Source organism: Balearica regulorum, chromosome 4 (assembly GCF_011004875.1).
Source record: "Balearica regulorum gibbericeps isolate bBalReg1 chromosome 4, bBalReg1.pri, whole genome shotgun sequence".
NCBI lineage: Eukaryota > Metazoa > Chordata > Aves > Gruiformes > Gruidae > Balearica > Balearica regulorum.
The window spans coordinates 33562824-34137474 of NC_046187.1; the positions used below are offsets into that span (position 1 = coordinate 33562824).

Below are 574651 nucleotides of genomic sequence, written 5' to 3' on the forward strand. Positions count from 1 at the left end.
GTGTGGGCTTCCCACAAGATCACAGCCTCCTTCAGGCACATCCACCTGCTCTGGCACGGGGTCCTCTATGGACTGCAGGTGGATGTCTGCTCCACTGTTAACCTCCATGGGCTGCAGGGGGACAGCCTGCCTTACCATGGGCTGGAGGGGAATCTCTGCTCCGGCACCAGGAGCACCTCCTTTCCCTCCTTCTTCACTGACCTTGGTGTCTGCAGAGTTGTTTCTCTCGCATATTTCTCTCAAATTCTCACTCTTCTCTCTGGCTGCAGTTGCTCTTGTGTAGTTTTGGGTTTTGTGGGGGTTTCTTATCTCCCTCTTCTTAACTGTGTTATCCCAGGGGCGCCACCGCTGTCGCTGATGGGCTTGGCCTTGGCCAGCAATGGATTCATCTTGGAGCCGGCTGGCGTTGGCTCTGTTGGGCATAGGGGAAGTTTCTAGCAGCTTCTCGCAGAAAGCCACCCCTGTAGCCCCTCCACTACCAAAACCTTGCCATGTAAACCCAATACACATGCATATACCTTCTGGATGCTGACAAGATACAGAAGCATTCTGCAGCTTCCCTGATGAAACTAAAATCTTGGCCTGTCTGCTCTATCCTTGGGCCTGTCTGTGCACCTACTGAAGCTCAATATGGCTGAAACAGAAGCCTTAGTCTTCCCTCCCAGCCATCCTCATACCTTTTTCTTGTATCCCTTGATTATGCCAGCAACCTTTTTCCTAGTCTTGGCAATGCAGTTTTGACCCACTTGTGTCAATGATAATTGCTGCTCTAAAGATCATCTTCTTAGCTCTCAGCTTGACCTCTGTCACTTCTTTCCTTGACTTCATCAACTAGCTCCATCTAACCTGTCACATTAAATGTAAGATGTTTGTCTTTTGTTTTCAAGGCTCTTTATGCTCTCCCACCTATCATATCTTCTGCATTATTACAACATTTATTTCTGCCTTCAATTGCCAATCACCATAAGCCACTTAAAAACTTTTAACACTTTTTAATGCTATGATTTATTTCATAAACAGACACAGAGCTGCAAACTGTTCTCCTTCAAAGCCCTTCTATAAAGTTTCTTTATTTGTAGTGCCTCCAAAAGTTTACCACCAGGTAAGCAGCTGTGTTAGGCTGAGACTGCTATTCTTCGTACTGGCGAATGTTATCCCATTGTTTCCTTGTGTTTTCCCCTTTTGCTATCTGCTGTCTCTTACTCAAGTTGTGGTGGTGGAGTGTGTTTTTTTTTTTTTTTTCCTTCTTCATTTTTGTTCATACAGCACTTAAGAGAATGGTCTGAGTTGCACAGGCATTATGGTAGCACTAACTATAAGGGATAATGTTTATGACTATGGCTTTCTCTTCCATCCATAAGCCACTTCTTTGCATATTGTGTTTGCAAACCTCCCAGAGAACAGAGTCTGCAGAGGAGAAGTTAAGCCCATCTGACTGATGGGGTTTTTTGCCTAGCATTCCAGCTGTAAATTCATGGAGATAGCAGAGAAGCATCACGTGCACAAATTGTGCTCCCTGGTCTCATTAGGAATTTTGCTAAAACACTGTCTTCAAACAGGTCAAACTGTTGGAAAGACTTAGTGCATGCTTTTCAAATGCCATGCACTGAAAGAAACACTTGTGCAATTCACTTGCACCCATCACATTTTGGGCTTTCTCTTTTAATGGCAAGGCAGCATTTCAACATCTCTGCTTCTGTATGAGCCTAAATGCTAGAAGCAGTTAGTCAATTTAATTGCTGTCAGCCAGTATTATCCCATTTTGCAGACCACAAGAGAAAGTGCAAGTGTGTGTTGCAGCTGCAGGTGTGCCACTTAGTGGAACTCTATGAAATGGAGCACTTCTGGAAAGCATATTCCTCAGCTGCTGCTTAGTTTCATGCTCTCCTTTAAGCTCAGCACGTTAGGTATGTGTCTATTGGATGCTTTGGTTTCATGACCGTGTGTGATGGGAGTGCGAACCTACTTAGTAGAGGCTTACTAGAATTTGAGTCGGTTCTCATTTCCCCCATATGCATTTCTTTGAAGGGGAGCATTTATGAATAGGTGATAGATTTTCACTGAGCCTGGGATAATGCAAGTCTTGTTACTAGATAGGTCTTATTTTTTTACTAGATAGATTGCTTGTGGAAGAAGCTGATACTTGCTGTTTGAAAGGATATGCTTTAATATTCTCCCATTTCTCCTGTGTATGCTGCTTGTTGTTTTAGATTCTGAACCCTCTGAAGCACTGATGGAATCTCTGGAAATTATCTCCTGGACTATGGATGCAATTGTAATTCAAATGAAATGATGATGATAATAAGAAAACTTGATATATTCTGACTGTATGTGATGCAGCAGACAATAGTTTGATATGTTATATTTTGACCTTTCTCTGTGGAAATTAAAGATTTCAATTTTTTTATAGCAGGCTGTACTTTGCTCTAGCTGTGTTCAGAATTTCACATGTATCAAAGCCTAATATGAACAAATTACTATGTTGTCATTGCAGTGCAATTTGCAGACTTCCTGCTTTTGGGATTGCTTTTCTCCCTTTCTCCTCTTTCTCCATTCTCATTTTTTTTTCTCCAAGGTCTTTTCCTTCATGCCTCTGAGTGGGTGTGTTTTTTCATGTCTCACTGATTGCTTTTGGATCCAAGCACCAAAATAGATTTTTTTAAATAAAAATACCTGAACTTATCTGGGTCTTTTGTACTCTTGAGTCTGTAGCTTTCAGTGACATATTCATGTATTGAAATGAAAATAAAATTCAAATGTGAATTCTGTTTTGGCTGGAATGCACAATGTCATTATTATGTGCTAGTTTTCATACTTACTAACCTGTGATTTTTAGGGGCTGTGACAAGCTGCCTATTAGCTGCAAGAAATGTATACTGCCATCATCATAACTTTTCTCTGCTTTAAGCTACTACTTTATTCTTCAGACTTTTTCTTGTACCATATGTGCTTTTGGAATAACTTTTCTTTTGAGCTTCTTTCTATCACAGTCACAGAAAGCTCCTCACATCTTAGAATTCTTGACTCTGCCATTAGCTAGATCTTGGAAGAGCAGTGGAAATATCTTTACCTGTCCGTAACCCCACGAAAATCACAAGTTTAAACTGATTTGAATCTTGTGTTTTAACTGCACTAAATCCTTTGAGAGAGATGGAAGGAGAGAAGAGGTCCTACAAGCAAAAAAACAACCTTGAGGAAAAATATTATCTGTATTTATACAGATTAAGTTTTGTTGTTTTGAGGTATTAGTAAATCACAGCCCAGAAGGAACATATATGTGGGCTATAGAACATGGGTATATTTTCAAAACAAGATGGGAAATCTGCCTCTGAAATGGAAGCCTTTCTGTGCTGTCAGATGACCTTTGGGGTATCAGCTGGGCTCAGCAATGCCTGTGTGTGTTCTGCCGCTGTTTGCACCTCCTTTGTTAAAGCCTGTAAGTTTTCCGTCTGTTCATTTTTTTGATAGATTCCTTGAGCCACCCCTTTATTTTCTTCCAGTTGCCAAATAACATGCTTGCCACAGCAGATGCTCTGGCTTCATTCTTTAACACATATCCCAGATACTTCCATCTTCTTTTTTTGGATAGCTTTGGAGATAAAAATTGTCAGACACTCTACTAAACTTCAGTATTTGTTGTCAGTTAATTGAATTTGATTGAATATCTAGTGTTTTCCAGGGGCATTTGTTTTCAAAGGATACTTGCATGTCATTCTGTCCCTCTATTGGGTTTTTTTTATCTTGTGTTCATATGAAAAATGAATGTTTGCACTGAAGTCTGTAGATAATGGCCAAATTAGGAATGACTATGAATTTGGCTGTCTATTTGTGACTGTTTCCTCTGGTCACTTCCAGTGGCTTTCATTATACTCCTAGGGTACAGGGATAATTGATCTTTTGTAGTCTTTTGCCTCCTAACTGAGAGACAGTAGGACACCATAGTTCTGGCATTAACTCCATGGTGTTACACTGGAGGGGGATTTGGTTCTTTACTTAGGATTTTTAGCTATTTTTTCATTTCCTTATTTATTTTTCAGATGTTAAGAGGCAGACTTGCTACTAACTCAGGGCATTGAGTGTGATAAATAAACTTCTGGAACATGTTTCTGCTGCATTAACTTGGCTGCTTTCATGATGGTCTGCCTGTCAGTACGCTACCACTTTGCAATTGCATGTAGCTTCCCTGGGTGTTTCAAGCAGGCAAATCAAAGCTTACTGGCATGTTTTAGTCTGAGCTGCATCTGCAGTGCTCTTGTATAACAGTTACTTTCTTTCAGTGTTTGGGGAATGGTGCATGTTACTGCAAATGGGAATGACATTCAGTATATGTGCAGTGGCAGCTGGAGCATGCCACAGTCTTACAGAGGTAAGGCAGCCTGGCACGCAGCCGGGGGAAAAAAGTTCTAAATCCAAGTGCATTTTGAGGTCATTAACGTGTCACTGGCAGTGCTAGAGTTAGAGGGGACCATTTAATTAACATTAATTGCTCACAGCTCATGGTGTGGAAGGATTTGCTGAAAAGCACTTCATAAGATACACACAGCTTTGAGGGAAGTGCATCGTCTCTCATGTACTCAAGCTCCATTTATGTACATTTTCCCATGCATGAGGCAGTGGTATCAATATTATTTTTATTTGCGTAATATTTGTGGAATGCTTGAGGTATTTTGAGTACAAGGCGTGGCAGAAGAAAGGAGAGTCATGGGCAGAAGCTAGATCCAGAACTCATTGTGTGTTACTGTTGTGGGGTTTATTTATTTAAAATAGCAGGGAAGTAGAATGTCCTTTGCAGAGAGAGCAGATTTATCAAATCTCTTATCTCTCTCTTGCTTCACCCTCCCTTCTCCTTTGTTCGCATGCTTCTTTCAGCTCATTTTTGTATGGGTGGTTTTATTCTCTGATAGAGACTGCATTTTTTCCCTTCTTTCAGCTTGTGGGCTACAAAGAGGAAGAACTGACAGGTTTGAAATAAAGGTAATGATAGGTAATGGTTCATATAACTCTGCCAGTGCAATCACAGAAAAGCACTCAAAGCACTTTCATATGATAGCTCCAGCACAAAATAAAGTTAGCAGGTTAAGACGAAAAAGGAAATTAATGGTGTAAGGGAAGAACTTTGCTGTTTTATTGCAAGAATTAATGATATTTTAGGATTAAGAATCTGCTTTTTAGTATTTATTGATCTCTTAATCCCACCTGTCTCCTTTTTACAGCCCTTCTGCTGTTTTCCTATTTTGATTCCTAGTCTGTAACTTAAGTTTTGGACTTGAATACTGCTTCAATTGTGTATACCTCTGAATAGGTCTGATGGCACAAGCAGGATTGACTTTTTTTTTTAATTGCAGATTTTTGCTTTTACTAGTGTGAAAAATAACTAACAACACACAGTATTTATGAAAAATTTCTGTTTCGTCACATCTCCATGCCATCTTTTTCAGTGAAAATAACTGCCGTAACTGCCTGTATTTTTCCTAAAAACTTTTGTTGTCCTAAAATGTCAGTGGTCATATGTAATAACATCCTCTAAGTGTAGTGGTGTCTGTTTGCCAATGTTCCACAAATCTTTCTTTTTGGCTTAGTCTTTACATTCGTATTACCTTGATTTTTAAGAGGACCAGTTTGTAATAGAACTGACAACCCTGCAATGCTTTTACATAGCTGCCTTCCAGATCTGATTACTCTTTGTTGCTGTTATTGTTTGTTGTATTATATCTTTTTTTTTTGGACAACACAGTGCTTAAAACCAAGGTTTTATTTCTGCATGAATTATTTTTGTGCCCTGGTGATCCATGATGTATATAACTAATGAGCTGGCTGTGATTTTTTCCAAGTTGTAAGACAAATTAAATTTCCAAACTTTTAAAAGAAATTTGTATTAGGAAAGGGGCCTTTGATTTAGTACAGTATTGGGAAACTCACTCTAGGACAGCTGGTAGTGTAGTCATTAGAATTGTGTTTAGAGTTCTTGGTCTGCCTAGTTTAGATGAAGAACTTGTGGTTCTGGTATCATATACAAAACCCAACCACTCCAGTGGGGAGACTGAGAAGCGTCCGTAAGTTGCTTCTTCATTGAGATATTGACTATTAATCAGGTAGATTAGTGTTTCTCGCTTTACCTAGGCTTGTTTTCGTTTGTAGCTTTAAACTTCAGAAGACCTTAGTTATATCCTGGTGTACTTGATCTTCAAAGAACTTTACTGACTTTGGATTTGATACTATGTGATGCCAAACACATCCTGTAAGGTGTTGAATCCTTCTCCTTATACTTGCCCTTTCATGCTAGTTGGTCCTGTTACCGAATTAAATAACTTCCTGGATGGATCTCTTGATTGTAAAAATAGTTCACATACATTATACCTTGTAGGTTCTAATAAATGCCTTTTACCATTTCCTTTTAATTTTTTTAAATTTGCTAATATGTTTTCATAGCCTCTCTCTCTGAATGGTTTCATTTTTTTCCCCATAAATAATGCTTTTTCTTAATCATCATGCTATATGATTGTTCCATTTAGCACATATTCCCAGACCAATTATTTTACATTTTTCTAGACTGTACTGCATTTGCCATCTGCTGGCCTAATTACCTAAATGATCCAAATCCTTTGGAATCTGATTGTATTATTCTTCGTTATTTGCTCTGATTCTAATTTTAGTATCATTTGAAAATCTGGAGATCTTACTATGATTGCTATTCTGTAAGACAGTGGCATAGGTGATGATTTGGCTAATATTAATAAGTATACGTAACGCTTCCCTTTTAAGTTTTAAAGGTAAATTTTGCCCTCAAATAACTACATCTAGTCACCATGTATTTGATCATCAGAGAGCTGTACAGTTTGGCTTGGTCCTGCAAGGCACTACCATGTATTGCGAGATGCTGAATGGCTTCTACGTACTTTGATATTGTCTAGATATATGAAATTTATAAACTGATTCAGTTTTGCAGTACTTTGTGAGGTGAGCGGATACTTCCCTTCTGGGGACGCTCAGGCAGAAAGGTGTGACGTGTCCCACACGTGGGAGAAAACAGGTAGAAACACAGGTACATCTCATTTGATTGTTGGATCAATCTCCAACTTATCAAAATCATCTGTCATAATATAAACCATGAAATCTTTTAACAGTGTTTTCCCTCTGACTTGTCAATATTCATAGGAAAGGCACGTGCCAACTATCTGTTCAAGGAATATAAATGTCAAGCAGGTTACTTCCATATTGATGAATGTGTAATTTTATCCAGAGTTCATTTTTGATTTTGAAAATTAATTTTGTGATAGGCCTAACTGCACTTGACAGGTTTTGCAGGTTAAATTAACCGAAGACACCTTATATGGTATTAAGATACCTCACAAGTTAAGTAATATCCTAACATGCCCAAAATATTTGCTGTCAATCAAAACCTGTGCTTACACACAAAAAACTCAAACCAAACCTCCCACCCCATAACCCAAAGACTGAATTGAAGCTCTCTTTAAAAGTCAAAGTCCATAATATGTATCTTCAACTTTTATCATTTTTCAGTTCTGTTTTTACAGTATCTAGTGTGGAATCTGAATATTGTAAGGAGCCTTTCTGGCTTGCAGTGCTCTGCATGGAATGTGCTTTTCAGCCTGGCATTTCACTGTGGAAAATATTTGCCTGCCTACTTATCTTAGCATCACTGCTGAAATGCAACAGTATTGGCAAACCTTCATATAGATGTAGCTTATCCAGATTGCCCAAGGATCATATGCTATTCTGCCAAAATGTTCTTTTTTTGGTAAAACTGAGTAATTTTAGAAGTTTTTGTGTTAATGTATCCTGTTTAAAAAAAAAAAAACAAATTAAAATCACACTGCAACTGACTACTAGTCTTCAACATGGTAGTCTCCATGCCATAGCAAATGACTGTATGAAGTTTCCCCTATTGATTCCTCATGGTTTTCTTGTATATAATGTATGTGTATGTGTTTGAGAGAGTGTGTGAGTATGTGAGTACATGAATATGTCTCAACATGCATACACACTGTTCAAAATCGACAGGCATATCTAGGTGTATGTGTATCATGCTGGCATGAACTGTGGAAATGAGCTTTAGGTCTAGCAGAGTAGCACAAAATAATTGACAAACTTCATGATAACATCTCTGATATGTGTTGGTTTTTTCTTTTGTGATAATAGAGTCTTTGGAGAAGTGTTTCTACTATTAATGCTAACCACCTGCTAGTCCAAAAAGGCTTGTGGTTTTGTTTGGTTTTTAGGTTTTTTAAATCCACTTATTTATATCATGGGAAAGGGAAGGCATATTTATCATGCTTACTCCTTTGAAGACTTTTGAGAAAGAAGAGTAGCTGTAAATTGTAGGTGAGGCTCAACTAAAATTGAGTTGATATGTCTGACTGGAATAACTCACGCACCCGCACCCCTCTGGTGCTCACTCTTGACTGATACTGCCCATTTTTGAAGAGGTGCATATTGACTGGGGAAATTCTCTCGGCAAAATGCATTCAATCCCCTGGGGTAATAAATCATGGATTTCCAGGACAGAAATCACTGTGACATAGGCCTAAATGGCTTTTGGCTTTTAAATGTTGTCTAGGCAGGTTTGAGGAGGTTGAATGATGCCTGGCATTTTGTACTGTCACATTAGTTCTTTTTTTCCTTTTACTTACCATGAAAAACATAATTTTAAAATCTCTACCCAATATACTGCAGTTTTTCACATAATGGCGCTATCAGGTTGAACAGCAGAAAAGTTAGCTGTTTTTACCAGATGTTAGTTTCAAAAGGAGAGCTGTGGGTTTTTGCAGACTGTAAACAGGATGTCCAAACAAGTCCCACTTTTCTCATGTAACAGAAAGCACTAATGTGCAATAGAAATGCCTGACATTCCTGTTAATACAGCAAGTTTCTGAAGTTTAGTCCACATTTAGTCTGAAGTTTAGTCCAACATTTCTGAAGTTTAGTCCAACATTTTAGTCCTTTTGGGTTCCTTATGATTAGCAATGCAGATGTGAAGCGGATTCTCACTTCTGTGTTAATTGACAGCCAAAGAAAATATTTCTAGTCCCAAATTCACTCTCACTCCAGTTCCACTGTGTACTGAAATATAGGGGAGCACTTGTGTATGGGAGAACTAGGGAGCAAAGGTCACAATCTGGATGTGCATCTCCCCTTAAAAGCAATGTTCTCTTGTTATAGAACATCTGCCTCTTTCTATAAAAGAGCAATTTGTAGTTTCTGGGGTGACCTGTAGGCACATAATTGCAGTTTTATGGGACGAAGAATGAAAACACAGTCTAGATTGGGCTGCACAGGTGTCTTTCAGATACCTTTAAGAGCTAAAATGGCTTAATTAAAGAAATACTTCAACTTTATTTGAACCTAGAGCATATTCAAATATGATAATTTTTTAAAATAATGAAAGTTTGCAGAGTGAAGCACTTGCCAAATCTTCTCATCATTTTCTAAAATTCAATAATCTGATATACATCAGCAAATAAGAAATGAAAAAGGGGTCGTGATGAAGAGAATTTACATTGTTTTCTTCATTCCTGCATATGAGTCATCGAGAAGACAAATGGCTTTTATTAGATTGAAATTTAATTTAAGATTCCTTCTGAATGAAATTTTTTTGTCATGTTTTATCTATTGTTATACAGTAGATTGAAGAACTCTTGAACTGATTTTTTTTTAAAGCAATTTTGCATATAGTTAGTCATTACAGGGCATCAAGTCGTCTTTCATTGTTTTGGGTTGTGTTGTTTTTCTAAATCCTTTCTGCTGCATAGAATAAAAATAAAGGAAAGAAGACATTAAACATGCGTAGGAGTTTATTTTCAGAACCATTTTCCCCATAAATAATAATGTTCCTGTTAAACAGTGTTTGTTATGAATGCCAGCTCTGATGCATCATAGGCTTTGTTACAATCTTAAATTTCATTTAACTGCTCAAGTACAAACCACTAGTCACCCAAATGAGCCTTATTACAGTTGAAAAAAAAAAAGAGGAGTTCAAGGAAATGCGGTATAACAGTGGTGTGGCAGGCACTTTCATGTGCTGTAGTGGCTGTACATAATGAGGTGAGCTGAGTATCTGGTGGACTAAAGAAGTAGGACTCAGTTTACAAGATGCTCAGTGTCTGCATCTTTGAGTGATGCCAGTTATGGAGAGGTGAAATTTTTGTTTCCCAGTGGGAACTGAAAGCAGTGACTGTTTCACTTCCCCTTTTTAAATGCGTTCTTTTCTTTGTCTCTCAACCGTAACACTTTAACTCTTTAAAGAGTGATTATGTGCTCTATGTATTAGAACCACTGGCTCTGGGCAAATTGAAGCTGGCATTTCATATTTTTTTTATATATATACACTGCTCATAGCTATTGTAGCTGAGGTCATATAGCCAGTCAAGCAGCAAGCGTACATCACAATTTAGGCTAACAGACAAAGAAACAAAGCAAGTAGATGAAGCATCCGATAAGAGACAACCACTGACACAACTTGAGAATCACTCGAGGCTCTGCCACAACTTCATTAAGGAAGTAAACACTGTTGTTCACTCTTATTTACTTTTTCTTTCTTCAAGCCTTGCTTTTACAAAGAATTCCACCATTTCATCATCTCACTAACACCACTGCCAAGAATATTCAGATACATTGAGTGGATATTGTACCTGTAATTTTTCTTTAGCAGGTCAAAAGGCAAACACCACTATGGGCATAGTATGATTCCCTCTGAGCTTAAAGGAAAGGTCTCAGTCTCTTGTACAGGAATTCATTTAATAAAGAAATATATTTGTCTTGATGACATGCACTTCCTCCTGACAAAGCCAGATCATTCCTTTCAGAAAAGGGGTCACATAGAATTTGACTGTATAGGTACAGGACTGTGGGGAAAAAAACCCATGTTTGCTGCTCCTTCAAGTTAGCAAATTTCTACCTACTAGTTCTCTGATAAATGCTGACCCAATTGCTTCTTTCCTGTCCTGCTTCTATGGGTCTCTCCCCCCCCCCCCCCCCCCCCCCAAAGCACTACATCATTCAGTTCTATTGCATGTGATGCAGAGCCGTGTCTGCATGGCTAGACTTCCTAAAAATTTCTTCCTGAAAGAACAGAACTTTTTGTCAGGACTCCTTGAGCCATGTGTGATCATCATATGTGCCCTCACAAGGTGGGGTTGATGTTATCCGTATGTAGCGTTGCCTGATCTTATGAGTATTTTTGGTGATGGCTGATGCAAGTTTTATAATAGGAGAAGGGGGCTCAGTTATGGTGAGAATAAAAGTTTCAGTTTGTCTGCCTGTCCCATTTGCACTGCCTGAAATAGAGCCAATGATCAAATGAGTTCCTATGGGGGAAAGATGACCCCATCTTCTAACAACATAATAATGTTTCTTCCGGTGCAGGTAGGGGCAAGTATCTGAGTAGTTCGGTTTTCTGCCCCTGTTCTGTCACTGTTTCTGTCACTGTTCCTTTTGAAGGATACTTCAAGAACAGATTGCTTGCTTTGCTGTTGTGTGCTTCACTCGCTCAAGGAAGTTGAGCGAGAGGGGTGCGAAGGAAACCTGAGTACTATGGTCAGTCTAGAAGAAGAAAAAAAAATTATGTAGTGTCTTCCCACTGCTCTCTTCCGGGATGGAAGGAACAGCAGAGATGTAAAGGTTTCATAACAATGATCAAAGAAACTAAGTTGCTATGGAGTTGAGGAAAAGGCTATTTTGTGGACTGCAAATTAGTTAAAGACCAAGAAGCAAATGGTGGAGTCTAAGTGTTATAGTAGTCAGTCACTTCTTGGGTTGAAAAAGAGTAAAGAGGGATCTTCAGGAATCACTATCACTGAGTTGGCGATAAACATTGAAATCTCCAAGAGTACAGTTGCTAAGCTTGTTTCAGAAGTCAAACATGGTGTGCTAATGGTGAGGAACTCCAGCAGGACCTTATGAAGTGCTGGGGGAGGGGGGGGAGGGGGAAGGTGGCAGATCAAACTTCAGAATAGGTAAAAGGGATGTAATGCATCTAAGTAAAAATAATCTAAACCATACCCACACAATGCCAAGCTCAGAACAAGCAATTGCAACACAAAAGGAATATCTGAGAGACAGTTGAGAGATTTCCGAAATTGTTGGCTGAATATGCAGTAGCAGCAGCCAAAGAACCAGCAAAATGGCGGGCATTACAACAAGACAGAGAGCAGAATCTTGGCACTATGTGAAGCCCTGATATTTTACACAGCAGGCAGTGGACTCTGGAATGTGCTGTAAGAAGCTTGTAGAAGTAGAAAATTTCACCAGGTTTGAAAGGGATTAGATTAAATCACATACATCAGGTTAATAAATGCATACTAAAGGATTAGGCAGGGATGTATCCTCTAGCATCTCTAATGCACCGTTTTTGATGCTGGGCAAATATTAAAGGAATGGATTGCGGACAATGTCAGGCTTGCTTGTTTTTTCTAAAGAGCATCCCCTACCTTCAGGGACAGGATCCTGGGCTAAATGGTCTGATGCAGCAGGGCAAAGGCAAATGAGGCATCCAGACCAAATTGGAGACTGAACAAATGTGTCACTGAGAGATGGAAAGGAGGAGTGCTAACAGGGGACTGGGAAGCACAAATGTCATGATCGGCAGACTGGTGTGGAATGAGACATGACTCTTTTGTGAGTTTGGAGGGTAGAAGGAGAGGGAGAAGAGATGGGCCAAAGATGGGAATGCTGCAGTGGAAAATGTGCTGATAGCAAATTTACCTTCCTCAATAAGCTATGCATAGTGAGTGATGTTGATTGTCCCTCTGACACATGGAATGGGTCCAGTGAGGTCCAAAATGAGAGAAAGAAGAGAGATGCAATGTAGTAAATCTCTAAGCCAATACACAACTTTTAATGCGTAGGTATGATAATACTTTGGTGTTTGCATAGAAATGAAAAAAAGTAATTTTTAAAGTTGGATTGCTCCTGCTAAGGTATTAGGACTCATAAATTATTTAGTTACTATAGCTTAAAATGTACTCTTTGTAAGCTGCGATAACTGATAGTTGCTGTGCCATCTGACTGATACAAAGGTGAGGAAATACATTAGAGGCTTAAGTTTCCATATAAGTGATATAAAAGCTACTATGGCTGAAGATTTGTGAGAAACCTACTAAATGCTACTAAGTGAAGAAAAACACCCTGAACAGAACAGTAGTTTGAGCTTGTTAGATTTATACTTTTGTATATCTGGCCCAACTTGACGTGTGAGGGAAGTATTACAGCGTTCAAAAAGTGGGCCCATGAAGAAGATCAGATTCTCCAGAAACATGATATACTAAGTAAATAGTCTCTTATCTGGGCCCCAAGCAGGTATACTGAACCTCTTAATAGCACTTGCCTGTGCTAGAGCACACCTGCTATGTTACAAATCCCCAGTTAAGTGATGTTCAGTACCACACCACTCTGAAAGACTCACATGTACATGTTAATCATAGTGTTGTCAGTCCCCCACATTCAAATGCAGAACGCTTAGTGGCTTGGTGCTTAAGTTGTTAGCTATGCTAACAATATAAAATGAAGCTTCCTCCATTTTTGAACTCCCAGGTTCTCCTGAGTTAGTGTGGTTTTGTGTTAGCTAGCATTACTGACTTTCTCAGGTTTACACTGTGAAGTGCTTTTGATGCCTTTTGTCGGAGCCCTCTATGGACCACATAACTAAGTGATAGGACAGACATTAATATGACTTGCTGCCTTGCCATATGCATCTTGCAGCTTCATTTGTGTTCTGAAGTTGTAATTTTCTTTCCCTGCTTCTGTTTACTAACTTTATTTTCACAGTCCCCTCTCAATTTCACTGATCTTCCTTGATCTTGTACGTTCCTTGTACTATTTTAAATCACATGTGGAACTACAGGCCACTGCTTCGATTGGAGGCCAGGGAAAGAGAGAAGCAAGAACCCCAGAGCGTTGTAGATTTTCTGTGGGTCAGAGCTGTTCAACACCACCTTGGCTGGACAGGCAGAAAGGGGAGCATAAATAATACCAATAATTCTACCAGTTCTACTTTGTCCTATCATCAGCTCTGGCTGACTTCCCTGCCTTCTGAGGAAAACCAGTCATCAGAAAAGGAGGTTGGACTCTAGGAAAACTCCTGTGGGGGCCCTGGGCTCCGGGCACAGTTGATGAGCTTGTTGGTTGAAGCCAGCAGCTCTGCAGCTGGTGTCTCTCTGGCCCACCTCTGCAAAGATAGCATGAGCATTCATGACAGAACCTGCTGCCAGTGATGTTCAGCAGAACAAATAAAGCTCTCTGACTCTTGAAGGTCTTAAGGTAAAAAGCATTGAGGAAAACTTATGTCTTTTCTTAAAGAGCAGACAAAAAGAATACTTAAAAAAAAAAATCTATACATGATGTTTTCTGTTAGGACTTTAAATTCAAGAGAGCCTGGAGTGGACTTGTCTTTCTCCTCATGGTTAACATAGTATTTTCTAGATGTTTCAGTCTCAATTATCTGCTCAGCACTTGCATTGGGTATGAAGTTCATTCTGAGGTCTTGGACCAGATCTCCAGTATATGTTGGAGGATTTTAAAGTTTGCTCTTGTACTCTTGAGGCCACCTGGAATAGTGCTGGAGAAGATCTAGAACATGCCTGAGCTTTGGATGTGTCTCCAGTATCAAAGATAGTATGCTGTGACATTCTACTGCCACAGTGCGAGATGCCTTGATAGTAGAAGTCTTTTATTGTTTCCCAATGGGTTTAAAACTCCTGTGTGTTGTAGCAACCGGGGACTGCTAAGCAAAGTAGCTGTTACCATTCTAACCAGTAGTTCCACTGAGCCGAGATTTGGTTGAATCTAGATAGTGTAGTGGCTAAAGTCCTAAGACTCTGTTCTTCACTTCTGCAAGTACTTCTGTACAAGGAGCTTTGCTGGGGTTAGTACTGCAGTGGGAGATTAAAAAATGAAATGCTAAAGTATTAAGTTGTAAATAAAACTACAAACTAAGGTTATGCATGAAGAAGAGACTAGAACATTCTCTACCTGTGCCTTGTGTATGGATTTTAATCATCACAGAAGTATATGAGATGCTAATAAATGTAAGTGCGTTCTAATTAAAAATAAATTAACTAAAATTTACGTTTTCACTCTGTCAGTATTTTTCAGCCCTATTTTGAGGAAGCCTTGAAGAATTAAATGTTCTTATCTCCCTTTATCTAGATTCCTAAATATGCTATGGAAAAGATGGTGGTGGCCTGCGCATTTCTTCTGGGGCCCATACACTCCTTTTGGAGCAGGGGAGGGAACAGGGAGAAGCTCCTGCAAGGGCAAAGAAAATTAGAGCTGCTAAAAGTAGGAGGGATTTTTTTTTCTTGGCCTTTTTTTACTGCTAATAGTAGATTCTGTGGGCGTATAACTGCTGACAGCCACATATAAACACTGCTGTAGAATTCTACTATCCCTGCTGCAAATTTTGGGTCTGTTGTGCTGTAATTTCAGAGATTCTGTTTTTTTATATCCAATTATAGATCTTATTTTGGTGTTGAAATTTCAGCAGGTGGCTATAGTAGGCACAGATCTAGCTAATTTTTATATATGGAATCATAAAAGTAAGCGGCAGAGACAAAGCCTGGTTGTAAACGGATTGTGGTTTAGTCCCTTTTTTCCTATTAAAAAGAAAGAGCATAAAAATCCTTATAGACTTGGACCTCTCTGAACAGAGAAGGTAAAATGATGTGCAAAGTATCTGTGCTCCACACATACACTAACATTGCAGATATGTAAGAAATTACAAACAAGAGTTAATTGTGTTGTAAGTGTACATAATCTCATGAACTGTTCTCCAGTGAAGTCATAATTAACCGTCTGCATGCATAGAGCTGCCCAGTAATGTTTCCTAGCAGCACTTATCATCAAGGACTTGGCATTAGGTTAGAATGGTTTACATAGAGCCAGTTAGAAATTGCAATTTTCATCAAACAGTACAGTACTTTTGTCTGTTCTGATTAAGAACCACACTCATTTTCTAGCTTAAGATGTAGTAACAAGTGTCAAAGCAATTTTTTCATTTAACAACATATTGAAGCATCACTGCTACTGGTTACAAACAGAGAAAAATCATAGTCCTAGAGCACCAAAAAAAGAATGGATGTAATTGTCATGTCCATAACCTGGACTTTTTGGACAGTAAATTTGAAAGCTATATAATTTGAATAGTTGAATGATCTTTTTTCTGCCTCTGCCCCCCACTCTTATTAGAAAGGAAAATGATCTCCAGTTTTGTGTTGCATTTTATTTTAGCTAACTAGTCAAGGGAAGTAAATGGAAAGAATTATATTAAATTTTCCAATGCCACATGCTATTTCAGAGACAGAACAAAGAAATTAAAACGTTTTTGTAACTGGTTCAAAGGTAATCTCTCTAGTGATCATGTAAAATTTAGACTTCAGCATGAGTATGCTTATGAAATGCCTTCAGATAGCAGCCCACATTACAATCTGCTATTTTGTTTTGAATGAATGTGTCGTGACTAGAAGTTTAAGTGGTAACTACAGATAAGATTGAATGCAGAACTTTAATGATATCCCTTTTCCAGTTAGCTGCTGGAAATATTTTCATTTAATTTGCTGAAGTCCATTGAGAATATAATTTTATTTTGCTTTACATAAAATTAACAAACTTGTGATGTTCAAAAGCCAGTGCCAAAATCTTAATTGAAATGGGCTTTTTTTTTTTTTTTAAACAATCTTAAGCATGTTGTTTGGAAAAGAAGCATCCTGCCTGAAATAATTTTATCTTTGATCTTTAAATACTGTGACAAATTCAGTTGGAATATTTTACTTGTGTTTCAATCGTGTATTTGTTTTTCTGTGCTATTCTTTTAATAAGTTGTACCATAATACCATTAGTTTAGAAAGGCGCCCTTGCTGGGTTTTGTCCCAGAACATTCATTCTCATTTTCCATAGTGGGGTTGAACTGTTTTTTTTGTTCATTCTCAACAGTTTTAGTAAATCTGACTTGGACTATTTATTTGTGTTAGTGGTAGTAAGATCACTTCAGCTCAAGTATTTTAAATCTTTATGAAGTGCATGCCTAGCTTCAAGTCTGTAGGAGTGCAAAAGTCTTCTGCAGTCAAATTGGCATGGTTTCACCATGCAGAAATGGGATGTGTGGGAGGACAGGAACTGAAAGTTAAAGTCCAAGGAGATCAAAAGAAGGATATACATATCTTTTCTTAATAAGAACTCAAATCTGAAATAGCATCTTTTTGATCCTGTAAAGGACAGGAGGAAAGAAGTGAATTGAGATGGGAGGTGCTGGCTAGGGGATCTGGCACAGCATTTCTTCTAATCCTTTCTCTACCATCTTCTGGGATAGATGTAAGGTACAAACAGACTCAGGTTTGTTCTGCTCGTTCTCAGAGCTGGCCACACATGAGCTTGATGCGGTGTTATATGCCCGGTGTCTCAAACAGCCTTTTGAGGACATGGATCTATACATGTTCTTGTAAACAGGTCCAAAAAGGGAACCTGCACCTCTGTATTTTCTCCATGAACAGAGCTACTTATGTACGCTGGAGCTGGGAAGGGGAGCTGAAGCTGTGAGGCAATAGTGTTTTCACTATTAATACAGAAATGCGACTACAAGTGAAATAAGTACTGAGAATTTTTGTGTACGGTTTTCAGATCAAACCCTTTAAAGAAAACTATGTGTTAAATCTAAGTAGATGCCACATTACTCTAAGCCTATATAGCAGTGGTATTTCCCAAATTCTATTTCATTTGATCCTTCCTGCTGTGCTTCAAAGTATTTTTGAAATGAGGACTAAGGATCCACTAATTTGTAGTCCTTGCTAGGACAGCTTCTTTGGGCTGTTGCTTCCAAATAATCTGAGTAGCAGTTGACATATGAACCTAGTTGGCAAGGATGCCAGTGTAGCTATTTCTTGACTGTGATGCTAAGTAAGACAGTGAAAGCATTTTCTTACTGGCCAGCGTTTCATTGTTATTTGCCCTAGAGTCACATTTAAATAGCTTTAAAAGATCATGGAAAGTAAATCAATGAAGTCTGAAGACAACTAATTATTTCATATGTAGATAGGATTTGATTATAATATCTTTATTTGCCTTCGGTATTCTGTATTACATAAAAAGCTTTAGTGTTAGAAGAAAACTAAAAATAACCCTACCAAAACCAAACCCACTCCCCAAAAAAACCCACCCCAACCCCCTAGATATTTTCCAAATCAAACTTCATCCCAAGATCACTAGCAGATAAAAATTCCACTCAGATCTGTTCCAGTCAGGGCGAAACAGTTCTAGAGACTGGACACAAGTTTCTGAGTTACTATTCATATGCAGGTTCCAGACATTTTTTTTACAACATGAAGATGTTTTGTGACTGGAGATGGCCCTCCATCTATCCTCTCCCTTTTCTGCCTTGATACAGATTTCTTGAAGTGTTCAAGGCATTAGACACTGAATGCTGAACATTGCCTGATGATAAACTGCAGAGCCTCTGTTTGTGACCCTGTATGAGGAGGAGCCTGAATTTGGAATAATGAAGCTCTGACCTTCAGTGTGGAGCAACACTTGTACTGCTTGCATGCTTGTGTACTTCTCTTTCTATATGAAGTGTTAGCTCTTTAAGGAAGTGAGTGGCCTCAAACAAAAAAACCTCAGTAAAAAGCCAACTGGCTTGTTAGGTTGGAGTTATAGTCTTTCACCTTTATGGTATATCATAAAAAGGGGCATTAAAGTTTAGATGTTCTTAAACTTGTGCCTACTAGAGCTTTTCTGAGTTGATCAGTCTTTATCATTTCGGATCTTAATTTGCTAAGTTGGCTACCTATCCCCTTGCTTTCAAGGGGAGCTAGGTGAGGTGTCCCATTTTATTAATGTGATTACAGCCTTTGATGCAGTATTTTTGCAGTGTCCTGTGTAGTGGGAGACTACATTCCCTACCTGGCTGCCCACTGGGAAAGAGAAGTCATTCATCCAAGCTACTTTAGAAGCCAGCACTGTTCTTTGACTTTATTCTCTGAAACTTCCAGAACTGCTGTCTTACTAGAGTAGGAACAGTTTAGCAAGTCTGAAAATTTGAGTTGTTCTCTCTCCATCTTTCCTGGGTAAAAAACAAGTCTGTCCCTCAGATCCTCACTCATTCAGAGACTTTTCTTCTAGACATGTAACAATAACTTGGTGAAGTTCCCCCCATGAAGACCCCAGGAGAGTAGAAGACCCCCCTGAAACTGCCTTTTGCCAGACTTAGAAAAGTAAGATGAACATGTGAAAACTGTATGAAAAGCCTGTATGGGGCAGAATGCAAGGGGGAAGCATGACTTCACACCAGGAGCGGTGAAAGGCCCGGGAAGTGGCAGTGTTGATGTTGCCTGGCTGACTGAAATGGAGGTGATGGTTGAGGATAATCACAAAACTTTATTGAGATGAGTGTAGAATTTATATGGGTTTGGTGTAAGCATACATTACTATCAAACTGGGATCAACACATGTATTACATGATGACGGAGAGGCTGCAGTTAAGATTGTTTGGGGAAAACTATGAATGGATATATACACTTCATAAAAATGCATGTGCTGTTATCTCTGTTGGGATTCATGTCAAGATGGCTGCAACGAGGGTCAAAAATTGCATTATTCAGTTCATAGCTGTGAGGGTTCCAGTACCATAATTGTTACACATGCTGGGGATGAGGAGAGGGCATTAAAAAAATAACTTTAGACAAACCACAAATAGAACATAATTTTAAAGGCTTTTTATTTTGTACCAGTCTTGTAATTTTGGAGAGAGTATAGCTTATAATAAAACCAGTCTATCCCCTTCATGCTATTCTCTGTTAAGGTAGGAAAACCTCCTAATCTATATGCTGTGACTTCAGTACTGAGATGAGTGTTTTCCTCATTATTCCAGCCTGAGATGCTCTCACTCAGCACAGAGTAGCAAGACGTAGCTGCCTATGCTGGAATTGTGGAAACAGTGAGAAAAGCCTTTCATCACAGACTGGAGGTGGCACGTGGGTGAATTTTGTGCCTTCCCTGGTACACTGCACACTGAATCTCAAGAAGAGCTCATCATATTGTTAGTATAGACTAAAGAAAAGAGTATCTTTTTGAAAGATAAGCTAAGCAAAACCAATAGCTTTACACCACTGTGATCGTCTTCCATTTGGCAAACCCTTTTGTGCAGAAACAGGCTTTGATCAATGTTGTCCTTATATATAATGTATACAAGTCTATTTCTAGCTGTGCTATTTTCCAGAAATATTTCAAGAACTACACTGTACAATTCTGGTTTTGGCTTTAATGACTATTCCGATTTTAAATTGTAGAACTGTGATTCATTTTAATAAGCTATGATATCTTTGCTAACTGATACTCGAGTGCATATTCAAGTTTCTCAAGAATATCTTGTTTGCTGCGTAGGAAATTGAACTCTCTATTTCTATCAAGTACATGCAATCAAATATCTGACTGGGTTGACATTTTAGCCTACTTGTACGGCATGTTCTCTGCTGCGACTCTAGGTGAGACATTCTCCACTCGGGTAGTATATCTTTGTGTTAAGCTAGGTACGTGGGGGCAGGAGTAAAAGCAGCACTTGTCTTGCAAAATACGCTATTGAGCTGTATTGATTTCTCATTTAGCAGTATTGGGTGTTCACCCTGGAAATCCAGCTAGGTTTCTGGTTGCTCGTGAGAAGGCTGATTAGTATTAGTTATCTAATGAATGCATATAGGCACCAAGGGCTTATGCATCTTTTATGCAATCTGAACAAACCAGAAAAGACATCCATATGAAATAATGAACTGTCCAGCAAGTAAATCATGAAGCTTGTTAGACTGTACAATTAAGTTATTTTTTCAGTTTTTGGAAGGCAGAAATAAACAATGGATTAGTAGTTTATTTGTCTGTGTTTTAAATCAGCTGTATACTTTGAGATTCTGTAGTGTAAGATGAAACAGAAGAAAGATATGATTTGGAAACCTGATGAATCAGGTTAAGCATACATGACCGGAACCTTCAGTTCCACTTGATTTGGTTTCTGATTCAGGTTTTGCCATTATCTGACCACCCAGGAGTTCCAGATTTCTGCTGAGGATTTTCTGCCTTTTGTATAACCTTTCCAAAAATTTCTTGAAGGCAATGTTGGCACATCCTCTTAGGAGCACTTTATTATGCTAGCTGCTCTGGCTGTGAGACTGGGCCTGTAGGCCAGTACCCTTGCTTGTCTCCATTTCAGGTGATGTAGATATCAATGGTGGGTGTGTGGCAACTACTTTAAGGAAGGTAAACAGCTAGTAATGAGTTTAAGCTAGACAAAGCATTTTTCAAAAACCAAGCTAATAATTATGGTTCTGGATCTTAGAAAGAAAAAGTGATATTTTTTTTTTCCTGAGTGCCCAAGTAAAGTGCTTTCAGAAAGAGGGTGATGAAACACTCATACTTCTCTCTGAAATCCATGAAGAATATCTTCCATTCCATCTTCTGCATTTTTTGTCACATGGTTCCTTTGATCCTTGTTGCAGACAGTGTTCCTGATTTTCAAAGTTAATGTCCAGTTGTGTATGTGAATGTGTGGGAAGAGAGGAATGTTTCATTCACTGCCAAGGTATGCTTTTATGAGTGGGAGAGTTTCATTCTATTCCTAAGGACCGATTGCACATCACATCAAACAGGACGTGCAAATTTCCATATGTTTATCTTAACTTTAATATAAGAATTTTGACTAAGTCATTTGTCTTAGAAATGCTACCAAAAAAGTAGGAAAACTGAGGCATGTGCTATAATCATAAGAGCATTGCAAAATGTTCTCACATTCTTTCTTCATGAAGTATGCCAAGGAGAGTTTTGAAAAGGAATGGCAGCAGCCTAGCCTACCATTGCAGTATTAGTCATGTAATGGCTATAAAAAGTAAATCCTTCAGTGGTAGTCTCTTCTAGATTGGACATTATCAGATTTTTTTTCTAGATTCAAATTTGTGTTAATGTCTGGGAATTTGTCTTGGTCATACTTTGCATTTCAGGAGTGGGCTTGGACTTTACCCTGTCTATATTACAATGAAAAATATTTTCTCTTTATTTAATGAGAGCTTTGTTGCTGTTTATTAAATGAGTGCTGTGCTTAAGAATGCTTCTTATAAGTACTGTATTGTCACACCTTCATCTTCAAGAAATCCGGAGAGAAATTATCAGCAGATAGCCTATTGGAGCAGAGGAAGTGCTTCGGGGGGAGCTAGGGGAGTTATTTGCAGGGGTAGGGAAGAGAGAGAGACAACAGGCAATCAGAGGCATGGGTGCTGTTAAGAGAGAGATTCTTGGGGTAAGCTTCTATGTAAATAACACTGCTGATTTCAGAAGGTTTGTATTTGGTTTTACATAGGATTGAAGATACGGTGCTCATAACTTCCACACGCTTTGTATTCACAGAACTTCAAATAATCTCACTGGCAATTGTGCTTCCTCTTTAATATAGAGAAGATGGATTAGATTGCAAACAGGATAAGTTTGAATTTACTTTTAAATGATAGTCGTTGTATATGAAAGTAATGATTTTTAGATGGAATTAAGCACAGCTTAGTCAAAGGCAATATGTAACATGCTGCATAACTTTAGAGCTATGGACTTATTTCCATTACTCTTGCTTGATCGTGCTATGCTGCCCAATAAGGAAACTCTTCAGTTGATTTCATGGTGCTTTGAATCTCTCTTATATGAAAGTTTGTATATTATAGCTTCCCCAGGCATTGATGACAGTATTGGCAGTAGATTACAGAAATAACTGTATAGTGAAGCTTAATACAAGCATGGTGCTGGTATAGAACAAAGTTGATCTTCTGAAATGGGGCCTTTATTAAGTTACTGCAATGGAAATACAACCTACCGCTTACAAAACAAATAAACTGCAAAAGGAAAAGCAGTATCTTGAAGAAAAGGGGCTATAGGATATCGTTGAGAATTTTAGACAGGCAGAATTGCTATCATATATTCATTAAGTCCAGCAGTCAAACAATTCCCCAGTATTGGTTGTTTTGATTTCACTTCACACAGTCAAACTGAATTTTGCTAGCCACTAATGGTGTGGCTTCAATAGCTGGACAGATGACTCTTTGTCCTGCCAAATGTGTTCTCATCTATGGTGTCACCATCTGCTACTTTAAATGGGGGAAGCATTGTTAGTGTCTTTTGCCAGATGTGGTTTAAATCTCTCCCTTATTCTGTGGTAATAAAAGTGCTTTTATAGGCAAGTGAAGGTGTGTCAGACTTGGTTTATATAGATGAGAGAGAATTTGCAAGGTTGCCGCTGTTGAAAAGGAGATGAAAAAAGGTGATATGTGGACATAGCGTGTACCATATACTCAGAACAGAGTTATGCCTGCCTGTCAGTATCATGAAATGTTTGCAAAAAATTAATGTTTAACGCAGAAACTTTTTCAGATAATGGAATGGAGCTTATTGCATTTCAAAACTTCATTTTCAACTTTTTTTAATTGTTTAATGTGTAGACCACTCTTAAGCTAGTATGTATATTTGAAAGTAAAAAAAAAAAGTAAATATTGTTTTCTTCATAACAACTTGTAAAAAATTAAATGAATTCTGCATTTTTATGTTGTTAGATGGAGTAATTTTCAGATTAAAGACCTCTTAGATTTGATTGGCAGTGCACTCATAATCTCTAGAACAAATTCCTTTCTTCCTGGGTTGTTCGGGGGTTTTTTTTGTTTTTGTCGTGTGTCCCTTCCTTCCATCTCTGAATTTGATTGACACAGGGTAGTATTGGGTTTGTTCGTTTTCACCGTTGTGACTTGGGGTAGTTGCTGCAATCCCTGAAATGAGGAAGAAGTTTAAAGTTTAGCTGGTTTTTAGGAATGTGTTATTTTAGCTATATGGTTACATTACAGTCTGGGTGCATATCCCACCTATGGTCTCTCCCTTCAGTTCCACAAAGAGGACTCTTACCAACACTGAGTTGTGTTTTTCTCAAAAAGTACCCCTCTACTTCAGTGTGCTCTAGATTGGATCAGCAGGCTATCACAGGTTGTGGTCATAGTGGCAGTGCCCTTCCCTTTTCACCTTCTCTTAATTGCAGCCTTCAGGTGACAGGTTAGCTAACATCTCATCTCTCTAGGTGAAACAATGCAATTCCTCTTGGGCTAAATTTAGGCATAGAGAATAGCCTTCCAGTTTGGCCTTTTGTGCTAATGAAAGTGGCAGACACTTCTACACCCTTTTCCTTTGGGAGCCTGAGACTGGTAGCTGATTAGAGTGACTGAAGCTTTTTCAAAGCAGGTATTATTTATTCACCTGAGAGTATACAGGCTGTTATTGGTTACGCCCTACTTCTGATTACTGTCAGCATATTTTAACTTACCTTTGCCCTAATCTTTCTCTTAATCCTTAGCAGTAACCTTTACCTAATGGATGAGGGAGAAACCCAATGGGACTTTTGGGGCTTTCAGTTAACACCTGTGTGCTTATCACTCTTTCCCCTTTCTTTTTCTCAGGATGTATTTTCAATATCTAAACCTTTTCAAGGCAGTAGCGTAACTCTGCCTGGCTTGGAGAAAAAACATCTCCTCAACTATTGGCCCAGCTCTTGCTATCTTCCTCTTGTGCAGATTTCTGCTTTGAAGAAATGCCTTAATTTTATTTATTTTCTCTCAAGTAATTTTAGACTAGCAATTTAATAACAAGGAAGTAAAACTGAAACACATAACATGCTGTGTACTTAAATATAGATAACACCTCACTCTTCACTTCTTTAGTGGGTAGGGCTTTCTCTCATTGCAGGAGTCTATTAAAATAATAAAGTTTGGCAAAAGAGAAGAAAATGTGACTGTACAACCTGAGCTTAGAAAGGACATGGGTTTTGTGTTATCTTCAGTGAGAGCCCAACACTGAGTATCAGACCATAAAGGAACAATAAATGTGATCGTTTATTAGCACATTGGTTTCTTTCCCTATTTAATTTGTCAACTCCCTATTTCTTTTCTCAGGGGAAAAAAATCTGGTACTGTAAATTCTATACAAATAATGTCCAGGCAAACAACAATTATTCTATGACTGGTGTTTATAAACCACCCCCATATAACTTCTCATAGGAGCTCTGAAATAATGAGTGTTTTCCAAACGTGCTGATGGTGAAGGTTATTCAATAAACCAATTCAAATTTCATCTCTGTTCCATTGATCATGGGTGTAAGTTATAAAATTGCTTGCTTTGGTCTATGTTGTCTGAATCCCACTCACCATTATATCTGTTAACTGGTGGTGGTCTTTTCTGGCTAGTCTTCATTCTAGCTAGTTTAAATGCAGTTTATTCCATATATAACTGGACCTCACTTCTTTAGAAGGTTTTTTTGTAGTACATACACCTAACCAGTGTTTCTACCCAGGAGATATTTAGTTTCAGTTTACAAGTAGATGTTTGACCCTTCAGGATAAAGATGGAATGTCTTACAGAAGGTAGTGGATGTCTTGACTCTGTTTAATTAAATGCACAAGAATAGGCTTAGATGATCCAGCTCAAGCTTTCTGAAGATTTAATTTCCTTTGTGTTAATAAATTTATTTCAGTCTAAGGGGAGTTGGGCCTATAGATAACTACTACCTATGTTACAATTCTTAGTATTTTTGTCTGTAAGTTTGAGAATCAGAATCACTAAAATTGAAGAAATGCAATTATAGTGACTTGAAGTGTGATTTCAAATGCTGTTTTCTCAACTAATATGTCTTCCCGCACAATAATTACAATAAGCAACATAAACAAGCACACACAAACAAAAAAGAAAAGGTTGTGGGTTTTTACAATGCCAGCAATTATTAATAAAACACTGATGTTTTTGCTTTAGTCAGTGCAGTGTTAATGATGTTTCTTCTGGGGAACACACAGAGCATCCTTTTGGTAGGACTTGTATTTTTGGAACTTAGCAGGCATAGCGCTACCTAGAGAAAGCTACAGCGCTACTGATTTAAGAGATAATAGTATAGGCCTGTCCCAGCATATCATACTAAACTTTTCTGTGATGATTTGTGGTACAAAAGGGAGAGGTTTATAATCCTGAAAGGTAGTAAAATTACATTGGTTTGAATAGAGCTATGAAAAACATATCCATTACATGGCTCAGAAAAAAAGAGGTTTATGATCTGGGAGGGAAAAATAATCTCTAGAAAAATTAGTTTTCCACAGTATTTGAAAAGTTAAGAGAAGGTTGGGCTATGCACTCGAGTTCTGTGTACACAAAACCAGCATTTTTCAGCAGATGAAGCTTCAGTCTTGAGATTCAAGAGAGAACTCAATGTGGGGAAAAAACTAATAGGGTTCAGTCACTCATGTTTGTAACAGCAGGTACTACTTGCCCTAGTGAAAATAAAGATTGTGTCTGAAAAGCGGTAGCTTTGAGAGTTTAGGAGTTTGGAAATGAAGTATGACTATATTTAGGCTTATCAGTTGAATTCAGTCTTAGTAGTGACCATAAATTACTTTGTAGATGGGAAATATTGACTTAATTGATCACTGTGGAATGGATTGGTGATACCAGTCCATTTCTTGGTAAAGAAGCATCTGCACTAGAAAAACTTATCATCCAAAATGGCATTAATTCCTGTCCTTGTTTTCAGCCTCAGCAGAATTGCCAAGAATTAATTGGTCACAGACTGATGCATCTATTAAGTCCTGAACACAGCCCATATAGATTAGGGTTCAAAAATGTTAGTATGTCACTCTGGATAGCAGTTGAACTGTCTTGTTCCTTTACAAAGGATTTCAGAGCTATTAATGAACTACCTTACACAAGTCCTTGAACATAACTGTAAGTTCATTTGAATGTAATTTCAAAAGTTAACTTGCAATATAGAATGCAGCATACCTGCTTTCAGCTCCAGGTGTTTGCTGTTCACAAAAGCATGTTACATGTAAAAGTAACGAATTAGAGATATTCAGCTTGCAGCAGTGTATGGCTTTAGCATAATATGGCAAGGCAAGCAGAACTGTCTTCAATTGAAGCCTGTTAGCACATCCACAAGTGTTCTGTTTTATAATTTATTTATTTTTTTTTGTTTTAGCAGCAATGGCATTTGAAAGGTTGACGTTCTAGCTGGTAAAGGAATTACTATGTCTGATGTCAAAGCACTGGAAAAAACGGTGTTGTGCAATGTCTATTGCCTAGGCAGTTGATGGGACCTAGCATAACCAAGAGCTGTAGTAATGGAGTTGGAAAGTATTTTAGAGGTTGCCCAGTCCTTTAACCATGTCTTTCATTGCCATGTACTGAAGGTAAATGCAGCCCTGATGGATTCTAGCCAGCTCATTTCTCCTCATGTGAGAGACTTATTCTGCTGTCTTTGCAAGGTGTATGTTCATTCTTTTCAATATTCATAAGACATATGGAAGGGCTTAATGTGATTTAAAAAGAAATAGGATTAGCCAAACCGTGAAAACTTAAAGGATTTGAATAGCACTAGAAAAGGGCACTATCAGCAATGAAAAATACTCTGTTTAACTGTTTGTAGCCACAAGTATACTCGAAGAGCTCAGAGTACAAAGTATCCTGATTTGTACAATACTAGTTTTCCTTTTTAACCCCTTTTCACTCTTGAGCGGTTAGAGAAGGTATTCCAGTTTGTGACCTGGAGTTATTTCTTTGCCATGTTCTTACTCTTTTGTACCTGGACCTCCTGTTAATGATTGGGAGGAGCTGATATTTCTGACAACATCAACAAAGCCTGTTTTGCTTTTTATCTGCTTGATAAAGAGAAGGCCATGTGGTAAAGGACTATCTTGCATTTCAGGAGTTACTGAATCTGTAATGACAATGTTTCAGTTAAGACGTTGTACTGAGATTCAGGAGAGTTGTTTTAGTACCTGACAGACAGAATTCTTGTGTGAATTTTGTCTATCATGATTTTTCTTGGAGTAAAGGGTGAAGGAGAGTAGAGTTGCTTATTTTGCTGACACTCCAGTTCCTTGGAGAGCATGCCGAAATATTGTTTAATATTTTAAAGAAATCTCACATGCTACAGAAAAAGAGGTCCTGTAAATATCTTCTGAAACACTGACTCCTCCTGTGGTCATGAAAGTTATCCTTTCTTGCCTGTGGTGTAGCATCCACTTTTGGTCTCTAATAATTAAACATGTAGCAGTTGTACAGCACTGGCACGGTGAATACTAAATGCTATTAAATGTTGGTATAAGGAATGATGTTTTACAGACTGTACCTGTCACATCAGTATATCCCCTGTGCTTAGCAACCTTACTAGTGGTGGGGAGGCTTCAGGCTGAATGTTCAAATTGAGTTATTTTGCAGATGTCCTCCTTAATTCCGTCCTTTGGTTCCTTCATGGAGCCAGACGCTTCCAGGAAGGGTTTATCTTCACAAACACTGGAGTAATTTTAGCAGTAAATTTTGGTATTTATAGCATTGAAATATATGTGCCTCAGATATTGTGGGCAGGATGATTCCTTTAGGTCCAAGATTAAAAGGCTGAGGCTCAGAAACAAATGACAAATATGGTCATAAACGCTATTGGTTAAGGCAGTATATTGCAGAGGGAGCACAGAGTACTTATGTGCATGACCAGATCCCAAGAATTAACCTTGTCTGTTTTGCCGATTGGAGAATGACAAATCTCAAACTCAGCATCCACTGAACACTAATATCATTTCTGCTGACAAATTATTGGTCTGTAGGGAAAACTTCTGAGGACTGTTGTCTTTATTTCAGCTAACTTTGTGTTTATATTGTGATGAAGTACTTGGAACACACACTGCATGTAGTTTATTTTTCCAGATATTCCAGTTTACTACTCTTTGTGCAGTTATTTTTGACTTGTCTGTATTTATATGCAGATATATACTATTGTAAAAAAAATAATTCTGCAGCAAGAGCCATTGTCACAATTTAGTTTTAAGCCAAGTCAGACACTAGCCTTAGATTTTTTTGTGAGCTGCTTACGCTTTTGCTAAAAAGCTTAGCTATACAACATGAAATATGAAAAGTTGCTCAGAATTGCCTTTTAATATCTGACTCGTGGGGGAAGAGCTTCTCTCTGTTGCACATATATAGGACAAAAACTCCTGAGAACCAAGAAGCATCATGAAGTTCAATGCCGTAGTGTTGAGGATTTGTTTCAGTTTCTGTGAAGAGCAAGAAAATATTTTATCCCCTGAGGCTCAGAGGCACAAACAACTCTGGAAAAGCGGAGTTAGCTATATTTCTTAACCAAAGAGGAGTAGAGGGTGTGTAAATTTCTTCTCTCCTTCTGGCTGTCCTGTTGCTGTGTGGTCATGATAGGTGCAGCGGTCAGAGCACAGTAATATATAGCTGCTACAGCAAAATTAGTTTAGGGTACTGTTTTGACAGAAAGTTCCAAATGTTCCAAACTAGAAAACTGTTTCAAAACATCTTTGTTGTTTTTTTAACAAATAAATGAAAAGATAAAATCAGTTCTAAACTTGAGTACAAATGTATAAAGAACAATTTAAAAGGATACTTATAAGCGAGGATCTTTAATAAACTGTTCTTATACAAAATTCAACACTTCAATTCCTATTGATATTAGTGGAAAAATGTGCTTTTGCCACAATGGGACATGCCTATTACCTATTTCTGTAATAAAATCTAGGAGGAAAAAGAAATTGCCAAAAATGCTGTGCAATAATAAAAGTAACTCATGTTCACTCCCCCTTATTAACTTCTACCTCTGATAAAACTCTTGCAGACATATCATGTTCTACTACGTTTATAATCTCCCTTAAGATGTATATAAAAATTCTGTACTCACAGAAAGAAAAGTGTGTTCATATATAGTTGAGGTACAAAGAATGCTAATGATGTTGATCTCTATTTTTCAATTTGTGAGTGCTAGAAGGCAAGTCAACTGAAAAGAACAAAAGATTATCTAGGTTCAAAACAAGCAAATAAAAATGTTGGAAATTTAATTAATCCCCTGCCAATTTGTCTGAAAAATACCTAAACTTGGTTACCTCCAACTCCAGAATTTTGACAGATAATGCAACTACTGATGCAATTGTATTTAAGCAATTGGATTTTAAATTACAACTTTTTTTGGTACACCTAATTGGTGGAATTAGAAAATATAAACAGTAACAGGGAAGAAACAGGAACAAGGATGCAGTTTTTTAATGTAGCAATTCAGAAATTTGTAGAACAACCTCTTTTGGAGAGGAACTACAGGCCCAGTAAGCCTCACCTCTGTGCCCGGAAAGACCATGGAGCACATCCTCCTGGAAACTATGTTTAGGCATGTGGAAAATAATGAGGTGATTGGTGACAGGTAACATGGCTTCACTGAGGGCAAATCGTGCCTGACAAATTTGGTGGCATTCTACAACAGGGTTACAGCGTTGGATGGATAAGGGAGGGGCAACTAATGTCACCTGCCTGGACTTGTGCAAAGCATTTGGCATTGTCCTGCACAACCACCTTCTCTCTCAAATTTAGAGACAGGAATTTGACGGATGAACCACTTGGTGAATAAGGAATTGGCTGGGTGGTCATGTTCAAAGAGTTGCGGTCAACAGCTCGATGTCCAAGTGGAGACCAGTGATGAGTGGTGTTCCTCAGGGATCAGTATTGGTGCAGTTTAACATCTTTGGCGACATGGAAAGTGGGATCGAGCGTACCCTCAGCAAGTTTGCTGACAACACCAAGCTGTGTGGTGTGGTCGACACGCTGGAGGGAAGGGATGCCATCCAGAGGGACCTTGACAGGCTGGAGAGGTGGGCCTGTGCGAACTGCATGAAGTTCAACAAGGCCAAGTGTGAAGTCCTGCACGTGGGTCGGCGCAATCCCAAGCATAACTACAGGCTGGGAGAAGAATGGATTGAGAGCAGCCCTGAGGAGGAGGAGGACTTGAGGGTGTTGGTGGACGAGCTCAGCATGACCCAACAATGTGCGCTTGCAGCCCAGAAAGCCAACCATATCCTGGGCCGCATCAAAAGAGGTGTGACCAGCAGGTCGAGGGAGGTGATCCTGCCCCTCTACTCTGCTCTTGTGAGACCCCATCTGGAGTACTGTGTTCAGCTCTGGGGTCCCCAGCATAAGGACACAGACCTGTTGGAGAGAGTCCAGAGGAGGGCTGTGAGATGCTCAGACAGGGCTGGAGCACCTCTCCTATGAAGATAGGCTGAGAGAGTTGGGGTGGCTCAGTCTGGAGAAGACAAGGCTCCGGGGAGACCTTGTAGCAGCCTTCCAGTACCTGAAGGGGCCCACAAAAAACCTGGAGAGGGACTGTTTATCAGGGAATGTCGTGATAGGACAAGGCGTAATGGCCTTAAGCTGAAGGAGGGTAGATTTAAATTAGATATTAGGAAGAAATTTTTTTAACTATGAGGGTGTGTGAGGCACTGGAACAGGTTGCCCAGAGAAGCTGTGGCTGCCCCATCCCTGGAAGTGTTCAAGGCCAGGTTGGATGGGGCTTTGGGCAACCTGGTCTAGTGGAGGGTGTCCCTGCCCATGGCAGGGGGGTTGGAACTAGATCATCTTTGAGGTCCCTTCCAATCCAAACCATTCTATGATTCTATGATTTTGAATGCTGACACTAATTTCACATGTGTCTTAATATAATTTGTAGCAAAGGATTTTGCTCCTAGCACAGAGCCTATGCAAAGGCAACAGCTGACTGTTTACGTGAAGCTGTGTGTAGTAGATGTATAACTGCAGTGATTTAAAAGGAGTATTGAAATAATTATGCTCTAAGGGCACAGTACTCTGCTAGCACTGCTTGCAATGCAAAAGATTAGAGGAAGAAGAAAGTACGTCATACTTCATAAATCATTCTTATCTTCTTGCCACAGCCAAAGTTCTGGTCTCAGGAGACAGAATGCCTGCAACTACTATTGGGTTTATAACTTTTATTTATATTGGTCATTCAAGAATTAGGTTCTATGTAAGATCACCTTTCCTCCTTATCCCTAGTTCTGTGCAAAATAGAATGAATTTTAACTGAAATCTTCAGCTGTGTAATGGCTGAAACTATCATCTAAATACAAAGATAAATTTATTAGGGTATGTAATGTTTGGAATTTGTTGTATGACCATGTTTCTTTTTTATTATTTATTTAGTGCTGCTACAATTTGGTCTTAATTATACCAAAATTTAGAGAAACTCCACTGGAGTTAATATTATACTGAACCTACACACCTGTAACTGAGGACAGATGATGTGGTTACAACATTCATTTTGCTTGCCTCATAGGTGTATAATATGCTGTTGGGGAAAAAACCCCCCACAACACAACCCCCCAAAAAACCAACCCCCCAAAATAACCCCAAAACCCCCAAACAAAAACCAACTCACCCCACCCCCCAAAAAAACACCAAACGACCCTCGTCCCCCCCAAAAAAAACCCAACCAGAGAAAACCCAAAAAACCCAAACCAACAACAACCAACCAAAAAACCCCAAACCTGTCTATGCCCAAAAAAAATCCTACAGAAAGTCTAAATACTCTGGTATTTGTTTCATAGAGAAAAAAATGCAAACCAACAAGTAACAGGATGCTGAAGTGTAGTCTGCTAAGTTGAGGTGCATTACCATTCACTGCTGTGGTCAGGACAGTATAGGTATGTCCTCACACTGGAACTTTTGCTTACAGGAGGCAGGTCCAAGCAACTACTTCTATTGAACTGTCATTGAGAGAGATTTTAGCAGTAACATATGATGTTATTAATTAAAAAAAAGGTAAAATTAATATTTACACATCTCAGGTAAAAGCTATCCACTCAAGAGTTTTAAGAGATCTTTCAGTTATAAAATTACTGGAGCTAAGAAGTGAAATATGTTACAGTGGCCTCAGAATTTAGAAATGAAAACTTATGCATGTTTTAAAAGATCTGTAGGAAAAAACAAGCCAGAAGGTGTAGACTTTATGCTCTGGACATATTAGTAGGAAAAAATAATTTCAATTCTGTTTTATAAACATGGATAAAACATGCTTATAAAAGGAATTCTTATCCCCCCTTCCCCATGTTGAAAAAAACTCTACCTCACCAATCTACTAGATTTTTTTTTTTTTCAGAGTTTTTGAATTGTGTCAATGGCGTGAATGTGTATGATCGACTTTGTTACAGTATGCTGAGATTCTTCAAATGTCTTTTGAAAAGTGCCCTTATAAACACCTCTTGAAGAAATTAAGCTTGATGAAGTGGAAAGGTCTTCCTGTGGATGAATAGTTACTTAAAGAAAGGAAATGAAGTTGAGGTAAAAATAGTGAGCTCTCGCAATAGAGAGGTAACTGTTCAAATCTTCCTTCTAGCACTTTGATTCTGGGATTTTGGCCATTTAACATATTATGAATGAGCTGGAAAGGGGATGAAATAAAAGCATACTTAACTATACTTTGAAAAACATGCAGTAGAACTAGACTAGATGAAGAGGTCTATGGAATGGTTTTTACATGAGCAGAGACTGAAGAAAGACTAAGGCTGCTCTGCCTAGAAAAGAGTCAAACTAAGAGAATATGATACAGACCTGCAAAATTATGTAAAGAAGAGAAGTTACTAGAGAAAGATCACTCACTATTTCCACAGCACACAAATTAGAAAATTGTCAGACTGAACACTTAAACAAAAGGAAGTTATTTTTTCACACAAGGAGTAGTTAAATTTGTAGATTTCATCAATTGTCAGAGGATGTTTTAAAATTCAAAAAAAGCTATACAAGGTTTTAAAAAGGATGAGACAATTTTAGGAAGGACTGTCTGTTGGGTGCTATTAAACATGATAATCTGGAGGAAATACACTACTCAGCAAAGTCCCATAACTAACTGCTAATGATAATGAATATTCCAGGGTGGCTGTTTTTATATCCCACTTATGTTCCTTTTATAGTCTGTTTCTGCCTGTATTTCTCCCTCCAAGAGAACTTCAGACTCTCAGCACAGCTCTGCTGCAGTGTACAGAGGTTGTCAAGTTATCTTAGCTTTCTGCTATTTGGAACTACTACACAATGCAAACAGGGTTTTAAAAAATTGTTTAAGCCTATATAAGTAGTTGTTACTGTCATTATTACTGTTTCTGATTGTTGATACTTTATGTTGCATTAGTACTTAAGTAGGTCCCTGTCTATTGCACCAATGCCAGATTTCACAGAAGGAACATATTTTTAAGGAACTAACAAAATTGTAGATGGTAATAATATCACTTACTACACATTGATTTTTACAGCTGGCTTTTCCAGGCCCTGAAATATGTAACATTTTTCAGAAGGATTAAAATGACAGTATTAAGTACCACAGGACAAACTTATGCTGGGCTTAGTCCTGTATTCCCCACCATGTCTTTTAGATAGACTTAAGACCTGAACAGAAATCTCAAAACTTTGAATAATATCCCTTGGATATGAACTTTTTAGGGTTGAGTCTAACCTTGGTGTGAAAAAAACAGGAGCTTCTGCATTGAACCAAATGAGAAATTTAGGTAGATTAATTAAGAAAAAGTGTTTCCCTTTTGGCTTAGGGTAATAGCTATGCAACAAATCAATAGGAAGAATTATTCTTCTTGATCACCACTGATCTGTAGGAATATACTTCCACTGTGCCACATGGGCAGAACATTGTCCTCCTGCTCTGTGGTTTGCACATTGGGCCATAAGGGAGACGATGCTGGGATCATAACTCAGGGGTATTCTAAAAAGAAAAAATTCCATTAGGTTGTATTGAAATTTAATCTCTAACCTGCTATGGTGCTGGTGGTAAGAGAAATGGTTGTGCCCACCCCAGCTCTTTTTTTTGCACTTGTACGATTGTTATGAGCTCTTATTGAGTAAGAACAGTTGCAAAAAGGGGAGCTTTACAAAATTTGATTTTAGTGGTACAAACATGTGACTAGAATTTCTTACAGAATGCTTATGTGTCCTTGGACACTCTGGCCTTGTGAGTGATTGTGGATAAATACTAATCTGGAAGTTAGTTTTGTTAGATTCAGATCATGTTCTGATGTATGGTAACAGACCCGTGCTGGGACTCTCTGTTTAATGAGTTTCAACAAATTAAAATTAATTGTTATATTTTATTTCCTTGCCCAGGCAAAAGGTGACAGCAATTTTTCATGTACCACAATTTCATTGCCCACAAAACCACTTAACCTTAAAAAAAACCAAAACAACAAACCAAACAAAAATGCCTAAAAACCCAAACCACAAAAACCTCCCAAGCAAAACCCTAGGAAAACACGCTCCAGTTTAAGAATTTTGTATTACGTGTTTAGCAGCACTAGTCATAAAATATTTTTCCCCATGCATGTTTACAACAGTGTAAAGTTGCCTAGGGGGTACTCCTGACATTTTTGCAGCCATGCCTGTAGTTTCTTGACATGAGCTTAGCTGCTGTGTTTAAAGAAAAGATGCAGCTATGGCTGGCTTAGAATAATTGTTGGGGTGCCATAATGTTTGCTTAGAAGGCTACTGAAATTTATGGCATGAGCTGGGCTAATGCTGGTATACATGCCAAGCTCTGACAGTCAGGTGAGAGGCAGCTTAAACGCATGCCCACCAGGCTGTCCTGAAAGCTCTTGGGCTTTCAGAATAGTCTAGAATTTCAGATAAGTCACACTTGCAAAAGTTTCTGTAATATAGTAGAGTAAGATAGGGTAGGTGAATACTATTGAAAGCCTTCATTTTCTTGGTATGAAGAAAGAAATAGAAATATGAAGTGTAGTTTGCTAAATATTTTTTTTCTCCCTCAAATATTCCAGGTTTTGTGCTCTAAACAGAAATATGAAGCTCAATTTTGTGTGTCCTTAGAATTAAGGATTATAAGGTTGGGGGTCATTTTATGTTGATGATTGCAAAAATATTTTGCAATATGTTCTTACTTTCCTATTGTCTCTCATTTTTCCAGGTATATGAAAGTAAAAAATAGTAAACCCTTACTTCAGTCAGTAAAGGCTGAATAGAGAAAGATAACAGATTGCAGTGCACAGTAATACCTTCTTATTAAATCACTTGATTTGGAGAGTAGAATGACTGTTTAAAGTAAGGAATACTGTATTCCTAGTTTAACAGGGTTCATTGGTTTGAAAATGATTACTGTATTCTAGAACATCTCTAATTAATTGAAACTTAAACCTGTCTCTTTTTTTTTTTTTTTTTTTTTAGAATGGCGTTGTATTTGTGTTTAAAATATCTGTCATCGTCATGCGTATGAATGCTTTTTTCCTAATGGTCAGCTTTGTCACAGTTAATTAGTCTTTAGACATATGAAGCAATGTGACTTTGAAAATTATGTTTCTAAACACCCATAACTTTGAACTCTAAAGAGACAATGTACTCACTAGATGCTTGTGCTACAAAGCAGACTGCAAACTGCATTCATTCACAAGGGCTAAGGGAGCGTGCAGTTTGCTGTGTGGAACGCTTCTTGTGTTTACTTTTAGCTTTACTGTATGCATGTATCCAGTTTCAGTTTCTTCACTGGTTTTTAATAATGATCTACAATTGCACAACTAAATTTAAGGATTTTGAAGGGGTTTTTTTGCAAGCCTTGGTTTTACATGTCCTATTTGACGTAAGAAAGCCCTGATTGCCCTCTGACAACAAAAAATGCATTATATGGACATCAGGTTGCACCCTCAATCACTGACCATCTGTAACAATTTTGAAATACCATTAATTTACTGTAGGATTTTTAGATTAATTGGAAGAGTATGACAACTTAAAAAATTTGGACTTGTATCCAGACTTGAGAGAAATCTGACATTAGGTTTTTCATTCAGACTTATCTCTCGTTTTCAGCTTCTCGATGTTCCATATAATCGTCAGTATGATGCTGACAATATATATGGGACACATTTTGCAAGAATGCAAACGAGCTCTAAGATGTGCTAGACCCCCTTGATGCTAGTTTGTTTTAAGGAAAGCTGAAGGCCATTCAGAATCCTGCAGGAGATATGTTATTTCTCTGTTGGATTGGGCTCTATGCTATATAAGAAAATGGGGAAAAGAAAATGAACCCGGTAGGATAAGTCCATTCATAAAAAATGATAGCAGATACTATAGCAAGCGTCTTAGTTGCCTGATATTTTTGCAAGAAGCTTTTTCTACCAGAGGTAATTCATGATGTCCTACACTCTATTCATCCTCTTTTTGATAAGGTGATTTCCATTTCACAAGAATTAATGCTTTGGCATATAGGAACCAGTTTTTATTAAAACTCTCATTATGGTCTTCTGAAGAATAGGTAATTGCAGGAAGATCAGAAGCTAGTGGTAAATGTATGTCTCTAATGAATTCTATTCAGTTTCCAAAAACATAGCAACTTATATGTCTTAAATTATAAGATGATTCTCCTTTTTTCAGTATAATAGTCTCAGTAGACTTTTAAAAATATTAATAGGGATGGAAGAATTATGCAAGGGGAGAAGGCATGAATAGCTGATGTAAGAAGCTGACAAAATTGGCTATGGGTACATATGTATCATTTTCTTTTTTAAGAGTATTCTAAATTCCAGTAGACAATGAATACCTCATTGATCCCCATGTGTTTGGGGAAAATGAGTACCTAGTGCATCCTAAGCCCCCTTCCTTCAATTTATAACCTAGTAATTAGCTGTCTTCTGAGTTTGGGATTCTGTATGGGCACTTGGCACAGAGTCAGGGGTGCAGATACCATTCATTAGATGCTGGTGAATGCTTAGGAAAAGCAAGATAATCTCTAGCATCTTCCCCTAGAGGTAAAGGAGAGTATGCTCCAAAGGTGGCCACTGACTAAGGAAGTCACTAGGAGAGTAAGTGAAGTAGGCCTGTATGACACGGGAGGTAGACATCTGAGGTGGTATGGAATCAAAGGGCCTCCATGCTGACAGATCTTTGTCTAGTAGGTTTTGGGATTAGAGGACTTGGGAAAGTTGTGGTTTAAAGGCTGACCTTTGAGTCTTTCACAAGAGATCCTTTCAGTCTTATGAAATTTAGAAAAAAATCAATTAGGGCAGATCTTTAGAGGGAGGAAAAACAGGTAGTCAGAGACAATGTGATTAAATTTATCAGTGGCCAAATGGGGATGTTTTCCCAAGGCCAAAGCTTTGTGTGGAACAGCAGTTTCCCAGCACCTGTCCAGCATTTTACAATCTTTTCATGTAATACAACTATTTCTTTCTATGAATCGAGTATTCAGCCTGCAGTCTGACTGCAGTATAAGAGATCCATGACAAAATTACAAAACATGCATAACTAGTTTTATGAATCAAGCTCTAAGCTCTCTTACAGCTCCACGAACACCCTAACAAGCAATAACGCTAAATGTCTTAGACGTGAAAACAGTTTGCCAAATGCTGGGGTAACAGAATAAACAAACATTAACAAAATGGAGTCCTGCTCTGATAAATATATGGTACATTACGTTTTGAAAATGAGACTCTCGGGACCAGATTCTCCTCATCTGATTTAGACCAGCTCAGCCTCATTAACTGATGTGAATTTACACAAGTTCTGTAAAAATCTGAATCTAAAGTTACGGATTTCTTCCCTCCTTAGGGATAGTTTGCAAACCATGTTTCTTTTATTCCGTATGGTGTCTTTAGATTATGGTGCAGAATTCAGGCTAGGCCTTGAGAAAAGCAAAGAATCTGCAGCTTGCCCAGACCAAATTTGGTCCACAGTCAGGGAAACTCTGCTGCAACAGTATGACGAATCAGGAAAAGGTAGCTATCTGGTAAATAGCTAGGAGATCCTCAGGCTGTCTTTTGAACACCGATTTTGAATGGATACATCATAAATGCAGTTTTTCCTATAGGCAGTGAAGGTTCTCTGAAATCAGGGTTGGCAATAAGCATTCTAAATTGTTCTGAGTCTGCAGAGGTAAAGTGTTAGTAAGGCTCGTACAATCACTATTACATGTAGTTATAGGTTATCCTGTAGCTTCTCCAAAATCTCAGAAAAACTCTGTTTATTGCTAGCTGCCAATTTATAGAGTACCTGGCAAGGCTCTTAACATACAAAAGCATCACACAGGATAGAACTAGTGTATGTGTGAATGCATATCTAGTCGTCCAGCACCATCCAGGCTTGCACATGTACTTAAAGGAGGTTTGTGCATTGAGCAATATATATGTCATAGAAACATTCACATTGGGAGATCAAATGGTCAAACTTCCTACTCAATGCAGGGCCGATGCAGGGGCCAGATCAGGTTGCTAAGGGCCTTGTTCAGTAAAGTCTCAAGTATCTCCAAGAATGGAGGTTTCTCACATCCCTGTGCAACATGATCTAGGGCTTAACTACTTTCTGTGAGTATGCCTTCTTGAACTGGGGATAGTTGTCATCTTCAGTTTAAACCTAAATATTGTAGGACATCTTGTTGCTTCTATCTGTAGTGACATTAACTGATGTCTGGCTTCAAAGGTTTTGTAGGTCTGCTCTTACAACAATTTGTGGTGAGATTCAGTAAGGAACTTGCAAGACTCTATTTATTTATTTATTTATTTTAGTTGACATGGACAGATTTAGGGGGAAAAACATGACTTGGCAGAAATTTCAGACTAAATAAATCTGAGGTCACTTCAGGACAGATATCCTTGTTCTGAGTCCTCTTGAACTTAAGACAGCTCAACAGAGGAGCAAGACTTTGAAACTTACTTTGCTCAAGCCTACGTGTGTAAGAAATAAGGGAGTGGGGAAGTAAGTCTAGTATAGTATATGCTATTTCAGCTTGTGTCAGTGTTACATCAGCTTGTGGGTGGTTAAATAGTTTTGTGCTGCAGATATGTTGTGCAGTATATTGTGTAGTGCAGTATATTGTGAGATCTTTAAAAGCAGGTGACACAACTAAGAGGAAAAACTCAACTGCAGTCATGATGTTTTTGTCTTTGCATCTGATTTAGAGGAAACAGGCTGTCATGGTTTTACCCCAGCCAGCAGCTGAGCACCACGCAGCCACTCGCTCACTCCCCCCCCACAGTGGGATGGGGGAGAATTGGAAAAGTTAAAGTGAGAAAACTCGTGGGTTGAGATAAAGACAGTTTAATAGGTAAAGCAAAAGCCGCGCGCACAAGCAAAGCAAGGAATTCATTCCCCACTTCCCATGGGCAGGCAGGTGTTCAGCCATCCCCCAGGGAAGCAGGGCTTCATCATGCGTAACGGTTACTTGGAAGACAAACACCATCGCTCTGAACGCTGCCGTTCCCCCGGTCTTCTCTTTCCCCAAGCTCCTTATAAACTGAGCATGATGTCATATGGTATGGGAATATCCCTTTGGTCAGTTTGGGTCGCCTGTCCTGTCTGTGTCTCCTGTGAACTTCTTGTGCACCCCCAGCCATCCCACTGGCAGGGCAGCGGGAGAAGCAGAAAAGGCCTTGGCTCTGTGTAAGCACTGCTCAACAATAGGTCCATATAACAAAAACATCTCTATATTATCAACACTGCTTCCAGCACAAATCCAAAACATAGCCCCATACTAGCTACTATGAAGAAAATTAACCCTCTCAGCTGAAACCAGGACAGAGGCCTATGACTTAATCAGCTGCTGATCTGAACAGATGGAAAGGATAAATTCATACAAAAATAACTATCTCTCTTCCTAAAAATAATGTTTCCCTGTTACAATGCATTTGACATGCTATGATATCTTTGAATATTTGTCTCAAAAAAAATTGGAGAAGTGCTTGTGTGGCACTATTTTTATTTTTTCTCCCAGGTATGTTGAGGCTGTCAGGTTGATCCTGTGGTGTAATTTGGAGGCTGCTCTTGATTTCATTAACTGACTGCAATCACCTGGGCAGGTTCATCTTGCTTTTGATTCTGGAAATTCCTTTGAGATATTTAAATGATAATATACTCTGAGCTGTTCTTGTTTGGAACGAACTGCCACCATACTTTCTTATAGTAGCTAACAGTTGCCTTTTATGCAAATAACTCTTACTTACTGGCTGCAGTTCAGCACAAATCCAGATTTAGAATTTTCTATGCTTGCTATTGAAGGACATCACCATCTCCTATGCAGAAGGAAAAAACCTCAGTTGTCTTAAGTATTTGTATGCAATTCTGCTAAAGACACAGAGGTCTTCTACCCCTTTCCTCCTTCCTTTAGAAAGATCAAGAAATGTGCTCCTTGAAAGAGATCTCCTGAGGTCCATGTGAATCTGAAGAAATTACATGAGCGAGGATGATGTGGAGGGAGTACTGCATAAGCTATATCTCTTCTTCTGCCCTTCTCTCTAGTTCTCAGCACAGTAAATCCTGTTGAAGCTAATGTGATAGAATAACTCAAGTCTCTGTACTAGAAAACAACACTGTCTTGGGAAATTAACACAGAGCAGTCAATCTAGTGGAAGCTGGTACATCCTCAGATGAGTTCTCCTTACTTCTGGTAATCTTTGGAAAAGACCTAAAACTGGCACAGGTTAAATTTTTTCTTGATTGTTTCATAAGCACTTAGAATTTTGAGTTATGAAAGAACTCCACTAGAAAAGTGATATTTCTGTAATAGGTTCAAATAATCCAGTATTTCAGAGATTTCCCTAGAGGAAATTCCCCAAAATGCAACCTTTGAAGATACCACAAGTTGCTGATTTTGCTTCTAGATTTCTGTTATGAATTCTCGGGCATTTTTAAAGTATTTACAGCTTTTTTTTTAGAATTTCATATATTGAATTTGGAGTTCAACTCTAACTTAAATCAGCTTAGGTTTTAATGAAGCGTAGATTTTCTCACAATTGGACTAAAAAATCTTGTTCAACTCAGGCTGGGATTCAAGGTTATTGTAAAATCCTAAAACTGTGCAAGTTTTGACAAGGTTTGATAAGAACATTCTAAGCATTACTGAAGATGCCCACACTTCATATATTTGACACAAAGGATTTTCTCTATAAGCAGTATTTTCCAAGTCTCAACTATGTATTGAGATATTAATGAGAATTTTCACCTTTGTTGTTGGTGTATTTGTTTGCCAGAAGCAAACTGATTTTCCTTATTAGCCGAACATTACTGATAGTCTTATTAAAACAAACAAAAATCCCTCTACGTGAAAATACAGAAGAGTAACTGTTGGTTACAGTATGCTGATGCTATCCTTTTGTCGTCATCCTAATTGCATATGGAGGGAAGATTCCCTGTTATTTAGCCTGAAAGAGCTCCCTTTCCCTGCAGCCTTCTCCTGGTATCTGTGGGGAAATAAGATTATTGTTAATACAGTGGAAGCTGTATAACATGTACGCATTCTGTGTAGTGAAGGTGTTTCCTGGGTACCGCATGTGACTGAAAACTAAGCAGCTGTGACAGCCTCTTCAGCTCTCTCCGTGCCAAGCTTCTGCTTTCCATGCAGGAGAGACTATGAACAACTTTCATTCTGAGACACAAACTTCAGTGAAGATTTCAAGTGTTAATTTAACAATTCATTCAAGAGTGTTCAAGTTACAAACCCTCATCAGCAAAACCATCTGTGGGATGCTGCTGGTTGCTGGGCAGGCTTGGATTGTTTGGCAGTCATGGCAGTAACATTAGCCCTTGGCTAGCAGTGCTTGATCGAGAGCTCCAGTCTTGAGGTTTGCTGTGTGTGAAAGCTGGTAAGTAGGAGGATGTGGAACTGGGCACTGTGGCCAGATTACTTTAGTGGCTCACCTTCATCACAGTACAAATAAGGCAGGCTCTAGCTCCAGTAAGGAGTACGTCCATAACCCACTGGCACTGAATATGGACAGGTTTCTTATGTGCTGTGGTGCGCTTCCTTGTCACTTTGATCCTTGTGTGACATCAGGTCAGCTAAGTGTGTGTGTTTGAAGAGGGGTGCCATGTATGAGAGTGGGGAAACAGCGAGGCGTAAGGATAATGGGAAGTGCATGTTAAGGAATCCAGGTTGATTGAGGGTATGTACTGGAGGGTCCTGAGTTCTTTTTCTCCTCTGCAATATTCCAGCAAGGCAACTTTTATGATGCCCTGAGTGAGGTTCAGGCCAGCGTGGCATGGGCAAGCGGCAGATTGGGTTTTTGAGATGTATTCGGGCACTGTAAGAGGATAGTGGTGGACGCCACTTGTTAAAATCCTTCCAAGTACCTGTGTGTGCAGTGGGAAGAGGGAAGGAAGAGTACTTAACAGGAGAGAAATTTGAGTCTGGAAACTCTTGAGAAGTCAGCTTAAGCCTCATCGAATAGTTTTTTAGTGTAATTTACCTGCTAATAAAAACTTCTGAAGTATGTCTTTCCAGTCTCGCAGTTAGTCCTGATCTCTACAACTTTATTAAAACCTTTCAAGAAAACTTTACTTGGGGCTTGATGGAGAGGTCATGTGAGATAAGATGGAAAATTAAAACAAACCTGATAGAAGAACTTTTTCTCCCAGGTTTCTTATTTTAAAAAAATTCATATCAGAATTCATCTGCAGTTCGGATAGAAAATAGTTCCAGGATGGCTATGTTTGCTGCTGTTATCCAAACTTCTTATAGCAAGGGGAGATTGACTACAGAAAATATCCTTAGTTTTCCAGTTTAGTTCTTCTGTATAGCTTGTTTGACTACTTTTGGTAATTTTTTTATTAGTCCATTCATGTTTTACTGTCAGGATCTTTCTGACAGCATTACAAGAAGGAAGTTATTTTGAGGAAAAAAACAAGGTGGCTAGTTCCCACTGAGATTGAAAGGGAGAAGATTCTGACTGCAAAAGTCATACAAATTAGCTGAAGGACTCTGTCACGGTGCTTTCAAGGCACGATTTGACTAGATACCAAATTTGATTTGTGTTCCTTTCGAACTTGGGAGGCATTAGAAGTTCCCTGTAATGAGCCCTAAGGGAAGTTTGCTTTGGAGCTTATTTCTCCCCACTGTAACACTTCCGTGATGCGAATTATAGATGCATGATTGCAATGTCCAATTGTGACAGGATTCCTATCTTTTAGTTTTAATGGAGTTACATGATAGTTATTTGGCAATATTAGGGCTCATTTAAAAACTGTATTGATGATTAAGTGGCAAATACCGCCTATATCATTGGGAAATCTGTCAGCAGTAGTTACTGTTTCCATTGCCTTTAGCACATTCATCAAAGGATAACAAACAGATACTTTTTTGAATTTTAATGGAAAAAACTGTAGTGCAGTCATGTGGCTTTAAAATTCAAAGGTCTATAAATAATGAATTATTTCAGTGATGGTTACTGTTTCCCTATCTTAGGAAAATAGCATCTATATGTTGTACTTTGTTGCTAACAGCACACTTTAATATTAATGAACTGCCAGTTTTCTATAAACATAGAAATTCGGTAGTTGTCACTGTAATGGTTTGTTATTTATATGCTTCTAAATTTTACAGAAGCAGAATACTATTAGTATATTAAATTTGAACAAACCAGAAACATCCTTTTTAACTGTTACATTGAACACAGTAACTTGAAAGCTATGGAAGTGCTGTCATATGGCCTGTGACCAGAAAATGCTGCACAAGCCTCGACTTTCAAGAGAGGTCAGTGGGACTGTGCTGTGTGTTGCAGGACCTCAGCCTGCAGGCAGGAATTAAAGTTAGCAAGGCTTTCTATTCCAGTATGATTTCTTATCTCGAGATGAATGGAGTCATTGTGGCAATAACTAAATTACTTGATTAAAAGATGGATCTTGCTGCAGTTGTATAGCCCCATTTTCTAAGAGGAGTTAATGTCATTTGAATTTTATGTACCCTGCTGGTTTTTTGAGAGCCCTCTGAACATGTTATAAAAAGACTGTGATTCACTTCCTCTCGAGCTCAGTTTGTTTGGACACTGCAACATCAATACATACAAGCATTTGTGATATTCTAAATCACTTTAAAACCTTTTAAATTTAAGAGTGTCCCAGGCATGTGCACTTGTTCTGAAATTTCAGTTCACCTTTGAGACCTAAGATTTATTTGACTCAGCAAAATGGCATCTCAGAGGTGTAAAGTGAACCTTCAACATTTATTGAGAGTTTTAGCTGTCTCAAGGTGGTTTGTTTTGTTGAATTACCAAAGGACTTGTAGAAGTTCTTCATGGTTTCACAATGGTAGCTGTGTATATGTTGCTACATGCCCTTTTGTAATAAATATATATGCTCTCTGCATGAACAGTTCCATCACTTTACTCAAGAAGTATCCAGTTCAATGTTTTAATCATTTTTGCCTCTGGACAAAGAGCTAAATCATTGACTCTGTTCTTTTTGTAGATGAAGAAAGATGTGTAGTGTTGCTTCTAATGTACAAAAAATTGACATGTATTGTCTGTTTTGTTACTGAATAGCTTTCCTGTCTTCCTCTCTATCTTTCTAAATGTAGTTACTCTGCTGCCACTTAAAATGATGTTTTTTACAAAATATGAATTGTTTGAATAAGAGCTTCTGAAATATGTTCTGCAGGGCCCTAATTTTTTAGATATCGACATGGGAAACAGAATCCAGAATTTAGAAGGAGGTGCTTAAGTCACATAAAAAGGATGCAGGCAACAGGGAGGAAGGCGGCATCTCTGAAAAGCTATGCAAAGAAACTCACATGCTGCTTAAGGAGGTGTCTAGAGCAAATAGAAACCACTGTGGTGGCTTCTGTCTTTATCTCCACTCTATCTTGATTTCCACTCTCCTCTAGAGCCTAGCTACCTGCCAGCAGCTCCAAGAAAGGTGCTTTGCTGTCTGTTATCTACAAACTAGAATAATCTTTTAAGAAGAAGTTCCTGCCAGTCCTTGGTTTTGTTTTATTTCAAAGAGTTGAGAAAAAGTTACATTTTTTTATTTTAAGACAGGAATTGAAAATCTACACATAGGTGCCTGACTGTATTTTTTAGATACCTAAAAAGCTTTGTAATTCTGACACAGAGTACCACATTAAAAATAAAAAAGGCATTTCTGAACATTATGCTATTGCTTTAACTACAGACAGGTAAATAAGTGTTCATAAGGTCTGAAAGGTAGATATTAAAAAAGAAAATTATTTAAAGCTGATGAGACAACAGGTTTGATTTCCATTTTTTGCTGTATTTACCTGTTTGATAAAAAAATCTGATGAACAGTCCACAATGTGCAGTTTTATTCTCTTCGAGAAGGAACAAAATGTCCATTTGCTTCTGTTTTCTCCATAGCTGCGTGACCTTTATCTGTTCTGTAAATTAATTTTCATACTAGTTTACAATGCATTAGAATATGAATAATTTGAATTATGATGCACAGGGTCCACTCCAACGTACTTAGGTATTCTATAATTCATGCCAAAATTTGATTTCCAAGGCTTTGTCCATAAACACAATGTCTGGCTCCATTTCAGATTTTGCAGATCAGTTTTTAAAATGTAGGTTCCCATATGTGTACAGTGATTCTTCTGAATACTGCTCTAGATTAGAGGTAAAAAGAAATCCAAGAATGAGGCAGATGAAAAAACCCCAAAACAACCAAAAACAGAGGAGGAAGACATTCAAACAAATATAGAGCCTCTCCATAAGAAAAATATACATGCAGTGAAAATTTAGATCATGACTAACTGAACCAGGGAAGATTGCATCTGTGTAAAGCATAACATTGCTGTGTGGTTTGTACTTGCTACTTGATTTTGGTGCAGTTCTGCTCGTTATTTGTATGCAGGGTCCTACTCAGTTGTGAGTACCTTGTACGAAGTTCTCAGTATGTTTAGTCTGAAACTGTCATTCAGTGGCTTTTAGGAAATTTTGAATGAGCTTCAATGAGTCAAAGGCAGAGACTATAGTTGTTCAGATGCCAAAGTTTCTTGCAATATATAGTTATTCTTATGATACACTTCCAGAAAAGAAGCCTTGGTGAATGACAAATGTTCAGTGTACTTTGAGACACAATTCCTACTAGAGTTGCTAAACCAGAGGCAACATCTGAAGTGAGAGGCAGTGGTAGATGTTTTGGTAATATTAGCAGTAAACACTACCGTCAGCTTTAATGGAATTAATTTTTTTCCTCCCCTAGCATGGAATAACCAGGTTTGTTCACTGCTTTGCTGTGCTGAGGACCACTACTGGTCGTGACTTTGATACAGACAAGTTAACTGAGTGGTTCTTAATCCTTTTGTTAAGCAGCAAAGACTATAATGCTTTCAAATGAAGGTGACTTTCCTGTATTAGAGTGAAGAATGTAGTTATGTGGAGATCTCCCTGTATTTTGTGCTTGGCTCTGTATGAAGAAATTAGGTCTAGCTGAAATTTCACTCCGTATTTTTTCAGCTAGGGTAAAAATGATGAAGATATTTCACAAAAATGTCCTGCATAATGATGGATGATGTTTTGTGGGTTTGAGTTTTTTTGTTTGGGTTTTTTTTACTTAAAATGTGCATTGAAGTATTGGAATCTTAGATCTGAGGTGTACTCCTTGGGATCTTGTTAGGATTGGAAGTTCTCTTCCACCCTCCTCAGAGGACCACAGCTACATCTCTTTAAGAGGCAGCAGATCCTGGAATTCCCACAAGCATCCCCTAAGAGATGAAGAACAGGCGAGGATACTATGTTAATTATAGGAGATGTAGTCACGTGGGAAGAAATTAAGTTTTTCCTTACAATCAAAACAATGTGTGTTTCTATCCTGAAAAGGAATAAAAAAATAATTCTTTCCAGTGAATGCAATTCTTAAACTACCTTTTGGAGTTAATAAAATTTGTTTTATTCTTAAATACTTCAGGTATAAATCTCTTGTTTTCTGTGTTAAAACAAAGCTTGAAGCAAAACCCTTTTCCCTGTTCCTGAGGTTGTTTTTTTTTTTCTTAGAAGAAAAAATTTGTCAATTACAACCTATTTCCCTTTCACTAATCACTAATGTGGCAGCAAAATGTTCAGCTGGATAACTTCTAATCAGTCTGGCATTGTCATCTATTAAAGCATCCCAAGACTATAACAGAGTCCCCCAACTGCAGTCTTTAGAGACATTGCTGTAGTGTTTCTTTTCTAGTGTAATCCAAATGTTCAGTAGAAATTAAAGTTGATGGGCTTTTTTGGTTGTTTGTTTCCCTGTGATCAACTCTTTTCTTTATGATCAGCATTTACTTATGGATATCTGTAGAGCTGGGTTCATACATCAGCTCTTAAGCACCTTAAACCTGTGAATCTGAGTTTTGATCAGGCTGCAAACATAAGCTGGCAGGCAGAAGTGTGAATTATTTCATTCAGTTGTTTGTGGCTTTTTGTGGTGGGTTTGTTTTTTTTTTTTTCTTCTTTAAGAGCAGGAACACAACATTTCAGAGTAGCAGTATGGTTATTAATGTCAGCTAGTAGCCTACTACTGAACAGCCATTGCAGACATTTTAATTCAAATATTACAGAAGATCACAGAAAGGAAAAAAGCAGAAGTTACCATAGCCAGAAGAACAGTTACTGAACTTCATGGATCTTAGAGGGATGAATTCAAACTTTCAAAAAATTCTGTTTTGTAATAGTAGTAAGGGCCTCTGTATCAATCCTTTTTAAAGCTGGATGGGGAGAGACTGCACCATCAGCTTTGCCAGAGGCCCTTTACTATCCTTGATCTTTATTTGCCAGAGGCTCTTAATCATCCTTGATCTTTATTTGACAGATAAATGGCTCGTACCTTGGTTCTTCATGCTTTGTTTCAAACTTCGAGAGAAAGGGGAAAAGTACAGCATGCTCTCTACTTTGCCTAACATACATATAAAATGCTTTGATCTGGTGAAAAAATACAGTGTCAAACAAATCTCTGGAAGGACCTTAATAAAGAGAGCTGACACGACTATATGCATTGTCCTAAATTTCAGAGATCCAATAAAAAAGGTCTCTGTAATGGCACTGAGAACGCTGTCAGCTGGGCTGAACCCAGCCTCCCTGCAGGGGCAGCACTCTGAACCTGTGGAAAATGGCTCTTCTCTATTTATTTCCACATCTGCAGGACGCCTGAATTTTGGCTAGACCTAATCAGCTGACTTTTTATGTGATTTACATCAAGCAAGTACTTAGAATTACTGGTTGTCTTATTCCTACTTGGGTGCTGGGACCAAAGATGGGCTCTTGTTCTTTTCTAGGTGGGTTCTTAAAAATGCCTTCCCCTGTTTAGCTTCTGACAGGAAAGGTGTAGCTGGCGTGCATCCTGACACTCCTTTCTGTGTACGTGTAACCTGTTGTTTTGTGTGTGTGTTTGTTGTTTAAAGGGCAAATAAATATTATAGCTCACTTTCCATGCTTAGGTCTTTTAAAATATGGAAATTCCTTTCAGCTCAGCATGAGGGATCTGGCAGTGCCTTGCTGAGAAGGCTGGAGCTGGCTGTGAGGCTCCCACAATGAACAATGACTTCTGTGAGTTTACTGTTACTGTAATTCTTGCAGGTTCCTTGTTACTCTCCTTTGTGTAGCTGTAACAGAGTTTAAATATTAGTCACAGAAACAATGCTGTCTAGCTTGTGGTTTGTTTTCTGCCAGGTCCTGTTTCTTGTTTTTTTTTTTTTCTTGTTGTTTTATTATTATGTGTCTTAGTTGATCTTTTTCTTAAAGGCCCAGCTCCATCTGAAAGCTGCTGCTGCTAGGAGAATATTATTTTTCCACTTTAAAACATAGGGAAACAAGGGGGGTGGGGTGGGTGGAGGGGTAATAAAACTTAGATCTTAATGATTGCAGGGCTTCCCAAATGCCAAAGCTTAACATCTCCTGTTTGGAGGAATTGAGTCTGAGTCATGGCTGACATTCTTCAGTAGAACATCTATTAGCGCTAGTAAAAGGCTGCTGGATTTGCTTTGAGTGGGAGACAGTTTTCTTCCTTTAGGTTAGTACCTAGAAATAAATTCTAAAGACCAGTTAAAAATTGTATTTGGTTGAAAATAGAGATTTAATAACCACTTTTGAACAAAAGTTAGACATTGTGCTGTTTTAATGCACAGTGCCATTGTTGCCTTAGAAGAGATGATGCCTCACTTAAGGGTGTTTGTGAAGAAGCCTTTTCACTGTGTATGAAGTAGCTTCTGTTTCTGTAAAGTTAGTTTGCTATAAGAGTTCAGTTGAATAAGCTTTGTTTAAATTGTGGTATAACAGTACAGGGTTGTATTGTTTTGTAGGGATTTGTGTATTTTTAATGTTACCTTAAGGAGCCATATAACGTGAACTTTTGCTGATGTAGTGGTAGAGCATGAAAATACCTGGGTTTGTTTGTGTATTTTGCACAATGGTAAGAGAGGCTACTCTTCTGAATGTGCTGCAGTCAGCCATGGATCAGGAGTATGAGGATGAATAAGATTCAGAGTATCCCAAATCCTCCCTCAGGACTTGATTGGAACATTTTACTTGCCTCCCTTTACGCCCTTGAGTAATTGTCCTTTTCATTTTAAGTTTTTGCTCTGTCGGCATCTCCTTCTCTGAGCATTGTTACCATTATTTCTGAGCGAGACAGACTTTTTTTTTTCCCCTCTGAGAAAGAAGCCATTAAACCCCTGGATCTGAAGACCAAGGATTTCCTTTGTAAATAAGTGTTCTTGTAGATAGTATCTAGCAAGTGAAGGAGGGGAAAAAAGCCAAGGATCTGTGTAGCATGTTCAACATATACATGGCAGCTGTACGTAGATGAGAGCAGTTGTGGGTTTGCTGTGATTTATGGCAAGAGCTGTACAAAGCCTGGATGGATCTGGGAACTTTTCCCCACACTTTTAGAAAGAGATTTCTGGAATTGCTTGTGTAAACTGAATGAAACTTTATTAATTTTTTGCCTGCCATTAAGACACATTGATCAGATAAGGAAACACTTTTTCCAGAGAGAAGTGTTAGGGGAGATTCTTGTGCGTGCTCTCAGTATTTCCTGCTACAAATCCTAATGGCAGGGCCTTTAGTTTCTCTGTGAGAAGTTAGAACAGAGTTATCTGTGGCTTTTGGAACAAGTTTATATAAACTGAAATCTGCCATTTATGGCCTCTCTGATAATTCTCATGATATGGTGGAAACTATAAAAGCATTTAAGAACTCTTTGGGATTTTATTCTGCTGTGCCAATTTTTTTTCTGTGAGTGTTTGGTTTTGTACACTATATGGTTAAGTTTTATATGAAATATAGGAGGATTGGGTAATATATTAAAGTTTTTCTGTCTTTGCTGAGAAGATGCTTAGCCTCTGGTTTGATTATGTAACAAAACCTGTATTTTTTTTTAAATTGAAATGTAGTGGTATTAAAAAGTATTCCTAAATGAGAGTCTTACGCTGAGGTGAAACTTAAATCTCTCAGAAAAACAGTGAGTTTCCAACAATTGATTTTCTCCTCTGAAGTCTTTTTGCCTTTTCCCTGTTAAACTGACTCAAACCTTTGAAAATCAGGTCTTAAAGATCCCTAGATGCGATCTAAGTAGAAACAACCAAAAGGGCTTTGATTAACAAGAGAAAACAGATTTCAGCTGAAGTCTAAGTGACATCCTGAACATCACTTTACTTGGGCTTTGCTGTTTGGTATAGCTGTACTAACGCAAAGCCATTGGTAATAGCTATGCTAATGCAAACCTTTTTAAAGTAGGCAAGGAGACCTTCTGTTTGTCCTAGTTACAATTATTCAGCCTTACACTGGGGTAAATTTTCAACTCATTTAATCCAAAGTTATCAACAGTGAATTGATGCAAACTTGTCATTGCTGTTGTCTTGCTGATTCACACCCAAATAAAGGCTTTAAGAATGAAGAGGTAATTGCAGACTAAGCAGTTCAATAGCTTGCCTAAGCGTCACTAGTCCAAACGTCTTTAATCTGTAGAATTAGGTTTCAAATCTCTTGAGACTAATTCTAGGTTTTAAGTGTTTTTGTTGTTTGGTTGGGTTTTTTTGGTGTTGGGTTTTTTGTTTTGTGTTTGTGGGGGGTTTTTTTTGTTTCTTTCTTTCTTTTTAAAAGTGTCTTGCACTTAGGGCAATTCTTGCTTCTTGGCTTCTCATATGCTAAAAGTTGACATAAACTGGCACTGCTCTTGAAGGAGCCCCATACAGCCCCTTCCCTATGCATAAACAAATATTTGTGAGGCTATGCAATGGAGGATCTTGGAGTTGATCTGGATTCAAAAACTAACCTGACAAATATCCTAAGTTGTTTACATTACTTCAGGACAGCTCCAGATCGTGCTCACTGAATGCATGTGCCAGCAGAGAGGCAGGTGTACAGGGAGGGGACACAAAAGGCTAGTGGTCCTTTTGCCAATAGTGTTGATTTAGGCTCATGTAAGCTTTAAAGTGCCTAAAGTGTGCATTGAACTGGAAACTACCTTCCTGGAAGAAAATGGAAGAATTATAATTATCTAAAATCAGGAGGGTCTAGAATCAGTGAAGATCAAATAATTCAAACTAAAAGTTTTCTCCAGGCAAGAAAACTGAAAAGGTCAGATGGGAGCACAAGTTGAGATTTAAAAGCCTGCTTTTTGTAAATCTCAGATGTTTAGAATGCTATAGTCACATTTAGATCAGTCCCTGGGTTTTTCTGAGTGCTTATCCTGGTAGAAAATGTTTCCTTTTGAGATGGATTTGGTGTCAATATTTTGAGAATGGTGCTGTTGTCTGTGACAGGCCTGCTGCTAAGCATATAATTGGCAATCCGTTTCCTCTCCCTCGTCATAAGTAGCTCTATTTTTATGGAATGTAGCAAACAATGTCCTTAGCTTAGAAAACTTTCCGAAGTTTCCTGTGTAACAAAGCTTATACGTTTTCTGTAGAAGACTTCATGCACTGAGAATTATAAAAGGACTAGTATGTGTAGAGTAGTTATTATTTGTGTTGAACACTAAGTTTGCTAAAAAACCAAGTTTGAAATTGTTGCAGTGTTGTGAATTTGACCTAGATTTGTCAAATTTTGCAAATATTTTCTGTAAGAGAGGAAGAGGTGAGCTGTTTCCATGCTGACGTTAGACAGAGTGCTCCAAGTATTCCCTCGCTGATGCTGGGGAAAATGTGTTCGCTTGTGACTCTGCAAGTAAGTCAGAGGCAAGCATGATGGAAACAGTGGTTTTATTGACCTGTGCAAACTGTGGTGATCAAGCACGTGACTGCTTGACAGGTACTCTGGTCAATTCTGGCTGAATGATTTTGCTATCTTTTATAGTAATTTTCCCCCCTTTTCCCCTTGCAACTTCTTTCTCTCTGCCCCTTTTGTATCCTCTAAAATAAACATTTACTCTTTCCCCATTAATCCTGATTTTGCTGATTTTTATACCTTTGGTATTTGGGATATTATTGCCCAGGTAATTTCTGCCATGGTTAACAATTCCATTAACCTGGTACCCCCCTTCTGTTGTTATATCATATTGCTTGTTTCTACAACTTCTTATGTTGATACAATGTTAGTGTGTCCCCAGGTCAGGGTTACCTTCGCATGGATATTACTTTCTCTTTGATATGAGGAAGCTATGGCAGTTTTTCATGTTCCTAACTTGTCAGTATATCTGTACATTCAGGGTGAACTATTTATTTGTAACCCTCAACAATTTCAGTGGACAGCCTGTGGAGAAAGTGCCCAATGGCAATACTGCCCTTTGTGTATGTAGTGGATAAAATGTGCAGCAAGATAACTAGTTCAGCTCTTTCATCTGTCTTGAGAAAGTTTGTATCTCTTACTGCTGTGGAAAATGCCCTATCTAGATGCAGTAAGGTATTTGGAGTCAGTGGAGGTACCCACATTGGTCTGCTTTGCAGAAACAAGTGCTTAGTAGGATCCAGCTGGAATCTAGAAGCATGAAATATGTAGATATCTACTTCATGTATTTTTCCACACTGGCTGTGAAAAGGAAAATCCATTATATGCGTGATCCGAGGTGTCTCTTGCCCACAGTAATTTTCTACCACTGAAAGATTCTCCCTACATAAGAGGAAATTCCAAGGGGCCAGATACCAGGAGTTGCAAGTTACAAAAATGCAAAATAGCTGGAATGTGTCCAAGAATCTGGACCCAAACTATTTGGTGGTTATGTAGTATTTGGTAATTCATATATTCTGAACTGCTGAGACTTGAAAATAGAGGCAGCAAAGAGATTTGAAACTCATAGTGTGCATTTCAAAACAGTGCAGAAGTGGCAAAAAACTGTGCAAAGAAACACACAAAGATGAACATGCATTTATCTTCATCTCGAGTGATAAAAGAAAGAGTGTTAACAAAGCATAAGTCAATCTCTCTGTGTTTAGTTCTGGCTTATTATGTGTGTTTGAAGATAATCAGTTCCAGCACAGATAGAAAGTGAATTTAGACTCTTTCATTAAATCCAAATTATTTTATTCATAGAAGCATATCTTCAATGTAGAAATAGGGAAATGTGAACGTCAATCTCAAAATGCCTATGGCTCAGGAATTACGTATGTAAGAATAGGCACGGTTGGGATTATTCACCTATTCCACTTTATAAGCATCCATAATCAGTGTTAAGGGAAGGAGGCTGTTCCAGAGGGTGGTTTAGTGCTATCTCAGGTCTTTAGGATCGTTCACTAAACTTTTAACTAGCTACGGACCCTGGAGGATAAATATCTTCCAAAAGACTGATTTCTCCCTTTGGTCTTTTCAATTCCAAGTGTCCTAGTTACACTGTTAAAATGGTTAGTGATCAGCACAGCAAAACTCTGAATACACATTTGTTTTGTGGGTTCATTTTTGCACATTTATTTGAACCTATATTTTCCAAAGTTTCGAGGTATTTTTGGTGTGGTGTTTGTTGGTTGTTTTTTTGTTCTCTCTTTCTGTGAAGTTTGGAGTAAAATGAAGCATCATGAAAATAAAATGAAAATAATAAAACAAACCCACCCCAAACCGTAAAGAGATTCAAGAGTTTGGAACTCTAGTAAAGAGAAATGAAGTTTAGAATTAATTTTAAAATATATTAGGCCCTTTTTTATTTAGCATTAGCAATGATTGATCAGTAGTCATGTCTTGTCCAGCCCATCTGTGCCAAAGAAATTCTGGCAAAATTTTAAGACAAGTAGGCTTCCAGATCTTTTGTCAGCTTTGAAGCAAAGCAGTTAAGACTCCAGCATAGGTACTTTCACATTGGTCACATTAAGAAACGGTGGAAACTAGGAGCTATCAATGTATGAGAAAAAGGCTACTGCTATGGGTGCTTCCTTCAGAATTGGTAAGCAAGAGAGGATATTGTGACCATTGGTTTTCACCAGGCTGGCAGTACTGAAACTCTTGGTACCTCTTAATTTCCTCTGTATACTTAAGGAATAATTAATTCCTTGTAAATATTTTTTTGTCCTGAAATTTTTGACATTAATGTAAGATAAGAATGTTCTACTGATAAACAAAAAAAGTGTATTAATTAATGTTATTCCCATGTGGAGGCATGGTTGCTAGATCATTTTCTAAGGGTAGTAATGTAAAATATGGTTATTAAGGAAAAATAAGACCAGAACAAAATAGATTATCTCTGCCACTCCTTTGAAAGTTCTTAAGTAGTTTGTGTCCAGAATTTCTTGGCAGGAAAACCCAGACGTAATCTCAGCAATGCATCTCTTTGTAGCTCTGGGATGCAGAGTGTAGTGGTGATTTTTTTTAGCTTTTAAATATTCTTCCTCAGACATTAATTTTGTGGGAAGTGGGCACAAACTGCCATGTCTAAAACATCAGTGTGTTATCAACATTATGCTCATCCTAAATTCAAAACACAGCACTATACCAGCTGCTAGGAAGAAAATTATCCCAGCTGAAACCAGGACGTGGCTAAGGTCTCATCTTACAGCATTTCTTTTGTAAGGAGGTCTTTGTCACATGTGTTTACCTTATGTTCCTTACTCATGTAGACCACACTGAACTCAACACAGATATATTCTGCTGTAATATGTTGTTCTTGTTGCAACAGAAGTGCTACAGGTATGAAAGCAATGGCTATTGCTGTTGTCTTGGCTTTCAGCCACTACGTAACTTTTAGTGAGACGTTAAATCCTCTAGTTTTCTCACTTTTGAAAAAAAAACAAAAACAAAAACAAAACAACCAAACAAAAACCAATCAAACCCATATCCTGTCAAGCCAGGCAAGTGTGGAAGTGCATTTTGGAGGCTGCAGCTTCTTGAACTGTTCAAGGGTCCTAACTGCTGTCGTTAGAGGCAGGAAGAGAAGTCTTTACTTTCTGCCTTCCTCCATTTATCTCTCTTTTAGATCATAAAGATTTGAGTCCAATAAAGCCAGTGACTCATGACTATCTCCCTTTTCTAAGCCTCTTAAAGAAATATGTGGAGGGAAAAAGCTATGTGATACTGTTACGGAATTTTGTACAGCTGAAATAGTAATTCCTTGAAAAGTGACACTTTATTTTCTTGGTACAAGAAATTGAATCTTTTTTCCTGATACCCTCCCCCAACTAAATTCCATTGCATACAAGTTAGTTGTTGCTTTTGAGACCTTCAGGGCTATCTGCTTCCCTATATACCATATTTAATTTGATTTTGAGCCATCTGTTGGCCGGTGCTGCTAGTCTGTCTTGTCACTTCATTTCTACACAAGCACCTTTCTGTTTTCTTCCAGAGTGTCTCCTATGCTTGGGAGATGCATTCTATAATTATCCACAGAACTACCTTATCACATTTCAAATACTGTCTTAAGTTCTCTGTTGGGATGCCTTAAATTAAAAAAAAAAAAAAAAAAAAGTAACATTTTCTTCACAGAACCAAGAGTACTGATTATTGAATGGAGCAACTGCTTGCCTCCTGATCTTTGAACTCCCTGATCATTTGCTTCTTGTCTTGTAGCTTGCACTTCTTAAACATTGAAGTTGTGCGCAATATCTAGCATATTTGGTTCTTTGTCCACTAACAGAGTTTTATAGCAATATGAGAGTATAACAAGCTAAAAATAATTCAAATTTCTACAGTGCTACATGCTTTGGCTTGTATGCCAATCACACAAGTCCTTTGGAAGCTTGGCTGTATCATGATTCCAAACTCCTCCCGTGGAAAGTGCCAAGCCATACAGCTACTTAGTTAAGAAAGGGACTTGGTTCATCGTAGATCTTTTAGTCTGATGCTTTCATAAAGAACAAAGTAATTTATTATATCATTTGTATAATAACTAAGTTTGAATTTAACAGATGTTGCATTCACAGTTACTTTCTGGGCCACAGTATGTATGCTGTGTCTTTAATTCCCTGACTATTTTTTATTTTCTTGCCATTTTTGATTTGAATGTGTATATTTCAGATTCTGTATATTGATGAATTCTGACTTCTTGTTTAGCCCTGCTTTTAGAAAATATGATTCAAAATTACACCGTTGTCAGTTTTCAAAATCAATATATAAGGTATATTCACACCTAAGACTTGTTTCCATCTATGTAAGACTTTTTATTTTAGAAGTAGGCAACTATGTGCGAAATTACAGAATATAGACAAATTAAATCTAATGAAACTATTGTTTTGCTAACTTTGCCTGTCGTAGATTGGCTTGACACATAGGGTGAAGTATGCACACAGTTTGCATTTCTCTATTGCTGGCCTCAATATTAATACCCACATAGCTCTTTAAAAAAGTGAGATACATTGCATGTGTGAAATACTTCTGAAAGATCATAGACCACAGTTGATCCATAATAAAAGCACGTGAAGCAGAAAAATATGGTAGAAGTTCTATCATCTTCTATTGCTAAAGCTAATTCTTGATTTCAGTATGATTATAGAGGAGAATTAATACTAATCTGTCTGAAGTGTATCAGAACGTGCTTGTACCTCTGCTTGTAGTGTGAGACTTTCAGCACAGAACTTAACGTATTTGTGTATGAGTTTGTGAGAACTTGAAGAATAATGTGTCTGGCAAGTGATAGAGGAACACAAATCTTTGGTCTCAGCTACATTAATCTGCTTATGATAACTCATGCAAATTACCGAACTGTGAGAGTGCTGCTGTTATATTAGACTTCTAATAAATGAATGTGCCCACTTTCCTCAGAATTTGGCCAAAATTTTGATTTAGACATGAATTCAAGCAATTTTATTTCTGAATGTGAGAGTCCACACAGCAGTTTAAAGTCCTTTTAAAAAAGCCACTTTGCATTCCCTTTTTCAGTTAATTCTTACTAATTTTCTGCAAACTCTACCTTTGTTTTCTCAAATTCATGAAATGAATGTGTGGATTTTATTCTTGCATTTCCCTTCAACTCTCATCTTTGCAGTGATAGTGTAGAGATACTTTAACCCCTTGTGCCAAAGTCCTAGACTTGGGGTAGTGAAGTGCAGAGTAATGTATAGCTAACTTGCTAAAGGTTGTCTTTTAAACCCCTCTGTATTAGAAACAGCCATGGGAAAATTCCTGAGCACAGGAATTCCAGATAACTGAAATACCAGGACCAGTAATTTTGTCTTTGGGCCGTAGTAAACAGGGTATACGATATGATTCTGTGCTACCGTATCCTTAGTTATTTAGCCAAAACATCCACCAAAGCAGCATTCAATGTTCGGATAATGTTTCATCAGCTTACAAATGAATAGGGCATCTAAATATATGGTAAAGTGAAAGACCAATTACAGCAGATTAATTCAATTTCCGTATATTTCCAAATAGCATAGTAAATTAATCTTGTGTTTATCTGTCACCATAAAAAAAAGTTACTAGTCCATGAAAATGCCACTATTTCACGAGTTACTTTTTGTTGTTGTTGTTGTTTGGTAAATAATTTCCTTCCTTACACTTAAAAAAAAAATCTTTCTACTTGACCTTTCATCTTTTAGACCATATCGCCTGAAATAGGATGACTCCATTTTTTTGTTAATTAAAGTTTATTAACAGCTTTAGAAACTGTTAGTTGATATGATCAAATGAAGTAATTATTACAGTGCTGGAATGCTGTGGTATAGCATATGTTAGATGCTGATTGACATGATCATGTGTTTGTGTAGATACCATTCCCTATAGCACCGTAAATTCTTCAGGTGCAGAGTTTGTTAAATGATAGGGTAACTGAGTCTTGAGAGTATGTAGAAGTGAAGTAACTAACATTTGCATGGCTGTTCACTAGTACTTTTCTGGAGTGTGTTCAGTGTCCTCATGATCAGCTCAATATTTATGAGGCTTACCAGCATTGCTACGGAATGCAATCAGGTTTCCAGGAGACAGCTAGCCTCTACTTAAAGCACCTTATCATTACAATTAACATGCCTTGACTTTCAAATCTGAGGCTGAATGTGTAGGTCTGGCAGTAAGCGCAAAACTTTTAGTACATTTTGAGATATAATGCACACACAAACCCATGAAAGTATAGTCAGAATGGGGTATTATTTTACGTACCAGCAGAGGATTTTTATGACGTGAGCCACTGCTAGGACTGTGACTGCAAAGGCAGCAGAGTGCCATGCCTCGTGCATGATGCTGTAGTTGCTTCATGAGTACTGGGATATAAGACCTACTGGTGATATGTGTGCAGTGGAGTTTGTGCTCAACAACTGCAACCTTCTGAATTTAGACTGGAAAGCTGCCAATTAGATGCAACTCAGGGACTGTTTAAGTCTTTGCCTGGGCTGTCTTGGGCTATAAACAGTCATGTAATTTCCTGCCTTTTTGGGGATAGATGTTGCATTATCTGGCTCAGTCTCAGTTAGATCTTCTATGTTCCTATAGTGCAGAAAGGAGTAATGTAGTGGGAAAAGTTTGTAAAGGGTTGTGCCGCAAGGAATACCTGCATTAAGTGACACAGTGAATTCCTGCAGTAGAATCAATATGCTCTTAAAATTTTCTTAGGGATCCCCGTGTGTATATTTTGGCCAGAGTTGAGCAGAACTGCTGGCTAATGTAACTGGCGGGAGTTTTAATGAGGAGCCCAGATGAAGACAGTGGGATACATCCCCACCTGCAGCTAACCTTATACAAGTCCTATGTCCTACTAATTCCACTTCCTGCTAGGACAGAAGGTGAGACTGCATCGTGTCTTAGCTTTGGCTGAAATTTGGAAGTGCTTCTTCAGTTTTCTTTCGGATGGACCCATATGTCTGCATAAAAACATTTAGAAGGGAAAAATATAATGAAGTAGAAACGTGTGTTAAACCCGATACTGAAAGTACAGTGAAGAACCATTGGTTGAAGCTAAGAGATCAAATTCACTTTAGCAATTAGGAAATATGTTTTGATGTTATGTACAATCAGATGGTAGCAGAGTTTATGTAATGAGGTACTATGGCAATAGCTCAGCAGACACAAAAATATATCAGTATGGGAAGTATTACGTGAAGTCCCTGATGTTTCGCTCAGAGACAGTATTAGATAATCCAAAAGATCCCTTCCTTAGGATAGTTGGCTCTTTTATGAAGCAATGACAGCTTCGTAGTTGTTCTATCTTAATTTAAATTAATTTTCTGTGCAGGGACACATTTTAAAATCTTATTAGAAGAACCAGTCTTGGTAAGGTTTTTCACATTCTTCTGTGAAAAGTATGCATTTTTTTAAAAAGCATAGTACCACCTTTATTTTAGTAATGAAGTGACTAAATTCAGTCAGAAGACAGTCAATACTAAATTGGTGTCACTTCTCAAATTGTATTCTGTCTTAAAAAATATCTAGCCATCCCAATATTTGCTTCACCTATGCCTAGAGAATGTTAAAAAAATGTGTAAAGGCATGAATTGTGTCAATGAATAATGAAAGCATGTTATAGAAGCACCCTGTATTCTTTCCACAGTGCAGCACTAATAACTTTTTAGAGCTGCTTGATAAAAGTGGAGTGGATTTGATACACATCAGCTAATACTGCTTTTCATCTCTTTTACATCCCATTAGATCTAAGGTTTCCTAGTAATCAAATAAATTTAAGGGGAAAGACAGTAACTTCCATTTGGAGAGATTTAATTCTGTCTTCCTCAAAGGAAGAAAGTCAAGACGGTAATACTTAACAGTATTTCCCAATTATTTATTTTATTTTATTTTTTTAAAGACATGTTCATCTTTAAAAAAAGATATTCTAGCCCAGAACAACTAATAACCATAAGCAAAGGAAGATAAGTGGTGCAGGTCAGTATGAAACCCCAGGCATTTTCTTTTACTGTAATGGCCTACTGCTGTTATTGAAACCAATGACACAAAAATGCTACTCATTTGGAAATTAAACAGGGCTAGAATTTTAAAGGAAAAACATTTAAGTGCCATTGTGTTCTTGGTTGGGATTTTTGGTTTTTAAATATATATACTTTTAGAGGAGTAATTTTTGGAATAGTTTTCTCACACCAAAGAAATACAAGTTCAAGACAAAATGTTGTAGTTTTAAAACTGTCTTTGTTGTAAAATTCATTCTATAACACATTCATCCTAACTTTTAGAACCTTTTGGAGCAACTCATCCAGTTTCAGTCATTCATTATATTATTTTTTCCATCTTCATGACCTCTGAATGGTGAAGTATAGCTGCTAACATCTTTATACTCCCAAATGGAAATGCACTCATTATTACTTTATATTAGAGAAGAGCAAAGCCAAGACTGAAATACCTAGTATGTCCAAAATGAGGTAATCTTGGAAAGGTGTGGGTCAGACATTAAGTGCACTGAATATTACATCAACAGTATTCCAGTACTGCAAAGCTAGGATGAAAATAACTGTGCAAGAGAAGAAATTAAATTTAAAAAGAAATAAAAAAATGTATATATAGGAATATTGGTTGAGAGAAAGGATAGCATAACTTCCATCTTATTTCTTTTGTGTTTCTGAAGGTCCGTATTTCTATGGTATCTGTGTGAACTGTGTAGGATTGCTTTCTGTAATATAGCATAATACTATAAACTATACTATAGTATACTGTAGTTAATAAGTATTCTGCTTATGTTGGAGGCTTGCGAATCAGATTGTGGCTGAGTGCAGGGCATACTATTGTAGCAGGTACTTTTGGCTGCCATTACTGCTCTGAATTCTGAAAACTACTGACTCTGGCCCAATTTAATACACTGGTGTCTAATTACGCTGGTAATGGTCTTTAATAATCTTTTAGAATGAATCATGAGTAAAGAAACTGAAAGGCTGTATACCTTGCCTAGATTTGGAACAGTAACATGTAACTTTAAATAAACAAAGGTGTTTGCTTCTGTTCAAGACAACTAGCTCTTTATTGGTGCTCCTTTCTTTTTTTAAAAAAACAGCTTAAGGCTTTTACTGTAGACAAGGAGAATAACAAAACAAAAACCAGCTTAGAACCAAGCTGTGTTCTCGAGTGCAAACATACACCCGTTTGCCTGGTGGAACTACTTGAAACAAAACAGGCATGGAATACTTTTCAGGCTAGGAGCATTCCTTGGCATTAAAAGTTTAACGTACTGAAAATTAAAAGCTCATCTCTACACAGATTGAGAGATGATTGTTTGCTGGGGCTGATTATAATAATCCTCTTCCATAATAAATGCCAGTGTCAGTATTCTCATCCCACCTACCTCTTAGTTTTGAGTCATGATGAATTTTCCCATCTTATTTTTTCTGTACTGGCTGACAGATTTGGGGGCAGATTAAATTAGACTTGCACAGCCTGTTTGAACTGTTCTAAAATGTCTGGTGGTTAATGTTGCAATACCTTTTGATATTTTAACTGGTGACTAGGGTCACAGGTTGGATTAATATCTGAAGATTTTAATACTTGTTCTTTTTAAGGGTTGCTCTGCATGTAACTTTTGACCCTCTTAGCAGTCTCTTCATTCTCATTAGATTTCTTCAATAAATTCTGCTCCTTCCTATTATTGGACTTTTTTCTTATTCACACCCTTCAGGGAACAGAGGGAAGGAATAGATGATTTTGTGTGTGTGGAAGAAAGAGAGCCGTCCTCCTTTTCCCTAGATTTTAATATTTGTAAAAGGTAAGCCTTCCAGGGTAGGAGAATACCAAGAAAAACATTTTCTGCTCAAGGGAAGGAGATCAATTAGAAGATCTGAACTTTTTTTTTTTTTTTGCATCCTTCTAATTTATTAGGTCTCAGATGCAAAATACTGGGTGAACCTCAAAGATTTTTCTAAGCATAAGATTGAGTTCTCTTCCCTTGAAAGTCTGTTGTGTTAGCTGGCTTCACAGAGATGGTTACATATAGAATTCAAAATGTAAAAAGAAATCCTGACATCATCCCTCTTGAAATCAAGGTTGATGCAACTCAAAATGTATAATTACATTAGATTTAAAGGAAGCAATAGTAAAAAATGTCAAATATGCTTCATCCTCTTAAAAAGGACATGTGAGGGAGTAGTAACCTTAGAGGTTGTCTGATCACTTTTTAGATTTGGATCAGAGTTTTGTTTTTGGTTTAGTTCTTTTGTGTGTCTTGCTTTCCTCTTGAAATATAAATGGAATAAATAATAGGTAAATTTGGGACTGGCAAGCTTGGAATATCTCATTTTAGAATACTGAGGAAGGGTTTCCCTCATATAGTATAGCTAACAGAGCTGCTTCCTATAGAATAAAGGGGCTTCAATGTCTTACACTGTATATGTCAGAAAAAATCTGTAATAAACTCTGTATTAACAAAACTGGCTAATACAGTTGGTGTAGTTAGATTTCTGTTAGCTGACATAAAAATTATCACCTCAGTCTTATTCAGTGGAGGAAGAACAGAATTGGCATGAATTCATATGATATTGTTTGGCATCTCTCTGCATTTTTTTGCTTTTCCCCCCTCCCATCCCTGTTGTACCAGTATATGCCAGGAAACGTTGCTGGTCGGTTGGATTAGTCTGGTTTTAAAGCAGCATAACTAAGTGCAGAATAGATATTTATTACATAACAGCCAAGCCTCATGTGTTTTGTTTTCTTTGCGCTTGCTATTGCAGCAGAGACTTTTGAATATTTTTTTTTTAAATATTAATTCTTAGCTGAAAAAGATTTTGTGCCTTAGAGTGGATCTTAGTCATGTTGGTGTGATTTTTAAGCTTCTGTCATCTTTGACCAGAAGAGAAGTGAACCTTAAGATTTTTCCAGGAATAGATTTCCTTCAAATGAGAGTTTTCAAAATTGCTTTCCACTGAAATGGGGTTCATGAGGCTATCCAAACAAATATTCCCACTAAAGAGCAAGCTCTGTATTCTGTTATATGAAACAGTAGATCTGCAAGCACAGTTGAAATGAAAAATGTTGTTTATGCTCCTTAATAGCTTTGAATGCATATAGTCAAGGTTAAGCTCTATGGCAAATGTTTTGTTATGTTGGTATGAATTACAAATTCTGGTATCGTCTTCATTGTCATCATATTTTCCATGCCATTCTCAGTTCAGTGGTAGGCTGGCCTTGGCCAGCTGCCCACCCAGATGTGCTCTGTCCCCCTCCTCAGCAGGACAGGGGGGAGAAAGTAGGATGGAAATACTCATGGGTCGAGATAGACGGAAATCACTTAGCAGTTGCCGTCAAAGGCAAAGCAAACTTGACTTGGAGAAGATTGATTTAATTTATTGCCAATTAAAATAGATTTGGATAGTGAGAAACAAAAAAAAAAAATTAAAAGAATAGTTGTTCACCCCTAGGTGCAGGGGATGAAGGATGGGGGGTTGCATTCAGTCCGTAACAGTTCCTCTTTGCCATTCCTTCCTCCTCGCGCTTTTTCCCTGCTCTAGCATGGGTCCCTCCTGAACCATAGTTCCTGCTAGGGACCCCGCTGCAGCTTCCTCCAGGGAAATACCTACCCGCGCTGGCATAGGGTCCTCCACAGGCTGCAGTGTAGATATCTACTCCAATGTGGTCTCTTCCATGGGCTGCAGGGGAGTATCTGCCCTAGCACCTGGAGCACCTCTTTCCCCTTCCTCCTCTGACATTGTAAGAACACAGCAGTATGAACATCATGTGATTTGATTTGATTTTTTTCTTTTTTTTTTTCCTCCCTTATTCCTCTGCTTGTCTGGCACTTTTGCCCTTTTATGTTTTCACAAGAGGTGCCACCAACTTGGTTGATTGGCTCAGTTGAGTCCTGCAGTGGGTCTGTTGCAGAGCCGTCTGGAACTGGCTGTGTCAGACATGGGGCAGCCCCTGGTTTCTTCTCACAGAGACTACTCCTGCAAACCCCCCCCCCCCCCCCCATTTCCAACACCTTGCTATGTACACCAAATACACCAACAGTCACTGCCTTCATCTTAAGTTTAAAGGTGAAATCATGCTGCTACTAAAATATATCTGCTACTAAAATATATCTGTTATGCTGAGTACTCGTACTAAGTCTAGATACGCAGATCAGATGCTGAAGTTAGGTAAGGGACCTCTACCGGTTTCATTGGGAGCAAGGGCCTTTAACAGGGATGAAAAAACATTGTCTGCCACACAAAAATACCTCCTAGAAAAGTCTTTTTTTTCATCTTGTCTTGCAGATGGCAAGGATGAGTTCGTGTAGAAGGTTACTGGTGCTAGTGAGATTGCAGTTAGACATGATGTTCATATTGAATTTGGGGCAGGTTAAGAAGATTCAGCTCTGTCTGATTTGGCTTCCATGACTGAACAGGTAAATGTTCTCTAATGTTATTCTGTCAAAATGATTCAGAATAGAAAATCTCTTTTACAGTATGTCCGAGCTAACCCAAATAATTCTTGAGCAGCCATGTTAGGAAGTGACTCAAAGTACAGAGTGCCAACAGATCTGAGGAAGATATACCTTCCATCAAGGGAGATGGTGAGAAGGAGGTAGGAAGGATGATGAGAAGCCTGAGGAAAGTCTGATGGTGATCAGCATTCAGTAACACATCTTAACAGAAAAAGTGTTAAGCATCGAATTATTAGTCATTTCTGGTAATAGATTGGAGGCAGACATACTTTTGTGATGGAAAATAGTACTCCAGACAACTGGAGTGGCAATAACAGTAGTACTATGGCCTAGTTTAACCTTGGTTACAGTACTGATACAAACATAGAAATTTAGCCGTAATGGATGTTAGCACACTAGCTGATAGTCAGAAAAATTTTGAGTGGAAGATTGTATGCTCTGTGCAATCAAGAAGAATGGGGAACCAGAAGAATTACGTTACCAATGAGATTCATGCTATGAAGAATACAGAGAAACTGTTCAAGCAGCCAGGGATCAGGTTAGGAAAGCCAAAGCCCTGATAGAAATTAGTCTGGCCAGGGATGTCAAGGACAACAAGAAAAGCTTCTATAGGTGTGTCAGTGATAAAAGGAGGATAAGGGAAAACATGGGTCTCCTCCAGAAGGAAAGGGGACATCTGGTTACCCAGGATATGGAGAAGGCTGAGGTACTCAATGACTTCTTTGCCTCAGTCTTCACTGGCAAATGCTTGAGCTACACTGCCCAGGTTGCAGAAGGCAGGGACTGGGAGAATGCAGAACCGCTTGCCGTAGGAGAAGATCAGGTTCGAGAATATCTAAGGAACCTGAAGGTGCGCAAGTCCATGGGACCTGATGAGATGCATCCGTGGGTCTTGAGGGAACTGTGGATGAAGTGGCCAGGCCACTCTCCATCATATTTGAGAAGTCCTGGCAGCCCGGCAAATTTCCCACTGACTGGAAAAGGGGAAACATAACCCCCATTTTTAAGAAAGGAAAAAAGGAAGACCCAGGGAATTACAGGCCGGTCAGTCTCACCTCTGTGCCTGGCAAGATCATGGAGCAGACCCTCCTGGAGACTATGCTCAGGCACATGGAAAACAAGAAGGTGATTGGTGACAGCCAACATGGCTTCACTAAGGGCAAATCATGCCTGACAAATTTGGTGGCCTTCTATGATGGGGTTACAGCGTCGGTGGATAAGGGAAGAGCAACTGATACATCTACCTGGACTTGTGCAAGGCATTTGACACTGTCCTGCATGACATCCTTGTCTCTAAATTGGAGAGACATGGATTCTATGGATGGACTACTCGGTGGATAAGGAATTGGCTGGATGGTTGCACTCAAAGAGTTGTGGTCAATGGCTCAATGTCCAAGTGGAGAACAGTGACGAGTGGTGTTCCTCAGGGGTCGGTACTGGGACCGGCACTGTTTAACATCTTTGTCGGCAACATGGACAATGGGATCGAGTGCACCCTCAGCAAGTTTGCCGATGACACCAAGCTGTGTGGTGGGGTCGACACGCTGGAGGGAAGGGATGCCATCCAGAGGGACCTTGGAGAGGTGGGCCCGTGCGAACCGCATGAAGTTCAACAAGGCCAAGTGCAAGGTCCTGCACGTGGGTCGGCGCAATCCCAAGCACAGCTATAGGCTGGGCAGGGAATGGATTGAAAGCAGCCCCGAGGAGAAGGACTTGGGGGTATCGATTGATGAGAAGCTCAACATGAGCCGGCAGTGTGCGCTTGCAGCCCGGAAAGCCAACCATGTCCTGGGCTGTGTCAAAAGCAGCGTGACCAGCAGGTCGAGGGAGGTGATCCTGCCCCTCTGCTCTGCTCTTGTGAGACCCCACCTGGAGTACTGCGTCCAGCTCTGGGGGCCCCAGTACAGGAGAGACATGGAGCTGTTGGAAGGAGTCCAGAGGAGGGCCACAAAGCTGATCAGAGGGCTGGAGCACCTCTCCTATGAGGACAGGCTGAGAGAGCTGGGATTGTTCAGCCTGGAGAAAAGAAGGCTCCGGGGAGATCTAATTGCAACTTTCCGGTACCTGAAGGGGCCTACAGGAAAGATGGTGAGGGACTGTTTATGAGGGAGTGTAGTGACAGGACAAGGGGTAATGGGTTCAAGCTGAAGGAGAGTCAATTTAGATTAGATGTTAGAAAGAAATTCTTTCCTGCTAGAGTGGTGAGGCACTGGAACAGGTTGCCCAGAGAGGTTGTGGAGGCCCTATCCCTGGAAGATTGGTTGGATGAGGCTTTGGGCAATGTGGTCTAGTGGAGGGTGTCCCTGCCCATGGCAGGGGGGTTGGAACTAGATGATCTTTGAGGTCCCTTCCAACCCAAACCATTCTATGATTCTATGAAACTGAGCATCTCTAATAGTGAAAACAGAAGGGAAAAATGAGGAAAGAATGAGGAATATTTAGGCTACAGGCAGGTAATGCCTCATTTAAAAAGGGGTATGCTGTTGTCATCTAGCAGGGGGAAAATCTCTCAGAACTGCATTTCTCCAAAAAGAAAAAAAAAAAGTGATGAGATATTTTGGTGTAGATGTTGTCTTAGCAGTACTCTGTAACTGTCATTGTTGAGCTATAGAAGAAAAGGAAATACCTATAATAAAGATATTTTGGAAGGTAAGTGAGGTCTAAGACCTGGGCAGACCGCAGCCACAGAAGACAGTCTGTGCTGCTGCTAAGTTGTCCTTGCTCCTTTCCCATTGTGACATGCTCCATTCCTTTGTCTCCCACCACAGTTTTTTCTCATTTTGATTCCCCTTCTCCCTCTCTCCATAATGTTTCTCAGTACTTCTATCTCCTTTTCTTGAACAGAGCTGTTGCCCACCAATGAGTCAGTGTTCTATAATCTCATAATTGTTTCTTTTACTGTGTCTTTCCTTCCCTTCTGTTGTACTGACATCCATAAAGCTTTTGCAAAGATTCAGTTAAATATTATGGGACAAGCAGACTGTTTTTCTTAGAACATTTTCTGAGATCTGTGAAGGGAAATAAAGTTAACCTGTGTGTATATGTATTCTCTATAGATTATTTTTTTTTCCTCAATGCCTTTCACGACATAGCTTATTAAAGACATGTAAGTTTGCCATTAAGCTTCTGATGATTATCTGTACAGCTCATGTCTGCACCAGCAGAGACAGAGATGCATTACCAATATCCCATATGTGGATATTCAGCAGTATGGGAAAGTGGGTTGCAGTTCCAAATTCTTATTTGCTTGATCAGCGAACAAGCGCAATTCCCAAAAGAAACATTTGTAAGGATGTTGATATTGCCCAAAACAGTTGGTTTCACTACTGCGGAAATTTAGTAGTGATAACGGGTATAATACTGCAGCATTAGGCTTAGACTTATTCAAGGATCACCTTCTCCAAGCTTGAGAAAAATCTGCCCTAACAAGTAGGAAAACAAGCAAAGGCAGCAGGAGGCCTGTGTGGTTGAGCAAGAAAATCCTATGTTAATTTGGACATAAAATATAGTGTACAAGAGGCGAAAGCAGGAGCAGGTGACCCAGGAGGAGCACATAGTTGCTGTCTGATCATGCAGGGGTAGGGTTAGGAAAGCCAAGGTTGACCTGGTGTTGAATCCTGCAAGGAATGTGAAGGGCAACAAGAAGGGATTCTACAAGCATATAACAGCAAAAAGATGACAAGGGAAACGGGCCCACTGCTGGATGGGGCAGAAGACCTGGTGACACATGAGAGAGAAAAGACCGAGGTATTTGATTCCTTTTTTGCCTCAGTCTTTTCTGGTAGGACTCACCTTCAGTAATTCCAGCTCTCTGAGACCAGAGGGAAAGTCTGGAACTTGGTAGAGGAGGACCAGGTTAGAGAGAAACAAACCAGGCATCTGTAAGTCTGTGGGGCATGATGGGCTACACCTACAAGTGCAGAGGGAGCTGGCTGATACCATTGAAAAGGTGCTCTCCATTATCTTTGAAAGGTCACTGGGAAATGTTGAAAGGTGAATGGTTAGAGGTTCCTGAAGACTGGACGACAGTGAATGTCACGCCTGTCTTCAAGAAGGGAGCTTTGGGGAACTATAGGCCAGTCAGACTTACCTCAGTCCCTGGTAAGGTGATGGAGCAACTAGTCTTGGCAACCATTTCCAAACATATGATGATCAGGAGTAGTCAGCATGAATTTATGATAGGGGAATTACGCTTAAACCTGATAGCTAGTCACCTCATTGGTGAAACCTTGGTTGATAAGGAGAGAGCAGTGGTTGTTGTTTACCTTGACTTTAGTAAGGCTTTTGACACTATCTCACATAACATCCTCATAGACAAGCTGACAAAGTACAGGTTAGATAAATAGGCAGTGAAGTGGAAAACTGGCAGAACAGAGGATTGCAATCAACAGCATAAAGTCCAATTTGAGGCAAGTCACTACTGGTGTACTCTAGGAGATATATGAGGGCCAATGCTGTTTAACATCTTTGTTAATGACCTGGATGATGGGACAATTGCACCCTTTCCAAGTTAGATAATATAAAACTGAGAGGAGTGGTTGATACACCGGGTGGTTGTGCTGTCGCTCAGATGAAAGTCAGTAGGCTGGTGAGATGGGCTGAGAGGAATCTTGTGCAGTTCAGCAAAAGGAAATGCTAAATCTGATATCTGAGAAGGAAGAACTCAGGCACCAGTCCATGCTGGGGGCTGACTGGTGGAAAGTAGCTCTGCAGAGGACTTTGGAGTCCTGATAGGTGGCAGGCTGACAGCCAGCAATGCACTCTTGGGGCAAAGGCCAACAGCATCCTGGGCTGTGTTAGAAAGACCCTTGCCAGCAGGTCAAGGGAGGTGATCCTTCCCTTCTACTTAGCACTTGTGAGGACACATCTGGAGTGCTGAGTGCAGCTGTGGGCTCCCCATTACAAGAAAGACACAGACTTACTGGACCAAGTCCAGCAAGAGCCATGAAGATGATTAAGGGACTTGAGCATCTCTACTGAGGAGAGCCTGAGAAAGCTGGGACTGTTTAGCCTGGGGAACGGAAGGCTGGGGGGATCTCATCAAAGGATATAAATACCTGATCAGAGGTAATACTGATGAGGGAGCCAGACTCTTCTCAGCAATGCCTAGTGATAGGCCAAGTGACAATGGGCACAAGAAAACGCTTTTCTATTGTATGGGTGGTCAAACACTTGAACAGGGTGCCCAGAGGGATTGTGGAGTCTCCAGCCTTGTTGATATTCAAAACTTGACTGGACACCTCCCTGAGAAACCTGCTCTAGCCAACCCTGCTTGAGCAGTGGAGTTGGAATGGACCTCTTGAGAGCATCTAGTCCAACCTAAATGATTCTGTGAACCTAAATAGAAGAAATAATTAGCCTGAGCTCTGGGAGAGAATCTTTGGGTTAAAATGATGTAGAGATTCACAGCAGAATGGATCAGAATATTTCTTAACAACCAGTTTTGTCTCTCACTCTGTATACAGTTAATTTGGTAGTCAGTCTTATTTCTTTTATCCTTCATCCCTTATGTCTTTGCTGCATTCTGATTTTTGTGCCAGGAGAGAAAAAACCTTATGTGAAAAAATAGTGCTAGAACTGAACTCCTGCAGTATAAGAAGGGAAAAAATAGTGAATGGGGGAAGGGGAAGAATGTCTGGCACAGCTGTTCCCAAGAGCTTTTGCTCACCTTGAGCAGAGCTAATAAATATGACAGGAGCATTAAAGTATTATTCATCTTTTGGTTTTAATGTAAGGTTAAACGTATCTAAATGCAAATGTTTTTATCCAAGACTTTTATGTTTCAGGATAATTCATGGAACTGTGAATTACAGAAAGTTTTAAGACTCTGGATCATAGGCAAAATACAGAAAATGCAGAAAATCTTCTAATACCTGTTACAGAGTTTTTTGTTGGTACATCTTGAATTGTTTTGTCAAGGAAGTAGCTCTTTTAAAAAAGGGGGGAGGGGGAGAGAGAAAATGAAAGCAAACAGAAATTCAAAGAATGGCCCAAATTCCCAGGGTGCATGAAGGGTAGAGCTAAAACCAAAAAACTGATTTCCGAACTCCAGTGTGGCTCATTCTATTTGATGAAAAGGTTTTCCTGTCCTCTTAGTACTTTATATGCTTTGTTCTGAAGTAAACATGAATTGTCTCTGCCCTCACATGCTATGCTCCGAGAACTAATATTTATCCTAGGATTCAGCCTCTCAAATGTAAAGGACATTTTTGTTTCTGTATTTTCGGTGTTGGGGACCAACCACCTTCTTGCTAACACAATTCAGAGATTAATGTTCCTAGCTGTTCTGTGGTAGAAAGGTAGAAAGAAGTTATGTCAGCCTGTCAGTGCTGGAGCTGGGATAATGATGAATATTTAATCTCCTTGGCAATTTTGAAATCCATCTTACTTATTTGGGGGGTTAAATGAGCCCTTTACTAAATTGTGTTACTTATCCTTTGACCAATTTTTAATATTTGAAGGTCATCTTTAATAAAAGTGAAGAAAAATTCAAAATAAGTCAATCAGAATAGTAATAAAGAATGCATTTAGAAAATGTTGTCAAAACAGTTGGGCTTTTATGGTTTTTTTCTTAAGGTGCTTTTTCCCCCTGAGCAATTTGATGAAATTAAATTGAAAAATGCCTCAGTGTTGCTAAATATCACCTGGGGTGGTTTTTTCTTTTCTATTTTAAGCTTATGAAAAACAAATTCACACAATTCTATTTAACTTACTGGTAAGATTCCTGGAGGACTGAGTACTTCAAAGAATGTCAATCCTGCTACTTTGCCTATTCCCTCATTGTAGTTTTTTTTACGTCCACAGAGTGATTGTGACACCAAGAACAAGCACTTTTAGTTTATCTGTGAAGGTGGAAATAACCCGTGACTCTCTTTTTTTCATTCCCTTTTTGCCTTTTGCAGCAGGACATGCTTGGCTTTTGCCTTGCCCCTTCAGTGGTCTACTTCTTTCTACAGCCTGTCTTTTTCTTTGAAGAAGAACATTGATGCTAGTGCTATGACAGTTATACACCACAAACACAACCAATTTCTGTGGAGAGGGGAAGTGTCAGTAGCAGTAGCATTTTATTTTTATTTTTTTCCCCCTCTACTGAGTGAAGAAGCTTGCAGGGATTGTGAGTCTGGTGTTTGGGAGTCCTGTTTAGAGCAGGCTGGCAGGTTTCCCCTTTTGCTTTGCAGGTTATGTAAGCCTCCTGTTCCTTTTGCAGAAGATAGGAATGGTATTGATTTACTGCTCCAAGTGTCTGGGTATGATTTATGACAAGGAACATACCACACGGTGTTCAGGATGGGGTTTGATATCCTAGGCCAGACAAAATAAGCAGAACCCATGCAGGGGCAGAACATGCCATTGAACACTCTGCATATTCATCCAAAACTTGATCCTAGCGCTCACTCAGAACTAGAAGAGCGCAAACAGATATGAAAATCCAGCTTAATATCAAACTGCTGCCTTTATTTAAAAAAGAACACAGAAAAGGAAATTTTATGCCCTTTTCTGCTTGATTCTTCATGTGCTCACTTTCTCCTTGACGCAGTTTTGTGTGTGTTCGTATGGCAGGTTGTGGTCCCACTTTTGCTTTCACCTTGGCTGTGTGTTCCCAGCTTTTTCCCTTCATTGGTACATCTCTGACTAAAAGGTGCTGAACACCCTTGTTTGTCCTTAGAACTTTTTTTTTCCCCTTTCTTCTCTTCCTCTCCATATTTCAGCTCAGATCCTGGAAAGCTGACCACAAGGGAAGGGGCAGAAAGGAGGCTGGAACAAGAAAGTGAGGGTGGAGGAGAGGGAGGGAAATACTTCTTTTAGTTTCTGGCAGAAATCTTATTTTATGCTGCTTAGTTACGTGGCACTACAGCCTGAGAGCCCAGTTCTTCACCAGGAAAAGCTACACTGTGGAAGAGTGGTAACATACTACTGTTGTAGTATAAGATTGAGAAGTACAAAGCCTGATCCTGGGAACCAACACATCATTGTCTTAATACAGAGTTGGGGAATCAGGGACTTTTTGTGTTTGATGCACATGGACTATTTCTCTCTAATTGACTCAAAGATGAAATGGTGGTCAAGGAACTGTCTTGCACATTAGAGAGAACAACTCAACTTTTTAGCACAGAAATAGGAAGGGGGTGGAAATAAATGTATCAAGCTGGCTTTAACTGATCTGTCTAGGAAGGCAAATCCTACTAAAGCTGATACCTGAGCTTTCTTATTTCATCTCTTTTTCTCTCCTGTATTTCTACATTCCTAGTGTTGAATTAGCATTCAAAACCTTATTAATCATTAGCCTCCATGTGCCAAGACAGTAAATTAAAATCTGTGGGATAATGTTTTGTCTCATTATTTTTTATTTTTAAGGATGATGCTGACAGGGTATAGGTATGGGATTAGAAGGGTGAAAAAAGGGGAATACAGCATGTGTATGTTCAGACTAAACATATGTTACGCAGTATATCACATTGTCTTGGAGCATCCCCAAACTCTCCCTTTTTTGTTTTAAATAGAGCATGAGTGAGATTACCAACTACTCCTTCCAAAACTGAGGAGGGAGAAGTTTGCATAACCCCCTCAAAAATACTTGTGTATCTTGTTCCCTTTTCTTCATTTGAGCTAGCTGAAGTGTTACAACCTATTTCTTCTCTGTAACAATTTGTGAGAGGTAGTTGAAAAGCAAGAAATTTGGGGGTTTTTAACAGATTTTCCAGCTAGGGTTACTATTTACTCAGTTATTGTCTTCCTATTGACAGCCTATTGGCAACGTTTCCTTTCTCCAGCTGCCTTTCCAAGCCTCTTTCCAAGTGCTTTTTCCTTGATACACCTTTTGGTCTATCTGATAGTAGTCCCCCCATAAAGGGACTCTCAATGTTTTCTAGTTGTATACACAACTTCATCTAGAATAGTAATACTGAAATTGCATTTTATGTGTAACTGGAATCATAAAATAAAACATATTATAGTTTAACGAGAAAATTTCAGTTTAAAGGCTTCTGAAAGGCTGTATTGGCAACTTTAATATCAAATCTGTGATCTTGCCTCCTTACAGTAAATGTCAGTTTTGTTTATGTTACCAATTCAGGATGATAGGTCCTAGGACCTAGGAAAAAATGAGGTTCCTAAAGAAATATCATGTCATGGCAGTATGATCAAAATCTAATATTAAAGAATGGAATGTATCTGAATATTGGGACAACATGATGTACCCCATCAGCTCACACCTAAAAAAAAAAAAAAAAAAATCATCACAAGGCTAAAACCTTCCAGATGGCATAAGAAATGTTTGCCATATCCATGGCTATGTGTTGTTTTAAAAAAAAAAAAAAGAAAGAAACAAAGTAGTTTATTTAACCACAATAGTTCATTTAACTACAGTATTGAATTACTGATGCACACCAGTAATAGTAGAAATCATGCTACGGAGGCAGAAAATAAAAGATAAAAAGAATGTCATATGACCAAAGATGACTACTTATTAATGTTGATCAGCGAAGAGGTACGAGCAAGTTCTTTGTGATCTGGAAGCTAAGCAGAGAGAGGTAGAGGGAGTAGTTATGTAAGAGTATTTAGCAGCACGTTCAGTTTCCAGAGACAAAATTAGAAGTGCCAGACAGTTCAAAATTTACCTCTGCTTGTCAACTTTCTATGAGGACCACATTTCAGAGGGTCATTTTAATCAAAATGAAAGACACATCCTATTAGGACAGCTTTGCTGACAAATAATTAAGATGAATTACTACTTGTCCCAGAAGCCTTGTTGATGTCAGTTTGTAGGAGGCACGGGAGGGCTTACAGTATATGCTTTGCTCTTTAAAAGCAATTTACAATCGAAGTTAGCCATTCTAACTGAGAAGAGCTTAATCCTAGAGCTGTCACTAGGCATTATTTTCAGATTCCTGACACTTCTACATTAAAATGGCTTATATGTAAAAGTTAATAGGGTCTACAAGTGAAGAATATTTCATTATGTAAAACAATCAACTGTTTTTGTTAGAACCACATTTTCTCTGTTTGGAAGAGGCAGTGGCAGAAAAAAATAGAACTTCAAAGTTGACTCCATTGATAAGCTTTTATAATGCTTATCAAAAATAGTTCTGAGTGACTTAGCTTTTTGACAACAGCTGGTGGACCTTTAGTCTTGCCCACATAGTGTGTTGATTTCAGTGTTTAGTGGCCGCACCTACTGTTTTGGTCTCTCTCACCCCCCAATTAAAATTTATGTTGACATTTTTTTCTCTGAAGGCAGTGAATATTATATTGTAATTAACTGTGGAAGCTGGGATATTTGACAGGTATTACATGACAAGTTTGCTACTTTCAAATATGATCAGTATGCTACCATGCCTGAGAAAAGATCTTGTTGTATCTCCATTTAGGAACAAGAAAAAAGGGTCATTGTGACTGCCTTGTGAAAGTCTCTGGTGTTTTAATCATTTCACTCTTTTTTCCAAACACATACCTTCAGACTTGTTCAGTAGATTAGCTATGAGTCCGTATGAGAAATCCCTACTTCAGATTGGTGTGCATGTTTCTTCTTCCACCGTAAATAATACAGAACGAGAGTAAATATTTCATTCAGAACACAGCAGTTCTCTACCATTTTAAAATTGGCCATGTGAAACTTTTCGTCTTGGAGAGGTGAGGAAAATGAAAGGTCTGTATAATCCAAATCGAGTTGCTGAAAGTACATGTGATGATAAGAGAGTGCTTTGTTTAAAAATACAGATGAGTTTCTAGGAGTATATGAAGGAAAGAGATTCTGTGTGGGAGGTATGCTATACAGTACCATTATATTTATCCTTTGTTTTGCATCTGTAAAGATGTCTTTTTGCAGCAGTATCCCAAGGTTTGTCTGTTAACTTGTTGGAAATACTGCTGCATCCCTTGGTATCAATACTGGTTGATTCTTGCTCTTTGCCTTCAAAGCAGGGCACAAAAGCAGGCTGTGAGAGCACAGCTCCCAGGGAAATTGTGATGCTGCTTGGGCTGGAACAGGGGGCTTAGGGCTCACTGTGGTTGTTATTAGTTCTGTGGAGATGTGTCTGCAGATCAGGGATCAAGGGAAACATTTGACAGATAGGACTCTCCCTTGGAGGATTCCGCTTGCATCTTTCATCCTTTTGCAATGAAGTTGCACTACATGTCTCTCTGCTTTCCTTTCTAAATAAGAAAAGGAAAGAGGTCTGTCAGGAACTGCTCAGTTGTTTCTGATAACTCCAACACTATGCTAATCATAACTCTGGCACGGTGTTCCTCCATCTGTGTGGAAGAAAAGAGGATGGGAGGGGGTGGCGGTGGTGACGACGGTAACACTAATGCTACAACATTCACCATAAGCAAGATTTCGTTGACATACCATAGCATGTTGTTGTTGTGATTAATTAGTCCCCTCAGTGGCACAATGTGGTTAGGGTATCCTGATGCAAGAAATAAAACAAATGACAGGCAGTGTTTACCCTGCCTTTCCCTACTATAGTACCTGAGAATTCTCTGGCCCTGTTATGGCTGTGCTGTCTGTATCTTTGCTAGATTTGTTTGTAGCACGTTTATCTTCTACAGGGGGTAAACTTTTGTCTTCCCTAGAGATGCACTGGGGATCATGCTTCTTCATACAGAAGCTTTTAGCTTCTGTTTTGTTGCCTGTTTCCTTCACAGTAGGGGTTCCTAAGTTTTGTTGCTGCATTGATGATCACCTTTGGAGAAACTGAAGTCCAATAGCACATGGAGAAAGGAACACAAAGGACAATAAATTCTGTTACATTGTCTTGTTCATGGCAAACAGAACTTGTCTGTTTGACGCCTGCCTCTTCATTGAGGCGCAACAGAGGACCTTTCTTAAGTTACATGGAAAGGAAAGTACACCTTGGACAAAGGAAATTGTGGAGGAAGCATTCAGCATCGTGAGAGAGTGATGCTTATACTGCGGTTCAGATGGAATGGAACATAAAGACCAAACATTTGATGATGTGAAAGGCTATGTATGAAGTGCTATTACTGTCATGATGATGACTGAATGCATGTTGAAATTACCTTTACAGGAATAGCAACAGATGGTCTCTGTATCTTCCCCTCCTACTCATCCAAAGCTCTCAAGGCTGCATTCCTAATCAACCAAAAGCAGGCATCCCACACTCATGCTGAGAGGAATAACCTGAGCATGCAAGCTCTGCTTTGAATTAAATGTTAAAGTCATGTACCCTATGTTGTCAGGTAACAAGAATTAAAAATATAATTATTAATTTAGTTATAATTCTGTTCATCTACCCTTATGTCCTGTTATTCAAATTCCAGTGCTGCAAACAAAATTCTCATTAAGTGCTAATCATTATAATCATACAACTTTTTATAGCATATTGTCACTAATTACATACACACATTTTAAAGTTGGAATCTTTCTTTATTAAAAATACATTCCCTTTTAGGGACTTCAGTTACTTGAATGTGGAGTGAAAGTAAATCAGTCTGTAGCAGGCATTGCAGCTATAGTTACTACTTCTTCCATTATTGCAAGTTATTATAAGCTTGTATGATTGAAACTGCTATAGATAAGCATGCAATAATATTTTCACTGTCACCATGATCACTGACTGAGATAAGAGCTTGATGTTCTATTTTTGTTCAGGATAGAGAAAAACAAGGAGGGGAAAATGGGGGGAAAGGGCTTCATGTGTTGCAATGATATGCAACCAAAAAAAATTTCCAAGCCTAAAGCTTCATGTCTTACAATGATATGCAACAAAAAAAAAAAAATTCCAAGCCTAAAGCAGGCCCACACATACGTCAATGATGACACACAGCACTGAGAGGATTTAGTGTTAAAGGGACGCCTGTTAATTTTATTTGCAAGAGAGAAGAGGAAGGCATGCACATTCAAGATACTTGTTGTATCATTTTTAAATCAAGGCCATCTTTTTCTTGGTGGTAAACGTGAAATGTTTTTAAAGGCCAGACTTAGCATAAAATCTATTGGTTGCTATGGAGACCACTTACCACACAGGACTTGCACTCTGTGTTTGACTCTGTGATTTTCTCTATTCAAAGGTTCGGCATTGTCAAAAAACAAATTAGTTTTTCAGTTGTTTATCGCAAAGTTCATTATGAGAAAGGTAATAAATAATAAGGTATTTTATTTGTGTGTGGATAGGTGCCATATGTGAATTAACTGGGGCACTATTCCTTAAATTTGCTATTTTTGAAATAATTATAGCAAAATTGACTATTGTTAGGAAATAAAACAGATTTTGATCGTTCTGTGTATATGAATATGAAGCAAAGCAGGTAGCTGGAAGTCTGATCCCAACAAAATTACATGGTAATAAGGCTTTTCACACCTACACAGCACTTAGTAACAAAGCACTGGAAGAGAAAGAAAGATTAAACCCTGCTAGAGTAAAACTTTATACCTGAGGTGCATTACTTCTCTCTTTATGAAAGGAAAGGTGGGTTCAGGGCCCAGTGCTCACTGAATTATTCATGCTGTCTTTAGCATCTCAGATCTTTAGGGTTGAAACTGGTAGGGGTTGTTATTAGCAGAAGCACAAAATCTAACTGGGTACAGCAGTTCAGTGAAAACCTGTTCAGCTGCTTCTCCTGAAGTGTTTATCTAATTACAGCAAACACTTTCTGCCACACTGCCTAGCACACCCACCCCAAAAAGAACTCATCCAGGGAGGAGGTGCAAAGTGTTTCCTCTGGAGTTTATTTGAAGCTGAGGCTACTCAACACCTCCTGAGATCTGGGTGAGAGCGACAATTTATAGAAGTATCAAGGGAAGCCTTTTATACTACCTAAAGGTTTTTTCAAAGACAAATTGGTGTCAGCAAGTTCTTTCTCACTTTTTTTTTAATAACATTTTAGTCTAATTTCTCATTACTTGAGGAATATATGAGTACATTACTTTCAGCACTTAGGATTTGCTCCTGTCACCTCCTCGGTGCATTCTGGAACCTAGTGAGCCAAACTCAGAGCGGCTGTAAGTGGTGCAGCTTCACCGGCTGCTGAGAAATCCTGGTGCTGCTTTCAGCGTGTGGTCTCACTCCCATTATAGGCCACCGATAGGACTCTAACGCAGCACAGTAACAGCAGGGCTCAGCTCTGAGGTTTCTGTGTGGGTTTTGTGTATTTAAAATTATTCATTTGGCTTTTATGTAATGGGTAGGTTTTGTGTAGTGTAGATTTTCTTTAGTGATTTTGTAGGACCACTAGATAAATGAAAGGATATCTGAGACATGGTGATTTATGGTGGTCACTTAGAAATTCTGCGTCTGTGGATAATGCACTAAAGTTTGCTTCTTTGCAAATCTAAATTCTTGCCAAACGTTTGTGTGCATATAAGTTATTTAGAAGATTTCACTTTCCTAGTCAAATCACTCTTTTGCTAGACACCAATGGTACAGTGTCAAACCCTGATAATTAACACGTTGCAAACATGCAGTTAAAAGAAATCGGATTGAAACACATAAGAAAAATGAAAGCACAATTTAATTCCAGCTATTGTTAGTTTCTTCAAGAATTATTATGCAGTTGGTCTCCTCCTGTGCAGCTCTATGTTTTAGTAGAGTGTGCACTGTTTTGGAATGCATGCAAAGTAACTAAAAAAGAAATGAGTCTTTAAAAAGGAATGCTCCAGTTTAAACAAGCCAGTGGGGGCTACTTAGGCAAAACTAACTGGTGACACTATGTTTATAGTAATAGACAATGGTATCTGACGCATAAATGGTGCAGGAAAAACATGCTTGATAAGCCTACACTGAAAGTTTCCTATTATTAATAATAGAAAACTTCTCTGCCTTAGTACAAGCTTTTCATTTTTCTTTGTAGTCAGGTTTTTGCCTGAGCTCTCCTGTTAACATCTTGCCTGTGTTTTTTCTTTGGTTCCCTCTGGCTTCTCCAGACAACTCAGTAGGGATCTGCTTTTCCTTCTGTGTTCTGCCAGAGTTCATTAGGGTGCCATAGACTGTTAATAAACCAGCATTTTTCACCTACCACGTAGAATGGAATAATATTGTCTTTAATCAAAAGGAAATGTACTAGGAAGCTATCTTTATCTGCTTCAGCTCTCTTTGTCTACTTTTAAACCAGTGTGACAGTGGGCAGAGCTCTAGACAAGACATTGTTTCTAGAACTACTTTTTCAAGTGAATGAAGCATTCCTCAGAGGCCCCATACATACAGCATGAAAGAAGTAATCCCTTTGCTCAAAGATTAGGGAGAGACCATTCAAGATTCCCATACAAAATTACTAACCTACTAACATGACCTGAATCAGATATAAAGCAGAATATTTTTTTCCCATTTATATTTGGAATTCTACCAAAACTTTACAGGAATATTCATGGATATGAATCTGCTTCTTGCTGCATTCTGTAGTTCTCAATCTCTCTGCTTAAACTGAGATAACTCTGGAAAAAATGTGGGCTTGGTTTAATACCTCTAACTGTACTCTAAGTTCTGTAGAGCATCAATGTGGTTGACAACACAGTGACAGACAGCTTGGAGAGATGCAAGGTTGATATTTTCAGTACTTTTCAAAATGAAAATCAGTGGATAGTTCAATCTGGAAGTTTCACTTGGGTTTTACTGTGTCCATACTTCATGATAAATCTTGCTGAAGTTGAATGTTTTTTCTGAATAGAAACTAAGCAGGGATTTCATAATTTGCCATTGTGTTTATAGTGTGTTCTACTTATAACGAATCCTCCTCCTTCTCTTCTGGAAAAGCATTAATGAAAAATGTGATGCCATTTTTAGACTGGCACTTACCTGTTTCTAGTCCTTAGTTCCCTGCAGTACTCAGTCATGGGATTTGTACTGGATTCTGTTTGCAATAGATATTAAGAACAAAGTAACTCTTTGTTCAGGAAGCAGTGTCTGCATTCAAAGAGAAGTGATGGTTTTTTAGTTAAATACTAGACCACCCCTGATCACATTCCTCATTTCCAGTTCAGTAATTTAAATGAGAAAATCAAGGGAGATACTATAATCATGAGTTCAAGGTATTTGTAGAAAACAGCCTTTGAATGATGACGTAAAATGCAATCAGAAAGAATTAGTCTGCAAAGCTTTGTTCTGTTGTTATGAAGTTTACTACTTTCATATATGAAAACTTGCAATGGTACAGAGGAAAAGGTTGAGAAATAGGAGCTGGAAATTTCATGATGGGGAAAATATCCTTAAAGATTTATTTGATAGGCAAGTAATATCCCAACCCAAATAGCTGAATTGTCCAGCCCATGCTCAAAATGGCAAATAAAATAAACTATTCTTCAATTCTTTACTGATTACTAAGTAATCAACTTATTTGATCCAATTGATCTTTTTTATCCTATTTTTTCTAATTGTTTGATATTTTGAAAGTAAACTGGTCTATCAGGATAAACTAGGTAACTTTCTGAGTGTGGAAGAACATAGCACTTGCTGAACTATTTGTTTACTGATTTTTGAAATTAGCTTTGGACAGTTGCATTATCAATAGAGAGTAACATATTCTTATATGACAGTCATTCCTTAATCTACTCATTGTGGTTGGTTAGTAAGGCAGAATAAAATGTAGTATCTGTGAGACTCTGTAGTCAGCCTTGTATTTTTGTGCTGCCATGCAAACATTTTAATTACATGACATTTTCAATAAAAAACTCTGTGCGGGCATGTTGTTTGGCCCAATATTGGGCAAACAAAACATTGGCATTGCTTGTATAGTGTATCATCCATCTAGAAAAGATGAATCAAAGAAAACGTACATGCAACAAAAATGCCTTAAGCTACTGCAGGAAAATCCTTACTGGTTTCCTGCATGGAGTGAGTCCTTCTTAAAAGGAGCGATTCCGTTTCCTTTTCTCAGCCCCTTGTACTATCCTTGTGTCCATCAGATTTGGAAGAAGATAGTGGTTTTAGTCAGATTCTTAAGGACTGTGAGGACTCTGGTTTTTTAGAATACATGTCTAGGTTGCCACTTTACTAACTGAATAAACATAAATCTTGGCCTGGTTTTCTCCTGTCTATAGTGTTTCTGAATACCCTCATCTTCAGGACCTTCCTGTCTCTAAATCTCAAACAGCATTTATTCTATTTGCAAACCAAAGGTTGTACAGAAATGCTCTTCTGTGAGGAACCTGGATTGTGTGGATCTTCTACAAAAGATGGTGTTAATAGTGGAGTAATGGTAAACATAAATTTGCAAGAAGATGAGAAGAGTGGTGTTGGAAAGGAGGGAGATTGAAATAACCAGAGTTATTTCTGAGAGACTTCTGCAAGATTTTTCCTATTTTGGGTTGGATTTTGGATCTGAATTTATATCCAGACTGCCCTTGGAAACTGCAATTCAGCTATCAAGTATCACTGGCATTTAGCATTAGTTTGGGGAGTAGATAGGAAAAGAGCCAAAGCTGCATGGCAGTGAGAGAGGACAGAAATGGAGCTGAGCAAAGCAGGCAAGTGGCCAGCCATAATTTATTAAGAACACAAACCTGATTGTACATATCTATGATGCTTTTTTCTAATGTTCAGTGTTTTCTGTTTAGTCACAGTTTTGCTGCCTTTTTCCCCCATCTTTTGGGATTTGCTGGATGAATTCTTTCCCCAAACTACAGCCTAGTAGTGAGTTCTGGGATACAGAAGTCCCTGCAAGCGTTGCACCAAACCTCATAACTTAAGTTAAAAATGGGTAACCTTACTTTTTTGGAGACTGAGTGGGATTTTGTCTTGTCCAGGTTAAAAGCGGGAAACTCTCTTTTTCCTGCTTTTACTGTTGCGCACACTTGTCATCCACAATAATTTGAGGTTAAATGTACATCTTTTTAAAGTAAGTTTTCACCCCAGACCTCCTGGGCAAGGAAATTTTTTGAAGTGTTTTAGGAATCAAGCAAGCTGCGTATGCAAAAAGTCTCCCTCTGTCCAGTGGCTTCTCCTCCTATGGAAAAAATTGCTAATTTAATTTATTGAACAACCAAATCAAAACAGAAGTAATTTTTTATTTTTCTGAAGAGCAATGGGATACTGAGGTAGGGATCCACTGTCTTGTGTTTTTCTAGTTTCAGGATGCAATGATTTCTAGATAGCTGCAATTCACTTAATAAAGGGGGAAAAGCAAATGTATATAATCAAAACAATTTATTTTAAAGTGAAAGCAGAAGTAAAACTTTATTAAGCATACTCAAAAGGGACAGGGCAAATTTACCAGCTTCCGTAAGCTGTAATTATTGAAATTGATTTGCTTCACTTCAAGAACAATTGCTCATCATTGATCTGAATTCATACAGTCTCTGACCTCGCAATGCTAAAAAAACTAAAGATGGGTTTAGTTAGACTTACTTGTACCACCAGGGGCACGTAAAGTACAGAAGAAGGAGGCATTGAATGTAGGTTAAAACATTTACATTGAGAATTTACATAAATCTGCATTTAAACCATGGCTACTCAAGAAAGGGACTATCTTGTAACCAGCTGGTATTCAGATGCACTGTACTGAACTTTGTGCAACCCTCTAACACAAAGGTGTGTGTGTGTACTGTCCAGATCCTAGAATGCTGTACAGTACAAGCACACCTTCTGTCTATTTAAAGTTGAAGATTTTTTCATTTGTATGTCTTGGATTCCTTTTTCTGTCAGATGACAGTACTAATTTTTGTTGATATCAGATTTCTGAGCAGCTCACTGATGAGAATAATTTTTCTCTAACCAAGAAATGTGTAGGTTTAAAAGTTCTGATTTGTGTCATGGCGCATTGACAAATCATTTGGATTTGAATTTGCTAATGAATATGATAGAACAAATGAAAAGATGGATTATTTCAGGTAGATGTGTCACTATTGTTGACAATATCTATTACCTTCTTTGTGCTAATGCATTTGTAAGTTTAATACCAAATGACCTTGAAACTTGCAGCCTAAAGAGTACTGCTGTCTGCAGTAGAGAAGAGCTGACACTAGCAAGCACTGTTTGGCACCAAAGTGAACAGGATTTAATTGCTTGAAATACTTTTGAAAGAACAAAAATAACACTTCCTTCCCCCCCCCCTTCCCCCCGATTGACAAGACAGATGCTAAGCTACAGAGGATCCCCTTTCCCTGTTTCTCATGTCCTTCTGGTTTGGGGCAGTTATCTGTCCATTGAAGTAAATACCACTTTCCAGAAATCACAACACGCTGAATAATTCCTCAGTTGAGGTACAGCCAACTGATCTGTAATGCTGTCTGTTCATACTCATTTCAAATGACTGTTAAACCAGCACTGCACACCCGCGGCTCTACTGTATTCCTTCAGCAGTACTTAACAAGTTGGGTCCCCAGAAATCACCATTCTCTTCACTCCAGCACACACAAAGTCAGTCCTGTGCCACAGAAATAGCTGAAATACTGGCATTCACTTCAGCAAAGTCTGTTTATAACTGAGAGCAGTATAGCATCCACAGCCCAGATCTCGACTAGCTATCTCTGCTTGTAAAAGTTGTCATCGCTTCTTTCCACAACAGAGTGCAACACGGTGCAAGGCTTTGCATATGGACGTGCATATGTACGTGGTATTGCACTTGTCTCCATTTAAAAATGAGTTTGAGGGTGGAGGAATATTTCCTCCCAATTATATTGTTGCTGTCTTAGAAACTGTATCTAAACTACTGTGCCAAAAAATCTCCATAATTTTATACAAATGAATCCTAGCAAATACTGTACCTTCCTGTAATGTGTATGCCTAAATGATGATAATTTCACTGTGTCGGGAGATGTACAACTAGACCTTAAAATAGCAGCAAATTTAGCTCTGGAAGGAGATGGTAAGAGTAACTGTAATCAATGTTACTGCTTTATAAAAATGCATGTTTGAGCTATGAGAAGTCTGAACTAATTCCTGTGTAAGTGTAGGTACAACTTGTAGCCCATAGTCGTTTTGTTTGTAGTCCAGAGCGAGTTTGGCATAGGTTCCGCGTTTTGCAACAGAATAACCACTCTCTCTGAAAGCTGATGGGGCTCAGGAAGGGAAAGCAAGCTCAATATGCGACAGGAAAGATTTAGCCTCTGCAGAAATGCTGGATTCTACTAGACAGTGTAATCAATGAAAGGATTTAGGAGAAAGACCCTATGGAGCTCTTTAAAGCACAAGAAAGGGACATTTATCTGCATTATGTCCCTTGCTGCAGTTCACATTTTCAGCTGGCTCAGTGTCAACAACAGCTTATGATTCTGTTAGCTTTACACAGGGAGAAATCATACCTAGATAGATGTCACTTGTGGATTTTTCTTTGTCTTTTTTCCCATGCACGCTGTCTACAGTGTATTAACAGGTTATTCTCCTGTAATATTAAAAGATGCATGGCAAATGTAACAAAGGTAGTTGGTAAATGTATATTCAATTTACAAACAGTTCTGATTAGTTTAGCATGCTCATGGCTTCTGTTTATGGCATTAAATTGAGGTGAACGAAAGGATGGCATGAACTCAGTGAAAGAAAAAATTGCCTGATTTTAATGACTGAGGTACAGTGAGATATGTAAGACTGGTAACTCCTAGAATACTAGATCATACTTTCCTGTTGTGGAATGGTGTGATTTCAAGACATAGGCTTTAAAAGGGGAGGTATTTGGTGTTCTGTGCTTTAGCATGTTGGTCTTTCCTGTAGATACCTGAACTAAGTAGATAAGCTTTGTAAACATTTGATACAAATGATATTTTCTCTGTTCACCTTTCCACATCATGCCCCTCTGTCTGGGTTTTTGTTGAGCAGAGGAACCTGAAGTTAAATTATGCCAAAGCACACACTTGCTGTGTCAGTCACATTACAGAAATGTAAATACAGACAGACAACTTCTAAAAGATGAGACAGGGAAGGATTTGTGCACTGTAGGTACTGCACCAAGAAACATAACGTGGTGTTCATCTAGTCTATACCTGCTTGAGGTAACTGCTTGTTAATTGCCCATGACTGGATTTAATTGTATGGTGATCTTTCCAGGTACTGTCTGAAATTAACTTTATTTACTATTTTCACTTAAATTAGGGAAGCATATAGACAAATGGTAATTTTAAAAGTTAACAGTGACAATATAGCACTGTGATCTGTGTTTGAAACATCAAATTTGTTCAACTTCCTTAGAGAAATTAAGGAGAAGCATTTGAGAGTGTGACATAGGACTGTGAACATCCCAAATATCACTGGTAGCATGCTTTGTACCTGACAAGCAAGTTTCCACTGTTTTTCTCTTTCCCTTACCCTCAACAAAAAGAAAGCAATTATGAGGACGGTTGAAGAAAAGATCAGACTGCAACAGTGCCATTCTCCATCCTGTTCAGTGGAGTGGAGTTGCTGTGTCTTCTGTGCCCTTCCAAGGTTTACTCCCCTTGCTGTGATGAACAGTCATCTCAATTCTACAACCTGATTCTGAGTCTGTTGTGGGGCAGGGAGTAGAAAGTGAGCTATGGACTTCCTCCCTGTCTCTTGAAAACCGCTGGATACTTCAGAGAAGGGTTCAGTCCTTCTGTCAACAGCAATTAAATTTCTTCAGTCATTCAATAGTATCTGGGAAATCATTAATATAAAAATTATTGTCAATAATATATAAGAAATATCTGCACTTGGGCTGATAGAAGTATGGAGTCTTCAGCTGCTGATCGTCATAGCAACAAGAAAGTCTGTAGAATAGGGGCATGCAAAAAGAGTGTGCTGTTTTGTAAAGTGCTTGGAAAATACCCCAAGAGTTAACTCTCTAGTGCTGCTTACATGTACTTGCTCAGTGTGATTTTTAACAATCTCTGTTTTCACACGTTTCAGCAACAGTGTGAGAATATTCTAGTTGCAGGGACTTCAGCAAAGGGTTTAAAAAAAAAAAAAAAAAAACAAACAACCAAAACAACATCTCACAACAAAAAGCAAAACAACAACAAAAAAACAAAAAATAACTTCAATATGTCTTCGGGCCTTGTTTCAAAATATAAATTACTTTTTGTGCCCATCATGTTCCTTATCAAAATTCTAGGGACTTGAACTTATTCCTGTAAGCAATAAGTCTGTGCTGGTTTCTACTGAATCTGCTTCTCATGGAGTAAGCCAATCAACTTAAGGAAGGCCTTTGTATAATTTTGGTTTTGTCTTTATGTATACAACCTGTGAAGAACACAGCTGGGCAACTACTGTGTACTTCACCAGCATGCACTGAAAATGTTGGAGCCTCTCTTTGATTTTGATGCTATTTCTCAGACTTTAGCTTCTTGCAGCAATGACTGGCTTCATTGCTGATTCATCTGGAGTTGTAGCAGTCTGTTTTGTAATTCTGACGTGAAATTGGAACCGTAATACAGACTGGACACAGTTTCCCATAAGAAAAATAGATAAAACATCTTTCTTCCTTTCCAGGCACTATTAAAAAAAAATTTAAAAAAAAATCAATGTAACTCTCTGTAAAGTTATTCTAAGATCCATTAAAGACAGCAACTTTGAAATGGCTAGAGTAGATCTTCAGTAACTCTGCTATCTGTTGTTCTCAGGTATGACTTTGTTTTCCAGCTGACAGAAGTCCTAAGCTTAAACACAAGTCAGAAAAGGATTTGCGCTCCAATTATGGTTTCTTATAAACATCTCCAATACTAATCATATCACAGAACTCAAAACCAAATGCTCCAAGTCTGGGTGTTTCTTTAGCTCAGTGAGCTGGAAGATTCTTTTTCTCTATGTGTTTTTCCTCGATGTTGTTTTTGCTCCCTATCCAAGCACCAAGTCTAAGATAACACTATGGGGAGCATCCAGAGAAATTTGGAAGAGCAGTTTTTCCCTCTCTGGAGTTCCGAACCCAGCTATTGCTTGTGGACTATTGTTGTGCCGTTATTGGCCTTTTTGACTCTACCTTAAGGTGGAAGGAAGCACAGGAGCACTGGGCCACTATGACAGTGGGTTCTGAGGTGGTGTTGCATCACTGCTGTGGAGTCTGGAGCCATGCCATGACATACAAACATGATGACATGTTCATCTCCATTTCTGCAAACCCATGCAGATCTTTACATCTTAAGTATCCATGTCAGCAGGAGCTGGTCTCTTTTCAATGTTTTAATGAAAATATTAACATGATCGTTCATAGTCCATTTTATCAGTCACTGCTCAGGGATGGAGTGTGTCTGTATCAGGGGGAACTTAATAAGAAAAGTTCTCCTCTTGGTAGACAATGTTTAAGTAGACTGTGCAATGGCTTTTCTGATTCATCTTGAATAATGCTTTCAAAACCCTACTTTTAAAAGTGCCCATAATACTTACACCTTCTGAAAACTGTATTGGGCAGGGGAGCTGATAAAAGCAGCAAGCAGCTTCATTGATGTGGTGTTGTACTGGCTTTTCCCCAAAATGTAAGTTAAGTTTTGTGTATCTTGAGTTGTCTTACCATGAGCTGTGAGTGACTGCAGGATGGTGGACAACTCTTCCAAATGAGTCTTCTAGATTTCACTGTGAATTTTGACATTGTCTTAAGTATCAAGCAGCATAGAGAATCTGAGGATAAGTGTGTATTAATCCTCTTAAAAGTGGTCAAAGTTCATGTAACTCAGATGACTTGCTATCTAACTTGCTTAGGCCTTGAAAATGATAAAATTGGTCTCATTACTGGAGTCTAGGAATCAGTTAAATCAGTCTGTCACTACACATGATAAAATCTGGTTTATTCTTGTATTTAACCTTCCCTGTGCCTTTTCAACATGTGGCATGGGAAAGGAGCTGAACTGTCATGTGGTGTACATGTGGTGTATCTTAAATGAATCCTGAATCACAATGCCCTCTCAGTTCAGTATGATGGGACTTTAATGTTTTCCAAGTATAACTTCATACTAACATTGTTTTCTCCTCTTTTTTTTGATGATGGTCCTTAGTTTCTAATGTACCCATTGCATAGATTCCTAAGTAAGTTTGTGAATGTAGTTTATTTTCCATGCTGAATTAGATGGCTCTTCCTGGACTGTAGCCAGAAGACACCTGCAAAGTTTTTCACTATCTGAACTTTTTAGTCCCTCTGTTGTTGTGACAGTTTGTCTCCCATGGTATCCAGATTTTTTTACTTGTGATGATAAAGAGCTTCAGTTCAAGGCTCCAGCTGGTTCCTCTTGTCAGGTTCATAGCACAGGCAATGCACTTAACCCAGCTATTCAACTATTATATTTGAAAACAGTTTTACTGAATGAAATAACAGCAATGTTTCAACCCTCGGTTAGGCCGCTATGTTGTAATGTTTCTGCTAATCAGGCTGGTTCCTAGCAGGCTCTCTTGGGCCAGCATCACTGTGTCTTTTATCTTTTATATTAAATCTAGGACATAGTGTGGTGTCGAGGACAGCTCGTTATAGTCAGGCTTTATCAGGTTTAAGATGTCTCTGTCTTGGTGGTTACAGAGCAATGTGACCACGGAGAAGCATGCGGAGAGTGGTAGCAATCCTCATAGTTAAATAAGGCAGACAGCAGCTGCCGGTCTACGTTTTTGTGTCATGGCTGATGTGTTTTTTCAGCATCTGCTATCAAGTCTGGTTTAATCATTGGACCAGATCATGTGTTTGAAATGGTAAACTGGAGCTTTCAGCAACTCGATCCATGAAAACTGTAAAGTTCATGCCTGGGTTTTGTTGCGAAGCTAGCCCCTTCATTGTCTGGCTTTCTTCTTGGATGTTACTAACTGGAAAAATTGTTTCTGTCAGCTATTAGCTTGGCATTAATGAGATTTAAGGATAGGACCTCAGCGTAACGGGAAATGCTGTTTATTATTGTACAGAGAGTCTGATATTCTGCTAAGTTCTTCTTGGACTAATTGTATCCATGCTCATTTTTTCAAAAGGAATGAGAAGGATAAGTGGGATTAGAGGTATTCAGGGAACTTTTCTAAAGCCAGCCATTGGCAATTCAGTCTGTACAGGGAGAAACTATATATCCTTGTAAAAAGCTATACTGTTGAAGTGGATGGGGCTTGTTTCATCTCCTGGCCTTGGCAGTGTAAATGTTGCATTTTTTCATGTCGTCCTCTGATTTCTGGGATTTGAGAAGCACTGTCTTTTGGATCACTTTTGGCTGTCAGCAAGAAGTCAGAGCTAAGGACTTTCCCATTCATCTTTACTGCTCTGGAATTTCCACTTGAAGGTCCTAGTGGATCATTGCTGTCTGTGCTACAGCTTCCTTTGCTTCATTCTACCTGAGATCTTATCTCTGCCATGAACAAGTTTAGGATCTTCTCCCTGGCAATTACCTCACTTGTGCCTGTTATAACTGAGGAGGTTTTTTTCACTTGTGTTATAAGCATCTATGGGATTCATGGTCACACAGGACCGGGGAAAAAATTTTATTGGGAGGGACCTCTGAAAGTCTCTAGTCCCAGGACCACTCTGCAAGTAACTTTATCAAATATACAAGCCTGAGAAGGACACGTGGGCACAGCTTATGACAACAGCAAATGTTAAAGGCAAAATAAAATAACCCCTGCGCGTATGCATATGCATCTGCACATGTGATCATCTAAACTTCTCGTCTCCAAGGTGAGAAGTTTTGATGAGCAAATAGATCTTCCCTTACCCACATCTTTGCTGCTTCCACGGACCTGACTATAAAAATAGTCCCTTCCACGAACAGCTTCTGAAGCCCTGGGAGGAGGAGGAGGATCTTCGAAAGAGGGGGAAGGAGGTTCCTTTAGAAAATATCAAGAGACAAAGAGAGAGACCTCCAGATACTTGGACACAACAGATACTTACGCTGCTGGCTGAACTTACAGACCTACTCTGCCATGCGTATCCATTTGTTTGTGCGTGTGCCTGTCACACGCGTTTCATTCAGAGAATGTGTGCTGGAGGGTACGAGGGTTCAGAGGTTCCCCTGTCAAAACCCCCATATTTGCTCACCCTGTTAAAAGCAAACAAATCAACCCAACACAGGCTCAGAGAGGAATGCAGATTGGTAGGGACCTCTGAAAGTCTCTGGTCAACCCCCTACTCAAAGCAGGGCCACCGCGAAAGCTCAGCTGAGCGGTACAAGGCCCTTTCCTGTGAAGTCCGGAGTGTCTCCAGAGGTGGATTTTCTGCAGCCTCTGTTGGGACGGCCTGACCCAGGGATTCACCACCCTCTTTGGGAAACAATTTTTTTCCTTATAGCCAGACAACTCTGCCCTTGCTCCTGTCCTTTTGCTGTACACACCTGGGAGAAGAGCCTGCCTCTGCCTTCTCTGAAGAGAAGAATTCCACCCCCTCAGTCTGCTCTTTTCCACGCTGGCCCACCTTTGTGGCCCTGCTCTGGACTTTGTCCAGGCTGTCAGTAATGCTCGTGTTCCACGGGTCCCCAAACTGGACAGGCGGTATTCCAGATGAAGCCTGCCAAGCTGCTGAGCTGAGGGCAATAGTCCCTTCCCTGTACTTGGCAGCGAGGCTCTTGCTCAGGAAGCGGTCAGCCTTCAGCACTGCAAGGGCGCGCTCCTGACTCGTGCTCTCCTTCTTGCCGGCTGGGACCGAGCCCCTTCTGAGCGGGACTGCCACTGGCCTGCCAGCCCCAGGCTGGGCCTTGAGCTTCCTGAGGTTCCCGGCAGGCCATGTCTCCAGCTTGCCAGGGGCCTTCTGAATGACGGGCATGTCATCAGCTCCCTCCAAGTTGGTGTCACCTGAGAACCTCCTGAGGGCATGCTTTGTCCCATTTGTTAGGTTGTTGCTGAAGATGTTAAGTACTGTCAGCCCCAGAAGCGACTTATGAGGAACTCCGCTTATATTTGCCAGTCAGTATGACTTTGAGCCCTTGGCCAATAGCCTTTGAGCCCAATGGTACAGACAGCTTTTCAGCCAGCTCGGGTACTTCTCCGGCTGTCATCAGCCAGTGGAACTCCTGGTACTATTTTCTTTAAGATCTTTAGTGGATACCACCTTTTTCTCTGTAGCTTTTAGATTTAGTACTATGGTAACAGCGCATTTCTGGGAGGAACTTTGTGATGCACTGGACTCTGCGTAGACCAGAAGCCTGATTATGGCTTCACCTTGCCGATGATTATGATCAATTGTTGTCTTTTACTTTGAACCCGCTCTCACACATCTGATGGTAGGTAAAAGCAAATAAAAGTGTTTATTTAGGAAACTCATAACAGCACAATTGTAAAGCTGGGGGAGATGACTAAATGGAAAAGAAATGAAAATTATGCCTATATTTGACTCATATTTAGCTCCCCAATTTCCTGTTATAGCACAGAGTTATTTATGAAAGCCATTTGGACTTACTGGTTCTTAATCAAGGAGCAGTTTTTACCTTTCTGCTAGGTTATGTTCCTAGGTTTCGGAAATATGTATGTCCATTTGGCCTAGCCAGATACCGTTATTACTTGTCTACAGGTAAACAGGATCAGTTTACTGTTATTCCAGCACTAGGCTAAACCCTCATGCAGGAGTGAGGTATAATGCATGAGTTCTAATGCCTTGTAGCATCTCTCTGGCATCACGTCCTCTCATAAATCAGTGCAGGTCTCTGAATGGAAGCTCGTCTTATGAGTAACCAGCTTGAGCAGGATCCAGTTGTTTCTGAGGAGCAGCTGCCACTGTGTACGTGGCCGTTGCTAATGCCTCCCTCCATTCTGACCCTACTCAGCCCGCTGTGTGGGAGAAGCTGGCTGGGCCAGTGTCCATGGACCTTTAATGGGACCTTTTCTTTTCAGGAAAAGCAGATTCTGGGATGTCCCCCACCTCCAGCACTCCTGTTGGTATTTTGCAGTTCGACAGGCTTTGAATGATGAGTTTGCCCAATGACAGCTCCCAGTGCAATCCATTGGATGAATTAATCTTTTTGTATAAAACATTTTTGGAACTGTTGCAGAGTTCTGCTTTTTTTTTTGTTTGTTTGACTTCTTTTAAAAAGAAAATCTGCAGGGAGGATCTTGCTTGATGACTAATTATTTGTTTGCTAATAATATTTCAATTTTCTTTCATCAGTTAATTCCCTCCCAGTTAAATTTTCAAAGCCTCATCTACTAGGATCTTCTAGAAACCCCACTATTTCTTAATTACGGTTTATCTTTGAATCCCTACAAAAGAGCTGTAAAACTAACTTCTATTGAATGTCCTGGTGTTCTGGGGGTTTTTTGAGTTTATGTATATGTGTTGATAGTTACTCCTAGGTTTACTTATGATTTGAAAAGTTAGCTTCAGATCTTCTGTGAAATTTACCATCACAGTTATCTGAAGAGATAAGATAGCTTACTGTAACTTCAGTAAGATACCACTTCAAGGTCACACTATCGATTTTCCTTGTGCTCTTTTTTAGAGTCACCAATAAAGCTGCTTATTTCTGTTAGATTTGATGTTTTATTGGGAATGGAACCTTTCATATGGGCGTGGCTTTGCTAACATTGTGGTCCTTTGTCTCTGTTTTTTCCTCATTTACATATTTATTAAATATCCTATGAATCTATTTAACTATGTGCCATGAATTCCAGTAGCTGAATATCATGCATGGTCATCATGCATGAGCCTTTCTCTGGGGCAATCTAAAGATGCTTTCAAAGAAACCCAACCAAAAATGGGGCTTTTCATGTGCTAGGTTACTTTTATGTTGATGTTTGTTGTCTCAAGCTAACATTCTTATATACACATTCATGTTGTGGAAAGCTTTCTTGGTTTATTGGTGTATATGGAATTTCCTGTAAACAATCACTATCTCATCATTCCTATAGAGATACAAAGGATTGAGAGTAATGCATCTCTTTTCTGGAGCTTAGGGATTAACATAGGCAATTCTATCAGAAATTGTTCTTTAGTAAAGAGTGACCTGGCTAACTCCAGGGGCTTCAGAAAAAGCAGATCTCCTTCCTAGGAAATACTACCTTCATTTTAATCTGATTTGGTTTATCATTTGTTGTTTCTGTTCTGATTTAAAATGTTCTGTAAATAAACTACAAGAAAGGCACCTCCATGCAAGGTTTTGCTACTACTTTCTTAGCATTTTTTAAAAAAGCTCGATACAGGTTTTTATACCATATTCATCACCATAGTTTCTCTGAATACTTTCCAGAGGATGCTACATGACGTGCATAACATCTGACACATGTGGTTTGCTGACTTTCTGATTGTCTTCCCAGAGGGAACATTGTGAGTGCGGTAGTGTGTTTACTTTTGAAGGAGTTTGGGGATAGGAGACAAGTTTGTTTAGCCTTTGATTGAAATTTCTGGTACCTTACTGACCCTTCAGCAATTCTTTCTGAATTACTAGGCAGTTGGTGGCTGCTGGCTTTTGCTGTTAATCCTAGCAACAGGCAGAAGGCAATAGCATTTCAGCATTTATTCATGTTCCTTTGAGGAGTCTTAAATGACAACCGACTCCTCTGTTAACTGAGGAGCAATAAATGAAACAGCGAGATGACAAAATCCAGCTTTCCGTTATTAAATAGTTCACCTTAAGGTACTTACTGTTTATATGGACGCATAGTTTCTACTATATTTATAGTAACGCTGTATGACTGATGCCTAACTTGTTTCCATTGTATGTGGAGGGTATATAGTCCCAGGTGAGGAGAACCATGGCTCAAGCAAGCCATTGGCAGGACAAACTCCACATGCAGGCATGTTTCACTTGCATTGCTCATGCTTTTTGGTAGTGAAGACAGTTTAACTTACCAGTATCAAGCCTACACATTCTAAATGTTTTCTTGTCTTTTAAAGATTGAGTCGTTGTTTCCAGTAATGGTCTGCCTAGATGCAGGGAGCTGTATCTTTTGGCATGATGAATGCTCAGCTATACCTATTCTGGCATTGCAATGGCATTTCTTGTTGATGACAATAACCTGTCTCTCCCTTCCCACACAAACACTGACCTCCTCATGGACCTCTAGCATGCACTCCCCCTTTCAGAAAGGTAGGAACAAAAATAAGACCCAGACAGAGTAAAGGTTAGCAAGATTTCTTACTCTGCTTGTAGATTTTTCTTTTGGTGTCTGTATACATGTTAACTTTCAGACCTGTTAATATTCTTACACAGAGCTTGAATCCTTTTGTCTTTCTCAGTTTTACTTTTTACTCTAAGCTTCTAGTATTCATTACTGTATGGTTTGGTGCAGAGCCAGGCTTTGGAGTCCAAGAAGGCTATTTTTCAAACTGTTAAAGTAAGAATTAGTCTAGCTTTTTAAAAAACACATGCACTTTCCCCTTTTTAAAATTTTGTTTCCTAAATTAACCTTGCAAATAGAGCATTGGGACTGTAATTGCCAAGATTTCCTCCTCCACACCTACTCCAAAGGCTGAAGATGAATCATGGTCTTTCCTAGAGTGGCTTGGGGCCTGGCAAGCCTGGTGACTTGAAGAGAAGCCTTGATAGACATCATCAGTATTTTTTAAGCCCTGCTGTCTGACACAACTCTGAGTTGTTTTCTAGGAGGTTGTTGCTTCTTGAGCTGCTTAATGGGTTTCTGAGTTCTCAGCTGACCAGGAGTTACGGCCTAACTAGAAGTTCTTAGCATGGGGCAGAGTTTGGTACTGAAAAGGAGAGGAAGAGAGAAGCTGAACCTGATGAACAAGAACAGATTGCACTTTCTCGAGGTGAAGATGCTGCATGGGAATCAAGGATTAGAGACAGTATAGGAGGCATGGAGTTTTAAAGGCAGATGAAAGGTGGCATTTACAGAGAGGAAGGGGTTGGTCATAGGATGGCAGTATTAGTCAGAAAATGGAAGAAATAGTTTGCACAATAGGGAGGAGGAAAGCAGAGATGATAATCTCAGGTATAGGTAGCATGTCATGCTGAATTGGGGAAATAGATTAAATGCAAAATCTGTCTTCCAAGTATTAATTTATTAGGTAAAGTATATTGCATTTAATTCCTTCTATAAGCATTAAAATATATTTGTAATTGTAGCAGTATATATTGGTCTGGGTTTATTTTATTATTTTATTATTTTATTTTATTTCATTAATATTCTAGGAAGGTCATTCTGGTGATATACTGCCTAGGTATGAAACTCCACTTGGTCTTTACAGAAGTCTTCTATCATGACATGCTCTGGAAGACCTGAGGGGCTGGATAGAGAACCTTTGTTACTTCAGGTAAACATCTATTATGTCTGTTTTTTCAAAGAATGAGAGAGTACTGTCAGCCCCAACACATCCTTGCTGGATTTATTCCACATACACTATATTGTGAAAGGTCCTAATTTATTCATCTCATGATTGAATTTTGTATCCTTTCTATTAAAGTTATTCTACAAGTGAGTGATGCAGTCCACTGGATTATGGGATCGGGAGTGCTGAATAGCATTTGTTACAGCATATTGTCAGAAAGGGAGAATTTCTAGATTTAAAGCTGATAATCAGATAAGCTCCAAAAAAATATAGTCCTAGGTGCCTCTTTTTAATACTGCATGCTTATCACTTACATGGCTGTATGCATGTAGAGCTCCTCTCAAAACACAGAGGCATTTTTTTCTTAACGGGCTTCATCTGACACTCTGATTTGTACCAAGTAATACCTTACTGACAATTGATACCATACAGAAGGTTGGCAGACTCGGTTTTAAATTAAGATGAGAACAGGAAGGGATTGCAGAAAAGAAAGAAGAATGATTTTTTTTAAAATTTTTTTTTTTTTTATAAAAAAGGCAAGAACCAGAACTTCAGATCATACAGTCATTTGGGATTTTAGTCACCTTGAGTTACAAAATGTTCTTTTATTCATACTGTTTTAATTGGAGTGTTAAACAGTTTAACAAGAGCAGTTCATGCCTAAGTCTTTTTAAAGAAATGAATTTTGAAAGGAAATGTAATGGAAGAGACTGTTGTGAGAATGCAAAATAAATTTTATGAACATGGCACTACAGGAAGCATTGTGAAACGCCTAAGTTGCCATCTAACTGTCTGGGCAGTGGGTTTTCTTTTTGGGTTTTTGGGTTGGTTGGGGTTTTTTTTGTTTTGTTTCTTAACCTTCTTGTATTATGACTTCTTGCTTAGTTATCGCTATTCAGCTTCCTATGTACAATCTCAGACCTTCGTTCCAGGATCCAACTGTGCTGGTTTCCTACCATAAAAAGATATTTTCAAATCAGTTAATTCATTTCTTGTATTTGTATACTAATGGATAAGAGTGTGCAACTCTTATACATTACTGTCACTTAGCATTGAAAGGACTTAACACAGCCCTGAGGCTAGGAATTCTTCAGTATGTCAGCGCTTGTGGGAATCACTGCTCATTTTGTCACTGCACTGTATGCCAGCAATACTAACATAATCCACCTGGGTGGTTTTTATAGGAATACTGTTTCTTGCATGTTGATACAACTTACAAGTTAAAATCTGTATTTCAAACAAACAAAATCTTACACATGTCCACTCTTTAATACTTTATCCTTCCTGGATTCTGGTTTCATGTTTATGAATTGCAGGTATTCCTAATGCTTCCATAGACAGATCTTTACCTGAAAAGCTCTGTTCTCCATCTGTCCCTTGTGTTTCACAGTTGGCGTACTTGGATCATTGCTTGCTTCTTGTTTGTTTAATTATTTAAAATTCTGAAATATTTCTGATTGTTTATCTTATGGGAATTGATGCCAACCCATTATATAATGTCATTGCAGAAGAGCTTTTGCAAAGGGAAGGCCTTCTGTTTCCCTTGGTGAATGAGCTCTGATTTCTGTAGCCAAGGGAGTTGAAGGCTGTATTGAGTATCCTATCCCCAGCCCAATTAGCTCTACCTTACATTTAGGCAATTCCAGCAGCCTATGGATCATGACACCTGAAGGTACATGCTGTTTTACCTAAAAAAAAAAAAAAAAAAAAAAAAAACAACCCAAAAAACAAACCCACAAAAAAACCCCAACAACACAAAAAGCAAACAAAACAACAAACAACTCAGGAAAATTTTATCTGAGCAGATGAGAGAACTCTGTTCAGAACATGGTCAGACACACTTAGGCAAATTAATCCCTGGTGTAATTTCACTGACACAGCTGGGTTGCAACAGAAGTTGATTTAGTTATATTTTGCTTCCTTTAAAAAGCAATAAGAGGAGAGAAGAGAAAAGAGCTTACAAATAGCTCCACAAATAGTTATTTTCAAAAATTGGCCAAGATTTACACGCTTAAAGGAGCAGGGAGATGAGAGAATGAGACACTAGGTAAGAATATTAAGTCTGCTCCTTTTCTTTGCATTGGGATTATTTTACAAGTGTGGCCTTCAAAAATCTGACTCCTATTAACATTTTTATAATTTTCCTTCTTTCTGGCCAAAACACAGGGTCTCTGACCATTTGTAATTTTACATTACCATGTACAGTTAACATTTAAAAATGCCCAGTTGTTTAATGCTGACTAGCGTGTATTCTCAGCTACCATGCTTTCAGAAAGAAAGAGATATCTAAGTGCAAAACATATAGACCATTATACAAGAGCTTGGATTAATGGATATGATTTCATAGAGGAAATAAGACTTTTTTTGTTTTCTTAAATGATATTTTACTTCAGTAATCTGAAAATATGAGTGTAAGTGCAGCTTCTACTATTCCACTTTTTTCTTAACAAGATGCTGACCCTGATACTAGTGAAGAAAGGAACTTAAGTAAGGCAAGAAAGATCTCCCTGTGTTTTCATGACCTGACTTGCAGAGACTGGGAATCTGGTGGTACATGAGTGGTACTCAGCTTATGCAACATAGAAACTGTCATATAACTTCAGGTCTTGGATCCCTTTAGTTTTGCATCTTTGACAGTAACTGGAATCGGCTGCTTCGAAAAAGGTGCAAGGAGCTTCTTACTGCCTGGTAGCTATAGTGTCACCTGTTGGCCAGATGTTTTACATCCGTAGTGAGAGGATCTAGTGGACAGGGGCATGAAAATAAGCAAGAGAGAAACAGACTATGAATGAAATAAGCTGGGCGCACACCCGCACAATCCCCTACTGCTTGTGCGTTCCCACCTCTGAAGTCACCTTGTTACCTGAGTTTCCTACCTTACTTCCTCAAAGGACCTTTGATCACTGGGGTTGATGGAAGTGAAAAGTCCAGTGAGCCTGTTAAGATGAATTTTATATAAACTTGGGCAACTGTTAGAGAACGGATTACACAGGTGTCCCTGGAGTACAAAGGTAAGGGAAAGGGCTGGAAGCGGTATGTGGTGCAATTGGTTAAAAGAGGCCAGGACAGGGAGAGCAAGGAGGACATGTTCATTTTGTCTGTCCAATTTAGCTCAAAAGAGAATGCTACCTATGTTAAATAAGCTGTTGAAAAGAAGTACTCCATGGTAGATGAACAATAATCTGAATTAGAGAAATGTTTACCAGTATTATGTAAAGGCAGATTGATAATAAGAGCTTCTTTGGCCATAATGTTCTAAATTTTTTTCAATTTGTGGATGCTGCAACTGCCATCATGCCCAGAATTACCTTCAAAGTGAGAAAGCTAGCATTGTATTTCAGCAAAGAATATGGTCAGAGAAACCCTTGTAAGTATATGGTTGTAATCTGACATGTAAAAGTCATGCCATTTAAAAATGAGGATGTTTTTTAATGATGAAATGAGAAAGGATTGTGGGGTGGAAGGTCAGGGTAGAAAGACCAGTCCCCTGAACGTTTATATCTTGTCCTTAATGCAGTTGTGAGATGCCCAGATCTCTCAGTGCAAAGCAGTGTGTGTTTTGAAATAAAGTGCTAAATACTAGTTTGTCCTTCCTGCTAAAGTAGAATGGGTTATTATTACTAAAGCCTGACCTTAATACAGCTTTTTTGTTCTGGTATAAGTTTCATCAAACATGTTACATACTCTTGTGCTGGATAGATTGGTAGAGAACTTGAGTTCTGTAACAGTGTTATAAATTGTCCAGCTTACACAAATAAACATGTTCTTTCCACGCACCAGAGTAACAGCCTGGTTTCTGTGATCTGTTTAGTCTAAGTTCACGTGCCCACTGAGAGATGGTGGTCCTCTGCTTCCTTACCTGTACTAGTAGTACCACCTGTGTTCTCACCTAGATCAGGGAGCTCATTTCATCAAAAGCTAATTGATCTGTTATTGGTTGGGGATGGATTTATTCCTACCACCACCCCCTTCTGAGCTGGTTTTCAGCCAGTTCAGTTCTGAATCCAGATGATGGCATGCCCAAGTAACCGTGCTGTTGCCAGCATTAGAGAGGCAGTGGGCTCACGCAGGCAGGGAAAGTAAAGGCTTATCTTTTCAACAGCAGCATTAATTTAGGTTAATTTTAAGTCATTGTGATGCTGTACATTAAATTATACCAAAACAAATATTTTACATATCTGCCTAATGCAACATGTGAAGGCAGGAATACCATTATTTTGATACTTAGCACAACCTTCACTACATATGGACCAGACCTTAGCTGACATTTCATTAATTTGTACAGCTGTGTATATATTACATATGTGAGGTATGGTTAGAAAAAATCCATTTACTTTGCATATTTCAAGACATTAAAATCAATATGCTATATTCAGTACTTAAATGACTACATGAAGTGACATCAATACTTTTTGTTCTGTATACAAGTACATAAGGAATTTTTAGAAACTTGGTTTTTTTACAGAGAATAATATATGAGCTGTAGGGAGCTGTAATGACACAGTTTCATCAGAAGATTCAGTAATCTTTGGTTTATTTTGCCACCAAAGCCCCAGATGGAATTAATTTTGTCTAACTTGTACTAGCCCATTTTATTGTTTTCCCTGCACTTTTGCAAATGGGTTTGAGACAGATTTCAAGTTCCAAAGCATTTAAAACTGATAAAATATTTACTAGTACAACAAGCATCTAAAATGATTACAATTACTATAATGATTCTGGACAAAATCCTTCAAATTATTGAAAAAGTATGACTTGGAGCCAATTGAGAATGGCCTTCTTGAATAGTACAGTGAAGGCAAGTGTTTTGAATGGGTCTTGATCATTTTATGGAAATTTAAGTGTATAACCAGAAGAGAACATTTCTGACACAAGAAAGTCAGTTTGTGTTTTGTGGGTCCATGGTTATCTCCCTTTGTTTTCCCTTGGATCTATCAAAGAGAGAGGTTATCTTCCTGGATAGAAAGGTTATCTTCCTTGAAAGGAGTCTTGATAACTGGGATTTTTTTGAGGATTTATACTGTATTATTCCTATGCACCAGGGCTTCCTGATGTTTTTCTGTGGATCAGGAGGGATTTTTCCTGCCCCTTTCCCTTCTTGCCCAGTGATGCACAGTGCTGTTGCAGTCTGTGGTTGTCTTGAGGCTTATTTTATTTCCCTGCTGTTTGTTGTCCCCCGAGTCAGCTAAAATGATTGGTTACAACTAAAGAGGAGCTAAAATCAGGGTATATGGGTGCTCCGCGTGACACTGAATTGTCAAGTACCTGGTTGGTGTGCTTTTGTTTAGACTGCTATTGTCTTATTCAGGCTCAGCAGGAAATATGCTGTGAGAATTATGGCTGAGGGGTTTTTTATGATTTTTGTGGATTTTTTTGTTTGGGTTTTTTGGCTGATTGGTTTGATTTTTGCAGTGCTCTGAAATATGAGTCATGAGCCTTTTCAGATCTGCTCAAAGTGTTATCTAAATAATCCAGTGCCATTTCAGGGACCCTAGTCTCTTCTACTCTCTTCCTATGGCACGTTAAATTTCTTTGATTTTGGCTTTTTTTTGTGGTGGGGTGTTTTGTGTGTATGTGTTTTACCAAAAGACATGATTTATGGTGCTGTGTGGAACAGATGTTGTGAATAAGACATCTGTAGTACTATTGCCTGCGATTGTGGGAATCTAGTCTCAGTGGCCTCGGGGACCATTCCTGATCTCTGTTACAACAGATTAGTCTGAGCAGAATTTACATGCTATAGACATTGAACAATACCACCTCTCCTTTCCGTTGTACAAGAAAGACGAGCCTCTTCTGCATGGAGTTTGGAGATAAAAAGATATTTCCTTCCACCGTCTGCCCTCCTCCCCATCCTCCATTAGTCCTTCCAACAGGACTACTGTGTTTCTGGAATCTATGGGGGAAAAGGGTAGTAATTTAGAGGCAAACATAGGGTCACACTTTACCTGCTTCTCCTCTTTGATTTGTATGTGCAGAGAATCATTGAAGAAACCTGTACAAAGTCATGCTGTGTTAATTTTTTTTGGGGGGGTCTCCATTGCAGTCATAAGAATCAGAGGTCATGGAGGAGCCTTGGCTTGAGCTCCATTCTGGGTTGGGGGTTACCATAGTATCTTACACGGTGCTTTGAGGAACGCTCAGGGAAAGGATGCTACAGGGGAATTTTTCCAAACAGCTTCCAGTAGGTTTAACTCTGATAGTCTGAATGCAGAACAACTCTGGCTGAGATTTGACATCTTTCTGAATGGGGACTAAACAGAGAATACCAGCTTTGATCTTATAAAAATATGGAAGCTGGAGGCTGGCTTTTAACTGAAGGCGTTCAAACTGTATAATTCCCCAAATACTTGTGTAGCAGACGCTTGTCACTTTATAAAAGTGGCAAATAATCCTATTATGTGCTATAGTTGAATTTATAAAGGCTGAGTTAGGGACCTAATTCAAACCTGTTTATTCAGAAAACCATAAACTGTATTTTGAAATGAACTCTGCACAAACTGGAATCTGAATCCATGGAAGCAGATACTGCATACTGGAGTGAGCACAGCTTCTGTTGAATCATACTGTATGTATCACATACCAAACAGAATGGATTGTATAAGGATGTGTCTATTCAGTGGTTACCAGTCAGCTTATAGCCCCATCAGGGGCTTCCTAGAGCAGATGAACCTTATTTGAGACACTTTCTTTTCTTAGATACAAAGTACAGCAAGAATATTAAATTATGGCATAAAACACTTTAAAGGCTGTAAAATATTCTAGTCCTTTTTAAAATTTCTAAGCCATCCTTGCTCTGTAAACTGCTTTCCAGTGATTGATGACAGGTGGCATGGTGCTGTTTGCTGATGGAGTCCTTAAATAGAACACCAGACAACTTCAGATATACCTGACACTGGGAGACAGGGCTTATCAGCAGCTCTGTCTTGTTTTCTGGGGAAAGGGCATAGGAAGTATAGTATAGGAAGTATAGACATTAGGAAGTTTCATTTTTTTTTTACCTGTGTAACTGTCAGACCTGAGCAAACTTTGAACTCAGATGGGAATCCAGTGCCAATTGTTTAAACAGAGACAGATGATAGTCTAACATTATGTGTATAGTTAAAATGTCCTGATAATCAAAGGCATGGAGTGCATACGGTATTGATTTACTTCACTGTTACTTAAAATTCCTCTGATTTAGGAATTTAAAAATGAAATTAAACCACTTTGTTTTCCTAGAATTTCTTTTGGGCCATTCTTTGTGCCTTTTTGATTAGTCCCACTTTTCCTCTTTCTCTGTCCTGCATTATGTTTTCATGCTTCGTTTTGCTTTTTATATTTCGGTGGACCTTCATGTCCTGTGGCTTTTTAATATCTTGATAGGGTAACATAGCTCCATTATTTTCTCTTAATTTTCACCTGTTGTCTGCCTTTGCAGCCACCATCATCTGTCTCTTCTCTCTCCTGACTCTTTGTCACTCCACAAGTGACAGTTTGAACGCAATATGGACTAAAATGGCAATGATGGACAAAAGATAACTTGTTTTATATCCAGAACAAACAGCAGGTACTGCTAGTCACCCGTAACACTTGAGATCAGCACTTGGTTGAAGAAAAACAGACTGATTGTGATTTCCAGAAAAGCTAAGATGATAAGGGTGGAGAAAGGAAGTGACTCAACGCTCACATATAGCATTTCCATCATTTCCACTTTCAATCTAAAGACGATATGTTAAACTATCTTTACCTGGATTTATTGGGCTTTAGATTCTGGGGGGTTTGGGGGGTTTTTGTTTGGTTGGTTTTTTGGTTTTGGTTTTTTTTTTTTTTTGTGAGAAACTATCTTCTCTACGAATTACACTTCCTTTTCTTTTCAAGTTCAGTCATGGTAATTTTCATATTCATGACCAGGGACTTCAAAGCTTACAGAAGATATCGTAAGTCCAAAATGCTGTGCACCACCTTTTCTGTGATGCACACTGCCAAAATCCCATGCTGTATTAATTTCTCTCTTAATGCCACTACTGTTGAGTTATTGGTTGAATTCAAGGTTTTGGCCTTGCACTTAATTTAAAATTAATTTGATTCATAAGGAATGTCATGAATGGTATCATTATGTCAACTGTATTCCTCCTGAAGAATGGAATTGATAAGTGTTGAAGTGAAAATAGTATTTGCAGGAGATGGATGAAGTCCTTTAGGGTGTGATCAGAGTACTTATAAACCTTTGTGTTTAAACTTAAATCTCTGTCTGCCTTTCCTGTGATACTAATGCAGACTGTTTAGCAACAGTGACAATACTTCAGTTACTCCTTAGCCTTCTCCACGTCAGTCCAGTGTCCAGACCACGATCAGTTCTTTTTACACATTATATTTATCCATGGAGAGTCTTTTTATTAATAATCACATTGCCAGTTGGGTTACATTTTGAGTAAAAACTACTGTGAAGTCTTCTGCTGCACTTTATAAAGGTGAACAGGCTTCAGTGGTAGAACAACCCCTAAGGTAGAGCCAATTTCTGCATTGTTGTAGCAGAACAGAGCAGTCATTCCTGGGGAGGATACTTTTTGTCCGCTTTCTGCAGTCGATTGAACAGAGGTCAGATTTGTTGGAAGCTGCTTAATTGTACAGGCAGCACTGCTCAGACCATGGAGCACAGCTTCATGCTGTTCTCTCAGCTGTCTGCTCCTTCTGCAATGATTGGCTCTGCTTCTTTTCAACCGCTAACATCTCACTACAGGCCTTCCTGTGAACATGCTGCCTTATGGCTTGAGACCAATGTGTGGGCACTAATCACCATCTGGAGAGAGAATGAGACTCAGGGCCAGGTGAACTTGGCTGTAAGTAGTGTTCGAAGTAGGGCATGGGAGGCTGTACACCAGGCCGCCGCTCTTTTATCCTGAAAAGCTTAATTCCACCACTGTTCCCTGGCAGGAGGTGGCTCTCAGTGCCTGCAGGAGCCAAGGGAGCTACTCACTTGTACTGGGGCAGGAGCAGCTTTTACTGGGGCAGGAGCAACTTACACTGATTAGGTGCTCCAAGCAGGGCAGCCCTTCCTGTGTCATCCCATTCCTGGGGGTGCTGTGGAGCAAACTGGGGTGGGGTGGGAACAGCTCCTGCACAGAGGAGCAAGATGCTGTAAGTCAGCAAGAAGCTTTTGCCTCAGCAGGAGGCGTGGTGGGCTATATTTTGCCACCACAAGAGACAGTGGTCCCGCTGAATTTGGGATTGTGTCCCCATCCAAAATACATATATCTGCAGAATACAGGTTTCAGGGAACAGATTAATGCATGACAGACTATCTTAGTGCCTTTGAGTGGAATGGTTAATTGCCCCATTGCTGTCTGTTGGGGATGAAGGCTAGTATCAGATGCTTGTGATTTTTTTTTTTAATCCTACTCTGTATGCTTCCATAACTTAGAAAGGAAAATAAAATTGTATCAAGTATCATACCACTATTTTCCATTTGTTAAAGACATACTTCTACATCAGGAATAACTTACTGCCCCATAGCTTATCTTACAGTCTGCCTCTGTTTTCCTTTGCTTGACTGGGTCCAGGAGTATTTGCAGGGGAGAGGCAGGAAAGGAATGCAACTGCTAAGCTCCTTATGGCCCACATCACTGCCTGGCAGCATTCTCCAGCTGTTAAGATGGATGTTTATGTATGTGGAAGTAGAGGTGGATTGTTTTCTGTGTGAGATGTATGGTTTTATTAGAAAATGCATGCGTCTCGTTATGTGAAGTTGTATGCATTTCTGAACAGAAGCATTTGAATTATGTTTGAACAATCCATCATATATCCTGTATGTTCTTATTTCACTGAAGTTGTGATAATCTAATAGGATGTTTTTCTGAGTACCAGAGTTATTGGCACCATCCATATTTTTCATACAGCTTAGACATATACCTGAAGAGTCATTTGTTTGCAAGAGTTAAGAATATCTATACCCTTGATAAATCTATCATGAACAGCAGTGAATAAACTGCAGAAGTTTTGGATTGATGGATGTTTTAACAGAAGTATGGACAAACCTTGCTCTCTTTCATGCACGTTCTCTCTCTTAAAATTTCTTCTACAAGGTGCTTCATTATTGCTACCTAGGTTTTCTTCTAAGGTATAAGATACAGTTTTACTCCAAAAACAAAATGAAATCACTTGGATGGAAAGCAAAGGTACCTCATGTCACCTCTGATGAAATCCCAAAGTAACTAAGTTTGGGGTACATCACATGCCTCTCTGTTTTCCTAAATTTGATTTCTTAATTTTTGTAGATTAGGTAATAAATTTAATCTGTTATAGGCAGTGCTGCTGGCAAAATCTGTGATTATGCTTTCTGTAGGGAGATCTGTATTCTAACATTTTTAATTTTGTGAAACTTGCACTACTCAGGCTGAAATTAGCATAAGTTTAGTCTGCCCCTAATGTCCCTGAATATGTGCTGTCCCAGGATTACACTGATGGAGCAGAACTTCTCCTGTGGTTGCTGCTTGCACATACTAAATGTGAAAGAAAGACTGAAAAATATGGAAGTAATACTCGGGAGCATATTTCCCCTAAAACTTGAGGCATTTGGAAAATGCTGAGGAATTCTTGATTTTTGTCACCCTCTACAACCAGCAAATGGCTATGAAAACTACTTTGAAGGTCTATATTCCAAACGTCCTTACTATTTGTTCCTCCTGGCCTGCTACCTCTGTGGCTTTATTAACTCAGGTGGCTGAAGCTTGTACTGAAATATATCTAGAGCTCTCACTATTATGTATTGTTCTGCCTAAATAAATTTGTATTGAAAGCCCAGGCACTTTTAAGTGTAATTTCATGCATTAAAACAATGCTAATGTTGCAAAAGTTAGGCAGTCAAAAGTTAAGAAATACTACAGTAGGTTTTCTCTGCAATTTTAAATTGCTATTCATGTGCATAAACACTATAATCCGCTATTTTATTACATGCTTTTTTCCTCCAAAAGGCTCCAGCCTTATTAAGTACATGGAATGGAAGTTGCATAGTTCATTGTTGCAGAAATGAGAAGGTGTGTGGTGAAGGGATGAGGGGTTTGTTAGAAGAATGGTGTCACAGATAAAGCAAATAAATGCCATTCTTATCCCTTGTAGTCTATTCCTTCATCTGCCACAAAATAACCTGGAGAAGTTTCTTAAATTTTGATAATTAGTCACTTATTGTAGGTCTTATTTTCTGCAAACCTAACTTGGTGCTGTAAAATGCTGAGCTCTCACAACCACTAGACTAGATGTCTAGTGGAGCTTTGCTTTGAAATACAAAGTGCTTTAAAAGCCTGTATAATCTGATAAATGAAACTTTGTGTTTCAATTTAGGCCATGAGTTCATGTGGTTTTCATTCCCCTTGTCTGAAAAATGGGGACAGTAACAAAATTGAATGGAATAGCTGAGGTGATCAGGGGAGAATACTGTAGAAACAACCAGGAGAAAATTAGCAACTCTATAGTCAGCATAGGAAAGTCTGATGTGTAGTTAATAAGGCCAAGGGCCAAAATTTGAGTGAGCATAACCAAGAGGTTATAACAGTTCACTCTCTGAGGCTATCCTGAGTGCTGAATGAGACAGGAGTCCAGCTGAAAAAAAGTATGCATATAATTAATAATGATATAACCTTTCTGTATAGTGGAGCTGAATTAAGACTTCTATTATTGCCTATTCTGAACTCTTGACTTTTCAACTTGATGGCCTTTTTCACTTTACACATTTTATTTCCTATAATGAAAACTTTGTACATATAAAGCATGAGAATATATGAGTGAGTATGCATCTGGATATAAATTCCCCAAAATTTTTATGGATACCTCTGATGTGTAAAGAATATGTAGTGCGGACATATAGATGGTCTTTCATCCAAAGGAAGTCCTCATTTGATAGCTTTGTTACTGTTAATAACCAGGTTGCATCCATGCTGAATGAGCAGCTGCAAAGAATCAGGATATTGGAGATGATGCTTCCCTCTGGGTTGCTACAATAAACTCTTGTTTTGGTGCTTTGATTTAAAGCACTGAAAATCTCCAAAGGAATGTGTCAGGACGCTGGAGTATTCTTTTCCATTTGCAGTACAATGGAGAAAATATTCTCAGGCTCTCCAGAGAGATAAATATGAGATTGCAATACATTTAACTGTATTTAAAATGAAAGCGTGTTGAAAGCACTCTGTTGAATATTAAGTAGATCCTATTATAATATACCTCAGGTCAGAGTATAGGATTTTCCCCTAATACTTTGCAAGCTTCTGCTTATCTTAACTACAGAAGACATTCTGTACTAAGGCTCATTTTGTCTATAGATTCAAGGATCCTAGTTCTAATATGGCCTGTAGGATGACTGAGCTGCAGTAGTACTTGCTGAATGATTCATTGAGCAGTGTTCACATCGGCTTCAAAGAAAAATACTTTTCCTTTCTGCTCACTGAACAGAAGGAGCTGCCGTGAATATGGGTATTGACAAGAGGCTAAAGGAATCATATGGATAATGTGTAAAGGGAAGAGAAAATACATCCATCGTGTTCATGCAGTAGGTAATAAGTAATATTGCTGTGATACTTTCTTTTCCAAATGAGAATGGTTTACATTTATATATACCTCATACCCAGACTGAGCCCCAAATATTTTTTTCATTTCATAAACAGTATAGGAACTGTATGTGTAAGTAAGGAAAACATATATGTCAAAGTCAGAAGCACAGGAATCCTAAATGCGAGAAATGGACTCTGCAAATTTATGTATCACATACCAACCAAATGAAGCACTTTCCAAATAATTAAATAAATACTACTTTAGTGAACCATTATGACACATGGCATGCCACATAGCGTTTGAATCCAAACCTTCAGTGCTAGATTTACAGCCTTTGTTATTTTGTGTTGATGCTGTTACTATCGGACTGCAACTAGTGTTGCTTTCCCTGACAGTAACAGCAGTAAACCGTTGTTCTGTGTGGAGAGTCACAATGGAGAGCCATACAGCACTGCAGTGGTGTCATGGTTTTTGGCTGGGATAGAGTTAATTTTCACAGGAAGCTGGGAATGGACAAAACTAGCCAAAGAGATATTCCGTACCATATGATATCATGCTCAGTATATAAGGGGGAGAGCTGGCCATGGAGGGAGGACAGGCTGGGCATCCAGTTCCAGGCAGTAAGCAAATTGCATTCTATATCAACCACTTCATATATTTCTTTTATTAGTATTGTAGTTGTTATTTTCCTCTCCCTTCATCCCAGTAAACTGTCCTTATCCCAACCCACGAGTTTGACCTTATTCTTCTGATTCTCCTCCCCATCCCACCAAGGGGGAAGGAGTGAGCGAGTGGTCATGTGGTGCTCAGCTGCTGGCTGGGGCTAAACCACAACAGTCCTTTTTGGCACCCAATGTGGGGCAGAAGGGGTTGAGATAACAACAGATCTGACGAGACCATGTCAAACCAAATTCGTTGTATGCATTTATTATATTAGTTAAACAGTTCCTGGTCGCAATGGTGTTTTGTTTGTTCACGTGGCTGTGATATGTAAACCCTTACTTTGCTGTATGTATTCCCTGCGGTGCTGTTTATCACCTCTGGGAGAGGGATCAGGATTCTTATTTTGCTGTACTGTGTAATATCGACTTATGATAACATCACTGGTCATGAGGTTAAGCTGGCATTTGTATTTGGCATTGCTGTCATGCCCGTACCTTGGATGACATCTCTTGGAATCGATTTATAATCGCACCCAACGTATCGAGAAGACAGGGGGATACTTTCTCCTGCTCTTTCATCTCCCCTTTTTCCTTCAGGCTGTTTACGTAGCTTCTGAGAATTTTGAATGTCCTTGGGGTGTTCAAGCCAGCCTGCTCCTATTGCTATGTCCCCTAAATGCTTCAAGTCTTGTTAAGGGTTAAAAAAATTGTTTTAAGAATACCACCCAGAGATCTGCCCTGAGGCTGGATAGTCAGGGGTGGCATGGCATGTGGGCAGGTACCTAGAGAACCTCCAATGGTTTGGAACTTCAGTCCCAAACTACTATAGGACCCTGAAAAAGGGATAGAATATTTAAAAGAAAAATGCTGGGGCTATTCCAAGGAGGCACAACTTACTACACTGTGCTGGGCCCTGGCCACAATCTAGCAAACACTGCTCGATATTAGGCAACACCCTCAGGGGGAAGAGAGGAAAACCAGAGTGACAGGCACTGTGGCTATTCCAACCCCAGTGACAGGCACTGCAGCTGAACCAAAAAACCAACCCATGTAGGTATCAGTTGCCCCTATATGCAAGAAGAAATACACCAAAAAAATCGGTTTACTAAGGGATGACAATGACCCAGGACCATCATGGGAATAGGAGGAAGAGGCAGAACCAGACGTAATCACCTGATCCCTGTCCCTCAGTGAGCTGTGAGATATGCAAAAAGATTTCAGCTGCCATGCAAGTGAGCACATCGTTACCTGGCTGCTCTGATGCTGGGATAACAAGGCCAGTAGTCTGGAATTAGAGGGTAGGGAGGCCAGGCAGCTGGGATCCCTGTCTAGGGAAGGGGGTATCAATGAAGCATTTGGGGAAGAAGTCACAAGCTCTCAGCCTCTGGGGGCGACTTCTGCAGGCATGAGGGAAAGGTATACCTTCAGTGAGGATGTTGTACGTCATGCAGGCAATTGGACCACCATGGAGAGACGTATCCAGTACCTGAGGGAATTGGCTGTGCAGGAGATGGTTTATTATGACCCAGACAACATGGTTACCTACAGATCCAGATGAAGTTCAACGCACATGACCCATGTGGTGGAAGTTTGTATGGAGTGCATGATTGTCATACAGAAACTCATTGGCAGTAATGGACTGGCCAGAAGGCAAAGATTTTGGAATATCACCAGAGGAGGAGATGACATGTGCTGAAGAGGTCCCACAGTATAAAAAACTGCCAGAAAATGAGAAGCAATACGCCCTGTTCACTGATGGGTCCTGTCACATTGTGGGAAAGTATTGGAGGTTGAAAGCTGCTGTATCAAGTCCTACACAAGATGCAGAGGCTGCTGAAGGAGAAGGTGAATTGAGTCAGTTTGCAGAGGTGAAAGCCATCCAGCTGGCTTTAGATATTGCTGAATGAGAAAAGTGGCTGATGCTCTACATCTATACTGACTCATGGATGGTGGCCAATGACCTGTGGGGGTGGTTACAGCAATGGAAGCAGAGCAACTAGCAGCACAGAGGCAAACCCATCTTTTTCCCCCTTAAAAAATGGGGGTTATCTTTCCCCTTTTCCAGTCAGTGGGAACTTCACCAGACTCTCACAACTTCTCAAATATGATGGATAGTGGCTTAGCAACTTCATCCGCCAGTTCCCTCATGACCCATGGATGCATCTCATCAGGTCCCATGGACTTGTGCACCTTCAGGTTCCTTAGGCGGTCTCCAACCTGATCTTCTCCTACAGTGGGCAGTTCTTCATTTTCCCAGTCCCTGCATTTGCTGTCTGCGACTTGGGCAGTGTGGCTAGAGCACTTGCTGGTGAAGACTGAGGCAAAGAAGTCATTGAGTACCTCAGCCTTCTCCATATCCTGGGTAACCAGATGTCCTGTTTCCTTCTGGAGGGGGCCCACATTTTCCCTAGTCTTCCTTTTATCTCTGATTTACCTATAGAAGCTTTTCTTGTTGCCCTTGATGTCCCTGGCCAGATTTAATTCTATCAGGGCTTTAGCTTTCCTATTCTTTTATTAGTATGGTTGTTGTTATTTTCCACTTCCTTTGCTATCCTGTTAAACTGTCCTTATCCCAAACCATGAGTTTCACCTTTTTCTTCCAATTCTCCTCCCCATCCCACCAAGGGGGGAGGAGTGAGCAAGCGGCCACATGGTACTTAGTTGTCAGCGGGGGCCAAACCACAACAAGCGAGGACACCTGTTCTGCAGGTAGCGTAGAGAAGTATCTGGATTTGGGAACTGGAAAATAAAGCAACTCAGATTTGAACCTGCCATGTTAGCATCAGTGGAGGGGGAGGTGTGCAGTGTAAATGGAATGTAGAAAAAACTAAATTCCTTAGTAAGAGCTTCGGCATATCTAAAACTGTGTGTTTTGTATGTTTGAATTGGGCCAAATTTGGACACATTTTAATGGGACCAGAAAACATACATCACCTTTTCAGGATTGCTAAATGTTAAGTTCCTCCTTTGCCAATATTTCCAGAAAGGCCAAATCACTGATGTATCACTGACATTGCAGGCTTGAACATCTCCAGGATAGAGTCATTAGGCTAGGTGCTCCTGCCTGCCATCTAAGAGAGCTGATGTCATGACATCAATTACAAATAATCTTAACCAATATCAATTTTCTATTATGTTTGTGTTGGCTTTTGATTCTTTTCCATAGTAGCTTCTTTTCTTCTACTGAGTGGAGGTGGGAAAGTTGCAACTTGTATGACCCCCAGCACTACCACCAGCACTCAGCTGTAAAAGCGCCAGACCTTTATCCAGGAATCGAGGCAGCTCAGTTTTTCAAGGCTCTGTAACTCTCTCTTTTCTAGATTAGACTTTCACAGCATAGCTGACTCTTATTCACTAACTTTCTCTCAGACACACTAATTTTCACCCTTTATATCAAGCCTTAGTGACCTACTCTGTGGAAGCTCATCCCCTTTATACAGTCTTCCAGTTATTATGCCTGAGGCCAGCAAAGTCAAATGATGAATGTCTCAGGCAGGCATCTAATCAGAGTGATTTGTAGGCACTCAGAGAGGAACCAAAGTCCAACTGGTGCCCCAGTGATAAAAGCCCACTGATTAATCCCAAGGCTACACTTTGCTGTGATTTGCCGTTTGTGCAGAATAAATAAAACATGATACGTTTCACGGTCAGCTGCTGGAAAATGGTTGCTTGTTAAATTCTCTCACTCACAAAAATGAGAGAGAGAGAAGGAGAACTTGTCTGGGATTCTACCCTAGCCTTTTTTCCCCAACTAAGATTGTTAATGGGTAGGTATGGTGTTCAAGAAGTGTGTCCTAATGAGTACGTGATTTAATATAGCAGATGCTGGTGGATTGATTTAATTTTTTCTTTTTTTTTTAAATCGGTTTAGACAGGATTATATACCCATTCATAAATAGCTTTAAATGCATGACAAGCATATCAAAGGACTGGCTAGCAAAGAGAAAGCAATCTTTCTGGAAGCCTGAAAGCTAGGAAAGGCAGAACGTGACCTGTTGCGCAAGCTACTGCTTTCTGTCTATGAATGTTTGACTGTTATGGAGCCTTTCTTTTTTTTTTTTTTTTTTTTTTTTGCAAAAGGAGAGGCACAATATTTATTCAGATACATTTAAATTAATATTTTTTCTTGCTAGTTTATTTATAACCTCATTGTAAAATAGGGTTTAAATAGGGTTTTAAAATAATAAATAGGGTTTAAAAATTGTCTCTTGGGAATAAATGGTTTTTCTTACATAGTCCCCCTTGTATAACTCAACATTGTTGAAATCCTTTGGCCTAAGAATCAGAAATGATTTTCTCTACCACAACCACTAATGAAATTGAAGAAAGGTAATTGGAGAAAGAGACTAGTTTGCATCTTTGCACTTTTCCTAATTGTTGTGTGTGAACTTCACATGAGATATTTTGGGTTTTTTTTGTTTTGGGGTTGGGGGTTTTTTTTGGGGGGGTATAAAGCAACAGAACAGTATTTATTGTGTCCTGAGTAAGAAATACATTGTAGTGGAAAAGCAGTCTATTGCTTCTGGTAGGGTTTTTTTATGCAAATGATTTTTTGCAGAATCTAGTTTGGTATTTGCTAGATTAAGCAGCCTTCGTGGTTCAGTGAGTCTGGATGTCCTGAATCCAGGATGCTGGTGAGAGATTACAGAGCTCTCTCAGGATCCCTTTGCAGGTGAATATGGGATCTTTTACTGCAAAGGGAACTGGCTTTTCATGAACAAGGAGGAGAGCTACAAAAAGAATTTCTGTGCTGGGCATCCCCATGACTGGATGATATGAAAGGCAATGTTATGGTAGGAGGAAAGAGTGCAGAAATGGCGTGTCATTTTATGCCCTGAAGCTAGAATGAGGCTCTGTCATAGAAGACAGGTAGTGTTTCCTCTACAAGCTAGACCTGCTGATGGTTATCACTGGCCAATGGAGCTCTTTTAACTGGTGACTGCAAGCCATGACTGGGTGCACCACAAAAAAAGAAGAGAGAAATAGAAAAGGATATTTTTCCACAAAGTGGTTTAGTAGAAAGGTAGCGGGAGAAAATAAATCAAAAGTCAACTGTTCTAAGAACTGTAAGAAATAGGCTTTACTTTTAGTGTACTCTGGATTCACTGTTTCTGTTTTTGTTAAGTAGTGCTGTGTTTGAGAAATAAACATCTATAACAATTAGTTATGTTTCACACTCTAGCTTAGTGTTGTAGCATGAGAGAATTGCCTATTTAAATGCCCAGAGCAGGTGGGGTTTTCCCCCCTCAGATTACTGGTGTGTATCCAAGCTAGTTCTGTTTTGTAATTTGTTGAAGGCACCTAGGTTTTGAATTAGTCCTTTGTTCCTGCCAACCGAGTTAGAAAGACACAGCCTGATCTGGAAGGAGTCATTCTTAATTCTGAAGAGACACTTACTAATGCAACCGTCTCCAGAAGACATGAGCACCTCAGTCTCTAAATCAACCCAAGGGAGTTCCAGATGCTCAGGCTGAAACTGAAGACTAAAGGACTCAAATCAATTTTTATGTCTGAAAAGATTTGCCTTCTTTGTGCCATGGCAGACTATAGCATTGATTCAGAACTAGGGATCCTTTTCTCCCTCCCATTTTTCTCTCTGCTCAGTAGCTGGAACAGTAGGTAACACATCATTCAAAGCTAGCAGCACTGATGCTAATGACATGCCATTTTAGCGGAAAGGAATGCTTTGTTGACAGTATAGCTTTTTGCTTTATGATTTGGGCATGTTACATGCAACAAGATGTATGTAGTGATGTCAGCTATGATGGTATTACAAGAGTTTTACCTAGCTTTGTGACAGCTGCCAGAATTTTCTGTCGTCAGACTCACACCCACATTTTATCTTTCTTAAGAGTGGTTCAGTCCAGTCTTTTAGAGATCTTTACATACTTTTGTAACACTGTGTTAATACTTCTCAGCTAGGAATTTTGGAAAATTAAAAACCCTCACCCTTTCCCTCTCCAAACATGTATACATTCAGTAGTTCTTTGTTCCATACAAATGAAGAATATTATGGAAAAAATAAGTTTTTCAGGGTTTTTAATTTTGGTTGTTAAAAAGATTAATCTGATTTTTCAGTTGATTCTTAGGGCTGCTTGGGCACCTGTACACCAAATTACTGTTATTAAAGTAGCTTTTATTGAAAATAAATCATTTGTTGTATCCTGCAACACAATGTTAGTAATACATAGCCTCGCTGGAAGAAAAGGCTGCCAGTATGAGTTTGGTAAGCATTAGTATCTTCTTTCTGCTTTTCCAGTTGACTACCAATATTGTATTTCTTGTGATGGAAACTTTTCCTTCTCTGATGAGCCCAATTGTTGCAGTCTTTCCAGGATTTCCTCCTAGTGACATTAATGCCACTGAACTGTCCAAGGATGACAGGGCACTGCAGCCCCAGTCTGCCATTGCAGAAGTAGTAAACATCATTCATTGAGAACAATGTACTTTACCTTCTCCTAAGGTCCTTCCTGTTGACACACACAAATGAAACTCTGTACAGAGAGGACAGAGAAAATGTCTACCTTTTATTATTCAGACCTCATGTGTGTGGTTTTTTTTTTTTTTTATTTCCATGCATAGATGTTTGTTGACTCCCAGGTTAGAATATGTTAGAGTTTTTTAAGGCTTATTGTCTCTATTGTCAGCAGCAGTTAACAATCCTCTAGAAAGACTATGCAAAGTGGCTAGGCAATTGAGCTTTACAGAATGGTACAGTTAATCCATGGTAGTTCTGAATTACTAATTTAATTTGCAAATAAGAAGTTTGTCTATTACTTTGGTAAGTAGCTGGCAACTATTTCTGCCCAGCATCCCCAAATACACTTTAAAAAATGTATTCCTACCTACTACTGATAAGATTTTGAATGCTTTAGCCTTCCCCTTTCCCCGCATCCCATATGCTTCTGCAATGATATTGAACTTGGCATTAATGTTGTTAGTGGGAAGAATCTTTGAATCTATAGAAACATTTTCCTTTTTTGTCCATGAAAACATCTTTCTGGATAGCTATTAGCTGGGAAAGTGAACATAATTGAGGCACTAATCGCACATTCTCTTAAACTTTTTGTAAGGACAAAATCAGAAATAATTCTGATTTCTTACTAAATATAGTGTCAAAGTTCCTCCTGAGAGAAACTACTAATCTGCTTGTGTTTTCATTTGTTTTCTGAGCTGTGTATCTCCATCTATGACTGTTTTGAATGCTTGAAACATGAGGCTTGCTTTGTCTGGTTCATACTAGCAGGCAAGATGCTTTAGGAAGACTTGTATTTTTGAGTTTGTTTCCAACTGGTTAAGGGACCATCTGTTACAACATGGAGGGTTTCTCCCTGGATGACCAATTGTGTGAAAAGGCATTATGAGATAGCTGGGAAGGATCATCCTGCTCACTCAACCAGAACTGAAACATCACTGATGGCATCCTAGCAGAATGCACCCATAGCTACAATGTGAGCTCTACTCACACTTCTATTACATGCTGTGCTCTTGCTGAAACTTTGCAGTGATGCTGCTTCTGGGAGGTCAGATCCTCAAATCTTCAATCTTTATTCTTCCTAGGAACTCTGCCATCCTGTAGGTAAATGTTGGGGTACTGCTTGAAATCAGACACGGTATAAACATACATGTGAAAAAACACTGAAGGAAAAAGATGTGCACTAGGGGTTTTTTGTCATGGTGATGTGTCTAATTTATATGTTCACATCTTAACTGCTACTCTTTTTTACAGGATCACAAACTCCATGCTTAACGAACCGTGCCTTCAGATAAGCTATTGATACTGCTAGGCTAAGAAACTCTCTGGCTTCCAGGGTTTGCATCATGGTGCATCCATAATGTGAACACACATATAGACAATATGCATCAAAGAACAACAAGAGCAGGCAAACAACCAATCTTTTTAATAACTAGTTTTGTTCTGAAAGTGCAAAACCTTGATTTTCCATTTCGTAGGAAGTTTCATTTCTTTAAAGTCTGTTTTGTCTCAAAGCAAAAATAAGAATGAAGAACTAGGGAAAAAAATGTTTGTGAAATGCCTTCCTAAAACAGTGTCATTATGGAGAAACTAGTTTAAATTTCACGAAATTTTAAATTTTACTTTGAGTAACTGTTTTGAAAACAGAACTGTTTGTAGTGGAATCTGCATATTTTTCCAAAATTGAGTACTACTGTATAAAGATGAAATTTCAGCAAAGAGGCATTGTCTAGTGGTGAAAAAAGCCCCAAACAAACCCTTAGTTGGGAATTTTTGAAAAGTCCTAGTTTTACTCAAGAGACATTCCATCTTGTAACTTGTTCTTGGGCTCTACTAAGGGCTGATTGCAAAATGTCAGAATGGTACATGAGGAGGTCTGGAATCCCCAGAGCAGCCAGTGGTGAGAAGACATATAAATCACACTGCTCCTAGGATGAAGGGGAGGAGAAATGGCACCACTGGAATTACAAATGAGGAATCTTAGCTAGGTTAAGTAAATGACATCCTAGTTTCTTCCGGTCAGTGTAACGGAGCAGTCAGAGACAAAAAGAAAGGTTACTTACAAGAATTGGCCAGCAAGGTAGAATTTTCTGAAGATTTGCATTAATTCACGACTATATTTAAGGCTTCCAAATTGGGCTTTTTTTAAGAGACACCTTTTATCTTTTTAAGCTCCTTGAGTCTATGCAGTAATTTATTTTTTAATGCAAGTAGTTAGCCTTTAACCTTTGAGAGAGGTCAGATGGATTTGGTGAGCTGATTTAGAACTTACGCTTTTGGATGCCTCATTTGCTACACAGAATTGGAAGCAGAGGCTTTTTTTAATTCCCCCAAGCTCTACCTGTGTGTATCCTAATGTCTCCTCTTACCCGCTTGAATGATCCTCTCTAGTGCTGCTTTATACAAACCACACCACAGCCAAACTCTTCTCAGAGATTGAATGAGTGACAGTACATATTTTCAAGGTACACTAAATGAGAAATGTGCAATTTAAGCAAAGCATTCACACATTTGAATGAAAGACTGAAACTGTTGGAACTGCAGCTGCTGACAGGAAATTGATGTACCAGTTGCTATTTACCTAGCAGAAATTAGATCTCTGCGATCAGTTTTATTAAACCGGATGGAAAAAGCAAGCATTCCCTCAAGAGGGTTAAAAAAAATGTTCCCTTCAAAGTTAAAAGTTAAGCGTGCTTCTTCCCTGTGTCATTGCTGTTTTCTCATCATCCCTTGTTAGTTTTTTTTTTCCTGAAAAATACCACTATAAAATAGACTAATAAGCTTTCCTAGTTGGCATTTAACCCCATCCAGAGCTTCCCCTTGTGCTTTGGGACCAGCTGGTCAGTGACAGGAGCTTCACAAGAGGAAGTTCTTCAGTCAGAACGTTCTCCTGTGGGCCACAGGCAAATGCATCTGGGCTCCACCTTTCATTTGCTAAGCACACAGGCTGGGCGCCCTGCAGTAGAGCATAAAGTGATGTCTGAATAAAAAGGTTATTTTCTATTCCAAACCAGTAACTTTTTCCTAAATTGGACAAGTCCCTAGGGAATCTCACTGTCACAAAGAGGTTCAGGTAGTTTCACACTCAAATGCTTCAGGGCTGCTTGATCTGAGTTTTCCCTACTGTGGGAATGTAAATTAATATTTATTATTAATATAGCACTGCAGTGTGCAAGCTAACACTTGTTAACTTTGCCATGTTAATCTGTGTCTCAAAGCATTTGAAGCCTGTTTCTGGAATGGAGATCTGCGCTTGTCAGATTTTTGGAACAAGAGGGGATAAAAGAAGCTTTTAATTCTGAGGCTGGGATAAGGTTTTTAGGAGAGAGTATTCTAGTAGCACAGATTTGGCATACAGTCCAAAGCAATGGCAACATTCCCCTTCCTTGCAATCCTAGGACATGGGGCTGGAACCATGGTTTTAATCAATGGGAATCCAGTGGTCACAGCTTTTCCTAATTGTGCCTAAGCTCTCATACACATATGAGAGTAGATACATGATACTTAAATGATAAAAAGTGCCTTGTGTTACTATGAGAGACCAGAGTGGATTTGTGTTATTTAAGGCCAAGTTGACCATTACCTGGGAGATGTTCTAGAGTCTGGTGTTTTTGCAGAGTGAGGGCTCTTCAGTAGTTCACTAAACCAGCTTTATCTTATCTGTCTATTTTCCTAGTAAAATGTAAAGCGGATGGATTGTGTTTTTTGTCTAGCTATAGTAAATCTATCTGGGAACTAACCCTGGAACTAATCACTTATATCTTTCAAGTCTGTGTGCCTAAAATTAAACACCTGCATCCACATCAGTCACTTCAGGCAGTGGAAGGAAAAAATGGGTCTTGCTTTTCAGAGCAGTTAATTCACTGATGGGACTTGCAAGTAACAATTGATGGCAGATGAAAGTACTCAGCACTTACAAAATTCAGGATTCTAGGCAAACTATCAACAGCCATGTTTGACTGTTTGGGCTGCTGTATTTCTTTATTGTAAAGATTTTCCTCCTCTTTCTCATTTTAATTTTTTCTCCCACTTCTTTCAGGAATTTTTCCTTCCTCTTAGTCTCTGTTTCAGTTGTCATGAATCTAGCTAACAATATATTAGTAATCATAGGAGAATAGAATAATAGAAATATGGCTGGAAGAGTTATTGAGAGATTGCCTAGCCCATGAGCTCTTCCTAGTGAGGAGCACCAGCATTAAAGCAGAGAGATGCAATGGAGCACAAAGTAAAAGGCTCTTCCTGCCTTGTTAGCTTGGGGTGTGTACCCATGACTGTACTGTCAGAGGAAGGCAGTGCTACCACGAGACAACAAAGGGATGCTGTCTGAAAAAAAACAACCAAACAAAAAAACCACCACCGACAAAAACAACCCCCAACAAACAAACAAAAAAACCCAAGTTGAAGCAGCAGGGTATCTCTTCTGTACTGAGGAGGTCTCAGCATCAACTCTAACTTCTTCTTCTTTTTTTTTTTTTTTTTTTTCCCTCTCCTCACACCTACCTCAGTTTTAAGTCACTGCTGTGAGGAGGTAGCTGCAGAGGCTCAGGAAGGCACAGAGGTACAGGGTCTGCAGGTTTGACATGAGGCTGAGGATGCATGAACTCAGGGAGAAGGTAGAAATAACAGAGGCAGGCAGAGCAGAAGATAAGGAGTGATGCGGCAGGCAGAGCAAACTGGTAAGGAGCTGGTGGTGGTTACACTGGAACTTTACCCAGGAAAGGTTAGAGATGGTTGGACTTTTTTTTTTCCTCCTCTCCATAACAGGATCAGCTTTGTCTAAGTATTCTTGAAAGACATTTGCCTATGGAAATAGTATAGTAGTGTAGGCATTTAAGAACAGTTTAAGCAACCTATTCCTTACTTTACTCTCCTTAGTATTTGGAAAGTTTTTGCAGATATGCCTGTCTGTCCACAGCCTCTCTCCTATTAGTGCCATTCCCTTCTAAAAGAAGCGTTTTATTTCTCTAATGGTAGTCAGAGCACAGCACACTCTCACTTTGTTTGCAATGGTTCAGCATCTCACTCAACTCATTCTTGTCTTTGACGTGTATGGGCGTGATTTTTAATGGGCCCAGTTGTCTCTGGCATTGTGACAAATGAACCTATGAACCTCATTTTTCAAACCATTACAGATTCTAAAGCTGGATTCCAGGTTTCTGAGAACATCAAGAATCCTACAACAAATATGAGTTTTGTTAATTCAAAGCAATAAACAGTTGAAGATTTTTTTTAATATATTTGTTATAAAGTATCACTAAATAGATACATACACAGCTCATGGTTATGAGACTTTTCAGTGTTGCTTGAAACCTTATGAAACTAAAACATGTAAATTTAAACCACCACTACCACGGTTAAGATAGCAATTTAGAGTGATGGTTACTTGCTGTTGTTACCTGTTGGCCAACAAAAGTGGCAGGCACTACCATAAATGTTTTCATGGTTAGTAACATGCTGGTCAGGTAGCTGAATTCCTTACGTACGACTGCACTGCTAAGCAATGGGTCAAGGCTGGTGGTGTGAACAAGCAAGTGTAAGCTTGTTTCTGAACAGACGTGTAAACAAGTAGTGCCCTGTCTGTTTCCTAACTGGTATTTTTGATTTCCCTCACAGACCAATTATTTCAAAAGCACTTCATTCCATCCCTGCAAATAATGGTAAACAGGCTCTTTTTAAACAGCAAAACACGGTCAAAGCCAATGTGGCAAACCCTATTTTGGAAAACAGCTGTGAACTCCATTGTGTGCTGATATTACTGCTGATTACTGGAAGGGTGCTCTCTTAGTTCTGTCACTGAAGATAGAAACAGGCATTTTTCACAAATGCAGTGCAGATTCCCAGGAAAATGTGCAGATGTGCATTTTAGGAAAAACTTAGTATATGTGGTTGTCAGCTACCTGGAAGTAAAACTGAGGATAAGGCCAATTAGACTAGGAGTGATAAAAAGTGCTGCAGGATTGCTTTCATTCATTCTAGGACACAAAGAACATGAAATTAAGAACAATTTCTAGTGCACAGCAGCAGAACAAATACATCTAGAGAGTGCATTGAGCAGACACCCTCCATAACAGTTTTTTCTACTTTTTAAAGGAGCCCAGACACCCAGCCCAAAGAAATTCTGCTTAGAGGTAGCATCCTCACCTGTTTAATTTGTCCTGGCTACTGTTGTGGACAACGAACTTGACCAGGTCCACGGGCAAGGTGGGGCTATATGAGAACAGAAAAAATGCAACAGCTTTTGAACAGCAGCTACAGCCCTACAGACTCCGGGCGGATATGCCTTAGGTGAAAAGCAACAAATACTGGAAAACAGAGTTGTGCCATCAGCATGCTTTAGTCCCTTATATTTGTGAGGAGTTGTCAATTCATATCTTTGATGGACTATGGGAGAGAACATTGAATATAGTCTGGTACCCTAGGATGCTGAGCCCTCTGTGGTTGACAAATGGACCTGAGGCTTAATGCAGGAGTAAGACACTAGGAATAGGAAGTAGATGATACAGATATGTATGTCTATCACACAAGATTTGAAAGCAAACCAGATGAATGTTGTACTTATAATTCAAAGGATGCAAGGGAAGGTCCCAGGACAGACAGCTGATGACAAGCTCCCAAGGACCAGGCAACAGTGTTGGGCAGGAAACACTCAGCTGCCCACAGGATTCTCTGAAAAGTGAAAAGAGAGTTGTCTCCTAGAGGGTAACACGCTGGGTAAACAATTCCACGTGCTTACTAACACCATGAGTCAGGAGCATGGAGACTCTTTAGGCAAGGGTGGTTGTAGGATCCAGATGCAGAGCTGTTGCCTTTGAGGTATTAGTTGTGTTCCTTGTTTTGCTGCAAGTACTTTGTGAAACTCAATTATTTTTGTGTTGGTTTCCCCATCCATAATCTGATAATTGATAGTATTCTATGCTTTACAGTAATTTGGAGATACAAATGAATTAAATTGCTTAGCCATCTGTAGGTTGCATGTAATTTAGAAGCATACCATTTTGTTCTACAAAATCTGAGAAAGTTTCTTTCATGGCAACAAGCTTCTCATCACACTGTAAGTTGTAAAAAGTATGAAAAAGGATGTTGTTTGCTAAATATTACTTCTTTTAAAGTTGTCAGCCACGTGAGACTGGAGGAAGAGGATTTGACCAACCTTTTAAAAAGTGTTTCAGTCAGTGATATAAATTAGCTTTGGGAAATTACTAATTCTCATCTAAATTAAATAAATTTCTGAGTATTGCGAGGAGCATTAAAGCCAGAGCCAGGTCATATGTGATACTCCTCCATCCAATCAAAAGCAGATCAAAAATGCTTCAGTAGCATTTTCATCAATAACAACAATGGAATATTAGATTTTCTTCAGATTTATTCTTCTGGGCCATAGAGGATACATGTATATCTGTGTTGACTGTGTGTCTAAATTGGCAGACAACACATTAGAGGCTGGTTTCCTTGCCAACCAGTGCTTAAATGTAATGTTTCCTACAACAAAACAATAGTAAGACTCTGCGTATAGGTTTGGGTTTGTCTTTTTTTTAAATCTCAAAAAACCCCATTTGTATTAAATGATTGGAACCTCCCTTAGTATTCTTAAGTCTTTAAAAACAAATCTGAAATAAAAGGCACAGTTCTTCCCTGCAGCACGGCCTCTTAGACCATTCCCCCAAGGTTTTGCTTTGATGACTTTGCAAGACTGAAGTAGGTAGACTTGTGGATGAAGCAAGAACTCAAGATTGTAGTTTTTACTCTTTGCTCATGGAATTATGGTATTATACAGATCACATGGCTGTGCTGACTCATGTTCCTGCCTGTGGACGACCTCTTCTTCTCTCACCCCAATTAGAGGGGAAGGAGGAGTGTAAGAATAAACACATCCATGTTGTAAAATACTTCTGAAAGGCATGCAGATGACAGGTGGTGTAGCAACACTTTGGAATAAGGGGTTTTTTCAGTTGTTTACAGTTTTAATGGCTAGTATTTCCTTGGTTTTCTGTTTGCATTGGTCTGGTCACAGAATAAAGCCAAGCAAATTGTGCACGCTAATTCAGAGTGGTTGGTTCATAGCTGCTGTTTGAGGTTAGGATTCTTTCCTCATTCTTGTATTTCTGCTCTCCAGTCAAGCTCCCTGTTCCCAAATGGGAAAAACAGATATCTCGGGTCACTCAGCTTCCGTGTTATTTAGCATTTTCACCAAGCTGAAGCACAAATAAGAATTTTACTCCCACATGTAAATAAATGCTAAGTCAGTGTCTGGTGCTTCCTCTGAAACCTCAAGATGTCTCGTAGCATGACTGATAGATTTGATTAAGTGGCACCCATAAGACTGTTGTTGCAGAAGAATGATTAAGCCTAAATTATCTGAAAGACTCTGAGTCAGGATATAAACAATGCAAGAGCAATTGAGAGACCCTGAATCATGAACTGTGGCATGATATATCCTGGAGTTCAATAAGCTAATGGTGCTATTAATGACTAAGCTAAAGCAAGCAGAGGTTTTGTTTGCTTCTGATTTCATGTCTTCTACCCTCAGTCTCTGCAGGTGGCTAAACACACAAAAGTACTTATGAAGCTGGGTGGGTAATACAGAAAAGAAGAAAGTAGGAGCAGAGAAGCGAAGGGATTTATGTTTTTGTTTACATCTGGAAATTTTCCTGATGTCCCTAGGGTAATGGTATTCACAGGGAAGGAGGGAGGAAGGCCCACAAGCTCTTGTGGGGGAGGGGAATAAAGAATAGGGGGCAGATACAGAAATAAAAAGCAGAAAATAAAATACAGCCAAGGGAAAGAGGACTTTTTTTTTTTAGACAGGAAAAGGAAAAAAGAAGAAACACAGGGGGAGAAGGAAAAGAAGAGATGTCCAAATGGTTGTCAGGATTCTTTATTATCTTTCCCAGAAATACTCTTAGCAGTACTGGCAGTAGTGCACAGAGGTTCCTATAGGGGAAAAATAAGCTAGTCAGTAGGTTGTTTACAAATTGTTCTCTTGAATTATATACAAGAAAAATCTTACCTGAAATTTTCACATTTATTGGCACAAAAGAATTTATTGATCAAAAGTAGGCAATTTTCCCTCCCTTTAGTATATGATGATGACAGGAGAGGCTGAATAGCTTGTTCCCTTGGGAAAACCGTGTTATTTCATAATAAATAAACTGAAATTTTAGTGACAGACCTGACAGAGGGTTTTTATCTTATTTTCATCATATCTGAAAGAGAAGGAAAGAAGTGGAGTTAAGTCTCTCTTATTGTTTTCCTTAAATTAAATGAAAGAAGTAGGGAGGGGGAGGGAGAGAAGAACCCACTACTGAGCACCGAAGTTATCCTTCCAGTCATTTCTATGGCAAATGAAAGTGCTTCTCAAGGATAAGTAACCTAATGAAACCTTATGCAGTGGTCATGGGGAATTGCTGCCAGAACCAGAGAGAAGTGACAATAAAGGACTGAATATTAATGGAAAATGTCATTAGGTGTTTCAATGTAACAAGCAGGTTTTTTTCCTGATGCATAAATGGTAATTTCATGGAACACACAGTAGTGACAAGCAGTTCATCTTCCCTTAACTCAGTGTCCTTTAAATCATGACAAAACTGAATGCAAAGGGAAGACAAATGCTCAGTCTGTTGTTAATGAAAATGCTAGTAGCCAGGTCCTTCTGCTTGCCTTCAAGTTAGCTATGAATACGTTAAAATGTTGACTATGCATGAAGTATGAGGAGATATTAATAATGTGAAACTGTCTCTTTTTATTAGTATTTAAATAAAGATAGAACTACCCTGCATGACCATGTGCAGACAAAATGAACAGAGAGAGAGAGAATCTTTTTTAGTTCTTCAGACATCTGATTTACCTGATTAGAAGCTGACCAGATATCAAAACCATAAAGCACTCTCTAAAATTAAAACCCTTAATGGCTTCATTAATACTGTGAACTGACATCAAGCTTCAGGCACACAGCTTTAGTGTGTACCTTGGCATCCAAAAAGGTGCTGTCTGGGGAGCAAAGAAGCAGGGAGAGCTTGCTTCAGAACTGCTGTCCCCACTGGTATATTGTGTTGCGATATAGTGGGATACTGCTGTCTTTTTAGTTGTTGGGAGTGTGGGAGTCCGCCCCCTTTAGTGGTGGAAAGCAGGGCTTTACTTTGCATGTCCTTTTCAGAGATGCTGCGTGTAAGTGATAGCAGCAGCCTAAGCTCACCGACTGCTGTCGGCATGGGTTGTCCGACTGCCACCGGGTTTGTTTGCGTAATGTGCTGGAAGCCTCATCTTCAATAGCGCAGTCACTCCTGCGGTGAGTGGTGATCATTTGCTTTTTTGACTAAGCTTTACAAAACCGAGGTCTCTTTTAAACTATCTGTATATGCAGTGGGGTGGGCCTTATTCCAAACTGGGTCTTGAGGAGCTAAACCAAATGACAAATAAAATCTGAGTGCCAATAGTCTTATTGGTTACTGATCAGAGTCACCAACCTGCAACAGTGCTACTCTGGGCATCTCTGCAGAGGAAGATCAAAAGGAAGTTGAGAATTAGTAGATTGGACTAAATTAGAGGAACCAAAAAAAGGCTTCTTTCGAAGTTCAGATTGCGTCTTAGGAAATTTTTTTTTTTTTAATTATCATGTCAGTGTTGTGATAGCCACTGGAAAATCAAATTAGTACACAGGATATTTGGAAATCTCCATGGTTTTCAGAGAAGAGATCCAAAATAAAGGAACTCCACTGGGATGAAGCTATGCTGGGTCAGCCAATATCCAGCAGGCTTTAGAGCCAACCATATCGTCTGCCCTGTGGCTTTCCTTTCAAGTGTTTTCAAGTTGGGCGTCCAGTAATTGGTCTGGGGTGCCACCTGCATAAAGGCAGAGAGTGTCAACACGCTTCAAACACAGCACACATGCAGGGTTGACAGAGTTTGGAAAACAAGAAAAAGGCACAGAATTCAAACTGAAATTTGAACTGGCAAATGTCCAAATCTGGTTTCATTTTCTCAGCGTGAGATGCACTGACTGGACAACAAGCTCATTGCAAGCGTTCACTATCAGTATAGCTCCCTATGAATACCACGTTGCGTTTATTAGTAGCTAAATATAAAGTCCTCTGGGGTTAGATGGGCTGTGGGCATATCTTTCGCCCTCAGATAAATAGTGCTCTTTTAGGCCAGTATCCTTGTGCTGACAACATCCCTTCATGTACTGTAAGCAGTTTTAATTATGTCTCTTGCTGTATTTAGTTGTCTGGTTTGCTACCACTGACAAGTAGGCAGGTTATATATATAGTTGCCATTTGATTGAGTACTCTGGATGCAGTGTCTGTGTTTGTGTGTGTATTTACACCAGCTTAAGCATGTCTAGGCCTTCCAGATCTCTGTGCCTAGCAACCGAGATTTGTAGGAGCAGACTTTCTATCCATGGTAGGTGAGGACTAAGTTAGGACTATGTCAGTAAGTTGGATGTATAAGGTCAATCAGATAAGGCAGGTTGTACGTAGGGATGCTGATGAAGCTGGCAAATGTCATTGTAAAGCTGAATTCTTATCTCGATCGTGGAAATCAGGGGAGGTTTCTCTTGAGTGGAAAAAAGGAAATGGTACACCCATTTCCAAAAAAGACATAAAGGAACATCTGGCAAACTACAGGGTGGATGGCCTTATGTTTCCTGAGCCCTGAAATTTATGGGGCAAATTCTCATGGATACCATTTCCAGGCATGTGAAGGATGAGAAGGGGATTGGGAACAGCCAGTGCAGATTTTGAAGGGCAAATTGTAGGTGATCGACTTGAATGCCTTCTATGTTGAAATGACTGGCTCTGTGAATGAGAGGAGAGCAGCGAGTGGATTTATTTTAGCAAGGCTTTTGACACTGTCTTGTGTATTATCCCCATAGTCAACTTGAGGAAATAGACTAAAATGGATAGAATCACAAAATGGGCAAAAATTTGGCCGAAATACCAGGCTCAAAAGGCCAGTTGGTAGTACTTTGGCTGCAGGCTTATTATAAGTACTGCACTTTATAAGTTGTGTTTAGGGCTGGCAGTACTTAACATCTTCAGCAACAACCTAACAAATGGGACAAAGCATGCCCTCAGGAGGTTCTCAGGTGATGCCAACTTGGAGGGAGCTGATGACATGCCAGAAGGCGACAGTCCCTCAGAGGGACAGGTCCCTCCCCGTCATTCAGAAGGCCCCTGGCAAGCTGGAGACATGGCCTGCCGGGAACCTCAGGAAGCTCAAGGCCCAGCCTGGGGCTGGCAGGCCAGTGGCAGTCCCGCTCAGAAGGGGCTGGGTCCCAGCCGGCAAGGAGGAGAGCACGAGTCAGGAGCGCGCCCTTGCAGTGCTGAAGGCTGACCGCTTCCTGAGCAAGAGCCTCGCTGCCAAGTGCAGGGAAGGGACTATTGCCCTCAGCTCAGCAGCTTGGCAGGTTTCATCTGGAATACCGCCTGTCCAGTTTGGGGACCCGTGGAACACGAGCATTACTGACAGCCTGGACAAAATCCAGAGCAGGGCCACAAAGGTGGGTCAGCGTGGAAAAGAGCAGACTGAGGGGGTGGAATTCTTCTCTTCAGAGAAGGCAGAGGCAGGCTCTTCTCCCAGGTGTGTACAGCAAAAGGACAGGAGCAAGGGCAGAGTTGTCTGGCTATAAGGAAAAAAATTGTTTCCCAAAGAGGGTGGTGAATCCCTGGGTCAGGCCGTCCCAACAGAGGCTGCAGAAAATCCACCTCTGGAGACACTCCGGACTTCACAGGAAAGGGCCTTGTACCGCTCAGCTGAGCTTTCGCAGTGGCCCTGCTTTGAGTAGGGGGTTGACCAGAGACTTTCAGAGGTCCCTACCAATCTGCATTCCTCTCTGAGCCTGTGTTGGGTTGATTTGTTTGCTTTTAACAGGGTGAGCAAATATGGGGGTTTTGACAGGGGAACCTCTGAACCCTCGTACCCTCCAGCACACATTCTCTGAATGAAACGCGTGTGACAGGCACACGCACAAACAAATGGATACGCATGGCAGAGTAGGTCTGTAAGTTCAGCCAGCAGCGTAAGTATCTGTTGTGTCCAAGTATCTGGAGGTCTCTCTCTTTGTCTCTTGATATTTTCTAAAGGAACCTCCTTCCCCCTCTTTCGAAGATCCTCCTCCTCCTCCCAGGGCTTCAGAAACTGTTCGCGGAAGGGACTATTTTTATAGTCAGGTCCGTGGAAGCAGCAAAGATGTGGGTAAGGGAAGATCTATTTGCTCATCAAAATTTCTCACCTTGGAGACGAGAAGTTTAGATGATCACATGTGCAGATGCATATGCATACGTGCAGGGGTTATTTTATTTTGCCTTTAACATTTGCTGTTGTCATAAGCTGTGCCCACGTGTCCTTCTCAGGCTTGTATATTTGATAAAGTTACTTGCAGAGTGGTCCTCTTTTCAAGCTTTTGTTAACTTTAAAACCTCTTCAGTGAAATGTAGTTAGATACAGTGATGTTGCAGTATTTTATATCCTTTTAATTCCTTGGGCATGAGCCTTTCCAACCCTTTTATCATGCTCATTCCCATTTCCCTGATTTGTTGTTGAAAACTTTGCTAAAAGCACTATTTATTTCTATAACCCATAATGGAGCTTGCCATTTCTCTTGTGGTTTAGTGAGAAGGAAAAAAAAGAGGTTGTATAAACATAACTCCATTAAAAAAGAAGAGCAAATGCACCAGCATGTTGTAATGAGAGCTATTAAAATAATTAGTCCCTATCCTAGGATGATTGCAAAAGAAAATAAGTAATGAAAGTGAAACATATAACAACTGGATTATAAAATGAACAACCAGCATAAAAATTGAATGAGTCAAAAGTTTAAACCAGAATGTGACTGAGTTGCAGGATAGTGTAGGAGGAAATGTAATTGTGCTTATTCTATGGCAGTTTACTTGAACTAAATGTCTCTGAAAAGTGCCTGAGATGTGCGTGTAGACGTACTTTCCAAAATGTATCACCATATTTCAGGACAGTCAGTGGGTCAAACTTTGCCTAAGGCAATCACAGCAGCTTTAACAATCAAGTGCTTAGGGGAATGGGATAAAATGTCTGCATTTCTGCTTTGATTTGATCTCGCTCCTCATTTTATTATGGCCTGCTGGACAGGTTTGCATTCACTGATGCTGTAATGGCCAGTGCTGCCCCACACTGAGAGAAGAAAGATGGGTAACGCAGGCTCACCCCCGGTGCCAGCTGCTCCTTCAGCCTCGTGGCTCTTATCATCCATGGTCTTGTGCTGGTGCTTCCCGTAAACCTTTTGGTTGTTGTGTGTATCTCTTTGCATAATCATCATACTCTTGCCTTAAAACAGTATCAAACAAGAAAGATAATTTTCTGTTGATGCTGATGGCTCAATATTACCAATGCCAGAGATGTCACTTTCCTGTAGTGTGTTGTTTGATAACTGTCATAGGCTTCAATTTGAATATTATCATGAAAAAGCTCTAATCTTGGTTTACGGTGTGCTGAGAAAACATTCCTGGTAATGCCATGTGAAATTTCAAAGCATATACTGATCAAATGGATATCTTGTCCTTTCAAACATTAAATATTTAAATATAAATATTATTACTATTTAGTAAATACTTTATAAAACAATTACTTTAGAAATGACCCTAACACTTTTATTCTACCTGATGCTGTAGAGGCCCCTGTTCAGCGACCATCTTTGCACTGTCAGCCTCTAAAAGGGATTGAGGTATGCTTGGGCTGTAATCAGTGGGTCAAAGCAAGCTAGACCAAACCATGAGCTCAAGATGTCCATCTGTAATCTCATTTCCCCCAGAAACTATATTTGTATGCAGTATTATGTTCGGGATATAGCAATAGAATTAAAACAGTCCATTTAGAAAACTCTATACGTATATTTCCTAGCAAAGATTTTGCAAAAAAGTGTAGGATCAGACTAAATAGTATTTCAAGAATCACAAATCAAACTTCCTGAAGAGCTGAGACCCAAACCTAGAAAGAGATCTATATGGGCTCTTGTAATTTAGCACAGATTTTTAAAGGAGAAGAGTGCTTAAGCTAGTCTTGGGGAAGCCATAGTATTAAGAACAATGTTCTCTGTGAGTTAAAACAATCTCGCACCACCACACACTGTAAATAATGGTTCTTTAAATTTTTTATTCCTGAAGATACAAAGATTATATTCATGTAATTATAGTTGTGCAGACTTGTCCTGCTTATTCACGGGCTTTGAAGTTTTAGAAAGCACTGATAAGTGTGCTTCAATAAAGTTTTACTTGTCTAGGAAAGCAGACCAACTGCGACAGGTTTAATCGGAACTAAACCTTGTCTGAGTCAAACAGAGGCTACAAAACTGAACATGCCAGACAAGTTACAGCAGAGTTAAGGCTTGTTCTTTCAGCTGTTCCAGGGTGTGGTGGTTGAGGAGGGGGAGAGTGTCTATATACATACTTACACGGACTGTATAAAGTATCCCTAGTGCGTAGGAGGCTGGCAGTCATCCTGTATCTACTTGCCTATGTGACCTTGCTCCCAGGGAGATTTGCTTCTGGAGATGCTCTGTTTAGCAAGGTATACCAGACACCAAAGGGACAGGCAACGAGAGCTCAGCAGTGGGCTGTTGTTGAGTTGGGTTGCAAATAGTGGGCTGTGAATTAATCCAAAGATTTTCAAGTGTCACAAAAGGCAAATACTCATTGGTCTTCAGTGCCTGTTGCCCAGTTGCTTGGCAGAAAGCCACAGAATCTTACTTGGATCGTGGTTTGTAAGATAAAATGAGAAGCCCTATTTAATTTAAATTGACATGTTTCTTTCAAAGTGCTGTACTTTCCCTATTATTTACATTCAGTCTAATCCTGTGGCAAAATTAGCTCTAAGGGAGGTAGCTACAACCACACTGACATTTACATTTCATTTGCTTATACTGGATCTGAGGTTATGTCTATGCATTTTACCAGTGGCTGCAGAAGATGAGAATAGCTTTAGGAAAGTCTGCACATTGATGAAAGAGTGGGATATGTGCTTTCCATAACTGTATTCCTGACTCATTATTCACAGCACAAAAAATTCTCTTGTGGCTTTCCACTTCTTATGTGGTTGGTGTACCACTCCCACCTTCCAAAAGTCTCAGCCACTCAAACGCATAATTTTCTAAAGTATAGGCTGTAAAATTAAAGGTTACATTTCAGTTCCACAAGTGAACCAAGTTACCTGGCAGTTTTAGAAGAATGTACTTATGCGTAATGGTTCAGAAATCAGACAAAGAAAAACCCACCTTACAACAACCTAACAATAAAGTTCAGATTTGAACCCATTAACAATAGAAAATTCAGATCTGATACTCTAATCCATAATTCCACCCACTGTCCTGCTGCACATGTTTTACCATATATAAGATCACCCACTGTCCTAAGGGGGCTGCCCAGCTAGGGTGGTAGAAGAGTGAAGTAAATATTATCAGTTAAAACTTTGCTTTTCTTGGCCTTTATACCTTTTACACTTTTCTCAGCGAATGCTTAATTTCTGAGTAGCCACGGAGTGCTGAACTAAAACATTTTATTTGCCAAGATTAGTTTTTCATGCAGTATTCTAGACAATGTTTGTCTCTTACTTTGTAAGTAGGATACTTCGCGGTTTTGATTTTCACGTTCCTGTGAGTTAGGGAAATAACTTTTATCATCATTTTATGGCTGAAGAACTGAGACACAAGGGTTCTGAAGGTTCCAGCTTTCTATGGGCTAATAGGCCTTCAGTACCCTTAAGTTACACTAAAAAAATATGTGGGCTCAAGGAAGTGGCCCTGAGAACTCTACTGCTGGTATGAGAAGAGCTCTGTACTATTCATTTCTCAGTGACAGATGCAGGGGATGTGCAAAAGGAATGGGGCCCTAAATGAGGCTCACGAGTCTACTTCGATGCCCTGATGACACAGCTGTGGTGCCCGCCGTGCCTCTGCAGGCTGCCTCCCAGAGCGCCCTGCTGCCGTGAAGCTCTTGTTGAGAGCAGTGTGGTGGAGAGGGCAGTCCTGCTTCCCTCTGCGGGGAAAGGCTGGATGTCTGGGAAGCTATTTTCTGCAACTGCAATACAAAACAGAGAGAGCTGATCTGGTGACCTGTAAACAAGAGTTAATGTGGTCCGATCCTGTGCTAGTATGCGGGATTTGTAAATGTCTGGATGCCGTTAAGATTTTTTGAATGGTAGCCTGGTGCGAAGCTGGTGATGTGCTATTGATAACAAGTTGGAGGTTATTCATAGGTATTGATTGAATCTGATGTGTCATTTTAATGGAACCTCTGTACTTTTTCTTTGATGTTTTAATAGTTTGTCATAAACACATAAATTAAATAATTCAGTAAATGCAACAGGAGTACTTTAAAGAAAAGCTTACAAAACGGAGAAGCCTTGAGATCTGAGTCCAACCAGTAAATCAACAAGGCTACTTTGAAGGCCTCTTCAAAGTGCCGTTTCACTGATTCTGAAATTAGTTCTGTTTTGCTGCAGAGGTGATAGGAGCATATCAGTGAGGAGCTTGATTAGTCTGGAAAAGAGCAAGTACTGGTGTTTAAGGCCATTTGCACATCAAGACTCTTCAAGTGGCTTGTTAACTGGACCTTATTTGAAATAAAGTAGAAGTACATGGGATCAAAACAAATAATCTGTAGCCTGTTATCTGCCATTACTACCATTCTGCTTTCACTTTTATTGCACACTGAAAATCCACTTAATCTCTCTCAGTTATTTTGTGGGTCTTCCCCTTGTTTAGGCTGTGAACATGCATTGCAGTAACTGGGAGAACATGGACTCTTCTCCTCAGGAGAGAATACTTGAGCAAGGTGATTGTGAGTAGGTCCAGATGCTAACAGGGGCATAACAAGACGGTGGTGTCAGAATTGCTGTGCTTGCATCCCTCCACAGTGAAGAGAAGAGATCCTGCCCAAGGACAGCCACCAGTTGCGTGTCAGACTGAAATGCTATTAGCAGGGGGCCAGGCACGTGCCTATTGTGGACTGTGTGGTCTACAGGCCGTGAGTTGAAGCTCAGTAGTCAGCCTGGCTGTTTTGGTAGATATGAGAGGTTGTGATGGTTCCAAACTCTCCTGAAATAGAGACTTGACTGCTTTCTATACTGACAGCAAGACTAGAGGGACTGCAGCTCTGTCTGGAGCCTGCCTTCCTAAGCAGACCAAGCCTTGTGTGCTCTAGGAGAGTACCATAGGCTAACTTACGGTGGAAGTCTAAAGCTGCCTGAACAAAGTAGGCTGTGGAAAGGCAAACTATGCTAACAAGCACATTCTTTAAATAAAATGGAGACATAACCAACAGATGTTACTGGCAGTTCTGTAATGCACTCTTTGCTTTTCTTCCCATTTCAGGGAGTATGCCTCAAAATGATGAGAACTGAGTTTCATGAAGACCATGTGGCCACAGTTTGTCCCATAGTCTTTTCTTGTTCAGTGTCCTTGCCACTGCTTCTCTGGCTGGCTGGCACTGTGCTATAGCTGACAAGACCAAATTTCAGTGGTGCCTCTTTCGGTGAGGAAAAGTTACAAAGTATCTTTTTGAAGGGTAAAAATGCTGTATCAATGAAGAAATGATAAATGTATTTACAGATGGGAGCGATGTATACAAAATGTTGATGTACATTTATTTTTCCCTGTAGGGCTTTTAAAAATCTATTTATTTTAATATTAGGCTAAAATAGGAAAATAAATGGTGATAGGAGGAAAACTTGAATCCACAGAATTTTTTTTTTAACAGATTGATTTCTGGGCAGTGAATAAACATTTCCGACTTAAGGTGGATTTAATTAAAATATAAATTATAATCGCCTTCAAAATGATCTTTAAAATAGAAGCATCCATTGATTTTTTATGCACAGAACACAATATGATGCATCTTATATACACACAATATAATAAATGTATAGCATTCATCAAGTTGTAGGATGTTTAATCTCTGAAAACAGTTGTTATATTTAACATTAATGGTACTAGGACTATTGCCCAGACTTATTTGTGATTTAGAAGGCAGATAAACCATGTTATATATACACAGTTCCATATTTAAAATTTAACTTTATATTCTTGAAAGTATTACAATTTCATTGTCAATAATGAAAAACAGCTTTAGAATGCTTGTTTAAAAAAAAAAAAACCAAACCCAAACCAAAACACAACCAAAAATACACAAAACCCCCAAGCTCTTCTGTTTCTGGGTCCTTGCATTTGGAAGAGCTTTATACAGACAAAGAAGGGAGTTACTGTAATGTGTATTTATGATCTTCTCTAAAAAACCATATATGTTGCATTGTTTCCTGATAACAATAACGAACTGGTACATTTCTGTGGGTAGCCTTCAGTATTAATCTGAGAAAAGGTATATATTATATTCAAGTTGCATAAAAAAAGAGATGTTTCTGTGAAGACTTCTAAATGAAGCTCACTGGTTATATGATTCATTCACTCAACCACTTTCTCCCTTTGGTTCCCCCGATTATTTAGAAAAAGCTGTAGTTTTAGATACTCTAACCTGATGCTACTCAGCTGCTTTGGCTTTTACTTTGAAAGTCAGTTAGAAGACATTTTAGCTAGATTTCCAATTTGGTCGTTATAATTTGGTTTGGATGAATCTGTAAATACAGAACTACATAGGGTATATATATAGAGAGAGATTGTCAACTAAAGTAAATCATTGTAGCTAAAGCCAACAGACCTACACCAGCTTCCACTAGCTGAAGAACTGCCCCATGAAGTCTGTAATACAATTATTGAAAAGCCACTTTACCTGGTCTTATGCTAATATCATGTAAAAACATATCAAAATGTGAAAAATGTTGCAGGTTTCTAATCTCATTTCTTTATCTATATGTTTGTCTCTCAAAGCCTCTGAGTATTAAATTGCAGAATGAATATCACAGTGGCCCAATTTAACTTCAGAATGAGGAAATATTTTGAATTCTGGAACTGCTCTTGGTCATGAGACAGTTGCGACAAGTAATGTCTCTTTAACATTTCAGTGTGTACCCTGTTCACAGCTGTTGCAAGGTACAAAATACATTGCATCCAGACTCTGCCACCTGTTGTAGGCAATTTGGAACAGAGCAAGTTAATGGAGATACAAGAACACATTTTGCCTACTTGCAATGATATTATCTGCATTTCATTTAGCAGCCACTTACAGCCTTTCATGTCACTGTTTTGCGAGATAAACCCTTGTTTTTGTGGCAGTGAGAGTGGGTTAGTAAATTGAAAATGCCTAGGTGCTTTTTCCCTAGTTCTTTGTCCCTTTTTCTTTCTCAGCTGAGAAAGCCCCAGCTGAACCTCTTTGCTTCTGAACTAAAAGTGAGCTTTGGCAGCATCCAAGCATCATCTAGTTTCACCTCTGCAAGCACACTCTTCTGGGAATGGGAGGGACGGTGCACTGATGACTGCTTTCTATTCAGCTCTCTGCTCAGCTAGGTGCAAGACAAATAGATTGGTGTCACTCAGAGAGAGTATGTGAGAATTGCTGACATGTGAGGAATAACACTCACCTGAACAAAATTCCCTCCCCTGAAATCCTTCCTGTTCTTGAAGTCTTTTGAGTTCTGGCCAGTGTTTTCAGAGAGGCCAGAATGTCCTGCCTCCATTTCTCTTTGCTGAGTCTGTTGTCCCTGCAGGTGTCAAGCCCTTTGTTGTACAGACTTTCTTTTAAACCAATTTACATCTTTTTCTTATTTTTCTGAAATTTTGTGGGTTCTGACTCTTGAGTGAGAGTGCTGGCAGGTGGTCATCACCTGTGGCCTGTTTCAGTAGAGCCATTTCAGCTCATGGCCCAGCCTTGCCCTCCCCACCATGGTCAAGTTTTCCACCACAAGGTAATTCTAGTCCACACTGACTTGCTGATTATCAAAGTACAAAATATATTCAGAGCATCAAATAGAAGCTGTACATAGATAGGCAGTTTACTAAATTGTACCAGGACCCCTCACTTTTTGTCACTGAAGCTTGTAGCCTGCAAATCACCTCCAGCTTTTCTTTTTCCTCTCCTTGCTGTATAGATTGGTTCTAAATCTTAATGTGGCTCAGCCCACTACCATGAGAGTCATGCTTTTTCATTCTGTTCAGAGAGCTGCAACTTTTGTTCAAGGACCTTCTCTTTGCTCACCTTGATTAATGACATCTGTTTTCTCTGACCTCCTTGATTTCTTTGTCATAGATTTCTGAGCAACAGAAACACAACTGCTAAAATCATCCTTCTTGACTCTCATAGGTGGATGTGATGGCAATGGCAGTTAGAAAAAACTGCTGCTCTTACCTGTGTGATAGAAATCTGCCTTGTATGCAGAAAGAAACTACATTTTTTCATCTCCTCATCCTTTAAGTGTTGCAGAAGACTAGGGAAGACCAGGGACACTAAAGTGATTTCCCCTCCTCACCCTCTCCAGCTCCCTTTCATTCTCATTGTATGTTTCTCCTCTTGGAGTCTGAGTTAGAGCTGCCACTAAGGTCTAACCTGTAAAAGCCAGTCTGGTCTTAGAAATTGTTTATAATTCAGGTCAATGGGTTATCTTTGTGGATTACAGGTGCCTGAATGAGAGCCTGGATTAACTGAGATATGCTTACCAACTGCTAAAAGAGGAACAGTCCTGTCTTCTGAGTGTAACAGAAGTAGTGTGGCCTTTCAAGACCCGTATGGTTTTTTGTTTCCTGTACATCCTGTCATTTAGGGCAAAGAACTGCAGTGAGTTTGAAGTGAGATCTACAGAACTAATATAGGGGAGACACCAGATACCTATGAGATGACAACAATTTTAATATTTACACCGGTAGTCTGGATTTGAACTTGAAACCTACAAAAGAAAATCTCACTTGGTTGTCTTTTTCCTTTCTATTTCCTTCCTAATATAATTTCAGGAGTGAGAGGATTTTTTTATTTGAAAGATAAATTTACCAATTCAAGGTTTGACCTTTCTGCAGTTTATACCATCAAAATCTTTTACACGGTGAGCTTAAACAAATTGTAATTGTTGGTTTTGGTGACTTTTTTCCTCAAAGTTATCATCAGTGTCCTAGCTGATTCTTAACAGAACAACCTGAATTAAGAAACATGCTGTAACTGTAAATGCTAAAAAGACTAAAAATCAATCACTAATGCTAAATCTAAATAAAATCTCTACATTATAAAAATACTTCTATAATGATTCATGGTTTTCACACTGCTTTGCACTCCAGTTGAAGTTGAGCTGCATTTGAATTTTTCATGAAAAACAGTTGGCACAGAAAATGTAATATGGACTCAAACCCCATCTTTCTACATTGTATTGTGTACCATTTCTTTTTTCTCCTCTACAAAAGGGAAAACCTGTCTGTGCTTATGCTGTTACAGCTATTATACAATAATGTTACTGTTGACTTATAAATAGTCTTATAATTCATGGGGTGTATGTATGGGAAGTTTTCCTGTAAGGTCTGATTTGTAAGGTAGCTTGCTATTATTTCCTGTACCTTGGACATCTCTGCACTCAGCTGATAGGAGTGCTTTGCATGTTGAAAATAACAGGCATAAACAAAGAGCGTAAGTTGCAACAACTCACCTGCAGATAACAGCACTGCTCAGAAACTCTGCAGGGCAATGTGGTTTAATACAAGTGGCTCTCAAATATCTCATACCATGGTGCACTCTCAGCTCTGGTATACTGTAATGGCACAGCTTTGCCTAGATACTTAGGAGAGGCTTACAGCTGTCTTTCACAACACCTATAGCAAGGGAATCACTGTCAATCCACAGAAGTGTTGTCAGATCTCAGAAACAGACAAACACAAAGATGGGAACACGTGCAGGGTCTCTTCAGATTTGTTCATGATTCTACGGTTTATTTCGCAATTGCGGGGATGAAATTTGCTGTCTACAAGAATGCTACTCTATGTGCGTGCATCTGTGACTGACATCAAGTGTGCTTATGACATGATAACCCACTCTGCTGAGCTCTTCTTTAAGATTAGTAGACTTAGGATCTCAATAAGTGTAATTAATTTATTGACAGTGAATCCTTTGGTTCTTGGCCTTATCTTTAAGAATTTATCTGTCACCAGAAGCAGCAAGTTTTAGTCACGGAGGAATGAGTTGGTGGATGGCGTACAGAGCCTATGGAAGGAATGCGGTGATTTGACACTTCTCCTGGAGTGGAGGCACTGGGCTAAGGGCTGAAATACCTCTATCACTCACCTGAGCTATGAGATATGGGGCATGTTAATGAAGGTGTCCCAGCATCCCAGAGATACCAAAGGGTGAAGGCTGAAGCTATTGAAGTGCACATCTTCAGACTGCACATGCAGTTGCTCCTTATGAGCAGGATATCTTTGATGTACCAAGGTAGAAACTATGAGTACTAGTGCTTCCCAAACTTTGAACCTGTGGACCACTGTCAGCCCTCATTCTTATGGAACACCAGTGTAACCACATAGAATTGACAAACTGGTAAATGTTATTGTTCTATAGGTTTTGTGAATCAGCACATGATATGGCCTTGCAGGTCACAGTTGGGACATGCTGTTTTAGAAGCCTATCATGAACCATGTTGCCTGGCATAACTAAGATTGTGTATGAGCACGCTGCACTTGATATGCATGTGCGTAGATGAGTAGGAATGCAGGACTAGCCAGCAGCATCTGGACAACTGAATCCTGTCTTGCTCTGGCAGACAAACATGTAGTAGATACTAGTTCAGAAGTATCCATAGATCATCCTATGTCATCAGACATCATAATTCTCAACACTTAAGAGAAATTTAAGATTGCAGTAGAAGTCTAAAAGCTGCATCGGTAATGTGTCACATGCAGAAAGCAGGAGAGTGGAGGACATTGCTAGTTTTCCAGGTCTGTGTGCTAGCAAAATATTTATAAAATTAACTCCCATGTGATAGTAAGGAACTGATCGTGCCCTAAATTACTGTTGGGGCACATAAAGCCTCTCTGATCCCTGCTAATCTGACTTGGAGGACAGATGTCCTCCTGATCCTAAATCTGATGAATGGCTTAATCCTTTGGGTGTGAGCAGGACACCATTCATCTGAGAATTTTACGTCACTAGGAACACAGCTGTACTCTGTTTACATCCTAGTTTTTGTGTCTTCCCATTTCCAGAAGCCAAATGATAGACTAAGGAAGGATAAGAAAATTCCTTTCTGGTCCACACAAGTTAGAGTCTTGAACCATGAAGTTAATACAAGTATAGTGCAGATACTCAGCAGTCCAGTTGGCTCCCCAAAACTCTCTGCATATACTTGAGGACTGGCTTCCCTAGGAATCACACCGAGGTTTTTTCCTGTTTTTAGGAGTTCTCTTAATTTAATTTACAATCCTTTATGTAAGTATGTCTTGCTTCCTACATTTCTTTCTCCCATGACCACATTTACAAGGCTTTTCCAGAATTTCATTCTTGAATAAATAAAACCCTTCCACTTTCTAGTCCAGATTTATTTGTGACCAGTTTATTGCAACAGATGAATCTGCCAGACCAAATGCTGAGAAATTCTGAGCTGAGATTCTAGGAAGCCAAAATAATCCTGTATCTTTTACCATATGTACCTGCACCCAAGCTAAATGATTAGTTCAGATATGTAAAATTTTATAAATTTTAAGGTCTCTGTGATATCAAAACACCTGAAATTTTGAGCGGGAAGATTTTGAATGGAAAGCAAAAGGGAGGCCTCACAGATCTGGTGTATCTGTTCTAATTCTCAGCAAGTGCTGAGTTCCAGTAGTCTCTGTCACCTCACTGTGTTTTCCACAGTGCCACATCACGGCTATTTTATATAATTTCCTTAGACAGTATCTGCCAGTAAATGCACTTACTTTCTCTTCAACTGTTTTTAACCATTTCTAATGTATTTATTAGTATTTCTCAGTGCTGTAATTGTTTCTTTGGTCCCTGAAATTGTCCACTGACTTTAATTAAACCCATGAGCCTAGAGAATTTGACAATTTAATTCTTTTAAATGCAGCCTTATTGCCAAGCAGGGTTTCCCTGCAGCCCTCCCAGCTGTCATTTTTATAGAGGAAACAGCTTTGGGTGTCATGCTGTTAACTGCATTCAGGTATTTTTCTTCAATGGGCATGGCATTTAGCAATAATTGAAATGAACTAATTTAAATGACCAGCTAGTGAAAAACAAATACAAACTAAACACAGTCTAAATAAAAACATATTTGTCAGTGTAATCACTCTTTTAAAAACCTAATAATTAATCAAGGCCTGTTGTACAAAAAATATAATCTGTATAGATCTGTGTGATCTGTAATTGCCACACTTGAAAAGAGAGAGTTCTACAATTTGGAATTTTTACTTTCTTTTTCCACACAGGATAAATATTATATCTCATGATCCAAATCCTTTATGTTTTCTGTAGAATACTTGAAGTGAAACAATGCATCTTTTACTACTGAAAACAGAATAAATGGGTCCCTGAAGGATTTATTTTAAGTCAGATGCATTTGTCATTCTATATTGATAATCTTTGCACTTCATTATCATATTCAACTCGCCATTTATATGCAGATGACACAATCATTTATGGTAATAGATTATACTAGAAGAAAGCTTAATATTATCTTCAAGCTGATTTAAATGAGCTTTAAGATCATCTGGCACAATCTAAATTACTATTAAATATTAATGAAACAAAGATCATGTTATTTGGCTCAAAACAGAAGTTGGGTAAACTGAACAACTGGCAATCAATGCGACCTTGGAGACAGTTAGCAAATGTCAATTGTGAAGAATATGGATACATCATTTTTCATCATATGACTAAACTATTGATTAGCTTTGAAGATTTGAAAGAAAGCCAAGAACTTTATTTGGGCTTAGAAAATTTGTTGACTTGGGGGGGGAAAAAATTTGTTTTCTTGCGTTTTCAGTTTGTATTATGTACTTTGGGTTTTGCTGATTGCTGCATAATGTTTGTTAGGAAAGATAAAGCATCTTTAACTTGGTTATCTAGGCAAATTTGCTTTGAATTATACATTTCATAAACATCGCCGTCTGTCATTTTAGCAACAATTGGCAAAAAAAAGAAAACTGTCAACGTTTCATTGGTACGTTATCCTTCTACTGTCTCCCTCCTCCCATCCCCTACCTTCAGATAAGTTACACTCTTCAGTCTTCCACATTTTCTTAAATAGAAAAATTAATAAGAAAACTAGTATCTCTACTTCCACATCTGGAACCATAGGGGTGTGATTTTGATAAAGCGAGTTAGGAGATTCAGGTAGATGCAGTATTTTGTATGTGTTTATTTTTACATAGGTCTGATCCTGTGATGTCCTCAGCGTGTTCTAGCAGATGCAGATGAATTCAATGGCAGTTTATGTCAATTCCCAAGATAACAGATAAGGGACTTAGTACTTTCCAGGAGATGTTCTCATTCTTAGAGACTCAAGTCTATAATTCCACAGTGAAAAGGAAAAAACTCTGACCTCTGTGTTTTTCAGTTTATTAAAAATGCAGAAGACCATTAAAACACTGGAAACTCACCTCCTTTGTGTAACAAGATGTTTCATGCTAACATCCATTGTCCTAGAAATGCCAACTCTTTTGACATTATAATGAATCTCAAGTGGTACGAGATATTGTTTGTTACCCTCTTTCTGTATTAGGCACAGTCAAGAGCAATGTGGAAATGTTTTCTGTTCAGAGCATCTACTATTTCCTCTTAAAATTTTGCTGGGCTGTGCTGCATCAAGCTGGGCATGGTTTCCTTTGAGCATTTGCATTCAGGAAAAGGGGTCACAGGCATTTATTTGACCCTCGTTGGGATCTTTGCTACCCTTCCAGTAAAGAGTATTCCATGTAGAGTCAGGAGGTGGAGACCCACTCTGACAGCAAGAAAAGACGCAGGCAAAGAGGAGGATGCAAATATTTGATTTATATATTTGGGAATAAGGCAGGCTTAAAGGGGCAGAGCAGCTGGGAAACTGTAGGCCAGGACAGAAAACTTGAGTTAAAAAGGGTAGTGGGGTCTAGGATAATTTGATGGATCTGGGAAAGTCATTGTGGGAAATTTGTATGAGTAGGAGGCAGAAGAGTCTGGATGGGCGGAGGGGTAGGTACTCTCTGGGGGCACAGGAATAAGGAGTAAAGAGGAAAAACAGAGGAGGAGAAAGCAGTGAAGTAGATTAGTGTTGGAGGAAACAAGGCATGGGCAAAATACAGTTTCTTGCCAAGATTACCAGAAATTCGTGTCTAAAGGAAGGATTTACTGGGTGATGAGTGGGGACAATGAATACCAAATAGGATAATCTGATGTCCAGTTCACTAGCTTACCTGGAGCAAAAGGTCTGGATGGGAGCTGCTGAAATTACAGATGGAAGAAAGAGCAGAGGAGAGCGAAGAGTTTGTGTCTTCCCAGCTGCGGGCATTTGAGCAAAATTGCTGGAATCTCTGTCAGAGCAATTGTAGGGAGGAGGAGATTTGTGTTTTGTTCATCTATTTAAAGATACTTTCTAATTCAAAGTTACTTTGTCACATGTTTCAAGTACAGATGCCTCCCCTATGAGATAAAGTAATCACGCAGACTTCTATCAAAATAATTGGTGAATTGTTTCTAGAATTAGCCTTACAACTAATTTCAAAAACTAATTCAGCAGATTCAATCTTTGAATTTCTTGATGCGGTAACGCCATTTTCCCAGTCCACCTAGACCTTTCCTGGCAAAACACCTAAATCAATTTTCTTGTCCCTTTGTGCCACCAACTGTCTTTGAAAGTATGGGAGAATCCCAAGAAGGAGCCCTGCTTCTTCTTAAAACCGTACTTCTATATCATCAGTAAAAGCCTTGTTCTAAACTGTAATCACATCAGGAGGAGGCCCTTTTGAGTCTGTGCATGTTACCTAGTGATAATATAATGAATGTTCCTAATGAATACAGATATTCTTCAGTGTGATTAATGTTTCTACTAGCTACTTGCTCTGTAGGTAAGAACAAGCCCCGTGTTGCAGTCACTGGTGCTCGGGAGTGCTGCTGCGAATAAGCTCTGACTTTTTCTGCTTGGATTTGCCAGCACCATTGCTGCCAGATGGGTATGGTTCCTCCTGCCAGAGAGTGGTGACACGACGCTGCATTCCCGGGCTCGTTCTGCATTCCAGAGCTGCCTTTTCTTTTGGCGTGTGCACCAGGGGCCCTCCCGCAGGCAGGTTTTCTGTCTCGTCCCTGTCTGAGGTCAGGAGACTGTCTTTTTTTTCACTGAGGGGGACTCTTCCCCTCCTGAGTCTGTTACTATTCTTTGTTTTTAAAAAGATGTTCCCTCCACCTCCCAGTGAAGCTGAGGTCACCTTCAACCTACCTTTTCTTCTAGTTTGAGAAACCCTTCTTCATTATAGTCCAGTTAGAAGTCCATTGCTCTGTTAGCCAGTCAGCTGTGCTGTCTTACCCCACCCCATCCCTCTTTACCCATACCAGCCTTGCCATTATCTGACCTTCCCCACATTTGTGTATTGCTGTCTCTATTCTAAACTCTCCTATGTTTAACAATGTATATGTTTGATTTTCCACTTTCATAACTCTTCCCCAAATGTTGCACTTGATTTCCTCACTGGATGTACTCTGGCCAAAGCTTCTTAAAGCATCTACTTGCTATTGGCCTTCAGGGCTGTCACCTGAACTACCTTCAGTCATTGTACCTGAAAGAAGCACCCTTTCCTGCATAGCCCAGGTCCTCGCACAGCAGTTGGATCCTTTCCTTGCCCTGTAACTGGGAAGCCTGAGCTTTATGGGAAAGGGCAGCCCGTGTCTGACTATCAAGATAGTGAAACCATGAGGCTGCACCCCCCGAGCTCAGCCTGGCTGACCATCATGAGTGGGAAGGAGGCAGTCCCTCCACTGCCAGTGTCCTGACCAGTTCTGGACTGTCTTACAGTAAATGTTGAAAGCTTCACATGAATCTAGAAATCAAAGGAACTTTTGAGGGAGAGGAGATGATAGAGGGTGAGTGGGCATTTGGATAGAGTTTTACTGGGGCTCATATGCCTCCTCAAGTCATACATTTTGACAGCGCACTAATGCTACTCACGCTCCTTTATTATGGGAAAAAGGAAACCTTTTCAGACTGAGATGCTTAAAATAGGCTCCTAAATCGATGCTTAGGCATATAAATAGAAGCAGTTTGATTTTCAGTAATGCTGAGTGTTCTGGTGATGCCAGGGTGGAAGAAAATGCTTTGTGTACAAAAGTGCATTATTGGAAAATGGGGAGGTTCAAGAATTGTTATTTACAGGCAACCAGTTAGAGTAATCTTTTTTTGGGTCAGCTGGGCTTGGCTTATTATTGGCCTCCATCTTCCATGTTTTTATTGATGATTTGATGTAAAAGTAGCATCTGTTATTATTAGATATTTATGTCTACCGTTCGAATCCAACTTTATCATACGATTGGAATGAGAAAGTGAAGGTCTTTGCGAGTTTCATAGTATCACACTTCTGTTGTGTGCTTTGTAGAGGTGAAATGTCCGCTGCACTGATGCTGTGGCTGATTCCAACTCTTACAGAAGTTGTGATTCACAAGGCTCTAGTTTTTGCTGTAGCAGTCTCTGCAATCCTTTCTAAAGGAGCACAAGAGTGTAGGAGAAATGTAGCTGAAGTTACTGTAACCTTAGCCTGTGCATACCCCAGTCTACATCCAGAAGGACCATTTGTTTTGTTGGTTTTGGTTTTCTCGCATGGATTCTGGCAGGGGGACGACCTCACAGTAGAGCAGTTGCCTTCCCTGATTTCTTTCTATGTCCTCCCTGTCAATCTCTATGCGGATTTTCTGTAGAAATTACCCTACTATGAAGTGAGCAGACTGCTGTGAGGAAGCACTTGTTTTTACACAGATACTCCACTCCATGCAATAATGCAGGCTGTTGAATCGACCAGGATGCCAGATCTAAGCACTGATGAATACACCCTCAGATGTACCTGATGTTATATGGATTATTGGCATATCTGTCTAAATACAGGTTTTGGCCCCGAAGCTTAGTTACTGAAATGGATTTTTGAGGTGTCTAGGAATGCTATAAAATTACAAATTTTGTTTTAAAGTCAGTGCCGCTGAAATTGTAACTATGAAAAGCAGTTGAAAAAACAAACCACTCAAGAGAGGACTCTTTGCCCTGTCTGTGTGAAAGACAACCTAGTGAAATGGATGTATTCCATAACAGCAATTGAAAATATGGGATTTTTCATTTCCCTTGGAAAGTGAAAGCAACCTGAGGTAGGTACTGGCAAGTATGAATCTTAAGTTGTTTCCCTCCGAAACTTGTGTTTGGCTCTGATTAATTCCTCTTATAGGCTCATGAAGACTCTATTTGCATTTGGTTTTTGTTTCTTCTTAGACAATTTCTTACCGCAGTCTTTGCTCGCTTGAGTTGTTGAATCCATTAGGTTATTTGTATTAGTATGGCCTGCAGATTAGAGTCTTAAAACATAATATAACCAAATTAATCATAGCTCAAAAAATTACAATTTTCATATGCTTAGCATTATCTTTTATAGTAAAATCTTGTTGTATTCTTTCTATTAATGCAAAACTTCAGTTAGATACTGATCAGCTGACTCATACTCAGGAGCCTAGGTTATTCTCTGGGTGAAGATTCTCATCAAATACAATGTCACAAGAACTTACTTTCTTGATCATGTATTGTAAGCTATAACTATATTCCATGTAGTGCTAGAAATAATGGATAAGACTTCTCTCATCTTTCCATCATGTGTTAAAAATGTTCTTATGTCATAAAATTCTGACAATATTTTGTGTTTTATTTCGAGGGGTTTGGGTTGTTTGTTTCTTAAATGTTTAATGGCAAAGTCGAAGATAAATTTTCAATGTTATAATATTTGAAAAAGTGATGTGGAAATAAGTTCACAAAGAGGCTATAAAGAAGATCTAAAGAATGTAAAATGTTGCAATAAGATTTATAGTAATTTGCTGAAAGCATTTAAATATATTGACCCTTGTGTTAGTATAGGCCTTTTATTATTAAGTGAATACATGCTTGATTGTAATTGCTTCTTTCACGTAAGAGTGATTTTATGAACATGAGCTTATAATGATTAACTTTGAAATCTTACATATCATGGGCAGTTGAGCTAAACTTAAATTTAGATGAAAGAAAGGTGATTCAAACAGGGACGTAAAACAGATGATACTGATTATATTGGTGGGTATAGAGCTAAGTCATATCCTGGGAGTGACACCACACAGGCTGCAGGGCAGGTTGTCTTCTAGCTCAGACCACTGGGAGCCCAAACCAAATATTTACATCATTGAGCTCAGCAAGAATAAGCCAGCAGACTGATGCCCTGCATTAATGCAGATTCTTTAAAAGACATAAAGAGGACCATTGTGGGAAGAGTGGTCAGACAGTGAAGTCCAGATCCCTGAACTCTGCTCCTGACTCTGTATGTGTTATTGAATGTGTCAATGCTTCTGGTTTCCATTTATGAAATGAGACTAATATTTATTTACTTTTTCAAACACTTCGGAATCCAAAAAATTGCTTGATGTTCATAAGCTGTTTGCATGCCAAGGTCTGGCAAATCTTCTTTGTACTTCTGGCATAGGAGTGACTCTGGCAAGGAAGCAAGATTGGGGTGGCCTGATGTACCTGTGTAGTACTGCAGTACCTTGAAGTACCCTTGTAGTACTGAGGGAGCTCAGGGCTGACTGCTTTACAGCTGATACCTGCTGTCCACCAATACAGACACAGAATTTAGTGCAGAGCAACCCTAAGACAGCTGTGAGCAAGAGTGAGGGCCTTTTAACACTCCAGGGGCAAAGCCATCTGTGTGCCCTCCCCATTGGTGTGTGCAGCAGCGGGGCCATAGGTGGGCGGTGGGGACCCTGCCTGCCTGCTCTTCTGGGGAAAGGGCACCTCCCCAGGTGGTCGTTCAACCTCTTCAAGGGGTCAAAGAAGATGAAAGGTGAGAAATGTGGCCAGTGAAATGAAGGTGAAATACTGGAGAGTGCCAGACAGACTCTTTGGGAAAAGGCTGTGCCGCATGCAGGGTTTGTTCCCAATGAACTGGGCTGCAGCTGCACTATGAGAGTAAATGCCTGTCCCCCCCCACAAGAGTTTCCTGCTCCATTGAGAGGCTTTGCATAGCACCAGTGGGCAGAGATGCTGAATGGCTCCCCAAAGTTAGGAGACTCGCCTTTTAAACCTCATAGCTCTAAAGTGATACGTTAAGCTCTTTCTTGACCGGTGGTTTCTTAACCTTTTTTGGGCCCTGCCTAGGCTTCTTCATACAGATCACCCCTTAAAACCCAGTGAGACTCTCAGGGGCCTTGCGTCCTCTTGTACCTCAAGGAAAAATGTGCAGAGATCGTGACAGTAGGCAGTGTTTGACTTCATGTGGTCCCCTCCCCACCCCAACTATTTCATACTTCTGAGCTGCTTGGACCATGGCTGCTGCAGAGTTTGAGCTCTCCTTTCCATTCCAGCATTGTTCAGTGGAGGTGGAGCAACTCAAGTAGCTACTAATGTGGATCATCTGATAAAAGGCCGTATGGAAATGCAAAAGATGATACCATCAGTGTGCTTAAGTATCAGTACTATTCAGTCTCACATCGTAAATGAGTTTATTTGTAATTCTTCTTTTTTCCACAAAATAAAAATCTTCTGTTACAGTGGAAATATTAATTAAATTGAAAGCTAAATTGCTTCTGTTGGATAACCCCATTTGCTAATTCAAAGCCTTAAATAGTGGCATCAGGATCATTCTACAATAACAGGCCAATATAAAGTCAAAGGGAATGTTACTTTTCCTGGCTGTTGTTTAGGAGTAAAGAAAAACAGCAAGAACTTGTTTACATGCAAATGTCATCTGTATAAAAAGCAGGGAAATGCTCTAAAGAGAAGATATTACAAAGGCATAACTTTCCGGAGGCAGAAAAAAACAGAGGAAATGTTTTATGGTCATCAGCAGCCTCTCCATAAATCTGTACCATCAGGCATGCTGTGAGGTTGGCATGTAGACTGGTCTAAAAAAAGCCCGAGACCCTCAGCCTGGAGACTAAGAAGAAGGGGAAATGCAAGCAATGTGTCAAAGAATTTGCCGTCTGTGCTGAGCAGAAACCAGATGTTTTTGCTAGTAATTATTATTATGATAATTCATTTAAGTAGGAATAAAATAGGGCATGATTGTTTACTGCAGCCTGTTTTCCCTAGACAGGCTGGGAAATGAGAAAAAAATCTCAGAGGTTTTACTCCTGGTTAAATGAATAATTTTTTCATTTAACCAGGAATAAATATGGCAACAAAAATAGTTTTCATACATATTGCACAGTAGCTGGGAATAGACATCATACACTTTTTTTCTTCTAGAAAGTCACTGGAGGCTGTTGAGGAATGTTAGGGAAGGTCACTTTGAAATATTTATTTTATTTTATTTTTATACCTCTTGCCTGATGCTGAAATGGGAACTGAACAATGGAAAAACTGGAATGTCCAAAGACTGGCAAAGAATTAAGAATGATCTACCTTGGCAAGCCTTAGGTGGTCATTTCAGGTGAGAATCATCTGCTGGGGATGGATAGATGGATAGTGCAGAACAGCCTGTTGTGAGCCGCAGAAGTACTGCTTCGGTAGGTTATTGCAGGATATCCATTGGATTTTGCTGTAGCGTCTCTTGCAAATGCTGATTTCACATGTGTACAAAAGTTTAGAATTATTAAATACTTCTCAGTTCCTGGTGTTTGATTAGGAACTCTTAGTAAGCAGAAAGTAATTTTTTTCCTCCTCCTCACTCCCACAGGATATCAATAGCTACTAGTGGGTTTTTTATATAGGTTAGATAATAGCATCAAACAAGTGCTAAGCAAATATAAATCTGGTTGATCTGTTTAGTCTGAGAAGAAAAAGTACAGTTTTCAGCTGCTATCCCTTCTGCAAGCATTAAGTTGGAAGCTTTGAGAGAGTTAAATAAGTCCAATAGAAAAATTAAAATCTAAACAGAGTCTGGAGGAGTTTAATCGAGCAAGTACATTATTGGGAGTCTCTCCGACGGTGAGGGTTAATTTATCACCCTGAATCCAATCACTTTATAAAAAGCCAGCGTGGGTTTCATTTACTTTGATGAGGTTTATTGCAAGATTCCAGAAAATCAATTTTACTGTGAGCCATATTAAACCCAGGGGAATATAAACACTATATGTACTACACATAACTTTTTGTTATTGCTTACTGGATCACTGGGGAAATTATATGTTTACCATGAAGAAGGGTTATGGCTATGTTCGTTGTCTTGGGTAACTCCCAGCCTGCCCATCGTAGTGAAATAAAACAAAATGGTAGAGTTCAGAATCAGCACTTAACTTGTCTTCATATAGCCTGAGGTATAGAAACGCTCAGCATTAGCGACTTGATTTTCCAAAGGGCTTTAAATAACTGTTATGTTATATACTATCACACTGTTCTTTTGCAAACAGATGGTAAATGCAGGCAATACATATACTGCTGCTGGTTGACCAAGCCTAGGTAATTCTTGCTCCCAGAGCTTCTTGAGATACAACAGCAGAAATGACAGGCAGTTATCTTGGAAATAGTCAAGGTTGATCTGCTTGTTAGGGACTTTGAAGAAAATTTGCAGTTTGCAGGAATTTCTATTGTGTTTACTCTCTTTCTGTCTTCCCTCCCTATCTGTTTTACATAGTTTTTGAACTTTATGTGAATTAAAAATGATAGGAAAGTAATTTTGCACAAGATGATTATGTTCCTTCTGGCGATAGCAGGTCAGAAACTCATTTGGGGTTGCGCCGAATAGATGGTTTCCTGCTTTACAGTTTTGGACATATCAGTAAGGTCATAAATCTTTCAATTATTGGTAATTTTTTTCTCCTTATCAGGCCTTCCAGATTATGACCTACTACTTATGTTGAAGCTGGCATAATGGACTAAAATTAGTGGGTTTTACTTGAGGAAACTTAGATTGCAAATAAATATACAGAAGTCATTTCCCATATAAAAAGGCACCAGAATTCAAGAAAGTGTCTTTCAAAATCAGGTGTGTGTAGCCTGTTTCATGATAATTTTCATCCATTTTTTCCCCCAGTGTTGGGCTCTGTCGTACTGTTACAGGAAATAAGCAGCTCTCCATGACTTCAGTGGCTAAAGTGAAAGAGCAGAGCAATACATCTATGTCTCTGTCCATCTGTAACTCTATCTATATTTCTCCATGTGAGTTTCATAAGAACTAAGATGGGATATCTGAAAAGTTCTAAATGTAGTTAAATACTTAGTTTGGTCTAGTTTTTGAGGGAAATGGAGAGCCGAACTCCCTTATTAACTTTTGAGACTTCTTCCTCAAGAGGTAATGCATGTTAGTGTTCATAGCTTTATTTGTATATGGTATTTGGTAGTGTTGTAATCCAAAAGCTCTTGCTTGGGCCAAACTCCCTGCGAATTGTGTTGGGAGTGAGAGAAGGAAGAAGTGAGATGTAGCCATTATTTTATAATATGAAGTCTATTATGTTTTATAGGTGGTTGTAAAAATATTGTAACAATAAATGTGGAAAAGAAATCTCCCAAAATACTTATATTAAAATTCTCCTGCTACCTATGTATCTATGTATGTTTATTTGGTGTTTCCAAGGGATTGCACATGTATGAGTTGGAAGAACAATTAATGAAATTTGGTTCACAGCAATATTGTCAGTAATCTTTTTGTCTCTGTGTATGAAAACAGTTACTCTTTTTAATGATCTATTAAAATTTCATATGATAAAATTTTAAAAAAATCAGAACACAGACTGTAAGTATAACACACAAATTCAGGAGAAAAATTATCATGTTAGTACTCTCATTATCTTGTTGCCATTCTTCTCCTTCCCTCTCTTGTATGTTGTATTTTTAAGTGTGATCTCTTGAAGTCTCGGCCTTTTCTTTCAATGCTATCTTGCAATTGTTTTTATTATGCAACTGAGTGAAAGTGTGAAAACATACAAGAGTGGTTAAAAAGGAACGAGCACTTGCTTTTATTTTGTGTTGTTCTTTTGAATCTAGTCACTGGGACTTTGGTGCAGAGTGAATTTCAGAAAAAAACATGTGGATTTGTCATGGGCAACCTTGGATTTGGGTTTGATTTTGCAAATCCAGGGTAGAGGGTGTGGCTTTGTGTTGTGAAATTGCCAAATTCATTTCAGATTATATTCAGCTCAATGGAAGGGAAATCAGGCTGAAATACCAATAGCTTTGAATATCCTACCCGCAACATTTCTTGGATTCTTTATAGTTGTGGTTTTCCTTTGTATACAGAGCGTTCAAGCAAGTACAAACTAGCCTAGAGCTGGTGAATACAGCAGAAGATGCCTTCTGAATCTGGAGCTTGACTATGCCCAGTTCAGATAGATTTTTTGACAGTACAGCATGTGGCTGGAGGGAAGTCAGTATCTTCAGCGAATGGACAAAAGCCTGAGAACCTAACACTAAACACATTAAAGATGCTTTGCTATTGATATCTATACATATGCGTTTATCTCTAATATCTAACGATTAGTTTGTATGCGTGTAGATGTCATACACCACATAGAATAGTAAAAAATCTTCCTTTTTTGTAAAATATTTTATTCTTTCCTTCATTCTTTTCTTTGTATCTGTGCACCAAGGAACTAAATTATGCTTCAGTAGCTAAACAAATTATGCAAAATTATACACCATGAATATTTTATATTCCAGAACCCTGAAGCAAGGACTTTCAATGGCTTTATGTCTGCAGCAACCTGTGTCATACCCAGATGAATTCCACAACTGATAAGTCCCTCTTCTTCCTAAAACTTTACTCAGGTCTTTATTTTATTTTTTCTTTGCATTTGTCAGTGATTATTAATAGGAATATCTCAAGGGTTTTATTGTATGTAAGAAAATGGAAGTTACTGCAGTCAGCCTTCTTTCTACTAGTGTATAAGGCAAGGAAGTTATTCCCTTTATAATTCTGAATTTATTTAAAATGTCATAGAATCATATAAAGAAAGTAAGGTGGCAAAACCAAGACTAAGTTTAAATAAAACTACCTAAACTACACTTTATCTGATGCTGGACTGCACCTACTCTGGTATATCTCTGTTTTAATATTTTTTTGTATGCCAAAGTATATTTCCTTAGAAATATATTTCTTCTTTTTGTATAAAAATTTAATTACAAACCCACGTTGGCTTGTGTAGGGCAGACTGTAGCTATGGTGCACTGGAAAATGAGAGCAGTTTATAGAAAATATTTGAAATTTTTCATTATTGAACTAGTTTTAATTAATTATGTCGTCCTGTTTCCATCTAATACTAAAGAGCTGGCATCTTGAGATCCCATGCATCTGCCACTGAAATGGCTGGCAAAACAGAAATCTTGCAATTATAACTTAACAAGGATTCTTTGGCACTGCTTACTGGTTCCTGGGATGCAGAGCCTGCAAGTTATAGCAATAATTTTGACTCCAAGTGGCACTGAAACTGGGGGTGTGGGTACATCTCAGTGTGCTCATTAATCTCCAATGGGTTCTAATAACTACATATCATATATTGGCAAATGCTGGAGTGTGATTGTAATTTTTTGTGGTAAACTGTACTATTTATTACTCGTTTAACGTTACTTACTTTTCAAGAACTGACTCATACAAAGTCTCCACTAACTCATCCAAAGAATCGGAGCTTATTCTTGGAAACAGTTTTGAGCGTAGTGTACCTGTTTTCTGTCCATCCTGCCCATTCCATGCCTTTTGTTGGTGCCAGTATAGTTCAACATAAAGTGAAGTTTATCGCTTACAATAAAAAATGTTCACTGCCGCAGGTAATGCTAACATATAAAAACATTTATGCTTTTATGTCATGTGTACTGTTGTAGTATTTTAGTATTAATCTATTTATCCTCTTTTACAGTTGAAATTGAATGTGCCATTACCGACAACACAGATGGTGACAGAGGTCCTTGATTTGAAAGGTATTTGAGAATTTATTTGGTTTAGGTATGTACTGAAACTCTTTAGCTGGAGCTGTAAGGAGTAGCTGTATGCTGTGATGTCTCTGTCTTACACATGCTCATATGGGTGTTCACCACAGGTATGGTGCATGCCAGTCAATCAGAAAACATTTCATAGCTGCAGTACTCTTAGATTTGGTCTCCTTATTTTGGCAAAATTTGCAAGGATTTTTACTCAAGTGAAATGTGTATTATTGTTACTGTCTGCTGGCCATCATGAATAGTACTATTCCAAAATTAGTTAGCCTGTTTTATTAGGTAAACAATAATCTATATAACTATCTGTTACTGCCTGACAGATTGTATATGTGTGTCACTTTAGAATACAGTATATTTATAGAAAGGAGGAACAGCATATTTTGTTTTCACTTTACAAAACTAATCTCTGTTAACGAAAAAGGGTGTAACTTGACAGTCTTTCTCTAAAAATGGTCCGATTGTGCATTTTTCTTTGTGCATTTTAGAGATGTTATGGCTTAAATTTGACTGTTCAGTGTTTCAGGGGAACATAAAAAATAGAATTTATATTGTTCATTATTTTTACAGCTCAGCGGAAAGTGCAAATAACATTCATAAAATGTAGATGGCCAGATAAAATTATAAAATATCATTGATGAATTAACTTGAGATTCTGATCATACGAATGCAATGTTTCCTTTTTACTACAGGATGTGAGTTTAGACTGAGAAAACACAATGCTAATATTACAATCTCATGATGATTTTATGGTATTTTGCCTTTTAAAATGCTTTTATGCTGAAATATGGAATGGTCACTGATGCCATAACTGATCCTATATACAGGATACAAGACTGGAGAAATATGACCTGTAGACCCACATAAAATAAAAAACCTGATGAAGAAAAATACTATTTAAACAGTTGTAAATATAGGACCTTTTTGAGGAGAGGAATGAAACACAGTGTTTTTAAGAAAGAGCCTCTGGGTTAGCATGTGTAACAAAAGGTGTAAGGATAGTGTATGGTTTTTATTTCATGTGAGAAATATTGAATGTTTAATGTACTTGAAAAAGCAAATTGCAATGTCCTGTCCTTTACATACTTAAAAATGCAGTATTTCTTTGTGTAAATTAAATAAATATTTCAGAGGAAGGAAAAATGTACATAACTTTATTCAGAAGAATTTTACAACAGAAAAGTGAGATTTTGAACAGCTTTCAATAAAATAGTGCATGTATTGGTTGCTTTTTTGAAGAGCTTTTTTAGTAACATTTAAGTGTGAGCCAGTTGGAATAGCACACACAGCTGCAGGAGAATAATGCAAATTTTGACATTTGAGTTTCAATAAGTTGAAGCTTTGTTAACTTTTATACCAAAAGGCTAGTATTTTGTTGTAAGCAATTGGTGGAATTAAGGAGGCTACGCACTGAGCCTTAAAGTGAACAAAGTCGAGGGATATTCCTGAAGCCTGAGTGTTTAAGTCAACTGGTAATTACTTACCCTTCTTCTGAAGAGAACTACTACTCCTACATTTTTCAAAACTTTTTTTTCTCTATCTTTCTCTCAGTCTCTCTTTGATATATTAGACCCAAGATATTCAGAGGCACGTAAAACAAATAGAAGCCCAACTCCTGTTGGAATTCAATGGAAGTTCAGTATCTTCCTTCTTCAAAAATCCCAGCCTACGTGATCAGCGTATCTTTTTTTTCTGTCTTTGGCATTGTTATTTATTGTAACTTGAACAAATAGTCAGGGAGTGTAACTTAGATGAGGAGGAGTTTGGATATTTGAAGGACGATGATTAAGTGGTCTGAATTAGGCTGTGAAACATATTCTGGCTGTGGGAGGATAGAATTTGGCAAGAACGGGTTGGCAGGACAGAGGAATCCGAAGCTTGATTCTGACTTTTCCTGTGATTCAACTTTATACCAGAGTGGGGGGAAAAAACTTGAAGAATGCCTGTGAGGATCAGGGAGGAATGAATACCTGCTCAGGGAAGAGGATTTCAGTTAGTCACTGTCACTCACCTTCTTGACCTCATGTGGGAACAGGTGGGAAGATAGGAAGGAAGATTATCATCTAGATGGATTTATTAACAGCTATAATATAGAGGCTCTTAAGAGAGAGATTTGCTAAGATATACTTGTGCTACAGTTCTTCTAGGTATCCTAAGGGAATTGAACATGTAATAAAATCCTTTTGAATGTAGATCATTGGAACTTGGGTTCACTGATAAGTTACTAAGTTCAAACCAAAATCAATGTATTCAGTGATAATTATGCATTAATGTGTTCCAGTGAACTCAGGTGCTCAAGTAGTTACTTCAAGCCTGTTTCTTTTTCTTCTTGAGATAGCAGTATGGGTTTATTTTTAGACTATATTTTTCATGTTAACTCAAATTTAAATGGCTCCAGTCCACCCTAGCATCAAAATAAACATTTGTATGCATTTAATACATGTAAGATCTCTTCTTGTCTTTTGAGGTGCTAATGTGTAGTTCTGTGAATAATCTTATCTAGCTCTAGGGACAGCACTGTGTAAGGAACCGTGGCATTTGAGATTTACTACTGGTACCATTTAACACTGATTCAACATTTAAAACTGGCCAGCTTCACCACCTTGAGTTTAATATTCTTTTTATATGAGATTTTTATTTGTAGTGAGAAATCAAACAAAAATTTCTTATAGATGTGGAATGCCAAGACAGGTTTCCTCTTTTACCTTTTTTGTCTGAAGCTCTAAGAAGGGATTGGTGAAGAGAGGGCTGGAGGCTCCCCTTGGTCAGGCAGACCTCCTTTTAGGAAGTTGCTAACCCATATGGTACACTTGGGATAGCTAAATTCCACCTAAATGCATGGAAGTGTAGGAAGTATCTTATTTCCAGTCTTTAAGGATGGGGCAACTCACAGAATTCTCTAGATCTGTGACTCCCCTAGGTATTCCATTCCCTATAGCAGCTTGCTATAGAAGGAAAGTTCTGAGCTAAAATTCTTAGTAAAGAAACCATAGGATAAGATGCCTTCAGGTCATTTTAGAAAGCTTTCTTCCTCCCCAGCTCCCATGGAATTTCAGCTCTGTTACCAAGTTGAATGTTGTACTGGTTTTCAGCCAGGAGTGTTGGAAGGACTGGGGGTGACTGATCAAGGATGTTTCAGAAAGATGAAGCAGTTATTCTCTGGGAGTTCTTTTAAATTGGGAATCCAGTAATAAGCTTTCTATAGTGAGACTTTGCTGTCCCTCACGTGACGTGTTGAAGGACAAGGTGTGTCCCGAAAGGTGGAAGCACTTGATTTCATTTCCTAATGTGTACATCCATGTGTAAATGGTAAAAGAATTTTGCCTTTGAGGCACAAAACTTGTACAGAATGTAGATTAACTTCAAACTGAAATAATTCATGGTTCTGAGGAAAAATAACATGACGGTTGTTATAACCATGTTTATGAAATGCTAAACTTTAACACGCAGCAGTCAGCCAAAGCTGTAAGGCAGTGTAAAAGACTGCACACTTAATAATTGTAAATGTTACATGAGTGCGAGTCGCTTGATTAAATTTATTAGAAATGTGTTACGAGCATTTTAAGAAATAAAGTATTTATCGCAAAATGATGATTTCTTCACTTAAGCTCATTAGGAAATCACACATCAATTCATGCATAATTACAGGGGAATTTCTGCCACTCACTACAAATCATTACCACATTAGCTAAAGTTGACTTAATTTATCTGTGATTTGGAAAAGGTGGTATCTAAATAGGAAAATTAGGTTATACAGAGGATGAAACTATCAACGTCGTCACAAAGGACTTAGCCTCCTCTTATTTGTTAGACAAAGACGCACCTTTAAACTCTTTTATATGTAAAGCTCGTACTTTTCAATGAGCTCTAAAGCTTTTCTTTCCATGTCAGAATCCCATATTATGGATCCAGTGCCAGGTACTTAATGAATCGTTGGTAGTCAAGGCACGTTTACTTGCGCCAGACATACTCATTGTTTTTAATGATCATTGCAGTTTGAGATTGAATTGAAAGGGTTTGGGGGAGGCTGGGAGATGGGGAAGGAACAAGTTTTGCAAGCGCTGGTAAGCTAGTCCCGCAGCAGCAGAGCACAAAATGAGCATTCTGCCAACACCCACGGCATTTATGCTGCACTGTGTTCACATTCCCGTGATGTTTACGGTGGACATAGCTCTCCCGTGGCCTGTTCTGCCTTCTTTATTTCCCAGACTTTGCAGAAGTTTGAGGATGGTGTGTAATTGATAGCATCTGAGCTAAAGGTGTGACCGATCACTAGGTTTTTCTTTTACAGGTAGTTTGCGTGTTTCTGTTTTCTTCACAAAATACTCTTGTGAAAGGGGTATGTTAAGCTCACAATAATTAGGCTGCGTGGTCATCTGTCCAGGAGGTGCGTAGAAATGTAGTCTCTGAGACTCAGGTCTGTATATTTAGGCACAAATTGCTCTGTAACTTTACAGCCTTTCATTATGTGAGGCATGACTTAGTTCAAGCATTTCCCTATTCTGTATTCAAGTGCTGTATTATTCTTACTGTTGGGAAGTATTTATGTTACAGTTATTGAGTTTAATTAGAAGGGTGTTTTTGTCTTTTTTAATCTGGGGCATTTCTGTGATATGCCTTACAGTTATACCTCAAGCAGTTGCATGGGCACCATGCAGGAAACAAGAAGTTGTGCATGGAGAGGTGAAGGAAGGCAGATGAAGGGGTGAGGGAAATCAGATTCTTTTTAAATTGGCTTAGCTGTCAGAAATAATGTACCTGGAAATACACTCTCAGTTTCATAGTGATGTGCTGATATTTTGGTTTTGGCAGCCCTCCTGAGGGGTTCTTGCGTGTCCTTTGTTTGGGGTCTTTTGTATAAGCTCAGGATCTGCAAGTTGAAAGTTATGCCCCTCCTTCCACATTAGTACCTCGCATTTATAGACTAGAAGCATTGTTTCCTGTTTCTTTCTGAATTTATCTCCCTGGCAACATGTGAGCCACTTGTGATTCTTTTGCTACTAACTTTTTACTTCATTTACAGGCTCAAATAGAATTTTAAGGACTGTTAATTTCTGAATAAGACGTAATGTTGAATCATACCTGGTAAGTTCATGATTTTCAGTGGCATTAGTACGCTTTCACGTTGTTTTTCACAGCCTTTAGTAAGGTAGGATGTGAGGTTGCATGAGTTGGCCGTGCCAATGAAATGGCTTGCTACTGCCAAAAGGGGTAGTCTCGCTCCCTCCTCCTTTCTGGTCCCTGTCTGACCCTTTGTTGAGCTGACTTGGCATACTAAACCAACAGAGACATGTTCACTTATTTAGAAAAACCTTTCCTACCAGTGTTGCAAGTTGAAAAGCTCCTTGAGAAAGTCCAGCCATTTCAGTGCCTTTGAATTAATGGATTGGTTCAGGTGTCTTAAGAAACCTCATGTATATAGTCACAATGTCTCTTGAGTGTGTTTTAATAATCCTTTTTTTTTTAACTATTGTTCCTCGTTCTATTATGATAAGTAATAAATTCATATAAGAATTGTATTATTCATATAAGAATTGCCATTGAAATGGATTAATATGTTATAAAAATAAAGTAAATTTGACAAGAAATCTGAGTTAGCTAATGCCACTTCCACTTTAAGAACTGTAAGGTATCCACCTACATCCTAAATTTATAAGCAAATAATTATATCACAGTGTCTTTTTAATACACACATTGTCTATCCATTTAAAAACAAAGGTTAGAGAAGGGCTTCTTAATTTGTGCAGCTCTTACACTTTTAGAGAATTTTCTTTCTTTAATCTTGGAATAGTCATTTGTAACCAAGTTAGTGATTTGATCATAGAATGACCTCGGTTGGAAGGGACCTTAAAGACCATGTAGTTCCAACCCCCCTGCCATGGGCAGGGACACCTTCCACTAGACCAAGTTGCTCAAAGCCCCATCCAACCTGGCCTTGAACACTTCCAGGGATGGGGCAGCCACAGCTTCTCTGGGCAACCTGTTCCAGTGCCTCACCACCCTCATTGTCAAACATATATAAAAAATTGATATACTGAATGAATTAGATTCTTAATCTCATTGCATGTAAAACTCATGCTATACGCAGAATTCATGTTTTCAGATTCTGTTGCTACTGGAATTTCAAGTTTTGATTAATCTTGAAGGGAGCATTGCATCCTAGGTAGGAGGCAGTATATTTGACAAAGAATGCCAACCTTGGCAATGGATGAAGACATTGTAATGATAAAAAAGGAGAGTGGGGGGAGAAATGCAAGAAACCAATCTGAGCAGCCATTCTACTGCAGTGACAGCAGCAGTTTAGTACATTGTATCAAAATGAATGGGCTTCGCATAATTGATTTCAACATACTAGTAGCCTGAGGTCTAAGCTGCTCTAACCCAGAACTTATTAGCCGTGCTACAAAGATGGGAGAAAACTGTGCAATCTGCTACAGGGGAGGTGGAGAATAGCATTGCGATTAGAGTAAAAGCTTTAAAAGTAGGACAGAGCTACTAAAAGAAACCCCTTTTGTATGTTTATTGGGGTTATTCTGTTCATCTAATTCAAATATCATAAAAAGCTATTTTAAAGTCTTTGTGCAATACCAAATACTGAGAATTAAAATCTTACTATTCAGTAGGTTTTATTACCTAATTTGAATGGCATCCCTGCACAAGTGTAATAGCTGTGTTGTGAGATCTCTTGTAACTGGGAGGCATTTTGAATAATCTCAGGAAAAATACAGATGCAAAAATAAGGAAGATGCTCTTTTGGGATCCACTTTACTTGCTTTTTGTTGCACATTCACACACTTACGAATACCAGTTTTATTTAATAATGCTCTGCTCTGGTATGAATCAACAAGTGTGTTTGCTGGAGCTTCCTAAAGAGAAGATGATTATGTGCATCATAGAAGCACATATATTACAGAATGTGAAAACACTAATAGTTGGATGTAAAGTTATTGTGTTAAACAAATGGGACTATGTAATTTTAATGTCCAGTATGTTACTTCACGTTGTCTGTTTTGCTTTGCCTCTTCTGGATAGGTACTTGTGAGTGTATGCAGAGTATGGATTCATGCAACAGACTCCTGAGAGCAGAGTCATATATTTGATAGAGGAAAAAATAGATTAACTTTTCTGACTAAAATCAAAGATGGGTAGATGCAGGTGAAGGACTGAGAAATGAGATTTGAATGAACTAATGTGCTCAGTGTCAGGATTCCCAGGCTATTAGACTTCTTCTTTAGAATACCATGACAAAGCTCTTCATTAGTGTTCGTTACGCTTCATCCAGCAATGTGAAATATTGACAGTGGCTCCTTTAAACATGAGTATTCTGCATAGATCAGCATCAAGCACCTTAATTATGCCCTTGCTCATATAAGGAGCTAAATGGTATTAAGAAGAATATTGTACATTTATCAGTAGTGGTAGTGTTTATTCTGAGTGGATCCAGTGCTGTGATTGACTGAATGAGGTTCAGTCCTCTATAATTAGCAGACTTTATAACCTATTTTTTTAAAGTTTGAGTAAAGAGAATTCCATGTTACTGGAAATGTTTTATTCATTTATTTTTTTTTATTTGCACTACTTTCACAGAATCTTCATAACCTTCACAGAACTGTAGAGGTTGCTGAAATATCCTGTATCATTGGAAGAGACTACCTCAGAAAGACAATGAGGTGACTCTGGTAATTTTTGTTTGGTCTTAGGCTACTTAAGCTTGTGACATCCCTCACAACAGAGAGTTATGAATAGGTTCAAGTGGCCCATTCTAATGGATGTATTGATCTATAGGACCCATTTTTAAGTATCTTTTCTGTTCTGGTAGAGCCATCAATTTGTTTCAGAGGTTGAATCATGATTTTTGAGATTTATGCTGACATTGCTGAAGGCAAAGAATATAGGCCAGGTTGTAACAGCTTTAAAAATATTCCAGTACTGTTCTTGAGAATGTCTGGCAGAGCCTATCAGCAAAAAGTTGTGTGACAGTTCAGCTTTGTCTTGCACAGCAGGTTTAACTGATAGTTGAGGGAAATCACTGTTAATAATAATAACAACAACAACAATAATATGAAGGTCCTGGAGGACTGATTGGAAGCAGCAGCAGACCTGACAACTTTTTTTTGCTTGTTTGAAAAGAAATCTAAGATAGATTTAATACTTTTTTACATTAAAATAAACATTAGTGGAAATTTTGGGTTAGTGCAACCTTTTCCATCAAAGGTTAGTGCCTTTTCCATCAAAGAAGCCTTGTCAAATGTTGGTGAAAAACCTCACAATTCCAGTAATTCTTGATGTGGAATTCTTGCTCTGTGGAGACCTGGATGATAAAGGTCAGTATGTGACATACACCAATAACTTCTTAAATTGTTTTTACATCTTTTCTGTGAAGTTTATCCCTCAGAAGAGGAGACAGGCAAAATAACCACATTCAGTCTTGAAATGCAGAAGCCAGTTGTGCACTGTTTTGAGCAACATCAAATCATACTCACATCAGTGGGGAGCCAAGAATCCTCAAAATGAGTGGTCACAGAAACACCAAACAAGAAGGAACCATATCCTTGTTTAATTCCTTTCTGTTTCAAGTGGCTTGCAATATGTGCCAACATACAGATGTCTCTACCAGCTTCATCTTAGTGATACAGTCTTCTAAATGACCCTTTTCAAATATTTTGAAGTAACATGGGAGGAGAAGTACAGGGAACCTTCGGTATGAATCACAGTCTGTGCCTTCTTGCAAAGCTGGTCATCAAATCTGTTTAAAGATTTGGCCTGTGCTCCTCCCACAGGAAAAAAATAGTGCTGACATAAAACAATGGCTAAATTTTCAAGGGTGATGTTTACAGTAGCTGTAATGGCAAGAATGTGGAAAAAGCAATTAAAAAGCTGAGCGTGTATGTGCTAATTATGAACAAAGGTAGTGTAATCTGGTGCTTTCTTTTACAGAGACCTCATTTGAATTATAAGCGTTTGGGGTGAACTTCTTCAAGCCAAGCAACTGCCTCAGGCTGCATTGTGGGAGAGTTTCAAGTACATTTGTCCATTTCTGACAACAAGTTTAAGGAGTAAAGATGTTTTGCCTATCTTGAAATAAATGCATACCTGTTTTGCTTTTGAAGCTCTAGTCTGTTTTCAAGCAGAGACTTGAAATTTGTCAGGGCATCCATCCAAGTCTGCATTTAGCTATGTTAAGTTCTCCATTTTTGGTCAATTTGTGAGCCTCTGAAAATCTAAACTAGCTTGCACAGCAGGCAGACTTGTCAGAACCTACTGGCCAAGTTCAAGATTCACAAAGGTGTTCAGTCTTCTGATGAGCTGTAGATTTGGGGGGCGGGGAAGTAGACATTTAGGTAGGAACTGTAAACCTAATTACATTTGTGCATATTGCTCTAGGGCTCTGGAGATTCTCTGTCCACGCAGCATTTTCTGTCCCTTCAGGTATTTTTGATGCCCACTCAACTGAATATGCTTTATCTTAGGGCTTTCGGATCCAAGCTGGTTGTTCTCTGTGTTTAATCTTTTCCTGTTGCAGCAGCGTACAGTGCCAGGACTGATTTTCCCCTTGTCTTCTCAGAGCTCTTGCCACTGCAGCCTGAAGGAAGGTTGGCATGACTGCATGTGGAAGGGGGAAGGTTGGGTGCAGGAACCCCAGGAGGGGCCTGTGGAATTGGGGAGAGCAAGGAGGGAGGGACAGGAGCTGGAAAGGGGGGTAGAGGGATGTAGGTGGAAGAGAAAGTAGGCGAGGGTCCTTGGAGGAGTAGAGGCAGAGGAGGGGGGACTGGTGACTGGTGCGTGGGAGAAGAGATAGCAGGTAGGGTGAGGGCAAGCAGAGCTGAGATTGAACGGGGCCAAGGGTATGGAAGGGCAGGAACAAGCAAGACGGATGGAATACAACAAAAGGCGCAGGAGCTGGTGTGGGTAGGGGAAAAATGAGAATTGTGGCCTGGGCTACCAGGTTTTTTCTCACCAAGTAGAAATTCCAGAATGAAAGCAAGCCAGAATTAAGCTTGCTTGGGTGACATCTCTCATGTGTAGGTTAAATATTGGTTTAATGATATATTTGTAAATACGTGCTTCTGTTAGAGTGTAGCATCTTTGGGGATCTAATCCTGCTTGATTGTGATTGCCTAAATATTGTGTATGTTTTTGGGACTCTAATGTTTTTATTCTGTAAGAATAAATATGCAATCATTACTGTTTTCGAGTTGCATTACAATATTTCAAGTTAGCAGTTTTTACTGAATCTCTCTCCTGTTTGTTATTTTTGTTATTTAGGTGTGAGGCTCTTTTTGTAGACCTGCAACAGTGGGCTTTCATAGATGGTTTTGTTTCTACTAAACACAATAGCTGTAATGAAAAGTTTTTTCTTCCATGAAACCATCTTTGTTTTTTCATACTCTAACCTAGTTGCAGAGATTTCAGTACACAGAAAATGAGTTTAAGAAAAAACATACATATGTACCCAGATTACATCTATTTCTGTTCCATGATCACCAGCAAACTGGTGCATTAGTAATAAAGCATGCCTCTGCCACGGGGCAGAGCTGAACTCGGAGGCAGGCTCATCCTCCCACACCACTGCCAGTATTGCTAATTCGATAGCTGCCATGGAGGGTTGTTTGGGGAGGGGAGTTTGTGTGAGTGGGAGGGGAAAAATCTGCCTGTGTGCTGAATACACAAGTAGACTGGGTTCCCCTAACAGCTGGTTCTCCAGCATTTTATATTATTTGTTCTCTTATCATTATTTCCCTCTTATCCACAGCTAACTCCCAGTAAAGGCACCTTACCTCCAGCTAAAAAAGCAAGAGAGAACAGGTATTCTGCCCTGAGAGTGGTCTGATGAGGATTAGTGTAAAAGCTGTGCAACAGGGATTCCCCTTCTCCCTTTCCCAGCCTTCTGTGCTCACTCATGAATTAACGTTATTTCCTTAGGCAGCAAGTGGTCTGGGACCTGGAACAGTGAATTTACATCTAAACAGGCAGAAGATACATTACAGTTGGTGCAACCACAGCTTACAGCGTGCATCCCTGCTCAGACAACTCTCCTTGGTTTTTTGACTAGTTTCTTATTGACTCATCTCATTTCAGAAGGCAAAGAACCAGCCTTCTTCAGGAATACCTGTGGCCTTCTGTTGTCTTTGGCATGATACAAATGGAATTCTTTTCCCAGAAAATAAACTTACTTACAACTGACAGAAACTAATTTTGCTAAGAATGTTGATGTTTCCCTGGATGTTGGATGACTTTGTTCTTCAGGCTTGTTACAAATTAAAGAGAAAGATTTCCTCATCATGGTTTCTCTCAGCATAACAATGAGTTTGGCTCTGCCATAGATGATTTTCAACTAGAAATTGTGTGTCTGTTTATGTGCTCATATACATTAATGGCATATAAAAATTAATGATTTTAGTATGCTTACCTTGAGCTGTCTTGCTTTCAGGTATTCTTGCAGAGAGCTGGCTTAAGGCATCTCAGGAGTGAGGGCAAAGTTGTGATTCTCTGCTCTGAGGATGAAGGCCAGGACAGGAAAGCCATTGCTACTGTAGGGAGAGGAGAAGCACTGATGTGAGCTACCCTTTCTTACCTGCCCAGGTAACTGCTGCCTACATACCCCAGCCCCTTTCCTTGCTGAGTAGGGCAGGAGCTGTTGCCAGCTGTGGTGGGTTGACCCTGGCTGGGGGCCAGGTGCCCACCAGAGCTGCTCTATCACTCCCCTCCTTCACTAGACAGGGGAGAAAAAGTACAACTAAAAGCTTATGGGTCGAGATAAGGACAGGGAGAGATCACTCGCTAATTATCGTCACAAGCAAACCAGACTGAACTTAGGAAATTAATCTAATTTATTACTAAGCAAAACAGAGTAGAGGAATGAGAAATAAAATCAAATCTTAAAACACCTCCCCCCCACCCCTCCCATCTTCCCAGGCTCAATTTCACTCCCGGCTTCAACCTCCGCCCCCCCCCCCCCCCCCCCCCCCCAGCGACACAGGGGGATGGGGAATGGGGGTTACGGTCAGTTCATCACACGTTGTTTCTGCCGCTTCTTCATCCTCAGGGGGAGGACTCCTCCCATCGTTCCCCTGCTCCAACATGGAGTCCCTCTCACAGGAGACAGTCCTTCATGAACTTCTCCAACGTGAGTCTCTCCCACGGGCTACAGTCCTTCACGAACTGCTCCAGCGTGGGTCTCTCCCACGGGGTGCAGACCTTCAGGAGCAAACTGCTCCAGTGTGGGTCCCCCACGGGGTCACAAGTCCTGCCAGCAAACCTGCTCTGGTGTGGGCTCCTCTCTCCACGGATCCACAGGTCCTGCCAGGAGCTTGCTCCAGCGCGGGCTTCCCATGGGGTCACAGCCTCCTTCAGGTGCCTCCACCTGCTCCGGCATGGGGTCCTCCATGGGCTGCAGGTGGAATCGCTACACCCCCTCATCCTTCCTCCACAGGCTGCAGGGGGACAGCCTGCTTCACCATGGTCTTCACCACAGGCTGCAGGGGGATCTCTGCTCCAGCACCTGGAGCACCTCCTCCCCCCTCCTTCTGCACTGACCTTGGTGTCTGCAGAGTTTCTTACATCTTCTCCTCTCTCTGGCTGCAAAAGCTCTCTCTCTAACTGGTTTTTTTTCCCTTCTTAAATATGTTATCACAGAGGCGCTGATTGACTTGGCCTTGGCCAGCAGTGGGTCCGTCTTGGAGCTGGCTGGCATTGGCTCTATCAGACACAGGGGAAGCTTCTAGCAGCTTCTCACAGAAGCTACCCCTGTAGCCCCCCCCTGCTACCAAAACCTTGCCACACAAACCCAAAACACCAGCGTAGCTGTCCTTGCCAGAGGTGAGGTGAAGTGAAGTAGGAGCTGGAGCTGTATGGCTCCTCGCAACAATATGGTAGCCTGTATGGGACAGGTATCCTTTTCCTGTGGATAGAAACAGCCCTCCATAAGCAAACGTTTGCACTGCAGTTATTAGGAAAAAAGGAATTTGTTGTAAAGCAATAGCAAATAAGAATAAGGGACCTGTAATTTTTAGTGCAGTGGTTTGGCTTAGTTTTGCCTAAAGTCTCTAAAGAATCAAGCTAATGGAGTCCTTTAAAGTCCTGAAAATAATGGTTCAAAACAGCTAGTAATTGCTGAGTGGCAGGCAGGATTTCTTTTTTTTACCCAATTCTCCCTACTAAATGTTTGCTTCTGCCTGTTGTCTGTATCCTGTTTCAAGTAGTAGTTGTAGGCTGACTAAACAAGACATGCATCAGTCTGCTAAGTTTCCTTAGCAGCTGTGAAAGTCTCCACAAAGTTGAATTGATACCTAAGCTTCGGCTTCCAAATCTGTATGCAAGATCCTGATTTTTCCAGGGTTCTGAGCAGCTGTTGGTCCTTAACAGTTTTGATACCTAGACCAGCTGTATGCATGGCTAAGTAGGACCATATTGACCTTTTGTGGTTAATGATATTACTGTTGTTTTCAGAGCGTACCTTACCTGCATATGTTCTTAGGTGTGCATGTGTTGGGTTTAGGAAATGGAAAAGAAAATGATTTTGTAGATGCCTCTGTGTTGTACTCTTTGAGCATGGAAGTAGAAGAAGAGCATGCAGTCCTGCTTGCTTTGCATCTGGTTTTGCTAATTTAAAGGAAGAAAATCTCTGAAGAAGCTGAAGCGAGGGAACATGAGTGATTTTCTGAACTTCTGCATATTCAGTTACTGATAGGCAATTCTTCTGAGAATTTCTTGGATATATACCTACTTGTGGATCTTTAAGTCCAGATGCTAATTGAGAAGAGTACTAATTAAACAATGACTATCCTTCCTTCCAAACTGCCCCCCTAGAGAGATTTCAAATCCAAAGCTGCACAAAGCACCAAGGTGTTAATTTCCCTAACAAAAATGTTGCACAAAGCTGCCCTAAACCTCCAGTCCCAAACTCTCTATAAAATGTGGTTTATTTGAAAAAAAAATTTTTTGAATAGGAGATGATACTGAGTATTACATAGTAGTCTGTTACTGATGCTACAGAATAATCTGTGTAACTTCATAGAAGCTTACCTTTCTTAGACAATGATTTAACATCTTGAAATCAAGTTTATATAATCTAGTTTCCCCATATAATGGATGTGGTTTTGGGAAGAACACTGATACAAGCTATGCATTGATTGAAATGGAAATTCTAAACCACCTTCAGCAAAAGTGTAGATATAGGATGTAAAACCACCTGGTCCCTGTGGAACACAGTAAAATGCATGCCAGCCTTTAAACCTTTTAGTTCATCTACTCCCTCTGCAGATTTTTATGGCTATTAAAAAGACCATCTTCAGGGCTAAGTGCTAAAGAGACTCTTACCCTAAACGCTATTCAATCCCACATTTTGAATGTGGGGATTATAGGAGGGATGGAGACCATTTATAAACCTTTGGGGAACAGGTGCATGGTCAGTACTCTCCCCCTACTTGCCCCACAAGAAATTCTGTAAAAATCTTTCTTTAAGTGGAAAAAACATGAAAGAAGTGCCATGCTAAAATAGTAAATTTGCAGATAGTGATGGCTACCTTGTTTAAAGAAATTATTTTTTAAGGACAGATAATACTAAAGGATTATGTGATGAGCTGCAATCAGCTAGTGATTGACTAAACGAAAATATCTTCTGTTTTGATAGTTTACAAACTCTGAATAGTCCATTGCTAAATACTAATATTTTGGAAGGACTTCTTCCTGACCTGGGCAACCATGTTTCTGTAGTTGATGGTCTGCATTCAGCAGGAGCTGCTGCTGGCCTGGAGCAGAGATTCCAGAGGGCGGTGGAGAATTGCCTGGGGCGGTCATTGGAAAAAGTGAGATGTTCTGTTGTCAGAAACTGCAACAGTGGCTCAAGAGTATCATAATACCCAATGGGAGCCTATAGAAATCATTGTCCTTTCATTTTCCTGAGGACACACAGAAGAAGGTGAATCAGGTAGAAGCACATGTGAATTAATTTCCCTTGCCTGACAGGGATCCATGCTTCTGATGACCAGTTTTCTTCCCCACACTTGGATAAAAGCAGATGTTAGGGAGGAACAGCTGTTATCATCTCCTTCCCTAACAAGATGAGCAGGCCAGGGTGGTTCAACTGAGAGCCCATGGGATGATTTTTGTCCTATTTACTGCATTATTTTCCCTGGAGGAGAAATGGAGCTGCCTTATCAAGAAATGCAGCTGAGGGGGTGGCATTCTCCCTCCTTTGCTTGTTCAGTCTAACAAGGAGCATTGGGTGGTGACTGGGAACGCATGAGGAGAGGGATGAGGAAGGGACTGTTGCTGGAAAGGAAAGTTTCACTGCAGCAGCACCTGCTTCCCCTATCAGCAGCAGTAGCAGCACCCTGAACCTCTGGGGTGGCAGCAGCAATCCTGCCATTTCTTACTGTGCTGAGCCAAGAAAAGACTTCCTCACAGGTGACAGTGAACATGTCTGATCAGTCAGAAGTATTTCAGACATATTCACAGTGAGTGCACCTGCGTTGTATCTGGTGGGATGATCTTGTGAGCATTGTGCATTTCTGGGTTCCGCATCTGGCATCCACTTTGTCCCTGTACAGGCAACCTACAAATCCTGCCTAGCCTTACAACAGAAATGTCAGAGACTTATTAAGAGAACCCTGAAGACTGTAAGTACCTGCTTGATAGAGTGTATAGGATAAGTGGAGCTGTGCAGAGCAACAGTGGCATTTGCACAGCATGTGAGCACACCTACAGAGTGTTCAAATGACAGAAGGCACCTGGCAATGTTGGGGATACCAGAAGTGCTGTCCCAGATTTACCACCCCCCCCCAGACACTCCCACTGGCAAGTAATACAGCCAGGCCACTGTTTTGGCTGCTAGGAAGCCCTCCAGGCTTTTCTACATACCCTGCCTCCTTATCTGAATCAGCTGAATCAGCAGTTATTTTTGTACCTGTGTGCTAACATTGGCTGCAGTTGAAATGATCATAAAGGTGCTGAGGAGACAGTCTCAACACCAGCAGTACATTGGGAAAGAAGTGGATATGCTTGTTGGTCAAGTATGTTTTTGTCATTTTAGCAATGTGTGATATTAATAAGGCCCAGCAATATTTCCAGATTGTGTGCAGGGATGTTCTAGGTCAATGATGTGCAGAGAAGAGAACTTTATTCTGCCCAGAAACGGATGGTCAGGAATCTGCAGGATTTTTTAATGTATCAGTTTGCTTCTGGACTGATAAGAACCTAAAAGATACATTTTCATGCCAGGGGAAGAAAATAATTTGACTGCAGTTCTGTATCCAAGCTAGTTTAGGACTGGGCCTGTAATTGCCATTTTAGATTTTCATAAAATCACAGAATGGTTTGGGTTGGAAGGGACCTTAAAGATCATCTAGTTCCAACCCCCCTGCTGCAGGCAGGGACACCCTCCACTAGACCACGTTGCCCAAAGCCTCATCCAACCTGGCCTTGAACACTTCCAGGGATGGGGCAGCCACAATTTCTCTGGGCAACCTGTTCCAGTGCCTCACTACCCTCAGAGTGAAGAATTTCTTCCTAATATCCAATATAAATCTACCCTCCTTCAGCTTAAGGCCATTACCCCTTGTCCTGTCACTCCATGCCCTTGTAAACAGTCCCTCTCCAGCTTTCCTGTAGCCCCCTTCAGGTACTGGAAGGCTGCTCTAAGGTCTCCCTGGAGCCTTCTCTTCTCCAGGCTGAACAGCCCCAACTCTCTCAGCCTGTCCTCATAGGAGAGGTGCTCCAGCCCTCTGATTATCTCATGGCCCTCCTCTGGACTCGCTCCAACAGCTCCATGTCTTTCTTGTGCTGTGAACGTTTTGGATGAATTCTTATAGGTGAGTTCTGTTGATAAATGTGGGTAAGGACTTCCCGACTATGCCTAATAGCTATTTCAAGATTTTATTTTTTTTTTTTTTTTTGATAATACATAAGCTTACTTATTGCCAGTGTTGTGCCTTATTTGGAAAGCCCTACCTAGCAAGGGAGCCAGTGGGTTGTCTGGTAGATATTGTAGTAAAAGTAATGTTGCTAATGCAAAAATTGAAGATGTTTTTATGTAGTTGCTACGGACCTACTGAGTCACTGCATACAGAGTTTGAGCTTTTGCTGTCTTTCATGTTTTTTATACTCTGTAAAGACGGTAGTCTAACTGCTACCAAATCGGAGCGGAAGCATTTTGCACTTGGGTTTGTTCAGGTGTGAAGCAGTGCTGGAGGGAGGAGGCTCTGGAGGATATAGCCATCAAATTCAATCATTATCTGTGAGAGGAACAGACGCTGCAGTCTAGAGGCAAGCAGGAGTGTGAACTGATGTGGTGCATGTTCATCACAGTATGCTGCTGATACTACTTAAAATCCTGACTTACAGGCACACTATTCCTCAGTGCTTCTCAAACTGTGTGGTGGGCACATGGCTTCAGGTGTGCACAAGCATACTCATACACTCAGGTCTCACACCTGCAGGTTTTTGAGTGTAGCCCCCTAGAGAGGAAAAATTAGTCTGTTAACTAATTTCACCACAGAGTACCAAACATTTCATAGCTATTAAAATCCTTGTATACTGGAGCTTTCTGGCTGTGTTCCAGCTTTTACTGGCAAACACTTCCTTCAAATTAGCTGTCTTTTAGTACACTACTTTTGCAAAAACCTGGTGATGCAAAATTTTAGTTTAAAGGATTGTATGTTGTTGGATTTTACACTTTGCTATGTCTATTGAAAATATGCTTGACAGCCTGATTTAGCTGGAAAGAATTGGTGGGGGAGTAATCAAACAGAATAGAATGGTTATTCTGATTGTTAAGTACTTTGTGCCAGAAAGCACTGAATCCCCTTACTTATTTTGTACAAAGTTAGATACTGGTGCTGTGCTACTATGTAGGCAACCCTTATGCACCCACAACAGCAGCTTGCACAAACAGCCTTGGGGATTGCAGTCGTCTTTATTAAGGAGAGTTGCACTATGTATTGTGATTTTGTCTACAAAATCTTGCAGAGAGATGCTGGAAAGGTTTGAATGTGAGCAGGGTGGCACTTGTGTGATCAAAGCTTATCTATAGTGCCACTTATTTGGAGAAATTAAGCTCACGATGTGGCATAGACTGCTTATGGTACAACTAACTGCATCTTGATGCTGTCTTTCTCACAGAGACCATTGAATCATACGGCAAATTCAAATTGGATCATTAGAGCTGTACAAAAAGGTTAGCGGAATAGATACAGAATATGAGCAAAATAATCATCATAGCAGAATGGGAACATGAGCTCACCTTACACGCTTACATTTCAGATGATGTGGATCATCTCTCTGAAAATCAAGGCCTTGTAAATTCGCCTCGGGTTAGACATCCCAAATCAAGACTTCCAGATACCAATGTTCCTCTTATTTTTCAAGGCTGGAAGAGATGGGATAAGGTCTCGCCTTGCATACAAGACTATCGCATCACTCTCTTTGGGCCTTTGTGTTGATCAGAGATTTCTCAGGCATCGGTCTGTCCTGGACAGGTCTCTTGCTTTCCCTAGTCTAGTTGCCCATTTTTTCCTTCCCTTCACAAGACCACTGCCTGCCCAGAAGCTTCTTTGCAGGGCATAATTTTCAGTCCTTCTAATTCTAGTAAGCAAATTGGGGAAAAATTTTCCTAAGGTAATACTGAATTATAACAGTTGGTTAGAAGGTTTTGATTATGATGATCTATTTTCCTGTCTGGTAGAAACACATTCTTGATAGTGAAGTGTATCTCACAACATGGAATGGTTTGGGGACTGCTGTTTGTACTTTGTATAACTAGACACATGCAAATTTGTGAAACACTAGAACTGTTCTCTACTTAGCCGAGACTAATGTTATTAAAAGAAATGGTGGATAAATTAGGAAATGAACATCCTGTTGCCAGGTCAACCACATTCCTTATTTGTAAGTATCAGTGTGTGTATGAGAAGGATAATATGTAGTGAGGACAGACAAGCTCTCCATAGCACAGTGGGAGGGAAAGGTTGTAGAAAATAATGCCTTTAGCAACAGTGACCTAAACCCTTCATTCTCTTATTGCTCTGTGTACATGTTAATGAGAAAAAGGGAGAATTATTAGAAGGATCAAAAAGCAAAATTCTGTTTCTTAATTAACTGTATTTCAGTTTCCTGAGGATGCACACAACATACTTCTGTGTGTTTTCTCACATTTCACTGGTGATGAGAGACAGTGGAACAAAGATATTGCCCCACTTAAACTGCCCTCAATTTCTTTGTGTTTACAGTAGATGATTTACTGCCTTTCCAGGTTTTGACTTTAATCCTGTAAATGTTTTTTTTAAGATTTCATTAATAACCTTCTTGTGAAATCTACCCACTATGAAGAAAAAAAAAAAATCCCCCCAATAAAAGGAGAAGAAAGTTCGGAGGTTTCCTATTTGCACCATCAAGCAAAAAGTTGTGTTGCTACAGTGAAAAAGTGTAGTGGTCAGAGTCTTTCCTCTTTCTAGGCTGATTGGAAGTGTAAAGAGCAGTGGTTCAGCTGTGTGAGAAACGGTGATATTTTAAACAGAAGATTTAAAGTCAGCCAGTTGCACCATTAAACCTATAAAGTGCTTATTTGGGGAGTGTGCCCTGTGTCTTACTGCCACTGATTTCCAGAAAATTAAGTACGATTCTAGCTCTGGTCTCTTGTTCCCCATGTGCATGAGGGCTAGGAATACTGTGGTGGGAAAAATGTGCTCATGCTTGAAACAGAGGCAGTGCCTGTCTCTCTTCAGCAGGTATTCTTGCAGCCTATTAAGAGTTGCACAGATGGACTCCAAAGGGAGTCTCTTTCAGTCCTTTAACTGTAATGATACAAACCAAGATAATTTTTTAAAAGTGAGGTTTAAAAGTTAGGCCTCCAAATAAGTGCAATCTTTTTTTCTGCTGGGTAACCCACAGTTCTTGTTTTAATCTGCAGCAGACTACTGGGTGCTCAGCATTTAAGAAAATCAGGGCACTTACATAAGTACCTACACACGGATATAAGTCTGACAGACACCCAGTTTTGAAAGTCTTGCCTACTGGGTGCAGTGTGGGTGGTCGAGAAATTTTAGGTAGGCTCCTTGGGGCTGAGATATAACCGTTGATATAAAACACTTGTTTTCTAGCTGACAATGATTTTATGAAAAGTAGCTGTTAAACTTATCTACTCTAATGTATTTCCTTTTCCTTTCCTTGTTTCATAAGTCATTTTTCATTTGACTGTGGGGAAATCAAGCCTAACGTATTGTTGTATCGTGTTACAGCTGCTCCCATATCATTTTCTGTTCCATTTGCATAAGTCAGAACAGAATTGAAGTACACTTCTTTCCACCCAAGATTTGTGTTTTGGTGAGGAGGAAAAGAAAACCAACAACTTGTCTTGTAGGTTTAGAAACCTGTAGTTTCATCTTTACAAAAGAAAAGGAAACAATGGCTTTTGCAGAGACTGTACAAGAGAGAACCCAGAGGGAACCCAGGGTTTTTTCTTATTTCTGAAATGCAAATTGCAGTGAACAGGGGACATTTTTCTATACATGAAAGCTCTGCCTTTTTTTCTTTCACCTAGCTCTAAAGGTAGTAATATGGTATTTGTCTTCTGTTTAGGATAAGCAAATGATTGGCATTGAGTGTTCAAGTGTGTCTTCCTTTTATCTCCCACAAGTACTATTTTCCCTCTTTCTGTTCAGTTAAGTCATGTTCTGTATTGTATGCAACCTAGAAAAGGCTCTGTGCTCTTAATCTTGTTATCTGCTTTCTCAGCATTTATTCATTTTTTCAATTGCCTGTGGAAGTCGAAAGGTTAAGATGGGCTCTGTGATGGCAGAATCTTTCTTTGTAAAACTACTGCTTGTGTTTTCTTCTCAATTCGCCTTTTGTTTTATACACTTCAGCTTTAGGATAATCACATATTATATTAGGTATGGGTTTTCTGTTCTTTCACAGATGCACGTAGTGTGTTCATGGGACTGAATATAATGGTGATGTATGTAGGTGAGACATAACAGGTGCTAACCTGTAAAATATATGACATAATGTTACTAGTTGGAAAATATGATCTAGTGTAACTTATTCAACACAGAAGGTGTCATGAAATTATCCATATCTCTTTACTGAGTGTGTTATAGCAGTGTGTGTACACAACAGCATGTTACTGATGCATCAAGGTCTTTGTTTTGATACTCAGAGGTGGTGTTTAGGCTTTGATTTGCTTCCCTGTGTTCTGTCACACCCTATTATAAAGCTTTGGGTAGAGAATGTTCCCAGTAAAACAAATTGGGTCTGCAGACTGTGTGCTTTTACTAATTATTTTCCATATTCTCTGTTAGATGGATACTTTTCAGGTTGGTCTTACTCTTATGGAAAATTGTCTTGATAGATGAGTAGCTCAGAGCAACATCTGTAATTTATGGATATAGAAAACACATGCAGTCTCTCACTGTCTTTACGGATGTGCTTTAGGGCAAGTGAGATGTTCAGATAATGGAAAGGGGGAGTGTTAATAAATCTCAGTCAGGAAGACAATACTTACATCTTTTTTTTTAAATAAATTCAAAGCTGAATTCTAAATTACTTTTTTAAACATCTTTGGTGCTTTTTCTTCATACTATTGCTATTGTTAAATTGAATGGTAGATAATATGCTCGATGTGTAATTTAAAAATACAAGTAATTAGATGGTGAGATTCGTTTTCCAAAACAGAACTAGTAAATCACTCAGACCCCATAAGACTAGTGCTTTTGATTAGTTGTTGGAATCATTTAAGTTGCTATCGGTGTTTGTTTCGGAATTAGAGAAACTGTTACTATATATTGAGAAAATGACTGCTGCAGTATTAATAACATTATTGTAATCCGTAAGGACTGCGAAGAAAACGAACAGCATAGAAATTGCTGCTCTGGAACAGACCAGTGATCCGTACAGTCTTGTATCCTGTCTCTGACAGTAGCCAATATGTGATGATTCAGAGGAAGAAATACATGCAGCCAATTGTGTTATAGTGTACCACAGAGGGAAATTTCTTTCTGGCCCCAGATGGTGTTCAGTTTATGCCTTAAAGCATGAGGATTGATAGCCATTGTAAATTTTACCTTAGCTAGTGTAACCAAATTGGATTGCTCCTTGTTGTCCACAACCTGCCCTTCACCTGGCCTTCATAGAATTACAGTCTTGTCCCTTATTGCTGGATTCATAGATTTTATGTTTGCTGTTTTAAGCAGATGCAATAGTGCAATCCAAGGACTTGTGCCGCTATTTTACATGATGTCACACACCATTGTATTTTTCATCAATAACAGCCTGGTTCAATGCTTTTGGTTAAACCGAAAATAGTACTTTTCTGTGGGGCAGAACAGACACTGCACTCACCCTGTGTCAGTTCTTTGCCAGCTCGATAGCAGCTCTCTCCTATTCTGAACACAGGATCCTTGGTCATGGGAAGAGTTGAAGAGCATGCCTAGAACTGACCCTTTTGTGTCATTGCAACAGCCAGAAATGGATCAAAATTGAGTTTGGAGCATTTCCACACCCTGCAAATCTTGATCTCAGCAGCCTCTGAAGGGAAAGTCAGTATCAGTGCTGGTCATTCCGTTCTTTCACTTTCTGCATCCTGCAAAACTGACATTATATATCCCCAGCTGAAGACACAGGAATGGAAGGGGCTGTTAGAGATACGAATATTGTTTATTGCAGTGCATATGTGACATTTGGACTCAAACTTATGAAAGTTTCCTGGATTCAGCTGTACAGAAGCAGAGACCAAGGTCTTTGTATTAAGCCTTGGTACATTTCATTTGTTACGCACCCATCTAATAAAACTCTGTAGTCTGAGAGGAGCTTTCTGACATCTGGCAGTCTAGTAAAGTAGTTGTTTATTGCAGTCAAAAACTGACCTGATTTTAGGCTGGCATTTATAATGCAAGGCAGTGCAGGCTTTTGAAACTGCTTGCACTGATGCTGCTGCCCTTCCAGGTCATCTTGGGCACAGGCTAGTTTGGTGGATAACAACACTGCATGTCTTATTGGTTTGTGCATTGAGTTTTAGCATGTCCTTCCCTGTGTCCAGGGTAAGGAGAATCTGCAAGAGTACTTATGCAATTACTGTCCTTCTTGTCTTTGCCTCTGTGGGTGAAGATCAGTCTCTGACTTCACAGATAATGTTCAAAAAGCAGTTATCACAGGAAGCAGATTTTGCTCAGCAGCTTACAGGCTTGTCATTAGGTGCTGCCTTTCAGCCTTCCAAATGCATGCTCCACTGTCATTTTTCTGCTCCTTGGGAGATAATTAAACAGCTCCTTGTGTCCTTGCCAAATGACCAGTCAAAACCAAGGAATCTGGGTTTCCTGAATGACAGTGGAACACCATAGCAATCTTGGGAGAGAAAATTCTCTTTCTCACTGAAGGAGGGAGGCCCAGCTTTGCTTTAGACTCCTGTATTACTGCTGATGAATCTTCTGGAGAGATCATCTAGGCTTTAAATCAGCAGGAAGAAATAACCCTTCTGTTGGTTGGTAAGTGGCAACACATCACATGGCCCATCTGTGAACCTCAGCTGATCAAATCCCGTAGAAATTGTCCTTGAGTTGTCAGGCTGTATGTGCTGGCACATTGCCTCCTCCGTTACAGCAGAGGCCAGTTCTACCAGCACTGCGGTAGCTGGATGCTCACTTGAAGTTGTGACATTCTGTATGTTAGTGAGGAAGTCTTTCTCTGTCCTGTGAAGCAAGGGACTTGTGGTGATACGCTGCTGTCTAAGCTTTGGAAAAGGCTCCTGTTTTCCTGGACTTCCACAGGTAGGGTTGGTCCTTATGGTCTTGCATGATCATCTCCCCTCACTCCGTCTTCCTTTTTGGAGCTGAAACATAGGACTGTCGCCAGAGAGGCGACTTCAGGTGAAATTCCTTTTGAAGCAACCTTTAGGTTTTCTCCTGTAATACCCCTCCTTTCTCCCAGCCCTTATTGGTTCAGCAACGAGGCAGCTCACTCAGAGCCATCTGGCTGTACAACTGGAAATCTGGAAGCAGCAGTCTCTGTGATCAATGACTGCAGAGAGACACCGTTCGTCTGCAGTTGTGCTATCTGACAATGGGAAATTAGTGGGGTTTTGCAGAAGATAAGTGAAGTTTTATATACCAGCAGATGAACTGGAAAATTCTGCTAGCTTAATCTCAAATCTCAGATTTACTTACACGTCTTGGGTCTTCCATATAGGTCCACAAAACATTTTCTAATAGCGTATAGGTATGATTCCAAGGTAGTTGCAGTCAGTGGACTGCATACCTTGGGGGAAAAAACCCCAACAGTTTGGTGTAGTATAAAGATGAGATGCACTGATTTAAAGACAAGAAATAAGAGGAAACCAGCTCTGTGATCATTCATGTATTAGACTAACGTTACACACACACACAAGAAAAACACTTTTAAGCCTTCGGTATGCAAATTGTTCACTAAATAAATACAACATTTCTGTAAAGCTCTTGCTCTTTCACTTGCTCTGTAATACACTTTACCTTGGTCTTCACTGCCTCACATTTCTCCTCATTTAAATTACATTTTCGTATGTTCATTTACAAATTTCAAAATTCAGAAATCCCCAGGCCATAGTTTTAAGAAGAAAGCATGTTTTTATATTGAATAATGTGGATAAGCATGAGGATGTCGATGTGAATCCAGGACCTTCTGCAAAGTCTTACAGTTCAGCTTTGTCCCCCATGCTTGGCTGGGCTTTTGCAACACTGTTGAGTAAGTGCTCAGACAAAAAAGGTGCGGGGGGTTGTTGAATTCTCAGGCCACATCATGGGTTGGGGGCATGTCCTGCAGTGGCACTTAGACAGCTGGAATAAGACATGCATGCCCCTGCCTACCAACCGGCAGTACTGCATTTCTTTGGCTTTGAAGGAACTGGGAAGAAGCTGCTGTGCCCTGGAGTACACTGAACTGTGGGAGCTGCCAGCAGTGTGTTCAAGGAAAAAGGGAAAAACTTTAAAACTCTGAGCTCTCCTGGGTGAATCCTTGCCTACTTCAGGCAAATGAAGAGGAACAAAATCTTCTTTCCTGGTCCCATGCAGTCTTTTAGCCCCTGTTGACCTCGGCATTTGATGAGGGTTGCTTTGACCCAACAGCCCCTCCTTGTCACGAACGCAAATTCTTGCCTCTGAGGTTAGGAAGTCTCCCGGTTCCTGCTGACCTCAGGGTTCAGCTCTGCCACAGGAGTGAGATGCAGCAAGTCAGCTGTTTGATGGCATCTTTCAGCTGTCCGAAGCAGTGGCCCCTGGGCCCACCTGTTCAGCAGTGCTGCAGGAATCCAGGGGCAACAGCAGCTCCCACGGGGAGCTGTCTGAGCAACACCCCACATGTCTTAGCTTGCACCCCACAGGGCTCTGTTAGCTTCAGAATCATAGTGGGGTGGCATAATTGCCACCGATTCAAGCGGGGCTCAGAAAGGGGGCCTAGTACGGTGATGCTGAATGAGTTAACATCTGCTCACGGGGTGGTTTGTCAAAGTGATGTGGGGAACCTTCCTGTTAGGTAAGGTAAGAGAGCTGCTGTTTTGCATCATGTTCCAGCCAGACATGTGAGAAAGAAAACAATATTCTTTCTCTCACTGGTGTGTATTAACCTCCCTTTGCAGGGATGACACTCATGCAGTGGCAATGTCTGGATGCTGTAGATTACCCAGGAGAGCGTGTATTGTGCAAGCATGAAGTTTCAACAGTGCTGGATTTTGTTTGGGATTTTTTTTTTCTGCAGCGTAACAGCCATGTTAAATTGATTTGCATGAGCCATGGAAGCTGTTCAATGGGAAGAAGGCTAATTGTCCCTTCAGTACGCTTTTCTCCTGTCCCTGTGTGCATCCAGGGAATCTCAGACCTCCCAGTAATCCCAGAAACACATTTACACAGTGAGGTATGATTTCTGTTTGATGCACAAAATGGTGGCTCATTGTAATCTTCCCTATATGTGTACTCAAGAGGCCAAACCTCATTTTTGTTTGGCTTGTCCCTAAGTGCTATTGAATGGACTTATTGTGCGAAATAACCGTGAGTGCCAATCTCTGGTATTTCACCTCAGAAATTAATAGTATTTTCTTGAGACAGTCTCCCTCAACTGTCAAAGCTGTAATACTGCTGAGCGGTCAGGCCTGGAGGGGGTTTGGGGAATGAGCTGCTTTGCATAGGTGCCATTGTGATGTCAGGCCCAGACAAACTGAACTAAACACACATTAGAATTTGCTGTCACTGTTAAATGTCCTTTCAGGAAAATGACTTACTACTTTTCTTTTCCTTCAATTTCCCTTCACCTTTTTTTAATCCTATGTGGCAAATCTACATCCATGCGGGTAGTTACCGGCTGCCAGAAACTCCCTTTCAGGAGAAACAAAGCAAACCCACCCATCCCCATTACAGTCACTTGCATGCAGTTAGTCAGCCTAGATTTGATGCCAGTTGATAGTAAGACGTGCTGTATAACTCCTAAGTACTTCTTGTCAACACTGGGTAGAGAGGGGGCAGACATCTTAGTGCTATATTTCATATCCAAGTATGGACAGCATGAAGCTATTTTCCTTTAAAAAGTTTAACTCAGAAAAATATTTAATGTTAACGGCCAGATGTATGTTGTTATGATCATGATAATTTATTAATTTGCTGTAATATTTTTAAACTTGGCATCCTAGCTAGATAGCATTGTGTGTGCCATGCTAAGTCAACTGTACTGGTAGGGAAAGGTCTGTTATATCTGTTCTCGTCAGTACCTTGGATTTTATAGGAATAAGCGCACTTTGGAAAAAATCACTTCTAACATTATACACAGAAGTAATTTGTTTCATCATCCTGGAATGCTTCTAGAGAAGGTCTGCATGTCTTTTGATTCACTGCTTTGTCTTTATCAGTGTCATTCCCTAAGACAAGGTGTCAGTGTTCTTGTGAGAGTGTCCTCTAATGCAGTGAGAGCATTAGCACCCACTAATCTCTTCTAAATTGCTTTTTACTGCTTTTGATTCCTGAAATGTGATAAAGTAAATAAAACTGCAGGCTTTGCTTGCTTCTCTGGTATTCCATGGATATTGTTATTATTTATTTATAAACAAATGCAGGCCATCGCATTCACACGCATACTATTGAAAGTGTCAGCTTGGGTCCCTTGCTGTTGCAGGCTGTATTATATCAAGCACCATCATTAATATAGTGACTCTGCTTTCTAATGGATGAGACACCTTGAACACTTCCTCCTTTTGCTGCCTGTCACTGCAGCACAGGCAGGCATCATTAGCACATAAAATGCATTTGAATCTTAGGCCTCCTTGGTGGTGTGGAGTGGTAGGGGGTACTGCGTCTTGTACCCAGCAGCACGGGCTGGGTTTCTTAGCTTCTGGTTGGCTTTTCTGCAACCAAATTGTCCTAATACCTGAGAAACTGTTGCTAATTTTCAGCCTAACGGCCAGTTTATACCTCCCTTATTCTTGTGTAAGCTTTTTTTTCCTGCCTTTACCCCGTGTTAATTACAGATAACATCCCAGTTGTCTATCAAGCTAAACGTCTCAGCTTCTCTGTCCTTCTCTTGTAAGATAGGCACTTCTGGATTGTTGTGGCAGCACTCCTCTGCCCTGTTCTGCTTTGTGAATCGCTGTCTTGAATGTTGAAGACATCATCACGTGCAGGTTTTGAAAGAAAGCCCTTGTATGGTGGCACTGATACTTTTCTATCTACTGAAAATGCCTTGATTGATGCTTCCTAACATTACATTTGTCTCTTTCATAGCTGAATCTTACAGACCATACATTCTGCACCTTAGTAATTTCTTATCGATGAGCTCTCAGCTTATTGCAGGAGTTTTTGCAGTTAGCTCCCAAGTGCAGAATCACAATATTTTTTTGTTCATGTGGGACTCATTTCACATTTCTATTGTTCTTGTCACTAAAAAAATCCATTTCTTTTGGGGTAGTTATTGCAATCCTCCTCTATGTTGGCAATGACACTCCACATCGCTGACTCTCATTAGCCCACTTATTTATGCCAAGGTTATTAAAGAAAATGCTAAACTAGATTTATCCTTGAAAAACTCAAGTACCCAAGCTCCCTGCTGTCTGGCATTCTTCTCCTTCGTACTTCATGTTGCTGTTTTTCCTTCACCCTGCTGCCTACCCACCAGCTACTACTTTCTAAATTGACAAATGGTTTCCACTAGAAATGCTTTACTGAAGTCCAGACTGACTGAATTTCTTTTGTCTTTGTCTAAAACATGGATTATCTTACCATGTCAGTCTGGAGAACTCCTTGAATTTTAGCCCATTTTACCTTCAAGTCCATGTCACTCATTAGCCTTCCTTTCAAAATTTGTTCTAAATTGTCGCGTGCTCCTGAGGTCAGACTTACAGGACTATATTCATTCATACTGCTTTCCTAATTTTTAATGCAGGCATTACATCTAATGTTCTCCAGTCAAATTATATCACTTCTAACTAGATAGACTATTATAAAAACACTTGCTACGAGACCACAGCAGATTATTGTTTCTATGAGGTATCATTATTATGGAGCTGGGAAAATGAAAGATGTAGTTCTGTTTAGCTTTATTTTCTGGAAGGAACTTCTAACCATGGTGAGATGAGAGTGCTGCTCATTGTGTGCTATATGGGTGAGAAATCCTAGGCTGGTTTTGTATTTAGCCTTTAGTCTTTTTAATGTATGCATTGGTTTTCATTTCAGTGGCTGTTTACAAAAACAGATCTTCTTGGAATAAGAATGGAAACAAAATGAATAATACAGTGGTTTCCATTAAAAAAGAAAAAAAAATCAACTATTGTCATTATATACAAGAAAGGGAAATGACTTTGGTATCTGACTCTCACCAGCTGAGTTGGTAATAGAAATTGAGAAACACTGAAATAATGTTCTTAAAAGGCTGTTTTCATCTTGATAGGGCTGTCTTTTTCTTGCATTTTAGCAGTTCTTGAGCAGCCATCAACTATCTTGAATGTGACCTGACATGGCAGTACATATTGTAATCTTTTATTAACATAGGGGGTATGATGATAAATTATGCTAGCTATGTATTTATTCACAAATTGTGGTCAGCAGAATGTAGTCCTCATATCAGTCTAATTTAATGACTTTGATGGGAAATACTTCCTTTTTCTTTTTTTTTTTCTTCAACTTCTTTGCTTGATGATGTTTTCTTAGTCTTAGAAAGGTAGAATGCTGTCTTCTGAATTGAGATCTGGACAGTATTTGGACAAGACCTGTTCTCTCTTTAAGAAAAAAAAAGCTGTGAGCTATCTAAAAAACCCAAGTGATGGGGGGAGCAATGCTTTACATTCATTTGCATCATAGCACTAGTACCTCAGTGTCCCCTAGTATAAGGTGGGGAATTGCTGTTCACGCACTGATGTGGAGAGTAGAATGCGTAGTGTTGAGTCACTGGTAGTCCATCTGTGAAGGTGTCTGGTAATAAGGTGACATCGGGGAAGTTGCCGTCAGATGGTCCAACTATGGACCAAAGGATGTTCTTCAGTTTCATTCCATCTTCCATTTTAGTTTTCAGTTTGCTGCATGTGGATTTCATGGGTGATGGGGTCTGTTTAAGAGGCAGTCTGACTCATTTCAGCTGAACTATGCACATGAATATAGTAAGCAAAATTTGGCCCATTTTGGTTCATCATCTTGTGCCTTGTATAAACGTCAAGACAGAATTTCCACATCTTAAAAAATGTCCAGGAGCATTTGTTTGTTTTAACTTTTTCAGAGCTTTGAAAATGGGAGGGGAAAAAACCCAACCAAACAATTAAATCCTAAGTATGGTTATCACCTGGATTGCATCGTGTGATCAACTCTAGAATAATAAACATTTCTAAGAGAAATGTATAGGCTTTGTGTAGAAACTCAGTGATAAAATATGATTTATAATAACTTAATAACTTCTCAGCCCCCAATTTTGCATTGATGGCAGATAACAAATTGTAGAAGAATGTTTCTTGGCTCTGTTGCTACCATATAATGCAGAGCTTGTGCACGTATTTAATACATTTTTAAATAAAAGAGGCAGTTTGATAAATGGGTGGCCTGGTATTGCAATCACACACAGAATGGACAGCTGTACTATCACTTCCCCATCAGTAAAGCATGGTTTACATTCACATCAGACGCTAATGTAAATGTCTTTACATTTTCTGTTTGCTTAGGTATAAAATGATTTGGGTAATGGATTCTTTATTGCACTATGCCTTGTGGCTGTGCAACTGATTTAATCTGGTACCTTACCTACCATTTTGTATGGTAGGTAAGAAGATTGTATAGTGTAGAAAGCTGTAATTTAATAAAATTTTTTGAGACCTTGAAAAGGTGTTTTGCCTTCCAGGGATTTCCAACTCAGTTTAAATATTTGCATGGCTTTGCAGCCAAGTGTTAACAGCGATGTGTAGCTTCTCATCCATTGGGGTATCGCACCTGAGGAGGAAAAGAACAGAAAACTATGTGAAACATCTTAAATTGTTTTTGAAACATTTCTAATTCTCTTAAGGCAGCACCCAAATATTCATGCTTTTATTCTCCCTCAGGGGTGACCAGCCATTACATGTTTCTTGGCTGGATCCCATACTTCATTTATGGATATTCAAAAGTTATCTAATAATAAGCAAAATGGAGACGAATTGCCTGTAGACCTTGTAGCCTTTGTGTAGAACTTAAAAAGACTGTGAAGTGCAAGGAAGTGTTAGCACTAAGCATCCCAAAAACGGACTACTATTGCACTCTGGCAAGTACCTAACGGCCCAGATAAGCTTCATACTGTGATGTTAGACTTCTTTTGCTTCTCTTAGGACTAAAGAGCTGTCAATGGGTTGCAATTCCTTTTGGTACTATACTATATAGTTAGAAAAAGAAAGCTGGTATGTATAACTGAACTATGTTACATGTAGAGATGGACTTACCCTTCTATACTAATCCTTCTCTGCAGGTGTTTTTCATACTAGTTATAGGAGGGAAGGATTTTGTAAATGACCTAAGTAACATAAGATCACAGAGTTCATTCAGCATCAATTTGTAAGTCTGAATTTTTGTTTTTCTTAAAAAAACCCAAAATTCCAGGTGCAGTTCCATAAAAAACATGTAACTTGGTTTGTATCTGCTTAGCCTTTTAAGGGCAATATGGTGATCTGTTATTTTCCCCAAATCCCAGGTTCTTCAGTTTTGCACCAGCTGTTTGGCAACTGCAACCTCTGCGTTTCTGACTTGTGTCACTTCATGAGCCTGAATTCCCAGAGCTGCTAAGCTTGCAGTTCCTTGGTGCTTCAGTTCCTACGCTCCTCAGCTATGGAGAAGTCTAGCGGCATTGGCTTACTTGAAAGGAAATCCTGAAATTCCTGTTTGGTAGGAAACACAGATAATTTAAATTTTTATTCCTTTAGGGAACAAATGTTCCCTAGCTATGTTCCAAAGGTTGGTATTGTTTGTGGAGTAGAAACATGAGAACTCCTGCCCAGCTATGCTCTGAAGTCCCTTAAATGACTTTTGGAAATCCCATGCTGAGTCTTTGGCTGCATTCAGAAAGGATCACAAGCAGGGAGCAGTTATTGCCAACTTTCTGTGGCAAGGAGGAGAATAATGTATTGATGAATTAAATTTGAACTTTTGCTTCATTTTACCATTTGTGATCATTATTATTGCCTACACTAGAACAATTCTCAGGGTTTGGCCTACGGCTACAACTATTCTGTTCCATCTGTTGCAGAGATGCAAATTTAAACGGGCAGAAAAATATCATCCCAACTCAATCCATGTATTACTACATCAAGGCAAAATTTGCCACTTTTCAGTATAAGAAAACGTACTTCGGAAAAAAGGTTTTCTATGTCTGCTCATCTCAGGTGATTTCATGGCTCCTTCTCATAATACATCCATTCAGTGCTTTGGAAGAAACAAGAGAGTGGCAGGTGGTGTAGTGCAGAGAAGGCTCTTGTGCCTGCTGATGCATTAGCTGCATCAAATAAACCTCCACTGATTTTACTAATGCAGAGGTACAAACGATAGAAACCGCCTAAGGCCCTTTCTGTTCCTTTGGAGGAATGGTAGCTTTGGTGGGACCTTGCAACAGCAGAGCAATAGGGGGAAAATGATAGGGAGATAGGGGAGTAGCTGCTGCTTACTAAGTAAAATAGCGAGAGACAGCAAGTGCCTTGTGTTCTGTGTTTCCGCTCTGGTAGCTGCAGTACTTCAAGTATTGTGGCCGTGTAAATAAAACGTTAGCATCAATTGAAGGATGTTTTAGATCATATCCCTTCAGTGTTCACTGTAAAAGCTTGAAGGGACAAGATCCACATCCTTTCATTTCTATGTGCCCTTCCTTTTTTGGCTGTCCTTACTAATAATTTCTCTAACTCCCCTGCCCTCCCTTTTTAAGCAACCTGTCACACCTCTATCCCTGTTTCTTCTATCCCTTTCTGCTAAGGATATTGTATTCTCTTCCTACGGCTGTTAAAGCAATGCGCCTTAAATCTTCTTTACAATGTTGTTCTGCCTGTTGGAAAGCAAAGCATTGACTGTGGATATAATGCGGTTTTGTTTGAAGTGGTAATTAAATAAGAAGCAGTATATTGGGAGGCAGAGTTGCCAAGTGCCTAAGAAGGGAGTGGAAATGTTAATCTTTTCATGGTCTTCTGCCACCATTTGCTTAGGAAAGTAAAAGGCATGGGATATCTACCATTGGAAAAGAAGTTCTAAACAAAGTGTTTGTTTCCATCTAAACTCCTGTTTGCAGCCCATTACAAAAAGTACAAACCTCAAATGCCACTCTAACTTCAGTTCCCACATTGGATTATTTCTGTTTTCCAGTTTCTTTGACAGCTCAGCATCAGTCTGCTCCACCTCACGCAATTTTAAGATCCTGTTCAATAAGCAGAACAAGTATAAACATGGTTCTGTACTCCAGTTATCTGGGGCGGGGGGGAATCATGGAAATGCTTGGTGGGGTGTTTGAACAAGACAGATCGCTTTTCTTTAAATTTGGAGTGTTGCCCTAACTTTGAAATTCTTCACTCTCTGGTCTGTTCTGACTAGCCCTGGGTCCTTTCGTTTCATTTTTCTCTTCCCAGCCTACCTTCCCCTCCCTCCACAAGCACTGCTGACTCTGCTCCCTCCTGCTTCTCCCTTGCCTACGTTCTCAGAGTATCACTGGCTCCATGCCTTACTCAGCCAGGATAGAGTCATGAATACTGCACACTGTTCAAATGTGCATAGTTTTAAAGTAAATGCTTCTGTAGATAGAAACTGTGGGGGGAATATCACAAACCAGAGTCAAGAAAATTGCTGTGTTTTCTAAAGAGAGAAAACACATTGAAAATAGTAATTTGTAAATGACACGTATGCCTGGTGAGTGAATCATATGCAGTGTTCTAAAAACTAGGTTGTATCATAAAAATAATGTAAAATAGGGACCTCAAGATTATCTGTTTAACTGCCAATCTCCAGGGCAGTTCAGCTGTACTTCAAACGTTACTGCTAGTGTTTATCTAACCTTTTCAAAGAGGAAATTTGAAATTATGGAAATTAAGCAATATCCCTAAGCAGCATATTTAATTCACTGGTGGTTTCTTATACTTCTGAACATGGAGGACATTTTACTTCTTCCTCTTTGCAGCAACACTCCATATGCATGTTATATATGTGTTAGCTGACTTCTCAGTCTCTCTCTTCCTCAGATGGAGCACCTTTCGTTCCTTCAGTGTTTGCTCAAAGGACCTTCTATCCAGACATTGCTCATCCTTGTCTTTTCGCCTCTAGATTTTAAGTGTTGTACAGTCAGGCTTTGTGAGCTCTTAGCACTGTAAAGTTTTGGGGGGGGTGTATCTTCTTCTCCCAGCAGTGTGACAGTGTTGATTGATGTTTAATTTCTAAGCCATTTTAACCTCCGAGGTCCTCTTCTGTCTCCTAGCCAATCATTTTGCATCCAGTATTTGTGTAGTTGATTGTTGTGACCTTCAGCTCGCTGACAAGATCTGAATTATAACACTTAGTGTTTGTCTTTACTGAGGCACATCCTATTTGTTTCAGACCACTTTTCCATTTTCGTGGGATTGTTTGGGATTCTAACCCTGTTTCCCAGCAGTTTTTGCCCTTTGCAACTTTATGTGCTTGCATACGTAGCAAGTGTATATTACATCATCCAAGGCATTGACGAGATAGCTGTACAGTATGACTCTCAGTAAGACATCAAGCTAGTGATAGCTATTCTTCAAATACAGTTTTTCAATTAGCAATGTGCCTGCTTTATGTTATTCATATTCCCATTGGTTCACTATGAAAATGTTGTATGAGGTAGGTTAGGGCATCATTGGTAGATTTTCTAGTAATGTCATAGGAGTTTGGATTGATGTCATTTGTGATCACCTTGCTGTCTTCTCCATGTCTATAGATTAAATTTTTGTTGTTCTCCTACCTTGCCAGCAATTACAGTAGGTGCACTGAAATCCAATTTTTCTCTCCGCTTTTTCCTACTCTGTGTATCTGCCTCTTTCCAGTCTTTATGTATCTCTTTGTCTTCCACAAGTTCTTGACTTTTCTGGAAAACTTTTCTCGCCTACAAGGTTGTTGTCATTGCTTATATCAGGCTGACACTTTTTACTTACGCTTCCTTGTAATTATTTGCTTGTAGGTGTCAGATAGTGTGCAAGAAAATGTCAACCTTTCAATTAATATACTATTTTTAATTACTCTTACTGCCCCCCCCCCTTATTTAGCAAAGCTGTTCTTTGATAGCTTTTTGAGATGAAGGCTGTTGTTCTTTTCAGCTGTTTGTGATGTGCTTTTTCTGTTTTATTCTGGAGTCTTGGGGCCAGGTTCTGACCTAACCTCAGTGCCTCAGTGTCTTTGGCTGTCAGGGGATGTGATCTTCAGTCAGAATAAGCCAAGAGCATTTAAACGGTCTTAAGGTAAATCATCCTAACTGTGCCCCAGGCCACATTTAGGAGGTGAAGCCATCTTTGCTTTTTGCCCTTTAAGGCAAGCTCAGCAGATATCTGAGTCATCTGGGAAATGAGCTCACAGAGTTCATATGAAATACTTCATTGACTTAACTTTTCTCTCCTTTGAATGTAGTATTTCTTTAAAGTGCTTTTACAAAGTTATCTCTCTTCTCTTTTACCACACATTATGGGGTGAAAACCTTGCCACACTGAAATCAGTATGAGCCTTAGTTAGGTCAGGAATTTCACCCTAGAATTTAAAGTATGGTTATATTGTGCAAGCCTCAAGTAATGTGCTTTATTTTGCTAAGCTCACTTCTTCTCTCTAACCACTCTTCAGTCACAACTAAATAGGGAATAAGGAGAACAGTGCATATAATCTTGATTTTTGTACAGACAAAACCAATGTTATACAAATTTTTATGTTTTTGGAACAAGGCCAAGTTATCTGGAATCTATTTCATTACATGTTAAATAAATTTGGATAAAGGATGGATCTGTGTCTCAGTGAACAATCCCAGGAAATCTGAGTTGAGTTGATGACCTGACATGGGCATTACCTTACCATGCTTTCATTTTTCCATCTGTAAAATGAGGATAATGATACTGGTATTTCTTTAAAGCTCTTGGAGATCTCTGGCTGAGAACTTTTGGCTATATTCTGTAAGTGACACTTCTTTACTTTCCAGAAACCTTTTCAGGCTTCCATTAAAAAAAAAAAAAAAGTCTTCAGCTTATTGTACTGGCACTAAGAGACTTCAGTGTTGCTAGACCTATGAGATCTCTTCCAAAAATGAGGGATGAGAGATGGACTCTTCCGTTTGCAGCCTTTGGTCTTCGTGCTGAGCTAGGAAAGGTCAGTGTTTTGCCTCCTGGGAGAAACTTCTACCAGTATTGATGCTTCCAGGGAATGAGTGCGACAGTTGTCTTGCACTTAGAAAGTGAAGCTTGTATAGGACTCTCCTAACAGAGCGGTTGTTTTGGAGTCCCAGTAGAGAGCTAAGTGCCTTTTAGAATATATTTAAATTAATGAAGGGATTAAAGGATGTTGGTGCTTACAATAGCAGAGAGCTGTTCTTAATGACATAGAGTAGTGGTTCAGAAGGGAACAGGTCTGACTACACCATCACATAAAAAACAAGGAGAAAAGAAACCAAGTTTGCTTGAAGATCAAAAATTCTGCATTTGTAGGAGAGGAAGATAAAGAAACTGAGAAACCTTATTATGTCGTGGCAGTTTCTTGACTATCAGAGTGAAGATTTTCTAATTATCAGGAGGGTTTTGTTTGGGGTTTTTTGAATAAGTGAGGATTTTAAATGAGGTTTCAGAAAAGTGGCTGTTACATAATATTTAGCACTGAAACATCCCGAGGTTTTTGTGCAACTCCCTTGGCATGGAGTCAAGTAGGGATAAAGTACTTATGTTTCTGTGTTTCTTAAAATGACTTTTTCAACACGCTGAATGGTTCTGGGCTCTCAGGGGAACAGTCTAGGCCAGACTGACAGTAGAGTTGCATCATAGGCTGCCATCCCGGTGGAAATGGGAATAAGCAGACAACTTCCATTAGCGGCCACCGTTGAGATTACAGCAGCGTGTCGGAAGTACTGTTTGCGTTCCAAAGAGTAATTGTACATCGCTAGAACATGTCCCACTTTGCTGCATGGTAGAAATAGTCGATATTGGCTTGGTGGGGGAAGGAAAGAGAATCGCATACTGCAAGTAGGAAAAGCTTTATACCCGTACTTCTATCTCATGGCATATTGTCTGTGAGATACTTCCTTGTGGAGGACTTTAAAAGCATGTACACTTCTATTTGCAATGATTTACAGCCACATATGTTTTCCAAGTTTCAAATCTAAATTGCTATTCTGGTATTTTTTTCTGATGCACTTTTAAAGCCAAGGTTTTTCAACCTTCACCTGCTTGCTTTGGGAAACCATTTCACTGCCTGTTAAATTTTACCATGAAATGTCTTTATCCTGATGGTCTGATTTTTCTTAATTTCTTCCTGTTATGCTTAGATCTTTCTCTTTATTTTAACCCACAAAATTCCTAGCTTTGCATTGTCAAATATTTGTGGATTTTATGTAAGCTGATTTTTATGTCCTCTTCAGTTTAGGTCTCTTGGGGTCTTTAGATGTCTGCCCTGTGAATCCTCGTATTGTTTTCCCACATTAAGATATTTGGCACTGAATGCATAGTCCTAAAATGATCCTTTCCTTGTACGTATATGTACGTCTCCTGCTTATGCCTCTACCTAATCTCTCATTTGGTAATTTGTTGCCAAAGCAGTTAGCAAATTTGTTTCACAAATACCTTTCACATGTCATTTCTGAAAGTTTTTTGCCCTACTCTCATGCCAAAATGCAAGTTAGCTAATTTGAACTCTTAAGACACACTAGCATAGAGAAATGATTGCAACGTTTATTGTGTAGTGGAAAGCTTTTAGGTTACCAGTTGTGCATTCAAAGGTGATTGCAAAGAAGGGAAGGCGGGAAGAGATGAGTATCTGGGTAATCTCTGTACCTGAGGAAAAGCTGTGCTAGCCTATGACTGCTGTAATGAGCCCTGGGGCCACTGGTGGTTGGCATCTTTCTGCTCCTCTGCCTTGTGCTGGAAGGCTGGACCACCACGAAGCACCTCCAGGCTGGGTAGCAGAGTGCAAAGGCTGAGTTAAAACTGTAACTGCATTTTGCTCCCTGTCTTTGCCAAGTATTCTGTGGTGAGAGCTAACGATCGGCATTTCTGCCTCGCCACACGCTCCTTCTTAGGAGGGCATAGGCCTCAGCTCAAGGGCATGCACCTCATGCAGCCCTTTGTAATTGTACAAACGCTGCCAGCCTTATTACAACTTATGTTCCCTTTGCTCTTTTTTGTACAAGGGTGAATGATCCTGCAGAACATGAGACAATATAGAAATAGGTCCGTTTTCTTAATTTCTATCTCATATATTTGCTTACATTTTTCAAGATGTATCTTCTTTTTATCTCTAGTTGAGATTGCTGCCTTCCTGAGTCCCGGTGTGTCTTTTCTCTTAGGCGTTAAGGGTATTTTCCCAGTCTGCATTTCTTTAGCCTGTTTTTCATAGCATTTTCCAGTGAGATCATTAGTGAAATATATAAAGGGAGCTTATAAGAAAGATGGAGAGAGACTTTTTACCAAGGCCTGTCGTGACAGGACAAGGGGCAATGGTTTTAAACTGAAAGAGAGTAGATTTAGATTGGACATAAAGAAGACTTCTTTTTTTTTTTTTTTTTTTTTTTTTTTGTGATGAAGCACTGGACCAGGTTGCACAGAGAGGTTGTGGCTGCCCCCTTCCTGGAAGTGTTCAAGGCCAGGTTGGATGGGGCTTTGGGCAACCTGGGCCTAGTGGAGGGTGTCCCTGGCCATGCCAGGGGGGTTGGAACTGGATGATATTTAAAGGTCCCCTCCAACCCAAACCATTCTGTGATTCAGTCCTGAAAATAATTTGACCTATTTGACAGGTATTTGGACGTTGGAACTGATGTCTGTTCTTTGTTTACTGGTGTAATGTTTAATGGCCTGCTCAAGTTACACGAATTCAGTTCTTCCTTCTTTTTCTCAGCCCAGCAAGACCTGGGCTGAAACACTTTTCTTTGTGGGTACTAATGCTTGATCCAGCATTAGTACAGGATCTTGCTGCCTCTTTTGGCAGCCCAGGAGGACACTTACAGGAAAGTGCTTATTGCACCTTGGGTTTCTGTCATATGCTTCTGGTTCAGAGGAATGCTTTGTGCTGTGTTTGCTTAGCTAGAAGAAGAAAGCATTTCAATTTCAAACCATTAGAAAGAGTGTGTTCTGCAAACCAAACTTCTTTTTACCTTGCCGCATTACTCTCCTTGATGGCATATTGATTTACTTTACTTAGCCAAGTTGGGTCAGGCCCAGCTTTCTGCCCAATTATGTCTCAGCATCTTGCAATTTCACATCTTAAGCAGGACTCAAACTTGTTCCTCCATGCTGGGATCAAGCTCTAACTGCAGGTTCTTCCTATGCATTTCTTTTGGGCTCATGATGAGCAAACACGGTGCAGGTATTGCTGGAGGCAAAAGCAGCAGGTTCCACCCCAGATGTTGAACACCAGCAGCATGTGGGATTTTTGCTCCTACAGCAGCCTCCTGCTTTCCCATGCGGCATCATGCAAATGAACAGGACTGGGCACAGAAATGAATTTGAGAGTTTACTGTATAGGTGCCTTGAGTCTTCTTCTCTGCAGAGGTTGTATTTAGGATGTGCAGGCTAAGGTATCTTGAGCATAGAAGGTCTCTCCAGCCATTACATTTGCTTCAGAAGGCTTTTTTTCTTTATATTAACAGCAGCATGTAGCTTGATGTTTAGAGTTTGTGCTAATTGTCTAGCCATGGACATCTAAGAGCAAAATTTCAGATCACTTGTTTAAGAAAAGCAGTTCAGTCTGGTCCGGTGTTATGGTGAGGTTTGCTGAGGTGGTTAAGCTGGTCAGAGGATGTGGTTTGAGCTCCTGAGCTGATATGACAGCTCGCTGCTGCCAGAAGGGTTTAACCAGATGAATGGGGTCTGAGTGTCAGGTGAGCGTGAGAATAAGCAAGATGGGAGATGTGGGAATGGAAGGAGTTGAGATGAGTGCAGTACCCCCACTTTCCCCGGCAGCTTTTGAGATGTTAGCCTGACTCGGTGTCTCCTGAGGTTTTAGCATCTCTCTGATGCTGGGAGAAGCAGACCTGTCTTGCTTCTGGCCACTTGCTTCCTGTGTGTTGGCAGCTAACTGACCCCCTTCGGCCAGCTCAGCTCACTAAACCTCCAGAAAATTAACTCATTATAAAAATGTGAGTTCTCCGACTGTCTCAGCAGATCAGCTTAGCACTAGAGCCTGTTTCAGAGGGCAGCAGGGTGCCTCTTTTAGGAGCAAGCCTCAGACTGACTGCTGTGTTGAAACAACCACCTGTCCTAGCTCCTTCCCCTAGACAGGTTTGGCGCTTGACCAATGCCTCTAGACTGTCTCTAGACCTAAGAAAAAATAATTCACTGATTTAGCTGCACCTAGATCTCTTCTAGTGTAGATGAAGCTCCAGTGGAGTATTACAAAAGCTGCTTTGACATTCATGCTTCCTTTTTGACAGACTAGTTGCTGTATTTTTAAGTAACATCTTATAGTGCACATGGCTGTATAATTTACAAATTGCATATTGCTAGCCCAGAACACTAAATTTTGTATTCATACACGGTGAGACTTTTTGTACTGCTTTGTTAGAGCATGAATTTTCAGTCTGAGAAATAGTGAGGTTTTCCCAATTTCTATTGCTGGAGGTTGGTGATACAGCACTGTCTTCAGCAGAAGACAACACTGTAGTTCATACATTCAGTTTTTATGCAGTAATAATTAAAAGAAAAAAGTTTGTATTTATTTGCTGGCCAATTACCATCCCATTTTTTTAAGCTTGGTATTCACTGGAAGATAAAATGAAAAGAAATGCAAAAGGAAAATTAAGTCATTAATGTACTCTTTGCTTCTAGCTTTCACTTCATTTGATTGTAAATTGTTTGCAGTAAAATTGCAAATTAGTGGCTTGGATAAAGCTCTATAAATTACTTCAATATCAGATTTAAATGAGGAGGAATTGGGCCTCTAACCTTCATGGAGTATAACTGTAGCTGGATGCGTTCCTAGGGGCTAATTATCCATTCCTCCGTATCATTTGCTTGAACTCTCAATTGCTCACTGTTTAATGCACATTGGGTGGATGCTGGAAAATGCCTAAGAAGATGTGAGATGGAAACCTGGGCAGGGAGATGCTCTTACAGGAGCGGCTCTCAAAAACCCATGTTGCTTTCCAAGAGTAGTGCAAAATTTACATCCTGAGCTGGCAGAGAGATGGGTTACACTGAAAGTAGGCTTTCTACATTTTGTTCGAAGGGCAGGTTGAAGTAGCCGTCTCTCCTGGAAGGAAAAAATAGTGCCTGCACTTCACAGTCAGTTGACTCTGCACCTCTTACCTTGACACAGGGGAAGCGTCCTAAAATATAGGCAAGGTAAACTTTGGCTTAGTGTGAGGTATTACTCCTGTCACTTCATTTCTTTAATGACTGAGATAACTTCTTCCTATTTATCACCTATTTATTCTTTCATTCTCAGGCCTGTGAAGCAGTCTTTTGTCTCACTTGGATTGCTTTTACCAAAAGCCAAAGTGATAGGAAGAATAATCTTTATGGGCAATATTCTGCATTTTTATAGAACCGCCACGGAGAGAGAGAGAGATATCCGTTTATAGAGGGTCTGTTGGGAGTGCGGTGGCTGTGGCCAGCCTGGAGGGAAGGGCCGATGCCTGTGTGTGCACATGCTAGCCAGGTGTGTGGGAAGAGGGTGCTTCCATGATGCAGAAAATTTAAGCTCCAGTTTGTGGGCATAAATAACTGGATTCAGGTATTAATTATAGAGTATAATTGGTTTATAGAGTAGAAGATTAAAGGAACTCTTGTCTTCCCATCAGAACAGTTTTGTCTGCATTGTGCTGTCTGCTAAGTCAGATTGCATAGTGGGAGTATTGTGGAGTTTCCAAGAGCAAATCAGAATATGCTGATATTAGGCTGGTGCTTTTTTTTTTTTCTTCTTCTCTGGTGCACTCCTTATGTCTGTGGAAGAGCTGTTGCTCCCTTTACTGTCAGGTGTAACTGCCTTTGTACACTACGTGGTGGCTCCTGTTAGTTGTATGGGGTATTAGTCCGGCTGTCAGCGGGGAAGGCTTCTTTACCTCAGGCATACAAAATACAGTGCTAGTCATGTGTCCTACTTTTTGAACTTTGAACCTCTCTCTAATTCTAACTTATTTTCCCTGATGCAATGATCCTTCAGCCTGGAAAGGATAAGCAGCAACACTCATCTATTGTCAGCTCTGTTCAGGCTGTGGGGAAGTACAGTAGCTGCTGTTCTGTTTGTAAAACAACAGGAGCAAGAACAAAATGCTTGAATAGAACAAGCAAAAATAAAAACAAAACTGTGAGGCAAATACTATTTATCTTTCTCATTGAGTAAATGCAGCCATACAGTCTGTGAGTACAGAATACACAGAGCTTGGGCTGGGTATGGATGGGAATGCATTTGCAAGGGGAGGACATCGCCTGTAATTGTTAACGGTATCATTAAGCTGAAACGAAACAGGCAGATAAAAGCTGTGGGGATTTGGGTTTGAGTTTTGTTGGTTTGGGTGGTTGTTGTTGTTATGTGGGTTTTGTTTGTTTGTTTTTACTGCTTTTTGTTCTGCAAAGATGAGGATGTCTTATCTGTGGCTTTGTTCCTTTGGACACAGTTTGTGTCCTTCTTAATAGTTGTTTATCCTTTTGAATTAAGTTAGGTTGGTTTTACACTATGCAGAAGCCCAGTCTCAGAGAAGTGCTGGATGTCCCTGGCTTTTTTCAGTTGGATATATTGTGTCACTAGAACAGTTAAATTTCACCAGTGCCAGGGTAGCGTACTCGGTATGCAGTCACATCATCCACTGGCTCTGGAGCTTTTATTGCTTACGCTGTCACTGCATATTAAGAATTAGTGAGCAGTGCACACTAGATTGTTTTAGACGTGGTTTATATATTATTCCTAACATACCCTGACAGACTGTGCTGTCCCAGCTGTGCTGTGTTGGTAGTACTGGAAGGAATATCAGCCCCTGTTGTTAAGTTTGGAATATGGGTTCATTTGCAGCCTGAAATTCTTATTTATGCATAGCTTTATGAAACAGGCCTCTGTTGGGATGATAGTTTCTGTCCAGAGGTGAATCTGTTGGAAGAATTTTCATCAAAAGTAACTTCCAAATTCTGCACAGATTTAGGTATCACCCATGTTTCATAATAAGGAATGTTTTCAAAGTTGCCTTTATACACTAGATTTCCTAAGGAGCAAAAAACCATATGATTTGTAAAGAAAATACTATCTTTTGGCAGAAAAAAGTGAGAAGGCTTGATGAGTATTGAATTAGGCAGTGCTTGTTGCTCAGTTGTTTGTGAAATTGGTGGTAAACCAGTCTGTGCTTAGAGGGCCTGATCTGATGGCTGTTGGACCATTGAGTCATTTGTGGACTGTGGATAGACAAACATTAGATCTTCAGTGTTGAAGCCGACAAAGAAATGAATTTTTCTGAGTGCTCTGTATTTGCTTCACATCTGTCTTATGTATCTCTTGTATAACTTGTATCTATTGAGTGGTGTGAAAATGACTCTAGCTTGCCAACTCAGGTCTTGGGGTGAAGGAGGAGAGAGAAGCTGGCTCTGTTTTAAGCAGAGGGGAAGGTCTGGGAGTAGGGAAAGATGGGGTAGAGAAAAAAATGTGAAAAATAGGGACATGAATGGTAAAACATGAAAAGAAAAACATGGAACAAGACAAAGGAGGAAGTGAAACATAAGGAAACTGAAGTGTGAGTGTCAAAGAAAAGAGAAAATGAGGGAAGCAAATAGAGGAAAACAGAAAGATTATGTAGTTGTCAAGGTTTTTTTAAAATATATACAACCACAAGTGTTTCAAGATGTGAATGTGTATGTATAGAAATGAGTATGTAGTTTGAGCCTTTAAAAATATAGGCTGTAATCTTGAATTTTTCAACTCAAATTGGAGACCTGTGGGCTTAGTGGAGCCGTATCTCCTGTAGTTATACTAACAGATGGCCACATTAGTGGTATCCCATATACAGGTGCATTCCTCCATCTTACTGCTCCTCTGCCCTGGGTTGTCCCTATTCTGCCATACGGCCACAGTGATAAACAGTGAGGTCTTAAGAGCTGGTTCTGCTGGTAAGTGACTGCCTGTGAACAGGTGAATCCACACACACCAGTTATCTGGTGTTGAAATGCAAAAATGCCTGTGAGACCGAAGGGTGGGCACAAGGAACATCATGTTACTGTGGTGTTTGGGATAAAATGGGGTATGTGCAGCATGGCAGTAGTCAGCAGAATGGTAACGACGGCATCCGGTGCATGCCTAAAGCATTTGCGAAACAGGCAATAGAAACACAAACAGAAAAAAATCAAGAAACTTTTGCCCTGGGGACAGTAACATAACATGTTTCTATAAAACTTGTTTGTTTGGGAAAATGCGTATGCTAGTTAATTGGAAACATTCATTCCTGTCAACTGAGAATTGACAGGAGGAACATCAAAGCAGACAAGTAGTAGCAAACTGTCTGAAGGCACATTTTTGGAGCCCTGTCTAGCCTGCAGTTTTGAATTCTTCCTTTTTCCAAACTATAATGTGAAAATTTAAAATCGGCACTGAAATATATCAGGAAACTTAAAAGCAAATGACGGTTTGAAAAGAGAGGGGAATGTAGTACTCAGATCTGTGTGTCAGGGTAAAGGAAACATGTTTTATATTGTTTGTGTATCTGCAAAGCTGTGGTATTATTAGAAATTCATTTCAAACTGAGGCACTCAAAATAAAACTCCCATTTAGGAACAGTGTACTGCTCAGTTTACCACATTGATATTTACAGCCAACTAATCCCAATCGCTCTATCCCTTAGAAATCTTCAATCCTCTCAAAGGTGTGAGCATCTTCCCGCACTGTCAGATTTGAATATTTAACCTAGAGAATGAACTTGAGTTTAAACGCAACTCCTTTGGCAATGGAGACTGCCTTTGAAGTTTTTGGATCTTCTACATTCCGTGTTTCCTGTTTTAAATTAAAAGAACAAAGCGCTCTCGAATAGCGCACTGTAAGCACCCTCATGCGAAACCTGCATCTCAGACATCTGGCCGGCTGACGTGAGGAGCCAGACAGAAGGAGAGGTCCGGGGGCATTCCATTCATCTTCCCATCAAACAACCCGCCTTAGGTAAGAGAAGTTCATGCAAGTCAGAACTAACATGGTTGGTCGTATCCTCAACTACAGGGCAGCCAGACTGAAGGCTTCATAAAGAAAGCTTACCCCTATGCTTTGTTGATGTGGGTGATGCAATACTCCACACTAGCCATTGTAGGACTTACAATGATGATTTTTTGGACAGAAAAAAGCCCCAAATTCATTGCACCTGCCTTTCTCTGAATTTCATAGGTCATTTCTGATCCAGCTCACGTAGGCCTTCTATGTTTATTCACTGTCCATAGACCATGATCTCTCCCAGCTTCCAGGCAATAAGATTCACAATTTTGCTTGAACTGTGAAGCTTCTTAGGATGTACCTGTTTTGCAGGCACATAGAAGCCCAAGCCCGGTGAGGTCTGGGGCATTAAAAGCTTTATGTCTGAAAAAATAAGGAATCAAAATCAACTTGAAACTTACCCAATTGCACCAGGTCAAGCATATTATTTTCAGTCTAGACTTTGAGTGGAAATAATTTCAGCAACACTGATGATGGTCTCTCACTCTGGGCTGAATGATGTCTTCTCATCTTCATGTACTGCCTTGGAGCATTCAGTGTTAGGCTGAGGTTGTGCTGTCCCTGTGCAGAAAGCACAGTGTAGACTCCAGCAGCACAGAGCTGCAGAAAACAAATAGCTTAGTGTATCCTTCACCAAAACTATTTGTGTAACATAGGGTTGGACAAAATCAGCTTGTGAGTAGGGACCAGGTAGTTGAAGTTGGATCTAAGCAAGGCAGAGGCAAGGGCAAAGGAGGAGAACTGGAGGCTGCCTTTGGCCAAATCTCGGATGTTCTGTACAGTGTATAGTTTAGAAGCACTGCTGGGTTGTTCTGTGCCATCAAGCTCCTGAGTGGCATCCTCTGATTAATGATTTCTGCCATCTCTAGTTAATGGGGAAGATCCTGTCCTAGCTTAGTTATGATTTTATGGGATACTCATGTCCCACCTGGTCTAGAGCAATGCAGTATACATGGGCACAAAGCCATTGGTTCTTAGGCAACTGCAGTCACACAGAGCGCTGCAGCATGTCCTCTTGGCAGTGGGTGCTCCTGGTAGCACGACGCACCACTTCTTTCCTCTGAAGTACCGCTACAGCTGCTGGGCCATTTGGCAATCTGAACAGGGAGCAAAAGCCCGTACTGCCTGCTGACTTTTTTGGTGACGCCTAGTTTGTCAGACTGTCTATCTCAGAAGGGATCTGGAACAGCTTCTATGTTAAAACATCTGTTGTATTTATAAACCTGCACTGATGCTTCAAGAGGTGTTTGAAAAATTGTATATGCCGTTTTTAGATGCAGTCTGAAAAACCTTGTGTGTATCGTATAGATCATATACTTCATGTATAATCACAAACATCATATATCATCACAGAATACTAAACATCCTCACACAGCATGTGTATCTTTGCATGTCAGGGATCAAGGTTATAGATAAAATGGCAGGAGATGGAAAGAAAGTAATATTCCCACTTTTATGAAAGATTCAGTGGTCAGTATGTTTGGATATTACCCTTGAAGTAATTAACAGTTGTTTGGTCAGAGTGACTCAAGTAATTACTGGCAGGTTTTTCTTTTTATTGTTATAATACTTTTGCCTAATTACAGAATTTAACAATTTCTTTTTCTGAATGATTCAATGTTGACTTGCTGGTAGAAAATTTTGGCCAGACTGATAATGAGAGATTTATATTTCTTTTAAACTGGATTCCATAAGCTGATCAAAAAAACCTCCCCCCAAAAACCTCCCCATACGCATGCTCAAAGAGAGTTGAAGGCATCCAAACTTTTTTTTCCTCTGGCAAAAACTCTGTGGTGGTATCAGGTGGATTCTGTTTTTCTGCTACTGATGTTTGGATGGGAGCTGGTTGCTGATTACCAATCAGGAGCCAGGGGTGCTGTGGGAGAGGGTTTGTTGAAGCAATTGGTGCTGTGCAGTTGGAGCAGAGCTATTGTGCCAATTTGCTGGTCCCAATGATGTAATGTCCACACGAATGTACTTTTGAGGTGTTGGACTAGCTCTGGTTTGGTCCCACGTGCTCCACTAGTGGCTGGAGTGCTGCTCCAGATACCGTTACACCCCAAAGGAATCCTGTTTGTGGGCTCCAAGGCCTGTGCTCTGCTCAGAGAGCTGCTGACCTGAACTACAAATTGGTGTAAGCACAGCTGTTAAACCTCTGGTCTTATCTCTTGAATAAGTAAATAGGTATGTGAGGCCATAGGAACAGGCTCTGGGAGGAAGTGGCAATACTAGTTCTGACTTACTGTTAGCTAAAAATCAAGGTCCACTAAGAATACTTTTTTAAAAAAAAATCTTTTAATGTTATTGACTTAGTTTCAGATACAGGAGCGAATGAGGAAGCTCTTTCTGGGGCTAAAACAAAAAAGAAAAAAGGGAATCAGCATTAAAACAAGAGAGTAAGATGCCAGAAACACTAGTCTAATTATGTCTGTGTATTTTGACATAGCCTACAATGAGTAAGCTGCTAGATTCAAGAAGTACCTGCATATTGAAAGCATAAAGCAGCTATAGTCTTATACTAGGATTCTTAAATGTTTTTATTAAAAAAAAACAAAAAAAACCCCCCAAAACCCCCAAATCCCACTCCACCCACCCTACACTCAAAATCTAATTATACAAAATGAAGATATTTCCTAAAAGGTCTCAATTGGAGCATGTGCTGCCAAGCTGAAGACTATACTAAGCGAACTACGTTACGGTGTATCAACGTAAAGGGGGTAATAAGGACACCATAAAGAAAAACTGCTTGAGCAGTTTCTTACGTGTTTACTACAGGCCCATTTTTTAAATGCTGTTACTTCAATCAATTAACAAATTTCTGCTTATTGAGCTATGTTGTTCAGGTGTCTCGTAAACAACATCAACTCCTACAAACCTAAACAGCCTTTTCACGAAATAGAAGTCTTTAGAGCGCTAACACAATTAACTTTATGACAGTCTATCATATCTTGACTTTTCAGCCAACACAATTTTTTTTTAAACCTAAATCTGTGATGAAGGAAACTATAAATGTGGTTTGCTTAACAGGTTCAAGTTATTCTGCATTAATTTGAATGTAAGATAGTGTTGGAACTACACTATCAACTGGAAAACTGAGTTCTGGTTAAGCACGTTTTCCTCCTGGTCATATTGGCTGCTTAGAATGAACTTAAACATAGCTTGAACTGATTCGGATTTGTTAGTCTTCCCCTTCTGTCATTTCCCTCTTCTGACCCGATTTGTTTTTCTGCCCTCCAGTGCAACGTTACTCAGAAATCCCTCATTCTCCTGCACCATCAGGCCAGCACCTTTGCTCTTTGAACACAATTTGTTGCAATTTCTACAAATCATGGAACAAAATTACATAATCGTAAAAGCTATTGCTCTGTTCCCTGCATTAAACATGCGTCTTTTTACCCTTCTCTTTCCGTCCCCTCTCACAAGTAGTTCAGACTGACTGACTTTCCGTCATCGGGGGGCTGAGAGTCCTGGCCTGTGTTCTCAGCAGAACAATGAGAAGCCCTGGCGATCTTTCACTGTCATTTTAGGAGAGGATTAACTCTTTAATTGTTTTTACATAAATACCGAGATGATCATAGCTTTTCTATGTCAGTGCTTGCTGCAATTTTTTTTCCCTTAAACACCAACTCAACAAACAGATTTTTACAATTTGTAGCTAGCTGCTCAGTCATTTTGCATGGCTTTTTAATCTCTAGAGGCCAGATGGAAGTGTGATCCTTCAGCGTTGCTTGTTCTGCATATAATGTAGGGATTGGAACATTTGAATAGCACATAGTCATAGATGTTTAAGTATATAAACATTTTTCTTTGCCTTGCCTGTATTTTCTCTTCTAATGTTTTGGTTTTCTTTAATGACAGTTTTCTACAGGGAAAAACTGTCATGAACAAGTAAATTCTATGCCCTGACAGAAGAGTCTTACACAGAAGAAACCAACGATTGTGGTCAGAGAGATTTCAGAGAGAAACTGACACTCAAGCGGGAAGTTTCTGAGACAGCTGATGACTTACCTTGGTTTGAGGGCACTGATAAAACTGCTGTTGGACTGATCTGGAACAACGTGGGGGTTTTCTTCTTCTTTAGAAGCTTCATTTCAAGGTCTCCTACAATCCTAACTTTGGTTTTAGTTGTATTTATGGATTTATTCTCTGCCGTCAGACTGCAATCAATTGATTGAAATACATAAATCATAAACATCAAGTTTCCAGTTAAGACGCAGTAACAAGATGCTGTCGGAAGAAGTTTTACGTACTTGAGCAGCTTTTTATAGCTAACTCCCTCCGGAGTCAAATCCTGACACGGTCTCAGTGATAGGAAGCTAATGGCTTTCCCACGTGTTTGCCGCAGCCCATGTGACAAATCCTATACGGGAACCGAAGGAAAGGACACTCGCGCACCTGTTTGTGGAAGGGTTACATAAAAAGTCCTGCGACATATTTTAGCATCTACCAGTAAGCTGAGCAACTTGACCTGCTTTGGACTTCAGAGGACATATGATATGAAATTAACATCTAGAAAAAAAAGAAAGACATACTAACATGAAAAAACACATTTTATTGCACTTAAGTTATAAGAAAATAAAATTTCTAAGTGAATCAAACCATAGACACAATCCCTTTAAAGGTTGTTTTCTTCCATCATGTCAGGTTGTTACATAACTAAAATTAACCAACTGGAATCTGATTGTTTTAAATCAGACTATAAATAAAACAAAAAAAAAGGGGGGAGGGGGAGGAAAAAAGATCGCCTAGGATACAGTGTTAAACCACTTTCACAGTTCAGCTTGAGTTGTGGCTCTTGGAGAATGAGGCAAACCATTTGACTCTTTCATTTCTCATTTTGTTTGCATGTGACATCTTTACAAAAACTTAAGTTTTTGCTCTGTCAGTTCCTCCCAGCAATAACTGTAACAGCTGTGTATTTTTCTCAAATACTGTAAAACACTAAGACTGACCAGCAACTTTATTTTCATTTTTGTATTTTATAATATTTTTTAAAAATTTTGTCAGTTTTTTTTAATGTATGTTCATTCCATTCACCACAGCCCTCACAAAGAAAAATTTCCCCACAGAACAGGCTGCAATAGCTTTGTTCTAAGGAATGTGTTTTAATTTTTGCCCAGAAAAAAGAAAATAAGCTTTGCACACACACTCAATTCTTTATTTGCAGGCAAACTTCACTCTTAATTGTCTGAAACTCTTCCACTCTCAGCCTCTTAGAGGCACAGTTGGCTCAAGTTTCAGTGGCAAAAAGTCTTTTTCTGTAACCAAACTAGAGCAAATTTGGAATTCAGTCTGGGACTAAAACGTCACAGCAGAAAAAAAAATAAAAAAAAATAATTTGCTTTTCTTTCTTTCATTTAGCAGCATAAATAAGTTTGGCCACTGGGAATACAGTACAGGGGTGGGACAACAATCCCATAATTGAAGACCTACTTCTAGCACCAGCATTGCGAATTAAATCCATCAGAGGACTCTCAAAACCCAGGACAACTTGCCACCTCAGAGCAACTTATGCGTTGAAGAGTGTAGATGGAAGCAACAGTAAATAGATCAAACAGAGGCTAATACTGTGATTGACATTGGCAATGGTTGGCAAAAAAAAAGGAATAAAAGAAAAAAAAGAAAAAGCTCTGATAAAACTGTACAAAACAATTCACAGTAATATTTTAGCTTTTCCACACCAGGAATGGACTCTTTGTTTTTTTTCATTGCAGATGCTCTCTAGTTTTTGAAAGTCAACCAGTGACTGCTCGTAGAGGTTGGAAGGGACCTCTGGAGGTCATCCGGTCCAACCCCCTGCTCCAAGTGGGGCTGAGGGGAGAGCACGTTGCTCGGAGGGGCTGCTGGGACCCAGGGTGGCCCAGGGGTGCACGAGCAGGCTTGCCTGTGCAGCTTCTTTCAAGATCTTTGTGGTAAAATAATCTGTTAACAAGAACTGTTAAGAATTTTTTTTTTTCACCTCCAAATTACTCAAGGAGCAGTTGGAGGAAAGTAAAGAAATAATTGCACCTGGTTTCATTTCAAAAGTCGTATTTTTGCAAAGCTGCCCCGGTCAAAAGTGTAGCCTTTTTATGTGACGAGACAGCAAATGCCTCTCTTGTCAGTTATAGTTTGTCATCTTTTGTCTTCTCCTTCATAGTCTGTAGGTCTTTAGGATCTGTTGCCCCAAGCCAACATCCTGCACCACCAAGGACAAGGGATTTTTTTTCCTTTTTCTTTTTTTTCTTTTTTCTTTTTTTTTCAGGGGGAGGGAAAGGAGAACATCGTCTACACGTTTGGACAAATTCATCTTTCTGCCCTTCACTTCATATCCACGTCAAAGTCCAACACCAGCAGCTTTGTTTCCTCAGTCCCGTTGCGGCTCCCAACTGCACACACTAGCTTTGTGTTAGAAGCTCTGATCCGCCACACGACGCCTCCGCTTCCCCCGCTCTCCAATGTGACTAGATTTCGGATAAATTCACCCGTTTTCAAGTCCCAAAGTTTTACAGTCCCATCATCTGAGCTGGTAATTACAAAGTTCTTGTTGAACTGTAAACAGGTCACAGCACTCTGATGCTTGTTGGGACCTGTAACAGTAAACCAAAACATTTTTATTTGTAATTAGAAAGCAATGTCAGACAGCACTGGGTATAAAATACATATCTAGCTATTTGCATACAGCTGTTTCTATCTATCAGATGCGTTAACTCAGTTTTTGTGCATTAAAAGGTACAAGAGTCTTGCCACGCTTTCAAAAAGTGAATGCAGGTATAGAAAAATCCCCCGATATTTCCTTCTTTGTTACACTGATTGCGTCGTGTCGTATGCAAACAGCAGGGCAAATGTGCACTTTGGACGCTCATGAAAACGAACTTAACCATCCAGAATGAGGTGACTGCTGTAAGTGCTCGTCCCCAAGTCCCTTGGAAGTGTTACTATGAGATTATCTGTAAATATTGACAGTTCTATACTGATGTATAAATACATACTGTTAAAACAGCACAGTCTGCTTTACAGGGAAATTTAACTTTCTGCTCCAGCCAGCAATGCTGCATATGCTATATGGGAATGACGTAAGACCTTTTTTGTGGGGGGAAACAGAACAATGTGTTTGTGTGCATGATGCCCGAGTGGCAACTGTCAAAATGGAAACAAAAACCTTTCTTCTTCCTGAAAAAAAGGAAACGTCTTCCACTCATTTCTCTTGATTTATTGCAACAGACAGTGTACTTTGCCTCCCGATCCAATTAATCAGTAGGCTTTGAAACATCCAAGTGACCCTTAAATAAATACGTTGAGTGACTGTTTTGAGATGTCATTTCCTACATATTTCTGTGGCTTATTAGGCTAATATACCCGTAGCAAATTGCTATCAGTCCAGACCATCTGCCTTTCATAATAGGCAAGTGATTTGAATAGATTAGACTAAATACATTTTGTTCTTCTAATTCAGACAAAGATCATACAGCTGTCATCAGAAAAATATTTAAGTTGTAAGTGGTCCTTGCTTCTTTCTTTTTTATGTAATTATTTTAAAGTGTTTTTTAATATAGAATCTGCAGCATGGATTACTGCAGGCAGCTTGATTTACATGCAGGTAGTTTAAGCTCACCTTGCAATGTCTGTAAACATTGTCCTGTTTTAATGTCCCAGATTTTGACTGTAGAATCGGCATTCCCAGACACGAGTATGTTGTCCTTGAGTTCCATTCCACTTGTGAGGGACTGGTGGCCTGTTAGCGTGTGAATGCAGTTGCCCGTCTCCACATCCCAAACTCGGATGGAAGTGTCAAGAGATCCACTCACCACATGGATACCATCAAACTACGAGAAAGGTAAATCTATTACAAACAATTATATTAGGATCTTACGAAGAAGGCTGTTAAGCATTTCATTCACTAAATGCAACATTAGATACCATATATATAGTCGGAAACTGCATTACAAAGTAAGAATTCAGTCTAAGTAGAGATGGCCACGTTTGACACCAGAGCAGGTGATTCATGGTCAGTGCAATTCCTGTTGTAGACACGGGCTATGAGGTACACGGTCTGAGGAGAAAGACTCTGAACCACCGGACTTTTACAGGTAATACAACTCCTTTGAACACAACCGAATGAATCCTGACTCTACTGCAGCGTGCAACACTAAGGGAATGTCGTTTTCCTGATAAAGATGTTAACATGCCAAACCTGCTTTTCACAAGTCAGAGGGTCTTTAAGCTGGAGAAGGGCAACAACATTAATCCAGAATCATCTACGCAAAGCCAAAACATAGGAAAATGGAAGGAATGTAATTGAAAAATGCTGGGTTTAGCCATTTTATAATCATAATTGTGTACAGTAAGGAACTTTAACTTCCTAGTCATTGTAGGGAAAGGCATACAGGATAACATGGATGTCCAAATTCTTCGATTTTTCTGAGCATGTATTATATATAAAATAAAAATATGTAGAATGTGACCATGTAGAGAAATCAGCTGAGAGATGAGATGCTACTGACCAAGAGGACTGAACATGGACAGAATATAAAGGTGGAAAGTAACTTGAGTGATAGTGACAATGACACAAGAGTCCAGAATTCTCAAAAAAGGGAAAGAGCAGTAGAATAAAACCAGTGGGCTTCAAGGAGGAGTACTTCAATAAATTGAGACTTCCTTCCTGTGAGGTTTTTATATATCTATTCTCTGAGGGGAAGAAGAGTTCAGGAGAGTTGGCACTTTCTTAAAGACACAAACTATCCTTGTGTGAAGGAAAGATAGGAAGTGTAGTAAATTACCAAGACCCAGTTGGCTAAAGCACAAGGAATTGTACAAAAAGTAGAAACTAGATCAATAGATGTGTTTAAAAGAGCACACTGGGGCAAAATCAGAAAGGCAGGGCACAAAAGACGACAAAACTAGCAAGAGCCATTAAGGATGATAAAACACTATTCTGTAATAAAAAAACAACCAAAAAAAACCCCCCAAAAAACCCAAACCAAGAAAAACTAGACAAGAGGAAGGCCAAAATAAAAACCCCTCATTTATGCTCAGTGGGAAGGAACCACCAAGTGAGGGCAGCTATTTAACTTTGTTTTGCTTCAGTCCTCAGCCATCTGAGTGTAGGCTCACAGCACTAACACCACTGACAACCAAGCACAAACTTTTGCTAGAACAGAGGAAAAAAAAAACCACATAAGGCAAGTTGTTTTATGACAATCTCGGAGACATCTGCTGCTATCTGTGAGAACCCATGGAAGACAGACAAGGTTTCAGATGGCAAATACAATTCCTTTCTTTATTGAAGGAGATGATGAGGGGAGATGGTGAATTATGGATTGGTCAGCCTACCTTCAATTTCCAGAAGGAACGAACAAATAATCAATCTGGTTGTAAGCCCTTAGCAATGCGGTAAGTAGCAGCAAACAGATTTGTGGGAAAATGATCTTAACTGGTACAATTTTTTTTCTGTGACAGAGTAAAAAGCCATGTGAAACAGCAAGTGTCTTAGTTGCGTTTTCACAAAGAGGGAGGCAACTTGGACGCAAGGATACTATCCTGTTCAGAACTTTGTTCACAGCAGGGTTGTAAGTATCAGAGAGTTCCGCAGGGGCGGGGCGTCTGGCATTTAGTATTTTCATTAGGGTTTGGGTGACATTTGAAATAGTAGAACTAACCCAAAGCAAAGAGCGTAAAAGTCAAGAGAAAATTGTGAAGATCTGAGCTTGGCCGGGAATGAATGGAGGTACAGCTGCAGCCTGGGAGAATGAAGGCTGGGCAGGAGTCTTTGTCACAGCTCGGGCAATCTGACACTACTCGTCCATGTGGGCTGACCGGTATCTAACAATGGTGAAGAACGAACCCAATTAAGGGAACTCAACTATCTGAGACTGCTGCTTTTTATAAAACCTGTAGAAAACTAACATCATAGAGCTCTCTAATCAAACATGGTTGAGCATGGCGTCTTGGTCCAAAAGAATGAAGATAGTGACTGGCACATACAGACTGGTTATCTACTGCACACGTAAAATAACTTTTCATTTCTAGTAAGCATTGACAAAACTTTGACTGGAATTTTGCATCCTGTTTTGGGCACCCTGCTTTCAGAAGAGGATGCATTTTGAGTACAGATAAAAGGATGAGGAGTGGTAAGTAGCCCAGCAGACTTGTTGGGTGGAAACACTACAGAATGTTTTTCTTTCCTGAACAGAACTAAACCAGATTGATGTAACAGATTTTGAGTTCTTTCCTGCAAATTAATTGCATTCCATGTACATAAGGTATTCAGAAAGAGAGCTTTAAGGCTGGGCATCAAGAAAAATCTACTCTGATATTACTACAGTCAAACAGACAGTGGTTTGGAACAGTGGTGGAGCTGTATCCATGAACCCTGAGAATCCGTGGATTACTTCAAAAGCAGCTAAGAAATTTTAAGAAAACACAATGTGGTCAGTAGTCTTCAGCTGCTGCATAAGGATCTCTGGAAAACGTGAGGGGGGCTACAAATAGAGAAATACTGAGGTATAATAGAACCTGCCATGGGACAGGGACGACAGGAGGGTTATTCAGCCTGTTTATTCTCTTCAGGGAGTTCTGCCATTTGGGGCTATCTCAGGTCAAAGGGCAGGAGCTCACCATGCACTTTTAAAGAACCTTTCTCTCCTAAAACTGCAAGCACCTGTAGCCTCCTGCCTCCCAGAAATGTTTTAGAATACCAAGTTCCATTTACAGGGTGTAAATAGTATCAGTGTGTGTAACATAACCCAATTATTTGATCCATTATTACTACAGTATCAGAGCAAGTCATGAATATTCATAGGCCAAAACAAGAGCCACCTGTGAAGATAAGGGAGAATAACATATACTGTTCCCAAACTGCCCTAGATGAAATACAACCTTCAGAATGTTTTTAAGAGATAGGTAGGCAGTACGGCATTTTTAACTTGTTTTGCTCCTTGCCTAGAGAATCCTCCTCAGCATATGAATGTAAGAGAAAAGCTGGAGATTTCTGATAAATTGCACTACATATTTTGGGAAAGGAAACCGATTAGGTATTTTGTTCAGATTTAGTCTATTATGGGGAGAGATACCTTATGATGAAGCATTTAAGAAAAATGTCTCTAGCACTGAGTTTCGCTTTCTGAGCCACAAACCAGAGTAGTTGCATGCTGAATGCAATTTCCCCATCTGAACTGTCTTTGTTAATTTCTTTTTCAAGTCCTGCCAGATTGTGGTGAGAACAGGCACAAGCATGAAATTAATTTCTTTCGCCGTTCAACGCCTGGAAGTGATGCTTTGACTCTATGAATGAACAAGATGATCTTTTGAGTTGGTAAAGGTAAGAAGAGTCTACATGGAGTCTGTGTCTATCTTTGCCAGCACAGCTCTGATGAGCAGTCAGGTGACTGGCGGGCACTAGAGCCACACCAGAGAGCGGTACCACAATAACCTGCATCTACAGTAACAGGTCTCTGTTGACAAAGCCTCACAGTTGTATATCTGGCCTCTGCTCAGAGAAGAAGTAGTAGTAGAAGGCTGGAGATTTACGCTGGGGCATTAAAATTTTAGGTTCAGCCTTACTGTGAATTACAGTTGGAAGGTGGGACTACAAAACATGGATAAACAGTTCTGCATAATTCAGAACATTAATCCAGTAGGTTTTTTTAGTGGATTTTAAATTAATATATAATCTGATTTATTTAAAATAGTAACATTAGAATTTCTTGGGGGAAACCAAAACCATAGCTCCAAAATACATGCATGATTTCAAAAAAACCCCAACAACCCAGAAAACTATTTAACTTGCTGGTACAGAGATTTGGGCTTTACTGTACTGGGGGCTTTAAAAAAAAGGTCTCTAAATTAAGACAACATATAACTAGTGTAACAAAAAAAATGAAAGAGGGGAAATATCACAGATGCCTCTATATTCTTGTGGTCTGTATAATTTTGGAGTAGGTACCCACAATTTAATAAACAAGGTGAAATAAGCCAACTTTAAATGCTACCTAAGGAAACTAAAGCAGCAGATGAAGATCACATACCTGTAACGAGTAGACTCTGTTAGTATGCCCTTGCAGTGTGTGCAGACAGGTCTCTGTCTCCGGATCCCACACTTTGACCATAAAATCATATGCACCACTTACAACCCTTCTGCCATCGTATTGAACACACCGAACCGCAGCTACGTGGCCCATCAGAACGTGTAAACACTGGCCCGTCTCTATGTCCCAAACTCTCAGTGTAGCATCTCGAGAACCGCTGACCACTCTGGAGGAACAAGAAAACCCGTCCTGTACTTAGCATTGGACATAAAAGTATTGGAACAATTAGGCTGGGGTATAAATTAGTTGAGTTTTAATTTGGGACATTTGATAGCAAAGATCTGGTTTGGCATGACATTTTCTTAGGGTCGCAAATGACTTGAGTGTTTTTCTTCCTTGCTCTAGTCACCTCCTCAGGATCCGTCTATCTGATATAATTAGCGATCAGTATGTAAAAGGCACTTCATTCCTGAACAGCAAAACAATGCCATGAGAAATTATGTGGACGGTTGTATCTATCTATGAAAGCTTATGAACATGCTGAGCTCAAGCCAGTGCTATGAGCGTTCTGTTTTTAATGACTGAGTTAACTAATTATCGCAATTAAGCAAAGATGATCTTTAGAAGTTTTAGTAAAGTAACGGTTATTCTGCTTGACTTTTTTCAGTTTATACTTTTAAAAGCTTTTTTAGGCAAAAACAGAAGTGAGAAGGAATTAATATTGGTGGAATTGATAAAGAAAAACCCCATAAACCTTCAAAAAAGAAGAAATGCAACCAACAGGCACTCTGGCACCAGCTCCATACCACAGCCAAGTAAAAGAGCTTTGCCAATGCTCGTTGAATCAAGACATGGTTTACTATTGCAGAAATTATGATATAATCAGTTAACATTTTAATCAAATACTGCAGTGACAATACTTAAAAAGTCATTCTGTAAAATGAATAAGTTTGTAGCATTGACAAAAAGGAAAAATTATTCTGAGTGTGGGAGGCTGGATCACAGCCTTAAAAACTTAACAAAGAATTAGTTTTGAAATAACATAGAATGTGACTTTATAAAGTACATGACTCAATTTTCTGTTCTTTAATTGGTATGCTTATGCTTTTGCTGCTATTACGCATCTCTTCCCTTGTGTTGATTTATGTAGCTTAGAGTGAATGCTTCGCCTGGTTTGTATTTCACTCAATGTTGGATGAGATACCCAAGTTGAACAGGCATTTTCTGTGAATACAAGTGTATGTCACAAGCCAACCCGTGGCTGTAGCTCTTGGACAAAGCCATACCTTTTCTCATAGAGATGCATGCAACGCACGGTGGAGGTGTGTCCGTACAAGGTGTGTATGCATTCTCCAGTCTCAGCGTTCCAGACTTTCAACGTTCGGTCTGTAGATCCACTGATGATGATATTGTCCCTCATCTGTGATGACCAGACTCCGCCTGTGTGCCCAACCAGTGTTCTCAAACACTGAAAAGAAGTTTTTTGCTTAGTTACCCTTTTGACAGAGCTGAACTGAAACTTAAGAAAAAGTAATCTAGGAGCTAACAGTAGTCTCTCAGCCAGAAAGACCCCTGGAGACTGCTTTGTGATTGAACTAAAAAATCCCACCTTTTAGAAAATACTCGTCAAATTTCTCTCTCCATTGTCAGTACTTTAAGGATTTTTCCCTATCATCTTCGCCTTCATAAACTAAACTGTCTCTCCAAATTTCTCAATATAGGGCATGTTTTGCAGCCTTGAGTCATTTTCCTGGCATTTTTCTGAGTCACTGCAGGTTTTCCAATAGCTTTTTGAAGCATGAGTGTTGGAACTGGAGAGAAGAGCATTCACTTAGTAGTTTTACCACCAATCTATAGACCATATACTGTTATTTTACTTTTCTGTTTGTTTATCCAAGAAACACTGCAGTCTGTGAGCCACAGCTACAGCGTTGATACTGCAAAATCACGTTTCAAACCTTTTTCAGAGTTTATTGTTGCCCAGGAGAGAATCCCACACTACATAAGCAGAGCCTGCCGCCTTTGATCCCAAATGTAAGACATGATTTCTCACCACGCAGAGACAGTGTTTGCTCACACCTACTCCTATAAAGGCTCTGTCACTCTGGAACAATGACTTGTCTCCGTCTCTCAGCCTGTATTCCTTACAAGTAACGACTATACGTGCTTTCTCACCAGGCTAATTAGCACAGCCAAGAAGAGATCCTTGCAAGACCCCTCTAGAAAGATACTCCATGAAGATTCTGCATTTACATTAACAACATGATCTCCATAATTACCCACTTTCTAACCCATTTAAATATGTGCCATGTTGATTTTTGCATTGCTCTATTTTCTTCAATCGTGTCATGGGGATACAGTCTTGCAGTGCATGCAGCCATCTATTTCTGCATTATTATTTTTATCAGTCAAACCTGTAACCGCATGAGAAAAGAGGTCAAGACAGATTGATGATCTCTCAGTAATCTAATGCTAAGTGGCATTAATTGCTGTGGCCTTCCCTTAACTGTCAGTTGACTCTTGACGTAGTCCAGTATTTTGTATCTGAGATAATGTATCCTAAACACCCAGTCTTTCAGTTTACTCCATTTAAAGACTGACATGTTTTAGTGTACTGGCCATGCTTTGGATCATCTCCTTGGGCTCATACCTTTTGAAAAAAACACCTATTTTACCCCACAGGTTACTTTAGAAAAAAATCATCAAATACAGATTATCTGGATCAAGTGTAACACGAAAAAACGTAACTTTGGTAGCTGTTGTTTAGCATCCATGTGAGTTTCTGCTGAAATGAAGTGTTCTATCCTTGCTACACGTTGTATTTCCATCACATGAATTTTCTCCCAAAATAAGTATTTTTTCTGCATCAGTGATATTATACTAATTTCTGTTGTTAATATCCTGTTCTTTCTAAATGAAAATGCCACGATTTTTTTCTGTACATAGATTTCCTGTTCTTTACCATTTTTTACCAGTCTTCTGCAATTCCTGGCTCCTAGCTTAATTCACTGCTATCAAATCCATCTTTTTCAGTTCATAGCTGTTATTCACTTTTACAGTTCCCTTTTTTTTTTTTAAAAAAAATTTCAAATGATTTGCTCATATTTTAAGACATCATCCTTCTAAAGCAGTAAGAACACAGAATCCTTATTTTGGGCTTTACATCTGTCAAGGGGATTATTCAGTCATGTTCATTTGCACAAACCAACCTTTAGGGTCTTTTTATTTTATTAATTCTTCAGCACCAGTAAGCATGAGGGCTGATACAGCACTCTTATAATTTTTGGCTGTCTTAAAGGTTCAGGGTAAATAGTTACACTAGGATTTGTAATTACTTTCAAAAAATTACTGAACCCGAATTGTTAAATCGTGCTACTATAATCAATTTTATGTATTTAAAGGAACATTTTGCTGCAAACCTTTTACATCTTAAACATGTTACCCTCGATAGCTGTCCTGTTGTTCACCTATCATTAAACAAAGGTAAGGGCACACAATACTAGTCTAGAAGGAAAATGTAGTTTCCTGAGGCCTTTTCTGTATCCTTGGAGCATGGTCAGTCAGTCACCTTCAAACAAAAAACTCTGTGCGCTGAGTAGCTGTGATGTTCTAATGTGAGTGAAATGTTCAGTACTGTCTTTTTGATTGCACATATTGTTTTGCTTCTCTAAGCCAAAATTAAATTATTGAAGCTTATTAAATTCCTGCCTGAGCTGGATCTAATTTAATAGGAAATATTTAAACCTAAAGCAAGTTACTTTTTTTTTTTTTTGGTGGTGGCTCAGCAATATAGTAGCATAGGAAAAAAACCACAAACTGTATTGTAAATCAGAGCCAGTACAATGAACACCCCATTTCAGTAACTTGAAAACAACAGAAAGAATGCTAGAATACAAGTGAGAAAGGGAGATCCAGAGAGATAAAAGCAAGCTAAAGTAAGCTTTAAAGGAAGATAACATATCCGTCCAAATTCTTTAGTCTCCATGTCACAAACGCCTCCACAGGAATAGCAGAATTGCCAAGAGAACAAGGATCTATGCCAATGGTAACAGGAGCAGCGTTGCAATTTCCCATCAAGGTGACTTTTTTGAACAGGACTAGTTTCTGCACAGGAAAGGATGACTCAAATGGTTACCGGCACTTTTTCCAGTTCTTGCACCAGACGGCACTGAAGACCACTCTGTGGTGCAGTCTGATGGCACAGCAGCATTTTTGACATCCCAGTGCTCTACCTGTCACTCATTTCCTAAGGAATTTGGCAAAATAACCGACTTACCTTGCCTGTAACCGCTGACCACACTTTCAGCGTGTTGTCATCAGAGCCGCTCACTATTCGGTTCCCACAGAACTGCAGGCATGTGATCACGTGGTCATCATGGCCTTTGAGCACCTGACAATAAAGGACAAGGAAACATACAGTCACAATTTAACACAAGAGATTAGAGAGAAGCAGGAGAAACAAAGTGCTCTTCTGATTCATAAATTATAAAATGCTAGAGTTGCTTCAGTAATAATAAGGCCCCTTAATCCCGTGTGTCAAGTCTAATTTACCGCCAGCTGGGACCAAAGAAGGTATTTTCCTTCTTCCATGGAGCGATACTGCATTGCTTAGCAGGCATACTACAGTTATTGTCAGCCTCCTAAAAGTACCAGGAAAAAATCACTAATAAAAGTAGGTTGAATTAGTAACTGGACTGCTCGATTCCTCCGCAGTTATTCCCTCTCTTTTTCAGTTGAGTGACTGTTACCTTTTAAGAATTGTTTCCATCTTGAACAAAAAGGCTGGGGTTGTATTATTTGCTGCCTATTTGTATTTCGGTGGTCAAGGCTGACTGTATGTAATTTTTTTTTTTCCCCCTTACCAGCCAAGCATTGTCATCTATTAAATGCTGGGCAGCACCAAATTCAAAAAACTAGGAAACCGTTAACTCAATTAAACACAAACAAAAGCAATAATTTAATGTGCTGGAAAGGTGGATTGGAATGTTGCTTTAGAGAACTGGGATTTTCAGTGCTTGATTTGGGAAAAACTGCAATTCAATATATTTTACTGCAATACAGCAAAAAACTCTGTATCAGAATACATAGGATGAGGAATTTTTTTTTTTTTAAGACATCTGAACACTTTTCAAGATGTTCATCAAAATGAAATGGGCATTTGGATAATGCCCGAGGCTGTAATTTTAATAATCATTCCAAGATAAGTTGATGTGGCCTATCAAGGCAAGAAATACAGAGCTGTTGCCAGAGATGTACATAAGTTACAGCCAAATAAACAGCAGGATATAGCCATAGGTTTTCCATCGGAATTTTTTTGTTCTTATTTTTATTATTTTGTTGTACAGTAATCAAGAAAACAGGCAAATTGCCATAAAACCTTAAAAGGCCTTGAATATGTTTTTTCTTCATGTTTCTGACTGCTTGTTCAATACCAGGTTTGATTAGACAGTTACTATTTTATTTTACAAAAGGTTTGAGGCATTGCTTCCTATCTTTATATTGGAAAAGATGTAATGATAGTATCAATGTCATTAGAGAATTTTAATATTTAAAAAAAAAAAAATCTTAACACAGAATGGAATTATTGTCTTGTGCTGCTCAATTTAGAAGAGTATGTATAAAAATAAAGCATGAAATGATCACAGAATAGCTGTGGAGTATTTTTATGTTGTGACATGGCCCAACTCTACAAATACAGACACATATATGTATTTATATAGAGAGAGTATATGTGTGTATGTTCAATTTTAAATATAAGTATTTCCAATCAAGTTTCTGAGATTATCTGTCTCAAAGAGACTGGCATATTTATAGGAATTCATGAAATTGTACAGAATTTTTTAAAACAGCAGTGAAAGAATTCTGCTGTCTGAAGAATCACCTTTTGATTTGCTAATAGGGTGGCTCAGAAATTAAATTAAATCCAGGGTAAACTAAAATACGAATAATTTCTTTTTTCCTGTAACAATACACTGCTTTTTGTGCATGGATAGTCTGGCTTGTCCGAAGGGAAAAAATAACCCACAAGTTGATCCTGCTTCCTTCATGGCACCATGCACACAGCTCAGAAACTTACCTTAGGCGATTTTAGTTCTCCTCGCCGCCAGTTGGTATCAATCCTGTGTTGTCTAATGTAGGCGCTTTTCCACGGACTGTGTATAAAGCCTGGTTTTATTACTTTTCTCCTCTTGATGTGTAACGGTTCATCAATCCCTGAAAATTATTTTTTTGAAAAGTGGGGAGGGGGAGAGATGAGGCCCACCCCAAAGAAAACAGCTTCTCTCCCTCCCAAACCTTTACCGTGACCTCTGACATGAAATACTGCATTGACGTAACAACGTCCCGCATGCCAGTATTTGCATCATGTGTCAGTGACACCACCCTGCTCCTCAGCTCTATACCACATCTTTCCTTGTCATTTAGCGTAATCATGACTGTAATTGTGCCTGAAAAGGCTCCAGTTCATCATTCCTTGCTGGCTGCCTTCTAGCTTGGGTTTGAATCCCCCTTTCTGAGGCAACGCAGCAGAACGTTGCCTTTTTCAAATGGGAATTGCCCAACAAACTCCATAACCCCTTGTACGCTCGTTCTGGAACCCTTCAAAAAGCAAGCCTTTCTGTCTGCAGGCCTCCTCTCCGGTCACCCATCTTCATTGCCTTTAGGCTCACTGTGACGCTTGGTATTAGTGAGCTTTGAATTCTTTATTTGAAAGGCTGTGTGCTCTTGGCACTGTCCTCTCCTGGCTGGAATTTAAGTCTAGCTATGCCCTTTCTGAACTGACGCTTAAGCAGCCGTGCTTTGTTTTAGCCTTGCTATTACAGATATATCTTTATTTTTACAATTCTCTCACCAATCTCTCTTCCCTATGCAGTTCCTCTCTTCACCGCATCTCATTACGAGCAAGAGTCTTGTCTCTTGCCAGTACGTGGATTTCACTCTTCTGCTTTTAGCCTCTTCGCTGGTGTCTCTATCTGCAAGTCTTGAATTCACTGCTCCTTCGTATCGCTGAGCAACTCACTAAGCGTAAGCAGGCTACAGTACTGTTTTGTTTGCGCTCTCATGCCTGGCCATATTCATTTTTTACTTCTAAGATCACAAATGTAGGCACATTCCACTCTCAACTTTTTTTCTCATTCTGTCCTCGTAATGCATTTTCACTGAAATTTAGAAAAGGAGAATCTCTAGAGAAAATTTAAGAGGTTAGACACCTGGTTTCCACTGCAAAAGAAAACTAATTAATTTAGGTGCCTTTACAAATAGCCAGCAACATTCACATTGTCATGGGTTGTTTGTTTTTTTTGTTTTGTTTTGTTTTTAAAACCTTGACTCTCACAAGTTCTTGTCTCCCCACTCAGAGGCAGCCCGGACAGGACCCTGTGTGTTTGCCCATGTCCAAGAGGGATACTGCTCTGAGATCCCATGCATGTGCTCTGCCCCCAGAACAGACTCCTTGGTCATATAATTCTCCTTAAAAATAAAAACTTACATTCTTCATGTGCTCAAATATGTGGCTCCTTTCCTGGGAGCCATTTTTGCCCATTCCTATTGCTTCTGAATCACCATATCTTCTTGATTTGGCATGAGCAGGCAACATCCACATGACTTATGGATTGTGTGTCCCTCTCTAAGCAATCAAGTTAGCACCTTCTCCCCCTCTCGTGGCATTTCTCTGTTCATTTTCCTACAAACGATGTGAAATTACTGCATCGCTTCTACCCAACCGCTGAACCAGTTTTCCCTCCATGTTATTTACAAACTGCAAGACTCTGCTCCTATCATTTTTACACCTTGCTTTGGTTGTATTTTGAATAAAAATAATCTTTAAAAAGCAAGAATAATTGTATTTTAAAAACATACACCTAGCAGACTTTATAAATAGGATGTTTAACTCTAGTTTAATTTCTAGTACTCCACGGATTATTTCTGCTTCCAACTTTCAACAGAGATACACACTGCATAGCTCAAAGCATCGCTAGCAGTAAATTTAAAGTCACACGAATTGCCTTCATAAAACTTTAAGCTTATTATGTAAATGAACTGCACTTTTTTTGCAACAGCAACACTTTGACCATTACATCCATCTTTTTTTGCTCAGCCTTACCCTCCTCTTTGCATTTCTCTCTCCAGAGAAGATTATCTTCAGCCAGAATTCTCCAGTAACGACATGTCTGGGCTGCCTGCAGAAGGTCCCTGGGTTCCAGGAATGACAGCACGTACAGTGCCAGCTGTAAAAAAAAGAGAAAAAGTGTATTTTCTGCATTGCTTTTGAAAGGAAAAGTGAAGTAACTCCAAGTATTATCACACATCAGGGGCTGAAATACAGAAAATTGAAACAATAAATTATTAAACAATCTCAGAAACTTAACAGAGCTATGGCTTATTCCAGTGGGCACACAAAGTATAACAATCATCTTAAGTAACTAAATCCATACAGATCACATCAGAAACGATTCTTGTATTTGCAGGAGAGAAGACGTCAGCTGAAATCACTATTATTTTTAAAATGTAATCCACATTACTTTGAATCACTAACAGAATTATTACTAAACTAATTATGTCTGTGTTTGTTTGTTATTTTAGCTAACAATTAAACCAAAAGTTATTTTGAGAGTTTAACTAGAAATTAAAACACTCACCACTCGAGCAAATAGGAAAGTACGTTGTGATGAGTAACGTCACTCAGTGAGCTTAAATGCAGAAAAAGTAAATGCTACGTGGGCTGTAGTTCAAAAGCACTCTGCAGCTGTAGGAAATGCAGCAAACGTAGCGCTCCTCTTCTGACTGGAATGCAACCACACTCCTAAGCGGTGTTACAGGGAGTTTTACAGACTGGGATGCAGAAGGATTGAAATACGCAACCTCAACACTGTACACAGTATGTTACCAAAACACATGGGGCATCCCAATAAGCACCAGAAGATACACAGAAGATGAGCTTTTCAATGTGACAAAATTAAAGGTTGTTGGGAGAATTCAGACCTCAGTTGACTGAGCTAAGCCACATAATGACCATGATAAAAACCTCCCAAATCTCCATATATATATATATCTATCTTCAGATGTACTGAAGGCTTAAGCAGGGACAGAGGCATCTAAAACACAGCCCAAAACCCAGGGCCAGCAATCCTTATGGGTGCAATAATCAAGTACAGCTTTTCTACTTGACAGCAACAATGCATCTCCCCCGTCATGGAAAATGTAAGAGGCAGGAAAGTCCCTTCCACGGCTAAAAACTCTGCAGAAAGAACAATATTGATAAAAAGCGATGCAGAGACCTATTTACATGCTGAAACAGCAAGGTCTTTGGCAGTAGCTAATAGGATGCAAAGTTCTCAGGGAAATCAGATCATCCACTTTTACTTCTGCTTGACATATCTTTTTGAGTTCAGGATTTTTTTTTTTATTTATTTACTTTTTAGCTGGCGTTAGTTATGATGTACATAAATAGAACCTGCCCTTCAAAGCAGCACAGACTGAAATTCAGTAGGGAAGTCCTAACTGTAGGCTGTTGACCTCAGCAGATTTTTGACCTTATTATGTGAGAAACGTTTACTTTCAGTAATCTAGTCCAGCCAGTGACTGAACAGGAAATAAAAATTCAGTATGCCAGAACTGTTTGCATTTTGACTGCACACACACCTTCTTTGCAAGTCATCGCCTGCAGCTTGCATTGAGCACATAGGACTCCACATTTCAAGGACCTGTGTCTTAAGTTACACATTAGATCCTGTACGCAGGAGGGATCTTCCTTCTGGCCCTACTCGGGAAGCCAGCATTTAGGATCTGGTGTAAGGCTCACTATTACAAGAGCAGCAATTGGACCCATCCTTTTAGACTTTCTGTCAATTCCTGGTATGGGAAATTATTTAAGTAGTGCCATTTCCTAACATGCATCAGATACTCCTGCACGCAGCAAGACTCACACATGAAAGAGATCCTTTCCATTTTTGCTGGATGTTCCTTAACTGACAGCAGAGTTTGTTTAAATACCACTTGTCCGATCCGTACAGATATGGACACTTGCTAAGATGGTGTTAATTAAAACTTGCGAGCCAACTGATTCTAAACCAGGTTACATATGGGTGACATTTATTTTAGACTATATTTATCTAAATAGTCATCAAGGGTCAACAGCCCACAGTTGACTTTAAGATTAGCAGTGCATAAAAGAGGACGTCTCTTTGTCTCAGCTCATGGATCTAGTTATAAGAAAACTTCAGGTAGCAAAGACCTCATCTTTGACTACTCTCCGCTGTAGTATTAGTAATACCCAGTAACAAGCCAGCTCTCACTTTTTCTTCACTCACACATGTGGCACCAACAAAATTTCTTTGGCTGATTTCAGCAAAACTCCTCTTCTGTTGGTTTCTAGACCTGGTTTTCACAAACAAGTAATTTCAATAATTATTTCTAAAGTTTCAGCAAGAAAACAAGAGTATTCATTTCAGATTAATTGTTTGACTGCATGTTTCCTCAGGAGGAAAGCAAACATTGTCTTGGTTATTCAGCTATCAAGTTACTGTCTTTGCATTGCTGAAATTGTTTTTGAAGAAAAGTCCTCCTGTCCAAATCATCATCTTGTTCTGGTTAGGTATTAAAATCACTGCATTGCATCCAACAGCACTGGAGATAACTGCAGATGTTAATGCGGAGCGACAACTCAGGAGAGCCTGCTTTCACACGATGCCGGCTTTGATAGGGAAGCCTGTTTACAGAATTACTGACCCTAAAACTTATTCTTGCCCCCAGAGCTCAGTTCGTCACCCCCTGCTGCAGCCAGCGCAAGTAGCTGGGGTCACATCATTTACGAGACCTGGGTGAAAAATGATCTTCAAAAAGGAGAGGAGATGGTGGAGTTAGCTCAATGGGGTTTTTTGTTTAACTTGGTTAACTTTGGTGACAGTGACCAGAGGTTAGGAAGGTAAAATTATTGAAGCCAGCTTCTCCGGTGAAGTCAGCCTTTCATGAAGCTAAGCGCTTGCAATATTCTGGTTTCAAGAGGCAAGAACAAACACTAAAAATAAATTAAACAAATGAAACACAAGTAGCTTACAATGGATTCAAGAAACATAAATGAGAAAGGAAGTTTTACAGCTAAATAGCGTATCTTCTCTGTGAAGAAATTACTAAGACTGAAATAATAACATGATCATTAGTTACAGCATAACTAGATGGCTGGTTGTACTTGAATTAGTTTTGCCACTAAATCATGCAAAGACAACTGAGCTGTGAGTTACTGTTACCAACTCTATATTAAAGTTCCACGTTTAACAGATGCAGAAGTGGCAAAGTATCTTCTGTCTTCTCAAAATACAAAGTCTTTCTGCCTTCCTCTGCCTCTGAACTAAGGCCGCTTTGGGCAGCTCCTCTAGAAACATGGCAAACAGGCAGAGGTCTTACTAAACTCTTCTCCTCCCCCGTGTCCTTTCCATTTATGAAGGCAGCTGCCACAGGAAGTGCTTCTGTAAATACTCATCTCATCTCATGTGTACTATGTTAATACTCGTTGTACAAATTGCTTCCAACCCTTACAAATGCTACCCAGCAAGGGAAGGCTGGGACACTTCCTTGTGAAGACAGGACAGTATGTAAAAGGCAAGAAGGGTCTTGTATATCCAAGTATTCTAAAATAGGATAAACACCAGAAAAAATGTCAAGAAACAGAGATACAGAACAGTCTTCGGGTAATGAGACCATGTTAAACACACCAACCAAATACTAGCACCAGAATATCTTTTAAGAACTTGCCTTGTAATGTGTTAGTAACTAAACACTTGCGAAAACTTCAGCCCTCATGAAAATGTTCACGTGGAAAACCCAACGTGCGGTAGATCTGGCAAAAGAAAATAGACTTCCTCCCCACTCCAAATAACAAAACCGCTTCCAATTCCCTAAAATCAATCAAGGTCAGAAGTACCATTTCTAAATGAACTAAAATACATTCATTTAATAATTGTAGCAAACTGGGTTTGTATCTCTCATATCCACCCTCATTTTCTCTTTGCAAGGACATCAAGAATTACTCTCCTGTGGACAGCATTTAGTTACACACGCAGAAATCTAAATCTTGGTTTCTCTTTAACCAGATACAACATGATCTGATTTGCAGTAAAGGACTTACTGTAAGATATCTGCTTAATGACGGTTTAGGCTTTATCCTTAGTGAGAAGTGCTTTTCTGGGTTTACTTTTGGGTTTTTTTGGTAGAGATTTTAGGGCTCAGTTTGTTTAAAACAAATTCAAAGATAATATTCACAAAAACCCACCACTTAAAGCATTGAACAATAATGCTTATATTTACAGAATAATGTGCAGAAAGGTCTTACATCCAGAGGAAATCTTTGTGCATGCGTGCCCTAACAGAATTAGTTCTCAAAAACAAAAGCACCATCAACCCAATTAAGATTCAGAGATATTTTTAAAGCTACTGGGACTTCGTTTAAAGGAGTCGTCTGTTCTTCCAGGTATCCAAATGCCTATCAAGAGAGAAAGGTATGTTAATCTGAAATTACAGTAGCCATGTTATGGTAGTATACCTAATTGTGGACCTCTTTAACATCAGTTTACATCACTGTGTTAGCAAAACTGAAGGCCATAATTAGCATGGAAGTTCTTAAAAGCTGGCAGCTGATGCGCTGCATTGTCCGATATTGTCCTGTATTTCTCACCTCTTTTGGGAGCAAGGAAATGAAGTCTCTTTGAAACTGGGGCTCTATCACTTGCATCATGTGTTTTACTTGTGTTGGTTCACAACTATCAATCAGTTCATCTAAAGCAAGTAATTTCTCTGGTCCACTCCAGCTCTGCAATAAAAAAAAAAAAAAAAAAAAGAAAAAAAACCAAAAACCAGTAAGCTTACTTTAATATACTAGTCTGGTGTATATGAATAAGTGCTGTTGCTTCGCCAAAAAAGCAAGTTAAGTTTCCTTGTCGACCTACGTACAAGCATATAAAAAGCCAGCAAGATAAATGCTCATGTTAATTACACACAAATGAAAAGTTAATCAACACAGAATATGGAAAATTGCTACATTGATTCATAAGCTAAGAAAGGATTTTATACACACCCATACCGATTAGCAATTAAATACATAATATTTAATAATAATAATTAAATTAATTAAGCTTCTTTGATGAAATCTACACACATATTACTGCCAATAAAGGGGTTGCAACAGAACACGCTCCCTGTCTTTCTCCATTGTGCATACAAGTGAGATGATAACTTTTAACCTTTATGTTTCATCCAGCAGACCAAAAACTTTAAACAAAACAACAGGAAAGAAAGAAAAGTAACTTTCTCTAAAAGTAGCTTATTGCCTGCTTATTACTACAATATGTCCCTAAGTGACAATGCTGTAATTTCAGAATCCTGGCTATAAACCAATGTATATTTGGTAAGTATCAATTTACACTTGAATAAACAGGGATTTTTGATTGGTAATTTTCTTACTTCACATTTTTACTAATGGGCACCATAAAATTTGAAGATTTTAATAAGGCACTCCTCTGAGAGCATAGCAGATTAACAACATCATTTGTAGAAAAAAATTAATAACTGAATATGCTCCACATCTGAAAAGCACGTCTTAAACTCATCTGTGCTCATCAAAGAGTTTTGATTTGTTATATGAAAACAATTTGAAGAAAAAAATTATTTCTTGTGGAAAAAACAACAGCCACCGCTAACTGATTTAGAATTAGAGCATGAATAAAGCCTTAGAGAGGAGAGAAAATGAGACAACACAGTTTTTGAGAGCAGATTCACATTCGTATTCCTGAATGTCTTCTAGAGTGACATTTACAAGTAAATTAGCACATACAAATGATAGTACAGTTGTGGTAAGAGGCTAACTGAAATAAAAAAAAAAAAAAAAAGGCAAGATACCTTACAATTAAGATTTCTGTATTAATCTGCCATGTATCTCAGGACCTTTCATACTCATGCTCTAAATTTTTGTTCTCTGGATTTGATTCTGACAGTTAACTCTGATCTCTGCAATACTACGTTTGTATATTGCGAAGTTTCTGCAGAGCAACGAGGCAAGCGAAGAAGGTGGAATTTTTGAAAGTGAATGCAGAGCAGGTAGATACCCCGCTTTACTCAACACAGAAATATCACGGTGTCACATAATTTCTCCCTAATTAAAACGTCAAAATACTTGGAATGTCAAGAAAAGTATCATTTAGCCACATGACGACCCACCTGACTTTCAGGTGACCCCATTCCACCAGTGCAGCGAAAGGAGCTTCAAGCTGCCTTACTTACGGCGCGAGCACCTGCCGGGACAGCTGTAGCACCTTGCCCACCCCAGTGACACGCTCTTGCTCTACAGCAATGAGGCGGCAGACAGCGGCAGCTAACTCCCGCCTACCCTAACGGAGGAGTTAGCGCCTATGACCTCAGCCTTTGCACGTGCTGTGGGCAATTGGTGAGGTGGGCTAAGCCAGCAAGAAACTATTCCCCATCCAAGCGTGGGTACGTAGATTGTCACCGCATGAGATGGGGGGTTCTGTGTCTCACATCCAATACCTCAGAATATTAAAAAGAAACAAGAATGTCTCAGCATAAATTGCAGCAGTGCTGTTATAAACAGCTTTTACTATAAAACACTCTCAATAGAAACATTTGCATCACAGAGCAGTTCTCCATAAATCCTGCACCGAAGAACTGTTTATCTCACCAACTTTCCAACTGCCGTTTGTTTCACTAACCCAGAGCTTAGCTGGTGTGAGGTACAAACGTTTGCAATCTTTAATCTCATCTGCCAACCGTGTTTGAATTTAGGAGAATTTAAAAAAGGGAAACTAATACCTGTGCTACTTCCTTATAATATAAATTTCCAAGGTCAGTCTAGGCTTAATTTATAAGCGGTTACATTTATTAAATTAGAACAACTCAACCTGAAGAGCATTGGTTTTTGCAGTAGCAAACCTTGCGAGCAGTTATGAACAGGTTATTGATTAGTAACTTCACTATACACTACCACCTTAATCTGTAAACTCTCTTTCTTTGGTTTTAACATATAATACAGATCTGAACAGAAAAGAAAAAGGTTCAAGAATGAGAAAGAGATGCTAATGAATAAAAGCAGTACCCTCTTTCATCTGTCCGTTCATCGTTAGAGGATGGCTACAGGCAGCTTCCGGAGGCTCTTTTTAAGCAATCGGCTGCTACAAAATGTTTTCTCTAGAACACCGTCCCCTTAGTCTTTCACTTAAGCAAACAAACCTCCAGCTACAGTCGGTAAGGGGTCTCCGAGGGAAATGTTTGGCATGGAAAATGGGGATGAAGCCTTGCCAGATGAACACAACTGTTTGCATTAACTAAGGCAAGTCTAGTAAATTACTGTTTCTGGGCCCCATAGCTTGATCTATTTGCAAAAAAACTGCACGTAGCACACTGAGCGGAGAGGGGACGAAATAAGTTTGTGGCTTTGATGAGAAACAACAGTGAACAAATGTTGCAGAAGAGAGGGAAAAAAAAAAAGTAAATGTGTGCCAAACAGTTTGCAAAGTTTCAAACATTGTAGATGACCAGAGACTTCTGAGACACGTAGTGTAGTGTCCAGATATCTTGGTTTTCTACCAGGTGATTCCCTTTCAAATTGAAGAACTTTTTATAAAGAATATACTTTATCTTTAAAACACATTTAATTGGTTTTCCTTGCCTTCAAAACTTATGTTGACTTTTACTGAAAAATTAAAATAAGGCTTTTATTATGGGCAGGGGTTCCCCTAGAAAAGGTAACTCCAGGATTCATTCACATAGCTCTTGGAAAGCCAGCGGGGACTGCCAATATTGCTCTTTGAATGATCTGAGATTGCTAAACAGACGTCCTCCCTCTTCCCTCCCATCCTCCCCGAGGCGTTGGTATGTCAGCCCAGGCCTTCTGGCTGGTTCACACCACTTCCTCATGCAGTAACACAGTTGCTGCAACTGCGGCACTACCTACCTGGAAACCATCCCTTCGTTTTCCCCTTTGCTGTTAGGTTGAAATGTCTTTCCTTTCTTTCTTCAGGCATGAAAAATAGCTTTATAATCAATATAAACAACAGCTTTGCTGCTTCTACAATGTCCACCTCATCCCTCCTGTCTGACCTGCCACCTACCCCTTTTACCGTCTCCTGTCTCTCTACCTCCCTCCACTCTTCCATGATCTAGGCTTTTCTATCGCACAGCTCTCATCTGCTACCTCCAATTTGTACAATTACTGTTTGTAGCAATTAGATCCTTTTTCTATTATAGGTGTATTTAGGACACCTATTTTAAATGGTTTAATTTCAGGGTGCTGCTCTCTGTTACTGAGTTCTGTTAATGGAGGTCTGTAGTTAGAAACACCTGCAGGAAGGGCTCTTCGGATCTTGCTTCTGCCTGACTCTTGGATCAGTTAACGGGAACCCTGCCATCCTCCACCTCGAAAGTATCTCGGTCTGGATAAAAATAGCACATAAGCAAAATCCACTGAAAGAAAGGTTGTCTACATCAGCAAGTAGTCTGTTGTAGCAGGAGAGGTTCGGGAGCAGTTGGTGCTGAAGCTCTAGCATTTACCCATCTCTAAGACCTAGCCTGGTCTCCTGGGCTGAACATCTGCACCACACGTGATATGAACCTATCTAGAGGAGCAGCAACTGGTTCAGAGTCTTACAGTCCCGCTGTGGGTCGGACAGCGTAGTTTCTTCTGAGAGGAGGCTAGTTTGTATGTACCAAAACTGCCCCGAGACCCAAACCAACGGGAAATAAGCAGGGATGATCAGGAGATCTGCTTTAAGCCTGCACTATTCCCCTGAAAGCAACTGATAACGGTGATGTACCCAAAAGGGGGGTGGTGGTGTAGTGCGGATTTTCCCCATTCTGTGCATAGGGGTTGTACAGAAACACCAAACCCTAGACCGTGTCCCACTGCAGGAGGACAGAGCAGACAATGCTGCAATGCTGGTTATGACACAATCTTTACCGCCTGCTTCACGTAAGAGGTGGACTACTCAGTCGCCTATTTATGCATTCATGAGTGTCTTCGGAAGAATAAGAAATGGAGAATGGTAAGTAATTTGAATTAAGGTGGCTTAGCCAACTCTTTATGTAAAAGCAAGGAACAGCACTCTTGCCAGCCAGAAATGGCAAAAGCATTTTGGGCACTATCTAAACTGCTGAGAAAAAAATGCTTCCACTTTTATGTAAAATAACAACGTTCACTAGTTACTCAGTGATTGCCTATACTTACTGTGTATGGAACAACTTTTCAACATCAATATTCCAAGAAAATGTAATTTTTTTTATCACATTACTTAAATAAAACCCAACACTGTAAGTATGTTAAGTAGGAAGAATGAAGAGAGAAAGAGACAGTAATTTTTAAAGCAGTACCATCTCTGAACTTAACACCTTTTTTTTTTTTCCCTTGTGGCAAGCAATTTGGTGACTTGAAAATATATATCCTGGTTCAAATAAAATAAAGTTGCTTGTAAAAGAAAAAAATCTTGTGAAGATACACTTGGGTGCTGAGTTTTAAAAATCTTATAGTCGATATTAAAAAGACCTGAAGCAAAGAGCCACCGCAAAACAGAAAAAATAAATAGGCCTTTAAGAAATTAAATGGTTTGAACCTATCAAAATGCTGTTCTATTTTTCTTTCCAGACTAACATTTCATTGAAATCAATATACATCTTCATTTTTAAAGGGAAAGTGCAACTACCCTGCCAACTGTTTCTCCTTTCTGCATTCGTTTTTTGTCACTTTCAAAATAAAAGGCTTAGATCAACTATAAAACCTAAGAGCAGCAATACCATATACAAAATAAATTTAAAAAAAACCTTAAAGGCCATCTTAAGCTTTCTTAATATTTGAAGAGTGGTCTTGCTTTTTAATTTGAAAAGATAACATAGGAGAATGTACAGCTCAGAAACCTCAAAATAACTGAGTATCATTCGTTACTGCCAACTACTATGCCAAAGGACAGTGCTACCTTGAAGCGGTACGTATGTCCAGCTAACGTGCCCCTGAAAATTTAGCTTTAAAATTAACTGGAAATATATTTTCATTTAAGACAGTGCTATGAAGCAGGCTTAGCAGGCATAAAGTACATCAAGGAAAGCCCTCCCCTATTTTTAAAAATATGTAACTGGATAACTAGCAATCTTATGTGAGGAAATACATAGTGTACATTCCAGATAAAATAGCTTTTGTTAGTAGAAAGGCTAAAACGTTACAAAATGTTAAAATACAATGAAGTATTACATTATCATATATATAAAGTACCATTCAAATATGATTCTTAGGGGTTAAAAAGACATATTTCTATGAACAGTCTCAAAAAAGATACACCATAATAATGAAATGTGAATATTTTTAAGAAACTGAATGATGTGTACAAGAATCTTAATTCCAAACTTCCACTGTTTTAAGCAGATTTATAAACGTGTAAAAATAAAGAGGGAAGGAGTTCTACATTATTATTTTAATGTTCAGAACTGACAGTGATTGAGATCAATGGTATTATGTGGCAGCATGAATCAAGCCAAAAGCACGCTCCTGCCTGCAAAATTGTATGCTCACTACTGATCTCAATATTGCTCTTCTATCTTTCTTTGCCTGTTACAGTAGCTGAAACAATGCCTGTATTAGTTAGTTACTCCTTTTGAAAACGTTTTTAGAAGTAACAGTTTATTAATCAAGATACGAAGACATAATATTTCCATTTTTCAAATCAATGACTGGGACTCATCCCTGCTTCTTAAAAACGCAGAGCAAAACTGTACAGGAAAGAGATCTCCATGGTTGTGGAAGAGGAGCAGAGGCCTGCCCCAAACTCTGTTTGTATTAACGTACACAAAATTGGCTTAGGTGCTCCCGGGTTGGCAGCCAGGCAGATTTCAGTTTCTACCCACGCAAGCGGTGCATACCACTGTCCCTCACACCTTCTCTTTTGGCAGACTGAGTTTTAGGCATTGCTGAAGGCTGTTGGAACGATACAGAAAACCTCTTCTCCCCCCTCCCTTCAAGTGTGTACGCATGTACTGGTTGCCGTTGTGTTAGGTATATAAAGATGAGTAAAAATATGCGCTGAGTTTCCTTTTAATCTATTTTTGCTAAACTTTTCTTTCTTAGACGACACCAGCCTTACAACAAATCTAGTGCTGTACCTGCACTGAAGCAAGCCACGCACTAACGCTTACTACTCTCCCAGTGAAAATGTCTCCAGTTAGCCTGAGGCCATGGAGGCAGCCGTTACATGTTGGACAGACTTTGCAGAAAATGTGAAAGCATCAAACAGGAAGGCTTATTTTATTAATAAACCAGGGAAAGAAGTATTTTTTATGAATCTCTACAGTAACTAGCTGAAACGGGGAACCACAATTCCTTGAAGTGGATGCCCATTTGTTTTTGAAACAGTACACAAAATCAATGACAGAGACGTTCTGGGAGGCAGGAGGAGGACTGCCTTTACTGAAGCAGACTTTTACTTCAATCAGGGAGGTAAGCTGCTTCAGATGGTTATTTCTCTAAGCACTGGTTACCTGAAACATTTTCAGCCATTCCTGAAGGCCCGTCGGTGGCTGCACAGATGTAATGCGGCGCCGTTGCTGTCCCTGGCCATTGGCTGCCCTCAGGTCCCCAAAAGTAGTAGGTGTGGCAGAGCATGGCACCAACCCCGTAGTACTACAATGCAAATAAAAAGCGATAGTCACATTTAAAACATTAAGGACAATTCAGAAGTCTATTGCAGAATAAGAAATCTAGTACAGAAGTTGCAACTATTACTTCAACTCTTAAACTTCATGCAAAAGCACTGACATGAAATATTGTTCTGCTGGTCACTCAGGGGGTCAGTTCCCTCACTTCCATAAATCTGCCTGTTTCTACCACTGCAGTACTAATCCTCCAGCTAGGGGGGGAATGGGGATCACCCTTCAAGTCTGAAAAATTACCACTCTGTTAATTGGCCAGCAGGTTGTCTATACAGATGCAGGTTTATATATTCCTTTCCTTGCCAGAGTATTTCCTTTCCTTCTGGGCTGCATTTGTGCCTTCTGACTGGTGATGTAGGAAGGCAGAGCTCAGAGTCTCACCTGTATGTGAAATGTGCTAGTGCTGCTTCATCGCCAAAGAGAAAAAAAATATACCTATTTTTAGCTCTTAATATATTTTGTTGACAAAGAGCTAGTAATATCGAGGAGTTCTAGTGGCTTAGTGGTTTGGAATTGCGCTTTGAAATACTCCATACAGTATTTTAAAGTTTGCGTGTTGATGGAGTGACACAGGAATTAAAGGGGGGGGTGAGGTGAAGAGGGAAAAGGAGCCAAAGGTGCTCCCTGAATTACAGTTTGATTTTTTCACTCTGACATGTTAAAACCCAGCTCATTCATATGGGATGGAGCTTTTAAAAGAGCTGGGATTAAGCTGCTATTGTAGGAGCCTAAAGAAATACAGCTGACTGGGTTTTCTTTTTTTTTTTTTTTTTACATAATGTAAAGTACTTCGTTCACAGAATATCAAAGTTGTATTCCCTAGCAGGAAATTTGGAACTCCAGTAGTGTTTGCACAAGCACGAAAATTTTAAGTACAGTGTGGGACTCCAAAAACCGCTTTGCTTTTGTGTATGATAAATCCAGCTTTTTAGTAGGTACGAGCTTCAGGGTTTTACTGACTTTTCAGTGGCTACAGAAATAGCTTCAAATGATGCAAGGTGAGTTCCTTTTAATATTTATCTCATCATAATCTACAAAGATTTCACTCTACTCTTCCTTGTTCTGAAGGACAATCATAGCATGTCTTACCATTTACCCAAACTGGTAAAGAAAAGTAAAAATTGGCTTGTACAGGCTTATTTTGAACTGTTACTTTTACTGAGTAATAACAGAAACCGAAGTTGATCTAAAAATACTGTTTCACAGATGAAGGATCCTCTTAATGACATTTGTTTCCTGGCTTTACCTGTTATGTGCAAAGAAAAGTTCATCAGACCTGTCAATTTTAAAGTGTGTCTGACCCTAGGGAAAATGGAAACAAGCAGGCACAAGAACTGCATCATTTGCCTAAATATTATTACATAAAATATAATCAAACAGTTTGAAAGAGAAGATTGGATGTTATTTAAGAATTCTTTTATGCCAATAATGACTCAAAATCCAAGCAATGTCAATTGAAAGTATTTTTAAAATAAAATCGGTTTTTTACAGCTTACTCATTCTCATCACCTGTACAGAGATCCAGCAGAAGGCCTATTATTTAAGGTCCAAAATAAGGCTCTAAAATTGGCTTATATTGGATCTGAGCATTATGTGGCCTCAAGCTCGCCCCAGTAGAACAGTTACACTTTAATTTTTTCTGCTGTAAACTGGTTCTCAGTCAAAACCAGTTATTCAAAACAGGATCTAAAAGCCTCTTTGCTTTGACCTGAGATTAAACCACAAGATTTTCGTTCGTGCTTTATTTTTCCTGTATATTTTCATTCCCCTGAAACAGCTGGTCAGGTTTCTGTGGAAGCTAGACAAGTCCAGCGGTTCCTTGGAATCTGACAGATACCCTTGACAAAAAGTGTACTTTCTTTCATGCTGAACTGTTTACTCTTAGGGGAGTGCAGAGCACAGTGTGTCACACGAAGAACTGGTGGCCAACAAGAGCGTTCTTCCATTAGGCTAATATAGAAACCCAGAGAAGCTACCAGCTTAAGAGGGATGTGGAAGCTGCAGCACGTGCTCCTCAGCAACAAGACATCACCTCTTCTTCTCTACTGCAGCGTTTACACGTCTGAAAAGCAACCCTGGAGCCTGTTTCCCCACACTGTCCTAGCTTTTCACTCATCACCTGATAAACCTCTTAAAGGAAGAGAAATAAAATCTAAATTACTTTTGAAAGATCCATCAGTGACTGAACACTACTATAGTGTGTTCGAAAGAAACAACATCCCCAGGCAGTTTTGGGAGGCAAGCACAATGCTTGCGGGAGGGCTGATGCTTATTACAGGGAAAAAACATAAAATGGTGTAAATTCAAACAGGATGGGAAGCAGCGTGACATCCGAGCACAATTGTTATGGCAACTATACAGTAAGAACTGCAGTTGTAAGGCGTGCACCCAGGGCCCTGCTCTTCCACCGTTTCTCACATTTAGGAGTGCTTTACCCCAGAAAGCATCTGACTGGAACAGCAGCAGTTATTTGTGTGATCTGGTACCATTTAGGACTAGTAAGGAAGCAGACTAGAACCCGTAATAATTTCATATTGTGGATAACAAGTACGTGTGTGTTCCTGTTAAGATCAGATGGTCTGCTCTGCCTACATAAATTTCCATTCTCTCATTCCTGTTACCATAGCAAAGTGATACACTTGATCACAGTTTGTAATAGTCTTAGGGTTTTATCATTATGTCCCTTTTTAAAAATCTGATTGATTTTATTCCCAGGAATGCTTCAGCCCTCAAAAAGTCTCTAAGTAAATGGGCATGCTATATTTAGAATTAAACACAAACCTCAACCGAAGAAATGCAAGTCCGGCTACTTCATTAAAACTCATCTTCAGTTCTCGTAATTTAAATTAGCTAAGCAACATACGAATGCTGATACAACCCCTTCTTTGCTTTACAGTGCTTTAACATTAAGAGGAGCCATGAATCTGGCTTAGCAATTGGAAAGACGAGATATAGGCAAGAATCAGGATCCAGTGATCTGTTATTATTGCATTTAATTACCTTGTGTATTCTGAGACTTTGCAGGGTTTCTTTCCCAGAGAGAAAGAACGGACCTCGGAGCCATGGTCCAACTTTCTCTTCATCTGCAAGGTGAGGGAAAAGAGTAACAACACGGATTTAGTTACATGACCAGCCTTACTTATGCCATACTTCTGTAAAATTAATCCATTTTTACCTTTTACTTTAATATTGAATTTCAACAAAGTTGACATGCACAAGATGATTTAAAGCAATATTTTAGTTTCTAGCTTCAACAATATTTGATACATGTTTTACATTGTGCAGGTATAGATAATTGCTGTTCTGGGGTCCAAAACCTACCAGAATTGTATTCTTTTAAATTCAAATGCTAAAAAGTGTGCAGAACTCTGTGTTGGCTTATTTACTAAACTGTTCTCTCTCTATTCTCTTGGGAGGTGAAGGAAAGAACTAAACCAAACCCCTTCATTCTTTGTGTTCAGGTTCAATGCTAAGAGTCTCATGGATATGGTTAAATTTTAGGTAGCCTGTCTGCATTATAAACCAAATACTCATTTTAGGGCCTTAAAAAAAAAAAAAATCAAATATTTCTTTTGCCTACCATTTTAAAGTTGTACAGTGAAAACATTTATAAAACTGCAGTAAAACCGACTGACAGATTAACTGACATTTTTACAAGAAGGGTAAAGATGAAAAACACTAAACCTCGGTCTTGAATGTCACCCGCAATTAGATATGATCAAAACCAAATAATGAGCAGGGCAGCTGCTAAAAGGGGAAGCCAGTCTGCAAAAATTACCAAAGAGATGGAAACCAGTGAAAGCCATATTTATCCAGTCAGACAAATAAAGATTACTTTCTACATATTTGGGTAATCTTTAACCACAGGCTTTTGGATTCAATGACACACACGCACGCCAAATATGATTTCTGAGGTTTTTGTTGGTTTTTTTTTTTTTTTAAGATGTGATGCACCAAAACACTTTAGCCAGCAGAAGGATGCTTACTGCTGTTTACAACTGTGAGCTGCAAAACGCATAAACTACCTGTGTAACAATTCAAACCTTAGTTTGACCATTTGCTCCCTTTTTTCAAAAATTCCTATTTGATACAGTTTAAAAGTTGGTATCTTTCTTACACCACTGATTTGATCTTTTTCAATGTTGCATTATAACATAGCTATTTAACCATTTACTGTATCAGTCTACCTGCCTCAAACCAAAACACCAAAAACCCAACAGGATTCTCTAAAGCTGGTCCATAGACTTTTGTGGTGGGTTTTTGTTGTTTGTGGGGTTTTTTTAACTTTTAAAATATCTTTATGGCTTTCCCTAAAATCAGTCACTGAAGATCTTGTGTTTTGCTTCATTAGTGATTACAAAGGAAAGCTAACTAACGTTAACTAGGCTCGTTTTTACAGTAACAGCTACAAGGCAACCAGAAGAGCTGGCCTCGTAGCCGTGTTTCCTTGCCTGTGCCTCACATGGGACACTCCACAGCATTTCACCAGACAAGCATTCAGCCAGAACCGCTCTGAGCGCTGCCGAACCACCAACCTCACCCTTGCCGCTTCCCCACGCCCCAGGAAGAGCAGCCCCCCGCGCTTCCCCCAAGAAAATCAGTACGGATACCATCTTTTATCACTGTGCTAGACGAGCAAGCCACCAAAATTACTGGAAGCATAAATAAGATGTTTCAGCATGAATTTCATCAGTATTTGATGATAGACTTCTCAGAAAGGATTTTTCCCATTCTAGGAAAATTTTTATTTCCAGCTTGCCTTTCTGAGAGGTTATCATAATCATATTCCTCTTCTGCTTCTCCTAAGAGGGAGATACAGTTTTCCAAAAGCACACCTTAAAAATAACAAGTACGAAGCCTGCAGTAGAATAAGCAGCTATAGTGATTTACTCTTTTGCGTTAGCAAAGAAAACAACATGCAGTTCTCTGTTCCGTTGCCTAATAATTATTTCACCCATTTCTTTTGGTAGGGTTTGGTTTTTTTTCAGGTATTTTAGGGAACTTTCTCCTGGGGTCCACCACACAGACAGACCTGCAGCATCTCAGAAGGTGCTAAGTAAATACACGGTCAAAAATGTCGTTTACTATACGAAGAAGATAAAACTTTCTCTATGACAGAGAGGTCTAGTCACAAGATTTAGACATCAGTAAGGTATCTGTGTAACCGAAAAAACAGAAACCGCCGAGCAAACATCCCCGTAAATATTTCATCTGTAGCTAGGAAAACACAACTCCTTTAGACAACGTTTATTTATCGAAATAATTGAGATTGCAGTATATTTTTTAAAAAAAAAAAAAGGGCAGCAAACTGTATTCCGCATCAGCACCCGCCGCCAAGCGCTGGCAGGGCTCCCCGGCAGCACACTGCAGCGACAGCCGAGCGACAGCCGAGCGGCAGCCCCGCGCCGCCGGCACGTTTCCGCCCGCGGAGCGGCAGCGCGGAAAACGCGCGCCCCCCCCCCCCCCCCCGCCCGGCCCCCGCCCCCCTGCCCCCTGCCCGCCTCACTCCGCGGGCGCGTAGCCGGGGGAGGGGGGGAGAGGGTGCGGCCACTCACTTTGTAGAAGATCATCTTGAGGGTGCCGTAGAAACCCATGGTGTCGGCGCGCTTCCCCTTGCGCGGCTGCGGCGCCCCGCGGGCCCGGCGGCCGGGCAGGCGCTGGCAGTACAGCCCCTTCTCCGGCAGGTAGGTCACCGCCTCCCGCGCCGACATGCTCGGGCACGGCGGGCGGCGGCGGCGCGGCTCGGCTCGGCCCGGCTCGCCTCGGCCCTGCCCTGCCCTGCCCGCGCCGCGCGGAGCCCGGCTCCCCCTGCCCGCCGGCCTGCCTGCCCGCCTGCCTCCTCCCGCCCCCCGCCTCCCTCCTCCCCCCGCGCCCGCCCCGTCCCTCCCTCCCCGCCCGCCTCCGCAGCGGCGGCGCGGCACTGCGGGCTGCGCGGCCGGGAGGGAGCCCGCGGGGCCCGGCGGCGGGAAACCACCCCCACCCCGGCAAAAGGCGGGGGGGAAATCACGCTGCGTGGGTTGGGGTTATTTCCCCCCCCTCCCCTTTTTTTGCCCTCTTCCCCTAAACCGCCTTGGAGGCCGGTAGCCTGCCCCCCCAACCCTCGCTCTAGTACCCCAGTGCCACACGCTTCATGGTTTTCCAAGCGGGAGCAAAACAAGCTCATTTCCACTAATTATAATTATACCGTCGCCCTCGGCGAGCCTGGCTGGACTTGCACATGATTGCATTCTGTGGACGGACGCAAATTAGTCCGTCAAAAGTGCGGTTAATTTTAGAATAATTTGAAATACGCTGCAGTTTTGCCAGGGAAAAAGATGCTGAAATACCATCTATTGGCTAAACAATAGAATAAACGGGGTTTGAGGAGTTCGGAGTTGAAAGACCCAAATCCAACAATTATGTAACATACATTAAAATATTAATTCGCAGCATAGCGGCGGTAAAGCCGTAAAAGGCAGGAGCAGGTCCAGGGTTTCCCCGGAACGCAGGCAGAGGAGCCTGCACGCACACACACGCACAGGCTCCCCTCTGTTAAAAGACAGCCCTCAGGCGACACCAAGCCATCTTAGCTTGGTCTTCAAATACAAACCCTATGAAGGATTCTCACCTATATTTCAGTGAAAGCGTTAAGGAAAGCCCTAGGTAATTACTTGCTAAAGAACAGTCCTTTTTCAGTTGCCTCCTACTCTGTGCACATCAACGAATCTGTTCAATTCACCCTTATGGTTCGATTCAAGGGCACTGAAGTTCCTGACATATGGTTGGGCTCTCAGACAAATACCCAGATACCTGCAACCAGTGCAGCAGCTAGGCAGCTGTATTTTTTGTTGTGGTTGTTGTTGGTTTTTTTAGTTTCTCTACAGACAACTCAGAGGCTCTAGCTTCTGCAATTTTTCCTGATTTTTTTTTTTCTCCCTCCTTCAAAGTTTTCTGCCCAAAGTTCAGAGCAGAGCAGAGCATACCCAGAACATGATCTGAAGCTGCAATGTTCCCCTATAATTTTCCCCAGGTGCAGTGGGAACCAGAGATGCTCAGCAGCTGCGCTCAGATGCGCTCAAACAGAAGCAAACACGTAGTGGTTCCTGTGGACCCTAGGGGAAACCATCGTTATCACCCAAAACAGTACAAAAAAAGTAGAAAAAAGAACACACATCTAAAGGAGGGGAATTACTTTCTGTAAACCCTGTCAGCTTCCTCGTTAGTACTTTAAAAAAAAATCTCCTATGTATTATTACTTTATAATAGCTGAGTGTGCCTGGTGTTAGCACACTCAGATTAGGCAAAATCAGTACCCCCTAGCACACAAGATCCTGCTTCTATCCAGTTTTATATATCTCCCATCCAACACTCATAGTCTTTTTCGTCTCCCAGAGAATATGGTTCTGCCCATCAAATCTTGCCATTTATGCCATTATCCATTAAACTGCAGTGCTGTATATTTTATGAGAACAAAATGGTCTTGAGTTGACTTCATACCTCAGATATGAACAGAGCGTAACATATCCCGGGAGACTATTACTGTCTTCTTCCTTTGCTAGCACATTACATGCAAAGGGGAAGGAAAAAAAAAACCAAACACATAGGCTGCATATACACATTAAATAATCACAGGAAGCGAATTAATACCCAAATCATCAGAGTAAGAAAGAATTTGAACATTATCGCTGTAGGGATTTAGAAGTACTTTATATACATTCATGCATAATGCCCTGTAATGTTCACAGCCATCTCTGCCCCTTCTCCAGCGTGAGCGCACTCGATGCAGAGGGGGGACGACGGCTACTCCTCCTCCAGCATCACAGCGGGCACTGGCAGGAAATCCTCAGGAATCAGCCTCTCCCTCAGCCCAAAGGCAAGTGTAACCTGACAGCATAACTAGATTTATCTTTTGAACAAAATGCGCTTTGGAATAAGCAGTCAATGAGTTGAATAATAATTAGAAATTACTATTTTCCTCTCTTTTGGAGTACTACTATTGCCAATTCCTTCTCTTTTGGTAACGAGCGGCAGATATTCTCTCATGGTAAAAACTCACCAACTTAACCGCTAATTTCTTTGCCTTAGTCAGGACCCATGTAGTAACCCCAACAATCATTTGCCAGTGGTAGAAAACTTGGTATATCAGGTATTTATTCTGCAAAAAAGGTTTAGGGGTTTTCCTAATTTTAGATACAGTTACCACAGACAGATTTTGACATTTGAATGGTGACCATCTTTCATCTAGCCGTCTGCCTTTCTCAGAGCAAGAGAGAAAAATTGCATATGGTTCTGGCTCTCACTTTTTTAGTATTTTTCTCTATAGTGGTACCACTTTCAGTTCTCTGCAAATAAAAAATCATCCGCTCTACCTCAAGTTAAGTTTGATACTCTCTGGGTAGTTGCAAGACTACTCTAGTTGGGTGTCTGCTCTTTCCCAAAATGCCTAACTACAGCCTGGGCTCTCAGTAGTTGATGGAGAGGACCACACTCCACCAGAGGCTAAGGGCACCTACTGTTAGGGTCCCACTCTAAATTACTGCCTAGAAAGGAAAGGCTTTCTCTCCCTTGACTTTGAGAACTCCCTTGTCCTCGGAAATATTTAGTGTCACAACTACACCACACTCTCAATTGTAAGAAATAACTTCAGGCTTTACAAAAGTAGCGGGGAGCCGCTGCCCAACCCAGGAAGACCAAGCAGTGCCGCGGGTCACACAGCTTCACTCTGCACCTCCCTGGAAAGTACAACAGTGGAGGAATATGGCCCCAACCCCTCCGATGCTTTTGAGAGCCCAACAGCAAGTAGCAGAGATGATGTATTCATTTACATCTCTACTGACATTTGCAATAATATTTATTGCAGTAACTTAATACTCTCCAAGAATACCGACTTAATGGTATAAAGTAAATGCTCATCACAAATTGAGGTAGATTGAGGAAGACTATAGTTTGTAAAGCAATGTTAAGAGAAAAATCAACAGTTGCCATGTTTCTTTCTCTATTTGATATATATATTCAACTTCAAAGGTTGGGTTTATTTTGTTTCAGCTGAAGATAATTTTTCAAGTTTTTAAAACCTCAAACAGCATACAATTAATGACATTTAGAAAAATGTCTACACCAAAATTACATAGTTTCCAGTGGACACAAGTCCAATCTTATTTCCCGTCAGTACTGCCAGCTCTTAATTAATAAAAATTCACACCATCCAATTCTTTTCCTGTTGGCAACATTTCTAGCACCTTTACCAGTTTGTCATGTGGCATGCTGTAATTAAGACCGTCTATTACTTCTAATGAAAGACCAGAATGAATTACAGAAATCACCCGCAGAGCTATATAATCCCCAGAAGAACAGAGATTACAGCGCAACAGACCAAAGAAACAACATTTTTGTTTTTTTGGTTGGAGAAACATTTTTGAGTGGAGAGACCACAGGATGGTCTGGCCATGGTAATGGCCAGTCAGCATTTTGGAAGTACACTGGTGCTTAAACTATGGAAAGCAAAAACCGTAATTGGCATTTCACATACACTTATGTGCGTTAGGAGCATAATGTGTGCAGGAGGAACTGTGGAGCAATATGGTTTGGTATCTCCATTAATATTGGTAAATGCATCATTCACGACGGTGCCAGAAGGGATTCTGTGTACTCTGCACATTTAGCAGACGTTTAGCAGACTGACTGCTTTAGAAACGTTTCAGAGGGATTTCTGTGTGTTGTCTAATAGGATTGGGGTTTTTTTCCACCCAGGAAACCAAACGCCCTAATCAAGAGGGGCCAAATCCTTAGCTGCACAAGATTTACTCTGGAGACAGTGAAGACAACCCAGGAAGGGCAGTCACGCTTAGTTATTTTTGCCTTTCTCAAATTTGGACCCGCTTAGGTTTGAAACACTTCCCTTCTGCTTGGTAATCTAGTTAGGGCTGCTGCAGCAGCCAGCGCTTTGTCTTCTGTATTCGACCTCTTCATCCGACCACATACTTCATTTAATTTGCCAAATGCTCCCATTCAGGCAAGAATCTGGCCCCACAGAGAGGTACTTCTGCCATCTGCTTTAGACATTTATCTACAGCTTAGCTTAGCACACCTACATTTAAAAGCCTAAGTTCCCATTTCAGCCAAGGAGAAAGGCAGCTGCTAGAGTCCAACTTGTGTAAAGTCTCAGAAGAAGAAAAAACAATCCCATCCGACAGCAAGCGTTAAATATGTTCCAAAGTAATCCAGGGCAGGCTCTTCCCCTGCAAAAGGGCACCACTATTATTGTCAGATCTTTTTCTTTTTGAACTTATCATGAAATTAAACAAGTGATCCACTGGGATCTTGGAAACCTCATGTTCTCATGGTTTCTCCTGGTTTAGCTTGGGCTAGGCAATGACCTTAAGGCTGTCGCTAATTTGAGATTTATTAGCGTGCATCCTAGATCCTGAGCTGGAGCAATTTTATGGGTAAATTCCAAACCTGCAGGCAGGGCAAGACAAAGTTAAAGTTCTAGGACACTGACCAATTAAGGAAAAGTAGTACTTGGATAACAGGCAAAGTTCAAGGGCACAGCGTACAATGCACCTTATCACACAGGTGTAACCGTGCGTTTGTGTAGAATATACAAATAATATCGATGCAACAGAACAGACTTGAAGAAATAAATTTAAGCGCACCAGTTTGTGACCAACAGCTGCTACATCCTGAGTATGAAGGAAGAACAAGTGCAACATGGCTCGCTGGAAGCAGTTTAGGTGGAGACATTTCTACTCAGTTTATTATAATGCCTGCAGCAGGCTTAGAGATGTCCACGCCAGCATGTTTGCCTCAACATAGTTACAGAAAGAAAGTTAAGCTTATGATCTTATGTGTCAAACACAATCCTGCACGTTGCAATGTGTACTCATCAGCAGCCTACTGATCAATGACACATTCTTGCAGTATTGATGAACTTAAGGTAGGGAAAGCAACAGGAACTCTATTATGGGAGGAAGACACACAGAGGCACTACAGTAAATTGCACAAAGTCTTCTAAAGCTTACTTAAATGGAGTGGAGAATACATACTACAAAGAATGATAGGTACTACTCAATTGTTTTACTAATTGTATAATGTTTCTTGGCAAAGCATTTTGAAGACTGCTTTCAAACTGAAATTTCCCACACCTTATTGTTCTTTATTTCTATGCAAAGTAAGGTACTGTAGTTAAACAAATTACTCTGTCCCAGCCCAAACCAGGACAGAAGGTCATACCTTCCTGTCCTCTTTGTTGGTTGCCTGTAGTTGGGGACAGAACTTGCAATGTATGCTTCAATGCTTAGGTTATTTTAAAGGAGTACAGCCAAAGCTGTCATACACCCACTTATGAAGGGGACAGTTCCACGCACTTTGTCAGTGGCAACACAAGCTTAAAGATGTCCAGGTCTCGCCTGCTCATATCCATCCCCGAATAGCTCTCGCCCTTATTTCTGCAGGAACAAGTATCTGTAGAAATGCTCTGTGAACCAGATTCATTAACTGATGTGGGGTGAGGAGAAATAGTTTTAAGTTTTTTCCTTTGGGTTTGGGGGTTTTTTTGAACCAGTTACTGGTTTAATATTCCACCATGCCTTCACAAACAACTGAGCCAGCAGAAGCAAATGAGCAATTCACAGGAAGGGCACAAACTTCTTGAGCCAACTACACCACTGAGAAAAAGGTATGAGGAACTGTGAACCAAGTATCCCACACAGAGAGCATAAGCCTATTACTTACACCTAGAGGCATCATACTCTCAGCTATAGTTTGATATGCATTTAAGCCAGCACAACCACTTAAAAAAAAAAAAAAAAAAAAAAAGCAGTCCTTGCACCCGTGGCTGCCTTTGGCCATTCATTTCTATGCTTGTGCCACCTTCTCAGGTGTACCACCACAGTCTTCGTTGTATGGCTGTGTGGTCAACCGGGGTGGCAGCTGATCTAAGGACACTTTTTTGCTGGGCTATTCTTAACAGCCAGGTCAGATTCCCCATCTCCCTCACTGCATGGCCACACAGATTGCCTGTGGCAGCATAGCAAGAGGTACAGCCTGCTCTCCTTTTTAACTTCCTCCCAAGCCCCCAGAAGAGCTACCTGAAACACTTGCCAACCTACAGCCTTAGGTGAAATGGCAAGGAACTGGGGGTTAGGCTTTGTCCTCCAAACCCAGGGGGCTGTATTATTACCACAGAGTGACTTATTTGCATTGAAAAACATACTTAAGTCTCTGTAAAATGGAAATGGACACTCAAATATTGAAGTTTTACCATAAAACAAGCACAACAAGGTGAACCACAGGCAGGGGGTATAATGTCAACCTTCCTTAAACATGTTATGTTAAAACTCCAGGGAGCTGGCCTCATTAGAACTGTATATTATTTCACTGAAAAAAACCAAAACCAAACCACAAAACATTTTCTTCCCATTTTTTTTTTCTTGTTAAAGAAAAAGATAAATGAAAACAAAAATACCAGCGGAGATAGGCTTCACGTTGCTTTTAATTCCCTGTGACAGTAACCACATGCAAGTTTCCTACAGAGAAATCTTGTATGGTTTGTTTTAAAACTAGCAATATTATCACATAATAAACATTTTTCATAATGCATATTCATAAGGAGCAGAGTTAAGGTTGTTAATGCAACCTGCACTTTCACGTACTTGACTGCTTTCCATGCAACAGGAACATTATGAGTTGCTTTTTTGTGTTTGGTTTCTACACAGTATTGTTACATTATTCATTTTTCAAAGGAAGAAGAAGGTATTACATATAATGCATCTTGCAAAACATTCACTAATGGCAGCAGTTCTTCATAAGAACTGCGTCTCCATTCATTGTGCTCCTATTAAAGTTAACTGTAATCTATTTATTATATCATTAAACTTAATATATTGTAAGATGAATTCTATTTATAGATGCAGTAATAGCTGTGCTAATCACTCAAGTTCACATTGAACAGGGCTTCTGTCTGAGACACAGCAGCAGTTGCTTCAGAGACCAAAGTATGGTCCTAAATTTCCCAAAGAGATGACCTTGCGTGCTACATCCTGCGCCAGCCCGAGCGGCGCCGGGCAGGTGGGGGTGGCCAGCCAGCCTGGTGTCCCCCCTGCCCTGCTGAACAGCCCCTGCGACCCGCCAGCACCCACGCTCGCTCTGTGGAGGAAGCCGGCACTGTGCATCCCATCTGGGTTCCTCCCTTGGATCCCTTGCCATGCCAGCAGCCAGACGCCACCTGGGCACAAGGTATTCAGTTTGGGGCAACAAAGATTGCAGTCCACGCCTTACTCTTTGGGTGCTTTTGTAGTCACTTTCTGAAATACCACCCCGGGATCCATTTTTAGTAATTTTATCTTCTATTCCTATTTATAGTCATTTCACAGATTCTGCCTGTATAGTCCATCAAGTTAGAAAACCATGCACTTGAGACTGTTCTTAAATCCTACCATAGGTGCACAATGCACAAGACTTTCTTGCTGATCAACAGGTGATGACCACAATACCAAAAAAAAAAAAACCCACCAAAAAACCTAATAGGGATCAGTTCCTTTTTTCAATATTTCAACCACAGAACTGAGCTGGTTTTGTTTATACTGACAAGAATGTTTCCAAATTGGAGAAGCATGCATTGCTGCCTTTGAAAACCACTGGTCAAACTGTTTTCCTCAAATATAAGCAGGTTGGGAAATCACCTGCATACAGAAAAAGAAAAGTCTGCTTGGACTTGGAAGGCTTTCCAAAAACGTCTGTCCTTCGCACTGAATACAAATAGAGCACTGGTATCTACTGCCTGTTAAGTTTTCCATTTTTATCTTCTGTGGACATAGCTTAATTTTGATTGCCAAGAGAAGTGCTTATTTATCTGCCATAATCTATAGAAATCTATTTACAAAATAGTTTCTGTCCATCATTTGTGGTACGTGAGAATGATAAGGGGTCAGTGGTGAGCCTTTAGGCTACAGACAGAAGAATTTCTGGAATTATAGATTATACCAGAAGGATTTAGGAAGAATTTGAAGAAAAAAAACTACCAAAAATCTCTTTTCCTACCTGTGTTACCTATAGAGAGTATAAAGGTTACAAAACTAAGCATTCAAAGGAGTTTGAAATGACAGGTGTAAGATGCTTTTACTCCTAAAAAGCTGCTGACGAAGACAGCCCTGTGCATGGTGCATACTAAATAAGACACAGATTCTGTGGAAAAAACAGTGTCTGAGGTTGTAATTTAAGACACATCGTTACCCGCTTGTGGACGTGCATCTACCCATGCGTGCACATGCATCAAGTTTGCAAAGGCAAACTTGCAAATGTTTTAGGCGTGGCATCCTGGCAGGATTTTATAACATCAAGGGAATTTAATTTCCCCCCCCCCCATCATCTGGCAACACAGTGACTCCTTGTTCAGTGTGCCAGTGGCATGGAACAGCCTGAACCCCCACATGATGCCCCACCGCAGCAGGTAACCACTGGTGAGGAATACAGCAGGATGCCACCCTTGGTGCAACTGTCCTAGAGGAAGATGGAACATGATGTGCCAGTAAGTTGGAGGGCAGCCTGCTGATGGCAGAAGGATGGGACACATGAATCTCAGCTTCAGAGAGGAGTGTGTTCTGTTGACTGCGTATGAATCTCCTGGGCTCCCCCCACCTTATTACTCCTTTCCTGTTCCATCCTCTTCAGTGTTTTCTCCTTCCCTGGAATTCAGGGGAAGCATTCTTCTATACAGTGTCCAAGCATCAACAACGGTATGCGTGTCTGGACTGCAGGACGAAGAGGGCATTTGCCTTTTTCCCCCCACACTTGGCCACATCCACAGAGCAGCTGCAAGCAGCCATTATGGGGAAGACACAGCTTTGCCCACATTGCCTTTGGCTACAGCACACTCAGTGAGCCCAGAGGAAGGGTGCTGGTCAGCCTGGTCAGCGTTATGACCTGCTGGGACACAGACTCCTTGCAGCCCAAAGCGTCTCTGGTACATACAAATGGTCATTTTTCCACCCACAGCTTAGACACACACTCTGCCCTACCAGTAAGCGCCGGTGGTGGTTATAAAGGGGACAATTACACATTGTACCTGTTTGATCCGGCTTCCTTTTCACCACAACCCATGCCTACGGTAGAGCACAGAGAAGGGGATTTACTCATCTTCCACGAACCCTCATGATTTATTGCCATGACAACTCTCCCCTCTCCAGAGGCCCGGGGGAGCCACTGTGTCATCTGGTTTCTCCTCCCAAGTACATTCTTACAGCACAGGGGAATCAATGCCAAACCTTTGCACAGCAGAAAGGAATGCCAGGCATGCCGGGGTCACACCAGACTCTTTGAAGCCTCGCTAACCCACTGTCATTAACCTTGTGCTGTGCAATTTCACGTCAAAAGGGGCTACAGGCGGAGCAAGCAGGCCAGCAAACCTGCCCCATCTAAACAAACTCTTCCCTGAACAGGTGCTTCCAGCCTAGAAACCATACAACCATACAACACGGTTGTTTGCTCTACAAGAAATGTAGCGCTGCATAATTTAGGGTAAGTCGTCCCTCATCCAGATGAGAGTTGTTAAATTTTCACACTGAACCTAGCATTACTCAGGAATGATTAGGAATAGATACCTCTACTACATTTGAGCCCAGAACAGATACTGGTAATAGAGAGATCTCATATAATGCAAAAAGTATAAAATAAGGTGGCACATTTCATGGTGTTTCAGAGATATTTTCAAACAGTGCTACCTAGAGGAAGCCTAAAAACCACAACATGTAAAGAAAAATGTCCATAGCTATCCACTGTTGTCTAAGCTTCTTTTGGGTACCCGTTTTGTTCAGTAAAAGCTTATGCTCGCTTTATCAAGCGGTAATATTTATACTCGAATTAAAAAATTACAAGTCAAACCCCCGTGTTTCTACCCACAAGTAAAACTGCATACTGAAACTTTTCCATAAGCTCATGCATCACTTAACCATTTCTCCAAAACTTTTGACAACTTGCCAGTTCAGTGTGATGCAACCCTAAACCAAATCCATTCGCTGTGGGATAAACAGCAAGTCAGTTATCTAAATTCCTGGGTTTTGAAACTTACAATTTCTTTATTTATAGACAGGATGGAGTAAATTAGAGATCTCAGAAATATTTGGCTTGCTGTTCCATTCACTTCTAACCACAAAATTAGATGGCAACCGTGGTTTTAAAGTTTGTAATGTTACGGAGACTCTCAGTATTTCACAAATCCAATTACTGAAGTGAATGTAACGCATCTAATGTTACTAATTTACCAAAAAAATTGAAACCAATGAAATACTACAAAGCAAAATGTCTAGGAATAGTCCAAGTCACCAATGTGGTCAGCTGTATGGAGAAGTTTATTCTTTGCATCTTAAGCTATTTTAATATTCTAGAAAGATGCAAAATATTACAAACTATTATTTGAAACTAGTACATGAGAAGAGGGATTAAAGATGCCACAATAAAGCCTGTGCAAATGTACATCCTAATTCCTATTCCTTCTCTTTTGCTGAAAGCAAATGCTAAAGCATGTTATTAGCTGTAAGATTGCTAAAGTGATGCCAGCGATGTTCTGACAAATCTCTGGGGGTTTTTTTTGCCCACTTTCCTTTTATTATCATATTCCATCTCTAATATTCAATCAGTGCCAAACTGGTTTATGTATGCCAATCTTTCTCACAGAAACAGAAAACGAAATCCTGCTATACGTCGTAGGCCTGCTGATGTGACAGGGAGAGACTGAATGGAAGTGGGAAGGGGAAGCGGGAGGGAGGAGTATGAGCGCGCCACTCTGCAGTCTGGTATTAAGCAGAAGTCTCAGTTTTCTGATCAGAAAGTTGGCAAAAATCGAAGCGCAGAGTACCGTCAGGCTCCTTGTAATTTAACGCTCAACACAAGCGTCGCACATCATGTGGTCTCATCCTTTTAGTCCGATTCCATACGCAGAACAAACTAGCGCCTTAAAAACTGGCCAGCTCTGAATAATCCCCATTTTACTATCTACCTCCAACAAAACATACTACAAGCCACTCACCAGATCATTCGCTTATCATCCTAAATTTAAATCTCTATGCAGTTATTTAAATACAGTCCCAGTTGTTAGCTGAATTCCCCCTTGGGACAAGATTTGCAGAATTTCACTTTTGTCCCTTGCAAAATCATAGACAATGTTTAGGAGTATTTGATTAAAAAGAAAATTCTGGGAAGAACTCATTTGCTGCTTGTATAAATATATTTCCTCATTAAAATTTGATAAAAACAGTCTTAATGGAATACTACAACCTCATTCATGCTTTTGAATAAAGTGATTTAAATTGGCAAGAACAAAGTTTAAATACACTTCTTCCCAGCTAACTGTCAACAGCTTTTTTACGGCCTGCAGGGACAGGTATGACTCATGCCTACGCTGTTCTTCAAAAACTATTTTAAAATGCAGATTTATTTTTTTCCACTGGTCTATTGTGCTTTACAAGTAACTGCAAACTGAAAGAGACTAAAATTAGAAGGCAGACCACTATCACCAGAGGGATTAGAAACTCCCAGGCTATGTTGATTCAAAAAGCTGAATTGGTTGACCAATATGAGGGACTCCTTTATGTTGGCTCCCACTAGATTTCTGGCAAACTTCATTCAAAGTCTCTCCTGGTTACAAATTATTTGAAATCCCTGTGTTTAGGCATAGGGGGTGGTCTCCAGATTTGCATGCAACATTACACTGAGCAACCCTCTTATTCTCTGGTACACCAGACTAAAAAAAATGAAGGTATTCACTCTAACCTAAATAAATCGGCACGAGAATGCTACCTGGTTGCAAGTCATCTGGCAAAGGTTTGGGGGTTTTTTAAACCATCAACTGCAGCAACAGTCTGTTCATGTGCCTTATGAAAAGTATGCTAGTATTTACTGATTCTGATTAACGCAAAGTAAGTTTGGTAAAAAGCTAATTTAAGAAGGAATCCAACAATCTGAAGTTTAGACTGAGCAATCAACTGCCAAGGAAAATACAGCAGAAGATACTAACCTTCCCTGTAATTCAGAGCTGCATTTTAGGTACTGCAGGCTACTGGGTTAAAAGCTAAAACAATAAGATACATTTCAGCTTAAGATAGGGATGGCAGTTTCCTTATCAGTACAGTTCTTCAAAGAGCCCTCTCAAATCTTCTTCCTTTTAGACAGACAAGCCTCAAATCTGTGGCAAGATGTGTGGGCTATTCAGTAGTGAAGAGCACACTAGGTGCTCTCAGAGTAGTATCTCGTTAACCAGAAAAATCCAAATATGCTCTGTGCTTCTTTATGCAAAATACCAAGGGAAAAATGCTAAGTAATTTGCCATATTACAGAGGAAAGTTAAATGTCTCTCAGCAGGTGAGGATACCAAGAAGCAAGAACATTTACACTAACTGGGTTTTGTTCACTTTCCCGTTCATGATAACTAGTTACATTACTGTATTACATGCGTCTAGTTTAAGAATGGATTTTTTTCCCTTTTACAGCAGGTAGACAGCTGGCTGCTTTGTGTTGCACTCTGAAAAGAGCTAGAGAAATGTGCACAGTGAGCTGGGTTAGCTCTTCAGTACCACACACTAAACATGGGAAAGAGAAAAGAGGAAGACTCAGCCAGAGCCTGCACTGATCTAAACCATGGGTCAACAGTTCCAAGACACAGAAAATCCAATTCATTTCCAAGTTCCAGGGGACATCTATTACAATCTAAAAGGTATCTATTTTGAAGAGCTGTGATCCTAAAGCTGTTCTCACACCAAGGTTAAAGAGATGGCTGTAGCAACAGAAATCTCATCTCAGAAGAAAAAAAAAAAAAGTGAGAAAAACAATCATAATGCCCCCTCCACTCCCACAAAAACTATATTTTTTTGTTGCAATAGGAAGTGGAACTCTTTCTTACAAGTCTAGCAGATGCCCAAGTATGAGAACAGGGGTATCAGCCTGAGGAGCAGTCATAAAGGCTGTGAGAAAAACCAGCAGGCCAAAACCAATCCTCTCTATCTTTTGGAAGGCTATTTTCTTTATCTGCACCTGGCAGTTAGTATTTGTCTAGTTTTATATCTACCTAAATACGCAAATGAGCAAGCAAAGTGTCTTCAACTCCTGAGGAGCATTTATGCTCATGTCATATCTACAGAGATTCCCATGAGTGGTTCAAATACAGTTAATCTTTTCTCTCTGCTGAGGTACCATCAGACTGAGCACTTGATGAAACAGAACATGTGACTGGTCTCCAAACAAGACTCCACCATGCACCCAGTTGGCTGATGCTGTCAAGAAGTTTTTTGAGGGTAGTTTGAAATTACATGGACAAAGGCTTGCAGTAGTATCATCCACCTGGGCCCCATCACATATCTAGCTTATGCTCTCTAACATAAGTTTGAACAGTAATGTCTGTATCTGAGCAAATCCGGTCCTGCCCAAGGAAAACCTCAGCCTGAAAGAAATTATCAACTGATTCCTTCCAGACAACACAAGAATTTCAGGAATGCAAATTAAGCACTTTATGCCCCTGACAGGTCTTTCTAAACCTTCTACCAGTTCTTCCAGCTTCTCATGTCCTCAAAACAAACCCACAGTTCTCAGAAATACTCTGGAAGAGCACACGGCTAAGAAAATGTTTCCCAATGCTCAGATATTAAGTCCCCTTCCCCTCAGCATTAGTGTCTTCAAAATGTTCTTAAGTGAAAGGGAAAAAAGGAGCAGCTTGCAGTAGCTTCCATATAATGCAATTATACAACCTTTTATCTGTATGGATGCTAGCACTGAATTGCATTATTCCTTTCGAGGCCTTTGGGAATGAGGTGAGAATATTATCTTGATCTGCATTAAACCAGTAACAGAATTGAATATATTTGCTTCTTCATGTTAAACTAATTTTAAGGAGTTCCTAATACATTTGTGAGCACTTTTTGGGAGTGATCTTGAAGCTGGAAAGGAAAACGACAGATAGCTTGAGGTGTGTAATAAGAGCTTGTCAAATAACGTCAATATTCCTTGTAACAAGATCGCCCTTTCAAAGTAAGAACTATTTAGAGGTATGGTAGAGATCCCAGCTCAGTGGGACCAAATGGAGCAAGGGGCCCACAGGCTGAGGGCTTAACTAACTGAAAGAAGGAAAGGACTAAAAACTTGACTAGGAATGAGACTCTTTCTTCATGCTGCCATTTCCACCCTTTCGTTGTAAAGGAACCCTGGAGCAATCAATGGCTGGGAACAGGAAGTCTACAAGGTCACACTCTCCATATCAATGCCTCCATACAGACCAGAGAGGATGACTTCAGACTATGTCAGTAGAAAACAGTAGTCGACAAGGAAATAAATCTTTCAGAAGAGGAGGATACTGTGATTTTCCCAGTTCAAAACCCATTTTCAAATCTATGGGAAGACGACCACTGACAATCCAGCATGTCTTACATCAAGAACAATCCTAGGCCAGAAGTCTGTCTACTCCAGGAACATTCCTCATACCTACTGCTATCTCCTCCTAATGAAATGCCCACATCCCTCTACAGATTTCCTTCAATGTAAGACAGGGACTGAGCGTACCTTTCATAAGCCTTTCTGAAACAAACAAGTCAAAACCAACTCTCAACATGGAAAGCCATGGTCATATCCTCTTCTGGATACAGCTGTACCAGAAGAGGTTACTCTTTCCTTCCTTAATCTATTGCAGTCAGTGAGCTAAGTTGGCTCATAGAACTATATATAGTAGCAGATCTTTGGCAATAAAGGCATTTTTTTTCCCCTTAAACAGGCTAAGAAGTGATGACATGAGCAGCTTCAGTGGCAGATCTGAAACAGCAGAAATCTGCTGGCAGGATGCACAATTACCTGCAAGTAGCCTGAAGGGTGGCAGTTTATCGAGCCAGCATAGCTGAGTTGGAAGATGACATGTTCACAGTACCAACTGGTCAGACTCACAAAAGCTAAAATACATTGGATTCTCTATTGGTAGGATAAGTGATACTCATGGTACTGCCAGGATTTGAACCGCAATCTTGTAAACCATTATTACTGCTGCTTTAACCATTAAAACCTCCTGAATCTGATAGCTGCAAAGAGTGACGTACCTGACTTTCAAGAGTGGCTTTCTTTGCGAAATTCTAGAGGTAAATGACTTAATCCAACATCAAGAGATCTGCCATAAAATTCAGTTGTGTTTGCTATCCACTGTTGCAGTTACAGGACCGTCGTCTCCTGTACTGGCAGTCACACCTCCCCACACACACCCCATTGCTAAACTTATTCAGTTCAAAAGATAACTTAGTTGAATAAACAAGTCTTTGGTCTAATTTATCTTTTCCTTTTTTTTAAAGAAGTCCTGAGTTCTGTTTCTAGTGCTGCCACATGTGACTTTGTACAACATCTCTTGGCTCTGTGAAGGGAAAACTATAGTAACCTACTCACAGGATAGATATAAGAGAGACCTAAGTTCTGTTTAGAATGACGTGTTAATGTGAATACACATGGGGTCAGCTCATAGACAGCTAATAGCAGCTGGCTGCAGTCAAGACTTGGATTCATGGTCCCTTGCTTTTTCAGTTTGAGACAGGTTAGGAAAGCAGAGAGAAACAGCAGCCCAAGGTTTAAATACATACTAGCAGATATAGTACAAACTTTTCAGAGACCCTGGATGTGTGCTCTGAAGCCCACTCCACAATGATTCCCTTACTATTGCCTAGGCCAATTAAATTAAATTGCACTTTCATTCTGCAGGCATAAAAGGATACATCAGAGAAACAAACTCCAGTAACTTTTTATTGATGTGTTTTGGAAGTGGTTTTGGTTTCACCAGATGGAAAGGTTTTCTGGTGAAATCAAAGTCATTCTGCTCAGATATTACTCATAACATGCATTTACACCCACATAAAAGTTTCAATTTCAAAACCAACTAATTTTTATTAAGGAAGATATGTACTCCAAACCCATTGATGAAATCTCTACAATATCTTCAAATCACACATTTCCTTCACCACCTTCCACAGACCTTGTACTGCCATGCCAATTCACAAGATGATCTTACTCCAGAGCCCTTGCTCCTGCTACATGGATGCCAACAGAGCCTCCCTAAGACTGTGACAACTATCCTCCATGCTGACACAGTTACATCACTTCTGCTGCACCAGTGGAAGCAGTGCCGGTGGTGCCCCAGGTGGAACAGGCTTGCCTCAGCCTGTCACTCACCCTTTCCTCTGCAGCCCCCTGCACCCCCCCAGCAAAGCAGCTCTCCCGCAAACAGCCCGACCTAATCCACTCCAATCAAACAAGCCAGGTTGGCAGAGCCTTACTATTTAAAATATCCATTTCATTTTGACAAACAACTTTGCCAGCAGATTTGAGAGGGCATTTCCCTCAAACAGAGAGCTTTTGCTGAGCTTACCCAGGCAAACAATCTACGAGTCTTAGACACGTGTTCATCAATAACTGCAATGGTTAAACTAAGCCCTTGGATTTTGCAGAGACGTGGCTGCGGAGCATTAGCATATTCCTTCTACCAGTTGTGCTGTGGGAGCAGAGTGCCCACAAACAGCTGGAAGAAATAGTATCTTAAGCTGCTACAGGTTCTTGTTAAGACTGGCTCTGAGCTCTTTGCCAGGAAAAGTGTTCTTTGCCCAGTTTAGCTGTAACCAAATGGAGAGTTTGGTTAGCTGAGAAATAGCAGGTAAAAATTGAGATTTCTCAAGGCAGGAGACCTTATGGCTACATCATCAAAGCTGTTACACAAATGATCATCACTTCTATGAGAAGTACTCTGGCAGGAGCAACTATACTCACTTTTTTCTTTAAACAGAAAATCTCTGCATGCTATCATGAAGGTATATTCATCATCCATATGATTTGCCTGTAAAAGTATAAGCTGTCACAGATGACCACTGAATGGATAATGAAAAATAATATGGTAGGCTACAACTTAGACCACACTTTGGCAATAAAGATACAAAAAAAAAACCAAAAACAAACCACCACAAACTTCGACAGAGCATAATCTGTTTACAGAAGTTCAGGACATCTACTAACTGACTTGAAGGACACCTTTAAAGGCTGTATCTGCAAGCTCTTTAAGAAATCCACTCATGTACAGAAATCTGCAATACGAAAAAAATCCTGGGAGGGAGAGTTCAAAAATACAAAAAAGTACAAAGTCAAAGACAGTACAAAGAATTTATGACCTTCTCTCTCTGTGTGTCTTTTTTAAAAACTCCTGTTTAAATACCTGATCTTCTTTTTGGTGGGTTTTTTTCCTTTCTTTTTTAAAAATCTGTTCACGGGTAAATAAACAGAACAGGTAATTCCTCTCCCACCTATTTTAGCAAAGTCATAATAATAAACTTGCAACAGACATGAGGTGAAAGATTATGACTTACTTGAACACAGTAGATTTATTTGAATAATTCTTTAATCATTAAAAACATGGATTTCTTTAAACATGGTATACTTTTCTTGAGATGAGAAACCTCCTCTTACCCCATAAACAATTCTCCTTCCATTTTAGCTAGGATCATTTTTTTGTGCCAAGATGTGTGCAAAAAGCAACTCATACAAATATTTTTATGTAAAATCCTCAACATAGTAATTACACAAGTAACTTTACAAAAGAAAGTGACTTTGTTTATAATCAGAGTCCAGAATTTGATGCTAGTATTTAAACAATATATAAGAACTTTACCACAAAGAAATATAACACAACATCGACCTCAGCTAATGGTCAGAGACAGCTAACTTTTCTTGCATGTTTGGAAAAGAAATCAAAAGAAAATAGTAGGAAAATATATTAGCTTTGCTTTTGAGAGCTGAGAGTGAAGAATTTCTATACTTATTGTTAACCTGTGTCATATCTGAATTCAGCCATTATTATTTCTGTCCTTTTAGTTCCAAAAATGAATGGGAACTTTACTCTCAGAACACCAGAAGCCATAAAGACAACACACAAAGAACTGGGAATGTGATGGAGCAAGTAATGAGAGCGTAAGTCTGAAGTTCAGTACGTGCTTCTCTCTGTTATCAGTGCATGATAATTTTCTGCTATTTTCTGCAGAGGGCTCTTTGAACAGAACATTGAAGAGTGATTATACGTCCAAACCTTAATAAAATGTCAAAATCCACTGCTTCATTGTATCTGCAATTATGATGGTTTTCTTCTACACGTGGGATAGGAAAGGATACAATTTTGTATTCACGGTGTTCCAAGTACTATGTTTTAAGTTGTGACTTGATGTAAATCAGTTATTTGCCAACCAGAAAGGCATTATTATAACCTCACATTTTAATAAAAATGGCATTTTTGTTCTTAAAAATACTGTTTCAGATCTTGGATACACTTCCAGAAACTGAAGATTTTTAAACAGTTAATGGCTCTCACTGCGAAACAAATACGGCAGCCAAGAGCTTATGTCACCACTATGACAGGGACAAGACAGCAGACTGGGTTCTCCCCTGCAGTTTCAACTCTGCTCAAGCTGAAATGAGAGAAAAGGCCTTTGGGGAAAGAAGCTGAAAAATCTCTGTTTTGGCTTCAAAGATTCTCCCCTTTGCCAGGGCCAAAGCTCACACCTCCAAACTCTGCGGTCTGGCCAATGCCAATGGAAAAAGCAGCTGTACCCAACTGGGGTGGTCCTGCCTCCACCTCCCGCCTCAGGTGCTGCTCTCGATGCCAGATGCTAGATGGAAACCACAGGCAAACCAGACCTGCCAATCACTGGCACCAAAGCAACATTTGCCCTGCTCTCTGGAACTCCCACCATGTGACAGTTTTCACAGTCAAGGTGAATTATGTCCTAACCTGCAGGCTGAAATTCCCTCACTTATTTTCCATTGCGCAGATAACGTCTTCTGACAAAACAGAACCAAACTTTTAATATTGATTTCTCTCTGTATTTTGGATGGACTCTCTTTTTCCAATGTGGACCACCACCTGGAAACTTGTTACTCAAAAGAAGCAAGCTCCCCAGGTAAGATGAAGTATGCTTCCCTTCCTTTTTTAATCATGCTACTGTCTACAGATGGTTATGGTAGTGTTTTTTCCTCTCTACTGCAGAAAAAAGAATCACTCTTTGAGCTTCAACAACCAAAAGCATTGTACAGATTGTACACAATCTATGCAGTTCCCCTCGTAGAGGGAACACATCAAACACAAAACTTCTGTGAAGAATGCACAGCTAAACATTGATGACCGATACAACGGTATTTAGTCAGCTTTTGTGCCCTGGCTGCCGCATAGCCGAATAGCAAATCTTACCACAACCTTCTTGCCAGGAGATTTAGCCCTCCTAAGAGTTGGGCTTTGATGCGTCAGAGAGGAAAGGATAATTCTTGTATTTTCTTTGGAAACAATGCAATCGTGATTGCGAGACATACTTGTCTGAATTAGATGTATAATACCAGGTCTCATAAGAGACGCTCTAAACTTCTAAAGCTTGCCTGACTGTGATAGGAGCTATTAAGGAGTCTGCTTTAATGGATAAGAAACATGACAACTCCCACAGAGAATCAACTGGTGCTGTGCTGGAAAGACTGAAAGCGCAGTCCTACATTGCGCTTGTCCTCACAGAGGGAAAAAGAAAAACACGGTTCACGTTTCCAGAAGTGCCTCTCATGATTTTTGTTGAGAAATACACAAGTGAAGATCTTTGACTTTTGATACCCCTTCTCAAAGAATTTACTACAATTAAATTGAGACCTTTTTGGTATTCCGCAAGTGTAGGTAAAAGACCATTTGCAGTGCAAATGTTAACCACCACTTTGAACCTGGTAGCACTGAGAAGATCCTTGAAATAACAGATCTTCTTGATGAGGCAGAAGCATTAAGTAAGTTAACCACCAACTTCATCAGCCTGAGAACCATCGCTCCATCAGCCAGTACAGCATTTGTCTGTGTTAGTCCTGCTCTGAAAAATAACATATTGCACCTAGATTATCGCCAACTTTGTGAGACAGTTTGTTTTCTCTTAAATCCTGACAACTAGGGAGACTGGGGAGACCAAGTAATAATAACCTTATTGCCCATTCCCCCCCAAGGTAAAAAGGTCAGCTAGCACCTACTGAGTGCATTACCAGGGAGCATGGCTACCCATGGATGAGTGTCACACCAAAATTCAATTTCTGCCTGGTAAACCATGCTGTCTGACATACATTTTTTCATCTGATTTATAGCACACAGTGCAAGAGGAAATTTCTGTAACTAAGAAGAAGGTGATTATCTTTCTGCTTTGGAAAGAGCTGAACCCACGATGGCTATTACTTATAAATTCCTCATCAGATGATGTTTTCAGCTAACCAGAATAAATCTATTATCCCTAGTTTCAAGACCTCAGTGAATCACTGCAGTGCAGCCAATGGAGGCTGTACTCTTACTCTTCCTGGTACACACTGCCTAAACTAATATGGACCAGAATAAGTGCTTTCCATTATTCACAGCTGACATCTGTCATAATAATTTGTCTGTCTGCTTCACAAATGGGGGATATCTTTGTATTTCTCACATTGTCTTCAGAAGGGACAGTGTATTTGTTTCTTTGCATTTCCCATTTTGAATTAAGGCCATTTTCAATTCTTTTATCAACATTTTTCTTGGAGGACAACTTGCTCCCCATTGTATTCTTTCAGTACAGGCCTTCAGGCTGACTTCTCTGACACTGTGTATCCACCCTGCGCTAACTGTAAATCATGATATGCTGAAAAAACATATCAATTTGATTCAGCTTTCCCTCCATACATCTGCAAAACTAATGCAAATTGGGATTGTATTTCCTTCTCTCCTAAAAACAAATGTAGGATTTAGGCACAGCAATGACTGAAACAGTCAGTAGTCATAAGCAAAATGAGAGAACAGTAGAAGGATTGGGATTATGCTAAAACCCCTCTTAAAAAGACTGGACAGGAACAGGCTGTATAACTCCATTCTGAATTTTTATAAAAGATTCTTCATAACCTGAAGGTACTTACAGAGATTGCTCAAGACCTGAAGCAAGAAAAAAAATATAGCACCTGTGACTTGTGCACAGCTTCACTGAATATATTTACAGGACAACATTTTAAGAATTTTATTTAATCAAAGTTACAGACAGCTATTTGGTGACTGAATGAATAAAATTCAAGACAGTGGCACCAATGTAAAGCTAGAGAAGGGCATATGTCAGCAAAGTGGATTATTGCAAGGCTGGTGAATAAGGCTACTAACCACCTTCCTCAGGACTTTGAAGCTCTTGCAGGTATACCTTGCGCCTAGTGGTATTTACACCTGCCGTACCTCTGGGTACACTTCTGTTTCAACAATACATATGAAGGGCCAACACCACAACAGTTTCCTAATTATTTTAATTTGCCTCTTATTTTTTTGAGAAGGTTTCCTAATTGAATACTAAGCATCGAAAATGATTCACCATTGAAGAAACACTGAGCTCTTGAGTTTAAACTCCCACTGTTAACACAGACTCCAGGGATGCAGGACTAATGCCTTTTTTTTTTTTTTTTCTTTTTTTTTTTTTAATTTCCTGGGTAACTCCACTGGGATGGACGATTTGTCCAAACCCCAACATGCTGAAGGCCCATCAGCAGAGTTCTCCAAAGCAGAAATATGCCCAACAGGAAAACTGAGCTAAAAGCCTGTCTTTTACTACAGAAGCCAACAATCTTTTCACAAAAGCAAAAAACTTCAGGAGGACGCTCTCTGTTGTCAGTAACTGACAACTTTGGTTTTGCTCATGGGTTGCAAACACAATGAAGCATCCACTGCAGGAGATCCAGGATCTCAGCATAACAAAGACAGAACCACAACGTCTCTAAACACTGTGAAGTTTCAGTAATTTCCATCCTCTCACTGAAAACTGTCTTTGATGTGTTCTCATTGCCAGTCAGTTGCTTCAGATGTTGATTACTCATTACATTGATTTCTCCACCGTTCTGCAGTTCCCACAGGTAACCATGCTGTTACTCTTTCTCTGAAAGTTTTATTGTGAACTTCTCTGAAACAAGTCAGTATAAAATACCTTTACTGGGACAGGGTTCTGGATGGAACTTCATTGTACTTCATCTACAGCGGTGCCTGCTGTCTGTCTGCTTGTTAGGAATATTTCTTTTAGTCTTTAATGCAAGACCATCTATTATCTTAAGGGCACTTAAGATCCTACCACAAGCTTAGTCACAAAACTCATGTGTAGACAGTGTAACAGGCAAAGACAGATACCCCAAGATCTCTCAGTCTGTTCAAATCTGTACATTATCAATTCCAAGCACCAAACATTAATTAGACATTAAGCAAATATTAGTAATCACATGCATTATTTTTAAATAACTTAGACAAATTATACACCTGTGAAAATTACAATAATGCAAAGGAATTCTGTAATTTTTTTTCAAAATATTTAAGGTAGGAACATGGAAAAGGCTTTCCAAGAGTTGGTTCTTGGACAACTTCAAAGATGTATTGCTTCTCATAAATCTCAGTCATTTGAAATTCCCTACCACAAACACAAAGATGACATCATAGATCTGGAAGATTCTAACTTGTACCACAAATGTAATCATTTTGTATTTAGTGTGAAAAACTTTATCTAGACATTCTGACTTCTTTTATAGCAAAAGCTTAAATTATTTACTGGCCAAATACTCCCACTGAATTAGTTTTACACATGAACTGAATTCAAATTAACATTGAAATTACATCATGCTTATAAACATCCAGACATAGATGACAAAGTTCCCTGTTACCACCTACCCACAGCCTGCAAAGTTCCTCGTGCTTTCTGCTATGCAAGAACAAATCACCAAGCTAATTTACAGTTGCCCTTCTTAGTTTACCTAAAAGAACTTCTGAAATATACTTGTAGAGTCTTTTGTTCATCTCTACTCATCAAGCCACTTCACAGGAAGCTTTAACATTTCCTTAACTTTAAGCCACAGGGTTGGGCACAGTGCTAAGTAGGGTCCTTACTCAACATGCTGCCCACTTGTGACACCTGGACTCCGTGCAGCTTTTCTACCACGTCCTCCCCCATGTTTAGCTGTGCCAACAGAAGATGCTACTGTCCCCACTGCAGAACCAAAGCAACAATCCATAGGAGAGTTTTTAAATCCACTTTAGGCAAAATTAGCTGGGTTAGCGCAAATCACCCATTTAAATTGGCTAAGCTTTTCTGGCTGATTGCCCCACAGCCGGTGTGGGAGCTCTGCTAGCTCCAGTGAGGCCGTAACCGCCACCAAAGGGGCAATACCAACCAGCTAGGGGGAGATGAAGGTTTCCAGTGGCATGGATTTTAGCCAAGTCAACGTCTGTCTACAACTTCTAGCATGTGATTTTTAATCAAAGTAGCGATACTAGCACAAGCAGTCGTAAGAGGGCATTTACGGTGACAGAAATGCTTACATCTCCTCTACATCCACCATGGATATAGATGTTCACTCTGAACAACTTGGCCAGTTAAAGACATTTTACCCCCAGATATTCTACCACCTTTCTGCAAGAGGTTTCTGACCTTAGAGCTCCACTGCTCTCTCATCTCCTTCATGCAAAAGATTTTCCAGGTAGCTTAAATCACTTTTGATAGCCTTTTAAACTTAACTAACTTTGCCTACAGCAAATTAGAGCATTTACAGGATCCAGTTGCCAGCAAAGCTGAAGGGAGGAAACAACTTCTGGCAGAGCAGAAGTACTGGGAAAAGAGGCAGAAAGGAGGAGGGTGGCTTGAAGGCAGAGGTGTGCAAATAAAGCCTCCAGCCAGCAAAGCTGTTCATAACCTCCTCTTGCTCTTCTGTATAACTGCATTTTAAGACAGATGCACAAAAGCAAAGTGCTGGAGTTTATAAACTCAGGGGGTGGAGGGGAACTACCCCTGGTGCAGCAGCTATCACAACGGGGTCTTACTTTGGCCATCCCTTTTTTTGCTGTATTGCAATACACATCAAGAATTCTAATAAATTATATCTGATTTAAAGAACTTTAATGAGTTGCAGTTAGTGAATTCTGCACTTTACTCTTGCCAAACACAAAGTGAATGTGCTTAAAATGTGAAAGCTGACCAGTGAACAGCATTTAATTTGCAACTCGAAACACATATAAAGCCCCACCTTAATCTTCAATTTTATCGATATAATTTTAAACATTATCACACCCATTCGTTCAAAGCAAAAGTCTTTGCATAACATTTTCCACGTGTGTAGCACACACTATAAAGCAGCAATGGTATTTTGCAGCTGAACAGTGTTGTTGTTGAAAATCTCAGGGTGATTTGTCACTATTCTTGAAATAAAACTCTGGGCAAATAGTTAAGTAGGTAGGAAGCATCTCAACTTGATTTCTTCTCTCCAGAACATAAAAATCTGGCCTACATTGTACAAACATCTGTTAGCAGGTCTAGGATCAGAGCTCGTCTCCTGACTTCCAGGCATTGACTTTAGGAACTACAACAGCTTGCTGTGCTGCAGGATTAACATCCACAAATACCACGTGCCTCCTTACTATCAGTACGGCAAGGTTTATGGGTAGAGGCAGTATCTTTCACAACCCCAAGTAATACAGTTGGGGCAGGGAGAAGGTGAGGAGAGCAAGAAGTTGAGCTGACAAGGTTTCAGGTATGCTTCTGAGACCACCTGGTCTGCTTTTAGGTACACAACTGAGACTTTCTGGTTCCCACTGAGCAGAAAGGGTAGTGTTAGTAATGGAGAAGTAAGGAATTTGTCTCCAATGGGGAAGAAAGGCATGAAACTAGGGAGGAAAAAGCCAAGATTATAACATGCCATGAAATCGATACCTCTATTGAGTCTATGGTTTTATTGTCCCAGGCTCAATGCTTTGGAAAGCATTCTGTAGCTCTTCCTGGAGGGTTAGGACTGGGAGGGTCAGAGACAGCCTGGGTACTCTGAGAAATGTTAACCCACTGGTGTTTCCATCCGTCATCAGCTGTCAGAGCACTCCATCTGTGCAAGGCGACTGCTTAGTCACCCCCAAGTGTCCCGAGGGGCTCGGAGCACTGCACAAAATGCACTGAATTCCAGGAGGAAGACAGGAATTTGATGATCCTGTTACAAGGGCCATGGACTAGACCTATGCAGAGCTGTGCTAGCACATACCAATTACCTTGTATTTCAGAGACTAAATGATTAACATGTATGTCTAAATGCAGAACACCTGTTCTCAGCTTCCACTTAGCCCCAAAATTTCCTGCTTCCATTTCAGGCCTGGAAAAGCAGCCCATATACCCAAAAGCGTATGCCCAAAAGCTTATCCCCCCTTCCCAGCTATGGTAATACATCTGGTAGAAGACATATCAGCTCCAGACACAAACTTGGTTCAAATTATCTCTTCAGATCGTCTCAGCCAGCGCAGCACTCCCCATATTGCTAGCAAGAGAATCAATTTCCATGTATATGTAAAGGGTTGGCTTCTGGCAAAGCTTTATATAATTGTACATAATGTGAAGTTCAGTCACAACATCAAAAGGAAAATTATTTTTCCTTTCATGAGATCTGGGATTTTACTGTTTGTTCACTCACTTGTTTTGGCAACAGCCCCTATCACGAACACGGTATACAATCCTGCGTGTTTTTTTTTTAAAAAACCCACAAACCAAATCAGGAGATGCTAAAGGAAATGAACCATAAAGTGGGGGCAGCAGGATAGTATCTAACATTTCTGCAAACAATCCATTTGTCACTTTCATGGACCAGGGTTAATTAATATTCTATAAAGGTCTTCCAAAAGCTGAATACCTCTCAAGTTCTGAATTCATGGGGCTGACCTTAGACTTTCTCAGAATGATTTTTAATGCAGTCTGTTATCAGCAAAACCCGTTTAAACACATGTCCCATCTGCCAGTACCCCATTTGCAAAAGAGCTTCTTACACTTGCAGACAGTAAAGCTTCTGCCTGCTTCCCTCTCTCCTCTAAATACCAGCTGTATGGTAATGAGCACAAACAGCTGAAAAATACTGCACAGTAACAAAGCTGGTACGAAGCGGGCAGAACAACGCTTCCACTCAATGAAGCAGTTGTAGCATGAATTTAGCAGATTAGCTATTGAACAGGGGTGGGGGGAGGTTTGGAAAAAATGTAAAGGGTCTGCACAGATAGCAAGAAAATGAAAAGAGACCAAAGGGGCACAAGCTACCAAAGAAAAGCCCAAATTCTAAAGTACTTTTGTTGAACTGCATGAACCGATTCTTCAAATTTTCTAAGGCTTATTCCTTGCGTACTAATGATATGCCAAATGCTATTCTGATCATTTGCAAGTTCAGTTAGTTTTTAAAGGAGGCAACTTGTTAATGAAAGTTTTCCATTCATTAACAAATCTCTTCATCGGCTGGGGGCGGGGGAAGTCCTTAAGAACAGGAACACACTTCTTCTACTTCAGTTTCTGGTACTTTCAGCATGTGTGACCAACAAGCACCATATTATCTATTAACTTTTTGCATAATAGCCCTCTCAGCCTAACCATTTTTGTAAAGCCATTTTTTTAAATGCTGACAACATCCACACTACCCTCCAGACACTGACAAGCTTTTTAGGCAGCGAGCAGAAAAGACACTTGCTTTTAAGAAAATCTGTGCATAACTGCATTCAGTCGACGTGCATACGCGGCATGCACTTGAGTATTTGTTTATGCAAGTAGCTAATTAGATATAGGCTGTTTGCATAAAGTCTAAAAATTGCACATGCACTTTTGCACTTGAAATTGCATGCTGCTATCGACTGGCAGATGTGAAAGACGCATGCAGTTTTGATACATAAAGCTGATGTGAACATACATGGCTATTTTCTTGTTTGCAATTTCCCAATGGCTTCTGGAGTGTTATTGCTGCTTTTGAAGAACTGGAGCCTAACGCTTTCTAAGAAAAACATGTAAAAAGATGGTGTATTGGCGCTGCCCAAACAAGCACTCTGTCAAAAGTTTGGTACACAGGGTCTTTCTTTTTTTTTTTTAATTCCTCATTTATAAGCCTTACTGTTTCAATCCCTCAGCATCCTAACATTTGTCTTTTGTGACAAATAAGGCTAGTAAGATATTTTTCAAAAATTCATCTAGTAAGAAATGCAGAAATGAAAACACTATATTGCTTCTAAAAGTAGTGAAAAGCGAAACTCCCCCCATCTGAGGGAAAAAAAATACGTTTATCTCTAAGGTCATCATAACACAGCTCCTAAGAAAGCACATATAATCTTTTAACCTTTATACATCACCCTCAGAGAGTTAAAGAGAACACACATACAAAATTGGCTGTGTTAGTGGCTTCTTTTCACTGGTGATCATAGAATAAACAAAAAAAAGAGAAAGCAATTTTCTCAGGGCATGAAAGAGATTGTCATGTGGCTAAACAATAGCATTCTCAAATGACATTTTTATTGTTCATGTCTATCATAACCCCGTAATAAACAGAAGGGGAAAAAGTCACTATTAAAGTTCACTGGAAGTCTCCAGCTAATTTCAAATTTTAATGTAGGTCAAATCTATTGAACATAAGTTAAAGAACATGTACTTTGATCTTTCCTGGAAAATTCTAGCACACATTTCAAAATATTTCTCATATTTTAAGTAACTTAAGGATTTAATAAAGAGTTTGTCAAAAGACAGAACAGGTATCAGATATTTTTAACATACAGAGATTAATAAAATACTAACAATTAATCATAAGCCACTTATTGGCTGTAAAAGTGTTAATATTCAGTCTATATATTTATTATCAGTCATTAAAATTATCAGTGGTTCCCATAATGTTCTGTACTTAAAAAATCATAAATATCACCCTTAGTTCTTATTTTTTAATCTGTTCTCTGAATTGTTTAATATACAGCAGGACGAAAACTGTTTGCTTTAGAACACTAAGTAACTGAAAGTATTATATTATTAAAGAAGGTACAACACTTTATCGATAGCAAAATCATCTGCCAAAATGACTTTGATTCTTTCCAGATATATGCATTCCTTCAGCTCAACAGCACTCCAGGAGGAAGGAATACGATACTACAGAAGTGCTGTATCTAGATGGTATTTGCTATGCTACTAACCCAGGTTTGTCTTGCTTTCTATCTTCAAAGGAGCCTGAGCTTCTCAATATCATTATTCACCTTTTCAGACCATGGTCCTGATCTACAGACTGGGGGGCTAAAGCAGAGTCAATGAAAAAGGAAAGCCTTAATTATTCTGGAAGATTTAAACTTGAAAGATGCAAGATTTTTGCATGTTTCATATGAAATCTTCCAAGATTCAATGTTTTACTACTTAGAAACAAAATTAGACATTCACAGAAACAAAATAAAAAGTTATGTACAAAAAAACCCCCATAAAAATTTCAAAAATATGGCACAGTATGCAAGAAAAAGCTTGCCATGAAACTGGCAGAACTACACTCACTCATTCTTGAAGTTTAACCTCAGAATCTTCATTATTGTATCATTTGAACAGAATACCTACTACAGCGACTGGAACATTGTCATAAGAAAATGTTGGCTCTGTTGATAAAACGGTGACATAAGAAATAATCACAGAATGGTTTAGATTGGAAGGGACCTTAAAGATCTTCTAAGTCCAACCCCTCCTGCCACAGGCAGGGACACCCTCCATGAGACCAGGTTGCCCAAAGCCTCATCCAACCTGGCCTTGAACACTTCCAGGGATGGGGCAGCCACAGCTTCTCTGGGCAACCTGGTCCAGTGCCTCACCACCCTCACTGTAAAAAATTTCTTCCTTATATCTTGTCTTCCTTATATCTAAGGCTTATATCTATAATCACTGTTTCAGATCATACATCCCAAGACAATGACCCTTCTTTTTGTGATGGTGGTTTCAAGAGACACTGACACAGCACCTGCTTTGGATACCAACGTACTCTACTCAAGCAAAATATGTCAGGCACCTCCTGCAGTTCAGTTCTGCAGGGTCTCAAGTAATGCATATACAATGGTTGCCATTAACAAGGAAAATATAATTCAAATGTACTTTAATATCCAAATTTAAAAAAAAAATAGAAAAATAATAGAAGTTTTTTTGTCGTTACCCTTTATATTTCAAGCCTAGCTGTACTTTGCCAGCTCTTGTCCATACTCTTCAAGTGCTTCTAGCACACAGAAACCTTTAAACATGAACAGTGTTGAAAAAATACTATTATCTATATTCATGAGTACAAACGATATTGAGGAGAAAACAGTGACTCATTTTAAACAAGAATGATCTTAACTGTATTGACATTTCTAGGATATTTCTTTAACTTAAAAGGATTAACGTACTTCCCTTACAAGTAATGCAAGTACACACAACAGAGAAAATAATCAAATTTCAAACCGTGATCTTCCAGAACAGATTGAAAAGATGAAAACAGAGGAAGATTTATAGACAGCACTACGCTGCCCCTTCACGTCCACTACAGAAACTACACTACACACTGCAAGAAGTGAAAGAATTCACTGAAAATTATCATGGTAACTATGTTAAGCTGAATTTTTCTTTAACTTTTGTACTTGAGAGCTGCTCCCCGCCCCCCCCCCCCCCCCCCCCAAAAAAAAAAGCAACCAAAACATTCAGACAAAGGAAGAGAATTAGAATAAAATTAAACTGTTACTTCAGTGGGAAAACCACTTTTTAAACTTTGATATTCATAGTCAGTCCTTTCTCTTTTAAAAAGGTATCAATTTTCCACCTCGATTACATGGTGGATTACAATTTAAGAACAAAACCAATTCAGTTAAATTTAACATTTTTCCGGTGGAAAAAACCCACATACTAAAATGGATATACTTAGCCATGACAGAAAATTTTAAGTTAAGAATGAACAATAAAACTTCCATCAGTATCAGCTCTTCATGGCATAAGAAATTGTTTATGAGTGCCTAAGCTATTTCATACTTCTTATAAATTCCCTTAACTTTTAAAATAATACAGTTTTTCCCCAAGAATCCTGTTTCTTCTGATTTAAAATTCAATTGATATTTCATTTGTAATTTAATGTTAAATTTACTGTTCTGATTGGTGTGTATGGGTTTTTCCTTCAGGTAGCATTAAGTTCTACTTCAGCCAAAAACTTTACATTAGGTAAAAAACCCCTGTCTCCTATTTCCACAAGGCACTTCCCCCAGAATAACATCAGTACATGCGCCAGGCAGACAAGTCCACTGTATATATAAAAGCATTAAGCAAGACTTTAATCAAGTCAGGAATAATGTTTTCCAAAGAGTAATCTAATAGTTTCTTATTTTGTTGCTGCTTTGTTGACTTAACCTTCTTATAAAGACTATACTTTGAGAACAGTAAAAATAAACAAACAAATCGGTATATATTTACATCTTGTGGCCAAGATATGAACGTAGAGTCATGGATCATCTGTAAAAGTCTTGGTAGGATGACAATACCTTTTCTGAGAAAACGTAACTAGAAAATTTCACAGAAAACAAGGCAGCTGGCATCTTCATTTGGTTTGCAAGTAGATACCTAATAACTATAAGCACACAGTATTTCACAAGTACATGGCACATCCACACAACTTGAAAACCTTTACTATGGGGAAGGTGAACTTTAGTCATAAATAATTCAATCTTCTAATGCATCAACTTTCATCCTCCCCTCCCCTTTCTTCTCCTTTTTTTCATTACTAATGATATTAGTTTTGGATAACCTTCTTGCTGGTTTAATCTCTCAGTCTTTTCAAAAGTAAGAACTTAAATCAAATACAAGAGCAAGAAATGTATTATAGTTTATTTTCTAGTGTGAGTAAATCTGTATTTTCTACCTCTTCAATGCAGCAGAACTATCTAGTTCAAAACTGAATACTAATCTTGAGAAATTGTGAGGTGTGCTAGTCCAGTCTTCATACTATACTTCTAAACTACACAAAAGACAACAGGATTTTGAGATTCTAATCTGAAGAAAAATAAAGGAATAACATAAGGTATTACTTTTATGTATGTTCTACAGATATGTGGCAAGGCAAAAGTATAAGCAGCTATTTTCTATTTCAATAGCTGCAGCTTGCTTGCACTTGAAAACAGTAACAAAAAAAAATAAGAGGAGCAAAGCATGATATGAGTAAATTTATTACATTAATAAACAGTTTTCTTAGGTTTTATTAAAATTAATAGTGTCTGGTTGTGTGTAGGACTATATGTTATAGTTAGCATTTCTATCCAGACCTGCTAGTATAAGTCTTTTGCTGTTTTAGAATAAAGCATATTACTCATTCATGTTAATAGGAAAAAATATGTATGTTCATACCATTTGTTCAGATAAACTACCTAACATATTTTCATCTCCAGAAATTAATGGATGACTTTTCTGCAGAAAATCCGTAAAATACAAAAATAAATGGCAGAAATTAAGTTCTAGCTCTTTTCAGTTCAGATTTCAATATTAAAAAAAAAAACCAAAACCAAAAACCACAAATTCAGCTTTTTTTATTCCTTAAGAAACTGGTATTTGTAGAAAAGATTATGACAATAACTTGAGGATTTCCCCAGTATTATGAAATCCCTCTCAAGCCAGGACAAAGACTTGCAGTTCCTCCTAGCCCTTCCTACAATATGATAAATTGACATAAAAGAGTTGCAAGATGCAAGGCTCTTATTGAATGTCATTATGATCCAAAATCATACTTTTCGTTATGAAAAAAAAATGGGGTACACAATGAAACCACAAAGAAAACCACTGTATTGCAGAGAGGCAAATATTTTTTAAAAAAACACTAGAATGGCAAAATTTGCAATTTTAAAAAATTCATTCTCAAAATATTTCATGTGCTACAAATGTTCACATGGTACGTAAGATAAGCATAGCCTTAAAGAGAAAACATGCCTTAGAACCCTCTTTTGCTTATAAACCGCCCTAAATCTATTCTGACCATTACAATGGTATAGTAACTCTAAATAAATGGTACACCAGAGTTCTTCCTTCTATTTGCACTGTATTAAAACCATGGGACTTTTTTGATGTGCTATAGTTCACAAGAACATCACAAATGTCTCTCTGGGTCAGGCCAAAAATCCCTATTGCTTAGCAGAGTCTAGTGATAATTGAATTTTCATCACAGACTAAACCCACGTCTATTAGACTATTCAAGTCACCTGCATACAACCACAACTTTTTCAAGGAGGAAAAGAAAAAAAGTAAGTCTGGACTATCAGCAGTTGTGAAAAAAGGATTCTCTGAATGATGCATTTTGGAAATTTATGCACTGGGAGACTTCAAACTTCAGTACATTTTGCATTCTTCACAATACTGGTAAAAAGGACACTTAAGGATGATCTCCCATTTTTTTGAACTTACAGCATGCCCCCCAATCAGATTTTACTACATTATTATTACTGTAGCTTTGTGTGTTTACACATATACTATATATTTAAGAATCCCGCTTACAAGGACTGCTTACACAGCTTCTTCACCAAGGTCAGGGTAGGGCATCCCCTCAATAACAAACTGTTGCAGGAAATAGTTTCTAATAAAAAAAAGATCATAAATAATGGCATGCTAGGTATAGCAAAAACCCATTTTCCATAACCATAAAGATAATATCCAAAAGATTCTCTACTAACAATGCGAAAACAAAATTCAAGCTTTCTTTTCTGACTACATGCAAGTAGAAATAAAGGGACTTAAAAGATGAGACAGTTGTTTTATAATAAATCTTGAAAAACAGTTATTACACTTATTTCAGTGACAATATCTGCACTACAATGTACTTAATTTTCTCCTCTGCCTAGTCATATGATTTTTTTACACAGAAGTGTCAATCAACATACTATATGGGATCTTTCCCTTAAAACACACATTCTGAGCTTTGAAGGAAGCTAGCACTCAAGAGAAGCACCACATCCTCTTTAGGTGTTTCTTCTCTATGAACGAGGTTGCTACTTACAACTTCAGTATCAGGTTAATTGAAAGGTTTTTGATTAAGAGCAGGAGGTTGTATTTCTGTCATACTGGTGGCACCTAGAGGTAAGATCTCTGTAACTACAACCAATCCAGCTTTGACTGCAAGCAAGACATAAAACAAGATTAAAAAAGGAACTATGGCATAGTTTAGCTGTCCAACACTCGGTGTCAGGTCTTCTTTATATGATATGAATGGATTCTCAAACAAGTCATGACATATTCTTTCTCAAGAAAATATTCTTGTTCAAGAGACTTCACTGTATAATCTACAGCGTCACTTTTTAAAATGATGTGAAGTTCTTGTCAAGTGGGACTGCCACCCTGAGAGTACTAAAAAAATACTTCAATTACTTCTACCACTACAAAAATTTTCTGCTGACATGCATACACACAAACAGCCACATTTTTAGCAGTACAGCTCTGGCTGCTTGGTACTATAGCTACTCATTTTTCTGTTCTGTCTTTTGTCAGTCTCACTTTCTGTGTATCTCATGTCATTTGTAGGCAACGAAGCAATGCCATATATACGATACAAGCCTGGGACTGGCGTGGCAGTTCACCCTGTGATAACTATAATATTGCTAAACAGTCTCTGAATCTGAAGCATCCACTAGAGAAGCAGAAAATGTCATTTCCCTTCAAGCAACCACTGTAAAGGAACTAAATCATTGCTAAGACCGCACAAAGTGCAGCCTAAGTTCCATCTGTCGATAAACTGAATCTCTCACAACTTTCATTTAGAGTAATCTACCAAATGTTCCTGACCACTTCTAATTTCACTTTTATGTGAGAATCAGATTTAGGAATTTTTGTATGTATATGAAAATAAACACAGCTGTAAATCAGAGCTCAAACATCCTCATTCATAAATGAAGAAAACACATTCTGCACTTTAAATGCAGTGGTGATTTTTCAACACCTAATGAATTTTGTTTACAAAGTAGTGCTCTCAAATTCACTTTTCAGAGAGTCTCTATGCAGCAGTATTTCATCCTCCTGTCTGCGCCTTCTGTTAATTCAGTATGGAAAAAACTGTCTTTCTCTAAATCTTGATCCAATGACTACTACCTGTTTGGTCCCAATGAGGTAAATACATTTTCAGAGGCAAAATTACACTTTCAGGAAAAATTCATGTATACCAGACAATTTTTTTCCCCATTCCAAATTAAATATCTATATATGTAACACACAAAACAGATTAATTTCAATTATCTCCAGTTCCATTTATATATTGAAAATTTTTTATCATACTTGGTAAAGAAATGTATACCATTTTACTTAGGACAACAACATCTGAAGAAGAGTTCAGTTTGAGACCATTTATTAACAGGCAAGTTACACTGATGCGACACCTGAATTTTATGTCCACAAAGCCAAATGCATTCCTAAAGCCTCACTAGTATGGAAACTTGACAGAAGAGAAAAATAGAAAGGATCACAGGACCTTCAAGAGTTCTCCCCTCTCAGTGGAAATGATACGATTCCCAAGGGGGCTAGGGCAGGATGGAGTTGTCTCATCTGCCTTTGGCTTTGTGCTAGATGCCTTCTAAACCAGGGACTAGTCAGAACAGCAGGAGTGTCCCGTTCTTGAAACATCTGTTCTGTATCATCTTGGAGACCTCCAACTTTAACTTGTTGCAACCTGAGATGTGGCCAGCGTTCAATGCCAGTATTTTTTCCATTTCGGTTTAATAGGAAAGAAACCACTCCTGCTTTTCCAAGTCAAACAAGGAAAGACAGAGGTTCTCAGCAGCTGCTGTTTGCCAGTTTAGAGACTACGACAGCAGCCATCCATGACGTGAAAGAAACAAGGAAAGGAAGGACATAAGATGACCTTAGTTTCCAGATTTGTTTATAAAGCTACTGCTTAAAACTACACCTTGGTTCCTGTCTCCTCTCTTGTCTGTACAGAACAGAAACTGCATGCTGAAGGTAAGTTGTGAGAATTTTTTCGTTATTATTTTTTAAGGGGTGAGGGGGGGGAAGGACTGGCAAAAGAAAAAACATGTTTCCTTATTTATAATACATTAGAAGACAATATGCAATGTTTCTCCCATTTAATATTCTTCCTATTGAAAACTGAGTGCTTGTTTTTACTGAAAAAAACCTGGTTACTTTACAGCTAGAATATAAAATAATATGAAGGGAAAGTAAAATGGAAAAGGAGGAACTTAAGGTTTCTTCTGCTGGATAATAGTAGTAAATTTGCTAATTTCTCTATTTGTAAAAATTATGAAGATGTACCTAAAACAGCCCAGATAAAGCCTTTGTGTTTGATAGGGTTTTTTGATATGCCTATGACAGACACACACAAAAAAGGGCAGAGTCTTACAAAGCACCACTGCCACTACTTATTGGCAAGAAGCTGGCAAAAAAATCTTAGAATTCTCACTGAAAGAACAGCTCTTAAAGAAATAAAGAACAGCATCTATATCTGTGTACGTATTCTGAGGATTGTTATTAAGTAGTATTAGATAACGAGATGTTATGACTCCCCAATTCTGAATGGAAGAAGAAAGGAAGCAATTACCTACTAGCTTTAATATTGCATACTACGGAATGAAAATTATATATCGTATTTTAAAAATAGACCATGAAGTTCACAAGCACTGTCAAAGGAATTCAGAAGTTCAGAAAGGTTTTTAGCATATTTATAAGTAGCAACTGACAGTCTTTTAGAAATACAAAGATGGTTGCATATATTAGGTTTTTAATAGGGCAACAGCTTTGTGATCCGTGTCATTACATGCTTTGGAATGCCACATCCAATATCTGGCACTCTGATTCTTCAAAGACAACATACATTTGTATGTCTTCTCCACTGGAATGCATATTGAGTTTTTGTTCACTGAGAGAAAATTTTAAAAGCTTATTGATAATGCTGAGCTAATTTAAAGATTAGAATAAAATAGCTGGACAATACTCTCTTAAGGTACATACAATACAGAGGGGGCCACATTTGGGGAACAAAGACCATTTATTCAATTACTTGCATTTTGTCTACTTTGCAGCAGTAATTATTTTCCCCCTTAATTTTAATATTTGTTTTAGAAAATTAAATTGGAAACATCTATAAAGATTCCAATTTAAATACGGTATCTTCAAAGTCACATTTAATTCCCTTTCTCCACTTCCTCCTTCCTCTTTTCCCCCAAATTTGTCACCTAGTAAGCTAAAAAATAAGCAATACTTCAGGTTCTCAACATAGTCTCAAGACTGCCCAGAATAATCATTCCCCATACGTCCACATACCACCAAAACTTGAAGTATTTCTCACAACTCTATAAAGAAGTTAAAACTCCTAGTAAAGCGAGATCAACGCTTCAAATTTGTGGTACATTACTTGAATACAGAAAAATGGATCAGGAACAAAGTGCGTGTCCTATATTGCCTCACAGCAAGGAATGTCTTGCATGGAAAGGCACAAATAAGTGTCCTACTTCATAGTTCTGAAGACTAAGCAAAAAGGTAGAACAGCTCTAAGACACAGGCAATCTGAAATTAAAATTAGAGAAACATTGGAAATAGTTTAAGTGGATATTTAAAACTACTACTAAGTATACTTCTTTATTGTTCAGTAATTCTGTCTTACGTTTCACCCCATTGACGTTTGATTTGTGTCAACGCAAGTACCTTTGCAAAAAGGATTCTATTCACCTTCTTCCAAATACATATACAAATCCTGAACATTATGCATACACTTGTTTAACTACATAAAAAAATGTACACATTTTGGTGTTTATATCATGAAGATTACAGTTACCTCTTCACAGAGAAGACAGTTCGATTTAAAGGGATTTTGCTCACTAACATTGTTCGTGCTTAAGTAGCGCAAATCTGAATTACAAATCTTAAAATCACCAGGAAAATACGAGGCCTTAGGGTCAAGTATTAAATAGCATGTCTCAATTTTTATATCAACATACAAACGCAAAAGGTAGACAATGCTAAGAGCAAATAAACAGGGATATCTCTTGAAAGATTAGTTTTATTAGGCTTGCAGTACCTATTATGATTGGGTAACTATGTCTGAATAACCTCAGGGGACATAAATTGTCTACTGAAGGCCAAAGAATATTGAATTATGAATTCATATGGTCTATGTGTCTACTGCGAGGAGCTGCCAATGCTACCTGTTGCTGTAAATTAGGTCCCCAAATCAGAAAGGCACTCCAAATTAGTGGACAGAGGAGCAAATTGTCGGTTTTAATATTCCTGCACTTCAGTGACCAGTGAGAATCTTTACTGCAGGTTTCTCTCTCTGTATCAGGAAGAGAGAAAGAGAGAAGTCGGGGAAGGGGACACACACACACACAAAGGTTTCTGCACCCACCTCTCCTTCCTGCCATGTTTTCAGGAATTAGTAAATTCCTGGAGGATGTCTTAGATGTCTTCAAGCATTTACTTTCTCCACCCATCAGAACAGGTCACTTCTGATACAAGCTCCTTCTAAACTGAGAAAAGTAAGGCTGGACCTGCTAAACACGGCCATAAACAGACAAATATGCAGTATTTCTGGACATTGACAAAATTCACTTGTGTGCTCAAATTAAAATGGGCCAGCACTTCAGAACAGGAAACTATTACCTCTTCACCCTCAGAAGTTTGGATGCTTTCCCAGAAATCTCCAGACTGGCACAGGACTTAGTACTATGCCTGTAAGACAGCTGCATCTGGATACAACCCTTCCTGGGAATTCACAGGACAACTCAAGGAAGACAGGTTGAACAGATGTAATGAACTGAGGTGGTGCCAGGTCCAGAAAGCGATTTCACTCAGTAAGGCAGAAAGAAATTTCACTCAGTAAGGCAGAACAAGATGGAGACCATTTGGAAAGCCAACTTTAGTTATGCCAACAGATCTCAGGGAAAGCCACGATCAGGCACACAGCTTGATACCAGGCGGTTCAAGCTGCCTCTTCCTCTTTTTCTGTGATGGAGGGAATGGCTACAACTCCTTGAAGTTTTCCCCCATGATAACCAACTCTTTATGCAACAAGAAAACAGAAGGAGAGAAGAATCTAGAAGAGATGTACGGCCAGCTAATTTGACAATTAAATAGAATATTTCCAATAAAATTATAACAAACTTTCTCTAACCCATGAGGGGGAAGGGGTGTCTTAAAAAACATCAACAAACAAGCCCTAAAAGGAATCTACTTTTGCAATTTTAATCCACGTATTATTCCATATGAATTAGGCACCAACCAAAATAGCTGCTCTTATTATTTGAGTCCATTTTCTTTCTAAAGTGAAGAAGTACTGCTATGGACGTATGTCCTTAATAAATCTGGAAATTAATTTCAGCCCGCACATGAATTGCAATTAGTGTCAAATTTTTATAGTGCAAAGTGACCTCAACACATAATGATATTTCAAACATAATGAGAAAACTAACAATTTCTATCAGAAGCAATTTTATACCATTAGATAAATCTCAGTCAGAAATAGCAGAGACACCATAGATCCTGCCACAGGCTAAAGGGATGATGTAGCCTCGCTTTCTTTAATTTGTACGATTAGTTTTTTGCCATGTGCAGTGTCTGTTAGATAATCTCACTTATTTCTTGTATCAGTGTGAATAGAAACTGCAAATAAGTGGCAAGCTTACATGTCTAATACATGAAACAAACAGAATATTATTATTGTTTAAACAAACACATTCCTCCCAAAAAAGAAAGGTGTACAATCATCTATTCCAGATGCTACTGAAGAGAAGAGAATTGGTACCAACTATGAGAGTTTATTATCTGCCTGGAGATAATAAAACAAGGGCATGAAGTGGAAATTGATTGACACATAATATTTTAATAGTTAATTTATTATACTTAAACCTAAATACATATATTTTAAAAGTTAATTAATAGATGCTGTAGCAGCTGTGTTTTTATATTTCTTCAACCTGATGGCTTATCTGCTTCAATTAGGAAATATCAGACTAGCCAGCTACAGATAATTCCTTGTTCCATTAAAGGAGGTGTGTGGGCAGGAAGGGCTTCCCAGAACCGCACGCAGCATAAGCGGACAAGCAAAGGACAGGAACACTGTGGGCGTAAAAAAGGCAGGAAAGAAAAGAGAAATGCTTTAGAAAAGCTGTGTGAACAGAATAGGCACTTACGACAGTAGAGGACTTGATAGCTTGGTATCTAGACAGGATTTGGAGAAGGTGAGGCAAAGGAAGAGAAGACCGTGAGGCCATGAAGAAATTCATGGTAAGAATTCAGTCTGAAATTTCACTGACAACAAGCCACAGGAGAAATGTAAGATGGAATGTAATAGTGCTGCAAATATGTTAAAATTGCAAACATTCTTGCCAGCTGCTGCTGTTATCATGAGAAGTAATCTTGTGTTAGGGTTATTAATAGCAACATGCTTTGGAAGAGACTGCCATTTGTACTTACAGAACCCTGTATCATGCAGATTGGACTTAGAGCAGCAAAATCTTAACTGTTTAGGTATAGCAGTGAGTTTACCTAAACACAGAGTAAGCAGGAGAAAAATCAGTGCTAAAAACATACCAAAAATACCTTTGTAGCACCTCCTGTGCTGTTCTTTTTCAATTTTCAGAAAGTAAAATTCTGTTGGAAGAGCGTCCTTAGAAAGAGCAGTATAGTGTCATCTACAGACTCCTGGCCCACAAGCCAAGGAACAACTTTCTGTTTCTAGCAGCTAACAACACTCCATGTTTCTATTCCCATTCTGTCTTCTGTCTTTCATCTCTACAAGCAGTGAGCTCTCTGTGCGGGGACAACTTTGCATACAGTATTTGTTACAATATTATTATAACACGAATAGTAATATTTGTAAATAAAAGTTGCTTTTTAAACCCATGTCTGTACATATAAATGGGGACATCTCAATCACGAGGGAAGATCCCACATGATACCATGTAAGAGCAGTATGCTGCAACCGGTTACCTTCATTATAAACTAGCTATGTTGTAAGTTGAAATACATGCTAACTACAGAAACTGGAGTCAAATGCAATTTTAGAAATTCCACAGGTAAAATATCTGGTCTCAAATTTGCATGTATTTACATATTACAGATTCCTAAACTAAGTCTTTTACCTAGCTGAGTCTTCTACATACAAGCTGCCTCTTTTTTGCAATTTACAAATAAAATTCTATCTACTGCCTTGCACATGCAAAGCAATGCAGCTTATACAAGCTTAATAAACTATCTGAATAATGAACCATCTGAAACAGAGAGGAGAGAAAGAAGCATGTTTTACTAATTACAACACAAAACATTTGCTGTCTTTGCCACATTATTATACTATTCCCTGTAAAACAAAAACATTTCCCTGGCTCACAAAGAAGTGTAATACATTAGTATTTACCAAGTGCTATGAGTTCCTTTGATACCAAGTACAAAATAAGTTGGGTTAAGGAAGCATTGCTAAGCTCAATTCATAAGGGAAGAACATATATAGAAGAATATATTTAGACTTTTAGTATCATTTATACATTTTAACTCAATCTTCTTCTCTCCTCCTGTCATCGATCACTTTAGGGTCAGCAAATCATTGGTGGTCTTGCAATATATTAGAATACGATCTACAAAATAAATTAAAAACACCACACACACAAATCTTACAATGTTTTGCCTACGACTTCAAAATGTTATGGTAGTAGCAAAGTTATTAAAACCAGATTTACCGTATCGCTGCCTTGCACAGGATCAACATTTTCATATGACATACATAACCAGCACTTCTCTTTCACAAACATGTATATTTGTAGCATATTAAAAATGTAGTACGGTTTGCAATTATCACCTGAATTGTATGTTTTACTATTAAAATCATGTCCACCTGAGAGGCAAGTAACTAGAGAATTTTTTCCTGAAATGTGATCAAACTGCACACAACTACACAAATGATCTGCAACCATCTCAATCCTCTTAACAAGAAACCTTGCAATCAAACTGGTTACTCAAAAAATACTTCAAAGAACACAAGAAATGAAAAGTACAGACTTCCTTGACAAGAAGGAAAAAAGTAGAAAGAAAAAAGAAAAGAAAAGTTATGTTAACTCCAGTGTTGTTTTTTTGCCTTTTCAAACAACTGAGTAACATTATAAACTACCTGAACAGAATTTAGAAAGACACTGCTGTTGTCCCTATGCAAAACTGTATTTTCAAGCAATTTTATCATGAAATGAAGATAAATAAGTGTACTGGGGCTAGAGAGAAAGCAAAGTGAGAGAGAGGAAAAAGAGGCCTACTTTTAACAGAGGATGAATATCAATGAGAAGCTGTGGGGAGAAAGCAGAATTAGCAGTCCAAAACTAGGAGGAGGAGGAGAGAGAGAGCGCCGACCAGAGCCTCAGAGAGAGTTTGGACGAAAAACACAATCCAAGCAGAGAAACTAGGAATGAGATGGGATCTTCACTCTGAAGAGTGGAACTATTTAAACTGGCAAAACCATCATTCCCTGACAGTAACGGTTCATCACACAAGGAACGGCAACCAGTTGGTTGTGGTAAGTGGCACAGATCCGAGAGCAAGATGCTAATGCTATAACCCTGCTTATAACTTGTCTGGGTCTCGTGCTAGTTTGGTTTGACTTCCACTCAAAATCTGGGCATTTTTTCCTCACAAAGGATCCTTTCCCCATACCTGAAAAAGACCTGTTCAGGAAATTCAAATGGCTTCATTTGTTGTAGAAGGACAAGAAGTGTTTACTTAGTGATACAAGGGAATGCAAAAAGAGAAAAAGGAGATACATGGTTAAGGCAATTAGGTTTCAAAGCAATAAATGAAGTATTTAATTACACATTTCATGAGTTCCCCTCCAGCATGATCAATCAGCAAAGAGGCAGCTGGGTCACTTTATGGCATCACTGCTGTCTCCCATTCCCTCTTTTCTTCTGCTGGATGCTGTAACCTCCACAGCATGAGACGATAAAACAGACAGACTTTAAGCAGGTAAAGAGCTTTTCACAAAGACAATCCAGCATGTTTGAATAGCTCAAAGTGAATAACAATAAAGGTTTCTAAAGACATCTAAACAATTGGGCACAAAGGAGTAAAATTGCCCGGGCAACTTTCCTTCTGACACCTACTGAAGGGAAGCGACTGCAGAATCCTCATAACATGCTTTTAGCATCTGCACCTGCACATCAGTCTGTAACAGACAGCACTGCTCATTGCACAAGAAATCGAAGTTTTAAATGCATCAAAACCACAAAGAAAAACATTTTAGCTAGCGTTAAATATAAATGAGTTTCCGATTGCTGCTTTTATCTTGGCCAGAAATAGGTAGAACAATTTAAATATAAAAGTGTTTCTCAAAGAGTCAGGATGGTGACAAGAGGATCACTGAATATTCTGAAAAAGCAGTCTCTGGGAGCACTATGACATGTGCTGCTCTGGAGGTTTGGAGAAAAGAAAAAAAAAAACCCAACCCCACAAAAAAAAAAACCAAACACAAAAACCCCCAAGCAAGTTGTCAGAGGTTGTCCAAGTATTTTTGACGCAGTACAGCAGACTGGACTAGATATGCAGAGTTTAGTTAGCTATTTTCTTTTTTCCAGGAGACACAGGGAACAGCTGTTTGAACAGCAAACTAAGTGCTCCCTCCTACAAATGGCTATCTTAAGCCCAGAGCTTCTGTAACACCCCACAGAAGGGGAGGGGTAGACAGAAGCATACTTCTGCCTGTATCTAGTTCTACAGAGCCATAAACACTGGCTACATCTGACTGTATCCATGGTTTTGAGGTTAAAAACAAAAAAAAAAAAACCAAAAAAACCAAGATGGATTTTGGTATGGCTTGGCAAATCTCTTGTAAGCATAGTCTGGGAGACCACATGGCTCTTCAGTCAAGTCAGGTTGAACCACTTCACCTTGAGTTGACCAGATAATTGAGGATCTACCCCCTACTTTTTCCACTTCTGTGATTCCTACTTAATTCCCTCTCAAGGACAGTACAGAGTCAACCGGTTTGCAAGCAAAATGAGAGAGATAGAATTGCAGAAAGAAGGAAAAAAAGAAGGGTGAAAGAGATCATTTTTAGACTACCTCTGCTCCACGTTAAGAAAATAAGTACCATGTTGCTTTTCTTCAAGGCTATCACCTCACACAGGAAGAACTTTTATTCCCCTTGTGAGAGAAGATGAAAGGTATGGGAAAAGCAGATTCAGAATGGAGATACTACATATACTTAAAAACGAGAGGAAATAGTTCATTATTCAAGATTATTTATCTTCTAAAAGGAGTTATCCTCTAGGCAGTGTTACACAAGACTTAGTCTTGCTCATTTCTATAACTTTGCAGTATTCCCTTCTTCCTACTCAAAATCATCTGCCTTTTCAGTTAACTTCCTTCTGCTAGACCTCTGAAGTACTTCTGTTTCATTTCAAAGATCTTCCAAAACTGAAACTCCAAAAATAATAAAAGCAAGAAAACAAACACTATAAATTGTAAGTTTAACAATGAAAAGTAAAACCTGTATAAGGCTGGCTTTATTGTAAGTATTTGGATATCCAATGGACACACTCTTTTATGAGAAACAAGCACAGGGCACAAGAACAAACTTCCTTTCACGTATATATCAACTGAACAGTCCATGATCCGTACTTCCATTCAGGTGAAAAATTCTAGCACAAACAAGGGAACTTGAAGTAAATGTTAAACCAGCTTTGAAAGAAAGTTATTTCTGACAGCCACTCGAAGGGGCTTCTTACCACCAGTGACCATAGTGTGAGGTCCCAGCCACAAAGCCCAGAACCAAAAGGTGTCTTGTAGAAGAGGCAGGCATGTGGGAGTGCTCTGATTTGTCCAGTGACAGGCTAAAGTTGTAAATTAAAAAATTATACACACATATGTATATACGCACACACGTGTGGACATTTTCAAATCTTTTTTCTTTATGCTCTTCTGACAGTCTCTTCTTACCAAATGGTAAGAAATTTCAAGGGAAAAAGATTTATTTTATTTTTTCATTTTGTGTTTAAGGGGAAAATAGTTCAGTTCTTTTTCATATTACTCAGGACCTCATCCAAAGTCAGCTGAAATACAGGGAAGTGTATGATGGGAAGGTATACCATATCAGAGAAAGCTAAATAGTTTTTTGTCCTTAAAGTAACTTCTGACTGCCATCCATGAAATAATGTGCTGTACTCAAGCAAGAAATAGGATTTGTTGCACAGAAATTCAGTACTACATTTCCCTGAAAAACTGAACAGACAGACTACTTGGTTAAATTGCTGGTGCAAGCATTTGCATAGATTTGACTGACACTGAAAAGGGTGTTTTGGTTGTTTTAACACAGAAGTGAAGGCATAAAGGAACAAGTTGAAATAAGTGAAGTTGTTCATGCATAAGACACACTAGTATTTCAAATAAATTATTAGCATACTAGTCAACCAGAGGAGGGAAAAGGAACTGGAGTCTTGTTCCAAGTGCTCTACTGCAGTAACAGACCAATATCATATGTAATGCGTAAGACCAGTGGATGCTTTTATATATAAAAACCACAGGCTGGTATATAAATCAATGCTTAAATGCTTTAGCCTATGTTCACCTAGCACAGAAGTACACCCTACAGAGGGAAGCATTTCATTGGTGAACTAAGTTGATGAATTGCCAAAATTTGGTCGGATACATTTTAAGGGTGAAACACACGCACATGTAGCGAAACTGTTCTCACAAAATGGGAAAGGATAACAGAATCTTTGGTGTTTCTGAGAATACAAGCACTGAAAATGGTTACATTTATTACTCTGACTTTTCTAGGTTGGAATACCACAAGGTGCACACCAAAACCACTGCTTTGTAACAATTTAGTGCTACTTTAAGCCACTTGAAATGAAGGAATGCTGCAAGTGAACAAGTCACTTTCACAAATTCTCGAGCTTATTAGCACTTCATAAAAACATATATTCAATGTGATGAAATTGTTATACAGCCACCTCCAAGAACAACAAGCAATGGAATTTTCAGGAAAAAACATGGAAAACTAATGAGTGAAGAAATCTATTTTTAAAGAACAGCTTTTGAAATAGTTAAGAATTACAACAGTTCAGAAGGAAAAACACTGCTACTGCTAGTGGTCTAAGAGTACTCTAAGGGAAAAATCACATAGTTAATTAAGAGACCAAATTTTTGTCAACTGAAAGTATTTACCATGGCGAACGAAATACAGCACTTGATTTTGGAACATACGTGACATGCGTGACTATCTGGTAAGTATGTTTAATGATCAGCTGCAGTTACATCGTACTGAAGAGCTAAATGATATCTGATATCTGACGTGTACTAGTTGAAAGGGATTCATTGCTTCTTCACATTATACTGCAAGATCTACTTCAATGGCTACAAAAAAATATGTTAACGGCTAAAGAGGACCACGGCTGGGTCTACGTTTGACAATACTGCGTCGATGTTTTCAGTGACAGCTTTGAAGGAATACATACATTTACTATGTAAATACAGTACTTTTAGAGTTATGCATTAAAGTTATCCTCAAGTGCTACACAAAGAATACTATTTTTAACTGGATTCAGATTAGTACTATTGCAGACAAGTGTTTTAACTACATGAGCAAACTGACAAAATGCATAAGGGCAAACTGTTAAGTCCTGTGACCATTTATAGTGCACTTCTTGATAGAAGCCCGGTATAACTAATGCAGAGGATGCAGAAGCTATGGATTGTCAGCTCTCATAACGGAAGCATTTTAACTCCCAAGGATCATAGTACACATTTTAAAGATGTTTTGCTTGGTTTAATGTACAATTAAGGAGGGGAAGAAATGAGTTCAAACAAGGAGAAGGTCGATAATCTTTAAGTCAGGTCAGTGTTTGAATGTCCCAATCATACACTCACCAGAAAAAAGTTGGTATTGACATATTACCAACTCAGTAACCTAGAAGCAAACTGTAGGTCATGTTCTAAAGCACATCAAGTTTAGGTCTGAACATTAAATGCTAAATAATTCAATGTATTACTTATTAAATGAAAAGTAGAATATTCAAAAAATAAATCTAAGAGTTGCGCATTGGTGAAGACTGCATCAGAACTCATATTTTACATGAAAATACTTTTCTGGTTCTATGTTTAATGAAATGATAAATTTACATAACAAAAGTATTGATTCTCTCATCTGTTGACATCCAAAATTAGGCTGATTTTTTGTTTGTTTTTTTGTTTAATATGCAGAAGTGAAAATGCAGATCTTATATGCAACCTCTGTGTGCTAGCATGGAAAGAACCCAATATGGTAATCGTTATGAGTTATATGCAGGCTTAGAGTCTTGCAAGGCATGAGACTAAAGGCGGAGCTCTAATCTTTTCCACTATCAGCAGCCATCATACTGAGAATTATCAGTTTCAGAAGACAAGATAAACTTAAATAGATTGATGAGAGCTTAGCTGGTAAAACACACATTTACAGCACTTTTTAATTTCCTCCTTAGTCCTAATGCTAAAAGAAAAGTAGATACTGAATGGCTTCCTAAACCCTCCTAGACCTAAAACCTCTGAGTCATTAAACTGACTGCCTGAATGCAGTGTACAACAGGACAATCCAGACAGACTGTGGTCAGTTTGGAACAATGCAAAGTCTTCAGAGAACTGCTTTAGAACTTATCTTTTTGTATTTGTGATGAGTTAATGTGTGACCATTACAGAAAATACATAAAACATCGGCATTAAAGTTCCAATGGTATAATGTATTAATATAGCCACCAAAAGACTTGTGAAATATATCTACTAAACTTATCTTCTATGCTGTATACTATGCTTTATCCAAGAGAAAGGAACTAAAACTATCCAAACATCTTCCAAATGTTTATTTTCAAGTAAACAGTTCTCAAATCAAGTAAAAAATTTGAAAGCACATCTATTAAAACATAGAGGGTTACTTTATCGCTTTCAACCTTATGAAATGTTCCTATTCAATGTTCAAACACATACGTATAATATCTAATTTCAGAAAAAAAAACTTTTTTAAAATGTATATGATCCACTATTAAACAGTTGTATATGTGTGTGTGTATATATATACACATGTTATAATTTTTGCATTGCTGCAGGTTGATATTACATTGCCAGCTTTCAACACACGCTGTATACCTTTTACATACAGGAAACATTCTCAGATATTCAAAGCAACATAGTAAAAAGAAATCAAGCTTTCAAGGGTGAGCTTGTCAAATTTAAATTCTGTCTGTGATTTAACTAAGTTTACTAAAAAGGAGTATGTTGACATTCAAGGAAAGCTAGCACATTTACAAAAGCTGAGCTAGATTTTTAAACCTGCACCAATAAATGGAAATAGTATTTATTCAGTAGCAACAGAAAACTCAAAGTAGTGTTGGGAAAATTCATTATGAACAGCAAATTTACTTATAATATTACTGAAAAATGTTCCAAAGAGTAATAAAGAAGAAAAATTAATTTTACTTTAAATACAAGCTCAGCACCATGCAAACTGAGTAATGAAATCATGATGTAAGTTGATTCGAAAAAAATAACTTTTTATTGAAAATTGCATATTAGAGAGAACAATGTTTAAAAGACTAGAGCCACATTATTCATATAGTTCCTGAAGCTGTAGCATAAGACCCGTGATAGTTTGTCAGGCTAGGATTGTCTATATATAAACTATATCGCAACCTCCACATAGTAACATGCTATTTTTATTTTCTGTAACAGCAAAAATGTTACCTCCATTACTGAGTTACAAAAGTATTAAAATCATATTTTAAGAATTCTTACTAAAAATGTTTAAATATTAATTAAACACCTCTAAATTCTCTACTTTAGTATCCAACAAGTTGCATGTGCCGATACAATTCAGAACTGCATCCAATGGATTTTACTCCAAACTATCTACAACACCTAAAAGAGTGAATACAAGCAAAATACACATTTATGAATGCACCTAATTTGTACAGCATTTGCTTTCATCTACATGGTTTATAAGTATAAAAGAATCTCTAGTATGTCCCTTTAAATGAGTAATAGCTAAGACAACATGTACAGATTTTAAATTAAAGCACAAGAATTATTGCAATAAATGACGCCGTGGGCTCCTCTATGGAACCCTCAGTGATTAGATAATAAAGATAGAAGTATTTCCTCATGGAATGAACGCACCATGACAAAGCACTGAGCTACAAGCCAAGTGATCAAAATTCGGGTTTTAAAGACTTTTACACTTACCCGCCTACGGCAGAAGGGCAGGCCCTGTGCAATGATGCTGATGCTAAATATCTTCATCACAGTTTGGTGTGGTAGAGGTTCTTTGGCACTTTTAAGATCAACAGGAACCAAGCCATGGTTGATGGCAGTTTTCCCAGGTTTGGACATTTTATCGTTCTTTGTCAAATCTACTAATAATGCAAGAACATTGCTGAAAACTTTCCTTTTAAAGTTGCATGGTTTTGTTTTTTTTTTTAAAGTTTCAGACTGGTGATTCAGCTCCCCGCAGCCTCCTGCCTTTGTCTCTCAATCTTCTCCTGCCAAGTGTCCTGACCTGTCTGCTGCTCAGTGAAGTGCAAGCTATCCTAGTATAGACAGGAATTAAACTACCAAGGGGCAGGCAGACTGCTCCTGCCAGTCAAACAGCTGGTGGACCTCCCCTGCAATGTCAGAAGAGCCCTTCTCCAAAACAGGATCCGCAGATTGAAAAAGAAGAAGAAAATCATTACTGCCAGGAGCTTTAATAGCCACAGCCGCTTACACTTGCGCTTTAAAGGAAAATTTTTGGGTTTAATCATTATTTTTTTAAGAGTTGGCATTGTGCTTTCAGAAGGAGAATCCAAGGAGACTGCAACCTTCAGACAGTAACAGTCTTACTGCAGGATCAACTCCACCACTCTCCGGGCAGACTTCTTCTGGACTTTCAATAAAATTTGACAGCTAGTGACTAAAAAATTGACATGGACTTTGCTGTTTCTCAACCATCATCTCCACAAACATAAAATATTGCTAAGTCTAAAAGTTTAAAAAAGTAAACAAAAAGGAAAAAAAAAAAACAGGGAAAAAAATGGGAGTCCCATAAAATGAAGATATCAACTTGAAACTTGCTCTTCTAATAAAAGTAGAGGCTATCATTGTATTTTCACCTACACTGTGACTTTTAGCTCCTTCTTCCTCACCCTCCTCACTTCTGTGCAGGTACCCCAGGCTGCACAGCCTCTCCTTTCCCTGCTGCTGTGGGGGGAGCAGCATCCAGTGGGCTTTGGCTCTACGGATGCAATGGTACTGGAATAGTCTTCCCTTTTCTGGCCATCACAGGTTTGGGTACCAGTTTGCTCAGGCCTACCCATCACACTGATAGAAAGGAGAAGGGCGCTTCCTCTGAGAACAGTGTCCCCTGAAGGATGTGGGGAGAGGTCTGCCTGCCCCTGACTGAGGGCCATTTTTCAGGAAAACAGTTCTTGCTCAACCAAAGATAGAACTGCAATGTTCATTACTCAGATTATCCACAATTAGTTTACTTTCATTTTAAATAATTTCTTGATCAAATTAGCTTTCCTACAATGCCTCTAGGTTCCCACAATCCCTTTCTGATCCCTATACTTAGACATGTTTCTTAAAAAGATATTCAAATTCTGAAAACCTTTTTGAGCAAAACTAAGTAGAAAGGGACAAAAGCAGAAGAGACTGTGAAAACATCTTATGAAATTGCTGATGAGAGATGCAGAAAGCCATCAAAGCCCTTGTATGAACTGAGTTGGTACAGTCCAAACTACAGTGAATAAATGACCATTAAGAAATCTTACAAGTCCCTTTATGCGCAACCCAGCAAAGATAATTAACTGTATAATTATGTGAGGGCAAAAGAGGGAGTGTATTAATGCTTTAATGCTTGAAGCACAACACTAACTTGACAAAAGACAGCACTAAAATATGCCTGTATTAGCATCTCCACTTAGCCCTTTGTTTCCCCTTCAAAAAGACAAGCGGTAAGCATCTCACTCGCATATAGAGGGCCTCCTCTAACCAAACATTTGCTTGCCGAATGCTTTTTACAAACCCCCCCCCAAAATGTTTAATTGAGTATATATACATTCACTTACAACAAAATATCTCTTTTTCAGACAAACAAAAAAAATCCTTATTTCTTTACAGATGTTGCATACAGAAATGCTGGGTAGCACAGTATTTTCACGCATTGATTCTTTTTTTTTCCCCACCGTTCCATTCAAATGCTATTCTAAAGCACATTTAGACATACATTTTCTTCTAAGAGACTCTTTACATTTCCTTCTTTATACTTCATCCTATGAACTCCAAAAACCAGTTTACCATTAGCCTGTAATCAACAGCAATATCATTGCATCACAGTTTATAGCTTCACTCTGAATTACTTCATATTTTATATACTATGTAGTATTAGGCTTTCACTTGGATGGAAGACTTTGGAAAAAGGTGTTTTGGGATCTCAGGTTCACTCAAATAAGAAAACTCCACTGAAGTACTCCAAAGAGGGAGAAAGAGTAGCCTTTTTTTTTTTACTTTGAATAACTAAAGTGAAGAACAGAGCCAAAAACCCAAAAGAGATCAACTCATGTACCCCTACTGATGTATCATTCAAAAAGAAGCAACAGGTCAAAGTTTTCCATTTTTGATGTATTGGTCGCTGTCTCAATCATTCCAACAAAGAGGGAAGTTTACCAAAATGTATGTATATTAATATAATTTGAGATTTGAATAGTATGTACGTAACACAAGATCAGCTACAGTATTTTGTACAAAGCAAATCTCAGATTCTAGTTTAATAAACAGCCAGTATTTCATTTAATTGCACACAGAAATGTCATGTGTGTGTGCACTAAGAGAAACTGCTGAAATAAACTCAGTTTTAAAAGATTATTTCATTGTGCAATTGCTGAAAGGAGAATTTGACAGTGCGGCAGATCACTATTTTAGTACCAGCATTATTAGTTGCTATCAGAGACTAGTATCTTACTACTTTACAGGCTTATTCCCCTCCCATTTTTTTTAAATATTAGCTCATAACCACAGTGCAAAACAGGAAGATAACTTGGCCCATTTACAGATTTACATACAATTGGGGAGCAGACAAGACTGAGGTAGGGCATTCTCCAAGCACTGCTCACAGAGCAATTCTCCAGTCGCAGGTTATTCTCACACCTCTGAAAAGACAAAACTTTGATTGTCAGCCCTTCTTCTTTTGCAGTTTGAGATAAAAGTCCCAGCACTACATGAGTTTTTCTTCAGGAACTTCCAAACTATTCTAGAGGAATTCCACAGGGACACGCTTCTAGCTGAAAAAAACTGTATCATGTTTGCATTCAGTGTAGTCCCCTTTCTAAGTGGATAAAGCCAAAGCAAAATAAGGCACTATTTTTTTTTTTGTACCACATGAAATTACAATGCTAGATTTCACACTTTACCATAGCAATAAGGAAAAGCTTCGTTTTTTCATCTGCCTATTTTTTTCCTTTTTTTTATCATCATCTCCCAGAAAAAACACTTGCACTAACAGATGAGATCTTGTTGGCCCAGTTTTATTTCCATGTATCATCGTTTCTTTTTTAGTCTTAGATTTGCTACACATTACTGAGTGTAGGTTTTATTGTCTTACAGTAACGCTTAAAGGCCCCAAGCTATGCTGGACAGCTATAAACATTTACTAAATGAAAGTCCTTTAGCCTGAAAATACAACACAGTCTAATTTAAGCAGCAAGAGGGTGTAACAGGAAGACAAAAATGGAGAGGGTTGGCTATCTTAGAAGTGTCAGGAATATGTTGCATATAGTAGATATCATTTATTTTTGTATTTATTACACATATAATTCTAATTTAAGCTGTAAATGTAAAGTTTAAAGAGCCACTGTCTTGCTTTTATCTTTAAAAGTATTTTTTATATCATACAGGGTGAGAACGTGTATAAAACTTGACAAATGTGAAACTATGAAAATTTGAGCTTTGGTGCTTTGTAATACATTTCTTTAACATCCTGTTTCTAAATAAAGCAGGGCTGATTTCCAATGATGCTCTTTTTAAGTGCCTGCCTGTCATTTTAATCACAAGATCATGTTTGAAATCAGATCACTTTATTTAGATGCAGAAAAGTGCCTGGAAACTTGTGTTTGAAAATAGTAGTTTGAGATCGTCACGGACTATTAACTGTAAACTTAGGAATCCAGAAGACTCTTCTTTCTTTTTTAGCCAGTCCAGTGAAGAGACCTCTTTGTAAAATGAAAGCATGTAGTAAGCAGCAATAATTTTTATACCCTCCAATCAGAGTAATTCAAAGTGATCCCGTAGCAAAGTTTTTTAGGAGCTGTTTACCAGAAAGCAAGTGTTAAAATTAACTAGCTCATTCAGTACATTTAACTCAGAAAGGCCATGAGTTTAAGACATGAATCTAAGAATTTATCCCAACAACGAAAACCAGCTTACTCAAACTTTACAGTCTTCTAGAGCTGACAATTGTTTTGTATATTAACATTACTGGAAAAAACAAACAAACTCAGGGCATTTCAATATAGTGATGGAACAGTACAAGACCTAGAGAGACCTAAATGAAGCGTTTGCAAGTACAGAAAGATTAAAATGCAGAAAGTAGAATCCCAGTTTTTCCACAGTTCTTAACATCGGTGAACAGCTGCCCTCAAATGGATAAAGCAGAGCACTGCAACATTTTAAAAGTCACCTTCTTAAAGTAATAATAATAGTAGCATAATAATCCTTTGAATATATTTGACAATATACTTCCTAAATAACATTTTTAAGAAGCTCTGCATAGCTGTAGCATATATAGTATGCACTATAGTTTACATTATACACAAGCATTATTGCTCCCTTGATATTCATGCGGGTCCCTGCCCATGTGTAGGGTGATGGTCACCCTGTTGACAGACTTCTTCCTCAGCAGGTGCATTAATAAGTCTCTCCCTTTCCTACTTACCCTCTAGTTACCTTGAAAATTTGTGTAATCTTATCTATCTCAATTTGTGTAATCTTAATCTATCTGTCAAATTGGGTAAAAATTAGTGAAGAGATGCATAAGCTCTGGAAAGGAAGACAGACAGTGACAGGCAGATGTCTCAACTGCACAAGCTTTGTTTTCTTCGGTAACAAAGTTTAATAACATAGTGAAGAAGAATCCACATTTTCTTAACTTGGACTCACTCAGATGATACTTCCGGGTTACAATTCTGGCTCTGGAATTGTATTGAGGTATGGCCATTAATAACTACTGTGATGAAAGAGGTTGTTATCTAACACAAAAAAGCTACTTTACATTTTTTGCCATGAAAGGGCAAGAAGGAGATACGCCTTTTGCAGCAGCTGGTGGAAGATGGTACAACTTGTATGACAATTGTAAAGGTTCAAACAAGTATAGATAAGGACAGTCCACAAGACAGCATTCCCCAGAAATCCACTAGTAGAGGTCAAGGAAGATATGAAATATCAAGTATATCAGCAAAGGGGAAGTCATCAGATAAACTTATCTACTAGACATTTTTCATGCCTATGTGCATGTTCATATCTGTTTAACCATCCTAGTATCTAAGTGTGAGGTGCATGGAGAAATGAAATCTTACTCAAATTTGACCTACTGCGTTTTAATACTCGTCTATAGCATTGAACTATACTGGCCTTGCCTGCTGGGGAACCCAAGCAGTAGGTCAGACTAACCAATAGCAAGGGTTCATTAGTTTCAGTTTCTAATTGTGACCACCAATGCAAGTGACTTTGAATGACTGTCAGTAAAAAGTAAAAGATCTCCACTGGATCTGTTTGATCCCACAGCTGATATTCTTTGGAGCTGAAATGAGGCAAACAGTTCAGCTGGAGATTCTACTAGCAAAAAGGAGAAGAGCAGCACCTCCCCTCCTTGCTCTGGCCATTTTATTCCAAACTCTTTCTTAAAGTGGCTGTAGAGCTTGTCAGGCTTGTGAGCTCTGAAACGACTCCAGTAACAAGGATACCTGAAAATCCTGTTTCTGTTGTTGCTGAGTTATTTTTCTACTAGATTAGCAAATGTAAACAGCTCACAAAGCAGCCAGATGCATGATGAGACAAACACAAGACAAACAGCAAAAGTGTTTGGAAGTGGAGAGTAATCAAGACCTCCATCTTTGGGCAACAATGAGCTGTCAGATCACCTCTTTTTGTCCATGGATCCCTTAGCATGCAATACTGGTCCCAAAGAGAAGTCAATGATAAAAGTTTCCTAGGCATCTCCACAAAAATAGAATTTCATCCCAAAAGAAAGGGAAGGGAACATGCAGCTATAGGCTTGGCATCTGCCCTCAGTCACGACGATACTAGAGCAAAAGAACACTTGACAAATTACAAAGGCCCATTTGCACAAGCTAACTTTTTGTAAGCTCACATTAAGTGTTTATGAAAGAAACATATAGACTGTCTAGTAAACTGCATATTGGCAAGACTGTATAATATCAATACTAATGATGCTATCATATCATTAAAACATATACTTAACCATGTGCACTTGAAAAAATAATTCCTACCATATTTAGACATCCCTGTAAATGTACATGATCATTTGTAACCAGAGGCCTATATTATCTGGCTTTACTCCACAAACTTCTTAACTTTATTTACTGTACTATGGGGTCTTGTTGCCATTGTCACTTTTTTTTTTAAACAATCTTTAAAGCATTTGTCTTCATTTCTTCATTAAACATTTCAGAAAATATTCCAGGTATGTAACAGAAATCCAGCTGCATCATCTTGCGTTTTGCAAATATTCCAGAAATGTCTGCCCAGTCCTCATTGGCTATAACATGACTTGTTGGATAAGCAAGTTTAACTCTTTGGTCTAGTCAGAGCTGCACCAGCTGTTAAAAAGAATTGCTACAGCTGCTCTGCAGGAATTTATTTGCTGACCACTTATTTATGCTGTTGTTGCACCTTTAAATAAAGCTGAGACAAGAATTAAGAACTACAACAACAGGTAGAGAAGTCATGCAATATTTAATACTGGATTAAAATGCAAGTCAAATTCCCAGCTGAGGATAAGCCAAGGGAAGGGATAGCAGGTGTTTTTATTAGTAAGGAGGCTGCTTTTATGAAAAAGGAAGATAGGAAATAAAAAAATTAGTTTTCCATACAGTAATTCATGTTTTCTTATCACTGTATCACCTTTCCATGTAAAACACAAGACTTTAGTACCAAAATATTTAAAACATGATTATCAGTTTCTGACTAGTGTCCAAAAAACACTGCCAAAAATTAGTTTTAGACTTAGAATCTTCTTCCCTTCTACATATTAAATGGGAAAAGGAACAATCCTCAAAACATCAGGTGTTAAAAATATTTCTGCCACCAAATACTCCAAAAAAAATTATTTTTTTCTTCTGTAGTGAAAACTTCTGTCCAGATACCATTTATTCAGCAATAAAACAAAAATCCTCTTGTATAAAGCCTGACAACACAGTAACATTCTTCATATTAGCTATATTATCTACGGCCAAAATAAAAGGTTGAACAACATATTACATTTTGTATGTTTGAAACAATATAGATAGAGATCTATTTTGATACACAATTATGTTTTTCTTACTAGAACTGTAAACCACACATAAATCTAACAAATGCAACAACTGATTGTTACACTGGCATTCATTTGATAGCACCAAATTAAGCTATATAATCCTTTTCAGCTGGTTAACAGCATACTGCAAAGGGGTGTGAGGCTATTTATAAAGCTCAAGATATGTGAAGTAAAGAATGCCTGCACTACAGAAAAAAGCAGGTAGTCTGTGGAAGGGCTGGCATGGTTGCCACCTTGAGCTTTTTTTTTTGTCATCTTTTTTTGCACCCCCTTTTTCTTTTCTTTTTAGAGGAAAGGGAAGCCTTGCCTGTATTTTTATTTAACAAACACTGGCTTTCTCTGATTTGTTCAAATATCACTTATTATTTAAATGCTTATAAATATTTGATAGAAATCCAAATCCAGCTTTGAGTTTACTGGCTGTCTGATACTCTGACTTCAAACCCTGCCAGCAAAGAAATGCAGTGCAACAGTACCAAATTCTGACTGGCACAGCATAGGAAGAGTTTCAACAGTCCGCCTTCCAACACAGATACACATGCATACATGTAAACACAGCGTTTACTGTACTTGCTGTAGGACATGTAATACTAGTGGTTTACACCAAAGCCAAAAATTATGCAGATGGATGAATGCCCCAGGATACCAACTGAAAGTGTCCTTGCTTTGGATGAAGTCCAGCTTAAAGAGAAGTAACAACATTATTACATTTGGCAAGAATGAGGGATCTGTAATGAATGGGTTTAAGTCTGATTTCTTCCATTTAGCTGTGTCACTTCCAGTTTCTTAATTTCATTTTTATTTATTAATTTTAATTAAGTGAATTATTTCCTGTGTGTTTTAGAAAATCTGACCAAGGGATCAGACCCAAAGGAATTATGACCTCGGTAAAAAGAGTGTTCGTTATTTGTTGTCTTTTAATTTTTTTTTGTACTCAATATATTTGGGTCAATAATGACCATGGTAGCTGCCATCCTTACGGGACACTCCATAATTTGAGAAGAACAAAGGGTCTCCTGCCCACTTCCAAACATAGATAATCAGTGGCTGGATGACATAAGACTAGGAATGTGATTTGCACTTACAGGAAACGTTGCTCATACTTAAAAGTAGTAATGACTTCTGATGATGAATAAGGTGAAATTTATCCCTGCTGGCAATCTGTGGTGGTGGTAGGTACATTTTCCACTTCAGCAGAGGCACCAAAGATTGAACAAATGTATTAAAATTTAATAAGCATTAAGAGAGTAATATTTCATGACACAGCTGAAAAGCATACCCACTGTCTCCCAAGATTGAATTACACTGAATATTACTAAAATTCACAATTTTCTCCTTTCATATTATGCAATATTTGGTCAGGTAATAAAGTCAGTAGAAAACATCAGCTTTGAGTAACAACAAACATAAAAAGAAGTAAGGTTCTATAAAGAAATACTTGGTTTGGACCACCTTGTCTTGGGATAGAAATCTCTGCACTTCCTTAGTAATTGTGTCCTTCTCAGATCCTCTCCCTCTTCCCAATTCTTGCTGTTACAAACTAAAGAAACAATATTTAAAATTAGCAAGAGGAGGAGAAAGGAGAAATAAGAGAGAAGTAAGAACGGAAGAGATGCCCAACAGCAATGTTTTCCATTTGTATTTCAGTGATTATGATTGAGATACCGATCTATGCAGAAGTCAAGACTTTCACCTTTAAAGTCTCAATAGCAATTAACTATATGTAACATTACATCATAAATTGTACTAAACAGAGTCAATGCACACAAAAAGTTTTATGCAGATTTTTTTAACATAAAGCACATTTTACAGTAATTTGGTGAAGTTGTGAACTTGTTTGGCCAGGAGAGAATGGGCAGAACTTTAGCAAAATTTGCACAAAGTTGAAGTTTAGACAGTGTTTTCATTAACCGCACTATGGACAAGAAGGGAGAAGACGCTTGTGACAAAGAGAACGGTTTATAGAAACATTGGTTCTAGGTGTTATAGGGACTTTTCTAATAGAAATTTCACCAGTAAAGAAAACTCTAAAACATTCACACACAACCCAAACAAAACCTAAAGGCAGATTAATGAATCTGCACAAAATGCACGTTCTATCATTACAACACAAGCATAACTTCAAGCACAGATCAGGCACCATATACTACCAAAGAATGTGTCAAAAATCATCCTTTGTCAATAGACATTAGATGCTGGCTGTTCAAACATTCTGCTGAGACAGCCTGGAAATTTTGGCTTTAAACATTCTGCCTGTTCAGAAATGATTACACGAGCACAGAAATTGACATTGTCTAGTTTTCCTCCTTATACCCAAGAATTTGAAAAGATATGTAAATGACTTTACTGTGCACAGTTTGCTGAATAGCAACATGTTTGGCAGATAATGAAAAGTCTCCTACAGAAATAAAGGACATACTGCTATTTTGCAGATTACAGTGAGTGAGAAATGCATCAGGATAAAATGTTAGTCCTGCAGCAGCTGTTAAACGGAATTCTGGTCCTCAGATCACCTTCTGTTCTTGCGGCCCTTTAAGCTAATTTCAGACCTGATAATTTTATAAGTATAAAACATCAGTGAATACAAGAAATGTACTGATCATAACTAACATTTTTAAGCATACACTTCAAATTCATAGCCAAAAGAATATTTAACACCATCCATTTGGGAACGGGGATGTCAACAAAACCAAAAACGAACTCACCAGCAAAATTTTTACTTTCATCACACTTCAATTCACCATTTGCATCAAAGTTTCATAACCCATAATATCAACTTCAGTTAAGCCCCAAAAGGTGAAGCAGCTTAAAATTGATACTCAGAGCAACAGCATCCACTGATAAAATGCTCAGTAAATACAGCTGTATCACTACAGACTGGAGATATTTGAGCTAACGATCACATCAGGCAACAGCACCTGCTACATAGTCAAGAACAACATAAGGAACAAATGGCATATTTAAGTGGGGCAGAGCTCCCAAGTGTATTTGTTAGACAAGCCATGCATCCCAGAGTAAGCATAAGGAAAGTATTCTCAAGCACATTTTCATGATTTCTACTTCATAATGTTGTTGCCATGTAATTGGTCAGTTGAAATGCTATTACTGCAATTCTTTTTTTCCTTTAAAAAAAAAGGCAAATCATTTTCATTTTGAGAACAAAGATGCAGAGCAAAAACCATGTATGTGCCTAACTGTCACTGATTTCAAAGCCTATGAAAAAGCATGCTATTACAAGACACTGCTTCACGTAGTTATCCTGAAGGTATCAATTTAATCTATTCTACACAAAGTAAACTGATAAGGCAGCATGAGTAACACAGGCAAGTTCCTTTCCAATATTTCCCTTTAAGGAGCTCTGCGTAGCCAAACAACTAAAAGACAATTCAAGTCAATACAACCTTGTGGCAATACATCAATTCTGAGCAAGTCTAAACCAAGAGGCTATTTCCTCCCCCCACCCTGAAAGGTGCCTGGCATCTTTTCTGCTTTGGGGAACTGCTGGAAATACACCTGCGAACAGCTAACCGACATGCCTACAAGAAGAGTTACACGTTTGTTCAGGACAAACTACCGGACATGTCTGGTAAGCACTGCCAGGAAATAAGGTGTACGTACACTCTGAGATGCAGGCTTCACAGCAAAGAAGGTGCAATTGTACATTCAAATACTTGTACAGACAAATCTGACACAATCAAAAGCTCTGTAGGTCTATTCTCCAGTGCGGCTAGTTGAGGTAAATCTCCTGACTGGCGTTGAAAGACTGACCTCAATTATTGGCACAGAAATAGAAAATTGCTTGTGCCTTATTCAGCTAGGTCTTTAGTAGTAAGCAAACTCTATAACGGGAAACTAAATGAGAAACTGAATCAGCACTACCTCTTTCCACATCAAAAAACATACATCTTTCTGTAATGAAGGGGGGAAAAAAAAGTCAATTAAAATCTACTTATTAAATACAATCTTGTAGTCAGAACTATGACCCAAACTATCAGCATCAATGTTTTCTGTTAAACTACTTTTCTTCCTTCCGAGGCATTGAGATTCTCGATTTTCCTTTCTATACACAATTACTTCACAAATTATACATTGGCACTGTCATTTAATTCTGTAGCAATATTTGTAAAAATCATACTGAAAAGAGGTAACACGCCCTTCATTAACAGAAAAACCAGAATTTATTAAAGAAGAAATTCCTGTCCTTTGACTGCAAGTGGCATTTTAATATAACAGTTAAATTTAATTACTAGGTATTTCAAGAACTTTGCATGAGAAAGCTGAACTAGATAGCCAAGTTCTTAGATAAGCCACAAACTGTATCAGGGATAACCACATTACTACACACAGAGCCCACATATCAATTAGCAGGCTTCATGATCTCCTTACAGAGTAGGAAAAATTAGCAGAGCAGCAATTATTTAACACCAGCTTTACCTGCATATGAAGGTGTGGGAGCAATTCTACTTACAAAAGGCACAAGTACAGCTCAACCTCTGCAAGCCTTGGGCAGCAAATGAAGCCATTACTTAACACAGTCAAGTCAAAGCAGAGCAAGAGAGAAGGTACTTTTCAAAAGAAGCATTGATATTTGTAGTAAAGAAGCATGCTGCAGGTTAGTACAGATGGGGAAGAACCTTGCCGTCTACAACGAAACTGAGCATCTGCATTCCTTCCATGGATGCTTTAATATTTAACAAACTACATCTTAATGACAGTTGCATAACCTTTCCAAATGATCCTGCATGCTTGGAATCATTAGCAACTAAACGGTGCAGTATATAAATGAGAAAGAAGTCAAAGGTTAAAAGTGCTGATTGCTATTAATCTCAGAGTATGAATATTTCTGATGTTATTACAGTCCAATATAAAAATAATGCTCTGTATCACAAGTTTAAAAAAAGTATTTTTTTAAAACAGCAAAACTTGCTCCAAAATAACTAAACTGTCATCGTAATGCAAAAGTAATTCTGACTGGCAGTTAGAATAAACTATAAATCCTCTTTACAAGTCATTTACATATCTTAACTCATTATACTTTAGTGCTGTAGTTCAGAATAACCAAGGCAGGAGAAAATTTGCTGGGTCCTAATCTTTTAAAGAGAATGCTGTGAAAACTTTAATTAAAAAGGAGAATCCCAGGGAGAAGCAAAAGGAAAAAAAAAAAGTTATATTGCCTATTTTTTTTTTTTTTTTTTTTTACAATCACAGTGATTATTAACATGTATCCTTTTTGACACAGCTTTAGCCAAATTATTACTTAGTTTAAAAACTCTTTAAACCATTAACTGTTAGACAACTCAGGAGATGAAAGGCACGAAGAATCTACATACCCTATCTGGGATCACGGCAAAAAATAAAGATGAAATAAAGAAGCTCTTTTTATAGTATAAAGTTTTTCTCCTGTGCACTCAGAGCAGAGAACTATACATTGCATTCTTATCACACAAGCCATCTGAAAATGTTTAATACTTATTTTTTTAAAGGAAATATTCCTACACCATTTCATATACTGGAAACAGAGTTCTTCAGAAATAAAAAACATTGAGTCTTTCTGTTCCAGTTGCATTTATTCCCTACACTTAAAAAAACATGCTTGAAGTATTTAGCTGCAAGAGCAGGAAAAACCTTTGCAAAGGAACACTGCACAAGTCTCGGTAAGGCTGCAGACAAGCAATCACAGCCCCCTCTGCTGCTCAGAAAAGGAGAAAAATATTAACATACACTGTTTACAAAGCCACCACCCCACCTACACACAATATTCCAATCTTCTCTCAATTAGGTGTACTGCCTGTACACAAAACAAAAAACTTACAAGGGCCAGCATTTCTCTAATAATCCTTTATTTCGCCCTATCCCTATGAAGCTTTTAGTCTATTAACATTCTGACAATAACTGCAGACTTTCATACATGAGTCCCTTTTCACTTCACACATGCACAAACCGTCCAGTGCAATCTTAGTTTTTCTTCAGTTTTAAAAATTAATACTATCATTCCATACAAAGCTGAAAATCACTGAAAAATAAATCCTTTATATCCTTGTGGCTCTAGGTACTAGTCTGCACCAAGCACCTCACAGTAAAAAAATTCTGTCCTAGTCTGCACTATTGAGAAGTCAAAGCTACATGTGACCGTGGCTTTATATTTGTTCTAGCTCCACTGAAGTGAAACCAGATTATTTGTTCTGTCTCTCCTCTCTCCACTCTCCAAGATCAATGAACATCCAAGAAAAGACACTCTTGGAACAGCACCATTACTCGCACAAGCACGCCCACTGACTTACAGCCACACAGACAATATGGTACCCAGAATCAGAGGATGCTGCAATCAAAGTACACCACATTTACAAGAAGATGAAGCTGTTTCTCAGCCTTTACCATTGTTGTATGTAATATAGGTTATATATGAAAGGCATCTATTAAAAAAAAAAAATCATCTTTTTACCTTTAGTAATGAAGCAAATGCTCAAATATGATAACTGCTGAAGGGGTATCAAAGTGGTGTTTGTGGCTGTAGATCCAACTATACGTGACTTTTTCATCTTCATTGTAGCTAATCTGTTTTCTGCTTCTTAAGTAGCTCTGGTTAACCAAAAAAACATTCTCCATCACAGCCCACAATCCTGCAACAAGCAAACCTGCATTTGAAGAGGACACTACCTTGGAAAGCTAGCGGAGGGTTCTGCATGCAGAATGTTTGACCACTTATGAGGAGTCACCATCACAATTCAAACAGTCCCAAAGGATTGAGCATTGCCCATAGACGGACTCAAACACCCCTTCAGACATCCCTCCAGACAAGCAGAGCAGACAAATGTGTTTCCTGAATCCCAGAACAAGAGAAATGGCCATGCACCAGCTAACAATTCTCCTGCTCCACCCACTCACTTGGATTTTAAAATTCAGGTCTTTACAGACTACATCAAAATACCTCTGGTGCATTCTCCCCTCAAAACACAATTTGTGGACAAATATGAAATGGCTCCTGGAATCTCACCTCAAATGGGAGGCCGTGGCATGAAAAGAAGGAATTATATGACAATTCAAGATGGCACCTGCCTACAGTGAGAGGCATACTTTAAGATGAAAGAGAGCTGCCATTTGCATATCCCCCAACAACTGTTTTCTATACATACGATACAACTTTTTGCCATGAACGTAGTAAATTACATCTTCTAGTTTCCGTATAATCTTCAGATTGTTTTCCTCTTTTGCCAGAGACCAACTTCAAGCATGCAAGCAGGAGTGAGAAAGGAAACACACCTTGATATCACAATTTGACCTACAGCACATATATATCTGCCTCTGGAGATCTCACACCTGCTAGTCTGGTACGAAGTAGTTATTTTGCCTAATCATAGAAATCTGTGACAATATTTGCTGGAATAAATGTAGCCAACACTTCTCAGGAATTCATGAGGTTTTTGTTAGTTTTTTTTAATGATAGTTTCTTAACTGAGATGGCTTCAACATTAGACACATTTAATATTAAAAGTATTATGTAATATCTCTTAGAGAAAGGAAAACTAATAGAATAAAGTTAAATTCATGGTAGCTTGCGTGTAAGCGATCATGACATTTTTCCGCCTTCCACAAAATACATCAAATCCAAACCAAAGTTGAATGAACCTGTAAATTATTTTAACTGTTTAGAAACAATTTCTAAGATAATCAAGAAGTCAATACTCCTCCAAATAAGAAAAATTCACAGCAGTTAAAGAAAAACAACTCATCTTGATGGAAACTGAAAGCCTCAATTAAAAATAAAAGATTTAAGTATATTGAAGATGACAGTCATTAATGATTATGAAGATAGTAACGAAGATGATTAGGGGACTGGAGCATCTCTCTTGTGAGGAAAGGCTGAGAGAGCTGGGTCTGTTTAGCCTGGAGAAGAGAAGACGGAGAGGGGATTTTATCAACACTTATAAATATTTAAAAGGATGGATGGCAAGAGGATGGGGACAGACTCTTTTCAGTGGTGCCCAGCAACAGGACAAGGGGCAACGGGCACAAACTGGAATACAGGAAGTTCCATTTGAATATGACAAAAAACTTCTTTACTGTGAGGGTGGCAGAGCATTGGAACAGGCTGCCCAGAGAGGTTGTGGAGTCTCCTTCTCTGGAGATATTCAAAACCCACCTGGATGTGATCCTGTGCAACCTGCTCTAGGTGATCCTGCTCCAGCAGGGGGGTTGGACTAGATGATCTCTAGAGGTCCCTTCCAACCCTTACCAGTCTGTAATTCTACATAATTTTTAAAAACTATGAAACAGAGTTGTAGAAATAGTTAAGCAAACAAAAAGACACAAAAAAAACCTGAATGAGTTAAAGATTACATATATTATGATCAAAATTATTTTTAAGAATTAGAACAATCAAAATATTTGAGAAATCTCAAATAAACCTAGCGATATATAGAAAAAAAATGAGAAAAGGAAATGGAGTACAACCTGGATAACCATAGGCTGAAACCCAGAGAAAATAATGCAATGGTTGACATAGAATAGGATTAACAGCATTGACGCCAATTTTTGCATAAAAACATACTGGTTATCACCTATGTCATAAACACCAGTTTTGAAAAAGATAAAATATTGCTGGCATGACATATTTGTTAATACTACAATTTCAAGAGTATGAACACAGGTAGATAAACCATTTAGCATTCTTGCTTATTTTAAATTTAATTGACATGAGCTATTTCCCAGTGATGGTGATTACCAGTAATACTTTCTTGTTCTTGCAGTGCTACAGAATCCCCACATGTACTGAGGGATAAAAGCATTTAAGGGCAGTTGCTATGAGATATGTGATGTAAATGTATTTGTTTGCTTATGTTGTCGTTAACTGTTACTCGACCATTCCTAAGGAACTCAAGTAACACAAATCATCACAAAGGACTGGAAAAGGATGCCACAAATACAATGCATCCAGTGAAGAATCAGCATCAAGCGCATGTTTCTGTAAGAGTCCTGCACATATCATTTAGCTTGCCTTGCTGTGCCATTTAATATTTTTATATAACAGACATGAAAACATTTGATAGGACACAGATCAGTTGGAGTAAAAACTAACAAACAGTGAAGGATCTGATGAGGCACACTGGATGTGAGAAAACTCTAGTCACTTTAATACAACCAAGCATAAATTCTTATCTCTAGGTACAAAGGATGCAGGCTGTACTTACAGAACAGAAGGCTTTCTGAAAAAGGTTTGCATCATGTTAGACAAATCAGTCGAACATGAAATCCCAATGCAATGCTGCAGTCAAAAGCATTAATGGAATTGTTTGTTTTATAAACAGGTAAACATATAGCATGAACAAATTTTAATTGTCATTGGTGCAGTTGCTACTGGAGTTTTTATCTCAGTTCTGGTATCTATGATTCAAGATGGATATTCAAAAATCAGCAAGATTGTTCGGGGAAGTATCATAATGAGAACAAAGAACAGAAAAATATGCCCAAGGGACACAGTGTCCTTGTTATTTACACTTAAGAGACCTTTCAGGAGTAAGCTTGGCTGCTTTATGCATGCAGGAAAAAAAATCTGCTTTTTAAACAGCTCTTCAGTACAACACAAAAATAATAAATTGTAATGTTCAAAAAAAGACAAATGAGAGGAAGAAGGCAGAGTAGAGTAAAGGTGCAGAAGTTTAAAAAGTGATGACAACTAACAAACTATTAACCTAGGTTTGAAATAGATTTACTTTGCTGGACTGTTTCCTGTTTTCAAATGGTGAAATTTTTCTAAAAATATGCTTTTATTTGCGCAGAAGTCAATATAGAGCAGCCTAACATTTCATGCAGGATATCATAACAGGTAACCACAAGGAACCTTCCGGATTCCTGGGCTGGAATTCATTGCTGGTGAATGCAACGAAGACTCTCCTGAACCACCAGCCTTCTCATTTCAAGTGCACGCCCCCTTTTGTCATAACATTTTCACAACATTACGGTGACAATTTGCATGGAGCAGTAGTATGAGGCAAATATTTATATATAATTGTGTTTATATTATAGAAACATTACCTAAAAACATGAATATATAAAAAAATTATTTATATGTAAATATAATGGTTTTTATGCTTCTGGTGAAGTTTATCAGGTAGAACACAGTGAGCTTGCTAAGTGGAAGTCCAGGTGAGAGGCAGCAAATGCAAGCAGGATACACTGTGGTGAAATGCAGGAACCTTGCCATTTCCTTCCTTAACCGCACAGGATCTCACAGGCCAATAAGCAAAAAAGAGTCAGATTAGAAAGAGACTTTATTCAGTAGTTTATGAGGAAAGGAATAAAAAGTAGAAGGACAAAGAACAGACACATCAAAAAGTTGAGATGAGCTGCAGAACAACACCTACAGCAGTAGTTGCTATTTTATTCAATCTCACTATTATCTCTTGGTATTTGGTCACAATGAAAACTGCGTGTTGCCAATATTGCCACGTACAACCAGACCAAACTAGCAACCGTGCTGGATCAGGAATGGATGCTGCTGAGGAGCCAGGGTTACATCTGACACACAAACAGTAAGTAGCGGATTCAGCCATCGCAGCCGATACTGGTGGTGCAAACCAAGTTTCACAGGAATACAGCACACAGCAAGGGAGCAACTAATTCAGCCAGAGGTATGAGGAGAACTGTACTAGACTACAAGTGCCGAGAAGCATATCTGAAAAGCTAAAAATAAGTCTATCAGGTTTGAGTCTCCTAGGATGAGTCTATCTTCAACAGGTAGAACCAGAAATCACTTGTAAATACAGCTGATGAGTCTACAAACACTCCTTTTTATTCTCAAAAGCAGCATATTAACTAGGTTTATTTTTACTCTGGTAATTCATTCATGCTCCAGCACAGCTATATTTCTACAGCATTTCTTAACATAAATCATGTTTCTATGGTTAAATGTTGGTTTATTAATGAATTGGCAACATCAATGTTGCATTATGTCAGTCTATGTGGAACCATGACCCAGAGCAGTGGCACCTCAAGCAGCTTTCTAACCTGTGCTGATCCTTCAGGTACACAGTTAAAACTACCTAAACAAGAGTTCCACCATGAATCACGAACAGTTCCCAAATTCAGTTCGCTACCTAGCTCCCCAACAGTTCTTGCAGGAGCACAGCCTGGGGACAGAGCACAGACGAAAATGGCCAGCACTGCGCAGAAACAATACGCAAAGCAACTATCAGACCACACAGAAATTGTGCATCTATACAAAAATCTTTCAGACAACTTCCTTCAGGCTAAACCAGCTTGTTTCAGTTTATGTCAAATATGCCTTAAAAAAAAGAAAGAAAGAAACTGCATTCATTATTGGAAATGATAAAAAAAATCCCCAACCCAACTTCGGAACTGACCACCACTGAAAACTATGTTCTGCTCTGCCTGTATATAATTTGAGTATGGTTGTTTACAAAGCACTTAAAAAAGTTTCCAATTCAGAGACTTAAATATGTATTTTTGAATGTAAGCATTTCCTACATTAAATATCAAGTCCATACTGGATGCAAGTTGTTATACAATACTCAATAAGCCATACTAAATCTGGGAACACCAAAGAATTGGAATAAAACCAAGAATTTGAGTTGTAAAAAGCCAATTAAATGACATGAAATATAACAATATTTCACTCTAAATTAGAAAGCACATACTTCAGTAACTCGAACAGTAGAATTATCAATAGAAAATTATATAGTTTACTAAAAACTCATGTGAACACATTATGACTTTTCAAAAATCAAAGATGTGTGTTTAAAGTATCTCAACTAACAAGTGAATTACATACTAATTGCTATTCCCAAAAACATATTGCTGCAGCTTCCAGAAGCAAATGTTCATCTTATTTACCTGTTCTAGGGCATCTTCAAGACTGACTCTCCATCTCTATACATTTATGTTCGTACTTGAACACAGAGGGAAACTTGTTAATTTATGTTAACTGATTTTTTGTAGTTTTGTTTTACATTCAGTTGTTTGGTTGTTTTTTTTTAAAGTATATTGTAAAAATTTGAGGGGGTTTTATCGTTCTGGTTTTTTGAAAGGTGAGAGGAGGCTAGGTGATCTATTACCAATTAACGATTAAGAAAAAGAAATATATAGGTATATAGGCCAAGGAACAACATTATTCCACAAGAACACTGGCCTGCTCCTCTTTTTTATTAGTATCATCAGTTTCATTCTTTCAGTTTTTGCTGCTGCTGCTAAGAGTTAACACAATTCCTCCTTCCTGAAGAATTTGAAAAATATGGTGAACATCTAACGTACACTGGAGCTAATACTCCAAAGCCTTTTTTTTATCTAAAATGTTAGGTGATATAATTAGCAATAAAAATACAAATATTTATTTCCAAATTCTTAATTGCAAATCAGAAGTTCCCAACAATCATTGCACACAATTTACAAGGTCCTCACAAGCAGGATACCATATGACACTATGTAATGATTTTGTGATTGCATGACTGGCTAACACACTTTTTTTTAACCTGTATTTTCTCAATGAATGCACTATAACCTGGCCAGAAGGAAGAACTTTATGTTTCTGTAATGTGCCATCCAATTTTTTCATTAAAATGCTTTCATCTAAATGAACCACATATTCTCAGAGAACACCACATATGCACAATTGCTTACCTTTCTTCTTGTCTGCTTTGAGAAGGAAAATATCATAAATACATGTCTGGAGGGTCTTAGAAAATGTATGTAAGTTAGCATGTAAAACTATAAAGAAACACCTTGTTCTTTTGAACATAGTCATCAGAGGTCTCTTCCTTAAAATATACAGGAGTACCTGCTGATGTCAAATGCATGCAAATTATTTGATTATTAACAGTTAAAACAGTATAGTTTTTGTGGACTGTATAAATTCTTCATAATGACCTCTTTAGGAAGTGAAATCTTTGCTTCATTGTAAAACTTTAGTTTAAGTTAAATATGCAAATTATTTTCCAAAATCCAGAGTTAATGAGGATTAAGAACACCACAAAAAAGTAGTTTCTCACCTTTGTCTTCACGTAGAATGGCGATGACTGGTGAATAGGCAAGTCCATGAGGCTATTGGAATTTGAGACACTGTTACTGTTAGTGTGTTCATCTTCTCTGCTGCTGTCATCAGACTGATCGAAATCATCACTCTCCTGGTCCATTTCCTCCTCCTCTTCCACCTCCTCCTCTTGATCACCAGCATGTTCATCATCTTCTTCCTCTGGGTTACAAGTGGATTCTTCATCCACTGTAATAAGTCTATTGTTATTTTCTTCTAAGTGTTCCTGCTGAGACTCATGCCTGTCATCAAATTCAGGTTCTTCCCCTCCTATCTCCCCATTCCTCCCAATGTGCTGCTCCTCTTGTTGTCGTCTTTGCTGCTGCTCCTCCTCTTCTACGACTCGATTCATCTGCTCCTCATCTACTTGGCTTGAGGAAGCATTACCTCGAAGAGATCCACCAGTTCGTCGCCTCTTGCTGCCCACAGAGAGCAGTTCCTGATTCATTTCCAAAAGCCAGCTTGCTACTTCTTGGACCTTGGCTAGGCTATCTGAAGATGCAAATGCTTTCACATTCTAAGGAGACAAAAAAAGAAAAAGCAGGAAATTACAGAAGTTACTTTTTTTTTATTAGATAAAGCATTAAAAATTTATTTCATTGTATTACTCCTGACAATTTCAAATTCCTAGAAGCAGGGAATAATTTGTACTTGACACACAACTGGAAAAACCCAAAGAGATTGCAGACAACTGTGTAGCAAGAGAGTTATTTCTTCTATCAAACAGTCTGATCATGATCTCTGTAAGCACCAGATTCTGCAAAATTCAGAACTACTTGCCCTCCTAGAGAATCCACAAGAACCATTAACATTCATGTTAACAGAAGATCCAAGTATATGATATTACTCACTAAAAATTGGACAAAGACCATTTTCAAATGGCATTATATTTTCCCTCATTTGATTACAGACTTCATATATTACTCAAATGATGAACTGCTTTTGGTCTTATGCCTGAGGAACAGGCATATTTTCAGTTATAATTGAAAGTTTCATTTCTTGTTACTATGATTTTCTTTTAGATAAATGAATACGTGAACACCCACTAAATAATACAGCCTTATCACTTCTAAGTCTTAAATTGGCCACAGAGATGCCCAGTGGTCAAAAATAGACATTACTAGGCAGCCCGTGCAGCCCAGAAACAGCACATACCTCGCCTGGCAAAAATCACTGTTAGCACTAAAGCTCTCCAAACTCCAAACAGCTACAAGAATTGTTAATTGAGACTCTGAGAAGTTAAAAAATTGCCAAATTTCAGTGCATATTAATAGAAATGGAAAAATACTAATGCAATTTCCAAATTATCCACACATTTGGCTACACATGTGTATGCATGCCATATACAAGAAGAGAGGGATATAACACAGTCTAGCTAGATCTTAAATTTGGTATTAGATTTCCAGCTATAAAACCTTTCAGGCTGGCACAACCTGACTCCAGTTCCCCTAGATTCAAGTGACGTATTGAGTAGGTGAAGTCAGACATGAACTCAACAAGTAGTCAGATTCACAGGTTGCACACGAATATGTGCGCAGAGAGAAAGTAATCAGTTTTTTCATTGTGTATAGAACCACCATCCTCAGGCATCCCTGAACCACACCACACACTCAGCAGGCTACACTGTGAGAGAGAGGTTCAGAAAGCACAATACAAGACAATACTGGAAGGGAGCACGACTGCTGAGTCGCCTTGGAGTAGGAGCAGTGAAGGATGTAAGCTTCCATGAGCGCTTCAGTACAGGAAGATAATTCTCCTAACCTCTCTCATCCCCTTCCCCTTTTCTTTTCTTTTTTTTTTTTTTTTTTTTTAAAGTCCTCTATCTCTTACAGTTAAAAAAAAAATTTAAAAACCCCAAAACAACTAGAACCTTGGATGATGGAGGTGTGGAACAGATAAACTCCAACTTTGCTCCATGACATTTGTAAAAACATTCAACTTACTGGTGAGGAAGGAAGAAAGTACTGGAAACCATAGCTCTAAGGTAATTTTCTTTGTGTTGTACCATAAAAGCCACAGAAACATATTTACAGATGTTTTTCAAGTCTTTCATTGAGAAGGATTTATAGACAGGATTCTGCATGCTTCTCCCCTCTTGCTGAGGGAAACATTCCTTACATCCCGAAGACATGCTTCTCAAGTTTCCACATATCTACCCAGATGACAAATGCCTTCAAATAAAACCTTCTGAGCTAAAAAGCTGAAATATATGTTCCAAAGAAAGTGTCCACTAGCAATTAGCTCCAACTAACAAATGAAAAGCTAATACTAAAAGTCAATTAAGCTCCACAAGTCAAGGCAAGGACATGATGGAAGCAAGCAGAGGCTGTGCTGACTCCTGCTTTTACCAGTGGAAAAAAAAGCATTAGAGCACTGGGGTGCATATGACCCAAACCAGAAACTAATGACTCCAACCTTGATTGCAAGGGGCATCAAATCTGAATGTATTTCATTTTCTATATACAGTAAATTGCACTTGAGAAAGACTGTGCTCTTCATGGCATCCAAGAGAAATGTTTTCACTTAACATTTTTCCCCTGAAGCCTGGCAACCTTAGCATATCGGAATGATGTTTAATAACTCCATTTCATCAAATGTCAAATTTGTTTGCATATATAATCCGAGGTTAGTACAACCTATTTATCAGGCTTGCTACATAGTTTGAGTATTATTAACATGACAACACTACATCTTATTTTCTCATGAAAAGAGAAAAGATTTGGATTTTTTGAAGCATTAAATCATGTCAAAATCAGTAATAAAGAAACCCAAAAAACAACAAACAAGATGCAAATGTCTTCACAATCTAGCAATTTTAATTTCCACCACAAATGATTCTCTAAATAGCCATGAATGAAGATTAAAAGTTTTAATCACAATTTTTTAGTATCAACAGTATTATTTCAAATATATGCATCAATTATTGGTCTAGGACTTACTTGATAAAACTGCAAATGCTGCATTTGTTTCCATAATTTGATATATACTTTCAATTTGTATCTATAAGCAACCAACATGAAAGGTCAGCATTGAAATACTTAAGTAATAAAATGCATGATTCTGCTAAATGCTTAAGTGACAAAAATAACACTACTTACTGTTAATATACCCAAATGAAGTTCCAAGCAATTAAAAAAAATGAACATACACTAGTACTATTATATGTTTTTAATTATTCCTATGTTTTTGTAGTGACCATCAATTCACAAAATTAGCTTCAGTCATAACTGCTTTCAGTTTTACTCTGTATTTGCACGAATAAACTCAACTTGGTTTTTCCAGAAGCCTGTAAAATGCATTATCACAATTTAATTACAAGCAGTGCTACATCAGGAATCATCAATATGCAAAGAGGTGATGCATTTGCTAAAGAACAGATGGATGTACATTATCTGAGAGATTTGAAACATTAAAGCTGCCTTCTGTCACGTAAGTGCTTTCAGAATTAACTACTGCCAACTAATACACAAGATACAGTGATTTCCATATATAAGGTAGATAAGGAATAAGACGGGATTATTATTTTGAAGGAAGAAGTGTATTTACACATCAACTATCAGAGAACTAAAATGCTGTGTTTTCAGCTAGTACAGTGCCTTGTTCATTTATACTCTCAGAGCCCACAATGACTCAAATAAGCTAAACTCCAGCAGATCCATAGAGGGAAGCTGTTGCTTTCCTACCCAGTACAGACCCCAAAGAGATTTTTTTAGACAGACGCCAAAACATTGCAGTGCAGTGGCCATGCTTTGCATAAACATTAAACACATAAAACTCATTAAACTTGGTCAACAAGTCTAACTTGGCAACTCCCAGGTAAGTTTTGTAACACTTGCAGCTGATCCTATGGAAAAGCAAAATGCAAGGAATCTCTAAGGAAAATGGAAGGCCCTGGACTGATCCAACTGTAAACTCAGAGCTGATGAATGCATCCCCCATCTACATTGAAGATTAAATGCTGCTTAAGCAGAATTCTTCAGCTGTATCCATTAAATTTGCACAGGAGATAGATTATAAAAATAACCCAGAACAACAGTTGCTCAAAACCACCTGTAAGAAACACCGAGCAACATTTGGGAAACCACAGAGAAAACTCCTCAGGTTGATCTACCACAACAGGTTGCATTCTGTACTGAGAGAGAAGGACCACCACTTCACTTCTTGCTTTAAAGCTGAAATATCTCTGTCCCTCTAGTATGTACGAAAGTTGTTAAACGTAAACATATATAAAAACATACAACTAAGGGAAAACTGGGAAATTTCCATCAGTAGTGCTAGTTTTTTATTATTCCTTTTTTTTTATCACTTGAAACTGTAAAGAAAAAAAAAGGGAAACGAGGTGGGTGCAGAGAGGTGCGGGGGTTTGCTGTTTTTTTTAACAAAGTATAGCAGAACTTGAAAAGGTTTAAAAGAATTAACTTTGAAATTAGGGAGTTCGACTGACTTGGATACTAACCTAAGTCATGCTAATACTGATCAGGACAGCAATTAGTGAAAAGACAGTATGGTTACAACATGGTTTATGGGCAGCGGATCCTTCTAGAACAAATCTTTTTGAGATTACAGGTCTGGTGGACAAAGACAATTGGACTTACACAAAAACTTCTGCAGACATCTGATTAAATCCTGCCTAACATATTAATATAAATAACCCAGTAAAAAAGCTGAAATATATTAAACTGAGTAATACTGAGTTATAATTGAGGTAACTAGAAAGTAAAAAAGCAACATCCCACCCGAGCTAAGGATCTCCTATGATTTCATTTCAACATCCCAACCTACCTTCTGAAAGACAAATTCCTTACAAGCACACTCTGCCCAAGGCTGATGCTGGCGCACTGGTCACTGGAAGCTGGGCCCATGCTAACCCAGCAGCGCAGGGCAGGGCGGGGGGGCACAGGCTGTGCTCCTGGGGCTCCGCACCCCCAGGGCACGGGCTCAGGGAGGGGAAAGGGCCCTTACGGCCTGGCCAGCTCTGACCCCCACAGCTGGAGCACATCTTCTGGTTTAGCTTCACCCAGAAGGGGCTCTGGGACAGCTCTGCTCTAACTCCTTCCAGCGATGAGCAGGTGTGGGCAATCAGGAGTTACGCTTTAAATCCAAATCAGACTAACGCACGAAGTGCAGATGCACCTCAGGATGGGTACGCGCCAGCCACCTAAGGCCTGTAAAGCGCATCTGAAAAGCACGCATACAAAGCGAATTAAACGCAGCGTCAAGCAGGTAGAAATAAACAACATAATTAACACTGATAAGATTGTGGACCATGTTCTAAAAAAAAAAAAAAAAAAATATTTTGAGTGTACGGTGTTAGCCATGATCGCTAACAATGCAAATCACCACAAGCAAGCAACCTACGTGCTGTATTAAACGTTTAATATATCGATCTGGTTACTGGCTACACACTTTGTATATGGGAAAGATTTTTAACAATAGCAAAGCAACAAACCAAAACAATCAAAATGCAATAACTGGAAACTGAAACTACAAAATCAAATGAAGAATCCATCACCTTCTTTTACAGTGTATGGTAGTGGACAATTATTCTCATGCAAGGACTTAACAAAGACAAGATATTCCATATAACACCACAACTTAAACTAAAGTTATGAGCTTTAAACGAAAGCCACAGGAGAATAATTTTGCTGTGTTACACAGGATGGCAAACTCGGCCATAGTAAACTTCTTGAGTCATAAAATTCTGTGTTGAATACATTGTACAGAAGAGGAAAATAAACAAACCTTCTGTATTTTATCAGCACAAAATGTTGATTAGAGCATTACGTACAGCTTTAAAAAGCTGTAGAGATTAACGTACAGCTTTAAAAATTTTCAGTAACTTTTCATCAAAATAAAATACATCATCAACAATGCATCTCATTCTACAAGCATGTATGCTTTTACTAAGAACAATAAACTACTTCCAAACATATACACACCGCAAATCTCTTGATCAATTCCATTATTCACGGCTTCAAGCTCCAGAACAAATTAGCAGCTAAAAAGATTCTCTGCTCCTGCTCTACTATCACCCTGCCCTGGAAAGCTCTGCCAACACTTTGTGGAGCAGCACATGTAACTTTTCTGTTGGATTAGAAATTATCCTGCTCCCTTTCACTTTTTTTAGACACTTTAACAATCAATTCATGTTGTTTATTCAGTGCAAAGCGGTCAAAGTAACCAACACTAAATGAAAGTGATCCTCTAATTACTTACTTATGTCAAACATAAATCTGACAGCACACAAAAAACTAGATTTAGTATTCATTAAACTTAAAAAAATACCACAATTAAAGTTTCCTGTGCAAATGTAATTAAGCCCAGATGCCTCTAATCTTCTTGTGTGGCCAGTTTTAATGATTGCCCTCCCTACTGTAATCTGGCCTCAACTTTGTATCTACTTTTGGAGGCTTTTCATCAAGTCCTTGCACCCTGACCTCCCCTCCCAAATGTTTCTGAACAAAGACAATTCCAGTTTTCCCACCACATATGGGCTACTGTAAGATGCCTCTCCCTTCTGTTCACCTGCTTCTATTAACCCCACAATCCCATTTCAACAGACCTTATCCCTTCTCTCCCTATTTCATCATCCAAACTTACTTTTTCCTCCCAGGACTGCCTCTTAACACAGCTCCCTCTCTAATCCCATGCCTCGGTCTCCCAATCCCTTTTGGCCCGCAGTGCTACTTTACAGTCCCAGACACTTTGCTCCATTCTGATCCATTCCCCACAGAAAGTGATAGGATTCAGAAGAGAGACAATAGCTGACCATCCGTGGGTAGTAAGAACACGACAGAGCAATGTCTCTTGCTATCAGTTATGGGGGCAAACCCAGATGACATTAAAAAGAAAATTTTGATTTAACTCCAGACTGGAAAGACAAAGGGGTATGGAGGACCTACCACGCAATCCTGCCTCTTTTGGTAGGCACAGGTAAAATTGTTAATATAGGATAAAATATGAAATAGCACACAAAAACCACTAGAGAATGAAAATATTAAAAGTAGTTTAGGAAATGAGTAATTGCTATAAGAATTTACATATATTTAAGCAGTACTTAAGCTGAGTGCCATGATAAGGAAATACTACAGGTAGAAGAGAGATGAATAGACCTTTCATGAGCAAAAGTTTAGAAGAAATAGCTTGAGCTACAAGCAGTCAACTTATTCTTTAGATTATGATAAAATACGTATGATCACATCTAATTACTTTATACAGATTAAGATATTTTATATCACTAAGAACACAAGATTCCAGCACTCATCTTGCATTCTTCTGACCTTCAGCTAGATTCATACATAGATTTCCATCTGCAGATGTCCAAACCCTCCTTAAAACTCAACTGCTGAATCAAAGATAAGATTTTCTGTTCAATAGGTCCTGTTAGTGTGGAAGAATAAATTCTTCCATTCTATGGATCTATTGTTTCTTTTCTTGACATTTCTTTTTTCCATAGTGTTTCCACATGATCTCCATTTATGCACATTTAGCATCATCACAGAACATTAACTTTTAATGTCATAATGTCAACAAACAAATTGTATTGCATGAGGAAGTGGATGAACAAAACTCTTTTCAGCCATCACTGTAAAAGCCTAGTCTCCTCGATACAGGCTCACTTGACCCTCACAGATCGTGACTGTGGGTAGAAAGCAGGTAAAGCTGCAAAAGGTGCAACATGCTTCCTTGCTGTGCACAGGCAGGGCACACATGGATTCATCCCTGCGGGGCTCACACACACACACAGACACACAATCTGGATGTATCACAGTTAAAATGAATTCCACTTTTTTTTTTTTTTTTTTTTTTTTTTTTTTTTTTTTTTTTTTTGCGACAGCAAGAGGAGTGTCAAGTTTTAATGCTTTAAACCAAAAGACCTTTTCTTCCCTCGTCGTGCGTTCTCCTCAAACAGGACTGCTCTGGCTAAAAATTTACACAGAAGAGATTAACTCAGAAAGCCTTCTTGCAGAGTGAGAGGAAAAAAAAAAATCAGAGTTAAAAGTTGTAGCAGTTTTTAACACTCTAGCACAGAAAATCACGCTATAAATTGTATTAATAGAGACCTGGTGACAAAATTAAAGCAATCAACACATAACAGGAAGAGGGGAAACCACTGATTTTTTTTTTCTGTAAACACTTCTCCGTAAGTAATTCATTATCTTAATTCTTGTATTTGAAGTGTTAAAAAAATGCCTGCATTTTTCTTGTTTCAAAAAGGAGAAAAATGTCATAGCAAATAATTAGTGGACAGTGTGTTACACAAGTTATGTTTTTACCTTAAAACCTGAAACTTAAGAAAATGAGAATTACTGTGAGATACTGTGGTAAGGATGGGGTGGAGATAAGAGGCAAATGCAAAAGTGACCCATGAAGAAATTGTTGAAAGCCCTCCATCACCCAATAATAAGAAAACTGTATTAAAGAAAAAATTAAAAATTAAAATTCAAAATCCTTTTCCTCAAAGCCATAGCCCAACTGACAAGTTATTAACATCAGTACAGTGTTATTGAAGCAGTGGGGAGTTCATGTCTGTTTATCACGAATCCTGTTCATAACCCTTAGCTCCCTGAAAGCCAAGACCAGCAGTAAAAGTACCAAAGTTACTCCTTATTTTTAATTCTGCATTGTTATGTTTTCATCAAGGAGTGAATGGATATAATTTAGAATAAAATAATTTAAATTCCTTGAAAGATATCATGGGAGGCAACAAGCCACAGTAGGAGATCAGTATTATGACTGATCTTACTGTGTTCATATAAATAATCGTGTTATTTTTAGTAGTTATATTAATAATGACTGTTATACAGAAGATGGCTGGTTTGTCTTTTCACTAACAACTCTTTAAAGAAAAAGGATTAAGCTGTAAAAATGTGACAAGTTAACTATCATGTGCGACTAATGAAAGGCTTCTCTCCTCTCTTCCTCAGAAAAGGGAAAGCAGAAAGCAAGCTTTGAGTTATTTAAGGGGTGCCAAGTTTTCCAGCAACTATTGAAAACAACACAGGCAAGTCCTCCATATAATCCTCCATGCGTCCACTTAAATCTTTAATATCAAGCAGTGTCCATTTTCCCACTGAAAGTACCTCTGCACACAATTTTTAATTACATTGTCTTATCATTTCTGCTTTGACAACTGTACCATTACTTGGGTTCCTATATTCAAATTTTTACCTCTCTAAATAAAAAAATTCTTACATTTTCCATACAATTGCATAATTGATTTTTCACAGATTACTACAAGAAGCCTACACTACTACTGCTAGCAATATAGCACAAGCACGCTTGTTTGCTCGATTTAGAACAGCAGGTTTCTATCTGTTAATATTTCAGTCTCATGTAAACCATGCCTTCTCTGCATACTAACAAGGAAGAGTTTCTTGCCAAAAGCAAACATCAGATCACACTTACAGCAACATAAACAGAGTATCTTTAGTTACATTAGTTGAGAAACACATGGGCTGAAAAAGTCTCAGATTAGAAAAGTAGGCAGGCAGTTCATTATACTCCCGTCAAATTTAAAGATGCTGTTCCATGCCTTCTTAGCAAAGACTAGAAACGTACAAACAGAATCATCTCAACTTTTACTTCATGATAGATACACATGGAATACAGAATTTCCCTACAAAAAAGATCACGAATCCTCTTATAGTGCAACAGAAGACTAAGCAGTCCTTAAAACTTAACAGGTTTGGATAATTTGGGGGTTGAATTCACCCCTCATCCCCAAAAGTAAATAAACAAGGTTTGTGGGTCTGTGGTAGTTGTGACAGCTTTCCAAGCTGGCCCGAAATCTCCACAGCACTAAGCATTGTGTTCCACTTTCTGTGCATGCCTTTCTGCCCCAAACCAGACCACTTCTATTCCCTGTAAGAGAAGTCCTCATGGTGAGTTTTACAGTGTTACCAACAGCACTGCATATAGGGACCTCCCCAGCTGCCCGGAACAACAACTGCTTAGGATGGGTTTATGCAGCTCAAGGCCTTTCATCCATAGGAAGGAGCCCGAGGAGCGATAAGGATGACACTGCCAGTCTTGCTTTCTAGCAGTCAACTCTGGTTAAGTTATGCTGGAGCGTTACTGTGTCATGGAAAACTCTACTGAGTTAACACACATGTTAAGCTATAGGTTCCAACAGAAGGAACTGGAAATCTCAACTATGAAGTCCGGAACAATCACTCAGTAACACTTTAGGTAAACAGGCAATGTGATTACTATGCAGAAACAACTACTTTCTTCCCAACTATCTAGGTGAACAGGGATTTTATCTAATAGACAAGAAGGAAGATCCGGTCACTGAATGCTGAAATGGGAAAAATCCAAATGGAATTAACTATGAGGATAATTACTCACTGTAATAGCTTGCTAGGAAGATAGTAGATTCATCACCACTTTAAGTCTTAAATTAGAAATGTACTCCATCTTAGTTTAACACACACATTCAACAACCGCGGAACATGCAGCACACACGCAGCTACCACGGCACGGTTAGCTGACCGCCTCTCCCTGGGAATATACACAACCAAGAGCTGCTCTTGTCCCCTCCTCTCTGCTCCCACAGTGACATACAGGCAAAACGTGTTACCGAACTGCTGATTAAAACCTGCCTAGTTCCAGACCAGACTTATTTCACAACCACCAGGCTTAACGCACGGGCTAGCATGGTATGGCCAAAACAGCCTTAATATAAATTTTTCTTCAGCATCCACAACATTGTTGAGTGCAGCCCTGGGGCTGGGATGCATTTCCAATGGGAAAACCTACAGACCGTACTAGTACGATACGCTGCACCACTTTACAAATACATTCACATAGTCTGTTACCTAGCATGGTGCTGCTTTGCAAAGCTGTATCATAAGAGGAATACATAAATAACTTCCAAGCAGAGTTGCTCATTATTAATGCAAACTATTCTGAAGGCAAAAGCAAAACAGCATTTGGCAGCAAAAATGCTGCCATTAAGATGTTTGGTCTGAAAACCTCAAAGTGATTTATGGAGTACCCAACTGACTTCTCTCTCTCGGTTTCTTTCCTGTCCACTAATCATAAAAGTCATTTGGGGTACATTTCCCCCAAATTACGGGTTTTACTGATACTGAATTGTAATTTTACCAGATGGCTGGTGTCAGCTTCTGGCAAAACAGTAGCGTGATTTCTTGGACTGAATCTCCAGAAGTGCAGCACAAACAGGCAGACAGACACACAGAACAGCAGAGAAGGCCTCCCCCCCACCCCCCCCCAAAAAAAAAAAGGTCAACTTAGAACACAGAGCAGAAAAGATGGACCAAGGAAAGGTCATCTTTAACTCAAGTGGGGGAATAGACCTTAAGGACAAATAGCAACTACATTTAGTTGAATTTACACTTAATTTAGTTAAATTTAAATGGGAGGAAGGAGAGGAAATTAACACCAAGTACTAAACTCTCCCCTACCTCAGAGCTGTTTGAGATAGACACCTCTAACGCAGAATGACAACATACAGATGGAAACACATATACCCCTTACACTGAAAAGCATTATAGTGGTTAAAAAAAAAAAGACAGCAGGATTGAAGCTGAAGAAAGTGAGAATCAAGAGCAGTGACTACTATTTAAGAACATTTGAATTTGAACAATTAAAATAAGTTTAAAATAACTAGCCCCTTTTCAAGCAGCTCTTATACTACCTCTGATCACCAAGAATAATTAACTCTCTCTAGTCCCAAGAAGTTTCAAGGCACAGAACAGTATTTTCAAGCCTCTTAATGATGACTAATGAAGTAAAGGAAAAGCAATGCAGGTTATGCCATGAGAAGTGCAATCTCTCCATTCTGTTCTGACGCAGAAGTATGCATCAGACTAACCTTCTAGAAAAGATTATCAGGTTATTATAAAAATAAATAATACCCTTCCAGAGATTAAATAGCCATCTATTAATTCGAACACTACACTTTAAAAAAAAAACAAAACACAAAACCCCTTTTTTAAAATTCCCAGTCCTTCTATATTATTCCAAGCATACAAGCAGATGACAGACAAGAGAAGAAGAACAAAACCCCCAAGTCTTGCCAAGCTATCATCAACAACATTTGCTACCTGAAGGTCCATAGTGGACAACAGGTCTTCCAGGCTACTGCCAAAAATTTCTATTTTAATTTCCTGTTTTCAGTTGCCTACTCTTTAAAAACAGTCTGAAGGACTATTATCTATAATATTCAGCTGTCATGTAGTCCTAATTGCTAGGAAAAAAATGAAGTAATTCTATCAGTACTGTTAAAGCAGCTGGGAGTAAAAGTCTGTAATATATTATGGACAAACATAATTTATTACTTGTGTTTAGTTCAGCAGAGTTCTAAACTGAATTTCTGAGATAAGAAAAGGTAGTTGGGGATCAGGTTGGGGTAGAAAACATGCTTCATGCAAGCAACACAAGTTATTAACACTGGTGTAGGGGAAAAATTACAGCTCAGCCATATTCCTGTGAGGTTACTCTAAAAGAACAAAGAGTAATATATATTTTTATGAAGAATGTCTATCTGTCCACAGTCCCAATGAATATCTTATGAAACGTTCAGCTGTGTATATTCAATCAGATTTTGTGCGGTATCCACTGGGCAATATTGTCTCCATTCTGAATACTCTATTTTCAAAGATGAACTCCGAATCATGTACTTTCTTCCAGAGCTAGTCAACGAACTCGTTAAATGCCTTTGCATCAACATCTGATAAGGAGCCTCTGACTGGCCCTTTTTTCCTTTTCATAAAAGCAAGAAATACAAAGAGAAACAGAATAGCAGCATTTACCAGACTTGCTGAAATCTGTTTGTCTGCATTTTCAGCATCTTCAGCAGTAGAAAGACATAAGTAAAACAAAGTCACGTACTATCAGGACACAGCAGAACAAATTCCCCTTCCTGGTGTCTCACTTAAAAGCAAAAAAAAAACCCCAACACAATTACGGTCTCCACATGGTATTATAAAAAGCAAATGCCTTCTTGTTAAACTCACGTCTCCAGAACGCTGCCTACCACACATTGGTTCCTAAGTGTTATGTTGTCTGTGTCATGGGGAAGCTCTTTCCGGCAGTAGATCTAAAATCTGACCTTGCAGAACAAGGCACTTGCTGACAAACAGCATGCAAGATTGCCAGAGATTGCCAGGTTTGAAGGAAGATGATATCCCAACCTGTCTAAAAGAATCTGGCCCCAGCCCAAACAGACTCTTAGCAGGCTCCAGTGGAGAAATGGAAATGGTTGCAATTATTGTTATTGATTTAATGCCCTTAAAATGGCTCTCTGAGAATCTTATTTCAGTAACTGATTAAGCAGTATGGTTCAGCAGCAGGGCATTTGCCTCACAACCTACGTACAGAAACCTAAATTGGCTTGGCCAAACTATTTCTGGGACCGGGAAAGTAATTTTTTGTGTCTGTACAACCAGAGGTAAAAGTAGGTGCCTAGATAAGAGTGTAAGGTGGCCTACGATATTAATGGCAGGCAGGCATTCAAACTGTCTTTCAAATCCTGTGAAGCCGTTAACTCTAAATATTCTATGTTTCTGCTCTACAGCACTTTCCTGCTGCAGAAAGGTGGTGTGACTACAAGGTAAAAAGAGATGAGTCCAACGCAGGAAAGCACTGACCACTGATACAGTGAACAAATACATTATTCACCTGAACTACCAACTGACAGAGATACTGATACAGCCTGTACAAATATAAACAATCTTAAAATTTAAAATTGGGATCATAATTTGAATGGATAAAAACCAAGTTATAGAGAGGGATCCTTTTTGGAGACTAATGTCATTTAAGATGGATGTTACTGCTCTGCCGCAGGACATTTTCAGTGGAGCTTCCCCAAAGTCAACTGAGTGCCCTCTAACCCATTCCAGACAAAATTAGGCAAGCCAGCTTAAACTCACCAGTTTCCTCTTATATGATGTTGCTGGCACTGGACTAAGAATGACTGATGTGAAATTTTGTAAGGACAGCAGACCTTACACCCTTCCATCCGAAAGCAGGTAACAGCTAGGGACCAATTCACATCTTACATCACTGCAAAACGAACACCTACACATAAACTTAATGCTGCACTCTTCAACAAAAGCAAGCCATGCTTCATTGCTAGCATCAGAGATCTAAACTCAACTATCGCCAGAAGTCTTACCAAACCACCGGTCTGTCAGAGTTGGCACGCATGAGCCACCGCTCCTCATGCCTATGTGGAAAGGCATGCAGGGCTGGGACAGTTTCTTTTCAACAGTGAACTCGTCACACAACGGCAGCTGCAAAGAGGAAGAGGCCCCGGCATCACTGCCTCGATCCACCTTTACTGCAGGCCCAGCTACGTTCCTGACTTTTCAAGGGCATTGTCGGTGCAGACTCATGTAGGTGAAGAGTCATCGCTATCATTCCCAGACAGCAGTACTAAACAGCATCAGCTGTATTGATCAAACACAGACTGCACTACTCCCCATCCAAACCTGGTGTCTGCCTTTGCTGCCTCATCAGGTGCATAGTGTTTTGCAAAGGTCAGCTGCTCTACTGCACAGCTGCCTTGCAGATTTTGGAGACCAGCACCTTTCTGAAGCAAGTAGATGAAGCTGCTCAGCCCCTAGAGAAGTGTGTGTAGATGTTCAAAGGGAGAGACTTGCCAGATTGCTGGTAAAAGGTGGAAATCCAAAGCAGCTGAGACGGTACAATCTGTGAGACAACATGGTTTGTCTCCTATGTGCCACAAGGACCCACAACACGATAGGGATGGGAGCCTGAAGAGTCAAGCCCTGTCAACACAAGAGAACAGAGCTCTGGATGCACTGAACAGGCAAGGCATGTTTCTAGGTTGGTTGTTCATTTTCCAACAGAGACAGTTGTTCAGGAAAAAGACTTGTAAATTAACCAATTGATTTAAACCAAATTTTAAGGCCATTATCCAACTAATTCAGAACGTGGTTTTATCACTACAATGTAGAGTGATGTGTGGAACAGTCCAGTTGCTAACAGTTGTATTTCATTAGAACTGTTTCTACTGATAGATAGCCAATTTGGATAACTTTCTGAATAATACATTGGTTGTCGGTAGCAACAGTGCCATCAAAAACAGGGTGTCTATATTTGTCCTTACTGGAAAACCCGGCTGATTAGGTTATGTCCTATGACAGGCATAGCTTGAAGTCTGCAAAATGGACCTTACAGTAATCATTCTCACTGCAGCAGCCCAAAAAGGCTTTTAGTAACTGTAAGGCTCTCTCACTAAATAGCTCAACTTCTCAAAATGTCCACTCCTCCATTGAGGAAAACAGAATATAGTACAAATCATGCTGGCAATGTGAAGTCCAAGTCAACCATCATGGCCTTCAAGTCTGTGTCTATCTTAATTTTCCTTCTGATCCATACACGGACTTCCATGTTCTCACATGCAAGGCTGATTAACAAATGGTACCATTCTGTCCAAAGTTCAGAAATCACTTTTTGGTCAACAGGACACAGGAGTCAGCTATTTGCTCAATAAAAGCAATGGTTACGTATAAATTGTAAAATGACACAAAAGATACAGTTGAATTTTCTAAGATATTTACATTTCCATTCCTATTATCTTGACACCTGGGAAATATCTAGCAAATAAATTCTTTCTCCAGTAAGAATCCTGGAAAGAAACTAGGTTCTAAGAAATGCTTTCATTTCCTGGTGACAATACTCATAGATTTTTATCAAAGCCTGGCATGAACGTGTTTTCTACTTGTAACAGTGCAGGGCTCATGCACTGAAATCCATTCCCACAGAGTTGACAGCCATTCTCAAAGGTATCGCAGTTAACATGGAGTAATGGCACCAACGGGCTCCACAGGTCTGCACTTATTCCTCAGACACTAGTGACATCAAGCACATATTTCCAAGATACCTCATCTTCATGGATCGGCATTGACCTGAAGCTCCCAAGCTCTTTTAGGTGCTTCTGGTACCTTGTTTCAATATGTGACATAAATACTTTGATGCTGACAGCACCAACTGTTTCAGGACCATCGCTGTTCTCAGCAGCAGCTCCTGCACACAATTTTGACTTCTCAGTTCAGAAATGGACCATTTTAAAAGTACTGGTCAGTGTAAATTTGGGCAGTTGCGGTTCATTTTTGAACTTCCGGCCCAAAACCACTTTTTACAGGCTGCCCAAATACAGTCTTGCATTCCTTGATTTTTGAGTCTGGGGGGGGGGGAAGAAGAGCCCACTGCACATATGGCTTGGGAAGTGGAACTGTCCCAGAGAGCAACATCTGCCACGCTTAGCGCTAAGGCTCACCAGAAAGAAATCTTAACAGATTTGGAGCTGTCTGTTTTAAAGGACTTGTTAGAAGTGGACAGGAGGAGGCAACATAGAAGTCTGATCCCAAGTCTATCCAGTATCAGACAATTTACAGGACAGAACACATTGAGGAAACATTTTCTGAGGAATCATAACATCTGAAAAAAGCTCGCCTCACAGTAGCAGGACAGCAGACTGGACTTCACTAGGTCTTTCTGCCACTGGTGAAGGAAGACAGAGTGGATGATGAGTGCTCCATCATTTATACCCCAACATGGATGTATTAAGCAGCTCAGATGCAGGCACCATCCATCAACAAGAAATGGTTGACTTAGTAGAAATCACATTACCAACCTCAAGAAAGCATAAGACTTTTATGAGCTTGCACAGAAATTCTCCTAGTTATGCAACACAACTTAGTGACATCTCTTTGAAAAAAAAAGAAAGCTTCAGCAGATTTTCTAGCAAGACTTTTTCAAAATATAACAAATCAACTTCAAAAGTCTGACAGCAATTTTTTAACAAACATTTTTGAAAGATCATTTAGTTGGTCTTTTTCCTTTTTAGTTGTGTGCGTGCAATTCCAGTGAGAACTGAAGTATTAGCTGAACTTTTTATAGATAGAGATATACTAACACTGAAACAAGCATCATAGGGAAATCCTAGCTCACTGAATTAAGAGATAAAACTGCAAGAGGAAATAAAAAAAAAAAATGGAATAGGCAGGGACTAGCAACTAATAGAAAGCAAGTGCTCAGCAAGCTCCCCAGCATGCTTATTCTGCACAAGATTTATCTTGTTTTCGAAGCAGACTTCCTGACACATTAAAATAAGCTATTTAAAGAAACTTTCAGAAAGAATAGGAGTGTAGACACATGCATACACTCTTCCTGAGGCATAGCTCAGCCTCCCACACCCAACCTTCTTATCGCTGCATCCAACCAGATCTCCTGGCGTACCTGCGCACATAAGCATCACTAATCCACTTCAGTCAGAATGAGCCAGGTTAGCTTACAAGTTTAAATTCTCAGCTAAGCAGATTCATTTTGCCTGAAATAGATTAGGAAGCAATTGCACGAGCAGTTCCACAAACAGATTAGACAAACAAACAATCTCCTGCAGGAGGGGGACAGGGCAGGCAGCACGCAGCTGTAACCCACCATCAGCCCAGCTGAACCTGAACTGAATACCCACTGCAGCTCAGCAGTGTCCACCTGGGAAATTAGTAATAGATCACTTCAGATTCATGGTCTGTTCTGTTTCACAGCTTCCCTGCGTTGATAAGGCCCATTGAAAGTGAAGCCAGGATATCAACCCTAGTCTTACAAAGTAGCTGGCATCTACAGCCTACGAAGTCTGAGATATAGCGCACATCTCAGAAATCATAAGAGCCATACAAGTGATATTTAGAGATGAACTGCTACCGCTTCTCTTATTTGAGCAGAGAACAAGCTGTAAATAATTAAAACGTTAAATATTTTCCAAGGGACAAAATTATTTTATTGTTATTTTTGTTTGATAAATAAATGAGGAAAAGAGTACTGGTCAACTGGAATCTCCAGAAAGATCCTATCTCACTACCCTAATTCGTGGGCTTCCTGCTTCTTTGGCAGTCACTTTCATAAGTGAGCATACTGAGAAAGCTCAAGAGGACAGAAAATTTCAAGGTGAAGTAAAAAAAAAAAGTCCATGCATATATTCAGATGGCAAACTCACCACAGAATTTACTACTTGGCCAGAGTGCTTTACTCCCAAAATAGTTTTAAAAGATTTTTTTTAAACTTCCGTAAGTTGTTAAAATAACCTCAGACGTTTAACAAAATATAAGCCAAGTCTGCAAATACTCTGAAAGCATAAGCAAAGATATCAGTAGCTTCAAGGGGACATGCCATGCAAGGGCATACGCGTTCCACAACTGGAACTATATAAAAGGGTCTTTCTAAAGGTAAAGGATTTAGTATTTTCGCTACCATTATGTTGCATCCACATGTGTCTGCTTCTGTTCTGCTACCACTTCTTGTTATTCACTTCTCCAGAAGGTGTGAGAGATCAATTTGGCCCTAGCATTCTTTATCTACAAGTAGAAAGCAAAGCTATCAGACTATGCACAGGGAGAGCCTGAGATGCAGACATACAGACAGGACAGCTAAATTGTTCGGATTGATGACCAAAAATAAGGAACTGAAAAGCTAAACCTCTGAAACCTATTACAAAAAAGCCCTTCCATGTTAACAAGATTGTGCTGAACCACCCAGTAAACAACAGAGTGGGAAAGGTTGGTGCTTTTGTACTTAGAACATCCCTCAAGGAACTGAACATGATCAAGGACTTTCCCACCCCTTTTTCAGTTTTGTTTTGTGCCGTTTCATTTTTTTTAAACAAAGCAGGGATGTGTGGGAGAGATTAGAAGGTAAGATACTTCATGAAAATGCAATAAATTTAACATGACTGAAGAATAAGGAATTTCTAGCTATAAAATACAGTACCATTATTCAGGAGTACATGCTGCTCTTACCAAATCCTCGTCAATAAGCAGCAACAGAAAAGATCACAACTGAATGTAGAAACAGCCACAGACTTTTGACATTCACAAATGTTGCAGTGGAGTAGAAGAAATAAAACACAGGCCAATCTACGCCAACTGAATCTCTTCTGTTCCGGTAGCATCACTGCCATACACTATTCCAAAAGGGATCTGGAGTCAGCCAGCCATTAAGACAAAGCCCTCAAAAATCAACACTTGTAGATCATGCATTCATTCATATTTTATGAAGGACTTGTTACTCCAAGTTTACAAGATGTGATGAGAAGTCCAAAATATCTGAAGATTCTTTGTTTATTCTGAAAAGTATCTGCAGTTGGTTTTGAGCATTCATTTATTGGCCTATGTAATCACCACAAATTGGGTGACTACGCTTCAGTAGTAATGACAGACAGTTGGGGTAGTGAAAGATGGTAATGAGTGGCATGTAAAAGCTCCGTCCTAACTTTTGAAAGAAAATTTGATGGGGAAGAAAGACTGAAATATCTTTCCAAGTGTTTACATACCCCACAAAAGGCTCTAGAAAGTGAATCTATCCCTGCTTCTTCACATATTACATTTACCATTTCCCCTATACAATACCCCAGGGCTGAAATGCTCCGTTCTGCTCCACAGCCTCAGTGCATTTCTGAAAAATCTTTTCAAGTCCTTAAGATCTGTGGGAGCAGAACAACCACAGAGCTTACTTCTTAGCATGCATGCATCACCTCCAAATTAGATACCAGTAAGCTTCATACTGAGTACGTAAACATGAAATTCAAATGCAGATGCTTTCATTTGCCCTTCACAGGGCAAATCCTTTCTCCATGTGCAGGGTTGACAAATACTAGGATCTCCCACTGTCAATACACACATGCCTTCTGCGATGAGATCACAGAAAAACTGTGTTTTGAAAAGAAATTGGAAGGTGAAGTTAGAAGCTGTGTGTCACAACAGAGAATATTCCAGACAGATGCGGCAGCATAAAACTAGAAGTGAAGTAAGCATAAGGGGATAGCAAGGAAAAAAGTGTGAAAAGTAGAATAAATTATACAATATAAGGTCTCAGACGAATTATAGATAATTCATTACTAGATACAGAGTAAACAGGATCAGATCTGTTCAGCGCCTGTAGCCAAGAAAGTGCATTATTGATCTACTGTATTATGCAGGGCTTGGAAAAAGACGACGACTCAGGAGTAAGTGTTCCAGCATATCAATTTTTATATTTAGTAACAGCTGAAACAAGCAGAAATGGACACTTCATAACATTAGTGCTTGATTGTTTATTTTATGCCTCAAGATAAATTGGCTTTGTGCGCCCAGAAGAGGAACGCTGTCATAAAGGCCAAGAACTCAATTCCTTAATTTAATAATATTTAAAGCTTCTCTAACAATGGAGATGAAGGGAGTCCAAGCAGCATTGTCCTTGCAGTGTATTATTGATACTGCTAGGACAAGACTTTCACAATGGAAACTAACAACTAAGATGTTAAACCAGTCAGCCACTGAAGTTCACCAACTACACTAATTAATGTCTAAAGTAGCTGCAGTGTTTAGCAGCAAGTATTTTCAAAAAGTCTTCATCTCTCTGAACTTTTGACATGCCTAACATATGCTTGTGTAAATCTGTGTACAATCCTGAAATGCAAAGGCTGCTAAAGCACAACCCATCGTGTGAAAGCAGCAAAAGTTTATTCCCCTTTGTTGGGACTTTTTGCAAGAGCCAAGTTATTTAGAGTTGGTATGACAGATCTACAACAGGATCCAACGAGTTATTGACCAAGTAAATGAGCAAAACCAAATTCAAGACTAGAAGATTACAAACAACAGGCTCATTGTGACAAAAAATTGACCTTGGGACAGCCATCGATTTTATAGAATTAAAAACCATGAAATAACAAAATAATGCCTTTTTGAATTCTATCTGAGAAAATGTAGACTGTACTACAATCCTTGCATGAAAATGAAATCAAATGTTCTGTTTGTGATAGATTTTGCCTGATACCAGAAGCTGTTTGCCAGCCATCAGTACAATCATTAATATAAATCAACTAAAGAGAAGACAAAAGTCTTCATGTATTAGCAGTACTTGCCGATATTTACAGTCATAGTAAGTTTTACTGTGGAAAATAGTGGACTAATGGTTCTAGGAATATCAATCCTGCAACTGTGACAGATGGCCTGTCAAAATGCAATAACCACTGTATACTTACACATTAAAAAAGAAGCCTAAGTTTATATAGCAGTAGTACCTAACTTCCTCAGCATCAAGGATATCTTAACAGGCCATTTGAGAACTTTTAAAACCCAAAGTATAATTGCATTCAAACAGCATGAGTAAATGCACAAAATCTGTTATTTGTGAATAGAAGTGGCTAAATAAAGTGCAAAAATACCAGTGTGTCCTTACTGTTCCTCCTCAAAAAGCTATGCCAACTACAACTGCAAGTGAAGTTTGATGCCATCTGTCACCTAATTACACCTTATATAATATATGTCTCAGGACATCTAGCATAGTCATCGCTCTGTAAGTGATGGCACAAGATTTAAGTATTCAACTGTGTACATTTTCCCACTCATGGAACCAGTCACAAACATCTGTAAAGCTGCATGTGCTAATACAAAACCTTTTCAGATGCAATGCCCAATAAACTGATAACGGTTAGACAGCCAATGAACTGCCATCGCCTTTTTACTTCTCAGCTATTCCCACAAGCAGGTATTTATTGTATGCATTATTTTCTATAGTTCCTACACTTAGAATTTTAATTCTGAGAGTCAGAGATCAACTACACACATTGGAATAGCATACACTTCATTCAGTATGTGGAGATCTAGCACACATAGGAAACTTTAAAAGTGTGCTTCTTTACATCAGCAGACAAGAGAGGACATTAAGAGTCTGTTCCATAAGTTACAAGAATCTGATGCCACTGGCTTTTAGCACTTCTGCAACCTGCTATTCCACAAACAGCCACTCTGTGCACTAACAGAGTGAGACAGCCTCATCTACTGACTGGTAGAGAAATCAAATCCTGTGCCCACTTGCTGCAAACTGGCTCATTCAGTACATCAAATGACAGCTGAAGTGCTCGGTACTTAGTAAGACTTAGTTGTGAGAACTTCAACATGTTTTATCCTGAATTTGGCTGGATTGACATTTACACTGACTTAAAAGTTGACAAAATTCCCAAAAATGTCCTGATTAAATTCTTTCCAGAAGCTCTGTGCTCCCTTAGCTCTACTCTTTACCTCTTTTACAGTCTGCTTTCATGTTTAATTTTCCCTGCATTTGTAGAGTCTGAAAAAAAATCAGATTCTTCTCTGTTCAAGAAGAGAAGAAACTTAGCCACCCATAACAAAGCTGAGGATAAATCATAGCTGTTAGAAAATGCCAGACTACCCTGCTGTATATTGGCTGACCAGGGCCTTTGCATAAAAGCACTCACCTCTCTAATAGAAAACAAAGCCTGCTCTATGCTTTACATTCCTCTTACTCTTCATCCTTCACTCACATGTGATGCAACAACTAAGGTATAAGATTTGGCTCCATGTGTTTAGAGAAAGCATAGTCACTGCCATAAAACGAGCTCACGTCTCTAGTATCTCAACACACATTTTGTATCTTTGTTCTCTCAGAACGGGATTCGTGGCTGGGTTTTGTTGGTGGTAGTGTGGGCATTGTTTTGTTTGAGGATTTTGTTAGATGCCATGGGATCATAAAGGATCTGAAACATTCCAAAACCCAAGTCATTTTTGCTACCTTTGCTGGCTACGGAGTAAAGGTAAACGCTCAGCACCATTAAATGTAGTTTCCCACAAAACCCACTATGCTGTTTTGCCTACCTTTTTCCACAGATAGAAGGCTGCTATTTTATTTACAAAAGTAAAGGTCCACAAGGAACTTGAAAGTGCAGTACTACTGGGGGAAAAAAATAAATTTCATGTAAGCAACTAGCATTATAGAATAGCAAAAGGAGTAATGTTATATGTTGTATAAAACAAGTTTGAGAAAGCCTTTAACTTGAAACTGAAACATAAAAATCCATTACGTTCTTCATAAAGAAAGATGCCTCTTCTGCAAGTTTGTCCACAATGGAAGCTATGGTCACCCAATCGCCAGGAACTTCTCAGTCTGGGAAAGATTATTCCAAATTTCTAATAAGAATCAAACTAGGAAGTGGCATTTTTTTGTCTCTTCAGGATGACAATTATCCTTACATGCAGTATTATTTTTTCCCCAGAATTCTGTGTGTTTAGAAGCTCTACAAAGAGGAAGTACAGTGAAAACATGTTAACTATTCATTCTTCTAAAGGAAAAAGTGCCAGGTGTGCAAAATGTTAAGCAAGACACACAGAATACTTTAAAATTAACCTACATATAGCCATCAGTATTCCCATCTGATCATAAGAAAATTTTAAGAGGACCTACTAATGTATATGTACACATAATCAAGATTTAAAAAAGTCTTACACAAATGAAATGAGAGAGCAGTTCAGACCAACAATACTTGCAAAACTTAATTGGTTTGTAATTGCCAGTTGTTCCTTCCTTGAGCTCCAAAACAAAAATTGACATCGAGTAAGCTGCAAGTAGATATACAGAGACATATTTAAAATAAATAGATAAATAAATAAAATTGAGCCTCAAATAGGCATGAGGAGCAGGTAGAATCTATCCCCATTACTCACTCAAATTAGGTTAAGTGGCTTGCCAGTTCATGTATTGTTTCAAATTCAGCTGCCATACCACATTAATTCCAATGCCCTACAATGACTTAGCAACATGATTTGTACATCTTAAGATCTTGAATTGCTCATGTTATGCAAGGTATCTTTCTAAGTAGAAGAAAGAATTAGTGACCAATATTTCACCAGTAAATTACCACTCAAAATTAGAGGTTGTTATAGCTTTAAGAGAAATAAATTACAGAACTGCTTTCCCAGCTCCTGTACTATCCCTTAGTTCATGCTGTCTAGCTGTTTCCTTTCTTCTCAGTTTACACCACCTAACCAAAACCTGCTCAAGAAAAATATTTTGTTGCCACTCCAGATATTGTGAGAAATAGCTGTGGGTGGAAAGCAGATGGAAATGCTTTTGTATACATTAAGTTATGACATGTTCAGGAAGTCTCTTCTACTCCCCATCCTGAATTGCGATTATGGGCATAGGCGTTTGGAGGAAGGAAAGGTGTAATCTGCATCCTTTGGGGAGACTGAGGGGAGCAAAGGGACAAACTGACTATTACTGACAACTGTGCATCTGGGAGCCAGCACAGTGGGAAGCAGAAAGCAAACAATGGAAATGACCAGGGAAGCAGACGAAGCCAAAAAGCTTCGGGGAAAAAAAATAATAATAAAGTGACAGCTGCATTAGTTGGCACACAGTCTCCAAGGGTTGGCAAAGACGCTACACACGTACTTGTGAAGAAGTGGTACAAAAGAAACTGAAGCAATAAGGTCCATCTTTCTGTAAAGAGGAAACTACAGAGACCATTTTGGTAAATAGTGTTTAAAAGACAGGAATCAGATCTGATTTTCATCCCAACTCCAGATGTGAGAATCTAGGTGAGTCACTATCTTCCCTTGTGCCTTATTTCTCCAGCTATACCAAGTGGGAATCACCTTTTTAAGGTACTTGGAATACCCATACAAATGTTTTGCCACCTTTCAGCCACTTGAGACTTAACTTTTCTTTGTGCTTTTTCCACTAAGGAAATACTATGTGGAGAAAATGTGATCTAGTGGGAAAACACCTGAATTCAGTCTTGGTTTCCACGCTCAGATTTGCCAGGGGCCTGAAGAGGGACCTTCAGCCTCTTCACTTTCAGAGTCTGTTTCCGCATTTATAAAGCAAGGTTTATTGCATATACTTCCCGGCAAAAAGGCTTTGAAAAAGTGAAAGGCAAATAAAGGATCAAGAACATCACTGCCTTGTTAGTCCAACTTCTTCCTGCACATGCATTACAATAGAGTCTCACATAGCAATTTTTGCCCTCAGGGCCTATCGACCTGCCCACAGACTGTAAACAAGGTATATTTAGTGAGGTAATTTTCCACCCTCATTATTCAGTGGAAGTTTCCAGGGTATATTTTATTATACATATTTTCTAGGGTGCTCAACGCTACAGTATGTCTACACGTTTCATAGTTAACTCCTTTATCTTAGCAACAAACATAAGGTGCAAGAGTGGTTTTGTCTCCCTTCCGCAGATGGGCCCGCACAGCCTTCAGCAAGGTCAGCTACATTGAACTTAACCGTGGTATCAAGCTCCTGTGAAATCCACACTTGCATCTATAGCAAGTCAGAGTCCAAAGCACAGCTATGCTACAACTCTGACTCTTCAAATTCAATTTTTTGAGCACTACACCTCTTCCCTCTTCTTCTCACTTCTTCCACCCACCACCAGTTGCCTGTGCTGATGATGTTTCTTTTTCCTCGAGCATTTCCCATCTCAGGGGGGCCCAAAGACCAGGCTAACACCTGGACCAAAAACAAAGTTGAAAGATCATAAGGTCTGTATGTCAGGCTCATTTAGACAGATGAGAAATAAAGAAACACATACATGCGCATTATCAGAGTGAGATTTGATGAGCGAGATTTAAATCAGCACCTCCTTCTCCTCAGTCCAGCATTCTACCGAGGCGGCATGGAACAGCAGCCATTGGGGTACCAAGCTAGGAGGGAAAACTCTATTTTAGTTCTGCTCTTTCTGCATGGTTGTCAAGGTTTTGAGAGAGACCTGGATATAACATAGGGAGCAGATTCAGGTACTTGAGCAGAAGTACACCAAAAGTCTGCAATATCCTATTCCTTCATGCTTTCTTTCCCCCTTGATCACCCACACAGTGGCCTACACACCACAGCAGAGCTGGGCAATGCCCCCACCCACACAATGTCTCCACACTCTTCTAGAAAACGGAGGGATGTGCGTTTACACCTTTGCAGGATGAGGAAGAAGCCAAAGCAGGCCATGAGTGCTCTAGCCATTACCCTTCCGTGCCAAGGCTAGGCACTACCACTAACACCAGTCTGCAAAACACAAGTCCTCTTCATTTGGGCTCCCATCATTACAGAATAGCTCTGTGCTCTGGGTCGTGAGCCAGCATAGATATCTAATACACAGCCTCAGTCTGCAATACTAGAAACATTCTTTTACAGTTGTAGCTTAATGTTTCTAACAGAAGGAGAAAATAACCCCTATGCCTCCGCACACATTACTTTCTTTTGTGGGATGAGACATTTGGTAAGTATACCTATAGAAAACACAACTTAGACAGTCATCCTTCATTCTCCCCAGGTCCTCCTCAGAGATGCTGCCAGTTGGGGAGAAGGGAAAGAAAAGGAGGAGGAGGAGGAGGAAAAAGAAAGACGACAAAGAGGCGGGAAGGTTCAGGAGCTACTGTAGATCCGTTAGAGATGACCAGAGAATGGGGCAATGAAATCTGCTGCTTTTAGATGCTGAATGACAGTATTGCAAGAAAGAAAAAAAGCCTTTCAAATAAGAAAATATTTTGGAAACAATATTGCAGGCACACATAAAGAGCGTGTATGTAAAAGAGAAGGTTCTAACCTTTAATTAACTCAGATTCATCTGAATAGTTTTTAATATAGTGAACTCTTACTGACTCACCCTGAAGGCTAAGATCTTGCTATGATTTACCTCAAAGCAATTTTTTATTGTCAGTATTAAGTTGCTGATAAAAATGAGGGATTTAAAACATAAGTGCTGACACAACCCTAACTACAGAGCTCTGCACAGCATAATGGCATACCTATAATTAAAAAGACAGCCTACATCAAGTAAAAAGCTTCACTGCAAACCTTTTTAGTGGATCAATACAATATCATCAGTGACATCTCAATAGGGAGGATAAAGGAAAAAAGAGGCTTCTTATGGAATTAAGAAAAATCTTTTGAAGTCTGTGGAGAACAAGTTTTTTAAATTTACAATTTAATTCTCATATTATCCACAAAGCATAACATACCAATATCCAAGATGTTTGTTTCTCTATTTTTCTTGCACTACAGTATAACTGCAAAGATAGTTAAGGAAACAGATAAAATCCTGCTAAAACTGGAATAAAAACAGTGATGGGGAAATGACTGTTTGAAAGCTTCAGAACAGAGGCTTTAAAAAACGTACAAGAAAAAAAAAAGCCTTTGCAATCACTTTACCAAAACAGTGAGCAGAGTATAGCATTCAGCTTACGAGGATGTAAGATATTTTTAAGCAACTGAAAGTGTTGCAAGAATGACCAGAATGGCTCATACTGCATCAGCTTTATTCCTGATGTGTCCCTGAATACCACCTACGAAGGCTGAAAGTCAACAAGCTCTAAGTCACGGCACACAGTCCCAAAGACTAAAGTCTGGTACTTAGCAAAATGAAAATTCATTCAGAGGAACAGCAGGAACATTAAGCTACCAGTAGGTAAGCAGTTTCTTGGAGGGCCTTTCAAACTAGCCAAGCCAAGCATGCGTGTTCATTTTTGCTCCAGTGATATTACTGCTCAAGAATCTGAAGACCTCTATTGCTGTGATGACATTTCACTCCCTGTGGCTCATTGGTGTCTTGTGTAATTTAATGAGTAAAAAGCAATCTTTTGTGGGGGAAGGACTGGGGGGGGAGAGTTATTAAGTTTATACATGAAAAGTTGGTTTGGTTAAAATTGACAATATTTAATTTGAACCTCAGAGTCTCATAGTCTTTAATACTATTAACAGGATTGTCTGTGTTGTAGCACTTGTAATACCATTTGTAAGACAGTGATTATACTCAAATCAAGACTTGTGATGTCAGCCTGTTTGGATGAAGAAAAACTCTACCATTCTGTTAAACTGTCCCAGTTAGGACTTTTGGGAAATCTCATTTATTTTTGAAATTGATCTTGTTCTTCTATATTCAGCTTTGAGCATGAGGACATTACAATGGTTTTGCTGTCTCTTACATTGTTGTTGTTCTGATAAAGACAATATTGACAGCAATAATAGAGTTTTACCACAAAATGTTACGGTTTACTGGGTTGTCATCATTTTTCCTGTTTTGCAGGAAAGAAATTATGTGCTGCTGTTTTAAAAAAAGTAAAAGAGAGAAACCACTTTAGCTTGACAAAGACAAACGAAAATCAAAATACTAATACAGAAAGGAATCTTTAAAGAGTTAATAGATGGCAATGCAACGAATGCTGGATTAGGGCTTTGTGGTACGGAACAGTCTGCATCAAGAGAACCAGCAGTACAATTTAGCTCCGAGTCCTGTTACAGCTGAACCTCAAACTCGGGGTTACAGCATGGGTGCAATCCCGTGCTGCGCTATGCAGATGGTCTGACTAGATAATCATAATGGTTCCTCTGACCTTAAAAATCTATTTGTCCTTTCTCCCCCAGCTCAGTTCCTCAGCATAGTCTGTTGTCTCCCACACACAGAAGGCTTCCTCCCTCTCGGTTCTGCACCCTCACCACCTCATTCAAACAACACCAAGGAAGGTACTCTGCCTCCAGATTATTCAGAAGAAAAGGTCTGTTGCTATTTAAACTTACTCCTTGGGGTATTCACAGTCCATTTTACCCTCTCCGCCCTTCTGATTAAGAGCAAAGCATCTTTTCTGAATGCATAACATCACACCCCTCCAGTCTCTCCCCCGTAAGTCTGCAAGACTCTTTCCCAGTTAAGCTGCTGACAGAACAGACCACCTATGCTGAGAACCAGTTTAAAACAAACAAAAAAACCTCCATAAATCAACATCATTCGTAGAAATCATAGGCCACCATACTTTGAATTCAGCAAAATCTTCTCTCTTCTGTTATCTTATAATTAACCCATTAACCCAGAAAGCGGACATAAGATGGCACAACAGAAGAAAGTTCCAAAAAAATACGTATCTGCTTGCTCAGCTGAAATACTTCATGCCATTGTTACATAACATGTTACTTGGTTTTGTTGTGCCATACACAGAATATGCGAAGTAGGTATCTCCACAGGAAAGAGGAACTTTTAGTCTTCAGCATATGTACAACTTAACATTTAAACATGAAAATCCATTTACCAGAAGAATTAATCTTAAATTTACTAAAAGTCTTGATCTAAAAAGGCATAATTGTGCTTTTTTTTTTTTTTACTGAATATATCTAGATTAATATTTTGTCTTTATTCTTCCAAAAGAAGGCTTGAATTTTTCCCTCTTTTTTTTTTTAATATTATTCTTAGCAGAGCTAAATTTAGCCATGTGGGAATTACCGGGTTCCTTTTTGACACCTTAGGACTGCTATCTAAAATGCAGAACTATGATCACAAATTTTATTTCTGAGAGAATGAAGCCTGACATTCAGATCCCATGGTAAGTTTCTAATGACATGGATTTGGAGGGTAGCTGGAAACAAACAAGAAAACACAAATCCCAGCTGTAACTCTTGTGTGTATAAATACACGCACACACACACTGTCTGTTACCTGTAAAATCAAAACCAAACCTGTGATTCAGCAGCTGTGCAAGATTCATGCATACAGAGATAATAAGAACAGCGCCTTACAGCCAGGTTTTCCACCCTCCAATAAAATCCCCACCTGTTTCTAGTTCCTAGTTCCTCATAACTTACCGTTTCACCTCTTAGTATCCCATCTTTACCTTTGTCAAGTCTTCCTCCAATTTCCTGCAGGAATCCTATTTTTTTATTCTTTTTAAATATTTCTTCTTCTCCACTGTTAGTACTTTTCCAGTTTGAGATGAGGGCTAAACAGATAAGAATAGAGTCATCTGCATTCTTATAAAATGAACATGTCTGATAAATTTTGAGATGCAAGATATGCCATGCATCCGTTTTCATAGTCACATTATTTTATTCTGGACTTAATTCAAGTTAGGTTTAGATGAAGCCCTAAAACAATCTGTAATCACCAGGGAACTAGTATTTGTTCCTACTAAAATCACCAGGAGGGGGGAAGCTATTAATGAATCTGGTCAATTCCTCATTAAGTAATCAGGTACAGAAGCCCTCAACTGATCTGGAAGGTCAGGGAGAGTGAGAAAACCAGTTTAGAAGATCATTATCTTTTGTCTTTAGCTACACAGGCATACTCAAATAGCAAAGCACTCACTGCAGACTACTGGAGTTTCACTCTGCAGTTCTGCATTAGAAATAGACTTTGTTCATCGCCAATATCCCAGTCCTATTATGTGAGTTAAGATCGCTAGAAATAACTCACTCTTAACCTAGCTGTGTTGCTCCCACAGTTATGCAAAATTTTACTCATTTTCTAGCCTCAGCCCCTCTCACCCCAATTCAAATACCCCCTAGTATGGTGCAGACAGCAAGCATCCTGGGTAACGGCCTGACCCCCAGAACTGCTCCCCTGCTACGCCACTCTCTCCCTGAAACCATCTGCTCCTCGGAGCAAGCGTTGCCCAAGTGAAAGCTGAGACCCCACTTGCCCTGCCACAGACCAGCTGGGGAGGCTGAGCTGCTTCTACTTTCAGTGGAAACGGATGACGCCATTGCAACATATGCTTTCTACTGATGACGCCATTACAACATATGCTTTCCATGTCCAACTCTTCATCAAGTGCAATCCGTATGACTGTAATGCTAAGTCAGAAGATAATGAAGATCTACGTTCCACTTGCAGAATATCAAGAAAATATTAGAACTTCTCAAAGGACTGAAATATTTCAAAAGTGGTACATGGTAATTTTCTTAATTTTTGCAAAGAGATCAGTAAATAAAAATGTGGAGTTTCTCCTATACGTAACAAGCATTCGCATTCTGGTAACACTTCCAGTTCCCCTAGAAGCTAGTATGGTTACACAAAACAGCACACACGCACAAAAATCTGGTACTATCACATTTCAGCAAAATCAAACTAAACTAGACAGGTTAAAAATTAAAGTCCTTCCAGGAAACATCATTTTGTCAGTATTTCTCTGGAAAACACCTTTAAGAGTTCTGTTAAAGCAGGTTAAAAGTATATTGGCAGCATTGATTTTTATAAAATCGATATAATTCTCTCACACACTTTTTTTAATAAAGGAATTTAATTTGTTGGAAGATTCCTTTCACTGACACTTTGGGACACACATTAACCATGCAGTATTTTAGGTCTGCAGACTCATTCCACTAAATGGCGTGCACAATTAAATCAATTTTGGTAAATGTTGAGGCCTAATTACCAAGGTTAATATTCAACAGTGAACATACCATTTAAGATAAAGCCAGTTTCTTTGCGACTTTAATATCAGTTTTTACTATAATGTTTAGGCTAGTGTTTCACACAAAGTTTCATTCTCATGACAATTTCTTTAGACAGGAAGTCCTTTTCAGGGCTATTGTAGCGGCTACCACTACGAATATCATCTGGCTGAATAATAAGATGGAAACTCTCATTTTAAATGTGGCAAAGTGCTGGCTTTTGTTTATTAGAGCAGCAGTGAGGTGCGAGGACAGGACCTAAAGTAACACGCTGTACAGAAGGACTAGCTGCCCCATCCGCCTCAGATGCAACTGAGCATCAGGAGCCGGGAGCCAACACGGGGGTGCCCCACAGGCGGCCATGGGCAGGGTGGTGGGGCAAGGGGCACCTCGCACCGCCTTACCCAATGGTCACCAACACGCACCAGAGGCACTTTGACAAGTCTCCAAGCTGAACTTTCAGACTGTTACATCCAATTTCAATGATTTTGATACTACTATCCAATTAGTTCCATTACTCCTTCGCTCCGTTAGCACAACATTACTCCCACAGCACATATTATCAGTATTTACTACCATTTCAGTACCACCTCACTCCCAACAGAAACACCCTTTTCTCTTCCCTGCCCTAGCTACCGTTTCATGGAGTTGTATGTTTTAGACATAAAACATTACTATTTCACAAAAAGAGCCTGGTTTCTGTTTTCTCTGAAAAATGCAATTCTTTCTGACTCTTCCTCAGCGATTTGCAAAGATGTTCTTCTTGAACTTCAAAACAATTCATTAGCTCTTTATCACTGTGTTTAGAATCACAGAATCACTTTCTCGCAAATACTTTTATAATATACAACATTACGGTGGCAAAATGCCCGTGTAGTATAAACTAACCTTGAGAAAGGTGTATAAAAATAAAAACAAAGTAAACTATTTAAGCTTCTTTTTCTCATCACATTAACTCATTTAAATGAAAGTGATTTTTAATTATTCTCTCTCTTAAGCTAATAGTTGCATTTCCTATTGCCTGTTAAGGCAATTTAAAGTAAATAGTTGAAGCACTGCAAGATTCTTGCCTCCCCACACACCCTTTTTAAAGTCAAATCACTGAACTCAATCATCACAAGGTAAACCCTGCAACGTGCGCTCAGTGAAGTGCTGCTCCCTACCACCATCACCACCTTTGAACTCTAGCCCTCTCCTCCGGTTCAAAAAACATGCTTGGGCTCATTCTGCTAGTCCAACACAACAACCAGTTCTTTCAGACTGAAAAAATGTATTGTATGCTGGAGAAATGGCAATTTGGGGTTCTTTTTGCATGTATAAATTGGTGAGATAGAAACCTATTTCTGCAAAGGGACTCATGCTTATTTCACAATATTAAAAAAACCCCAAAACAACCCACAACAAACCCAAATCAAACAGCTGAGAAGAATCTGAATGTCAAGCAATACACTACGTGAACATGGAAATAGTAGCATATTCTCCTCATTAGGAGAAAGGTGCAACAAACCATGTGAGTGAGAATCAATTTTCTTTTTGTTACCTTCTCTGAAGTATAAATGGTAAACAAAATTAAAATCTATTGGTTTAAATCAAATGTTTCTTGCTCACTGATTTCTACCAAGTGAGAAATGCCTGAAAACTTTTTAGTTTAGTTTAACCATAATTAGGTTCAACAATTTCAAATCCAGCCATCTTGATTTGCTTAGGGCCACTTAAATCACTGCATGTATGATTACTTGAGAAATTGTTATGTATTTGATCTCAGCTATTAGTTATTTAATCACCTATTGTACACAGCATACTGGTGTCCTCAGGCCAAAGTGAATGCCATCCTCTAAACTTCCACATACTGAAGTTATCTTTTGACTATTTCTTACTTCAAGGTCCATGCAAGACTCCTCTTCTTCCTAATGCAATTTTGTCCCTATGAGTTTTCACTCCAAAACAGCCACAACAACAATTGAAAGCCATTTTTAATAACTCAATGGGTTTTTTTGGTTTTAAGTTTTCATTCTTATATGACATGGCACATAACAGTGGACAAGCACTCAAAAGGGCATGTTTATTCTTGCATAATAATGGATAAAAGCTAAGACTTTTTCAAAAGTGAAAATAATTAGGTATGAACTATTAATAACCACTGTAACACTCTGTGCTTATACTACTCTCCAATTAACCTGGAGATGAATAGTGCACTACATATCTGAAGAGCTCTAAGAGTTTGACAACATGTTTCAATTGTATCAGCCTAGGACAGCTCGGTCCAAAAGCTAGACCCAATTAAGGTCCCCAATTTCATTCACTGGATCACAGCTCCTAATGAGTTTTTCTACAGTAAAATCCATATTCTGAATGTTTTTTGTTAAGTTCAGTTTGTTTGTTTTCTAATTAGAGCCAGATTTCTGCTTCCAAAGCATAATATATTAACAGAAAAATACAACATTGAATAGCAATCCACGAAGAATTGTTGTATAGTCTCCTCTAGGCACAGACTTGGACTACATTTAGCATGGACCAAATTCTCAGGAAATGCATAGAGCGCATGCATTAATGTGTTTTAAGTGGCTATCCAGGAAGGGGATAAGTTGACATGCATAAAGTTGACTAAGACAATTTCCAATTCTACACAGAATGGATTTTACAAAGAATCTGGAATCTGAAGAGTCAGTATTTTAAAAATACAATTAATTTCCAATGTAATTGGAGAATACAGCTAGAGAAGTTTTTATTCTGATAAATGAGATGTTACATCTTTGAGCATCTAGCAGTTTCAGAGCAACTCAAGGCTGCAATCGAAACATCCATTAGAGTGCTCCACGTTTCAGAACAAGCAAGCAAGTGGTTGTCAGTGCAGCCAGTAAATCACCTGATCCTATTACAAAATCAATTACTGCAGCACATTTCTATTGCTACACAACCTGATAATGGCAAAATGATATTGGATAGCTACTGCAAGGTCAAGAAAACTGCTAAGAACATCTGAAATTTGTCTTTTTATCATGTAAGTCCAAATTATACAGCATCCTTTTAATGGTATAGTTAAAATTTAAAATATAGTTACCTTCTTTGGCTGATTGAGACATTCAATGGATAGTCTCTGCAACTGCTCTGATGTATGACTGCACGATAGAAGATTGGAGCAGCAGGTCGAACAGCCCAGCCTCTTCATTAAAGAAGAAATAATGCTGCAGCCACAGCCACACATTGACTTGCTCATCAGACGAGTTTATTCTTAAAGAAATTAGGACCAGTACTGTCCCATAAACACTCAAAATTGGCCAGCTGCCTCATTCTGCAGCTCCCTGGCTGAAATTAAGACTGCTACACGGAAAGAAAAAGAAAAAAGTGTTTCTCAAAAAAATGTCAGCCAGTCTCATCAGCAAGTAATACCTCGCATTTAAAAAATGTGTACCTTTTCCCTCTGCTCCTCTTTGCAAAGTAAGCTGCTTTGAAAAGACGGACAGCTAACAGAGGAGTAAATTCAGGAACGGCAGTCTCTCCGAACTGCTTGCTGGCTATTCCTTCTGTGGTTCTTGTCACTTGAAGTCTGTTTTACCCTCCCCAGCAGCGCAGCCTATCCAGCCTGGGTCCCGGCCAGAGGAGGCTACGCCAGCAGCCAACAGCTGAGAGCCCCACCCCGCGCAGCCCCACGCGCTCACCCACAGCATCCTCCACTCGCCCACAGCATCCTCCGTGCTGGCAAGGGCCTCCACTCCTCACAGCCACGGCACAGAGCAGGTTATTGCACACGTTCAGAGCTGCCAACCTTTTGTAACACCTCTGCTTGAAAAGGACCTTCCAATTACACGGGAGAACAACGAGACCTGTCTGACTGCTACACTCCGAGACTGACTATTTGCAGCATCTGGGAGGGAAAAAAACAACCAGAAAGTCTTCTTGAAAACTCAGAATGCATGAGAAAAATGCTACCGAGGTGTACCAAAGCCTGAAATAAGAATGGCTGCTACAAAGCTACATGAGTGAGAACAACACGAAAAAGCCAAAAGAAATTTAAACCAGGGAAGAAATAAGCGCGAGAGAATTTATAGTAGAATGTCCAAAGGTACCGCAACCAACTCTCAAAGCAAGTTGAGAGGCAGGTCGTATAAGCAGCTTTAATAAAGTCTTTGAGGAGCCCTTCGCTCTGAGAAAAACAGAAAAGGCAAAACTAATTCAAATGAGCAGTCAGACATAAACAGATCTTCTAACCTTTAAAAAGAAGTATACTCTGCTCAAAATAGAATATTGAATACCTCTCTAATTTAACACATGCAAGTAACTTACTGCTGGAAATGTTCTCTCATTTGCAAGAGATACAAATGCAATAACTATGTACTATTTTTTCCTTTCCATAGAAAAAAAATTCAAGTAATATTGTAAAGAGCTCATGTTAATTGGTTTAAGATGGTATGCAATACTATTTCTGAAAGTAGAAGGTCTCACATTAACACAACTGCTTAACCTGATTACGGGCTAATCCGACTTGAAATAATTGTCACTTACATTTATAGAGCTATCAGTGCTTGTTCAATAGCATCCTCTTTAGCAAAAGGTTAAGAAAAATGCAAGTGATGTGAAAGCAGCTAAAATGAAGATAGTCACATAAAAACTTCTCATTTTCACACTGCATTGAAAGCTTAATTTCTCTCCTGTTCCCTCTCCCCTCCCCTTTACTCTTTCTCTCTTTCCCCCTCCCATTCCTTGGTTTAAAGCTGAACTGAGCCTCTCCCTTCACCTTGCTCTGCCCTTTTGATATTCATGTTTCTACTAAATCAATTTCCAGTATTATCTATATACATGCATGCACAACGAATTGAATGATAAAAAAACCCCCTTCGGTAGATAAAGACTACAGATGCAAACAAGCAAAATAATGCAGTAACCTTTTACTCGCCTGCTGGAGGTACTGTCTGCTGCATAGAATTTTAAATCCTCATCTGCAGATGCAATTGAGCTGGTATTGCCAAGGACTTTGCTCTTCCTGTGCTGATTCTACACGGCTATTCATCGAAAGAGCACATTATATAGAAAATTTAAAGTAATATCTGGTGAAATTACTTAAATGGCTTGAAAGGAACCAAATTAAAAAAAAAAAAGGCAGCTATAGCTCTGACCAGCCACATTTCAGAAATATGTCAGGCACATTAGTGAAGAAAGTCTTATTGCTGATGCATGCTTGCCAGCAATGTGCAGGATGTGGAAGCAGAGAGAGCTAATGAAAAAAATTAATACACAGATTTAAAGTGCAAGGATCATGCTCTAATGCTCAACATTTCACATGTCCTGCATGCCACAAAAACCTCTTTTCACAAGCATCTATTGCATATAAAGCTAAGAATATGTTGCTAAAAGCAACTCCCACATCCCCCTAGTTCAAATCCTGGTCTCTCAGTAGACTGCAGATCAGTTCTATTACAAATATTCTTACTGTACCTGTAGTTCTGAGAAATAGAAATGCTAGCTTTTTCCTTTGGCAACACGTAGTTAAGGATTACACATATATTTCTTAACAAGAAACAGACTAAATGAAAGCATCAATATTTAGGATAACAGTTTGGAGTCTAATAGGGTTAGGAAGTACAGGGTACTTCACTAGAATTTGTATTATTCTTGGAAGAAACGAAGCGCCACCAGTGAAGCCTGCTATTCATTCCTTATTTATGAATTAGTCCCCTCCTCATGCCAGTTTCCTTCCTGTACTACTGATCCCAGGGCACAGGCAGACAGAGCCAGTGACTGACAAGCCACAGTTTCAGAGAGTAAGTATCTGCAACATGAATTAATATTTTTAAGAATATCAAAGTAATATCACTTTTTTTTTTTTTGCCTATCTGTGGACAGCAGAATTGAAGTCCCACTCATAGTGACATGATTAATAGAGATGAACAAACTTTTCCTCCACATACCAAAAGCATCCTATGGTGTCATTTAAAACACGAAGACAGACTTGCTTAAATTTTACTTTGGTGTTACCGCTGTATTTTGTTTCTTCTGTTTTTCTAGTGCCTTATCAGCAAAACTTTCAATACATCTTTACCCCCTACCATATGTTTCACCTGAAATTAAAATTGCTTGCTATGAATCTTTTTTGTTACCTCCCTGTTTCTAACTGAAGTATTCAATTCATAGAGTTCTCCTTCATAATATTCATTGACAGGACAGAGACATGAAGACAACATCCTCAGAACTGTGGTTACCTTTCAGAATATCAGCTATTTTTATCATTATATTAACTCTCATGAGTTCCACAAACAGTCAAATCCAAACTTAAAAACACAGCAGGATTGTTTATGGTTTTAAAGAAACATTTATCATACTAACAAAGCTTTCTTGCAATATTCTCCATTACAAGCCACAGACTTTTTCTATCTAAAAAAAAAAATGCAAAGGAGAGATGATTTCATGCTAAGCTAAGGCCATACTCTCCCGTATGTAAAATCTCAATGGGCAAACAGCCAGATACTCTCTTAGTTAGAGTGTGGATGAAATATCACTTGGACACGGAGAGTGGAAAAGACTGTAGACTATGAAAAGTAAGTACCAATAAAAAAAATGATGTGCAGAATATATACTTAATTGTTCACAAGGACATACATATAGAAACAATATATAAGTTATGAAACAGAGTTACTGAACAAATCATCAAATATGTACAACTTTGAACTGGGGGAAAGCCTTCCTACAAAAAGAGATTCTTATCAAATCAGTGTAGCACATGATACACTATTAGGGAAAACCACCATAGTATATATAATTAATTGTATAGTTTAAATGTCTAACCATATTGCTAAGACATAAACATCCAACATGCTTCATATACAGTAAGATACTCAAACTGAAAAAAAAGCCATCAGATTTATTTGTTACATATTTAGAAAACAGCAAGAGAATGCAAGAGAAGCTACAACTCTAAAGGGCTCAGAAGGACAGAAGATACTTTCCGCAACAGATGAACAAGTTTTAAGGCAACTTTCCAAAAGACAGTCGGAAATAGAGACATTCTACTTGTCAATAGCTGGTCAAGAAAAGGGCTTGTTGGTATACCTCCTTGCAAATGAGTCAATCTTCTCAAAGTTAATTCTCAAATTGTTGTTTAAAAAACCCCAACAACCTGTTTTCAATACATACCTAACTTTTAATACAGTCAGAATATACATTTGTTTGTGCAAGGCAAGAATTAATACCAGAGAAGTATGCAAGCTTTTAAAAATTATTTTTCAAGTGAAGATGACAGCAATCTGAAAGGAAATCTATCAATCTCATTAAAATAATAAAAGAACTTGTAGTGCCATGAACTGAACCTAGGCTATGTACTTCTTTTACAATCCAAAAAGCTTCTTTATTGGTACATACAAAGGACTAAGAGTCCTTTCATATACCAGTACAATAGGTAAAAAGGTAAAAGATAGCTTCTAATTGAAGGTTTGCTACTGGTAATAAAAACTTTAAAAACCCCTCCATTGGGAGAAGCAGAAAATGGCTTCAAAAATTACATCATCTGCAGCACTCTAAAGAAATTAGAGAAGGTTCCAACTTAAAGACGTGAAAATGTCTTTGGATGTTTGAATTCTCATGTCAAAAATAATAAACCAAACCATAAAGAATTATTTTTTCAAAAGCCATCACAACAGACAAGTACACTGTCCCCTGCAACAGGCAGATTTCAAAGCAGTTACAGGAAGGACACAAGAAGGGATGTCCAACTTCACCCAGGACACAATGCTACAGAAGTGGTGGTTTGCAGCTTCATCAGCTTTTCTCAAGGCCCCTTCTACGTGGTTGGGGTGAGGAGAGATGAATGGGTATTCAGACTCAGGCTCAATCTTTCCTCTCTCACACATGAGGAACCACAAAAAATGGTTGAAAAAAGTGGGAGGCAACAATTTTTGTTCCAGAATTGAGGAACTGAGGAATTTGTAAAAGCTTGTGCAGGACAAACACCAGCCGTACCTCCTAAGACCTTCATCTCACACCTGATCCCCTTTGTTGATGACAAGTTTTCTGATTTGGAAAACAAAACATACAAACAGCACCTATCTCCAAAAACCAAGAGCAGTACTCTTCCCAGCCTCACCCATAGAGAAAGAAGGAAAAAATACAGTCCTAGTATTTGCAATACCGGGATGTGTTTTCTTGAACTCTTCTGGACGTCAGCAGACTTGCTGCCTTCCCTTGCAGACGACAAGCAGGTGACCTGAAGGAACCCTGACTCCCAGAGCATGGAAGCACTGCCACGCTGGGAGGTTTGAGACCTGTTTTTTACTTAACTGCTCTGAGGTATGAGTCCACACCATTCTAATTTCTTAACGCCATTCACTGTGGGAAATGCAGTGACGTATCCAACTAACTGAACTGACAAACATCTCAGCATAGATACATGATCATCATTACCCATTCAAATTAGAGGCTCCCTTTGCCTAAAAGTACATGCACACTGCCTTCTCATTAACTCCATACTGTGTTCATATTTTCAGTATTCATCTTGCATGCTGTCCACCTACCTGGACTCTCTGTTGGAGAGAGAAAAAGGTGACGGGATACCAACTCATCCTCTGTAATTTTTTAAGAATCACTCCATCACTTACCAGACTGGAGATGTGTTTATTCATTACACCTGAGAGAAGCCACATACCAACTGCATTTCTGTCTCTCAGCTTTGCTACAGCACTCCTCCCAGCTGAAACATCCTTTGATATTTATTGCAAGTTGATGCAGCAAGGAAGAAAAAAAAGTTATTCCTGTGTGTGATTAAAGTGTTCTCAACATTTGTTCCAACATACTCATAAACAGCCAAAAAAAAAAAAAAAAAGTTAAGAGTGGGTAAAACAATTAACTTATCTTTTAGAGTCTAGGTATTTTGCACTCTAAAATTAAATCACTACAATCCACAAGAGTGGCATACTATGGAAAATTGTAGTAAAACTTTTAAGAATCTCCTGTATCTGCTCTCACCTAAGGACCATACGTAGGCTAGTCTCTGTACTCTCCTGGCGCCGCAACACCCACACACAGTGTTTTTTGCCTTTACTGCAGGCAAGCAAGAAAACAAGCAGCTAAAACCAAACAAAAAAACCAACAACAAAAAAAGGTAAAAAAGGAAATATGGCTAGCGCTACTTTGACTGCGGCTGAGCGAGTCCTCCAGCCACTGGTCTTGCCTCGCTAGCTAACTTCACTATACTTCACTCCCTAGAGGAGTCATAGGTATTTACCTCTCAGAAGAAAGTCCTTTCTACCACCTTCCAGCTACATGAGAAAAAAAGGTCTAGCCCACACAGTGAGTATAGTCTAATGAGGGTAATCAGTGTGGGGCTTGTGATAATGTCTCCTGAGAGAGCAGGAGATGATCCAGCAGCAGATTTCTGGATGCCTTTTCTAGTAGGCTTAAGGACAACAGATTTCATAATTTGGCTTGGGAGGTAAAATCACTTAGCTTAAGTAGTGCTGCTCTAGACATGTGGTTCCTGGCACATTAGATAGGAAGCCTACATTGGAGTCATGAATACAGGCAGCAGCAACCACTTGCACCAAATTACGTATAGAGCTATTACAGCTAAATACAGGGACATCTGCACAGGAGTTGTTCCTCTCCTCCAGTCCTTCCAAATGCACTTACAGCTTTACTGAGTAGTCTCTACTTCCCCTTCTCTTATTGCCTCTCCCCTAAAAAACATCTGTACAAGACAGTTTTCTACAACAGCACAGAAAACAGCTGGAGATCATAAACCAATTGAATACAATAAGTCAGCAATCCTACAAATGAATAAATTCACACTACTGTATATTACCTCCTCATTTTCAGTAGGCTAAAATATTATCTTGTGAGTATTAAAAAGCCACTGAAGATATCCACATGTACTGGTGATTTTTCTTCTCTAGAGCTCTGGGAAGGAGTTTGGGATAAGCACTTAGCTGACAACCAAAGTCACAACGCAGTATTGAAATAGTTAATATTTTCCTCAGAGGTAACCCTCAGTCCAAGCAGTGAATGTTTCTCTTTCAGAGCTCTTGTTTCAGGCTATCTGCTGATTTAAGAAGGAAACACTATCAATTTATGCTTGGTATTTCTTTTTAAAGATGAAAAAAATCCCAAAGTAGTGTAAAAGAAAACTGATGTCTTATGGAAAGAGGGATGCTGCTATGACGCCTTAGCCTGTAATAAATATCACAGAGGAAGCAAGTAGCTCACCATTTGAGTGCAAATTTCAGAGCCACCCATTTCCATTACTACTGATGGAGCCGAGGATGAGGACAAACTACTTCTCAGAACAGCCACACTGTCACCACTGACAGGATGGTAATTTTTCCACAAGAAGCACAGGGTAATAACCAGGCAATTCCTGCTACGCCCTTGGAACAGGATGCCTCTGACCTGGCAAGGCTGAAATGTGACTCTTAAACGGTGGTTTTCAACCCCTTTATGTAGGATTGCCACAAGTAACTTAGCCCAGACTTAGCATCTGACCCCTGGTCCCCTCGTCTCCCTGCGGCAAACGGGGAGGGTAAGAAGTAACATGGACATAATCTTACGTTTATGTGTTGTGAAAGCCTGATGCTTGCAAAAAGCATCAGGCCTACTGTATGTGGGCAGACTGACTCCGCTGCCCATTCACAGGCGGGTCCTGCCAAAGTGACACAGAGGGAGAGACCACGCTCCCTTCCCCGCTACTGGAAGAAGCGCCACATCATCCAGCAAGGTACACTTCTGGGAAGAACAGGCAAAACAGGAGAAAAGCTCTCTGGCAAAACAGCCAGCCCTTAGATACAGAAATTATCATGTCCTCAGGTCAAATCACGCAGTAAAGCAAGACCCACAATTCTTTTTGTTCACTGTAATTTCAAGCAATATTCAGAATTACTTAGTTCTTTTAAAAATGTAACTTACTTTCATCCATAATCTAGGTCTTCGTAGAGCCGCACATAGAAGTCAGCTTTATGAAATTCAGTTTTTCAGCAATATTTTTTGAAAATGTCAAAACAAACAGACAAAAAATAACACACCAAATCAAAACCAAGAAATATGAGATGTGTCGGTGTCTGAGTAGAGAGGAAAACAGACCTTCATTTTCTGGTTAACCAATAGAAATATTTCAAATAAGGAACCTTACAAGCCAATTTCCAAGTTCAAGAGAGAAGGACAAGAGCTTTGTAAAGATCAATGTTCCCACTATATTTCATGTTAAATCAAGAACAACAACAATGAAGCTATTCTAATCCCCAACGCTCTCCGGGCTGCAGGAAACAAGTGGATTGGCCTTTATTATGTCTAAGATGTAGAAAACAATGATGACTGGCTACTTTAAATAAAAGCTTACAACATTAACATAACCATTATCAAATAACAGACATTTTTTGCCCCATTCCTTCACTCAAGCCTCACCCTCCACCTACAGGCTTACAGTAAGGCAAAATATTTATTATAAATATTACCTTCTGCAATACTCTGAAGTCCTTATTCACTGCCAAACATGTTTTCATTACCCCTTTGGAAGTCACGGTCCAGATCTTTCTGCACAGCCTTATCCACAGCTACAGTTAATACAATCTGTATGAGTGAGTCATGTGGAAAAACGCTAGCTTCACACCAGAAGGTTATGAAAGTTTAAAAAGCTATTTTTAATTTAGATAGAAGTTCATCACAACACACAATTATGTTCTATGCCCCTGTTAACTTTCTGGTGAAAAGCTAGGGCTTCTTAATAGGAGAAGCTGGCTAGATTTAACAGCAGAAAACAGTAACAGATGTTGAATGTTACGGGATGAAAAAAGCATCTTGCTTGTTCACTTTTTTCAGATGAGATCATCAATCTGGTAATCCTAGAAGGGAAACTCTGTCCTCCAGCTAAAAAAAGGTGAAGGTAATCCAAACCTATCAGTCAGAGAAAGTGAGCATTTTGCAAACTCTACTTCCAGAAGGACACTTCACATTTCCTTAACAAAGACTAAGTGAACTTCAACTCTAAAAGTGAAACAGATAAAAACACAAAGTCCAGTCTAACTCAAGGTAAACAGAAATTACATTCTTTCATCAACCTCTTCCTAACAAAAAGGAGGTGGCAAAAAATCCACATATATATAGGTGCAGTGCAAAATTTGTTCAGAAAAATATATAGTATGTCAGTCCTTGAGCAGGGTTGAGTAGTAAGAAACAACCTACAAGGACATTCCATATTTATGACTCCTACATACTGAATTTCTTAATACATCTTACGATACTTTCATCCATTCAAAAATCAGGGATTGATACAAAAAGAACTGAACAAGTTTCTGAACTATCAAATATATTTGCATTTATCAATTTATCTATAGGACAGAAAACAAAAGACACATTAGCTTCTCCCTACCTCTTTATGCCATACCATCTATTTTCTACACAGAAAAATCAAGGTATTATCTTATATGAGTTTAACCTAGACAACACAAGTAACTAGCTGTACAGATGCTTCACTACAAGCTTTAAGTGTGTACTACAATGCAAAACTGAAGCACTCTCCATCAAAGACACTAGCTAAACACACACTGGCACAGGCGTATTAACTCCCGCTACAGTCACGTCTTGAATTTTGCTGAGCTAGAGTAACCCAGTGTCAGTGCTCGCTGTGGGAAAGTTCACCTGAGGCTGCTGCAGTCCGACAAGCACCGGCAGCAGAACCACTTACACTAGCTTCAAAAATGTACTTCATTCCCCTCTCAGGTGTTTCCACCCCCATGTCAACCCTGGCCTCGTCTTGGCACAAGAATCTGTGCAGACTGCACAGACATTTTAGATGTTCTCTAGATAATTAGTTTTAACTTGCAATAGTTCTGAAATCTAGTTCACTGCACAAATGCTCCAAAACTTCTAGTAGTAGTCAAGAGTTAGAAGCCGACGAGAAGAATTTATTTCGGTAGCATTGCCTACTTTAAAATACTCAAAAAACTATAGCCTAACACTAATTTCAATCTTAGCAGCAATGCTGCTTATGCCAGATTATACAGCCTCTGATCCCTTGTTTTCAAACCCTTCTCCCTCCCACACAGAGAGAAATACAGAGGTATAATTGTTGATTTAGTTGGACAGGGAAGAATAGGAAAATTGATTTAGATGAAAAATAACCCAGGAAAAAAGAACGCCACACTTCGCAAGATGGCCAATCTAGGTCACTATGCTATGCTACGCTACGCATGACTTCAGCAACATAATACAGAGGTGGACAGTGGAGGGAAGAGAAGAACAGGAGAGATGAAGGGGCCGGGGAGGCTGGGGATATTGCTGTTTGAGCCAGCAGGGTTATCACAGGAATTCAAGCACAACCGTGGATGTCCTACACCATACTGATGAAATCATTTGTTGCTCCGTTCCTCACTTCCTTGACTATAAACCGGGACTAATGCTTACTATGCTTAGACATGCACACACCTGCAGGGCTACGATCTTATTGGCATCATGGAGATGTGGTGGGATGGCTCCTATGACTGGAGCATTGGAATGGAAGGACACAGGCTCTTTAGGAAGGACAGGCAGGCGAGATGGGGGGGGGGCGTCACCCTCTATGTAAATGACCAGCTGGAGCATATGGAGGGGATGGATGAGGAGCCGACCAAGAACTTATGGGTCAGGATTGAAGGGAGGGCAGGGACAGGGTACATTATAGTGGTGGTCTGCTACAGGCTTCCCAACCAGGAAGACTGAGTGGATGAGGCCCTCTATAGACAGACAGGAGCATCCTCATGTTCACAAGCCCTGGTCCTCATTGGGGCTTCAACCACTCCGCTATCTGTTGGAGGGACAACACAGCAATCCAGAAGGTTCTGGAACATGTCAGTGATAAATTCTCCAAGTGACAGGGGAGCCAACGAGGAGACATGACATGCTGGACCTTGTTCTCACTAACAAAGAGAGGCTGGTGGGGAATGTGAAGCTCAAGGGCAGCCTTGGCGGCAGTGACCATGAAACGGTAGAGTTCAAGATCTCTAGGCCAGCAAGGAGGGTGCACAGCAAGCTTCCTACCCTGGACTTCAGGAGAGCAGACTTCGGCCTCTTCAGGGACCCGCTTGGTAGAGTACCATGGGATAAAGGCCTGGAAGGAAGAGGGGCCCAAGACAGCTGGTTAGTACTCAAGAATTGCCTCCTCCAAGCTCAGGAGCAATGCATCCCAACAAAGAGGAAGTCAGGCAAAAAATACCAGGAGACCTCATGGATAAACAAAGAGCTCCTGGACAAACTTAAACACAGAAAGGAAGCCTACAGAGGCTGGAAGCAAGGGCAGGTCACCTGGGAGAAATACAGAGAAATTGTCCAAGCAGCTAGGGATTAGGTTAGGAAAGCCAAAGCCCTGATAGAATTAAATCTGGCCAGGAACATCAAGGGCAATAAGAAAAGCTTCTATAGGTAAATCAGAGACAAAAGGAAGACTACAGAAAATGTGGTCCCCCTCTGGAATGACACAGGAGACCTCATTACGCAGGATATGGAAAAGTCTGATGTACTCAACAACTTTTTTGCTTCAGTCTTCACCAGAAAGTGCTCTAGCCACACTGCCCAAGCCTCAGAAAGCAAAGGCAGGGCCTGCAAGAATGAAGAACTGCCCACAGTAGGAGAGCAGGTTCGAGACCATCTAAGGAACCTTAAGGTGCAGAAATCTACGGGACCTGATGAGATGCATCCACGGGTCCAGAGGGAGCTACTAGATGAAGTGGCTAAGCCACTCTCCATCATATTTAAGAAGTCATGGCAGTCTAGTGAAGTTCCCACTGACTAGAAAAGGGGAAACATAACCCTCATTTTTAAAAGGGAAAAAGGAAGACCCAGGGCACTAGAGGACAGTCAGTCTCACCTCTGTGCCCAGCAAGATTATGGAGAAGATCCTCCTGGAAACTATGCTAAGGCACATGGAAAATAAGGAGGTGACTGATGACAGCCAACATGGCTTCAGTAATGGCAAATCAACATAAGAAGGACATGGATGTTGGAGCAAGTCCAGAGGAGGGCCACAAAGCTGATCAGAGGGCTGGAGCACCTCTCCTGTGAAGACAGGCTGAGAGAGTTGGAGTGGTTCACTCTGGAGAAGAGAAGGCTCCAGGGAGACCTTATAGCAGCCTTCCAGTACCTAAAGGGGGCTACAGGAATGCTGGAGAGGGACTGTTTACAAGGGCATGGAGTGATAGGACAAGGGGTAACGGGCTTAAACTGAATGAGGGTAGATTTAGATTAGATATAAGGAAGAAATTTTTTTAATGATGAGGGTGGTGAGGCACTGGAACAGGTTGCCCAGAGAAGCTGTGGCTGCCCCGTCCCTGGAAGTGTTCAAGGCCAGGTAGGATGGGGCTTTGGGCAACCTGGTCTAGTGGAGGGTGTCCCTGTCCATGGCAGAGTGGTTGGAACTAGATGGTCTTTGAGATCCCCTCCAACTCAAACCATTCTATGATTCTGTGATTCCATGATTCAATGCTCTGCAAAGCCTTGACAATCATATTTCAGCTAATTAACAGGACATCTGCAGGCACTACTAAAAAAACCACTGAAAACAGAAAACAATACAGTAATCTGATAATACTAATATCATAATCTATTAATTAAAGATTAGTACAAGTGGAACTTTTACCAAAGTAATTCTAAGGTGTTTACCTGCAACACAGGTTTTTCTTAAAGATTCTTCACCTAATGGGATCTTTATATGTGATGCGATATACTTAGTACAGTGCATCCCAAGCAACACATTCCCAGCTCAGTTTCCCAAGGGAACTGAAAAACGTAAGACCTACAGAATAGCACAGGTTCTTGTTAGACCAGCTGTTTTGTTTTGCTGTTTGGTTTATTTTTCATTGTTTGAGGGCTGGTTTTCTTTCTCTTTTATTTAGCTGAGAGTGGGTGAGAGGGAGACAATGACACCAAGTAAAAAGTCTATTGTCATTCATTTTGCGTATTTGTCATTCAAACGTAGACCTCAATTTATTTCATTTGTTGTAGCACTGTAAATATAGAGTGCTTAAGGCCACATGCAAGGTGAAGTCTCGGTTTGTTCATGCTTTTTTATGTCTGCAATAACTAAATCGACTTCAATTAAATTAGATACTTCAGTTAATTAATTAGTGTAACTAATTTATCACTTGCCATTTACACCTAAGAATTCATACACTAGAAAATTCCACCCCCTGCTCTTCATTAGCTGGTATAATAAGGGATATTAGTCTTCCCTCTCCTGCCCCTCACTGCACAAGCCTGGTCTTATTCTCATTCTACCCCATCACAGCTGTGATGCTGTTACAATTTGCTGTATCCACTCCTCAGGATGCCTAGTATAGCCTGTCTTTCATGCATCCCACGACACAAAAATTTTAAGTAATTCTAAACCTCTTCGGCACTAAGCTTTCAAACTGGCATAAAAGAGAGCACATGCAATACGGGCACAAATACTGAATTTCTCAATGACTAAGATTTAAATAAACAAGAGACTAGGAAGAGTTCTCCCACATTGTTTCTTGGAGCTTTTTAATTTATGTATCTTCAGTGTTTCACTTTTAGATAAAAATTATACTTCTAGACCTCACCAGCTAGGAATGACTTTGTTAAAACACACAAATAATATCTATTTGCAATTCTATTTTATATTTACCCAGTCAGTGACCTTTCCCATTAAGGAGTGCCACTGTCCTTCCCAGTATTATAACACCTGGCTGCATCACTTGTGTCCATGGCCCTGGTTCACTGCAGTGCAGTTCCAGGCTCTTAACAACCTAACCGAGTATGCCGGCTTTCAGTGGTGAGCCTGTCTTTTATCACAATGCTCTTCAGACCTGCTGCACAGCTTGCCACTCCTGAATGCAGCATAGACCTTTCAGAGCAGATACCTCCAACCATTTCACACACTCATTTCAGGACAGTCTCTAACTATTAGTCTCCCTAGCTAAGTAGCAGTATCTTTGGAGCACGTCAGAAAAGTTGAGTTCTTTAGAAACTCTTCACCTCATCTTTAGGATCTCAAAATCGTATTTTCTTAGCTTTCTGCAAATAGTTTCTATTCCTATCCACCAGTTTTTCTACTCAATATTTTAATGCAAAGTACACAACATAAAATAAGTCTTCACGGAACATGTCAACCAGCCACATATTAACCCATTAGCCAAAATATTGGTGTCAGTGAGGAGCAGAAAATATTGTACAATCACCTCTAGGAATAAACAATGCCCATAATTTTATTTCAGACCTTCCCCCTCACAGTTTTCAATTGCAAGATTTCATTTTTATTCTAGAATTTCATACAAGTTTAAAAATTCACCCAAATTTAAGGAAGCATTTCCCTTAAATTTTTCCCAAAAGAATCATTTTCTACTGAAGTTTATATTCAGCTAAATATTTCATCATCCTCCGGTAGCTGGCAAATCAGCATATACTTCAAAACTTCAGTTAAAGAGACAACTGCAAGTACATCATTAAATATTCATATATTTTGTGCAACAAACTGAATTATAAAAGTGGCTTTCTGACCCAAACTAAATCGATGCTTGTGTACCTTAAAAATGCCTGACTGTAAATTGCAGCAGTTGAACAACTGCCTCATAAGCAGATAGAGATGTTCTGTAATATCATTAGCTGTCTCAATTAAGACCACCCCAGCAGGCAGTCTCAGGACGAGCTTTATCCATGAACTATCCTGAAAAAAGGTCGTCTTTTGCCATCTCTGCAAGCAGACGGCACTGGCCACCGTTTTGTGTCAGGGCAATGACGGCTACTCTTCAGCTTTATCTCACTGGAGCAAGTCATCCTCCTAATGGCAATGCAAGGAAAAGACGAGAAACAGCAGCAGTCTTGTCGCAGGAATTGAAGGAGCTAGCTGCAATGTTCTCTTACAAAAAGAGACGTTGACAGCTAAAGAATATTTCGCATGATGTTCAGCTCTGGAACAAAGTGGAGTAATATGCATGAAGAGCCCCCCTGGAAATGTACTTGTGGTTTTGCAAAGAAAAAAGGAAAAAAGTACATGAAGTTACTGATTTGTATTGTTCGAAGTGTTAAAGTTAAGAAACGGAATTTTAAATTCAATTTGCAATTGGTATCTAATTAATTTGCCAGAAAACACCCAAGATATTTCTGCAGATAATAGTCTAGTGAAAGTACAGTTTCATTTAATTATTCAAAATGCATCTAGCTCAAGATTTGAACAACAGGAAAAATTACACAAAAAGATAAAAATATTTTTTAAATGGAGTTCCGGGGCAGGGGAGCGGACGACAAAATACCAAAACCAACCACAACACTGATTAATCAAAAGTTGCTGTAACTACTTAAAGTAATCATCAACAAAAAAACCATTATTTGTTCAATGACTGTCCCAGGAGAGCCTATTTCAAAAAACATTACTACTTTTTCAGTGAGAATACTAGGGGTAAAAAAAAAAGGGGGGGCGTTAAATTCTTAAAAGAAAGCGACTTTTCAAGTTAAACCAGGGACAACTAGCAACTTGCTGGGCAACTTCACTTTTGCACCTTTTAATTAAACATGTCAAATCATCAAAAACTGATTTTTATGAAATATCTTTTGAAAATAATTACTGCATTATTTTAAGTTACCTTCATTTTACTGTAAAGTATTATTGCTGATAAAGTTTACAAACGCACACAATTCACATACCAAATTACACAAGCACGCAAAAGGTCCAAACAAGGATCAGACTTGATGGACAGATGAAAGCACACAGGCTGCAAGAAGGGGAAGGTATTCCTAAAGCAAGTGTGACCCTTGGCCAAACCCACCAAAAGCAGCTCCCTTTAAAAAGGTCATTCATTAACTACCAAGGGCTAATGATTCAGATGTCTTCCAGGAAAGCAGCTAAGAGTTTTGCAAGTCGAGTAACTGCTGGCTGGCAGTTGAAGGAAAGGAGAGCAGGTATCTGTGCTCCCTTCCACAACTTACATCTCGCATGGGACCAAAATTCAAAGGTTTTGGAGTTCAGCTGTATTAGGTAGCACAGACCAGGTAAGAATCTTGCATAGATTCTAAAATTATGAAAGACTAGTTTTAACAGCAGACAGAACACTGAACAAGAATACTCCACCGTAATTTTACCCTACCCTTGGCTTTACCAAAGACAAACTTCTCTCCATAGATCAAAAATCCTGAATAAGTTTACCTTTGAAAGCTGCAGCTCCTGTGAAGACAAACACCTTCCTATACTAATTCATACCAGAGCAGCTTATACCGTACCAGTGCTCAAATTTATACGCTTGCTACGAAAGGTCCAATATATTAATTTTCATGTCTTAAAAGGAATAGATTAGAAATATTTTCAGGTAATTTCACATGTCATGGGCCTTCTGTCACAGAAAAGTAACAAGAGACTTTAACTCTGCATAACTGACAACCTATATTGCAGAGAGTCTTGCCAGCAGACTCTTCTTGGAGGCACATAGTGATGGGACAAAGGCTACGGACACAAGTTCCAACAACAGAAATTCTGACTATATATTCTGAGAAAAAGTTTCACATCACAGGCAGTCAATATTGAAGCAGGCTGTCTAGAGAAGCTGTGGAATATCTGTCCTTGGAGATATTAAAAACTTACCCTGAATAGCAACCCTCAGCAACTTCATCTAAGCTGGTCCTGCTTTGAGTGAGGGTCTGGACTAGATGACCTCCAATGTCCCTTCAAATCTAAATTGCCTTAGGACTCCATGAAACTCAAAGGAGGATCAGAATGAACAGGGGGGCAGCCAATCAACTGTACCACACTGTAAAACAACACATTAACACACATACACCAGTATACAGACCGATGCTTGATTTCTGCCTGTAAAAATGAGGAAAGGGTTGTAGCAACCCTTTTTTGAATTTTTTTTAGATAGTCTACTCTGTCTCCCCAGTGTTTCTCTGTTGTATTTCCCTATAATCAAAATTGAGTCCTTTTTTTAATGTCAACAGCCAATAACATCTAATTAACAAAAATTACAATCTCAAATTTCTTATAAAAAAAAGTCATCATTTGCTTTTACAACAGAAGACTGATAGACCTTTTTAAAATCTTGTCAAATGAACTATACTGGTCTCAATATTTTAATGATTTACAGCTGACTGACAAAATAAGGAGAAGCCATAAAAGTTAAAAAAAAAAAAAAAGAAGAAAGTATAAACAGTATTTGTTTGACATAATAGAGGTGAAGGAACACAACCATATTGATGAGGCCAGTATGATCTAACGGGTAAGAACAGAAGTTACCAAGGTGTGAAGCACATATCAGTAGTGATGCTCAAGCCACTTCAAAGTTTTACATTCCTCCACAGAGTATGGAGTAAGCATATACTCAGAGCCAGGAGGCTCCTCCTGCAGCTGTGCACATGCACTGAAGCACGTCCTAGCACTCCACCCAAAGCAAAGAGACAGGAAAATGCAGGGTATTTCTGATATATTTTTTTGGTGCTCCAGTACACTGACAGGAGTCAGTGGAAGCTGAGCCCTTGACTCTCCATTGGATTAGTCCTCCAGCACTGAAGCTTTGGCCCCTACTATTGACTATAGAGCCAGATTTTCATTCTGCTCATGAAAAGAAAAAACATCAGACTAGTTTAGACTTAAGGGATCTCAGGAGGTCTCTAATCCAACCTTCTATTCCAATGATGGTTCAATACTGAATTCAGGCCAAGTTGCTCAGGGTTTTGTCCAGTCAGGTCTTGAAAACCTCCAAGGTCATGGTGGAGGATTTGCACTTTGCAGTGTAAGCCTGTCAATGATGCTTACCAATCAAGGACATAAGAAAAAGGGAACAGTGTAAGCAGAACTGGAATGGAATTCAATAAATGCAACTGCCTGTGCAATTAGAAACGCAAGAGAAAGCCTAAGGAGCAAATTATTTTCAAAAATCCTGTGTGATTTTTAACAATATGAAGTGTTACATATTCACATTGCATATATAGACACACAGAGAGAGACACAGAGGCATTATATATACACAAACAGCAGCACAGGAAAGAATTCAAAATTAGATGGATTGGCATAGAGCCAAAACCAGTTGGTGGCAACAGTCACTATCTCCTCCACTGACTCCTGGAAGGATTGCCCAAATACTTTTGAAATGGTTTGCTGTACAAGAATAAAATTCAGCATGCAGCAATAGTCCAAACTGATACGGCAGGAGCAAGACTGCATTTGTAAAGGCCTGATAAAAGGATGCTGCAGCAATCATAATGCCAGATGATGAGAGCTGGGATGAGAGGTTTAACTATGTGGATAGAATACGAATCTCACAAATTTCCTGCAGGAAGAATCAGGGTGATTGCATGTGCAAAACACCAGCAGCAGTTTCTTTATTTGTGGAGACACGCTATTTTTTCAAACCTGTATTGAGACAACATGAAGCAACGTTGAATGAGGGAGCACACCTCATCAGTGTTTCTGGCAGTCTTTCTGCCCAGTGGGCTGCTACAGATGCACAGTCAGGTCCTTATTGCTGATCCTACCAGTCAGGCATAAAACGACCCCTTCCCACCTCCGAAAAGAGTGTGGTGGTGGTTCCCAGAACACCGCTTGGCCTGGCACTGCCTTACCAGCACACAGAAGCAGAGAAAGACCTGCCACTGGGAGGAGCTCCAATCTTACTCGATTTTAAATCCTTGCCCCTCTGCTCTGGAGACTGCAAACCTGAGCGAGTTACCTGCCATTCCTGCACACCAGGTTCTGCCAACCAACAGAACCTGCCTGCTTCAGCCCGCAAAACAGCGACTGAACGAGCACGGAGAACTCATTCTATGTTTTATAAAACAGAAGTCAGACTTTCGGACATTAGAATAGCCTGTCATTTGTGTCCTTCCCTAGGTCGGTCCAAAGTTTCATCTGAAGCTATACTGTCTGAAGCAAGTATACCCAAGTATGAAACAGGTACCAGCTTCCCTGAACCCTCAAGTGTGAAAATCAAACAGTTTCTCCATAATGCCACTTTTGACAAAAGATGAACTACTGGAAATAAAAAATAAAGTAAAAAAAAAAACCTATTGATGTTGATTCCTTTGACCACACCTTCACAAATAGAACAAAAGAAACAAACTTCAGTCTTCACCATCTTATCTATGAATAGAGGAAACAACAACAATCAAAAGCCTGGAATGGCAACTTACAACAAAAGACTGAAGAAACTGGAGTTGTTCAGCCTGAAGCAGTGCTTCTCCACATTTTTTGTCACTGAGCCTAGCACAGCATAGAAAACTAGGGATGTTCAGCGTGACTCCTTCCACAGCCCACCCCCAGGCCACCTCCTCAGCCTCCAGCGCGGGAGTGCTCCCAACCCCCGCAGCATCGCCAAGGCCAGGCCTCATCTGTGCACCCGTCTCCTGTGGTCACGGTCCCTCCTCAGCAAGGTGCAAGTTATAAAGCATGGACTCCTGAGCCCTGGCAACGCACCACAGCTGATACACAAGCCACCTCTGAGCATTACATGGCCCAGCAGAGCAAAAAATTGCCATGGGTAGTGCTTTTAGATGCAGTTGTCTCTCTGCTGGATGCCCGCACCCATCACCACTGGCAATGCTACAGTGCCACACGGATTTGTTAACCTCTGGCTTAGACGATGTCCTGGTTTTCAGCTAGTTAGTTTTCACAAGAAGCTGGGACACCACACAGCCAGGAGAGGTGACACAAACTATCGCAAGGGGTATTCCATACCATATGATGTCATGCTCAGCATAAAAGGGGTCTAAGTCAGGGAGGAGCAGCGGCTCCAGGACTGGCTGAGTGTGGACTGAGTGTCCGGTCGGTCCTCGATTGAGCAAATTGCACTGCGTATCTCCCGCTTTGTATAATGTAAGCACCATTGTTGTTATTTTCCTCTTCCTTTGCTGTCCCAGTAAACTGTCCTTACCCCAACCCACGAGTTTTACCTCCTTCTTCTGATTCTCCTCCCCATCCCACCAGGGAAAGCGGGGCAGGGGAGCGAGCAAGCGGCCGCATGGTGCTCAGCTGCCGGCCGGGGCTAAACCATGACAGACAAGAGCGAGGAAAAGAAAATAGCACTCTTTAAAAGCAAAAAAGCATGTTTGTATGGAGGAAAGATACTAAATACTATTTATCCTATCTACAGCAAATATAGAGGAAAAAAAATGGAACTGAGCTGCAGGAAAGGTGATCCAGCAATCACCAAGAAGAAGAGGGCAAAGCAGTAGGGCAAGTCTATAGATCATAAAGCAGCAGAAGAAAGCGGCTAAGGAAAACATGGACTTTCCTTCACTGAAGTCACACAGCGTGAAGAGATCAAAACATTCCTGACAGACACTGCTCTGGATACAGTAGATTTTTGTCTCGAAGAAAGGTCTCAGTGATCTCCTAAAGACCCTTCTTGCTCTTGTTTCTCTTAGTGAGCACACATGACAAGATAACAGGAGGTTAATACAATTTCTAATGACATTTTAGACAGGACCAACTGGCACGTCACAATCAGCATTTTGGTAAACATATGAGAGGCCTTAGCAGCGCAGCTGGTAGTGCTCTCTAGTGGACACAAAGGAGGAAACACCTCAGTTCAAAGCCATGGTGGCTTCCCAAAACAGAAAATAAAACTCAATTTGCTGTATTTCAAAGATCTAGTTTAAATTATCACGGTTCAGTGTAAACATCAAAACTGCTATTCAAAGCTGAAGAGACAAAAGCAGAGTGAATGCCTTCAGAACACAGGTTTTCTAAGTATCTACAAAGATGAAGGTGGGTTTTTTTCCTTCATCACTTCAGTACATTGCTGCTTATCGACTTTGCTATGGGCATATGATAGAACAAGAAAGAGGCTGGAGAACATAATTATGCAATATTTAAAGTGTGCTTTACTATCCTTATCCAAAACCAATAGATACTACAGGTAACTACTGCAAAGCTTTAGGGTAGATGGATGATAAACTAGAACACGGATGAAGTTGAGCCCCTCTAGTGTACTCCTCCATTACTGACATCACAATTAACATTGTTTCAGAAAGATCGCATCATACAAACACAGCACAGTACTTAACTCTAAACAGAGCAACAATAAGTTGCAACCACAGGCAGGTTTTTTATTGCAAAATTTTCTATCAGAAGTCAAAGCTGCAGAAAAGTTTGCTAAGAACTCTGTCAAATACGTGCATTTTTGTGTGCAACATTTCAGTGGCAAAAGAAAAAGAGTATCCTTATCACACTGCCATGGGCATAAGATCTCAGTTGCATACTTTTGAGATCTTCTGACCCTCAATCCATACACACTGCTGAATCTTAACAGTATGCCAAAATTATTTTCTCAACGACACAGTTATACAACCAAGGTAACAGGAAGGGAAGGGAATGAAATGATTCAGATTGTCTGTGAAGATGACCTAGGATTCATCTGGAGGTTCAGAGTTATTGGTGTTACCTCTTCCTTTTTATTTTGAAGGAAGAAATTAGGCTGGTTAATCATTCCTGTGGGTAGACTGAAATTTTGGATCAAAGTGGATGCTAATTATCAGACCTGGTAACAGAGAATAGAATGGGAATGTTGAGATAGTCTTTTCTGATTTCACATATAGCAGCAGAAATTCTAAATCCCATTTAGGTCCTCAGTTATATCTGTGCAGCCTTAAAACCTTCAAATCAAAGCATAAAGGGCATTTTCAATGCAATCTGAGCTTATTCTTTATGGTTCTACAGGTTTAGTTCTACTAAACAGAACTGAACAAAAGTCTGCAACTGCTGGACAAGGAGGAAATTATTTCAACAATTTAGCAGTAACATGAAGAAAACAAATGCATGCCATAGCATACACACAAAGCTACAGTGAGAGTAATTTCAAGTGAAGTTTACAAAGGCACTGAGATTTAAGCTATGGCCATCATGATAACAAGTAACAGTTATTTGTGCACTTCGATCAGCACAGTCCAAACAGACAATCATAAAGAGTTGAGGTGGGGGAAATACTGCATTAAGCTTGTCCTCTTTGAAGGATGAAGATGATTTAAGAGATCTTAATGTCAATGCACGCTTACAGATGTGGATGGGATTAAGACAACTTCGGTGGAAAAATTCATACACGTATTTTCTCATTTTTCTTTAAGAAAGTTTCAGCAGCCTCCCTGAGGTCCCTGGTGAATCAGTTAACTGAGGGAGAAAGAAGCAGCAATGGTATGCAGCCTTACACAGATATACAAAACATTAATAGGCCATTAACAGAGCATTTAACGCTGATCTTTTGGTCCCATCAAGGGGTCATTCTCCTAGGTTCCGTCTGAAACTACCACCAATGATACCTTGGCTGTAGAGGAATTTTATTTTTCTTTTAATTTTTTATAAGCATTGGAATAACCAACTTTTCAGGATGCAATGGTTCCCATGAGTAACCCATGATAATCTCAAACAGTTCCAACCCAGTGAATCAAGCTACTTGCACAACAATTCTGTTTTGCAATTGGAAGAGAGAATAAACAGAAATGGGAAGGCATTTTTTCAATTACGCTTTCAGAAACCGAGGTTCATCCCTCCTGGTAGAGGTAATGAATGTAACATAACATTACCTTCTCTCAGACTAAAGAAAAACCACTGCGTAGGCAAAAACTTATTACTGACCTTGTGCGCCAGTCTTTTAATGGTTTACATGCCATTAAATTAGGTACGTAAAGTTAGACGAGCTTATTCTCTGTTACTGTTCTAAGACAGTACTCTCTATACCTCTTTTCGCACCATGATTTACAAAAAAACACCTCACAGAGGAACACAGATGCTGATACCTGTGGAAAGGCAGCTAAATTTATAGTAATAGGAATCTGCAGTGTCAAAACAGACAGGATGCCAGGTTTTCTACAGAAAGAGTTGAAGAGCCTAGCAATCAGTCTTTGATATTAAGGAGGGTTTGCAATTTTATTTCCTGTTCAGTTTAGTTTGCATAAGATTAAAAGAATGGTGTGTCAAAGCAACTCTTAACAGTCCCTGGGGTCTTTCAAATTCTTTGAACAGTCAATCTAATTTTAGCAACATGTATGGAAAACCAGCAATTCTGTTTACTTACCTTGTACCAGCAGACAGAATAAATTTCACTTTCTAGCAAGCAGAACACGACTGAAGTGGATAAACATCACGAAATTCCCCTGCATGGTCTTGGATAAGAATCTGTACCAAGGGCATCTAACATTTTTCTGTGCTAATATGGATTTGCAGCTAATTGTGAGAGACACAACTAGAGTAAGTACTCTGGTCTACAGCACCACACCCATCATTTTACTGCATATCCAGAATCCAATGGACACCTTTCAAGCAGTTGCTCCATTCATTATATATATGAGATTTCTCACACATGTAAGCTCAGCTGAACCAAGCCTTTGTTATTTTAAGACTGAATTACCAAAAGGTACTGGATGGGCAGACAATTCTTGGGAAAACTTTTAAGCTACTCTCAGTGAGAACATGTCTTGGATCCTCAGTAACTTGCATAAAGTCATGCAGGTTTTTGTGGGATACTCTAGAAGTTCAGATTAACAGCTAAATCTGTGCCTGAATCCAGATTCATATGCAGTATTGTCAGAGTATCCTGCAAGATCTTACAGGTCTGTGGCCATCTAAATATTTTTATGATATTAGTATTTAAACAGGAAAATAAATATTGCACTCATTACATGTATCCTATTTTAACTGGATAAAACTCAATTCTTTATAACCCATACCAACAATTTCCAATAGTTTGAGGTATCATATTATCAGTATAATACAAAGTTCCAATCTCACAAAACAAAACAAAAAAAAGAGAAAGTATTACTATAAGAGTTAGCAAAGCCAGTAAGTCTAAACTAACAAAAGACTCTCAAGAAGACACCAGGCACCTTTCAAAATAAGTTTATCAGTAACCTTATCCATTTCCCACAACTGAGACATTATTATCATTTCCAGCTTGGCTATCAACTCAAGTTTGGCCCATGACATAAAATTCTATCTAACTAATAAGAAAGAATAATGGAACCATTTATTAGAGAAGGAAGTACTGTTTGCTTTATACTTCCCATTTGTTTGCTAACAAAACATTTTGTCTGACTTTATAAAATAGCAGCACTCACAATGAGCAAACAGAAAAGAATTAAAACTTAAATGGGATACAGTACTCTTTCCTAGTAACCATCATTTAAATAGCAAAGCACAAAAGGTAAGGGTAAAAATGAAACAGACTTTAAATTGACCAATCTTGTTTAAAAAAAAAGGCTGTCTTTGCTAGAAGAATTATACTTTAATAAACTGAGTATTTCCTTCCAAAAATCTGGATGTCCTTTATACAAATTCCCAAACTCAAAATAAAGGAAAAAAAGTTGACCCTTTCTAATGGCATACTGCATGCTAGACCCTCCCGCTGGCTGCTGTTTAAATCAGCATGACAGTTATTCAAACACCTGCAAAACCTACACTTAGAAGAAACAATCTATCAGCCAAGTGATGAGTGCCAGAAGGAGATTCAGGTGCAATGTCCACCAAGACATGGGTTCCTGCAGCTCTGCTTCTGCTCATGTTCAAGGACTGTAATTCTACCCACACAAAGCAGAAGGATCCCATTCCTTCATGCAGTAGTAACAGGAGCATCTGTAACACGCACTATTTTTAGAAGTAGCTAGTCCACTGCCAGCTGAGAGAGGAATGAGGAGCTGCAGAGGCCAGAACACCAGATTTGCCTGCTAGCTACTGCTGTATCTGACCCGGAGGGATGTGTCAAGCTCCCCCTGCCCTTCACTATGACCGAGAACATGGATTCAAACTGAGACAAGATTGCTAGAGCCGTCTTTTGACTCTCCTCACCTTACTTCAAGATCCCCTGGACGCTCACAGTAGTTTTTGCCTGTGCTGTTTCCAGTCCAGGCAGGCAACATTTTGTGGATTACACTCTGGTGATGCCTGCAGGCTTCTCTTTGCAGCCCATGGGCTTCAGCATTTTGTAGACAGCTCAAGGCTTTGATGTATCACATGACGGCAGGTGCCAAAACCAAAATTTAGGCCTATAATTCATCTGTCTTCACTTAATCCTGTTAAAAACTTTCCAATTAATTTAACCCACAGGAAGATACGTGTATATCCAAGCACCAAATTATTTATTTCTAGGCTTTTATATCTACACCGAAGACCGCAGTACCATTATTTGTATCTAAACTGTACACTGAAATCAGAGTTAATTAAATGATGATTCTAGCATGCGAAATCTTCAAGCATTAAAAGTTACCATTTCTTCTTGGCTATTTTGTGAAATTCATTTCAGACATCAAAAACAAGTAACATTTTCAAATAAAGTATGAATAGCCTATCTTAGAGACTGTGATTTACAAGATCCAGATAGGGCATTTAGCAGCTCTTAGAAGTCAACCCATATTCAAAAGAAGAAAGGTAAGCACTAACATCTTTTCTCAGAAATCTAAGCATTTTTATAAAATTTCTTCAGAGTTCAGCGCAAACTGCATTAAAAAGTACAGGCAAAGCCTTCACATCAGAAGAGGGGGAATGAAAATTATCGTACCTGACATTTAGATTCGAAAACTCCACAGAGCTCACTTTCCAGAGATTGAGTCACATAATTGTACCTTTCAAATTCTAGCAAAAACAACTAATGTTGTTCAAAGATCCTGCATTTGGTTTCTATGAAACACCAACACACTCAAAGAATGATACATCAAGATCTTAGCTTCCCTTGAGGGAAAAGAAAAAAAGTGTGCAATTCTAGCAATAAGGTATCAACAGGAAAACTTGTAGCAATGCCTGTCAGCCTACCCTTGGAGGAACCAGACTGTCATTGAACTTTCAGTAAATACTCAGAGTCAATAAATATCGATGCATTCCTCCTTTCAATTTTGCCTTTAAAGCTATAAAAATCCACATGCAGAATCTGCTAGTTCTCCTTCAGCTACAGGAACAAGCCATTCATATGCATTCTTTGGATTCAGGAATGGCTTTAATACAAACATTTTACTACATGTAAGTTACATGGGAGCTTCAACATGAGACATACCTATACAATGCTTAATTTCAGAAGAGTCTTGAGGTCATATTTTTGTGCGTATATACTACTAGAGGTATGCTAGGTGTATCAAAGTAGAGTTACCAGGTTCATCGGACTCTGTGGATCCGATGGCCAGGCATGTCAGACCGCCAGGAGGACAAGGCTATAGTGAACACCAGCGCACAGCGTACCCTAAGGCCATCATGCCGTGAAGGGGCAGAATCCATCTGTATTTCTCAAGTGATGGGGGGATCCCAACAGTTGACTCTGCTGGAGGCTGAAGTGAGCCTAACTGGGAATGAGCAGCGGAAGCACTGCGTTGTGCCTGGCCCAGAGGCTCTGCGCACCCTTGGCACAGACTACCTCAGGAGAGGGTATTTCAAGGACTCAAAAGAGTAGTGATGGGCTTTTTGCATAGCTGTCTTGGAGACGGAGGAAACTGAACAGTTGTCTACCTTGCCCGGTCTCTTGGAGGACCCTTCTGCTGTGGGGTTGCTGAGGGTCAAAGAACAACAGGTGCCAATTGCTACCTCAACGATGCACCAGTCAAGGGACCTGCACAGGACATCCAGTTTTTAGGAATAAAATGGCAAGATGGGTGTCATCAGATCCCAATGAACCTTATCAAAAAATAGCAGCTGTGTGTCCACCAACTAACAAAAAGGAAACACAAGCTTTCTTAGGTGTTGTGGGCTTTTGGAGGATGCATATTCCAAATTACAATCTGATTACAAACCCTCTCTATCAGGTGACTCAGAAGAAGAATGGTTTCAAATGGGGCCCTGAGAAATAACAAGCCTTTAAACAAATTAAACAGGAAGGAGTCCATGCAGTAGCCCTTGGCCCAGTCTGGGCAGGACCAGATGTGAACAATGTGCTCTACACCGCAGCTGGAGAGAATGGCCCTACCTGGAGTCTCTGGCAGAAAGCACAAGGGGAGACTTGAAGTACATCCCTGGGGTTTTGGAGCTGAGGATACAGAGGATCAGAGGCCCGCTACACTCCAACTGAAAAAGATATTGGCAGCATATGAAGGGATTTAAGCTGCTTCAGACTTGACCATGGACACTATCGCACACTTTATCCATGAATGCGAAACATGCACTGCAGTCAAGCAAGCCAAGTGGATAAAGCCTCTCTGGTATGGTGGACAATGGCTGAAATATAAATATGGGGAGACCTGGTAGATTGACTACATTACACTCCCACAAACCTGCCAAAACAAGTGCCATGTGCTTACAACGTTGGAAGCAACCACCAGATGGCTGGAAACATATCCCATGCCACCACCCAATGCTATCCTGGGCCTTGAAAAACAGTTCTTGTGGTGACATGGCACCCCAGAAAGAACTGAGTCAGACAACATGACTCATTTCTGAAACAACCTCATAGACACCTGGGTCAAAGAGCATGGCGTTGAGTGGGTGTATTGTATCTCCTATCATGCACCAGCCTCTCGGAAAATCAAATAATACAATGGACTGCTAAAGACCACAATGAAAGCAATGGGTGGTGGGACCTTCAAACATTGGGATACACATTTAGCAAAGGTCACCTGGTTAGTTAACACTAAGGGGTCTGCCATTCCAAAGGGTCCTGCCCAAAACTTCCACGTGCTACAGAAGGGGATAAAGCCCCCATAGTGCACATGAAGAGTATGTTGTGGAAGACAGTCTGCGTTAGGCCTGCTTCAGGCAAAGGCAAACTCATCCATAGGATTGCTTTTGCTCAATGGCCTGGCTGCACTTGGTGGGTGATGCAGAAGGATGGGGAAGTCCAACGTGTGTCTCAAGGGGGTTTGATTTTTGGGTGAGAATAGCCAATAAATTAAATTATATGATGTTAATTGCTAAATAACTATACCATTGTATGTCATTACTACTACAATTGCTATATGCCATATCAATGGTATTATATTAAGAATAACCCAAATTGATGAAGGATGAACTTCAATGAAACTAAGCAAAATGCAGCAATGATGGAAACAGAACTGGCTTTAGCAACTGGTACCCAGCAACTTCCTCAAAATCAACATCTTCAACCCACAGACCATGAACATGAGCTGCACCAGATACACCAGCCATGAGCTCTGGATGCAGCATGCAACAATCCCACACCACACACCACCTCTCCTGCCCTGAGAGGCTGTTATGACAGATGAAGCCCAAAGTCATGGACTAAATGAACTCAGTGGACATTTTAGAGGGATGGCACACAGACTAAGGGAATGATCTCTGTGTGTGTGTGTGTGTGTGTGTGTGTGTTTATATAGATATCTACATACAGATATCAAAGACAGGGAAAGTGGTGGTGATTAATCGGAAAGTGCAGGATCTGGGCATGACGTAGATGGTATAAAATAAGGGGTGGATAATGTTCTGGATTTCAGCTAGGATAGAGTTAATATTCACAAAAAGCTGGGAGGGGACACAGCCAGGACAGCTGACCCAAACTAGCCAAAGGGATATTCCATATTGTACAACGTCACACTTGGTATATAAGGGGGGAGCTGGCTGGAGAGAGGGGATCACTGCTCAGGGACAGGATGAGTAAGTTGTGTTATGCATCACCTGCTTTGTATATTCTTTTATTAGTACTGTTGTTGTTGTTTTCCTCTTCCTTTGCTGTCCCAGTAAACTGTCCTTATCCCAACCCACGAGTTTTACCTTTTTGTTCTGATTCTCCATCCATTCCACCTCCACCGGGGTGGCGGGGAGGAGTGAGTGAGCAGCCACGTGGTACTCAGCTGCTGGCTGGGGCTAAACCACCCAGAGTTCTATGCTCAACTGATGTAGGTCTTACCAAAGCTGGAGGGTCAGCACTCATTTAACATCATATGATATTTAATGCAGGCCAACTGTATGGATTTAAGTAGAGGTCCAGTTATCCCTGCATTTGTGACAGCTGAAGTAACATGAAGAACAACTTGGGCCTGGGGAGTTGATTGGTTTGTTGGTGTGGTCTTCTTCCTTGAGGAGTAGGAGAAAGGATATAATCGCACCTTAAAATTTTACTGTGAAACTTGAGTGTGTATGTCTCACGTATTGAGAAAGGCAAACACAGAGCCATTCAAGAGCTCTATCTTATTTTTAGCATAACTACTGCCCACAGTGCACTATAGAGACATTCTTTTTCTTCTCTTAGCCTTCAACCCCTCAAATAAATCCCCTCTATTGGATTATGGATTAATGCAGCAACTATAGCAGTAAGCTGTTTCCATGAGAGTGAAAAAACGTAAGATGTGGATCATTAAGCAGAGTAACCTCTCATTTGGAGTTTGTGGATCTGTCTTGGACACTGCATGCATTACAGGAAAACAGTATCTATTTTTCATTAAATGTGTTTTGAACAACACCAACAGGACAGAAATTTAGCACCTGCTAAAACAGTTACACAAACACTGAAGGAATTAATATAACCCCATTCTCATTAAAACATCTCATGTCCAGTAAAACTAATAGCAACTCATTTGAAGTCACTGCTTCCATTAAAGAATGAATAGTTATACATGTGTTAAAGACCACATTAACTTAAGAATATTACAGAACTTACAGACTGCCATTTGAACGCAGAATGGTGAACTACTGGTGCTGCTGCTTTTCCATAAAGAAATAAAACTGCATTATTATACTGTAATCACAGACTGTGATCCCTTGAAACAAATACAAGTATTCAGAATAGCGTTCACCCAAAGATCTCAAAACATTCTACACATGTGGCTAAGTACTCTCACTTTATACAGGATGAGGCACAAAAAGGAATATTACACTCTTAAATAAGAAAATCTCAGAGAAAGTCAGTGGCAAAAGCTAGGAATAGAAAACCCAGTTCTTGCAACTATCATGCCACTGCTCTGTCTACATCTCCACCCCCAAAAGGACTGATGAAGAAGGCAGCTATGTGAGTTAAAAATAACTTCCGATTAGCAAGGCAGTGATGAAGACAGAAGCCCTATGGAAAGTGAATGAGCCAGAGTCACACTCAAGGCAGAACTATACTCTGAGCTGGGGAAATTGAACATTGTAAGGCCAGGTTAACATTCTGCTCAAGTTAAGTGAAATTGAGTTTTCCAAGACAACAATTTGGGTCTGGAGAACAGTGTTGGAAGCACTGACACTACAAAGCAAAAAACCTCTTCTATTAGCCAGACTGATATAGCTGAAAAGACCAGGCACAGAAGTCCTCCAGATTTCAAAAAGACAGAGAACAACCTTCAGAACAACTTCAGGTTGAGAATATGAGCTCCGATTTCATCTGAGCTATGTTAATTAATATGAGGTGGCTGAAAACCCGTGGAATAGAGAGATATTTTTCAAGGAAGATGGTAAAAGTTAAAATGCCTTTGTTGTTCAAGGAGTGCAAAATAGACAATTACTATTTACCTGTAATATAACGAAGATTTAAAGGAGTGGGAAAGTTTATGCCATTCCACAAAACCCCTCTCTTGACACCATGATAGGCCACGTAATCCCATACTTAAAGACCCAGATTTGTCTTCCGAAGGTTCCTTCTGGCCCAGCTTGGTTAAACTCTGACTACCCACTTCCTCTTGATATCTTGCTTGCCTGAAAGAATAGGATGGTTATGTCTTTTCTCATTTGTAGATGTGAGTTCGTTTGGGTGCTTAGCAGTTGTTTGCTTTCCCTTCTTTTACTCCCATAAGAACATTTGGTGAACTGTATTGACTATATTACATTCTGGTGTGTATGTAAGACCCACAGATTTTGTTGATTTTAGTGGGGAGGGAAGCAAATATTTACCATAGGATGGTGAAGATTCATTGGCAAGCTTTGCATTTATTGCTTTGCAGGGCCTGGTACCCTTTGATGGAAGTTCACTTACAAGAAGTTTGGCTCTGATGATGAATTTGATGGTAGGGGATTATTAGAAAGATAGGGAAGAGGGTCAGAGAGAAATTTCTTCCACATACATTTTCCACTGTAGCTGGTAACGTTTGATCTCTTTCTGTATGGATTCCAAGGCACAATGCTAAGTCACTACAGAGACTTTTCTTGATGTATTGCAGCAAGTTCTTGCATGATATTCAAATATTTTACTATTTCTCTAGAGGAATAGTGTTCCGAGGTATATATTTTGAAAGATGAATAGCAAATGCACTCTCCTTATTGCAGATGCAGTGATATCTAAGGGCTAAACAGTATACATTTTATTGTATATTGCAGATGGTTGCTGGTTTTAAACCAAACAGCTCTTAGCTGTGTCTTCTTTCTTCAACACACACAGTTTGTGGGCTGCCATTTGTTATTGAGATGGATGTTTAGGAAGTTGATATTGATGAAGAAACGTATACTGAAAAAGTTAACTGCAGCAGAGCTCTGGACAGCTAGAATTTTGCAATTTGTTTTATATCTTTATCTATCTTTCCAATGAAAACTGCATCAGAACTACCAGTTTTCTTTGACATGTACAGCTGGCATCAGTTACCACCACATATTCAAGTTACAGATGGTGCACAGTCATAATATCGACACAACCTCAAAATCAGTTCCCCAACAGCGGGCTGTTAAAACACAAGTTTCCATACATAGTAGGATGAATGGTTAAAAGGTATTACTCGAAGCCACACAATCTCTTCCATTCCATTACTCATAGCAATACTTTGGACAATAAGAATTTACAAATATCAATTGTGTTCAGCCAACTGTTGCCTCTGAACCAAACTTCCATGTTGACTACTTTTACAGTATTTTTATAGTAACCATTACAAATGTCAAAAACCTTGGGTACCTTCATTGATTCTAAACAATTCTGAGGGTCTAAGTTCCTTTTAATTTTGTACATTGGAGAGCTGAGGTACAGACTCAGTGGCAAGCAGAGAGTTGCTGAGGAATACCTGTGAATATCTGGCAGAACAGGGTGCTAGCATGGCCTTTGGAAGAGGGGGCTCCTTCAAAAACCAGGGCTGACTCACCATTTTTTAGGCTCACAAGGGAAAATCAAGTATTTTGAAGACATATAAAACAGCATTAAAAGCAAAACAAGGGTGGGAGGACAGAACTGGACAAGCAAAGGGGGAGAGGAAAAAAAAAAAAACAACTGCAACCAGAAGGAGACAGGGAGATAGCACCAACAAAAGAATGCACTAAAGAGCAACATAAACCACCTAGCACATGCTGAAAGATCACAGAGAGAAAGATGAAAAGCAGGGAAGGCAGTAACCAGCAGAGGTAGGAAAAGAGGGCACTGCACACAATGGCAACGAACTCCAACCCATCTCCTCATGGGAAGGGGAAATGAAAAAAAGAAAAAGTGCTTTCATGCTCTAAATTTCCTCTAAAAAACCATGCAAATTTTACATTAATGACATTTTGATGCTATAAGATTCAGAAGAAAACTAAAGAAAGTTAAAAGCTACTTCCTCTAAGCAGCACTGCTAAGCTATAGCTGCTAACCAGAGCTTGATGGCAAGTCAGCTCCTCTCTGAACAGGATCGGCAATGCACAGTCTGAACACATCCTCAGTGCACTGCTTCTCCTCAATGTATTCATATACAAGCTCACCCAATCTTATTCCTAACTTCAAAAACAAGTTTATAGGGAACAACTGTCTCAAAAATTAAATCTAGATAAATTTATGCAGGGATAGCTTCACTGTTTGTCATTGTTTTCTCTGAAGAAATTGGGAGCTTGCTTTCCTGAAAAATTAGGAACACATTAGGGCATGAAACTGCCCCATGAGAAAAACAATGATTCCAAACACTCTATTGTAATACAAATAGAGACACCACTATGAACTAGGCCCAACACGTCAAAACCATCAAGCATACCAGGGGATCCCTACAACAAAACTCAAAGTATAACTAAAGTGTAAAATACGTTCCAGCAGCTGCTCCCACCAAATGACAAGTGCTCCAGTGCAAACCTGAAAACTAGAAACCAGGCAGCTTACAGAACATCTGAGCTCCATTGTACTCCCCCAATCCTAAAAAAAAAAAAAAAAATTTACAGAGAACAGTAAATTGTTCTCATACAGTGCTTTCATTAAAAAGAAAGTTCCTAATCCTTTTAATCATGATTATAACTTCACGTTATGTAATGTAAATACATTTGACAAATCTATCTGAATCCCCAGCTTTGCAACACTGTTATTCTAGTTACAAAAAAATGCTCATCTTTTACAAGTAAAATGATAAGTTTTTAAAGCCATTTGATAATTCCAGGAATGAGCTGGGGTACTGAAATATCCCACCTGATTTAGCATCCTTGCAGTACACAGACATCAACTTTGAGAACTAATTATCATCATTAATAAAAGTCTAAAGCATCTAACAAATTTCCTCTTTGTCTTATCCATACAGGCAGGAAAAAAATACTAATTGCTCATGTAAACAAATTCTTAGGAAGCAATTCAAGAAATAAAATACGGCCACTTAATTCAATCAAAGGCTATGGTTATGTGTGTTAACCACTTAAAACAAATCAGACAATCAATAACAAAAAAAAAAAAAAAAAGAATTTTTTGGAAGACTAAAACACTTTCCATTCAGAACTAATTGAGTACCTACTTGAAATGCTTCCTTACAGCTACAATACAAATACCTTCTTACTTTATACACAGGTTCCATGAAAAACAGCCTTCAGAAAGTCAGTCTCACCTTTCCTTGTTTCAGGTGGTTAACTATACTAAGCCACCTAGCAAGAAAAGCAACAGGACAGATACACACAGCCTCTTGATTTTTACGTTGCTGAACTCAAGTCGATCGGAGAACTGCCTTGCTCTTTTCCCCGCACACTTTCCTTCTTCACAAAAAACTTTTTATTGTGCTTTAACAGAAGGTCAATGGCTATCACTTCTCTACTCTAGCACAATGGTGAATTGAAACAAGAACCCATAGCTGTTTGGACCGACAAAGCAACCAGTATGTCTAAGCCAATAAAGCGATTTGTTCATTAAAGCTACTAATAAAGCAACCTTTTGTTAGTCTATGAAACATCAGAAACCTCATAGAATGCATTTAACTATGCTTTCTTAAAAATCACCAACTCAGAAGTTCTAAAACCTGTTAACTTCTCCACTTCCTTAAACTGATAATAAAAAACCTTAGCATTAACTTTTTAAAAGACAGTATGTGCAATGCAAACTTTTATGCCTACTCATCGACAGAAAAGTTTAAGATTCTTGCTGAAGGTATCGCCCCTTGCTAAAAGCTCAAATTTATCACATGAATGACTTATGCAAGGTTTCCTATGGAACACTGGCAACCTATAATAAAGAGACCACCATAATTCTGTACAACAACAACAAAATCACTTAATGGATGCAGGCAGTTTGGATCCAAATCTAAAGACTCATTTGGATTTGACAAACTGAAGAAATGAGAAAAGCCATAGAGAGCAAAGATCAAAAATGCTCTAAGTACTTGTACCCATTGCTTTCAATTAAACTGAAGCAGACAAAGTTTGAACTTAATTGCCCAGTGCTCAGTGTTGTTGTGTGGGGTTTTTGTAACTGTTCTTGATAACCAGCTTTAACAAGACTGTGGCCACAAACTTCCTCCAAGCAAGATCAGTATTTTTGCCCTAATAACTTTAGCTGTACAGTATTAGCAACCCTTGAAACAATTAATGAAAACAATGAAATGAAGTCTCCTCCCTTACTCACAATTTCTAAACTTGCTTCATTAACAAGTCAGCTCCATTATACTGTGAATGGGGGGGGGGGGAAGGCGCATCTTTCCACGTAGTCACCATCAGCTAGGCAAAAAAGCCAAGCAGATATAGTTCCTCTAAACCACTATATTTAGAATCTGCGTAAGACATTTTTACCAGCAGTAACATACAAGTATTGTAGCTGCATAACATGTAAACACAGACAATAAAGCACAACAAGATCTGAAGGGGGAAAAGTATGTATATGCACACTATTACTCATGTTTAACAGTGCAATACCCCTTGTGCTAGTGGCAAGCCAGTGTAGAAGGAATCTGAAATCATTCTTCTGCTACCATTTCTCATCTGCTTCTTTATGTCAAGCATAGTGCTAACTACTGGGGTTTTTATATGCACAACTACCCAAGCAAAAATAAATGAGCAAGTTTCGCCCTTATTACCGCAATTTCTCAGGGACAAGATTCCCATTTGTTATACTGGATGTAGCATTTAAATTCTCAGTGGAAGTTCTTGTAACAGAATGATGGTAAAATATTTGTCCCCACTCAGAGATATTTACAATTAGCCAAAGTTCCATCCTTTGCTATTCAGAAAAAATAATCTATATTTATAAAATAAACAAGTCTGCTATCTAGGACAGTGATAGCATCCCTCTCCCTAGACTGTGACTCTCACTATCAAGCCATGAGATTATATCCTCCTTCTGGAATTAAGTGCTTATTCTAACAATAACACTTCAATAGCATGTGAAACTTTTCAATGAAACAGTTGTCAAGCAGCCTGATAAGGCACAGAAAGACTGTGCTGATAGCTGAAATGAGAGTCATACAACGAGTTTTGCAGTCTTCCTGGCTACTGCCAAGAAAATAGTTAATTAACAAATAGTCAAGAAGCAAACAAACTACCATCACATTTCATAGCAAAAATGGACAGGTAATTTTACTTAATTGTAAAGTTTCAACCATCTTCTAAGGTTTTCACTTAAAGCTTTTCTCGGACTTTGGAGTCTTTTGCCTGCTATTGCACCACTGACATGTGCTGGCAAAGAAAACAGCAGTACAATAATTATTGCAAAGACACTAATTCTAAAGAGTTACACAACACTCTTCCTATATCCTCCTTGAGAATGAATAAACATGACTTCTAAACAGCAATTAAAAATAAGTTTAAACATAATGCTTTCCTAATTAAGGTCTGACTTCACATTTTGCTAATTCTCCCTGCCCATACCTGACCAAGTTTTTCAATGATTTTAGAATCAGATGTTCATTTGGGCTTAAGAAGATTCATACAAGAATAAGATCTCCATAACAGAATATGCTGCCTGATATTTGTGATCAACTACACTTTGCAGTTTGCTTAGCTTCCAAAATTAATCCTCTGCTTCAGTTCTACTCCTCTCACAGTACAAAGTCAATGGAAATTATTTTCCTAAATAACTTAAGTACTTGACAAATCCTGTTCTTCAGAAATTAAATTCTTGCTCTTCCAAATAAATAAATGCAAGCTTGGACTAATGAAAAGATTCCGGTACTTTTTACATTATGCTATCAATGAAAAACTGACAATCAGTTTTGTTCTGAGGCAACAAAAGTACATCACTAAGATGTCTGACAAATTTACATTTGTAGCTAATGATGCAGGAAACATTTATGCAGACATCTAGCTTTCTACAGGTATTCTTATGACCAAATTTAAGTCTATACTTCAATGACTGCAGGATCAGACCTGGATTTCATTTATCTAGCTTCACCTGTACTCCACAAGAACTGTACGATAGCCTATCAGTAGTGGCAACAGAAAATTAACCACTGAGTTAATATGTTGTGCGAGGAAGACTGCAAAACTTGTTGCATGACTGTTTCAGCTATCAGTTGTCTTTCTGTGCCTTATCAGGCTGCTTGACAACTGTGGTCTTCAGATTTGTCTTTGTGATAGTGATCAATTTGACACACACACACAGAGTAATAACCTATTATTACTATTTAAAATCAGCTTTTAAAGAATTACTTTAAGTTACAAGCCATTAACACCTTAGTAAGACCTCAAGATGTAGCTTACAGAATCTATTTCTTACACATTTATCTTCTACAAATCAGCTAGTTAAATAAAGGTTTTAGAGGTTTACAGAAAACCAATAAGCACCAACTTTACTTTTCTTCACAAAAGTACTCATATATATGATGAGAATTAAAAAATAGAGAAGTTGACAACGCACTATCAACACAGCAGATCAAGACACAACTTCAATTACAAGAGCTGAATTTTTGTTTGCTTTGCCTGGTTGCAACAGTTGTAATACTAACATAGGAAACTTGCTATTTATCATTTCAGAAAGATCCTACCATTTATTATTATTTTTTATGATTTTTATGATTTTTTTTAATGTCATCAAGACACTGAAACTTAAGAGTTGCTAAGCTGATGTTCTAACCATGTTAAAAGACAGCCACAGGAACAGCTATACAGGAATTGCCATTTCCTGGAGACACAGATGAGAATTCCTCATCCTTACTTTAGTACCCGTCATTTCCACAAGGTCAAGCAATTCTTCAGTAAACATCCCCACTACAGCCAAAACTTCAGTTCCAGTTGCTATTCCTAGGGTTGACTTCAATCCTGAACCACCAGTAAGCACTGGTGCCCAAATAGCACCTCTCCTTTTGAATAATAAAAAAAAGAAATCAAGCACTTAGTGAAGAAATATCTTACAGATGTGCACTGTTTCAGCAAAAATTACTTAAGTACATAAGAACTGGCACTTGAAAAATGGTGTCTTTCAGACCAAAGAGCCCAATTTCAAGGGACTGTGCCAAAGAACAGCAAGTGACATGAAAAGCAAAGGATAGTAACTGACTGACTGTCCATTACCCCTTCCAACACCAACACTAAGCAGCAACTAAAGAAGCTAGTGGGAGCCACCTTCAAAACACGAGTGACTCTTTAGGCAATAGCTAGTAGACCTGTGGAATTTGTTTCAGAAGGATGCAACGGAGATGAATAACTTACATGAGTTCAAGGAGAAATTGGACAAGTTCACAGAAGAAAAATCATTCAAGAGTTTCTGAGTAAACAGAAACAATCTCTGGCTCGGAGGTTTTGTGAGCTGAAAGTAGCTGGAGAGCAAGAACAAAAAGAAAAGTATCTAACACTTACTTTGTTCTCAGTGTTCCCATGCATCCATTTACAGATGTTTTTGAGATGGGTCATGTGAAGAATCAGGGAACTTCTGCGTTGCTGTACACAATTTTCTCTTTTATGGCTGTGATCAGACACAGGATACCAGGCTAGAAAGAACATCAGTGTGATCCAGTGTGGCAATTCTTCTGTTTTAAAATTATTTAACAAACACATTTTAAAACAGAACATTCCAATTAAAATATGGAAAAAAGTATTTTAATGTTTGGATCCCCCCCTACCAAAACTGCCAACTTGATAAAATACATTAAATGTTTTAATGAGCTTGACCTTTCATTCAAAATATTAGTTAAAAAATTATTATACCTCTACTGGAATAACATTACTGATTATTCTCCATCAAAATACCTACAGCAGTTTCATAGCTCTGCCTCCTACACACTGTGTCTGCGCAAGCTCTTAGTGGGCAGCAGAACGGTCTCTACCAGGACTACAGTCCTGGCTGCCATTTTTCTCCTCAGCAAAGCTAAATGACTCGCTCTGGGTTGGGTTTGCAGGTTGTTTTCATTCCTGAAAAGGGATACAAAAAAATAGATGGAAGAACAATTCACAAGCATCAGCCTGTTCACTAATTTGGGAGACCTCTATACTCCCGTTTGCTCCCTCTCCACTGCACATCCTGAAGTTTCTGTCATCTGAATTCATGACCTCCTAGATCAAAAAAGTCTAAGAAGGTATAACCTGAGCACATGCATTTCTCAGCTGCCAGCACTCCACCACACAATTTGGGGGAGTGGAACAGAGCTAACAAACCTAAACCATTAACAGCTCGTTTGGAGAAAATCTTGTACTTTTGCACTTTCTCATTTTATTAGCAGAAATCAGAATTGGGTTATGTCAGAGGAGCAAGAGAAAAAAATTAATTTGTAAATATTAAAAAAAAAAATCACATTAACCTCATACTAAAAATATCTAATATTAGAATGTGAGAAAAAGTCAGTACTTGCCTCCATTTAAAAGAGCCAGAAAATATGATTTAGCATGTTACATACAAACAAGCTAGCTGAAACAATTGTTTAGAGAATGCTATTGTAAAACATATGCAGGTTGGTATCAGAAAACACACACAGCATGGTTTTTTGAAAGGAAGCTGCTTTTTTAGGCTAGTAGAATTTTGTATCAGCAGCAGCAAACTAAGGAGATATTGCTGAAAAACTGACTTTCAAAAAGCCTCCTCCAAAGTCTCAAGAGGCCATTAGGTAAAATTAATGTTGGCGTTAGGGGAAAACATTAGGCGTTTAGATGCCAGCAACAAAGCATCAAAAGAAAAATCAGTAAGTGATCTGTTAACTTGCAGAAAAGGGCGAACAGCAGAAGGCCAGGGTTCTGTACTATTTCACATATTCCCTAATGGTCCAGAAAGCAAAAAGTGGCAAAACCCACATCAAAATTATTAAGGTTAAGACAAGAGAAGGAACTGTAAGAACTTCAGATAGTCTAACCAAAGGGATAAATAGGGAAATACATGACAGACAAAATGAACAATTGACAAGGTACTGCATGTCAAGGTGAATATTCCACTCACCAACCTTCTGGATTTCAACAACAAATTCACAGACACATTCACTCTGGATAGTCCACTGAAGAATGATATTCAGCAAAACAAAAAAGTTAGGTTGTATATAAAATGTTTTGAAGAATATTAGAACTGGTACATTACAAACTGAACACAGCATTCTAAGTAGGCACTTTGTAAATATACAGCACTCCAAGTAGGCACATAATGTAAAAAAAAGATTTCAAATACTAATTAAACAAAAACAGTTTCAAAAAAGTTGAAAGTTGATGACAGTCACCTTAAAGGGGATGCCAAAAAGCATCAGAAAGATCAGGCATGTTAAGTGTAACTCAGAGATACAGAGTAATACACAGGAAAAGGTATCGGAAAAAAACTAAGAACTTTGAGTTCAACCGAAGCTTTATAACAAGAAGAATATATTCAACTAAGCTACAGGGTTGAAACATCATTAATAACACAAGACATTACTATGAAATTCATGATTAATACAATACATTTCCATGCAATAATTGCTCATATCCTCAAACTTGGTGAATAAATAAATCACTTAAACTACAAACAACATACTCTTAAAAAGGATTACATGGTTTATTAAACAGCATAATAAGCTGTAACAACAGTTAAGACTGATCTTGAAGAATAGTGAACTACTAAAAGTTTTATACGTGAAACTCTGCAGTGGCACTACACACCTTTCCAAAAAGTGATTCTGAAAAGACAGACAAAAAGATACACATGTCGTATCATTAAATCCTAATTATTTTCTGGAGATGGCAACCAATAGGCAGAAAGAATAGTACAAAAGTTAAACTCTCAGCTCTACAATCAATAGAATTCTCAAATATGATTTGTTTCTTCCTCTTTGCCAGTAGCCAGCAAGTGTACACATAGCTCTGCAATAGTCACAGCACATGCTGCCCAGTTTGCCCAGCTAGCAAACTAAAAAAAGCTTGGTAGGTTATATGGGGAGTAGCATAGTAGTCAGGCAGCAGGATCTGAACATACTGTGATAAGGGCGGTCACAGAAGATAATGGCACAGTAATGAGGACTCTCTTACTGCAGTGGTGGGATACAGCAGCAGACAGAGGGTACAAATCCACAGGAAACCAGGTTTTGTTAGCTCTGCTGCTCATAGAACAATTTGTTTCCCTTGTGTTTTACAGATTTGAAGACTAATATTTCTGCACACTGCAGCTTTGATCTCTGTGTTAAATGTAGCTCTACTGAATAAAAGGATTAGTTTGTCCAGACTGGCACAGCTATGACTGTGATATGACGAGAACTCCAGGGAAAAACCTTTGAAGATCAAGTGCATGCTCAATTTTGTAGGTTGAATTACCAGTAGTAGCTGCAGATGCTTTTTTTTGTGCATACAGCTTACAGTCTGATACATACAACAATACTTCTGTAGTTTAGTATACTGACTATAAGCATTTTTAGATTACTTAAATTTGTCTTGCTGTTAAAAGGGGCAATCCCACTCCCCCCTTACCAAAAGGCTAAGAAGTCATGCAGCACTAGCACTTATGTTGGTTCACAACTGACTGGATTTGAGAAGTGGACAACCACAAAAACCGAAAAAAGGGTGGTGGGGGGGGAGCAAAATAGGCCCTTTTGGTCGCAGCACATACTCCACACTGGCTTCAGCAGATCATCAAACCACAACTGTGAGGTTTCAGGGCACAGTTAAGCTGATCTAATGGCCAGCCAGTGCCGAAAGGATTCACCATTAGCTGTGCATCCCCTGTGCCAGCTCTAATGCACATCCCATGTCATACTGAGCCAACTCAATTTGATTTTTAGTTCCCTTCTCACTTAAATTCAGGGAATTAAAATAGAAAACTAACAGCACAAAATTAATTACCAAAAAGTCAGATCAAAACAGTAGCTAGCACAGGAAGAGGTTGGGGGTGAGAGAAGCTGTTTGGAACTATTCCTTTCAGCAGCAACTAAGCAGGTCAAATGCAATATGAAGTGACAACCCCGTAAAGGACAAGTGAATATAACATCTCGGGAAACCTCAGTCTTTGCAACATTCAAAAAAAATTTACGAAGGCAGGGTAAATGGCTTCAATTTTAAGTTTCTCTTTCTTAGTCTTCTGCTAGGTCATGCCTAACCTACGCAATCAATTTTGTTCCCACCATACTGCAGTGTAAACAAACAATAGGAACAAGAAGGACCAAAACCTTAACATTTCTTTTGTGCCACCAAACAAGCTTTTGTTTTTCCAGCCATTCCCAGCACCCTTTCGAAAGGTTCCCACAGCCCATGTAAACAACATGCAAGCTGAGCGGGATGACTGTACGTACCTCCTACATCGGCAGCCAGCAATCGCAGCGTGCAGCTCCCCTACCTAGACAGCCACACATCCAGCCCATGACATGGGACACCACCCACCTCTACCCTTCAAACAAAAAATCCTGCCTGTGCTCCTGAGTCATACCGAGTGTTATCCAGTGCTCCCACCAGGCACAGCCAAACATCAGTAATGGCTGAGCTGAAGTTTGACCCTCGGTTATTTCAGTAGCAGCCCACTTCTTCTCTGTTGCATATCAGGAGTTACTTGATTTCAAAATAGTCAAGCGTAACAGTATTCAAAGGACAAATAACAACAAAACAATTTGCAAGATTTACCATGGCAATAAGCTATAAAGCTAGGAATACAACACAAAACCTGAAATGAAGAAACAGAATGTCCTGGAAACAAATCAAATATAACTGAATGTCAAAGTTGTTTTGCTACAGCAAGCCATGTCTGAGAACCACCCTAGTTTTAGTGCACTCTCAGATATGTAAAACTTTCAAAATTAAGTTAAACTTCTAGACAAGCTAAGAAGCTGCCATTATGGAGATAATCAGGGCCATTAACACAAACACACTTCTGTATTACAGGTTTGAAAAAAGGAAAGTTCAGACACCTGTCTATTAGGGCCCACCTAAGACTAGAGCGCATGCAAGATACTCGTAGTAGGACCTATTTCACACATATTATCACTTCCCTGAAGACACATAACGTCAAAACATAGTTAGAATTACTGCTGTGTTATTAAGGGGCTACCAAAGCCTGAACACTACTCTTGCCATGTTTCGTGAACACAAAGCGGCCGTTCAGGACCACGCACCGCACAGCTGGTACTGCAGAGCAAGTCCAGGGCAAGACAAAGTCCAGCACACCAGGAGTCAAGCAGTGACTAAGTCTAGCTCCTAACTGGACCGGAGATCGCACAGTTAGAATCCACCTGCTACCACAGATAACACAGCTAGCATGCCATGAAAGCAAAGGGGTGCAACTGCTCCCTCCTGCCAGAGGCTTGTCACAAGGGTGTGCATCTGCCCCCCTCTTGGCTAACCCAGAGAAGTTTAAACATGTACCAGGCAGGCAGTTTGGGACAGGGGGGAAGCACAGCACGCAGAATCATAGTCTCCTTCCGTCAAGACTCTTGCAACAAGTAGTAAGTCAGAAGAAAAACAATTCCCAAACACAGTGCCCCAAGCAAACTGATTATTTCCAATTCCATCTTGCTGGAATATCCAATAGGGCCTGCTATCTAAGTGTGCGGAGAAAGAAACAGTGTCAGAAATTTCCTGGCAAAAACAAAACCCCACTCAGCAACTTTGCCTTAGCATGATCTAAAGGATTCCCTCAAGATCCATAAAAACTGTCACTATTGTACTCTGCAGTAAAGAAAAAAGTTACCTGTCTTTGCAGTGATCCACCCACTCACAGAAATGCCACGGATCTGAAGACATATTCATCAGCTCTGGCAACAACAGACGAAACTACCACAGCAGAACTCAGAAACAAACACTACAAATAACTTAGAAGAGGGTATCTCCAGAATCACAGTTTCAGGGCCCTTTTCTATTGTGCTAGAATATCTCTTGCTTTGAGCATCACTGCATGAATTAAAACAAAATTACAAGATATAAACAGCAAGAGAAGTAGGCACTCCTGGGACACTGCAGGTTTACTGACCCACTGACCCCAGCTTAGGGCCACAAGTAACACTGCTTAGCGAAGACACAGCATTTGATAAAGCAAAGGTGTTGACATCCAATCATGAACCAAGATTCAAAGCCATCCCAAATTACGTGGGACCACACTTGCCACAAAAGATGAGTAACATTTCTTCAGAGAGGCTTGAATCCAAGGTTGTAGTTTTGGTTATCATTATTAAGTGGCTATGGCCTTAAACACTGAAGAAAATATTCTTTTAAAAAACAGCCTTACCAGGCAATGGAGAAGTCAACAAAAGCACGTACCCGCTATTGAGAGACCTAGCAAAGAAATGCTAGGGTTTGCAGCTACTGCAATAGCTAGTGAGCAACTTCTCAAGCACGAACTACGCTAGAATGCTGAAAGGCTTGCGCTCGCCAGGGAACACACTGAGCAGCTTGCCCTCCTAAAAAGGGAAGTTGGGAAAAAGCTTGAAACCTTTTCTTCCCCATTGGCTTTGGCTTGTGCTGTTTTGGGCTTGTCAGTCATTTAGTGAGACAAGTAGCTTGTCCTGAAGTAGCTTGTTTGTTTCTGAAAACACTGTGAGTGACTACTTTCATTCCTGCAGATACATAAGGACACACATTCTGTCCTATAAAGCATATCACATATTTTACATAACAAGAACAATATCTTTTCACTTGCAGTTTGTAGTACGGCATACCCCATATAAGCGTAGGCAGATCCTGCCTGCTACAGCAGATCTAAACATAAAGTTTCACCTTAAAGAAAACATGATAGACTTTATCCTGAAAAATGCATGCTCCAAAAGCATTCACCAGCATCTGTGAGAACACAGAGCCAACACGTGCAGTAAGGACATTATGCCAGTCGAAGAGAGCAGAGTTAAGCAGATACTGTCAACAACACGCACCCTGGGTTTGCAGTTCCTGTCCTTCAGGAGTTCAAAGCAATTGCCACAACCTACAACAACACAAAGCCACAGCTGAGTAACCCTGACTCTCCATGACCAAGTTCAGGAGTACTTCGTTCCATCAAAAAGATCCCCCAATGCTCTCTGTGCAGTCCGCTCTCCACCACCACCCTTAAGCTCTTTGATCATCTCAGCAAGGGAACACACCAGGGATGTCTCTGGTAGCCTGTACCACGTCAAGGTCTCCTCCCACCTTCCTGGTTACCCAGAGCAACATTTCTAAAGGAAGAAGTGCTGAAGGAGGAGAACGACAAGTTTTGACATCGGTCCAAAAGGTTGAGGAACTGGAAAGGGAACATAGAAACTAGCACAATGATTATCCCAGAATCAGTTTAGGTTTCTAATTTTCAAAGAGAGACAGACCCATGCATAAAGAGGGGGACTAGGGAAGAGAAAGAATGAACCCATGATTACGACCTGGGATACTGCAGTGGCAAGACTCCTTGATCAAGGTTTATGGAGAGTTTAGAGGAAACTATTGCAACTCCTCCTCCCCACAACGTCCCCTTCACCACAGCTCCGGCTCCACAAGGCCAGGTCTCAGCACAGCATGCACCTCTTGGCCCCACCTGTAGGCAGCTCTCCTGCCTTGGTAAGGAGGCAAATCTCATGCTTAGAAAATGTTCCTTCAGCAGCATGCCCTGCCCTCTGAGTACAGCTCACCTCAGCGTGCCCGTGCTGAAGAGCTCAGAAACTTCTCAGTGCTGCTTATCCAGAGAAGCAACAGGCAGCTCACACCATCTGTATTACTGAAAGGTTTCCAGGAAAGCAAGCGCTTCAAAACATTCACATTTTGGACTGTTTAGAATAGCCAGTCTTAAATCAGGAAGCATTGCTTAACCCTAACTAGCTCAGAGCTTTCCCTCTGCTACAAGCAGCCATCCAATTTCAGGTCACAAGACAAACTAAATTCACATAGGCCTGTTTAGCCATCCCCTGCCTACTACAGGCTTACTCAAGACTGTAGCTGCTAGAAAGCAGTCTTGTGTGACCAGTCAGAAACACAGATCAAGCAATTTTAAGAAACACATTACTTTCTCCCCAAACATCCCAATTACCCCAATGACATCAAGGGCACATCAAAATGTGAATCAGTATTATAACAATGTATTTGCATTACAAAATCTGAACAGCACTCCCAACCTTCTGTGAGAGTATTAAAGGGAAATTGCTTTTCTTTTTTTAAATACAATGTGAGGTAAACAGCATCGCTAAATGTATCATACTGGTACAACTCTCCATTTTAAGGCCTTATTTGTGGCTGGTCAAAAAAACTAGACAAATTTCACTAGTTCATACTGCAACAGCCACCACTGATCATGTTGGAGGGATTTATGAGGGAAAATAAGAGCTGTTTGAGAGCAAATCTTGCTCTTGTAGCTACTTCTGAGCATGCACCTGCTGAAACCATCACATCAGAATTGTACCGGCAAAACAGCACGCACCAACACTCCTCGCTCTCCAGCGCAGAGCCAACCGGCTCAGCTCAAGATGCAGGCAAAGCTTTTCTGAGCTAAGCAAGCTAGTTTTGGACAATACAGACTGTTTCACACACCTCCTCTTACCAGCCAAGCTGTGGGTGCTGTATTCTCTTAGCCACATCTTCAATTGCCCCACCAAATGGGAAGAGATGTCTGCTGGTACATTAAGACACAACATTATAGAAAAAATACACTGTTTCACCCTTGTAAGAATAACTGCAGTTGTTTCAGAAAATATGGAGAAAACAAAATATTGAAGAGCTACTGAGTAATAAAGACTTATCTATTTTGCAAAGATTAACAGTCTTGAAGAGATGATGACATAGTTTTTGTCATGGTCAGCACAAAGCAGATTGAACGCAGTAGTTCCTCTTTATTCTGACATTCCTCACTTTTGAGGTACTTGACCTTGCAAATTAAATTATAATAAAATAAATGCATTTTGATTCCAACTATAAACTATTTTTGTCTGAAAAGAAATCTGCTATTTCAAAGTAAATATTGGGGGGAAAAGCAAAACAAAAACCCCACTAACAGTTATTGGGCTTCTTTAAGCACAAACTTCAGGAATACGGGCTGCAATTGGAAGCGCTTACAGACATCAATTATATCCACATTACTGACAAAAACCAGCAAGGATCTATTGGTAAACGCTTAACTGCGATGTATACATTGATACAGGATGAACACTGGAGTGGCTGATCAGAATCACTGGTGGAAAGAACTAGGCAGGATTCACAACATCGCAACAGAATACTTGCTCCCATTGCCTCTCCCTGCCCAAGAAACGTTCCCTCGCAAGTGGGCTGCAATGTCTTGCATATGCAAAGTTCTCAAAGGAGAAAAGCAGATGTGTACTGTAATATTTAAGTAAGAGCCTAATCAAGTCGTTTATTTACTGATTCCATCTGATCAGAGAATGGAGCTAGAAAATGATTAGTTCATTATTTCACCCATAATCTATATAAAGTGAAAGCTGAAGAACCATGTTTCATTCTCTATTGAACATAAAATTGTGACAGGTGAGGAGCAGACAGGGATCAAGTATTCTTCCTTTCTCTTCACACAGGAATTAGAAGGTATCAAAACAGCTGATGAACTCATATATTCAAAACAAGTCAGTAAGCAGTGAACTGCCCACCCTTCCCTCAAAGCCACCAAACACACGGACCAAAGAGGAAGCCACTAAGGGTTGCCGAATGACGCAGCCCTAAAGCACACACTGATGGTAACTGGAACGGTGTTCTGGGACGGTGTTCTTGTAAGCACATAGTGCTGCCTACAGTCTTTCACAGACATCCACTGGTGACCACTGAGAGACATGGATACTGGGCTAAACTGAACTTTGATTTAAGCCAGAACAGCCTGTGTAGTAACCGGTGGCTGTACCGCCACAAAGCAAGACCAAGAAGTTTGTTAACAGTAAGTTAACGTCGACGCTTACGTGGTTCTAGGTCTTCATCAGACAAATATCTGAAGTCTTTGTAGCCTGTGCTGTCGCAAGAGACCATCTTAAAGTCGGTAGAAGTGATCCTGGTAAACAGATTTTGTCTATCCTGTGAATACATGGAACATTTCAGTACAGAACCATCCACCAGCTTCCACAAATTCACTAAATCACAATACTTTCTGTCATGGAAGAACATTTTCAAGAGCGATTACATGCAATCCTCATCATCTCTTTCAAGAATTACCCACTATACACAGCCCACATAAGGGAAGGCTGAAGCAGCTCTGCAGATAAGGTCTTTATGTTACTTTTATTTCAAATGCAATGTACATACCGTCAGTTAACAAGCATGCGATCTTCAGAAAAAGATCCAGAAGATTAAACACGTTCGTTAAATACAGCCTGAATTTAAAACATGCTGACCAAAAGATACTCAACTAACTTAGTTTACTTTAAAGAAACAGAAGAATAGCATTCCTCTCTGTTTAATAACATTGCCAGGCCTAAATCATCACACACCATTCCTTTCCTTTACTGATTCAGAGACAACAAATTCCATTGAAGTAATTAACAAAACTTTTGCAAAGTACCGCCTGCGTACATAATGGGGGGAAGTAAAGGTATTCTGTCAGGCTAAGAGTCTAAAGATAAAAATTATTTCTTTTCCTACACTAAAAAGCTACTTATTATAAAAGCTTCTCTTAACAGTTAATGCAAATGAATTTCACATACTTTCCAATAAACATTTATGTTTCCAAACAGACACCACTGTAATAGTAAATTATTCAGCTTGAACAAAGGAACTACATTGATTAGATCTAAGCTGCAATAGGAGGAAAAACTTAAACCTTGGCAAAAATAATTTTAATAACATAAAGTGATGTATCTTCTTGAGGTATTTATGAACCTGGAACACCAAGAAGAATGCGCAAGTGCCATCAAGAGACAGAACCAGGCTGCCATTAACAACTGGATGGTGATAGACTGGGAAAGGGCGGATTTAAGTTTGGAACAAGGAAGTGACATAAAAGCAAGCATAATCACCATGTAGGAAAAAGGACGTAGTACCTTTTAGCTCCTGTAGATATTAAATACAGCGTGGCATTGACCATCTCCTTAACACTATGGCCTGAAGAGAATGCAACTTCCTTTCCTGAACTCCTAGTTCCAGGGCCAAGAAAAGCAAAGAGTAAACTGGAGAGATCAACTTCTTTTACCCCCCTTTTTAAAAACAGCAGTGATGCCAGGAAGCTTAAGCTACAGAGATATTTCAGTCTAAAAAAAGAGTATTCTGCTTACCTGTCAGCATACTTGGTCTCAAAAATAAACTGCAAAATATCAGGTGCTTCGTCTACCTTTGAAACTTCAGGTTTTCCCCTGTTTTCAGGGGCCATCTCTTTCCCAGTGGAACAGACAAGTACGCAGTTGGGAAACAGACTGTACGTACTCTCAAATGCATAGCACAAACAAACTAAAGCACAGAGCGAGCACACATTGCTGGAATTGTGGAGTGCGGCTTCTCATTCACACACGTGTATTTTAGACCTTCAGCCACCGCACCTTTCTGCTACATTTTAGTTTTCTCTACTTCCATCTGGCAAAGAAAAGGCAGAAGAGCAGGACCCTAGCAACTGACCCACAGGATGCTCAGAGGCTGTTTATTCTTCTTTTAACAAAAAACCAGACAAATCCTACAACTTTTTCCTTCAAAGTCTTTCTAGATTCCATCCAGAGAGATGGGGAGAGGCAGTGCTGAGGCTAGACTCATGCAAACAGTTTTTGCACAGAGTTACAATTTCTGGATCTATATCCAAATACAGTCTCATCAAATAAACAACATTCAATCTCTTTACTTTTTAGTATACATCCTTGTCATATGAAACTAAGCGTTAGTTTAGGCAGATTTTAACTGCCGAGTAGTACAATTTAACACTGACAGTCATAGATGTTCCTTCCCCGACTAACTACCGTGATGGTGTTTTCTTCAGTTAAGAGCAAGATACACTATTAAAACAATCTAAGTCTTGCTGTAGTTTTTGCTCAGAGGGAAATTCTGCGTGCTGCAGAAACTCTAACGACCGAAGTAAAACAAGCCCCAAGCAAACCCATCCGAGTCCCATTCCCAAACGAGACCCTTCCTTCCCCAGCCTCGGAGTAAGGCTTGGGGCGAGAGCAAGAGCACTTGCTTGTGCTCAGTGAAGAAGCAACTTCTCCGATAAACAGGAAGAGCCAACACTACTACTTCTGGCTTTTAAACTGCATTACAAAACGCTTTCCGTGAAAAAGCAACTCCTTAATAACGTTTCCCCGTGACAATTAAGCGGCATTTTCCACCTAAGTGTTATGTAAATGAGCAGGCAGGAGGCAGCCACAGGGTCTATTAGGAGCCACTCAACCCTTTACAGGAGGGGAAAAGAAAAAAAAAAAAAAACCAAACCCACAACACACGGGTGCGTGCGTGTTTGTGTGCGTTTGAAAACCTCATTGCTTACAGCACCGCGGCCGTGCGCTTCGCTCCCTGCCTTGCACAACTTTCCGCCCCGGCGGTTCCGCTCGGCTCTCACGGGCGAAGACGGAGGGGGGGTCCCGAGCCCTTTAACCGCCCGCCGCCTTTGTTCGCAGGGGCCGGCGCTCCCGGCCAGCGCCGCGGCGGGTACAAAGGGGGCGGCAGAAGTTGCGGAGGAGACCTCAGCCCTTCCCAGGGGCTGCGGCGGAGCCCCCCCCCCCGCCCCCCAGTCTCCTCGGCCTGCGACGCGCAGGAGCGGGGCGGGGGCCGCCCGCCCGCGGGGCACCAGACCGTGCGCAGCCGGCAACGTGAGGCGCATGGGAAGCGGCGTCGGCGCCGCGCCCCCCGGCCGGGCCCCCGCGTGCTCCACCGGCGGCCCCGGGACACCCAGACTCCCCCCCCCCTCCCCCGCCGGCTCCTCCCGCTCACACTCACTTTTCGGGACGGGCTGTGCTGGGCTCTCCCTCCGCTCGCGGCGCGCACGCCTTCCCGCCGGCGGGGCGATGCCGGCGGCGAGGCGGAGCCCCCCTCCCCTGGCGGGAGGGGACCCGCTGCCCCGGGGCTGCCGCCGGGGGCCAGGCGGCTTCAAGGGGGCAGGCGGGGCCAGCCCCCCCCCCCCCCCCCGAGCGGGCTGCGGGCAGATGGTCCTCGGAGCCGGGGCCGCTCCCCCCCCCCGGCTGCGGCTGTCCCGGCGGCTCAGGTGCGCCGCCGCGTCCTCTCACATGGAGCCGCCGTCTCGCCGCCCCTCGCTGCCCCCCCGGGCCGGTCCCCGCGCCGCCGCCGCCGGCCGGCAGGCGAGTGGCTCGGGCCGCGGCCCCCGCCGCGCTCTCCCTCTCATGCACTGCGGGCACCGCCGGGCCCCGGCTCCAGCGGCGGGGAGGGGGGGCCGCTAGGGCCCCAGCCGGGCGGCGCAGGGCAGCCGGGCGGCGGGGCTCGGCGCCGCGGCCGCTCTGCTCTCCGGCATGTGGGAGCGGGGGCGCTGGGCGGCGGGGCAAGGCCGGGCCGGGGGGGGGGGGGGGCGGGCGCGGGGGGGGCGGCGGGCAGCAGCGCCCCGGGATCCGCTCGTTTCCTGCGGCGCCGGGAGGGGGCGGGGAGGGCGGGAGGGGGCGGGGAGGGCGGGCGGGCGAGAGAGCGAGCACGGCGGCGGCGCGCGCGGATGACAGCCGTAACCCAGCAACAGGCCCCGCCCCGCCTCCGTGCCGGCGCGGGGCGATGACGCCAAAGGAGGGCAAGGTGGAGCCGAGCAGGTACCGCCGCGGCTGCATGGTTCAGCCCGGGACAAGGGGGCGGCGCCACGCAGCGGAGCCGGCCCCGCACCGGCCTGCGCGCAGCCGCAGTCGGCAGCCTCGGCGCGCCCCGCCCCTTCCCGCCGCGCGAGGATGGGCGGGGCAGCTCGTGAGCTCAGCCTGGAACGGGACGGTGGGGCGGGATTGGGGAAGCGCACGTGACGTCAGGGGCGCGGGGAGGGCGCGAAGCCCTTGCCCGCGCGCACGTGCGCGTGCCCCCGCCCCGGCAGCGGGGAGGAGCGGGCGTTCGCGCTGCCATAGCAACGGCCGGGGCGAGCGGGGCGGCGGTGGCTGCCCGGGGCAGGCCGCTTCCCGACTGCTGCAGGCTGGTACCGCTTCGTGTCCGTACCCGTTTGGTTCTGACCGTCTGGTGCCGGACACGCAGCGGTCCTTGCTGTGCCTCAGCTGCGCGGGCGCTGCCAGGGCTCGGGACGTACCTGTCCCTCGGCTCGGGCTTCTCCGCAGCGCCGCCGAGCTCCGGGTGCCTCAAACTCGGTAACCGGGATCACGGTTACAGGGGCCCTGCTCTCCTAAAGATTAAAAAAATACATAGTAATTACAGGAGCTTCTGACGTTTATTACAGAGTTGTGGCTGTTAGGCGAGAGCTCCTCCAGGGCTCCTCTAGGACGCGATGCAGAAGATACAACGCTGTTCACTGAACACAAGGAAAAAAGAAAATAAACTTAATTACCGCTCATTAAGTGCGTGGGATGGCTGCTCGCAGAATCCAGCCTCTGCACCGAGTAAAGCTTAGGCCCTCCGGAAAGAAAAAAAAAAAAGCTGTATTTGATCCTCTTGCTATCATAAAACACGTACACAGGAGCGAAATTACGATTACTCCTGTAACTTAGGCCTGGCATTTCCTAACCTCTGCCTCGTTAACGGATCTCCTGGGCGGGCAGACAGACGGTAGCTGCTCTGCCCAGACCCCACGCCAGCTCTGGGCCAGAAGCTAAAAGCTGCCTGATGGCTCACTAGCTTTTTCCCGTCTGCTGTTCAGTTTTAATACTGCCTCTTATCCTCCATCATCGTACGCTGGATGTTTCTTTACCCTTTCTCATAACCTCCTTTACCAGTTTTTTTTCTCTTCCTGTGTATTAAAAACAGGTGTTTGAGCTTACCTCAGTCTCCAAACCTCTCCCTCGTCCCCATGGGACAGCATCGCAGAGGAGCGCGCTCACTCCTCAGAGCTACAGGCAGGTCCCTTCCTCGCCAGCTGAAGCTCCACACCTCAGTCGCCGCCCAGCTCACACCTGGTGTCACAAATTGGCAGGGGGTGCTTTTGCAGACAGCAGCCTCCTTCAGTCGCGAGCCCTGCTCCCTCACAGAGCATCCCTCACCTTTCCCACAGAACGACAAAGCAGCCCTGTAATACGTACATAGATAAATATATATTCAGGTAATTAATTTAAACTTTATATTCCTGGAGCAGGCAGGAATTAAAGTCTGCATGAGTAATGTGATTCTAATATTGTAATTTTGGTACGGGGTTGGTTTTTTTTCCCCCCCTGAGTTTACAAAAACGTGTGTGCAATTTTTTGCCCTCTACAAAGGAACTAGCAGCGCTACAACTTTTACACCTACAATATGGATCTCTGCCCCTTCGGCTAAGAGAATGGAGGTCTCTCCCCTCAAACCTTATCCATGACAAGGGGTTACTAGTTCCTACTTCTTGGACCTATTGCTTATTCTTCTGGCTTTCCGTGTCATTGTGGTGTTCTCCCTCTGCCAGTTGAACAATAGATTTACACGTAGATCAGATATCTGGGACACTGCTACTGAGTACCTATTACTTGGGAGCGAAGGAAAAAGTTGGCTGTCTAATCGGTGTAGATCACCGACGATGGCTGGTGCATCACTCAAGAAACAGAAAATCACTACTCTGCCAGCACCAATGATAGTGCCGAGACTGACTGTGGATTTAATGAAAATGTTACGATTTTTTTTATTAGTTACAGATTAAAATGGTTCAGCACCTAGTCCTTAATGAAAATGTGTTCATGACTGACTGTACTTCAAACAGTAGGGATAAAAATAGCAATCGTACTGCAAATCAATGCATTGGCAGAGCTAAGCAGGGAGATTAACACTGTTGTATGCCAGACTCTAATGCCACCACATACAGTCTCAATAAAATTTACTTTAAAACATAGAACAGTTTTAAGCAGAACTGTATTGTTTTCAACATCAATCCAGTGAGAACACAAAAAAACTTGCCGGAGGTTATTACTGTGCATGAAATAGTGACAGAGCTAGAGAAACCCTGTTTTTAAGCACTCTGTCTAGAGGCTGAAGGGATATCGGCTGGCTGACTGGATGTTTTTTCTTCCTGTAGTGTTTTAATCTTGATGGACTACCATCTGCACAAGAAGTTAGTATTAAGCTTAATGGCAAAACTGCAATCTATCATTTTTTATTACGCTTAAAATGCACACATAAGAAAAACTGCACTGAAATACATTAAAACTTCCCAATGACCTTGGTAACTTAAAAGATTACATGCTAAAAGGCATAGAAAAATTAGATGATGATTTGAAAATGTGAGTTAGTCAGGAGAAAGAAGGCACATCCATTAGTAAAAAATCTACAAGAAAATTGTTATTATAGATGAAAGCTGACCTTGTATTGTATATGTCATCTTTAAAATGACATAAATAATAAGGTGAAATAACCAAGTGAAAGGAGCAAATTGAAATACTAAACCACCATTTTAAAAATCTGATTCATTTGCTCATATTTCTGGTTTTATCAAATGCCTATGATAAATTTTGTAAGCTTGAGGTGCTGTCTGCAGATAAAAGGAAGCGTAAAGGATTTCTTTGTGTGGGTAAACATGGACCCAAATGAAGTCATTGCTGAAGGAGCCCTTCTGTACAAGGTTGAGTTCATTTTGACTAATGCAATTTAAATTCACATCCTTACTCTTTTTTTTAAGACTATTTGCCCTGAGTGTTTACAGAGAGCTATATCCTAATGGCTTGCAGTGCCGTGCATCGCACCGCCTGCAGAAATGCCAGTGGGAACTTGAGCGCTGGCTCAGGCGGACGTTTCAGCTTCTCTAACCTGCCCGTATCCGAGGCTCCACATGTCAGGGTTTGGGACGGGAGAGGCAGGCAGCCCCCTGTATTGGGGTCATAGGTAGTGCATGCCTGTGGGGGTCCTGGGCTGGGCAGGGTCGCTGCCTGAGAGACAGACCCTTTAGCAAGACTGCTGTGAGGAAGGAGTCCCACTAGACACCTGCCTGCAGCGTGGTGCTTAGCGACATTTTGGATCCCCCCTGCCAAAGGAAGGACAGAGCTGCGGGGAAGCTGTGCTGTTGTGCTGCAGGTGTAGGAGGAGGCAGGCGATGGAGCGGGGGACGCCGGATCAGCAGCTGTCTTAATCACAGCATGTGCTGCTGGGCAAGAGGAACAAAAATATCTCAGGAGCAGACAAAAGGTAGTAGCAAAATGGGCAAGATAAGTAAGTGACAAGGGAGTGGAGCCACGCTTTTTGTTGTTAGTGAAATACAGATCGGTTCATCGGTCTCAAACTTCACCCTATTAGCTGCAGTGTGCATGTTGCACAGAGGTTGTCAAAACCTTCATACTAAATCTACTAATTCAGACCGCCTGCTGCCACTTCCTAAATGGTATGAAACAGCCTAGCTATCTGCTTCATGTGAGGATATGACAGACTTCAAGTAAAGAAGCAAAGAGCTCCTTTTTTATAGACAGCCTTCCTAGCAAAGTCATGGTTAGTTCTACCTTTAATTCCCAAGAAATGAAACTGCTGTCCTGGCTGACCTTGGGAAGGTCATTTTAAATACCCAGCATGATGGAACCAAAACCTCCTCCCTCCGAGCAGCTAGATGTTTGGTTCATTTCTGTTTTCTTGCTGTTCTTTTCAAGAATGTTTTCAGAGTCACTGGCAAGGCATAATTCACGTTTCTCCCATGGTTTTACTGAGTAAATAGACAATTAAATCATGGTTGTAGATAGAACCTATTGCATTCAAACAAAATATAGAAGGTACAACAAAAGTGGCAACAAGAAAACAAGAATGAAAATCTTCTTTCATTTTCATTCCTATGGGAAACAGGGCCTCACAGACATGCTAAGCTCAAGCAAAGTTAGTATGTAAATTTTCTGTTCCAATAAAAGGAAAAGGTAAAGTAAAAAAGAGCTAGCCAAGATCTCCTTTTCAAAAGATGTAACAGCCTAACATTTCCCAGTTGCAGACAGGAAGCCTGGGAAAGAGAGAAGAAATTTCCAAGACAGATAAGGCAAGTTTTCATGGATGCAGACAAGTAACTGGAACCTATTTCCCAAGCCTCCTCCCTGCTCAGGAGACAAAGGGAGTAAATTCACTGCAACCAACATTGACAAAAGTTTAGCCAGACATAACTACAGCAGAGCCAGGATCAGGCTATGCGTAAAGATTAAGGACGATTCTGCGCCAGTGCCAGCTCAGGAAGCCGATAGCACAGGTGGTCTCATCAACAGGGAATTTCAGTCTCAAACCACAGGTTTTGGTGACAACACCATCCTTTGCCATGGGCATCTACTTATAAATTTCATAGCAGTAATATATCAGAGAGGGTTTATGAATTCTAACCCTGACTCAGGAAAACGGCCTCATTTTTGATACTTACAGAGATGATACAGTGCAAGACCTTTTGGGGGTTTTTTGCCTATTCCATTTCTCCATTTCTGCTCATTTTGTTATAGGTACTGTAATGGTTTTGGCAGGACTAACTTATAAAATGAGGGAAACACTGCAATCAGTGAGAAGGTTGGCTAAAGATTGTCTATATAAATATACGAGTTTTAATGATAGAGTTAATTACCTTTGCATGTCTGGCTAGAGCTTAATGCAAATATAGCTTGAGTTAAACCAGGTCTGGCTTAAGCATGCTACATACTGATGTTCTAGTTTGCTTTTAATACAAGAGCATTGCTGGAGTTTTTCTTTACAGAACTGTTGAACACTGCATGCAAAAATGTTCTTTTACAAGACACAGCTTTAAACAAAACACCGGGTTTTGTGAAATGTTTGGAACCGAGCCCCAGTTTGACCTGACCTGTGCAACATTTCAGGCTCAGATCTCCAATCTGAGAAACCTTATGGGCAGATATTTAACTCCATCCCTACTACTAACACGCCTGATAACGCACTCGAGTGAACTGATTTCTGAATGTTCTCCAAATCCACACCAAAACACGAAAGTTTGTCAGGCCCGCCAAGGCCACGATTACAGCAGGACTAAACCAGCACTAGAACCTTGTTTAAAATTAACTGTACCCTGGACAAGCCAGGGCAGACATAGCAAGGGCAGCGCAGATCAATGTATTGGCAAAACTACGTTGGGCAGCTAGCCTGAAAGCTCACTGCTGGCAAGCTTTGTCACTCTCCTGCTGCTATTGGACCTGAAATTCATTAGTAATAAAAAGAGAGCTTAGATATCTAAGAGCAGCTACTTGTTCCCATGAAAGCCACAGAGGGAGCACAGAAAATTCCCATGGGAGAGCATTTATTCTGTGCCTCTGTCAAGTACGAGTTTACAAAACATCAGCCTATTTTTAGTATTTGTCGAAGTGCGTACTTGGACTTGAAAGTGTTAGCAGCTTTATTCTATAATCTATATTTAGCCATGGTAGTCTAACTGTCATGGTAAGTAAAGCAGGTTTGGTGGGAGCAAATCCTAATAAGGTATCCCTCAGTACTGAAAATAACTGAGTCACAGTTGTAATATTGAAAGTATTTATAATACCATTAAACTACAGTTCGTCGGAAACCACTGTGGAAACCTGTTTTCAGTAACATTGCTGTTTTCTGTGACAGATTGATCTTAGTGCTGAATAACCCCAAGCCATAGCAGAGCTCAGTTTTTTTTCAGAAATTTCATTAATTTCTTGTCCACGTCTCCCCAGGTAATTCTACAAAAATCTAAGATTCATGTTTTGACTTAAATTTGAATACCTATATTTCATCTTTATTTCAAATACTATCTGACACTGTCCTGCTCTCCAGTATAATTAACGTTTTGTTCAGCCATCTTACTTTGGCCATCAGCAGCCCCTCAGCAGTTACATTTTATAAAACAATTCACTACATCAGTTCCTGAAGAAAATGTTTGCACAGATGTAAAAAGGACAATCTCAGGAAGAAAAAGACATTGGACTCATGCATTAAGCTAACTCAGAGAATAATCACGAGCTGTGACAGGCATTCATCAATTAAAGTTTCTGAAGCCATTGCTACTTTTGATTTTAATTATGTGGCTATAAAGCGGGACACAAGTTTTAGGTAATCAGCATCTGGTCCTCCAAACTAACAGTCAGCAGAATGGGGCAAAGGCACTTTCCCAAAGGCTATCTGAGCAAGACAGCTCTCCGTTTACCTGAATTAGGCTGTTAGTACTGCCACGAAGTGTCAACAGTATCTCATCAAATTCTAGGCTTTGAGGCTTTTCTGAGATTACATTTTGCAATCAAAAATACTGGCAAATGAATGTAAGCCTAGAAGTTTATTTCAATTGGCTTACATGCTCTCCAGTTAGTAATTCGTTTCCTGCATTGTGTTTTACTTGGTAGTACATTCTTACTTCTCCCACATCTAAGCAAATCAAACTCTTCCGTAACTGAATAAAATATAATCAAGCTTCTGTAGTTGTGCTGCTCCAGAATAAACAGGCTTTAATTTAACTACTTATATTTCAATAATGATATTTTAATTACATATATACATACAGAAAGAGAGAGAGAGCAAACAAGAACAACTTTTAGAGTACTTAGCAGTGTACTAAAAAACCCAAGACATAGCTGTTACACAAAGTTGTACAGTACAATCTGAAAACTGTACAGACTTGGCAAGCCTTGTGAAAAGGGAATAATCTTGCTATTTCTTAATGGTGCAATCCAAAATAATAGTTTAGGTTAACCAGTCATGCTGCTACCCATTTTATTGAGCTTCAGCTAAATAAATCCAGGCCCCTAGGAAGAATGGAAAGACAGCGAGGTTTAACATTTTATACTTCCTCAGTGCTCTTTGGGATAATTTTTCAATAAATTAGCAACAATTTAACAGGAAGTTATTAAATTATATAGTGAAGAATGGCTTCTGCATGGCAGGTTTCAAGCTCAGTGCTACACTCTCTGGCTTCCTTTAGAAAATGCCTTTTCTCATCAGATAGACCCCTATCACATTAAGTCCAAAGGCAACTAAAAGCATTGAGAAATAGAAAATGCAGCACGTAGGGAGCACTAAACATTGAAAGTGTCTGCAACCGAGAGCTCAGCTTCAGAGAGAAAATCCCCAGGCTTGTTTTTCAAAGGCAGAACCCACAGACGTTACCTGAGGAACCGAGCAGACGGCTACAGGTTTGTTCTTTCTTCAGAGCGTGCTTTTGCTGTAGGCAGGTGACACACGGTTTTCCAGAAGACAGTAGCATGGAGGGCTAAAGAGGCTCCTAGGGAAGCCCCTGGTTCAGGGGAGGGGAAAAAAATGATACCATAAATTTGTGTTGAATACTGTCTTTTTCCCCTGAAAAAGGAAACCCTGAAGAGAGAAGGTTTTACAGCCCTGACAATTGCTATGATGAGCTCTCCCTTCAGATCATTATGTTCCATCTATCTCAGATATAAAAGTTAGCAGTGCAATATAAAGCCCCTTTCCAGGAGGGAAAAGCTGGAGATCTCCAAGCATCAACAGGAAAGATGGTCATGAAATAGAACCGAGGGGGTGCAGGGGAAGAGAAGAGAGAGAGAAAACATTTTTGGTTCCCTGTTGCTTTCAAGGGTTATTCTGAGGGTCATCAGCACTTTCAGAGATGGTGCTTCTGTGCAGACCATATTGTGCAATGTAAAGTGCTTTAAAAGTTTTAATTAAAGAAACCAGTCTGAAAGCAGTTGCTTATTAGAAGTAAGAAGTACTTCTCAGCTGCCTGAGAGGGAAAGCTGAAGGCAGTTCCAGGATGCTTGGAGGCACGCCAAGTAAGTTTCCAAAAATTTACAGGATTCTTATATAGTTGGACTCTCTTACTGACCCTGTCATTATAAAAGGATTTATTTTTTTTTTAAATTAACATGTTTATAGGAATCAAACTGTTAGTCTGAGTATCCTCAAATCTGTTTCTCATTAGCAAGGTGTTACCGCAGCTTTCTTGACTAGTAGCTGGTATTCCTTTGGGTAATATTAACAGCTGCAATCAGAGACTGTTAACTATTACCCAGATTAAAGAGCTTGTCATTCAGATTTATGTAATCGGGGGGAAGAAATAAGGATGAATTCCCTTCTAGCGCTCACAGGTCAAACATTTATCGTAGCTTAGCTAGTATAATGGGCTTGAACCATGTCATAAGCTTGAACAAAAGCAAGATAACATAATATCTCTTCTGCAGCTCTGCTCAGGTCAGGTTCTTCACTGTTTCTATTAAGCAAAGCAATGAGCCTACACATGTTATTTTGCAGAAATTACCCTTTAGCAGAAGCGGTACTAGAAAACAACTAAACAGACAAAAATTCCTCAGCCAGAACATCTCCTCAATTATCATCTTCAGTGTTGCTCGGAAGGTTACCAAGGCAATAAAACTTATCCTAATTCTCAAGACCCACGTTATTTGTTGAAAAAATGCCTAGAGTTATAATACTCAATCAGTTGCATGAATATTAATAGTGCTGAGAGCCGCAATCTAGATAGTTCTCAAACTTTGCAGACTTGTTCAGCATTATGCTCACCAGGCCTCCGGGGAGCACGCCTCAATGACACAAAACTGAAAACGGTTGCTAGAGCTGAGGAAAAGCTCGTACAGGTTCCTGACGCTGCTCGCGCTTCAACTATGCGCAATTTAGCAGCAGAATGGGGCGGGGGGGGTGTGGGGGGGTGGATTTGGGAAAACCCACAAACTCCAGCATCCAAGGCCGTAGAGGAAAAGGCGCTGGCTAAGGCTGAGCTGGCAGAGCCCGGCCAGGCGTGTGCCCGCAGACAGCATCGCTGCCTTCCCCTGGGAGCCGGGGCTGCAGCGGGAACCGCTCCTTCACCCGCCAGTTTGGTGTGTTAATGATGCTGCACACAAAACCCGATGCTCCCTAGCAACTGCTGCCAGACAGGGTATGGCCTTGGGGATTTTTTTTTTTTTTTTTTAATGCTGCTACCAATAAAAAAAGCCATCATTTTACTGTCTGATCGGCTGGGTTAGCCAATCTGGAAAGGTACAAACAGTCACGGGGCTTTGGCTTTTCACTCAAGAATTGAGCAGTAATAAAAAATTCTTTGAAATCCCAGAGTCTGCTTGGGATCTCTTTATAAAAGCCAGGTCTGTCTTAGTTTTGCCCTCTGACTCGGCAGCAGCTTCAGAAACGCAGGCTGGGCTTTGCTCCGCGCAATTACAGAGGACGGGACACCGAGTGTTGTGCCGCAGTTTCAGCGCCTGCCGGCTCTGGGGGTCTCTCTCACCTCCACACCCCGCAGCCCTGTCCCCTCCCCGATGACAATACCAGCTTTTTTGTACAGCATTAATGAAAACCAGATTAGAAATAAGCCCTTCTTAGGAGGTTTATTTTGAAGCTCAGTCAGCTAACCTCTCTTCCCCCCCCCTCCCCATGACGTGGTGATGCTGGGGGCTGGTGCGCTGAGCCCCCCCTGAGAACAACCGGCCAAGAAAGCAGGAACTTCCCAAATCCAGCCGGCTATTGAGCCTAGCGTAGGGCAGGTTGCGTTTCATAGAGCCTCCCAAAGGCTTCACTCATTTCTGTTAAGTGGTTGTTAGAGCAGAGGTAAAACAGAGGCTCCTGAACAGTTGGCAGAAGTCACATTGACCTGACTAGGGCTAGGACTTCACTCAAATAAAAGGGCAATCAGATATTTCTTGTGGTGTCATCGTAAGCTTACCTCTCCCATGGCTGCCATAAAGCCTTCCAAGCTGGATACGATCCTCTAATGCAGGAGATGAAAGACCATGCATTTCTTAACTTTTACTTTCTAGCAGGAAGGAAAGTGTGAAACTTGGTTCATTTTCTCCTGTTGGTCACTTGGATTTAAGCACTTGATATTCAGGGCTGAGTCTCTGAGCAGGGTGGGGAAGTTTGTGCCATGAAAAGTCAAATCTGTTCCATGTCCTTTGGATCTGAGTTTTAGTTTCACCTCCACTTTTCTTTCAGTGTTCGTATTCCAAACTCAGCCTTAGCTGCTTTTTGTTGTTATACTTCCAGGAAAGTCATTGACTATCTTCTGATAAATGCTGAATTACATACTTACATCCATGTTTGTCCTTATTTCTGAAATCTGTAACTGTAGTTCCTAAAAGTTTCATTACATCAACAAAAGCCACAGCATTCACTTTCTTCATCTGATCTCTCTCTACTTAGTACAATTCAGCAGGCGATCCAGGTGACTAACACGCCGAGGATTACAAGGGATTTCAGCAAACCGGCTGCAGAGCTCAGCTTTGGTGTGCAGCATTACGATGGAAGAACTACAAACATTTTGTTGGTCCCATTGTTACACTAAAAATAGTCCCCCTTTAAAAATCTTGTTGCATAGGAAAAAGTTTAATTGTTTAAAAGGTATAGAATAAGCTGAAATTTTCAAGTAACTGCCTTAAGTTTGTAGTCAGATAATCAAATCCGCTGCCTTTATAATAACTACAGAGACCAAGGAGAATTTTTTATTATTATACACCCATGGAATCTAGATATACTGTAGGAGGATTTCCTCTTTGAAGCAGTAGGTATTTGTCACAGGCAGTGTCAAGATACTGAACTTGATGAACAAATTGCTTAATGACATATTTTCCTGGTTTGTTTTTTTTCCTTCATCTGTCTCTCTTCACCTAAAATAGGTTACAATCTATCTTTTTTTTAATGAAAAGTAACTACAGTGTGTTTCATTAAGATCCATCTATGACAACTCTAGCACCAGAAGCATAATAGGGTTAATGCATTAGGCTTTCACTAATGAAGTCCTAAATTCTGTTTCAGAATAGCTCCCATGCAATATAAATTTCATTATTTAAATCTAGTTTCTAATAGCTGTAATTAGTAGTCTCTGTTTAAGAGAAGACCAGCATTGAAATGTTAGATATTTCTGCCTTTTAGGTTATAAGAGGAAAGAAAAGATTTCTACCAAACCAAACCAAACCAAACCCAAAGAAAACAAGTACCTGACAACACTGAATGCTTGAAACCTCACTCACTCTCTACTTTCTCATCAGCCTTAAGTTTCTTTTATCATCTTAGCTAGATACTAGAGCCACTAAATAACTCAGGTGCCTAGAATCTGGGTGAACATCTGCACTGACATCAAAGCCCACCCTTCAAACTATCCTTCACCTGAACCAGCTAGCAGCCACCTGCACTGGAAGCCCTTGTATCTCACCCTTGGGAGCAATTCAGCCCAGCCGCAGGAATGCGTATCACGTGGAGGGACCTTGCCCACCAAGTTGCTTTGGCGTGGTCCTCTTATGCTGCAGACCTCAAGCAGTAGTGCCACAACTTTGTGTTCCTGGCTCACAGCTGTGGCTTGAGAATCCAGGTAAGCATGGAAATAAAAGCAAGGCTGATTGCTTGAGGGCTCCTGCCAGGGGAACTGGGTGGCATGATGCTGGTTCCTGTAGCTCCAAGGTAAGATATGCATTACAGAGTCTTGGGCTGACCAGACCTTAAATAATGCCTTGGCTGTTTAGGAACTTGTGGAAACTTGTGTTAGAACTATGAATTAAGCATGTTGATCTTGTATGGTGCCAGAAAAATAACAGATGCTTTGGAGATAGCTCTTAAAAAATGGTGTGTTGAATTAGAATGTAGCCATTACATGTGAATGCTGAAGATAAGTTTTCTAAGAAATGTATTCCCCCCCATATTCTTAGAGCTGCTTTTAATATGCTTTTGTATTAATCTAATGAAGAGCCAGATAAGAAATTGGATATGTGCCTGTAGTGAATGTTTCTGTTAGCTTGCTCTCAGCAGCTCCTGGCTTAGCATGGGGACTTTCTGGACTGTTGTTCAGAAGCCCCTAGGTTGTTGGGAGTCAGACAGCCTGTAATGTGTCCAAAAAGAAAGAAAAAAGCCACCAGGCTACAGCTGCTCTATTGGCTAGGTCACCAGCTCTTCAGAGCGATGGTCGGACTTGTAATGTGACGAATAAGGAGTGCATCATGTTGTTATTATTCATTGTTGCTACTAAATGTTTCTAGCTGCCTGGTGTTGTTTCAAACTGGGTATTTTGAAGTCTTTCAATGTGTCTGGAGCAGCAAAAGGAGAGGGGAAAAAGAAGAACAATATTAAGTGTATACCTTGCACTCTGATTTGTGTAGCCTGAAATGGCTATATATTGGCAAAAAGGCATCTGTAGCAAAACATTTGTTCCAGCACTGCAAATTGCAGGTACGGCTCTCTGATCCCTGAAGGTATTCACTGAGTCAGAGGGAGAGATTTATAATCCTGACTTCAATGGAGCCACACTGATTTACATCAGCTGAGGAGCCTCTGTGTGCTTTTTAGCCTTATCCGCTTGACAACTTGTCCATCTTCTCATGTGAATTGGCTGTTTTCTGTTCCTAGGCTCTGGTCTTTTCTGCATGTTAGTGGATGTCATGGTAACTGAGGAGCAGCTATGCACAGCAGGCTAGCAAAAAACTCAGACCTGCTGAAGGTTAGGAAATAACTGGGAGGAATGTAAAAAACAAGAAAGACCCTTCAAACTTGATTTTTTGGGTATTTTGTGAAGTAACACAGTAGCAGTAAATGAAGAACACAGCTGGAACGTCTAGCGGCGGTATGGTGGTTCAGTTAGACACGTTGTCAGGCGACAGGGTATGGGTTCAAATTTGGGTGGCTTCTTCTGCCAAGTGTTTGTGGCCAGAGAAGCAAAGATGAAACTTGCCTTTGCACAGATAGGAACCGGATAAAACCCTCTACAGCTCTCATTCCCAAGAAGTGTGCAAGAAGTGTGGTGGGAGCTTGCTGTGGTGGGGGTTTGTGGGAAGGAGCTGTGGGGTGGGGTGTGCCAGAGTGTGACCCACCAGCTGTTTGGGGGGCAGCTTGCTGATGTGGGGGTGCCTCACCAAAAAGGTTAATTGTGAACTTTAATCCAGAGTGATGTATGCTGAGGGATCACATGTCTGAGAAACACTGATTTTTTTTTTTTTTTTAAAAAAAAGGTTCGCAGTTCAAATTCCCTTAATCTACTGACTTCTAGTCTAAAGATAAGTGGAAGACAAGGAATGAGCTTGGCCTAAAACTCCCAAATCTTGGACTCTTGCCTGTGCTGATAGCCTCCAAACAGATGCTTTTCCAAGTGCATTGAAGGCTCTGCATGGGAGGCATCTTCCTAGCTGCAGGACCTTAGGGGTGTTGGAAACTCTTCTAACCATCTTTCAGCCAACAAATGTCTCTGCTTTAGCCAACTGCTGATGGTAGTTCAGGATTCCCATGTCATAGAAGGAAAGTGAGATTTCCTCAGTGTAAACCTTAGAATAACAAATGTATTCTAGTCCTAGGTTAGTTATCCTTTGTATTAGTAACGTTTTGTTTCTGCTTTACATTTGTCTAGCTCCAGCTTTCATCCATTGAATCTTTTAATATAGTCCATAGATTCAAGAACTCTCCAAGATAAAAATCTCCCAGTGTTAGGACATATAAAATGCTATGATTTTAACTGGAATGTGTCACATGGCAAAATAATACCTGAAACATAGTATTATGTTTTATATATAAATCATTCTTCACTGAGGCAGATTTGTACTTACAGAATTACAGGCTTAGTGTAAGGCATCTGTCTGGAAAATTTTTCTTCTAATGGCACCCAGACAAAGCACTTCAGGGCTGTAGGCACATCCAGTGCTGAAATAACATTTACAGGAGTGAGTAGGCTGAAGAACTTCTTGCAGGTGCTGTAATCAGGCCCCCTTTTCTCTTTCTGTTGGTCACTTTCAGACTGGATAACTTGAAACCACTGTGGTGTTCTGGCTTCTGTTCACAATAAAACTAGTAACTGCTCTGCTTTCTATTAGTCACTAGAAGCTACATCTATATAAAGGAAGCTGTCGCAGTGTGTAGATGTCATCTAGTTTCAGTGCCTTTTCTATGGATTAAGGATTTCGTGAGACAGCAGTTGGATTCTTTGGCTCTTGTTCTTCCCTTGCCTCTTCTCCTGAGCTATTACATCAGCATCCTTGCACACTTTCTTCTGGATGTGCACCCAGTGAGCCTTGGCTTCTTGCCCGTGCCCATCCTGCTCTTTCCCTTGGGTTAACTGCCTTCAGCACTGCAGGTGGACATGTTTGCCTCTACCTCAAGCATGTTGCTTTAAGGCATGATGTTGGGATTGAGAATGTATATATTTAACTGGGGGGAAAAAATAACAACCCTGTTGGCTTTATTTCAAAACCAATGATGAATGCAGGCCTAAACTTGCTTGTGCAATCTCTGTATAAAAATCATCTTCTGCCCCCCCCGCTTATAAACATCCAGTGGCTCTGTCTTTCAGATGCTGCTGATGCCCCGAAGTAGAAATGCGCTCTCTGCTGCTCTTCGCAGCCCTGCTAAGTGCAAATCCCATCAGTAATTCACAGCACTGACAGGTTAGGTGCTGAACCTGTGGGGTTGGGCAAAAGGAGATGTGTAGCTCTCCCTGTGAGCTGCACTAGTGCCCACCCTGGGTGCCCAGGAGAGCAGGGTTGTAGCTGGGGAACCACCGTGCTGCAGCTGGGGGAAGGGAGCCCGCCTCTGGGCAGGTGGTGTAATGCCTCTATCGCCTTTGCCTCAGAAAAAGTAAAGAATTGAAATTTGCAGCTGGATAGTGGCTGCTGTATCCTTTGTATGGGTGGAGTGAAACATAGCTTTAAGCCATGTTTCTGCTTCTCCTCAGTTCAAACCTAGGAGGAGTAAAGCCGGGTGCCAGTATAACCTACGCAGGCTTGGCTCTGCTCAGAGTTATGCCCCGCTGCCAGCGGATTGCAGCCAAAGCTCCCTGCTGCAGCCCCGTGCTGCTCCTCTGTGGAGAACCTGGGGGCAGAGTGAGGTGAAGGGGGAAGAAAAGCACGGCAGCAAATCACGCCAGGAGGAACTCCTTATTATATAAGGCAGCCAGGTTGGGGGCCAAGGTTTGAGGTGCTTATGTGGTAATGGAATAAATTAGAACAGATAGGAGGATGCAAGCAATTAATTTGTTTTATTATTTTTAATTTCAGCTTTATATTCAAGTGTAAAGCACCCTGTATGCATAAATGTAAGGATATACAGACAAAGTAGAAACAGTATATGCAAGTTTTCTTATTAATTTGAGAGGTTAAAGGCTTGTCACTGGGGAAAGTGATTTTTGAAGCAAAAAAGATGTAGGCCAAGTCTGTCTAGGATCAAGGATTGTGTTAGGAAGGCAGGCAAAGAAACGTCAGGAAAAGAAATAAGGCAGAATTGCATGCAAGAAAAGAGCAAACAAAACCATAAATTTGGGATCCAAGGTAGACAACAGTAATGAGATGGGGAGCTATTGGGAACAAGATGCCCATATGCATCGATGTGGTCAAAAATCTGAAAAAGATTTCTGAGAGAGGAAGAAATCATTAGGTTTTTATATCTGGCATTTTGAATAGACTGGAGGGAAAGCAAGACATGGATACTGGGTAGGTCAAAATGCTGATGGCTATGAAGTTACAAATCACTTTGATTCACTTCCCCACTGTAATGTGGAAAAGACCCTAATAATAAAACTGTAGATGTCCACCTAGTCTGTCCCCTATGGGGACAGCCTCCCCACTGCTCCATGCCTTTGAGGTTTAATGAGTCGGGGGCAGGCAGAGATGGGATGTGGTGAGCAGGGCAGGGAACTTGCTAAGCCTTGCTTGTCAAGTCGTGTGCTGCAGGGACGGAGCCTGACGGGGTGGCTGGGACCGACTTTGGTGTAGAGGCACTTGCCAAAGCCCCCCAAACTGCTGAGCCCTTGTGGTGGCCCTGCCTGGGCACAAGGAAGAGACAAGGGGGGCTGCTGCTGGGGCATTACTGCTTCATGTACGGGGGTTGCATCAGGGACCAACATGGCTCCAGAGCTGGCATAACCGATGTGTCAAGTGTTACTGGTTCTAAACAACAGTTTTGGCTGGTTGTTTTTTTGGCCTAGGTTTCCCAGAACTAAACAAGTGTAGCTGATTTTTCAAGTTGATAGTTAATGACATGGGGATGGGAGGGAAGTTAATCACTGAGGCTACAGGAAAATGTATTTGCAGGAGAACAATAATGCTACATATCAACAAATTTTTTGTTCTATCACTTGATAGCTCATCAGCCATAAGGCACCAGCTTGGGATCTTTGTAGACTGAGAGCAACAGCCTGTCTACACCTGAGTTATTTTGAGTTTAAAAAGGGCTTAGTGATACTTGTATGAGAGTCATAGAAAGAGTCCTATAGAGATGAATGGTAGCTGGACTGAGGCCAAAACCATCACATGCCTCTTTGTAGTAGTTGCATAAACAGAGGATGAGTAGATCATTTCCCGCTCTCCTCTGCTCTTGTCTAAGATCTTTCTTGTCATAGATGATTATAAATCAAAAATAATGAACTTTGCCTTTAATGCAGTTGAAGCTTTGGCATGAAGGGCTGTAAACAAGCTCTGAGGTCTAGTGTATGGGAACATTAAACCTAATTATTAATAAATAACACTTGATCAAAAACTGAGGGAGCAGTTTAGGGCTGGTGTTATGTTATGCTAAGATGTATATCCATAAATAGTATTAACTTGAGTCTCCTGTGACTAATCTTGTGCTCACAGAATAGATGCGCTCTGTGCAAAATAAATAGAACAGAGGAGCCAGTTTAGTGTGCTGCCTGCCTGGACCTACGAGTCCTCCCCCAGGCTTCGGCTCTTCCTGGAATGCACAAGGATAATACATCGATTCATGCCTCCTCCTGGTTTTTGCTTTCAGTTCAGTAATTTGGCTCCAGAGAGGTAACACAAGGATCGGTCCTTTTTAGACTATTTTACAAGTTGACTAGTTCTGTTCTTAGATTTTTAGGTTTCCTACAAAGCTCTTCACAACACTAAAAACTGAAAAGAATTCTCTATGGTTAAATTAAGCGCTAGCAGTATGTTTAACCTTAGGTAAAAAAGCAAAGAGGCCTTTCATTGTTCATGTGTTTTCTAAGACTAAACCTCTTCTGTGAATCCAACTAATGCGTGGCTATACAAATCCTTGCTTTTCCTCCAGGGTTACAGGCTCCCTATTTTATATCCACTCAGTTATTTCTCCTTGGTTACGCCTTTTATCTGTGTACTCTGACAGTCACTGCTCCGTGGACAGTGATGCTCTTTGCACATATCTCTATGGCATTGTCATCCAAACACTGGTTGAACCATCTTCAGAAAGATTGCCGCTTTACTGTCTCCACGAGTCCTATTTTCCTTCTTTGCTATTTGTGAATAAAGCATTAAATTCTTTGACAGGTCTGGCTATATAGTGACTGGAAGAAACTAGACTTCTTAAATCAACCTGCTTCTGGAAGCTGCTGTCTGATTTCTTCTGCATTAACTTTGTATACAAGCACCATACAGCCTAGTAGATAAGTATCTATTTTCCCCAAAGAGAATGCTTGTACTTTTTGAGGGGGGCAGGGGATGTTATGTGGTTTTGTTCTTTCTTCAACTGCCCCTATTTTGCCACAAAATATTCTTAAGATTTATTTAAAATCTTAATACTTGGGAAAGTAAATGCTGCTCTTAAACAATCATGGCCAACCTTGCAGTCCTTGCTTGAGAGAAGTCTTGTTTGAGGAAAATGGTCAAAATATAGATTATAATTTTCAGTGCTCTACAAAACTATTCTTGTGTCATTTGGACTGGTCTGTATGACTAGCATCAGATATGACCAAAAAGACCTGTCTGAAGATCATACCACTGTGGGAGTCAAACCCACGTGTTCCTGTGGAAGAAGCCTGGGCTGTGGGTGACCCTCTCTGGGGAAGAGTGTTCCTCTGGCTGTGGCACTGACCACTGATCCCCTGGGGTGATCACCCTTACAGCTGATCCCGCCAGCGCAGCGAGCCATCTTGCAGCCCCACAGCTGCAGTGAGACCCCGGAGCGATGGGCAGATAACTAGGGGTCTGTGGGGCACCCCTTTGCTGGGGAGAGAGAGTAATCGGCTTGTAACCACTCTGGCCCAAACCCTGGGGAGCAAAGCAGGCAAGCCGGCATGTCCTGTCCCCAGGCAGCGGGCACCACTGCCGAGGCAAAATACCCCCAAACCCTGGGCTCCTTTCAGTAATACAACTTATAGTTTGATGTAGAATATGCACTGCAGTCAAAAGCACTTCTGCAGCTGCAGCTGGGGATTCCCTCCTGGGGGTGGCAGTCGGAGTATCACTTTGAACCAGCGCTGGGAGGATGCGGGGCCAAGCAGGTGCCCGAAGCCGAGGTACGGCTGGGAGAGTCCCCAGCAGCCTGACTAGAAACCAAAATGCTCCTTTACTGATAGTGGGGGGCTATGCAGTAAGCCTCCAGCTGCTTGCTGGGAAAAAGGCACTTGGGTTTGTTGTAATACCATGCCCAAATACATATATATGAAATCAAGGGCTTTTTGATAATGTTATTCCATCCTGTGCATAATTCACTCCTTTCTAATAGTTTGCTGGGCTTTTTCCTTGCACTGAGTGCTGCTTCCTCTATTCTGCAAGAAAAACATCAAGCAGAGCAAGCATGTAGGTACTTTAATCCAGAAAGGGTGTATGCTTATTTTTGATAGCTACAATCTGCCGATAGTGAACTGAATAATAAAAGTTACAGCTAATCTGTGGTAAATGGTAACCTCAGAGGTCTGAGGCAGATAAATTAGTGCTATGATTACAGCTACTGCCTGAATGTATTTGTTACAGGAGTTGGACAGACTGTAAATAATTTTTCCAGGTATTATTTGGACCTCTTGTAAAAGAAACAATGCTTCAACAAAAAGCCCAACTAGCATCCCTGAGAGTAGAAAGCCAAAGAAAGTAAACTACTACATTTATTTAAGAAAAAAAAAATGGAGTGGGGGTGAATCTGCTAGAATTACTTGAATAAGGAATTAACAAAGCTGCTTCTTCTGTTGGGGAAACTTACTAGTTTTGATGCTTTGTCATGCAAATCCCAGTGACAGCAGCAGAGCATATGGCATTTGTTCCTTATTTCAGGTTGTAAAATAGAACTAAAGTCTGATTACAACAAGTAAATCCCAAGTATATTCATGGAACCTGTCAAATCTGGTAAACATCAGAGGTTACAAAGCAAATCTTCAACTTCTATTCCATGTGTGTGCACATTATACAAGTGTATAGGTCTCTTCAGCTTGTGAAGAAAATAAAAATTGAGATAATGCTGCCTTCCTGGTGCTGACAGTAACACATGTATCTTCACTGGGTATTGCTTCCCAAAATTAAATATGTAAGTTCAAACCCAGACTTGGGTTTAGTTTTCTGTGCCGGTATTTTTAGCAGTAATATCCGGGTGGGTATTTTTGTAGTAGGTTTTCTTTCCTCTATTTTAAAAAATGTAAATATCAAACATTAGTCTCTACTGTGAATTGAAGTAAGAATAAATAAAATCTGAGTTGACTGGGAGTGAGGTAAGAAGTTCATTGAACTAATGAGTTTCACTCCACTTCTAAACTTGATGTTAGTATTCTATATGGAAAAATATTTATTTCAAAACTTTCTTCCAAAATACATTGAGAAGTCCCTTTTCAGTAATGTTAAACTTTGCAGAAGTTGAAAACCACTGAAACATCTATATTTAGAAATGTTTGGGTTTGAGAAGTCATACTTCTCATGAAAGAGCAGCTAGTCAAAAGATGACCTGATCCTTCTACTGAGATATGTTTTAAAATCAAAATTAGCTATGTAAGAGCTACATATATTTTTTTGTTTCTTTTTTCTTTGAAACTTATAGCACATCTAATCTCTGAAATGAGGGAGGGGAAAGAAACCTCATCTGTCAAAATCTTAGCATGTATCAAATGGCTTCCTGTGTCTTTCAGGTGCCCAAATTAGCAATTTTTATTTCTCCAGTTGCCAGAACCAATCTGATAATTCTCAAACTACAGTTACGCATTACTGGTAGAAAAATAACCATTGAAAATCTGGTAATAAAAAAAAGGCAATTTAATATACAAATAAAAGTCTATAGGAGAGTGCAAGTCAACTGTGATAACGCGCTACTTAAATAATCCCCAATTTGTGAGTGTGTCAGCGTGACTGTGGCTCTCCGTAGCAGTGTGGTGCCACTGCTGGGGGCCCTGGGTGTGGAAATGAGGTGCAGTTTGCTCCCAGGGCCACGCTGCGTTCATAACCTTTCTGCTTTTAGTGTTATGCTTCAGGTATGCTTTTAGCCTTCATTAGCAGCGAAAGATGACTTCCCACAGAGCAGACGATAGCAACAGCACTAACAGATATAAAATACCTTGTGCTTCTGACCGGTTACATGATTACACAAACAAACTGCTCCTGGGCTGGTTTTTGCGTTGTGAAGGGGGGTGAGGTGATGGTGCCTGTCCCCCCTGCCATGCACCCCTCTGCAATGTCTGCTTGGGGGCTTGTGTAGCAGCAGGGAAGCACTCCCAGCCCTCAGCGTGCGGGATCCCACCTAAAATCAGGCCAGGGAACTGCTCCAGTGCAAAACCAGACCTGAAGCAACCATGTGCTGGAAGGGCAAGGCAGCCTGTGGGAGAGCGGCTGGTGCTGCCCTTTGCTGTCAGGACCATGCTGCTACTGTTTTTCTTTTTGCTAGTAGTCACAGAAAGTATGACTCAAGTCCTCCTTAAAACCTAAGCAGAGAGTCAGCGCTCAGGATGTATTTCCATGTATGTCGATGACAATACTGGTGCAGGATTTGTCCTTTGCCCCCGCCCCCCATCTCATCTCCCCGTGCCAACCCAGTCCCCCCATGCCCCCTTCCAGCCCCTGGTCCGTAGGGCAGGTGATGGTACCAACAGAGGCAGTGCCTGGGGATGGGGGAGGAACGCTGTTCCTGCCCAAGGTGGCCACGTACTTTTGGGGCTCTGTAGTCAAGTCCCCTCCTGTGCCTCCCTAGGAACTAGACAAGCGTTGCCCTGCAATACAGATTTTCAGAATCTGTACCAAAGACCAATTTCTTGCTGATGTGATGTTTAGGTGAGAGAGGGAGAGAACTAGTTGTTGCTATGATGCTCTCACACTGGGGCAGTTTGAGTATTAAAAGAATTGGAATCAAGACTGACTGCAGTTTTCTGGATACCCCTGGGCCGTTCTGCTCCCCTCTAATGAATCTGTCTGTTGCAAAAATGGGTGAACGTAATGAGATCGTGGGGGTATTCACCAGTTTCACTGGAGCCAGAATTTCACTATTGATAAAGACAATCTAGAATATCTCAACAAAAATATAATGAAATATAAAGCAGCTTTTTTTTTTTGCCTAGCTAAAATTAACTTCAAAGCCCTTCTGTAATTTGAAAAGGCTGCTGCACTAGCCTTTAGGCTTTTTTGCCTGAATTTTAGAGAGCTGATGAGAGTAACGTATCTATGTACTGCATATATCTTTGCACATCTTCTAAGGCATGAATAATCCTGATATCAATAACAAATAAGTAGCACCCATTGACTTGAATGGGTTAGCAGGACTATGGGAAAAAGAGAACCCGTAGACACTAAAAACTGCTATAAACCTTTATTAGAAAAAGTTCTTTGAAATTTCAAACTTATATACAATTAAGTAATATCATGACTTTGAAATACTTATATTACAAAATCATTTGAAACAGCTATTTGGTAAAACAGTTGCACATACAGCAATTTCATATGCAAAAAGTAAAGTTGCTCTCCATCAGGTTTAGCATTGCAAAACAATTTACTTTTTTATCTCATATCAGCAATATTATCTATGGGTTCATGACTTAGTTTCTAGGTAGTCTTAAAAACAACATTCTTTTTTGCTGAGGTTAATGTTAGGATTATGTGCTTTACAAGTCCAGGACTATTATGGTATTAATGAACTGCTGGCAATGCCAGTAACCTTATGTTTGTGACTTTATGGAGGAGTTGTTTATATTTTGTTTAAAAAAAAAAAAATCTCAAGATACTGATTTTTAGCCTATGTAGGAGAGATGTTGGTTCTTAACTACCCTTCTCTTTATCCACATATTTTGCAAACAATTCTTCCTTTGGATCCATAGCTCTTCTGTTTTCTATAGGATAAAGTGCTCACACTGTAAATTAGATGTTGAATTGTCTTGAAGTGCTGGATAACTACTGAAATAATTAAAGAAAATGGAAGAAGAGGTAACAGTTCCTCAGGTATCATCACATTTGCTAAACATTTTAGAATAATACATAGTGCAAGTGGCTTTCTGTTTGCATGCTTTTTCTCAATTTCTACTGAGGGATCATAACTTGAGTTATCAGTTGATGGTAGGTGTTGCAAGATGATGGTGAGATGTGTCAGCTCAGATCAAGCTGATGATGAGGATATTACAGCAGAGGCATAAATATGCTGTAGTGCATGATTTTTTAAATTTGCTAGTATCTTATCTGTTGCCTGGTTGTCTTCCTTTTTGTTTTGTGGGTTAGAGGACCTGACTGTGCATCATTTAGGGAAAATTAAGGTGCATCAACAGAAGGCGTAAAGGTAATACTTGTAAACTGGAGTATTACAACATTTTGGCTCTACTAATGTTGGAGTAAAATGGTCTAAATCCCCTGTAAGTCAATCCACCTACAAGACTAAAATATTGAGATAAAGCGTGTGTAAAAGGAAATGATGAAGAACTGATGACAAGTGTAAAACAAACAAGAGTGCAAGGGGCACGTGAGTAAGCACGAGAGGGAAACACTGGCTGGGGTGAGGGAGGAGAGGAGCCAAGGCAGTGCCCATGCTAGAGCTGAAGAAATTTCCTGGCATGGCAGATTTTAGAGAGGGTAAATGGCATAACCTGGCTAACTTATAAAGCTCTAACCTAGACGTTAGTTCTGGGTGAAATTGATTTTAAAGCTTGATATAGAGATGGATTGGATGCTTATTAACAAGAGTTTACAGAATATACATTCACTCAAGTTAAATTTAAATCTTTAAGTGGAACTAAATCTCTGAGAAACTTACTTGAAGCTGTATAGCATTTTATCTGGCAGAAGGACCATGCAGAATTAACATTAATCCCGAACCAACATCATGCGTTCTGTTTTGAGCATCTTCACGTTACTGCTTTGCAAACCGCAGGAAGTCTGAGCATAACATCTTTGTCTCTTGGAAGGAAGTTGCTAACAAAGCTGCTACCAGAAAATATGCACTTCTATATTTTTTTAATTTTCTAAATTTCAGTCTTTCACTTTTTCCCTTGTGATCGCATTATTTTAAATCAATGTTCTAGAGAATAAGTTTACTGTCAGGAACATGTGGATATGTTTTTAAAAAAGTTGTGAAAGATGAACTTAAACCACTTTTTTCAAAGCTAAAAATCATCCAAGCAGGGGAAAATTAATTTACCATCTCATATATTAAATCCAATATTTGCAATAAATTGTTTTGGAACAATGAAGAAATCTTTTACTCTTTGAGGAAATTACTAGTTGAGTCATATTCAGTAACAAATCAATATGATTAGCTGTAAACATTTTTTTCCTTTTATATTTTGACACATCCCCAATTACTCACGAAGCCAAACCCTTCTCTGTGTTTGTCAGCTGTTAGTGACACTCAGCTGTCATCCCAGAGGCTGGCAGAGTTTGTTAGCTCTCTTTAACTAAGTTGTGCATGATAACATATCAGCGAAATATTTGCAGGCAAAACAAAACTGATCATGTTAAGCATGTATTGAGTGGGAAGAAATTATATATTTAAATAGAAGATGAGGATAGGTAGGATATGAATTTAATATTTTAAATAAGGTGGGGTGGAGCTTTGCACAGACAAGGATCCACTTTCATGTGTGTGTTAAATATTTAAACTACATCCATAAGAGACATGCCACCTAAAATCAATGGATGCAATTACAACATTATATTCCCCACCCTGAGGTATCTCAGGAGTCTGAATTTTTTTTTCAATATAATTAAAGGTGACCAGGCACACTTAGAAGTCCATGTCTTTCAGATATTACAAGCTCAATATTCAAAACAAGAAGCAGCAGAAATCTTACTGCATCTGAAAACCTTGACCAAGTAGTTATGCATTACACATACTTATCTAAACTTGTGTTTGGTGTGAGTAATGAATTGTTCAATTTTTCAACCTCTTATTCTTTAAAAAAAGAAATGCTTTCAAGTTAAATATTCCTGAAGTAGGTGGTTGTTAGGGAGGAGGGTTAAATGGTGAGAGCCAGTCTGTGGCACTAATCTGTGGAGATAATGAACGGAAAGGCAATCTCAAAATAATACATTTCACCTCTACAATGCCTTTAATTTGAAAAGCAAAACACATGCTACAAAGACTATGCCCTTGCTGGGCCGCAGTCACTTCTGGCAAATCCTTTGAGAGGCTTTTGAGCTGCTCTGTCTGTCCTCAGAGCTGTTCTGTCAGTCCCAGGCTGGTACCTCCCCAGCAGAAGCCCCGTGCAAATCAGTGCACCATTACCAAAAAGCAAATGGAAAACCAAACGTTGCATAGGCATGAGCTTCACATCCACCAAACCAGGGCTGTCCAGAATCATGGATGTTTATCTTTTTTAAAAACAAAACAGCCACCCACAAAAAATACAAAGCGAGCCACCAGACTTAGAACAGAAGTGGTACACTGCTGAAGAGCTAGACAGAAACATGGATTATTTTGGGAACTTTTAGGGGAAGGAAAAAGAGGCTTCTCTTAATTTGTGATGAATCTTGTTGCAGAAGGAATTTAAATCAGCCCCTAATCTTACTATAGTGGTCTTCCTTTTTTTTTTTCTTTTCTTCCCCGGTGATGTTTCCTTTCTGAAGACTCTATGTAGCAGGACACAACAGAAGTGTTTGCTTCTCTGGCCTTTTGAGATGAATTATATTTAAATTCAGTTCATCCAATATCTGGGAGATCATTAGCTCGTGTGCTGCTTCCCTTTAACCAGTTCTTTGCTGTTCTGACTTCATGATTCACCATCACTGCATATACATGGAAAAGAAAAACAAACGCACCAGGGTCATGCTGCTTGGTCAGTTGTCTCGGCAGGAAATAATACGCAAGAATATCTCTGGAGTTCATGAGAAGGTGTTATCAGAAAACAAATATCAGCCATGCAACGCATGAAACAACCCCCCATCCATGGTGGGAGGTGCTGGCAGCAAGGGCTGGTCTGGTTTCTCTGCTGGTTAGTGGCTCCTCGGGGGACCCGTCCTCCTGCTCCCTGCGGGCACTGAGCCATGCAGCTGCCCTCCTTCCACAGGTGAGGGTAACTTTTTACAGATGGAACTCTTGTATTGAATCTGGCCTTGTAGCAGGTGAATTTTCTTTGTCCTGCTGGTTTCTGCCTAGCTAGCTTGCTCCCTAGTGCTTTCTTAATAATGTTTGGTTCATGCCGATGTTAAAAAGACAATGTTTTGTATCACCTGGTTAGATTTCAGTCAGCATTAACAGCAAGGGTTTAAACCACCCCTCAAGTTACAAAGGTCACTCAAAATCTAAATATTTCACGTGGGTTTTAAAGTACCTTGCCAAACTGAGGCATCACCTGGGAAAGGAGTATTTCTGTGTACTGGCTTATTCCCCACCCAGAGCATCGCACCATAAGAGTCATGCTTTTTCAGACAGACGGACGAGGGGGGTGCCCAGCAGCGCCCAAGGAAAACCAAACCCCTCAGGGGAGGTGGCAGCCTACAAAGACCCGTGCTGTGAAGGGGACACAGGCCACACTTCTGTTTTGTGGGGTGGGGTGGGGGGGAAGTAAAGGTCCCTGCCGGAGAGATTGGTCTTGCACCTGGTTCTGCACCACGTGAGCATCAGCCCTGTGCCCGCCTGCGCGGGATGGGGAGAGCTCGTGCTTCTCTGCTCAGGCACGATCAGGGGTTTAGTACTAGGTTTCAAAGGCAAGATATGTTATTTTAAATATATATAAAAATATATATATTTACACACAAGTATGTATTTTTAACTTGGTGAGCTTACGTGCAAGGCGGATGAATATGACCTACAAAGGTGCCTGGGCTGTTGTGTCTTGTCTCTTGTGTGCAAATCTGTGGCCTTGGTGCTCGTTAGTATGGAATTTTGCCATAATAATACCTTTGTTTTGTTGTACTTTGTAGTATTTCACTTTTCTTGCTCAAAAGAGCTGCTGAAAACATCTATTTTCTGTACATAATTCTCTTTCTGACATTATTTATTCAGCTAAGAGTTTGGTTGGCAAAAGCAGCAGATCTTGGTCTGATAAGGTTCAATTGCAGAAATAAATGGGAACAAATTTTTTTGTTTACCAGGAAATCCCACCATTTCAGATAGCTTTTCATTTCAAAATGAAGCATGTTTCAAAATTTCATGTAAAATTAAATTTGAAAAAGTAGTTTGAGTTAAGGGAAATGCTTAATTAGAACCCTGTGATAGTGAACTATTTCTGTTCTGTAAACCTTTTTCAAATTTTATATTAAAAAGTCACTTACTCTGACAAGTAGTTTTGGAACAACTTTCATTCTGAAAATGTCAAAATGCCATTATTGAAATGTTTAGTCTCAAATGTTCTCAAAATTATATCAAAATCAATTCATAGTTCAAAACATTTGGGTCTTGATGAACTTCCCCCCCCCCCCCCCCGCCCCCCCCCAGCATCTTTATGAAACAGGAAAACCACATTCAGCCAGTTGTGTTCAGTGAGGCCTTGAGATGTTTCCCATATTGAAATATCAACAATAAAATCTAAAAGTAGCATTACCATAATTTGAGAAGAAATTTGCCCAAAGTGGTCTTTCAGAATCTGAAATTGAACCTAATAATCTTGCACTTTGTATTCAACTAATATCTTTTGTCTGAGCAGCCCTGAATGTTTTAGAGATAAATATCCTCTTTTTATTTGCATTTCTTTGCTTTCCTACAACTTAGAGGCATAAATTTCTCTATGGTCTGATCCTAAGATACCAGTCATAAGAAAATATGCTTAAATAATGTACGTACCTTTGCTCTGAAGTATACTTATCTGAACAGGGCTGCTTTTTTGCATCAAGGCTTACGCCTCACTATAGTGTTTTGAAGTGACAATATCTCTATCTTACAGGTGGGGAACTTGTAGGGTGTAGCCCAAAGATACCTTTTGCCAGTCAGGAACAAAACCCCACCTTCTGATGGGGTTAATGCAAATCCAGTACAAAAGCACCTTAGCAAGGGTGGTATTTAAAATGTTAGCTCAAGCTGCTAGGTCATGATGACTTCTTTTTCTGAAGATGAGCTGTTTAAGTTTTGGGAAGAAAACTAAATGCTCAGGTGTCATTGTGCCTAAAAAGCCTTTTATAGCATGACTAACTTCTGCCGGTGCTAGCATATGGCTCAAGCACACTTTGTCCTGTACTCCCTGCTATAGTTGGTGGTACACTCAGCAAATCTGTTTTTAGAGAACCACTGTGCAGTTGCCTCTCCTTAACTATTCCCCCTCCCTGAGTTATCATTTAGAGGCTGAAAGGGAAGACCCAGATGGCTAGTGAATCCAGCATCTTTTCCAGCCGCTCAGGGTAAAATCATTGTGCTTGCTCGCATCTGGAACCTAGGATCCAAGTCTGTCTTTTAAAAAAAAAAAAAAAAAAACCAAACACAAACCAACACCACCTCTCCCCCACTCCCCCAAAAAAACCCACAACGCAATGATTTCTCTTGTGATAGCTGTAAGCAGAAAGCTTTTAAATACAAGCAGCTGCAGCGGAGCAGACCCATCCAAAAGCTACCCTGAAGCTGCAGGTTTGGAGCAATGGAGTTGCAAACTCTCCAGCAGTGGTAATTTAATGTCACTGCTATTTCACTCCTGAGCAAGGAAACTCAGCATATTTTCTGAGGGGAACTGGAATATTAGGACGTTTTACAGTGGGAGGTGCAGCTCTGTCAGACATGTTGAGCTGAGCTATCTCATGCCGTGGGAGGGGGGAGGCCCGGGTCAGCCTCCTGCCACCCTTCCTTGCTCTTGGCCTTGCCTGCTTGCATCTGCACCAGGGGTTTTCTTGGCACGCAGCATGGTTTAATGGTTTGTTATCGTAACCTGGCACAGAGGAGCTGCTTTGCTTGCTCCCCAAAATGCAGCCACAATGCAAGCGTGCAGGCAAGGGTGAGGTACAGCCCCTTGCTTCCAGTTGAAACCAGAGTTCTTGGGGAAAATGGGAGTTTGAGGAGTTTAGTGGTTCTGGCCAAAAATCTTGAGAAAAGCAGCCAGAAAGTTTTTAAGTTTACAAGCTGTCAGGATTGCAGTTTTGCATCCCTCTGGGATCTCTGCTTGGACCATGAGCTAGTACCAGCTCTGAGCGAGCGCTACAGGGGGGCACTGGGAAGATCCTTTGGGTTTCTCCTGGGGTCAGACAAGCCCCTGCCTGGCAGGTCACAGCTCCAGCCAAAACATCTGGCAGTGGAGTGCAGGGGCCTGGTGGCAGAGGGGAGCTGGGTGCCCATGCTGGTGAGTAGTGCCAAGGAAGCTATGCTGAATGCTTGTATTAATACCTTGGGAAACTCTGATTAGAGCCTGATCAGTGAGTGAAACTGTCTGTGCCATCTGGCTGTCTGTCTTGTGCAGGTTTACAACTGCAAGATTATTTAGGAGTGTAATTTACAGGCGGAGATGGGTATAGAAATAAGAGCCTGTCAAACCATCTGCTTGAGTTGAAATCAAAGTCCCTATATATACAAAACCTTTAAAACTTAAGTAGACCAAAGAATCACTCTATTTGTAATTATATATTAGAAAAATGAGATTATTTTGGAATGACATTGAGCATGTTTCTTCAAATAGTATAATGAATTCAAAGTACCTTGGGTTGGCAATTGATTCTTTTTCTTCTTCTCTTACAGTAGGCAAACATTCACAGTCAGCTAAAAAGGAGAAGAAAAAAACCTGTAGTTTTTCTTGGCAGTTATTCTCTGCTTATTTCAAATTGCATCAACTTTTCTGGTGCAGTCTCTCTGTGCTATTCTGCACTCTTTTATCTGTAAAATCAGCATAGTCCACATAGCATAAATGTTACGTGGTTTAAATCCTCCTGAACTTTGATAGGTGTTGCTGTCATTTCTTTATTATATATATTTCAGTTGTTTATGTACACCTATGCAGATGAACTACTTTTGAGGACTGTTTCCCATAAACTACCCTGGGGAGGACTATTTGTTAATCTTCCACTGCTTATACAGTTGCACCTATGCTTTATAGTCCAGCTGGGAATTTGGGGCTGGGGCTTAGGGAATGCTACACGTAAATCCCCATATGTAAATGATTTGCTCCCTTCTGCCCACAGAATTTTAAAAAATATTTTACAGCACTGTTTCCCTGTGTACTATACTTACTACCTCTAGTTCACGACTGCCACTTAGCACATGTTTTCTGCTAGAGCTTATGGACTGCGAAGGTCAAAACCCCATCAGGTGGAGCACTGTGCTAACACAAAGAAATGCTACAAAGAGTTTTATGTCCTGAAAAACAGCGCATCCCTAGGAGGTCAGGCAAATGAGCTATTTGGATGCAAGGCAAGGGACTACAAATAAAAAAAAAAATCAAGGTTTCAGCATTTCCTAACCAGTGCAAAGCAGTTAGTGGTTCAAAATCAGGCCTTGGTTAATTCACACCTTACTGAAAACTTACATTTTTTTGAGGAAAGCCTTGAAGGAGGATGCAGGGCCCTTAGACTTTCAGCTGAAACCTTAAGAGGTTTCTCTTGAGAGGAAAAGACGGGGGGGAATACAAGATACTTAGGAGTAACTAAGAAGGAGCTGAAGATGGTGGTAGTTACTGTGGGTACCAATTGCTCCATGGGCTGCTAGGCTTGCCCGGGAGGATGTATTGGTGAACGGTGCTGGCAGCAAAGAACAGCTTGTTTTATGTGGCAGCGATGGCAAGCAAGGGAAATGACACAGAGGGGAGGGATGTATTCATAGGATCCTGGCAGCAATTTTAAGTAAATGGTGGTCTGAACTATGAGTAAATGTGTATTCTTCTACAATAGCACAATGTGGAGCACAGAACTGTGTAAACTGTGAAGACTGAAAAGACTAGATGCTTCAGAGAAACTAGCATTTAGCATAAGAATGTGTATTTAAAAATATAAATACTGTTCACAGCTATATGTGTGTTTAATAGATGTGTCTACTGGAAACTCAAAACATTTATGATATTCCATCATATGTTAAAAATACGCTCCCACACAAACTAAAATACTCCTCTGAACAAATCTACCCCGACATTTGTGCTGCTATTTTAGAAGCAGGGAGTCAAGAACACAACTAAAAATGTTGTAGGAAAAGCAGCGACACACATACAAAAGGCTTTACGTTGATTTTTCTATGCATGGGTTCTACATCAGCTAGAAAGAGAGGGATGATGGAGTAGAGGGGTTACCGTGTACCATTTTTGTTCATGCTGTTCATCCATTTATCAAGCTCTTCCATCTCTATCTCCATAACAGAGGGTGTGTCTTCTTCAAAAATAGGACTTGAGAGAAGGGAGAGAAAAAAGACATTACACAAAATGCTTAATTTAAATGTAGTCCTTTTTGCATGAGTCTTTCATAAGTCCAGACACATGTGTAAACTCTGGAAAGCCACGCTAGCCTAGTCATCTGAGAACATGTCAGCCCAGTGAGTGTAAACAAAACAGCTGCAAAGAGATGCAAAGGAGAGGCAGCGAGATGCTGGTCCTGGGCAGAGGTTGGGCTGGCTGGGACATCACATGCAGAGGGGCTTGGGCGGTGCAGTTTGGGCTATGCCAGAGCACAGGACCACTGCAGCTATTTGAGAACTGTCCCTACTATAAACAGAAAACTGAACAATAGTTTCTCTGCCCTGCTGGGACACATGGCAAAAGTCCCCCTGCTCTAGTGATAAAAGCAGAGGGCCTAAAGTTTCATCCTAGCTGTCACTGACAGTGACTTCAGAAGGAAAGGTCATCAGTAGAGTAATTCTGCTTTTATTTAAATGCCTATGTTTAGCTTCCCTTTGCTGATCATTCCCGGAGTCACATGGTAGAAAAAAATGTTTTTAGCAAAATGCCCTTTTTTTTTTTCCCCTGTGAAGCCAATTTAAGAACTTCCAGCATTGATTAGCAAGATGGAACTTAATAAAAGGTAAAGATAACAATTATCACTCTGATAAGAGCCATGCAGCTTTTGGCTTATTTTCCCAGCAGCTAAAGCATTGCTCTCACAGCAGCTGAGCGAGCCTTTCCACCTCACCTCAGAGTGAGAAGGCAAACTTGAAAAACAGGGGGGAGCAAGACATAGAGCTTATTCTGAATAGTAAAAGCCTGCGATGAGCCTGGGAACTCATCCCCTTTGCTTATGGGGCACCTTGAATGTCTTGTGGCCGGTGGGGCTGGGGGTGCCCGGAGCAGGCATAGGGGCAGCTGCAGGTGGTGGGTGCCACTGGGGCAGCGCTCGCCTCTACTGCTGTAACTCCTGTTCTCCTGCTCTAGTCTTACCCCTTCAGGTAGATACTGAAGTCGTGCTTTAGCCACCTCTAGAGATAGTTAACTGGAGCAAATGATGGCAAAAGGTAATGGTGTTTAGTGTACAGTTAAATTAAAACAGGTGGTGAAGGAGCCAAAAATCGTAATATCTTGTTACAGTGAAAGAATAAAAAAAGTAACATTCATAAACTTTACCTTTTCACATTTTCGCTTCCCAGCTCATCTGGAAAAGAAAAATGTTGGTGTTCATAGTTCTGTTCTTTGCATATACAGCGTCCAGGCTGCAAGCAAGCTTTGAATAGGGTCATGTAAACCAGGTTGCATTTTCAAAAGGCATAGTAGTTAACTTGTAGATGAAATACAAAACACCTCATCCTCTTTGTAATTTTCAGAGGAACCCATTATTTTTAATCTTGAACACACTAAAAGCAGCTCATTATTAGCTGTGCTGGGAGGAAACCGACTTAGCACCATGGTGGGCAGGACATGGCAGATGCACGCTTCCCTGAGCATACAGATGTCATGAGAGAAATGGTATCATGAAAAGGAACCACTATTGCAAAAAAAATTGTTTACTGGAAGCATGGGGACATTTTGCTGTTGGCTACATGCAGGCAATTCAGCTCTGCCTGGAGATTCTGGGAGCCACTCATGGGGAGAAGAGAGAGGGACTTGCATGGCAGATTAAATCTGTTAAGCAAATGAAGCTGAACTAGCCAGATGTCAAAAGGGATCCAAAGCTAGTTATGACCCCAAGACAAAGTAAAGATGCAGGGGTAAAAAAAAAAGTGTAATAGCCATTATTCAGTTAAATAACTTCCTCTCCAGGAATCAAGTGACTGAAAAGCCTCAGCCCTCAAAAAAAGAATGAAGAACTACATAAAGGATTCACACTGTATACTGCCCTAAATCAGATTATTTTTAACTCATGGTCACCAATGGGTGCTGACACCTCCCACTTGTCCCAGCACGTTCCCTGACTGCAGAGCCACCCCAGGGCTGCAGAGCCATCTGTCCCCACCTTGAGGGTGCCCCAAGTCCCATCTCCAAGCAATAGGCACAGGACAAGAGATCCCAGGATTGTGCCCCTGCAAGGCACCACATTGCCCATTCAGAAACAGGGTGGGCAACTACATGTGTGGCTTTGAGTTCAGAGTTTGCTACGAGGGTGACCCAGTGATAAATAAGGCAGGTGCAGCCTAAAAATGCCCTGAAAAATGGACTTAAAAATCTATGTTGAACATATGTCACTGTCTGCAGGCTGAGGAGCTTACAGCTGCACTCTTGGTCTGTAGAGACACTGATACGACCATTTCAGGACTTCACTTACCAGCTGCGTGGTTTTAATGTGACACCCCAGTTTGTTTGGGTCAGACACCCAGGCAGTCTGACCTCAGGATTCCTAGCTCATCTGCTGTGATATCTTCATAGCTGCCACCATCCTATAGGATTCCTTACAAGTGTTCCTTAAAATGGTTTTGCTTATTTTTATTTTATTGAAGCTCTGAGCAGCTTTACCTTGTGGGCAGTATAGGCAATAAATTCACCTTGTTATTAAGCATGAAGATAGAAGCAGCATTTGCAGCCACACTGTTATATCTGTATGCTGTTCCTGGCATTGCCAGGAGCCGGAGCTTGGTGCTGCAGCTCCCGTGGGCGTGCAGCGTGAGCAGGAGGTGCCAAGAAGCAGAACTAGCTCCTGCCCAAGGAGGGCGGCGTGCCCAGATACCGCCAGCCAGGGGTGGATCTCTTTTCTATCTGTCAAATGTGCAACTACAACCAGAGAAGTACATCCTAAACGTGGCATCCCAGGCCTCCAAATAATGATCTGTTAATGTTGAGTGCATCCTAAAAAAATATCCTTCTGATGCATGAGAAGACAAATTTACCTTGCTTAGACTTTTTCCTTTTATGACGTATTACAAAAAATATGATCAGCAAAATCAGCAGGACCAGCAGCACGATGGGAACAATGTATAACAAGATAGAGTGTTCTGCCGCTTCTAGGCTGTCCTGATTGTTCACGGCATTCAATTCGGTACTTGGAGTACTTATTGTTTCAAAACTGCTTTCAGTAGCTCTCGCGGTGACAAGTACTGGCTCGTGGTCATCTGGAGTTGAAGAACCCGTAGTGGGAGAAGGTGTTACTGTAACAGTGGACAGCATTGACGATCCGTCAGCTGAACCCTCATTTTCAGAGCCTGCCAAATATATGAGGACAATTTAAGATATTATGGATTTTATTGGTATTATCAGTGAGTCCAAGTGTATAGTTTTTAATATTTACCTTTCATTTGACATCTTAAAAAATCAGCAGATGCCCCATACACACAGACTTGAAGTCTTGGGCATCAGATGTAAAATCAGATTGCAAATTGGTCAAAATCTTACCAGTCCTGACCACATTCTTCAGCTGGCTCTTACTAGGACACGTCAGCATTCACAGTTTGTCTGCACACAGCTGTCTTGCACAAACATATTTCTTTTCCTGCAGGTTGGCATCCGGTCTCGCTCTCACAGAAGTCTTCTGCTTCTCAGTAAACTACACCATCCTGCTTTGCTCCTCAGCCCTGGCACTTATGGCCGCAGCCTCTTTCGTCCCTCCCCTTACCCAAGGAGCTAGTACTCCCTTTGGGGAGACTGTTATCCCTGGTTCACCAATTCCTCCGGCTCGCTCATCTCCCTGTTTCTGTGCCTTTCTCAAATGTCTTAAATTTGTTTCACTCTGAAAACAGAACTGGTGAAAGGAAGTCTGAAGTCTGCAGAAGCTGCTGACTTTCGCTTCTGCTAGAAGAGGTAGTCGTAGCACAGGGACTTTGCTGGATACAGAAGCAATTAACTGCTCTGCTGTTTGATCCTGCGGGCTGGCTGAAGGAGCATACAGTAAAGAGTCAGTCCTGGCTTTTCACAAATGGGGAGGGGGTTGAACCTTAATTTGGGTTTTGATTTCATTTATCATGCATTTTTTAAGAACAGTGGCTAAAATTGGCTGAATTGATAATAGTGAAACAAGGTTTTTTTGGTGGCTAATTAAATCTATGTTGACTGTCACAGTTTAAAGCTTAACAGAAATATAGCAAATCCTGGGCTGATACTGTATTCTATACTGTAGCCAGGAATCAGTCCTTAGATAAATTACACCAACATGTTTCTAAATGCAAAGCCCTCAATTTTCTTAGCATGAAATTAAATTATTTTTTCGTGTTATCTGCCCTTTCAGACACAATGCCGGCATGCTGCAGCTCTCATTTTCTGCAGTAAAGCAAGATGGGATTTCATGACTTTTGCAATGACATGTTTTTCTCCCTGTTCTTGTAAAGCGCTGGGCAGCCACAGTTTCCACTAGAGTTAGCAAGAGCTTAAGGTTTTCAGCACCTCAGTGCTGGCATTTCTAATCTCACAGGACTGGAAACAAAAGTGCTTAGCATTTTAAATGCTTTTGTAAACACATTAATCTTCATAATGGCCCTGAGAGATGAGCAGTTATCATCTCCATTTTACAAATGAGGAATCAGAAGGACAGGGATGCTGTCCTTCCCAGGGACGCCAAGTGAGAGAGGAAAACTGGGATTAGAGCGCTATCTCTTGCTTAATCCACTCTGCAGCATCTCCTCTCCTGTCAGATTTGTCTTGAAGAGATGATGAGTATCTCATGAGACTGTATTCCAGGAAACCCAATTTCAAAGGAATAAAATTGAGTGTGACAGCATAGATTTATCTAGATTTTTATGCTGCACTTATCACTCAGGCACCTGATTGTTTCATCCTTTCCTAAAAACTAGGAAAGAATTTTAATACTTAATAATACCTAATACTTGAATACTTTTAGCACCGTAAAGGTCACCAGACTCTTTCACCACAATATGACAATGAAAATGTTAGCTCTTCAGTGGCAAAGCACTTTGCATCAATAGTCTCTCTGCTGCTTTCTTCTGTATTTAGTATTGCAGTCAAGAGCAAATCACAATCTCTGCCTCCCTGGCAGGCAGCGACCCCCTACATCTGTGCTTCTCCACCCCTCCCTGTGATCTGCTGGCTGTCCTTAATCCTATTGCCGAGCTCCTCTCCCTTATTAGTTTGGCCACGTTTTCTGTCCCAAGGTAGTTGATAGTCCCCAGTGCCGGCAGCCGCTCCGTTTCAGTTGCACAGAGTAATGAGGTATCGCTTAGAGATGGCCGCACCGTGGGACCAGCGCAGCCTCACCGAACTGCTTCGACAACCTTGCTTCATTTTCCTCCTCTAGCCATTGCCCTTGAAACCCATCATCTGCCACATTTGATACATTGATAAGGATAAGCCCATTGCTTAAAATAGTACAAATGGGAAAGGGTGCGGGGAAAATACCTTATTTTTCATTTATTCTTAGAGCTAAAATGGATTTTTCAAATGTCTAAAGCATGGTGTGACTTTAAAGCAAAAGCATAGTCACACCTCATTAACTGCAGTGCTAAACTTTCAGCTGCAGCGTATGCTGTGCTTGATTTCCAAGAGAGAATTTTCCAGTGTCTCTGGTACTTTTTATTTGCCTGTTTTTGAGCTATGAAGCAGATTTCAAATCATTTGTCTCTGTGTGAAATAGAATTACCTTTTCTAGTCTTTAGGCAAAGAAAATGGCAAATCACAGGGAGTGACCTTACTGTCGTGTATTTTTGGTCATTTTGCATAATTCCAGGGACAAAACACCGTTTCCCCTTGCAGAGATTTTTTTTCTCCAAGTGAATTAAATATGTCTTTTAGCAGAAGGGCAACCAATTGCACAATGTTCTTGCAAGGATATTGCTCTTTTTTCCTGTGTTTCACCTGCTGCCTCGACACATTTCCCTCCAGTTCTTCTGCCTGTCACCTCTGAGGACTAGAGCTCGGACCTGAGGGATGCCCTACATGTCACACAGGGGCTGCTCTTGCTCTCGGGCCACCCATGCAGCACATTTTTTATGCAGCAGGAAAATCACAGCCTGCACCTGGGTGGGTCTGGTGGCTTGCGCCAAGGAAGGATTTGTACCCCCAACCCAGTGGGGAGGGACGAATGGAATCAGGGCTCCTGGTGCAGACACAGCGGTTGCTGCAGCCAGCTGCCTGGGATGCATGAGACCCATGTGGCTGGCCCCAAGGTAGTCATCATTTTTCATGGTGTTTCAGTTTAAAGCGCTCAAAATAGCGAGTGGGCTGTGTTGCAGCTGGCCCCAGTGGCTGTTCTGCAGGGTGAATGAAAGCTGGATGTTCCAAGGTTTGGAGTAGGGCAGGAGGGTGTCTGGAAGTCAGAGATTTTGTGGGATGCTGTTCAAATGTTTTCTCCATGCCTGGAGGGAGCCAGATTTGTGGTGGTCATTCATACCATGAACTGTCTTGTCAGCTGTGCTTGGGTTTCATCTTGCAGCAATCTACTAGGTCCCTCCAAAAGAGAGTCTGACCATAACATAATGTACATTCAGGAAAGAAAACCAAGGCCAATGGAGTGGAACAAGGAGCAAGTCATATCTGACCATGTAGATATCCCCTTGACTTTGCAAAGCCCGTGCCCCTCTTCTTGCTAAGCTTAGCCTCATGCTGTTGGTTGCAGCCTGACACTTGTACTCCGTGCTCTGCACATCTTGGCCAAGGAGCAGGTGCTCATGCAACCACCACATCGGCTTCAGCTTTGGACTGCCTGGGGCACTAGTGCTGGTGCCTTCCCCCCATGCTGGGGGAAGTGGATGGGAGCCATGGCTGCAGCCCAGCCCATATTGCTGCTTCCCATGCTTTCAAGAGCAGAAGGGAGAGGGGCTGGCATGCAGCTGCATACCACCCTGATGGGGAGCTGGGCACAGCTGGAACTGGAAGCTAAGAAGTCCTTGGGTTCCCACCACTGAGGTATTAGAGGATCTAGTCCTCAGGGGACCAAAATGCCTGAGCAAGCACTAGCAGTGGCTCAAAAAAGGTGCCATTACAGTTTTTATGAATTACAGAAAAGCTATGTCCCTGTATGCAGATAGCATGGTATAAGGTATTATTCAATATTTTCTACTTAAAAAAATGTTTGGATTGCCCATGGACTTTGCGTGAGTTTGGAGGTGCTCCCAAGTCTGCCTTTCAAGGGAGGCAGAGGGAGTTGAATATATCGAGCAGCTTTAGACTGGAGTCCAAACAACTGCAGCTCAAACAAACGAACAACGTTTCTGTTGCTGCAGCATTTCTTCCTCTGAGGTTTGTGCTGTAGCACTCAGAGGTGGTGATACAAGCTTCTTGATGCAGTAAGCAGGCAAACAGGTTTCTGATTTCTGTTGGATGCGAGGCAAAGGAAAATAGCCAGCAGTCAGCATGTTTGGTTCTGCTGTAAGATCATCAGTCTCCCTGCTGCCTACTCGTCAGACTCGGGGACTGGGCTCTCTGAATTTTCAAATTACTCTATAGTACCTACTTCTTTTGCGAGGCAAAGGAAAATAGCCAGCAGTCAGCATGTTTGGTTCTGCTGTAAGATCATCAGTCTCCCTGCTGCCTACTCGTCAGACTCGGGGACTGGGCTCTCTGAATTTTCAAATTACTCTATAGTACCTACTTACAGAAGAAAAAGGGATGGGATACAGGAAAAGCAAGAGCTAAGTCAATGGGATAGTCAAGCTTATTAGTTTGAAAGGAAACTTTTTGTTTCTCCAAACTTTCCCATAAGCTATAAAAATGCAGTGAAAGGAAGACTCACGAGAAGGTGACAAAACCAGAAAAGGCCATAAAGCTGTGTATGCTGGAGCAAAGTTACCATAACCTATATCACTCCGTTCCATACACACGTCCCTTCTGATGGTATAGTCGTACAACTCCACACGGTCCGTACAATCCTCTCTCTTATTGCTTGACTCATCCCAGTTCCGTTCCTCTCCCCACGTTTTGCGTTGCTGTAGGAAGGGCTGTTCCTTGCCGCGGCCAGGGCTTGCCCAGCTGCCTGTCGCAGCAGGTCCCGCCTGTCAGTCTGGCTAGAAGAGGAATCCTTAAAAGCCTGCAGGCTAGCTGTCGGGTGCACGCGCTCTTCTGGTGAGGGAGCACAAACACTTCAGGATGGCTAATCTGTAGACAAGATCCCATTAAAATGGGGTGCTTAGAGAGTGTTATCTAGGTATAACCTGAAAGAGGAAACAACTGTTTAAGTTCATTTCTAGACGATGGAAACTGCTTTCTCCTTGCTGTACTTCCATCTAGCTGAAGTGCTGTGTTAACTGCTGGTGTTGCAAATTCAGCCACGTGTCTTAGAATCAAACTGTGAACCTGTAGTCTCATTTCTCACCCCCTGTACTAAAGGTTTTCCAGACCCATTTATGCATTTAGTTGTATTCTTAATCTCGTGGCCTTCCAGCACCGCATCAGTGATACCAGTGCGGCATCCGTGCGACTTCACTGTGATGCAAATCTCTCTGTGCTCCTTGCTCTCAGGAGGACCCTGAAATTAAAGATTCAAAAGCTCTGGAGGCTCTCCAGCTGTCATAAAATCTCTTGAGGGAAAATAGACTGGGTTCACTGACTGAAATTTAGTATACAATTTTGCTGATGCAAAGGAGAGATTTTCTGAAATGCTCCTGAGCACTTGAATAAAACACAGTGGAAGTTTGTGGTGTGGATAAAAGGGATGAATAGGAGTAAATGTGTACAAGGAATTGACATGTTCAGCAGAAAGGGGTTTTCATCTGCCTTTTAGGGAGCTGCACTTTGGAAAGAGAGGATGTAGCACAATCCTCACTTCTTATATTGTTGCTTTGCTAGAAAATTGTAACAGGTGACTCTGATGGGTTCAAACCCGCTCCTGAGTTCGTTACTCTAGGGGGGAACAGGTCAAAAACATCACTCCCTCAGAGACCTTGGCTTTGTAGGGGACTTTACCTGAAAGGCACTTCTCTGCCAAAGAGAGCGCTGCTGCCTGCGCTCACGGCACAAGCTGCTGAATATCTGGATCTTTGATAGCAACATTTCTTTGAATGGCAGCTCAAAACAATAGCGCAGAGACAGAGCCAAAATAAAGTGCTACCTGCAACCATCTCTGTTCTTCCACTTAACGACCTTACACCCTTTACTGCTCCTCTCCCTCACGCGTTTTCTTGCTCCCTGCGTCACACCACTTATGCTGCAATTTCCCGCATGTTTCATGGAGGGAGATGGCGTACCCTGGGAAATGCCCGTAGGGTCAGAGCCTTTTCCTATAAGCTACAGTCAGGGCCTTAATACTTGTTCCTAGGGGCAGCACATAGGGGTTTGAAGGCTGCTGCATGGCTGAGCAGCAACCACCATCACCCAGAGCGGGGAGGGCTACTGCTGGCCCTCAGCAGGTCACCAGCAGGGCCTTCTGCCCGCATAAAGCAAGGGGACTGGTGCAAACCCCCATGTCCCCTCAGCCTGGAGCCGGGAGAGGGCCAGCACCCAGAGCTGAGCCCTCAGGCATGCTCTTAGAGCTACTGGCTTAGACTAATTGTAGTGTAGCCAGGAGGAAACTGTCTGTTAATCACAATCCCAATAGCAAGGCTGGTGTTACACAAGGCTCCAGCGCAGTCTGGGAACAGGACTTAGAAAGGCTTCAATCTGTCTATGCTGCAAGATTTAATCATGCTCCTATTGCCTATTTGATAAATGGTTTCTAGACAGCAGAGGTGAGACCTGGGAGATCCCCAGGAGCTTTGGCCCCCCTTCTCCAGCAGACCATTTAAAGGTGAGGACTGTGTCTGGGACTGGAGGAAAAAGGAAAAAAGCTCCTTTAAAGGTCCTGCCCTGTTGATCCGTGAGCAAGCAGGGGTGACAGCAAAGGATCCCCCTAGCAGGCTGCCCTTGGCAAAGGAGCTCCTGACCCACCAGTGCCTGCCACTAGTGGGGTACAGAAGCCCCTAGACAAACTCTTCCCCCTCCAGTTCAATTGCCACCCCAAGGCCTGAGTTCACAACTTCCCCCTTCCTACCCTTGCAGTCAGAGTAAGCCCCGGCTATGTTTTGGGGCTGGTTGCACAAACAAAAACTGTCTTTGTGTGGGGAGTGAGGGTCCTTGTCTTCTCTGGGTGTGTGCTTTCCTCCCCTTCCCCAGCAGTGGGGGGGCTGGCTGGGGAGAGCCAGGCCTGACAGCGGTCAGGGAGAGCTCTGGCAGGACTGGCTCACTCCCCTGGAGGAACTGTTCCAAAATCAACCACAATTTAAAAGTGAACCTATAGGTGGGAAGCCTCTAAAGGCAGCAGGGAGTGGGTTGGGGCACCTGGTAGGTGACATCTGCCTGGTGCTTCGTGCAGTCTTTAATGCCTGTTGCAAGGAAGGGTGGGGGGGCCCAGCTGAGGGGGTGGAGTGGGAGCTAAGGTGTTCCTCTGCCCTGTGGAGATGGTGATGAAATGCTAGCAATCAGTCCAGTGCAAATGAGCTAAAGAAGGCTGGAGCCTAATCACTCTGTGTTGCTTGTATCATGCCCCTCCATTTCCCTGGGACCTTGGTTTTGCTTAGTCCATGGCAGGAATTTTTTCTCTGACCGCTTTGATTCTGAGCTACATTCGACGCTTGCAGCAGATTTTCCTAATGTGTCTGTAACGCAATAGGGCTGCAGTAACGCAGACAAGACCCAACAATTTTATACCTCTTTTTAGCTCTTTCTTACAGCTAAGCAAGACTCCTAACCACGAGCAGCTCAGCAGCACGCCAGGAGCCCAGTTTTACATCCTGCTTCTAGTACTGGTTTTCAGGGGAAAAATTATCCATGCCAAACCACCTATTTCACCAATGCATTTTAAAACCTCAACAGAAGCAGTCCAGCAATAGCTGAGAGTGACTGTCCTTTCTCTCCCTGCTTTCTGGAGAGCTTCTGCTCACTACAGCAGCACGGAGGCAGCAAACACTTGTAGCCCATGCTGAGGCACTTCGGCAGTGATTTGTTTGACACCGAAAGGCATGTAGGCACAGCCTGGCAAGGTTTTACTAAAAGGGCTGCCTGCCTTGCACAGTCACTGGCTGCCAAAATGCCAGTGGAACAAACTACCCCCTGCGAACGGGTGAGAGCCTCTGCAACGACACCCCAACGCTTCAGCATTTTGTCACAAGCGGCTCTTCCACTCACAGTCCTTCCCTTCAAAAGGTCAGGACCTAAATTCACGGGGCCGACCACTTTGTTCTGCAGCCGAGAATTCAAAATATTTGTCTCCGGAACCGGCTGTTCTTTTGTTAAACTGGTTTCAATGCACTGGGACTGCGGAAATTGGCTTTTGAATGGAAGCGGTGCTCTGTCCTTAACTCTACTATTAAATGCTGATAGTATGGGTGTGGGGTTAAAGTGCAATAAAAAACTAGAACTGAAACGCCTGGTGGGACAGCACGGAAACTCTGGTTCCCTACACACCTGTGATTTAGGAAACATAGGAATTGTAGGATTCAGTTGCTGGCATTTGGGTTTAGGTCTAAGGAAAAAAAGTCAAAGCTTTGAAGAAGTCAGGCAGCTGAAAACAGAGAGGGTAAACACGGCTAAAAGAAGCAGAGAACGAGTCCCCACAGATCTTCTCCTAGCGCCCAGCTTGGAGGGTGTTGCCCTCCAACTCTGTCCCATCGCTGCAGGCACGAAACGTGGTCCCACCTCAGAAGGCGAAAGGCGCTTTCTTACTCACCGTTCGCAGCAGATCCTCTGGCCAGCACCAGGGCAGAAAGCAGCACGATGAGGTTTTGCTTTCGCATGTTACCTTGGCGGCGCTCCCACCCGAGGGGTGCTTCGGCTGGCTCCCTGCTTCACCCGAACATTTACATTTCCTGTTTCCTGCCGGGGTGCATCTGAGCTGCATTTCTGCAGGAGATGGACTCTCTTTGATGGGTTTTAGGAAGTGATGTAATTCCGTCTGGGCCTGTCAAGTGAGCAATGATTGCAAGAGAAAGAAGAAGAAAAAAAAAAAAAGAAGTTGCTCTTCAAGCTCTAACTTGACTGAAGCACCTTTATGCTGTAGGTGAGTGCACACCTACTCTCCTCTGCTTTTCTGACTCCTAACTCTCCCACTATCTGTTTGCAACTACATGCGGTGTCATGGGATGAGCATCACACAAATTCTAATCTGACACAAAAGATCATTTCTGTGTGTTAGCAGGAAGGTTTTAGGCTGCTTTTCAGGGGGGTTGAGCGAGCAGATTTCAACAGTGCCTCCCCCTCTGCCTTGGTTTTAAAGCTGTAATTCTTGCCCCAGCACGGTGGGACACTGTGCATTTATGATCCCAAAATGCAACCCCCAAGCGGGGCTGTCTCCAGCAAATGGGAAACACGGCTGGTTCACTTGGCAGCCTGTAACTGAGTATTTCGGGCTGGTTTGAGCCGGGGAAGAGGAAAAAGCAGAAAAACACATCATTTTTTGTTTGGAGCAGGTGGTTTAGCTGGAAAGCACTCAGACACCAGCGTGACAATGGCTGTGGATGATGGGGGACAGGATGTAGTGCCTGGCGTGGGGGTCCATGGTGCCACGGTTGATGGAGGTGGTGAGGGGCCAAGTAACTTGTGGTTCCCTTCCTCCCTCCTCCTGATTTTCGCTCCCCCCACAGCGGTCTCTGGCTGGCTGTGCAGACCCAGGGGCATGGCGGTGCCCCCCCGCCCCCCACTGCCCCCTCCTCTGCGCCCACTGCCCCACCATCTCCCGCTCACTCAGAAACATGTCAGGGTTGGCCAGGGGCTTCTGCATGTCACCTGTGGCTAGATAAGAGCAACATTAAACCCAGTACTTTCAATCTTCTTGCTATATGGGGTGGGCCTAGCCAGGGCTCAGAATTTGGACCTGGATCCAAACCATACCTGTCCCCAAGCAGGGGGGGTGACTGGAACATAGGCTTGGTTTGTTCCACTGTGCAAATAAGTGCTAGGTCTAAAATTCATCCTTCTGAGTCCATGAGAGTCTGCACCCCAGATCTTACTCCAGAGCATTCCAGGTTTGAGCCACTTTAAATACTTGCATAAAATTTTCCAGTAATAAACTATGGAAGAAGAGACGTATGCTGCCAGCTGTAGCAGCTTGTATGACCAGTGTAGCAGTGTCACAGTACTCCCCCTAGACATTAGTCTGTGCCAAAACGTGATTTCTGGTGGATTAGTTGAATGGTGAATCTTTCTGTCTAGATTGGTGGGAGCTGCTGAAGTGACCAATTGTTGCTCTCCTTCTGCAGCTAATAATTTCTTTTAACACTTTGATGCCTTTATAGGTCATCAGTTATAGTTTCTGAGCTTGAATAGCTAAGAAATAGGTCAGTTAATCATTTAATGACCAGCTTGTTGATAGATTTAAAACACTTGAATGATTTAGTTAACTAAAACTCTGAACTGGTGGCTTAGTATCGGCAATGTACATTTATGCACTTCACAAAACAGTGGGGGGAAAACAAAGCAAAGTTACAACATTGCAGCTACAAGAAGATAAAGAGGAGCTCTGAGTTATGAAACTGCTGACCAACTAATTAAATATTTCTAGGAGATATTCTTTAATATGATGTCATAGCCATACATGATAATACCAGACGGAAGTGTTAGAAGTGAGACTTGCAAATGCTTTTAAGATTTTCCTCTTAAGAAATGACAGAAGTTCCAAGTATTAGTAATAGTGTCTAATTGATATAGATACTTTCAGTTATGAAAGTCCAGAAGTTGAGGCTACCCAGGCATCTCCTGTGTGCTCAGAGGTGCCGTGGTTTTGTCTGCTCCGGTGATAGGAAAACCGATAATCAGCCATTGGGGCAGCACAGGCAAAGACTGTGTTTTGATGAGCACAGACTCAGGTCGTAAGACTATTACTATTGTCCAGCCTCAGCTTTTCTTTAGCTTTAGTCAATAGTAAGGCAAGTCATGCTTTTTAACAGGATTTTTATCTGTCATTGATTTTTGCATAAAGGATGTGTTATCTTCCTTGCTATTTATTCCCCATCTCCTTCCCGAGTTTGCCACTCTGTTTTTCTGATGCCGCAGGGGCTGCAAACATGTTCTCTCAGTTTATCCTGCCCTGTGGTTTTGGCTATTTTGCCTCATTCTGTAAACTTAGCCCAACTCGCTCATCCCTTACTAAAACGTAAACCTAGATAGAAAGACTGGAAGGGAAAAGAGGAAAGGACTTCTCGTTTGTGCTCTGTATCTTTGCTGCATTTTATCTCCTATCTCTAATGCACAAGACTAGATCCTTTCCTCTTTTTCCCTTCTAGTCTTTCTGTATAGGTTGTAGCATTTCCCACTCATATTCCCATCAACTGTTTTTGACACACGTTCGGCTAACAACTCGCCACTGCCCCTTGAGAGCAAGACAGCCACCCGCTGGTGTGTACCCGATTACTGATTTCTAAGGCAAATTAAAGTTCAGGAAATGTGACTTTGTACCATGTTACATTTTAATTAAGACTTTAGAGTGCTACAAAGGCAGCTTAGCATGCATTTGACTATTTTAATTAAAAAAAATAAATAGAAGAATTGTAGAGAAAGAGGAATGAGATGTTTTGGATGCTGAAGAACCGGTCTGTTGTGGAGGGGCAGCTGCCTGGGTCCGTCCCCATCAACGCTGCGGTGGTGCTCTCCCCAGAGCACTCCCAGCCAGCTGCCTTTCACCTGCTTGGGAAGCCAAGTTAGTATCTTTGCCTCGGTCATCATCTTTGGCTGCGTGCTTCTCTCTTCGCAGTAGAAATACAGAAAACAAGAGCTATAGTGACAACCTCACTGCAGAACAAACTTGTGCATTTGGAAACCCAGGTAGCTTCAGTCACAGATGATTTTTGTAAGAGGGGTTGATTGTTTCTGATAATGTCATAAGCCTTACTGTATTTACTAGGAGCCACAACACAAGTTAGCAAAAAGAAATGTCTTTTCACGGGTGAGACAACTAAGTTTCCTGGGTGTTTTCAGCGTATGTTACCCAGCTGGAAACATCCGTGCATGCTTTTGGTACTGTTTCATTGATTTTTTTTTTTTATGTTATAAAGGGCATTTCTGACCATCTAGCTAGGCTGGTTACTAACGTTCTTCCCTAATCAGAGAACAGTTTGCATCACTGAGATGTCATCAGCGTGACATTTTCAGAAAAACAGAAATGTTTTGTAATGCTGCAGCCACTTGACTCACACTCTTCTTGTTCCTTTTTCCTATGACAACTCCAACAACAATAGCTCAGCTTTGGAGAGTGATGGAGCAAGTTGCTGGTTAGTGGTAGGGTTTATATTATAAACTCCTGCTAGCGCAGCTTGTCTGCTGCAGATGTCAGCAGCTCATCTGCCTGCTCTGAAGTGCAGGCAGGGGCCAGCGCCAGTCGAGTTCTGCTAGTCCCTTAATGACTTATTTCTGTCTCTGACATATGTTGGGAAAGGACAGATAGAATTTTCCCACAAGTCACTATGAAAGAACGGGAAATTGCACTGTATTGCAATTCAGTGCCGCGTAAAAAATAATTCAAAACCCCAAAGCAATGGAGGGTGTGCAAAGCCCGCAAGGGATCTTCTGAAGCCAGCCCAAGCACTGTTTGCAGTGGTGCTTCTGGGGGTTGCAGAGGTAGGTAAGTGTTGCAGAATCAAGACAACAATCCGCAGTATCCTTGTGTACAAACCTCACGCGGATCTGGAACCACATCCATGGTTGCACTTGTTTCCGAGCAAGCTTTGCCTGGGTGAGTTGCAGAAGATAAAGCTCTCTCTCCAGTAAACTCTCTCGATTCTGCATTGCATGAAAAGACAAGTTACATTTTATTTCAGGTGCAGAGGTGCTCAAGAAAAATATTTATACTTTTCTGAAACCAGTGCCACCAGTATAAATTAGAAAAATGCTTAGAACAAGATATTGGCCCTAACTGGGGATCATAAAATAACATAACTAAAATTAGAGTGATTATAATAAAAGCATAAAACCAAGTACCTGCCAGTTTTAAGTACCTCTCTGCGTAAATGGACTTGTAAATTTCTGCTTTCTTTTATTGTGTTTTTCTTTATTTTCTTCCTTACACACAACGCAAGCCATTAAATCATGGCTATAATGTTTTGGAGACTTCGACAGGGACAGAAAGAATATACAAAACTCTACTTGAAAATATCTGGGCATTTGTATCTAAGTTTCCTTTAACAAAATGAAAAGTGGATTCAAAGAGAGACTGCTAACATTGAAAAATTCCTCTGAAATGAAAAACACCGGAGGGTGCGGCTAGGGAGCTGGCAGACTTATGTCGAAGTGTAGCTGGACACTTCTTTTCTACTCTGGCTTTTGGAAAGTGGTACATGGATTTTAAATTTTCTGCATGAAAAAAACTTCCTATGTTGTTTGTAACTTGTCTAAAATCCTAAAATAGATGTTGCCTGTATTATGCTGTAGTACTGACTGTGTTTTGAAATATGGTTCCTCCTGGGGGGCTCAGCTTTACTTTGGGCAAAATCCCCAGCTGAAGACTGCGCTTCTGAAAGGACGACGTCTGGTCAGCAAAGTCATCTTGTTATTTGACCACTAGTGAAACACCGCCTCATCGTGTGATGTAGATAGTCCCAAGCAGTGCCTCTGACTAGCCTAGTGCGGAGTTTGCTCCTGAAATCCTCCACCTGCAATCTTCCAAGACTCCTGCCATTGGAATCTGGGTCTGTCTTTGTCTCAGTGTGGGATGGATAGAGATGGGATGACCCCCTCACCCCCATACAGCTTCAGGGTTTGTTTTTGGGGAAAGCCTGTGCTTATCTCAGCACTACCAGCTTCACGTTCCCTTCAGCAGCTAAATAGTAAGGGCTGTCCCAAGTTTGCAACGTCTGAGTGCTCCCCAGCTCTGGCAGTGGCTGTGCACCCCCACTGCTACTCTCTGCCTCCAAAACTGTCTGGTTTAACATAGAAAACATAGGCAGTTGGCCAGGAGGCTGTGCCCCGCTTTATTTCAAAACAGTGCAGAGCACTCTCGTCAGACATGAAGCCATGAGCGTCTCTGACAAGCAACCAAGGTCTGCCTGATGCAATTCTGAGGATTGAGTTTTCAGGCACTTTTATGAATTCTGACAATACCACTATCATGACAGAAACCTACAATTTATTGATGTCACCTATTTGGATCCTTTGAGGCCAGTGATGGAATGAAACTGAAATAAATTGCATCAAGAGGGCTTGGGTCAGTTTCCTGATGTTTTATGTATGAATAAATCAGGGTTTCACTTCTTTGCGGAGCAGCACAAGGAATTATTAGTTAAAGGTTTGTCTCATTCTTTGAAAATAATTATGTAAATGATGTATTATGATGCTTAGAGTCTAAGCTGTAATTAGAGACTGAATGATTTAAATATAAATTTTCTGCAGGGTTGCAATGTTTCCCAAACACCTTAGGTATAAACAATCCAAGATAAACTCATTTAAGGAACAAGTGGTTCATCAGGGAATAGCAATTCTGTTGGCAGGAGGGGGTTCCCTTCCACTCCCTGCCTGACCAGAAGTGCACCCCAAAACTAGAGTCACATGTAAATAAACAATCCAAGATAAACTCATTTAAGGAACAAGTGGTTCATCAGGGAATAGCAATTCTGTTGGCAGGAGGGGGTTCCCTTCCACTCCCTGCCTGACCAGAAGTGCACCCCAAAACTAGAGTCACATGTGTATGGACGTAATAAGCTATGTCGTGTGCTCAAATGCCCGTTCAGAACAGGAGCTGTCTGCAGTCTCCACTATCAGAAATAAAGTCGTCTTGTATGGAAATGACTGCGTAGGCATGGGAGGGGAGCAGGCCTCGCAGTACAGACAGGTACAAGATGGACAACTGTAACGCTATGTGTGCAATTTGGGAAAACACTTCACAGAATGGAAATCCTCTGTGACTGCTCCTGGGAGCAAGAGAAGAAACGCTGTCTGGGTGTCCAGTGCAAGGATCGGAGCCATCACGTCCCAGTGTAGTTAATAGATGCGCAGTCAGCAACTTCAATGGGGGGAAAAAAGATGTCGGCCAGTGAATTATCTTTACGTGAAACATCAGTGCTGCGTGTCTTACATGGAGGTGCCTGCCCATTAGCTGTCACTTTCAAGTCAGTGTTAGCTTAAGATTTGTCTTGAAAAAAACCACAGTGCTCTACAGAAACTGAAACATTTTTCTTAAATAGATAATAAAAGCCAGATTGATGAAGTAAAGGATTGAAAAAACAAACACAAGTCTGCCTCGGGTGTATTCATTGGTGAATTTAGTAAAATGAAGAGTAGAGAAACAAGGTAGTTAAGGGAAATTAAATTAGATTTTTTTTTTTAAACCCTTCTTATTTTTATTTCTAGGGTGCTTCAACTGACTGATTGAAGGCTATTTTCTCAGCTGTGAATGATTCATAAGAAGAGAGTAAAATCTGAAAAGCACATTCTTGAAGTAATACTCTACCATAAAAAAACCACACCAGCACATCCAAACTGTAATGTGAGTACTAAGATTTTTCTAGCCACACCTTAAGTATCTGAAGATAAACTTTGATGTCCTAAAATAATGCTGCTTAAATGTTGCTTGATACTTTTTTAGGCTGTGGCAGCTCTCATTTGATCCTCCCATCTAAGTCCCTTTCTCTGTTCTTGAATTACAATGTCCTCTACTTTTTCCTTTGCATATTTTCACTGTAATTACTGAACTTCACAAATAACTAATATAGAGTCCAGACTAAAAAGAAACATTAAAGACGAGCTTTTTTTAAAGCTACTTAGGTATCTAAAGGTGCAAATAAGCACTAACTACTTTTAAGAGTGTGGGTATCTGATCTGGGGCAAGTTTGGTTCCTAGATACCTTGGAAAAGTGTATTTTCCTAGTTGGCCATTTAAATATCTTTAAAAGATCTAACCCAAGTGCCCAGTTCTAGACTAGTGTTATGAGTCGCCCTTTAAAATCATGGAGGCACCCTCCAGTCTTGTCTTGGTCCAGCTCTGCAAAATTGTGCGCATATTTAAGCATGTAAATAGTCCCAGTGCAATCAAAGAGACAATATCTGGCAGAAAACCAGACAGATATTAAAGGCAAAAAGTGTGATAGACTATAGAGAGGTTGTATTTATAATGTGTATACAAGCAAGAGGATAAATGAAGGCTGTGTGGATGGCTTTCAGCCTGCATTTCAAGTGTGTGCTTTTTAACTTTAGGCCCCAGTACGGAAAAGTGTCTTTTCTGCTACTTTATTTTTGTTTCTCTCTCTCTCTGAGAGATGCCTTTCTTCATTCCACATGAGAAACTATGCCTCTTTATGTGTTTATTCACTTAATTTTGTCTGAATATACAGAATGGCTTCATATTTAAGTTGCAATATAGCTGTCACTTAGAGAAACCTCGTGAATTCGTACAAATTGTAGAAACGAGTTTACCAAAATACAAGCACCTGCCTAGGTCCCCTTCCTCTGCTTGAGTCTGGCATGGGGAGAAATCCTTTCCGAAGAGCTGGGTTAGGTGTGCTGTAGGTCATTCTCAGGTGGCTTTGTGTTTGGACTGGTACCTGTGGCAGCAGTGCACGTCGACATACCTTCATTAGATTTTTTTTTTTGGTTGCTGTAGAAAGCCATGATAGTGAAACACACTTCAGTATGGGTTAGCAGCCCGATTACACGTCCTAACAATACAAACTGATACCCTTTGGCTCCTATGGCTCCTTTTCTATGTACCTATCTATGCCACAGTCACACCTCCGTGCCAAAGTGTGGGTGCGCCAAGCGTGGCGTGAAGTGAGAAGTTCCTGGGTCTGACAGGCTGCTACATTGCCTATATGCTGCTCTCTGAAGATTGATCTACTGTCAGAAGGTACCGTTTTTATATTTCAGTGTACCCTGTGTATGAGGTAAGCAATATTAAAATTCTGCGAGAATTGGCATTCATCTAGTTACAGGCAGCTGCATCAAGAGTAAAAGAGGTCACTGCTAATGGCTGGTAATGAAACCCACGATGGAAAGAATCGTAGATATGATCCTATAGGAAATAGAGGATTCCTGGAAGCGAATGTATAATTCCTCTGTTAATCCATTTAGATTCTGACTACTTCATTGTGAAGTTTTACGTCTCCTACCCTGTTTGCAAAGGTCAATCCACACATAGCCTGAGCCTACAACCCGCTCGAAAGTCAGTAAGGGCAGACCTCCGCCTGGTATAAATTCTTATAATTGTATCTCCACAGAGAGACAGGAACGTGGAGTTCATTCGAGGTCCACAACTCATTCTTTTCCCATTAGAGCTGGAAATGCTTTTAGAGAATGCAAATATCTAGTACTCATAAAAAGATGCCTGCCAAATAGAGGAGCTATATTTAAAGCCAGTAAATCAGGCGGGTGGATGGCACGGAACTATCTCAGGTTTCCGAACTGGGGGACTGATTGGATCGGGCAGGCAGCTGACGGGAATATTTAATCTCTGAGGAGCTGGAATGGCAGACAGGAGGGAGAGTGGAGGATGATGAAAAGCAAACCCATACCTGCATTTTTGCTTTCTGAAGATGTAATCTCACAAATATGCGCCTTGCCTGAGGAGTCGGCATCCCAGTTAAGAGGCTGGCTCAACCCACTCAGGAGGCAGAGCAGCAGTTACACCTCCCACTGGCTGGAGCATAAGGGCTGTTTTCCATACGTTGCAGCATTTCCTCCTAATTCTGGCAGACTAATATGCTGGCAAACACTAGCAGAGCTCCCCACAAAGAAGGCCGTTCAAAGTGATCATGCTACCCACTGTAAGACTGCACCAGTGTGAGCCACTGGGCTCTCCTCTCTGAGATGAGTTGAGAAGATGAAGAAATAGAAAGGAAATTTTAAATTCATAAAGCTCCCTAATCCCCATTCTAAATAATCCCTTAGGAAGCTTACATTAATGTAAATTTCACATAATCTTATTGTCCAAGATGATATCTGCCATCCCAGTATTAGTCCTCGACAGATCAACGCTGGCATTTAAATAGGAATACAGGTTTGGAGTTGCACATGTGCATTAAGGCTGGCTATAGATAATGGTGTAGGTATTGTCAGGGAATTATCAAGTCCTGTTATTTTCCTAAAGCCTCTTGGTTGCTATTTAACCGTGCATATTTAAGATGCAATCACAAGAGGGTTTCTAACCATCCAAGAATTAAGTTTGCCAAATGCTCTCCTGTTAGCAGTAGTGGGCAAGTTGCTGGCATTAAATTAGATTTTGACAAATCTTTGAAAGTCCTGTCTGATCTAGGGGACTGTACAGGTGGCCCCTTGTAGTAATGCCGCTAACTCCACGTGGGCTGAGTAAAGGCCAGGGAAGAATGTGACATAAAATCCTACAACCTTGATTGTGCACTTACTTCAGCTTTACCTTTTGTAGTTCTGGTTGCTGCTGCCAACTTCTACGTGCTACAAGGGTATGAAGCATGACATTGCCAAATTGGCAAGAAAGTATCAAATCTTAAATCGCTTTCATTTCGTAAGAGGATTTCCTTTGCTTTTTGAAAAAATTGGGTTGGTAATGGGGCATGTAGGGAAAGTACTTCTGATGGGGCATAGGATGGTCCTTCACAGTCGTTCAACAAGCGGAGCTGAGAGCCTGTAGCTCTGTCTGCCTGTACTTGTCTTTTCTGTCTCGCTGTTGGACGTCTACAGTGTATGCCACATCTGCTCCTGCTTCTCTTCAGATGCTCACCATAGATTCGCTGCGTCTTGGGTCCCCCGCAGCTCTCACAGGGAACTGAGGGTCTGTCTCTGCTAGAATTTGAATTGTAATGTTTGTCTGTGCCATGTGTTGAATGTACGTGTAACGCTCTTTGCCACGTTTTCTTGGAGCTGTAAAACTGATATCCATCAAGCCAGTTTTTCAAAAACAGTTCAGTAGTTGCTGGGAAATGCACGTAATGCGTATCTCTCTAACTCAGGGATCCCCAGCCCATACTACAAAGCATCTCTCGGTAACTTCTGAAATGCCATGCCAATTTGCAAGCTCACTTGACTCTTCCTGCAACTTCTAGACTATACAGAAATACAGCTCTTACACAGAAATGCTGTTTCAGCCTTGCTTTGTCTCCAGGCAAATTTCTATTTGATGAGCCCTGGGCAGTGCAGTGACATATGGTTTACATAGATCATGTCTCCTTAGCTCTGGGAAAAAAGGCCCTGTGTCAGTTAATTTCGAAGTGGAGCTGAATTACGGGTGGCCATTTCCTGCCATCCCAAATTCACAGAACTTGTGGTGTTATCCCTCATATCAATTTTTGCGGCTAATTTGTGTATGGATCTGGACTTTCAGAGGACTCTGAATATTGATTTTGAATTTAAAGCTCTGCTTTACCTGAGTTACAAGTTCTCCTCAAGTTCCTGCAGGGGAATCTCAATGGACCAGGATCTTCCATTTTCACTTCTCCTTTTTTATGATCTACCTGCTTTTCTCCATAATCTCAGGCCATATGGGCTGGCTACAAAGCCAAACAGGGCATAAATATCTGAAAACTCACAAACAACACTTGAAATAGGAAAAATCAGAATGAAAATAAAAAACAAAAACTGTAAATTCAAATAAAAACCTTGACAGAAACTAATTAATGTTTGAGCTACCTTTCAATCTGATTTATTTTATGCAGCACTGTAACACGGTTAGCTATGTAAACAAATAGCCCCAAACACTTTCTTTGTGCAGGTTTAGTTTGTGTGTGAGTTTATTTTTTTTACAAGCTTAACAAATGAATCAAATTCATGCCGGTGATCAGGAGTGCAAAAGAAAGGCTCAAGCAAAGGAAAGACTTGAAAGTGGTAGGAATAAAGAATGGGAGAAAACAAAATAGAAAAGGGTAACATTTAGGGAAAATAACATACTTTTTATCAATACATAATCTTTGATCTAAGGGTATCACGAAGACACACCAAGTAAAACAGAAAGTAAAAACCTGGTTGTCTCCAGAAAGAGTTAAATATTTGGTTTTGGAGAAGAGAAATACACATTGAATCATGGAATAGGAGGAAAAGGGAGTCTGATGTAGTTTAAACATTAGATTGGGCCAGTAAAAGAGGAGGGAAGAAAGACCTGAAGAGCTGACTTGAGGGGTATGAGATTTAAACATGGAAATGTAAAAGTGAACCGTGGCAAGAATGCTATACATGCAGATAAGGGTAAGAGATGAAAGAGAAAAGGGAATGGTTTAGGTGAAGATACTAAATGTCAAATTGAGAATCTCAAAAGTACAGATCAGAAGGGGCCACTGACAGAAGGAAAAAAATGGAGACACCTGAAAGGAGAGAAAGATTACGCGTTATATTACCAATTCTCTCAGACATCCCGGGCGACTGCTGGAAAAAGCACAGCTCTCCTTGCCTCTACAAAAAGGACAGAAATACAGACATACTAAATGTTCTCGGCTAAATGAAGAAAGGATTTGGGAAGGCCACTAAATACAGCAATGGAGAAATTGGGGCTTGAGATCACGAGCATGTGTACCAAAAGGGTGATGCTAGCTGATACATGAGATGATTCAAAAATACTACCTGCAAAAGACAATATTAGAAATAGGGAGATTAAGGAGAAAAGCAGCTTGCCAGAAGGTTGTGCCAACAATACTAACATTAACACTAGAATTAGCAGGATATCAGTGAATATAAATGATAGAAGACAATGGATGACAAAAAGTGGAAGAGGAAAGAAATAGAATTTTGAATAGCAAAATGTCACATTGCATCATTTATACAGCTTAGAAGTAGGAGGTACCAACGCAGCTAGAAGAAAAGCAGTTGTTTTAGTAAGTTGTCCCCTTGTATGCGTGACACCGGGGCAGCCCCACAGCACCTCTTAAGAGAAACGGATGACTTCAGATGAGAAATGCAGCAACTAGTTATCACATGTCAAAGTGATCCTTCTTGAAGAGCGGGTGTTTTGCAAGAACTTCTCCAGAGAGTAGAGCCCTTCAGCTTTGCTACTGAGCAGGGGGCCAGGAGAGCTGAGACCTCTTACCGCCTTCCCGGGATGTCTCTATTGGCAATCCCAGGTCCCACAGAGTTTTCAAATGGCCAATATATTATGAATGGCGTTTCATTTGGCATTTGGGGTGAGGTTGCACCATCCCATCGGACCACAACTTTCTCAGACAGGTGAGTCACTACCCCGGTGATTATAACCAAGTGCTGGCGCAGGCACACAAAACCACACAAACGCAGGAGAAGCGGGAGATGCAAACCAGCTCCGGAGCTCACCTCCCCAGTGACGTGGCCGATGACCTGTGTGCAGGCTGACAGTTCGCACGGCTTGTAGCTACGTGTGCGGTGAGGGGACTGACCTGTTCCCCCTGGTGCTACTCACACACGAGGCTGGAAAGTTGTGCCAGAGGTAGGATGACATGAAAGCTGAGTAAGAACGTGGCTTTCAGCTGAAGTTTTGTAAAACGCAGTACGGCATTTTAAAAATTGTTGTAAATATGGCATCTTCTCACTCAGCAGATCTGGTAATTTGGTGTGGTATTTGTTCACTTCACTGATCACAGTAATTTGTAATTTACACTTTTCCGTTCCGCTGAAGGAGCAGAGGTGACACAGCTATGCAAAAGTTAGCAAGACGCTACTGGTTTTCCCTCTATGCCTTAAGCCAGAAATTGTATGGTTTAACTGGACTGACCCAGTTAAGCAGCTACAGTTGTAAGAGAGAAAATACACCTCAAATGGAGTAACTTTACTAGCAAGAAGGGCAATGAGCTATGCTTGAATTAGTAATCTCATATAACAATTATGTGGTTGTACCACAGCTAGTTATATTACACAACTAGCTGGGAAAGGGAATCACATCTTAATACATCACCGCTTTAGCAACACAAAAGCTGTCTGTAAAAACAGGCTGTCAGACATAAAATTGTTATCTTTTCATCTGTTGCAAAGAGTTGTCTATCGTTAATGAATGTATTGATAAGAAGTATGCTGTCACTCATCACATCGCAAAAATTTCAATTAGAAGAGAGGTGTTTGCTTATGAATTGACTGATTTTGGTTCTGATTTGCAAGAAAGGAAACCCTAAAATAGTCATATTAAAATGTTTAGATACAAATACTGGCTTCCTTGCTTAAATATAAAATCTCTTCTCTGGTGATAGTCCAATTAAGAACTTTGCAAAGGCCTGCTTTAACAATTGCCTCCCAAAAATAGGAAGCATCAACTTTTATTTATACTAAAGGAAGAAAATAATGCGAAACACTGTCATTGCATGCCATGGTCACCACACATTTTAGTTAACTGTTGTGCGGGCCATTTCAGTGAACGCTACCATCAAAAAATCTTGACTGTATTTTATTAATATTTAACTGTTATAATTGGCATTTAGGAAATTGTTGCAGTTAAATTTGATTAAATCAATTCCTACTGTTCATTGAAAAACTGGCAGCCTACCTGAGCCAACATACTTTCCAGGGTGGTAGAGAGAACAAAGAAAAAGGATCTGAAATTAATACTTGCATAAAATTGCTGTTTTCTACTGTAAGAGTACTAGCTAAGAAAGTAGTATGGCATTTCTAAAATTTAAAGTCACTGAAGATTCTGTGTGTTTCAGACTATCATTCTGAAGCTTTACATAATAAATAATGAGAAACCATCTACTTATTTACTCCCTCCAGATTACTTAGCTGTCAAAATGTCAGGGATCTCAGGTATAGAGGCACATATGGATTGCTCTCCTACACATCCCTGACTGCCCCCTCTCGTCAGTTTTTGCCTAAAGGTGCAAAAATTTATTAAAGTAATCTCCTTTTACCTTTAGAGGTCAGTAACGTTCCTTGGAGTAACAATTTCAAAAGGAGATGTAGTTTGATGGATCCAAAAGGTATCCGGAACCACGTACAACAGTAACACACAGAAAAATCAAATAGCGTAGTATTTATTAAAATTTTCAAATGCAGATGTAGTTTGAAAAGCATACTTAACTTTACATATTACTTGTCTCACGAATGACTCTGAGGATGCTTTTGATTATATCAAATATATGTTCCAATTACACTTTTTTTCCCTATTTTGGCCTTGTTCGGAAATTACTTATATTCTTAAAACTTCGTATTTTCAGTTCACACTTCTAGAAGTAACTTTGGGTTAAAGTGACCTCACTGACCCGATGCCAAAGCACATAATTATTATCTAACTATAGCATAAAGTAGAAAAACATACAGGAAAAAGCACGTAGTTGTCCAAATATCTGAAGTATTAAAGCAAATGACAGCCTTAGTAATCTGCCTTTTGTAGAAAAGGTTCTTATTTTTAAATATGGGGCAGTCTAAAGCACCATAAAGTCTAAAGTCTTTCTCTCCCTCCAACAGATACCACCCCAGACACAGAATCATAGAATCAGAGACTCATAGAACGGTTTGGGTTGGAAGGGACCTCAAAGATCATCTAGTTCCAACCCCCCTGCCATGGGCAGGGACACCCTCCACTAGACCAGGTTGCCCAAAGCCCCATCCAACCTGGCCTTGAACACTTCCAGGGATGGGGCAGCCACAGCTTCAACGGACAACCTGTTCCAGTACCTCACCACCCTCAGAGTGAAGAATTTCTTTCTAACATCTAATCTAAATCTACCCTTCTTCAGCTTAAGGCCATTACCCCTTGTCCTATCACTCCGTGCCCTTATAAACAGTCCCTCTCCAGCTTTCCTGTAGGCCCCTTCAGGTACTGGAAGGCTGCTATAAGGTCTCCCTGGAGCCTTCTCTTCTCCAGGCTAAACAATCCCAACTCTCTCAGCCTGTCCTCATAGGAGAGGTGCTCCAGCCCTCTGAGTATCTTCATGGCCCTCCTCTGGACTCGCTCCAACAGCTCCATGTCTCTCCTGTACTGGGGCCCCCAGAGCTGGACGCGGTACTCCAGGTGGGGTCTCACAAGAGCAGAGTAGAGGGGCAGGATCACCTCCCTCGACCTGCTGGTCACACCTCTTTTGATGCAGCCCAGGACACGGTTGGCTTTCTGGGCTGCAAGCGCACACTGCCGGCTCACGTTGAGCTTCTCATCAATCAACATAAAAAGCCAGTGTGCTGAAGGTTTACCTAGACGATGCAGCAAAATCTCTAGCTCAAACTGTGTACCCAGGCTGAAATGACGATCATTTATTTACATAGCATACCACTTCCTTTTTCACTGCTAACATTTTGGATCCGAGGAGTCATCTGCATTTCCCTGCGAACAAACACCTGACATAGCAACAAGCTTCAAAACAGATTTCACATTCTCTGTTTGACTATAAATGTGACCAAAATTCAAGTGAAAAGAAATATTTGGGCTCCTAAATAATTTTGAAAGCGACAGTGTTAGAATATAAAGTGTTTGACCTAAAAAATACAGTTTCAGTGAGTGCATTTTAGCTTGGCTTCTCAGAATGCACTAGGAAGCTAGGAAAAAGTCTAAAGGTACAGGATTTTGATGTGTTGTATGTCTTTTAAAGCAAGTTTCACAATTCACCTTCAAAAATCCAGGCCAAATTAGTAAAGAAAACCATGGATTTTAAATCAAAAGATTACTATAGGAAAATTATCCACAGGGCTCTGTGAGATTTATATGAACTTCAAATAAGCTTAGCCAAGATAAAAAGTACTTTTCATAAGCTTGTTCTAAAGTATTTAAGCAAGCAAAATGTGTTGATTTGACACACCTTCGGAATTTAAAAGACTTTTCATCTGTATTTTAACAAAATAAATAGTTAACAGAGATAATAAAGAGGGATACCTCTTTCACAGAATCAATAAATCTCTGTGTGGGACTTTATTGGAATTTCAACAGAAAAGTCTTATTTCATCAGAATATCCTTTGGATGGAATTCACATCAGATTTTGCATAGTACGAAAACAGAAGTTTGTGGGGTTTTTTTGTTCTTCATTCAGTTTAGCCATTTTCTCCCCACCCCCCTTCACTGTCTTGCAACAATCTGATACATTTTCTGAAATGCTTTTAGAAATAGATAAAGTGTCCTTCACCAGAAAGAACAGTAAACAAAGCTTTAGCCAAACTATTTATTGAAAACTGAAGATTGAAGCAAGCAAGAGTTTGTTTTTCATGGTTTAATTACAGGCACCTTAATAGATTCTTTATTGCACAGGTTTCCTCAAGGGCTTCCATAAAATATTTTATTCTTCCTCTAAAATGGAAAAATTATTATCTCTGACTTTTGAAAAAATCAACATTGGTAGAGGTGGAAAATATTCAAAAGAGGTTTGGAAAAAAAGTCACAAACAGTATGTCTCAAACAGATTGAGATTTTTGGCTCTTGTATGATTACCTTGCTTGAACCCCATACTTGAAGATGTATAAATGTACTGTGATTTACACAACTTCACACTGCAGTCGTGCAAACAGCACCCCTGTTAATGGCACCTACAATAGTGAACTGCATTGGTGTACTGACTCCTACAGTAAAGCCTTCAAGTATAGTAAATAAAACAAGACCTCAGTAAGGTTTTGAGTGCAGATACTGTATAAGCTGATTTTTTTTCTGTATTTACTGGACATGGAGTTGCACAGAAGGACCTACATCACATCCAAATACCAAAAAGGCTGAAAGGGAGAGAATGACCTTCCTTTTTGACCTCTTCAAAAAAGGTCTGTTTGTCTTTTGACTCTTGGATAAATGATTATGCTGTTCATGTGTATCCACACAAAAGTAGCTTTAAGAAAACAAAACATATCCAAAGCTGCTAAATTTCTGCTGTTCATCATCTGCTGCAAGAATAAACTGTGGCCAGAATTTTTGAACAAGGACAAAAAAAATTTATTTTAAAAATCCTCTTAGTTCTCAGAACTTAAGCATGTATTTTCTGTGTTAGTCATTTTTTGTTTAAGCATCAAAAGCACCAAACTGATAAATATTTACTGTTGCGCTGTCAACAGTACCAAAGACACAAATGAAATTATTGATGTGAAGAAGTGCTAATCTCTGCCCAAAGAAAGAATTCCAAGTGGGCACCAGTTCATACTGAATGTACCGAACTGCTCAAAGAATTGCTTTTGCCTCCACTGTACTTACTAGAGTTATCATTTAAAAGGTTCAACTCCCCACCCCAAATTTTGTGTTCTTTCCTCCTCCTTCAATTCACAGCCCTTTTTCCTGATTTCAAATTCCTTTCATAATGTACATCTAGGCACCTGAGCAAGACACAAGAGAACACTGCCGCAATTAAACTGCCAATTTTTGTTTACTTATATAATTGCTTTTTTCCAATTACATGCTTTCACACTTTGTTAAAATATTTATTTACATGCTACATGTTGAATAAAATTCTCCAAGTCGGCTAGGGAATCGTGAAGAGAATCATTCATGTCTTGACTTCTGAGAAACTTTCGAAGGGTATCTAAAGCACTCAAAGCCTCATTTTTTGATGGTGAAGGCTGTTCAGCTCCCAGAAATTGATCACCTTCATCCTCATCTTCATCACCAACAAACGTGCCGGCTTTATCTGATGTGCTTTCTTTGGCATGCATCCTTTCATTATTTGTGGGTATTTTGCAAGTTTCCAAGCTATCATCTAAAGCTGCATATTCCTCCAAAGATAAACCTTCTGGAAACTCCACTCCAGCTGCCTGTGCATGTGCAATCAAATCAAAATCACTTTCAACCTCTGTGTCATTACCATTTGCCTTGGTTTCTAATTTGAATCCTGCTTCATTATAACTTTTTACAATAGTCTCTGGTGTTACTTTCCTCCAGCACAGATGCAGCATCTCAACTGCATCAAGAAGAGTCAGCACATACTCTTTATTACCTTCTACACAGTCAACAAATCTCTTGATAAGGCAGCTCCTGTATTTCACCTTCAGACTTCTGATAACTCCTTGTTTCATAGCTATACACAAAGAAGAGTCTGGAGGAGAGAACACTAATTTGACAGACTTCAGGTTCTTTACTTCTGTGTGAGCTGGGAGAGAATCAACAAGAATAACTACTTGTCGCTGCTGTGCTTGAAATCTGTCATCAAGTTTATGCATCCACTGTTCAAACACTTCTGAAGTCATCCACGCCATAACGTTTGCTTCATAATCCACAGGTAGAGACTTCACATCTTTGAAAGAGTGTGGACTTTTGTTTTTACCTATAACAAGCAAAGGAAGTTTCTCGGAACCATCCATATTTGTACCCACCACTACAGTTATTCTCTCTTTGCTTAGTTTGCCTACAGAACAAGTTTCCCCTTTAAATGCGAATGTGTTATGCGGTAACATCTGATACAGCAATCCAGTCTCCTGTATATAAAACACATTTTTTGGCTGATAATCATTTAAATGATAAGGAAGAACATTTTGGTACCAAAGAGTTGGAGCATCCACTGTAGTAGTAGCAGCTGCTTCTACAGGCTGAACTCTGAAAACTAAACCATACCTTGACTTGAAACGATCAAGCCAGCCATTACTGCATTTAAAATCACTACGTCCAAGCTTCTGGGCAAAATCATTAGCCTTGAGGCGCAACATAGGACCGTTTACCGGCACATTCAGGCACTGAGCAATTCTGTACCACTTCATCAATGCCTCCTCCAGGTCGGTATGAAAAGCAGTCCTTAGTCTTTTTCTTTTAGGATCAAATCGTAAAGATTCAAAGGCTTCCAAAACTTTTTCTTTATTCTTCATAATTGAAGACAAGGAATTCTTCTTTATGCCATACTTGGCTGCGATGTCTGCTTTTTTCTTGCCACTCTCCACAGCGCTTATGATGTCAATTTTTTCCTCAATAGATATGCTTTTTTTCTTCCTCACTATGGGTTCAGGCAGAGGACTCCCCGAAGCCTCTGCCATGGTACCGTCTTCCAGGCGCGCACATCCACACCGGTGCAGGCACACTCCTGCTCTGCCGCTTTTGGCTGTTGGCGCCTTCAATGAGGCCGGTTTTCAAGACCGCGCTCTGATCTCACGGGCATGGCACTTGGCAGGGACAGGAGCAGCCTCCCCATTACAGCTGGCACACACACGCCAGCGCCGCAAAGCTGAATTCTGCGAACTCCTTGGCTGGCGAGCAGGCTGCCCGGCCTAGGTCGGCTGCCAGGGCCGAGCGGCAGGCCCAGCAGCGCACCTCAGGCCTGCCGAGGCCTGCCCACACACACCCCGAGGGCCGGACACGGCCGCCACCCCCGCAGTGACCACTGCGCCCGCACGTCCCCCCCACCGTGGCCTCTCCCGAGAGGAGCCACCCTTCCAGAGGCCACCGCCGGGCGGTGGCAAAAATACAAGCGCCGGCAGGCGAGGAGGAGCGGGCAGGGCAGAGCGGGCAGGGCGGGCAGAGCGGGCAGGGCAGAGCGGTCAGGGCAGAGCGGGCAGGGCAGGGCGGGCAGAGCGGGCAGGGCAGAGCGGGCAGGGCGGGCGCCACTGCCGGCGGGTGAGGAGCGGCGGCCCTGGTTGCTATGGCTACGGCTCGGCCGGGCAGCGACCATAGACACGCGTGCCGTAGCCTAGAGAGGCCGCTGCCCGCCGCACCTCCCCGGCGAGGCCTTTCCGGCCAAGCGCTTCCGGCTCCTGCTGGCACCGGAGAAGGAAGAAAATAAAGCTGGAGAGGGGACACCGCCGCCGCCCTGCCTGGCTTCCTCCTTCCCCCCTTCCCTCCCTCCCCCCCTCAGCACGACGCCTCCGGGGCGGCAGCAGCGCCGCCGGCAGGTGAGGGACAGGCCCGGGCGGGTCGTTGGGCTCCGGGTTCGGGTCAGGCCCGGCCCGGCAGTCGCCACGGCGGGGCGGGGAGGGCAGGGCCACACCTCACCTCCCGCTCCGTACCGTCCTACGTGTCGCACCGCGGAAGCGGCTTCCGCTTCCCCGGTCTCCCCGGCAGCCCGTGGGTGCGGGCAGCGGGCGGCTGGGCCTGTCGGTGGCGGGGGGGGGGGGGGGGGGGGGGGGGGGGGGGGAGCCCGCAGCCCCTAGCGGGGCCCGCCCGGCGGCTGCCCCCGGCAGCCAGCACCCGCTTCGTCCTGCCCGGCGCCCCAGGTGCCCTTGCTGCAGGGGGCGGGAGTACGGTGCTGGTTGGGGTCTGCCCATCTCCTTGCCCGTCCGTGGGGTTCACGGCAGGGTCCCCCCCTCCTGGGGGTGGTGGGCACCCGGAGAGCGTGGGCAGAGCCTGAGCTTGGTAGAAGGTGGGTTTCACGAGAGAGAAGGGGAACCTGATTGTTGGTTGAGAAAGAAAACTCTAGATGCTGCATAAATTTCATGTCCCTAGGACTTACTCTGCACCCTGACAATTATTAAGTGTGCCAGTTTGTCTTTTACAGCTGGCTAACTGTTCTTAAAACATGGAAATGCTGCGGTGTTGTGTGACAAGCAGGTGTTGCATCTGGTATTGTTTACAAATTATAAGCAGTTCTTCTAGTGCTGCTTATATTGCATCTCTGATCTATAACTTTTAACTGAAATTCCTTTCATCTTGCATCCCCTGAACTAGATGTAGTTTTATTGTTGGTGGAACTGGTAACAAGGAGTTAGCAGTTGCAGTCAGTGGCTTTGTTATCTAAGTGTTGATTCTCTAGAAAAGATAACAGAAGGGTTCTTTTGAAGGGCTGGAGAAGGATGTAGTTTGCTCAGTGCAACTCCAAAACCAAATGGCCATCTGAATTATGGGCATGTTCATGTGTGTATGTATGTATACGCACACAGTTAGAATGTAAGGAATAAGTAATACAGAAGTACATTAGATTGGAAAAATTGGAAGCTGAGCCAATATCTTGATCAGCTGCTGCTTTCTGTTTTGGTAGAAGTTGAAACCATAATGGGAGCTCATGCCTTGGCTATAATCTGGAGATGAGCAGAGCGTTAAAGTGCTTAGGGACAGGTTGACCTAGAGTAGGGAGTATGGAAGTTAGTGGCAGCTGTGTTCTCCAGTCCTTATCTCCATTGTGTCTTGTAACTTTCAAGCATAGTTAGATCTTGCAAGTGGAGCAGCCAGGGAATTCAAGAGCATAAAGAGGAAACTATAGTGTGATTGCAGCAGAAAGTGTTTAATACAGATCTGATCTTGATGAGAATTAATGACAGTGTTCTTAGAAATTGAAATTAAGAAAATACGCATTAAATCATTGTTTTCCGCCAGCACTTGTATTTTCTGCAGTGTTACAAAAACATTTATTGCTTATCTATGCAGTGGAGTAATAAGACAACAATGTAAGTGTGTCATAAACTTTATTTGAACAGAAGATATCTTGCTTTTACCTTTTATTCGTAATTAATTTAAGATAAAAACTTAAGAAGCCAGTGCATCCTGCTTAGAAAAGCAGATGTAGTTGTTGAGAATCCCATGGTTCTCATTTCTGAGACCACAAGTCATTTACTTATGTAACTATGTTAAGAATAAACCCTTTAGTCAAAACAAATTTATTGTTGATGATGTTTAATTCATATTTGCATGAATAAGCAAATATGAAATTTGCCTTTTTTATGAAAAAATCTGTAAGTGTGCCCTTATAACCACTAATTATAATTGGTTAAATGTCTCTGAAGTCTTCATCCTAGAGGAGGCTTAGTTTGTTCTTTATACGTTTTTGCTTTGCTTTTTACTTTGCCAGTTGAGGAAATGATGTCTAAATCCCCAGGACTTAAAAATTGTGCAGTTTTATTTCTGGTGAGCAGAACTTAAAATGACTAAGTTTGTAATGTGATATGTATTTAAGGTGGCTTTGCCATGAGGGGGGAGATTCTCAGTCTATACTGTCTTCTCTGTTATACTCTGGTACATATTTGTGTGGATTTGCAGAATTGGTCTAGCGGGGGAAAAATGTAAATCCAGAGGGGCGGGAGTGATGAGGTCAGGGTTTTGGGCTTAAATTCGTGTCAGAATATGCATCAGGGTTGTTTTTTCAAAGTAGAACATCTCTGAGTTGTAATTGCAGCTGATGGTAACAAATGTCCTGGTACACTGAACAGTCACATAGAATGTTCTGAAGTCATGGCTGCGTTAGTGAAAAAATAATCGATAATGCAGAATTCATACTGCACTGAAGATTAGCAAGCTCTTCTAAAGAATGGCCCTTTCTCTGACACCTGCAAGAGAAAATCAGGAACTACTGAGATGCAGAAGTCTATAAGCATTTCTGTAATGGAACCTTAAATATAAATAATATATGTCTGTAGATACTATGCCGCAATTTTACATGAATGTCTTAACTGCTGAATCTTCGTAAACATGTAGAAGATTTTTTTGTCCTTACATCCAGCACTTGATGTTTACATCCCCATTTTTTTTGCTATAGAAGCAGTCATCAGGGAATTCTGCACTTAAACTAGAACGTACAGTTAAACTTTTTACAAAAGCCACCGTGGTGGGGGGGAACTAGATGATCTTTGAGGTCCCTTCCAACCCATTCTATGATTAAATCTACAGTTTTCCCCTTTCTCATGTTTTAAAGCTGGTCAGTGTGATCCTGCAGAGGTGGGTTGAAAGTGTTGATATTATCTACTTGCAGGAAAAGAATAGGATACAAAAAAGGGGGGGGGGGCGTGCATGCGTGTTGTAACACATAGTGAATTACTTTGGATTTTAAAAAAATGAATTATTTGTCTTTACGCAGTGTCTTCTACGTGGATTTGTGAGATGGTTCATGCCTCTAGACTAGGATATTAAGAGTTCTTAAGGGTATCAAGAAAATATTTTTGCTGCTTATAGCATCTAATAGTTTTAAACAGTGTAACCATGGTATGTAAGTTTCTGTGTACTGAAAGAGGGTAGATTTAGATTAGATATAAGGAAGAAATGCTTCACTGTGAGGGTGGTGAGGCACTGGACCAGGTTGCCCAGAGAAGTTGTGGCTGCCCCATCCCTGGAAGTGTTCAAGGCCAGGTTGGATGGGGCTTTGGGCAACCTGGTCTAGTGGAGGGTGTCCCTGCCTGTGGCAGGGGGGTTGGAACAAGATGATATTTAAGGTTCCTTCCAACCCAAACCGTTCTATGGTTCTACGTGAGGTACAAGCACAACTCCATGATCACTGATGTGGTAAAACTTAGGTAGAGATTGTTTTAACCAAGACAGCACTACGAGATGAATTGATGCTTCTTGTTTAACCAGCAGAGCAAAGAAATTGTACTTACTCTGCTAGCCCATCATGGAAATTTTTTATCTACCCAGATAAAAGCTGTTGACCATAGAGGTTGTTTTCAACCACCAGCAGAGTTTGGACAGGACTGTGTGGGAAAGCAGCTCCTCTGCTGTACAGTCTTTCATATTCAAACGAATTACAGAAAATTCAGACGGACATATAAAGAAGTTATCCTTAACTACTTTGAAAGGACTTTCGTATTAGAGAAAAATCCAACTTCATTCAGTGATAGCCCTGAATGAATTGTTTTTCTGGAGAAAATCTCTTATTTTACATGTTTGGTTTTCCAAATTAAAGTAATAGATTATCCAGTGTAATATGATCTAGATGGTTCAGTTTCTCAGCCTTTGTGTCCTTATTTTATTTCCCTTGTCATGTGAGCTGCTTACCTTATTAATTATTTGCTTTAATTAAAATGTTTTATAGCTTGGGAAATTGAAATACAGTATAAATATAAATAGTGATCTCTTTATAATTTTTGTTAATCTGGTATGTGGTTGAATGGGTATAAAATGGTGCAAGATTTAATGAACTGAAGTCATGTGTGATTATGCTGAATACTGACAGACTGTTTAATTTTTAATGATTGGTTGTCTCCTCCTCTCAAACAGCTGAGTGAATTGCAGTGTCACCTGTAGTTACCAGCTATTTGAAATCAAATTTAGATAGTTATTTAAGCTAGATTAGGTATGTGACTTGTCTTTCATGATCACTCTACTCACAGAGTTGATTTCTTGTGTGTGCTCTCAGTGTTAGTGACTTCCTTTGCCTCTGTAGGTGAGATTTTTTTTTTTGAGAATAAAATTAAAGGGATTCTGTTTCTAGTTAGGCATAACCAACTGAACAGCTTACTAAGTTCCAGTGGCTTAGCATCAATATGAACTTGCAACATTTGGATAAATCTTGCATCTTAACAAAACTGTGATCTTTGCAATGGTAGGATACAGTCACTGTATTGTCACAGGTGACAGTAAATATCAGCTGAAGAACCTTGTTTGACTTCCTGGGTTTTATGTTGCAAGCTTAGCCGTCTGTGCAGGGAAGGTTGCTTTGGCAATGGGAGCTCATGCTGGACTGTATTCTTAGTCTTGGTTAAATTTTGGAGAGCTAAAGATCTGGTCATCATCAAAAGAGGGAGGTTTCTCTTTGCTTTAGCAGAACTTGTAAAAGAAATGTTTTCCAAAAACCTACTTTGGTTTCTGTAAGGTGCGACATCCAGCTCCTTTCACATGAATTAATGCATACCAAACCTGTTTTATTTTCAGGTATGTCAGAACACAGCAATGAATTCACAACAATTGATGAATCTCACCCAGCCGCAGAAGAGGTCCAGTCTGACTCTGAGGTGATTGGGTGATAGTTATAGTAGCGTAAAATCAACCAATCCCCGCAACAGTTTCAGACTGCTAAAAATTCCAATATACATAGCACAGTGAAGTTAATATGGGGATATGAGCTCATGCATATTATCGTGAATGGGTGGGTTTGGTTTTGAGACACTATTAAGAACAATCCAATTAATTCATAACAAAGGATTACTTCAACCAGTAGTCTTTTGCTGTGCTGTGGTATTTGTTTTGTAAGCTGAATAGATTTAGGTGGGGTAGAGTCTGAAGTGTGTAGGTGCTGCAGAAAGGAAGGGTTGGTACTGAAAAGGCAGCACTCTTGGTGTAACCTTGCTGTAACAGAGGCATTCTGTCTGCTGCTGAAGTACTAAATCTTTTTTTCTTGGGAGCAGATATGGCTTCCACCTTCATTGTGGAGGAACCTGACTTTTTAAAATAATGAACAAATTCCTAAGGTTCTCAGTGATATTTAGGTAATCAGATGTGTTTGGGAGGCTGTTTCAGAAAGGTATAGAGTAAACATTTCTCTAGCTGTTCTAGAGTGCAAATGAAAAAAAGATGATGCTGACTTTATTACTGTTAGAGTTTCAGTACCAGTGAATTGGTTTTAAACTATTCATAAAAACAGAACAGTGATTCTGTAGATATTCAGTATATGTCCACATATCATATTTACAGACACTTGCAAAGAAAAAAGTTATTAAAGGACTAATACATTTTTCTAAATAAAATATCCAGCTCAAACTTCATGATTTTCCACAGTAATTATTTCATTCATACTAATACATCAATGCAAATTTAGAAACTTCTTTATATTTACTTTAGACTCTTCCTATGCATGATAAATTTTCTTCTGAGGATGCAGTTTCTTTATATACTTAGTTTAAATCAGCTGTGGGCTGCGCTTGCCACAGGGACACTTCATTCAGCAATCATACTCACTGTTTTAACAGAAATACTGTTGTGATTTGGTGGTTCAGTTTTCTCTCAGATCAGTAAGCTTATCAAGATTGCGTGAGGTTGCAGGAACGTGCATCCAGAGATAAAGAGAAATGGCCATTGGTTTTGGCAGTAGTCTACAGTTGAAGTATTTTGAGATACTGCACTGCTGAATTAAGCTGGTGCTGTGGCTGAGAGCAGTTCTTAATTTGTAATAGTGTTTTATTGCATTATTACCTCCTCTGTTTTGTAGGTACAAGTGTTAAGAGTTGTGTGATGAACTGCTTTGGAGAACCTATTTGAGTGGAAAAATTACCCATCCCCTTTTTGGGCATAGGTCACCTTCTTTTAACCTGCGGTGTTTCTGCAGTCTTGTTTGCTGTACAAATACGTTGTTCTGGACCAGGAAAGACATGGGGGAATGGGGAAAGCTGATGGGAGGGGAAGAGATAAAGGGGAGAAAAAAAAAGGGCAAGGACTTTTTCTTGGCAGCAGTGCTAGCTTAGACTGTTGACTAAAATGCAGGTAGTGATTTCTCGTTCTGGCTGAGCCAAATTAGCAGTTTATCCCACTTCCCTTTTTCAGCTGCTCACTTCATGTCTTTGGTGCTTGTCTGACTTCATTGCAAACTGATTCAACTCACTGAAACTGGAGAATTAACCCAATGAAAAGGTCTATTGTCAGGCTAGTGAGTGGAGTCTGTTTACTGTGCAGTCAGGTGAGTGGCAGGCGTGTGTTGTGGTTGGGAGGTGGGACACTGTGGTTCATAGTAGGAACTGGAAAAGGGGAGTAGTGAAACGTGCTCCTTTCAGCAATACAAGGTGGTGTTTTAGTTCAGACATAATGTGAAACTGAAGTTAGCAAGTAATTTTTTGCTTTCTCTGAAGTTGATATGTAGGTTTGCCTGAAGTAGAAGCACCTAAAAATCCCTGTGAATTGCTTCTAAGCTGTCCAGAGAAGCTGATGACGTTTTGTTTTCTAATGTATGTATGAGACATATACACATATGCGTGAGCATGTATATCTCTGAATAAATGCATAAACATGTATCAATGTACAATATTAGCAAAATTATTTGAGATTCTTGATGAAAAGCACCCAAGCCAAATATTTGATTTGCCTTTCATTAAATTTGGATATGCACTTTTGTTTGTGATCCCTGCCAAATGAAGCATATCCCCCTGATGGTACAGGACTTCCCCTTGACACAGTGTTTTCTGACAGTTTGCAGAAAGGAGAACGGAAATAGCTGTTAGCCTATGCTGATGTTTCAGTATTGTACAGGTAGCTGTCACAGGCCAAGAATTTGAAAAAAACCTCACTTTACCATGTGAGGTAGAAATATAGTTCCTGGCAGTCTTGGAGTTTAAGCAGAGGGGAGATTTAGAGCAAGCTTAAGAAGCTTGAGCTGTTGAACAGATTTTTTAAATCTGCGATGGCAGGTAACTAGAACATTTGTTCTAATGCGAGGAGCAGGGAGTTGGACTTGATCCTTATGGGTCCCTTCCAACTCAAGATATTCTATGAAACGAAACAAATTTCTGTTTTAAAAGTACTTATAAAATATAGACAGACCTTTTGATGTCCTTCAGTATTTTCATTTACTTAAAGGCTCTGAGTTTTGAGTCTGTTCTGTTGTATGAAGAATGACCCAAACGCAACTGTTCTGTGTTCTAGTTGTGGATGAAGACTGGGCTATATGGAGAATTTTGTATGCTAGGCCAATGTGAATATATGGCATGCAAGCTATTCCTTCCCAGTGCTGAAAGAAGGCACTTACTGGATCCTGAATGAGAGGGACTGATGGGGTTAGTGTGTATAAAATACATATACGTGTATAAATCTATTCTCTGTGTATTTAGATTTTTTCAAAAGCAATGCCTAAATGTTTAGCTTCTCATTTTAGGGAAGTGTTTCATAAAGCATTATTTTTGAAAGAGTAGCTTTCAATTCAGTGTTGCTAAGTTAGTTGTAGAGAAAGTCTTGATCCTCAAAAGGGGAAAATGGATCACCTCAGATGGTATTTTATGGGTCTGTATCCACAGATTGTAGTTTGTATGTATGGCTCTTAGAGTGAGTGGCTTGGCCTTTATCTTTTCTTTCCCTCCCTCCGTAAAAGGCAGCATTTACTCAGAACTCAATGGACTTCAGTCTCCCTGCTTTTGTGTTGGTGTTTTTGTGATGGTGGTATTTTATGCTGCTAATTGAATAAACTTATTACACTTTCAGAAATGTACATCGGATTTTGTAGATACCATATAAAGTTTGAGTAGTGAGCTCTGCCTCAAAAGACCGACAGACATGAAGGCTCAGTAATTTACAGGAAGAAGTTATGGTAACATAGCTTTGAAAGTGATCTGGAGTTAGAGGAGCATGTTTATTGGAGCCCACAGACGGTTACCTGTTAGAAATAAAGCTTGGGAGGCCTCAAAGCTTACTGAGGAAATCAAGCTTACTAATGTAAATGAACTGATAGGTGAAAGTGGGGGAAATATTAGCAATGGGGTATGACAGAAGATTTTGCCAGTTAAGAATGATGCAGGTGATCCTGAGTAAGTACCAGTACAATCTTGGTGTTATACGGATATCCTGTAAAAGGATCTCCAACACATGGTTGGAGAAGCTGCTGGTACTTCAGACTGGGCCTCTTCCTAACACTTTGACTGAAAAGAGCTGGTTCGGTTTGATGATTTAGGAACTTTAAGGGAAGAAAGCACCTATTCTCAAGTACATGTTGACGGTGTACCATGTCTTGCCAGTCTTGCACAGGTGCATGTCCTGGTTTGAAGACTTCAGACTGCTTTTATGTAAGTAAATGAACAAACACTGCTTTGGTTGGGTGTTGATTTTTTTCTACTGTTTACGCTTTAGTTGACTAATGAAGCTGTCTCACAGAGTTAGGGCTAGCTTTTTTGAGAGGGCCAAAATTTTCAGTTTCCCTTAGTCTTTGAGAGTGCTAGGGTGCTTGTAAATGGTGTGCATTTCTTATGGGAATGTCTCTTCTAGGTTATACCTTAGGTCATTCTTGAAAGCTGTGGTTTCACAGCTGCTGCTACTGTTCATAACACAACTGCATTTTGAAACTAACTGATTCTTGAATTGGATTGGTGCTTTTAAATTCTTGGTTTTGCATTTCACTTTAGATTTACTGGTGTTGACTGAATGAGAGTTGCATACCAGCAGTTTAGTCAGAAGGTGGCACTATATTATGAGAAAATAAGAGGCAAATTAAACTATTTTGAAGTTTGGAATCATGACCTTTTTTGTAATATATGATTAAACTCATTGCATTTCTGTAATATTTCTTGCTTATCAGCTAGTACATCTTTTTTAGCCAAGCTCACCTTTTTTTTTAATAGTTTGAGATACACAAACTACTGTAAGCATCAAATTTGCATAGAAAATATTTGTCTGCCCCCACATGTCCAATTTATGTCTGACACCCTCCCGCTCACCATATCAATGGGTTAAATTTTAGTGTTTCTTTTCTCTTAGATCTTGAAGCTTTAAATTACTTCTGTCTGAGCTCTTCTAGCATATTAATGTGATTTGGGTATGTGATTAAATGAATGTATAGTATAGCAGAATATTACCAATAGGAATTTGAAATAAAAATCAACTGTTATGAAACCTACACATCAAATATTTTCATATAGGTCACTCATTGGAAATTTAAGACAAATGCTAACCTGTTTCTTCTTATACTATAGGAAAGTGCAATGGCTCAAGAATCTCCCAAAAATTCAGCAGCAGAAATTCCTGTGACTAGCAATGGACAGCTGGAAGATTCTCATGAGCACAGCTTTAACAGGGTAAGAATTTTCTTTGTCTAACAAGGTACCACTATCAGAAATGCTAAAGTTACAACACAATGTATAGCAGACTTCACTTGACATAGTTTCCTAGAGCTTTAATGGAAAAACTCCGTTGAAGCTCATAAATCATTGTTGAAGTTGACAACATAATGCGATTGCACATCGCAGTAATGTTTTTTGTATAAAAGGAATGTTAGTAGTTGCAAATATTTCTGAACATGGAATAGTGTAAAGAATTGGGTGCTCTGTAATGCACAGTCAAGTGTATATGCTTTACATTCTTGTCTCTGATCCTTGAGGATAGTAATTTTTAATCTGACCATTTTATTCATAAAGCAGGACAGGTATTTTTAAAACATGAGACTTAACAGATCCTATGAATTCAGCCTACCAAATCCTAAATTTTTTATGAAGAAGTATCAAATTGTTCAAGGCAAGCTACTTCCAAGGCTTAAGTTTGGAGGCAATGTGCCTGAAAGTAAAGATAGTCATGTTCTGATTTGAAGTTGTAAACAGGAGAGAAGTAACTTTCTTGTGTTGAAACTGAAAAATTACTACTGTGTTGCTGTATGCTATGTAGATGAGATGCGTCAGAATCTGTCTTAGTTGTTTAAGGTTGAAAAAAAGTTTTAACTCCATAATCATCTGTATGCAATTTTGAGTTCTTTCCCTTAACCTTGATACATTTTACTGTCAGTTTATTTTGTGTTTGGCTGTCCAGCAGAGGGTGCTGTGGTATAGTTCATGGAATTTGGGGTTGGTTTTTGTTACTTTGATTTTCATTTTCAGTTGGAAGTATGAAGGCTAGTTAATTATACACCTTTATTGGATATCTGTTGAGACTTGGATTTTAAAGAAATCTCTAAGCTTTAACAGTCCCATACTGACTTGCAGTGCAGGATTATTTCCAAAAGAAACACTGAGCAGAACTTCAACATTTTATTCTGTCCTACTAAAATGCTGATTAGAGGGAAGGGAACCTTCATAAGTTTAAAAACAATATACATCCTGAATATTGGTAGAATAAGCATCTGCCTAATTTTGTCTTCTGGTTTTAGCTTTAATGGAAAAACTCCTGCAAAGCTGATAAATTACTGTTAAAGTTAGCTAAAACCCCCGAAGCAGATACCACACACTGCAATAACTTTATTTGAAAGGTATGTTAGTAGTGGCAATTTTTTTCTGGATGTTAAATAGTTTAAAGTATTAGGTGCTCTGTAATGCACAATCAAGTGTATACATTTCTCATTATTGACTCTAAGCCTTGAGGATACTGATTTTTAATCCAGCAATTTTATTCATAAAATAGCATTTAAGTATATATTAAAAGTATAGTTTTAAACATGTATTTATTATATTATCATTATTAAATAATTATATTTAAATATGTAAAAACATGTATTTTAAAAAGTATCAAAAAATAAAATACATCCTGAAAACAACATTTGAGACCATTTGACTGTGATTGCAGGGTAGCTGTGTAGTGAGCATGGCTATAAAAAAAGTTCAAAACTTCATGAGATGGAAATGCATCTATATTAAAGCTCTTACTAAAAAATACTGCACTTTTTCTACTTCTGTTGAATGGGCCATGATTTCTTTTATGAATAGCCCTGCATTTCTTAAGATTTGCCGTTCAACTAAGATCTACCAGTAACATAATGTAAAAATTAGGACAATGCTTAATGAAATAAAGTTAAAACTAAATTTTGATAAAGATGTACTGATGTTTAGGGGGGATAACAAAAATACACATTGAAGTAGTAATGAATTGGGTTCACCTGGAAGTAGAGAAACAGATTTACTATTTTTAAGCCTGATGCCGCTGTGACTTGACTGCTGAGTTATCTTTTCCTTAGGTAATAATTGCTTCTTCAGCATTGTGCATCCAAAATTTATTTATTACTTACAGTAAATGGAACTTGGATTCTTGTTGATTAGGTCAGAGCCCTTGTTCAAAGTATAATCACCATTTTCTATGGAAAGTTGAAATGTTAAGGAGTTTATCTATGGGCACATACGAAAGTTGAAGTAAGTTTTTGCTGGCATGCTAATTATTTTGCTGGCTTGGACTTAACTGTCTTTTGAAACTGCCACAAAAATGGGTCAAGTATTTGGTCGAGTTGCAGAATACGTATACTATGCAAGCATTGTTGCCTTTGCTGCTGCAATTATGTTCACAATGTTTATTCTGAGATCAATGAAGATGAAGTGCACTTCAAATAATTTTTTGAACTGTCTTGTACAAGTTAACACCTGCATGTGTGACCTACACTCAGAATGGGATAATCAGGGCTTCTTATAAACAAAACAAAGAAAACAAACTTCTTGGAATTAACATCTAGGTCTGTTTACTAATCTTTTAGTCTCGAATTCTAATATTTAGCTTCTATTCATCTTGTTTTGTGTTTGTTATTTCTGATGCTTAATGCTATGCTTTCTCTTTTTTTGCTTGCCAGGTAATTTTTTGTTTTAACCTAAAGCAATATGCATTGTACCACAAAATCTCTGTGCCAAGTTTTCAGGGGTCTTTTTTCCTATCTACTTATGGAAATGACAAGCCAAGTACTGCTTTTTAGGAGATCGCTTCAGAAGGGGGCATGAAACTATTACCACTTGAAGTTGTACTGTTACCACAGTGCTCGGTAAGAGTATGCAACCACAGTAGAGCTTAGAGCACTCAAACTGCAATGTCCTGATTTCAATTACACCTTCTTGGGAAGCTGGGGAGCAAGATTATTTTAGTTTCTTGTTTTCTTATTGTTATGATCAGGGAGCCGTTCATTTAGATGTTGTACAATTCAGATGTAAACAATAAACCATCATTTATCCTGTATTTTTTATTTGGTCTTCTACAGCTATTTTGCAACAAACACTTGAGCAGCTTTGTATGGTTTTGATACACTGAGCAAAGAGGCAGTTGTACAACCTTTTCTTCAGGGTTCTTTAATTACAAAACTAAACTTTCCTCTAGACTCACATTCTATTTAGCACTTCCATCAGACCTCATCCATAAGCTGCTCAGGTGTGAAAATGCACATTTATTTTCCACCAAATGCAGTATTTGGATGTGCTCAAGCATAAGAAGTATTTAATTTTGCAAGGCAATGCAGTGCAAATGTATTTACTGGGAAATGACAAGTAGGGTTGCTCCTTCTTTGAAGAAGAATGCCATTAGTTGTGCAGAACATCAGACAGCATAGATTGACATAATGTCATTTCAGAAGGAAGCATATTAGTTCCAGTCTTGTGGGAATGTGCTATAGCACTACTTGATGCATCTTCTTGGTTCCTTATGCTTAAGAAAAAGAATCAAAAGCATATTTATAAGGTAACTTAAATGGTTGCCTAACTGTAAGGTCTCATTCAGAAATATGCTGCTACATTCTAATTCTGTCTTGTTTGTAATAATAAGAGATGCCTGTGGAATTCTGGCAAGTTTTATCCTGCCCGTATGATGGATGGAAACTCTTTTAACTAAAAAAGACTGTAGCTTCAGTTGTCATTGGATGAAATGTCTAATGTCCTTTAATTATGAAAAAGCTTGACCCAATGCTTTTCAGCTTTCCAAACTCTGTTGGAACTCACTTAAGCTTTAAAAACTTGATGTATAGAACCATTTGCCGATGTTTGTTAATCTGTCTTAGTAACAGAGGACTTCAGCATTTCCTAATCAAACATGTTTCTCTTACTACTTTGTACAAGAAAACTTAAAAAAAAAAAAGTCTTACTGGTTTATATTCTTCACTGGTTTATTTCACTTATCCCTGACTTCTATAACACAATTTTTCTCTGATGCTATTATAATTATGTGATTAGAATAGTGGTGTTTTAATGTCACAGAGGGGAATGGGAGCTGAGGACTGTGGGAAGGAGTGAGGAAGTATATTATTCCTAATTCAGTAACATGTCATATAGTGTGAAAGCTGCATAGGAATAAATCAAAAAAACTGTTTGGTCTGCCTGTAAAGGTATTCAGGCAGCTAGAAGCTATTTGTTATGTTTAAACTATTGTACAAAATCTATATGAAGTTCTTACCAGTCTGAGTCTCTGAAATTGTTCCAATTGTTTCCTTTTGTTTTCAGTATAGACTCTTTTCTCCTGGCTCTTTTTGTACTCTTGTGGGGACAAAGCCATTACTAAACCTATATATAATACCCGTAATAAACTTTAGGTTGCAAAAGATAAATTAACTTTGTGAGTTTTCAATTTATCTTATTAGAATTAAGAAAAATTCTGGGATCTGATGAATCTGAGAGCATGTGTTCTGTATTTTGTTCTGTAATTTTATTACCAGACTGCACAAATAAATAAGATCAATTCTTTTTTGTCTTTTACCCTCTGAAAAAAATGCCAGACTTGTCGCTCACATTCTACCTGAAACATCTGAGTTCATCTCAGTTTTTGCTATGTTGGCTGGCATAGTTAGATTTTACTTTGGGCAATTATATTTAATTAATATAGACTGATTAAAAATATATTTCTCTGTGTCAGTTCTAGAAAACTTTTTTAGGAGATGAAACAAAAAAGACCAGTCTTTCTTTCTGTTGCCAAGTGGTCTGCTTCATACAGTCTTAAAAACCAAAAATATGAATGTTAATGATGAGAGTAAAAGAGAAACTAATTTAAAACTGGATTGTAGTATGACATTAGGCAAGTCAAAAGGGATGTAGTGGAAGAAAGGATCTTCTGAGTTAAGAGCAACGTATTGGAGAACAGAAGCAGTATGTCAGTCTATGTTTGCTACTTCAGCATAGATTAAAGCCTTCAGCACTCCTCCCATTTATTTTTGTGCTTGAATTCATAGTGATGTGAGGATCTAGTGGCTTAATTCATAGAAGAAAAGAGCCGAGTGATATAATAGGGCAAAGAGAAGAAAATGCTGTGAATGTGTACAAGGAGCTCCATTTGTACACAAGTTGGGGTAGTAAGTTAAAGTTCAGAGCCAGTTATCTTACCGCATAGATGTTACATCTGTCTTCATAACATTTTGTTTTATGGTACTCGTAATCTTTAAAACTTTAAACTGTGAACTTTGCAATAAGATCTGTTGCAAATTTTTCCTAAAGGTAGCTTGAGTAGTTTTATTTAAAATGTCATCCATCATTAAAAAAATAAATGAGCATATGATTGTTCCTAATTTAGTTCCTTTTAATGGATTCCTTGAACTAGCTAGTGATGTGTGGTTTTTAACATACCTTTATTCAAGGTAGTAAAGGCAAGTAAAACCGTATCTTTTAAACTCACTGCTGGTACTAAGCAAAAGATAATGCTTAGTCATGCATTAATAATGGACTGACATAACTAAGAACTTAAGACAAAGTTGTTCGCTGACTTGCTGCTTAGTTTCTGCTAAGCTTTGACTAAGCAAGCTAGCTTCTGCTACTCTTCGGCTGAGCAGGCTTCGTCTGGTGGAGAAACAATACAGTTCTGGTATTTTTCCCCTCTTCATTTTGGATTATTATGGAGACCATGGATGGGAAGTATGTTTTTTGGAAATAGTCTTGTAATTCAGCCAGCATTCCTTCACGAACATGCATTCTGAGCGACGACTTTGCTGTGTCTACTGTCTCAACAGGATCGTTATGTCAAAAACTCATACTGGTTCATCTAGATGATCTGTATAATAAACTGATGAATATCCCTGTTAGAGTTGCATAAATAAGGTTTACCTTACTAAAATATGTTTAATTTAATATGGTGATTTGAACTAATTAAGATGGGATTTTAACAAAGGATTAAAGTGGTTTAAATGGCCTATACGATATAGGTTTGCACTGTCTTGACGTAAGCTAGCGCAGCTGTTCTCTGTACCTGTATTTCACGCTCTTCCTTCTTTACACCTTTAGTATGCTAGGTGGCTGAGAATGGGATAGGTAATCCAGCCTTTTGACTTCTTGGGAATCTTCTGAGTTGTAAGGGTTTTATACCTCTGGCTCTCGGTTTTGATGTTGATATGATATTCATCAATGCTCGTAGACTGGCCCGGGTCAGAAGGTACTGTGGGCAGGGACACCCTCCACTAGACCAGGTTGCCCAGATCCCCATCCAGCCTGTCCTTGAACACTTCCAGGGATGGGGCATCCACAGCTTCTCCGGGCAACCTGGTCCAGTGCCTCACCACCCTCATAGAGAACAATTTTTTCCTAATATCTAATGTAAATCTGCCCTCCTTCAGCTTAAGGCCATTACCCTTTGTCCTATATTAAAATACTTCTGGTAGATGATAATTGCATAATAAACAGGCAATGGTTTTCAGTCTCATACAATTGAAAATGATGAACGAAGCATTGTTGGGGTTTGTCTGGTTTTTTGGGTGTGGGGTGGTGGGTTTTTTTTGTGATGATGATTGCTTAACAGATTTTTGTTGATACATTTCAAACCCAAATTTTGATGAATTCCAAAAACTTGATTTCCCTTTTACGAAGAAAGGGGGGAAATCACTTAGGAGTTTGAAAGCAGATCTTCTGATCATCAAAATCTTCCTGTTACCTGGAAGAGCAATATGTAGTGAAAATATAATCACCTTATTGTAGACGGGGAATCTGTCCTCACTTCCAGTGTTTTAACAACAAACCTACATTTGGTGGGAACAAAAAAGGAAACTCTTTACCTTCTTACCACTCTAAAATCTCCTTAAGTACTGTCATACCTTCTCTTAAATGTGAAGTTCTGTGCATGTCTTTTCTTACTTTAAGGCTCTTTCTAAATTATGCTTCTTTTTAAATTACTGAAGACATAAATTGCTTTGTCAGAATTATTACAGATTTTTGGGTAGCTTTTTTGTTTACACTCTTGGGGGCGGGGCAGAAAGCAAGCACAATCAATTGCAAGAATGATATGTTAAGAATGGAAGTTTACATGCAGAAGCGTGTCTCCACTGAACAGTAACTTGCATGTTTATATACAAGAAAAAGGTAGTGCATTGATCACTGACTTTTTGATGATAATTCTGCTCGTGTCTAAATCAACATTGGCAAATTTTTATTTTCAATTAATATGTAAATGAAAATTTAATGTAAATATTCCTTCAGCAGGGTATATTTCAACTGGGTAATATAGGGGTTTAAAACAGGTTTGAATGCAGTTCTTTACACTGAACTTTGCCTTTTTACCAATGAAAAAGTGTAGATTTCTTTGAACAAATATGTGTTTGTGTACAGATGCATACATATGCATATATATTTATGTAAAAAAACCCTGATGTATGTATATATACACAATTGCAGATCTTATTATTTTCATGATCCAAATATCAGGGTTTTATTTAAGAGAAAGATGGGTTGTGATATTCTGATTTATTTAACTCTGTAGTTTGTTCAGCCTATATTTAGCTTCAAATTAGAATTAAGTTGAATGTACAGAAGTAGCACAATTGCTGAAGTTTAGATATAAGCTGTTGCCTTTACAAAGCAGATGTTCTACATTTTCACCTTAAATACAGGTCATTGCTTAGATTCGTATTGCAAACATGCTTAAGCAGGTTAGCTGTCTAGATTTCTTTGACAACAGATTTAGATATTTCTGAAGACTATCCAACATGCCAAGGTGCCTTCAGGAAAAGAAATAAAAAATGATGCCATGTCCTTTTTGTTAAATCAGTGCATCTTCTCCTCTGCAATCTGGTTATCCTTTTTCAAGTCTCTGCTTTTTCAGCTCCTAGTGCCTTGCTACATTTTGAGTTAAATGGACTCTGTTAGCTAAACTAAGTTGAAGCAAAGGCTTCCCAACATGCCTCCAACTGCAAGTACTTAAATGGAAGTACCAGTGTTAAGTCAGTTGTGAAGACTGAAAACGGTATATATCCAGTGTTGTGATACGCTTAATTTGTGAGATCACATTCTGTATGTGAATTGTATTTGTTGTTCATACTGTTTATTTTTCCTTTTTTTTGTTTTGGTATAATGCTTCAGATACACAAATATAGCATAATCTATTATTAACTAGCCCGTTCATGTGAGTGCAAGTATGGCTCAAGGAATTGGTTACTCTGATTGCAATAACATCCTGGGTTTTCAGTGTCAACAAGCTCTCTGTTCTGCTGGAATTCATGTTTGTAGCTCTTCCTTTTTTCCTCCTCCCAGAAGTTTGTTTTAAACTAAAGACAACTAACTATATCTGTGGGGATGTGATCCAAAGCCACTTCTTGACAGTCTGAGCCTCTAGGCAGTCTCGTTCTTATGCACTAGCTTCCTGCTGGTTTGTGGACTGAGCCACTACAGAAATATGTCAAACATGGATTGGATTTTAAAGGTTGTGTTTTCTTTGTAATTAGAAGCATTGCATATATCATAAATAGTTACTGCACATATCCAGGCACTGACATCTTAAAGTTATGTATAGCTTTTCCTCTGCAAATTTCACTATTGTTCCTCTATACTTTTTCATCTTTTTTTTGCCTCTGTATGGAAGCAGAGGGGAATGCAAAAGAGTACTTGACTCCAGAAACTGCCAGTTTTCCAATTTTTTGATGCTTAATTTTTTGTCAGTGTATTTTACCTTTTTGCTTTCACTTCCAGAGTGGCTTTTTCACTCACTTTTTACTTTTACAAATTAGTGGTTTTAAATTGCTTTGAATACCTGAACTTTTTTTAAAGCACTAAGTATATTCTATAACACCAAAGGATTAAACTTCAGTCAGATAGTTGGAAATACAGTCCAGGAAACCTTTGGGAGCTTTTTGTAGAGGTGGGTTAGATAGCAAAAATGAGCAGTAGGATGATACGTGAATTATGGTGTATGAGTTCATAGTTCAGTAATAGGCCTGCATTGGGTTTCTGTGAAGACTTCAGTTGCCTGAAAATTGGTTGTAGTAGTTAATCTAGCTCTCAAAAGTTAAACAAAGTGATCTCAGGTAATTTTAAATCAATGAGTTTCAAAAGCAAACAGAAGTAAATGGAAACTTTGTGCTGTGAGCACTTGTGGTGTAGAGCAGGTGCTCAGAAGGAAGCTGTTTAAGTGATGCCTTTCAGGATGTTTCTCCCATATCAACTATTAAAGAGATTTCATGTGCTATTTGTGGGAATTAAGGATGCTGTGAATTTTAAAGCTATTTCTTGCTTAGAGTGAAATATTTTTTTATATCGCTAACATTATGATAGTTGCTTCCGCATTTTTGGTTTGTAAAATGTCTGCTGTTAGTCTTAGATCTTGTACCTCTGTCAGTTTTTACTGGAAACATTAAACTGATATGGTTGTTTGCACCAGCTTCAGACCACATAATGTGATGTTGCAGGCCACCTATTTGGTAACTGCTGCTTTAACAGATGACATTCTAGTTGTTCATCAATATATTAAAAAAAAAAATCTAGAATAAATACACAGTACTTAGTGTTTCTCATTCATTTATGTTTTTTGTGCACTGCAGTAGAATGCTGTGACACCAGCGAACACATTCTAGGCTAAAGGCAGAATTGCCTGTCTGAGAAAATTGCATTATAATACTTTTGAGTCACTTTAATCTTTTTTTAAACATTAACGTTCCATTTTTATTCAAATATTTCCAAGGACTTGAAATGTTCGTTACCAGTTGGACTTGGACTTTCTGAAACCAAAATAACTTCTCATGGCTTTGACAGCACCAAAGAGGGAGTCGTTGAGGCAGGACCATTTCCAGGTAAAGGTAACTGCTTTTTTGTCATTACTTCTAAATTTAAAGTCTTTAGGCATATTTTCATATGGTCAGGAATACAATGTTCTGTAGCCACTTCGAGCATTTTGATGTAAACGTACACATTGAGATGTGCATTAGTGACAGCCTGTTTATCTTCTTTGGTAGCTGGGTTGTTGAAATAGAGAATAGATGCTACATTTGCTGTATCTGTCAAGGGACTAGTGGAAACTACTTAATGTTAAATTGATCTGCATTTACAGGAAGGGAGTTCCTTGAGGACCTTGAAATGGTGTCAGGCTGAAAAATTTTACTATGGCATTGCACTGAAGTTTTCTTTAAATGTTGCAGATATTTTCTCATTTGAAACATAACTGGAGAGTTAGTTATTTCTTGATACACAGTTCACCTATCTGGAGCAGATTAATGAGTGGAATTCTTCTTTGTTGCTCCTGAGACTTTTGTGTCTCTTTTTTTTTTTCTTTCTTTTTTTTAATAGTGCATATATTACTTGAATGTATTGTTTTTAGGAGTGATAGTGCTTTAGGTCCCTTTTTCCATGTACTACCTAATGAAAAAGTGTCTGTTCTTATATTTTCTCAGTACAGCGTTGCAGTTTTTTATAGCAGAAGGATTTTAGTTAACTAGTATTTAATTCACTATGCAAGTATTAATGTATGTTTTAGAGAATCTAAGCTAGTATTAAACAATGAGAAATACAAAGTGATAAACAAGCCAGCAATGTCAGTGTTTCCCATTTCTCTAAAAACAAGAGTGTGCCATGATATAGTATGTGAAAGTGATATTTTAATAAATTATGTAGCTTCAACAATTTCTGAATTTGAAAGGTTTGAAATGAGCTCAAACGAGCAGCTGTGAAAATAAGTCTCTTTGTAGTCACAGATTTAACTTACGTTTTGCTTCATTTCCTGTTTGGTAAAATAGCGTGCTTATGAAAACAGCGATTTACGTGCTGTACTTTACATATATTGCAAAGTGAATGCTGTGGTTTCTTGAAGTCCCTGAAACTAGGAAAAAATCTAGCGAAAAACTGGGCAGATGGCAAACTGCTCACCATTCTTGCCTTTTTATATTCTATTAGCAGGATAACTGTTGCAGCTGCTAAGGCAAAAACTGTCTTAAGTTATGTTTCAAGCTACACTAACGTATTTGAAATCCAAATGTTCTGTAGTAAGTGATGCAAACAAATGATAAGCTTTGGACATATAATTCATCGCAGTTTAGATATCACAGCTTTCCTCCAAGAATATTTTCTTCAGCTTTTTCCTAATGCTCTAACCAAATCAGAGGGAGAGAAGTAAGAGAGAGGCTTCTTGTGAATCTATAGACCAAAGTAGAATGATTGCCCTATTTCTAAATATTCTATTTTCTCTTTGAGTGTCCTTATTAGGGGTTCATTTTTTGAATGCAAAGTAGACAATACTGGAGGGGAAGGGTTTTTAGGATTTGAGGGATGTTGAGTGATGAAACATGCATAAGGCTGCATTAGTACTCTGTCAAATGATAAGGATTTTTTAAACTGCTTGTCTTAGCTTGCTTGCTGAAGTGATTAAGTCTTTAGGCCTTTAGCAGGATCTTGTAGTCAAACTTTTATGCCTGGATGAATCCAGTTGCAGCTCTTATGCAATGTATTGCTACAGGAGAACACAGCAAGTGAACTATCTTTCAATCTCATCTTCTCTGTGCAATTAGATCCAAATCATTGGGTTAATTGTACCCCATGTCAATAGTGCTCTAATGGTACGTTTAAAAGGCAAAAGCCAACTGTTGATTTGGTTACTTTGAGTGATACTTTTGATGTTACCAATAACTAAATTTTGTTGAAACTGCTGAAGTTTAGGTTTGATTTCCTTTTCCTCCAGCACGCTGTCAGCCCTGAAGTATCTCAGAATTTCTCAGTGAAAGAAGTAAAAGCTCCCCCCAGAGTGATGATTACTCATCACTACAGAGAAAAGTTGCAAAACTCTGAAAAGTATAATCCTGAAACAGCTTAGAGAACACACACTGTGCAGGTCATTTAAAGTTGGGTTTCTTTTTTTTTTTTTTTTTAAAGAGAACAAGCAAGTGCTGTAAAATCTTCCTTCTGGGAAGGAGATTACACACCTTAACAGCTAATGGCTTCTATGATCTTCAGGATAGTTTATTGCTGTGCCTTTACACAGACTTAAGAGCAATGTTAATCCAGTATATCTGAAATTGGCACAGATTTCAGAGCTTACTTCACCCCTTGATGCCATGAATACCATTCAGTGATGGTGCAATCTACCTAGACATGGAAAAGGAGGTTTCAGCTATGAAAGCTGTATATAATAATCTTTCGTGGAATTTTCTGTTGGTAGTATATACTTGACCAATGAAGCTGTCAGTTGTATTTTGATTACTCTTACAAAAAAATCACAGAAAAGTTTGGCATTGTGACCTAGAGAAAAAGATTAAATCATGAAAACTTGGAGTTGTTCACATGAACAGCTGCACCTCTTAAAAAGCATTTCCATCAGAAATTCCAGCAACTTTTCTGTGAATGCTTCTATTTAGTATGCTGCTGAAGCAAATGTTTCTTTGTTTTGAAAAAAACTCAAAAAACCAGCTATCTGTGTAAAAGTGCACATTGCCTTCTAAGGGAAGATGATGGATTTTCATGGTTAAATATGTCCCCTTTTCAGGTTCCTCAGCATCACCCAAATCATCTGTTATATCTCCTAGCAGTGCAGCAGCTAGCAGACTGGCTGGACAAGGTTGTGATTTAATTATTCCCACAGGTATCATAGCACTGAATGGATAACGCCCTTGTCTCTGCTGACACTGTACTAACTTCTCCATGTCTCTAATAATTTGATTTACTGTTAGTTGGAAATACAACTTCTGGGGTTTTTTTATGGCTCTCATTTCTGGCATTTAACAGCTCACAAAGTAACCTCTGCTTTCCTTTCTGTATGCTGTTCTTTGCTCTATAAAATCTAAAAAATCATTACTAAATATTAATAATAACAAACAGTAGCTAAAATAGGAGTAACCTAAATCTTTTATTTAGGTTAAAGCTGACACTTTTGGCATTTTTTGCCCAAATGATCGCATATTCCAGTAGAATAGAGTATGAGGTGGCCATCAGGAATTCACAACACCCAAACTACGCTTTGCCACTTGACTCATTTTGTGCCTATGGGCAAATTACTTAACGTCTTTGTCTGTTTCCTCCTATATAGAAGGAGAAAACCTATTCAGTTACCTCATAAGGGTGTTGAGAGGATTAATTACTAATGTTTGCACAGCATTTTGAAGACGTAAAGAACATAGCAGAGCTTGATGCTAAAGGAGTATCTTGAGGCATCTGTATAGACTTTTTTCCAAACTCTTATTTACATAAATAACCTGGTAAGGCTAAGGTGACTGTATGTAGTAGTAGGGATTAGAGGCAGGAGTAGTTTAAAAGTGTACATGGAAAAAAATAAAAATGTTGCTTAAAAAGTCGTAGTGCTTTGTAATTCTTACTATTTATGACACTAGGAAATGTTTCTGCAAAATTAAAACTTATTATCCACATGATATCCTAGCTTGAAAATACTAAGTATTGGCAATTAATGTGTGGTGATTGGCCCTAGATATTTTAATCTGTTGCTTTAAATCTTTTCTTTGCTGTTTTTATACTGATGGTTTGTAGAATTAATAATTCTTAATACAATGAGCTAATAAAGCTGAAATAAATAAGTTAAATATTGGCTGAACACCTTTTTCTGGAAAGGGTGACGTTCATTGAAAAAGATAAAAAATTCTGTTTTGAAATTTATTGGTTTGTGACAACAGTTTTTGAATGCTGATAGTTTTCATTTAATGGCCTGCAGGTTGTAAACAGACTTTTAGATTGGCTAATTCCAAGAGGATGTTCAACTGTTGGAATTTTAAAATATAAATTAAGTAATAAACATGTCTCAAAAGCTGTTTTAAGGTTGGTTAGTAAAACTGTGCATTCAGGTAAGCTTTTTTCAGCCCATTGCTACATGAAATACTGAGATACATATGTGCTTTATAACAGTGTAAAAATAATTATTTCTGGAACTGATTTTGAAAATCTGCATATTCGTCTTAAGTTCTTACTGTCACCTTGCTCTGCTTTTGCGTGTGCAAATGCATAAATCTTCCATGCCTGCTGTTAATCCCTTAAAAAACAAAACAACAAAAAAACCAAACCAAAACCCAAGGCCTTAAAGATTTGCTTTGTGTCTGACACAGGGGGCAGAGCTCAGCAGAAGAGTGGACCTGTTCTATTAGCAGATGAAGTAAAGAATCCAGCGATGGAGAAATTGGAATTGGTGAGAAAGTGGAGCCTAAACACTTACAAGGTATACAGACATAGATATTTGTGTATGTTTATGTATTCTAGAAATTAGTTTGCTACTTGATCGGACTAAAGCTTTCGAAGTATTGTACTACTGTATGAAAGTAATCTGTTGTGGTGAGCATAAGCAAGAATGCATAGGGAGGGCTTAGTTTTCTTCCAGGTGTAGCATTCTTTGTAAGCCTTTCTAAATCCCTGGTTTTAAGTGGGAAATCTTTCATAGGTATCATTGATTCAACAAGGCAAAGAATGTTCTGTTTCTAATGTCCCCTTCAACATACAGAATGTATAGATTTCAGCACTAATGCTTGTAATTAAATCTTCTTGCTATCTTTCGATTGCTGATACAATCAAATTTAGCCGATGGGGGGGGGAAAGTCAGGCCCGTCTACAAGTTCCGTACTTGTTAATCGCTATTGTGATGGTTTTGTTCTGTCTTGGGTGATTGCTTTTTCTTAGTGTTGGAATTGTTTCTTCAATTCGTGTATTTTACTCTTGTATGGTGCTGCTTTGTGATCAGTTGGGATTTGATGAAATTAAAATAATAATAAAAGAATAAAGAAAAGGTGCTTAAAGCACACCAGTTTGCCAGGAGTGACTCTCATGAAAAGCTATGAGGTAAGGAACAGTTGTCAGTGAATACATTACTATCAGGAGTTTTAAACATAGACCAGTTTTGAAAAATAGCTTTTTGTTATGCCTGCAACTTAAGTGACAGAGGTTTATGCAGGTGGGCTGTGCATCAGTGGGATCTACATCAAACCATGAAGAAATGAAAGATCTGTGGAAAAACCTTCCCTTGTAAAACACAGGTCTGAATCCCTCTGGTGTTCTTAAGTCCACACAGGGACTTCAACCCCAGTGAGAGTGGGAAGCAGGGATGGAGACATTCTACCCACTAGTAAATGCTTATGCTGTTCTTTGTGTTAAAATCATAAGTTTGCATTTTTATGTCTAATTAAATGGCTTTTAGAATGTCTGTTTTTCTTGTAATCTAAATTTTGTAGCAGCTGCAGAAGTCTGTCAGCTACTCTTGGAGGGTGCTGTGGTCCGATCAGAATACGTGCTATTCAACTGAAGCCATTCTTTAAAATTCTCTGCCTAAGAAACATTGACTCTTCAGATTGAATCTGCTTTACTACAACTAAATAGGAGAGGACTTGACCTTATTCTGCCTTTGGTGCCTTGATTTAGAAAAGAAAATCAAAAAAATCCCCATGTCTCAATCGGAGAACGATTGCAAACCCACTTATGTGAGGCAATAGCCAGAGGACTAGTGAAAAATGCAGGGAAAAGTGGTCTCAGATTCTTGTTTAGAACATTATTTCTTTGGCAGTAGTCTTTGCAAAGTCTGCATTTTTAGATTCCTTTCTTGGCTGAAACCTCCCCCTCCGTGAAACCCAGAATCCCACCACTTTATGGCATAGCAAAAAAGGACTAGCACGTTCAGAAAACAAATTAAATCTGTTTTCTTGAAATCTGTAAGCTTGAAGTTGTTTCCCAAGTGTGCCTAAGGAGATAGGTCAGTTATGATCTTTCTAGAGTCCCATACTGAATTCTTGTGGGGCTTTTGTAAGAGAAATAGGATCATTCAGAGAGCTTAGAATTAATTCTGAGTTGAGGGAGCACTATGCAAATGTCCCTGGAGATGCCATACATTTGAAAACAATTTATATGTAGGCTACATTTTAAAAAAAGCATATTTAATTTGATTAAGGACAGTATTTCAGCTTGCGGACATACTGGCTTGCTTTGGTTCCCTTTAGGAAAGTCATGGGAAGAAGCCTGTTCTTTATCTCTTAATAGCTAACTGATCATAGGTTTTAAGATGCAGAAATAAAGGGCAGGAGTGAATGGTTAGTGGAAGGAAATCAGCAGTTGAACCCCTCTGAGCTGAAAGCCGTGCTATTCAGTGTACCAAACATTAATCTGGAAGTGGAGTTAGTGATGAAATTTGCTGTTAGGAAGTTCTTTAGGGATCTGACATGTCACTTTGTATCAGGAGCTGTGAAATCCAAAGTATTGGATAGGTTCAGAAGTCATACCCATCTGTGAGGAGATGATTAAGTATACATTCATATATTCTGAATACCTTGCTTTTTGTCCTGTATGCATTTCTGTGGATGAGAGACAATTGCTTTTTGTAATCTTCCACTTTTTTCTGTTTTAAGAAACCGTTTCTAATTGAAAATCACAGGAGGTTGAAGCTATCTAGCCTAACCATGAATTTTCATAGACTATATTTAACTTTTTCCCATAACTTAACTTCATGAGATTTTGTTGCCTTTACTGTTCCTCTTCACTCTCTCCAATCTTATTCTCCCTAGTACCATGAGTTAGCATCAAAAGAAATTGCCCTTTCCGTAATGTAGTAGCAAGAGCTTTTTCTGTACTTTGCCCTTCCCCTGCCTCCCCCTTAGGATGAGAAAGGTGTTTTCAGTTTAGCGAGAAGGCATAGGCACAAGAAAGTTGTGACTCTTCTTGACTTTCAGCAATTCTAATAAAAAGCTTATCTTTCTGGTTTTCCTACAACTTTTTAATCTTTGAGGAAAAAGCTCAATATACCTGGTTTACAAGCCTCTCTTTAATACTGGGCTGCTAATGGAACTTTTATGTCCAAGATGTGTCCAGTAAGGTCTCTGTTCATCTTTTAACATATGCAATTTAAAATATATTTCTCTTAAATGTATTTTTGGTGGGTTTTTTCTGATAGTTATTTTTCTTAAACTTTGCCTTGTGTGATGATTTTGAGGAGCGTGGTCTTATTCAGGACAGTGTTCTTTATAGATACTATTTTAGAGCAAAACAAAGTGGAATTAATGTGTGGAATGTGTTTGCTAATAAGAATATACAGCAACTTGTGTATCTGTACTACTCTGCTTAGAACGACAGTAAATCAAAATAGATAGGTGTATCTTTCTCAATTCTTGTTCCATCTGTGTTCAATTTTATCTTTAGCTACATCTCAGTTTAGCAAAGTATGCAGTGTAAGTCTTTCAGATTGCTAGTTTTTTCTCACTTGTCACTGTTGGGTTTTGTAGGTGTTTTGCTGTAACTTCTGAAGCAAATACTCCTTGGCTGAAAATAATTCCTTCCTTTGTAATTTATTCTTGCTTTCAAAAAATTTGCCTTCCTTGATTCAGATTTTTCTCGTGCATTTCCATAGGTGTGTGTTTGTGTCTCAGCTTTTTTTGGAAAATAACCAAAATTTGTCCATTGATTCCATAGTTCCTAGTGAAATGCTTATTTCTTGCTCTGACCACACTTACTGCTAAGCTGTATTTTGCAATTTCTGTTGCAGACTTCAGTAGTAAAGTTGTATTCTATGTTGATATGATTTGTTATGCTCTCTCAAATTTCTGATTCTTAGCTGACAGATGTCTCCTAGATTAGCTGTGCTCTTTCTTGTTAATTGGTTGAATCTAATGAAGTAGCTGAAATAGTCTGTACCTTCTGATATAAAGCTTCCGAGTTATGACCAACTTGTTCTGCTTGATCATTCTTGAGTCTTTCCTGTGTTTGTCTATTAAATTTAGAAAGGACATAAAAGTTCTAGCAGTTTAAATGTGTATCTCCTTTGGACGTAATTAAAGACTGGATTAAACTGAAGTCCTTGAATCTGGAAAGTCTGGGTAATCCAGTGATATAATGTGATATGAGATAGGCTTGGGCATTATTTCACCTAACAAAATAGCAGCTTTGGACTTAAGTCCCTTCAGAGTAGTTGTGGCCTTGACTACTAACTTCATTTCCTTGTAATTCTGTTTCTAGCAGTAATTCTTCTTATGTATAACTTGGTTATCTCTTCACCTCTTGGGGCCACAGATTAACTTCAAGTAACTTACTATAACAGTAAATAATTCCTGCTTTCCATAGAGAAATTGTATGGCTTTGCTACACGTCTGCTTTGCAAATGGCTTCTCCTGTGTCTCAGTCAAGGGAAACCCAAATGTGCATCTTGAGAGGCTCACTGCCAAGTTGGGCTCGAATCTCTGTCACAGATAAGCGGAATGTGGTAGCAGCCTCAGCTGTCACAGCCGTTGGCTGGGTGAAAGTGTCTACAGCCTTGTGAGAGCACGTTTTCTGCTCACTGTGTTAATGAACTGCAAATCTGTTAAGAATTTAATGGTATGAAATGAATACCATTAAGAAAAGAAATGGTATGTCTTTCTGAGACAGTCAGCTCCATTTTATAGATGTGTAAATAATGAGAAATCCACTTTAATAGTTTTATATATTTCTCAGTAGGAGTTCCCAGTTGACTTTAAAAAACATGCTGAAAACTACCACCTCCTTACCTCCCCTCTCAAAAAAAAAACGCAAACCACAACCAACAAACAAACAAACAAAAATCTCAAACCAACCCAAAATAACACTTTTTGAAAACATAACATTGGATGGTTGGTAGACGAAGTCCAAAAGATCACTAACTAGATATTTTTATGCAGAACTAGTAATACTCCCATTAACTGACTTTAATGCAGTGGGCTAAATTGCTTATTTTAATGAGATTCACCAAACCTAAAAAGAGATAAGTGTTCTTTTACTTGAGAAACAATTAGTTATGCTCTTGATTTGGTAACTTGAATATTCATCTTAGTAGGAGTTGAGACTTGTCCAACTGTTCTTGCTGAGTCCTGATAAACTTCTAAAGAGTGTGTTGTTTTTTCAGTTTGTTGTGCAAACTTATATTGGGAGGGGTGATTGTGAAAGAATTGTGTGTAATTATATGTCCCTTGAAGCTGAAAATGGGTGTATGCTGTGATGTCTTGAATATACTTGATTCTTTATAATTTAAATTTTTTTTCCCCAGTGTACGCGTCAGATCATCTCTGAAAAATTGGGTCGTGGCTCGAGAACAGTAGATCTGGAACTAGAAGCTCAAATAGATATATTGAGAGATAACAAAAAAAAATATGAAAATATCTTGAAACTGGCACAGACGCTGTCCACACAACTCTTCCAGATGGTACATACCCAAAGGCAACTTGGAGATGCATTTGCTGACCTGAGTTTGAAATCATTGGAACTTCATGTAAGACTTTTATAGTGTTAAAAAATAAAATGGCAGAGATGAAGATAAGCCTAATTGACTCATGCAGGGTATATAATAGTTAGCAGATATTTTTCTAAACATTGTAGTTAACAATATATTACATGCTCTTTGTGTTAAAAGCTTATGTAACTCACTTAAAACTACAGTAATTTTGATAATTTCTTATGGTTCTTTATTGCTTCTTAAATGTTTACCCTTAGTTGATGATTCGACCCAAGAACTGACAACTTTCCTTTATATAGAAAATGCATTTTACTATTCCTTTTGCTTCTAATGAAATGTCATCAAACTACTTTAGAGTGTGACGTCATGTCAATTACAGGATGTCTTTGGGGAATATGCCTGGGAGTAAGTGGAATAGGGCACGTGACTACTCTTGTGCACATTGAATTTGAGTAAATTATTTTTTGTGGTATATCCAAGCATTGAGCTTTCATCTCAAAGTCCTTTTTTATCAGAATTTTCCTAATAGGACTAATCTGTATTCTTACATTGTTCGGAGTTTCTGAGCAAGAGAGGCAATCTTTAGATAACTGCATTTGGGCTGTTAAGTTTCCTTGGTTTAGAAGTTTCTCTAACACTGGCACTTTTTGTTACTGATAATAAAACTGTCTGCTGTAAAGAGAGAGTGCGTAGACGTTGTGTACAAAACGTAGTAGCTGGCTTGCTTCTACATTGATTGTTCTATATTTCCGAAGTTAAAGCAATTTGATACTGCTACTGATCCTTTGGAAAACCAGCACTAAGGAACTTCATGATTCCCTAAAACGTAGCTGCTGAAACAGCCCAAGTTACCTTTGTGATAATTAAACTTAACCTGTCTTTTTAGCCTTCCTTTTTCGTGATTGTCTGTTCCCATGGAGTCTTAGGGGAGGAGGTGGAGTTCGTGCTTGCACAGAGGAACCTTAACTGATGGCTAGCTGAAAAAATTTGAGACTCCCGCACTGTACTGGAGTACATTAGGCTGACAGATGAAAATCTGTGAAAGTAGAGCACTTCTAGCAGCTAAGAAATTAAATAATCTGCTAAAAGAAGTTTTCCATAATCAATTTACTCTTTACATAAATATGGGCATCTAGTTTGTGGCAGAACTTAGTGGGTATTTCTTCTGAAACTTGGATTAAATCTGGCATCATGCTCTTGTTTAATGAATGGTGTGGGGGTTTTTTTCCCATGAATAGCTTGTAACTTCCAATGGGAATACTGTTCCTCCAGGTTCTTTCAGCATCTTGTACTGGTCTTCGAATTTGCTTCAGTCATTCATCTCTTGTGTAGATTATTGAAGGGGGCTGTTGATGAAAATCAAATAAAGGTTTCTGCTGCTGTAATAAAAGTTATCCAACCTTTGCCTCTTGGAGACTTGCCTGATGTTTGTCTCTTTCCTCTTTGTGTTTCCCCTTTGTTTAATCTATACTGTATTACTATCTGTAGCCTGGCCTGTTCTTGGATGTTTGGACAGCATTGTTGCCTCTAAAACTTGTGCAAGGCTAAAAGTAACATTTGTGAACAGTTAATCTTTAATGTTGAAAATGATAACAGTATATAAGTTTTAAAAAAAAACCCAAATCAATACCACTTCTTAAGGTTATATTTTAAACATGTTAACAAAATTAGATACTAATGTGGTATCTGCAGAGATACTACTTAATGTGACTGTTTTGCTGTTTCTCTTTTGGATACGAAGATAACTCCTGGTTCCAGGCTCATGTGCCTCTAATTATATAGATAGATGAATTCCAATTTTAATTGACCTGTGCATAGAGTATGAACTGAGTGTGAACTCTTGATACAGAAAGGATTTCCTGTCTCTTTCATGAGAGGTATGCTCAGAGGTCATGGATGAAACTCAAAGTTTTTAAATGAAACTGTATGAACCAGTACAAGGACAGTTTTGGTGGCTAGCATGTTTCTCAGTACTGCAGGCCACTGCAGTCCTATTCTTCTTACCTCCCTCCTTTGAGTTGGTAGTGTTGCTCATTCGGATCTGCAGTGATCTGGATCAGAGGACCAGCTGGAAGACTAAGTGCAGTCTTGCCTGCAGGAGGGAAAAGAGATGGGACTGAACACTGCTGTTGTCTCTGCCTGCGTGCTCCTGTTGCTTCCCAGTGCTAGTGCTTGTGTTGCCACGTAGCTGGCAATGTTAGAGCAAAACCAGGTGAAAGACTTTATTTTTTTGTTTCAGCAAGACCTGTAGTGATTTGACTGACTGCTTTTGCCACACAAGCAGCTGTGCAAAGCAAAGGCGATGGACCTTTAGCATGTTCAGAGAGCTTAGCTCATGAAAACTTTCCTCGAGTTCTCTTCCTTTTTTCTTCTCCTTCAAATTGCTCAGTTCCTCTGCACCTCCTTTTCTAGAGGATTCTTCCCTTACATTCATGAAGTCATTAATGTTAACATGAAATATCATTTGGCTTTGGTGTTCATGTTCTAGACAGTTGAAAGGAAACTGGGAGAATACAGCACTTCTGAGTCAGTTGTTGGCAGTGTGCAAGCCTAACAAGACAAAGTTCCAAATATGAACCTAGTGTGTTTTACAGCCATTACAACCAGAGATTGTACACTTTTGTGAGAACTCCCATCTGCAGAATATGAAGATGCCATATGGATGACATAAATATAATAATTGGACTCGTTTGGCATCCATGCATTAGGAAAATCTTTGCAGCCTTGGTCAGGGCTTACACTGCTGTTAACAAAGACATGAACAAACATATACCCAAATGTGACTGAAATGCCTTGGAAATAATTTCACCCTTGTTCCTTTAAAATTTATGGCTTAGCTACATTACCATTTTTATTTGCTATCCATTATAATGCTCTGCTCTTCAATTATTTACAGCCTATTAAACTGTGATAGATGTTGGGTTTTTTGCAGTCCTCTTTTGCAGAATGTAAGAATAAAACTTAATAGCTAATTAATGCTTTGTGCCCTTGTGAATTTAGTTATATTACTGTATTTAATGTAGTGGTGTCTCTGTTGGTATTAAAGCATTATCCAGACAACCACACAAGAGATGCTGGATTAAAACCCTGCTGAATGACAATGTAAAGATTACATTAGCACTTACTTTTAAGTAACATTCAAGACTTCTGAGTGCAGAAAAATCACATTATAAAATAGGATTTAACATCACACGTGGTAAAAGAATTGTAAATCATGATTTACTGATGTTAGAGAGACTTCATAAAAACTGAGCTGAATGTTGTATTGAAATGATGTCTGTTTAATTTCAATCATACCCAAACAGAAGTGACAGAACTTCCACATCTGTATGTTTGTATTTTTTATATAGTTGCTGATGAATGTTATGATTTTAAATGATCTACAGTTTTGTTTTCTCTGCTTTTTGTTTATAGGAGGAGTTTGGCTACAATGCAGATACGCAGAAACTTCTAGCTAAAAATGGAGAAACTCTTCTTGGGGCTATTAACTTTTTTATTGCCAGTGTGAATACATTGGTGAATAAAACAATTGAGGATACATTATTGACTGTGAAACAGTATGAAAGTGCCAGGTAGCTATTCTATGTCTAGATATTTTCATTATAAACTAATCTTTAGGAACCAGACTTTGTATCAACTTAGTCCTTGTATTGGAGTGACTAACCTGTCAGATAAAAACTTAATAACACAACTCTCATATCATTAGGATTATTTCAAAAGTTTTGTTGTAGTCTTAATTTTACTTGTTAGCTGTAGGAGTAATTATAGCTATTTTTTCCTGTGTGCTAGATTAAGGTGACTTTCTAAGCAGTGTGACAGTGCAAGATTAATTCTTTTATCCAGCTACATTGTAATAGGTAAAATAGTCTTTGACTGAAAAAAATTTGATCTTGTGCTTCTGTTGATGCAATTTGCACTTCGGTTTTTATGCGGAAGTTGCAGGCTTGGTCGGAAAGGGGAAAATAAAGAAGAAATTTTAGTGAGTGAATGATATCTAGCAGTAGATAATGGGTTTCCTGCCCTGGAGGTTACTTTTGGATGTGGCATAGTACTCTAAAGCCAGGTTCCCTTCTTCTGCCAGGGTTTAGACTTGTGGTCCTTTCTGATGCTTGGTTCCATTCTGACTTTCTTTCATTTAATAGGATAAAGTGCATTTCTTTTAATTTGCCAAAGGATGTAGTTTAGGCATATAATTTTTTGTGACTGTGTTTTTTAGGTCAAAACCTGCAAACTGCTTGAGTTTTGAAGTTCTTCCCTTTTTTTAATTGTTCTGTTATTTTTAAGCAAAATAGTAAGTTATTGCTTTGATATTTGGGTAAATTTTCAAAAGGCATGAAAAACAGAATTAATATGAATATAATGTATTGCTTTATTTTTTACATTAAAGTATTTAAAAAAAATCAGTTCACACATTTTCCAATGTTCCCTTGAAAATTTATTAAAAATACATCTGCTACAATTGTTCTTGCCAGTCATTTTCAATATATGGTTCTTCCCTCCTGAAATACTTTCATTACTTCACCTTTCTGTTCATTAAGGAAATCAAGTATGTTGCAATTTCAATAAGGCAAATAAATTACAAAGGTTCTTCACTTCCATAGCCTGTCCATCATTTTGCAATGTGAAAATAGGTCACACTTCTGTGCCTCTTCTTCCCTGTCCCCATTGTACTTTAGCATTCGTCTGTTTCCCCCTTCTAACAACTCTCTATTGTTTTGTTTCCTTGGTTGGAATTAAATCATAAACTCTTTAAATAAAGCCTGAATCATAGTGGCAATGAGAATCAGGAAAAGCCCTGTGAATATTACTCCTTTTACCCCTGAAAATGCTGTATTTTTATTTTGGAGCAGTTATACCAAATGAAAAGTTATTTTGTATAACCAGTTCTTAATCCTGATTTGTTTCCAGTTTTAGGAATGTCTGTGAGAAAGCATATTTGAAAAGCCAGAAATAGGTTGGTTTGTTCCATTAAAATTGGCATCTATTACATGCCGATATGCTAGGTTCCATTATTTGAAAGCTACAAAGAAACATGGAGGGAAGAGTGAGGCTTTGGGCAGGGCTGCCCATGAGCCTGGAGTGATTTCAGGCTATTGTCTGTTGCTTTACCTGGTCAAGTGCTAGATGGATGTGAACAAAGGAGCAAATGTTACATAAGAGGAGGAAGAAAAAAGAGGCTATTAGTACATTTGTCTCATCCATTTACAATAATGTTTTAAAATATAAAAATAGTTTATCTGGCAAACATCCAGTTGTTCGGTAGGCTTGTATGTAACACTGGAAAGCAGAAGACTAATGTAGTGATACAATCTTTAAACTACTAACATTCCGTAGGTGCTTTTCCCACTTATAAATGTTATATGCTGATTAATAGAAAGCTTAGCTTAAACTTTCTTGGAAAAAAAATACTTAATGTTTTTGAAGACAAAAGTGAATATTCAAACTTACTTCTGTTTTAAAAAATGCTTTTAAGACATCTTGATTTTTTTTTTTCCCCATTAAAATGGGAAAGAAGGTCTGACTGGTTCAATCTCTATTCATATAATAAAATGATACAGTCTAATATGGAAGGATATCAAGGAGTCTTATAACTATTTTAATAAATAATGGTATATGAAGACTAGTTGGTTCAATTAAAATGTCATCAGGTATCTGCAGGCAAGAGCTTGTACCATAACATCAATTCTGGTTTTGCTAGCAGTATCCAGGATAGCTAATTTGGAGAGAACAAGAGTGAATTAGAAAATACTTTTCATCTGATTTATCTAGAAGTGGAATATATACCTTTGGTGCATAGTTAGCTTAAATACTTACCTGGCTGTTAGTCTTAACCCTCTGTCTTTCTCTGCCCTTATCTTCTTCAGTGGTGGTATTGATTCAGAGAGTCTGACTTCCCTAGGAAAATAAGATAGGCCCTCAGTACAGTATAAATAATGCATCATCTTTTTGCAGCCTGCTTATCCATAAGGCAGATGAGTTCTTGCAAAACTATTTGTGGAAGAGCTGTAAAACTCCAATTAATGCATACAGAGAAGCCTAGAGCATGCTGAAAAAGCTTTGGGACAGAATTTGGTAGAAGTAAGCTGTTGCTCAAACTTCTGCTTAAAGGGGATGTCCTGCTCTTGGTGCTTCTGCTGTTCTCAATGCAAACCCTTCACTCAACTGATTCAACAGCAGAAAAAAATATCGGGGGGGAGGGAAGACTAGCTTTATCTAGGTTAATAAGCTGAGATGTCCCAGGAAAGCTTCTGACTACTGAAGCCATCACAAGACAGAAGGTTGGGAGTATGTGGCTGAGACAGGAACAGAAGAGGGAGGGTACTTGTTGAGGTGGCAGCTTTATACAATGAACTTAAGAGTGTTTTCTCTCGATGAATAGGAGGAGGGGGTAAAAAAACTTGCCCAGGTTTTTTTTTTTTCCATACTTGACTGTTTTGTTATCTTCTGTTGTACTTGGCCCATATATGATGTCTGTTTTGAGACACTTTGCCTTTAGATTTTTTTTCCTCCTCCTCTTTCTTCTCAGGATTGAATATGATGCCTATCGAACAGACCTAGAAGAGCTGAATCTTGGCCCTCGTGATGCAAATACTCTCCCAAAGATTGAGCAGTCACAACAACTGTTTCAAGTGCATAAAGAGAAATATGACAAAATGCGTAATGATGTATCTATCAAATTGAAATTTTTGGAAGAAAATAAGGTAAGCTACAACTTCTGATCTTATGTTTAGGAGTTTTGTCCTGTAAGTTTCTGCTTTGCTAGAAATACTTTGGTTGTTAGCTCTTAAAATGTATCTTAATTTAAAAGTAGAGTGAGCAAAGAAAATAAGCTGAATTTTCTGAGTTCTTGCTGCATCACTGGAGGACAGATTTTTAGACCAGGCAACCTAAAATTCCGTAATCAAGCTGCTGCAGCTACAAATGACAAACACTATGGCAGGAAATTTCTTGTTGATATGAGAGGGTTCAAGTTTGGAAAAGCATTACTTTTCAAGTTGTGATTTAACCCGGCAGGCAGCTAAAACAGCCACACAGCCATTCGCTCACTTGAAAAAGGTAAATCTCATGGGTGAAGATAAAGACAGTTTAATAGGGCAGAAAAGGAAGAGAATAATGATAGTGATAAAAATATATAAAACAAGTGATGTACAGCACAGTTGCTTACCACTCGAAGCCAATGCTCAGCTAGTTCCTGAGCCACACTGCCTCCCGGCTACCCCTCCAGTTATACTAAGCATGACATCATATGGTATGGAATATCCCTTTGGCCACTTGAGGTCAAGGCTAATTCCGGCTGTGCCTCCTCCCAGCCTCTTGGGCACCTCCCACCTTCTTGTTGGCAGGCCAGTGTGAGAAGTTGAAAAGTCCTTGACTGCTTGGCAACAACTAAAACATCAGTGTGTTATCAACATTATTCTCATCTTAAATCTAAAACACAGCAATATACCAGCTCCTAGTAAGAAAATTGACTCTATCTCAGCCACAACCAGGACACCAGTTCATCACATTTAATGGTTAAATGAGTCATATAAATACTTATTTAAGATTCAAAGTAATATTTATGTTTGACAACACTGTTATGGAGGATATGCACAAAGAAAGTGAGAGAACTGTGAAGACGCTTCTTCAAAATTAAGCTTTCTTTAAATTAATAACTTGAACTGTGAAATACAACTTCCTATAATTAATGCCCTTATAGTTTCTTAATTCTAAACAGGGCTCTTGAACTGTTGGTTTGAAGGTTTTTTCCAATACATGTTGATTCCAACCATACCATTTAATCTATACTCTCTTAATGATGGGATTCTTAACCCATCTTATTCTGTCTACTAGGCAAAACCAGAATTGCCCTACAGAACACACTTAAAAAATTGTGTGTTCTTTGAAAAACAAGTCCTTCTAAATTGTTTCTAATTGGATGGAAAAATGATGGTCTTTCAAGATCTGATTTTTGTTCGTACTCATAGTAAATAGTTGTAATCATCTGTGACTATATTTCCTGTGTCTTCAGAGGGAGGAAAATATGATCAAAACTTATGTAAAAGATAGTAGTTCATCAGTTTGTCCCTGTGTAGCAGTGGACCAACATTTTCATTATGGCTGAATTCATATATTTGAAAGATCTGAATGTAGGTAATAACTGCCTGTCAGAGAACACAGGAGTGGCCCCAAATGACAACAGCAAAACAGGAGGAAACTTTAAGGGAAGATCTTGGGGACAAGCTAAACCAATTAAAACTGATTATTATTCTGAATTCTTGAATATATTATCGTACACACAATTGCATCAGCTACTTAGAATAGAGATGGAAGACAGCCAAGAAATATGAACCATCAACAGATGAGAAAAAAAAAAAGTGGAGAAAATCAACAAACCTTTTGGTTTCCAAAACAATATATGCTAAAAATGTAGCTCCTGAGCACTGTTACTTCCTACAGGCATTTGCATTAGGACCAGAGTTCTGGAATCACGTAGTCATTTAGCATGCTAAGAGTTGATGAAGCAGATCTGATGATTAAAAACTGGTATTGCCCTGACTTTCATTTGTTGTTCTTGCTGAACTTGTAGCCCATTAACTTTCAAATGGAAAAAATCCATATTGAAATTAATTTTCCTGAACAAGATGAAGTCTAATCCAAATGCTGATACTTACAGTTAAACTAGAAAATGCTCATAAGAACTGAGTTGCTTTAAAACTATGCTAGGTTGAAAATGGGTATACTGAAGGTGTCTTTTTTTCTTTATTTTCATCTTCTAGTAAGCTGTTTGTTACTCATATGATGTACTTCTGTTGAAATTGTTTGATCCTTCCAGCACGTATCTGTACAGGAATTCTGATGCTTAAATTCAAATTGGTTGAAAGTAGCACTTAGCCTAATTCTTCTTGACTTGCGCTAACTATATAGCAAACTGATCAATTTATGTTTATACAGATAGGAAAGCTTCAGAGTGAAAGCATTTTATTTCCATCTTGTACAAAAAAGTTTCCGTATTTTTTTAAAAAACTAAATTAGATAATTTAGGGAACACTAATGAAATTGTCTTCCTAGTAACAGTCTTGAATTAGATCAAGCATCCTGTTACCAGTCACAGCCTACAAATTTTGTTTCTGAAAGAAATTGTTTTTTCCTTCCTGCCTTTTCTTTTAGATTAATACAAGGGGACTTTCACATGCTTATGCTTTTTTATCACTGGCTGACATTTCTCAGTTTTGACAGTAGAGATGTCAAAATATTTATTAAAGGGTGTATGTAACTTTGTTTCCAAATAAGCCATAGAAAGGACTTCCTTTACAGTCAAATATTGGCTTCAATATAATTATCTACTGAGAGCTTTACTCAGGTAAGCTTTACTTTGATGTTTTTTATTTATTGTATAGGATTCTCCATAGTAAACAATATGTAATCTTAATCCTAAACTTTCATTTCAGGAGCACTCTTTTCCAGCTTGCATCTGTCTGATAGTTTTTGTTCTTCTGTTGACCCGAATGCTTCCTAGTGGTGTAGTGGGAGGCAATGATTATCTAAGAGATGATATTCTTACCAATCTGACATCTTTATTCCCTTTTTTCCTGCCAACCATTTTTTGGTTAGTGTTAGGGGAGCTCCTGTTAGACCTGATACTTGTCCTGCAGCTAGCATTAAGAAATTGGAATGCACAATTGATTTGCCAGACAACTATATAACCATTATAAACATGGCTTTTAATTTAGCTGCATACAAAGTGTATGTGACTGCTCTTAACTCAATTACTTTTTATATTTTAAAGGATTATTAACTCAGTAAGAATAGGATCAGTAAGTATAGGAACTAGATTTTGATTTCAGTTAGATTTAATAATCTCAGATGTTCTACTTTTTGCAAAGGTATGTGATGACAATTGCTATGATTCATCACACCTTAAACATCTGTAAGTACAGCTGTGCCTAATATGAAGGAGAAGAAAGGAAGGAGGAAGAGCACAATAGGTGCAGCTGCTTCAGTAATAGGGCACTGTTTAGGAGATGGCTTAAACTGAAGACCATGTATGATGTTGAATTCCCAAGTGGAAATGCAATTTTGATATTGTTAAGCTGTTACAGTAGTCCCAGGGAGGGGATTATACGGGTTATATTGATACTACATACTTAGTAATAGGAACTTGCAATTCCCTTTGTCTATCCCCAGGACCAAGTTGGTGCCCATTTAATAGAATGGGAGATCAGAATAAAGGAAGATCAGACAGACAAAATACCAATTTTACTCAGTCTCTTCCCAAAGGGCCCTTTTGTTGCCTGTTTTAGCCTGTGTTGTTGCAGACGTATTGCGTATAAGGCAAATGAGGGTTAGTATTTGAGCAGCTATACCAAGGCATGGCCTTGCCAGACTCGTTAACGATATACTAGAACATGCAAATCTCTAATCATCAACTTTACTAATACATATTGTCATGGTACTCAATCCAGATGTGAGTTAATATTTGTTCTTTGTCTAATTACAGAAGCCTTTTTAGGTAAGAAAGTGGTATGGTAGCCATATAATTTTTCTATTGTCAATTGTAAACCTTTGGGCTTCAAGTCTTCTATATCTTGATAGAGGATGTAGTACAATGTAGTCTCAAGCTTAGTTGTTATCACTTCTGTGTTGAAAACAGAGTTGTGTAATGAAACCTTGCCGTAGCAAAACAATTAAACAATTTAGGGGTTAATTTTTAGATTAGATAAATCAGTTCCTTATTATCTCCCAATAAATGTATTTTTACAGTCTGACCAATATTAAACATTTAAAAAAATAAATAGTGTACTTTTTGCCTGACAATATCACAACAGAATCCTAGATGTTCTTTTGTAAATGTACCTCCACTAGATGCACTCAGTTATGTTCCCACTCAAAAATGTTGCCCAATATTTGGTTAAGCATGACACATGAGGAGAGCAGGGAAAATGAGGAGGTGATTCAAGCTGTAAAGACAGTTTAACTGACTGGTGGGCTCCGGTTGGTCTGCAGTGCTGCAAATGGCACTGAACAGCCATAATCTATCTGGCCCTACGTTTAGGGGAAGGCATCTCTTTGTGCCTGTTCTCCTCAATTCATGTGTTAATATCTCAATTAAAAGCCCCCAGAGGTTCAGAGAACTGAATTACAGTAAAGCTGGGATTACAAGTTTCTGTCAGTAAAACCAAGATACACAAGATTTCTATTCACTATCATTATAGCATTTGATCTGAAGTTAAACTGTTTGGGGGGGGGGGGGGGGTCTGTTTTGTGGTGTTTTTTGTTTTTGTTTTTTTTATATTGCTGCACAGTTTTATTGGTGCTATCCCCAGCTGGCAGAGTTTTCTAGAAGTTTGTGGCATTGGGTGATGAATATAAGAATAGTTGCAATAAAATCTGTAGGTTACAAGGAGTTACTCTTTTTTTTTTTTTTTAATAAGGATGGTGGCCTGTTCTTAGCTTAAATATTTCTGCCACTGAAAAAATCTTTGAAAAGGCATTGTCTATTTGAGAAAGGAAAAATTGTTTTTCATGCGTGCACTTGAGAAATGTCAAATCTTTCTGTGTAAAGAAAGAAATTGAATGCACTTCTGTGAGTTGTACTTCAGGAGTTTGATATTTCAATGCTTGCTTCTACGAATGAAAGCAATGTACAATCTAATGGAAACCCAGGTGACATAACGATTTAGACCAAATAGCTTCAAACAGAGATAGCTGGGGAAAGGACTATGATAGTTAGGAGGAGGTATAAACTGACAGAAAGATTAGAATGGGAGTAGGCTTTTTGCTTCTTGAGGTGGCTGAAACAGTCTGAATGAGGAAGATGTAAAGAAATCTGTACTTACTGTGCTATGGAAAATACGGTGTTCGGAGGGAGGTGGGGGGAAAATGACCGTGTTTAAAAAGAAATTAAATGTTTCAGCATCCAGAGGAAATGTGAAAAACTCAAATCCAACCTATAGTATCTTCTGTACATGAAACTTCAGTCTTCTGTTTAGGGCATGCTCATTTTATGCTTATCCACAAAGTTCAGTTTTGTTTTGAGACTTAAATTTGCCAAGTCTCTTATGGAGTGCTTACTCTGCTTGTAATTAGGATCAAACAGCTGTATGTAGCTAATTAACAAGGAACAATGATTTAAAATTATGTTCAACTGCAAAACATGATGGCTTTTTGACAGGCATGCTAGTCCATACACCTGGCATCTGTATTTTTAGCAGCATACCATTAGCGTTCTTTAATGAAAAGGCAAATCTTCAAATGCTCGTTCACTGGAATAGGTGCTACAGTTTAGTGCTCAAGAGTTGGCCTTTAGTGCTGTAGTCTGATAATCACTTCAAGGCTTTGCAAAAAAAAAAAAAAAGTGGTCCCTTCATCCTCTATCCCCCTTCCCCCACATTGCCTTCTCTGTTGTGTTTGCAGAAGTGTTTTTGCAGCTGTGTAGAAGAGAATCAGATTGAGGAGCTGATCCAGGTTAAAGCAAATATGTTGTTGTCTGGCTAGTTTTAATCTGGATCTGTTCCCTGATCCAACTGACTGCATAACTGCATGAATGTTTTGCCAGCAGAGGGCTAAGGTGAAACGTAGTGTGGAAGTAGGAATCAATGGCTGGATATGGGAATGGGCAAGGCTGACATTCTTTCATGGGAAAACTGGTTAGGTTTGAACCTGGCTTTAAGTGAGTACTTTTCATCCAGTTCTTAGCTGTGATTGCAGGTGTTTTTGCAGTGGATGTCAGGTGATTTGAGATGTTACAGCTTTTTCTCTTTTTCTCTTAGCTGGCTCCTGCTTCATAGTAGAGCTCATAGTAGAGCTACTTTGTACAGTGTCAGACAGTAAGTGGTCTTTTCCTAGAAATTTAATCTTAGTTATCTGAATGAAGCTACGGATAAGATGATCTCACTATCACTGTGGGGATTCACTTAGCAATCTGCTTCAGAAGGAGACCAGAAGTTGTAATATCTTGAACCTCTGCAACCAGTTTGATAATCATCACAAAATTTACACTACAATGAGGTAGCTCTGGCTTGGGAATGGAACCTCGTACAGTGAGGTAGCTCTGGTAGTTCAAAAATCTCCACCAAACCAAAACTTTTTTTTGGTCCGAATCATCTGCCTCCACATTGTTGATTCCTGTCTCTGTGTGTGTGCGTGGATACTGAGCCTAGGTCTGACTGAATTTATAAAATTGTCAGAAGACTTCCGGGCAGTTCACAAAAGCTTTGGGTTAAAAGGTACCCTAACAAAGTACCGAGTTTGGCCTCAAATTGATGAACTTAGGCTGGGAAAGTGAATTAATTACCCTTGTTTTATTTGAGTTCCTATAAACAGTATGAATAAAACTGTTGTAGCATCTTAATACTGTGCTAGGAACTAGCTTGGGCTGTGTGAAACCTTGCATGTCAATGATTAAAGAAACTGCTTGAGGAAAAAAACAACTGTACTCGCTGAATTCTTTGCTCTCTTTAAAAGCAAACTCTTGATGTTGTTGTGACATTTTTTCACTTGTATGACTTAATATTTTTTTGTATGAAAATGCAGATTTTTATAGGTACAAAAAATGTGTGTTTATATAATTCTAGTCCCACACAAACTGAAAGAGGCCATCTTTTGTGACTTTGAAAGGCTGAACTGTAAGTTTGTTGAACAAGTGTAGTTAGCTATATTCTACATCTCCTAAATATTAAAATGTCTGTACCTCATGTATTTGAAGTATTCTATTGTAAGTGGAAAAAAAATTGTCCCAAGATATGATGTGCACTGCAGATTCCTTTCTAACCTTACCTGCCTCTTCAGTGCTTCTTTTTGGAGAGCCTTTTGAGGGAAGAACCTACCATTTTACACTGTTAATGAGGCAAAAAGCCTATTATTCCACATGTATTAAGTTTAAATTAGCCTGAAATATTAGGGGAGAAAACACAGGAATACCAGTTTTCAAATTGTCAGAGCAACTTAAACCAAAATTTGAGTCACCAAAGAGAGATTATCATTAATTAGGACACTGAGGTCTGTACAGTCATCAGTTTATGGCCAAAACTTAATTTGTGAAATGAGACTATTCAGTAAAAAAATAAATTGTTGTATACTCATGAAAGAAATTTCAGCTTTTAGTGCTGAAACTTTTATATATACGTAGTGCATGCATGCACGTGGTCAGCCCTATTTTCTCAAAGTATTTTATTTTTAAAGTATGTTATAACATTTCTGTGTAATAGTGTAAATGTTACACACTTCTAGTTTAATAGCATGTCTAATACATGTTGTTTTTTAAATTTGAGATCCCTTCTTGAATTAAGGCAATGAAGTACCTCTGTATGGAGTTGCATGCATTTCAGAAAAGCATGTTAGCCAAATAACCTGTTAAAACAGGCATGGACAACTGGTAGGCATAGGCCAAACCTGGCCCAAGGACAGTTTTGCTTCCTAGCATCTCAGTAGATTTTCCCTTGTGGATTGTGCTGACAGATGGGGCAGTGATCCAAAAATCGAGTAGAGAAAGCCCAACCTGCTGCCTACCACATCCTCCCTTTGGGCTCAGTCAGCCACCCTGTTTTGCTGTTCTCTTCGAGGTTGGCTAAATGCCACTGGGCTTAAGGTCTTGCAGGCTGAAAACAGGCACAGGGCCACCACCTTAAGGATTTGGCCTCTGACACAAGAGTAAGGTTGTACTGAGCTGAGAGTACACTCAGGAACAAACAGGACAGGTTTTGGCTGCAGAAGCTAGACAGATGCCTTTTCCAGCATTCATCATTCACAAGTTCAGTTTTACTGGTGCGCTAGGATGAAAACGTAACATTTCTTTGACTTCATCAGTGCTTATAGCTTGTCATCATAGACTAGACTGGAAGAGAAAAACAGTGATAACCCTCCAGCTGCTCTTGTGCTCTTCTCCCCACGTTTTGATTATTGCTATGACCTGTGTGTTTCATGACTACTTTGCACAAATGCTGTAGTCCTCTCTTATGGGAGATGGGCAAGAAATATTGCTGGGAAAAGAACATCTGATTTATTTGACTTAGGTATACGTGAGCTGGAAAACAGCTCTCTGCTCTCTGCAAGGCAGGGCAAATAAATGAACTGTATATTTAGATGCTGCATTTGTCATGTACTGTCTCAGGGAAGTCCATTTGGCCTGCAGGTAGGTATCTTAAACAGAGGTTTGGCATCTAATTCCAAGGAATTGAGTACTTGTAATGAAGTGTTTAATATTTGATAACATTATGCTGTTCAGTGAATTGCTTTTGATCCATGCAGTTGGTATTGACTGTTAAGCATACTGTATGAAAACTCTAAATTGCTTTAATGTTAAAGAATTTTGTATTTGCATTTTGTATTTCTATTTTTAAACTTTTATTAAATAAACCTGTATGAAGTCTGAGCTTCTCAAATACACTTATGTGTCGTTTTATAACTGACCTGTGATGTTGTTAGCATCTGCCTCCTCCTCTTAACCTGTCTCTACCCTTGCCTGCAGGTTAAGGTATTGCACAATCAACTTGTTCTGTTCCACAATGCCATTGCGGCATACTTTGCTGGGAATCAAAAGCAGCTTGAACAGACACTTAAACAGTTCCACATCAAATTGAAAACTCCTGGAGCAGATGCCCCATCCTGGCTTGAAGAACAGTAACTGGATCAGAGAAGAGGACCCAATGTTAACCTAAAAATCTTTAAATCTGATAATAATTAAGGGTTGGGGTTGAAGGACTGTTGTAGTGATTCTTGCACAGACAGCTTTAATTTTTTTTTTTCCCCCCTTTTCTAATACTGTAAAACTGAATTTGCTAGGAAAGTGGATGACTTTAAGGTAACCAAACATAATTTCTGTCATTTCAAATATAGAGCACTCCTTTTGTATGTGAAGGTTGGTTTGTTATTTCTGTAACTGGGATGGGGGAGGGAGGGAGGAAGGGAGGGAGGGCGGGAGAGGAAAGAAAACTATTATAGATTTGCACTGACAAATGATGTTTGTGATTTCTGGTCATTTTGGTGACTGGTCAAAATATTTCCAAATGGAGATTTACATGATTTGTACCAACATCTGGTATTTTATAGATGAATATAGAAAACATCTTTAGTAATTTTCATATGACTTTTAAAAAGGAGAGTTAAAAGAATATTTTGCAGATTAATAATATAAGGTTTATATGTGATATCTGCATATAAGGCAACAGTAGCAGATGGCTCATTGACTAGTGTTGTTGCAGCAAATGCCTTTTTAAAAGATGTAAAGATGTACCTTTCCATCATAGGTTAAAAAAAACCCAAAACACTAAAGCAAGAATCACTGTCAGTCTGAGGCTTCTAAGCACACGTTTTTGCTTTGCACCAAGTGGTTTGCTGAGTGAGGCCAACCATGCAATGTACTAATTTCATTTAAAATTTTACTTTCTCTATGAAATACCGTACTAGCCTTAAATCACAGGTATGTGCCTTTTTATAAAATAATATTTTCCACCAGTGTACATAATCCAAGAACCCTTTCACATAATGGTTTGCCAATTCCCAACAAGGGGAAGGAGACTGTGTAAATGCTGTTTCATTGTACACTTAGAGCAAGTTAAAGCTTTAGTTAACCTTCATGGACAGGTATGATTTTGAGAGAGGAAATCAGTCCAGTATGGTTTTTCTATTTAACTGAAAAGCATACTGTGGTAATAGGAGTAACATGGAGGGTACTTTTTAATTTCTCCATTGATCTTGTAGTCCTTAAATGTAAAATTCTGTGTCAATTTTATCATAGACATTTTAGATTCAATATATTGGAGTCCTCATTTGCACGTTACGTTGCTTTGTGTTCTATTAAGTAAAATGAAATATTTCAAATGTTATTTACAACGGTGTGGATTGTATGATTTATGTACTGTATGTTCAAATGCCTTTCAGCTGACATACTTAAAGTTTTCAGTGCTTAACACAATTGTAATGTAACTGTAAATCAAACTTTTTAATCATTCCTCATTAAATTCTTGGCCTGACAGAGCCTTCTTTATGTTTTTGTTCTGTCAAGAATCTCTTGTAATAGTTCATTTACGTTCCCCAGAATGTATATCCTATGTGAATTTTGTATTCATATTAAAGGTGTTTGCAGTCAAACTTCTTTGACTTGTGATGGTTGAGAGTAGAATCTGGCTTCTATAGTGAAAGCTTGGTCCTGTTGTTCTGAGTTGCCATCCCTGCCCAAGAGTTTCTGGTAAAGCAGTACTAGGTGGGAACACTGATGCTTTTTTATTTCAGGATCATTTAATAGCGTGCAAGTTCAACTTGAATGTAAACTCATAGTGAAACAAATCTTTCAGTATATGTAAGTGTTAAGCTTTTAAAGCAAATTTCATTACATTTACAACACTTATGAAGCCGTTGACTTCCGCTGTCTCTGAATCTTGGCATGCATATGGTAAGATGACGGAAGAAAAATGAACTGTATAACTGTACAGTTGAGCTAGGAAATGCAGATAGCAGCATTACAGCAGGGATGAAGAATGCAAACCTACTGACTACAATTGACATATCAGCCTTCAGAACACTATAGGAAAAGGATACATATGGAACATGCACTGTTGGTTTCTATCTCAAGATTCACACATCTCCTGAGGATAGTCCCTGCCCAGAAGGAACTGAGCCATCAGAAACGGTAAGAGGGAACTTGAATCTGAAATTGCGTGATGCAGGAATGGCTCAACCTTTGCAATGGCTTAAAACTGCTAGAGTCTCTTCACCTGGAAGAAAAGGTTGGAAAAGAGATTACTCGCTAAAATCTGTGTGTTTAATGCCAGGGGAGGAAGAAGGACTTTGATTTTGCTTACCGAAGCAATTGTTCTGATTAATAGCCTCAGTGAGGGGGGTCGTGCCGTCAGCTGATCGACAAGATATTAAACTAATTGCCTTTTGTAGCACTTTATTTGCCCCCATTCAAATAAATGTGCTGATGAAATAATTCAAGCTCAAGTCTTATATTCAAAGTTTGCTCTTTAGATCTAACCAAATTTAGAAACTTTTGCTTATGGAGATCATATGAGGAAGACACTTCTGAAGTTTCTAATGGGAAGTAATTAGGTTGTCAGGTTTTCTGAGACTGACAAAGCAGCCATATAAATATTTTAAGGTTGTAATGCTGGCATTTATCTGGTAGACAGTTGTCAGGATGGATTTTTTGTTTGAAGAGGGGGCCATACCCATCTAGTAGAGTCTTGTCTGTGAAAGATTTAATCTCAGTTATAAGTTACTGCATTAGTGTGTCTAGTGTTGTGTGAGGTTTCTTAGGAAGAAGAATTTAAAGTAGTTAATAGCGTTTCAGATATGGAGGGGTGGCTGGTCTACCAAACAGAGACCCAGGGAGCTGTTTCATTTGTCAGTGGCCATACTGTAAGTTATCTGCACTCCTGGCTTGCTTGAAACTTGTAGGGCCTGTTATTTTGTTTGAATTCTACAAACAGCTCTTCTGCTCTAAAAATGCTCTTTGGCATACTTCATGCTTTGTCAAGCCCTTACAAAGAACCTTTCTGCTTATAAAATGTATCTGTAGTTATATTTGAAGAGACGTCTATGCAGGTAGAGTACAGTAACACACCAGTATCATTAAAGTAACTGCTTGATTTCAATCTTCTGTCAAATGGTTTTCCCAGCAACTTTATCTCTGTTCTGTCTCTGCTTCAAAAAATGATCAAAGTAATCTAAAAGGAAAGCTAAACCTTCCCCTCAACTCTGTTTTGAACTGAACTGGGGGCATGTTCAGTTTGTATTCTCTGCTTATCTGCTCTTGTTCCTCACTGTGGTGTTACAAGAATAATAAGGTATTATAATTATTTAGCATTCCTCATCTGCAATTATCTTTAGGTTTGGGGTTTTTTTTTTAGTCTGGTTGTCTTTTCCATGCTGTGTGCTTGATGTGGAGGTTGTACTAGTCACAGATTTTTTTAATTAGTCATTAATCTTTTCATATTTGCAATTGCCCCCACCCCAAGCTTATCGAACTGCTGGCAGCCAAGTTATGTCAAACTGAAAGTTCTTTTTTTTTTTTTTTTTTTTTAATGAGAAGATCCACAGAGGAGTTGACTGTTCCTTGGTTTATATTTCTTTGTTCTCCTTGTTACTTCTTGTTGTTAGTAGCTCTTTGATATCTTTGTGTTCTTTCAGGTGTTGTGGTGTTAAAGCTAGTGATACATAGAAAGGACGGTTCTGTATCTGTGACAGTCGTCTTGTTCACCTCGCTGCACCTATTTTCACCGAGGTGTCTTCATTTCTGTCAGTCTTATATGGGAACCAAGTGGCCAGGTAGATGGGGTGTGTTTACACATTTTGTCATCACAGCAATAGTTTGAAGTGAATTAAGGAAGTACCTTACCCTGTAGTGTAAGAGTAGCAAGTAGGATGGCTTGTGCCTGCCTTGGAGAGAGGCATAAATTGATAGAGAAGCAGTGGAAAGGAAAAGTGATATCTTGCTGTTTCATCAGGAGCCCCTATGCTGAAATGCAGAGAAGCAGCACATGAACCTTGCAGAGCAATGGTCTTGGACATGAAAGCTCAAGCTATGGTTTGCAGATCTTTCATTTCCTACAGCTGAGAGTGCTGGCATGAAAGCATTACTTTTTACACTTCAACTGCCTTTTGGAAAAAAAATAAAATTAGGGAGCAGGAGCAGCAAACAATTCTGTGCTGTCCACTATTGGCAGTGTATTTCTGCGAAGTATTTGTGCTCAGCAAAATGTATGTTCAACTTTTTAATCACTGTGCATGGGGGGAAAAAAAAAACCTGTTCTGAGCAAATACTGTCTCATTTTTTTGAGAACCCATTTTAAAGATAATAGCTATTGGAGGAATGGAAATACCTGACATTCCAGGAGAAGTAGAAAAAGAGACCAAGAGTATCTTTCCAGAGTTCCCTTGCATCATCAGGTGGTAGAACTTTGATGGGTACCAGTGTGGCTGTATGATAACACTTCTTAATTAAGTGCAGAAATCAGATACAGACTAGAGTCAACCTGAAACAAATTTTTAGTTCAGGTTTGCCCTGTTATTACTGTTTATGCCAGCATAAATCCATTGGTTCAGTCACAAACAGTTCAGCAGTGTGTTCCTAGTAAATGGTACTTAACAAATGGTATGTCCTACTGTGCTAATTAAAAAAAAATAATTACACACCTTGCTACCTTTTAAAGAATACGGAAGGCTGTAAATTCAAGAACTTAAGAGTTAAATAATGCTAAAAACTAGTGTTGGCTGCTCAGTCTTGATTTGCCTTTCTTACATATGTGTATGCATTGTGCTAGTTTTATGTGATAGTGGTAATTAATTGCAGGGGTTTGTTTCAAGAGGTTAACTACCACAGTGCTTAATTTTGAAACCAAATAGAAGTTGGTTTTAATGTGTCTGAAGTGTCACAATTAACTTTCCTGCCTTTGTCCGAATACCGTAGAAATGAGGGCTTGTAATGAAGATGACAGCACCTTTTGTTCAGGTGGTATAAATTGCTTTGTTCCCATTAGATCTGTTGGGTCATTAAATTTGTGTTCAGCCTAAAGCATTAGAAGCTCTTTGTGCTCAAAGAAAAGCAGAGTTTACAAAAGACTTTTTTTCTCTCTCAAGAAAAAAAGGTAATGCCTTAAAAGAAGTAGTCATCTTGAAAACTGTCTTGGCCATTTAATTAACTAGAAATCTTAAAATATTAACAATAGGATTTGCTGTCGTAGTACAGCAACCCATCTAAATGCTATCTGTTCTAGGGAGGTGCATTTGCTGCTTATTATAGGTGGGGCTGCTCGATCTACCTATTATTAAAGTTGCTTAGTACTTCCTACTGTAAAGACCTGCTTTCTGTTGCTTGTAACTTGGATGAATTTTAGCCATGTGGGCAAAATCTTTGCCTGCTGAGTGTTCACATTTTTGGGGGGGGGGGGGGGGAATCAGCTAAAAACTTTAATTTGCTAACATTGTGCTTTGGAAAAGTTCTGGAAAAAAAAACTCACAAGGTGAGGACAAGTTAAGTTTAACTTCACATCCAGACTGGCTCCCGGGTCCTCTGCTGCCCTGTTCGGTTTTTGGGGTATTTTTAATACAATGCCATTATGCAAGTCTCCTGTTTAGCTTGCTCTTTCCGTCTTTTCCAGTGAACATTTGTGCTCATGACTGGCAGCAATGAAAACAAGTCTCTTTGGTTCCAACACAAGCAGCTACAGTCCAAGTGGCAATGCGCTTCCTCGCCAACGACCTCATGGGTGACCCGACACTCTCGAGGAATGTCCGTGCTGGCTCAAAGCTGAGCGTGTCCTCTCCAGCTGCTGCTAACCCTGCCAAGTGGAGATGCATGGCATGATACGAATTGCCGTTTACTGCAGCTGAACTGTTTTCACTCTTTGATTTTTGAGCTTAAATGACCAGGGTCTGACATCACATTCTTTAATTCTTCCTTTTGTTCTAGTATTTTTTTAAATCGAGTGACTCCAACAGGCTGTCTTGCCAGACCAGTAGGTCAGATCTCTGGCCACGGAACTGTAAGCCGGGATGGTGTAACCTCAGCGACCGCGGGCCTGGACTATGGGGCTGGGGGAGGCCACCCGGCCTCCTGCTCTTCCTCCGGTCCCTGCCCCGGGCAGAGGCAGCAGCGCAGGGCAGGCACTGCACACCAAGATGAGACACGCTTTTGTCCTCCTGCTCCTGCCTTCCCACCCCTGGCCGTGCCAAGGTGTTATTTTCTCTCTCGTGCTCAACTCAGAAGCTCTGGTACCTGATTGTGCAAGGCTGGAGGTGAGGTGGTGGTGGTTGGTTTTTTTTCCTCCCTCCCTCCTTTCTCAGGCAAGGAAGCATTTCTGATTCTGCCTCAGAATTGACGTCCTGTAAGTAGTGTCGGGGGTGGGGGCTGTGTTTGTTCCTTACAGCTGTGGCTATTCATTTACTTGAGTGAAGTTCTTCACCTTTACTCTTTTTGCAAAAGCAGTTTTATTTTTGAAATGTGATTGAACCTCTTGGCAAAATAGTTTGTTTGCTGTATAATCTGTGGATAGTACTTTGGCTTTCAGATACCCACAAGTCATGTGACCTGCCTAGTGTGACATAAGCCAGGGCTGTCATCGCATCAGAAATGTGTCTGAAGTTCTGTCCCGCTGTCTCCGCTGGACATTGACGTCACACGAGGGGCTCTGAAGGTGACTTTGCATGCCCGTCTTGCATGCCTGCTCCCACCTGCTCAGCTGAGCTGGCCGGTAGTGCCTGGCTGAGGCGGTGGCACGGGAGGGGCATGGAAAAGGTGATGGAAAAGGGGACGCTTGCCTGTAAGCACTTGAGGGCAAAGGGCTTCAGCCATGGCCGGGAGCCCGTTCCTTCTAACCGGGAGCGTGGCTCATAGCACCGCTGTCCCGTTTCTATAGCCATAGTTGCTGTGATTTCAGTGTCAGCATGCGGTAAATGAGATAAAATGTATACATTTTATGTACTCATCAGACAGCTTAGCAGGAGCTTGCTTCAACTAAGGCCCCGGTCCTACCGCGGACACCTCCGCAGGCCGCCGCGGCAGCACCCGGCGCTGGGCAGCGGGTCCTTCTCCTCCCGCGGGGGCGCGTTGCGGTAGCGCCGGCCGGGCCGGGGGGAAGGCGAGGCGCCCCGCGTGAGGGCGGGCGGAGGCCGCGCCCGCTCCCCGGGAGCCGCCGCTGTCACCTGCGCGCGGCCCCGCCCGCGCCGCGCCTGCGCGCGGCCCCCGCCCCCGCCCGCTCCGGCGGCGCGGCTGCGGCGCGATGGGAGGAGGCGGCGGCGGCACCGGGCCCTGCTGCGCGCCGCGCCGCGTGCTCCCGCGGGCGCGGAGGTGAGCGGCGGTGGCGGGAGGGGTGGGGGGTGGGGGGGCTCCGCGCGGGTCTTACCTCCCCCGCCTCCCTCCTCGGCTGGGTGAGGGCGGTGGGGGCTCCGCGCTGCTGGGGGGCGCGGCTGCCTGCGTGGGTCCTTCTCCGTTTTAGTGACGCGGCGGAGGGGAGAGCCCTGCTGGGGAAACGGGCACCCCTCCCCGCAGGACCCTAGGGCCCGGTGTCCCCCCGCCGCTTCCTTCACCTCTCCGGCCAGCCCCCTGTCAACGGGCTGGAGTCGCCGCCGCTCCCCTCGCACGGCGGGCGTGTGCAGCGGAGCGGGGCTGCCGCGGGGACCCCCGGCTCTTACCGCCGAGCGTGGCCCCCCCGCCCACCTCCTGCACGGGAGCGGGTCGGGCAGCTCCCGCCGGAGGGGAGGGGAGGGGGGCGGTGGGAGGGAGGGAGGGAGGGCGCCCCCTGCGGGCGGGGCGGGGCCCGGCCGCTGGGGCGTGGCGCGAGGGAGCGGCGGGCGCCAGGCGCCACCGGCGGGAGCCTGAGGTGAGAAGGTCGCGGTTGTACCCCGGGTCCAGCCGAGACGCCAGGGCGGCATCACCCCCGCACAGCTTCCCCCCGAAAAGTGCTCGGCTCTCCCCCGTGGCCTGCAGCGTCGGGCGAAGGGAGTCACGAAACAAGGAGCTCTCCCCAGGCCCCTCGGGTGGTCCCGGCAGCCCGTAGGCACGTTGCCCGTCTTTCGTGTGCGCCCTAGCCAAACACCCCCTCCGGACGGAAAATAAGACGGTAAGGCTGAGGGCTGTTCCCCTGGCATCCCCGTCCCCACGGCGAGGTGAGCGCAGCGGCTGAGAGCCCGAGCGAAAAATAGTTGGAATCGAGCCCCCTGACAAAACCCGTGAGGTCCCTGTCTGGCGCGGGGGCCCACTGCCCGTCTCGCTTGCGTGGTGATCCCGCGTGGGGTTCCCTTCCCAGCCTGGCTGGCTGGCAGGGGGGTTGTGCCGAATGAGGGGTTTTGTTGGATGCGTTAAGTGGTTAAGCGCTAAGTTGCTGTCATAGCGTGAGCTGCGTCTTCTTTGTAACCCAGACGTTTTGGCAAGATCAGCGGCTAGTTATGTGAGGCAGCGTTTGCAGTTTCTTTATCTGCAGTTAGCGACTGGTTGCTCCATTTACCTTTTTGTATAGCTGTTGTTGAGACCCAGACATCCAAATGCTGTGGTTGGGCTTTGCTGTCAGAATCGGCGTTGTTCTCATGAGAATTTGGAGGACGCCTGACACAGAACGTGGGCAGCAAGAACATAAGGCGTGAGTTAAAGGGAGTAATATCTTGCAGCATGAATTATGAGATGCCCTTCAGCGCATTGTGCGTTTCACCTGTTAATTTGTGTATGCAAATATAATGTATGTCCGTCTCAGTGGCAACTGCCTTTTTTGCAAGAAACAAATTACTTTAGAGTGTTTGTCGTCTTACCTGGGGAGAAAGTTGTCCCCACCCTCTAACTTTGACATACATTTCCAAGTTAGATTAGGCTGGCTAAAACAATGAATGAGACAAAGAAATAAAATATTTCATTTATGCCAAATATGGACACAATTGAAACGTGCAGTAAAGACGATACTTTAGAGCTCTTGCACTTCTTGGGCTGTTTTAGATAACAAACATGCGATAATTAAGCATAATTGAAACATCTTAAATGTTTGTTCTTGGGTCCCTTTCTTTTTCTTCTCTTTAATCCTTTGAAAAGTGCATAGAGGCTCCTTAGGAGTTAAAATTTTGCTTGGGTTTTATTACGCATCCCAGTCCTGGCGTGTCTCGGTAATCTGCAGTAGTTCGCAGTCAGAACGGCTGCGTTGTTCCCCACCTCCTCTTGCTGTACTTCCTGCTTGGAGGCACCTGCTGGTACCAGCAAGCGGCCCAGAGCCTGTCCCGGCTGCCAGCTTCTCTCCTCTCCCACCCACGGTAATGGCAGGGCTGCTGGGAACGTCTTCGAGCTGCTCCTCTGAGAGGCAGCAGCAGAAGGGAATTTTGACCAGTCTTCTGGTATCTGGTAACTTGAGGCCGCCGTCCTCTTACAAGCAGGTGACCTCTGTCGCCTGCATCATTGTGCTTATCTGTCAGAAGACAAAGCTGAATGCCAGCCTTTATGCTGTGCCTTTCCTTTCATGCCTTCCCTCCAAATGCTGATTCCTCCCCTTTCCTGGTTCTGGGTGATGGTTGCCTCGTCTAAAGCAGTACAGGGCTCGTTGGCTTGAAAACAGTTTTTCCTGTTCTGTCTATCTATCTATCTTTACATCTAGGTTGGGATGTTTTCTTCCCCTTGCATTCTCCACTCCTTTCACTAGGAGTGTCCCTTCTCTAACTCAGAAGCACTCAGGCCTGAGATCAGTCGTTTTCCACTCTTGTGTGTTAGCGCTGGGACTCTGATGATTCATTGCCTACAACTTTGTTTCATTAGGATTTGATCCCATTTTTCTTGAAGCATCTAGATTTATTGGAAGTTTCCAAATGAGGTTCTTGCACGTTGCCCAAGGGCATGGTCGGTCTGTCTGTCTCTCTTTTTTTTTTTACATTTTATTTAAAATCTGTGGGAACCCATGTTAGAAAATAATAACTGTTGAATACTGCTTTGTGATGGTGGAAGACTAGCTAATACATTTTTCATTTTTAAATAAGCGGTAGGGAAGAGAAGATTTTTTCCTAGTTGAGTATTTCTTTAAATTAATGCAACACTTAATTGCTTTGAGTGGTTAATCTCTTTCCACCACCTTGCACCTGCTTTTTTATGCCTCTCTGCTTCTGTGATCATGAACTTGGGAGGAGAGGCATGAACATACAGAGCTCTGTAATAGCAACTGGATATTAATGCTGATTTAAATTTGAACTCCCCCATCCTGATCTACTTTCTCTGTAGCTCTTCCCCTTTTTACCCTGGCATTAAAATATTTTCCATCATTCCTATGACTTAAACCTCTTACAGATTTTCATATATGTTTTCTATTCTTGCAAATACCTTGATCGTAAGGTATAAGGTTAGAAAATCTGAAGCAGGAAAGAGGATTTCGTTGCTACTTATGCAAGCTTTTGAGAAGAAAAGGTACAGTGGATCATTTTGCGTCGGTTTCCTTTGGCTTCAGTGAAACTGTGAGTGGCTGAGTCCTTGCAGACCAAGAGAGAATTTGCCCTAAGGCTTGTTTCTGTGACTTGGGTCTGTTTGTTCGCGTACACTCTAATGACGGATCTCTGGCAAAAATAGCGAAGGTTTTTCATCACTATTATACAATGTCAAATTGATCTGGGTTGCTATTAGCTCTATGTGAACGCTGCTGAAGAGGCATACGACTAAATCGGTGCCAAATTTCTGATTTGATGCTGTTCTTGTGCCAGTGCATTACTTCAGCTTTTTCTGTTGAGCTTTTCTACAACTGATTTTTTGCTTAGGGGCTGTCTTTTTTCTATCTAAATTTGCATTGTGTGGTATCTTTGATTTTATCCCCCCCCCCCCCCAAATTTTTTTTTTGAGATAACTTACAGATTTCCATATAACCATGGGATTTTTCATTGGTCTGTGATTGAAACACCTTAATTGGTTTTCTCTGAGACCTATGAGGCAAATCTGTTTTAATGGATTTGGATTGTCAAAATTGTGCTTTTGTGGAAGTCATACTCTTACTTGAAGGTTTACTCTCGATAACGACATCTTCATTTAGTAGGTGACAGCATAAGAAAAAATTGCTTAAAAGCTATTGTGATTCCTGTTAAGCTGCTTCATGAGGTAATCTAGATGTAAAAGCTTTCCTAAATATTTAAAGCTTTGCATGTGTACAGCACTTAGGATGTGTAGATTACTGTTCCTATCAGTTCCTCTGTCATTTCTGTCTCCCTCTGCTTATTGGACTGGCTATGTTAACCTAGATACTGAACTAAATTATGAGGGGCAGCTTAATCAAACTGTGGTCTGTCGTCTTTTAGGGCCTTTTGGGAGGTAGCATAACCAGACCAGTAATAGTAAAATGCAAATACTCTTAAGTTTATGCTCAGTGAACACAGAGAGTTTAGGGACTGCATGCTGTTTTTCCCTTATTGACAATTGTGTGAAAAATATGAAGGCAAAAAAAGCAGTACATTAGGCTAGATTGTTAAATCATTGACATATTGTTCGTTATTTGAATGCAGCTTGGATGTTAAGCCATGAATTAAAAGGATTCAAACAGGGTCTGTTTGATCCAGTTAATCCAGTACCATAGTTAGTACTTACATTTTCTAACTGTGTGTAATCATCTTTAAAAAAAAAGCATCTAAAATTAGGAATGGAATAATATTTGTTTGTTTTAATAATCTGAGATAAATATATTTTCTTACAAAACTGCACTAAGCTGAGATTAATAGGTAGGCTCAGTATCTATTGCGGGCAATTTAAGAGGTATTCTTATTTTTATGTATGTTCTTGAAATCTAGATACTCAGAGCTAATTGAAGTCTTGGTGAGGATAAATTTTATACAATTGCCTTGGGAAAGACTTTTGATTCACTAAACTTCCTTTCTGGATTAAAAAACATGGTAGCTGTTAATACCTTAATTTTAGCGTCTTTTCAGTTGGAGGGACAATATCCAGTCTCTCTGATCAGAGTCTCCCTGTTGTCCTTTGCTGTAGGTTGCGAAGATGGTACAGTCCCCTCTTGCGTTGCTCCTGCTGGCAGACTAGAGTTTGAGAGCGCGTGATACCAGTTGCTGCTGCACTCACTATTCAATGTTTCAAACCGATCCGAGGAAGTAACGCTCTCCTCTCTGGAGAGGCCGTAAAATGCATGTTATGAATTGTCTCTCCTTGGTCAATGATAAAGAAAATGGGGCTATTCCAGTTACAACGGGATTAATGAATGAGGATACGACGACAGCATCTCAACTTTCTCAGCCTGCAGCACCGCTGCCCCCTCCGCCATGTCCCCTCACAGGGGCACCCCCAGCCCCTCCGCTCCCCCCGGGGATGCCGCCCCCGCCACCACCCCCTCCTCCACTGCCTGGGCCAAACATACCTCTGCCTCCACAACTGATAAATGGACATGACAACCATGGCAAAAAAAAACGAATGCGGAGCTTTTTCTGGAAAACTATCCCCGAAGAACAAGTCCGCGGTAAAAACAATATCTGGACAATTGCTGCAAGACCGCAGTATCAGATTGATACAAAGACAATTGAGGAACTTTTTGGGCAGCAGGAAGAAACCAAGCCCCAGGACCTCCGAAGTCGATCTTTAAAGTCTTCATTTAAAGAGACTAAAGAGGAGGTAAGAATTGAAATAAAACCTCTCTTTTACATAATGCTATAGGAAGTGATGTGAATTCTGACTCACCTCTGTCTCTTTCTCTGTCCTGTTTCATCCTTATGGCAAATTTGTCTTGATTTGAAGGAGAGGTGAAGGACAGGGGGGATAAACTCTTTGTCCTTATTGGTAGACATTTGTTTTTCAAAGAGCTAACAGTGTTTTATTATTTTAACTTGGTAAGTGCTGTGATTTGATCACCTGTTAAAATAAATGTAAGTAAGCGGAAGGAGCTAAGGCATCTGTATTTATTCATGTTGGATAGCCCTTGAGTTTTCAGTGTGAAACATAGGTGTACTCTAACTTTTCTCCTCAGCTCTTCTACTATGTCTGTTGTGCAAACACAAAATGTTCTATGTGCAAACATGTACCAGGCAGGAGGGAAGAGAATCCTATTACAAGGGTTAATGCTCTATGTGCCCTTGCCGTCCTAGAGATATCAGGAAGGGAAGGACCAGTATGGCAGCAAGGAAATAAAACATAATATAGTAATTAAGGGAATTTGTTATTTAATTGAGATAACTTTAAAGTTTCAACTTTCATAAATGTTGCTTTCCTGCTAATGAAAACTTTATTTCATCTGGCCTGCTTTTTCTGGACACTGAAATAACCTTCCAAGAAGGTCTGAAAAATGTTACTGATTTCTGTTTTGGTAGTGAGAAGTACCAAGCACTATCAGGTTCAAACACTCTCCAGTGAACTGATAAGTAGCTTTTCTAGTTCTTAAATCCTGATTTATAGACAGCCTCTTTGTGAAGCCTGAATTGAATTGTCTCAAGTGATCTCTCTGTGAAGTAATTGGAGGGTTGAAATGCAGATTTAATCACGGGTGTGTGTCTACATACATGTAAACTTGTAAACAAAATACAGAGGGCATGGGGTTAAGACATGTAACAATGTATTAGTTTTCAGTGAGAAAATAGAGACTTGAAGGATTCAGGAGATGTCAAAATAAGATCAACGTGGACAAGGTGAGAAACCAATGTACTGATAGTGTGCATGTTGCACATAGATTAAAATAAGGGGTTTAAAACAGGCATGTGTATTGCAGACTCTGAAACCCTGACATCGGGAAGGAGTAATTGGGGCCATTGTCAGAGGTAGTCATTAACCTCTGCGCTGTTTTCAGGCTATGTTCATCTTTGAATCAGGATTGCAGTGAGTGGACTTCCTGTACTGCATACAGATGTACACAACTCCAGCCCTGTGTGTTTCCTTAGAAGCGTCCCCCTTTCAGGACTGCTGTGTGGTGAAGATCTAGTTATAGTAAAAATTATAAGTTTCATAAACTGAAAGTGGCCCCTAGCGTACACTAGCTGGGGCAGAGAAGACACCAGCGTGCTCCAGAACTCATGTGTTTTCATGCACAGCTTGAAACTTGGGGCATCCTGGGGAGGTTAAAAGCAGTGTTAGAGATTAAAATTACAGGCCTGCAAAGCAAGGGTTTCTCCAAGATACAGTGCTTGGAAACAAAAGCGCGCTTTGCTACAAATTAACGTTTTTGTGCATCTATCTGACGCTGACATAGTGGTCCAATGCAACTCTACTGCTTGATACCTGCCCACTCTGGTTCAGGGCTCCCACGGTGCCTCTGCACATGGCAGGCAGTGAGGCAACAGGATTTGCCTCTGAATTATGCTACTTAAGTGACAAAATGTTCAACTCTGTTGCTAAGCTTTGTCAAGCATGCCGCAGCAGTGTGTCACACAGCGATGAGCAATTTCTTGTGTGTTAATGGACTTTGCAGTACTAACTGCTTAGCAAGGAGGGAAGGAGATAATCCTGAAGAGCTATGTGTTATTGGAAGCGCGGAAGCACAGATACGCAACAGCTCACATGCTTAACATTACTGCAGGCATCATTCAGCAGGAGTATGGAGAATTGAGGCATAGGCAATGTTTGTGATTTTTGTCATTGATACTGTCAGCTGCTGCTTGCTCACTCACTTTAATGTATGATGGTTATCCTCAGTTCACTGTAGTCAATCTACAGAGGTTGAAAGAAGCGGAGGCAGGCTGAGGTACACAGCATCTGTTTGACTTTGTGGAGAGCGTGTTAGTGTGGGCTGAGGAAGCTCTAGTTCTCTTCCTGGCTGCACCACTGGCCTGGCAGGGGAAGGAGGACAAGACATTTTGAGTTTCAGTACCTCTATTCCTTTTCTGTAACACACAATTGATTTTAGAAAGTACTTTATGGTCTGTCAGTGAAAAATGTTCTTTGGAGTTTAAATAGTGGAATTAGTCTAGTTGGCGTAGTACGTCAACAACAAATTTTCAAGATAACTTCAAGTGCATAAATTCAAGTATCACTTGGATCCAAATCTGAAAATAATAACCCAGAACATGTCCAAAGTGCTGTCCAAAAGTACACAGCCGGAGAGTCTGCTCATTTGGCTCAGTGGGATTCCTCTCGGTACAGTGGCACAGCTTCAGTCAGAGCGGTTAAAAGCGACTCTTCAGCCGGTGTTGAGGGCACTCCCCCAGAGACTCTGGTGGAGGTAGGGGTTTCATACCTTCCCCAGAGATTGCTGTTGATTATGAAGTCATGAGCAGTTTTGGAAGAAGCGCTCTCTTCATGTAGGAGCGTAAAATACTGCATGTCCTTTTAATTCCTTACTTGCCAGTGATTTATACAGGGAATTTAGATGCCCAGCTCAGTTTGGGAGACTTAGCACTAAACATCATCATTGTAACAGAAGTCCCTTTTGAGATTTGAGTCAAACTCCTATAGCAAATGTTTTTCTTTTTGTAAACAATCCCTCACCAAACCCTTAGGAGATTAATTAACATGTTTCATTGACTAAAGGCTTAATTTGCCCTATGGTTTCAGTAATTTGAGCCTCTGAAAAATAGGGGGTGTAGACTCAAGTTTACACACCAATTTACTTTCCCCATCCTTTAGTGGTGTCACAGTATGGCACAACATACACTCACCTAGGCTATAGCTAGTGTGGCAGCAGAGCGGGCAGAACAGTTTGTTGCCAGCCAAGGGAGCTGCTCTTGCTTTCTCCTTCGAACTGCCCCTCTGCTCCTGTCCCTCATCTCTCCCATCTGTGCACTGGCTCTGGCAGACATTGGACCCTCTGTAAACACAAGTAGGTCAGCAGAATGCTGTTGGGGCTTTTCGTTTGTTATCTACTGGAGTAGTTTTCTGCTATTTTAGTGAGTTTTGATGGCTTGCAAAAGGGTGCGGTGAATTCCAGAGCCTGTGTGAGGGGCTAATGAGAGGGGGAGGAGAGAGAAAGAAGATGGAAGGGACGAACAGGATGCCTTTCCTAGCCATGCCCTCTCTGTCTTCCTTGTGCTGGCTCTGATGCTCATTCCGCCTTGAGAGTTGATTCAACCTGTTAATCCAGCAGAGGACCAACACAGCAAAAAAGCCAATGAGATGAGTAGCAGTGCCTGCCTAAGGGAAAGAGCAGGCTAGGAACGTGACAAGGGAGGATGACATGGAGCAGGACAGCCCTGTAGTAAGCTGCTAGGTTCACTCTGGAGCACTGTGGAAGTGCACCTTTCCTCAACCACTCCAGGCAGTGCATGTGGCTTGGAGAATAGAGGCCAAAATATTAAACTCAACAGTGATGGTTAGTGTGTTGTAAAGTGGAAGCTGAAGCAGGAAGTTGAAGTTGTTTATATCCTTCCTAACCTCCAGCACCGAGCCTGTGCCACCAGGCTGTTCCATGCTTGCTGTAATTTGTAACCTGTATCCCACCATGTGAAGCCCCATTGTTCTTATCCAAAGAATACATGTAATGTTTTGCTTTCACTAATCTGTCATAAATCCACTTTGTCATGTTCCTGTTCCTCATTGACAATCTCATGGCAAGAAACTCCTATTGCATTTCTGCAGTCACTACAAAGTCAGTATTGATGTGGGGCATTTTGTGTCTCCCGGAATGCTCCTGTGAATCTTTTGTGTTGATTGCAAATTTGTATCAGAGTTCAGGAGTAGATTTCCTCTTACCATCATCAGAACTTAGCCATGGTACTCAAGCTAACGTTCCCCTTCCTTTAATACATCTAAACCAGTGAATATTTCAGTGGTGGATTAACATTGTCAAACTGATGCTGTTATTACCCCACATGATCTGTGTCTGCTGCAGATTTCAGAAATACACTGAGTTGAATACCATGGTGATGAGAAGCAGACTCATGAGTGAACCAGCTGTCCTTGCTTCAAAGATTGCACTGTTTAAGAAGGAGAGGTGGCAAGTGTGTGAGGCAGTGACACTTGCATTGGCTGGCAAAGTGCAGGTGTTGAGGTGGTGCAAAGTATCTGAGAGAATTGTAGTACTTCCAGAGTAGGATAAACAAAAATTTCATAGTTTTCTCTGGCAGGATAGTTGAAGAAGATGGAGAAAGCTCTCCTGAATTTATCTAAATTAAATCATAAGATGCCATATGAGAGTTTTCTTTGGTATAGAGAATCCCAGTGAGACTAGGAAAGTCTGTTCTCAATTCTTAATTACAGTCCAGTGTAACTTTTTGAGTTAAGAACTCTGAGGGTATTACTGGTGGACAGCACTTCAAAATCTCTTTAGGTGGCAGACAGAAATTTGGAAGATGGTCTGCTGGCACCAGTGCTGAAGGTGTGTATGAATAGAAGATAGGAGCAGACTGAGCAGAATTTATAAAAAGTGGGGGAATGTTTAAAGGGTAAAAAGCAACAGCTTGGTAGGAAGTCATATGCAGACAGCTTTCTGCAAGGACAAAATTAAATGAAAGCTGGTTTGGGAAAAAAAGTAGACATTATGAACAGATGTTAAGGCTAAGATTATGAATCTAATGTGCAACTGAATGTGAGATGGAAGATACTGTATTTGTGTGCAAGGAGTGGGAACCTGTATTTATGGAATATCTGTCAGGTTCGCCTTTTCTCCTCCTCATGCTCCCAACTGGAAACTCCTGGAAGGCAAATAAGTAACGAGAGCTTTTTCAGACACTTCTGATAATCTTGAAGTGGACACCAAGCAAAGAGTGACTAAAAATTGATCCATGTGTTTTGATTGTGTGCTTGAAAAAGAAATCAGAGAAAAAAATAGAGTCCAGTCATATGGCAAGCAAGAAGTGTGTAAAAGATCCTTGTACTTATGAAAAGCTATGACATTTTTATGTTGTGCTGATAAGACAAATGCAGCTGTATATGTTGCCATCTGTTGTTTTTCTTCAAGGGAAGATGTTAAAAAAATTCTCTAGTTTTGTTTCAGGTTGTATCGTAAATCTGAGTTGTGCCATGGAAACCAAAGGTTTACCCAGATGATGGTTAGTCTGATTGTAACAGTTACCTTCTGTGACTGAAAATATTATATACAGAAGGTTAACTGTGAATATGTTTTTAAAAAACCCAACAAACGAAAAGCCAAATCATGATGGCAAAGCTTATTGGCTTAAACTAGTACAGAGAAATGAGAGAATTAGGAGTGAGCAGAGCAATTGGAGACTGGAGCTGCAGTTTGAGAGGTCATTGAGAGGTCCCTGCCGTAAAACATTTGAAAAAGATTAGATACTGCAGGGGAAGAGATAGTTGAACCTGTCCTATGTTAAGGGGCTTTCCCTTAATGATCTGTTGGGGGCCTCTCAACTCCTAAGATAACAGGAGAATAAACCACAATCTGTCCTCTTATCTTTGCATATGCTAAAACTGAAGGGCTTCAGGCTAGCAATCATCTAATTAAAACGAATGTGCTGATATTTCCTGTGTTTTCTAGTCTTTGCTGGTTTCAGAAGAGAGGAAATTCCAAAATTTCAGAGAACTTTTTGATTTGATTCACTCTTTTCAGCAGATGAGGAGGCTCTCTCCTGGGTCTGTGTTGAGGATAGCACGTTAATCATACCTGTATTTTCACTGTCACCAGCTGACTGCAGGCTAATTCAATTTCATGACATTGCATTTATATATGTATTTCTAATTCGTGCACTGTCACAGAGGTCAAGACACCTTTCCAGTTGTCAAAACCTCAAACATCATGTGAGTCCAACAGCAGTCTTTAACATCTGTGTGTACTGAGTTGTTTTATTGTAGCAGTTGGATGGCACTGTTAACATGAAACAATTCTCTTGTCCTTGTAAATCTCATGACTTCTGTAGCTCTTTATCACCAAAATAGCTGAGGTAAAATTTTAACCTTAAAGACACGATTTGCTAAAACAGGGCAAACATCTCATATTTGAACTTGTATGCTGTTACAGGAGAAAAACTAGTATAAAAAGAATTAACACTTTCAACAATTTTTTTAGAAAATAATTAGAGAAAAAAGTTAGGTTTTTTCCCTCTGTTTAATTTCCAGAATTGTACATGTAAGGTGATATACCAAATGAACTTTAAAATATAAAGCAGGGGGAGACTATTATTTTATTATGGGTTTCTGTTTGCTTCTAGATAAAGCAAACAGATTTGAGCATTATCTGTCTTAGGTTTTGATTCAAGATCAACTTACTTATCTTTCTATGGATCAGCGTGGCTGTTAGTTTGCATGAATGAAATCAGTAGTGCATACTGACCTCTGCTTAGAAAGCCCATCCTCACATTTGTTACAAAACCTCTGAAACATGTGGGTTTTGAAGTGTGGTGCTCACTAACTGGGGGGGCTTCGAATGCAATACCACATATTACTTGATAAGCAACATTTTTCAGATGTAGTGTTATGAAATAAGCAAGAAGAATGTTTTTACTTTGTAATGAAATAGAACTTATCTTCCTTTCTTCTATAAATGTTGCTATGGTTTTTTTTGCTTCATTTGATAAAATGTGGTGTGGGTGTGCTGTGTATTTCCCTGGCAAAAACTAGTTCTGTAATATATGATCTTTGTTCTTAAGAAGTGATTCTGTATTCATTTTGTCTGTGATTTGGTGGCAACTGCAAACAATTATCTGTAGCAATTTTAAAAATATCTACGTTATATGCTATTGTCTTAGGTACTGGTAGATTAATCTCTCTTGCTTTCTCTCTCAGGTTTCCATTTTGGATGCAAAAAGAAGTATGAACATTGGGATATTTCTCAAACAATTCAAAAAGTAAGATTTGATCATGCAGCTAATGCAAGCAACAGTTGTGTGAAATTCTTTGTATTTCTCATCGAGTATCTTGTGTATTGTGTTCTGTTTCTTGTGGACTTTACATTTCTGTGCAGGTTTGTCATAAGTAACTGCATTTCATAATTTGTTTTCTAATACGTTTAGTTTTGAGTGCCATTACGACTTAGCACCAAACATTTAGAGTTTGCTACTGTTAAACAGTTGAAGTGAGTTTTCAGGCATAGTTAGGGGAAGCCCTTATATCTCATGTAATACTGCATGAGAGCTGCTTTTCACTGGCTTCCTTTCTTTATAAAGAATTAATAGAAAGGGGTGAGGTGAGGAATTTTGTTTTAAGAGCAAGCTGTTTCAATGCTATCTTTATTCATTGGTAATGTTGCCCTTCAGTGAAGGCATCACTGAAAATGGTGTTAGAACAATGCTGCTGTGGGCACTGATATGTAACCTCATTATAATTCCTTTGAGTAGCCCAGGCATTTTTTTTTTCCAATTTGTGTAACTTGTTCGCCCTGGAAGTGTTAGAAATGTGTATGCTCAATTGTTTTTTTCAAGGTCTGCTGAATCCATCATTGAAGATATTTATCATGGAAGAAGTGAGCCCTATGGTTCTGAACTGCTGCACGAATTTCTTAAATTATTACCAGAAGCAGAGGAGGTAAATAATGGTTTTACAAAAAAAGCTATTTTTTTTGTAGAGTTCTACTGCCTGGGATTCCAACATGAAGGTCTGTAAAAGAGGAATCCCAAAGCCTTCCTGAGGCCAGGGGATAGGAAACCACTGAGTGCTGAAGTTTAACCTTCTTTTGCCATGTGATACTGAGGTTGCAGTGTAGTCATTCCCTTCACATCAAGTACTTTCACCTACTTTAGGATGCTTCTTAATGAAAGTAGTGATAAGGTATGGGTTTCTCTGATGTCCCTTATGATGTCCCTTTTGTTGAATAAACATTTCGGTAAGACCTGGAACCCTCCTGTGTGCAGGTATCTCTGCTCTAGGAGGGGTCAGAAAACTCAGAATCAAAGTATATCCTAATGCAAACAAATTAAGTTTCACTTCTTTGGCACCTGCCTCATGCTTTCCCATTGCAGCGCCTGTGAGTTGAATATTGGTAGCTCTATGCTACTTACTGTCTCTTCCCTTCTGGTTTGCTGCCTGCTTGGTGCATCTGGGATCTGCCTGCTCCTGGGCCCGGGTCGTTGGGTTCAATAGGACAGAAAGGCTGCTCTGCTGTGCAGCACCCATAGAATTTGCTAACACGGCTTAGTGCTTCAAAGGAGGCATGTAAATGCTGCTTTCTCCCCTCCCAGTCCCAACCTTCAAGTCCATTCACATGATTAAAGAGGTGAAGCTTCATCGACTGACCTGGGAGCCCTGCTTAATGATGCAGGGTTCCTTGTCTGCTCCTGTATTTGCACTGACCCATTTGTACGTACTTGAGAGAAATGTATACAGCAAACTTGACAAAATTAGCATTAGAATTGCTTGAGTGCTTCACATCAAAGTGATGGCTGAAACCTGGGAAATTGCTAGTTAAGGTCCACATACAGGTCAACCTCAACTCTCATGCTTTACCACTTCAAGGTGGTACTGTCAGAGCACTCTGTTCCTCTGTGCAGCAGCAAATCTCAGATCCAGTCAACAGCAAAACGTTGTATTATTTTGCTGTCAAATATATAACCCTAAATTGGGCTGCTTTTGCAGGGATTCTTGTAAGAACCATGTTATGATACTATATTTGACTATTATATTTTTAGAGTTGATATCAACAAGTTGAAATGTAATTAATCTGAAAAAAAAGAGGTGACAGTAGTTCTGGGAGCTCAAAACTATTCCCCCTTCCCTCTTTGTTTGAATTTCAGTACATATTCCTGTATTTAAACGGAATTTATCTCCTTCTGAAAGAGTCAGAGGAGAACAGTGATGTACTAACTTAAAAGAAAGTGACTCCTAGTTAACTTTGTGAACATTCAGCAAATTAGACTGAAAGAAAAGTGTTTTTTCTTCTTTTTCTCTTTCTGGTTTAGATCTTGGTTGTTATTTTACAATAAGCAGAAAATCTTTGAGATAGCGTACTCCTATGTGATCTAAATGTTGTAATTCAGCCAGAATTGTAATGCAAGTTGTTTGGATTTTATCAGAATTTTGTCTGTAATACTCAGTTAGACACTTTTGATATCCGGTAGATGCTGTTAAGAGTGAAAAGGTACATTTATTTCCTAGTAGATGATTTGACGACAGGCCTGCCCCTCAAGATGGTGGGGCCAGCGCACTTAAGAAGTGCTTTTAAGGAGGCACTTGAGAAAATAAGAGATTTTATGGCACAGAGGAGTATTAGAAATTAGGGGGCTTTACACGTTAGATTTGTTGCTGTTCCCAAGGGATGGCTGGAAAGACTCTTGCTCCCCGTGTATAGGTATGTATTTAATTAGTTCCATGCTTCAGAGATCTCATTGCTCACCATCAGGAAAAGGAAAGACCCCCTTTCCCTTTGTTATTCTGCCCATAATTGTTTAACTTGGGAGTTTTCCCTGCAAGAGCTGGAGTAGGGGGCAGGACAGGGAGAAGATCTCGAGTGTGAGGGATTGATGCTTCTGCTGGTATGGAAAAATGTTTCAGTGCCTTCATGTCTTCGTGCTTCCAGTGTTCAAAGAATAAGTAGGTCCAATAACTCCTTTACTACTGTGGCTCCTAAAATTTTAGTGTAGTCAGTTGAAAAATTTGTTCTCTTTAGGACCCTCAGAGCTTTTGTTGTCTGTGTTTTTCAGCATTTCCCCCCCCCCCCTTAAATGTATGTTTATTGTTCTCCTTGTATGTCCCCTTCTTTTTTTTTATTAATTTATTATCAGCCTCCTAGTCTGAATACCTGTCTCCTGGAATAGTGATTCACCGTTTGCTAAGGGAAAGCCATGAGAGTTAAGGGGAAGCTATCAGAACTGTGTAGTCCCTCTCCACATACAAATAATCCAAAATCACTAGAGAGATCAGATGAAGTGGTGTTATTTGTTCTGCTGTTCCCTAGTCTGTTTAATGGTCCCTAATTTCTTTTTGATCTGGTAGTCTATCACATGAAAGAGCTTTGGCAAGGTGTCATCACATTGGCCTGTCCCTGCAGAATGTGGCACCCATCCTCAGCAAGGGTTCCCTGGGATTGTTACCCTCAGATTCTTCTCGTTCTCCTAAAGACCTGCTTTGTTATTGTAGGCCTTCAGAATTACTCTGAGCAGAGACTTAAGCAGTCAGATCCTTAAAGGTTAGTTGTCATACAGTTACCAGTACTGTCTTGATGTAACCATGAATGGGCTTCTGCAGTTCCTCTGTCTACTCTTCTTTTCAGCAGCTCAGGTATTTACAGTCACGTTTCCCAGTAGCACAGTTCTCTGCAGGCTGGAATGCCAAGTACCCCCTGCCAGGCATGTGCTTCACCCCAGTAATTGTGTTTGGAGATGCCTTCTGCCTTTTCTTTTATACAGTACCATAAATCCTTAGTCTGTAAAAGTGAAAGGAGGGAGAGAGCAACACCATTCCTGGTCATAGCTGTAGAAAGGGCAACTGGACCATCACGTTTCTTCTTTTTTACCAACAACCTTTACGGTTTATCTAGTGTGAATAAACACTGGCTTTACACTCAAATCTTATCTTATCTAGAAGCGTTGTGATATATAGTCACATTACCTGAATGTTCCCCCGGTCACCAGTTTGATGTATGTGACATACTTTACATCATTTCAGTCTGTATTATCTCAGGCACCTGATGAACATTCCGTCTTTGAGATGGAACAGCTTTTTGACAATGGAGGCTAAGTACTGGGGCTAACAAATACATTTAACATCTGTTGTCTTTAAAATTATTCTTTCTTTTTGCAGTATTGTAATGTGGCAACTCTGCTTACGTGCAGAAATAGGCGTCAGTACTAGTAATTTTCTAGCTGTTTTCTATGCAAAATTCCAACAGCTATGAAAGCTGTTGGGATTTTTGTGTATAAATGGCAAACACTGGCTCTTTGCTGGATGTTTTTGTCAAACTGAGTAAGACCATTATTGAAATATTGGCACTGTTGTGATGTCTTTTGTCGAACTGAAAACGTTTGGGTATTTTCAAATGTTTAATTTGAAAAACTTGACAAGTTCTTCAAGCTGGCAAACCTGGAGCTTGCTGCAAGGTTCCACTCAATGTTTTGTTCAGGGCTGTGTGTGGGGCACCAGCCTAGCCATCATACAGTGGTTAAAAAAATGACCAAGAAAAGGTATAAAAATTCTCAATACATTAACAAGTAAGGATAAGATCACTGATTTTGTGTAAGCCTTGTTAGAAGTCCTGCTGCTTGTATTTTACTGTGGTTAGCAGTTTTGCAGGAGGAGGAAATACCTATTTCAAATCTCCTCTGCTTCATCCCTTTTGCAGCTCATGTTTTTTTTTTCCAGGGAGCCTTTGTCTTGACTTAAGCAACGGCCTTCTCTGCTATATCACTTCTAAAAAGATTCCTAGCTGTTTCTTAATGATATCCTGTTAAAAATGGATGACAGCTGTCATTTACTGGCATCCTGACCAAAGCAGAGGAGAAGCTTTTAGCTGCTTTTATGTGCATATCATTGCACTCTTCAGCAAGCCCAAACTGGTAAAAGTTGAGAGAGCCCAGTGTTTAACGAGCTAGAATAGCCAGAAGTTGTACTTTAAATACATAGAGCATATCATACTGCTAATCAGCTCACCCACACGTATGCACGCCCAGGTTATCAACACAATGTCTTAACTTCCTTTATAATGTCTCAAGCCTGTCTTTTGCTCATATACTCTGTTTTAAAACCCTAGTCATCTGTCACCTGCTTTACTGGAATTGTTTCTGTCTGTCATCTCTACTCTTTTCAAACCATGTTTGTGTAGTTAAGTGCCCCCTCCTTTTCTCAGCCAGTGCAGTATATGGCTGACCATCCTTTGTAACTTCCATCTCCTGCTTCCTTTTTCACCCCTTATGATAGCTGCAGATTTTTCTCCTTTTCTTTTTATCATTTGCTGATAGAGGTTTGCCACTGCCCAGGCATGTGCCCCATGGTGCCTCCCCACCTAATACATTAGCTGCTTTCCCACATGCCCTTGTCGCTGGGTTCCACTGTGATACCTTTTGGAGTTTTGGTATTTTTTAACTCTGGTTTTTCTTTAGTGCCCTGAATGTTTGCAATGATATGGAAATACTTAAAAAAAAAAAAAAAAAAAAAGAGAAAATGTTTACTCCTTTGGACTCTTGCACTTGGCTTTATTTATTTGTAACGTGTGGAATATTTGACTTATTTGAGTGGAAGACGGGGAAATAGTTACAAGTATATGTGAGGATGAGTGGTGTACTGATTTATACTCTTCTTCAAAGATCCTGCACAGGAGTGCAACTTACCTGTTTTATGCCATAAAGTAAAATCCCACTAGTTGTAAATAAGTGCTACTGGTAGCTCAAAAATGACTGAAAACTTGAGTGGGAGGAATGCAGTAGCTTTCCTGTCTTTGAGGAATAATGAGATACCTGCAGCAGGCATATCTACTCCAATTTTTCACAAATCAAATCAAAGATCAGGCTTTCTCTGTTTCATAACTGTTTTTAAAATGAAGCGAATTACATATGTGAGAACCTTATGTATCTAAAATCTGATTTAGTGTGCATTGGCATGCATGGACAGTGCAAATGCATATACAAATATAATGAAAATATATACAAATATAATGAAAAATTAAATTAGTAACTCTGTGCCCAATTTGAGTAATACAGAACTGAGCATACAATGTAATTATGCTCTCTTGCATGTATATATTACACTGCCATATCTTGGTACGTGGCTGCATACTGTTCTGGAAAAGATTTTGTTGTGTTTGAAGAGAGGTCAGGGCCAGAACTGATAGACTTATTAATTGTGATTTTAAAATAAACCACATTTTTTAGCTCTTTTGTGTTCTCAGACTAATTATAAATCTATCTACTGTATCTGTTAACATGATTAATAGTGAACATTGCTGTCAGTCCCCATAGATTCTTTGTAGTTCCTGGCTGCATTTGGTATTTGAACTTGACTCCCACTTGTAGGAGCCATCAGAGAATCTCAGCACTCTTTGGGAAGACTTGGACAACGTGGCTGCAGAGAGAAGAGGCCAATCCCATGGGCTTTTGAGTAGCCTCCCTTGGAACATGTAGGGGTAGCCATCCAAAATGTGTTTCAGTAGTTTTTAGCTTTCACATTCAGAAGCTGTTCTTTTAGTTTATAGGTAGTATCAATTAAGTCAAATAACTTTTTTCTTTTCTGCTTCATGGTGAGATAACTGGTCTTTTTCAATTATGAAGTAATAAAGAGGGAACACAAAATAAATTGTTATCCTAACTTTACCTTAGCTATTCCCCTGACTATTCACTGTTTTAAGGCCAAGTTAACAGAAGATTTAGTCTCCTGTGCTGAAAACTTAGACACGTATGGAGTACCAGGCTGTGCTGTGCTGAATTCCAGGATGAAAAGGACCTTAAAATTCTTTTGTGTTTCTGTTTTGTCTGTTTGTGGAATGGGTCATTATCCTCCACCTTGCTTGGGTTGTGGGCTTGTCAGGGGAGCTGCTTTGCTGTTTGTTGTAAAGGTAGTCTTGGACATCTAAGGCAAAGACAGTGGGGGTTAAGGTGGCTCATGTGGGCTGGGAAAAGTTTAACCAGGCAGTGAGCACATCTTTGTTTTAAGGATGATTACACAGACTGTCTTTTGGGTTGACTACTGCCCAAAGCTTTTTGAATTGTGACATTCACACCCCGTCCTACCCATCAGAAGGCAGCCTCCTCCCAATGTCTTCTGTTGTGCATGTATAGGAAAGTTCCTTCTCTAGATGAATTCTAGGATTTAGCACTCCCTTGTACCACTCCAGGCATTTTTCCCAATATAATAAGGTAGAAGAAAGAGAATTTCATCCAGTGTCTGTAAAATTAAGATTCCACATAGATAACATTGATTGCTACTTACTGTCAAAAGTCTATTTACATATAGTACAGGTAGCATAAATAAGTTAATATTCCTGTGAGTATCTCAGGATCTCTTGTTGTTCACTTCTTCTGCATTTAAATCTTAAAATTGCATCTTCTTATAATTGCCTGTGTTTTATATGATCTTGATTTTTGGTGATTTGGAGTGGGTTTTTTTGGAGGGCTGCTTTTCTTTTTTTCTCTCCTCCCCCCACCCCAAATCTGAATGCTTGTATCCTTTTCAGGCAAACTTTGATATTTGCAACATACTACTAAAATGAGGTTGGAGAACTTGCAATTTTTGTTGTTCAGGTTGCAGACCACTATTTTTTGGAAGCTAGGTTAAAGAACACCTGCAAAGACTAACTGAGATAGTAGATGTCTCCCACTCCTCGCTTCAGGATGTAGGAAAAAGTGTTTATTTTGGTTTTGTTTCTTGCCTATTTAACACCTTAGAAATATCAGGAATGTCAAGTCTGGTCTTTCCTGGTTTTTGTTGGCAGACTTCTTGAATGACTCTGTAAATTAGGAGTTTTCTTAGGCCTCAAAAAAAATTAGTATGCTGTTTATCTTTAGAAGGAGGTTTTGTCCGAGTGTCTTGAGTTAAATGGGGGTGTGTGTATGTGTATGTTAGGAAATAGAGTTAGATAGCCTGAATAAAAATTGCTCTTTGATTAGAATTCTTTCTCAGACATAAGGTTTTGTTGCGTGGTTTGTTTGGGGGGGGTTCTTGGTGTTTTTTTATTATTATTTGAAAAGGAAGGGGTTTTTTCCTGGGTTTAATTTATAATTTTTGTTTTCTCTTTCTTAATGTGCTTTCAACATTTCTGGTTTTTTATGATGTGGAAAAAGAATGTGAATAAAGCACAACAAAGCTGTTAATCCTTTTCTGCTAGTCCAGAATTTATCTTGCATCCTTGATTTAGCATAGCATATATTGTCTTCCACTACAAATCAGTTTTATTTTTCTGCTTTCACAGTAAAAAAGTCTTAAGTGATTAATTTGGAGCCTGATGCTTTTAAAAACCTGTGGCTATCTTGCTAAATCACTGCAACCTGATAACTTGATGCCCTGATGTAGTGTCCCTCTCTCCAAGAAGGCTTAACATGCTTTCTAAAACTGAAGACCATCTCTGTAAATGCAGTTGTGAATGGGCTTTAGGTGTAAAGTTAGAAAAAGGAAGGATGATGGGCTGGTCTGTAAATCAGTGGAAACATACAACTGATAATGGATGTGAACTTGTTGGTTGAATGAAGAAATCCTGTAATTGATAGTGAGCTCTGCTTTTGGATACAGTTGCTGTGTTGGAAGATGTGGAAGAAATTCCAGTTACACTTAAACATATGTGCATGTATTTTGTAGTTCTTCTATATAAACAAATAGTAAGTAGGTGGGCAGATCAGTGGGTTCCAGATCATGCAAATATATGGATTTTGGTGGAGCTGGGAAGGAAGATCGACAAAATTAATGCAGTGATATTTCCTTTGCATGCAAATGGTGTTCTCAAAGTACTGACAATAACTAACTTAAAATACAAGAATAATCTTTAAAATATTTCACATTAATGGAAAAAAAAACCAAACTCAAGAGCATGACATTTACCCCTTAGGAGAGTTTTAGAGGAAATGGTTGAAGCAAGTATCTGGAAAAAACCCCCATAAATTAAACCTCAGCTGCACTGTGCCAAAGAGATCTAGGCAGTCCTATGCTGGAAATGCTGAACGCAGTTAACTTTAAGCTCTGCCCGAGTGTGTATCACAGTTGTTGAAGAGTCAAGGATCATTTTTCAGATCATCATTTAGACAGCTATTTCCTGGGCGAACAGCTAGAGAACAGCAAATAGACCAGTCAAAAAGAAAAGAGGCAATTCTCCTGGGGAAACTGGAGCAGCAGTGTCCTAAACATAGTGATGAGAGCAATCATTGATCAGAAATCAGAATCGCCAATCAGAATGATGACGACATATTTTTTCCGCTGGACTGTATAGCTAGGTTTTTGGGAGAAGAGTGATGATACTGGTTTTATTTTTTTGTGATTGTGGTATGTGCAAATTATAGGAACTTGGACCGTGAACCGGTTCAGTCAGTCACTGAGTGGACTCTCTAATGCCTCCTGTTAAATTTACTGCTTTTCAAGGTGTTTCCTTCCAAAGTCAAATTAATCTTGATCTTCAATAAAATTCTGTGCTAGTGTTTTTTTCTCTTTTCTAGGTAAAGAAATTAAAAGCCTTTGATGGAGATGTATCAAAACTGTCTCAAGCTGATTCCTTCATGTATTTACTAATCCAGGTGCCAAAGTAAGGAGATAGTAGGTTTATTCTGTTCACGATTAATGTTCTCTTTTGGCTGCCAGTTTTAAACCTGTTTGTTTGTGTGCTCCAGCTATGCTCTTAGGATTGAAGCCATGGTGTTAGAGAGGGAGTTCTCACCCTCCTGTGCTTCTCTACAGGATGACATGAAAATTATAAGACGGGCCACAAAAGGTAATTAAGCATGTTGGGACATGCATAATACTCTTGTTTTTGTTAACATGTTAATTAGTCTGCATTATGAAGACTAGAACTTGAATTTCAGGTACCTTAGCTATTAAAAGGAAGCTAACTCCCCTGTGACAAATGCCATCAGGGTGTGCCTGGTGAATCTTTGTTTCCAAAAATCTGGAGGCTTTGGACACACTAGCAATGAGTTTGTGACCAAAGCCTACAAGCAGTGTATCTGAAACTGACTGAAGCAAAGGTGTCCATGGCCAAATTAGGGTAAATCGTCTTTTGAGTACGGTTTGCTCATTCATGCATTGCTGTCTCTCTGATTGAATGTGGATGCTACACCTCTCTGCTCACTCTTTCAGATATCCAGAGAGATCACTGTAGAGTTTCCAAATTTCTCTATATGCCATTGCTTTTTGAGGCGGCAGTGTTGATGGGCTAACAATCTTTATTGTAGAGACTTAATACTATTGCTTCCTTTGTTTTCTGTTTTTGTTCTCTGTTTCTCTACATATCTTTTTGTTCTCTACATTTCACAAGTTTTGAAACGCTGCAGCCGGTTATTCATAAGGTAATCTGGTGTCTTCTACTCTGCAGGAAAATAGTTCGTTTCCTGGTTTCAGTTAAACGTTAATACTGATCATTTCAAATGCCTTGAGTGCCTATTTGTCCTGTTCCTCAATATGAAATTCCCATTTCATGCTGACAATTTTTTGACAGGCTACTAGAGCATTGTTTAGACTGCTTCTAGTGGTATAAAAAGCCACAGTAGTAAAAATATTCAACTATAAACACCAGTGCTTAGGATAGTCACTTCTAGTGAAAAGAAAGGGAGAATCCTGGTGTGTTTTTTCCACCAGTGGGGATTGCACTAGTTGTTCTTGACTCAGAAAAACGTGCTTTAGCTTAGGCTGAGGTTTGAGTTTGGCCTTTTATTGAGATCTCTTTCAAATCATTGTTCTTTGTGTTTTGAGCAAGACATATGTGAGGGAATATGTTATGTATAAAAGCAGCCGCGCCCTATTGTCCTTCATGTCCTTCACCGAGGACATCTGTGAACTGATGAATTCGTTCCCTCCAGAGGAGACACTTTGATCTCCAGCTCCTGCGTCAGGCCAGTCATGCAAATCAGATTGACTGAGCTTCTCTGTTTTCAGTCCACTTGTGTCATGTGCTCTTCACCATTTGGTCTTTTCACTTCAGGGTTTGTTGATGGCCCGAAGTTGTTTAGGAATTATGTCTACTTTTCTATTCCTATGTTTCTTTCCTTTTAATTAAGCTGAGAGAATATTTACTGAAATTCTAATGCTGATAATCACTAAGGGTTAGGATGGTCTAAATAGCCTGATGGATTCTCATCTAGCCTGCAAATGGATGTATCTCATAGTGACGCTGCGCAGGCTCTTACTATGCAAAATCTTTAGAAGCTGCCTTCTCCTCTTGGCCTTAGGTAATCTGGTATTCTCTTTTATATTCTCTTCTCTTTCTTCCTACTTGCTTCCTCACCTATAGCTTGTTAGATCAAAGGTTATTTAATTAGTTCTATGTTTTTAGGCTGCTAATACTGAAATCTGAAGATACAAGAGCTGTCTGCTTCCAAATGATAGATTAGTGTATTGTGTTGAGCAGTTAAATGCAGGGTAAATTGCAGAATGTGAACTTTGAAGCAAAATAGTTTTTGAAAGTATTTACACTGCAATCAAGAGGATTCCATCTTTTATGATATTCATAATGTAAAGTACTATATTTTACACTGAAAAGAAGCTCATGTTATTTTTCTTGCTGTGTGGGCACTTGCAAATTTGGAGTTACTTGATTTGCCGTGCCACTTGTGTAATACTGATTTATTAACTCTTTACAGTTCTGAATGTCTGTATCTTATTTCTAAGGCAACACCTCCAGTGACTTTTAAGCACATGTATTGTTTTGTGTTTATATGTGGCTGGGTGAAAAGGTGTACAAATTCAGATAGAGCACTACTCTGCATTTTGCAAAAAATGGAAATATGTACAAAACAGGCTTCTGCGATAGAAAAGCTTTAAAAGGGAGTTTTATTCCATTTGAGTCTTTACATCACACTGAATATAACTTTGTGCTAAATCATCTTTGATGTGACTGAAGTAAAATAAATGCTGCTCTGAGTTGGTGATCATACAGAAATAAAATGATGACTCATAATCGGAGTGGGATAAGCGAGGAAATTTTAAACATTGCCTGTTTAACTTTTCAGGCCTTATGGCTAAGTGTCCCCCCAAAAAAGAATAATTGTTCAAAAGCTCAATCCTGGCAGATGGCAAATGGATCCTGCAGGGTGCAGAACACTTGCCTCACACTGGAATTAGTATGTGGTGAAGATACTTAACCACTTGCATTAGACACTTTGCACATTGCAGGATTAGGCCCCAAATGTTTTGTTAGCTGTTGGGGGTTGCCTTGGAAATACCACACTTGCTAAGCTAAAGTCTGAACATGTACTTGAGGTTTGTCAACTGTGCTTGTGAATTTGAATTATATAGTACCTTCCCCCCTGCCCCCAACCTTTTCAGTTTGTTGCACTTTCCTGTTGAAATAAAAATTTGCACCTTTAAAAGCTTGAGATGAGGAGGAGTTGGTAACTGACTTGTATATTTCTAAACAAACAATTGTTAGACAGCAATTTTCTTGTTCCTTACAGAGTTAATGACTTGTGAGGAGCTGCATTCTATATTGCACTTGGTCCTTCAGGCTGGGAATATTATGAATGCGGTAAGTGACACGTAAAATGGAGATGGCTGACTGACCAAACTTCCTTGTTAGTATTGCAGTCCATTGATGTCATGCCTCAGCTGTTTGCTCATTTCTTTTTAGGGAGGTTATGCTGGCAATGCTGTTGGATTTAAACTGTCGTCACTGCTCAAGCTGGCGGACACAAAAGCAAACAAACCTGGGATGAGTCTGCTGCATTTTGTTGCACTGGTATAGAAAAACTATTTTGCTGGTATAAGCAACTGCTACAGATGTAGAGCCATAGAGGATAGACAATAGAAGGGGCCATGTGCCTCAGAAAAAGCAGCTTTTTTACAGCTTTGATCCTAATCTTCACCTTTCTTCTCTTGCCACAAAATTCACCAGTTTTACCTATGTCTGGTCATCCTATCCAGAAACCCATGGAAAACTTAACTTTTTTAATATCATATAAAAGCTTGCCTTCATCTGACTTCCTTGTTGTAGCTTTTCTCTTATTCTCCTGAATTCTTTAACTGCGGAAGTGGCTTATTTTGATAAATATTCTTTCAGTCTTCCTGTTGAATCTTTTGAGCAGCGTTTTTAGTAGAGGTTTTTTTTTTTCCCCTCCCTCAGTGACTGACATGTATTTTTAAAGCTGCTGCAGACTTATTTCCAAGTTATTTTTCCTTCCTTTCAAACTTCTTGATTTTAGAAGGGAGAGAATTTAAATGCTTCTATATGTGACTTTGGTTATCTGTGTACAAACTGGCTTAACAGATTTCCAGTCAGCTAACAATAGGGTATTAATTGATGTTTGTGCAGGAAACATCATATCTGCTCGAACAATGGGCATCAGTAAATTGTTCTTTCCGTGACATTCCCTATTAATACATGTGGCTTGTGTTCACTGGCAGAAGCAGCTATTATTGTACACTGCAAAATGGAAGCTGTTGTTTAAAGTTTCCAGTTCTGATCCCTGCCTTCATTGAGGGATGTCCTCTGCTCAGCTGTGGTAGGATTGAATGGGAAGAAAAACAGTGCAGGAGGGAAACCTTCCCCCCCCCCCCCCCCCCCCCCTTCCAAAGGCTTTAGAACTGCAGGACTTAGGGACTTTGGCACGGTGGTGGAATGTTAATGGATTGTGTGTTTTGGTTTTGTTCTGTTTGTTTCAGGAAGCCCAAAAGAAAGATGCTGCTCTTCTCAACTTCTCAGAAAAAATTAGGGATGTTCATGATGCCGCCAGGTAAGTCAAAAGAAAACTGAGAACTTATGGCTAGGCTGTGACTTGGAATTTTCTTATTTGTGAAGCAATGAGGCTTATTCTGAGAAGTCTTGGCACAAAACCTGAGATCTTTATGAATGTTTACTATAGCTTTGAGGGCTTCATTTCCATTTGCTAGCAGAAGTATGCCTGCAATGTGCCTTCAGGTATGAGGTTTTTATGACATGATCTCCATGGGTTTTTGGTGGTTTTGTCTCTGTCAAATACATGTGCATGTATGTTACTTTTAAGGGATTGACCTAAAAGCATGTTACTGTTGTTTCTTAAACCAATTTTCATCTGTCTCTGTGCAGGCTACAATACTTTTCCAAATCTGGTACCAGGTACAGGTACTGTCCCTGGTTTCTGTTAACTGCTTTTTGATATTTTGTTTGCTTCTTCATTTCTGTCTTTGACGGAAAATCTGAAGGGTTTGGGGCTCTGTATTGTTTTCATCTTAAAGTCTCTAGCTGCATAATTTTAAACTGAGCCTGATTCGTACCTCGATAACTGTGCTTGCTTTTGTGAGACAGTATGATCTAAAACCCAAAATTGGAAGCTAGCAATGCTGGAGTTTTATTCCCTGTTTTGCTACTTCCTTACTCTTGAGCTTTGGGCAATCTATTCACATTCTTTTCCCAGCTGTAAAATGGATCCAATCTCTTAGATCTGGTGCAGGGTTAAGTAATGTCTGCAAAGGACTCTGAAATCTTCTGAGGAAAGGAGTGGCGGTGGAGTTAATCAGAAAATTTTTGAGGGACCACCTGTGTGGCTCGCTGCCATCCAACCCACACACCTTTTTGGCCGTCTGCCATGTGGCCTACTGGGGAATGAATGTAGCTTCCCTCGGCATCCAAGCCCCCTGGCAAACAGCAGGGGAACAGGCAGAATCCCAAATCTGGTGATATTTTTTCTAACCACGTTGTTCTTTGATCACATTTGTTAATGCTGAACATCTGTTGTAACTCATGCTGAAATCTATTCACGGAATGCACTCTGTACAGGAAAATGAAACAAAATGAAATACATGTCTCACCACTGGGCATGAGGAAGATCTTTATTAGAGACAACTGTCATGTACAAGTTGCTCATAAATCCTCCCAATTAGAACATGTTAAAACAACTACCATTATGTTCTCTATTTTTTATTGTCTTGCCTTCTTTTCTTGTAGACCATCCTCTTCCTCCTTCACAGGCATATCTTCTACTGTTTTTCTTATTTGCAAGAACACCCATGATCTGCCCAGAACAGGGAACTAACCTTTGCAGATAAAGTAAGCAGAGAAAAACCAGGACACATTATATTCATCTGTGTGTGCGCTGACAAACTTATGCACGCTGTCACCATCTGCTGCCATGTATGGCTTCAGTCACTCTGCCACAAATTCTTCAGCTTTACTTTTTTTAAAGTCACGCTGCTGGTGAAATCACCTTAGTTAGGAGCATGTGTACAGTTCTTAATTTTTATCATTTTGGAAACTCTAGTGCTCCAGTTGCTAGGCAGAGCTCAGTTGTCTTGTGAAGGAAATGCCATAGATTTAGAAGCACTTACCTTCAAAGAGATTTGGGTAGGAGCTTCCATTGTATGGAATGTGGGTCTCCCAGGATAAAGCTTAGATTACATCAGATCAGAGCTCTTTCCTGTGATCTTCGATTTCTTGAGTTCCCTCTCCACAGGAGCAGCTCTGCTGCTGGTATGTGGTAGAAGGGTGAAATGTTACAGGGTTGAGACTGTAGGCTGCATTGCCATGACTGCTTAGAAGAATGTAACGTGCAATTTCATGATGTCAAATGCTACTGCCAAAATGGGTAGCCCTGGCTGACAATCCCTTGTGACCCCCTTTTTGTGCCAGCTACTGCACTTGAACAGTCATGTAATCAGCTGTACCAATCAAATGATCCATCTGGAAGCAAATTGTTTTTTTTCCTTTTCCTAGTTCCTTTTTCAGTACACAGATATAGCTGGCCATCTAGAAAATGAGTGCTAGCACAGGCACCAGGGAGAGAAAAGGAACACCTGGTCAGAGGCAGGGCAGCATTACCCTTTCTCGTGGTAAGGTTGGGTAGGACTGGCTGAAGTTAATTGTGAAACCACACCCCATGGGAATCTTTTCAGGTTGCACATCAGAAGAAATGTGCTTATCTCTCTCCTAACTTTCAGTGTCTACTCTGGAAAGATTTCCTGAACAAGCAGGTCTTGTTTGATAGCCAGGTTGCACCTCATGTTAAACATCTATTTTTGAAGCACATTGTGGCTAACCTGTGGGCAACTCCTTCCTCCTCGATAAGCATTCTCTGTATATACTATTTTTAGGTTGTCCATTGATAATGTAGAAGCGGAGCTCCACTCGCTGTCTTTCAAGGCAAGATCTGTTAAAGACAGCATTCGGCGAGACCCAAAACTCTTTCACCAGATGGAAAGCTTTCTCCAGGTTTGTAGGATATCCATGTTAATGTGTTACTATCGCCTGAATACAGGAGCATTCCTCAGCTCAATGTAATTTGTGTGGACATGTTTATTAACAGAAGCATTGTTTTAATATGTCTACCGTATCAGTTGTACAAAGGTGTTCCAACTACATGATGTTTGTCAAGTAAGAGTGTTGGAAGGACCGTGTTTTTACAGGGAGGGATATTGGGTGTACATTGCCTGAGGCTTGTTAGGCAAGCGTGTTTAATGCCTGTGAAATGACTGATGAAGATCAGTAGTTAAAATATAAGACAATTTGGATTGGTCTCTGGTTTTGTACTTCACAGCTGCCCAAAATACAGTATCTGCATGTTAGGTTATACTGGAGCATGTCAGTTTTAGCTGAGGCTGTGCTATGCATATGAATCCTGATTGTTGGGTGACGGAAGAGGTATTGTTAGAAGCTGGAAGGTTAAGAGACTGTTTTCTCTACTAATTTACCCTTAGCACAGTGTGTATTATTCTGAGCCATACCATTACTTCTGGCTGGGTTCTCCTTTTCTTTTTTAGTACTGCAGTGACTTTACAGACATGAATGTGCATAGCACTTAACTTTGAAGCAGAGTTCTTGGTATTTTCGGAGTACGTGGTGATGCCTAGAGAAACATGTATTATACTTCAGTTAAATGATTTTTCTGCTTCACACTATAGATAATTATGAAAACCAAGAAAGCAGGTGTGGATCTGGAACTTAACCTGCCATGATTTTCAACTTGCAAATGTAGTTAATAGTCCCTGCAGTTTTTCAGGAGATGAGAAGTTGATGAAGACAAGGGTGGGTTAAGATTGAAATACCTGTCCTCATTCACTCTGAATTATTGGCTTTTATTCATTGCACCCAGACTCTTTAATGTTATGTTCTAACATGTTTGGGATTTTTTTTTAATTTAATAGCTGGTTTTATGTAACACTACAACCTTGTTTAGGCCACATTCCAAAAGAAATGTTGGGGAAAAAATCATTTTACAAATGCATACCTGACATAAACACTTCCGGTTTTTGTTTCTAAATTACAGGTGATAACCAAGCTGATTTAAAAGTCAGCTTTCATTTTCTCATCCTCATGAATAAATTACTGAAATATGTGGGAGGAACTAATTTTATATGTATGCTTTTATCAATTGTCCAGTTTATCTTCAATCCAGCTTTTTATTGGGCACCTTTTTTTTTTTTTTTTTAAAGACTAACAAATAAGATTTGTTTCTACCCTACTGGCATAATTTGCCAAGTAACTTTGTGGCAGCAGGGCTGGTTTAAATGGTCACCAGTGCCTCCAGCTGCCTATTCCTACCCCGGTGCTGCAGTATCAAAAGCATTTAGGTGATCATGAGTTAGTGTCAGAGAACTGAATTTTCTGACAATTAACTTTTCTTCCCAGGTTACTTTGAGCCACATGTGGTCTCAGATCTGGGATTGTGCAAGGATGGGAGTGAATGGCTGGTGATGCAGATAGAGGAGACAGCAAGGCAACTGCTGGAAGTGTTTTAAGCAGTTCTGGTGCTCAAAGTCTAACTACAGCCTTATTCTCTTCCTCCTGAGAAATCCACTAATCTACTCCAACCCTGTCTGTATAGCTCAACATTTATGATTCAAAGTGCTACTTTTATGGGGATGTTTTCTGGATGTCTGAAAATATACATATTTCCAGCGGTTCCTTACCTTTCTGGCATGAAAACTTTTTTATTGTGGTCTAGGGTCAACTTAAGGAGGAGTTGATTCTGTGATGTATATCCATGAATTTATCCACATGGGCTTTTGGGAAAAGTAGGGAGGAGGAATTAATCCCTTTATGCTTTGTTGAAAATGGCAGGGAAAATGGGAAAAGAAGTCATGTGGAGCTTTCAAGGGGCTCCGAAGTGGTCTGTCACTGTCCTGGGCTCTGTAACAGCTCCTAGATTGGAAAGTGAATTCCGGAAGTTCCTAATACATACACGATCTATTGCGACTTTAATTTTTCTGTCTGGTTCACGCCATACGTATGTTTTGCTACAGTTTGCTATAAGACATCTAAAGGAGCTTGAACACCAGAAACGAGAATTACAAAAGGAGGGAAACGCTCTCATTGACTTTTTCTGTGAAGACAAGGAAACTATGAAGTTGGATGAATGTTTCCAGATATTTAGGGACTTCTGCATAAGATTCAACAAGGCTGTTAAGGTAAGAGCACTCAATGAGATTCTCACGCACTTGCAATAGATATTAAGTTTTTTTTCTACTTAAGGAACGTTTTGTATCTTCTGGTATTTGATATATTTGCTTGAATGGCTACAGCAAACTGCTGTCTTGTGGGCATTCCTTGCCAGAAGCCAGGTGGGAAATGGTCATTCTGCCCAGTCCTATGTGCAGTCTCGCTGCTCTGCATCGAGATGATACATCAGGGCAGCCTATCAGCCTGCTTGTAAGTGGGCTCCTTCCTCCTCTTTTGGTGAGGAGGTTGGTGATTGCTAAGCTGAGCAGTGAGACAGATTGGACAGACTTTCTGACTAGTGCTCACTGTTCAGGCCCTGGACTGGTAATGTTAGATCACTGGAAAGGCCTTGAGATGTGGCACCGTGTTACATGGACGTACCAGCCTGAATCAGCACTAGCACAGGGTCTCCACTGCCCTCCTTTGCATGACTAGACACACTTGGCCAAGTAGAGTAAGGACTGTGTCTTCTACTTTGTTCTTTCAAATGCTTTTTGTGGGTGAAAACTCAAGAAATTAAACAGACCTACAGTACAAAGAAACCTCATCCCCAGTGAGACCATTCATTTGCTAAGTACCCTGAATTGGTCCCAAATAATTCAGGAAGTATACTAAGATGAAGGAGCAGTATCGGCATTGGTTACAGTTTTGGTTCAGCAAAGTCTGCCTATTCTTACAAATATTTTTTTAGGCCTTTTAAAATAGCATGAATTAGATGGATCCACACATTTCTTCATTTTGCTGCCTTATGCAACCTGCATTTGACAGCACTTTGTATGAGCTTTAGTTCAGAAAAGAGAGAACAATCCTGATGATTTATAGCAAGCTGCCAGGATGTTCAGCTAACATGCCTGTTGTACCGTTAGTTTACCTACCCTTTACCAACCAAGATAGCATGTAGTTATGCACGTGTGTGAACGTTATACAAATATATAAACCCAAATGGTGGTAACTATTGCAGACGTTTTAGTGAGAGGTGGCTTCTTACATACGTGTTCAATTATTTGGGACTGGGGATTTAATTCATAGTCACACATTACAAGTGATTGTTGGACAGGACAAGGGGTAATGGGCTCAAGCTGAAGGAAGGTCGATTTAGATTAGATGTTAGAAAGAAATTCTTTACTGTGAGGGTGGTGAGGCACTGGAACAGGTTGCCCAGAGAGGTTGTGGAGGCCCCATCCCTGGAAGTGTTTAAGACCAGGTTGGATGGGGCTTTGGGCAATGTGGTCTAGTGGAGGGTGTCCCTGCCCGCAGCAGGGGGGTTGGAACTGGATGATCTTTGAGGTCCCTTCCAACCCAAACCATTCTATGATTCTGTTACTTCAAGGTCCAACGGGGATCTGTCTTCCTGTCTCTGTAGTAAGTAGTTACGCTCTAAAAATGACAAATTAGTCTCTTATTTGCAAATATTGAGGGGATTTGCTTACTAGGTATTTTGCGGGGATTAACCTCTATCCCTGTAAAATTAACAGAACAATTCAGAGTAAAGATTGCAGTTCTGACAAATGAATGTGATGTGTGGACAGCACAGCCAGCAGTCTGAAAACGTGGGTCATACAACAGTGGGCATGTGCGCATCTTTCAAATGTTTAAACATTTTTTTTGCAATTTTTTAACATGTCTATGTGTGCTTAAAATAGATTTTTTCATTTGAATAAAATCTCCTGAAACATGTTTTGGGGAGGTTAAAATGTTGTGTGTCTAATATGGAATAATAATGTCTACAACTGTTTTTAACCATTTCTCTTTACAATGGGATATTTAAAGTTGAGCTTTAGTATTTGTCAAGAATTCATTCTGTAATTCCGTACCTGTGAAAGAAAGCTCCCTGTCACGGACTTTTTTCCTGAAATGGAAGTGTTTTTTCTTTTTCCTTTCTTAGCTGTTCAGGTTTCTTGGGTCTCTAATGCATCTTATCTTTCAGAGCTCACTGTAGTCTCAAATCCACTTTAAGAGGTGTAGATTAACCCATTCATCACAAAGAGCTTCAGCATTAGGCTTTTGTTTACTGAAAGCTTTTGGGCACTTTTTCTAGTTGTGCAGCTCTTCTGTTGTCACAACAATGGGAAGATCAAACCAGACAGTGCTTCAGAAAAATGTAGGTGTGTTTTTTTTTTTAAACAGTGACAAATATAGGTGTGCTTTTTTTAAACAGTGTGTCATTGCTCAGAACAGATGTAACAACATACTGGAAAATTATGTAATTTTTGAATCCTCTGTCAAGACTAGCCTCCTCCTTCTTTGTTTTGCTACAGCTGTACTGGTTCTAGAAAACCAGGTTCTCCATTTCAGAAAATAACCTGGAAAATTTAACCGAAGGCTCAACTAGATTAAATCTGAAGCCTAGAGGTGACAGTTAAAATGTTGATATTTGCAGTAATCCACTGCTAATGATTTAGTAAAAAGATGTTATTGTGTTGTCTTTTGAACACAAACTACCTCTTTCTGTGGCTTCCTGAACCAAACCCCCTCAGCCCAGCTGCTGAAATCTCCAGCCTGCCCTGGGCAACTTCTGTGCAATAGTTGCCAGTTTTTGTAATGTCTTTTCACAAAATTGCCAATTGGTAATGTTTGAGTCAGAGGTAAGCAGCACGCCACAGAAACTGCACCTGCTGAGGAACAATTGCAGTTGTAATAAGGGAGGATGGAAGGAACACATTGGCTGTGTGCTCGTCAGACAAGTTTGTCTTAAAATATGAATGTAATGATCAGGTAGAGGTTTACTCACCTGATAAAACTGCCAACTTTTAAATTTAGTGGGGACTTGAAGCTTTCCATCTTATAGCAGGAACTCTTTGTCTGGACTTGACATCTGCCTGGTTTTGATAGGTCACATTCTTGGTCTCTGTAAGGACTTCTGCATTTTTTTTTTTTCTTATGCTGACCAGACTGATGTGTTGCCAGCATTAGCTATGCGGGGACCTGCTCTCCATATGGTTAATGGTTGCAGGCTGTGGTTGCCACGGTGATTTCATGTGTGTGTATATGTACTGTGGGTTGTTGGAGGGTGGTAGCAGTAGGAGCTAACTTCCATGGGAATAAATAAAGGAAAAGATAAAGGAGTGTGACTTGTTCTCACGCATGGGACACTGTCCTCTGAGACGTGTATTTATGCTTTTCCTCCTCAGGAAAACAGGGAACGAGAGATCCAGGAACTTCATAGTCTGCAAAGGCGAAAGGAGCTGGAGGACAAGCGTCGATCCTGGGCAGCTGGAGAGCTTGGGAGCTTTGGGCGGAGCAGCAGTGAAAATGATGTGGAAATGTTGGCTAAAAAAGGACTTGAAGAATTTCTTCCCTTCCTGCAGCAGAGACCTCAAAGCCCTTCGTACAGAAACCCCAATTCCAGACGCTCTCGACTTTCCCTGGGGATTACTGCAGACAGGGAGTTGCAGAGTTTCCTGGAAATTTCAAAAGATGAGGATCCAAACAAGTTTAACAGCCTTCCCCGTGCAAACACCCGGCAAGCAAGACCCAGCATAGCCTGGACTGAATCCAAAGAAACGAGAGATCTCAACTTAAATACCTTGCACTTACACCAACAGTCTGAAACCAAAGTGAAAAGCGGTGGCCTGCTGCAGGTGCCTCCAGCTCAGTCCAGTCACTTCGGTGGCCCAACCGGTCCTGGTGCCCGTTACTCACAGAGAAGCACCGACTACAACGTGCATGCTTCCAATGTGTCCTGCGAGGAGTCTGCAGATATAAATGCTCTGGCCCTCGCAATTGAGGAGCATGAACTTGTTAAAGGATTACGTAAATTTGATATTCAAGGAGCAAAGCCTGCAGAGGATACACCTTTAATATATTTAGAGGATGCTGGTGGAGCAGACTTGGAGACTCTAGATGATCTCAGCTTTCATTCCCTTAGCACGGCCGATGACGACCTGCCTCCAGCTTGCCGAAGTTCCAGAGAGGCCCATGACCATAAAGCCAAGGCAGTGGGTTGCAAGAGCGAAGCTTCAGAGCCCAGCAGCAGCAGCCCCGTGTCTATGGATACAAGTGTTTCGGGAAGTAGGGAAGATGGGCCAATGATGTTTTACGTGTCAGATACGACAACTGATTGTTCTTTGACTTTGGACTCCGAAGAGGGAAATGATTTTAAATCAGCAGGCAATGAAGAAAGAAATGAGGCTGGCAAAGCACACTCTTCTGGGAATGATGCTCAATACAGGGCTAGAACATTCTTCTCAAACCTGAATTCCGCTTCTGCCAAGGATCTGTCTCTTCACGCTTCCACAAACGATAAGGATGATGCCAATAGCAAGCACGCCCTTCCTAAAGAAAAGCCTGCAAAAAATAAAGACCAAGCAGGACCAAAGAGAAACTCTCTAAAAGATAGATCTCCAAGCTCCTCAAAATCCAGTGGCACTCGCCCTAGCCACACAGCTCCTTCCCGACCTGTAAGAACTTTGAATGCCTCTGAGAATGAAAGTATGAGGAAGGTAGTGCCTATTTCTCGGTCAAACAGAGCACCGAGCAGCGTGAAAAAGCCGGAAGCCAAGCCGGCACTTCGTGAAACTAGTACAGTGGAAAGTCGGCTGTCTCGTCGCAGCTCTGTCCGAGGCACAACAGACACACTGCCAAGAAGTCCTTACAGGCATAGCATGTCGGTAGAAGAGCCAAAGTTACAAAGGGGCACTGTCACCTCAAGCAGCGCTCATTTTGAGAGGGACAGAGTCTCTCTCAAGAAGCCAAGCTCTAAACCTGTTAGGAGTAATGTCAAATCAAAGATCGATGAAACGAAGATGTGTCGCTCCAGTGTAAAACCCCAGACCCCTACAGATGACACCAAGGTTGCCACAGTCAGTGTTCCCAAAACACCATCCACTGTCCCTAACTTTGCGAGGAATACGGTGGCTTCTTCTTCAAAGCGTGCAAAAGTGGATCTATCCACCTCGTCCAAACCTCCAACCATCACAAGGTCTGTGTCCCAGAGGCTGCCTAAAGCGAAGCCAGCAGTGACCTCTGATGATCCGAGTCCAAAGGAGAACAGTGTGAGTACCTTAAAGAGAGCAAATAGTGCCAGAGTGGTTGGAAGAAGCATCCTGCAGGGAGAAGCTGTCAGCACTAAAGTAGAGACTCCACCAAAGGAGCAGGGAACAGTGGAAAAGGCCTCTCTTAAACTGAAAGATGCGAACCGGACCACAATTGGCAAAATACTGAAGCCGTTACTGAAATAAGGGAGGAGGGGTTTTTGAATCTTGGAATGTGAACACTTGTTCAAGCACTGGATGTCTCTGTCGTGAAATTCCTTAAAACAGTAACACTGCTGATAAGCAACATCACGTGCTTGATAAAGCACGGCACGCCGTTGGAAAAGGGCAAGTAGTTGTGTTCTGGTCTAAATCCTTTTTTATGAATTTGAATGTATTTGAAGCTACTGTGATGGAATACGAGCGTAACAGCAAATCTTTGCGTATTTGTGATACAGAAGGTCACCAAAAGTTTTAAAGAAGTTAAACAAGATGAAATGCTTTGTGACAGAAAACATGGATAAAGGCCAGTTTTTGTGTACATAAGATTCTTTCTAAGACTCGAGCCTTTGTGCTGGTTGGTTCGTTATTCAATGTCAAAGTGAATCCTGTGGAACAGTACTGAAAACGAACTTTGGTGATTGTGCTTTCCATCGCTTTCAGTTCCTCCGATTCAGGAACTCCCTTTGCCTGTTGCAAAGTCCATTGCTGGCAATTGGACACACTGGGAACTGCTGGCCAAAAAATAGTAAAACAGGACATTAGCTGTTTGTGGCTGTCTTTAACCTCACTGAAGAAGTTATGGCATGTTTTATGAATGTGTACATGTGTCTGGAGAAGGCTTTCTGCTGGGCAGGAGGCTTATTCTCCAAGAATGTGGCAGCATTGTTTTGCATGCACAAGTAGATATGGCTGGTGCTGGATCGAGCAGCACGGCTGGAGGCTGCTCCTGTTGGAAGGGCCATCGGGTAACCATTGGGATGATGACTACTCCTGACTTGTTTTGATCACAAACTTTCCAGCTTTTGGTCATACAGAAGTGCCATATATTTATGATACATATCAAGGATGTTTGCAGTTCAGCTCTTGAAGGCTGCGATGTAGTGCTGAGCACTTTCTTACCATTCCATGTTTCCACTGGTTTATCTACTACCAAATTACTTGAATGTTGCAATGGCTCTGATTGAGCCATTAGTTTCCCTGTCTCCTCCTCCTCTCCCTCTCCTTGTCAACATGAATATCTAGCATGAAACACAGAGCTTACGCATGACAATGTTTTTGTAGACTTCCTTGGTTGCTTCAAATGTGGTTTTTAATGTTTAAAGACTCGAAAGGGTGAATTAAACTAGTATTTGATAAGCTTTTTACAAAATAAAACCACCTCTTTTTTCCTGCAGATACAAATTTTAACTCCTGTCAGACTAAGGTACAGAGAATGAGGGAAAACTTGGTCAGCATGCTGTGCATCTTCCCAGCAGAAATGTATGTAGGTGGGGAAACTGATCGTTGTTCTCCTAAGCATCTTATTTAAAGAGTTGCCTTTTTATTCACTTATGAGTGAAGCCTCATTTAAGAATAAAATAAAAATTAAAAGGAAAATCTCTTTAGACAAGCAGCATTGACTCCACTAGTGGTAGATCTGTTTGTCTGCTCTATCCCTCATTGCTGGGAGCGCATAATTCAATGAGAATGAGCCATTTAATTGCTCACGTGCTTCTCATGGGCTAGTACCAGGTACAGCTAGCTTTGTGTTTTGCATTTGGCAAGGGGCCTTTGGCTCTTCCCACACACCAGCAAATCTTGATGCAGACATCATACCCAAACACCATAAAGTATTGCATAGGGCCTCTTGTTTGAGTCTGTCCCACAGGGAGGATTTCTATAGCCCGCTTTTCGGCAAGGGTAAATTTTTCCTTGAAACCCTATAAGCTTTTTGGATACTGCCTCCCTTGCGGGTTAGATACAAAAGCATCTCCCTTCTTATTTGTATCTGTGTGTATGTATGCGCATCTGCAAGAGCAGGTGATCAACCTTTTTCCTTTTTTTAAAAAAGTACAACAAAAAATTTTATTGGTAGCAAGCTTGAAAAATAATTTAAATGTGTTTGGAATATGTAAATAAATTTCTATAAATCTGTGTAAAAGAAAACTGAATGTATTTAATGGAACATTTATACATTTCGGAGTAACTCGGTAGTTTAATAAAGTTCCCATTTACTGGGTATGAGGTTTGTACTTTCTCCTTCCTGTTCCACTCTTGGTGTTTGTCCTGGAGATCTCAAGCAACTGGAGCCTGGGTGTAGGTGACCGTGGGAAAGTGCCAAAAGGAAGGACTTTACAGCAGAAATCCCGACCTTTAAAATGTTGGGGCTTGTTTTCACACTAAGATGGGCAATGTAACTTCAGTTTCTGAGCATTTCTGAGGTGGGACTTTCTGCGCAGGTTTGGGTATAACGTGGAAGGCATTAGGTGGCGGATGCAGGACTTTGTGTACACGTTCTATGTTGTGGCCAAGACAAATGCTCCTGGCACTGACAAGTCTGGATCTGTCGCTATCTTCATGCCTTTTAGCTTAGTGCACTTTATTGAGAAATCCTGGTTACAGCTCCCAGGACTGTGGAAATAAAGAATAGCCTGTTTTGCAGGAGCAGGTGGTGACTTTTACACTGCAATTCTGAATTTTTACATTTCGTCCCATTCTCCCATTATTTTTTTCCTTCTTTGCTGCATACAAAAGAACATCTATTCAGCAGAAAAAAAAGTGAAAGCCAGCCAGCCTCCTTGTCCTCAGGGAGCACTTCCTCCCCTCTGCTATGGAAATTATTTTTGGACTGGAATTGCTGCTATTTGCAAACTTGTTTAGCCCCTGACTTTTCTCGTTTGACGAGTGTCTCTCCCCATACAGAGTGGTGAGCACCTGCTGGCTGCCGGTGCTGAGTGATGGCTGCTGGTGGAATCTACGTGGGAAAGCCCTTCACCATCAAAAGGTGTGTCTCAAAAGTTTATGTTTTTTTAAACTTCATTTTTATTTCAAAAGGGTTTATAATTACCAATTCATTATTTAAACTACCAGCTGTCAGAGACAGCAATGCCCCGTAGGTTTAATTTCCCACGTCACGCAATTTTCCCAAACGCTAACAGGCCACGGGGCTAGCCCGGTCGCAGTTGGCTTTCAAGAAAGAACAGAGACGTTTTCTCCGTCTTTGTTCTGCCGAACGGCCGATGCTGCTGAGTGTGACCGGGGGGCACCTCTCCCTTTGGTGGCTGCGGAGGTGGCAGCGAAGCGGGGGAGCCCAGGGGACCACAAGGGGATCTGGAGCTGTGGAGCTGGTGGAGATGGAGAGATAGGGGAAAGAGTTGTGGGAGTAAGAGGTGCTGATTCATACTTAGAGGAATTTAATATTCACATCTCATGTGGGAACTGCATACAAATGAGGGGCTCAGTGCATCCCTCATTACAACAGCTCATTAAATTATCAAGACAGAAAGAGTTCCCATCACACCTCCCACAGCGTACAAGTCCGGACTATGTCATTCAAAATAACCCATCGGTATCTTTCTAATCTTGGGGTATGTCTGCGTGGACGGATGCAGACAGCCACACGTTGGCTCCGACCTAGCGAGACCTGAGCCAGCTCCAGGCTGGAGGCGTACAGCGCATTAGCTCCGTGCTGACCCCAAGCGCGAATGCCGTGGCTGTAATTGCATACCCTCGGCCGGGCTCGGTATGCGCCGGCAGGGCCGCGCTGCTCCAGCAGCACTGCGGCAGAGCCCCCGCTGTCAGCCCCCAGGAAGACCTGCCCTCCGAAAGCTGCTGCTGCTGCTACATGTGAGAACGTAATCCCTGCGAGAGAGGCCCAGCTTAACACAGCTCCTTTCAGATTTGGCTGCTCAATGTTTTCCATTAACTTGATACACGCTGTTTACATCCTCCTGCCGCCAGTGCCAGAGATAACTGCCTTGGGAACAGCTCCCTACAGGTATTGTTAACAGCTGCTGAAAACAAAGGAGTTTGTTTTAGCCACGTCACTATCTAAATAGCCAGAAATACATTACTTTTTTATTACTCGTAAGCTAATATTAAAAAATTCGTCTTGTTTTCCTGGCTAAAAAGATGCATTCTGGAAATCTTGCATGCTGTTAAAGCTGGCGCCTGAGCAAGTATCCTTGCAACTGTAAAAGCAAGTGACACTGAGGCAAAGGACGTGTGAAGGGTTCTTGCTACACAAAAGCGTGTTTCTCTTCCCATCCTGTGATCACCACCACCAGCATCAACTACTTGCACTTAGAGACAATTGCTTCCAGCCAGCAGTTGTTCCTTGCCATGTAGTTGGTTGCTGTGTCTTTTTAGGCTGAATGCTGAGGTTGCAGGATATGCATCGGTTCAGCTAGCTACTTGCTCCAATTGAGAAAAAAAAAAAAAAAAAAAACCAACCAAAAACCAAACCTCATTAACTTCCAGCTGCTGATGTCCTTCCTTTTTGTAGTGAACCACTGGGGAGCACGGAGAGGACATCAGCACGTTGACTTTAGTGGTGGTGTTTAGGGTAAGGTTTGCAGTGGCCGAGCAAATGCTCAGCCAGGGTGGCCTTGTCTGTATGGAGGGAAGAGGGTTACATGCGTTTCTGAGACCGTTCACCCCATCTGAAGCAGAGGCCCTGGACAGACTCCCTTTGAACAAAGATGTGTCTCTCCTGCTTTTGATCAGGTCTGAACAGTAGCTCCTTTTTTATCCTATTCTATCCTTATTTATTGGGAACAGGAGAAAGAAAAAAAAAAAAGGAAGAAAAACCCTTTGATGCCTCCTCTCGGGTCAAGTGGAGGAAAGATATGAACTCTTCCTACTTTTTTTTTTTTTTTTAAACAATAGGACTTTGACTGATCACTAGAGCTGGTAGCTTCAAATAACTCTGCTGCACAGGGGCACCAGATATTTTCAGTGGCTGCAGTGATCCAGCAGCAAAAGGCATAAAAGCAAGAACTCTGCTTAGCTCCAGAGCACATTCAAGTGACTGTTTCCTCTTTACTCTGAAATATAAATCCTAGCAACTGAACACAGATGACGTTCATTTGGGCACCCAAAAGGAACTGGCTAGAAAATATTTGATTCCACTTCTAAGTGATTGTTTACAAATAATTTGATTTCCCATTACTCTTCCATTTCATCATCATTCAAAGTCAAAAAGACCACCTTCAGCAGCGAGCAGCAAAGCAGGGCTGGCGGTGCAAACCCTCCACCCACAGCTGCACCATTTCCCTGGTGCTTGCTCCTCATGGTCCTCTTCTGTAGGGTTAGGGAAACAAATGAATGGGCTGTCCATTGGCACTTTTGATAGTTTCTTCAAAGGAGTAAGATTTTACATCTTTTCAGTGGGCTAGCACAAGTTCTGGGAAGGAACTGAATATATTTATTTCTAAGATGGATACATGCACAGTAGGTGTTACGAGTTACTGAAGCCCAGTAACTGAGGTGCTGCCTATGGAAATTAGGGAAATGTAGAGGAGGGAAAATGCAATGATGACAAATGGATAGGCACAACTGGAGACAAGTTTTCAAAACCCATATGGGTCCTTTTCTCTCTATCAGTAGCATCCTCGTGCTTCCCTGAGTGTCTCCTGTTTCTGCCAAGTCCAGGTTTAAACCACAGCCTCCAGGAGAAATCAGGACTTCCCTGTGCCCGACTCCACTGAATCACTGCAGAAAGCATTTCACTGAGAACTGCTGGAGTCGCTTGAGTTCTGGGGCTGAAAATGTGACACGTTGCTAGCTTCGTGTTTTGGTTTCTGGTGTTTCTCACGCAGCATTTTAAACTGATTCAGACGTATTCCCTAATCAAATCTTTAATCTCCCATTTTAAGATGAAAAATGGGTGTAAATGTGGTTTTGATTTTTCCCCACCCTTTTACAGCTGTATTTGCCCCTGTATGTCCCACGACTGCTTCCTCCCACTCCTATTTCCTCTATTGTAATTTTCCATCCTCCTGTATTAAATTTTCCAACCTCCGCTAATAACTCATCCCCCTTCTTTATCTTCTTTTCACATGGCAGGCTTTCTGTACTCTTCCGTTCGCTTCATCCTGCTTTCTCCCTGCTTCTCCACTCCAGTGGCCATTTTGCTCCGTCACTCACTTTTTTCTTTCTGCCAATATGAGTCTTTCCCCAAACGTCTGTCTGCAAAATCTGCAAGCTGAGACTTTTGGCTGCCAGCTTTCCAGTAAGACGTGGGAATAGAGCAACAAAATGGACTCAGTTTTTAAGGTTTGCGTGTCTGTATTTTGCAGCTTTGCCTCGTCGCTGCGAGCAAGTAGCTGGAGGAGGCAATTACAGAGCAGAAGTGTATCTTTACGTCTTTTCTATATGAACGTCGCTCACCCCCTGTGCCGAGAGCCTATGGGGGGCGGGAAGGGGAGCCGAGGAGCTGAGTGCATGGGGTGATTTTGCAGAGGTGGGTGAGGAAAGCCTGTCAAATAAAGGTGTGAGTAATTTAGCTTTGTGGTTTGAGTCTAAAAAACCCTAATGAAAGACTGTCGATGACAGCTTAAAAAGCCGTTTAGCGATGTGATTCCTAACCCCGCCCGTAATCTTGGTACCACAAGGAAATAGATGTGTGTAGCCAGTTCGGTGCCATTTCTCTGTGCATCAGAGCAAAATAATTGTATTATTGTTTCTTAAATTGGCACGTAGCTTTTCATGGTATGGGTTAAGGCTCCAGCAGATTTTGGTTTTCTCTTGTAGGGTAAGGACCGAGACCTTCTGACAACAAGAGATAGCACTCAGAAGCCCAAAGATGGCTCTTGGGGAGTATGCACTCAGTTTTCCTTCTGCTGGAAGTGACTAATCACTGCATAAAATGGAGAGCACTCCAAGTACATGCAGAGCGTATTTATATAGGGTATGCACTGCTGATTGCTGCGAGCACTTGGTGTGCACATGTGTTCTTTCTAAGAAGAACTGAATCCTGTTTAAGACGGTCTTTGCTCCCAGGAGGTTATAGCCTAAGCCATTGAATAGTTGAGCTGAGGAGGCAGCTCTGGAGGTCACCCAGCCCAGCCTCCCGCTCCAGGAAACACTGACTTCACGCGTAGGTCACTTTGCTGAGGGCCACAAGGTGTTGTTCTTATAAGTGGGAGGCATATGATTTTGCTACTGAAATAAGGGTGCTGAAGATGGGAGAACACTAAGGAAAATGCTGGTTTTCTGTAGGCTATGGCTTGAAAACTGTTTGCCACCTAGTCCGAGTAATATATTGCAATTTTTAACGCTAGTCTGCCGTAGGTGGCTGATGGCGATGTGAAGTCAGTAAAGCAAGTAAAGGCAGGAGTCAGGAAAGAAATTTGAAGGAAACCTCAAAAACAGAAGGGAGCCTACTGGGTGCAAGAAAGAAAGAAGTTTGTGACTTAAAAGAAAGAAGAGGAAAAAGCCCGCTGAAAGTTGCAGAGGCTTGTGAGAAGGGGTGGACATTTGCAGGTTGGATGAAGAGAGAGGAGGAGAGGTGAGAGATGTTCGGTAGCCAGGCTGTGCATCGGCCCAGCACTGTTAACCTGAGCGCAGGAGAATGTGGGCAGCTGCTCCAGCGCGGTCATCGATCTGAGGGATGACCCTTGGGAGGTCAACAGCTTGACCCTTCCTGGCGGATGTTTACTTCTCCTCTTCTTAAAGGAATTAAGGACCAAGTAGAATAGTAAGTTACAGAAAGTATTCCCGATGACTAGCTTGTGTCCTGTGGGATGGGATGCCTGTTTATGCATATACAGCTAAGCAGCAAGTAACCTGATAAATGTGATACTTCTGATCATGTCTTTTTTTCTTGCAACTTGGTTTTACTAATGAAATCAGAACTCCCATGCTTACAGTAGAGTCGCTGTGGTCATCCCAAGTAATTGTGTGAAGCAAAATGGTAAGCCTAGAAACCTAGCAAATATTTTTTTCATTGCAGCAAAACACTGCCTGGGTTGCCCTGAAGGATTTGATGCAATCTGTTGCCAGAGACTTGTAACTCGACTGGATGGAGCGTGGGCTGGATCACATGGCAGGTCCTGCTGGTGCTGTTAGTGGTCTCTGCAATATGTGAGACCAGTTCGTACCCCAGTGGAGATGGTCCCAGATCAGAGCTCGTGTTCTGAAGGACCTCATATTGAGTAAGGCAGCAAGGACATGGCTACAGGAAAAACATGAATGCTCAAGCCAAATCTTACCTCCTGCCCTCCCCATGTGTACCTTGCAGTAGAAGTGTAACTGACCGCTTGGACCCACTAAACAAAATAACTACCCAAAATCAGACCCCTCTGCAAGACAATTTACAGATGAGTTTCCAGCTGAAGACACAGCACAGAGGCAGGGATGAGTGGTCAGGAGTGGGGTGTTAGCAAGGGGAGCTCTTTAAACTGTTGTGAGAAATATCCCTGAAACCATGGGCTGCTCTTCATCTGTGCAGCAAGCAGAGGAGCGAGGCCACCGGGCACAGCCCTGGGGTCCCAGGGTCCCAGCCGCTGTGGTGTCCCCAGCCTGCACAAAGACAGTATCTGAAATAACGTGAAGTATGGCATAAGCAACCCATGGGAGAAGGGCATGCGGAAATAGAGCAGGAGACGTTTTGTAATTGTAGAAGCAACTGACAGTATTATAAAAGACTATAAAGCAGAGATTTGCAAGAATGCGTAGCTTGAAAATTTGGGATGAATTGGCTAAGCAGGTCCATGACTAATCACAGAGGTCCATTGTACGACTGAGTCTAACCTCTTGTTTAATGAAAATACTTCTCTGAATAAGTCTCATTCAAACTACAGTAAATATCTCTGCTTAAATAAAATGTCCAGCCTTAATATACAACATTTTAAATGACAGAGAAGTTACCCCAACCTTTGGTAAATAGTTCGAACAGATAATCAAGCTCTCTGTTTAAAACTGTCATAGTATTTCTAGCACAAATTAATCGGGGTGGAGTGTCTAATTGCTGGTAACTGGATCTGTTACAATGCTGGGTGCCAAACTGGCAAGCTCTTATTATCGGATTTCTGCTTCTGAGATGAAGCCTTTGCAGGAAAGGAGCTGTGATTTCCCCCGGTGAAGACCCGATCTGCAGCGGCTCTGGGGCCAGCCCGTGCTCCGGGCCAGCGCGGGGTGTGGAAATACGTGGGAGAGGGCATCCCAGTGTGCCCCCACTGCTGGGCTGAGACGGGGGGGGCCTTGTTCTCAGAGGGCACGGTGGCTTCTGGCATCAGGGGCAGCGTTCCTGCTCACGGGTGCTGGCTCTTGGCCGCTGGCCGTTCCCCCCCATGGCCACCCTGGCTCTGGCCGACGAGCTGCCTCCTGCCCGCTGGCCTCGGGAGAGACCCCAGGAACTACTTAGAGACCTGTTCAGCAGAGTTTATTTTGACATGGGGTGGAAGCTCTGGAAGGTCGGACCTGTGTTTGTTGCAGTGGTTTGCCAAAACCACTGTTGGTAACCCAAGTTTAGCCTCTGTCACATTGAAAACGTGACTAACAAAAGGGACATGTTTCAGGACTACATGATGGTTGCATTTATACGTTTATTTTTAACTAGGGGTCCACTGTCTGGCCAATTACAAAGCCTGAATGCTGCTGGAAATCACCAGGGCTGTCTTTGGTCAGACCTGTTGTACTCATGGTTCCTCTCTCCCCGATGGGGACAATGTGGACGCTGATAAACCCTATCGAGTCGCCCCTTTGTGGTCTTCTGCAGCTCTTTGGCCTTGTCCTCCTCTCCCTGGAGCTGGGAATATGCATTTTTCAGTAAACCTCCCTCCTTCCCCGCATTGGGACAGTGTCGAGCGGTGTGTAATTAAGGAGACCGTGATAACATCTAATGATTCATTTACTGACATCCTTTAAAAAGGGAGCTCTGCCTCTGTCCCCTCTTCTCCTGGGTTTCCTTCCCTCCTTGCCTTACGCTGGGGCTGACAGGGAGCCTGGAGCTATTCTGCAGATTAAATGGCGGCTACGCCACCTGCTTCTCAGTTGACTGGTTTTTGTCCACGTTGACCATTTTCTCTATTTTAAGGCTGCGTTTTAGAAAGTGGGGACTCTGATTTCTTTTCCCTTTTTTTTGAACCTACATGAGCCATACTGCTCCCTGATCGCTCCTGCGCCATGGAAGTGAAACATCTCTCGGTCGAGTGCAACACCTTTGCTGCAGTGCCTCAAGGGGACTATAAAACAGATGGCCTCATCCTGGGTCATTTTTCTTTATTGATGTTATTGCTGAGCCCTGTGCTATGGCAACCGAAGGAGCTGTACTCTTTGGAGCTGGAGCAGGGCGGAGGGAGGAAGGATTCTGAAGTTGCCGTTTGGGACCAGCCCTGCTCCAGCAGCCGCAGCTCGGCCGGCGCCCCGCCAGCTCGCTGCGGCGCGGGTGTTTATCCAGCACGGCGGTGAGTCACGGGTGCCATGCTCCACCAAAGCCACCTCCGGCAGCTTCCCTGTGAATCACTGCAGCCTGAGAAGACTTGCAGCAATTCCTGGGCCACCAGAAGGATGATGTCATTGCCTGCCCAGGGGAATAAGGGTAAAGTCACGTGGAGCTCCGCTCTCGGAGCTGGGGAAAATGGCATCTCAGCAAAGAGTTTGCGGGTGACCTAACCGGGCACATGATTCAGTGTTATGGGACCAAACAACACAAAGATCCTTCTTGCAGGGAAGGAAGGAAGAGACTGCGAGATACATACAAATAATTTGAGGTGGCTTTCATAACAAAACCTGTAAGGCAAGGAGGAATGATATGGCACAGGGTCCACAAAGGATTTAGCTTTAATTATTTCTCTTTGCATCGCCTGTTTTCATGTACGTTTATGACTCTCCAAGCGGTATTGCCTATCCTGGGTGATCACGACGTGAAGTCTGATGATGTAATCTTTGCATACAGTGTCCTGCCCTTGCAGCTGAGTTACTGTGATACTGGTTCAAACTTACTTGCCAAACCCAGCTGAAGGATTTCGTCAAGTTTAACTCCAGCTGAAGTCAAATGCTTTTGACCCTTCTGAACAATTAATTCCTGACTGTTTTCCATTTCCATTGGATTTGTCATTATTTCAAAGAGGTTGGTTGCTGATTTCTGAGCAGGCATCAAGTGGTCTTTTCTGATTTCAAATATGAAAAATAATAACCTTGCGCTCCTTCTCCTAAGAGGAATCTTGAAATGCTATGGAAAGTGCTAGTTATTTATTTTAAATGTGTGGTCTTGTAAAATCAAGACCAGTGCAGAAAATTAGTAGATTTTTTTTTTATCATCTTGAAATTGTACAAGGCTAAGAATTTTACAGAAATTAAAAATCAACTCATGTTTTGTCAAGAAAAGCCAGTGGGGTGGATTTGATGAAGCTGGAATTTGCATCTGTGACAGTGAAGCAGCTCAGAGCTGTTCCTTGCCTCTCTTGCTGGCAGCCAGAGCTCAGACCTCAGGAGAAAGAGGAGGAAACTTCATCCCAGAGATCCCTGGGGTTTCAAGGTGCTGCACCTGCTGGCTCCAAAGCGTGCACCCGGGCTGTCGGCGGGGAGCAACTCCCACACGTGCGAGCTCCTTGAGCTATGAGCACGATGGCCGTCATCCCTCTTCCCAGGCAAGGCATCCCCACGCGTCGGTGCTAATTGGACAGTGCTGACAATCCCCTAAGTTATGTTTTGTCAGCTGCTTTCTGTTCCTTGACTCTGTTAGGTGTATGTTGGTGGCTAACCACATTTAACAGCATGGGTTAGATAATGAAATTGTTGGGCAAAGCACTGATAGGACTGAAGAAACTGATCCCAGATGGGACTTCCTCGCCGCAGACCATCAGACCGTGCCACCAAGGCCCCCCCGCACTCACCTCCATTGACTTCCCCTTACCCAGGCCCGACGTTGGCGTGCATCACAGAAAAGCCTCGTGAAAATCTCACTGAGGATGCATGTGGTGGTTGTCAGTGGCACGCTGGTCCAAAGGTACCAAGCCCCATACTTGAGGTACTTGTGAAAATTGGCCTGGTACGGTACATTTTCCTCCTTCCACTCAGCTTCCCAGTCTGGTTTTAACATTTGTCCATCTTGGGTCATCCCGATTCCTTCCCCAGTAAAAGGGACAGGCTGCTAAACTGGGGCGCAAAGGATCCCTCTGCACCTGCGGGTTGCACTGCGTGACCTGGGAAGCTTGTTAATGGTTTTGCAGGTAAGATGGAAACTATCAGATAAAAGGCACTCTGCCTTCTCCAGAACAGCGACATTGCTAGTGCAAGCGTGTGCCTGAGCACGGCCCGAGCCAGAGCCGGAGCACTGAGGGCACTATTTGCACGGCCTCCGTGAATACCAGCTCTGTTCTGGCTTGCAGGGTTTTAAGGAAGTGAGCTGCAATCGCGATGACATCAGGCAGCTAACGTAGAATTTGGGCTCAGTGAACTCTGAACGCGCCCGCTCCTTGTAGGTGAATCTGGAGCCTTTTGAAAGGACTTTCCTCAGCCGCTGCACTCGCTCTTTTGAGTCATGACCGCAGCGTGCGCGGCGCTGCCCAAATGCAGCAAATGACACAAGACTTGCTCTTTGAGAGAGGTGTCTCAACAGCTTTCAGTGCGGCCTGTTGGGTAATCTTGGAAATACTGATACTTTCCTCTTGAACAGGTTTTAAAAAGTTGGAGCATGAAGGGATGTGGGGCGGTCGCTGCTCCCTGCATCTCACTCCCGTGGGAGCTGGAAGTGTGGCACCTGCAGCTGGTCCCCCCAGGCTGCCTTTACTCTCCAAAAGCTTTAGAGACGAGGAGGTGGGCAATGGAGCTAAAGTCTTTGAATCATGGCTATAAATGGAAGAGGGTTTTTGTGACGTTCTCCAGTGAAGTGGCTGAAAAGCAAAAGCATTTGGAAATGTTCTGGGCGCAGAGGAAACAAGTTGTTTATTATCCCGCAGCTCTCTTGGGCCCATTTTATGCACAAATATGGCCAAAAATGATTTTTGAAGAGCTTGCATAGTGATGGGGAAGGACAAAGGAGCAAGATCTGTTGGTTGGTTGCCCTGCTTGCCGGAGGGGAAAAGCAGCCCTGGGGGCCTCATGCTGGGGAGGGGATGCCCTGGGGAGAGGATGCTCCTGGGGGACCAGAGGTGGCCAGAGGTGAAGCACAGCTGGTGTATCACTGATGTTCACCATAATACAGCCATAGGAGCCTGCTCTTAGTCCTTCACCCGTAGCCTCTGAGCCCGGGCAGCCTGTTGTGCCGCTGGGCATCGGTGTGTTGGCAGTGACCAAGCCGGGGCCACGGTCCCACCGGGCGCTGGAGGCGGCGCAGCTCCTGCCTCCGCTTTCTGCAGCGGGGAGCACACAGGTGGGCATGGTGGGGACCTCGGCCACCCCGGGGAAACCTGGTCCCTCTGCCCCCAGATCAGCGCTCAGCCCTGCAAGCCAGGCGCAGGCACCTTGTTTTCATGAATGGGAAAGCTCAGTGTGCACCAGTATTTTTTCCCCTGTCTTTCATCAGTTTATTCATCATCATAGGATTGTGTTAATGTTCATCTTGGCCCAGTCCAGGGGTGTATTGCATCTGCTGGGAACAACCAACGGCCACAGCCAAACCTTTGCATTTGAGGACAGATACCTGGGGCTGCGCGAGATGCACGCCCTAACATTAACTGCGTGACTACAGGAATCTTCGCTGTTGGCTTGGTGTCTTAATCACTGCGACTCCAGTGTAGCCCAGCGTCTGAGCAGAGGGCTTCCTTCCTGGTATGCGCCTGCGGTTAGCTAAATGTACCATGAGGCATCCAAAATACGAATTAAAGGTCAATACAAAGCCCTTTACAAGGCACTTTGGATGAAGGAAATATGCTGTATGTATGTGGTATATAACACAAAATACTGTAAAGACTCCTTCCTTTCTTTAGGGTGTTTTACATCATCTGCTGTACACAGAGCTCTGCTGCTTCTCTGGCTATTCTTGTTATTTTGAGTTTTTCAGAAGTAGGATGCCGATGCTTTCTAGTGAGGAATCTGGCTCTACTGCCACGCATTGAAAACGAAGCTTTGCTATTTGTTTATTTAATTGTTTAAAGCAAGAAAGGAGGAGGAACCTGGGAGAAGAGCGTGGGGCATGAGGTGAGCAAGACGAGCAGAGCCAAAGGCATCAGCGGGTAGTGACCAAGAGGTGTGAAAAGTCAGCAGGTGGGAGCAGGTGCCCGGCGTGATTCCTTGCAGAAGCAGCTGCTCCGGGAGCCGTCGGGTTGAGGCATGCACCACGTAAGCGGTAAGCTGTTTGTCATTACTCAGAGGAGCAAGACAAATGAGAAATCAATTGAACATCAAACCATTGTTGCTGATTGCCTATGTTGAAAATAAATGATTCATTGACTGCTTTAATTGATTCATATACGTGGCAAGGAGTTCCACTCTTGATTTACAGACCTTTCCACCAGTCAGGCAGGAAAGTCTTGCTCCCACTCACTTTATTTGTGCAACAAACATCCTTTTCTCTTGGCGTGGATTAAGCCAACCCACTTAGAAATTTTTTTTTCTCTCTGTTTACTTTGCCTTTAAGTGATTGGTAACTCCACTCACTTACATGGTGCTTTTTTTTTTTTTTTTTTTTAAATTTTGATTTTATAATGGAGGAGCCTGGAAGGGATGGGGATGGCTGTGTGCACAGTGCTGGGCTCTGTGCCCAGCAGGGCGAGCAGATGACCCCATCCTCAGAGAGCTGCAGTCTACAGCGTACCATGGATTTACAGTGTGCACTGCCAAATCAGTGGGAAAGGGGACGTTTGGAGATGTAAAAGTCTTTTGTAACTCCTTGTGTGCTAAACTGTCTTGAAATCTGTATGCCCTCTGTAGATAGAAGCGGTTGCTCGCAGGGGCTGACCAAGACTGTGCCTCCTCCCTGCTGCCGTGCCTCTGTTTACCCACCAGCCCGAGGAGGAGGTGTTGGAGATCTGCCTCTGCTTTTCCACAGCAGTTCGATAGAGTCGTCAAAACAGAAGGGAAACAAGGGGGTGTTTGCTGTAGGTGAGGGGAAGGGATGGGGAGGGAGGTGTATCCCGGCTTGCGAAACCGGTGGGTGGTACCGCGGTGGGGAAAGGCGTGAGGAGAGCTGCAAGAACAGGGAGGTTGCCCCCGGCTGATTCGGGAGGGCAGGTCTCCAGCAGTGCTGGCCGGAGGGGAACATAAGTGGAAAAAGGAGGGAAAAAGGAATTTGACGGTTGCCTCAGAGTGCACCAGGCGGCTGAGGCAGAGGCAGCCTCTCGCGAGCTCTGCGTGCCCCCGGCCGTGCCAAGGGGGACGGCCTGACAGCCCCTCCACCATCCCAGCTGTGTGGTGGCCACCGCATCCGTTGGGTTGCGTGGTTTCGCCCAGGTTTCTCTGTGTGTCCTGAGGCCAGGCTGCAGGGAAGCGGGGCGAGCTTTCTGGGGAGAACCTTCTCCAGGTGAAAATACCACAATGCCACCAAGCTCCTTGATCTGCCAACAACCACGAAAGAGATGGCAACCAGCAAACTGGGTCCGAAACAGGAAAACAATGGCAGTCTCTTGCAGTTATTTGCCACCAAGTAGAAGAGTCATAACTCAGTTGCCCAGGGGATGATTAAGGATGGAGCCTGACCAGCTTTTAACGTGATGCAGCCCACAGGTGCTGTTGTAGGATGAACTGGATTGCAGAATTTAGCTGACTAAGAAATAATACTTTCCACCAGGTTGTTTTTCAGCTGGATCTTTTTTTTTCCCACCCAGCTCTTTGCACCAGTGCTGGGGCTGGTGGGGCGGGAGAGGCAGCGCAGGAGAGGGCAGCAGCAGGGTGGGCAGGAGACGTGTTTTTTCCGTAACGGTTCTGCTTCACTCCACACCACACGCTGGGGCTCAGGCTGGCAGTAACCGCACCAGCCTGGTGTAAAGGTGCTGTATGCGCAGGGCTTCTTCATGATTTGATCGACTGACGTTTTTGGCTTGGTCTGTTTGGCAGTGAAACGGCTAACAGTGCCACCACGTACATTGGTCTTTTTTTTTGGGTGACATATTTTTGCGTTGTACTGGAAAGAATTCACCTCCTGTGTCAGTCTGCTTGAGGGAGCCCTCACAAATGAGAAGAATAAACCTAGAAACACCTCCTGCTCTGCGCCCGAGCTGTCTCTGGTGCTTGTGAGCCTGAGCCTCCCACCGCCTCGCAGCATAGCACAAGCGGGTTATCTGCCTTTCTGGTTTCCCTAGTCAAACCCCGGGTTCTGCACCAAAAGGGTTTGAAAGCCTGCATGGGATGGGTCCGAGTCCTTTGCTCCCTGCACGGAGATGCTGTGTGGGGAGGTGCTGGCAGGACTCGGTGCGAGCTGGCTCTCTGGCCGCAGGAGCCGAGGGGACAGCGAGCTCTGTTGAAGCTGGGTCCAGTTGTTCCTCTCTTTGGTGTGCAACTCTCCTTGCTCAGCAATGTTTCACTGCAGACAGCATGGATTGGGTATGGCGAGGGAGAGCAGGATTAAGGATCTGGAACTTTGACTTCAAAATAAGGGGTTTTTTTGAGGGGGAGAGGTAGCTTGGGAGTTCAGAAGAAGCAGTCTGTGGTGAAAAGAAAGAAGAGGAAGAAAAGAAAGATGCTGAGAATGGTGCTGGGCAGATAGACGTTGTGATCAGGTAGCCACGGACAGGGACCAAAACCTGGAAGGATGCTGGCTCTGCTTGTGCTGCTTATTTCTTTTTTCATTACTGGTTAAAAGTCAGCAATGTAAATCTGGGGAGGATTCGGCATTCCCCATCTGAAGGACATACGTTAGCAGAGAAGCGCCTCTGTAAGCATTGCTTCAGCGCTGGTTCTGCAAAAAGGTTGCAGGAACTCATTATTCATGATTTTATCTTGCTACCTGAAATACATAAATAGCCTAAAGGTTCCTGTGATGGACTTCTTCCAGCTCTTTGATGTGCCAAAGATAATTTCTGTACATACTCCCTCAACCTGTCCCCACTCCCTACCTAAGGTTAATGTTTCTACTTGTTATGTTTACCTGTCTGTACTAGACTGTACGCTCTCCAAGGCAGGGACCTTGCCATCTTTCACGTTGAAGTACCTTGAAGGAGTTGTAACATCAACAGCCTATAAAATGTGATATAAATTATCAAAGCAACGTCAACTAACACGGCTCAACTCTTCGGCCTCTTCTGTGCCAGGTGAGCTTTTCGCGGGGCTGCCGGCTGCTCCTGGCGCCGGCTCGGCACAGACTGTGCCAGCAGCGCCGGCAGCCCGGCCCCAACAGGCAGCCGCTGTCAGGAGAGCGCGTGGTGCCCTGCAAGCGAGTCCGGTGGCTGCTATGATGAGCGGGGTGACAGACCCCGTGCCCACCTGCAGCCGGGCTCCTGATGAGGTGCCAGCAGCGGCGAGGCTTTTTTGGAAAGCAGAGAAAAGGCTCTCCTTGCTGCCTGCCCCACGATGCTAGCAGCAAAGCCCTTGCCGGCAGCGCCGTGGCTGCTGGCTCTCGGGGAGGCTTCCCGCACACCAGCTGCCTGTCTGCTGGAGAGAAATCACATTGCCAGTAGCAGGACCCCGTGCCCCCGCTGGTTTAAAAGCTCTGGACTACACCCCAGAACTTTTAATAACTCAAGAGCCTCACGGCACTCTGGATTTTAGTCCCCTGGTGTGAAAGCGTAACAGTGGAAGTGAATGGATGCATCCCTGCCTTCTGGAGCTAATGCAAGAAATAGGCAGAGCCAAGCAACGCACGCTGTCCTGCCCCAGCTCTCGCATGGCTCCAGTGCGTCCCTGGGGCCGGAGCCACCATCCCGGAGCGTTTCTGGGAGCCTGCCGCTCAGGCCCACAGTCCACAGCGCGCCTGCAGCCAGTTCTCTCTTGCTTTCCCTTCTTTGGAGCCGGTTTCTTTGTGAAGCCTGGGATGTGTCAGGGAGAGACCTTGTTTTTATAACCTCCTGTTATGGCTGGAGGTGATGCCTCCGCGGTGATGGCTGGGGAGCAGACTTTGATCTGGTGCATCGATGCCTCCTCTGGGTATTCAGGCCTCTGAGTCTTACTTGCCCTGGGCAATAGTCAAGAGGATTTCCCCCAAGTAAAAAGAGCCATCAAATCTTATCAGCTGTCTTGCTATTCCTGTGTCACCACTCCTTGAAGACAGCACCTGCCACGGAGAGGTCAGGCAGAGAAATCAAGGGGTAAAAGCCCCGTGTGCAGCCCAAAGCAGCGCAGAACTGGGGGGGACAGGTCCTGGGACTGGCCCAGCCCTGTGGCACCCCCAGCAGCTCAGGCACCAGCAGCCGTCGGGCCAAGAACCCAAGTCCCAGCTGACTCCCTGCCAAGCACACGGCCTCTCTGTCTGCCCTTTAGTTTGCAGTATGAGTGGGCAGGGTGCCATCAGCAGGGTCTCACCAGCATCCGGTGGATCCCACGCAGCCAGGAAAAAACCCCTGCAGAGCCTGCTGAGCCGCTGGGCGAGGGGGCAAGCTGGGCTGAGGCTGCGGGCAGGTGGGCGTTCGGTCCTGCACATGGTCCCCGGCACCCACTGGTAACAACCCGAGGCCGGGCTGTGCGGCTGCGACGTGAGCAGGACTCGCTTTTGGATTTTGCAGCTCTTATCACCGCAGCATCCCAGAAGTCAGAGGAACAGGGGCTGGTGGAGGAGCGGGGTCAGGATTAGAGATGGGAAAGTGGGACATCCAAGTTCTGCTTCTGGCTTTACTACACACCCTTCCTTTTCTTATCTGTAAAAATGCCTTCATGTTTTTCATGCCAGTTTGGTTTCTGAAGGGTTGACCGTGACATTCGGAGGTAAACTAAGCTGAGCTATAGCGCTGTTGCACATACAGGATGCTTTTCTTCAGGGAAGCTTATTTCCAAAGGCAGGGGAGTGCCGTGCTGTTAAAGGCCCCGTAAACTGGTTGACGCGGGGAGCTGCAGACCCTACGCCCAGCCAGACTGCCGTGCTCGACGCTGGCTCTGTGTTAGACCTCCGAAGCACCTGCAGTTTTGGTTACTTCTTTTGCACATCTGCTCCTCCAGACCGCTCAAGACTTCTCCATATTTCTTTCAAACAGAGCTATTATTTCACTGACCCAGGCCTGCTATTCACTGATGAATTGGATGCTGTTCATTGCAGCTTGAAATACTATTTTGCTACTCTTAATGCTTCCCATTCATTTTCTGGGGCGATCGGATTCATAACAGCAGCTATGCAGCTTTCATTGATACTCGATGCAGCGGCAATACTCTCAGCAAAGGCTTTTTTGTACGTAGGGCTCCAAACCTTTCAACCGCGCTATCGTGGAAAGCCATAATGTCCCTTTTCTGCAATGCCCTGAGCCACCTGCAGCCCCTGAAAGGGCACATTGTTTCCCCAATTAGAGACACAACACGGGCAGTGTCTGCGCTGGGTGCAAGGGAGGGCTCTGGGTAATCTCTTTTTGCCCTTCCCCCCCCCCCACCCCCCCATCCTGTTTGAGGCTGAATTTCGGCCCATCGGCCATTTAAATCTAAACGGGAGGATGTTTGCAGGGAGGGTTATTTTAGCTGCTATTTGAGCCTCCCGATGCTGCGCTACCAGGTGGGGCCCGACTCTCCTGGGGTGGCAATCCTGCCAGGAGCAATTCCTGAGCGCTGGGGTTTTACATGAACGGCCACAGTTTTCTACTTCTTCCTCCCCCTGGAAATCCATATGTCTCTAAGTGACCAGTGTTGGGGGCGTGGGTGGGTTTTCCTTTTCTTTTTTATTTTCCCGAAAAAAGCACTTGTGTGTGGGGAAGATGCTGCGCTACTTTTTGCTCAGAGAAAAGGAGTCTGACAGCTTAGCACTGCTCAGAGACAGGAAAATTACTTTGTCTAGTGAATATTCTAAAGAGATGAAATAACAAGGCACAATCAAAATCCTCTGCTTAAAAGAAGAGCTGTCTCACTCCTGCTAAGCCAACAATTTCATTGTTTTGCTCATCTTTTGCAGAATAACCTAAGAGAAGGAACAGTGGGAATGCCTGTAAATGCTTTTTGCTAAAGAAAAAGAAGATTCAGACCATAATCCATGTTGGCAACCAGAGGAAAATATCTCTGCCCCAACCGATAAGTGGTGGTTTATTATGGGCATATCCTTGCTGGCACTTGCCTGTTTCAGTTACTCGAAAAAAAGGAGTTGTCACCCCCAGCTCGCACTGTCAAGTGCTACCCAGCAGCAACGTGGCTGCCATTTGGCATGCTGTGATACCAGCCCTTGCTTGTTTTCAGTAAACAGAGCTATGTTTTGAAGGGAATGGCAATGTTGTTGAAGAAAAACAGAGTACTTAAAGAAAGATGGATTGTACTCTGAGCTAGAAAAACACCAGAGATGGCAAAGATAATCTCCGAGCTGGCACGCTGCTGCTCCCCGGGTTTCATGGCACTGGGCGAAGTGGCTGGCAGGTTGTTATCCCACAGCCGAGGGATACAGGGAGGTGAACTTAGTGCTTCGAATCATGGCTTTTTTTTTTTTCTGCCCCGCATTTTGTCTGTCTGTCTTGTAGCTGTCTCAGAGAGGGCGGAAAGCTGGAATCACCTCTGCATCTCAGGAGTAAGAGAAGGTCACCTTATGCGCCCAGCCTTTGTAAATATTCCCCTCCTCCTTTCAAAACCTGTGCCTATGGTTTGGTCCTGCTCTGTTTCAAAGCAACTGCTGACGGTGGCATGGGGGGCTCTGGGGAAGCGGGGGGCCCAGCGGCAGCACCCTGCCAGCAAGGCTGCAGCAGGCGGGGGGGGGGAGGCCATCCCAGGCCGCCAGGCATGGTTCCTGCCAAAGCCTTGCAAAAAAAAAAGCTGGCACAGGAACAGCTCTCTGGGATTCCCCTTTCCTGCTATTCCTCTCCAGAGCTGAGCCACTTGTTTATCTTGTGGGAGAAGTCCGCAGCCACAGTTAGCTTTGCATATTTGATCCTGTCTGAGGTCATTTCTTTTCCTATCTGCAATATTTCTATTGCAAGCGCCTATAATTGTTTAATTGTGGTAACGCTTACAATTGCTCAATGAACATATTACCTCTATTGTCCCCATGATCTCAAATACAAATGTTGTGGCAGCCACCTATTGTTTGTGGGCTTAGTGACAGAGGCGCCAATAAACAAGTGCCAGAGCTAGCCCTGGGTGGCACTTGGGAGCCGATGCCTGCAGAAGCCCTGGGAGCCAGGCATGGTGCTTCCCCCCGTCCCCCCACCGCCGCGCAGCCCACCAAAGGCAAGGTTAGCGCCGAACACCTGCAGGACATCTGCTGAGATGGCTGCAGTCAGTTGACCCACAGCAGCAAATTCTGATTTTTTTTATTTTTAGAGCAAGCAGTACCCCATGCCTTTGGTTCCTGCTGAACAACCTCGGGGGTGTGGGTGTGCGGCACTCCTGAAATTCAGGCTGTACTTGAACGGGAAAAGTCAGACAGACGTGTGACAGGAATGATCAGAGATGTGCAATGCTATCTGTAGGAGATGAGACTGAATCAACTTCAGCCTAGAAAAGAGAGGACTCTGGGCTACGGCAGGGGTCTGCAACGTGACGAATAGCGGGAGGAACGGCAGCAGATGCTCATAAGACAAGAGCCAAGGGATGTTAAATGAAATCATCAGGCAGATATTTTTTGAGGCATAGAGGAGGAAGTTTTTTTCACACAGCCATAATTAATTGGTGGAACTCATTGCCACGGGATGCTTCAGGTGCCAAAACTATGCATCGGTTCAAAAAGCAATTAGGCAAATTAATGGGACAGCAGTCTACAGAGGCCTGTTAGAGCTGCTGCTGCAGATGCAGCCTGTGGCTCGGGAAGTCCCTGGGCTGCCGAGCGCCAGGATTTGCAGGGTTGCGCCAGGCTTGCCCCGCTCTGCCCCCCGTAACCCCTATGACCCAGAGCCGCAGAACGGCTGTAGCGTGTCTTCTTTTCCCAGGGCTTGCTGCGCCAGGCTGGAAATGCTCCTCTGTAAGGATTTTTCTCAAATGTAAAAAAATCAAAAGTGACTTCTAAATACCACAGCGAGGTACTGGGAGGGAGGAGAGCTGGGCAGCTCTCACTTTGAGGGGCATTACTGTGGGAGCATAAATTGGCCCCGTTTGGGGAACTGTGTTTTTTGCCTTCTTCCTCCTCCCTGACTTCATGCTGGCAGCGGTGCTGCCTGCCCAAGGGCAAGCCGAGCCACCGGGAAAGGCTACGGTGTGGGCGCTGACACGGGGCGTGCGAGGCTCTGGGGGCAGCAGGGCAGAGAGGGGAGACGGCGCCATGTTAGCTGCTCTAGCTGCGCCCTCAGCCTCACATCCCTACACCGGGACACCTCATCCTTCACCCCGGCACGCTCTATTTAATTGTGGGATGTGAAAGTGCCACTAGATGCAGGTGTAACAGCAAGAAATTGCAAGGAAACAGCCCCCACGTATAAACAGATATATATTTAGAGAGAAGGGTAGTCTGCAGGCTGTGATTAAAGTTCAGTGCATTTACATTTTAAATGCTTCAGTACTCAGTCAGTTTAGATAGCTTAATCTTTGAGAATTAGATAGCTTAATCAGACAGAAATAGAAGCTGCACAAAGAAGGCTCTGTAAAACCCCAGGGCTCTGGGTACGGGAGCCCCAAGCTCGACTTCTTTTTTGTTTAATGCAGCAGTTCACTAGGCACTTTTTAGGCAAGCGTAAAGACAAAGTGCCGGAAAGAGATTTCATGTGCGGAGATATGTAAAACAAGACCTGTGATTTGTTTATTATATTAAAGAACACAGCCAGAGCTTTAGGATAAAAGGGTATAAAATAAATGGTATGGGAACCCAAACAGCAGCATTTTTTGCCTGGCAAAGAGAGAGGTAGGACGTGGACTGTGTCAGGTCACCTCTTCTGCGCCTGCCTGGGGTTAATGCGCTGCTAACGTTGGCCCTAGGTCTGCCCTACCCAAAGGTCTCCTGGTGCTTTGCAAGGAGTCACAGTTTTGGGGTGGGCTTTTCTACGTGGCCATCCAGACCCACCACGCTGCATGTAGGACATGGGAAACCTGATGGGGTGTTGGCTGTGGCTGCAGCAGGCAACCCTCAGGGGCTATCAGCTTGGGGGTCATAAGGACACCGACTGTCCTGATAAGGGGACAGTCAATGGATGTGATCTACAGAGAGTAAAACCAGAGCGACTCCAAGGCTGTTTATTGCCAACCAAAAATTTCCTTTGGAAATTGGTCTTGGAAGATGACAGAGGTGACAGCAGTGCTTACCTGTGACACAGCATTCCTGGGCTTCCATGGAAATTCATGAGCCCTGCTCTATAATCTGGCCTCTTACTCCTATGTGCAAGCGTGGGATTATTTACTGGTGCTTCGGAAGGGCAGAGCAGCTCCGCACAGGGGTGGGCAGTGCGTGCCCTGCAGGGAAACCCTGCGCAGGCTGCGGGGAGGCCGTGATCAGCCTTTTCACCACAGGACAACAGGCACTTATTTTGCAGAACTGAGAGAAGTTGTAGTAAGGAAATACTGGACGGATCTGCAAGGTGCAGGGGCATCTCCTATGCCCTTCATTCATCTCTTGGGGTTTTTTTTGGTTGAAACTCTCCATCGAGTTAATCTCATACTTCTTCCTTCATTGTTTCTTTCCTCTGCTTATTCTCTTTTTTTCTCTCTTTTTCCTCTAGTGATGCTTGAGAAACACTAAAGAAACACTCATTTCAGACAGTCTCTTCCCCCTTGTCCTTCTTTGCTTACTCCAAGCGTGCTCGGCTAGGCTCTATCTCCTTCCCCTTTGCCTGTTTTCTGCTTTGAGGGCGGCCCCAGGGTTTGTCTCTGCAAACAAGCCACCCCTGGCAGGGTGATGCGAGCTCCTTGGGATACAGTGCTGCATCATCACCCCCCTGCCCTCTCCCTGAAGTTGAAGCTGTGCTTTAAGGCCTGAAGTGAAGCAAAAATCTCTTCAGTTTCAGTCCCCAGCCAGACAGCACAAGGCAGCAAGGAAGGAGAGGCTAATCTTATTCAGGTCATTAAGATGTGGGCAGAAGTCAGCGTGTCCTAATGATCGCCTTTGAAATTCTATATGTATATAATTCATCTTGTGCTCCAGTGGATCCTGCCTGAAACTGGTACTGCAATTCTGTTTCTACCCATCTGCTTTTGTATTCAGTACTTTGAGGTAGTTTACATAAATGGGTGGCTTTCACTTGCGTTCCCATTGTAACTGCCTCGCAGCTGTGTGGGACTAGGCCCCCTCCACCCAATTTTTGACAGGGGCAGACTTACGGACTTGGTAAGGGGCTGCGGCTCTCGCCTGGAGCCCTCTGGGAGGTACCAGCAGGCACGTGTCCCGCGGCAGGGGATGGGGCAGACCTCCGGTGCCACCTGCCCCACTCCCCCCCCAGCCCTCCCTGCCACTCAGGGGGGGTCTGTGCCACCCTCACCGTGCACAACGGGGCCACGAAGGTGATGACGGTCTGTGTCAGCCCGCGAGGGGCACCAAGAGCTGGCTGGAATGGCTGTCAGAGCTAACTGGCTCTATTTGTACAGGAGTTTGTTTGGTTTCCTTTATGAGCAATTTTAAAGGATCAAATTGTTCCCAGAACATGCTTTCCAGGCTGATCGGATTGCCATTAGCCGTGACCTTCCCTGCAGCCAGTTGTTGGCTCCCCTGGCCTGTTCCACATAGGGGTGGAAATTGTTTGTGGCAGGGCGTGGGACTTCCTGCACCGGTGTATCGCTCCCCAGCATCTACCACAGCCCTGCTCCAATCTTCATCTGGGGTCTTTGGATGTGACCACAACAGACATCGCAGGAGAGGCAAGGCAGGCCACTTCTAGGCATGAGCGTTTCTGCTGTCAAGAGGCACCAGCTTTATTTTGGCAAAGCAAATAGGGCTTTCGCATGCGAACACAGGACAGCACGAGGCTTCCCTGACAGTTGCCGTGCTTTCATCATTACCGAGCGAAAAGGTCCTCAGAAAAAGACACTATCCTGCTGCCTGCAGGGCATTTCACACCGCTCTAACCAGCTTTAATTTCAGCATCTTGGCATAACTGGGTGTGTGTGTGTCTGTGTGTGAGTCTTTCATGTCTCCCTTTGCAGTCCAGCTCTGGAGGCTTTGCTGGAGCTTGTGGCCTGGAGCCTGAGCGCACGGCAGATGAACATGAACAAATGACAGGAAGATTTGTCATAATTGAACACTTTCTCCCACACTTAGAGCAACTGCATTGATCTCAGCTCAAAGCTGAAGCTTTTGCTGTAAACAATAAATAACAGATGCTGGACTTAAAAACAATCTCTCGTCTGTCCTGAGAGGACACAACTCCTTTGTAAGCGCAGGAACCAGTCCTGGGGGGTTACAAAGCAGAGGAGAGGAGGAGGAAGGGAGGAAATAACAGCACCACCACGTTTAGTGCTGAACCTCTGGTGAACAGTGTCGACGGGCACACACGCACAGAGAAAAGACACCTTGCCTCACATCTTTCCTGGCTAGATGTTAAAGTCGCTGTTAAAGCTGGCTGAAAAATTGATTTTGGAGTTTGGCGGCCAAAGGGAAAACCCAAGACACAAAATGTTGTTTCTGGCAGACCCAAAAAGTAAGGGGTCATTCTATCTCTAGGCTGTTCAGTATCACCTGTAAGCTGAGCACCAGAGTCAAAACAACCCTTTGCCATTTCATCCAGGTGACCCTTCTCACGGGCCGGCAGTCTTTAGCCAGGTTTTCCTTTCCCCCAGGCAGGGAGCAGTGCTTTTCCCAGCTGAGTCCTGGTATCCAACAGCACTGGCTTTGCGGCTACCGTGGGGCAGAAGCTGCTTTTACAGCTCCCTATCCAGCTGCCTGTGCTGGGAGGCAGGGAGCTGCGTGCAGGAAGTGGTTATAGGGTCACTGTGCCCCGGTTATCCGCACCAGTGCCTGCACTCTTGAGAGATGCCGCCTAAGTCCAGGCATCAGTTTGGACCAGTATAAATCTGTCAGAGGACAAGGGATTTATTAGCAGTCTCTCTTTCCCCCACATCAGCCAGTGGGCAAATCCAGTCTGCCCTTTAGCAAGGAAGAGTGGTTTTCCCAAATCCCCAACTAACTGGAAGGTGCTGCAAACTATGGCCATGTGACGGCAATTTGGCGATGTTAGAAGTCCTCCCCCTGCTGAAAGAGCCTCTCTATCTCCTGCTCCCAGTACAAACTACTGCCTGCCAGTGAAAAAAGTACCTTTCATTCAGCTTACTGTAGCAGGGGACATGCCCTGTACTCAGCTGTGCAGTGGGGGTGGGGGTCTCTGGGTGGAAACAGAGGCATCAGCTCCCCTCGCACCTCTCCCTATGTGCTGCGACTCACCGGTTCTCCTCTTTCATTCCCCACCAGGATTGCAAGACAAAACCCCTGAACAGCAAAACTGATTTACGCTTGCAGTAAGGCATTGCAGCTGATAAGCAGGATTGCCTTTTAAATGAAAGGTGATCTGAAACTGACTGTCAGAAATCCTCCAGTTGTCCTCTGCCATGTCCCTAGTGCAGGTGCCAAACCCCCTCCATTACTCTCTCCCCCTTCTTCCATTTCTTGCACCGAGCTCCTTGGCTCCACGCTGTATGAACTTGTAGTAAGATTAATGTGAGTTGAAACCTGAGGCTATATTCAGCTCAGATTTATGTCAAAACGCACGGGGTCCGTGGTGCTGGAAAGCAGGCAGGCCGGCAGCGGCTGAAAGTGCTCATCATCACCACTGCAGTGTGGATGTGCAGGAGATAACGGCGAGCTTGGGGGGCCAGGAGCTGGGGATCCCCTGGACAGGACACTCACGTGGCTCTTCCTCTGGGTCAGTGCCATGCTGCCACCACCCCCTCGTGCCGGTAAAGATGAGGGAGGATCTTCTTCATATGCACCGTGAAAAGAGGTCGAACTGAGCTTTTGGGCAGTGGGGCTCCGTGTGCCATCCGCTGCAAGCCTCTGTGAAATTGGGGAGTGCAGGAGCTAGAGAGGGCCCTCAGCAGCACAAGGCCAATGTGTGTTTCTTACAGGGCAGGGGCAAAGCTTGCAACCCCTGCCCCAGGCCGTGTCTGTGCTCGGAGCAGGCTTCGGCACACTTAGGCCTGTGACCTGCACGCTCTCGCAGAGTCACCCAGGCTGCCGGCTGCCCGGCCAGGGCACGCGGGGCTCGGTGCCACCCGTATCCAGCTGCCCCGGTGCCGCAGATGTGACGGGCTGGGCTTGCACGAGGGTACCTGAATTTTTCCTCTCTGAAGGGTGCCCCAGGGGAGCTGGAGGTCCTGACCGGAGGCGGGTGTGCAAGCACGCTGGGTGGCCGACGAGTCTCAGCAGGTCTGGAGACAAGCCTCCTTGGTGGCGTGGGCAATGGTGCAATGCGGGACCTGGGAAACGGAGCGCATCTACGCATTTTAGAGGATGACCGAGGAGGCTTTAACATGACAGTGCCACATCAGAGCTTCCATTTGCCTAAGTCAGGTAGCACAGCTGAAGTCAAAGGCTGAATTACCCTTGCCTAAGGATGCCATCTAAGTTTGCCTAAGGCCCAATAGGGTAGGAAAGAAAAAAAGAGTTTTATTTTCCAGCTTTCCAACATCAAATTTCAACTACAGTAGATACAGATTTGCTTTCTGAAGACAAAGTTAATTGTCAAATTAGATTAGAAATCATTAAGAAGCTATTTCTCTTCATTACAGTGGGGTAATATATGGCTAGACTCTTGAAAGTTATCAGTCTACTCAAAATTGTTCACCAGGCACAGAGGGTCCAGCTTTTCTCAGGCTATAATCCTACAGCTTCGGTCCTGTGTGCTCCTTGAAGCTTTCTGTAAGGCACGGGATGATCACATCACACTTCAGTGCCTGCTTGTAGCCAGGCTCGCTCATGCTTCTGTTTGTCATAACTTGGCTACCAAATGTCACCTGTCACAGGGAGCAAAGCAATGTGACATTGGTGACTCACCCCATGTTCCTGGGAACACTTTGGCCACAGACACGCTTTTGTGAGCATACCACACCCTTTCCTGCAGGCTTTAACACACCTTCACTGAAGAGCATCTTAGTGTTGTTGGCTTGAGAAAAGTGGTCCTCCGACAGGTTAGCCACTTGGCTGCCATTATAAAAATCTACTACTGTACGACCCGCTTTGCATAAAGTACCGTTGAAACAGCTTAATAATGTTTGCCTGCAGACATTTGCCACTTAAAGAGCTGGGATGCAGAAAGCATTCATTTTATAATAATCTAAAACTGAGGTTGCCATGATATGATGCACAGGTGGAATAAAGAAAGGGAGAGATGATACACTGTATCTTTGTAGATACATCCACTTGTTTACGTAAATACAAAAGTAGGCTTATTTTGGATAATACATTTAGGCTTGGACAGAAACGTGTATTTGTAGATCCATCTGATGATTTAATAAGGATTTTTTGTTTCTCACATGAACATGTAATTTGTGTAAGTACATTGCAAAGTTTAAGATCTGATTCTCTTTTCACCTAGTTTCTCCAAAGTTTATATTGGACCCACTGCAGTGCAGATTTAGCTAATCCCTATTCCCATTTCAACACGTAACCTAAATAATGTTAAATGTTACAAGCTGTGGTTATATTTGCATTCTGCTCCCAGCTTGCTGCAGTCCATGATATTTGTCAACAGATATAATTAAAATTTAGCCTGACAATCTACATCGTAAAACATTTTTAGATGTTGCCATTACCTAATTTGCTAATATCTTTTATTTTTACCTTCCCCCCCTTTCGTTTCCATATTCATTTATCTCCTCTGCTTATAACATCTTTAAGAAGTTATAAGAAGATTTCCCACCACCGTACTTGTTTAGATATGGAAGCATTTATAGGTAAACGAGTTTACAAAGTAAACAGGATGGTTTTAACCACCCTTATGGTGGGATAATCCCTTCCGCAGTGTGAGCACACTGAACCCTGCCTCTCTCCGAAGAGATGGAGACAGACCACAGCGAATGCTCTCCGTAAACAAGACCTGGCGATGTCGCTTCTCTCAGGTGGGGGGTCCCAGGGCTGTGTGTTTCCACAGAGCCAGTTTTCAGCCTCTCAGCACCACTACCTGTGAAGCTGAGAGTGACAGTCATTTTGCTACCAGATGTGCCTGCATTTTGTTCCCCTCAACCTTCCGCTCTGTCTGGACCGTGAGGCTGGGTTTTTATTTTCCTACCGGTTTTCCTGCATTTCTCTCTCTCTGTTGCAGGACCCCTCACCAAGGAAGACAGGCAGTTTCGTGTCCAGTTTGCTGTCACGGGATCATTTGGAAGGCTAGAGAGGTGACCACAGAGAAGCAGAGATGCTTCCTGCCTGTCTCCCAGGCTCTCGGGAGGCCATCGATGAGCAGAACTGTTTCACTTAAGGGCCAAGAGCTGCCAGCCCCCCTGTTTCCTAGATAACCAAAAGAAACTATGTCAGAGGAGGCTTTTCCACCCCATAAACTGCGGGGCACGCAGAAGCCCCTCCTTTCATTTCCCAAATTCATTTCTGGCTGCCAAATCTACCCGGACTGACATCATCTGCTGAGGGTGAATCAGCGCAGTTAGGGAGTACGGTTTTGCAATCTCTTAATGACAATTCGCCACAGCTTGTCCCTGTATCAACTGGCCAGGGAAACAACGTTAGTGCCCAGTAAGCAAGAAACATGTTTAAACCTGCGACTTAAGCGGTGCAGCTGATGCTGCAGCTGTGCACATGGCCTGGGAGGAATTTTGTTGCTCAGCTCCACCTAGTGGCACGGTCTTTGGAAAGATGTCTGTGGCGTGGGAGGGTACACGGCCCGCGGGACGGTGCGTGTCCGTCAGGCGTATTTAATTATAACTTTTTGCGTTTTGGATAGATGCACGCGTAAGCGTGCATGTTGGTCTGTATCTCTGTAGTAATACATACACAAAACAGTGCAGAAGAGTTGAAATGATGCAGAACCACCAAAATTAGGCACAAAGCTGTTCTACGTAACCCCTTGTTCTCCTGTAACCCTTATGATTTCTTTTGGGGAATGTTTTGCTCAGTTGCTGCATCTCATCTCATCTCATTCAGAAGGTGAGCTCCAGGACCACCGCTGAGTGTGCTTGGGCAGCACTTCATGAGACAGGTCCTTAATCCTGAGCTAGGGTGCTCCGTGCTCCTGAAATATGGTTAATAATAATCCAAAAGAGGTGGTGAGGTGTGAGAGCAACTAAAGTGAGCACTAGTCTAAGTAGTGGTTTGGGTCTGCAATCTGTCTGGGAAGCATTTGGGCTGGGTCTCAGTTCTGGCCCTGGAAAGGACCTGGCCAACAAGCCTGGAGATGGAGTCACGAAATACTCTTTATTCCTGGCCAGGGATCAGCTGGGCTTCAGTGAAACTTGGAAAGTCAGTTTAACTCCAGGAGCCAGAATAGGTAAGATTCATGTCAACCTGTTGGCAAGTTGTAACACTTTTTCTTTGAATTTTTGTATTTCCCATGGCAACTTAACGTAGGAGAACCAGAAAGCAAGAGTGACTCAAAGCAATGGAAAAGAGAGAATGCCAAAATCAGCAGGATTGTGAAAAGCCTATTTGCATTTTTCCCCAGGGATGCTCGTTGTTAATATAGAGAGGTGCTAAAAGTAAGGATATTTGCTTATAATGACATGGGTTTTATTAATGACATCCTTGAACAGGAATTTCTTGGATATACTGTTCAATCTGGAGATCGGAGTGTGTAGTAGGGATTCGCACTTTGCTGAGTAGAGGCATGTTTTGAGTGGCTTCTCGAGTCCTCAAGACCAACAAATCCATATGAAAGTAATGCTCAGCTTTTACATGCTGCAGAACCTTTCAACTTCAAAGTGCTTTGCACACATTAACTCATCTGAGATGCGTTCCGTCATGAAACTGTTATGCCTTTGTTTTTTTGTACCACACTATTATTATATACATTAACCTGGTGCCTAGAGGCCCAACTGAGCTCAGGGCTCTGCTGTGCATAGACGGAATAAGAAAACAGCTTCTCTCTGGATGAGTTCACGATCTACAAAAGTAGCAATGGGTGGGAAAGGAGAGAAAGGCACGGGGAAGTGAAGTACGCCTTGTGTCAGTCAGCCGGCAGCTTGCGGGGTGCAGGCTTTCTGAGTTCGAGGCCAGCGCACAATCCCTTGGCTTCCCTGCCTCCTGTTAATGTCGAAGTTGGCAAGAAAGCCTGCCGGCCATTTTGTCTCCAGCTCAGAACAGGCAAATACAGACAAAATCGTACGTGACACCCTTTCACTAGTCTTTTGCTTCAGTTGTTTCCTTCTGGTCCCTTAATCCAAACTAAGGGTTATTCTCATTGCAATCACTCTTTACACATCATATGTCAAAAAACCCAACCCTCAGATACAGTGTCCACAGTCTGTGACCTCAGCTGGACAACTTGTGCATCTGATGTACAGACCTGTGCATACATACACATGTGCTGAAGTGGAGATTATGTCAGGCTTGACATTTCTCTGCTGTAGATTATCATTGTACCTGCACTACAGTGTCTTGAGAGCTTGGACACAGAGCAAACGGATGGCTTCGTTAAATCTGAAATGCTGCTAGAAAAGCTTTTCTGGCAGCTTAGATCGTTCATTTGTTCAATGCTTTGAAGATACAAGAGAACAGAAAAATAATAAGTGTTATTATTACTAGCAGTACTTAGCATAAAGAATTTGCCCATGCCAGTGAGGAGCAGTGCCATATATCCACAGTAAATTCAGAAATGTGCCTGTAAAGTGCTTAGAGGGCTATGCAAACTGGGAGATCTTTGGGAATAAGAAAAAAGAAAAGAAAACCCAAGGAAGCTGCAAATACAAATAAGTTGGTTGCAACCCACGTGTTGCAAATAATATCTCGGGAGACAATAGGTCCAAGAGCGTATGTCCAGGTATCAGGTATTGAACTGCATGCCAGGTTTGGAGACTTGCTACCAGGACCCATGAAGCAGGGGAATCATTAGCTTCGCAAGAATTATTCTGTGGAAAATCACCCATGAGGATCAGGTAGGTCCTAGGAGTTTACTACAGACTGGTAACCTTCCTGTGGGAGTGACACAGACTTCTATTTCTGTAGCAGGCCTCTGGAGGACGGCTCTGGGGCAGTATGGAAAGGCTGGCATTTCAAACTACCTGTGTAGACACTTTTCTCTTAGAATAATTTCTGGTGTGTTTTAGAGTAATACCTTAACTTCACTTCCACAGCTAGTTTATCATCTGGCTTATATTTTACCCCCCTCTCTCCTACCTTGTACAAGGTGAGTATAAGTCTTTTTGGGGCAGACACTTGTTCTGCTTTTGCATGCCTAACATAATAAGCCCCCACCTTGAGACACCCTAGGCACTGTCCTTATAAATAAGCTGAATTAATGCACGATCATGTCCTTTAACCATGTGAGAGGAATAATGCTAGTGGACCTTTTCGTGCTGTTGTCAGTTTTCCAAAGTTTGCTTTGGATGTTCACGGCAATTCGGGCACGTACTATTGAACTTGCCCATGCAATCTATCTTGGTGATGAGCCCCGCTCATGTGGCTTCTGTCTTTTCTGGGGCTCGACATCATTCTTTAAAAGTAATCTTCTGCTCTGGTGACTCAGTTTCCTCTGACGGCTATCTGTCCCTCTGACCAATTTGACACTGGCTTGTCAATGGCAGTCAGGAACAGACAAACAGCAAATCCACAAATTCTCTGAATCGTGGAGAAGCAAATAAGTACTTGTAAAGATTTTGCTTCATTTGCACTTTGCCTTTATGTAATTTATCATCTTTCAGCGTCTTGCCTGCACTTTTTAATTACTGCAACCCTTCCATCATTTTTGTAATTTTAAAAAAGCCAATTATATTACAATCTTGATTGCCTAATAGTTGTAGTAAAATGTGCACATGTGTAAGTAAGGATGATTGCTCTTTCTTGTTTGTTTTTGTACTATTCGCTTTTCAGATTTCTAGGTTATATAATTGTTCTCTTTGGCTTGCCATCAAGTTTTCAGATTAACGATGGCTCTGCTGTAGTGCACCGGGGAGTTGACATATGGCTAATCCACCTGACAGGCTCTGGCTCCTCATTCCTTAAAAGAGTGTGGATGGAGGATTTTGCTGTTTAAATGGCACTGTCAGTCATATATTAAGTGAAATCAAGGTCCCAGATCTCCATCTCTGAACCAGCACTAAGAACAACAAGTTCAGTGCTGGAACACAGTGCTACTACTCCTCTTGCAGGCGGGCTTGCAGATACGTAGGAGTCTCAGGTCCCTCTGGCTACTGGGGGGATTAGACATGTTTAGCAATTCTGCAAATCAGACATGACCCAAACCTGCCTTTGTTTTCCCCAAAGTAATCATAATTGAAAAACAGCTTTCAAGCTCTTCTCTTATGTATATAGGACATCTGATATTTTGTGTCCTACCTCCAGAGAAACCTTACCGGTGATGCTTCCATGCCTCAATTTATTACTTGTTGTTGCTTATGAGTATTGGCAGAGTACCTGGCAGACCCTCCAACAGCCTGTGACACCAAAGTGGCAAGCACTGAACAAGCAGAGATGAGAAGATAGCCCATACCCTTTAAGGGGTGTAAAATTGAGACAAAAAAAATCTGAAATGTACACTTACCTTAAGCGTATCTTAAGACAACACTTAAGTGTTAGGATGTGACTAGGTTGTGCCCACAAGTATTTGCAGGAATGCAGGCCCAGGTCCACCCACACAGCCCACCAAGGAAGGTTTTGTGTGGGTATAAGGTATGTGTGCCCATTAACAGCAGTTTGCAAGGGAGAGACCTGATAAACAACTCCTTTGCCAGCTGTCGTTGGATCATTGACACAATAAGCTAATAGAAAAACAGCTTTTTAAAAAAATGCTTCTTAGATACCCCGGGTGGTGCCCCTTCAGATGGAGAAGGGCAGGCTGTTCTGGAACATGTATTTGCATTCCCCTCTTCAGAGGGAAGATGCTTGCAGAGTTCAAAAGACAAGTGTTAAGCAGCAATGCTAAGAAAAATGCTATTTTCAGGATGAGGAAAGAGGATTATAAGAAGCAGAAGGCTTTGAGAAGGCCTGAGGAAACCAAGAATACAATTAGATTATCAGATCACTTTGCAGGTTACCAGAAAAAACCCTATCATAAAAATTAGAGGATGTACAAAACAGAACTAGGAAACACTGAGATGCTGTCTTCCCTGTGAATAATGATCAGTGCATTGCTATCAAACCAAGATATAAACAAAGCTATGCCAAAGACATCCTGTACCATAAGAAGGTAGAAGCATACAGTGGTGGGAAGAAATAAGGGGAGGAAGGAAGGGTTTGGCTTGCTGGTGGGGAAGCAGCACGAGGACTGAGGATACTCCAGGAAGAGACGAGGGAAGGGGTGCATTTCTTGGGTGGAAAAGACAGAAAACAAGAGTCAATTCAGACCAGGTTTAAAGTCTGCAGGTTAGCCATCATTAGATTTTATAGCTTAGTTCCTGCAGATGTTGAGAGTCAAGATAAAGGCTTGAGACATTACATTAAAAATTTAGTTCGCCTACTGTAAGCAGCAGCTCTTTGATATAAAAAACCATATGCTTTCATTTAGCTCATTATACCAGCTAAGTGGTTGAAGGAGGCAATGCATCCAAGGACATCCGCAGATATTTTTGTATCTCTTTGGTGCACCCACTTCAGTGTGGTCCTACCATTAAGCTTTGGCAACAATTCTTAGAATAAAAATTGCATTTTTTTTTATTATATAGCAAATTTGCAGGCCTAGATCTTACAGCTGGGGGCAGAGGAGGGGCTGCCTTTGACTTTTTTGTCAAAGTTGGGTTGGGTGCTAGAACTAAATGAATTTTCACTCTGTGGATTGATTTGACAGAAGGGGAAAAATCTGAGAAAATTCAAGTCTGCCGCTTTATGCTTAGCGACAGGCAAACTTCAAAATTTGCATCCTTCACAAATACAGCCCTGCATAAATACGAGCAGTCTTTCTTATGCAACATCACCCTGTAAACCCCAAAACTCTATAAAACTGTGCACCATGCATACACATCACTATTTGCTCCTTTTCTGCACAGGTTCCTGAAAGCTTGGAAAGACCTCCAGCCCAATGCAGCCATGGGCTGTGCAGAGGAGCTCCATCCCGATGGAGAAGAGCATTACTTAGTAGCAGTAACATAGGTTACTACAGCTGCTGGTTTGGGCTGTGGCAGCCCAGGGAGGCCTGGGACACAGCCCTGCTACTGATGCCCTGAAGAGCCCGCCATCAACAACTGCAGCCTCGGCGATGAGAATGGTCACAAAAAGCCAGCAGAGGTGGCCATTTTGCATTGCTTCCAGTCAGCAGATGGCACTTACAGTGCTCTTCAGACAGCCCTTGAGAACTTTTTCTCCTCCTGCTCATTAATGGGAGAGGAGAGCCTGGTCAAGGTTTAATTAACGAAGGGCGTGGGTGGTAGTGGTCTGCAAGGCTGCAGCCAAGCTCCCTGCTGGCCCTGGGTAGTGTGTAGAGCTTTGCTTTTGTGGTATAAATCCCTCAAACGGGATCTCATCTGCTCTTTGGGGAGGTGCTGCTTCGTTTAAACTGTGAGGTATGGCTCTGCAAAGAAAATACCGTTTATTGGGGGGGTGGCAGTGGCTCCTCTGACAGAAAAGCCGACTTCCTCTTTTCCTCACGGTCTCAGGGAGGAGATGGAGGATTAATCCTTCCCACGAGTCTTCCCTGCTCTCCGGGCACGGCCTTCCTCCCCAGGGCAGCCCGTCCCGAAGCCGCCCCAGCCCGGGGTCGGCGGCAGGTTCCCCCTCACACAGCGAGGCCGGCAGCGGCGGCTCGCGGCGCCCGCTAGGTGGCGCCAGAAGCCGCGCAGCGGGCACGCCGGGCCCCCTGCCAACGGCCGCAGCGGTCCCTGAGGGGACTGGTAGCCATTTCCCCGCTGCCCGGTGGCGGCGGTGTGTGTTGCTGTCGTACGTAGTAACGAGTGGTGGTGTGATGATGCGCGATGGGAATGACGCCATATGTAGCCTCGCATGCGGGCGGGGACGTCCAGACGTCGTTTAAAGTGCAGACTCTCTCTCTCTGGCGAGTGTGTGTGGGGATTGTATCCGTGAATGGCAATTTAATCCTGCAGCTATTTCGTGTAGGGGGAAAATCAAGGGGAAGCTGTGTCTCTACAAGATGCTGAGAGAGTCTGTCGTGAGGCACGTTTTGGTCTTGTGTTTCTGAATAGGCACAAGTTGCTTTACAGGAAGAAAACAGCCTGTAGATGGAGGATTTGCAGGGTGTGTTTTTGAAGGCTTTCTTGCCCACTGGGACAGAGGTAACATCCAAGTTACAGGGGAGGATGTGATCTCATAAAGAATTTTTTTTAAAAAGTTCATTTTAGTGTGATCCTGGGACTTCTCTTCACATTAAAAAAAGAAAAAAGTGAAGTCATCTTTTTCACTAATTTTGTTTGAGAGGCAGGGAGTGTCTAACACGTGTTGGCCTGGCACAAGCCGTGCATCTTGTAGTAGCAGAGGAAGAGATGAGATCAGGATTGAGAGCAGTTAAAAGTCTGTGTTAGGGATGTGTTATAGCTATTCATCATGTGGATGTGGGTGATGCATATTTCCTTGGG

The 574651-nt window shown here is 40.4% G+C and overlaps 5 protein-coding genes and 1 long non-coding RNA gene across 33 annotated transcripts; 3 read left to right on the forward strand and 3 right to left on the reverse strand.

Annotated features, from left to right (window-relative positions):
* The first annotated feature begins 22163 nt into the window (after positions 1–22163).
* On the forward strand, positions 22164–210623 carry LOC142601718 (uncharacterized). 6 transcript variants are annotated; one of them, XR_012835293.1, is made up of 11 exons: positions 22164–22282; positions 152560–152667; positions 153753–153813; positions 161416–161498; positions 162065–162152; positions 198256–198566; positions 202470–205119; positions 206247–206427; positions 208050–208159; positions 208620–208720; positions 209791–210623. It is a non-coding gene; the product is annotated as an uncharacterized LOC142601718 (long non-coding RNA). The 6 variants fall into 6 exon arrangements; XR_012835294.1 differs by lacking the exons at positions 161416–161498; positions 162065–162152; positions 198256–198566; positions 208050–208159 and adding an exon at positions 207880–207983; XR_012835290.1 differs by lacking the exons at positions 161416–161498; positions 162065–162152; positions 198256–198566.
* On the reverse strand, positions 203144–389307 carry FBXW7 (F-box and WD repeat domain containing 7). Of its 7 annotated transcripts, XM_075751694.1 has the most exons (12): positions 388735–389294; positions 304639–305196; positions 233306–233388; positions 230135–230276; positions 223284–223418; positions 218718–218841; positions 216693–216829; positions 214893–215006; positions 211903–212084; positions 210617–210842; positions 206206–206416; positions 203144–205180 (listed from the first exon to the last, which is right to left on the reverse strand). In XM_075751694.1, the coding sequence occupies exons 2-12, from the start codon at positions 305125–305127 to the stop codon at positions 204912–204914; spliced, it is 2112 nt and encodes a 703-aa protein (XP_075607809.1). In that variant the 5' UTR covers positions 305128–305196; positions 388735–389294; the 3' UTR covers positions 203144–204911. The 7 variants fall into 7 exon arrangements, 6 of the variants coding, with proteins under 6 accessions (XP_075607809.1, XP_075607811.1, XP_075607810.1 ...); XM_075751696.1 differs by lacking the exons at positions 304639–305196; positions 388735–389294 and adding an exon at positions 284296–284609; XM_075751695.1 differs by lacking the exons at positions 304639–305196; positions 388735–389294 and adding an exon at positions 235861–236126.
* Positions 389308–411213: 21906 nt separating this feature from the next.
* On the reverse strand, positions 411214–431862 carry TMEM154 (transmembrane protein 154). Of its 3 annotated transcripts, XM_075751702.1 has the most exons (7): positions 431676–431862; positions 422983–423294; positions 421289–421316; positions 420036–420121; positions 418452–418512; positions 416115–416145; positions 412576–414626 (listed from the first exon to the last, which is right to left on the reverse strand). In XM_075751702.1, exons 1-7 carry the CDS (start codon positions 431740–431742, stop codon positions 414624–414626), a joined length of 588 nt encoding a protein of 195 aa, XP_075607817.1. In that variant the 5' UTR covers positions 431743–431862; the 3' UTR covers positions 412576–414623. The 3 variants fall into 3 exon arrangements, with proteins under 3 accessions (XP_075607818.1, XP_075607817.1, XP_075607816.1); XM_075751703.1 differs by lacking the exon at positions 416115–416145 and having other exon boundaries at positions 411214–414626; XM_075751701.1 differs by lacking the exon at positions 416115–416145 and having other exon boundaries at positions 421289–421385.
* Positions 431863–447927: 16065 nt separating this feature from the next.
* Positions 447928–451198, reverse strand: TIGD4 (tigger transposable element derived 4). The gene has a single exon (XM_010297866.2). The coding sequence runs from the start codon at positions 450702–450704 to the stop codon at positions 449166–449168; it is 1539 nt and encodes a 512-aa protein (XP_010296168.2). The 5' UTR covers positions 450705–451198; the 3' UTR covers positions 447928–449165.
* A 142-nt stretch (positions 451199–451340) lies between these two features.
* ARFIP1 (ARF interacting protein 1) lies at positions 451341–497106 on the forward strand. Of its 15 annotated transcripts, none has more exons than XM_075751707.1 (10): positions 451400–451556; positions 456238–456317; positions 460968–461069; positions 470581–470689; positions 473368–473463; positions 474932–475041; positions 479851–480072; positions 483451–483608; positions 486563–486737; positions 495485–496112. In XM_075751707.1, the coding sequence occupies exons 2-10, from the start codon at positions 456240–456242 to the stop codon at positions 495638–495640; spliced, it is 1206 nt and encodes a 401-aa protein (XP_075607822.1). In that variant the 5' UTR covers positions 451400–451556; positions 456238–456239; the 3' UTR covers positions 495641–496112. The 15 variants fall into 15 exon arrangements, with proteins under 15 accessions (XP_075607831.1, XP_075607834.1, XP_075607822.1 ...); XM_075751706.1 differs by having other exon boundaries at positions 451418–451556; positions 470581–470695; XM_075751709.1 differs by having other exon boundaries at positions 451418–451556; positions 470581–470695; positions 473368–473439.
* A 5552-nt stretch (positions 497107–502658) lies between these two features.
* On the forward strand, positions 502659–540430 carry FHDC1 (FH2 domain containing 1). Its single transcript, XM_075751721.1, has 12 exons — positions 502659–502804; positions 507440–508072; positions 515060–515121; positions 515695–515797; positions 524335–524420; positions 524506–524606; positions 527284–527354; positions 527457–527564; positions 528488–528558; positions 530891–531008; positions 533039–533203; positions 536366–540430. The coding sequence occupies exons 2-12, from the start codon at positions 507590–507592 to the stop codon at positions 538412–538414; spliced, it is 3417 nt and encodes a 1138-aa protein (XP_075607836.1). The 5' UTR covers positions 502659–502804; positions 507440–507589; the 3' UTR covers positions 538415–540430.
* The last annotated feature ends 34221 nt before the right edge of the window (positions 540431–574651 follow it).

Coding starts and splice junctions, on each gene's coding strand:
- FHDC1 (XM_075751721.1), top strand. CDS start 507,590: ATGCATGTTATGAATTGTCTCTCCTTGGTCAATGATAAAGAAAATGGG. Junction 515,798..524,334: donor TATTACCAGAAGCAGAGGAG/GTAAATAATGGT, acceptor TCTCTTTTCTAG/GTAAAGAAATTAAAAGCCTT. Junction 524,421..524,505: donor TTACTAATCCAGGTGCCAAA/GTAAGGAGATAG, acceptor TGTGTGCTCCAG/CTATGCTCTTAGGATTGAAG.
- TIGD4 (XM_010297866.2), bottom strand. CDS start 450,704: ATGGCAGAGGCTTCGGGGAGTCCTCTGCCTGAACCCATAGTGAGGAAG.
- FBXW7 (XM_075751694.1), bottom strand. CDS start 305,127: ATGAATCAGGAACTGCTCTCTGTGGGCAGCAAGAGGCGACGAACTGGT. Junction 216,830..218,717: donor AGAGAAATGCAAAGAGGAGG/GTAAGGCTGAGC, acceptor AATAATTTTCAG/GGATTGATGAACCGTTACAC. Junction 215,007..216,692: donor GAGAACTAAAATCGCCTAAG/GTAAGTTTCTGA, acceptor CTTTATTGTCAG/GTGCTCAAAGGCCATGATGA.
- TMEM154 (XM_075751701.1), bottom strand. CDS start 431,742: ATGCGAAAGCAAAACCTCATCGTGCTGCTTTCTGCCCTGGTGCTGGCC. Junction 420,122..421,288: donor GGAAGCGAAAATGTGAAAAG/GTAAAGTTTATG, acceptor CCTTCTCTCAAG/TCCTATTTTTGAAGAAGACA. Junction 418,513..420,035: donor GAACAGCATGAACAAAAATG/GTACACGGTAAC, acceptor TCTCCTTTTTAG/CTGACTGTGAATGTTTGCCT.
- ARFIP1 (XM_075751705.1), top strand. CDS start 456,210: ATGCATACCAAACCTGTTTTATTTTCAGGTATGTCAGAACACAGCAAT. Junction 470,696..473,367: donor AGGACCATTTCCAGGTAAAG/GTAACTGCTTTT, acceptor TCCCCTTTTCAG/GTTCCTCAGCATCACCCAAA. Junction 486,738..495,484: donor AATTTTTGGAAGAAAATAAG/GTAAGCTACAAC, acceptor CCTTGCCTGCAG/GTTAAGGTATTGCACAATCA.